Raw genomic sequence first — 567,625 nt, forward strand, 5'->3', positions numbered from 1 at the left:
TTCATCTGCTGGACTCCCGAGAGCAGGACCCTCGTAGGGTCAAAACCTCTGATACCCATGCGGGGCGCGAAGTCCAAATCCCACCACCTGCACAGAAGCTCCCCCAGGGTGACCTGACTCAGGCAGGCTGAAAGTGGCTCTTCTCCACCATGCACAACGCCATAAATCTGCTTTATCAAAGTGTCTGGTTGTCTATGGAGGTCAAAATGCGTCAGAAAAAAAGTCCACAGGATTCATTTAGTTGAGAGATCTCAGGACAGTCTCTTTGCTCTGTGCCTCTCCCACAGGGAGACCTTGAGATAAACCCAGCTATTTCACTTCTCAGGTTAGAGAGACGGAGAGGGAGAACAAACAATCTCTTGGAGTAAGGTAGAGTGTCACCGATGCTTTATTTACATGCGTCACCATCGCTTTCACAAACTAGATTACGGTTTTAAATGGAATACACAAGGCAATATCTACAAACACCAAGGAAAGTTAAGTACTGCATCTCTATTTCACTTGGAAAGGAGAAGATTCCCAAATCAAACTGGTTTTGATTCTTGAGACAAAATGTGGTAGAGATATTTCATGGTAACATATGGACAGACAAAATCCTCAGTAAGAATGCAATATGATAGTGTTCGCTTTGAAAGGAAGGATGAGGTGCTTCAAACCAAAGATCAACTGCATGACTCTCGGGTGTTTGAATATGGCCATGCACCACACTGAGTTCTAGTTTGCATGGGGTATGAGCAAGAAATTGAAACAGATAAGACAGTTTTACAGATACTGTACACAGATTTTTTTCCCATTCATGCAACTTTTCTTAAAAAAAAAAAAAATTTAAACATGTGAAGCCAAAACACACATTTTTCTTTATTATCAACTATTTTTTTTTCTGGTCCTCCTTCACATCTGTTTACATTTCCTGCGTACATAATGTGCTAGGACAAGTATATTGAGAGAAGATTGATTGCCAGGCAATGAGATAATTTTAGAGAAATAAGTGACCAGACACACAGCTTTTTTTTTTTTTTTTTTAAGCAGCCGCACAAATATTTCTGGAGTGTGGCAGAGGCCTCGGAACCAATCATTCATCAAAGTAAAATACATACAAATAAAACTAAACAAGAGGAAAATATTTTTATTCATTCAAACTGCATAAAATGTTATCCACTAAAGATCTAGATCAAATATAATACATAGTCACCCCCGGTATCGTAGGGGATTGGTTGCAGGACTCCATCCCCCCGCCTACATCCGGGAAAGCCCAAGTCCCTTACATAGAAAGGCGTAGTACAATTGGCCGTCTGGATCTGCGGTTGGCTGACTCAGGATGTGGAGCCCGTGTGTACTCAGGGCCAACTGTACTCTTCTCAGTACCTGGGCACCTGCGTTACAATCTGGTCTGACAAATGGGATTTCACAAGGACTGCTCTCTCCCCTTGCTGCACCCTGCCACCCCTGGTCTCCAGGAGAGGCTGGCTGTTTGTACCTCTTTGCCAGCAATTGAATTTCTACAAAAAATTTTTGCTTTTCTTAATTAAAAAAAAATGTTATACATAATCAACGTTTCCCAAATACACCAAGAAAGAAGAAATCACAGTTCGGACCTGTCAGGATTTTGTTTCTGCTTTTAGAGAGAAAAGGTAACTTATTTTCCTTCACCAGCCCTTGGCATCAGTGTACAAAAACATGGGCGTGGCTGTTTGCTTTCCTCTTGATGGGCTTTCCAAGAGATTCTAATATTCCTTATTCTTTAAGTTGGGGTTCATGAGATGGACTCCCTTCCATCTTTAACAGGTTCAGAAGCTGCCTGAAATAACACCCTGAGACTGGGCGTACCTGTCCTGAGTAGTGAGCCATGAGGTCTTCTCAGAGTGGGGAAGCGACACACACAGGGCTGAAACCCAACACCAAACCCTGACCCCCCCACAGTCCACCAGTACATGTGTGTGCACGCTCCACCTGTTAACAGCAAAGACGAACTTCTGAAATCTTAAAAGAATGTGTTTCGGCAATAAAGGGAACTGACCTTAGATTCATTCACAGTTAATAGGATACTCTTGAGTCTGGCAGTCAGGCCTCATGCCAGGACAGGGAAGGCTTGTGATAAAGCTCTTTTCTAACTTTGGTAAAAGGTTTCTGGTTCTGGAACCCTGAAGGTAACAACAGAACCCCAGAGTTCAGGTCATGTTTTCAACACTGTTACTCTTCTTTATAAATTTCCCATCAAAAAGCAGAAGGCTCCCTAGAGCAGCTTAATGAGAGGCTGAGGGTAGACTCTGAGAGTTGATGGAAGCAAACATGACTGCCAGACCCCCAAAGGCTACTGAGTATTCCACTGAGATGCTCCAGGTCAGAAAACTTCCTGTGAGACTCAGAACTTCACATGGTGGCCACTGGTAGGCCCCTCCTGAAAGCAGGGTCTTAACAGAAGGTGGCACCTCTGCCCTGCCTCGTCTGACTGTGGCAGGACCTGGTTAGTCTAAGAGATCCTGGCCTCCAGGTGAGTGGCCAAGGGTGAGAGTGAGGCTGTATGATCTTGGACAGGCCTAACTATTCCATTCTTTCCCGACCCTTTCTAGCACTGATGCTGGCACCTGACTTTGCCCTGATCTCAGCTCTCCATGATACTCTACATGTAGATGCTGAGTTACTTTTTAAAAAAGAAAAAGAAAAGATTCAAAGCCCCCCTCCCTCTCCACTTTCCTGATCTGTTCCATGGCTGTCTTGCTCTCACACCCCTTCTCTGTCCGTCCCTCAGCTGTTTTCAATTAAATTATAATCTGGTTCTAGGACATTTTGTAAGACATTCTGCCTGCAATCTAACAAACATTGGGGAGGTGGGGGAGGGGGGGCGGGAGAATAAATAAGATGCCACAGGTCTAAAAGGAATTCAACATTTTAAAGTTGAAACACATTTGAGGGTTGCCTTTCTTACTCCCAAAGTAGTTTCCACAGTCTAGAAAACTGTAAAGGCAAATAGCTATTTTGTTAGTTTTCTTGTTTCTCTGAGCTCAGGAGAGAAGTCTCAGGGCCCTTGTGTTGGAAGCACTTTGGATTCTCTCCTGAATCCGATACCCCCTGGTCCCTCCCCTGTCCCTGACCAAACTGTGTCTCCACCGAGGGCAGCATCACTTGGGAACCCAGAGAGCAGCCCCCTCTCACTGACAATGGACAGTCCTCATGGACAGCAGACTACCAAAGACTCGGGGAAGGGGCTAGCCTTACTACAGAGGAATACGGTAAGCAAAAGTCTGTCTCACTGAGAAGCAGATTGCATGAATAGAATACATATTTTCAAAAATTATACATACTTTCAAAGTGAAGATTATAAACTTGGAGCAGTTTAGAAAAGGCAATAGGCTACAGGTCTACTATAACCACAAACTGCACAACAATTTACAGATTCAGTAAAAGGCAGGGTGAAATCAACGGGGCCATCACTCGCACATGACAACCTAAGCGAGGCGGGAGAGACAAGTGACGACACCAAATGGGACTTTCATTATGCCAGGAGCTGTTATCACCACCACCGTCACCCCCAGAGGAATCAGGAAGCAGAGATGCACAAGGGGGCCCTGGCGGCTGGTGACGGGTGCAGGTGGTCGGGTGGCATGTCTGTGTTGGTGGGGGAGTCAGCGCCCACTGCATGGTGCAAACATCTGTGAGAACTCATGCAGGGAGGTCTGTGCTGAACTACGAGCCTGGATTCCTAACATCCATGCAGAATGTTCCGTTTTTGTAACTGTACATGATAAAATATATTTATACATTTGTATGCCTAATGCTTTGTATGCAAAGAAAAGAGTCTTCATATACCTTTTTGGAGAAGTATGCATATGCTGTGCCAATCAGGGTGTCACTGTCCCAGTTTCATATGTACCAAAGGCGTTCCCAACTACTCTGTCTACCAATGAGGGCAACTAATACAATCACACTTTCTGGGTCACACAGAAAGCACCTATACAGCACCATAACTTTTTGAAAAGAAAAAAAAATGAAATCCATACAAGCAGGAAAAGTGGGAGGAGGGAGGTCAAAACGGCCCTACCTTGTACTTCCATTGAGTCACGTGTATAATTACAACCTAAGCTTATTTATATTAAAAAAAGAATCAGTTTGTATGCTATTGCCTCTCATTCATACACGTCTACTAGATGAGATTATACAGAGCAAGGCTAAAAGTAATCAAGGGTGTGCATTTAGAAAAAAGAGTGACTCGGGTTTGTACTTTCCACACATTTCTCACTGCAGGCCTAATGTTTACCTGTAAGTTCACTTCTGCAAAGCAAAACAAGACTACTTTTTTTTTTTTCCTTTTCTTTTCTTCTTAAAACTAAATCCATTAGTGGCCTTTGGCAATGAGTGAAGAGCTGAGCAGATTTCTTCCTTGAAGAGATCCTAATTTCTAGCCAGCATATGATCACTGTGACTGTGTGAGCTGAGGATACTGACAGACCACAGGCCAGACCCATCCGGCAATTGCAGACCAGGGACTGTACCCCGACCGCCCTGACTCAGGACCGGGCACTCGGGGTCAGACGCTGGGCACCCTTCAGGTTGCAGATGCAGGGCTCTGTTCCTGGGCCGGTGCGCACAGCAAACACTTGTGCCACTGTTGTTGTTTCTTTAAGAAAAGAATAGTTTTCTACCAAAGCAAAGAAGACAGAAAAACCTCCTCTAGTTTACATAATGTGTTAGTTTGGGGAGTTCTATAGGCTTGGACGTTTGTGACACCCAAAGCCAGCGCAGTGGCTGGTACACCTTCTGTTTGTAAATGTGCCAGGGGAAGGATCGTTAACACTTTAACATAAAAAGACTCCAAGTCAATGCATGTGAGAAACTGAGAGGAAAACGAACACAGAAACAACGCTTCACACATCCCATAAACCATCGCGATATTAAAACACCATAGGACGGCCCGCGGGCTGACGGTGTGCTCTGAACGGGGTGGCGGTGCTGGCAGGGTGCTGTCCTTCGCTGGCAGGTGGCTGTCACCCCGTACAAGGAAGGTTTTGCATACTTTATAGAGAGAGTTCTGTGCGAGGATAAGTGCTTCACCTGGGGGAAGGGGCCGATAACAGTCTCTGCTGGGGTAGGAAACGCGCGGGCTCACAAAGGTGTTAAGCTGTAAACGGTATCACTGTCCACTTGCTGAGAGCAGATTTGGCAAAGGGTTTTCTCGGTAGGTCTTGCGTCAGTTTGAGGGTCTATAGGAGGAGAGAAGAAAACCAGAGACGGTTAAGGACATTCAACAGCAGCAGCGGGCCCTCTGGGTCACACCTCCTGAGCCTCCCCGGTCTCCTCACCCACCGCTGGGCTGGGGTGCTCCAAGTCAGGCTGTTTTGCTGCACTAGATTCACAGGTCTGAAAACCTAAGGACAAAGCCTGAAGATTACTTACCTTACTCCTGTGCTTGATAAAAAATGCTCTCAAGTTCAAACGCCTAGAGGAAATGGGGCTATTCAGCCGGGGAGGTTAACAAAGCCAGGTATACGGGGGGTGTCTCAGCGGGCCCTTCCAAGATAGGGAGGGCTAGCTGCAGATGGGGTTTTACTTCAGATTTTTGGATTGAAGGGCTTCCTGGGACATATGACTTTCATGCTATAAACCAGAGAAGCTGGTCACCCCAAACAGGCCAGCTATGCTTCTCTAGTTCTCCCCTGCTGGGTCTGTGGACTAAATAACCTTGCTTACCACCCTTTCCATTGATAGCCTAACACCAGAGGAGGAAATGGCCACTTTCCATAAATGCTTCATCAGTCTGCACAGATGGCCAGGGGTAATCTTGATTTCCCTCACCAAAAACCAAGTAATCTCTAAGTAGACTGTCTTGGGAAGTAGACTTTGTCTTGTCTAAGTAGACTTTGCTTTATATAGGAAAGATCTACAGAGGAAATAAAATTATATCACACACAAATGGCTCAGAAAACCTCCCATAGAATACCCTTTCATAACGAATAACATTACTGTTGGCATTATTATTATGCCTCTAAGAAATCTTCAAATCGTAAGTCCTCTCAAAGCATCTGAATTTACACAAGCCTTATCAGATATCATATGACCACCAAGCCAGGAAAAGTTGGAGAATTAAAAAATAAAGTTATTATACAGACACACACATATATTTATCCACACACTCAAGAGATGTAGCTAAATGAACTGATGTGACAGGCTTCAAGACCACTTGTTTATGGAGACAGTGTCAGCAGTCATGGTTTAAAAAAAAAGGCTCTAGGCCAAGAAATGGATAGAAAGGTGAGAGGGAAGTAACATGAACGCTGGATCGTCTCACCAGATAAGGTGAACAAGTAATGAAAAATGCATCAATATGCTCCCGCCTCTCACTCACTCAAACACACAAGTTATTTACATCTGCTTCTCTCTCTTGACTGGACTGCTTGGCAATCTTCCTTTTCACTACCCCTCAGAAAGACAGCAGGACTTAGTATTTGTGACATTACACACCCACGGTCACAGCTACCCCTGCTACAGCTCCAAAAAGAAGAGCTTGGGTTGTTTATGAGAGGCAGAGATGATAAAGCAGGAAAAGGCCCCTTCTTTCCATCCCTTCGCCAAGTATTGTTTCCCTGGCTGATGGCTTTTTTGGAGGTATTCTCTGCTCTGTAAGGATACTAGATAATATTATCCTGGACTAACAGCTTGCTGATTTCAAAGGGAGGAAAGGTCTGACGGGTATCAGCACCTGTGAGGCATTTAGCCTGCTGGCACCGGTGCTGTTCTAGCGGCTCCACCTGGGACCCCTGAGGCCCGAACAGACAGGGTGCGGATATGGTTCTTTGGAAGGGGATTTCATTCTTTCCTTCACAGTAACACTTAACCACCATCTAAGATCTCTATGCAGTTAGCCATCAGGGGACTCTGGTCCCCAAGTCCGGACCCTGACTTACTACAAGTGCCAAAAGAGGAGCTGTGAAGTATTACCTGGCCCAAACCCCATCCCCCCGTTCCCTCTGGTACTAATTACTCAGCCACAGACACCAGTGCATGCTGGGGAGCTGACACACTTCATTCCCCAAGTACAGCGGCAGAGCACGCAACTCGCTCCGATGCTGGTGCCGGGTCAACACAGGAGGGAAGAAGGCAGGAGGCACCTAAGCCCGTAACGTGGCATCGTTCTAAGCAAAAGAGGGCATCAGCCATCACAATCTCATCCAAGGGTCCACACTAGCAGGGAACTTCATCATTAAGCAAGGGATGTGCTGACCTGCCCGCTTTCCTTCTTTGCAGAATGGGTTTGGGGCCCCTCGTGGCACTATGTCCTGGCACGCCCCTGAGGTCGCAGAGGAAACAGCCTGCGCCTGGAAGTTCAACTGGCAGAGGCCAGGCCCAGGCTGAGAGGCGGCCCTCACGGAGGACAAACTGAACAGAGAAACCCCCACTCCACAGGATGGAAAGGCAACTTGTTCCTCTGTGGTAGAAGGCAAACAGTTTGTAAACTACTGTGAACACAGAAAGGAAACGCAATCAGTCTTCTAAGAGGAACAGCAGGATCAGTATTCACGAGGAAGACCTTACAATTCCAGTTCATCACAAGGAAAGCAGCCCCTCTGAGGCCCCTGCCTTAAGACTTTTTAACCTCTCGCTGGTGGCTCGATGTTTACACATGTTTATCTGACACCATCTGGAAAACTGACTGACTGGAAAAATGAAAGGAGCACAGTAAATAACCAGATTTAATGATACTTGGTTTGGACACAAACTCCCTGCGTTTGAATGGTGCTCTCACTAGCCTTACATTCTTTAAAGTGAGATGCTTTAGTTAACTATGAGGTTTACGTGTGTTTGTTGATGGCCTTATGAGTTTAAAACCACATCAGATTAAGCAAAACTTCAGGAGGGAAAAGGAAGCCTACAGCTGAAGGGGATTACAGCCATCACTTTGCAGTTACTAGGCAGTGGGCCAACTAACAATAAATAGGAAGACGCTGTCCTGTCCCATCCAGGACTTTCATTAACAGGGAGAAAATCTCCCCACCCCCCACCCCTCCCTGCCCAAGACTAAGTTTGAAATCAGGCTGTTGATGCAAAGAAAATGAAATAGGGAAACCAAATGATAGGCCCCTTCTAAAAATATCTGTGGATGCTGTCATCTGGTCTCTGGTGAGAGTAAGTCCCTCTATAACCTTGGCATCTGTAGGGAAGACAAGTTTCTGCCTAATTATCACCACTAAATCACATGATGTTCTAAGAAAGGGCCATGCCTCCAAAAAACTGTACACAAAACATAACCCCCATCAACTTTAATCTGGGAATAAAACATAAACTGTTCCTGCTGCTGTCCTCCCACAACTAACTCCACTGTGACAAATCCGGATTTCTCAGCAGTGTTTTTATCTTCCTGGCAGAGAGGAGAGAACAGGGCCCCAGTTCCAAATATGACAGGGAAAGAAAAAGAACCACAGGGACAAAACTCTCCCATCTGCAAATCCATGCAGGTTAGCCTCACTTTCCTGGCCAAAACTAAAAGATGCTTGGAGGAAAGTCTGCCTGAAACACAAAATTACAGTGAAATACCACCTTCTTTACTCTTTAAACATAAAGATAATTTAAGCCAAACTTGTAACCCCTGGGGTGAGTTGGAGACTAAACAGAGAACATTTAGGATGGAAAAGAAATGAATCCATGTTTGTTCAATGACAGGGAAACTTCAGGTGGATTTCAGAGAACAGGTGTGGGTTTCAAAGAATGAATGCTTCTACCTGAGTAGAGAGCAAAGAAATGCCTGCTGGCCACTATCTCTGCTTACCCAAGGAGGGTCTGAGGGACACCCAATCTATCACAGGCCACAACCATCTGACAGCCTCCAAGGCTTCTGCTGGTATCACCCCAGGAAAAACAGCAGGGCTTGGGTAAGGTGGTCCTGTCCAATGCTGGAGAGCAGAAATGTCAGCAAGTCCTGTGGAGCTCATCTTTACAGTCCAACTACGAAGCAGCTCAAGAAAACACCTAATGGTGTTGAGGCACAGCACTCTGGCTTAATTTGGTAATTTCTTAGTCTCTTCTGGGTTGGAAGAGGGCAGTGCATGAAAACCAACCTGGTGTTTAGGGACCGCAGAGGCCTGGCTGATTAAAATGCAGTCCTCTGCTTGTGAGGCTGGCTGAAGGGAACCACCCTCCACAGCTGCCTGAGAAGGGGAATTATAGGAGGTGCAGCTCTATAAAAACTGTTTGACAAATGCTATCAACTTGCCATTTTAGACATTGAATAGTTTATGAGGGAAAAGAAAACAGGTATGGAAATTCTGGCCAAATCTGTACTCAGTTGAGGAGCCTCCCTAAAGGAAAATCAGGTTTCCAGGAAGGGCAGCCCATATAATACTCCAAAGCTGTGGCTGGCAGAGACCTGGGGGGTTTGGCTCTGCTGACCTCATTCCGGCTTTGCCACCTGATCCGATGGGCCAGGGTCAGTGCCTTGCCTGGCCTGCTCTCCCGATCCAAACATCCAGACAGTTCCTCCAGGCCCCCCTGCCCCAGGCTGTCCTCTGCTTAACTCCTAAGCCACACCTGGCACTGCACCATAGAGTGCCCAGAATGGTTACTTTTTCACACATATCGAATTCCCAGTATACTGAGAGCAGAGCAGAGCCTTCAAATCAAACCACTTACGGACCATCTCATTATCTCAAGAGCACTGTCTTAGACATGGTATTCACCCACGAGAAGCGTACATTCCAGCAGGGACACATTTTCTTGATGTCCCAAGTAGCCTGCAAAGTTGAAACAGAGGAGAGGCGCACAATAATTGCTGGCTGAATAAATGAACAAATGTCCTCCTGAAACAGCCCTCTCTTCCCTCTGCCATTTCAAACACATAGCGCTCTTTCAAGCCTTACTGCTTCCATGAAGCATTTCAAACCTACACCTGCTAAAAGTTAATCTCTGCTGAATCCAAGCAGAAGCTACTGCCTGTGGCACAAGACCTAGAACTTTAATGATCCCCTTCTGGAGGGAGGATAGCTTCTTAGAATAAGTTTCTACAACTCACATTTCTTGTAAGATGAAACTTCCTAAGGATCAATACAAGGCGCAGTTTTAACACCCAAATAATTCAACTTTTATAATAATAAAATTTTAAATAGTAAGCATTTAATAAAGAATTTATCCTCTCCCATCCTACTACATCCCCTCTTAAGTCCAGCTCCCTGAATTAAGAGTCATGCTACTCTAGCTCTCAAATTGCTGTCACGGCTAAAGAGATTCACCGTTTAGAAACAAAAGGGAACTGTAGTCCAGGAGGAAATCTTAGACCCATAAACCATGACCTGAACATCACACTGTTTATGTTTGCTGGGTGTGGGCCCATCCTGTGTGACTCCTCACCGCATTCACTGGCCAGAGGGGGTGGGGGGACAAGTGGCAGCGTGCCGCTACCCTGCTGGGCTGGGATGCCGCATCTCCCTTGGGGCCGGGGGCAAAGGTAGCTGCAATGCTCCAGCCCAGCTAAGGGTTCGGCCGCCAAGCACCGAACAGTAGGGTCTCCAAAGGCTTCTTTCCCTGCTTTAGTTATGCAGGATTTTGCAGACAATCTAAAAATTCCCAAAAGTGACTCTGAAACTGACCACACAAAATCAGCTATTTTAGTTCCACAAATAGTCCAAACCCCTCATTCACCTCTAAGACACGACGAGGACACGCAGGTAACACAGATGGTGGCTAAGAAGCAGCACCCACATCAGTTCAGCAGAGGAAGGAAGTGAAGGAGGAACCCAAAGGAGGGTCTCCAGGGTGGCTCCAAGATGGACAAGAGGCAAAGGCCCATCCATCCTGAGGGCGGCAGTCTGGTGGGAGGACAGATCCAGGAGTCAGGCGGACCCACACAGTGGGCGGCCTAGGTGGTCCTCTTCTCCCCTGACCAGCACTGCAATGGAACGTGCCGGGAGCTCCCCACCTTGGTGCCCCACCCCAGATGGCAGGACAGCTTGAGACGACCAGGGCTGGGCGGGAGTGCACTCTGGCCACAGGGCCACCACCACCTAGGGGACACCTTCTAACAGATCCGTCAGTCACACCACATTTTCTGATTACTGGGCTCCACTGCTTTCCAGTCATTTCTGAACACACAATTGACTAATGGAAGTTACAATTAATTACAGTGGCATGTATACAAACAGAGGCCCAGTGGAAATTAAAAGTTTAACCTCAGAACTTCTGGCCTCGTCGTGGTCATTAATTTCCATTAAGGAGTCAAACTGAACACTCTACACAGACATGAATACTTTAAAAATGTCATGGTCCAGACTAGTTTCATCAGAGAGAAAGAGCATACTGTGGATCAAACCAGGACTTGCAGTCCAAAGTTTTACCCTTAAAAATACTGGAATTATGCTTCATGACTAAGTATTTCTCGTCCTTTAATAAATGAATATCATAGATTTTAGCAAGAAAGGGGTTGTTTAAAAAAAGCAGAAATCTAGAATTACAGAGTAGGGTTCACATCTGTTACTGGGAAGAGAACAAAACCCCTGCAACCACGTGGCAGCTCTCCCAGTGGAGTGTTTCGGCTCCGGGCTTGGTCCTGCTTCTCTGGAAGGAAAGCTCCTGGAGAAGAATAGCCCGATTTCTCTGGGTTTTCACTGACCCTAGATTTGGGAGATCTTAATGATACGTCTGACCATATTTCCTGAACCCCAAATGGGGTCACGTTAGCCAGAATGGGGGTAAATCACTAACTCTTGGGAAGATGGGGTCCACAGCCAGGCCCCTGACAGCATCGTGCCATTTATTGTGTGGTGATCTTTCTGCTTCCAAGAGGTCCTAGGAGAGCTGGACCAGCTCTTCATTTCTCTATGTGGCTGAGGTGGCCTGGCATGGAGGGGGAAGGTCAGATTTCGAGGCTCCCACCTGACAGGAAGGGGCTCCACTCCAAGGAAGCAGGGAACGGGAGGGTGAGGCTCTCCCCCAGCACAGAGTAGGTATGACAGGGCCCCTAAGGAAAGAAAGCAGAAGCCAGACAGCTAGGATTTCTCAGGCAGTCCTTTTAAGATGCTAATGGAACACTTTGGGTACCATGTACAAAACTTCCCTAATCTACCTGCGGCAGGAGGTCCTTCACTAGTGAAGAAAAAATAGCCTTTGTCAGGGACTCCTAAATTGGCAAGTAGGACTTCTAGGGGACATCAAAGGTTTCATACAACAGCAAATTGCTGTACCTTTTTAATGAAAAGAAACCTGATCAATTCTAGTTTACTGAGGAAAGTGACTACTCTTTGTGCCAACAGCGTTAAGACTGGCTTGGGAGTTTCCTTAATTTTGCATTAACCTCTGGAGCCATTTTAAGTAACAATAAACAACAAGTAACTTTTTAAAATGTTGCCAAGGAAATTAGGTCATCTCACAGGTAGTTCTTACAAGAGCGTTTGTGGAGTAGGTTTCCATTTTAGCCCCATTTCACAGACAAGCAAACGGAGACTCAGAGAAATGGAGTGACTTGACTCGATGACCCATAGCCATGAAAGTGACAGCCTTCTGCTACAGATTCACAGGTTCTCTGCTGTACCACACAGACATTACTTAACACGGGATGGGCTGCAGAGAAAGCTTTTTAAATCTGCAGGTCTCTTCAGAGCAGAGCCCTAGGGACAGCGAGCTTGGAGCGGGTGGCTGGCTCTCATCCAACTGTGATGAACCAATTCTAGAAATCAAACATAAAAGCAAGTATCCTGCAGGGCTTTCAACAGGAACCAGGATCTGGATATAGTCTGTACTCCGCCCGATCAGCACGGAGCCTATGTTTTTACCCCCAGCCAAAGACAGGTGAAATAGACCATATGATAACAGAACAGGGCATCTGAGAGCAGGACTGTCCCAGAAAACCAGACATGCAAGGCAGCCACTGCCCAATGGGGCCTTCGCTCCAGTCTCGCATGAAAAGCAGTCTTCCTCCATGACAGTGGTCACTGCCAGCACTGCCCCACGTCCCCAGCCAGGGATGACGCCCTGAGGGGAGACCCTACTTCACCTTCCTCTCTCCACTGTGCCTAGAGTACTGCAGGTCCTCTATGAATGAATCCTGTTTAATGAACAAACTTGAGCACCTCCACCAACATGAAGCCTACCCTTTTGCCAGGCAGACAGCTCATTCAAGAGCAGAACCCACTCTGTGGCTGAGAAAAGCTTGATATGTGACAAGGTCGAACAAAAAGCTCCAGTAAGAATCAAGAAGGCAAAAAAGCAAAGAAACACTTATGGCTGATTCATGTTGATGTTTGACAGAAAACAACAAAATTCTGTAAAGCAATTCTCCTTCAATTAAAAAATAAATACATTTTTTTTAAAAAGGCAAAGAATCCCCAGTTTTCAAGAGGTTGCTGACCTCTTTCAGGATTTCTTTAGGGGCTTCCTTAGGACGCTGGTCCTATGGTTTCTAGAATAAGGATTTAATTCAAGACGTCAAATAAACTTAGGAAACAATGAAATCTGATCCTAGAAAGTTTATAACATATATTAAACTTCTAAGGCTCTGAGAAGTCCTACAGGAAACAACCCTATTTCATTTTATTTCACACGGCATTCCTCAAACATTTGGTCACAGGATCTATTTTCTGTTTAATAACCATGAATAACCCTGAGGATCTAGTGATCTGTGAAACATTTTGAGAAACACCAATCCATGGGACCTCTAAATACCTGATGTGTCCTGAGTTCACAATACAGTGTTTTAATTCATTTTAGATTTTAAAATTTTAAACTTCAAAACAATATGGAGGATGGAGGAGGCAGTATTTTCAAATCAAATGAACACAACAACAAACCAGGGTGAATCAGGTCAAGTCTCTTACAAGGTGGGGAATCTCCATCTTGGAATGAAAATCCAGCGTCCCCCAGGTCAGGAAGAGAAAGCAGTGTCAGCAAGCATCCTTCTATCAGCCCCGGGCCCAGGAGGACCTCTGACAGGCCAATCTCTCTGGCTACGGCACAGAGGCGGGTCCCAACCCACCCACCCCCATCTCTATACAGAAAGATACGTCTCTGAGAAGCAGGCCCCTGGGGGAAGACTCCACTCATAGGAAACAATATTTATAAGATGTTGAATACTGAGCATTACGAACACTCTGAAAAGAAGCACTTAGTAGAAACTTGGAGTGTACAAGAAGTTTCAGGAGTAGTTCTGGTGATTTTTACTCTACTTCTTTAGCTTCCGCACAACCTCTGTGGCCAGAAGACATCTTTCAAAAGCCATATATACATGCTACTGCTTAAAGGGCCAGGGCCACTCAGGCTCTGCCCCATGCTCAGCAGGCTGGTCAAGGGTGAGCAAAGCTGCGCTGAAAACCCAACAGGCCCAGGAAGAGCAGCCTCAGTGCTGGCGTCACTCTTTCCAGGGAAAAGGGTGTGTGGGCGGAGCACACCAGCCTCTGCACAGAAACCTCTTTCCAGGGCTCTGACAACTTTCTCTCCCTGTCGTCAACACCAGAAAGATCCAGACAGCCATTCTCTCCATGAATGACCGTTCAGATTTTGGGTGTTTTAAAACTAAGAATAAAGATTCTTGCAGATGCATAATTCTTGAGGCTGGCACACCATAACCACAGACTAGACAACAGTTCACAAGTGTAAGTAACAGGGCCTGTTTTCCATGTATAATGTGTAATACACACCACGTATTACATTCCCTAATGGGAATATCTATAGCAAGAAAAAACATCACATAAGTAGCCTTATAATATTGCCTGTATTTGGTTAGAATTAGTCCTACATGATTATTTAAAGATATAATGCAATCACAGCACTTAAACATTAGTCCAACAAGTATCAAAGACTTGCTCCTTCAGAGAAGTAGCCTAAATTTAAATTCTAAATGACCTCCAACACTGGAGCCTGCTGTTTCTATACTGTTATATCACTATTTCTTTACAGTTCTATATCATCACTTACCCTTTACTGGGGCCATTTCATGGACAGAATGTTAGGTTTCAGGTTCAAAATTATACATCCTCTATACCCTTAATATTCTATGATTCTGCTAAAAAATACAACTAGTGAGCATAACAAAAAAGACGCAGACTCACAAATACAGAGAATTAGTGCTTATTGGTAGGGAGAAGAAAGCAGGTAGGGGCCAGATAGAGGTAGGGGATTTAGAGGTACAAACTACCAGGTATAAAATAAGCTACAAGGACGTTCTGTACAACATGGTGAATATAGCCAGTATTTTATAATAACCATAAATGGAGTATAAGCCTTTAAAAATCATGAATCATTATATTGTACACCTGTTATATAATATTGTACAGCAACTAACTTCAATTAAAAATACAATCTTATTGGTTAAACAAACAAAAAACAGTTCTCTGATTCTGTCCTCTTTTGACAGATGAGAAACCTGCTATTCTAAGAGTCATCAGCGATGTGGCCAGTTGGCAGAGACAGGAAGAGAAGTCTCTCTCTCTTCTCCACATGGGCTCTTCCTGGTTAGTATTTTCCAGTCCTTATCATTAAGTTGTTTAAAATGCAACTAAATACGAGGTTGCTCCCTAATGGGGTCTCCAAATGCCAAAAGATGTAGATGAATGAAAGAGCATGTGAATTTAGGCATCTCTTGACATCAAAACTACAGTGAAACTGAAGCTGCTTTCCCGTTGAGAAGAGACACATGACAGTCTCAAGAGGGCTTACTGGAAGCTTAGCCGTGCAGCCAGCAAACTCGCTCACAGACATGCCTGCTGCCAGCCTGTAAGTATGTGCACCGAGTGCCACCAATGCCTAAGAGAAGAAAGTGCCCTTCACACCCCAGTAGCTGGCACTCATAAAAAGGTACAATTATTTTTTCCTTTTCCAGATAGATCCCTAGGTCAAAGGATTTCACACATGGTCTAAAAGGAATGATATGTGTGAAACACCCAGCCCTCCAGAGAAGCATCTCGCCACAGCTCTCCAGCAAGATTGTCTGTCAGCTAGACAGACCTGCTCCATTAACTCCACAACCAGACAGCGCCCACTCGGGGTCATGTGACCTTCAGTTAGCAAGACAGGGATAGAGTCCAGAGAAATACCACAACTACTGGCTTTAAAAAAAACAAAGTCAAACCAAGAAAGTCATCATAGAACAAGTCTTGGGAAGCTGGGCATGCTTAATTTTGAAGTGGGTTCTGAGATTATACTCTGAGGCCTGTTCTGTGAATTCAGGAGCATCTTCAATAAAGTGACAGCAACAAGTTAAATGTAAAAGCAAAGAATACACGTCAGGCCACATGTGACCCTGGTTGTTTAGAGGAGCAAATCATTCCAAAGCAAGATGGAAACTCTAAAACCCTGAAACCAGACGCTCACAGCCCTCCACTGTCTTCCGTATGTTTCTTCTCTTGCTCTGGTCATACTAAGCTAGTTTACTTTCAGGAAAATTTACTTTCAGGTGACTAGTTTTTTTTTTAACTGAAGAAGCTATATTCTCAAAAAAACTTCCCCCAAAATGTTTTGAGAAAAAGATGACTAATGGCCCTAAGATTCTAATAATAATAAAATGTGTAATCTTAAAAGAAGTTATTATCAAAGTAAGAATGCTTTAAATAAATTTTTAAAACTTAAGTATTTAAATCTCCCTTAAAATATTTTTATATAATCTTTCAGAATTACACACACACACACACACACACAGACACACACACACACAGACACACACACACAGACACACACACACACAGACACACACACACAGACACACACACACACAGACACACACACACACACACACACAGACACACACACAGACACACACACACACACAGACACACACACACACAGACACACACACACAGACACACACACACAGACACACACACACACAGACACACACACAGACACACACACACAGACACACACACAGACACACACACACAGACACACACACACACACACAGACACACACACACACAGACACACACACACACAGACACACACACACAGACACACACACACAGACACACACACACACACACAGACACACACACACACACACACACACACACACACACACACACACACACACACACACACACACACACACACACACGAAAGGTCTGCTATTTAACCAAACGGAAAACAAACACTTGAAACATCAGGAAAAAATTGCTACCACATTTTCTTCTCTTACTCTTCTCAGTGAACTAGAAAGTAGGCTCCTTACAACCAAACCAAAATTAAAACCTACTCAAGTCTTTAGAAGCCACAATCACATTCCTCTTCTTAAAGGAAGACAAACTATCCTTCTAAAAGCCAAATACCTAAATTTCTCGAGGCAAGTCTCCACCAGCCTGAGTTCTGGCAGCATGAAAGTGTGTCAGCCTACTTAGCTTCTGCTGCAGTCTTTTTACCATCTCAAGGGCTATTAAGTGACTGGAAACAGATGTCTGAGTGCCATTAGGGGCCTGCTTCTGCCTGGGAAAGTGGAGAAGCTGAGCATCACAACACTCTCGACAGTCCCCTTTCCACAACTACCCATGGCTGGATGAGCTCACCAGGGGAGGCTCCTGCGATTCCTGCACCAGGGCAGAGGGTTAAACAAGGCTCAGGTGTTTATGGCTTTGAATCTTATTTCTCTTTCACACCACTTAAAGAGTATAAGTAGCTTGCTGATAGTACAAAAAAAAAAAAAAGGAACTGAGACACAGAACAGAGCCCCTAAACATGGGAGCATCTGGGGGTGCAAACCTGTTACAGTAGAAGACCCCAGTGCTCTTTCTACTGCTTGAAGAGGAGAGTTTAGGGGCAAGCTGTGTATTACCTGCTACTCTGGCTCCAGTTCAGAGTGCTTCCCATTTTTATCATCTAGCCATGATAATGATAAGAATGATCATGGTTCTAGCCATTCCAGAAACAGAGATTCTGGGTTCAGCTGTGTGACCTTGGGCAGACCACTTAACCTCTCTGGGCTTCCTGCTACCTCATCAGTTAGTGTGCGTACCTAGTCACACCAAACATAGCCCACTTCAGATTTACAAAGCACTTTCACACCCTTCAGTATATTAGATTCTAGCAGTAACCCCATGAAGTAACAGGGGCTGTTACCCTCATTTTATAAAACTGGAAACTGAAGCTCAGAGGCTAAGTGACACACTCTAGATGGCAGCCAAAAGCAGAAGAAGTGGAACTGAGCCCTCGACTTCTGATTCTAATCAAATGCTTTTCTTGCCACACCATGTTGTGTCTTTTTGGTTCCGAGAGAATTAAAATGCCACAGCTTAAAAAAAAAACAAAACTGTCACCATTCACAAGTCATGTCACTATTTGGAACCTGACATCATTTATACATTGGGAAAAAGAAGCACATGAATAAATGCTCCCTCACATAAGAGCTTCTGTTTTCAATTTAATTCTTTTGCTTTTTAAAATTGCTTAGATGCTTAGCGCTAATAAAGATGCTTAGTACTACTAGTGAAAAATCGAAAGATGTTGCTTCTGGTGGAAAGAGTCTAGAAACATAGTCTACAGTTAAATTAGAAGCACCTAAAAATTGTTACTTTGTTGGAATAAAAGACACAGAAACCACCGAAGATGGACCGTGGCAGTGCTGGACCAGAGGGTCTAAGAAAGTCCTCTGGCAGAGTCCTGCACCATGACGTTTGTATGGCCTAAGGTTCCTTTCCTCCCTGCCCCTCTGTCCTCATCCATCCATCCAGTAGGGGTATCTGCATCACAGGTCAGCGAGGGTGACTGGATACAAAGAAAAATGAAACCTCTGAATGTGTGTGTTGGTTTTACTGGCAGTAAAAGTCCTGAGCTGTCAGCAAACTGTGGAAAGGGGCACCTGACAGCCCTATTTGTTCTGCAGGTACAACTCAGAATGAACTGGCTGGGAGCCAGGTTACTGCATCGTGTAAATAAAGACCAGGGTCCCCCACCACCCGCTCTGTTAATACTATGCACTGACCTGCTCTGCCCACTTCCCCTTTCCTCAGTGAGCCTTCAGCCTGGCACCCAGCTCTGAGATGAGGCCTGCTTAGCACCAGTGAAGCTCCCCACGTTCAAACCAACAACGTTCTGTGTGGAGATGAGGGAATCAAAGTTAAAATCCAACCCATCAGCATCCATGAGTTCACTACGGATAATGGACTCCATGTCACATTCCAAGCTCCCATTGAACATGTCCAGGTCCAAGTCGCTGGGGAACTTCTCGTGGCCCATGACTGGAAGGTTCGCACTGGTTGAGTACAAGGAGGAGCCTGAGAGAGAGTCCGAGAGGGTTTGCATAGACTGGCTGACAGGAGACTGTTGCTGGTGTTTGGCTGACCCGAGGCTGCTGGAGTCGCTCAAGCTCATGTTGCTGACGGAATTCGACAAGGCACGGCTGCCACCGAGAGCGCCCTGGGTTTGGTGCTGGTGGTGGAGCAAGTTCTGATTGACCAAACTCCCCTGGTTAGGCTGGGCGGCAAAGGACATCATTGGGTCACTGCGAAGCATCACGTTCCGGCGGGAGTTCTGGGCGGACACAGCGGTGCTGGCCTGAGACATCAAGGGGTCCGACTGGGTCATCATGACATCGCTGTGGCTGAGTGAGTCTGACGTGAGCAGGTCTTGGAGTGTCTGGTTGCCATAATGGGACATGGAAGAGAAGGTGGCTGGCTTGTTCTCTTGGATGGTCTGCATGGGAGACTGGCGCAGGGAGTTCAGAGACGAGGGACCAAATACCGCGCTGCTGAAGGAGCTGGTGGGGGAGCCCAGGCCGGAGCCCTTGGTGGTGTACGGGAAGCTGGAGCTGCGCTGCATGAGCCCCCCCGGGGGCGATGGCTGGGATGCAGGGAGCGCGATGTTGTCCAGCAGGTCGTCCATGAGGTTGTCGGCCAGCCCGTCATTCAGGTTCATGGTGCCCGCCATGTCGGTCAGCCGGGGCAGCTCCACAGTGCACGGCTTGCTGACGGAGGGCGACAGGCTGGCCGAGCTGCTATAGAGCATGGGGGACAGAGGTGCGTCATCGTCCTGGACGTCGTCCAGCTCTGTGCTCGCCAGAATGGGGGACAGGCGGCCGCTGACTGTGCTGGCGTTGGAATTGGTGCGTGAGCGGAAGTCGGTCCACGCGTCTAGCTCATCGCTGCTGCGGGATGTGGGGCTGCCGGGCCACTTGGAGAGCTGGGAGGGACTGTCGTCTGCTGACTCGGGGGCGGTCTGCAGGGCTGCCTTCTTCTTGGCGGCACGTCCGCGGCTCTTGGTGTACTTGTTGCTGTTGTCCATGGAGACGGCCCGCCGCCGGGGTGCCTTGCCACTCTTCCCGCCATCCGGGTTGATGATCCACCATGAGCTCTTGCCGGTTCCCTCATTCTGGACCCGCATGAATCGGCTGTGCAGTGACAGGTTGTGCCGGATAGAGTTCTGCAGAGAGAGAAGGGACAATGCAGATGAGCCACAGTGGTCCAACTGAGCACCCAGGAGAAACAGTTACTAATCTGACGCAATTTTTAAAGTAGCCTCAATTTCAGAGGCTTAAAAAAAAAGGCATTTGCATGAGTCTCCTTGGCTTGGGATTAAATGACAATATTGTAGATGGCATTTTCACAGTCAGGGTGTGGGAGATGGTTTCATATTCAGAAGATGCGGGGGACTGTAGGACCTCACAGGTTTCCTTGTCCTCTCTGTAACTGTACTTCCTTTGCTGAAGTTTGCGCTTACAATGTATTACCACATCATCGCCCCTTGCATTTTGCAACAAACTTTCCTGGCTCTCTAAGGGTGATTCACCACCTACAGGGCTATTTTATTCCATTTTGGTCCCTTCCTCCTCTAGTACAAAGGCAGCATCTACCTTTTCTGAGCTACTTCTATTCAGAACTGGTGTGAATTTTTACCTATCTTTTCTCTGACTCCATCTCCTGCCACAATTTCACACCTGTCTCACAGGCATAAGAAAAAAATGGCAGAGTAAGATTTGCTGAGTTGACAGAAGAAGTAAGGCAAGTCTCCCATTCAGAAAAATTCCAGCTAATTTATGCAGACAGTCCCTCCTCAAGGCAATGTGATCTGAGCACAGTAACTTCCTTCCAAAGAGCACAGTGTGGAAAGGGGAGGTGAGGGAGAGTAACTCTACAGTGAAGAAACGTGACAGCTCAGCCTGGTAATCAAGGTCAACGTCAAAGGGCAAAGTCAGATTGATGATGTGCACTCAAAACAATGTGATGAAAACGGCACCCTCCCCTGTGGCCTTCCTTCCAAAACCCATCACCTCATTCCACTCGTGAGAAAAAGAGCAGACAAGTCCCAAATAAGGAACAGTTGAAAATGCTTGTCCAGTTCTCCTCAAAACTGTCAGACCCACAGGGAGCCTAAGAGAAACATGCTGACTAAACACAATGTGGAATCCTGGATGGGATGCTGGAACAGAAAAAGGAAAGTATACAGCAAAAGCTAAAGAAATCGGAATAAAGCACAGACCTCAGTTAATACTACTAATGTACCAACATTGGTTTATCAGTTGGGACAAGTGTACCAAACTGATATTGGATATTAATAACAACAGGGGAAACTTGATGTGGATAGCCAACATCAAGAACTTTCTGGGCCAGTCTGGTAACTTCTCTGCAAATCTAAAACCATTCTATATTAAAAGGTTTATTCTTAAAAAAAGGAAAGATGAGGGCAAAATATCCTCAAAACCCTAACAATTGCTCCCATCTTGCAAGAATCCTCTTCCTGATTTAGGGAAGCCCAGTTAACAGAGATGACCCTGATCCAGCCCCGTCTCTGTCACCGACCAACCATGAGACCTGAGCAAATCATTCGGTCTATGTCCAACAGCTTCAGTTCCCCATTTTCATTACAGCCATAGCATTTGAACCATCCCTCTCTGATAGGGATGACGTAAGGATGATATATGATAATGTACTTCAAAAGCCAGTCACGCTACTAAGTCAGGGTGTTCTTACTGCCATTGTAAAATACAGAGTACATGATGGACAGAGCTCATTGCCTGGGGAGGTCTCCTATTCTGTAAAATGCCTCGTGCGCTATGAAAGAGAGGAGCTGATGATGGCATCTGCCACGTCTGGAACAGCACCTGCAGGTCAGATGAGTTTTTATTTGCAAGTTAAAGACAAAAGATATTGCCTGCTGCTGTCTATTAAATGCAAACCATCCTAAAAGTTACTGTAGTTAAAAAAAAAACTGGCAATCACCAACTGTATTTATGTAGAAGATACAAATACATGTGTTCTACCAGAATGTTTTTAAAACACAGAAAGTCAGTGGGATTTCACCATACATAAATAACCCAAAATACTCAGAGTGTTTCTGTGTATATGTTCCCATGCAAGGAAGTCCGACAGCTCTGGCTGGGCAATGAGCATCACCAACCATGGGTCATAGCTCGGCATCTCTATGACAGGCGTAAAGACACGTTTGAGAGGACATGCTGAGTATCTGATGAGCCAAATGGTGCCCAGGAGACTATATACCCAGCTTCCCTTTCACTCTTTTGGTTTTTTAAAGAATGGCATGTCTACTCATGGTTCAGAAATTACATTTCTTTAAAAAGTAAAACACTTTCTCCATAAAGATATGAAGCATGCTCTTAAAACTCACTCCACAGGGTTCAAAAAGCAGGCAAGTGCATGGTGATTCTATTACTGAGTACCCAGGAGACTAGATATATGAACCACAAACTTAAGCTCAAGCTTCTGGTTAGGAAAAAAATAGGCTTCAGTTTCTGAAGCCCTGTGGGGGCGATGTGGACACTGATTGAACCGCCCCTCCCGTGGCCAGCCCCCGCTGCTCCAGATTTTGGAAAGAGTTCATTCATACCAACACCCAGCAACAACAATGATCAGTCATAAATATCCAGTTATCCACCCTTTAAAAAGCATTTGTGGACAATTTTTTAAATGAATTTTTAGTTTCACCAATTCCAAACCAAGCAGAAATGAAAATGTTAACCCTTTAGAGACCTCCAAAATGTCCTATATGGATGGTCATCTATTCTACAACTCTAACCCTAGTGATGTATGTGTGTAATTCTTTTAAATTATAAGCTACCACTGGTTAGAATTTGGAGAGAGAAGCTAAGCTTCTGTAGGGCCTTGTGGGAAAGGGGCTGGAACACCCTCACAGAGGACAGAACCAAGGACTGTCAGACCCGGGCCCTGATTGCCAGGATGAGGAATGGAGCCTGACTGACTACAAGAGTCCATTCCTGGGTCAGCGCTTTTAGATTCCTCATCTCTAATCTTCCTAACAAACCACAAAGTCGATGCCCTCATCATATATATGAAGCCTCAGACTGAGAGAGATTAAATAACTTATAGAAGGTCACACAGCTTTAAACCGAAACTTGTTTTTCCAACTCCACTCTGATGCTTTCTCCCAACCTTTCCCGGATCTGTCACCAAATTATACAGAAGTCATCATTTAACTTAACATCTAAAGAAAGACATTTATTTAAGAAAGACGAAGGATACAAAGGCATAATCTTATATGACTATAATTTTGTGAAATAGTTAACAGTAACAATTTAGTAGGTCTTTCCTAAAAATGTTTTAAAAAGTCTTTACAAAGAGTAATCCTATAGCCTGCGTTTGCATTTCTTTACTAAGGTGGCCATCACAGCATTCATCCTAAAGAGAGGGCAGTGGTTACCATACAAACCCAAATAAGCTACACTTAGATTCTGAACCAAAACCCAATTAATTAAATGGGTGATCAGCTTCAGTGTCAAATCTTAGTTCAACTCTTGCTTTAGAGGTTACTAGTGACAGAATACATTCCCTAAGGCATATCACCTACACGACACTCAGACAGGATTTTCCAGTTTCATTACTAAGACAGTGCAAACAAAATCTATGTCACAATCATCCTCATGGTCCCTAGCCTTCCATTTATGAAATCCATAATCTGAAGCGGTGGGGGGACATTGACAAAGACCCATCAGTACAGTCCCCCAGTCCATTTCTAGCTCAAATGCCCCTCACCCTAACAAAGTCAGATGTCAGAAATGTAGTCTGCTTTTTTGCCTCACAGGTCATGATTCTAATCACCAGGTTCTCTAAGTTTTGGTGAAACAGGAAAAAGTGAACATAAATGCCCGAGAACGTATCAGAATAGCAGTGTTTCCCCAACACCTTCCCTGATAACGGAAATTAGTGGTGATATAATTTCTGTAAGATTTCAAACTGCCCCTCCCTCACCTCAAACCCAGGAAGGAAGAAGTGGAATTTATAAAAAGAAACCAGCCAATTATAAAATCCTTTTATAATGTGTAGTTAAAGTTCTCTAAAGACCTCTTTAGTCAGGGGCTCTAAATTAAATTCCCAACGTATTTTGTGCATGTTAAACTATAAAACTGCTGTTAAAAATATTCTATGCTTTTCCACTAATTCATCTATCATACCAAATAGTCTAAATTTGTAAGATATAACATTAGTTTGAGGGTTGGGAACTGACAGAGGAGGAGGAACGGTTTGATAGGACTAGAGAGATTTTTCCAGTCACATCTAAATACACATTTTGGAAAACATTGTGAGGTCCTTAAGGCTAAGGTGATAAGGTAAATATTACCAACCACGACTCCCGCTGCTAGATCTCAGGCCATTCTGTCATCACATTCGTTTACTAGAGGAGCCAATAAATTACTATAACCCCAACCCAAAACCAGGTGAATAGTTCTGGTTATTTAAATCCACTACTAAAATTTTTTTCTTCCCTGGTAACTCAGACAGTAAAGAATCTGTCTGCAATGCAGGAGACCCAAGTTCAATGGGGAAGCCCCCTGGGGAAGGTAATGGCAGCCCACTCTAGTATTCTTGCCTGGAGAATTCCATGGACAGAGAAGCCTGGCAGGCTCCATTCTATGGAGTCATAGAGAGTTGGACACAACTGAGTGACTAACACACAACACAACTAAGAAATTCAGAGATTGATGAATTACAGTAAACTAAACATTTCTAGGAAGAAACTTTTGTCAGGGACAAAAATGCCAGTGTTTCCCCACCCGACCCCCAGCCAGGGCCCAAAGACGTAGAAAACCCTGAAAACAACTGTAGCACAAGCTGTCTGAAGACAGAGCAGAGATTAAGAATAAATACCCTTTGATTCACTTTTTATGTCAATATTCTCTTTTACAAAATGATTTATACTGAAGCAAGGCCTACTCTGGGGCAGAAAAAAACAGGTGTAGGTAATTAGCAGCAGAGCTGCCACAGCTGTCCTGAGTGACTGCAGCTGTCATTGGTGGCCTAGCCCTTCAAGGAGGGGTGTGCAGGTGCGTGGAGGAGGAAGGTGTGCTGACATTTCACAGTCACACGCGCTCACATTTTACAGTCAGGCTGATTGGCCGTGTGGTCCAGAGCCTAAGGTTCCCTTGGCTTGGCCCTCTTTGAAGAAATCAGCATAAAGATGACTATCCTCATCCGAATTTGGTCATTCTTGTTCGTGCTATAATGAAGACAGTGTTCTAATGCAAGACACGTTTATCCCTAATGCTAAAGTGCACAGCCATTACATTTATGCCAACTGGCTGTGAAGACAGATGGACCCCAAACAGATTAGATTAGATCAGGTGTCATAGAGAAGCTGCCTGAAACAAGTAAGTATTCCACCAATATTTACGAAGTGGGTAAATCACACATGCAGTTTTTTAAGGTGGCCAACGGAGGGAGGTAGGCTTCAATGTCAGCCAGGTCGGAGCTAGAATAGTGGCCTAGGCGTGTGTCCTGTGACCCTGGACAACTGAGCCAACTTCAGTTGCCCCTTTTATAAAATGAGAATAAAACCACCCTCTCTAACTCTAGGATCTTTGGGACAATTAAATGAAAGTATGCATGCAAGTTACTCATCCAGTGCCAAGCACAAAAGCAGCTCTCAACTGTCAAGATTCCACACACGGAAGCAGTGACATCGAAAAAGTTCACTTACTGTTTTCTGAGCATCATATGCTTTAAACCAGATGAGAGGGCGGCTCCTTTCAGGAAAAGATTTCAAACTTGTAAAAGTATTTCAAAGTGCCGTGCTGCTCAGGAGTAGCTGGTAATTTCCCAACTGTTGCTACCCTGTGTCCGCTCCAACCCCTTCCAACCCCTTCCAACCCATGTTTACCTTGTAAAGACTGTCCACTAACCCAGACACCAGCTGCATGTGCTTCCCCTGGAATACAGAGAGGGTTTTGTCTGGAAGCAACATGTGGTATCAATTTATCTTTCTCAGCAAGGGCAACAAGGAATCCACTGACTTTAAAAATAAAAAGGGAGTTGTGTAATTTAACTCTTAAAGGCCTCTACCTTACTCAGTCACTTCCTTTTTTTGGTTATCTCAAAATGAGTTATGGTTGTCAACTCTCAAGCCAGACCCACTGATGTCCACCAAGCAGACTGCAGGCAGTGCCCTGGTCCTCATGAGAGATTTCAGTGGGGATGATCTATAAAGGACTGCTTTTAAATCCAGTGCTCATCTATGCTGCACACAGGACCAGTATTTCAAGTAGGTGTCCTTGCTTTGACTTGTCACTGATAGTTCAGAATGGGACTGCCAAAGACCTGAATTCTAAAATATGTAACTGCTGAACAGTTGACAAAGGTCATGTGAAAAACCCAGTGGAGACCCAGGGAGCTGTGCACCACAGCACAACAACGCAGAGACAGGTTCGGGAGAGATGCAGCCTTTGACTTTTGATGATAGGCTCTTTCAGAGGCAGTTCTCTGGATGATGCCCTGATTTCTCTTAGGTATCAGTTCTCCACCCTGGCTGCCTCTTCCAATCAGCTGCGGAGGCTTTAAGCACTCAGTCGTGGAGACTGGTGTGAGTAAGCCTCGGGGAGGCACAATATGAAAGCTCCCCAGATTATCAGCTCAGAGCTGAGAGTCCCTGGAATTTCCCCCTTACGTTTCTGCTGGCTGAGACTCTAAGCTAAAGATTCCTAGTCTCCCCAGGTCTGATGACACAGCACAGCAGATGTTCTTTAAGCCCAAGTTTCCACCATTTAGAAGATAGGATGAGAATCGGGCTCACAGATTAAAGCTGTGTTTATACGCAGGGAGTAAAACGGAGAGTTAGAGCGATCTATCAGATCACTGGAGTCCAGATAGGGTTTCTTCCTAAAAAAAAAAAAAAAAAAAAAAAGGTGGGGGGAGGAGTTGAGAGGGAAGGGTCCTTGACCTTGCACTGCCTTGTGGACAGTCATCCATCCTGCCCTGTGCCACTTCTCCACCCGGCATGGATAAGCATGGACAGAAAAGGGGCAAGAGGACTTTCCCAAAGGTAGTAACTGATACAGGCCACAGAAGGGATGGGCTGGGACTGTAATTGATCCCTGTAATTCTCAGAGCTCTCCCTGAATTAGCAATGCAACCTCACATAATCCCTTTTATAAGAGACTGTCCTTCAAATGAAATGCCAAAGATAGACTGCATAAAAATAACCACTGAAAAGGCCGTACCCCAATCCTGAGATATTTATTAGCTTCCATTGTTAAGAATACAGCAAAGTATTACTTAATGAACTCCCTTGAGATCCAAAGCACATGATTTTAAGCAGATCATCTCAAGAACATTAATAACAACCACACCGTTTCTCCTTCCTCGACTGTAGGAAACACGACGTCGCTGCACTTGGTGCAAAGACCCTGGATGGAGGGAGGTGGGGAGTGGACACTGCAAAGGGCCAAGAAGGGCCCATGTGAGGGAGAAGAGTGAGGGCTGGGCCTTCTCATTAGACAGTAGACATTTAGCTGGCTTGCCTTTGTCTACTACATTTTATGGACTTTGGGGCTAATTTGTTCAAAAGCAAGTACACAAAGTATGACAGCATAAAACAGACTTGAATTCAGAGCCATTGTTTCTGACTATATGGAATACCAACTATAATAGCCTTTCAGACACAAAAGAAAAACATTCATATAAAGGATTGCATAATCAACCCTGATGTGTAAGACAAGTTCCAGGCTAGTTCCACTCTTACCTTTGTCTAAAACACTAAAAGTTTAAGCCATTAAAGGACTTATTTTTAAAAGATGATGTTCTAAAATAAACATTGTCGGGAATTTGTCTGAAGGATTAAATTTCCAGCTAGAAACAAGATTTCCGTTAAATCTGCTGACAATCCTCTACCCATAGAGATCTTTGGAAAACTAACATTTGTTTCAAGTTTTCACACAGTAAGCAGTAGGTTCCGGTTCCTTGTTTGGAGGAATAAAATAATAACAACCTGGTGATCAGTAAAATGAACCCATTTCTTACCCAAGACAAATGAGACACATGAAGCTTTCTTGGGAAAAGAAAGGCTTGGCAGACAATTTGCTCTTCCCCTCAACTGAACAAGAAATCCTAGATGGGAAGAAATTTCTCTTAAAGAGCTACTACGCTATTACAGACAGTTTTGTTGGGTTTTCCAGTGTGGGTTTTATTTTCATATTAATTTTTATTTTTTTCATTTAGCAATTTTTTTTCAAGCCCTTCCACAGCTGTTTCTGCTCTTGGAGGGCAAGAGGGAACATTCCATTCCTCCCAGCCAAACCTGTACTTCCGGCACACAGAGAACCCTGGCAGCCTCGCACCCTCTGCCCACACCCACTCCCCTCAGCAGCCTCCCCACCCCCAAACCCCTCCGGCTTCCGCACGTCCTCCTTCCCACCCCCGAGGAAGCAGCAACTAATGCATGCAGTCAAAGGAAAGACAATCTCCAGAAAGCAGGTTAAAGCTGCAGCATTTGGCCACCCCTGCCCTCCTGGCTCCAGGTTTCTTCCTGATGTGACTGAATCCCTTCCCCTTCCCACAAGGGGCTGGGCAAACACATGCTACTTAAAGCCTCCTCCCCGGTGGCTCAGAAGGTAAAGAATTCACCTGCGATACAAGAGACCCAGGTTCATTCCCTGGGTCAGGAAGATCCCTTGGAGAAGGTAATGGCAACTCACTCCAGAATTCTTGCCTGGAGAATCCCATGGATAGAGGAGCCTGGCAAGCTGCAGTTCATGGGGTTGCAAAGAGTTGGACATGACTGAGCAACTAACACACACCTTAAGATCGTGCAGGACAAGCCACACAAAGTCGATGCTTCAAAGGGTTAAAAACCATGACATAAAAGAACATTCCTGAAACTGACTCTGCAAAGTAGAACGAAGTAGAACAGAAATAGCTTTGTTATTAACAAAATTTTTACTTAAGATTAAAAAAATAAAGCTCCAAGTTTTTTCAGTTTGAAAATGTATTGTGGGTGGAAATAGAGAGAATAAAAGGGCACTGGAAATACACATCCAGAATTCAGGAATGCATTGGAGTTTAATCACTTTCACGGCATTATGTAAGTGATCATCAGGACAGGAAGTTCAGTAAAAGGTAATACTGTGGAAAATGGAGGGCTGCTAAACTCATCTAATAACAAGCAACCTTAACTTCACAGTGAAAGAAACTGAAGACCAACGAGATAAAAGGCATAGCTGAATTCAATCAGCTAGGAGGTGGCAGCCAAGCTGAGACAAACTCAGATCTCCTGGCCTCTAGGTGTTACAGTAATACCACCCAGAAACACCGTTACTCCCAGTGTCTGGATTACCATGACAACTGAAAAGGTGAGGTGAAGTGCATGCAGCAGAGGACGGATAAGATCTACCATCCATCCACCCATTCAGCTTCAGTCTGCCTTGCTTTACAACTTATGGAATAGCTGTCTGTCTCCCCTAACACTTACTGAACCCTTTACAACCAGATGCCATGTTTTATTACAGCTTTACTGCCTAGCATGGCACTGCCACATAGCAGGTGCTCAAAAATAGTCCTCTAATCAGTGAATTAGTGGGAAGGGGACAGCAGCCACAAAACAGGCCTGAACTATATGTTAAAATGAAATGTTATAAAAACATGAGACCAATAAATGGTCCTCAATATGAAAAATGGAAGGAAATGTCCATTGCAAAATGTGAAATAGCATCAAGGTTTTTCTAAAGTCAACAAGTCTCAGCCTTGAATATAAACTTCAATTATACAACCAAATTTCCCAAAACAAAATGACATAGTCTAGTAAGCAGGCTTAAGGTTCTCTGTAATAATATTATAGAGATGGGCAGAAGGATGGCACGTAGGCTATTCGGGGGAGCAAGGGTTTGGGAGAATGGTCTCAGGTCCAGCCAGGGTGTAGATGCCTACCTGTCTCTACCTGTCTTGGGGTGTTATGGAGCCCCCATTACTTGGTAATGCAGTTGATTGGCTCAGAGCACTCAGAGGCATCCTTGAAACCACAGATAACACGCCTAGTTCTAAATCTCCCCCAAGCAAACACAGGGATAACAAGAAGGAACTCACTGTATTAGTGCCTGCCCAAGCCAACACTCTGTGCTTCACAAACCTAATCTCACTTTATTTTCACGGAAAGTCTGTTAGCAGGAGACTGGGGTGCAGGATAGTAACTGTCTATAGGCACTGGGGCCTGAAATCAAGCCCAAGGCTAACTCCTATAGCAGAGTTCTAACCACTGCACTGCACGTTCCTCTCCAGCCCCCGAACTGACTAAGGACAGAGGCACCATTCCAAGTGACCAAGGAGCTTGCAAGACTACACTAACCTGTGTCACTGAATTAAATGTTTTCAGCTCTAAGTTTCTGTACATGGTTCCTAGGACTATGAAAGGAGAGGAAAAGGTGGGAAAAAATCACTAACCATAACGCAAGTGTTGGAACTGGATCATTTTTAGAAATGATCCTTTTTTCTCAGACACTCCCCAAAAGGAACACTATGGACATGTTCTGCCTTGACCTGGGATCACTACTTTTAGGGAATGAACAAACTGGATCACTGCCATAAACTTTTGAGTGCCCAGGCCTTCCTCTGTGCTATCACCTGTGACCGAGTCAAGCCAATTTACCTGGTTGTCCTGGGCAGGCCTATCCAGGCCCCCAAGAGCTGGCACCATTCTAAGGTCCTGAAGCCAGAGACATCAGGCAAATGTCAGCTTTACCAGGGACCTTGCTATTTACAAGGCTTAATCTGAAACAGGGACTCAGCTCTATACTATTTAAAATATGTAATTAGTTTATTATTGAGCCAGAAATGATTAGCTTGCTTTCAAACTATGTGAATTTTAAAACATGATGTCTTTTGCCTGCCAGCTGACAGCATGATCGGGTTGCTTCTGTTTAGCCTCAATCAAAAACTCTGGTAGAAAACTGCTTTAAGGTTTCATATGCATGCTATTTTATTATTTGTCTTCTGGCATCAAAATCTGCAGAAACAGATATCACTGACAATGCAAGCACACTAAGAGGATGGATGTAGAGGCGCTGAGTGGGTGAGTTCAACCGCTTGAGAGTTTGACATCTGAGATCCAGGAGAACTGCCTTTCTCTTCTTAGGGTACAATCCCTCTCTTCACGTGGAATTCACTGGCTGTAGCATCACACATACAAACACTGACTGTTTCCAGCTCTTCAGATGGTCTGGTTCAGAAAAAAATGGTTCTTTTCTGTCTTGTTATTTCAAGAGCAATGAGTTTCTTCTTGGTAGCTCTGAAATATATGCCAAGGTGTGGGCACAGTCACACAGCTACACACGGGCCCACACCCTGGAAAGACTGGGAGGGGTGGAGGCACATTTTTTCAGCTAGGGCAGGAAAAAGTTGGGGCTGGTATTTATAAAACAGACATGTGTGTATGCATCTGGAAGCAGGCTCCCTTCCAAGTGTCAGTGTTAATTATTCTAATAGTCATCAAAAATCAAGGTGTTACTGGTGAAAGCAGGAAAAGGAAGCAAATGCCACCTAACAGAGTATCTCCTGCTGGCTACTGCAAACACAACCACTGACAGACTTTTTCTTTACGGGAATAGAGTAAAGCAGTCAACTCTACAAAATGATTCAGGCCTGCAGCCCCTCTGTCCACTCCACACCCGAGTGAAATTCGGCTAGCAAGGAGTCTCCTGAGGAACTGCTCCCTCTACCTGAGGACCTCACCTGCAAGAGCAGCATTTCACAGTACTGGTTTTGCAAGATTTCTTCTTGTTTAAAATCACAGGATGCAAAAGTGGCTGATGACCAATACAATGATGTTGCTAAATACCGAGTGAATCAACCATTTATTCCCGGACACTCCTGGGTGCCAATTACACTCCCAGATGAGCACCAGCCAGCTTGAAAGTCCACATGAATGATCAAAAAAAGATAGGAGATGACATTCCATTTGCTGAAGAACCAGGCATTCATTCCATTTTTTTTTTTCCTGAAGAAAATACTGATTCAGCCATTTGTATACAAGTGCATTTTAATTTATAATCTAGGATGTTCTTCACTTTCACTTTTCACTTTCATGCGTTGGAGAAGGAAATGGCAACCCACTCCAATGTTCTTGCCTAGAGAATCCCAGGGACAGTGGAGCCTCATAGGCTGCCATCTATGGGGTCACACGGAGTCGGACACAACTGAAGCGACTTAGCAGCAGTAGCAGGATGTTGTCAAATGTGCAAGCTAACCATTAGTACTTCCCCTCAAATTATGATAATGAAGCACGTTGAATGTGCATGGGATAAATCAGTTTCTCTGAAAACCATGACGCGAGTGCAGTATTTTAATACTAACACGTACTAGGCTGTCATCTCCTCACATACACTGCTAGGTAAGCTGAAAGCACTTAAGAAACTGGAAGCAACTAGTGTCAGTTGTGATACTAATCTATCACCCAAAGGGCAGGAGGGATAATATTAATTGGCAAGGACAGTCATACAAGAGGCTAAGAGTCTATGGGATATAAGAGACACTACATGTATGGTGGAGACTTGGAGGTGAGACCACTCCCCACCCAGCAGGTGCCCCAGCGCTCCAGGGCTCCCTGGTTCCCACACACTTGCTGCCGGTGATTCCAAAGCCATGCCTGAGGATGCAGGACCCCTGGCTTTACAACTACCTCCTTGGCTGAGTCTCATTTGGCAGGTCTGGCCCTCAGATTCTCTCCCCCAACTTTCTGGAGCTCATCACCTGGACTTCCTGAACTTTCCAATTCTTTCCCCTTAGGTTGTTCATTTGCTAACAGGAAATGTGTGTTAGCTCATAGCACAACCAGGCCCTAGGTCTTTCCCTAAGACTTAACAAATCATCATACATTCAGGGTCCACTGAAACCAATCCCTTTATGTCAAGACAAGGGAGGAAACACGCACAAGAACAGATATTGCTGAGCCATTCTTAGGTTCAAAGGTAGCTTCATGTAACACACTTCAGACTCTCTGAGGCATTATGTGGAATAATATCACCCTATATTCCCTGCAGATGGTGACTGCAGCCATGAAATTAAAAGATGCTTACTCCTTGGAAGGAAAGTTATGACCAACCTAGATAGCATATTCAAAAGCAGAGACATTACTTTGCCAACCAAGGTCCGTCTAGTCAAGGCTATGGTTTTTCCAGTGGTCATGTATGGATGTGAGAGTTGGACTGTGAAGAAGGCTGAGCACCGAAGAATTGATGCTTTTGAACTGTGGTGTTGGAGAAGACTCTTGAGAGTCCCTTGGACTGCAAGGAGATCCAACCAGTCCATTCTAAAGGAGATCAGTCCTGGGTGTTCTTTGGAAGAAATGATGCTAAAGCTGAAGCTCCAGTACTTTGGCCACCTGATGCGAAGAACTGACTCATTGGAAAAGACTCTGATGCTGGGAGGGATTGGGGGCATGAGGAGAAGGGGATGACAGAGGATGAGATGGCTGGATGGTATCACCGACTCAATGGACATGAGTCTGAGTGAACTCTGGGAGTTAGTGATGGACAGGGAGGCCTGGTGTGCTGCAATTCATGGGGTCACAGAGAGTCGGACACGACTGAGCGACTGAACTGAACTGACTGATATTCCCTGTTTCTCCAGCAACGTGTTCATCAGGTTCTTCCAAACTGCCGTGACCTAGGGTCTCCCCAAGTAAAAAAGATGGCCAAGTTCTGATGCTAATTTGTGGACAGAACAGGAAATTAAGCTTCTCATAAGGTTAATGATCCAAGTTGGGAGACCATTTTCCACGGGGTCTCTGCAGGTCTTGCAAGCAAAGTACGAACAGCCCTTAGTTCTAGACTATCATTCAAAGATGTCTGTATTTGCATAGCCTTGAAAAACAGCGATGACACTGCACTCCAGAGCGAAGAACAGATGTGCTGATTGCTCATTACCAAACATGTAGGATCCCCAAACTCAGGATTCCTCTTCCATTAACCAAACTCGCTGCATGTACATGCATCACCCTGGACTCATCTGTGTCACTCATTCCCATGGGATTTGGGAGCAAGGATGGAGCAATGGGAAATATGTGGCTGCTCATGCTGCTTGCTGGGCAACCAGTGAGTAATAAATTCTCTGCCTTTGACCCAGAAGTCTCATGTCCAGCAGGGTCAAATCTCAGATCCTTCCAGTTCCTGACAGTCTGCTACTTTAGTTTATGAACTACTGACATTTCCTTAACTGTACCAGATAAAACTGGGCAATTTATCTCTAGCTAACTTTCTTCTCTACTCCTACATAAATGAGAAGAAACACAGATAATGGGATGGAGGAAAATGAGGTCACAAGTAAGAGGCATTTTGAAGGTTCTGATCTGGCTCTGCTGAGGACCCATAAGGCTTTATGAAGGCAAACCATGAATAGAGGGGGAGGGGCAGGGGAAAAGGAAAAAAAGCTCCTCCTGTAGCCACTGCGCAGTGTTTCGTCCGCATCGATCACCATCTTTGTCAGGGGTTGCTCAACTCTGTGGTTTGCTCATGAAGAGCAGAGTGAGCAGCAGCTTGGGTCTGTCGCTTTTGCCTTCCTCCTCCACTGAACAAGAGGACAGACCACATTATGTCCTCTAGGTAACACCTGTTGAGTTTCTGCAGTGGCCGGATCTCCATCAGGGAGCCCTGGGCCATTCTTAGAGGGAAGAGGCTCTCCCTAGTCCTTCTGACTTGCCTGTGAGCTACCCCAAATCTCACCCTGATGGAAATACTTTCATGGTCTTTATCTCGCCACAGTGACTGTTGGTGCACCTGTCACACAGGCAGAAGCCTGAGATTCCCTCCTCCTCCTTTGCGAGCTCTTCTACATACATTTGCTGCATTCCTCGGACAGTATTTAGCAGCTTCAGACCTGCAGAAAGGAAGACAGACTAGGCGGTTCCTGTGAACCAAGAGCAAACACACACACATTGAAACACTCCAAGTTTCCAAAAGAGAGTTAATTTTCTAGCTTATTAACTATGAACCAGGAGCCTCTACTATGAAATATAAAAACCTTACAAAACTTCATGCTCTTCAGTTTTTAACTACTGATTTAAGTCAGACATGTTCTGGTACATAGGAAATTGGTATTTTCTTTTCCCTCCCTTTTCCTCCTGGATAATCTACTTCCATTCTTGGCAAAATGAGGTGTATATTTACTATAGTGTTCACATGCACCTACACGTCCAGAGACTCTGGAATGAGGCTGGGTTGTTGCCACACAGCCAAATAATGTGCCCTTTGAGAAATAATTATCAATTAGAGTGCTATAAAATGGGCCAGCAGTTTTACTCCACTCACACTGTGTGGTATTTTGGCCACCAAACACAACAAGCTTTCTTCGGTTCTCTTTACATCAATCAGAAAATTACGTTAATTTGCTCCGCTGCTATTTGTGGACATATGTGGAAAGAATGCAGACATCCAGGGGTAAATTAGAGTCAATTCACTCCACTTGGGCAGCAGGTCCCCACACAGACATTAACATTATACAGGGACCCCAGCCTGGGCTGTAGCAATGGATCTACAGTAAGGAACTATTAGCAACAACTTGCAAGTTATCAACTTCCAGTGCTTTTGAGTCTAGAGGAGCTGCCAAAAGAATCTGGCAAAAGCCATCATATTAAAAACACCAATTTAAGCTACAGTAAGGTATTCTTACTACAGCAAATAAGTTTTGTCTCTTTAAATCTATATAGGAGGTTGAAAAATAGAAAAAATAAATATTTGAAATTTAGATATCACTTGGACATTTTAAGTCTTAACAGCTTCTCTGTCCTTCTTCCTGACAGCTCTCTTTTATGTGATATTATGTTTGGTGATAATTATTAAAATATTTCCTGGGGGGAAAAATATAAAAATAGGAAGAAGTTATATATAAGTTCTTAACAGAAGAAAAACTGGGAAGAGTTAAAGAGCAAAAGAAGGCACAATTACATCCCCTGTTCTATCCTGACACACGGAAGACCCTTAATACACCTTGACAGGATAAATGAACGCCCCCCTCATTTTCTCTATTGAAGTAATCCATGCTGAATAAGGTTAGCGTCTGTAATACAATGCAGGAAGCCCAGCATTACAGAGGCAGACACTCTTTTCTCAGGTTCTCCATCTCCAAGGAACGCTTATCTCTTGCATTTAAAGTCACAGTAAATAAAGTATCAGATTTACGTAAATTTAAGTCATCTGTGGTAAACTTGAGAAACACTTAGAAATTCAAAATGTGGATATTATTCATTTACTAGAAATCACACTCATGCTTTAGGTGAACTATACAATTCAAACTACTGTAACACAGTAGGAAAGAAAATTTTATTTTTAATTAAGATTCATGACTTTTTTAAAACTGAGGAAAATAAACATTTAAATTGATTTGCAGAAGTATTAAGTAGGTACAAATTTTAAAAAATCAGTATCTACTGACATTAAAAATGTACATTACCTTTGACTTAGAAGAACAGATCACTTCTCTTATGTGAAAATAGTTCACTATAAATTTTGGGCTTTTTGTCATATATAGCCAAATCTAATCCTACCTGATTCCAGCTTGTGTTTCTTCCAGCCCAGCATTTCTCATGATGTACTCTGCATAGAAGTTAAATAAGCAGGGTGACAATATACAGCCTTGATGCACTCCTTTTCCTATTTGGAACCAGTCTGTTGTTCCATGTCCAGTTCTAACTGTTGCTTCCTGACCTGCATACAGATTTCTCAAGAGGCAGGTCAGGTGGTCTGGTATTCCCATCTCTCTCAGAATTTTTCACAGTTTGTTGTGATCCACAGTCAAAGGCTTTGGCATAGTCAATAAAGCAGAAATAGATGTTTTTCTGGAACTCTCTTGCTTTTCCCATGATCCAGCAGATGTTGGCAATTTGATCCCCGGTTCCTCTGCCTTTTCTAAAACCAGCTTGAACATCAGAAAGTTCACAGTTCACGTATTGCTGAAGTCTGGCTTGGAGAATTTTGAGCATTACTTTACTAGCATGTGAGATGAGTGCAATTGTGCGGTACTTTGAGCATTCTTTTGCATTGCCTTTCTTTGGAATTGGAATGAAAACTGACCTTTTCCAGTCCTGTGGCCACTGCTGAGTTTTCCAAATTTGCTGGCATATTGAGTGCAGCACTTTCACAGCATCATCTTTCAGGATTTGAAACAGCTCAACTGGAATTCCATCACCTCCACTAGCTTTGTTCGTAGCGATGTTTTCCAAGGCCCACTTGATTTCGCATTCCAGGATGTCTGGCTCTAGATGAGTGATCACACCATCATGATTATCTTGGTTGTGAAGATTTTTTTTCTACAGTTCTTCTGTGTATTCTGCCACCTCTTCTTAATATCTTCTGCTTCTGTTAGGTCCATACCATTTCTGTGCTTTATCAAGCCCATCTTTGCATGAAATGTTCCCTTGGTATCTCTAATTTTCTTGAAGAGATCTCTAGTCTTTCCCATTCTGTTCTTTCCCTCTATTTCTTTGCACTGATCGCTGAGGAAGGCTTTCTTATCTCTTCTTGCTATTCTCTGGAACTCTGCATTCAGATGCTTATATCTTTCCTTTTCTCCTTTACTTTTCGCTTCTCTTCTTTTCACAGCTATTTGTAAGGCCTCCCCAGACAGCCATTTTGCTTTTTTGCATTTCTTTTCCATGGGGATGGTCTTGATCCCTGTCTCCTGTACAATGTCATGAACCTCATTCCATAGTTCATCAGGCACTCTATCTATCAGATCTAGGCCCTTAAATCTATTTCTCACTTCCACTGTATAATCATAAGGGATTTGATTTAGGTCATACCTGAATAGTCTAGCGGTTTTCCCTACTTTCTTCAATTTGAGTTGGAATTTGGCAATAAGGAGTTCATGATCTGAGCCACAGTCAGCTCCCGGTCTTGTTTTTGTTGACTGTATAGAGCTTCTCCATCTTTGGCTGCAAAGAATATAATCAGTCCGATTTCGGTGTTGACCATCTGGTGATGTCCATGTGTAGAGTCTTCTGTTCTGTTGTTGGAAAAGGGTGTTTGCTATGACCAGTGCATTTTCTTGGCAAAACCCTATTAGTCTTTGCCCTGCTTCACTCCGCATTCCAAGGCCAAATTTGCCTGTTACTCCGGGAGAAATATCAATAAGCTCAGATATGCAGATGACACCACCCTTTTGGCAGAAAGTGAAGAGGAACTAAGAAGCCTCTTGATGAAAGTGAAAGAGGAGAGTGAAAAAGTTGGCTTAAAGCTCAACATTCAGAAAACGAAGATCATGGCATCTGGTCCCATCAATTCATGGGAAATAGATGGGGAAACAGTAGAAACAGCGTCAGACTTTATTTTTTGGGGCTCCAAAATCACTGCAGATGGTGACTGCAGCCATGAAATTAAAAGACGCTTACTCCTTGGAAGGAAAGTTATGACCAACCTAGATAGCATATTCAAAAGCAGAGACATTACTTTGCCAACCAAGGTCCGTCTAGTCAAGGCTCTGGTTTTTCCAGTGGTCATGTATGGATGTGAGAGTTGGACTGTGAAGAAAGCTGAGCGCCGAAGAATTGATGCTTTTGAACTGTGGTGTTGGAGAAGACTCTTGAGAGTCCCTTGGACTGCAAGGAGATCCAACCAGTCCATTCTGAAGGAGATCAGCCCTGGGATTTCTTTGGAAGGAATGATGCTGAAGATGAAATTCCAGTACTTTGGCCACCTTATGCGAAGAGTTGACTCACTGGAAAAGACCCTGATGCTGGGAAGGATTGGGGGCGGGAGAAGGGGACGACAGAGGATGAGATGGCTGGATGGCATCACTGACTCAGTGGACGTGTGAGTGAACTCCAGGAGCTGGTGACCGACAGGGAGGCCTGGTGTGCTGCGATTCATGGGGTCACAAAGAGTCGTACACGACTGAGCGACTGAACTGAATTAAAGGACAGGGACCCAGCACATTTGCAAGTGATGAGGCTGTATTTATCGTGAGGCTCTCAACACTTCTTGGTTTGGATCCACCTGGATCTCAAGAGAAAGAACACTTTCGTGGTTTTAGACATAAAAATGTATCATGCAAATTATGGCTGAGAGACATATGGTCTTAGCTTCTAGGAATTAATTTTACAATAACACAATATATAAAGCTATTTCTACTGATCATGGCAATTATGCAAGGCCATACCTTAGCAATGATTTTCACAAAACTATCAGAAATAACATAAACAGCCAGTGAGCAAAGAATATCTACAACACACCGTAATGTTCTAGCTTGGACAAAGCCTTGCTCTTGTGACTCTGCAGCAACATGAAATGAGTGGAAAGTAAGGCAGACACAGTGATATCATCAGTCTCCACTCAAGACCAGAGCATCAAATCCAAAAAATAAAATCCTATCCAATAAGAAACCAACAATCTCCCATCTGGACATCATGGGATAGCATCCAGTAAGAGTATTAAAAGAAAACTCTGTATTCCCATGGAACCAAACAGTGGTCAGCTATCCATCCCTAAAATGAATTTTCAAAAATCAGGAAATGAGTAAATGAAGGGATCTGTCACAAAGCTATTGCAATATTCTGAATAATGAATGCTATACAAGAATAGGAACCTTATTGCATTAAGATACCACATGACTATCTCAGTTTTTCATGTGTAAAGGTTGGATATTGAAAATCGCATCTATGAAGACCTAATAAACAGAGCAGCATTGCAGTGTTTGAGTGTGCTGTCTGACCTCATCTGTATATGAGAGCATACTGGGGAGAGAGTCTTGGCGACCCCCGGTTAGGCCGGCACTATGGGTTGCAGTCACTGACTCGAAAGCAGAGTCATCTCCAGGAGAAGAAGGAAAGACGGGTGATTTCCTCAGAGGGAAGACTACTTAGTGACTAATATCTCACATCTGTTTCACTGATGAATACTAAGCAGTCACTCTCCAAGCCCGTGTGGGATGAAAAGAGTTATTTCAGAGTTTAAACTGTCCCTTGCAACATCTTTTAAACTCTTCTTAATATGCTATTGAGTCCATTCCTGGCACTTCATAAATAAAGCTATAAATTCTTGGCTCTGAATGGGTTATCGGGGCATCAACACCTCTGCTAGAAGGCAAGGCCCCTGGGCCAGGACTACCAACATCTCTGGTGTCTCCCACATAATTCCTCAGAAAGGGTTCTGCACTCTTTCCACGAAACTGCAACCACCCTAATTTACAGTCCATGAGGTCACAAGTGTCGGACAAGACTTAGCAATTTAATTTCCCCCTAATTTAAAAAGGGGCAAAAAAACCCCTTGAAATCACAATATATGTTTAATGGACTAATAGCTCTTTTGAAAAGTGATTTTTAGTTTACTAACATTTTGTCCTTAGGAATAAATGTCCTACATCAAGTCTCAATTTCCTTTTGCTTCAGGATTTGAGCAAACCCCCTAGGCCATTCCATCCTGATCACTTCCCCAGAACTAGCACCTGAAGCTAACAGAAGTCCTTTGATTGTTAACTTTGAGGATGCTATCACTTCAAGATGACCGTGGCTGGAGGTAAAACAGAAATAAGACCTTCCCTGACATGGAGGGTGGATCCAGGGTGGCAGGGGCAGGAAGGAATGGCCACCAAAGGGCAGCCTCTCCCTCGCCCCTCACACAGACTGTCAGGGCTGGAGCAGTGGAGGAAGAAGTAGAGGGGCCTCCTGCATACACAATCGAATAGGTATTTACTGAGATCCTTTCGAGCACCAGGTGTACAAACACCAGGAAACAAGACACAGTCCCGGTCTCATTCATGGATTTTACAATTCTGTGGGGTGAGGGAGAGATAAGGGACAGATAATAATTAAAACAAACAAATACATACATAATTACAAGTTGTGAAAAGTGCCCTGAAGGAAAACAAGAGTACCACAAGAGAAAGTAACAGGGTGGTTTGGACAGACCTAAGATTTAGATTGGGAAGTCACGAAAGACCCAAGACCTGGAGGATGAGCAATCAAGCAGTGAAAGTCATCAGGGTCGATGTATTTACCTACAGGGAAAAAAAGGGAGGAGAATCTGAGATGTTCTCCTTGAAGTCAGGCAATGTGAGATCAGGTAGAGATGAGGACCCAAACGAAGAGGAGCCACCAGACAAGAGGGGCCGTGGTGGTCATGACTGTGAGAATGCAGTACTTCCAGAAGACACAGCAGGCACCGCTCAAAGGCACAGAGAGAGGAGGAGGTGAACATTGTCCATGAGCTTTGGCAACAAAGAGGCATCACTGGTGGCCTTGGTAACAGCAGTATTGGCAGTGCCCAGGGCAAAAGTCAGGGAAGATACCAGCAACCGATAATAAATAATAAACCATAATCATAAGTCATAATCATAATTAAAAAGGTAACACTTACTGAGTGTTTATTATGCACTAAGCGCTGTTTAACAATATTATCTTATGTGCTGCAAATGAGAACACTGACCCCTCAGGAAATCTGCCCAAGACTACATGCTGTGTGCAGAGGGTCCAGGATCATAACTCCAGAAGTCTGGCTCGAGTCCAAACACTATGTGTGGAAGTGGGTGCCAGGGCCTATGGGTAGGGGCTGGCATGGTCCTGGCCCTGGAGTCACATGCAAGCCTCTCCCAGCAGAGGACATGGCTAGGCAGACTCTACTGGCTACAGTGGCCACAAGACTGTCCTTCCACCTTGGGAAACTAATGACTGCCTAAGGAAGGGTATGTCTCAGAATAGGCACTCCACAATTTCCCACTATTCATCCAGTGAGACCCCTAGAAGTTATTTCCACTTAGAGATTCCGTGAAGGGCAAACGCAGCTGCAGTCCACGCTGAAGTCAGGTGTTACTGCCCTGCCACATGCTGTAACTCAGCAGCTCAGCTCTAGATCACACACTTTTCATCAGTTGGGTCCCAGAGGCACAGCGTGAGACGGGGCAAGGCAAAGCGAACACACTGGACGTATCCTTTGCCCCTACAGTTTAGTCAGGAAGGAAAGTCGCGCCATGAGAAGAACTTGCTGCACTGCTCCTGAGCAGTCCTTTCAATCCAGAACCAGGAAAATAAATATAGACACAAACGAAACAGAGGAGCCATTGGCTTCTTTTGAGGTCTGCTCATTTTCAGGACGTGGCAATCTCATGCTTTCATCTCCGCTGAGCATAATTTTTAGGTCTTTGGGAGGATGAGTGCTAGTTCTGAGGTGACCTCAGTGGTCAAAACCAGTGAGCTAGGGTCCTTGGAGGGCCTCTCGAAGCCTTCCCTTCCCCTTGCCCCTTTCTCATCCTTTCTGTCTTCAGGCAGTTTAACATAGACCAAGTCTGAAAACACCAAGCTGGTCTGGGGTAAAGAAGTTACTGGTTGTTTACACAGTAAAATTACGAGCCTGAACAAAAAATAAAACCATCCTCTGTGGAACAGCACTACACACACACACACAAAAAATGAGGCAAAATAAAATTCCTCATTCAGTAAAGCTTTCGCAGAGAGTACCAAAGGGGGGAATCAAAGTGGCTGGAAGCCTATTTAACATTTTATGAGTGAATCTCCAGGTTAGGAAGTGGAGAACATGTAGAAATTCTTTAGTTAGGAAGTTTAGATGCACTTATCAAATCATGTGAAATATATATTAGGTTCTAGAGTCTTACAAATGAACTCCATCTGTATGCAGAGGACTAAAAACAAGCTGCAACAACAGTGAGGACTAAAGAGATGAATGAGTCTTGGGGCCGGTAACTAGACTGCCTGCTACTCAGGGAGGAATCAGACAATCCTTCCAGTGACTGTTGCAGCAACTGTCCACAACAAGGCAAGTTCAGAGTTCAAACCTTAGTCTCCGTGAAAGGAGTAAAGTAAATTAGAGTGCAACTCCTGCCATATGCAAATGACTTTAATTTTTCAAAATCTTTGTTATTTGCTAGCCTTGAATTGGCTACAAGTTGTTGAGCCTTTTTGTTTTGTCTTCAACTTTCCTCAGAGCAGCGCCTGTCCTTTGCTGAAGCAGCTGTGAAGAGATACCCCACACACAAGGTAAGAGAAACCCAAGTAAGATGGCAGGTGTTGCAAGAGGGCATCAGAGGGCAGACACACTGAAACCATACTCACAGAAAACAAGTCAATCTAATCACACTAGGACCACAGCCTTGTCTAACTCAATGAAACCAAGCCATGCACGCAGTGCAACCCAAGACGGGCAGGTCATGGTGGAGAGGTCTGACAAAGTGTGGTCCACTGGAGAAGGGAATGGGAAACCACTTCAGTATTCTTGCCTTGAGAACCCCATGAACAGCATGAAAAGGCAAAATAATAGGATACTGAATGAGGAACTCCCCAGGTCAGTAAGTGTCCAATATGCTACTGGAGATCAGTGGAGAAATAACTCCAGAAAGAAAGAAGGGATGGAGCCAAAGAAAAAACAATACCCAGCTGTGGATGTGACTGGTGATAGAAACAAAGTCCGATGCTGTAAAGGGCAATATTGTATAGGCACCTGGAATGTCAGTTCCATGCATCAAGGCAAATTGGAAGTGGTCAAACAAGAGATGGCAAGGGTTAACGTCGACATTCTAGGAATCAGCGAACTAAAATGGACTGGAATGGGTGAATTTAACTCAGATGACCATTCTATCTACTACTGTGGGCAGGTATCCCTCAGAAGAAATGGAGTAGCCGTCATGGTCAGCAAAAGAGTCTAAAATGCAGTACTTGGATGCAATCTCAAAAACGACAGAATGATCTCTGTTCGTTTCCAAGGCAAACCATTCAATATCACAGTAATGCAAGTCTATGCCCCAACCAGTAATGCTGAAGAAGCTGAAGTTGAACGGTTCTATGAAGACCTACAAGACCTTGTAGAACTAACACCCAAAAAAGATGTCCTTTTCATTTTAGGGGACTGGAATGCAAAAGTAGGAAGTCAAGAAACACCTGCAGTAACACGCAAATTTGGTCTTGGAATGCGGAATGAAGCAGGGCAAAGGCTAATAGAGTTTTGCCAAGAAAATGCACTGGTCATAGCAAACACCCTCTTCCAACAACACAACAGAAGACTCTACACATGGACATCACCAGATGGTCAACACCGAAATCAGACTGATTATATTCTTTGCAGCCAAAGATAGAGAAGCTCTATACAGTCAGTAAAAACAAGACCGGGAGCTGACTGTGGCTCAGATCATGAACTCCTTATTGCCAAATTCCAACTCAAACTGAAGAAAGTAGGGAAAACCACTAGACCATTTAGGTATGACCTAAATCAAATCCCTTATGATTATACAGTGGAAGTGAGAAATAGATTTAAGGGCCTAGATCTGATAGATAGAGTGCCTGATGAACTATGGAATGAGGTTCATGACATTGTACAGGAGACAGGGATCAAGACCATCCCCATGGAAAAGAAATGCAAAAAAGCAAAATGGCTGTCTGGGGAGGCCTTACAAATAGCTGTGAAAAGAAGAGAAGCGAAAAGTAAAGGAGAAAAGGAAAGATATAAGCATCTGAATGCAGAGTTCCAGAGAACAGCAAGAAGAGATAAGTAAGCCTTCCTCAGCGATCAATGCAAAGAAATAGAGGAAAACAAAAGAATGGGAAAGACTAGAGATCTCTTCAAGAAAATTAGAGATACCAAGGGAACATTTCATGCAAAGATGGGCTTGATAAAGCACAGAAGAAGAGGTGGCAAGAATACACAGAAGAATTGTAGAAAAAAGATCCTGACGACCCAGATAATCATGATGGTGTGATCACTCATCTAGAGCCAGACATCCTGGAATGTGAAGTCAAGTGGGCCTTAGTAAGCATCACTATGAACAAAGCTAGTGGCGGTGATGGAATTCCACTTAAGCTGTTTCAAATTCTGAAAGATGATGCTGTGAAAGTGCTGCACTCAATATGCCAACAAATTTGGAAAACTCAGCAGTGGCCACAGGACTGGAAAAGGTCAGTTTTCATTCCAATCCCAAAGAAAGGCAATACCAAAGAATGCTCAAACTACTGAACAATTGCACTCATCTCACACGCTAGTAAAGTAATGCTCAAAATTCTCCAAGCCAGGCTTCAACAATATGTGAACCGTGAACTTCCTGATGTTCAAGCTGGTTTTAGAAAAGGCAGAGGAACCAGAGATCAAATTGCCAACATCTGCTGGATCATCGAAAAGGCAAGAGAGTTCCAGAAAAACATCTATTTCTGCTTTATTGACTATGCCAAAGACTTTGACTGTGTGGATCACAATAAACTGTGGAAAATTCTGAGAGACATGGGAATACCAGACCACCTGACCTGCCTCTTGAGAAATCTGTATGCAGGTCAGGAAGCAACAGTTAGAACTGGACATGGAACAACAGACTGGTTCCAAATAGGAAAAGGAGTACGTCAAGGCTGTATATTGTCACCCTGCTTATTTAACTTCTATGCAGAGTACATCATGAGAAACGCTGGGTTGGAAGAAACACAAGCTGGCATCAAGATTGCTGGGAGAAATATCAATCACCTCAGATATGCAGATGACACCACCCTTATGGCAGAAAGTGAAGAGGAACTAAAAAGCCTCTTGATGAAAGTGAAAAAGGAGAGCGAAAGCTGGCTTAAAGCTCAACATTCAGAAAACGAAGATCATGGCATCCAGTCCCATCACTTCACGGGAAATAGATGGGGAAACAGTGGAAACAGTGTCAGACTTTATTTTGGGGGGCTCCAAAATCACTGCAGATGGTGACTGCAGCCATGAAATTAAAAGACGCTTACTCCTTGGAAGAAAAGTTATGACCAACCTAGACAGCATATTCAAAAGCAGAGACATTACTTTGCCGACCAAGGTCTGTCTAGTCAAGGCTATGGTTTTTCCTGTGGTCATGTATGGATGTGAGAGTTGGACTGTGAAGAAGGCTGAGAGCCAAAGAATTGATGCTTTTGAACTGTGGTGTTGGAGAAGACTCTTGAGAGTCCCTTGGACTGCAAGGAGATCCAACCAGTCCATTCTGAAGGAGATCAGCCGTGGGATTTCTCTGGAAGGAATGATGCTAAAGCTGAAACTCCAGTACTTTGGCCACCTCGTGCAACGAGTTGACTCATTGGAAAAGACTCTGATGGTGCGAGGGATTGGGGGCAGGAGGAGAAGGGGACGACAGAGGATGAGATGGCTGGATGGCATCACTGACTCGATGGACGTTGAGTCTGAGTGAACTCCGGGAGATGGTGATGGACAGGGAGGCCTGGCATGCTGCAATTCATGGGGTTGCAAAGAGTCGGACACAACTGAGCGACTGAACTGAACTGAGCTGAATGTGTGTATTCTAAGAAACTAACAAGATTAGAAAAGCGAAGCAGCAGAAAACAATCATGTACTTGGCCCTTCCAGACACAAAATTTGTAGATTTTGCTACTTATTTTCTATAGTTTTTGTTTATGTGAATGGGAACATCCTGCATGCTATTCTGATGTTTTACCCAAATTGATGTTGAATTTATAACAAACAGAGACTCTTGTTTATAAGCCCTCTTAAATGTATTTCTTAAAATATCAATGATCTGTATTTTTCTTTACTGAATTGTACTGCTCTCAAAGTTTGATTTATTTAGGCTTTATATTTCAAGCTTTATATATTCTTGCATTCGTCTTCACAAATTCCATGTAGAACGCAGAACGTAAGTATGCAGGATGCTCTCCCAGTTGTCCTACTTGCATATACAGATCTTAATACAAGGAATGGCATCTGTATTTCAGGTACAATGAAAAGTTTACCCTTTACAAGCAAAGTGCAAGAGGGATTTGAGCTGTTCTGTCTGTTCAGGGACCGCTCTAGTCCCAACCACACACAGCACACCCGAGCATGCCCCCACATCCTCGTGTTTCCATGGCTGCTTCTGCACTCCCCAGTCCTCACCCTGCTACTATGGGGGCAACTGGGCCACCAACAGGAGGAAAAGACCCAAAAATGGATGAGGGGGAATTATCCTTTACATCTGTACCAAACAGTCATCACAACTGCTGTCTAGTTGATAAGTTAAATGTTACTACTATCCTGTTAATGCAGGAGAAAACGGCACAAAGAAGTTAAGACAGAATTTTAGAATGGGAAAGGACTTCAGGGATCAACTAACCCAGTGGTGATCAAATTCCTTAGTGGATTTGTGGAGGTTCTGGTTCTTTAGGGCCTTAGGCGGGAGAAGTAAACCAACTCAACAACATTTAATGTGGCAAATTTCCCAAAACTGACTGCCTTCAAAAGCATTTTCAGAAATGTTTTAATAGTGTTTGTTTGTTTTTTTTTGCTATTGATGGTGAAATGTATTAAATCAATAGTTTAAATTCAAAGGCATCAAAAAGGAAACAATATTAATTAAAACCACTGTACCACACTGAAATACTAAGTTTTATTTCTAATCAGTAGTTTCTAGGAGCTCAGTACCTAGAACAGTACCCAGTACATGCTACTGCTGCTGCTGCTGCTAAGTCGCTTCAGTCGTGACCGACTCTGTGCGACCCCATAGACGGCAGCCCACCAGGCTCTGCCGTCCCTGGGATTCTCCACGCAAGAACACTGGAGTGGGTTAGCACATAGTAGGGCCAAATAGGTATTTGTTGGATGAACTTATGAATGAATAAGAGCCATCAACTCATAGAAAGTGAAAGTGAAGTCACTCAGTTGTGTCCGACTCTTTGCGACCCCGTGGACTATAGCCCACCAGGCTCCTCCGTCCATGGGATTCTCCAGGCAAGAATACTGGAGTGGGTTGCCATTTCCTTCTCCAGGGGATCTTCCCAACCCAGGGATCGAACCCAGGTCTCCCGCATTGCAGGCTGATGCTTTAACCTCTGAGCCACCAGGGAAGCAAAAACTCCACATAAAAGAGTAAAATCATTCAAAGCAGTAAGTAGAAAGGAAGTCTGGAAGGCATTAATGAGATGGATGATTCATAAGCAATTTCATATCTACTAGTTGTACACATGAAATTGTGAAGGATCAAAAACTCAAACTGATTAAATATCTTAAACATGCTTAAACATGCCAAAAAGTTTATACAGCTGAAAAGGATGGAAAAAAAAAATTAAACATCAGGATAAATGGAACTACATCCACATGAAACTGATGAAGCATATTGTTATGAATTTGTTTAAATATGTGCTTCAGTTCAGTTCAGTTGCTCAGTTGTGTCCGACTCTTTGTGACCCAATGAATTCCAACACGCCAGGCCTCCCTGTCCATCACCAACTCCCGGAGTTCACTCAAACTCATGTCCATCGAGTCAGTGATGCCATCCAGCCATCTCATCCTCTGTCATCCCCTTCTCCTCCTGCCCCCAATACCTCCCAGCATCAGAGTCTTTTCCAATGAGTCAACTCTTCACATGAGGTGGCCAAATATGTGCTTAAGTACAGTGTATTGTTTCTAAAGCACTTGGTGACCTAACATATGAGGCCTACATGGGGAAGCACATGGCCAGCTTGGGGTGAGGCAGAGGGTATCTCTGTTTCAGTTCAGCCTGTTTGTACTGCTGCCCCAATTACTCTCGTGCCAAAGATGACCTTAATGCTTCCTGCAGCAGAGCAAAGCTTTTCAGCAGTTATGCACGTGTTTCCAAAGCCTCCACCTTTCTTACTAACATGCAGCAGCATCTCTACCTTCCACCTACAATGAAAACAATCAGCTTGCTTCCTTCCGCAAACCTCTCCAGGAGCACGCCTTGCCTCCTCCATCCTTCCTTCAAATTCCAGCTTCAAGCTCACTGCCTACAACTAGGCCGGCTCCACCTGATTCAGATCACTGCTTGCACCTACATCTGGAAGAAGGTACTCCACATTTAAAAGCACAAACACTGGGTGCTTTGCAGTTTTGAACTCTGTTTCAAAACTGCTTCACAGGTGTATGATCTTCTGTTTGCTGCTGTCTCTTCAAGTAGTTAACCCAAGACACAACCAGTAAGTTTTCTATGCTTCCTGTATCTCAGAGTGACTGACACAGTTTGATGCATGCAGTATGGTGTTCCATCAATATTTAGAAACTAAAATCTATGGTAAAGATCTATGCTATAGGATGGAGACCACAACATATTGATCATCCAAGTTTTGTCCTTTTAAAATTCACTGTACTTTTCAGGGAAAGTTAGTCCATACTTAATTCATTCAAATTAAAAAATTTTTAAGGTGCCTAAGTAATTGCTTACTCCTTGGAAGAAAAGTTATGACCAACCTAGATAGCATATTCAAAAGCAGAGACATTACTTTGCCAACCAAGGTCCGTCTAGTCAAGGCTATGGTTTTTCCAGTGGTCATGTATGGATATGAGAGTTGGACTGTGAAGAAGGCTGAGTGCTGAAGAATTGACGCTTTTGAACTGTGGTGTTGGAGAAGACTCTTGAGAGTCCCTTGGACTCCAAGGAGGTCCAACCAGTCCATTCTGAAGGAGATCAATCCTGGGTGTTCATTGGAAGGAATGATGCTAAAGCTGAAACTCCAGTACTTTGGCCACCTCATGCGAAGAGCTGACTCATTGGAAAAGACATTGATGCTGGGAGGGATTGGGGGCAGGAGGAGAAGGGGACGACAGAGGATGAGATGGCTGGATGGCATCACGGACTCGATGGATGTGAGTCTGAGTGAACTCCGGGAGTTGGTGATGGACAGGGAGGCCTGGCATGCTGTGATTCATGGGGTCGCACAGAGTCAGACACGACTGAGTGACTGAACTGAACTGAAGTAATTACAGTAGTTGTAATTACAGTAGCTGTAATTACAGGGAATATTAATCAACCTGGGAACAAACCTAAACCTGCCTAGAACAGGGTCAGGTCCACTTGCTCCTTTCTGAAGGGCTCCTGCCACTGCTGTCACCGAGGGTTGTCGCAGCCACACTTAAGCAGGATTTTCTGTCTCAGGGAATGCTTTCTGTGTAGTACAATAAGAAATAAGACAGTCTCATCTGGCTTTCTCACATTTCAGTCCAATACAGTTTTGATCAACAAGCTGAGCATTAGCTATTATTTACAACTCCATACACATTATATATATGAAAGCTTCTCCAAAAAGTCAAAAAGCTAACACATAGTAGTGTAGACACCAATGGAGTTCCTCATTCCTTCCCCAGAGGCATCCTGGTGAAGGGATGATGCTTTGCATGGGAAAAGCAGCAGGTTCTGGGCCTCACTGAGGTGGCTGTGAGAGGTCTGAAGGAGGACGCCCTATCTTCAGGTCAGTAGAGCTAAGTGATGCCAGGACTCCAGGCCTCTACAATGAGAAAGGATGGATCCCAGTGACCTTTCCTCTTGGGCCGTTAATGTGAAAGGTCTCCTGTGTCAGCCTACGTGTCAGAGGGAGCGCAGCCTTCTCACACCCACCTAAGGCCATCTAGATAGTGTGGACCCAGCAACGGGAATGAATTCTAGAAGAACACCCCAGACCAGTTAGCCAAGATAAGGTGAACATTTCTGGCCTTTTTCCTGCTGTCAAATTGGAATAACTTTAAAGTTGAGAGTAATTACCATTCACTTTTCCTAAAGAGTCCAGACCTCTAATCTAAACCAGTAAATCATCTTTAAAAGCAGCAACGCACATAACTGTGCTGGCTTCTCTTGCCTCTCATCTTAACCACACATTCCTATCAGAAAACAGTTCACAAGTTAACCCAAACTTCCAAACAGGGGACTTGCTAACGGGGCCTCTGGTCTTCAGGTGGGGGTGGTGGGAAGAGGCTGGGAGTCACAGCACTCTTTTCCTTTTTTTCATCACCTGAATGGAGTCCAAAATAGAATGTCCTGAAATGTCAGAGCTGGAAGGGATTTCCAGATTGCTCCTCACCTGAACGTTCCCCTCATCTCAAGAGACAGGAGCACCAGTGTGCAGAGAACTGAAGTGACATGCAGAGCCCCTCGCTCTGGTTAAAGGCTTGCCAGGGCCCACACCTGGGTTTCCAGGCTCTGATGCCGAGATTTGCTCTTTTCTCTACACCAATGGTTTTCATATTTTATGTTCAGCAGAAGAATCCTTTCTAACCAAATGAAATGTTAGGCAAAACTTGAGTCAAAAAGCAAATAAAAGTGGCAACACTCTGGATCAAGTGGGGTCTAGAAGACCCAGAGGCCCTTCCCACAAGCCTGACTTCACCTTCCCTCAGGGCCCTGCAGCTGCTCTGAGGACCCCAGGGGTCTCCTGGGACTGCATTTGAGGAAGACTGCTCGTATACCTTGCTGTCCCACACACCAAAAAATGCCGTATGGATGGAGGGGTGGGTGGGGGTAAATATAAGCACACAAATAATAACATTTCTGAAAATTTAGAAAACAGAACTCAAAGCACGATCTACAAATACAGTAAGTCACACGAGGACTGGAACCTAGGCACGGGGTCACTCCATCCCTGTCTTCCTTCCCGGAAGGAGGTAGGGAGGAACGGAGGTGCCGGTCACATATTGGAAGGAGGCCATGAACCCAGGCCTCAGAACAATTGATCTTCTCACTCCTTGAACTAAGGGCGAGCATGCCAGGCTGAGGAGTGACACAGCTTAACCCTGCTCTGTTTGCAAAAGCTGACGAGATCGCCATTCCGACAACCAATCAGTAGAGAACCAGCTTTCTTTCTTTCCAAGACGTCTTATCAAGTGAACCAGTTATTATATTATACACAAAAGATACGCTTTTTAAAAGTCTCCCTTTTCTCTGTTGTCTCTAAACACTCAAGTCATCCTAATTAACTTATCCCCCATGACGTGGCTCAAACCTTCTCATGAAGGCAGCAAGTCAGCATGTTTCAGAAAACAGTGTCGTAGCTAACCGCCTTTCATCCTGACCCCTCACCGCCATCTCTCCTGACTCATGAGGGACCCCACCCCTGCTGTGCAGCTGCACGGGCCGTGCTGGCCACGCTGTGAACTGCTGTGTCAGGCAATGCGCCTCTAACAGGGAAGAAAGTGCCGCTCAGAACCCCTGCAGCGTGGCTCCCCACATGTCTAAAAACACTTCTTGATACAGAGTCATAGCTTTATTACTCTTTTTATTGCGATTTAGTTTCAACAGAAAAAAAAGGCTACACAATATAACAAAGACCCATGTATCCACTGCTCAATTTTAACAAATCATAATATTTTGCCATGTGCATGCTAAGTCACTTCAGTCGTGTCTGACTCTTCGAGATCCTATGGACCATAGCCCTCCAGGCCCCTCTGTGCATGGGATTCTCCAGGCAAGAATACTGGAGCGGGTTGCCATTTCCTTTTCCAGGGGATCGTCCAGATCCAGGGATCAAACCCATGTCTCTTGCATTTCCTGCACTGGGAGGCAAGTTCTTTACCACTAGCACCACTTGGGAAGCTCCATATTAGCTTCAAGTAACTTAAAAAAAAAAAAAGTAACACATTACAGATACAGATGAAACACCATGCATCCCCCTGCTCATTTTCCTTCTCTTCCACCCTCCTTGGAAGTAACCACTATCCTAAAGTTAGTATTTATTACTTTTACAAATGTTTAAATTTTTATTATATAAGTATACATGCACAAACAATACGCAATATTATTTGCCGATCTAGAACTTTATATGAATGGCATCACACTGTCTATATTGTTATGCATTTTTGGCTCAACTGTTTTAAAAAGCTCTTATGGAGAGTTTCAAATACATGCAAAAGTAAAAAGAATGTTATAATAAAAACCCCTACCTACTCATCATCCAGCCTCTTGAGCAATCTTATTATATCTAAATATATAGAGATTATATCTATCCCCAACCCACTCAATCACCCTGCTGCTCTCCCCCAATTACTCTGAAACAAATCCTATACATGCAAAACTTTTAATGGTCTAGTTTCCATCAGAGATGGGTTTTTTCCTAAAGAGAAACCAAAGTAGAAGGGGGAAAAGTCCAAATACACAACCTAGTTTCAATTACTCTAGGAATTATAGTAGGCCCTTCCTATCTGTACGTTCTGCATCTACAGATTCAACCAACCTGGATCAAAAATATTTGGGGAAAAAAAATTACAGTAAATTCCAAAAAGCAAAACTTCAATTTGCCACACACCAGCATCTATTTATATAGTGTTTCCATTGTATTTACAACTATTTATATAGCATTTACATTGTATTGGGTATTATAAGTAATCTAGAGATGATTTAAAGTATATGTGAGGATGTGCCATGAGTCAAAGAAAGAAAGTGAAGTCGCTCAGTCGTGTCTGATTCTTTGTGACCCCATGGACTGTAGCCAACCAGGCTCCTCTGTCCATGGGATTTTCCAGGAAAGAGTACTGGAGTGGGGTGCCATTTCCTTCTCCAGGGGATCTTCCTGACCTGATGTGCCATGATTATATGCAAATATACCATTTTATATGAGGGACTTGAGTTTGCACAGATTTTGGGAACTTTGGATCTTGGAATTCCCAGGGGTTCTAAAACCAATTCCCCATAGATTCTGAGGGATGACTATATAGCTCAAATCATTAGCAAATGTACCGAACTGGGTAAAAAAGAATGCCCAGAAGGCAAAGCACAAGCTGCTCCCTTCATACGACTATGAGGCCAGGAGAGAAGTCATCCCTGAACCTCTCCAGTGTTACTGCCTTCAGCCCCAGCTCAGTCTTATCTCTGAATACTTGAACTGCTCAAGATAATATCCTCTCGTCACCTAGAAAGAAACCCCATCTTCACCTTTCTTTTCTTACTCAATGTCTGAACTGCATCTCTAAATAAATTTACATATATACATGTAACATTAGCAGTTAATGTTTACCAAGTGCTTTCTTTGTGCCAGGCAATTTTTTTTCTCATGCCTGAAGTTGCACTATTAACCTATTTTACAGATAAGAAAAATGAGCAGAAGAGTTAAATAGTCCCCCCAAGGCCAATCAGCTCACAAGTGGAGCCGTGTACTGAACCAGGGTGGACTAGGTCCGGGTCCATGTCACCACCCCCACAGCCTCCTTAGCAAAAGGACCAGTTTCCAGTAGAATATAAAGAAGCCACAAGCCTGAACACTTGGAGGCAATCAAAACTCCACCAGTAAGTATGTAATAAAAATTGGGAATAACTGAGCCAGACTGGAGTAACTGAGCCAGTTTGAAGGCTATTTGTGGACTGCTCTAGGCAACTGGTTCTCAGAGCCGTGACACTTAATATTTCCTTTTAAGAGGTCACAATCAAATTGACTTCTCTGAAGGAAAAGTAAAGAAATAAAAATAAAATAGCACAAAGGTAGAGAAAAGCCATTCATGAATCAGCTTCCCCCTACTTTACCCTCAACAGCCACTTAAAACAGGGAACTCAAGAAAGAGTAGATCATGCTCTTAATGCCTGAAACACGTGACTGTCCTTCATCCTGAGAATGTGGCCGTGCCATAACAAAGAGCTCATTGTGCTACACGCACAAAAGGGGGCAGAATTATAATGATCTTAGTACTTGACCTTCATGCAGCAAATGCATCAAAGCCTGCTCCCTAACAATCTCTGGTCATTCATAACAGAGAGTGATTTGTAAGGAAGAAATGCCACTTTTCTTTTAAGAACAAAGTCCAGAATTTTACTTAGCAGCTTCTTAGGACGCATGTGTGTGTATACATATCTGTAAGTTAAATACTATGTTGTTTATAAAACAATCTTTTTAAAAAGAATCAGCAGATAAGAGAAATCCTATTTGCCAATGCAACACACACACACGCGCGCGCGCACACACACACACACACACACACACACAAAGTCCCTTATCCAAAATGGACTGGGATTTTTCACTGTGATCATATTGTTTACTTGCGATTTCTAAACAAGAGTAAACATTACTGCGCCAACATCTCATTTTATTCAATGAGTATTTAGTGTTAAATGTTGAAACACAACAGTGAACAAGATATTCCTTGAGAACTTTAAATTTGAATATACAGAGGAATTTCCTCTTTTGCTTAAGTTCTTGACTTACAAAGCCTCGGCTGAGAGCACATCTTCTAGTTGGAAATTTTACTTTCTTATGGGAAGGAAAAATGTACAAGGGGTGGGGATTAGGTAGAGGCAGATAAGATCATAATATGGTAACATATTTTTTCATAGGTTTTAAAGAACAGTTCTATAAAGGCTGTATAAACAACTTCAAAGTTCCAGCATCATTCTCGATAAAGTGTAAACCTCTCCACAGTATCCCCTCAAAAAAAAAAAAGGGAAAGAAGGAAAAGAAATACAAGGATGTTTGCTAGAAAGTTGAAAGTCTTTTACACTGTACTGTTTCTGTGCTCTAAATTTACATGGGTCGGGGAGGCGGAGGTAGAGAAACAGAGCCACGGACACGGGCGATCTCGTCAAACATGGCACAGCTTGCTTTCTTACCATGAACTTTACTTGCCTTTCGTGTGTCTCACTGACCAGACATGGGAAGTCAGGTGCGCTGGAAGGCATCTACAGCAAAGTTACAGTGCCTTGAACAACGCAATACACAGTGGGTTAGGGAGAGAGAAAAATTACTTTGAAAAGATTTACAGAGAATAAAACTAGCAGTAGAAAAAAGCAGGGACACCATGGGATGAGAGAAAGCATTATGTTTCTGTATTAACTGTTTCAGAGTGCTAAAATTTCAAAGGCTTCTAAGATAATCTCTCTTGATATAAGGCTAACTCTTGACTTCCTGGTCCCAGCTACATTTTACTTATCTTTTGTCATGCTGCTGGTCATTGCTTCCAAAGAGAAATGTGAGGCATCTTTGCAGTTCCCCAGAGTGCCTAGTTCTGTGTCTAAACCAAGCTTGGGACTCACTAATTAAAGGTTATCTTTAATTAAGTGAAGGAGGCTTTCTTTCCCTTGTGTGAAGCCACATGAAGGTCACAGCACTACTAAGAAGGCCGAACCTGAATCTGGCCTCTAGAACAAGAGCTAATTTCCAGTTTCAGGAAATTCAGGTGATAGAGGAACAAGATAATGGCACCACAAGAAAGCTGATACATCCAGAATGTGGGACACCATGCAGGACAACTGACCCAGTTTCTGAAACAAGTCAACGGCCTGAAAAAAGAAAGGGGGAAGGGAGGTGGGGGATGCTTTTGATTTTGAGACATAAACATCCAAATGCTACAGGCGGACCCTGGTTGAATGCTGAGTCCAACAAAATAACTGTTTAAAAAAATTTCTTTAACACAAAAAAAATTATTCTAAACTGGGCATTAGATGATACCAATAAAATATAGTAAATGTAACCATGATAATGGAACCGTGGCTATGTAAGAATGTCTATATCTATCCAAGAGTTATCCTGAAGTATGCAGATGTGAAATAACTGGCCTAGGAGTTGCTTTAAATTTCTCAAGAAAGAAAAAGGGCAGATTAAGCAAATGAGGCAAAATCTTGATAACTGTTAAGTATGTATTCCATATTTTTGAACATGTTTGACTTTTTCATAATAATTTTTAAATTAAGGAGACTCAGAAGCAGTAATTTAAAATTTTATGCATAAATGAAGCAAATATTTTTAAACCTCTCTGACCACATTCTCATGCCCATTAGTGAAGCAGTTTAAATTGGCACCCCGTTCGTAGATCCTCACACCTACGACTTCAGGAAGGAAGAAAATGGGAGTACAGGTATGTGTGGTCAGGTGTTTCCAGGTGTTTGCAAATGAGAGGTGGAAATGACCACATACATACGTCAGGTCCCTAAAGGGAACAATACCCCATTCATCTGGAGACAGTCTGACAAGCAAAACTGGCAGTTTCTATCCTTATCAGGCTGTATCATCACTCAGAATTTATGGACTCATCAACATATTTCCAAGTGCACAGCAGGTAACACACCAAAGGAATGTGCACAAATACAGCTACCATCCTAACTACTTCTGTCTTCAGTCTTCAGTCTTCGTCTCAAAACCAGAAGACTTAGTTTATTATCATGGACATCAATATTTTCTAAGTTCCACAAGTGTAGCTTAAGAAAGCAGTACAATTAAATATATTTTAGAAAAACTACTATTAAAATTCTAAAATAAATGGGCTAGGGCACTTATACTTTGAAAAACACACACACATTCAACAACCTCTATTCCATGAAAATAAAAGACCCTAAATTTCATGACTATTTTATGCATTCTAATCAATTAACAAATACAATCTTCTATAAACACTCCTTGAGAAGGAGTATGAGCAATAGCTCTTTAATAGTAACAGGAAAGAAAGAAGAAAGAATAGCAGAGCTTGAGAGAATCTAATACAGCTTTAAAGTGAACTGAGTCGCCAAGAATTAGAGAGAAGTGCACAAACTGATCTAACTTGGGAGGTAGAAATGTATTACAGAACCAGCTGATCCAACAAGATAGGCCTAAGTCACGAGATCACAGCAAAATAACCCTCGAAGGAGGGGCAGAGCTGCCTTCTACTCTTTCTTCAGCACCCAGAGCACCAAGTGCAAGGAACCCCATCAGACACAAAGACCCTGCTGACTCCTGGTTCAGGTTCTCAATGTCTCCCTGGTCCCCTCAAATGTTCAAATTCTCTTGAAAGTCTCACAGCCACAAAGGCATCCCTCAGGCTCCATGTCCCTCAAATCGAACCCCTTCTCCTTCCCCCCATTTATCAGCCTCCACCCTTCGGTCTCAACCTCATCTCTGGCCATCCCCACCTAACACCTTCTCTGTCCCCTAGGGGTTGTTCCACGTCCCCTATTTTCATCCTTCTGCCCTTTTTCTCCCTTTCCCTTCCAACCCATTCTTCTCTCTTCACCTCTTCGTCTCCTTCTCACTTTCTGCTTTATATTGGTCCCCGGTCTTGCTTCCCACCAGAGCTTTCTGTCCCTACCCAGTCTCTTCTTCGCCATTCTATTGCTAGAAGCCAGTTCTGAAATCATTTGTCATCTGATTAAACCAGAGGAAACAATCTTCTCCTAGAAAGGGCCAATCTGGGGTTTAAATGAATATAATATTTTAAAGTTGGTCATGTTAAAAATTGTTTTAAACATCAAGTATGACCTGGTTGCAATAAGAAGGGCACCAGAGCTTCAGGTGGGCTTTTCCAAGCTTAGGTCCAGGAGGGCAGAGTTTATATAACCAGACAAATGCATCCAAATCAACCTCCTGGTCTGGAATTCTTTTATCATGAGTTCACCAGCAAGGCCACAGGGATTTATGGATGAAAAGGTCACTTTTCTTTGGTTTATCATCTGAATTCCTTTCAAAGGTGCTTAAAGACAAGTGCTACTTTATTCACAAGAAAGCCTGAGAAGAGTGCATAAAGAGAGCAGTTCATTTATTTAAAGTGTCCTGCAGGGGTGGGGGCGGGGAGAGGTGTGGGAGGGGTAGGGGTGGGGAGAGGTGTTTTTTTAAGATCATAGAATAATACTGCTGAAAGAGGTTTTACTATGTAGCAAGTAGTCTATCTCCTCTTAATCCCTTTTGAAAAGATAGAATATTTGCTTATAATATTATCATGAGAAAAGAAATAAGCAACCCACCCCCTTGGCTGATACTGCAGCAGACCAAACCTCTTCTGCTGGCAGTTCTTCCTCCCCTGCCCCTGCCCTGCAACCACTTGATTCCACTTTTGTCTCAGATCTTAAGACACCACAGTAAGATCGCACCAGAAAATTACACAGCCCTCATCCTCAACCTTACCTGCCTTTCCTACAGAACTGAATTGACAGAAGGTCTTAAAGGGGCCCTTCATAATTTAGATCGAAGGCAACACTGCTCTTTCACTCTTGAAAATGCTGCCTACTACTTCTGATTTTTCTGCCCTCCTTGGCACCTCTGACTTCTGTTGGTGATTACTATTCATCACCAATAGTAAGGGAGCATTTTTTGCTAGGAACTATGCTAAACACTTAATATGCATAACTGGATACAATCCTCAACTGGGATTTTATTTATGAGAAATGGGGGCACAGAAAGGTTATAGAACTTGCTCAAGGTCTTACCAGTAAGTCAGGGAGTTCAGACTGGCACCCCAGGCCTGTCCTAAGGCCCAAACTCTAAACCATGAGACAGTGTTAGGCAAACAGGATCCTCCAAGCCCCTATCCCAACTGCAAAAGTTCAAAACCTCATAGAAGTCAGAAGACTACCCACACTCATTCTGTGAAAACCTCTTCATCCACCCAAGGGTCCTCCCACCTCTCGCCTCTGCCCACCAGTGCCCAGTGGGCAGGAAGGAGGTACTCCCCACTCTGTCCCAGGGTAGAGTACTGTTCTACCTCTTCCTCATTACACCTGGCAAAAAGTGTGGGTTTAAATGCTTTCAACACTATGACACCTGCTTAGAACCCTGATGGAGCCGCCTTCCTCCTACGTGCCCCACCTCACGTCCTGGATAAAGCAAATGGACCAGAGAAGAGTCATGTACCAAGTGACACAACTCCATGGTGAAACACCACTATTCCTCCCACCCAAGCCCTTAGGGTGACATTCCTTTGGAAGGAGCACCCAAATGTCCTGTCCCTGCTGGTTCTTTTCTTATGTGGGAGAAAAAGACTGAGAAAACGGGCTACTGCGGATTAGCCATTAGAAAGCTCCTGCTGAGCTCATGCTTTATCTTAGTTAATGCTTAAATATGCAAGTCAGAGACTTCAAGTTCATCAGGGCTTTTGGAGGAGGGGAGAAGAATACACAGAAGTAATCTTGTTACTTTTCTTGGCATGAGGCAGCCCAATTAAAAAAACACATAATTTGCACTGAAAAGTAGATTCTGAAACCGAAAGAAAAAATAGAGAACAAAAATACATGATAACTTCCCATACATCTGTGGAGGAAGAACCAAACAAATTTGAACCAAGGGGCAAGTATCAAAGAATAAGACTGAGAACGGTTACTGGTGACTGAACACTTGGGTCTCTGCCAAGCTCTGTGCCCGATGCTTCATAGACAATTTCTCATTCAACCTTCATAACCCTGTGAAGTTCTTATGAAGAGAGGAAACTGAGGCTTAGGGACTCTATCTCCAAGGTAATTATACAGCACTTATTGTGTGCCAGGCTCTTTAAATATGCATATATTGACTCCTTTAATCCTACTGTAAAGGATTAAAGGAGCAGGTGATACTAGTAAGAGATGAGCCATCTTACTGAGGGAGTCACTTGCCCAAGGTGATGGAGCTGATAAGTAAAAGGATTTAAACCGAGGCACTCAAGTTTCTACCATCTGTGCTCTTGTCACTGAACTATACTGCAAATATACTACCTGGGTTTGTTTTTTTTTTTTCCTGCTGTTATTTCTCCAAGGAGACTGCAAACTCTTTGAGAAGAGGGGGCACTCTTCATATCCTACTCAGCAATCAGCATGGTGAAGCAGGTAAGGCAGAGTCATCAGTAAACACAGCTGACCCTTGAAAATGTGGGGGACTGGGGGTTTAATCCATGTACAATGTACAGTTGGCTCTCTGCATCCATAGTTCCTCCAAATTCTCAGATTCAAGCAATTGCAGACTGCATTATACAGGAATATTTACTGGTAAAAAAATCTACATATAAGTAGACAAACGCAGTGCCAGCCCGCCTTGTGCACGGGTCAACTGTGATGAGTCTGGTGCAACACAGGGATGGGGCTGACTGCCGGGAGTGTCTCACCCAGCTCCACTGCCCAGGTCCAGGCCTCCAGGTCCTCCCACCTCAGCAGTCCCCAAAGCCCCCTGACCAGTCTGGGTCCATTTCGAGGTGAAGCACAACTGGTACAGACTGAAAATGGCCTAGCATAAAGGTCAGATTCTTTTACTCCCCATTTCCAATCCACAGGGGGAGCGAATGCACAGCAACTGGACATCTGCTCCTTCCTGCTCCACCCCCCAACCCCATGTCCACAAGAGCCCTCTCTCCCACCCCTGGAGTGACCTCAGAAGCCACCATCAACCAGCAGGTCAGCAAGCAAGAGGGCATCTACTGACCACTCCTGCCTACAGCATGAAGAACACACTCTGTCCTGGCCTTTGGGTGGACCTGTTCCCTTTCTTCCCACTGTCCACACCTAGCTGCGGTCGTTATTCCTTGACAACTGTTTCTGGAGTGCCCACGACACACTTGGCTTTCTGTAAGGGGCTGGGAAAAAGGTGAACTAGAGACAGTCTTCCCTCATGGAGCTTACCCATCCTCTTCACCTTAAGAAACTCCAGGTTGAGCTCACATGCCACCATCTATGTGAAATCTTTCCCCTGTTTCAAGTAGCTGGCTGTTAAGAGTTATGTCTGTGTGTTTAAAAAGTATCTAAAATCCAAATCAAAATATTGGCATGGCCAGTGGGGAAAATAAAATACCAAATGAAAGAAAATAAGATTTTACTCAGAAAATCTTAGAAAGAACATAAGGACATGTTACTCAACAATATGAAGAATGCTGCTAAGTCACTTCAGTTGTGTCCGACTCTGCAACCCCATAGACGGCAGCCCACCAGGCTCTGCTATCCCTGGGATTTTCCATGCAAGAACACTAGAGTGGGTTGCCATTTCCTTCTCCAATGCATGAAAGTGAAAAGTGAAAGTGAAGTCGCTCAGTCGTGTCTAACCCTTAGCGACCCCATGAACTGCAGCCTTCCAGGCTCCTCTGTCCATGGGATTTTCCAGGCAAGAGTACTGGAGTGGGGTGCCATTGCCTTCTCCAATATGAAGAATGGTAAAGGTTAAAAGAAAAAAATCCATGAAATCAATGATTCCTGGGAACAACAACAACAAAATCTGACAAGGCAGAGAACTTTGATCCACTTTAACCCATAAACTGATTTTATCTTGCTCTCCCTGGCTATCTAGTTCTTCATTTCAAAAATCAATGGCCTGCCTGTGCATCTCAGGTCATTAAGTAACCAAGGAACACGGATTAAAACAATGAGGCTTGTGCCTTAAGGTAGGTGACAGACATTCCAGAAAACCACCACCACTTGCTAGGAGGAAAAGAGAGCATAGGCATCTGAACTGGCAACACAACCAGTGAGCAACATCCCCAGAAAGAGAGCTGGTGACCATCCTCGGAGCTCACGCTGCTAAAAGTGACTTGAACTCTCCCCAAGCCAACTGACACACCTTGTCTACGTGCAAACCACAGGAAAATACAGGGAACACACCTAAGTGAAACTAAACTAACATCTGCTTCTCAGTGCCAAAGAAAATGTGAGCAAATTAAAAGAGCGTACTGGACACAAAGGAGCACTTTCTGGATGGCCAGGTCATACTGAAGTGCGTACCTTCGCAAACCGCCTCAGACTGCTTCCTCTGCTTCAAGCAGCTACTTCCCCACACCCCAGCCCAGCCTCCCCCACACCAGCTGTCTACCTAGCAAGAACTGAAAGGAAAAGCAGATAACTGCGCTTATGCAACACACCAGCTGAATTGAGACACAATTCTAAGTAAACCTGCTCTGGTCTCCCTCACAAGGAGGCGAGAGGCAGGGAAAGCAGCCAGCACGTACTGAGCGCCGGTGCAGGGAAGGCACCACTCCGCATTTCATAACTCCAACAAAGAGTAACACCAGACAGCTCAGCACGGAGTAATATTATTTCTAATTTCAAGAGAACGTGAATGAGCTCTGGCAAAGTGGGGAGCTCAGCTCAGGCCTCACAGCTGGCAGCTGACAGGGGGGTAGGTCCCAGCTCTGACCCCAAGTCACATCAGCTCTCACTACACCAAAGGTGAGCCACGGGGGAGTCAAGATCTTGCCAGAAGACTTGATACAGATTGTGGAGCTTAGAACTCTTCTCACCACAACCTCCCAGAGTTTCTTTAGTTTTAGAGAAATCATTCTTCTTACTGCTGTATCTTTTAGAAGTTAAACTTCATAGGGAAACAATTAATACAGTGAAGACAAGTATCCCACACCAGACACCAGAATGCACCTTTAACTGAGGTGTTATAAACAACCTAGGATCTTCAGTAGTTTTCATCAATAAAGAGTATAGTTTTCATCAATAAACTTACAGGAAGAAATTTTCATGACTATACAAAAGGGGAGACCACTCACCTAACAACCTAACAAAATTATTACTTCAATCATTATCTTAAGATTGAGCAAACTCACCAAGAAGCATGAAAATATTTAGAAATTGAACTTTTCACAGGAAACTAAACAAAAATTAAGAAAACCGTAACTGCAAATACACGTCAGTTCATTGTATATAGTTCTATACACTCGATAAATTATAACAAATACCAGATAAAATATTTAACCCTCTACATATGGCATGTGTTCAGTGAACACTTTTTCAGTAACTGCAAAAAATATGATAAACATGAGAAATACCAACACCCATTTCCACTCAGTTGAGGATGTACTTGTGATTTCTTTGACTCTCACTTTTACACATAGAAAAAAGTTTTTAAAGAAATTAAAACATCTAAAGCTTTTACAAAAATGCAACACAAACCTTTAACCTTTTACACTTTGATTGCTGCTGCTGCTACTGCTGCTAAGTCACCTCAGTCGTGTCTGACTCTATGTGACACCATAAACAATAGTCCTCCAGGCTCCTCTGTCCCTGGGATTCTCCAGGCAACAATACTGGAGTGGGTTGCCATTTCCTTCTCCAACGCATGCATGCATGCTCAGTCACTTCAGTTGTGTCCGACTCTGTGCGACCCCAGAGACGGCAGCCCACCAGGCTCCTCTGTCCACAGGATTCTCTAGGCAAGAACACTGGAGTGGGTTACACTTTATTTCCTGCCAAAATAAAGCAGCAATTTAAATTCTTCTCTCCACGCCCACATACAGGATTTATCCTGCAACTACAAATCTTTTCTAAAAGTACACTCATCCTATACACATAGCTTCATTCCTGCCACTATTTATTAAGTAAGCAACCTACCGGTCTAATAAACTTGATAATTTCTCCCTTCACATCTTGAAATACATTTATAAAACCTAATCCCTTCATTTGAACTGCCTTGGATTTGTGCCCAAAGAGCTGTAAATCTTCCTAAAGTAAACGAGAGTTGTTTTTTTTTTAACCATTAGTTACCCTAAAAAAAAAAAAGTCTCTTCAAAACAAGGAAAGGAGATACACACCCTATAGGCTTTCAAGTTCAAACACAAGTCCCTGGGAGGCACGGGTACAACCTGATTTGGACCTTGCTCTCCAAGCAAGTGAGAGAACTTCTCCCTAGAACATTCACAAATTATCAAATTTCGTTCATAGGAAGAACGAAATTTCCTTGTTCCAATGCTGTCAATCCAAATGTCCAATGCTGTACAATCCAAATGTCAAAATCTTGGTACCTATTTTCACTGAGAAATACAGATTTCTCCATTACTTCAAAATTCACTTAATAAATGAACCAACACTACTTATGGGTTGTTCTCTCTTTTTTAGGGAGGGGGATAAAAGGAGCAAACTCTTGTATCGACCGTGCCCCAAAGAGGAAACATTAAGAACAGTTAGTATCATGAAAGAAAAAAGACTTTTCTTGTTAAGACCAGAGTATGAACCCATAGCCAAAGACCTCAATTTTATTAGCTGATATTCCTTACTCCTTAGTGAATCAGCACAAACTGGCATAAATACTTGATTTCTGTGTTTTCTACAAAGGTCAGAAGATCGACCAGGGTATATTCCTTTGCCTTCCTGGAAAAAGGCTCTGTAATTTCTTATCATTAATGACATAAAAAAAGCAAATACCCAGGAGCAAGAAGTCTGACAAGGTCTGCCCAGGGAGAAAACAGGCTTTTCCACAACTGAAGGGCCAGGCCCAGAGGCCACAATGGGGCTGAGCCAGTGTCTGTCAGTTCTGAGCCTGAGACAATGCTGAGTTGTCCTCAGAGAGGAACCTGGAGGTGGCAAGGTCTCCACCCAAACTGAGGAGGAGAGACATTAAGGAAAGCTTTGCATGTGCAGATAGGTTCATGAAAACCTACTCACCACAAGTATCTTTTACTCACCCACAGAATATCCTACAAGTTCCCAACCACACTCACCAATGACCCAGAAACCATGAAAGGAGATCAGCTTATAAGGTCACCAGGAAGACTCCAGAGACACCCAGGGCTCTGCCCCGACCCCTCCTGAGGGTTAGCCTGGGAACACACAGAATCCTCCTTGACCAGGAGACTGGAAGGCATCAGCAGGTTCTGGAAGGCTTCTGAGGCACGCTTTCGTCATATGACAAGCCCAAGATGAGAAGGAGCCACGGCACAGAACGGAGGTGGGTACACAGCACCTGCCAGGCTCAGACCTTCTGTGCCTCTCCCTGACCTGGGAAGCGGTGGACCCTCCCGCTGCCTCCACTGCAGCTCAGGCAAGGGAACATTTCCAGTTTTTTTGTTTGTTCGTTTTTAAGGCCAACATGATCCTAGGACTCCAGAGAAGCACACTACTGGAAGAATGTCTGAATGGGAGACATGACACACAGGCGGCCCCGGCTCTCTCACAGACATTTGCAGGATGAGTCACTTCATCTCCATCTGCTGCTGCCACTCCCGCTCAGAGCAAACGAGTGAGGCAAACGGCCCCACACCAGATCCCTGGAAACTGAACAAGTGACCATCACAGCAGCAGGAAAAGGGTGCTCCAGAAAGGCTCCCCTCCATGTCTGTGCAGTTGCAGGGAGAAGAGAAAACAAGGAGATACTGGGAAAGGAGGGGAGAGAGACACTGGGGGGGAAAAAAAGGTGGGGAAAATCATCTCAACTCAACCATGCCCTCATAACTGTCCTGGGGCAGGGACTCTTTCCTTTGACTTGATCCCAAGCAGAAACTATACTGGACAAGACCCCTCTTCCCTCCCTCCTCGACCTTCTGGCTGATTCTAGTGGACTCTAAGGAACAGAGTAAACCTCAAGACAGAAAGAAAGCTTCCACTCTCAGCTCTCCTGTTCTCCAAGAGGAAATTTAGGAGAGCTGCCTTGATCTCTCCTTAGAGCTTCAGATGCCTCTGCTTCCTCTTCCCAAATCTCCAGACAGAACTTGCAATTCACTCCTCAGTGGCATCAGACCCACGATCATTCCTAACATCATTATCAACCTGACTGCACGAGCGTGAGGCCACATTCAGGAGAGGCCCTCTGAGCATGCCCTGCCATTAGGCATCGCCTGGCTGGCAAGCACTGACTGGCCTGACTTTAGGGAGCTGAAGACTTCTCCCCACCAAGTTGTGAAATGGCCTGGACCCCTGTTAGGCTTAAGGCAAGGTTCCTCAGCCTTGGCACCACTGACATTTTGAGCTGGAGGATTCTCTGTGGTAGGGGCTGTCCAGTGCACTGGAGTATGTTTAGTGGCTTCCCTGGCCTCTACCCACCAGACTCCAGTAGCAGCCCCTCAGTGACAATCAAAAGGGTCTAAATGTCCCTGGGGGTTACCCCCACCCAACACACATGTCCCCTGCTCATGTTGAGAACCCCTGGCTTAGGATAATCAGTTCTGAATAGTCTCTCTGTAAATTCCTGTTTTCTTAGGTGGAGAAGACAGACATGAGCTGCTGCAAGCGAATATGACTTCTATGTGAATTAATCTACGCTGAGAGGAATACAGCCTGACAAAGACGCGATTACACTGAGGGCTTGGCCTTTGTAGCAGGGCTGAGAGTGGAGATGGGAATGGAGATGCCACCAGTAGGAAACACGGTACAAAAAGAAACAGCTAACTCCCCATTTGCAGCAGGGACTTGAAGCTGCTTACCCCCTACTTATGAGGGAACAGAACGGAATCCACATCTCTGTCTTACCCACGGAATAAGAACCTCAGCAAGACTGAACCTCACCAAACATCCATTACCAAAGGGTCAAACTGGACCTGGCCAATGAAAGGAAGACAACAACTCCAACATTTCTGCCTGAGGGCTGTCTCCAGGAGCCCTTGACAAGCGTCCTGATGTCCACATAGAGAACTGGAACACATGAGACACGAGCCTGTGAAATGGAGTGACTGGTGGCAGCCTCACAGGGATGTGAAATCACACTGAATAAGCAGCCAGCAACTCGAAGAGTTCAAAATGATATACAAAAGGATAAAACATGGTTTCTGCCCTCAAGTTGCTGGCAATCACGCTGGGAAAAGGGTAATTACACATTCATCATCATCGCCACCTTAACCATAACAGCTAAAATTTATTGGAAGTTTATAATCCTAAACTCTATGCAGGTCACTGTACGTCCATTTTCTCTTTTAATCCCTATGATATAGGGAGTATTACTATCCCTGTCCTATACCTGAAAAATTGAGGTTCAAGGTGACAACCTGCCCAAAGTCATAGAGCTGATAAGTGATGGAGTTGAGTTTTAAATATAGATTCGTTTAACTCCAGACTCATTTATAACCAATGTGCAATGAATGTTGTGCTAAAGACTGCAACACCACAGGAGAGCACAGGGCCAGCATGCTGGGGCCTGGCAGACCGCTGGGACTCTCAAGGAAAGCCAAGGACTGGGGTTGGCAAAAAAGAAAAATGTTCTTCCAAAGCAAAAGTTCTTTAAAAATTAGCTCTATGTCTTGCAGCAGCCTAATTAGCTATTGGAAATATTACTGCCCACAAGGAAAATCCTTAAGCCATTCCTTAAAAGGATTTAGAGGTTGGGATGAGGGGGATGTTGCAGGCAGGCACAGCTGAAGGCCAGGAGATGCTGGGTTTGCATCCAGGGATAAATATCGCCCTTTCTGTTGGGTTTAAAGCTTTCGCATTCTTTTCACAGCCACGCCATCCCTCTAGGTCACTGGATCCTCATTCTGTGGAGTCATGGACTCTTCTGAAAGTCTGGTGAATGCTACACACCCACTTCCCAGAAAAACACCCATATACGTAGCTTTCTGCATACCATTTTAAGAACACTAAAAAGGCTTTGTACTTTACAAGTACAGGAGGATCAGTTCCGTTCAGTCGCTCAGTTGTGTCTGACTCTTTGCGATCCCATGAATTGCAGCACGCCAAGCCTCCCCGTCCATCACTAACTCCCGGAGTTCACTCAAACTATGTCCATCGAGTCAGTGATCCCATCCAGCCATCTCATCCTCTGTTGTCCCCTTCTCCTCCTGCCCCCAATCCCTCCCAGCATCAGGGTCTTTTCCAATGAGTCAACTCTTCACATGAGGTGGCCAAAGTATTGGAGTTTCAGCCTCAGCATCAGTCCTTCCAATGAACACCCAGAACTGACCTCCTTTAGAATGGACTGGTTGGACCTCCTTGCAGTCCAAGGGACTCTCAAGAGTCTCCTCCAACACCACAGTTCAAAAGCATCAATTCTCTGGTGCTCAGCTTTCTTCACAGTCCAACTCTCATATCCATACATGATCACTGGAAAAACCATAGCCTTGACTAGACGGACCTTTGTTGGCAAGGTAATATCTCTGCTTTTCAATAAGCTATCTAGGTTGGTCATAACTTTTCTTCCAAGGAGTAAGCGTCTTAATTTCATGGCCCTACAGGAAGATACGAATACTTAATTTGGCCCTAGGTTTGGATTTCACTTTTTTCAGGCATTTTCTTCCTAAGCGATCCATCTTCTCCTTCCAGAGCAGGTCTGCACTGGACCAAATCTAGCCAGTGTGGTAAGAGATTCATTCCAGTAGATTCATTCCCTGTAGTGGCTGAGGTACACCATGCACTACACATCCACTTAATTCTTACTCCTGAAGGTTGCCTTGCTAACTGTACTCTGAACGTGACTCCTGACAGGGCCTTAAAAATGACCAAGGAAGGCCCTGATATGGTTCTGATGTCATCTGATGTCTTTGGGACTCACACAAGCATCTAGTCAGCAAGGCAGCAGGCTTGTTCACATGAATAGAAGCTCCACTCTGTCACCCTGATGACTACAGCCTGAATGAACTGCAGCTCCTCATGGTAACTCCAAGTTACTGAGGCAGAGCAAGGATATACAAGCTTGCCTTCCAAAATACTTAATGGCAATTATGCTTGTTTGGTGATTCATTGAGCAGTACAGGATGTGCCCAATTACACACTCTATTTTTTCCCATTCTTGTTTCATAAACTCCGATTTCATAAGAACATAGATTCTCCATCCAAATAAAATTATCCTAAGTGAACAACTGAAACACTAGCTATCCCCAAAAGTTTCTTTGCAAGTAGAGATATAAGTAAGACATGATTTTAATAAATATTTTAATAGTTTTGGTTGTATCATTCATTCAAACATTGATGAAGTGCCTACACTTGGGATACTTAGGCCGGTCACAGGTACAGGGAGAATCATTTGCTGAATGTTATTAACAGTAAAACACTATGTGATAAAGACACCAGTTAGGCCCTCTATCAAGTAAAACAACTTTTATCAAGTAACATTAATAATTTTAATTTTGTTATTTCCTATTCCCACCCCAGATTAAAGACTACAACTTGAAATTTTTAGTAGTAAGCTGCCAACAACAGCTTCTTTTGAAAAATAAAAGAAGATTCTTATTATAAACAAATTATTAGTTTTGTCCAAGATAAATAATAACTTGGTGTTCTTGTCCTCAGACTCAGAAACACAGATTCGTAATACAAATGATCCCTGCTCCACCAGAAAAGCATCATGCCTTCAAACACACACAGCCTCATCCATCTATAAAACACCATAAAGCACTTCCATCTGTAAAGAAATAAAGGGGTACTATCTCCAAAACACTGGTAACTTCAGTTTCCAAGGAAAACATCTAGATTCTGCATGAAATAAACTGTTCTTTTAAGGAAAAGGACAGACCAAAAAAAATGTACTGTTAAATGTGTCAAGGAAAAATGTTTTACACACAAAAACAAATCAAAAAGGCAACATGCAACCATGCAAGACCTCTAAAACAGCAGTCAGTGATACTGTATATTTCTGGGCTCCTACATATAAGCATGGTCTGTTTTCTGACCCCAAAAATATAATGAAAGGATTTAATTAACTAAAAAATTTAACAGAGGATACTGTTAGAATTCGTTTGGGAAATGAACCATGCTCTTGGGCAAAGAATGTTATTTAACAAACCTATGCTAAGAATGATCTGCAGAGATTCCCTATGGCTCCATGCAAGCTCGGTCCTAAAATTTAACCTCTAAGAAACCCAGGCAGGTTTAGGAAATGGGGTCCCAAGAGGGCAGTGACATGTCTCAGCTTGGCCAAGTTCAGAAGACTCATTTGTCAGGCTTTGCAACCAAGCTTAAGTGTGGTTTAAGAGTAAGACACGCCAAATTAAAACTAGTAAGGGCCATTAATCATACCCTCATGACTTCAAATACAGCCATACAACATATGCTTATGTAGGTCTGGTCTTTACTCTTAATCAGAGGTATTAGCTTCCTACTTCAACAGCCTATAGGAGGAATTGTTTCAAAAGTGGGGCAAGCATGGAACAGCCCATTCATTATTTTAAGTAATTAAATAATAAAGATGTGACTATGAAAATTTTGTTATTCTTGGACACAGATGGCTAGTGAAGAAATGAGATCAATTTTACAGCTGAGAGTATACTATATTCCACTTCCAGTTTCTCAATATCAAAGCTTAACAGATATATCCAAGAATCCAATTGATAAACAGAATAGGAAAATCATTTTTATTTCATTTGTTTGGCATTTTTCAACTGTTAAGAAATAGAAATAAGGAGAAGTGGTAAAGGGTCAGGAAGATCCACTGGGGAAGGATTAGGCTACCCACTCCAGTGTTCTTGGGCTTCCCTTGTGGCTCAGCTGGTAAAGAATGCCTAGCAGAGCACCAAGTACCTGGTGGGAATTTAATAAATACTAACTTGGATGACTAAAAGGGGCAATCACTCAAACAATGACTAGCACATTGAAGACTCAGGGATCTCTTCTTTAAATCACAAATACCCTAAGTTAGAAAGTGAAGGTACCATTTCTGTGTATGAGCAGACTGCTTTCTGCCTTGAAGCCACAGTTACACTTACTCTTTTTCTCCCTAGAACAGGCTCTACTCTAAACAGTTAATATAGTAGCAGATTTTGGCACAGAAAACACATTTATCATGGACTCAAGCCATGATGGAGTAACAGCTAGAAAACTGACGGACTATATGAAACAACTGTTCTCAGACCCTGGACAACAGGCAGCACAGAACTTGATTCCTGAGAAAAGTGAGGCAAGCCCTATGTCTGCCTGAACGTACTGCCAGGAGGCAGTCTCCACACCACAGAACAGAGAAGCGGGAACTAAGAGGACAGCAGTCACGATGAGCCGAGGGGAGATCGTATTCGGGGAGGCCATGATGGCTAGATTTGGCAGGGCGGCAGAGAAGGCAGCAGGCAGCGCACAGGTCCCCCAGAGTCAGGCTGAGTTCTGATCCATGGGAGAGAAGACTACTATCAGAGACTCTCTCTCTGATCCATGTGAGAGAAGTTGGGGACAGAAGCACCAGAAAGTAGTTGGTCTAAAAAGTCCCAAAGCTCATACAGGGCTAGAAACAGTTCATGTCTCCACCAACAAAAATGGAAATAATTCATTAATAATATGCATGGCATCAGATAAAACCCTCAGAAGAATATTACCTTAGTTTTGGAGAAAAATCATCCCTAAACTACCAACTGTTCTGGACCCACACTAACAAAGCCTAAAAGCTGGCTTCAAAACAATACAACCAAGTCCCAGCAACTTAACTGCACGCCAGAGCAAAGTCCAGCACTACTTAAAGATGTACAACAAAATTTAGCACCCAAACAATATACAGCTCAGTTGGTAAAGAATCTGCCTGCAAATGCAAGAGACCCTGGTTCAATTCCTGGGTCAGGAAGATCCACTGGGGAAGGATTAGGCTACCCACTCCAGTGTTCTTGGGCTTCCCTTGTGGCTCAGCTGGTAAAGAATCTGCCTGCAATGAAGGAGACCTAGGTTCGATCCCTGGGTTGGGAAGATCCCCTAGAGAAGGAAAAGGCTGCCCACTCCAGTATTCTGGCCTGGGGAACTTCACGGACTATATAGTCCATGGGGTCGCAAAGAGTTGGACACAACTGAGTAACTTTCACTTTCACTTTTCAAACAATATATGTCTGATACCTAAGCAAAAATCATCAGGTGGGCAAATGGAGAAGAATTATGACCCATAACCAGGACAAAAATAAATCAATAGGAACAGAGCTAGAACAGAAGCCCAGGAATACTGGAGTGGGTAGCCTATTCCTTCTCCAGTGGATCTTTCAGACCCAGGAATCAAACCTGGATTTCCTGTTTTGCAGGCAGATTCTTTACCAGTTGAGCTACTAGGGAAGCCCAGAAATGACAGATGATGGAATTAGCAGACAAGAACATTAAACAACTTATTATACTGGTATAGCTTCTTTGGAAAATAGCTTTGCAGTTTCATAAAAGGTTAAACTGGAACAGGTTACCATTTTCTTCTCCAGTATATCTTCCCCACCTGGGGAATGAATGTGCATCTCCTGCGTTGCAGATGGATTCTCTACCACTGATCCCATCTGGAAAGCCAGTATATTTGGATAAATATAAAAACTTTTTCTTATTTTTAATTTTTTAAAAGATAATGCCTCTTCAAAGCAAAATAACAATAATATATTGTGGGGTTTATAGCATATGTAGAAGTAAAGCAGGACTAAACAGGAAGGGAGAAAAGGCAGTTTACTATTTCAAGGGTCTTACACTCCATGTAAAGTGGTATATTCAAAGGTTGACTGTAGTCAGTTAAAGATGTACAAACCCTACAGCAACCATTATTAAATAAGGAAGTACAGCAAATAAGGCTGGAGACTGAACTCAGAAGAAGACAGGCAAGAGGGGAAAGGACAAAAAGATCATAAAGGACAACAGAAAACTAGTAGCAACACGGTAGCTTAATTAACAAATCATAATTACAGAAAATGGTCTTTAAAAAAAAAATCTCAAATAAAAAGCAAAGACTGTCAGACTGGAACAAACAACAGCAACATCAACAACAAAAACCAAGACCCATGTACGTGCTATCTACATACATATAAAAATAGATTAAATACAAAGACACAGGTTAAAAGTATAAGGAGGGAAAAAAACTATACCACAAGAACACTAATCAAAGGAAAGTTGAAGTAACCGTATTAGTATCAGCTCAAAAAATACTGTGAGGATGAAAAAGGACATTCCATCATAATATCAGAGTCAACGTATCAAGAGAATATAACCACCTTAAATGTTTATTTGCCAGTAACAGAATTTCAAAATACAAGAAGCAAGAACAGAATCGAAAAGAGGAGACAAATCCACAATTACATCTGGATATTTCAAATTTGCTTCACAACAGTAAGAGGTCACAAAATGAAGTTGGACATCTTTATCTAACTGGCACTTATAGAACACACCATATAGTATATAGCATTCTTTTCAAGCACACATAAAGTGTTCTCCGAGACTGTTCATATTCTAGGCCATAAAACAACTCCTGATAAGTTTTAAAAGGATTGAAATCACATCAAAATATAAAAGCACTTAGGGATAAATTTTACAGAATATGTGTAAGACCTGTACTCTGAATTTCAAACATTGCTGAGAGAGATTAAAGAAGACTAAATCTAAAACAGCCCAAACAATTTTGAAAGAGAACTAAATTGAAAGGCCTATACTATCTGATTTCAAGACTTATTTCAAAGCTATAATGATAAACACAGCATGGTATTGGTACAAGATACGTACATCAACAAAACAGGAAAGAGTCTAGAAATACATTAAGGTGTCAAGGTAGCTCAATGGATAAATTAATAATATATTACAACTAACTTCAAATAGATCAGAAACTTAAAATTAACAGTTAAAACTATGTAGTCTGTTGAAAAAAACATAGGGGGGAAAAAACTATCATGACCTTTGATTAGACAAAAATTTCTTAGGACAGAAAAAGTACAAAGTGGACTTGACCAAAATTAAATGCCTGTTCTTCAAAAGGACACTGTTAGGTAAATGAACAAGTAATCCACAGACAGGGGGAAAAAGTCACAAATTTTATTTCTGAAGAAAAAATTATATTCAAAATATATAAGGAACTCTTATAACTGACTAGTATGAAAACAAATACTCTTACTTCTAAAAAAGGCCAAAGATCTCAATAGATACTTGACCAAAGAAGATATACGAATTACAAGTAAACACATGAAAAGATGCTTAACATTACTAATTACACAAATGCAAACAAAAATCTACTATTATACACTGTACATTCTACAAAATATAAAATAGTAAAATAACTGACAATTACAAATATGGAAAGGATGGAGAACAACTAGAACTCTCATACTTTGCTGGTTTGTTGGTCTGGCAGTTTGGTAGCTTCTTTAAAAGGTGCATACACTATATATAATCTTATGCTGAGCTATTTACCTCAAAGAAATGAAAACATATACCGCAGAAAGACTTGAACATGAACATTCCTAGCAGTTTTATTCAAAATAGTAGGAAAAAAAAACCAAAAACCTAGAAACAACCCAAATGTCCAATGTCCATCTACTGATAAATGGATAAAATATTGTGCTATTGACATATTTATGGCCACACTTATGGCAGAAATTGAAGAAGAACTGAAGAGCCTCTTGATGAAAGTGAAAGAGGAGAGTGAAAAAGTTGACTTAAAACTCAACATTCAGAAAATGAAGATCATGGCATCTGGTCCCATCACTTCATGGGAAATAGATGGGGAAACAATGGAAACAGTGGCTAACTTTATTTTGGGGGGCTCTAAAATCATTGCAGATGGTGACTTCAGCCATGACATTAAAAGACATTTGCTCCTTAGAAGAAAAGCTATGACAAACCTAAATAGCATATGAAAAAGAACAGACATTACTTTGCCGACAAAGGTCCATCTAGTCAAAGCTATGGTTTTTCCAGTAGTGATGTATGGATGTGAGAGTTGGACTATAAAGAAAGCTGAGCGCTGAAGAACTGATGCTTTTGAACTGTGGGGTTGAAGAAGACTCTTGAGAGTCCCTTGGACTGCAAGGAGATCCAACCAGTCCATCCCAAAGGAGATCAGTCCTGAATATTCATTGGAAGGACTGACGCTGAAGCTGAAACTCCAATACTCTGGCCACCTGATGGGAAGAGCTGCCTCACTGGAAAAGACCCTGATGCTGGGAAAGACTGAAGGCAGGAGAAGGGGACAACAGAGGATGAGATGGCTGGATGTCATCACCGACTCAATGGACATGAGTTTGAGTAAGCTCTAGGAGTTGGTGATGGACAGGGAGGCCTGCAGTGCTGCAGTCCATGGGGTTACAAACAGTCAAGTATGACTGAGCAACTGAACTAAACTGATTGACATATTTATATAATGAAATATTCATACAATGGAATACTTCATAGCAATTAAAAGGAATGAGCCACTGATAAAAGTAAAACAAATGAATCTCAAATGCACTATGCCAAGTGATTGGAGCTAATACAAAAAGTTATATACAGTATGACTCTGTTTACACAAAATTCCAGAAAAGGCAAAAAGCAGCTCAAATGTAGCTAGGAGCCAGGAGTAGGGGCAGGGGACTGAATGAAAAGGGGCATTAGGGGACTTTTGGGGTGATGAAAAATGTCTGAAATGTTTTATACCACAACTAAGGTGTTACACAACTGTGTACACATTTATGAAATCCAAATTTTACACATAAATTACTATAGCTTTAATGTATTCAAATTATACAACTCAATATATTTGATTATTTTTTTCCACAATTTCAAAATAAACCATCTTAGGATTTTTTTAAGAGAATTTTTTCTTTCTTTTTTCTTATTTTTATTTTAAAATTTTATTTAAAATTACACTGAAATTTAAAATACACTGAAACTTTATTTCAGTGTAAAATTATCCAAATACTTCAAACTGTGAGACTATCGGAAAAAAATCTTAATCCTCTTTGGGTCACAAACTGGCGGGGACGGGGGGTGGCATTAGACAACAGGAATAAAAAACACAAGTGCAAATAAACCATGGAGGCTGTTCTCTGAATTGTTAAACCATTATATGCCAAACCCCCACCCTTATCACTTACATCTACTGGTAAAGGACAGAATGGGAGTGTATTTCTTTCAAAAACCAACACACACACACACACACACCCAGTCCTTTATCTATTCTCTTTCCCTCTTTGACTCAGAGCACAATGATGGAGAGGCTCAGACTATTAGGCTGAGGGGTCCAGTCTCATGCCTCTCATTTGCACAGGCTTAATACTGAATCCTCCTCTCTTAATTCTATTGTGTTTCTTGTGGGGCAAATTTCCCTGCAGCTAGTTTACTGTGAGTTCCTGTTCAGGAATCTCGTTAGAACCTTCACAATTTACAAGACTGTTAGATGCAGTCTTTTTATTTTAAAATAATAAAAAACAATAATTATATTATCAAAGAATACCAAAATAAAGGGAAAAAAACCAATGGCTCTCCAACAGGGAAATAGTTTAAATTATGGATAAAAACAAAAAAAGAACAGAGAATATCTTAATGTAGCTAAGTAAATAGTTCATATGCATATAATCAAATCTGCAAGAAACTCACATAAATGAAGAGGTTATAACAGATTTCAACTATTTTCTTTTCAAAAGTATACTGTACATATGTATGTATATATTTTTTCTCTTTTTATAATAGCAGTTTGTACTTCAAATACCTCCCCACATCAGATCTCCATCCTTACCTCCACTGTTAAGCACTAATTTGTTCTACCTGTGAATCTATTTCCTTTTTGTTATATTCACTAGTTTACTTTTTAGATTCCACGTATTATATCATATAGTATTTGTCTTTCTGTGTCAGACTGTGTGGTCTGACTTTTTTTTTTAATTGAGGTGCACATCTCCTAAGCTTAATGAAAGGATTCTAGCCTAAGCAACAAGCATCCTTGCGGTCAATAGCCAAGTCCCCTAAGCATGTTACCACCATGTATGTACATGTGCTGTCAGCCCTAAGCTGCAACTGAGGGACCTGTGACCATGTGTACCACTAAAGGGGAGTGACATGAAGAAACAGGTGAGAAGAACACTGCCTCCCAATTAAGAGGATGCTTGTTGGTCCAAGTGGCTGACCCAGAAACACAAAGACCTCCATCCTAAAGGTGATCCATAGTGTTATTCAGAGAGAGATAACAGTGAGACACAAATTCACTTGTCTACCTGGTACCTTTGCCTCCCTTCTAAACAAGACCACCTTCAATCTCAATACTCTATGTCCATCACCACCTTGAAAGAAGTAGACAAAACAGCCAGGGTTTTGGCTAATGTTAAAACTAAAGAGATCAAGGCCCAGTGCTTTACAACTCTGCCTGGGGTCACTCAGCTACGAAGCAGCTAAACCTGGCCGAGAGCGGAGGCCCTTTGGCACCTGGACAGGTAACACCAGGGTGATCTCCATGAATGGTGGACACTATCCCCAGTCAGCACAACCAGTCCCACCCTTCCAGGAACAACTCCAGGGTCCTGTCCTGTCTCTAAGCCCTCACTAAAACAAAACCTCTTGGAAGTGACCTGACCATTCACGATTCATTTTGGGGGGAAGGCTAAAAATAATAAGGTTCAGAGATAATCCATTTACTCAGCTTACCAGTTACAAACCATTGCTGGTTTATACCAAACATTACAGCAGGCCGATCTTAAAAAGACATTTAAGAACTAACCTCTTCCACATCATGTCCTCTGGTAACTATCCATTTAAATGAAGGCAAAATCTTGAGGTCTGGTGAACACTCATTTGCAGCTGGAGAAAGCACTCCAGCTACCTCAGTGTTAACAGAAAAAAAAACACACTGTACTGCTGAGCATTAACTGCCACTGCTAAAGCAGCTTGAGAAAGAAACAAATCTGTCCCGGGAATTCAGGGCCAGTTTTCTGACCCTGGGAGAGTAGGGGTAAAGAAAAAGTTAAGCTTTGTAATTTTTTCTTTTCCACTTTTGAGAATAGCATGGTCCTCTTCAAACTTTGGAGAACTGACAATCAGCAATGCTAAATCCTATATTTTTTAAAGTATCAAGGCCAAAAGAAGAGCTTTTAAATTGTTTTCTGCTTATAAGCACACACTGGAGTGGTTTTCAAATAAATCTCAAGACAGCTAAAAGGAATCCTCAATGGTACACTCTGTTCAGAACCCCTAGAGTTGGCTAGCAGGTAGGATATATTTGGTTTCCTGATTTCTGTCAGGATATTTTTGTTTCTGGATTGTGTTTTTGATAGAGAAAATGCAGAAGCACCAGAAAATGGTTGGCTTTTCTTTTTATCCAAGTTCTGAAAAGTTCTTTGAGTAGCCTTCTGTTTTGTTTAGACTATGTTCCTAATGTTCCATTTCCCTCTAGGGGGAAAAAGATAGTTTTTAGTAGAACTACTTGTAATACCAGAACACAGGTCTGTGAGAGTCAATTCTCAATCATCTTTAAGTAGAAGTTATCCACGGATAACTTCTTTCCATTTATCCACAGATCAAGTTTTCCAAGATCCTGAACTAGAGATTTCACTCAACTCAAGCATTTAAAAAATAATTCTGAGTATAAAACATATACTTAGAATGGAAACAGAGAACCTCGAGGTGATCTTAAGGCTGACTAGGACTATGCATATGGAATTCTATATTACTCCTGACGAATAGAATGAGGGAACTAGATTAGTACTTTCTACATATATTTCAACTCTGATATTCTATGATCCAAAGGTCCATGGAAAATGGCAGCAAACAGGATAAACAGTACTGAAGGCCAGACCTGCCACTGACTCTCAAACTGCTGGGTGATGAACTAAGACATGGGTAATGATCAGATAGTTCTTCCAGGCTAACTCACTGTTAAAGAATATACATTTCAGTGCCTGCCATGTAGTAGGCATCAATAAACATTTACTGAGTGAATGAATAAATTTCTTCCTTAACATTAAAGGTAAAGCATCCAAAGAATTTAATCTGTGAGCCATTAAAGGATGCTTATATATTACTACATGTCAGGATGGCAGACAAGTAATATAGGGCCTCCCTTGGGCTTTGGAGACTGAGTAGAATTTATTCATAGTCATCTGGGCGTCTGAGTAGAGCAAGACAAACTAGGTTAGAAACAAATGCATCTTACAATCCAGTCTTCAAGACATAAAACTTCACCAGGATCAGAAAACCTAGTATTAATGAAACAAGTTTCTGAAAAAAGAGTGTAGAAATGTTATTCTCCCACAGTATTTCAAGTAGTGATTTAGAAAAAAAGAACACTTTTATCTCCTAAGTATGCCCTTTTGGGTATGAAAGACAAAACATAACAAGTTAATCAATTAAAAAGTCCAGTTCTAAATTCCATGAGTTTAAGAACCAATGACCATACTTTGCCCCTCAGTATTCTTCTCAGAGGTTCATTTATTTTTCAAATATAACAAAATAAAAAAACAAACAAACCCAACATGGACACTTGCTAGTTAAACTAACATTGCCTCTTCAACCTGCTTCTGTTGAGCTTTCTTTATGGGACCTGCACCCTGACCCCTGGTGCCACAGAGGGCAAGAAAAATGAAAATCACACACATAACAGCAACCAAGCCAGCTGTGCAAATCGGCTGATGTAAAAAGTGATCAAAATACACAGGGTAACCACTTAAAACATAGAGATTGATCACTAAGCCCTTGGTAAAAGTAGGTCTGGCTGATAAAAGCACTGGAAAAAAGTTTCTTGGCTCCCTGGCTTTCTGAACCTGCCTAACAAGGCTGCTTCCTGGGAAGAAGGAGAAGAAAGTTTTTTTAATGGGGCTTCCTTGATCACAGCATGGCAGAACTATGCAGACACATCAAATTTGAGAAAACTTCCCTCCCCCCCCCCACCGTTCTCTTATTGATTTTTGCTCTACTAGCAGTCATGCCACTGTGTGTGAAGAACCCAAAGAGTGAAAATCACAATAGTAGAAGCCTGATTACTATGAAGAAAACACCACCCTACCACACAGCAAACCGCCCTTGGGAAGAGGAGCCAGGGTGTAGTCCGTGGCAGCAAACAAAAAGGGTGATGTACTATGGGATTCGTTTCAGAAAGAATCCCTCATCTCCAGAGTTTCTGGATTTCTAGGCAAGAGCAGCAATTAGTCATTAACTGAGAAGAACATTACGGACAGCCAAGAAAGAGGCTGTGATCGGCCTCCTATCAAAAGCATACAGAATTCTGGTCCTCAAACCCTGAATACCAAACTGTGCCCCCGTCCTGCCCCCCTCTTCTTTTTAAGGTTTCTGGTTGTGCTTGCTCTTTGCTGTTTGAGGACCTTCCCCAGTGTGGTGGCTTCTCTGGCTGTGGAGCACAGGCTCTACGTGCACGGGCTTCAGCAGTTGCAACACTTACGCTCAGCAGTCGTGGCTCACGGGCTCCAGAGCACAGGCTCAATAGTTACGGCACTTAGTTGCTTAGTTGCTCCAAGAAATCTTAACTGACCAGGGATCAAACCCTTGACCCCTGCATTGGCAGTTGGATTCTTCTCCACTGTACCACCAAGGAAGTCCCCTACCTCTCTTAAAATTTATATTGTTCTGTTTCAGACTAAAGCTGTCCAGATCAAAGTTGTTAATGCACAACTGTCTTAATTTACTTGTAATTCTTATATTAAAAAATCCAAAACATTCTACCGATGACAATCTGCAAAGCAAATTAACTTTCAAGTATCACGTATTCGCATTATAAGATTGAAGAAAAACCTTTTTTCTGGTCTTTTGAGTGATGTGAAAGTACCACATTTTACAAAATAATTGTATCTTGTGACTTTTCCATTGAACCTAATTTTCTGTCCTACCTCAACCTCATACTACATTTCCACACTCCCCATCTCAGCCATTCTGGTCAGGCCCCTCATTTTCTCTGAGCAGGTTATCAAAACTGGAAATACTCCAATATTCCCTGTGTTAAAACAAAAAAGAAAAACAAATATATGTTCTTTTTGTAGGGTAATTCCAATCATCCCTGAGCCAAATGTGAAATTAAGATAATTCATTCTGAATTCCCACCCTTTTATTTATGAAGAGTGTCACCTTTGGCAAACTTTTAACTCATCTAAGCCTCTGTTTCTTGTTTGAGAAATGAGTAACTTTCAAAGCGTGTATTAGAAACAGTGTATGTACAGGACCCAGTGCAGTGTCTGATACATTATGTGTACTCAAAAAGATTAGTAGTACTTAAACAGAAGGATGCTGGTAAGGTGTGACTGCAAACTCCACTCATCTCAATTAAAAAGTTTATTTTGGCCTAAGCACTATCTTAAGTTTAAAAATAAAAATTAGGAAAGCCAGGAGGCCATGCCCTTGTAAAAAAGTATGAAAAACATCTACAAAACAGAAGTACTTGGCTTTAAGTACCCCTTTCTCTCTTTTCATTGGGCTGTTACAATCCCCAGGTGAGCCGTACCACAAGAAAATGGTAGATATCTCAAAATCACCACCCTTTCGGGACATTCAGAAGTAGTGTGTGAGGGCCTCTCCATGGGGATGCACCAGAGCTAGGACAATTCTCCAGATGCTTGAAAGGAAGACAAAAAAAAAAAGGCCCAAACCAAACAGCAAAAAAGCAACAGCCAAAAAAACCAACATTTAAAAACTTTGGGAACCCTGAAACATCCAGACTGGCTGTTTTCTTTGGCTGAATTCACAGGCTGTTGTTCAATTTCAGTTCAAGCACAGACTCTAAAACTGTAGCATTTATTTGTTGTTCAAACACAATAATGAACAATGAATGTGAACTGAATATTCCTTGTTCACAAATAGGTCAATGTCAAATACGATGTACTAATAAATCATGTGAAACCTCCACACTCCAATACAGTTTTAGAATAGGACTATTCACTCACTTCAGGCAAAGGCATGGTGCTGTTAAATGTTATCCAAATCCAAAAAGAATTTTTAAAAAATATGTCAGGGAGTTCTTCCACATAGCCATCCCAAAGGTATAATAATCCACAAAAATTTGACTTGACACTGAAGGGGTCAAAGTAACCCAATGATTTTCATCGTATTTATTCACCAAGAAACATACTGCTGTCTTTCAGTTCCTCTTTATTACTCATTAAAACCACCACAATTCTAGATTTCCATTTGCAAAAATTTCCTGAAAGAGCTATAAAATAAGTCTTGTTTGTCTAAAATGTACATTTTCCTCTCCTCTAGCATCTTCTGGGGCTTCCCAGGTAAAGGCAAAGAATCTGCCTGCCAGTGCAGGAGATGGGAGAGACCCAAGTTCAGCCCCTGGGCTGGGAAGATCCCCTGGAGAAGGAAATGGCTACCCATTTCGGCATTTGTACCTAGAAAATTCCATGGGCAGGGGAGCCTGTCAGGCTACAGTCCAGGAGGCTGCAGAGTTGGACATGACTAAGCAACTGAGCACATACACACACAGCCCCTTCTGACTTCCTCAATAAACTAATTTTTCATGACACCTAACTGTCTCCTAATCAACACGTAGATTAGAACTAAACATCATCATTTCAGTCAAAATGGTCTGAAAGTCTGATGCTGCTGTTTGCATTTGATCAAATGTAAATAATATTCTTTCAGGGTGGCTTCAGTCACCATTACTAGTAAATTTCATAAGCAAAGATTCTGCTGCTGCTGCTGCTGCTGCTGCTGCTAAGTCACTTCAGCTGTGTCCAACTCTGTGCGACCCCATAGATGGCAGCCCACCAGGCTCCCCCGTCCCTGGGATTCTCCAGGCAAGAACACCGGAGTGGGTTGCCATTTCCTTCTCCAATGCATGAAAGTGAAAACTGAAAATGAAGTCACTCAGTCGTGTCCTACTCTTTGCGACCCCATGGACTGCAGCCTACCAGGCTCCTCCATCCATGGGATTTTCCAGGCAAGAGTACTGGAGTGGATTGCCATTGCCTTCTCTTCCAAAAGATTCTTGTAGGAGTTCTCAGACCTACAGGTATTTCCATGATCATTACCAAAACACTTCTTTTTAAATTAAAAAATTGTCTATAATGTACCATACCAGAGAAAAATTTTTATTTCAAAATAGAACTAAACTCTGAGATTAAAATAAGTTGATAAATTCCAGAGCCCTCATACTGCCATGAAGGAAAATGATGCTACATATCAGTCTGGGAAAGGCTAAATTAGCCAACACTCCCCCAGCAGGTCACCCTCTCTCCTGCATTTGGCAGAGACTCCTTCCTGTATTATATATACCTGGAGATAAGAACAACCAACTTGATGTTTAACACTATATTTTCTTTCCTAGGTCAACATGCATATGAATGTTTTAGATACTTAATTTTTTTTTTTTCAGCCATACCACATGGCTTGTGGGCTCTCAATTCCCCGAACAGGGATTTAACATAGGTCACTGTAGTGAAAAGCCCAGAATCCTAACTATTAGGCCACCAGAGAACTCCCACCAGATAAATTGAAGACCACCAATACTGTAAGAATCATAAGAAATTGGGAAAAAATGACAATAGAAAGTTTTATCATTCCTTAAAAAGTGAATAGTTTTTATGGATGATACTTTACTTGATTCACTCATTTTGTTACATTCCCTATTAGTCTTCAGCTATGAACCTGTGTATTAAAATGGCAAAATGAGTAAGGATTGCTTATAACTTTAAAAAGAAAAATGCCAGATGCTGCTAGCCTCCTTTATTCATTAATTTGTAAGAATGAGGTCTGCCTCCATCACATCAATTAAGCACCGAACAAGTTGGTGGGCACAATCTCTTCTGAAATTGTCCAACCTTCTGTAAGAGTGACTAGCTATTCTAAGAGGAAAACAATTTTTACTGAAATCAGACTGATTCAGGTTAAATATGGTACCACAGGTAAAGAAGAAAACAAGTAACTACAGATCTTGAAACACAAAAAGGAGAAAACATCTTACACTGGAAGGAATGTCAGTTTGTCATATTCCAACCAGAAAGTAACTCTGAAACCAGACTTCATTTATATCAGAGAAACAAAAACACATTCCCCAGGTTTTAGTACATATATATTCTTAACCTTATCTTAATCCTTGAAAATCACTGCCTAGTCACACACACAGAAACACTAAAACACTTTAGCATGAGAAAGAAAAGTATCTCACCACTCTAAGTTTCATAAAAAGTCTATACTTAAATCTCACCTCATCTCTAAGAGCTTCAGATGAGCATAACACATCAGACACACATACAAATATCACTACGTTGTTTATATTAACCAGCTTATATAAAAAGTGATTCACATCTCAAAGGTTTTTTTCTTAAGGTCTAGTTCTTCTGCGCCAATATGAGATACAAAAGAAAACAACATATAGAAATTCAGAATTCTTTGTATCCATCTTATACCACGTCTTCTGAGATTTTAGCAGACTCCCAAATCTCATGCAAAACAAGATCTTGGTGGTATTCTCTGATTCTAGAAGATTTTTTTAGGCAAGCAAGATTGGAAAACTAACAGTTGAGTTGTGGATGTATGCTGCTACTGGGTAAGGGAGAAATTTATGAAGATTTATTAAAGTAATAATGCTCTGTGTTGTCAAGGGCATGAAAATGGACACTCCCACTGCTGGTGGGAGTCCAGCAGGTTTTTATGAAAGATAAAAAGAGATACTAGGGGGAAAAGTTTTAAAATTATGCATACTCTGAGGCATCAATTCCACTTCTAGAAATAAAAGATGTACATAAAGACTTATCTACAACTCTAAAAGATACATGCACCCTAATGTTCATAGCAGCATTATTTACAATTGCCAAGATATTGAAATAACCTAAGTGTCTGTAATAGACAAATAGATAAAGAAGATATGGTATATATACACAGTGTGGTACAGATATACTCAGCCAAAAAAAAAACAGAACAAAATTTTGTCATTTGTAGCAACATGAATGGAGGGCATTACACTATGTGAAAACATGCTATGAAAAACACATTATGCCATCATTAAATGTTATGCCATCATTAAAACGAAGTCATTGGACATTTAGCCCAGAAAATGGAAATTTATGTTCACACAAAAACATGTACACAAATGTTCATAGCAGCTTTATTCAAAATAGCCCCTAATTGGAAATAACCCAAATACCCAGTCAGCTGATAAATGGATAAATAAAATGCGATATATCCAAATAATAGAATATTATTCAGCAATCAAAAATAAACTATTGATTATGTGTAACAACTTGGATAAATCTTCAGGGAATTAGGTTAATGGAAAAAGCCAGTTCTGAAAGGTCACATACTGTATCATTCTTGTATACACTTATACTGCATTCTTGAAAAGACTAAATTACAAAAAGGGAGAATAGATGAGTGGTGCCAGGGGTCAGGGTGGAGGCAATAAAAGGTGTGTATGGCTATAAAAGGGCAACAGGAGGAATCCTAGTGATAGCAATGTTCTATAGCTTGAATGTATCAATGTCAGTAACTTGCCTGTGGGTACTAGAATTCTGCGAGATGTAGCCAACTGGGGAATCTGGGGATGGCATATGGGATCCCTCTGTATTATTTCTTACAACTGCATGTAAGTCTACAATTATTTCAAAATAAGATGTTTAATTTCTTAATTAAAGTCATTAACAACTGTTAATGATATGGAAAAGTTTCCATAAATCCCACTCCTTTTATGAAAACTGACCAAGATATCAAACCACCAAGTTCCTGAGGCTTATAGGAAAAAACAGGTTTTAAGGCCATAGGTATAATAATACATAATACTAGCCAGCCAAACAATTAAAAATAAGCACAATAAAAGGTTAACAATAAACCACAGAATCATAGGTGGTTTTTATTTTCTTTGTTTTTGCAATTGGCGGTTTTACATTTTAATCAGTGAACACAAATATTTTAATAATGAAAGAAAATATTCAGCACCAATTCATGTTAAGCTAATCCTCCTAGGTAATACAATAAGGTTTGTCAGTAGTCTCTTAAAAGCGAATGACTTTAAAAAATTGCTATAGTAAAGTTGCAGGATATAAAATCAACACACAGAAATCCCTTGCATTCCTATACACGAATAATGAGAAAGTAGAAAAAGAAATTAAGGAAACAATTCCATTCACCATTGCAACGAAAAGAATAAAATACTTAGGAATATATCTACCTAAAGAAACTAAAGACCTATATATAGAAAACTATAAAACACTGATGAAAGAAATCAAACAGGACACTAATAGATGGAGAAATATACCATGTTCATGGATCGGAAGAATCAATATAGTGAAAATGAGTATACTACCCAAAGCAATTTACAAATTCAATGCAATCCCTATCAAGCTACCAGCAACATTTTTCACAGAACTAGAACAAATAATTTCAAGATTTGTATGGAAATACAAAAAACCTCGAATTGCCAAAGCAATCTTGAGAAAGAAGAATGGAACTGGAGGAATCAACTTGCCTGACTTCAGGCTCTACTACAAAGCCACAGTCATCAAGACAGTATGGTACTGGCACAAAGACAGACATATAGATCAATGGAACAAAATAGAAAGCCCAGAGATAAATCCACACACCTATGGACACCTTATCTTTGACAAAGGAGGTAAGAATATACAATGGAGTAAAGACAATCTCTTTAACAAGTGGTGCTGGGGAAACTGGTCAAGCACTTGTAAAAGAATGAAACTAGATCACTTTCTAACACCCCACACAAAAATAAACTCAAAATGGATTAAAGATCTAAATGTAAGACCAGAAACTATAAAACTCCTAGAGGAGAACATAGGCAAAACACTCTCAGACATAAATCACAGCAGGATCCTCTATGATCCACCTCCCAGAATTCTGGAAGTAAAAGCAAAAATAAACAAATGGGATCTAATTAAAATTAAAAGCTTCTGCACAACAAAGGAAAATATAAGCAAGGTGAAAAGACAGCCTTCTGAATGGGAGAAAATAATAGCAAATGAAGCAACTGACAAACAACTAATCTCAAAAATATACAAACAACTTCTGCAGCTCAATTCCAGAAAAATAAACGACCCAATCAAAAAATGGGCCAAAGAACTAAACAGACATTTCTCCAAAGAAGACATACGGATGGCTAACAAACACATGAAAAGATGCTCAACATCACTCATTATTAGAGAAATGCAAATCAAAACCACAATGAGATACCACTTCACACCAGTCAGAATGGCTGCGATCCAAAAATCTGCAAGCAATAAATGCTGGAGAGGGTGTGGAGAAAAGGGAACCCTCCTACACTGTTGGTGGGAATGCAAACTAGTACAGCCACTATGGAGAACAGTGTGGAGATTCCTTAAAAAATTGCAAATAGAACTACCTTATGACCCAGCAATCCCACTGCTGGGCATACACACCGAGGAAACCAGAATTGAAAGAGACACATGTACCCCAATGTTCATCGCAGCACTGTTTATAATAGCCAGGACATGGAAACAACCTAGATGTCCATCAGCAGATGAATGGATAAGAAAGCTGTGGTACATATACACAATGGAGTATTACTCAGCCGTTAAAAAGAATTCATTTGAATCAGTTCTGATGAGATGGATGAAACTGGAGCCGATTATACAGAGTGAAGTAAGCCAGAAAGAAAAACACCAATACAGTATACTAACACATATATATGGAATTTAGGAAGATGGCAATGACGACCCTGTATGCAAGACAGGGAAAGAGACACAGATGTGTATAATGGACTTTTGGACTCAGAGGGAGAGGGAGAGGGTGGGATGATTTGGGAGAACAACATTCTAACATGTATATTATCATGTAAGAATTGAATCGCCAGTCTATGTCTGATGCAGGATACAGCATGCTTGGAGCTGGTGCATGGGGATGACCCAGAGAGATGTTATGGGGAGGGAGGTGGGAGGAGGGTTCATGTTTGGGAACGCATGTAAGAATTAAAGATTTTAAAATTTAAAAAAAGAAAAAAAAAATACTACTGTATTCAAAAAAATAAAAAATAAAAAGCAAACACTTAACATGGCAAAAAAAAATAAAAAATAAAAAATAAAAAATTGCAAATATGTATGGTGATGGAGGTTAACTAAACTTATTGTGGTTACACTTCAAAATAATATACACATATAAAAGCATTACATTGTACACCTAAAACTAATACAATGTTATATGTCTACTATATCTCAATAAGAAAGAAATAAAAACAAATAAAGTAAATGGCTTACTTCTCAGAAGTCTTGAAAGACAAATATCTAGCGGCAAATGTTACTGGGCAGCAACTCAATCTTTTGCTCAAATAGAGGGCTGGTATAGCCAGGTGGATCTTTTAGGAAAGAACCATCTATGCAACATCTTTTTGCTGGAATGTGGTTACATTCTGGAAGAAAACTTGAAATGCAACAATCTACATCCACAGTCAAGAATAAATAGGATGGAAAGAAGGGATGGAATTTGTCTGAAGAAAGAGTATAAGCCTTAACAGAAAGAACTATATGATGGATGTGGAGCAAAGCCTACTTCTCAGATACTTACTCTAAAGCATTGCTAAGTTTGTAAATCAGAGTTTAATGGACTAAAATTTGTCACTGGCTTGTTTCCCCGCCACCGCCCCTTCCCCACCCAAGGAAGGTGGAAGAGGGTTTTACAAAATTAAGCCCACTGAAATAGTTAAAAATATTAATAAACTCAGGAAAGTCTTCTGTGACAGTTAACCAAGAAAAAAGATCAACTCTGTAGTAGAAAAGACCATCTTTGTAGAAGCACAAAATTCCCATCAAACGCCAGGGCAAGGCATATACCACATAAAAGATCATTATGAGAAGCCTTATAAAAGCCTATAATTTTAAAACATTTATGCTTTCTTTTTTTAATTCAATTTATTTAGGCTGTGCTGGGTCTTCACTGCTGCCCAGCAGTGTGTGGGTTTCTCATTGCAGTGGCTTCTCCTGTGGCGGCGCATGGGCCTTAAAGCACACGAGATTCAGTAGTTGTGGCTCCTGGGTTCTAGAGCACAGGCTCAATAGCTGTGGTGCATGGGCTTAAACACTCCGCAGCATGTGGAATCTTCTCGGATCAGGGATCAAACCCGTGTCTCCTGCATTGGCAGGTGGATTCTTTACCACTGAGCCATCAGGGAAGCCCTATACTACTTTCTAAATCAAACAGTAAATACCATTCAAAATAGGAAAAATAACTGCATTCAAAACATAAATCTACAAATTCCAGTTGTGATAAGTACACAGACACTCACATACACACAATTCTAGACATTGCTGAGAGCATACAGATGTACAGAAATAAAATATTTGGGGGGTATCCTAACTTGAATGGAATTTGTTGAAAACTGTATAAATCTTAATCATGTTGAATTGATTCATGGTGCTTTTCAGGTTTACTATATCCTTTTACTTTCTGTATATTCATTCTATTAGTTTTGAGAGTCTGATACTGAAACGTCAATTAAAAATCTTAATTTATCTACATAAAATACTACTTGCTATATACAGTGGAATTACATGTAAGTTTGTTCTGTATTTTCCAAGTCTCCTGTAAATGTGTTATCATACTTCCATAATTTAAATACTAAAAAAGAGAAAAAAATATTTGGGGGTCCTAAAATAAGCCTAAAATAATACCTAAAAGGATTATACTTTTTATATAAAATGGCCCTGTTTAAAAGAAAAGCCCTATTTAAAACGCTTATGTTTTAAAGAACACTCCTAAGCCTTTTTCAGTTCAGAGGGTCATTTACTTATTAACTGGAATAATAACAGGGTAAAAGGAAGATGGAGGGCAAGGAATAAAAAAACACCCTGCTCTTGCAAAGTTATTCTGATCCAGGAATATGCAGACAGATGTCATTCAACTTTCTAATAAACCCAGTTTACATCTCAAGTTTCTTATATAGTAACTTAATAATCTTTCTATTAATTACATCTAAAAAAGAAAAGGAGAGAAAAAGAACATGCACAGAGGAGACTTTGAGAAATCTCTCCCTGGCCATTTTAGGGAAAAGCCAAGAGTAAAACCTGTTATCATACTTCTTTCAATAGAGCAAAGAAGTATCTCTCTCCCTCTTCTCTTGAGAGAGAGGGCCTCTGCCCTAGGTGGGAGTTTTCCAGTCATTACAGGTTGCAGTGAAATGAACAGAGACTATCAACAATCTTCATCTTGCTATAGAAGTCTGGTTGGCATTCCTGGAAACCATTTGTCTGCCAAACCAATTCCATGAATGGGAGCCTTCCCAGAACATATTCAGAATTCTTGCCCTAAATCTCTGTTTCCATGATGGTGAATTTCCAGTAAGTCAATCTCCATAAAATGTGTAGCACTCCTCCCCCAGCCCACCCCCAAATCTGGATAGCCCCAAACCTTTGGAATTGCACTTCTGACTCATGGTGTACTTCAAAACTTTGCTCAAGAGTCGGTTCTAGATTTTTTTCTCCTCTTTCCCAGTAGTCCTAGCATAAACAGTTGGTTCAGAGCATGGCCAGTGTGTCTCAGTGGTTTTTTTTTGGACATCCTGCTTGCGGTTGCCTTGGTTCAGTTTATCACTCAGCAACTGCTTGGTAATCCCCTGTCATCCCCACCGTGAATGTGCACATCAACAGAGCTGGGGAGCGACGTGTCAGCAGAACCGAGCCAATCCCTTCCTCCTCTGAAGGCTGAGGTGACATAAGTGAAGATGAAGAAACCGCTGAAGAACACAATTCTAGGGCAAAAAGACTGTTTCAAACCGGGAGAAGCAAGGTGGTAGGGGGAGGTCCTTCACTAAACTGGGGGAGACAGAAGACAGGAGGGTCCAGAGGAAGGCAAGAATTAAATCAGAGAGAACCCACAACACTGTATTATTATGAACTGCATGGGAACCAGATCCTTAAAGACAGACAAGAGCCTCACCAAGTATCTGGGAACCTAAAAACTGCATGAAAGAAATTATAGCTCTATTTTTTATTAAGTTTTTTCTTGCTTGCTTTAGCTTGAAGGTTCACAAATTCTAGCTTAGAATTTATGGGTTTGGAAGAGGTTATTTAACAAATATGGCTGACTAGAAGTAGTTTCAGCAAAGGAAGAAGAATCACTAACTTAAAAAAAATAAAAATAAAAGCCAAAGCACAGATCCTAATTTTAGAACCTCTTTAGTACTGTAGTAGGTGGCATGTGATGGACTCTGTGATATACCTCAAAAGCCAGGCAGACCTAAGTGCTTATTAAAAATTAGAAGAAACATGAGATTTGTTCCCAAAATAGCTCTCCAGCTACCACATATGGTACGGCTGGACTCAGCCACATACAGGTCTACAGTATGAGCCATCAAAGTGTATTAATACTGCAGAATATCTGTTTTAAAAAATTTATAAAAAACACGGGGGCACCTAACCAAGTGAATGCTAGGCTCGGGAGACTGATAACACAGTAGAAGAGGCATAGCAGAATCAAAGTGCCTTTTGCCCTGTAAAGGCAAAATTTAGGCTTAATTTTAGCCCGTGGAATCCATAATTTCACATAATCATTATCCAGAATGGTATGAATACCACAAGGCAGCAAGGAGATGTCCTGATCTCATTAAACACATCACAATCATTTTGTTTAAGAAGAAACAATTTCTCTTAAGCTAGCATCCTCACAGCTGAAAAGGAAACTCCCTTTTACACCTGGAGACGTTAATTTTGTTCTACTTCCATGTGTTACCTGGTCTCAGACTGGTGGGCTTCTGGGTTTAATGGGCGACATTACTTCTGACAGCTCAGCTGGACACTCTCAGCTCTGCTCTTTTTTTTTTCCTGTCCCTAGTAGGAACTCACACAACTTCTGGGCTGCGTGCCTCTCAACGCAGTCCAACGGCATCACTCACATTCTTGCATATCCCCTTTGGGCCACAGGAAGACACAACCGCATGGCCTACTTATGGTCTCACTTAGCTTCTGCTACCTCCACAGTAATATTTTCTAATCTCTGGGGATTTCTTTCTGCTTATTGTGAGTTCAGGATGTCATCCACACCTCAGAAAGTATTTCATTTCCTAACGTGTGTTCTGCTGACAACTGTTTTCTGCAGAAAGCATTCCTTGGACCTAAAACTGGGAGATGCTGGATTAAACTATGTAAAACAGGTTCTTTACTGCAGGACTCCTCAGGGACATGAGCCAGAAGATATGCATGTTCAAGACTCTAAAGGGTGATAGTATATTAAGCATTTTCCAAGTTCATCTAACCACAAATCTTTTAAGAAACAGTATGTGTGATCATGCTAGGGTTTTAGAGTCTCCCAAACACTCTACAATTTTGCCTCTGGACAGGTGCACGGTGACCTCCTCTTTCCCCTGAATAGTCCTGCTCAGCACTATCTTGGACTCTCACTTCCTGCTTAAACTTTCCCACCCCCTCACAAACAAACATTTTGCTTCCCTGCTTACAAAACATACTTGAGATGTTCATCACTCATCAACTCATAACTCTTCCAAGTAATCTGGACATAGGTTTTTTCCCCCTGTATATCCAAGTCCACAATCCTACTTTTACTTTGAGCAGTATTTTTTTAATTAGGGAATTAAACAGAAGTCCATGGATGGGATTTAGAGCATAAATAAGCTCCTAAAATTATATGCAAATCACATGCAAAATGTCTTATGTAACCACATTTTTCTGGACATAAGCAGTACAACTCTCTCAAAGGGGTCTGATAATAACACATAAATAATAGGAAATATTGTATTATAAAAATATTTTCAATGCTATGGGATAATGGAACGGAGAGGAGACATATACAAAATAAAGCATTTGACCTTTTTGATAAAATAATACATACTGACAGATTATAAGTTTAGGGAAAATTCTAAAAAGGGAATATTGTAGGAAGGAAAAACAAAATGGTAAGCTTAAACAAAAACGACAGGAGAAAGGAATCAGGGTCTAAAGCAAAGCTGGACAGAATGACAGAGGACCAGGCTGCCACCACTATAACATTTTACTGGAATACTGAAACATACTATTGCTGTTGTTCAGTCACTCAGTCACGTCCAACTCTTTGTGACGCCCCTGAACTGCAGCACACCAGACTTCCCTGTCCTTTACCAGTTTTCGAAGCTTGCTCAAACTCATGTCCATTGAGTAGGTGATGCCATCTAACCATCTCATCCTCTGTCATCCCCTTCTCCTCCTGCCTTCAACCTTTCCCAGCATCAGGGTCTTTTCTGATGAGTTAGCTCCTTGCATCAGGTGGCCAAATTATTGGAGCTTCAGCCTCAGCATCAGTCCTTCCAAAGCAATATCCTATGCTTAACCCTACATATTTTGCAATAATGCAGAATCAATTTCCAACTGAACGATGAAGCTTATCACTAGCATGATAAAGTGGCAGCTTCCCTGCTATCTCAGTTGGTAAAGAATCCACCTGCAATGCAGGAGACCCCAGTTCGATTCCTGGGTCGGGAAGATCCCCTGGAGAGGGACAGGCTACCCACTCCAGTATTCCTGGGTTTCCCTTGTGGCTCAGCTGGTAAAGAATCTGCCTGAAATGCGGGAGACCTGGGTTTGATCCCTGGGTTGGGAGGATCCCATGGAGAAGGGAAAGGCTACCCACTCCAGTACTCTGGCCTGGAGAATTCCATGGACTATATATAGTCCATGGGGTCACAAAGAGTCAGACACGACTGAGCGACTTTCACTTTGGCATGATAACACCAGCAAGGCACGCATAACATGTGGTCTTACAGAGGTCATTAGGATTTCATGTGTGCACAAAAAGTTCCCTTTAGATAGTAATTACTATAAACATAAAAGCAGGTTTTATTCTAAAGTCTCAGAAATGAGAGACGTAAGAAGGCAGATTCTATAAAGTTTCTGCTTTCATTATGCCTTTCTGTCCTGGAGTAAATAACTAATCTTCAGGAACTGCATTAACAAACTTGCCCTCCCCCCTAGAAAGGCATGTTTCAAGTAAATTCAATATAGTCAGCTCTTATATGCCTCTTAAAAAAAAAAAAAAAAATATATATATATATATATATCTGCTTGAGAACAACATTAAAATACCAAAGGATAAACCGAACTCTTAGTTCTTGCCAGTGTTGTTTGGGGAACCACCATGAAAATACTTTGGATCACAAACATCTTTGCCAAAATCACGCATTTTCCCTGACACTACAGCCCACTAACCCACATTCTGAAATGGTTTCTATACAAAGGAAGGGGGAGACGCCCCACAAAACCGCTCAGGTGAAGCCCATTCTTATCTCACAGCACAAGGGCGTCAGGAGGCGGTTTGGAAAGAGCTGGGTTTTTGCCAGAGTCAACAAAGCCAGATTTGGGGACGAGGGCTGCTTGTGCCAACCTATCCCAACTCAGTCACTGCGACAGGACAGCCAGGCCCTGAGGCCACTGGGGCGTGAGGGGGCACGGAAGACCAGGGCCACCACCAGGGATGCAGAGCCCAGCTCTGTCATCTGTATTCTTAAAGAGTTTGCAGCAGGGGAATGAAACCAGCAGGGCCAAGCCCACGGAAGAAGAGCTGTGATAGGGCGGTGAGGGCACAGAGGGAAATGGGGCTGAGGCCACTCACCTGACCCTAGGGCCAGGAGGCCAGTACCTCGATTCTATTAAGCAGCAGCCAGAACTCCAGTAACTTGCCAGGAGTTTTCTTTATTTGGCTTGTAACCAGAGGGGCTTTTAGATAAGCTTTAGATTTTCTAACAACTCTCCTGAGAAGGGGAAGGAAGAGGGAGGTAGGGACTCTTTTTTCTTCTCTAAAGTTTCATAAACTTCATCTGCTTTATTTTGAGAACAAATAGACAGCTCACACCCATATAAAAATCTCAAGTGGCCCCCATCAACTTGAAATTAATTTACCAACAACTTTTTGGGGAGGGAAAAACCAGAAAGAGGGAAGAACATCTGCGTAAAGCTCTGTACCATCTCTCTGCTCAGCTCTAGTCGTCCTAAGGAAGCCAGTTTACAGAAACACAAGCACACAACCAAAAGATATCCAAGAGAAATACAGAAAAGAAAAAAAAAAAAATTACCTTCCCCACCCCCGCCCCCAATTATTTAGCTCTCCTCTGGCACAGCTTACCTTCTGAGAACACAACCTTTTCTTATTCTTTTCAGTTCATCTATTTTAAAACAGTAAGATCTAAAATATCTACACACCCTATTTCCCAATCAACATCTTTTGATAAACTAGGAAATAAAGGAACATCTTGTTACTATAATGCGTAATCCTCCCTTCTAAGAAAAAACACTTGAACCAATTCCAGCTAACATGATCCATTAAGAGCAAGCCTGTTCTTTCTTAAAGCCTAACTCTGATTATACATGGAGGACTCAAACTTTAAGAACACTCAACAATGTTCCCAATACCTGGACGTTTCAAATTACCCTCTAAATTATACATTCCTGAGCATGCATTCACTTCTCTGTGGACACACAGACAAATAACCTCACTAACTTCTAATGGAACTGAGATTAAAGACCAGGTGCAGGGGGCAGGGAGCCATGAAAATGCTGAGGACCATCCTCCACCCCTTACCCACCAAATTACCACCCGTGCAACCATTCTCAACAAATGGCTTCTCAGAGACTCTAAAACCACAACAAACGTGCGCCCCTAGGCCCCAGCTGGGCCAGAAGCAGACTTCATGACGTTCTCTCTAAGTACTCACACAGAAGCTTAGGCAGGTGTGAGGAACCATAGCACAATTATCTGAGGACACGCACCCTCTTCCCACACACACACACTCTCACACTTCCACCACACCTCCATTCCAGAGAACCACTAATGCTTAAAAGGCCGCCTACATGAAAAATAATTTCAGGGGAATTTAATACGCGTTCTTGCTGACGACTAACAAGGACTCTAAGTTCCCAAAAGGAAAGAATTTTCTAAAGCTCAAATCACAAAAACAGTGATCAAGCAGAAGAGATGGGCAGCTTCTTAAGCAGTCATGAACACAGGAATAAATGAAGAACGTCAAAGCAAAGGGCCAGGCTTACTATGCTGAAAAACTGGCCAACACGCACGATTTGTTCCTCGAGCTGCACAAGTTCCAATCATAGCCTTTCTAAACTTTCTCCTCTTTTTAAATCAATTTTATTGATGCATTATTTACATACCAAAAATGCACCCTTCTTCAGCAGTTAGATGAATTTTGACAAATGTATACACCAATGTAACCACCACAAAGATACAGTACAATTTTCATCTTCCCAGAAAGTTCCCTTATGCCCTTTTCACAGTCAATCTCCTACCCCCGTAACCCCTGGTAATCACTGATTTGCTTTGTGTCACCATGGGTGAATCTTGCCTTTTCTATAACTTCATAATAAATGAAATCAAACAGCTTGCACCTTCTCCATGTTTGAAAATCATTCTTTTTTGTTTAATCAGTGGCTGCTCCTCTTTATTGCTGAGTAACACTCCTTTTGAATCAAGATACTACAATTATTCAAATTTTTAAAATAAAAAGGCAGCTGTGGTTAACTCTAAAAGGTACATCAAACTTCTTAAAATGTATTTATTTTTTAATTGAAGGATAATTGCTTTACAGAATTTTGTTGTTTTCTGTCAAACCATAAAACTTAAGAATACCATTATTTTTTTCTTTCAAAGTAATTGGAACCTCTAAGTAACTGAAGTGTGGATCTCAAAACCTTTGGCTGGATCTCAAAACCTTTGGCTTAAGGAACACAGGTTTTGTTTTGTTTCACCTCCCTACACAATAATTCGTTCGATTAGATGGAAAGAAAAATGACAACCTGAGATTTCTGTTTACTGCCAGCTCAAGATGATATTTCAAGCTGCTGAAGAACTATGAGGAAACTGTATCCAAGCAAATTTTTATGTGCTGCTTCCTGAATGCCTGACCCAAAAGTGAACTTCAGGGCTATGTTTAATTTAATTCTCATCCTTCTGCTTCTGCCTGATTATAGTCAGAATTTGGGGTTTCATGCTGACTCCTGAGTTACTTTACCACCAAAGGGATATGATGAGATTGCCTCAAGAAGTCCTGTTTAGAAAATAAACGAAAATGTATCACTTAAACTGTGTTCAACCTAACTGCCTTAGAGACCCAGGTTTGATCCCTGGGTCAGGAAGATCCCCTGGAGAAGGAAGGGAATGGCTACCCACTCCAGTATTCTTGCCTGGAGAACTCTATGGACAGAAGAGTCTGGCGGGCTTTTAGTCCATAGGGTCGCAAAGAGTCGGACACGACTGTGGGACTAAGGCACTTTTAACTGTCCAAATCAGGAAGCCCACTACTATTCAGAGGAGAATGCAGTTTGGGAAGCACTGTTCTAACAGATGCAAAGAATATCCCTAGGAGGCCTGCCCAGCTGTAATGGGTAAGCTTATCCTCAATGTAAATGGACCACCCTTAGCCCCACTGTTGGGTACAATGTCAAAACCTGAGGTTCTGACAGAGCTCCCAGTAGCTCCAGCCGCACCTGGGCTGGGAATGAGAAACTCTAATGCCACAGAGGCAAAAGCAGATCTCTGTATCCCCATCCCCCACTCCCTACCTGCACCTCAAGCAGGTCTTTATATTAATAACAGTCACAGAGACAGGCAGCAACTTCTTTTAAAGGAAAACTGTGGAATGAGAATTCAGCTTCCTGCCTACTCTGCTTAACCTATTAGCTGGGTGCTGAGTCCACTCCAAATTGTGGGCCTCAGTTTCTTCTATTAAAGGAAGAGACTGGCCTAGAATGAGCTCTGTTACTTCCTCCAGTCTGAAAGCAGTAATATGAGTCTCATAAAAGAGCGATAATGTTGGGGCTTCCCTGGTGGTCCAGTGGCTAAGACTCCATGCTCCCAGTGGCCCCCTGCATGGAACCTGGAACCATCCCTGGTCAGGGAACTAGATCCCATATGCTGCAACTAGAGAGTCTTCATGCTGCACTAGACCTGGTATAGACAAATAAATAAATGAACATTTAAAGGAAAAAGGCAATAATGCCAAGATTAAGACGAGAAAAGCTGCACAATTTTTGAACCATGACAGAATCTGTAAATACGGCCATTCAAAATTCTGACAGAAACATAAGCCTCAATTGTTCATTCATAATTTTTGGCCATTATAGTCTGTAAACAAGACTTTTGCCTATCTATTCTCTCTTTCCTTTCCTCTAAAGTATTACCCTATCAAAAAAAGGAGGGGGGGGAGAGGTGTGATTTAAATTAAATCCTATTAATGAGCTGCAGTCTTCACATTTAACTTTATACATTTATATGCCTGTTCTCATCTGGAATACTAATGCTTAACAGCTTTTATTATGACTTATTGCATAGAAAATGGTCTTCTTTGATTAAGAATAAATCTCTAGAGGATGAAAAGTTCCCTGGGGGGAGGGGAATATTATATATATACATATATATATATATATATACATACTTGATTTTGCAACAGTTTCAAACATGGGCAATATCTTTTGCATTTTGATTATTCATGAAGTTGCAAGGATCACCTAAGCTTGACTAACATTCAGTATGAAACAGTTTATACACTTGCAATTAGAAGGCTGTGTCTCAGAATCCACATTAGGCAACAGTGTATAATCCAAAAGCCCCTCAACTTTCCCATCAGAATCCAAGGAAAGCACTCCTTTCCTAAACGTTAGTCACAGGATCCCATGCCGTGCAGACAGCCGTGCAGCTCCAGCACGGTCTACCCAGCCTGACTCCTCCTACGGCTCTGAAAGTTCACAGCTGCTAAAGCTGAGAATTCTGTGGGGGCTCGGCTGCAGGGGAGAGAGCCTGTGGGTCTTCTCTGGAATCTGGGGAAGGGGTGTGTAGCTGGGGTATAAAGCCTGCACTCGAAGAACAAAAGCCTGCCTTGCGGATGGAGCGCTTTCCAAGACAGTCAGGAACAGCAGGGCTGAGCGTGCTGGCAGGAGCACTCGTGTGCAGGCGCGCAGTCCTTCTTAGTACTCGATGTCCCAGCCATGAGAGGAAGTAAACAAGGGCCCCGGCTTGTGCATGCGACTGTGTGACCCAGGCTGGCTGAGGCCCGGCTGGTCAAAACTCTTGACCCTCCAGGCAAGGGTGCTGACGTCACAGAGCTCCAGAATGTGGGCTGTGTGTGACCAGGAAAAAATTACCAAGGCCAGCTTAAATACAGCCTAGATTTCTCTCCACCGTTTAGATTTTCTTCTTTCAAAAACAGTAATTTTCTGAAGAAGTTCAGCAAAGCTGGAACACAGAAACAGCTACATGTGGAATGGCCCACAGGAATCACACCAGGCACTGTGCACGGTGCCACCCCTTCTCCTCAAAATACAGCTCCATCGAACTACCCCAGCCCTACCAGACCCAAACAGGCTTAGCTATTTTATGTTAGGAAAGACCCTCAGAGATGTCCGTTTTTAACTTCTCTACTGCAGAATGTTTACAATGTTTACCTAAGAAATATTAAGGAACTGAGATCCTGTCAGGACCTCTCATCAAAAACTGCCAGCATTCCTTCAACCTTACCCATTTTCCAGTCCTACCAGAGCAAACTACCTTTCTGGCTTTCACCCAGTTGCAGAGAATAAACCCAGCAGAGCAGAAAGCATCCTGCAGAGGCTTTGCATGCAAGCACAAGGCACCATCAAGCTGGTCTGTTTCTTCAGCCCAGACCACTGCCTCCCTGAGCCAACATGACACCACATCTTTAGTCACCACTAAGACAGTCTCAGTGTGTCCCAACAGTCAGTTTCTTCTTAGCCTCTGCCTCTTGGGGAGGGAGAAAGCAAGAGGCTGGGAGAGCTGAGTCTGGGTCTCTGCATACACATCTTATTTTGTATAACACATGCATTCCTATAAAGCTGACTCTAATTATACTTCTGGAATCTGATTTTTTAATGTAACAGCTCATTAATTAACCAAATGTAATTGTACAACAACCTCAGTGATGTCTTTTTTGTAAATCTTAAGTTTTTATACAGTTCAGCTTTAAAAAAATACTATGATATCCAGTCCATGGTCCATGCCAATGAATCAGCAAGCTCACAAAGAGAGTGACCACAAATGTGGGGGAAAACCGTGAGCAGACTTTTTAAAAATATATAGCTCAAAAGCAATTTACTTAGCTCACACTTATCATCTCTACCTTTGCTGAATTCATCAATTCAAAGATTTATTTATTCTTAAATAAAACATCACAGGCAATGCAACTGGTTAGCAGACTGTCTCAAGAACTTCACAGCTTTTAACTCTGTTAAAGTAGCCTTAAGAAGCAGCTTCTCTTTCAAATGGGACCTTACACTTAAGAAGGCAGGTCCCTTTGGCCTTACTGCAAACAAGAGGTAACAGGACAGGCAGCTAGCCTAGTGAAAAGCTAGGGCAAGGAACAGAACGGGAAGCCCTTCTCCAGCATGTGTCCCAGTTAATTGTGTTCCAAACTAGTAACAGTTTGGAAACACCGGTCTGAGTCATCTCCAAGTGCAGGAATCCTTAAGTTTTCTATAAAAATAATTGTGTGTCCTACGACTGACTTAATGTAACACGAGCAGGCAAAAAGAAAGTTTCAGGTTCTAGAACCAAATGTATTATCAGGCAAGTCAACTAAGTACAGATAACCTCAGAGAGAAATTAAACATTTCATCAAGGGTTTCTGATGACAATGCAAAAGCAGGCGAGTACACTGTACTTTCAACAATGCCTTGTCTGTTTGTAGGAATATGGGCTGGCCTAAAATGGAGGGGAGAAAAAACAAGGACAGCGCCGAGGCCCGGCTCCCACTTCACAGGCAAACTGTGGAACTTGTGTGTGTGTGTGTGCACGCATGTGCACGCACACACACATACATATTCATTTTTGTAAGAATTAACATAATCTGTGTCCCACTGGTGGGCACACAAAGCTCTGAGCACTGCCGGACACCCCACTCCCATTAGCCCCTGTATCTGATGCCTCCACATGGAGCCACAAGACTTCCATGAGTGGTCTGGGGACCAACTCTGCCCAGAGAAACAGTCTCGGGATCCCTTCATCTGTCACCTGGAGGCTGATTCCAGCCCCAAGCAACTGTTCTAAGTAACACGGGCCTCCGACAAAGGAGGGGAAGCCAGGAGGTGGAGTAGGCAGGCTAGGTATTCATTCACTGCCACTCAGGAGCCAGCTGGGCTGGGCCCACTGGGTGTACCAAACACCCACTAGACCCAGCTGGGGCCAGCCCCAGCCCCAAGCTTCAGATTCTTCAGCAACTAAAAAAAGGAATCATCTTATCTTCAGGTTTATCAGGAGAATGGTGCTCAATAAACCAACACACTCGCCTTGCTGACTCCCTGGCCCTTCCCTGAGGCATCACGACAACCAGTCTGGTTTCACAACCCAAATCCTGGCGGAAGCTAGACACCCCACCACATTGACCTGAGCACCAACTGACCCCTAACATTCCCCTTCTGCTGAGCCCTGGGCTTCTCGGTAGACACAATTCCTTAAACAAAGACACCCACCTTCAGCCACATCGTCTCACTCCTCAGTTTCCCCACCAGCCTCAGTCTCCTGCCCTGGGCTGCTCCGAGGCCCTTCCCAAAGAACCTCATTCACGCTGCTTCATCTGTGTTAGTCCCAGGTGCTCCCTAGGTCTGGAGCCACACACATCCAACCAAACTCCTGATATGTCAGAAACGGATTTACAAGGCTAGACAGACAGACAAAATACAATGAGGAGAGAACGCTCAGACTGGCTCACGAGAACCAAGTCCCAAATAGGAGCGTGTCACCCATTAGACCAGTGTTCTCTTTATGATGTCCTAGGAGGAAAAAGTTCCTCAGTAACAGAAAAGGCCATGCTTCTTCTGCGAAACTGATCTGTTTTTATTTACAGGCAATTACAAATCTGGAAGCTGATCCTACGTCCCTCTTCCCTTCAGCTGCTGTGAAACTCAAGAGCCAGATCTGTGGGCTAACTCAGCACCTGTCGACTACTGTATTGTCCTCTGGCCTCAGGTTTTATCCCCTCACGCTGCATGTGTCTTACTAAGTTGCTGCGGTGGTACAGAGGAGCATAAACAAACTTTAATTTGAAATTAACACCTTAAGGGAAAGGTGGTCTTTGCTTTTCTGCAGGTTTTCTATGGGGTCGCACAGAGTCGGACACGACTGCAGTGACTTAGCAGCAGCAGGAACAGCAGACTGACGTGTTTTTAGACCAGCAATAATAAAGCACGGAGCCTGTACGAATGTGGGATGGAAATGAGGTAGAAGCAAACTCAGGCCTGTGCCCCTCACTTCTCTTCCAGGTACCCCTGAAGGAGGCATGAGGGCAGCAGCCTGAACAAGGGGTACAGATGTCTGGGGCGGCACACCCTACCACTCTGTGCAAGCCAATGTGGGATGATACCATTTCCAGTGCCTAATTAAAGCAGTTTAGGTTTTCACTGAGGACTAATAGAATAGTAATAACAATAGCTTTTCCTAAGTTGCCCTTAGAAGCACTCTAATGGGAGGTAAAAGGCATCTCTAAAATGGGGAGAGCATGCGGCACACCTTGCAGAGGCTCTCTGTCGTCCTGGGGAAAAGAACACAGCCACTCCCCACTGAAGCACCGACCAGGGCACGGGATGCTCCAGAGGGCGGAGGAACCACGCATACGCTGCCAGCCGGCTCCAGATCCAACAGCCAGCAACTGGTCCCCAAGCCGGGGGGCCCGAGGACCCCAACCCACTCTGAGATTGGTCAAGCTTCGACACAGGCACTTTCAGCAGAAGTCAGACTCCAGATGGGAAACCTTTGCTCCAACGACAGCAAAGATCCTTTATGGTGTGGAGACTCTGCAGACAGCAATTCCTAGCAGCAAAGCAAGAGTCAAAGCTGTAGGTTAATGAATTTAACTTCCCGTTCAAAGGGGGCAGCTCTGTGACCCTGTGCAGGCTACCATGTATCAATTTCATCACTAACCAAACAGAATAAAGAGTCCTGCCTTTCACCTCCCATCAGAATGCTTCTGAAGCTATTCAGGGTTCCTTAGGAGAAGCTATCATTATTATTACTCTATTAGTCTGCAACCTCCTAGGTTTTAGCCAAATGAAAATCTAAACCGCTTTTAAAGTACACGTTGGACTCAGCACCACCTGAAATTGGCTCTGCGTCCTGGTAAATGTGAGTTTCCAGATGGCACAATTCTAGGTGGAACCATCAAAAGACTACATAAGTGCTGCGTATCATCCTGCGCCTTCCACTCATCAATTCACCCAATGCTTGGCACTTTAGGGGTAAGCCGAGGAACCTCCTTTACAAAAAGCAGACTCAGTCTTCTCTTGGGGCTACACAAACAAACAGCCAAGCCAAAACAAAAGGAAGAACTCCCTCCTCCTCACACCCTGCTATCTGTCAAGCCGGGTCTGTGTTCTATCACAGACCTTTCCTTGAGGGCTGCAAAAGTTGTGCAAGAATTCTTTGATGACTGTGATACTTTCATCAACGAAAGAAAGTGAACTCCAACACACTGCACTGTGAGAAGTTTCCTTATCAGAGGTGGAAATAATGGATGGGCAGAAATACACGCCGGGATGCAGAGCTCAGCAAGACTGCCCTCCTTTCCAGGTGAGACAGACTCTGGGCCCAGAGGGGCCTTGCTCAGTGCCGCCTCGGCAGACAAAGGTCAGCGTCCTGTGCACATCCCTGTCATTCAGCCGACCAGACACTCACTAAGGAGGTGCCCACTTACTTCTACAACCATCGTGGTCATCCACACATCACCCTGTTGGCTGAGTGAGAGCAGATGAATCAATAATCATGGCTGCAACTCATCTCCTATCCCCAAAGGTCCATGTCGTGTGAGCCCTGGGTAAGACCTAGACCCTGGCCCAAGCTACAGAAGCCAGTACCACTGCCACCAACCTGCTGGGGAGGGACCAGAGCTTCCAAAAACTTGTGTGGCTGGAAAATCTTACATTCACGTGAGCTTTAGTCAGATAATTTGCTATATTTTTACTTCACCTTTAAGGCACATATGGATTCACTCACCACATTAGAAATCCTATTTGCTACAGACCTGTAAATAATCAACACCAGGTCTGAGAGCTCCTGGTAACATTAAAAGTAACTAGAAGTGGCACTTTTCCTCTCAATGCCAAAGCCGAAGAAACTGCTTGTTTCAAAGACTACCAAATTTCTCCAGTGCCTACAAAAGAGCTCAAACATTATCAATCAGACTTTTAATAGTTACAGAAAGCTGCTTTGGGGACTTAATTCTCAATAAAAGACTCCCAAGTCTACCCAACAGATGTAATGTACAGGCTGCCCGGCATTAAGACCAATGGAACCAGGAATATTCCTTGGAGCAATTCGCTGCCAATTAAAACCACTGACCCAGGCAGCAGTACCCACTCCTCCAGCACAAAGTAACTAATTCTTGGAAACATTACATGCAGTGCAACTCTTTCCCATAGTCACACACCTCCAAGTTACAACCACTTAAGAAAACTTAGGCCCCACCACTCTGGATTATACAGCTGCTACCAGGCCGTCATTCTTCAAGGCCCGGAGGTCTATGAGGCAGCATTTTGGCTGCCCGAGGGTCTCCTACGGATGCACTTCCACAGAATGCCTCCACACTGGCTCTACCTTGTTCTTCCCTGGAGAATAAATAGTGTAGGGCTGTCTGTAGTGAGGAATCTGTCCAGGCAGGTATTGGCCGGTGTACAGACCCTCATGAGATGGTGGGGCAGGTCATCCTCTGTAAAAATGACCGAGCGGACCACTGAGGCAGCTCACAACTAAGAGTGGCCTCCCTGTGTGCTTTGTATCTCTCATCCTCAATTTCCTCCTCCAGAAAATAAAGGGAGAGATCAGACAACATCCGAGGCATTCAGTCCTGGAACTCAGAGGTTCCAGCACCAACTTAGCATCAATCTGTTTCTCAGATCAGTCCTTTCCCTAGAAAATCCCTAAGGAAGCAGGGTCTGGGTTAAATGAACAGGGCGATGTTGGGTATATTACATGGGGGTGGCCCAGAAGGGTGGTCTAGCTACCAAGAGTCAGGAGTAAAGGGCTGGCAGATGTGGAGTCCGTCACACCTCACACAGGGGTGGAGAACAGAATCGAGGGCTGGACTGATCTACTGCACTGTTGGTTTTTTTGGTTCCTATATGAATATCCAGGAAGAAGGGGAAAACAAAATACCGAAAGTCTGTCCTGAAAACTATCTCTTCAAAAAAGAAATAATCCCATTCCTTAACATCTTCTGAAGGAGGCACTCACCATCTACATGATGAAAGGCTTAACTAGAAGGTATGAAGTTAAACAGGATTAATGCATTATCTTACAAACACCTCCTTATTTTCTATTTACATGCAAAATGCAAATTTTTCATTTTAAACACTCCTTTTAAAAATATTACTGGTTCTACAATATTGTAAAGTAATTAGCCTCCAATTAAAATAAATAAATTTTTAAAAATACATTACTAATTCTGACTTCTTACAACTAGATATAAAGACTTTCACATGACTTCTGGGATGAAAAACTACTTCCCACCAGCACCTGGGGCTGGGTGTCGTGGCCTTTTTAGCACCTGCTTCCCCTCCACTCCCAGGAGAAGTCACAAGCCCACTGGGCCTGCCCCTCACATCTGGAAAACAAGATGTTTAGGATGATCCCTGTGTTTAATCTAAATGAAGCTGGTACACACTTGCTTCTATGGCTAGTAAATAAATGGCCTATACCAAACCAAGAAAGAAAGGTGATTTATCCTTTTTCCTGGGGCTCTGTGTGTGGGTATAACTTCACTTAAATCTGCTTTGCAAGCAGTTTGAAGAAAACAGGCAGTCTGGAGAGGTCCCATCCCTAGGCATAGTCACACTACACAGGAGTGCAAGTCTTACAAGGCTTCTGTGCTCACTATGGATGCTTGTCCACAAATACACACTGAAGTCTGTTCCTCTCAGGTTCTGAAAGAGTGACAAGCCAGGTGTAACACATCTGCCTCACCTTTAATAGAAGATCATGCAAACTCCCCTCCTTCCTCTTTTAAACCAAACTGAGAGAGATGGTAGGAACAAATAGCCCAGTGAGATTTCAGGCAGTTCTATAAAATCAAAATGCCTAAAGCTTGAATTACTGGCTGTGGAGTTTATTTAGTCAATGCAGAGACGTGCTGATAGAGGTATCCCACCTCTATCCCTTCCCAACTGTATGGCTTTGGCTGAGTCACATAACCACCCTATCTATCAGTTTCCCCGTCTTAAAGAAGAGCTAACATGTATAAAGCCCACAACAGTGTCTGGCACATAAATAAGTGTTCAATTAATGGTAGATTTTAGTTACAGCATGAAAATGATGCATCAACCTAAGGTTATGCCTGCACACACCACATCCATTTGCACCAGTACAACTCAAAGACACAATTGTTGGGGGAGAAGGATAAAAACTTTCTAGCTTCAACTGTGACTTCTTCCATAGAAGTCAGGACTCAGGGACCATATCCTCAAAACCAGAGGCCTCCATTACCACCTGGCAGAGGGGATTTCTGAAGAGGGGTTGAGCAGGCCAATATCCCTTACTTCCATCTTCAGATCTGGGCCACTGGAGCTGAAGACTCAGACCCCTCTGGTCCTTGGGTTGGGAGTCACGCCTTCTCCATGGCTGGCAGGCAGTCTTTTTCTTAGGAGCCTGGCTGGCCTGGCTGTTCCTTAAAGCACTGTACTCCTCTATAAATGCATCCTTAATATCAGGTGTTTTTCCCAACATACACCACCACCAGCCCACTCGCCAAACATGCAGACAGCAGTCCATTCTTTAGGAAAACTAAAATGGAAATGAACTAACACGTGTCTCTTCATCTGTGAGCAGCAGCCGCTTTGGGAAGCATCCCCCCATGTGGGACACTCAGGTTTCCACCAGCTGACTAATGTGTGACTTCTTTAAAAGGCCTGAGCGCTCTCCTGGAGTCCAACTTTGAATGCTGCTCACGGTGTTAATGGCACCATATTCGGGATTCTTGTCCAAACTCTGGCCCCAGACATAAGCCTCTCAACACAGCATTCCCCACTGCTGTGTGAATCTTCTGATGTTCCAACAACTGAACCTGCCTTCTTGATCCTTCCCAAGAATCCTGGTGAATCTGAGGAGAGTAACTTGCCTGCCCTCCCCACTGCCAAGAAGAAAACCCAGATTACTGTCCCACCAAAGCTCAGCATCCAAGCTGAGTCATCTCGGGCAGAGCTTGATACAGAAAATGGTATCTACTCAACTGCAGAAAAATTTGTAATCGAAACTAATCCTATTTTTTTTTAAGTGTCAGATATATGAGTATTTATGAATCTCAGGCAACATCCTAAAGCAGCTGCTAAGTGGTCCTGCAATGAACTTCTAAGACCCGGCCAACCCCCTGTTCTTTGCACTATTTATATTCCTAAAGCCAATAGCTATGTTAGATACAGCTGATCGTGAGGCCCTGTTTAATGGACTACAGAATCCAATGATACTGACAAGCAGCGATCAGCTAGTTTGGTCTCTACCTAGCTTCACCTTGTGGTAGGAGAGGCCGAGCACCATTTAAGACTCTGGGCCGAGATCCACGCCTCACCTCTACCTCAGCACGAAAGCAGCATCACTCTTCCTTTCACTTCACTCGCCCTCTCACACTGATTACACCCAGCACATTTTAATCTTATCTCTCCTCCACATGTCCCATGTCTGTCTGTGGATGAGTCAGGCTGATGTCTGATGCTGGTCTTAAACTAGGAACATTCCCCAAAGACCAAAACAAATAAGAACGGGAAAAGATCACCAAACAACAAGAATCCAACCTAAACACAGTCCTCTGAACAGACTATATGCACCAGGGTGAACACGTGGCTTCCTCTGTGCACCGGAGCGGCTTCTTTATTATTGCTGTCTGGGGGAGGAGAAAGGACTTCCCCCATGGTTCAGTGGTAAAGAATTCTCCTGCAATGCAGGAGCCAAAGGAGATGTGGGCTCGATCTTTGGGTCAGGAAGATCCCCTGGAGAAGGAAATGGCAACCCACTCCAGTATTTTTGCCTGGAGAATCCCATGGACAGAGGAGCCTGGCGGGCTACAGTCTATGGGGTCACAAAGAGTCAGATGTGACTGAAGCAACTTGGCAGGAGGTGAGGGGGAGGCTGGTGACCTTCACTGCACAGAAAGCTACACAGCAAATGAGGATCTGTGGATAGTCTATTCTAGAGCCAAGAACTCAGTTATATCTCCACAGATACCACTGCAAGCTCTCTGTTCATCTTTTTCAACTCTTTATCAGGCCTCTGAAGTCAAGATGGTATGAAAAACGTGATTGTTGACTCCTAATCTGGACTCAGCGGATGACTAAAAGCAGTGGTTCTCAAACTTGAGCTTGCAGCAGGATTACTTGGAAGCCTTGTGACAACACAGATTGCTGGGTCTAGAATGTCTAAGTCAGTATGTTTGAGGTGAGCCAAGAATATGAATTTCCAAAAAGTTCCTAGGTGATGCTGCCGCTGTTGGTGTGGGGACCACGCTTTGAGAAGCACTAGCTTAATGCATCAGAACATGGTAGAACCCTCTAGTACATAAGATTAGGCTGCACAAAAGAGGAAGAGTGAGTTGATCTGTCTCAGATTTCAAGAATCATACCATAACTTGACCTAGCAGCATCTCTTCTTACAAATTCCCTAATACTTAAAAATTAGTTAAATAGGGTCCAGTGGAGACTAGAAAAACAAGTGGGAGCTGGAAAACTTTAAAGAAGCCACATTCATTTGCACAAAAGAAAGTAGAGAAGAAATCCTAGTTAAACACAGTTTATTAAATAATGATGCCCTTGTCTTAGAAGTCAACTGTTCTCTTAGATCCCAATTTGACAGCACTCCTCCCTTTTTATATGGAACTTTCAGGGAGTAAATTCACCTTGTAACCTCCCCATGGAGGAGAGGGTGGAAATAGACCTAAAAGTCATCACTAAATTGGCTGATAACTTCCACAGTCAAAATCTCATTTTTTCTAAAGCAATGTTCTCAACCCTAGCTGCACACCCATAACTACCTGGGAGCTTTAAAAAATATAGATGCCCAGGCCCTACATTGAGAGATTCTAACCTAAATGGTTTCAGACTGGACCTAGACAGCAGTGTTTTTAAAAGCTCCCTGTGATTCTCAAATATAGCCAAGGTTGAAAACCACTGATGCAGGAGAAAGGTCCCAGAGAGATCATGGGTGATGGGAAAGAGGGAAGAAGGACAGGAAGACCTCTTCAGCTAATGTCTAATGACACAAAACAGGAAAGAATGGGACAGCAGCTGGGAGCAATTAGGACACGTAAAACGGGCTCTTAGATTCTGAGACTGAGCTAAGGCTCAACCCAACACTGGCAGTCTCAGGTTCAAAAATCAGAAACAGCCAGATAATCAAGGAAGTGCCCTCACTTGTCAAAGACAAGGCTACAGTCCAAAGGAAATACCAGGAAACCCTTTTTTAAAAGGGTACTATTTTTTTCAGAAGTTAATGAATAACTGAACTTGAGGCAAAGAGCTTTAACGTCTCACAAGGTTCAACTTAGAAATCATTTGCCTGAAAAACAGTAAAATGTATCCTTGAGCAAAATTACTTTTTTCCCAAAAGGATGGCAAAAGGGAAGAGATGACAGCAGTAACTCTCAGAGCCCACGGTAATCAAAATTATCTCCCCAGTAACCACACTGACAAGTGAGTTTTCAGAGCTGTAAAATCATGTGATGCGAATGATAAAACCAAGATGGAGTTGTTTTCTTCTCTTCCTTCTTGACTAAGCACAGAAGCATGAGGTAACAAGCTAGAAAAGACATATGAAAGCTTTATGATCCTGTTTAAGATAGAATGATGAACACAAAACAAAGCAGTTAGAAGAACGCAGTGTTGCTGGTTAGTGGACACAGCAGGAATCTCAGCTCAGGTAACAGACAGAAGTCAGGTGAAAATTATCTGTGCTCACAGCAGGACAAACACTGGGAGCCCAGAGAGCAAAGCTCAGATGTTATCCCACTGTGTTAACAGTTAAAACTTACCCATCAATCTAAAGCCCTGATGTGATTAGAAAACCAAGATGTGGGAAAACTATGCACCTTAAAAACGAGCATGGTAATTTTTGATAAAAACATTCATTTGTGAAGTCATTATGTTAAAACCCAATTTGGAGAATGGCAGTTTTCACCACCTCAAGTTGTTGCTATTGGTCACTCAGTCGTGTCCGACTCTTGATGACCCCGTGGACTGCAGCCCGCCAGGCTCCTCTATCCATGGGATTTCCCAGGCAAGAGTACTGGAGTGGGTTGCCATTTCCTTCTCTAGGGGATCTTCCTGACCCAGGGATCGAACCTGTGTCTCCTGCATTGCAGGCCAGTTCTTTGTGGCTGAGCACCAGGGAGCCCATAACACCACAAGTTAGCTCTCCTAATTTGACACATGGTGCTTTACTTAATTCAGTACTGACTGCTGCTGCTACTGCTGCTAAGTCGCTTCAGTCAGGTCCGACTCTGTGCAACCCCACAGACGGCAGCCCACCAGGCTTCCCCATCCCTGGGATTCTCCAGGCAAGAACACTGGAGTGGGCTGCCATTTCCTTCTCCAATGGATGAAAGTGAAAAGTGAAAGTGAAGTCACTCAGTCGTGTCTGACTCAGCGACCCCATGGACTGCAGCCTACCAGGCTCCTCCGTCCACAGGATTTTTCAGGCAAAAGTACTGGAGTGGGGTGCCACTGCCTTCTCCTCAGTACTGACTACCCACAAGTTAACTTGGAGCACTCCCCGATATTATGAGATTATCAGAATAAATCCCTCACCTCCTCCCAAACTACTAAAAGATGCCTACAATCAGATGCCAGGGAATTCCCCTAAGGTTCACTAGTCAGGACTCCATGCTTTCACTGCTGAGGGCCCGGGGTTCAATCTCTGATAAGGGAACTAAGACCCAGTAAGCTGAGTGGCATAATCGGATGCCAAATTTCACCTTGGTGACTGACATGAAGGGTGACTGTGGTGAAGCCTAACATGTGGCCCAGATCACCTAGACTTCCAGCCTGGAAAAAAAGGATCTTTCATATAAAGGAAGGAGACTAAACAGGACTGATTTAGCAAATTCAGTTCAACACAGGGCACACATCTATTCGAAGAGGAGGCAGTAAGCTTATCTATACTGGACAGGGTTGGAGATAGAAGGCCTGATCGAGGCCACTAATTTCAAGAAACAGTATACTAGCTCACCTAGGAAGCTGCCTTATCAGGAGCTTAAGAGCCCAACTGTGCTGAAGCAAGCCACTCACAACTCTGTCAGCCGGAAGACAACTTTGAAAGAATCGGGCCCATAACATTTCTAAGGCCCATTCTGGGTTTCTCAGGATTACACAAACGATACCCCCCAAAATAACTGATCATTGTTCTTAAAAAAAAATTCACAGGAATGTCTGGGGCTCAGTGTCAATTTGTACTTAAAAAAAAAAAATTACCTTGCTTAAAATGTAGTCTGTGGGCCATGGTTTATTTATAATCATAGGTATATTCATAAATGGCAAATTAATGCTGTTAATTGGACTGTTCTGACAAATAATGAATAAAGGCATGTTCCTTCTCATTCCACCAGCTGGGGAAGGAAGCAAAAGCAAAAACCAAGGTACTCAAATACAGACCAAGATGCAAAGGCATGATGGGTGAGATCAACAAGTCCTTGACTGGAAACGAATGCTGACAGAAAACTCCGGACCAGCTATCATACACGGTAAAGACTCTAGAAAAAATAAACAGCAAAACTGACCTTAAAATTAGGTTGAATTTTAAAGGAATTTACCAACAAGAAGTTCTAATGGAAAGATGTTGAGAGAGTGTTTTTACTTTATGAAACCATTTACAGCATTAGAAGTAAAACCGCATTAAAAAAAAATTAAGTAAAATTGAAATGAAAATTAAAAAGAGAAAAGAGAGGAAGGTGAGAGAAGGCTTTAAACATCATTCAGCCAAACTTAATGTGAAATATGGAACTGAGGCAATTATTTAGATAATTTATGACGAAAGAACTATCATTTTTTTAGAAATTAATTATTATGACACTTTGGGGGGAAAAAAAGCAGTTCTGAAATTTGAATTATGTGAATTAATGGCCTAACTCTCCATTTGATCTTTTTAATGTAATACCAATTTTCAAGGAGACATCTAACAAGCTGTATTGGATGTAATGCTATGCCCTCCTTCAACTTCAGGTTTATACCCAGAGTTGTATCTTTTAAAGTCCACGAGGCCAAGGCCACCTTCTTCGTAACTGCCTTTGGCCCCACCACACTCCCCACACCCTGGGCTCCCTCAGTTATCAGGCAGAGCCATTCTGCCTGCCCCACATTTATCACGGGGTTTCAGTCTATCTTCTGGACACTCTCCAGACACTACTCACCTATCTTTACTGTGAAACTGAGAGTTCTAAAATTTTTTCCAACACATACATGGGATTAGTCTTCTGCAAGCCGTATTTTATCTCAGGGCGCGTGGGTGCTGTATTCCCGTGGCCAATTAAAACCATCATTTTAGGTCCTACTCATACATATTCTACCTTGAAGACAAAAGCAGTAAGTGCCTTAATAAGATAAACCCTTTAACCTGGCCAGCAGCTTGCATTCTGCAACATTTTCTGTGTCTGTCCTGCCTTTAAACGTGTTAGTAACTGCATTGGAAAGTATGCTTAATACCTCACAAAATATGCTTGATACCTTTAATTTTGAGATCTGATTGGGCTTCGACCACACTTCTGCCAGAAACCTTTTATAAATGTCTTTTTTTCCCTGAAATCCATCTTTCTTGGTGGTATTATCTCCATCCATCTACCTACCTGAAGCCTATAGAAGCACAGATATACCCTGTTCTCCCAAGGGAGAAATTTCTCAAAGATAATAGCCCAGCCCTAAGGATTTCCACACACTATGGTATCACTCTATTAGTTCTGAACACTAGTACACTATCTGACCCATAGTAAACCATGGTTAAACAGTGGTTTACTAAAGCAGCGTCCAAACAGAAATAGAAATCCCCAAATTAAATTGCTCCACTAAGAGCCCAGGCACTGATTGGATTCTTAAAATTATTCACTCAGACAAAATCAAAGGCAGGAGCCTAAATCATGGGTCTCTGTCTACTCCCCCTCCAACACAGAGAGAGGTATCAGTTACCCTGAGTCAGCCACAGTCCAGAAGATAAACATTCAAGACAGCATTCTGAAAGATTAACATCAGGACTGATGGTAATATATACGAAGAATGTGGCACATAGTAGCAACTTTTTCAATGGCAGCTATTTAATCTTATTGTTGTACTCACCGCCAGGCAAAGTCCCACCACACTCAGGAGGCAGCAAAGCTTAGCAGAAAATGTTGACATTCAAAGAAACCTTCCTCTGAATCCCAAGCATTAAACTTCTCTGAACCATTTTCTTGTCTCTAAATTGGGTTTATACTTAAATGCTTAACATGTAGGATCAATATTAGATGTAAAAAATCTACCTGAGTAATTGGCCTATGATAGTGTTCGATAAATCATAGCTACTATTATTATTATTATAACTAGGCTTCAGAATATCTTGTGTCAACTCCTCTTTCTATTGTAAAAACCAAACTGTGTTTCCAACTGATTTATAATCCTGGCTCCCTTTTCCCAAAATACTATTTTGAAATACGAGCATAAACAGATGCAATTCTAATTCTGAAATACTTCTGAACAATTCAACTCAAACACCTTCACGGTACCTAGAAAACACCTGTTGCTACTTGAATGAGGACTACCACTCCATGCTCCTTCAGGACGGCTGGGTTTTGCGGACATAAATGTATACAGAGAGGATGGGAGCCTGAAGGCTCAAGTGTTGACACTTTGAAAGGGCTTTAACCAAGCACAGGAGGAGCCAAGGAGACTCCAGAGAGATTCTGATTATCCTTACTGCCACCATGGACGGCAGTGAATCTGATGGGGCTCTATTTTCTCAAGCCTGACTGGGATGGGGAAAAGAGAATTCTTCAACCTTCTCCTTCCGCTGAGGACCCAGGCTGCTCCCTCCCTGAAAGACTATCGTAGACCAAAGCTCTCAGCTAGACCTTGGCCTTAAACCTCAAGTCCACACTCCCCAAGTACAGCCATTCCACCAGCCTCACGAAGTAGAAACTGAGTAAGCAGAGTGGGAGGGTTAGGGAGGGTGCCCAGGATACACGCTAAACGGAGGGTGGAAGGCTCGCTGCAGCAGTTCTCACTGGGAAATCAGGGGAATTCACACCTCCCTTCTGTGCCTCACAGCAGGATGAAGAAAGAAGAAATTTAAGTTACCAGAAAGTAGCCTAGGAGTGATTAACATTTTAATTTTAATCTAAATATAAATTTGGAGGGAGAGGGCAAAATGGGTGAAGCGGGTCAAAAGAGACAAACTTCCAATTACAAAATAAGTCAGTCCTGGGGATGCAATATACAGCTTGGTGAATATAGTTAATACTTAGGTATCTGAAAGTTGCTCAGAGAGTAAATATTAACAAGTTCTCAACATAAGAAAGAAAAAGAAAAATGTTAACTAGACTTACAGTGATGATCATTCTGCAACATGTATAAATAGCAAATCTTTATGTTGTACACTTGACACTAATAATGTTGTTACATCAATTATATCTCAATTTTAAATATAAAACCTTCTTTTCCTCTTCTCCTCTATCTGCAACCCTTCATGTTCCTCTCTTCCATCCCTGTGCTCCTGTGTGTTTCCTAGGGCTACCATGACAAATTACTACAAACTTAGGGGCTTCAAACAATAGAAACATATTCTCTCACAGTGCTGGAGGCTAGAAGTCCACAGTCAAGGTGTGGGCAGCACCATGCTCCCTCTGAAGGCTGCAGCGGAGGGTGCCACCTGGCCTCCAACCAGCCCCTGGCGCCCCCAGCAATCTGGCGCTCCTTGGCTTGTGACTGTGCTGCCCCACCTCCTGCCGTGGCGTCACACAGCCTTCTCTGAATCTACCATGTCTTCTGCCCCCCTCATACGGACACCAGTCACTGGACCCAGGGCCCACGTGAATCTGACATGACTCCACCTTAATATAACTACCTCCCTCCAGAGAGATCCTAGTCCCAAGCAAGGTTATGCTCTGAGGTTACAGGTGGACCTTAATGGGGGGGTTGGAGGGGTACTATTCAACCCACTACAGCTCCCAAATTAAAATAAGCCGCCACCACCAGAATACGGGGCAATGTGAAGAGTGCGACAATCTACAGAACACAGAACTACAGAACTTTAGATTACAAAACTGCTAGCAGGTCCATGCCTGCTAAATCTGAATTAAGAATAATGGAGGTTCTGCCTTTCTTTCACCTATAGGAAAGTGACGTCTTGGAAAACATCAAGAGTCTCAACCAAAAGAGCATTAAAACACAGAGCCCACTGATCTTGACACACTGTGATGTGTGCTATCAGGTATAGAAGAACATTCACATGTTTTCAAGAGTGAAGTACTGCGACTCCACTGAAAGTGGCTGATTCATGTTGATGTTTGGCAGAAACCAACAAAATGCTGTAAAGCAATTATCTTTCAATTAAAAAATAAATACATTTTTAAAAAGAGTGAAGTAGCAAAAATATGTGAAACAGAGGAGGAAAATTTTCAGTTAGAAAGTCTGTAATTATTTGAGGATGGGAATTAGACCATAAGTCTCAGAAGACCAAAGTTCCTTTTTTAAAAAGTTATCTTAGGTTTCTAAACACTCTCTCCTCCAAATTATCCTTTTCTAACAATGACATAAGCCTACATGGAAACATTATATATTACAGATTTTTTTTTTTTTTGGTGTTTTTAACCAAGGTATTATTTTAGCTATGTGGGGAAAAAAACTCAAGATCAGTTTAAAGACATGTGCACTCCCTCTGCTGGCTCTAAATTTAAAGAAAATTCTCAATGGCTGCAAGAGCCAAGTTATTAATTTCACTAGACATCCAAAACACAAGAAAAAACACGATGCGAATTCTCCCACACATGCACACTCAAAAGTCTTCACAGAAATAAATAAGAAATTACAAAACACATACTGAAAACTGTCAAAGGCATCTGCTGGAATTATTATGGGTTTCCTTTTCCAAAGGAAAGCTAATGCATTTTGTTTGTGTGTGGCAGGGGCCACTTCCCACCTTGGCCTTTCCCCCTACAAGTGAGCCACAGCTTCCCTGCTCTAAGCTCACCTCTTCATTGCAGAATGGGGGTGCATTTGGATACCCAGGCATGGTGAGCCCCCAGATGATAAGCTGGCTTCTTCACTACACACAATCATGAGAGGACCAAATGAGTGCAAGTACCACAGGCCACCAGAAAACTTCATCTACTTGACTTTGTACCGTTATCTCATAGTAGGGACTGACATGCTGCAGAGAAAAAGTCTCAAGATTAAAATATCCCAAAAAGGTCCAAGTGAAAACACACATTCTGAGGGGGGTGCGAAGCCCAGCTTGAAGCATACTCCATACATTTGTATTTCATCAGAAAGGAGTGATACATCACAATATTCTACAGATGCTTGCTATTTTACTTCTTTTTCCAACTGGGGAAATTATAATACTGAGAAATGGAAGTCGTTCGATCAAAAATAAAATGATGAGAGATGCTGAGCCTGTCTGGACACTGATTTGATCAGAATTGAGGTTTTCCATGATAATCAGTAGCCAAAACACCTATCCAGAAAACCATCTCGGAAGAGAGGCAGACTGGCCCTGGACAGGTCCAGCTCAGACGGCTCACTCTCTCTTCTTCCTTCATCTGTGACTTGTATTTACCAATCCATTATGTAAAACTTCACGTACATCTGAGACTTACATCTGCAAATGCAAAACACTTTGGACAACTTAATTTTACACCAGAGCTCTGCTTCTGAAGTGGATATGTATATTTGGTGACTCTTTCTAGACAGTAATACTGATGCTGCATAAAGCAGGGTCCACACACAGAAGGAAAACATGACTTCAACTTTCTCTTCAGGAAAGGTCATCCCAAGATCAGGTTTCTCTCCGTTTCTGTGATGCATAACGACTGGCACTGATGAAGTTTTCAGGGACTTCTACACTAGGAAACAAGACACTAAGAAATGCCTTAGATAGCACAGCACCATTTCATAATTACATGACATCATATCGATACCAGCACTAGGAGGTCTGGGCCACCTCCGTAGCTACAAGTATCCAGAAGATTCTACACATGACATCACTCCACTCCTGAGTCACATCATCCCCCTTCCAGTATCACTGTCCCAGAACGAGGCTAAGCTCATGGGCTGAGGACATAATCAGCCCAAAAGCAGCTCCAAGTTATCAGAAATGTTTTTGTCTGGTAGGCACCTTCCTTGCTTTCAAGGTTCTTACACTGTTCTTGAAAATATAGAGGAGTCACAGAAAAATGGCAAAAGGAACAGACAGAAGTCAGGAGGTGGGCAGGGTAGGGCGAGGTTGAGAGAATAGGCTTTTCCAGCAAGGTGAGCTGAGTGCTGATAGAGAATGCAAAAAGAGAAACACAGCTACTCTCCTGCTGGCCAGCCAATCTAGAGGATGGGGGAGGGGAGCCGAGGAGAGAAAATGAAGTAAGAATTTGCAGAAATGGAGGCACTGACTCGAACAGCTGTGAAACCACAATGGTTAGCAACAGACATTACAGAACACTGGTGCCCTGGGCTCACACGGACACATTTAACTCCACCCCTGCTACTTCTGGGTCCCTGAGCTAGTCACTCACATGCTCCTGCCTGTTTCCTTACTTGCAAAATGAAGTATTTAGATAATCCTTAAGACTTCATTTAGTGTTTAATTTGAGACAAGAAGTCATACAGACAATTTGACTGCGTCAAGGCTCCACATCCACGCCAAGAGGCTGGTCCTATATCGTGACCCCATAAGACAGAACTGGGGACCCAAGATGAGTACAGGGCTACCAGTGTGCTCTAATTCCAGCTTCTCCCCAAAAGATCCAGACTACAGGAGCCATGTGACAGAGGCCCTGCATCTCCAAAGCAAGCTGAAAATTATGATCTGCAGAGAGCTAAAGCCCAGCTCCAAGCCAGGGCCCAGCATCCACTTTGCCATTTGCTGGTGACTTCTCCGCAGAGAGCCGGAGCACTAAGGAAAGCAGAAGTACAGATGGGAAAAAGGCAAAGAGAAGGGGCAACGATGACAAGTTTACAGGGCACAGATTTGCATGTTTATTTTCTGTCTTCCCCCAAGAGAACACAAACTCCTGTGAACTGGAACCTTATCTGCCCTGTGCTACCACTACATCCCTGGGCCCGGCAGAACACCCTGCACACTGCATGCCTTTGATAAATATTTGCTGAATGAATGAAATGGCATGAGATGCAAATGAGTAAAAAGGGTTTTCTCTTTTCAGTCTTTTACTTACTGTGCACCAGCTGCATCATCCACTGATACAACCCACCTGCATGTATGTCATCCCCAGCTCTTTTTATAGCAGCAGAAAGTCCAAGTGGCCCTCAGGGCTCCTCCATTTGTGATACAGGAAAAGGTGAGGAGAAAAACGAGGAGTCAAAAATAGGACTGAGCCTGTTCCTCACAGACAAGACAAAAGAGTATGAAAACAAAATAAATTTCATTCTCTCCAGCCCAGGGAATCCAAAAACTGATCGGCAAGGGGTAAGCTGGGTATCTTCTCAAAAGGCACTAGCTTAAACAGTCTTATCTTTGCATTTTTATAAAGATATTTAAATGAACAGTGTCTGCTAAATTTTTGCAAATCAGGTAAATGATTTTTTTAGTGGGACAAGGCTTCTTCACAAATTTTCCAAATAAAAATATCGTGCTGGTTTTAAGTAAGCATCATAAGTAGAGTATTAAAAAGTTTAACTACAGATGTTCTTCTATGGTATCATTCCCTTAAAATAGAACCCTCCTAAAAACTCCTAAAAATAAGTCTGCATAGTTTCATTTCATTTTCAAAGAAGGAGATAAACATATCAAAACAAACACTTAACTTCTTTTTAAAAGAGCCTCTCTGTTACATGGGGCTCACAGATCAAAGTCTAAAATGGTCAATTTCTTCACCTCATAGGTCGATGACACAGCTTTGAAAAAGAAGAAAAACAGTCCCCCTAGTGTACTGCCACTGTAGAAAGAGGAAGTATGTTAGTTGAGAATCACTGACGAAGACAGTACTGCCGAAGGAAATTACAAAACAGTATTTCAGCAACAGGGGCCAAGCTGAAGACAGATTCCTCGTATAGCACAACCCTAACTGGCCCTTTAGTGAGTTAGTCCAAAAGGTGACTGGGGTCAAAATCAGAGGCCAGTATGAAATTATTATGCCTCTGTTGTTTTGAAATGGTTGAAAATATTTTTAAACATCAAAGTTGCAGTTAAAATAACATATTTAAAAAATACAGTATGGTGAAAAGGAACTGGGTGCATTCATCTAAAGAGCTAGAACTGTAAGGACGTGAGCAAGTATTATGCGGCAGGCCAGCCCTCATCGTTTAACCTTGCGAAGAATCGGCAAGAGGACACATTCTCACATGAAGGAAGACTCGGTCACTTGCAGCAGCAGAAGTCCTCTCACATTTGTGAAGCTGTAGGAACCACCACAGAAACTCATAGCCGCCTGACATTATTGTGCCCTGACCCACGGGAAGCACTGATGAGTGGGCGTGTGCAGGAGAATCAGTGAAAAATGGGCCTCACCAGGTAAACTCTGGAGTTCTAGAGGTCTGCCTGAGACAGGAGGAAACAGAGACCTCACCAGCTCAATTAACGGTGCAGCGCAAGTAAACTTAATCTGAGTTAAAGGAAATGTAACCTTTTCCCCCTTTAACCACATCTGATCATTCATTTCTACTTTAATGCCTGAGGTAAGGGAACCTGCGAGATAGCTATCACCTTTCTCCCTGGCACGGTTTGCATCTGACAAACTCAAGTTAACCAAGAGCTTCCTCCTTTTGTTAAAATGGTCCTTTTTTGCCACCTTTGTCACTTCACAGTTCCTAAGTACTCTTTCCTGATAGGCACCAGACAGCTTTACAGACACTGTGTGCTCACTCAGCCTCTACCAATAATCAGTCATCTTCCCGATGCTGAAATAATAACCGAGATTTTTTAAATGGAGAGACAAATATGCTTTTTAGGAAAACAACTTCTACTTATGTAAGACTACCCAGTGCTTAGTACATAACCTTTAGAAAGGATCAATTTAAAGAGAAAAAAATAGTGTAATAAAGATCTCTAGAGCCACAGGCTACTAATTATCTCTGTACTAACCAGCTGTGTGATCTTAGTAAAGTCATTAACTTGAAGAATCAAGATCTTCACCTATAAAATAAGGGGACTGAACTAGATCAGCAAACCTCGTCCTGGCTGTACATTAGAATCACCTAAGAAACTTCAAAAATTAAACAAAAACAACCTCACCAACCAATACCCTCACATCGGCCCAATTAAATCAGGTTCTCTGGGTACTGATATTTTTTAAAAGCTCCCAGATAATTCTTACATGCAACCAGAGCTTTGATTCACTGGTCTTGATTCTGATCGCTAAGACCTCTTTTCTAATTCGCTCTATGCTCTCAGGGTGATAATTCTAGTTACAAGATCTCATTAATACAAAGGCCCAAAAACTACAAAAGAAGTAAGGCCTAGGTGCTGCATACTACACCTATGTGCACACATGACTGGCAGAGGTTAACCTGAATTCTAGACATTTTTAGAAGTTAAAAACCTGAATGTAAAAAGCAGAATGAAAGTAGTGTGGTTTAAAAGCACACACCTGCTTCCAAATGACTAATCATGATAGGAATCAACTCCTGAAACTTGGATGCGTAGAAATAGGTCACAATTAGCTCCTGACCTCTCCCTTTTCCCTCTCTTCCACCTCCACTTAACCACAAGCACAAAAAAAGCTTGGCTATTACTCATAATCGGAATGTGAAACCACAGCCCCAGTTTCAAAGGGCCTTCTCCATCATCAAAGATTTGGAAGTTCTTGCATGGCTGCATCTTTGGGTAAAGATTATCTTGCAAAAACTCTAACTCAATTATATCTCTATAGTCTTCAAGGATTAGTTATCATGCGATAATCAGAAATGGACCTGGTGTAAAATTTTTAAGATAAAATATTCATAAAATATGCGCCCAGTATTAAACATATGACTGCTGGACAGTTTCAATTTATAATGCTTCATAAGATTTTAGTTAAAGAAAAATGAGATAGCAGAGAAGGAAAAAACAAACCATGAGACCAAAAAGAGTTAAAATATAAAAGCACGAAGTTTTAGACTAGGCCCCAAATCTCTATTGCAGATCCTGTAAGCTACGTGAAAATATAATTAATTCAGTTATCAATTCATGGTTATTTTTGGTAGCCACACTTTCCCACATAAGTCTTAAAAAAAAAAGTTTCAAATGCCATAAACTGGTATTATCTTTAACCATAAACATGATGCAAGAAATATTACTTATGGAAAATTACTTTCATAACCTTAAAAATCATAAAAAAGGTGAAAACCCTTGCTATGTTAACTTTCTAACTAACTTAAAGCTAACTTTTAACTAATAGATTCTCTGCACCAAATCCAAAATATGTAGGACTAAATTTCAAGTGTGAGAAATTTGGAAAAGACTCCACACCCCACCCAATCCATCTTCTTAGATCCCACAAATTCATCCCTTCCTAACACTATACACTGAGATCAACCCTTGCTATCCACTTGAAAACTCAATTTTTAAAAGTATCACATCAGCACTGCTTTGAAACAGAATTCTCATCCTTTTCATAAATATCCTATTATCACAAAACTGGCATTCTTTTGCAAAGCAATACAATTGAATCGAACCTAAGATTCATAATAACAGCGTTTGTTCAAGGATGAGATAGATTTGTGGAACAATATCAAAGCACTTGTTTTAAGTATCAAACCCTTTCCCTATACTAACCATAAAAAAATTTTAAGGCATATTTCAAGATTTTTTTTAACCAAATTAAAAGTCAATGACACTAAATTCTTTAGCTTTTTTATGTACTAGCTCCTCTCCAGTGCTTCAGTTCTCCACCTAAGGTCAAACTGTTCTTATTTTATACACCCACTGGAACCTAGGAAGTACAGAGCTCCCCAAAGACAACAAAGGAAGGGACAGAAGGAGAAAGCAACCGCCTTTTTAATTTAAAAAAAAAAAAAATCCAACTTGTTACTAGAAGCAACAGACAGAAAGATGTGTGTCTACAGCTGCACAGGGCTCCCTTTAGCCTGGTATGCATTCCTGCCTTGGGAGATGGGGCCAGGAGGATGAGGTGCAAGAGCAAAGCCGCTGGGTATCAGCGGCCCAGCAGGGGCACAGGAGTTAATCTCTTTGGATGCCCAATTGCAGGAAGTCATTACATCATAGGCCTTTCCACACCTCTCTCCCTACCACGTGTCCAGTGCCCCAAGAGGCTGAAAACGAACAGTAGAGAGCCTCTCTTCAGGTTCACTTACAGGTAGAAGCCATTACGGTCCAGCCCTGCCAGCAAACCTCCCTCCCCAAGGCCCAGGTGAGGCGCCAGGCGCGGGTCCTGGGCACCTGGACCCTCTGCCTCAAACAGCGCCAGAATCCGGACCTCTGCGCAGAAGCCAGCAGGTGCAGCGAGTCCCCGCTGAGGTAGAAGGGCTGGCCCGTGCCAGGCCCCAAAGCATCTCAGAAGCTACCTGCTGTAGAGACATCTCTGAAGAACAGAGGTGTGGACACAGGCAAGGAAAGGAAACCGGCCAGGAAGAGGTTTACAACCACCGCTTTTTGTAATTGGATTTATGTGCCTGTGGGAGTGAACACCCACAAGCCCGAAAACTTGGGCACAAGGGTTCTCATCCAGGTAGTCACAACACACCACGCTTCAGCGACTGACTTAAAACCACAAATCCACCCCTCCCAACCCGTCCCCTCACTCCCCCCGTAGTGGCCTCGCCGCACCCCCACGATGGGGGACTTCTACTCCCAAGTTGGCCGCAGACCTACCTTCTCTGCGATGACCCAGGAATCCGGCAAATTCACTCCGGTCCGTCTGTCCTTCCCTCGCCGGTGTCCCTCAACCCCTCGCCTCACCTGGCCATGCCTGAGGTTTCCCCAGGAGCCTTCTCTACCCATCCTGCCACCTTCGCGGCCGTCCCCGGTTGCCCCTCCTCCGGGATCACACAAAACCCCCAAAACCTCACAGCGGAGGCTCTCCCTGCCAACCCCTCTCCCCCGCGCCCGCAGGAGCGCTCCGTCGAATCGAAGACGCGCCTCGCACTGCGCAGGAGGCCCGGCGGGTCCGGCCGCCCGCCCCAGGTGGGTACGCACCTTCCAGCCGGCAGAGCTGTTGCTGTCGCCCTTATCCTTGAAGTAGGGCACGCAGCGCACCATCCACTCATAGATCTGGGACAGAGTGAGCCGTTTGTCTGGGGAGCTCTCGATCGCGCGAGTGATCAGGTCGGCGTAGGACAGGTTCCCCCAGGCGTTCCTCCGCGACGAGCATTTCCTCGGCTGCCCGGAGCCCCCAGCCGTCCCCGGCTGCGGCGGTGGCAGTGGCTGCTGAGGCTGCAGCGGTGTCTGCGTTCCCCCGCTCAGCGCGCCCGCCACGGGGGCTGGCCCGGACCCGGGGTCCTGCCCTCCAGGGGCCAACAGCCGGGCCGAGTCCTCCAGGAGCAACCCAGAGCCCAGCGGGCCGCCCCCGCCGCCGCCGATCGCCATGGCCGAGCCGGCCCTACCGCCACCGTCCTCGTCGTCTTCATCGTCCTCCTCCTCGGGGATCATGGAGTCAGCAGCCGCCTCCCCAGAGGGCTTGGCCGGGCTCCCCTGGAGCTCCGGCCTCTGCAGGGGCCACGTACAGGAGCGCGGCCGGCTCTGGGGCTCGAACTCCGGGTCCAGCTCCACTTCGAGCGGAGAGATCGGGGCCGGGGAGGCCGGCGCCTCTGCCATCTTCGCCGCCCGCCCGCCCGCGGCTCGGGCTCTCGCGCTCTCCTCTCGCGCCGGGGCGGGGTGCGGCGGGGGAGGGACGGGGGCGCCGAGAAGGCTCGGGCTCCCAGGCGGCGCCGCCGCCGCCGCCGCTACTGCCGCCGCCTGGGGAAGCACGAGAGGAGAGAGGAGAGTTGGTTATCCCGGGCTGGAACCCAGTCTTCGGCGAGTCCTCGCCAGCCGTCGCCGCCGCCACCGCTTCGCGACCGCACCGCGCCCGCCTCCCAGGAGCAGGCAGACCTGGAGACGTGCGTCCCGCGAACCTGGCGCAGCAGACGCCGCCCCCAGACCAGGCCGCTGGGGAGACGGGAGCGAATCGACGGGCTCGCACGGGGCACCCCCTCCCCCGCCGCCGCCGGAGCTGCAGGTCTCTCCTGGGCTAGGTGGCTGGGCGGGGAAGAAGGGGGAGGGGAGGGGCGGGGGAGGGGCGCGAGCCGCGCCTTTAAAGCGGGCAGCAGCCGGCGCTGGCGCAGCCCAGCTGCGGTCCGAGCCCGAGTCCGGGCGGGCGGGCGTGCGTTTGTTTATGTTTCGCTCGGGCCCGCTCAAGTGCTTCCCGCGACGCCGCCGCCAAAGTCTGTGGCGTCTTCGGCTCTTCTTCCAGTCCCCGGCCCTGCTGCCTCCGCGCCCCTCTGCCACCCCCTCCCAGCGGAGGGCTCGAGCCCGGGGACGGCGCGGGAAGCTCCTTATTTCCCTCTCTGCCCGCGGGCTGAGAGGGCAAGCGTGGGTCCGAGCGCAAACGGGCCCTTGTCACTTCCAGAAAAAGGGGAAGCCGGGAAAAAGGGCAAGCAGCTCGGTGGGTATTTGCCAAGGGTCGAGCCGAGCGGCAACGGCCACTTTCGGGGTTTGTGAGGCTTATTCTCCCACGGGCATTGTGCCTTACACCCCCTTCCCAGTGAAGAACGGGAGAAGGGGGCAAGTCGGAACGTAAATCTTCCAACAGGTCAGGAAGCACCAAGTCTCCCGGGCCGCCAGAAAGCTCAGACCAGCACGTTCTTCACCTCCTTGCTCCCGCTGCTGCCATCTTGACAGTTTCCCCCACCCCACCCCCCCTTCACTCAAGTCCTTTAAAAACACTAGCGGGAGAGAAGAGGGGCGCGCACACCGAGTCACGGGGAGGGAAAAGGGAAGCGCCTGGCCCAGCTCAGAAGCAGATCCGGAGTCGCCGGGAAGGCGGTCGACCCGCTCACAGCTCCGGCGCCTACCTCGGTTCCTTCCCCTCAGGGACGAGGGGGGAGGACGCACAATCCCGCGCGGGCCTGGGGCACGGTGAGGAGGGGGCGCGCAACCCCGGCCGAGAGGCGCTCCGGCCGCCGCCGCAGCCCGCCTGAGAAACCGCCTGTCAGCCTGCGCCCCGCCGCCTTCCACATTCCTCCTCCTCCCTTCCACAAGCAGAGCGGCCGAGGCAGCAACACAAAGTTATAGACACACGCAGGGTGCCTCAACCTAGGCTGACGGCGGGCGGGCGGGCGGGCAGGTCCCCGCCCAGGGGGAGGGCTGGGCGGCGGGCCGGGATGTGCTCGCGTGCGTGCGTGTGTGCGCGCCCCCGCGCGACCCGGTTCCGCGAGGCTGCAGGCTTGAGTGTCAGGGCACGCGCCGGGACCGAGACTCGGCGGGCTCCTCCTCCCTCCTGCGAGCCTCAACAACAAAGCACGGCGCTGGCTCAGGAGACGAGGGAGGGGGGCCAGCAGAGCTCCAAACGCTCAACGGGCGCAATCGCGTGGCCTCCCAGACTCCAAGCAGGACGCCTGGCACCCTCCCCAGCGACGAAGGGTCCCCGTCGCTCCGCCAGGCTCTGGGCCCGCCCTGGTGTCCGGTTCCCCATTAGAACCGGACACCAGGTAACACCCGAGATAAGATGCTGACCGCAGGCGGCAAGGGTTACCTCAGCGTGAAAATACTGGCAAGCGAAGATGTTGGTGTCCTCAGGACTTCGATAAGCTGATGCTCTCAGATTTGATCAGGAACCAGGAGGTTTGCAACTGAGTCTCTAACGTAGGACACTTGACTGCAGTCGTGTTTCGTTTCGCATGAATTTCATGGCCAGCGAGTGGAGACGTGTAACTGACTCGGGAGAAAAGCAAATTATTCCATATTCCTAAATGCAAGAACAAATTCTGAACAACTGTGAAGGGGAAATAATGAGTCTAATTTTTAAATGACGGCAAAGCAGCTAACTGTGCTTTTTAAAACTTTTTAAAAATACACTTCTTCAGGATTAGAAAAACATCTTTACACGTCCTTATCCTACGACAGTACCCAAGTCGTTCATTCGTGCACTAAGAATGCACTACATGCAACACACACACCGAGAGTCTATCAATTTTGATTTATAAATCTCCCGCCCCATCCTTCCAAGTCACGAGAAGTATCTTAAGCAGTCCAGAGCGGTCTCGGCAACAACCCCATACACAAAAAGGTCCAACTCAGCGTAGGCAGGAATGCGCCCGTCCACCCGAGTCCATGCTCCGGGCTTTGCGCAGGACCCGTCACTCAAGTGACGCGCGGCCCCGCCCCTGCACCAAGCTAGTTCGACGCGTACAAACAGATGATGTCATTGTATCCACAAGCGCGTGACCCGGGATCTCTGCGCCGCATTGCCATTCGCTGTGCCGCTCAATCGTCAAGCCATGCCGCGCTCTGACTGGCCGCGGCCACCCGTCTCCAGGCCCCAGATACCCCTCTCCGCCCCCCGCCTCCGCCCCCCCCATCAAATAATAAACAATCGAGTAAAATTCGATGGAAGGGAGGAGAGGACCGAGACGGCGAACCCAGAAGCCAATCCTTCGCGTGCTGACGGAAGGGAGAGTTAAAAGGAGGAGGGTTTGAGAGGACCGGGTTGCGGGGGGAAGGAGCAGACCTGAGGCGATTTGTCCCGCCTCGATGAGGTGGCATCAGGGGAGGAAAGTTGGAAAGCATTCTGCGGGGCACGCCTGGTAACGCAGGGGGGCTCTAGGGCCCCGGAGCGGCAGGGCTCAGGACTCCGCGGTGGTGCGCTGCCAGCCGAAGGGGCGGAGATTGGGCCTCGCTAGCGCTGCGCAGGCGGAGCTGGCAGACACGTGCGGGAGGAGGGCGGACGCGCGCCGCACGGGCTCGCCCCGGGCACGCGGCTCCGAGAGACGCGCGCGCTTGTTTACCAGCGCACGTGGGTGTTATTTTTAAATGGAATGTTGTGCTGGCAGCTCGGTCGAGTGGCTGGCGCGTGGGGCTGCCCGCGCCGGCTGGGGGACGCGGCGGAGCCGCGCCGCGGCCTCTTTGAGCGCAGCTCACGGGACAGCAAGGCTGTCCCCGCTACGGGCTTCCTTTGCAGACGGCCGTTTGGGCCTGATTGGGAGTTTCGCGCGCTGTTTCGTGAGAGTTTCAAGCTTCTACGGAGACAACGTGTTCTCGCTGCAGAATACTGCCTTTTGTAAGCCCGGGTCGGCTCCCTTATTCACATTCCGGAGCAAAGCCACCTGTTTCTTTTCATCCTGGAGGCCGCGCCAGGCTAGGCTCCGTGGCCACCGGCTCCGGAGCAGATTTCAACACACTTAACGCACTAAACACCCTTGTCTGTGCCCTCCTCCCTTGCTCCGAATGTCCCCAGTCCATCTGTACCTGTCTCTTGGGTGGATATCTCTGCCCGCGAGTCGCTGCGCTTCGTGTGCAGAGGTGGAAGTCTGGAGTAGAGCGGTCTCTGCTTCTAGGGCTTGTTCTGAGTGCGGCCCCTCTCCTCATCGTGGGCCTGCCCCGCTGAGAAGCCGAGTTTACATCTGGTTTATAGCCTAACAGTGTGGAAGGTGTGGTAGAATTTATTGCTGAGTCTGGTTTTCTGCTTTGCACGAAGAACCAGGAGGCCTCATCACCTAGGCTTTTGCCCTATGGTACAGCATAAAATCCAAGGAACTTTCAGTTGCTTCTTTTTAATACTTTAACATGCTGTAAAAGAAATCACCCCCTTTCTTCTCTAAATCTAGGCAATTCTTTGTCTTTAAGACATAGAAAGAATGTGTTTACACTGGCCGGGATCTTGGCCATTAGAATTACTAATGAAAACAGGTTGAGTGTGTGTTCATTAACAATGCATATCCCACGGACCTTCCCCCTAAAATGAAAAAAATTAAAGATTCCTAGATTAATTGAGCTCATTGTGACTCTCTTGGTGATTAAAGGGGGGTAGGGACATAATAAAGCTACTTTGCTCAAAAAGCTTTACAGTCTTAATTGTGAGGGTAAAACGTTTAAAACTTGAGTATTTCAAGAGTTTAACGCAAGTACAAGACAAATAGAAGAGGTCGTACATACAGTGTTGGGTAAGTTTCTAAATGAGTTAAAGATCAAAACTTCAAATGGCAGTGACTATAAACATACAGACTGGTAAATCTACCCAAAGAATTAACACTTGTAATGTGTCCCTATGGGCAAGCCTTTGAAAACTCAGAATGATTGTTCCCTCTAAGTTAGAAATTGCTTTGACCTTTGTCTTCCCCTTGAAGGCTTCCTTGGTCCTTCATTTCTTTGCAGTTTAGTATACGAAAGCTGAATAAGTTATGGTTGTTGATCGGGAAGGAATGCCAACATTACCTTTGCAATAGAATTTTTGGTCAAATTTTTCCCTACTTATTATACCTTGTTTATTTCTACAGTTGATTTAAGGTAGTAACTGTCCACTCCAATTTGTAAATTCAATCACTGGAGGAACAAACATTTAAAAAATTTTTTTACTTGAGTAAGCTAAGTAAATTCACCATCCCAAACACCCAACTTGTGGGGGTTTTGATAGTAGATGCCAGAGTTCTCTGAGGAGTCACTACTAGCACTGGGTCCCTGCCCAGCCCCTTTGCAGCTGGATACCCCCTCTAACACCAGAGCCCAAACACCAGGGACCGAGCATGCTGCCCATGAGCAAAGCGCTCATTTCCCTCTTGGATTGGCTTCTGTGTCTATTTCAAGAATGAAGACAGGAAACAGTCGTGTCTGACTCTTTGTGACCCCATGGACTATAGCCCACCAGGCTGTTCTGTCCATGGAATTCTCCAGGCAAGAATACTGGAGTGGGTTGCCATTTCCTTCTCCAGGGGATCTTCCCAACCCAGGGACTGAACCCAGGTCTCTCACATTGCAGGCAGACTCTTTACCGACTGAGCCACCAGGAAAGAAAGAAGGAGCCCCTATGTTCAGGTCTCCAGTGGCTTCCCATTCTTTGTCTGACATCTTCATCAGTCCCTCCTCTGCTTCCCCACTTCTCCGCATACTACTCCTCTGGAAAACATACTGAACAGTATGTACCAAAGAGCTTGAGCTATGACTTGTCCTCTGGGGCATCAACCCAGGCATATTTCACCACCATTCTCTCTAGGAGTCTGGAGCTCTTGTCCTCTCTCCTTCTCTTTTCCCCCTTCAGGTGAGACATACCTTGGCAGAGTCTCACCTAGGTCATTACAACGACTGGCCTATGGTTCATTTGGAGGGCAAGTATGTATGTTTTCAGGGAGAAAAAAAGTTGATCCAAAAAATGGTGAAGATTTACCTGAAATGGAATTGCACAGACAAGAGAAAGTGGGAAAGGATTCTCTGTTTTGGTGTTATGAGGTAATGATGATAGCTAACATTTGTCACTTAACATGCTCCAAGTCCTGAACTAAGCACTTTATTGTCAGTGTTTAATTTTAGCCTCACAAAAACCCTATATGATATGTACAATAGTGCTAAACGGCATGGGGTTTGAGAATTCAAGTTCTGAGGTTTTAAGTCGATCCTCTTCCCTACCAGTTATATGACTTTGGGCTGTTATTAATGATTGAGCCTCAGGTCCTCATTCATAAAATGAGAAGAATACTATCTAAGATTGTTGGAGTGGGCTAGGTGAAATAAGATGATGAATCTAAAGCATTTAGGATTAGAATCTGAGGAGAAGGGGGTACTTTTTAAGATAATTTATGACCAGGCTTCTTGAATCAACTGAATTAGAATCTTAAACAGGAGGCTCTGGCACTGATATTTTAAAAATATTTTCTGGGTAATTCCAAGGCAGTGAAGGTTGCGAAGAGTGAGCTAGAGGTCTTTCTTCCACACACACCAGTGTTTGCCTTCAGCTGTGACTAATTGGCTTCTGCTTAAGAATGATAACAGAGCCATAACCATAACTATCTCCACACAGAGGGCAAGTTCCCTGCACATAACATCTCGGTTTATCTCTAGAACAACCTTCTCAAACAAGGACCACCGCTCTCGTTTTACGGATTTTCCCCAAGATCACAGAGTAAGCGGCAGGCTCAGGATTTGAAATCTGAGGTCTGTCTGAATCCACGGTGTGTGCTCTTCCCCCAACCCTCCACTGTCTCTCTAACAGCATTTCTTTACATGGGCCATTTGGCCTAAAGAAATAAGGCTAGAACTAGATAAGCAAGCGTAACCCCAAGCACTAGCCCAACCGGTCCATAGCTGGTGGATATCTGGCCAAATCTGTCCCCCCTTAGGGTGTTTTTTTAGCAAAACCTGGATGAACCTTGGGGGCACTACACTAGGTGAAATGAGTCAGATAGAAAAAAAAAATTGTATAATCTCATTTGTATGTGTAAACTAAAAAAGCCAAACTCACAGAAACTGAAAGTAGACTGGTGGTTGCTATAGGCTGGTGAAAGAGGGAAATGGGAAGATGTTAGTCAAAGAGTATAAACTTTTAGTTATAAAATGAATAAGTTTTGGTGACTATAGTTAACCATACTGTTGTATACCTGAAAGCTGCTAAGAGAGTAAATCTTAAATATTCTTACCACATACCAAAAAAAGTAACTATATGAGGTCACAGATGTGTTAACTAACCTTATTGTGGCAGTCATTTCACAATATATATATATACCAAATCAGGAAAATCTTAACCTATATAATCTTGTATGTAAGTTATCTCAGTAAACTTGGAAAAAAATAATTTCACATATGCTAAAAATGTATATATTAAAAAAAGAACTTCACCTGTAAAACTGGGACTCCAAAGAGCTAAAGTGAAGGTGCACACGGAATTGACCTGCAGAATAGAACCCCTAAAACTTGGTTGTCTTCATTATAGTGCTGGATGAGCTTTAAAAAGATATCTAAATCTTCCTTAAGAGTTCATAACTATGGTGTAGTCTACATATAAAATTGTGACCCAAATTCATGATACCAGGCAATTTTTAAATCTTAATGAGTTCAAGTTTCAGTTCAGTTCAGTCACTTAGTCATGTCTGACTCCTTGTGACCCCATGAATCACAGCACGCCAGGCCTCCCTGTCCATCACCAACTCCCTGAGTGCACCCAAACTCATGTCCATCAAGTCAGTGATGCCATCCACCCATCTCCTCCTCTGTTGTCCCCTTCTCCTCCTGCCCCTAATCCCTCCCAGCATCAGAGTCTTTTCCAATGAGTCAACTCTTCGCATGAGGTGGCCAAAGTACTGGAGTTTCAGCTTTAGCATCAGTCCTTCCAATGAACACCCAGGACTGCTCTCCTTTAGAATGGACTGGCTGGATTTCCTTGAGTCCAGGGGACTCTCAAGAGTCTTCTCCAACACCACACTTCAAAAGCATCAATTCTTCGGCTCTCAGCCTTCTTCACAGTCCAACTCTCACATCCATACATGACCACTGGAAAAACCATAGCCTTGACTACACGGACCTTTGTTGGCAAAGTAATGTCTCTGCTTTTGAATATGCTATCTAGGTTGCTCATAACTTTCCTTCCAAGGAGTAAGCGTCTTTTAATTTCATGGCTGCAATCACCATCTACAGTGATTTTGGAGCCCAAAAATAAAGTCTGACACTGTTTCCACTGTTTCCCCATCTATTTCCCGTGAAGTGATGGGACTGGATGCCATGATCTTCGTTTTCTGAATGTTGAGCTTTAAGCCAACTTTTTCACTCTCCACTTTCACTTTCATCAAGAGGCTTTTTAGTTCCTCTTCACTTTCTGCCATTAGGGTGGTGTCATCTGCATATCTGAGGTGATTGATATTTCTCCCAGCAATCTTGACTCCAGCTTGCGGTTCTTCCAGCCCAGCGTTTCTCATGATGTACTCTGCATAGAAGTTAAATAAGCAGGGTGACAATATACAGCCTTGACGTACTCCTTTTCCTATTTGGAACCAGTCTGTTGTTCCATGTCCAGTTCTAACTGTTGCTTCCTGACCTGCATATAGGTTTCTCAAGAGGCAGGTCAGGTGGTCAGGTATTCCCATGTCTCTCAGAATTTTCCACAGTTTATTGTGATCCACACAGTCAAAGTCTTTGGCATAGTCAATAAAGCAAAAATAGATGTTTTTCTGGAACTCTCTTGCTTTTTCAATGATCCAGTGGATGTTGGCAATTTGATCTCTGGTTCCTCTGCCTTTTCTAAAACCAGCTTGAACATCTGGAAGTTCACGGTTCACATACTGCTGAAGCCTGGCTTGGAGAATTTTGAGCATTACTTTACTAGCATGTGCTGCTGCTGCTAAGTCACTTCAGTCGTGTCCGACTCTGTGCGACCCCATAGACGGCAGCCCACCAGGCTCCCCCATCCCTGGGATTCTCCAGGCAAGAACACTGGAGTGGGTTCCCATTTCCTTCTCAAGTGCACGAAAGTGAAAAGTAAAAGTGAAGTCGCTCAGTCGTGAGATGAGTGCGATCGTGCAGTAGTCTGAGCATTCTTTGGCATTGCCTTTCTTTGGGATTGGAATGAAAACTGACCTTTTCCAGTCCTGCGGCCACTGCTGAGTTTTCCAAATTTGCTGGCACATTGAGTGCAGCACTTTCACAGCATCGTCTTTCAGGATTTGAAATAGCTCGACTGGAATTCCATCACCTCCACTAGCTTTGTTTGTAGTGATACTTTCTAAGACCCACTTGACTTCACATTCCAGGATGTGCCGAGGGCCAGGATGGCCGGGAGGAGCTACTCCATGTTCAGGGTCAAGAGGGGCGGCAGTGAGGAGATACCCCTCGTCCAAGGTAAGGAGCAGCGGCTGGGCTTTGCTGAAGCAGCTGTGAAGGGATACCCCACGTCCAAGGTAAGAGAAACCCAAGTAAGATGGTAGATGTTGCAAGAGGCATCAGAGGGCAAACATACAAACCATAATCACAGAAAACTAGTCAATCTAATCACATGGACTACAGCCTTATCTAACTCAATGAAACTAAGCCATGCTGTCTGGGGCCACCCAAGACGGGCGGGTCATGGTGGAGAGATCTGACAGAATGTGGTCCACTGGAGAAGAGAATGGTAAACCACTTCAGTATTCTTGCCTTGAGAACCCCATGAACAGTATGAAAAGGCAAAATGATAGGATACTGAAAGAGGAACTCCCAGGTAGGTAGGTGCCCAATATGCTACTGGAGATCAGTGGAGAAATAACTCCAGAAAGAATGAAGGGATGCTGCTAAGTCATTTCAGTCATTTCATTCCGACTCTGTGCGACCCGATAGATGGCAGCTCACCAGGCTCCCCCGTCCCTTGGATTCTCCAGGCAAGAACAATGGAGTGAGGTGCCATTTCCTTCTCCGAATGAAGGGATGGAGCCAAAGCAAAAACAATACCCAGTTGTGGATGGGACTGTTGATAGAAGCAAGGTCCGATGTTGTAAAGAGCAATATTGCATAGGAACCTGGAATGTTAGGTCCATGAATCAAGGCAAATTGGAAGTGGTCAAACAGGAGATGGCAAGAGTGAATGTCGACCTTCTAGGAATCAGTGAACTAAAATGGACTGGAATGGGTGAATTTAACCCAGATGACCATTATATCTACTACTGCGGGCAGGAATCCCTTAGAAGAAATGGAGTCGCCATCATGGTCAACAAGAGTCCGAAATGCAGTACTTGGATGCAATCTCAAAAAGGACAGAATGATCTCTGTTCGTTTCCAAGGCAAACCATTCAATATTACAGTAATCCAAGTCAATGCCCCAACCAGTAACACTGAAGAAGCTGAAGTTGAACAGTTCTATGAAGACCTATAAGACCTTTTAGAACTAACACACAAGAAAGATGTCCTTTTCATTATAGGGGACTGGAATGCAAAAGTAGGAAGTCAAGAAACACCTGGGGTAACAGGCAAATTTGGCCTTGGAATACGGAATGAAGCAGGGCAAAGGCTAATAGAGTTTTGCCAAGAAAATGCACTGGTCATAGCAAACACCCTCTTCCAACAACACAAGAGAAGACTTTACACTTGGACATCACCAGATGGTCAACACCGAAATCATATTGATTATATTCTTTGCAGCCAAAGATGGAGAAGCTCTATACAGTCAGCAAAAAGAAGACTGGGAGTGACTGTGGCTCAGATCATGAACTCCTTATTGCCAAATTCAGACTTATATTGAAGAAAGTAGGGAAAACCACTAGACCATTCAGGTATGACCTAAATCAAATTCCTTATGATTATACAGTGGAAGTGAGAAATAGATTTAAGGGCCTAGATCTGATAGATAGAGTGCCTGATGAACTATGGACAGAGGTTCTTGACATTGTACTGGAGACAGGGATCAAGACCATCCTCATGGAAAAGAAATGCAAAAAAGCAAAATGGCTGTCTGGGGAGGCCTTACAAACAGCTGTGAAAAGAAGAGAGGCGAAAAGCAAAGGAGAAAAGGAAAGATATAAGCATCTGAATTCAGAGTTCCAAAGAGTAGCGAGGAGAGATAAGAAAGCCTTCCTCAGCGATCAATGCAAAGAAATAGAGAAAAACAAAAGAATGGGAAAGACTAGAGATCTCTTCAAGAAAATTAGAGATACCACGGGAACATTTCATGCAAAGATGGGCTCGATAAAGGACAGAAATTGTCTGGACCTAACAGAAGCAGAAGATATTAAGAAGAGGTGGCAAGAATACACAGAAGAAATGTACAAAAAAGATCTTCATGACCCAGATAATCATGATGGTATGATCACTCACCTAGAGTTCAAGTTTGGAGTCCTCCAAACAACTGGCAGAAGCAAACACAATGCCTCTCTGAAGTAATATCTTGAGCCTAGGCCCCAAACGATGCAGATAAAGTTTCAAGAGCAAAAGCTCACAATCAGAAAACACAGAACACAGAAGAAAGCAAGCCTGCATAAGTAAGAGCAGATGGAAAGAAAATGTTGGGTCAAACACAGGAAGATTTGGCATATTGGAATAAGCAGATGCAGAAAATAAGTGTGCTTACTGTATTTCAAGAAATAAAAGAGAAGTTTGAAAATATAAACAAGGAACAAGAGTCGATAAAAAACAACTGAGTGGATCTGGAAGCACTTCTGAAAGTGGTTCACATACTCCACTTTTCATCTTGGGAAAACTTGTGAAGTGAGCATGCGACCATGTCCCCTTGGTATGAAACCTATTTTAAATGACTAGGATTGGCATCTTAAATACTAATTAGTTTAAAACATTGTTGTGGTACTTTAAAGAAATCAAGGCCATATGGAACCATTCATTGCTCTTCAGAATGTATGGCATCTCCCTGGGGTAATGTGGCATGTCCACTAACGTGTGAAGTTTTCTGGAATAGTCTGATACTAAATCCCCCAACAGGGTATGATTTAGGACTCAAGGGATATCAAGTCTGATTTTGCCTCTGCCAAATCCAGACCTGGGAATGGAGCAAACCTGTAAAGCAGGAAGATGTCAGAGGAAAAACTGTAGAGTTTGACAAAGTTTGCAAGCATAAATTAAAGTTCTCAAGCTGACAGGGTGTGAGGCCTTTGTCTATGTTATAGCAAACCCTGGCTGTAGCATAGAAAAGTACCACGCAAAGCCACTCCACTGTCACTCTGAGGATGGCGTATTTGAGCTCGAATGCTATTCATGAACAAATGGTTCAAACGTCTTAAGAGAAAGTGTTTCCTTCGTTGGAAGAAATGTTCTCTGAGTCGGGTCCTTTGTGGTGGCCTGTTGCGTAGGGGCGCTGTGGGGCATGCTCTGGGAACTGGCTCGGCCCACTCCAGGAGATGGAGTTTAAGGCGAGTGACCTGAGAGCACTCAGGTTCTCACCAGGGAAGAAATTCTGGTCAATGGTTCGATCCCGTCTTCTCAGAAAGTAGCTCTTTCTCCTCATGTTGGAAAGGGCTCACCTTCACTCTTTTTCCCGTTCCCTGGAGTAGATCACATTTTTTAAAACACATTTCTCTGCCCTCTTATGGACTACTTGTGCTCATTTCTGGAAGGACAGCTGATGCCCCCAAAGCAGGTGACAGAATCACTACGTGAAACCTATGTGAGGAGGAAGTGTCCAGGCCTACGAAGAGTGGTTATTTTGTGAAAGCATTAAATCTGAGCCTCACAGATTTGCATAGCATTTAGAGTCCTTTTGCTATTTCATTTCTCAAATGTATAATTTGAAGCCTTCATATTTTATCACTTAAAATGATTTTCGTGAAATCTGTATTTGGGAAACAAATAACTAAGCCAAGTGAATAATTCCATAAAAGAACACAATCCGTCCTTTCATAATATATGCAAACATCAAATCACTATGTAGTACACCTAAAGCTAACATAATATTATAGGTCAACTATATTTCAATTAAAAAAACAAAGAGAACATAAACCCAGGGTACCTGTCCTGTATGGGGAACTGACCAAACCCATTACTTTTGGTCAGGCTTCCCTATTCTCTGTGAAGAGTGAAACTCCCCTTGGAATTTTGGGAGTGGGAATTTTGCCAGCCAATAAAAGGATGAGGTCTAAGCTGGATCTTTTTTTTTTTTTTCACTTTTTTTGCCATAAAAATATGTCGTTGACATGAATGAACCTAAAGATTGTCATACCGAGTGAAGTAAGTCAGAGAAAGACGAATATCATATGATATCACTCGTATGTGGAATCTTATAAAATGGTACAAATGGACTTATTTATGAAACAGAAGTAGAGTCATAGATGTAGAAAATAAACTTACAGTTACATGGGAGTAAAGGCAGGGGATAAATTGGGAGACTGGGATTAAAATATACTGTATATAAAATAGATAACTAACAAGGACCTACTGTATACAGCCCCGGGAGCTCTACTCAACACACTGTAATGACCTATATGGGAAAAGACCTGAAAAAGAGTGGATATGTGTATATGTATAACTGATTCACTGTGCTGTACAGCAGAAAGTAACACAACATTGTAAATCAGCTACACCCCAGGGATTTTCCTCATGGTACAGTGGCTAAGACTCCACAGTTCAAAGCAGGGGGCCTAGGTCCAATCCCTGGCCAGAGAAGTTGATCCCACATGCCGCAACTAAGAGTTTGCATGCCACAACCAAAGATCTTGCCTGCTGCAACTAAGATGGAAGATCCCATGTGCTGTAACTAAGACCCAGCACAGCCAAGGAAATAAATAAAAATGTTTTTAAAGAAATCAATTACACCCCAATACAAAAAAAGAAAAACAGATGTTGAAAAGTGAATGGCCTATCATGACAACTGACTGGGAGGGTTGTGACATGGAGCTTTAAGATGGGAGGGATCGTGCGATGCACAGGAGGCCTTTCTCCAGTGAACGGGCAGTGGAGATGAGGGCCCAAAAGCTAAGGGAAGATCACTGACCTCAGGAACCACTGCCAGCAGGCGCCCAGACCTGCAAATCTCTGGGTTAAGTGGTAAAATCAAGTCTGCTTACCCAATGAGTAGAGAATCAGGCCTGATCTGGGGAAACCAGAGGCAAAAGAATTCCATGAGGCCCAGACTAAAAGAAGTGACTGTTTTGACCCATTTCCCCTGTAAAAACTCCATGTTGTCAGTACATTGTTCTTCTCAAATTAATTGATCCCCTAGTGAAAAATAAGAGTTGCATTCCTGTCTCAATCGTATAAGACTTGTTTGCATATATAGGTTTTTCATAGTTGTATGTTAACACTGAAATTAGGCCAGATTGAAATTTATCTATCATTGTTACTTAACTTCTGAATCCAAGAAATACTCAGAAGATGAGAATGTTAGATGGCTTGAAAAATTCCTTCTGGAAATTCTTAATGTGATCCTACTCATGCTACTGTATTCTGTCAGATATAAAAATTTACAAACCTTGAATGTCTCAACTTATCCAATATGAATCACAGGCACTTAAAATATTTTAAAAGACACATTTTTTCTTGTCCTATATCTCTGAGGGTGGTTCTCCCATTTTCTTCAGCATATTTTTTTTCACTTTTTGTTGAGAAATCTAACCTGCTTACAGAAAATCACAGAACAGCTGACAGTTTATGTTAATAGTGCTGTTTAAGGAGTGGTTACAAAGAGAACACTCATATTAAAAAGAGAAAGTGAGCAAGAACACCCATATAAGTAACACCTGGGTCAAGAAATAAAATGTTACTAACACCTTACACATTCTTGGGGTACCCGTCTCCATGAAAACTTTCCTCTTCCCGCCTCAAACTAATCACTCCTAACTTGTGTGGTGATCATTTCTTTGCCGTTCTTCATAGTTTTCCACCTATGTTTGCACTAACACTTAACACTATCATTTAGTTTTGCCTGCCTTAAAGAGATGAGAATACCAGACCACCTTACCTGCCTCCTGAGAAATCTGTATGCAGGTCAATAAGCAACAGCTAGAACCAGACGTGGAACAATGGACTGGTTCCAAAATGGGAAAGGAGTACATTAAGGTTGTATACTGTTACCCTGCTTATTTAATTTATATGCAGAATATATCATGTGAAATGCCGGGCTGGATGACTCACAAGCTGGAATCAAGATTGCCAGCAGAAATATCAACAACGTTAGATATGCAGGTGATACCACCCTAGTGGCAGAAAGTGAAGAGGAACTAAAAAGCCTCTTGATGAAGGTGAAAGAGGAGAGTGAAAAAGCTGGTTTAAAACTTAGCATTCAGAAAACTAAGATCATGGCATATGGTCCCATCACTTCATGACAAATAGATGGGGAAACAGTGGAAACAGTGACAGATTTTATTTTGGGGGAGGGCTCCAAAATCACTGCAGATGGTGACTACAGCTGTGAAATTAAAAGGCACTTGCTCCTTGGAAGAAAAGCTATGAAAAACCTAAACAGTCTATTAAAAAGCAGAGACATCACTTTGCCGATAAAGGTCTATATAGTCAAAGCTATGGTTTTTCCAGTAGCCATGTATGGGTTTGAGAGTTGGACCATAAAGAAGGCTGAGCACCAAAGAATTGATGCTTTTGAGCTGTGGTGTTGGAGAAGACTCTTGAGAGTCCCTTAGATTGCAAGGAAATCAAACCAGTCAATCCTAAAGAAAATCAGTCCTGAATATTCATTGGAAGGACTGATGCTGAGGCTGAAACTCCAATAATTTGGCCACCTGATGGGAAGAACTGATTCACTGGAAAAGACCCTGATGCTGGAAAAGGTTGAAGGCAGGAGAAGAAGGGAATGACAGAGGATGAGATAGTTGGATGGCATCACTGACTCAATGGACATGAGTTTGAGCAAGCTCTGGGAGTTGGTGATGGACAGGGAAGCCTGGCATGCTGTGGTTCATGGGGTCACAGAGTCGGATAATACTGAGTGACTGAACTGAACTGAACTGACCTTCAATGAATGGAATCACACCACATATATTCTTTTCTGTCTTGCTTCTCCTTCTTAATATTATGTTTGTAAAGTTCACCCATGGTGCTGTGTGCTGCTGTACTTAACTCATTTTCGTGGCCACATGGTACTCTGTTATATGAAGAGTTATCTGTCTATAACCTGTATATGTGTGTGCATGCTGAGTCACTTTAGTCATGTCTGACTCTTGGTGAACCTGTGGACTGTAGCCCACCAGACTCCTCTGTCCGTGGGATTCTCCAGGCAAAAATACAGGAGTGGGTTGCCATGCCCTTCTCCAGGGAATCTTCCCAACCCAGGGATCGAACCCACATTTCTTGCGTCTCCTGCACTGGCAAGCAGATTCTTTACCACCAGCGCCACCTGGGAAGGCATAACCTGTATATAGAGATATCTACATGTATCTATTGTTATGCTGATGAAAAGCAAAGGAGAAAAGGGAAGATATAAGCATCCGAATGCAGAGTTCCAAAGAATAGCAAGAAGAGATAAGAAAGCCTTCCTCAGCGATCAATGCAAAGAAATAGAGGAAAACAACAGAAGGGGAAAGACTAGACATCTCTTCAAGAAAATTACAGATACCAAGGGAACATGTCCTGCAAAGATGGGCTCGATAAAGGACAGAAATGGTATGGACCTAACAGAAGCAGAAGATATTAAGAAGAGGTGGCAGGAATACACAGAACTGCACAAAAAAGATCTTCACGACCCAGATAATCATGATGGTGTGATCACTCACTTAGAGCCAGACATCCTGGAATATGAAGTCAAGTGGGCCTTAGAAAGCATCACTATGAACAAAGCTAGTGGAGGTGATGGAATTCCAGTTGAGCTATTTCAAATCCTGAAAGATGATGCTGTGAAAGTGCTGCACTCAATATGCCAGCAAATTTGGAAAACTCAGCAGTGACTACAGGACTGGAAAAGGTCAGTTTTCATTCCAATCCCAAAGAAAGGTAATGCCAAAGAATGCTCAAACTACTGCACAATTGAACTCATCTCACATGCTATTAAAGTAATGCTCAAAGTTCTCCAAGCCAGGCTTCAGCAATACGTGAACCGTGAACTTCCAGATGTTCAAGCTGGTTTTAGAAAAGGCAGAGGAACCAGAGATCAAATTGCCAACATCCGCTGGATCCTCGAAAAAGCAAGAGAGTTCCAGAAAAACATCTATTTCTGCTTTATTGACTATTTAACTTATATGCAGAGTACATCATGAGAAACGCTGGACTGAAAGAAACACAAGCTGGAATCAAGATCGCTGGGAGAAATATCAATAACCTCAGATATGCAGATGACACCACCCTTATGGCAGAAAGTGAAGAGGAGCTAAAAAGCCTCTTGATGAAAGTGAAAGTGGAGAGTGAAAAAGCTGGCTTAAAGCTCAACATTCAGAAAACGAAGATCATGGCATCCAGTCCCATCATTTCATGGGAAATAGATGGGGAAACAGTGGAAGCAGTGTCAGACTTTATTTTTTTGGGCTCCAAAATCACTGCAGATGGTGACTGCAGCCATGAAATTAAAAGACACTTACTCCTTGGAAGAAAAGTTATGACCAACCTAGATAGTATATTCAAAAGCAGAGACATTACTTTGCCGACTAAGGTCCGTCTAGTCAAGGCTATGGTTTTTCCAGTGGTCATGTATGGATGTGAGAGTTGGACTGTGAAGAAGGCTGAGAGCCGAAGAATTGATGCTTTTGAACTGTAGTGTTGGAGAAGACTCTTGAGAGTCCCTTGGACTGCAAGGAGATCCAACCAGTCCATTCTGAAGGAGATCATCCCTGGGATTTCTTTGGAAGGAATGATGCTAAAGCAGAAACTCCAGTACTTTGGCCACCTCATGCGAAGAGTTGACTCATTGGAAAAGACTCTGATGCTGGGAGGGATTGGGGGCAGGAGGAGAAGGGGACGACCGAGGATGAGATGGCTGGATGGCATCACTGACTTGATGGATGTGAGTCTGAGTGAACTCCGGGAGACGGTGATGAACAGGGAGGCCTGGCGTGCTGCGATTCATGGGGTCACAAAGAATTGGACATGACTGAGTGACTGAACTGAACGGACTATGACAAAGCCTTTGACTGTGTGGATCACAATAAACTGTGGAAAATTCTCAAAGAGATGGGAATACCTGACCACCTGACCTGCCTCTTGAGAAACCTATATGCGGGTCAGGAAGCAACAGTTATGCCAGTCTATGTCTGATGCAGGATACAGCATGCTTGGAGCTGGTGCATGGGGATGACCCAGAGAGATGTTATGGGGAGGGAGGTGGGAGGGGGGTTCATGTTTGGGAACGCATGTAAGAATTAAAGATTTTAAAATTTAAAAAACAAAAAACAAAAAAAAACAAAATAGAGGCTTCAAACTAAAAAAAAAAAAAAAAAAAAGGAAGCAACAGTTAGAACTGAACATGGAACAACAGGCTGGTTCCAAATAGGAGTACGTCAAGGCTGTATATTGTCACCCTGCTTATTTAACTTCTATGCAGAGTACATCATGAGAAACGCTGGGCTGGAAGAACCACAAGCTGGAATCAAGATTGCCGGGAGAAATATCAGTCACCTCAGACATGCAGATGACACCACCCTTATGGCAGAAAGTGAAGAGGAACTCAAAAGCCTCTTGATGAAGGCAAAAGAGGAGAGTGAAAAAGTTGGCTTAAAGCTCAACATTCAGAAAACGAAGATCATGGCATCTGGTCCAATCCCTTCATGGGAAATACATGGGGAAACAGTGGAAGCAGTGTCAGGCTTTATTTTTTGGGCTCCAAAATCACTGCAGATGGTGACTGCAGCCATGAAATTAAAAGACGCTTACTCCTTGGAAGGAAAGTTATGACCAACCCAGATAGCATATTCAAAAGCAGAGACATTACTTTGCCAACCAAGGTCCATGTAGTCAAGGCTATGGTTTTTCCAGTGGTCATGTATGGGTGTGAGAGTTGGACTGTGAAGAAGGCTGAGCACTGAAGAATTGAAGCTTTTGAGCTGTGGTGTTGGAGAAGACTCTTGAGAGTCCCTTGGACTGCAAGGAGATCCAACCAGTCCATTCTGAAGGAGATCAGCCCTGGGATTTCTGTGGAAGGAATGATGCTAAAGCTGAAACTCCAGTACTTTGGCCACCTCATGAGAAGAGCTGACTCATTGGAAAAGACTCTGATGCTGGGAGGGACTGGGGGCAGGAGGAGAAGGGGACGACCGAGGATGAGATGGCTGGATGGCATTACAGACTCAATGGACGTGAGTCTGAGTGAACTCCGGGCGTTGGTGATGGACAGGGAGGCCTGGCGTGCTGCGATTCATGGGGTCCCAGAGAGTGGGACACGACTGAGGGACTGAACTGAACTGACTGATGCTGATGGGTAATTGGGTTGCTTCCAGTTCAGGTAACTGCAAACATTGTTGTACTGAGCATTCCTTGGCACGTGTGCATGAGCTTAGCAAGTACTTAATAGAAAAACTTCCAGGTCAAAGCCATGTGCATTGTCCGCTTCATTGAATACGAGACAGTTGTCCAAAGTAGTTGTACAATTTACACTCTCAACCACACTGTATGGACATGGTCCTTCATCCACATTCTCACCAGCATTGGGAATCATTGGATTGTTTAATGTTTTTATTTTCTTTTAGTGATGATGGATTTAAACAATTTAGATTTAGTTAAGACTTACTGAGCAACTGCAAAAAAGCAATGCCTGAACTGAGAGTTTCTATATATATTTAATCATCATTAATCACCATAGTCCTATAAAGGAGATAATGTTCTCTCCATTTTAGAAATGAGCAAACTGAAGCCACAGCCTGGAGTTTCCAAGCTGAGACCCTGACAGAGCTGGGACTTGAACCCAGTAGGTTTGGTTTACTGTGAAGACCAAGGCCTTCTGATCTTCCCAAGTCTCAATTTCCTCTTCTGTAAAATGAAAGGACTAACGAGAGAATCTCAGAGGCACTTTCTAGCACTAGCATCTGTGGCAGTGTTAATTTCTCCAACAAGCACTTAGCCAGCACCTTCAGTGTGTACCCCTTCACAAACAAAGCTTTGGCCCATATCACTGATACTCAGGTAAAATGCCAAGGGACTGTTTTGTTTCGCCTTGTTTCCTGTTAGTTGGTTTTTGTTATATCTTCATGGTTTACCAACTTCTAACCATTGGATTTAGCTCTTTTTTTTTTTTTTTTTTTTTTTAAGCAAGGGCCACCTTTGCTGTTTCCCCAGTTGACTGTAAGGCCAGGGACTATGTCTAGCTCGTCTTTGTCTCTCTCACACGTGGGAGGCACTCGACAAATGGAGAAAGGAAGGAGAGAGGAAAGACAGGAGAAAGGAAGGCAGGACTGATCTCTGGAATCTTCCCATACCTCTGATATCACTGTGCACAAAAGTAGTCGATATTTAAGCTACAGTCCCTGCTCATAGAGCTGCCATTGGTAGCAGACTCTGACCTCTTACTGAATCAGCATATGATCAGAGATATACAAAATTACATTACTTTTATCAAAGCCTTTTGCAGGTACCAAATGTAATTATAGCCTTGATGAAGGATGCCAAGTGCTCCTGAGTGCAAAGGAGAAGAGAAAAATATTATAATACAGTTACCAGACTCATCTGGCTCCTAACCATAGATAATCTGCCCTGGAGGATCCTTATTTCTGCTGAATTGGCATTACTATAAAGCAACCTGGTTTCTATCTGCTTATGTTGGTGTGTTTTAGGGATGCTTTTTAGGAAGGTCTAATTTTCTCTACCTGGGTCCAGCTCTGGAGCCTGCCAACTTCCTGGGGACCCTTGGTTTATTGTGACTATGTCCCAGTTACATCTTCTGCTTGCCACCACGTCCCTAACTCAACTGTAAAATACAACATTTTTGTTTGCTCAACCGTGTTCTCTCATGCTGAGTCAGGGTGCCTTCCTGCACTCACATGACAACCCCTGGCCCCCTAGAAAAAGAGACCTATGGACTTCTGGACCTGCGGGGGTGGGGGGAGGGCAGGGAGAGGGGACAAGGGAGAGGGGGGAGGGAGGGGCAGACTTGCCAATCTCAATCTCCCCACCCCAACTCATCAAAGTCTAACGACTCGCTGGTCTGGGAGCATCAGATCAGACTACTGATTTATTTTTTCTTTAACCACTTAGCTCTAAAGTATCCAGGGAAGGAAGACTAATCTCTGGGTAGAAAGGTGAACTTTTTAAAAAACATTAAGTATCACTGTGATGACTTTTCAGAACTATGGGGCAGTGTGTTGTCCAGCTCTTCGAGAAGTCAGTCTGTCTTGCCCAATGATCCCTGTGTTTTGTTTTAACTGTAGTGGCTTTACAATGTTGTATTAGTTCTTGCTGTACAGCAAAGTGAATCAGTCATGTGTATACATCCACTCTTTTCTGGATTTCCTTCCCATTTAGGGCAAGAAGGATGAACTCTTTTCTAAAGCACTGGAATGAGCCTGTAATAGAGCCAGACTGCCTTCAGGCTAAGCTTCTGTCTACAAGGCTCCCGCTTCTCAAGCCTGCTGGGCCTTGGAGAGGTTCTGAAGGAAATCCCCATTTTCTGTGAGGCAGACAGAAAGAACTGTCTCAGCTCTACACCAGGCAATGCCAATTAGGTCTTCAGGTAGGGAACCACCGAGAAATGGGCAGTCCCATCTTACTCTTTTGGCTCCCCTGGAGGCTCAGCATAGCAGCTGCTGTATGTCAGGCCCACTTCCCCTCCCCTCCCCCTCACCTCCCTTCTGCCCCTTTCCACCTCCTATCCTCCCCCTTCCCCTCCTGTGCATACATGCTAAGTCACTTCAGTCGTGTCTGACTCTTTATGACCCCATGGACTGTAGCCTGCCAGGTTCCTCTGTGCATGGGATTCTCCAGGCAAGAATTACTGGAGTGGGTTGCCGTGCCCTCCTCCAAGAGATTTTCCAAACCCAGGGATCGAACCCACGTTTGTTGTGTCTTCGCCCCCTGGGAAGCCCTGCTCTCCCCTCATAGTCCCCAGTTATTCAGCAACGGGACTTTCCGGGTGGAGGGTCCGCGTAATTGCCTGCCTTGTCCCGAAGTTCTCAGCCTGTCAGTGCTGTGCTAAAGCCAGGTCAAAGCCTGTGTGGGCCCAATTTTAAAAACTAAATAATAGATTTCTTAAGGGTAGGGATACATCTCAGTCTTTTACCTCCTGGGTTTACAGGAGCTGTTACTGTGTCTCTACTAATATCCTCCAAACATTGCCTGAGGTTGAAAAACAGCCTCTCACACGTTCCATGCATTACTATTTCTTGAATGGTATTTAAGTGTCATTGTAAATACTTGTCACTGTGAATTTTTCTCAGTTAATCAATCGAGGCCTCTCACAATCCTTTTCACATTCAAAGGGGGCCTCATATACAAAAAGGCTGGGCAAAGATATCGATGGATATTTTTACCTGCCTGGCTACTGAGTATCCCCTTTCCTGGACCCCTGGCTTTCTATTCTTTTGGGATGCCAGCATTTTCTCATCAACAGCGGGGTTCTGCGTTTGTGGGCAATGAGCTCAATGTCTTCCATTTCTGCCTTGGCTAATTTACAGCTGTTGTCATAGGAAAGATTCAGCTTTGGGGGAAACAGCCCTTTTTAAAAAGAGATGAGCTATACCATAAAGCCCTTAGCATACATCCTGGGTTTTATAGTCACCATGACCACCTTCATTCTAATCTTGTATATCTTTTAAAAGTTATCCATAGTTGCTGAAAAGTGAATCAGTCACCTTGGGCATGAGATTTGAGCTTAGAGCATTTTTCTCCCAAACAGACTGTTTTTCAGAACAATCTTTCGAGGTGAAACTGGGGCTTGATGGTGAGGGTCCCAGTCACTATTCATGCCCCTGTTTTGCCTGCATGAATTCGATGTGAACCCAGGTCCTCTTCATGTCCTGAGCCAATGCCATCCCAATGCTCCTGACACGCTCGCCACTGCCATCTTTGCTGGAAGCATCCGTGTGATCCTGTTTGACATCAGTCTCTCTGCAGGGGTGGCTGTGGATCCTCACTGACCTCCCTGCTGTGGGTGCCCTGCTCTTGCTGCTGCTGGCTACCAGGTCCCCTGGATCCCTGCAAAATGGCCAGTGGCAGGGTTCCCCTTAGTTCACTCGGTCACAGTGCAGGGCCCCTCAGGCTAGGCTCAAGGGCCTAGCAGCTGACCCAGCAGTCCGCTGCAGCCTTCTCCACCGTCCCAGCACATGACCCCACCAATGCCTCCTTGTTCCAAGGTCATTTTGTATTAATGACATGTCTCCACTTGAATTCTATTTCTCAAGTTCCTTTCATTTGGACCACCAGACTTTCTCCCAATGCCCAATCCAGGAAACACTCCAACTCAAAAAGGGTTTATTCTTAGGCCAAGATTTCTAGGTTCCTGCGAAGCCAGCCAGAGGCTACTCCGTGGCTGCACTTGGAGAAAAATTGATGCCTTGAGAGATGCTACTCGGCAAGGCCTTAGCACCCTGCCTCCTCCTGTAGGGCCTTCCTCCTGCTGCTGCTGCTGCTGCTAAGTCGCTTCAGTCGTGTCCGACTCTGTGCAACCCCATAGACGGCAGCCCACCAGGCTCCCCCGTCCCTGGGATTCTCCAGGCAAGAAAACTGAAGTGGGTTGCCATTTCCTTCTCCAATGCATGAAAGTGAAAAGTGAAAGTGAAGTCGCTCAGTCGTGTCCGACTCTTCACAGTCCCATGGACTGCAGCCTACCAGGCTCCTCCGTCCATGGGGTTTTCCAGGCAAGAGTACTGGAGTGGGCTGCCATCGCCTTCATCCTAGTAACTCTGAAGTCTCCAGTTTGTTTTTAATTTACACCTCCCATGTGTAAGATATTTGGAGGGTCAGGATGGGAACAGAAAGAACTTTGGTAAAGCCTCAAGAAGAATCTCTTGATTAAAATGAAAACACACAGTGACCCCAGTTATGCTGCTTCCCTTACAGCCTAAGATGCTAAGAAATACCAGTGATGTGAATGAGAGGATGACGCAGAAAGAAGCCCAAGCTGGCTGACCAGAAATGGGCCGGAGGGGGCTCCCTCCACTCACACCTCGAACGCCACGAGGTTCCTCTAAGCCCAGAGAGGAACACGTTTCCCTGAGAGGGCAAGAAGATACCCTGAGAAAAGGGAGAAATTGAACATGAAGGACCAGGAAGCACCCATTTCTAACTGCCACACATGGTTATGTACAAAATCTGTTCAGATTGGAATTAATGTTTTGTTTTTTTTCCCACTTTGGCCAAGTCTGTGAGGGTTTATGAGACAGGCATGACCTTCAGGTGGGGGGAGTTGAGGTTCAGACAATCTGGTGGGGTCTGAACAAGACTGAGGTCTCAGCCACAGCCCCTGCCTCCAAATCCATCCACCCCAGAGTGCCCCCAACAAAGGAAACATCCTTCTCCACTGCCTCTGGCACTTGTCAAGAAACACCTCTTTCTGGCGAGGGTTTGTCACTATCTTCCTTAAGTAGAGAATGAGGTCAGGGTTTAGGGACCATCCCAGGGACCACAGTCACCTGAATCACAGGGCACTTCAGTGTTCCCAGAAGGCTCCGAGAGGGCTGGACGTCAGGCTGGACTGGTGCCCTGACGCCGGTCTTCCCAGCAAAACACCTTTCACCTGTGGCACTCAGGGCAGTTCTCTTACCTACTCTGTCACGGCAAGGTAGGCCAGAACCAGGACCCCCACTTTGCAGATGGAGAAAGAGAGGCAGAGAGTGAGAGGAAGCAGCAGAAATGCCTACCCATCCCTGGTGGTTGCCTTCACTATTAAGGTTCATAGAATTCACTTGTTTGGGCCAGCACCTCTTATTGTTTTACAGGGGATTCTAGGGAAAAGAGAAAATGATTTCTCTCCTTAGTAACTTACCCAAAATGGGGAGCTGGCCAGGCGCTGGCAGGTGACGGTTTCCCTCATGTGGAGCAAGGGCCGCCGTCTGCACAGCCGGGAAGACGCAGGGCTTTGCTCTGTTTACTGGTCTTCTCCCGCCATCTAGTGGCCAAGAGCTGAGTATACATGCAAAGTCCAATCCTCCGGCGCTCTCTGTCCCTTGCAATCCACACCCTGGAAGGGAGAATCCACTGGACCCTTAATTCATCTACCCCTTAGAATGAAACAAGTGAGAAGAAACTGATTGCCTGAGACCATGGTAAAGTTACCAAAGGGAGGCAGAAAACATGAGATGCCAACTTTTAGCAAGTTGATCTCTTGCTGAAATTGGGTGGATAAGGTGCTCCAACTCATCCCATCAACTCAACTTTGTTCTGAAGTGCAAAATTAGCTAGGCTTCAGGACAGACTCTACAAACAAGTCCTAATTTAACCAGCTGGCCCATCAGTGGTATTCCAGAACATTTATGTTTCTACTGCATAGTTCAGCTAAATTTATTACTCTCTGATTGGGACTTTTCGATTTTCAGTTGAGTTCAGTTCCGTCGCTCAGTCGTGTCCGACTCTTTGTGACCCCATGGACTGCAGCACACCAGGCCTCCCTATCCATCGCCAACTCCCAGAGTTTACTGAAACTTGTGTCCATTGAGTCGGTGATGCCATCCAACCATGTCCCCTTCTGCTGTCCCCTGTCATCCCCTTCTCCTCCTGCCTTCAGTCTTTCCCAGGGTCAGGGTCTTTCCTAATGAGTCAGTTATTTGCATCAAGTGGCCAAAGTGTTGGAGTTTCAGCTTCAACATCAGTCCTTCCAGTGAATATTCAGGATGGATTTCCTTTAGGATGGACTGGTTGGATGTCCTTGCAGTCCAAGGGAGAGTCTTTTCCAACACCACAGTTCAAAAGCATCATTTCTTCAGTGCTCATCAAGTACCAATAAAATAAAAGGAATTTCTTGGCTCCTATAAGCGGAAAAAAAAAACAAAAAAAACAAAAAAAAAACCAAAAAACGAAAGCAAGGGAAACTTCAGGCATGGATTAATTCAGAGGTTCAAGTTGCCTCAGGGTTCTGGGTCCATGTCTGTGTGATTCTTTCCATTCTGACCTCCTCCGAATGTCGCCATCATCCCCGGGCTGAAGAACTCACTGCAGCAGAGCCAGGTCAGCCCTCATATCTTCAGGCTACAAGGTCCAGAGAAAGACAGGATATCTCTTCTGGTAGTACACAGAAAATCCAGGAAGCTTCCTGGTCAGAAGCCCTTGGTGAATATTTCTCCTCTCTGTGAGGACCAGGCAGCCTCATCCCTAAGTCAGTCACAATGCCCAAGGGGAATGGGCTCCTCTGATTGGTGTAAACCAAACAGGGACCACTCCTGGAGCTGGGCTGTGATCAGTCTCGTACAGCACGCCTGGCTGCCGCAAAACGACATGGGGCATGGTCACAGAAAATGGGACCCTGAATTTTGACGGAAGAAAAGAAACAGATGCCGGGGACGTGGCCCATACAAGTGTGCACACTAATGGGTGGTCTCCAGTGTTTTCCATCATCTACCTCAATCAATAAACATGATACATATTTTGCTACCAATACAGCTTCTACTAATGTAGCAGTATATTGTTCATCATAGAGCAAACATGTTTTCGAAAGCTGAACTAAAAGAAAAATTAGGGTTTTATGTTTTATCTATTAACAGGGTTCGAAAAGCTTTTTGCCATCAAGTCTGTGATTGGAAATACCTTATTCTGTTTCTAAAAATTCCAGCTTAATACTTCATGATTCAAAGGCCTAGTCTTAAATTTACATCTACACTTGGTTTTAATGGCTGTTATAGCAAAACAAATACTCAAATGTCGATTCAATTTAGACAAATTATATTAATGGCTGCACCTCCTAATTCCTGACACTAGTTTTTTCAGTTCCATGCACCATTTACACAAAGTTGCCAAAAGGTTAAAAAAAAAAATGAACCCTTAATTTGGAAGCTCATGAAATTTCATGTTTTGTAAGTGTGCAGATGTGGGAATTTTTATAAGTGACATCATTTTTGGCCACAAATCACATCTTGATGCAATATTCACAGACATGTTCGAAATGTTCTCTTTATAGCAGCAGTTACAGCTGTTGTAAAGCTGCTTCTTTCTCACTCTGATTTTTAAAACATCACTCATTCCTTCAAGGTACTGATTCGAAAAATACTCATTAGCAGAAAACTACTAAACTACTTATCACAGGAATGGTTGGCAAATTTAGAACAATTAAGTTTTTTTTTCTTTGTCAAAGAAAAATGTATAACTCATCTTTAAGTCCCAAAATTCTTTTAAGCACTTTGCCATGAGCAATCCAAAAGCCTCTATGTGGAACCAAAGCTTTTTGTGGCCACATCAATCCTCCACCATTTCATTTACAAAACTCTGTGAAGATCCTGCTACTGAAAGCTGTCTTTATAAAAGTAACCATGTCACTGACACCCTGGAACACTGAACTGTAGCACAAGGTGATTCACTGCTGGTGGATGGACAAGCCTGTCAAGTCTCAGCACTGTGGCTGCCACCTCGCCCCGAGGACAAGTCACATGGCTCTGGGTGCCTGCCAGCAGGCCTCGAGAGGGGCTAAGGGAAAGCCTGGTTGTGAAAAAGAGTAAAACACTTTTCATTTCTAAGTTTTTGGCTTATTTCTAAATTTTAATATGCTTTCCAACAAAACAGAACTTCCTGTACTTTTTTCCTGCATCTCAGGACCTGTCATGTGCCCTGGTAGTGTGTATTCTCCCCAGTTTGGAGACCGCTGCCCTCTGGTAGGACTTTGAGGATGCTAGTCTTGCTGCCATGGATTTCTAAGCTTCCTAGGAACGGGGCTGGCCTGGACCTTCCCATCCCTCCCAGGAACCCGGCACAGGGTCGGCTGCTCCATGATGCTAGATGAATGGATGCCGGCATTCTGCCAGCTGGAAGCTCTGGGATGTGCTGATGCCCATGCAGACCCAGATGTGGGGTAGGGCTCAGATAGGAATAAATCCCAGGCCCTGTTCTTGAGCCTTCCTCATGTACTGGCCTGCTGCTGCTGCTGCTGCTAAGTTGCTTCAGTTGTGTCCAACTCTGTGCAACCCCATAGACGGCAGCCCACCAGGCTCCCCCGTCCCTGGGATTCTCCAGGCAAGAACACTAGAGTGGGTTGCCATTTCCTTCTCCAGTGCGTGAAAGTGAAAAGTGAAAGTGAAGTTGCTCAGTCGTGTCCGACTTAGCGAGCCCACGGACTGCATCCTACCAGGCTCCTCCGTCCATGGGATTTTCCAGGCAAGAGTTCTGGAGTGGGGTGCCATTGCCTTCTCCGGTACTGGCCTGAGGGATGTATAAACATGGGATGGCATACAACCCAGGGCAGAATGAAGTAGGAGCTGCTGAAGAAATGCTAGAAAAGGTGTAGGAGAAAGGAGTAAAAGACCCTGTGTTCTTGTTCATTCTCCCTAGGATTGTGAAAGGCTTCCTGGGGGAGGCGGCATTTTGTTCAGTGGCATAGGTTTTTGTACCATTGAAACAAGGAGAAAGGAGAGAGAGAAGAGGATGAAGTGGCCTTTAGAAAAGTGAAAGTCGCTCGTTTGTGTCTGAGTCTTTGAGATCCCATGGACTGTACCCCACGAGGCTCTTCTGTCCATGGAATTCTCCAGGCAAGAACACTAGAGTTGGTTGCCATTCCCTTCGCCAGCGATCTTCCTGACCCAGGGATCAAACCCAGGTCTCCCGCGTTGCAGGCAGATTCTTCATCGTTTGAGCCACCAGGGAAGCCCTTCGTCAATGAGGAGGGCCTGTAGGGAGAAAGTATAGGTGGAGGATGGAAAGCTCACCAGATCACTCTCAAGGACAAACTAAAAAATTCCACAGGTGGTGGGCTGGGACGTTGTAATAGTACTCCAGATACACTAGGCTTTAATAAAACTGTTTGCCTCATGGGAAGACGGTCATGAGCTGTGGACTCACAGATGTTCTTCCTCTTCCTCCCACATCAGTAGTGTGGTCCTTAACCTTAGGGTCCTTGCAGTAGCTTCCCTCTGTCCAGAATGCCCTCCCTGGAGGGTTACACGGCTGGTCCCGTGTCATTCGGGGATGTACTCAGATGCACTCAGATCCCTGCTCAGAGGGCTTCTCTTAGCTCCTAACTGAGGGGTGCTCAGGCACTTTCCACCACATCACCCTTCCTTTTTGTCTCAGCACTAAACACCCTGATGTCTCCTTGTTTATTTTTATGGCGATTTGTTAACAGGTGTCCCCTTCCTGCTCCTCCCACCAACAAATGCAAGGGTCAGGGCTGCTGCGATCACCAAGCACACGTCGAGTGAGCAACCTTACCCAGGTCCTCTTAAAATACTTGCTATAAGGTCATTTTGATGAAATGGTCCAACTTAAGATTATCCTAAATCCACTTATGGGGGAAAAAAGAGAGGGGGAGGGAAACAGACAGACAGAGGAATATAAGAGAGTGGTAACTGGTCCAAGGAAATCAGATGTATGAGGCTACCAGGCAACTTTAAACTCCTATTCAAATTAATTTCTGTGTTTTAAAAGATGCCTTGGGTTACAGAAAAATGTGGTAAAATTAATAGATACATTAAAAAATATTTGAGGTGTGTAAATTCTGAGTATTTTTTGATTTCTTGGCTAATTTCTTTAGGAACATTAAACGTATGGAGTCTTTCTCAATTTCAGTTAACCACAGTTTCTCTGAGAGCACTTCTTTGAAGTACAGATTCCCAGGCCCCTCCGCTGAAGATTCAGATTCATTAAGTTTGGGGTGGGGTCCAATAATCTGTATGAAGCTTCCCAGGTGATTCCTCTGGTTCAGTAGGTTTGGGGAACACACAGTATAGAAATCATCCTATACCATTATCTAGAAAACAGTATCAGTGGTTCACTCTACTGTTTGAAAGGTCGTTCCTGTAAGGGAAACCGTATTGAAGAACTGTAAGATCTTATTTGAGTGAGTGAGTGAGTGAGTGAATGTCACTCAGCTGTGTCTGACTCTTTGAGACCCCAAGGACTATTTGGTCCATGGAATTCTCCAGGCCAGAATACTGGAGTGGGTAGCCGTTCCCTTCTCCAGGAGATTGTCCCAACACAGGGATCGAACCCAGGTCTCCTGCATTGCAGGCAGATTCTTTACCATCTGAGCCACCAGGGAAGCCCGAGATCTTCCTTACAATTTGCTGATTATAATGCTGACCCTAGGCCACACTCTCTCTGAACCTGCAGGATACCTCAGGGGTCTCTTGGGGGGCCGAGGGCCTTTGGCTTACAGGAGGAGGTCAGCGCAGGGCTCCCGTCTCCTCTGCAGCCTCAGTGTTACCAGCAGCTGCTCCTGCGAGGGGGGCACCCTGGCCCTGACCCTGTCACCTTCCAGAGAGCAGGCCAGCACTCTGAGCCCTTCCCTTCCTGGAAGACGCTGCTGCACACATACGCGGAGTGACCTTGACTGTCAGGTTCTTAACGTAGCATCCGTGGGCCCCTCAAGAATCCACGCAGCGGCCTCAAGGGTGTGTGTGCAGAACTTTGGCAGACTATCGGTTACAGTGAGAGGAGTTTCCTGAGCATTCGCCCTATGTTCTTTGTGGACCCCACAACTCAGCTTAGAGAAATGAAGCCATTTTTTTCACAGCATCACAGTGACAATTGGCTGTCCCACCCCACAGCAGGAGGTCTGTGCTGGGGCCAGAGTTGGGGGCCTGCCTCTCGCTGCTGCAGAACACACACACACGGGGCGAGGTCTGCAGGAGGACACCTGAGGGTGAGAAGTGGGCTACCCCAACCAGAGTCCAGGGTGGGAGTGCAGGGGCGGCGGCAGCCTCCAAGTTCATAGGTAGGTTCTTCAGGCCCCCGCTCAGCCTCCAGAGGGAACTGGTGTCCACCCCTTTTCTTCCTCCTCCCAGGGTGGGTTACATCACAGAGGCCCCACTATTAGGGTGTAGAGGTCCCACCCTGAGGATATAGCTCACCCACACACTGGATGTCTGTTTTGCCCCAAACAATGTTAGCTCTTCATATTTTGAGGATTATCTTTGTGCTGCTAAATCTGAGTATGTCAGTACCTCAAAGATATAAGCAATTGCTTTTAATTCTACAGACTGTATTTTAATCCACAGAAATCAATTGATTACTTCTTTAGCAATTGAATTTAATATTCTGCATGCTACAGAATTTGGTAAAAGTATGATAGGTTATTAGTGCAAAACAAGGGGCATGTTTCAGTGACGTCAGCAGCTTTCACACTATGCACCCTGAATTTGGGGTTCTAAAGATGAACCATTGAGTCTGGGAGAATGAAGTTACATCCCAGTTCTCTCTGATCATTCAGAAGAGTAACATTCAAGTCACTGTATCTCCCTCTTCTGAATTTCCAAAGTACTCAGCATTTCTCATGGTAGCTATCACACTCTGCCCCATGTATCAGAGCTGTGTTTCCACACTCAGTTCATCTCCTGGACGGGAGGGGTGGGTCTTGTCACCCTGCAGCCTCTCCCCCAGCACACAACATGGCTCTGTCCTTTCCTCTGCCTTTTACTAACCTCCTGGCTGACTTAAGTGCTGTCAATGTTCCCAGGACACCTGGGCAAGCTGCCCTTTTGGCACTCCCTACACTACGCCCGTGTATTGTCCCAGAAGAGCAGCAGCTCATTGTGGTGAACGTTCGTCTCGTTCACTTCGGTGTGCCCAGCTCCCGGCAGAGGAGACAGCAAGTAAATGATGAATGAATGAATGATTAGTGAATATCTGTACACGATGTTTCACAGCTTTATTGGGATAGAATTCACATACCCTAAAATTCTACCATGCCAAGTGTACAGTTAGGTAGTTTTTAGTATATTCTCAGAATTGTGCAATCATGACCACACTCTCATTTCAGACCCCCTGAAATCATCCCTAGAGAAAAAAACCGGTACCCATCAGCAATTATTCCACATTCCTGCCACCACCTCTAGTCCCTACTTTGTGTCTCTAGGGATTTGCTTACTCTGGACATTTCACATATATGGAATCATACAGGATGTTGGCCTTTGTGGCTGGCTTTTCATTTAGCACAATTTGTTCCAGGTTTGTCCGTGTTGTAGCATGTACTGATACTTCATGTTTTAAATGCTGAATAATAACCCATTGTGCAGATATACCACATTATGTGTATCAGTTTATCAGCTGGAGGATATTTGGGTTGTTTCACTTTGGGGCTAACATGGATAATGCTGTCTATGAACATTCATGTATAATTTTTGTGGGGACATATATTTTCATTTCAGTTGGGTATTTATTATACCTAGGAGTGGAACTGCTGAATTATACAGTAACTTTTTTACTTTAAATATTTATTTAATAATAAATAGTATTTTTATAATAATATTTATTTATTTTGGCTGTGCTGGGTCTTAGTTGTAGCATACAGGATCTCAGTTCCCTGTTGTTGTTGTCCAGTCACTAAATTGTATCCAACTCTTTGTGAGCCCATGGACTGCAGCAGGCCAGGCTTCCCTGTCCTTCATTATCTCCCAGAGTTTGTTCAAACTCATGTCCATTGCGTCGGTGATGCCATCGAACTATCTCATCCTCTGTCATCCCCTTCTCCTCCTGCCCTCAATCTTTCCCAGCATTAGGGTCTTTTCCAATGAGTCAGCTCTTTGCATCAGGTGGCCAAAGTTTTGGAGCTTCAGCTTCAGCATCAGTCCTTCCAATGAATATTCAAGGTTGATTTCCTTTAGAATTGACTGGTTTGATCTCCTTGCTGTCCAAGGGACTCCAAGAGTCTTCTTCAGCATCAATTCAAAAGCAATTCTCCAGCACTCTGCCTTCTTTACTGTCCAACTCTCACATCTGCACATGATTACTGGAAAAATCATAACTTTGGCTATAATGGACCTTTATCAGCAAAGTGACATCTCTACTTTTTAATACACTGTCTAGGCTTGTCATAGCTTTTCTTCCAAGGAGCAAGTGTCTTTTAATTTCATGGCTGCAGTCACTGTCCACAGTGATTTTGGAGCCCAAGAAAATAAAATCTGTTTCCTCTTTTTCCCCATCTATTTGTCATAAAGTGATGGGACCAGATGCCATGATCTTAGTTTTTTGAATTCTAAGTTTTAAACCAGCTTTTTCACTCTCCTCTTTCACCTTCATCAAGAGGCTTTTTAGTTCGTCTCTGCTTTCTGCTATAAGGGTAGTTTCTTCTGCATGTCTGAGGTTGCTGATATTTCTGCTGGCAAGCTTGATTCCAGCTTGTGAATCACCCAGTCCAGCATTTCACATGATGTGTTCTTCATATAAATTAAATAAGCAGGGTAACAGTATACAGCCTTGATGTGAGACTTTCCCAATTTTGAACCAGTCCGTTGTTCCATGTCCAGTTCTAACTGTCGCTTCTTGACTTGCATACAGATTTCTTAGGAGGCAGGTAAGGTGGTCCAGTATTCCCATCTATTTAAGAATTTTTGACAGTTTGTTGTGATCCACATAGTCAAAGGCTTTAGCATAGTCAATGAAGCAGATGTTTTTCTGGAATTCTCTTGCTTTCTCTGTGATCTAACAAATGTTGGCAATTTGATCTCCGGTTCCGCTGCCTTTTCTAAATTCAGCTTGTACATCTGGAAGTTCTCGGTTCACATACTGTTGAAGCCTAGCTTGAAGGATATTGAGCATTACCTTGCTAGCATGTCAAATGAGTGCAATTCCCTGACCACAGATCAAACTTAGGCCCCTGCTTTGGGATCTTGGAGTCTTAACCACTGAACCACCAGGAAAGTCCCTATATAGTAACTTAAAATGTTTAACATGTTGTGAACTGCCAAGCTATTTTCCAAAGCTGCACCATTTTACATTTTCACCAGCAGTCTCTGAGGGTTCCAGTTTCTCTACCTCCTTGCCAACCCTTGTTTTATCTCTCTCTCTCTGATTCTAGCCATCCTAGTGTTATGAAATAGTAGATCACTGTGGTTTTGATTTGCAACTCCCTAAGGAATTACTGGGAGAAGGCAATGGCACCCCACTCCAGTACTCTTGCCTGGAAAATCCCACAGATGGAGGAGCCTGGTGGGCTGCAGTCCATGGGGTCGCTACGAGTCAGACACGACTGAGCGACTTCCCTTTCACTTTTCACTTTTCCAATGCATGCTTTGGAGAAGGAAATAGCAACCCACTCCAGTGTTCTTGCCTGGAGAATCCCAGGGACGGGGGAGCCTGGTGGGCTGCCGTCGATGGGGTCGCACAGAGTCAGACATGACTGAAGCAACTTAGCAGTGGCAAGGAATTATCGAACATTTTTTCATGTGTTCATTGGCCACTTATATCTGTACACTATTTAATCAAATTATAAGCAAGAGAGCCTCACAGAAAAAGCTTCATAGATGAAGCCCAAAGAGTAGTGTTAAGTTATGGAAGGTTTAGTAACACCAGGTCTCAAGCACACTCCTGGCTCCTCCAGTGCTCTGTTCTAGCTCCCTGGCCCTTCTGTTAGCCCTCTGGATCCTTCCTCTGGATGAGTGGAGTGTCCGGATTCCTTATGAGTCAGGATATGCATATGCCCTAGCGCTGCTTGATTTTATGCCTGTTGGCCATCTGTGTGTCTTCTTTAGAGAAATATCTAATTAGGGCTTCTGCCCTTTTTTGACTGGGTTGTTTGTTTTAATACGGCTATATGAGCTGTTTGTACATTTTGGAAATTAAGTCCTTGTCAGGCACGTCATTTAGAAATATCTCCTCTCAGTCTGTAGGTTGTCTTTTCATTTGTGGACTGGTTTCCTTTGCTGTGCGAATGATTTTAACTTTAATTAGATCCCATTTGTCCCACTCTTGCAGACTTTCTACAAACCCTCACCGCCAAGCCCCAAAATGTCTGTCTTTGCACCTCTCTGGAGGTGTGCTGGAGAAATTCTGACGACTCTGTCCAAAATATATTCCATTCTTCTGTCTTTTGAGGGACCTCTGGTGCAACAAATTGTGTTGATCATACACCTCAGTTTAAGACACAATGACATCATTTGCCCAGGGGAGGCAGCCTTTTTATTTTTCCTCTTATCTACCATATTCAACCTCATTTCCTTCCTCCCATAAGCATCCACTCTAGTGTATGTTGTTTCCCTTTAATCTAGTGCCATAAATATATTTAGATTTTGTGCCTTAGAAAAATATTTAGTGTTATTTTTGTATGTGGGTTTCCAAACTTGGGGCTTCCCTTGTGGCTCAGCTGATAATTCTGCAATGCGGGAGACCTGGGTTTGATCCCTGGGTTGGGAAGATCCCCTGTAGAAGGGAACAGCTGCCCACTTCAGTATTCTGGCCTGGAGAATTCCATGGACTGTATAATCCATGGGGTCACAAAGAGTGGGACACGACTGAGCGACTTTCACGTTCACTTTCCAAACTTGTATTAATGGTGTTGAATCTACTCTCTCAGTAGTGTGTGACTGTTGTCCATACGTAAAGACAGTTCATTGCTTCTGATGCTGCAGAGGATTTCCTTGTGGGCAGAGTCCACTTTCATTAGTGATTCATTCCCCTAGTGACAGACTCCAGGCGGCCTCCAGTTAATCCATCTCTTTGACACTCAGTTTTCTCATCAGACAAAAAGACTGGTGATGATAACACCTCCTTTACATAGTGACTGTGCCAATGGACACTTCACAGGTTTGCTAATCACCATGTCCCAGGTCTCTGCCATCCAAATGACGCTGTGAGGAGCAACCCTCTTCAGTGCCCCCACACCCACATCCTTCCTGTCCTAACCCTCAAGGTCCACAATGGCTCAGTAAATGCGGGCAGACAAGGCCATTAGCACAGGATTTGGGACTAGAAAACATATTTCCTGGCTGTGTTACCTTGGGCCTCTGTTTCCTCATAGGAGGTAGGGATAATCATACTTTCAGAGAACTGCTGTAGACGAAACGAGAGAATAGAAGTGAGTGCTCTGCAAAGTGGGAAGCAATGCTAGGTTAGCCAGTCTGTTACTAGTGGGAGTGGAGAAGGCAGGAGAGTCGGGGGAAGGAGGAAAAGCAGAGGAAGAAGAGGAACAGGCTCTGGGAGGCAGCAAGCAGGCCTTGGTGTGCCATTGGTCCCAAGCCCCAGGTCCCCTGAGGGTCACAGCAGCAGCCTTGTCTCCCTGGGAAGTGCCCTGGTGCAGTCAGGAGACCCACATAGGCCCACCTCCGTGTGGATACTGGCTGTGTGGTCAGGGTTCGTCAACCCTGGCTTCACATTAGCATCCCATGGGGAGCGTTACCAAGTACTGACCAGATCCCCACATCTCACCAACTGCATCTGACTCTCCGGTGTGGGAGGTAGGCCTGGAAACAGCAACTTTAAGAACCTCAACTTTCCAACTCTGTGTGATTCTTGGACTTTTTTTGCTGTCATTTCTTCTCACTGACCACAAGATGGCGCTCTCTTTCTAGGAAATCTCTGATCAACAAACAATTCATTTTCTTTATTAATCCTGAAAGAATTAGTTTGAAATTAACAATCTTCACAGCATCTCATTAAGCCAGAACTCTGTGCCCAAGTTGTCCAGCCGTGAAATGTGCACCTTTCCCTTCTGCTAGAGACCATACCAGGTTAGGACAGGTCATCTTGTGTTACAAAGCAGAGTAGGCATTTATTGTTGCTTTCTGATCAAAATCATTACAATCAATAACAACTAATATTCCTTTAATCTTTTACCATTTGCAAAGTGCTTTTTACCAACTATCCTCAGAATATGAGGATAGTTTATGAAATGGCTATTATCGTTGTCATTTATAGATAAGAAAACCAAGGCTCAAAGCACTAGTTCAAGGTTACAAAGCAAAAGCTGACAGAACCAGGTTCAGGGCCCTTCCCACCTACTTGGATAAAGAGAGAGGTGCATCAGAGACACCAGCTCTCAATGGATACAGCCCTGAGAAAGGAAGCTTCTCAGACAACCTCTGCAGCCTTCCTGAGCGGGCTTGGAAGACGGACGGACAGATGTCCTTCTGGAGTTTCACACTGTCACACACAGCACACAGGTCAGCAGATGATATGTTTGATTGGGTTCAGCGAGGAGCTGGGGTGACAGATGTGAAACTTCTAGTGCAGAGTAAGGTAGAGGCAGCAGAGGCTCGAGAAGAAGACAGGCTGTATTACTTAAAACTTTCTGTTCCAGGAAAATGAACTGCTGTGCCAATGAGAAAGAAGAATCTGCCTTAAAGAAGAATTTAACAGACCCACCTCCAAAGAAAATAATTTTCTACCAGCCAGTGATGTCTTACGAGGCTAGTGGATCTGAGGAAGGTTATATACAAGATCACAGATTTACTACCAGAATTTCATAATCTATCAGGACCAAATGTCAGGACCCAGGACCCCAATTCCTCAGGGTGTTTTGATCCCAGATGAAGGGGCTGCAACTGTAGGCTCAAGCTACTTGGAGTAAGAAGAATGTTTTCAGGACAGAAGCAGTTACATGAGAGTTTATTAAGTCAGTGTTTTGATCGCTTTACTGACTCCAATGTACATCTTAGCAGTTCAGTATACTGTTGGACCCATTTTCTCTACCTCAGCTTCACTGTCTACAAGTGGTCTAACAGTACCTATCTCACAGAATTATTATAAGGGTCAAAATAGTTTATATGCAAAGCACTTAGAACCATGCCTGGCACATAGCAAGCACAATGTGTTTCTTAAATAATGCTAAATAAATAAATGGATATGAATATGTCTATTTACATATTTTACAAATAAAATTTTAATTTTCCAAGTTCCAAGTAATTTTTAAATTATGTTATTTGCACACCTAAAGGTATAGGAAATATATTCAGAGGGCATAAAATAATGCTTTATGACTAAAACTTGAAATCCCACTGAAAATACATAAATTTGATTAGAACAGTACTAGTCTTTGGAGCCTTGTAAACATCAGAAATAGGTTAAAAATTCTTTAAGTCTACCACGTCATTATTACTGATGTTAACAGATAAGCCTATCCATGGTCTAAAGAAATACAAGAATAACGCAGTAATCAGATGTTTCTCTCTTTTTAAAATATTTTTCTTTTTCTCTACTTGATTTCTTCTAAATTTGGAAATTAGTGGTCATTTTGGAGGCATTTTCCCAACAATAAAAACCCTCAGCATGACCCTTGGTCACCTCTTAAGTGAACGGGAGTGTAACACAGCAACAGTCAGTTCAAACGTCATCTTCAAATACAAATTAAAAGCAGTTCAAAAAGAGAGACAGAGCATCTGCTCTGAGAAATTTCACATGATCCCAGGGAGAGAGACTGGAATGCTGAGACGGCAACTGGGGCAGGGCTTGGAAGAAGCAACACATATATTGAAATATTGCTTTCTGATCTAGAGTCATTTTCCTCTCATTTTGGCATTAATTTCCTTTTTAGTAGAACTACCATATTGTTTCAAGGTAACAGGTTTTCCTGAAGGCTTTTGCTTCTTTTTCTTGTAGGCTCTTTTATGAAACAATTTGTGGAGAGGAGATGGAATGACATTGTACCATTTCCAGCTACCTCCTGATAATCCCTCCTCTTTCCTTCTGGTACTTAGGCCGATATAACAGACCCTTACACTGTCTCCTCATCCCATCCCCACAGACCCCACTCTCAGCAAGCCCCTTCCACCAAGGCCTGTCCCACCAAGTGCAGACATGATCTGGGTACTCAGGTGGAACCTGAACTATAGTTTTACCTTGTAGCAACTGTATTTTAAAAGGAGTTTAAGTTCTTTAGTACCAAAATTATAAGGCATTTGCACCGAGAACTCCATAAGCTTCTGTACATTTAGCTAGGCCCCTAACATCACATTATTGTTTCTATGGAAAAATCAAATTCTCGTTTCAAATACCTGACCTCAGATGAACTTGTACAACAGAACTTGAGTGGGGGACTACTCACATATACCCACACACTCAAGGACAGCTCCTCTTTCTATCAAGCAGACTGTCCACCAGTCAGTCTGTCTAGCATTCACACTGTCATTTTATTAAAGGATAACATATCTGGCCAAAAAAAAAAAAAAAAACAAACTGAAAACAAAAAGCTTAGATTGAAAGACTAAAATTAAATATTTTATACTTAGTGAGTACAAAGTAACGGTTCTGTTGTAAATTTATTAAACAAAAAGAATTACTCTTAAAAATGATCTTGCTTTTATAGAGGTGGTATGGTAAAAAACATAGTACGTGAGTTTTGTAGTTGTAAACTATGAATCTCCAGTCAAGCTGCTTTTCTGAGCCTCAGTTTTCTTGTCTATAAACAGGGATGGTTACATTGTCTCTTGAGGATTATATTTTTATGCAAGATTTAGAAATTTCTAGCAATAAATCTGGCACAGTGGTTATTTCCTGTCCTTTCTCCCTTGTAACCTGTTTAACATCTTTTTGAACTCACTGTTTCACTTCAATAAAAATATTTTCAAATCGCATTTAATTTTCAGAAGTTTTGATTTAAATGTTTCACTATTCTTGGGTACCCTACCTATCCATCCGATTGACTTAGGTTAAGGTCCAAAATAGACTAGTATGGGTAGATTATTAACTTATAAATGACATAGTTTCAAGAGTTTATTTATGTTGATAATCGTAATCATTTATTTAAACTGACTCACCTGTGCCTACTCTCCCCAAATATTTAATTTTCACAAGATTTGTGGATTTCAATTCTTTTTCTCTTTTTTTTCTTGAATAAGGATTTAGACTCTTGTAACAACCTCCACCAAGTTTCCTTCTGTGAGCGACAGTTAGCAAAGTCAGGCTGTATTTGAATGAGCCAAGGAATGACTTCCATGGAGGGCAAATCAGATTTCATTTAAACAGACTCGTCAAGCGGCCATTCTCTCCCATTTACTGTTAGGCCCGTCGCACTGCAGAAGCAGCGGCAAGGGTGGGAGTGACATCTGCGAGCAGAGCAAACACACGTGAGCAGCGGGAAGGAGCTGCGGTCCACGGGGTCTTATGGCCTCAAGTGAGCAGAGTCCATTCTGCTGCTTAGTGTGGTCCAGGACACCACCCCTCCCGACACTCTCTCACCGGTCCCCATTCCTGGTATTTGTCTTCCGGGCTGTCAGAGTTGGGGGAATCTGTTTGTCGGTTGAAATTTGACACCCGTTTCTTATTCTATGGTTTCATAATCCTTCATTTTTTTCAGTCAGTTGTGTGTCCACTGGAGATCAGGTCCTGCCTGCAAAGCTTGAACTCAGGGTAAAAAACATACTCTCTGCTGTAAGGAAGCCTAAAGACTTGGGAGATTTAAAGTAATTTACAGCCCCCAACAATCACAGAGATAAGTCCATCAGAAGTCTCTTTTTGTTTTGAACTGAAATGTAAGGTTTTTTTCCTCCACTCTCATAAAGATGTGTTTCTATCATGCAGCTACCAGGTAGCCAAAAGGTCACAGATGTCCAGACACCCTGCGTTTACAGAGTGTGTATGTATTCAAGGTTCATTCAGGTAGCTTAATATGAAACCAAAATGCCTGGTCCTACATTCAGCTTGATAAGAGTGCTGATTTTAATTGTGTGGTGTAGAAATAAGGCCAAATAAACAGGCAAAAAGTAAACCTAAAAGTGGCTTTAACTTACTAAACCACTATATCTTTGACAGCAATTTTAGATAAAAATGGTCCAGAGGACAAAGTGCATAATTAATGATGAGAAAATGATTCCTTCCAGTCCCATAATAAAGAGTTCTTCCTGCAGTAATCATTTGCCCAGAGTTTTATTCACGCAAAAGGGACGGTTACTTCTTGCTTCTGTCTCCTTCATTCCAGTACTGTTCAGTCTGCATTTCTGTGAGTCGGGAAATTGTGCGCTGAAATGCAAAGATTTCCTCTTCTCCAGTAAACATGGCTAGTCCTTCTGCTGAGTCCTAATTATCAAAAAAAAATAAAACAACAATCCAGCACCAATTAAAAGCTCTGCAACTAAAAATTTAAAGAACTAAGTACAAGTTTAAAAAATACTTTTTGAGCCTATGTTATAAAATAGTCTACAAATTTTTTTCATTAAATTAGACTAGAGAATCAACTAATTTTACCCAATAATTAGAGAGTCAGCTCATATAAATTAGACTAGAGAATCAACTAATTTAAACCAGTAATCAATAAGCAGAACAAACTACCAGGAAGAAAACATTAGATGAATAATTAAAGCTGAAACAACACTCTAATATCCAAATAAGAAAACTTTTGCTCAGATGAAAGTTCTCTACAAAATCCAAAGGAAGGACATTCTAGACAGAAAAGGAATTCTTTCTAAAAAATTGCATGCCAGAAAGAAGTCAGGACCTCCCTGGTGGCCCACTAGCTAAGACTCCAAGCTCCCATTGCAGGGGGCCGGGGTTCTATCCCCAGTCAGGGAACTAGATCTGTTATGCTGAAACTAAGACCCAGCACAGCCAAATAAATAAGAATAAATACATATTTTTTTAAAAAAGAAATAAGTAACAACAAAACCCAATAGTTTGGTATATCAATATGCGGCTGAGACTCTCCCTTGAAGCTTCACAGTCAGGGCCACGTTCCCAAGGGAAGGCCTGAGGGCTAATCTCTTTTTCCAACTTGGGTGACTGAGAGGCCTTCTGTGGACCTGGAGATTGTGTCTGGGAGCAAGCTTTGGGAAGGCCAGAGCTGTTTTGGTCTTGAGCTGCTGGGACACTTGATCCTCCCATGTAGGTAGGGTTCAGCTGGGGAGCCCTCGTGAGGCTAGCAAATAACCTGGGACTGGTGATTTCAACACAGGCTATAGCCTGTGAGTGAACACTGAATCTTGCCTCTTTCCTTAGGAGTTTGCTATTATACTCTCAGAGAAAAGTTCTGCACTCCTAAGTCCAAATTACTGACCTACTGTAAAACTGCATGACCCCATAGCCACGTGCCAGGATTTCTTCATGTCTTATTGACCCTAAGTGCTGAGCGTACTTTGCCCTATATCTGAACTCTGATCAGAAGAAAAATTCAAAAGCCAATGATTTAAAGAATTTCAGAAACTGAGATGAAGTAGCCCCTTAAGTATATTCTTCTAAATTGTCAAAAGACATTATTTGGATGTATTGCTCTCAGAGAAATGGGATCACAAGCAGTTATGTATTTCTACATGTAGATTTAAAAATCATATTTTGAAAGTTCACTATTAAATAATTATTGGCCTCATTTTCCCAAACTCCTAAGAATGCATAATTTCAACTCAGGTCAATAAGGAATGGTTTCCTCATTCCAAATGGTCTTTTACTACTGGGGTTGAAAGAATGGGGCTCCCCTCATTTGGGGGGGGGGTGAGTGTTTACAGTTTTAAATTTTTTACTAATATTTCAGTTGTCTACAGTTGAGAAATATACCATGTAATATTCATAAAGAAAAAGGAAATGCAAAGCCACTTCTGTTTGGCCTGGAGTGAATCACCAGACCCCCAAGCTCCAGGAGAACTGGGCCAGCATCAGCTGGTTTCCGACAGAGTGTCCTCAGAGCCTGGCACTCACAGGTGCTCCACAAATGTCTACAGAATGGGGTTAGGAGATGAATCGTGGATTTCTTTTTAAGCAAAGGGCCTTGTCAGGCACAAAGTGCTAGAACAGCCAGTCCATATGATTGGATACTGTATCATGTGCTCTACAGATCCAGCAGACACGAAGGAAGACATCCAGAAAAGGCAGCGTGGCGGGGCTGAGGGAGTCCAGAACCAGACGTGGGTGCCTGGTGGCCAGCTCTGGCCTGCCACTGGTCAGTGGTGTAACTGCAAGCCCCTTAGTCCACCTCCCTGGACTTCACTTTTATCACAAAGATTCCTTCCACCACTCTAAGGCTATACTTCTCTATATTTACTGATGTTGAGGATATGTCTGCTATACTGGCTTTAGAAGAAAGCGGCGAATCAGTGGTTAAATACATACTGCATTCCTTCTTTAAAACGTAGCCATGCATCAAACCAAAACAATTAAGTTGTTTTATAATAAAAAGAGATTATGTTAATATCACCTACCTGGCTCAGCCCCAAATCATCCATCAGTATTCTGCTTTGCTCCAACTCACTGTCATGATGATCATACAAAAATAAGCTTGATATAGGAGCTGATGCAGAGCAAATTATGCGCACCTGAAACAGAGAAAACGAGCAAATGGTGTTACTCCTTATCTCTAACAAGTTGAAGGCAAAAACAAATTTCTCATAAAATAAAAATCTGTTATAACAGGGAGCTTAAGATTTTTGCTTTTAAATGGTTCTAAATATACGTAGCAAAATTGGTACTTGGTGAAATATACTTTTACGAGCTTACAGAATGTGTATTTATAAAGAACAATGCCTTGAACTCCTCTCTTTGAATCTAACTAAGTCTTAACTTCATTTCTCCTTTCACACATTTTCTCCAAGTTCTATCTTTATTTTGGAAAAAAAATATTTTAAAAGCTTCAATCTATCACTTTTTTCCTATTTCATTAATCTGTTTTTCTAATTAGAGATTTTACCTAAATATCTAAAAGTTACCCTAAAGCTACTGAAATTTTTATTAATCTCCATGTTTTAAAGTCCACAAAAAGAGCATAAACAAAATGTGGTTGGGAAAATTTCAAAACTGGCAGGACCCATCTACACTGTATCTTCTTCATTAATGGAAAAAAAAAAAACCTTGCATAAATAAGTGAATACAGCATTTCTTTAAAATAGATTTCAATATTTGGGAAACCTTTTTTTCTATTTCTGGAATATCTCTAAAATGTAAATAGACACACCACATAACCTATATTCAGATAGCCTGGGATTCAAAAATTCCAAATGTATTTTTGAAACAAAATACTTTTTTTTAGGAAAACCTTTTGACCATCTTCATACTTTTTCTAATAGTCTCTTTAAAGTGCTATTTTTAAACTGCACAGTACTTTACAAATACTTCCACACAGCTTACACCGCCTTCTGAAGTAGGGAACAAAGGTTTTAGGGGGCAGCTCCAGGCCTGGAGAGTCTCAGCTCATGACACCAGTCCTGATCTCTTCCAGTTCTAAGTCCAGTGGCTTTTCCATTACCTCTGAGGTTGACATTTTCACCTGACTGTGTGAAGCCCATCTCTATGCGCATCAGAGATGCTCCCCCGATGCACCGTTAGCCCTTTGCTGCACATGTGACAGCTAAGCCCAGTGCACCGCTCCTCTGATTACACCCTGAGTTACCAGACTCTGCCTTTCTATCAGCATCCAGCCGGACACCCTTGAAAAACACTAAGCTTGGCATGAATATTTCTTGATTACATAAGTGTTTGAGTGAATGTCCATGTGTAATCACACACCAGAAACTGCTTTCACAACTTAATAAATTTTATGTCCGCTAGATTAAAACATACTCTTCCTGATGTTTCAGGAGATCTGAATTTGTTTTCAGGATTCACAGCCATCCTTTTAAAATCATTATTTAAGTAAATATGCTGATATCCATGGACATAGGAGCCTGGAGGGCTACAGTCCATGAGGCTGCAAAGAGTCAGACATGACTGAGCAAACATGCGCTATCAATATTTTAAAACAATGTATTGATGTTTGGAACTAGTCTTTCCATATACAAATGACCTTCTACCTCCTCTTACAAATTATTTTAACCACAAATGACACTTTTTTCATTACTTAGATGGAAATGTCCTTATTTCACAGATTTCTATAAATGCATTCTAAAACAATGTCTGTTTAGTGCTTCCAATTTCTGAAATAAGAATTTCAGCTATTTTTTAAAAAGAGTATAAACTTTAAATGTGTGCTTTAGTTAAAGCAAATGTTAGGAGAGTAGTTCTGATGTTCCATCATATTGCCTGAAAAATCTTTTTGTCTAATGAAGAAGTTAAACAGTGTGGGGAGGTTGGATCAGGCGGTAGGACTAAGGGGTAGGGATCATAAGCTTTCAAAAATAAGAGTTTATCAATCTGCCACTCTAAGAACCACCTACCAATGCACCCCTCCCACTTTCTTCTTGAAGCACTGCCCTCTGAAAACAGAGTGCTACCTCTGGGCAATGTATTCCAGACCCCACATGATTATTTCAGAGCAGAGTCTCTTGATGAGTAATCCAGAAGGAGACAAGTAACCACCTCGATCCCCAGCCCTGGTTTTCTCAGCTTCCTGCTCACAGGGCCCCTTGAGAGCAGGCAGCATATTCTGATGGCACTCACGAAGGCAGGTTGCCTTTCATGCTCAGGCCCATCACAGGGCCTGTGCTGCCAACTCCCCACTCTGCACGTGGAGCCCAGCCATCACAGCTCAGTGTTTATGAGCAGCACCTGAGGAGCTGGTGAACCAGCAGGCTCCAGGCCCCCTCCCGGGTCTTCATCTGCTGGTGTGGGGTAGGGTGAGTTTGGGAATCTGGATCTTAAGGAGCTCAGATGATTCTGGTGCGGCTGGTCCTCAGAAGGACTTCCTCAGCCTGCCCCCAGTTCCCACACAAAGATCAGCCTACTGTCCTCCTGGACTCTCACGGCACCAAGTCCCCCTCTCTCCAAGAGAACACCCCACACTCAGTCCTCAGAACATTTACACTCAGTTCTGCACACATTTAATCAGTGTCTCTTCAACACTAGACTCTCAGCTCCATGAAGGCAGGCAACATGCCTGGCTTTGCCTGTCACTGAATTAGCACTGTGCGTGGTGTGAAGATTGCTGAATGAATGAATACAGGAAACATTAAAAATCTCACCTCTGCCTCCCAGCAGATTCCGGTACCTTCTCCTCCCTTCAAAGTCCCTTCAATTTTAGTCAATCACTGCTCTACTTCAGTACAAGGAATAAGGAGGGAAACCTGTATCTTACGGTAGAACAATATTTCACTCTTAACTTGAAGTGGTACTTTACCTTCTCTGTAAGTATATTTACAGGTATATATTATTATTAGTGGCTCATTGTTGTTGCTGTTCAGTCACGTCCAGCTCTTTTCGACCGCATGGACTGCAGCACGCCAGGCTCCCCTGTCCTTTACTATCTCCTGGAATTTGCTCAAATTAATGTCCATTGAGTCAGTGATGCTGGTGGCTCACCTTCATTGAAAGCTTACCGTATGCCGCACAATGTTCTAAGTATTTTACCTGCTCATTTCATTCTCACAACAATCTTATGAGGTAAATACCATTATTATCCCCTTTTTCTAAAGAAGGCAATTCAAGCTAAGTTAGTCTTCAAGGTACTCAGCTTGGTCCCAGGGTCCACTTCTTAACCACTAGGCAATAATGCCTCTGATGAATGGACAAAGGCTCGGCGACTCATGCTGGTAATAAGATAACTGGGTTTTTCTTGCTTGTTTAGGGACAATGATAGTTACTGGGGTTTCCAAGTCAGAGGGAGAGAAAACTAACACTGAGACTGGCCCTTTAGTCATTCATTCATTCATTTTGTTCATTCACTATTTCATCAGTCCAATAATTGATTCACGTGACAAATGTTTACTGAGCACTCTACCTAGGTAAGGCATCGTGCTGTGCATACTCACAGACAGAGCACATGATATGCTCAGGTGAATGATGGGACTGGGAAGATAGCAGAGCGTCTTATGATGGGATTTTTAATACAATATGATTACTGTTACCACCACCACCAATAGTACTTGTGCAGCATCAGCGTGTACCAAGTGCTGTTTTAAAAGATTTACCTGGATTAGCTTGTTCTGTCCTCACAATAACTCTCTGAAGTAAATACTTCAGAGTAGTATCTTCGATTTGTGTGTGACAAAACTGAGGCACAGAGAAGTAAAGTAAGTGGCAGACCAGGATTCCAGCAACAATCTTGCTCCACGGTCCAGAATATTTAGTTCTGAGAAAATATACCACAGCCTTACCTTGAAATCATAAAAGTTATCGATGAGAGTTATGAATCTCCTAGCTTGGGTCCTCTTTGCCAGGGTAAATTGTGGAATGTTTCGTAAAAATACTGTATCAAAATTCCTTGACAGTTCCAAATAGTCACTGGCTCCAAGTGGCTATAATTAAAATGAAATAGAGAACAGAAAATGGAAATAAGTCAATTCTGGTTGAAAATATCTCTTTTTCTCGTCACGGTGTGATCTAGGTGTAGCTTTGAGGTAACCTGACCAAACACAGAGGTGTTTTCAGAGCAGGCTGAGGACAGTGTGCTGCTGCTGCCAAGTGGCTTCAGTCGTGTCCGACTCTGTGCGACCCCATAGACGGCAGCGCACCAGGCTGCCCCGCCCCTGGGATTCTCCAGGCAAGAACGCTGGAGTGGGTTGCCGTTTCCTTCTCCAGTGCATGAACACCCTACTTAATAGGGATATAAACAGAAGGGAAGATAGAAGACAAGCACATGGTGGGACGTGAGAGAATGATTCTAGCCACCTCAGCTGGTGTCCTGGAGGCCCACATCCTAAGTCTGGTCTCACTCGTTTTATTTATTTGACATGACTTTAAAGAAGTCCAAATAAGTCCTTCCTATGACTCAACTGCAAACTGCCACTACTGGTAAACGCAGCTGTCTTTATCACAGCAGCTGAGTATTATGTCACCACTTTGAAATAAAGACTATGCTCCAGTATAAAAAGCATCAGACAATATTTTTTTGTTTAATTTGATGTACAATTACTGAAATACAATGTAGTAAACACTGCTAACCTCTGCAGGCAATACCAGAGGGTTTTCATACAAAAGTAGAGCAAGCCCTCGAGCATAGCTTGGTGCACCTGTTACCTCCCCACACAAGGAGGATACAACCCTCGGGGTCCACAGAATCATCACAAAGGTGCTGCCTGCAGGTGTAACGTGCCCGTTCCTGAAACATGAAGGTAATTCATGACAGTTATGAAAGCAATCCACACATTCTCTGGGGTCAGAAACACTCCCAGGAGAGTCACTTCTCATTTTAAGTCGGGTGTGAATGGCTGTACCCTGTGAACAGGAGCCATGAGCAGGGTCAGGAGGAAGTTTCTGGCCGTGAGAGAATGCAGAGACTCAAAGTCCAGGAGCCGCTCTCAGGTCCCTCTGGAAGCTCTCAGATCCCAACAACTGATCCCTGGGACCCAGATCGCTAAGCCTCTTCAGCTTCTGGCAGAATTTATCAGTACTCCTCCCTGTTTAAGAGTGTCTCCCTTGGACTTCCCTGGTGGCTCAGTGGTAAAGAATCTGCCTGCCAATGCAGGAGACACAGGCTTAATCCCTGATCTGAGAAGATCGCACGTACCGTGGAGCAACTAAGCCCGTGTGCCACAACTATGGAGCCTGTGCCCTAGAGCCTGTACTCCACAACAGGAGAAGCCATCGTAATGGGAAGCCCGCACACAGCAACTAGATGGTCGCCCTACTCGCCACAACTAGAGAAAAGCCCTCGCAGCAATAAAGACCAAGTATAGCCAAAAATAAACAAACTAACTAAATAAATAATGAAAAAAAAGAATGTCTCCCTCGTTGGGGTGGTCGTTTGCATTAAAACTTCTGCTTTAGAAATGTAGATAGAACTATGTTCCTGGGAGAATCAGGGAATTGCAAGGAGGGGGAGAGTCATCCTCACCTTAGAGTCCACCCTTTACACCTGCCACTCTCCTAACAACTAGCTGAAATCAACTATACTCAGAAAACTTTTCCTGTAGGTGTGGGGTGGTAAGAATAAACTGGAGAGGGAGGCCTTGGGGAGGTGGTTCCCTCAAGAAAAGCAGCTCTAAGAAGGATGCGCAACAACTACGAGCCCAGGGGCACACCACCAGAGAGTGGGCACAAGGAAGAGCTGATGCCTTGAAACCTGCTTAGAGATGCCCCTTCTCCCCTCTCCTCCACCAACCAGGTAACAAGTGGAGCCAGAGATGACCTTGTGTTTCCCCGTTTCCCTGCGCTGGCTGGACAGCCTCTGTCTCTAGACCCACTGTCTGATCTTAGCTGAGACTCCCCACTCACCTCAGCCACACAAGGGCTCGCAGGTGTGTGTGGTATGACGCTGCTGTCAAGGCTGATGTGGGCCAGGAGGATGTGTTAACAGAGCAGCTCAGAACAAGAGCTCTGCACAGCCTGAGTCTGAATCCTCAGTCTGTCATTTATTACTGATGTGTCTTTGGCAAGTAACCTCATCTTCCTGTTCCTTAGTTTTCCCATCTATAAAATGGGAATTGATTTCTATCTCACAGGGTTGTGAGTATTAAACAAAACAATACATGTAAAATGTTTAAACAGACATTACCACTCAACTCACTTTTGCCTTGCTCACTACCCCTGATTACATCCAAAACCCTAAATCAGCCTTTGTGCATTTTCCTGTCCTCACAGTCACAGCAGAGAATCAGATGAGACTGTAAAATCCCATATAATGAAAACAATTCCCGAAGGGGTGAGGGGGAAGGCAAGATACAGTGTCCTCCCAGAAAAAGGAGAACTCTACAAAAAGACACTCACGTTCCGAGGGTGACACACACTACTTCTTGGGGATCAGTCAGAATTTAGTGTCTCATCTTTTGTAAATCAGAAAGTATATGTTAAAAAAAAATGTAAAGCCTCATTTTCGGTATGCAGTTATATATAATTAAGCTCACTCTTTATGCATGGATATGATTTCTATCAGTATAACTACATGCCCAAGGAAAATCATTATCAGAAGTGCACTGAAGTGCCTAGGGCAGCTGAAAATCAGAATTCTGCCCACTCAGCTATTTTTACAAATTATATACCTTTGTCAGTAGGCTCTGCATTTGCCATTAGGCTGGCAAATATCCCTTTCCTTCATATCCCTAAGATAATTATGTGCTCATTCATATAAAGAAAACTAAGCTTAACACAGTTATCTCGTTTAAGAACAATGGTCATTGAGGGGCGGGTAGTTATTGTTTAACGGATACAGAATTTTAGTTTAGTATGATGCAAAGGTTCTAGAGATGGAGTGTTATGATGTTTGCACAACATGAGTATAATTAATGCCACTGATCTGTATACTTTAAAAAAATGATTAAAATGGTATATTTTATGTTATGTATTATTTAACCACAGTCACAAATAGTCTTTAAATAAAGGAGAGCTTATTAGTTGCAAAAGATATTTCAATTTAGGCTATTGAGAAAGTAATATCACCTTTTCCTTTAAAATCATGAAAAAGAATGATATGTATTAATCAAAGAAGGATGTCTTTTCCCCAAAGAAATCAGCTCCAGAAAGGTTAAAATTAATTTAAAATATAAAGGTTTTTCTTTTTTTTAAAAAATAGCTATTTAAAATAGTGTGTTTTCTTATTCCAGCTTCAATATTGAAGTGTCTAAGAAATGACACTCAACAAAGATCCCTAGGATTGAATTTGGGGAGAGATAGGGGTTTCTTCGGAGAAGGCAATGGCAAGCCACTCCAGTACTCTTGCCTGGAAAATCTCATGGACGGAGGAGCTTGGTAGGCTGCAGTCAATGGGGTCGCTACTGGTCGGACACGACTGAGCGACTTCACTTTCACTTTTCACTTTCATGCACTGGAGAAGGAAATGGCAACCCGCTCCAGTACTCTTGCCTGGAGAATCCCAGGGATGGCGGAGCCTGGTGGGCTGCCATCTATGGGGTCACACAGAGTCGGACACAACTGAAGTGACTTAACAACAGGGGTTTCTTATTAATGAGAAACACTATTTTTCATTACTTAAGTTAAGTAGCTGTGAATGAAAATACCATAGAAACTTTGGAATTATGGTCTGTCGGGTCTAGTATGTGACCTTGAACAAGTCTTCATCGATGTCTCTTTCCTCATCTGTAAAAGTGGGATCATAACCTGTCTCATAGATTTGTCCCAAGGATTTGATGTATTGATTGTATATGAAATCTTATAACAATAGTGGCTGATCAATAAATGTTAGTTAAATATTAATTTGCAGAGTTCACATGAGAAGTATTACACTCAGACACTCGATCATGTCTGACTCTTTATGACCCCATGGACTGTAGCCCACTAGGCTCCACTCTCCATGGAATTGTCCCGGCAAGAATACTGGAGTGGGTTGCCATTTCTTCCTCCTGGGGATCTTCCTGACCCAGGGATCAAACTGGAGTCTCCTACGTCCTCTGCATTGGCAGGCAGATTCTTTACCACTAGCGCCACCTGGGAAGCCCCCATATGAGTAGTAAGTAAAATGATTTACAATAGACACCTAATAAATAGTACTTATTCTTTTATTAGCTTCCCTGGTGGCTCAGACAGTGAAGAATCGACCTGCAATGTGGGAGTGAGTGAGGTCGCTCAGTCGCGTCTGACTCTTTGCGACTCCATGGACTGTAGCCTACCAGGCTTCTCTGTCCGTGGGATTTTCCAGGCAAGAGTACTGGAGTGGGTTGCCATTTCCTTCTCCAGGGGATCTTCCTGACCCAGGGATTGAACCCAGGTCTCCCACATTGCAAGAAGATGCCTTACCCTCTGAGTCACCAGGGAAGCTCAACCTGCAATGCAGGACACCTGGGTTCGATCCGTGGGTTGGGAAGATCCCCTGGAGGAGGGCATGGAAACCCACTCCAGTATTCTTGCCTGGAGAATTCCCATGGACAGAGGAGCGTGGTGGGCTACGGTTCATGGGGTCACAAGGAGCTGGACACAACTGAGTGACTAAGCACTATTCTTTTATTAACTACTAAATAACCTGTCCTCAGCTCACAAAGCCAGGCAAGTGAACAGTTCGATAATCCAGTCTGCTTCTGCTTTTGCACTTATGAGCAACAGCCACCCCCTCTCCCTCCCACTGTCTCTGGTCCACCAAAATATCTGCCCTCCTTGGCACCTCAGCCCTCCATGAAGTATCCCTCGATGACAGACACAGCATCTGTCTCAGGCCCTCTCCCTCCCACATGTCTTGTGAAGGTAATATCATGAGCACTCATGCGGGGGAAAGCCCCAGGCCCACAAAATGCACAGCCTCTAATCCAGTACATGTCACATAGGAAGTGGTTAATATTTGTTGAATGCATTGAGTGAATATATGAATAAAATACAACATAGCCTGGGGAGCAGGCTTACTCCTTCTTTTATACCCATTTAGTCACCAAAGAAATTGAAACACCTACCAAAAAACCCCACCTTTTCTTAGTTGGCCCAAATTCCTCATTCCCAAGGTAAGCCTTTGTTGTATACCATAGCATATACATTTAGGAACATTCTAGGAAAGATATAGATCATTTGTAAACACTGGTCATCCTTGGATAGTGGAATGAAAGATTAATTTTGTTTGTTATACTTCTTGGATTTTTTGAATAGCAAAACAATAATGCTTTTTTGGAGATCATTTTTATAGTGGGCATCTTATCATTTATGCTTCATCTGTGTGAGATCATTATATTAGTTTTGTCATGAACATTTCTCTTTTTATCTCTAATTTTTCTTTTTATTTATTCTAAGTTTTCTTAATCTATAGATGTAGGATTTTTTTAGGGACATTAAAAAAATAAATCATAAGTTGAATGCGTATGTTCTTTAAAGTTTGACAAAAGGAAAATGGATTTGATATTTGGGATAAAATCTGACTTCAGTTGTACAGTTAACATTCAGCTAATGATTCTTTACACCAGGGAGACAAGAGGGGAGGGAGGGGATGGTGCAAATGGCACCATTTCTAAATAGGTCACGTTTAGCCCTCATGGCCAAGTACCAGAGTCCCCATAATCAAAGGCCAAGCAACGTCAAAATGCAAGTCCCAGGCAGGTTGATACGCTCCCATTGATAGCTTACCTTAACTCAAGCAGTTTTGATTACCATGTTGTCAGTGTTTCTTTCTCCCGTAATTGTCAGACAAGATTCAGTCCCTCTGCAGGTGTGTATTACCTCTTCCGTCTTCTCTCTCTCTCTGCTCCTTCTGCTATTCTAAATGAACCCAAGTTACACTACATCGTCTCCATTTCTTTTATATTTTCCTTTCTTTACACTTCTTCATGATTCGTTTTGGATAATTTACTCTGTTTCTCATGAGCTGTGTTTTATCTGCTCTTAATCTCTATCCACGAAGTTCTTAATTTTGGTCACATACTTTACAGTTCTGGAAATTATACTGGTTCTTTTTCAAAGCTGATCTCTTTCTTTTTATAATTTCTAGATACCTACACTAAACTTCCAAGCCTAGCTTTCTTTTTAAATCTCCTTGAATATGTAAGCTTAGTTGTTGAAAATATGAACTCATAAGTCTGATATCTTATGTTTTAACTTTACTGTCTTGTCTCCCCATATGTTTGGTTATTGTTGTGTACTGGATTATATCTTTAATAAAACACTCAAAGGAAGAATTTCCAATTCAAGACCTCAAGTATTCTGAGCTACTCGGTTCACACAGAGTTTGACTGAAGTCCACGCAGGTCTGGTTTAGTTTAAGCTCACTTATTCCTAGAGTACAATCCTTCAGGGCTCCAACCACAGTGGGGAGCAGCTTAGTAGGTCCCCGTCCTTGGCTGGCCCGAGTCTCTGCCCTTTGTCTCAATAACCCAGTGAGGCTGCCAGAAGCAAGCTCAGAGCTTTTAAAAGAAGATTACTAGTGCTCACCCATATCTATGTTTTCTTCGTTTTCCTGAGTGCACAGCTAGATCACATTTCCCAGCCTCTCTTGCATTTAGGTGGGGCTGCGCAATCTGTGGAACGTAACAGAAAGTGATATGAATCACTTCTAGATCTGGCCCATAAACACTCCCACACAGACTCCTCACTTCCTTTACTCGTGCACTGGTTGAAGAGAGAGGCCGCGGAGGGCTTAAAGAAGGGTGGACACACAACAGGGGTGAAGCCTGGATCCACGAGGGACCACCCGGAGCAGTTTCCTGGCCATCTTACACTAAACGGTGAGAGGAACAAGAAACACGCGCTTATGTGTTAAGCCTCTGAGACTGGGGGTTACCTGTTTCTGCAATTAGCCTAATCTGATACTTGATTCATCCAGCTTCCCTTCATTGCCCTAACTACAAGGTTGGTGCAAATCACTGACAAAGAGCCCACCATTGGGCTGTGGAAGTGAAAGACTTCCCAACACTTCCTGTGTGAACAAGGATTCTTATTCACATAAGATGTTTACTATCAAAAATTTCTCTTCAAATTTTCTTCAGATAATCACTAAAATTTTTTAAATCAGGAACTTCATTTAGCCATTTCCAACATCAAATCTGATTCTTAAAAAGTTACATTCATGGGACTTCCCTGGTGGTCCAATGGTTAAGAATCCACCTGCCAATGCAGGAGACATGGGTTCCATCCCTGATCCAGGAAGACTCCACACGCCATGGGGCAACTAAGCCAGTATGCCACAACCACTGAACCTACACGCCGCACCTACTGAAGCCCATGCGCCCTAGAGCCTGTGCTCCGCAACAAGAGAGAGCACCTCAATGAGAAGCCTGCGTACCGCAACTAGAGAGTAATCAAGACCCAACAGCCAAAATCACACTTCTTTAAAAGTTATGGTCATGGAGGTAACTTTTCTCATTACAAATGTGAAAAGGTTTTATCTGAAAGTTTTGTTCAAATTCAGTATTTGATATACTTAAAATACCTTTATGAATTTATTTTTCCCCTCATGATTACATAACATATAGAAGTATAATAAACGTTTTCACCAAACCACATATAGATGCTGCCAAACCATCTTATATAGCCTAGTGTGCCATAAGATCACCAAATAGTATCATTTTTGATGTGTGACATCTTGATCACTAGGACTGGTAAACTGGTAATGAAGTTGCCACAGGCCCACTCGCCCCCTCTTTTTTTACCAGCATTCATCATTTAAAGGTGTCTGGGGCATTCAACTGCATTAACTAAAAAAGCCTCTAAACAATTATGATAATTTAAACTTCATTTAGAATGTTTTTGGAGAAATGAAGAATGCCTATGTGGGGTAGTCTGATTACAGTTATGACTCCAGTTATTCTTGCCTCCTTGTCCACACCTTTTATATTGTGACTTTCTAGTTCTAGTTGAAGACATGGAATCTGTCTGCACAACCCTTCAATCTGGGTGGGCTTGTAATTTATCACAGCCAATAGAACAAGGCAAAAGTGACAAATTTCCAGTTATGAACTTAGGTCTCAAGAGGCTTTAAATGCTTCCACTCACCCTGTTGCAGCGCCTCAGCTGGCCTGCTAGAGGAGGAATGGACAGAAGGAGAGCCATTTGCCTATAGCCAGCCAGGCCTCCAAAGAGATGAGCAAGCAACAGCAGCAAGGCTGAGTGTCGATACATAAGTGGATGCACAATTGGTCAAAATAACTTCCCACCTCACCTCCCAACTTGCTAGCTGACTAGAGAGTGACAGTAAATGCTTCAGCTCACTGAATTTAGAGGGCAATTTACCGAAATGCTACACTTGCTACAGAGATTTACTAAGTAAAGCCCATGTTTTAGAAGTCATTAGCAAGTGCAGCACATGTAGAAAAAATATGACCTAGCTTTCACAGCGAACAATAGATTTTACTTAAGTGATAAATATATGTTAGCACGGAGTGCCATTTATTTTACGCTCATTTATTTTTGTAATCAATTTTTGAATTTTTATGGTACAGTATAAAACTTATTTCTAAAAAGAAAACTTACGATTTACTGTATATAAGAACCAGAAAAAAAGCCATAAAATTATGTGGCATCCTTATACAGATCACAAGATGACAAAGACCCAGTTGAATGAAAATAGAAAGCCACAGAGAGAAAACAAATTGACATGAAGATGGAACTGGGAGGGGGACAAGAACTCACTGCAATAGAACTAAAATTGTAAGAGCATTCCATTAGAAAAAGGAACAATTTGGATCGATAGTTCCTGGAACAAAAATATACAAGAAGCATGAAGAGCTAATAAGCGAAAAATATAGTCAACGGCTGAGTAATACTCCATTGCATATATGTACCACAGCTTTCTTATCCATTCATCTGCTGATGGACATCTAGGTTGCTTCCATGTCCTGGCTATTATAAACAGTGCTGCGATGAACACTGGGGTATACGTGTCTCTTTCAATTCTGGTTTCCTCGATGTGTATGCCCAGCAGTGGGATTGCTGGGTCATAAGGCAGTTCTATTTGCAGTTTTTTAAGGAATCTCCACACTGTTCTCCATAGTGGCTGTACTACTTTGCATTCCCACCAACAGTGTAAGAAGGTTCCCTAAGAAAGCTGTGGTACATATACACAATGGAGTATTACTCAGCCATTAAGAAGAATACATTTGAATCAGTTCTAATGAGGTGGATGAAACTGGAGCCTATTATACAGAGTGAAGTAAGCCAGAAAGAAAAACATCAATACAGTATACTAACGCATATATATGGAATTCAGAAAGATGGTAATGATAACCCTGTATGCGGGACAGCAAAAGCGACACAGATGTATAGAACAGTCTTTTGGACTCTGTGGGAGAGGGAGAGGGTGGGATGATTTGGGAGAATGGCATTGAAACATGTATAATATCATATAAGAAATGAATTGCCAGTCCAGGTTCGATGCAGGATACTGGATGCTTGGGGCTGGTGCACTGGGATGACCCAGAGAGGAGGGAGGAGGGGGGCGGTTCAGGATGGGGAACACGTGTACACCTGTGGCGGATTCATGTTGATGTATGGCAAAACCAATACAATATTGTAAAGTAATTAGCTTCCAATTAAAATAGATAAATTTAATAAAAAAACATATAGTCAAGCTCAATGGTAACCATAGAAAGACAAAATAAGAATGATGTATCATTTTCCATACAGCAATTTTCCAAAGAAAAATAAATTACACTGGGACTCCCCTGGTGGTACAGTGGATAAGAATCCACCTACCAATCCTGGGGACATGGTTTCAGTCCCTGCTCTGTGAAGATTTCACATCCCGTGGAGCAACTAAGCCCATGTGCCACAACTACTGGTCCTGCACACCACAACTACTAAAGCCCGTGTGCCTAGAGCCTGTGCTCCACAACAGGAGAAGCCACCACAATGAGAAGCCCTGGCACCACAGCAAAGAGTAGTGCCACAACTAGATAAAGCTGCACCAGGGCAACCAAAAATAAATAAAGTTATTAAAAAAATAAATTATACTACTCAATGCTGGAAGGCATATAATGAGATATCCATTGCTGCTGGGTGATTAAATCAGTCAGAAAAAAAAAACGTTGGATTGTATTGAGAGCCTTAAAGAAGTCATAAACTTGACCCTGTCATTCTGCTTCTGGAAATCAATCTACAGGAAATAACCAAAAATTCAACAAAAGGCTATACACAAGGATTATTTATGACTATGAGAATCAAAAATCAACTTTACAGCATAACAAACAAGAGGCATGGCTCAATAGGGCACATTAATATAATGGAATAATATGTTGCCAACAAATAATGGTGCTTACAAAAAATATTTTATGATGTAGAAACTCACTTATGATAAAAAGCTAAGTGGAAACAGGACAATGTAAAATTATAATTGTATTCAAAATATATAAGTAGGACAATGGCTACATAAATATGTAAAAAACACTAATAGTTGCTATCGCTAAATGGTCTAAATGATAGACTTAGAGGGTTTTAATTTACTATATTTTTTAGTTTTTTCTGTATTTTCTAAAGGGTCTGAGAATATACTATAGCCAAAAAAGCATAAAACCAGAATTGGTATAACAAAACAATGTTTGTTCAGTTCAGTTCAGTCGCTCAGTCGTGTCCGACTCTGCAACCCCGTGAACTGCAGCACGCCAGGCCTACCTGTCCATCACCAACTCCCCGGAGTCTACCCAAACCCATGTCCATTGAGTTGGTGATGTCATCCAACCATCTCATCCTCTGTTGTCCCCTTCTCCTCCTGCCCTCAATCTTTCCCAGCATCACAGTCTTTTCCAATGAGTCAGCTCTTTGAATGAGGTGGCCAAAGTATTGGAGTTTCAGCTTCAACATCAGTCCTTCCAATGAACACCCAGGACTGATCTCCTTTAGGATGGACTGGTTGGATCTCCTTGCAGTCCAAGGAATTCTCAAGAGTCTTCTCCAACACCACAGTTCAAAAGCATCAATTCTTTGGTGCTCAACTCTCACATCTATACATGACTACTGGAAAAACCATAGCCTTGACTAGACGGACCTTTGTTGGCAAAGTACTGTCTCTGCTTTTTTGAGATCTTTACTAATTCCAAACAAAATACACTCTTTGTTTTTGTTTTTCAGCTATTTAGCCCCCTTCATCTTCCCTGGGCTTCCCTGATAGCTCAGTTGGTAAAGAATCCACCTGCAATGCAGGAGACCCCAGTTCAATTCCTGGGTTGGGAAGATCTGCTGGAGAAGGGATAGGCTACCCACTCCAGTATTCTTGGGCTTCCCTGGTAGCTCAGCTGATAAAGAATCCACCTGCAATGTGGAAGACCTGGGTTGGGAGGATTCCCCAGGAGAAGGGAAAGGCTACCCACTCCAGTATTCGGGCCTGGAAAATTCCATGGACTGTATAGTGCATGGAGTCACAAAGAGTCTGACACAACCAAGACTTTTCACTTCACCTCACTCATCTTCTCTGTGTATAAAATATTCAACATAAATGCACATATTAAAGAGCTTGAGGACTCACAAATCTATTTAAATCTGCAGTTGCAACCCTAACTTACTCCAGTGTATGAGACTGGAGTCCCAAAACTGTTAGTGTTGATTTGTGAAAAATACAGTTTGAGCCATGTGGGTCCACTTAAACACAGATTTTTTTTTTTGGTAGTAAATACTGAAGTGCTACATGATCCATGGTTGGTTGACTCCAAGGGTGCAGAACCTCAGGTGTGGAGGAACCAAGTATACAGAGGGCCAACTATAACTTTCATATGGATCTTCAACTGTGTAGAGGGCCGGCAGCCTATTTCTGTATGGTTCAAAGGTCAACTGTACTGTATTCACCTCAGGGTCCCTAGCACCTTGCAAGACCAGGGAACAGAATCTTGCACAATCCAAGACCGCTGAATAAATGAATATACTGTCACCAATTCTTCAAAATCAATTATATTTGCGGAAAGTTTCCCTGGGGGCTCAGTGGTGAAGAAGCTGCCTGCCAGTGCAGAAGACACAGGTTTGATTCCCGATGCAAGAGAATCCCACATGCCACGGAGCAACTAAACCCGTGCGCCATCTATTGAGCCTGTGCTCCACAACAAGAGAAGCCACCATAATGAGAAGCCTGAACACCCCTACTAGAGAGCAGACCCCATTGACTGCAACTAGAGAAAAGCCCACACAGCCACAAAGACCCAGCACAGCCAACAAGAAATAAATAAAATGGAAAAAATTTATATTAACTGAATGTTTAAGAAATACAAGGCATCATACTAAGTCCTACAAGGGCTTTACAAAATACAGAGAAGACACACTTCTCCACTCTTCTGACTTCACTAACCTAGCACTAAATTGCATGCACATGATGCCTATGGTAGGTGCAAATATTTATAGCTCTGTTCTGCATTAACTGATCTGCCTATATAAGTAAACCACAGCATAAAACACTGTTTGAAATCATAATTAGTATTATAAATTCATGCATTGTGTTCTGTGAATAAGTAAGGCATGTGATTATTTTTGAGTACTAAATGGCACTCTAGTTAGTAGCATCCTTAAGGATGTTATTTTAGCTCAAAATTCAAGTAGCATTACCGAATGAAGATTCTTCTTATGATAGATAATGATGACAGTCTCCATCTTTCTACCTGAGCAATTAAAAAGTTTAATAGTCTTTGATGTGACTGGTTATCTGAATAATTTTCTAAACAAGAACAATTAAAATCCACTTATTCGATGGTTTATGCATTCTCGACTATTGTTTCAAACTCTTTGTTTCTGTGGAAACCTGATGAAAACTTAAAGAACTTAAAATATATAATGAGTTTGCAAAGAGCATTTGTTTTCCTTAATTACCAAGAACATACAGCTGGATTGTATGTAGCATAGCTTTTCTGACGAACTTTTAGGAATAAAAGAGCTTGCCTGCCATCCTCTTTCTCCTGTATGAGAAATGGAACAGCTGTCTGCTTTGGTTTGACCTGGGTACCAGGAGTGGAGTGAGGATTTTCTCAATGCCACACCAACGTGAAAGGCATGAGCGTTACCACTGGGTTGCTGTCTGCCCTGCAATGTGCGGCTGATCCACTTCAGCAACAGGAATGAGCTGTCAGCTTGAGTTTCTTTTTTCTCTGCCTGGTTAATGCTTGTTCCACCACCATTATTTCAGCTCAAGTAGGACAATTATTATTTCAAGCGCTGTCTAGATAATACTGTCCTTAGGGTTACTCTTTATCTGTATAGGCTCCTCTTTATAAATTCCTTGTAGTGATGCCCTGATAGCTCCTCATTAAACAAATATGTGTGGCACCTTGCTTTGTTTACACAGAAATGACAATATCTCAAATCTTAAAAAGAGAAGTGCCTTTTAACAGGGAAAAAAAAAATGCTTGAATGGTATTTGGATGACTGTGTCCTTTTCAAAACAAACAAAAAAAATATCAAAAGAATTGATGTTAAAACAACTATGTGCACCAAACTAATAAAGATGATGACTAGAAAAACAGCACTGAAATGTGTACAAATAATTTCTCAAGGTTGGTGATATGGCACCTTAATATGAGAAATCTTATTAATATGAAGACCATAACATCCAGCCAGGAAATATCTCACCATTCCAGAAAATACTGCCAACTTGCACACATTCTACTTCAGAAGGTGTTCTTTTTGCGCTCAGGCGAAGTCTCACGACTTGATTTATTCAGCCTTGACAGCAGGAGGTTAGTCCTGCCTAGATCTGCCGGATCTTTGTTAAACTCTCCAACCCCTCTGGGGCCTCCTGGGTGGCTCAGTGGTGAAGAATACACCTGTGATGCAGAAGACATGAGTTTGACCCCTCGGTTGGAAAGATCCTCTGGCGAAGGACATGGCACCCCACTCCAGTATTCTTGCCTGGAGAATCCCATGGACAGAGGAGACTGGTGGGCTGCAGTCCAGTGGGTTGCAGAGTCGGATGCAACTGAGCACACACACATACTATCCCCTCTACGGCCAAATAATGATGGTTAATATAGTATTCTTTTGGAGGGAGTGTCATATTTTTAACAGGGTTTGTAAAAACAATGACTCAACAACAACAAAAGTCAACATGGCACACCAGAGACAAGACTGCACCCTCTCCCCACTTTGACGCATCTAGCTCTGCATATCTAATAGGGCTCCAAATCCTCGAGATATCCAATTCTGGAGATTCTGGACCTGAAAACTTCTCAAAACAAACCATATCATATCTGAGTGCCTACAATGTGAAAAGCACTATCCTGGGTTTATTTCTAGGAATTCTTCTAAGTTCAATTGGAGAGTAGAAAACCTCAACAAAATTGGCATTAAAAACATTTGACTTATTGCCTGCAGCATAGAAAACCAAAATGAAAATTATGGAGATAGGTTAAAAATACAACATTAGAAGAACATTAAGAAGTAGGAAATCATTATCATTAGCATCATCATTATTGTTAATAAGCACCACTGAGTGTAAGAATTAATACCACTCCAAGGTAATACATTAAAACTGCAAAGGAATCTCCATAAGATGGTAAGAATTATTGGAATGGATTAATTATACCAACCACCTGGAATTGAGTAAATAGAGACTATAATCTTTAAGCAATTAGTTGGCATCTAAGATGTCCAATTGTTTATTAGACATCTAAAATTTGAGAAGCATCAAGAGTTACCCTTTTAGGAATGAGACAACTGGATTTGACCACGCCAACAAAATTAACATCATGAATGAGTTAGTGTAGTTTAGAACCTTCCATTCAGAAAGACCCTAAATATTTCTAGAATTAGAATGTCCTGCCCAGGTACTTCATTCTAAAGTTTTCAGTTTAACTATGCATGATAGAGAGCAGTCTAGAGTCTATACAAAACAGGACTGCTTCTTTGGTTTTTAAGTCTGAGGTAGATGAGTCTTCAAAGCCTCCTTCACAGACCTTGGCTGGCTAATTATTTCCTAGAATCTACCCTCACCATAAGATTATTCAACCTGGATAGACTCTCTAGCTAGTTTTCAGGGTATCTAAAGTTTCTGAATGAAGGTAATGAGAGGTTTTTAGATTTTTCTTGTAAAATCTAAATCTATGCTTTAGATTTTACAAGAAGCCATGGCAATATTTTGAATTACTAGGCTTTGTTTATAATGACTACCAAAACTTGTTTATCTTTAAGCCAGTTCTAGTCAGATTCTAGAAATATGGGAACAAGTGAGCTGAACAATGCATTATATTAGTCTAACAAGAAAGCTCATATTCTCCATGTCCAGAACACAGGCAGCAAAACACTTTCCAAAAACACGTCGTATACAAATGTATGTGTCTGTGAATATTTCACTAGTTGGTTTCTTTAAGGAGCTTTTGGTTAGACGGTATTTAGTTTAACACGGTTCTTTATTTTTAAGTAACCATGTATAATTAATCTTTTAAGATGATAAACAATGAGGAAATTTTAACCGCACAAGCAGCTAGTCCTTTGAAATGCTTAACCTAGGTATTAACAACCCAGCAGACACTGAAAAACATATTGGCAGGGGGAAGAAAATCAGCCCAATGGTTGCTAGAATTATTTCAAAGTCATTTGTTAAAATAATGCTAAAAAAACCCTGTTCTAATTTCCCACTGCAGAAGGCATTTCCTTAGCTAGTTCAGAACAATGGAAAATTAAACATTATTGCTAATGCCTCAGACATTATGATATCTGATTGTATAGACTACAGAAGGTAATAAACATGTGGCCAAGACTGATACATGTTTCTATCTTTTTCTATTTTTGATATAATGACTTTGTAAGAATGTATATGATAATAATGAAGTGATTAGTAACAATACTACCAAAATCATTGAAAACAGGAGCTGACAGACTAGTTAATGTAATTGAGCCATCCTGAGCATCCCTCAGTAGAGGGCAGTATTTGCTACATCTGGTGGGAGGAAAGTCTGTGTTATAAATTTCTTTGGCTTTGAGACCTATCCAGAAGAATGTGAAAGACTACTCCCATATGATGCAATATGAGGTTCTATGCCCTTTGCTACTGGTTCCACATGTGAATAGGAAATGAAAGGTCAATCAGTGCTAACTTTACCCTTTGCATTTCAGGCATGAAAGGTAATATTTAGGACACTAAAAAGTAACTTTGTAAAGAACTTTAGAATAGCAAAGAAAGTGCTTAAATTTGAGAATGATGGCTTCTGAAAGTGTTAAAAAGTCTAACAAATGAAGAGGCTTTATTTTGCTTTGTGAGTATTCACTGGGAAAAACTGAATCCTCTTAGAGGTGAATATTAGAAAAGCCTAAACAAAGCAAGCAATGTAGATATCAAAGAGTTATTTTTCCTTGTACTCTTCTGCTTTTCAAATCATGGAAATATTCAGCGAAAAATGCTAACTTTACATTCTAAGGATATTAAAATGTGAAACAGAACAAGGTTATATGCCCCTTGTACTGCTGGTTACACAAAGGGCCAACTCCTTGAAACTGATTAAAACCAATAGAATTCTTCATTCCATCTTCCTGTCAAAAAGACAACTTTGAATTATCTACTCCCCAAGTTTTTAAAAAAGATACAACATTCGTGAAAGGCTTGAAAGTTAATCTATCCACTTAACATTGAAAACTATTTCTCTAGATCAAATCAAATAATAAAGAGAAAAGCTTAGTTGAAAGTACTTTTTTTCAATCTCTATAGCACTAGTTTCACTGAATTGTAATTTGTCATTATGCCCCCAGCTTATATATAAGAGTCTGTGCAATACAAACCTATACTAGTAGCAGGAATGTTGCTGGGAAAACGTCCATTGGCATCTTTCAGATGTTCCTCTATGAAAGGTCCACGTGCTATGCTGTGCTTTGTCGCACAGCCCTGGAGGGCTACAGGCTCCTCTGTCCATGGGGATTCTCCAGGCAAGAATACTGGAGTGGATTGCTATGCCCTCCTCCAGGGGATCTTCCCAACCCAGGGATCAAACCCAGGTCTCCCACATTCCAGGCGGATTCTAAGGATATTCCCTGAGCCACCAGGGAAGTCCAAGAATACTGGCACGGGTAGCCTATCTCTTCTCTGGGCAGCCTATCCCTTCTCCAGGGGATCTTCCAGACCCAGGACTCAAACCAGGGTCTCCTGCATTGCAGGTGGATTCTTTACCAGCTGAGCTACCAGGTAAGCCCCACCTTCACTTCTTCTGAAGGACTAACTTGCTTCTGTCTTCTAACTTACTAAATATCCTTTCCCCTCTTTGGCTGAAGGGAGAGTGAGTGTTGATTTAATCATTCCATTTTAAGAACTTCGTAGAAGTTTCTGACATGAACTGATAGATACTAACTTTTCCTGTCTTTCAACTTTACTATTCTCTATTTTCTCTTTGCTCTAATTTTTTTAAGTCTATTTAATTCTATTTGTGTGTGTAAGTGGGGGTTTGTGTATACATACATGTACACATACACACAAAATACTTCTTGGAATCAAGTAAGATATAAGTAAACATACACAGAAATTAACTTTTTCTATTTCTTTTTAAAGCTTATTTTGTTACTTATTTTGCTTTTAAAAAGGAAATAAAAGAGAAACAGGGAAATAAAATGTCAGCAAGAACTTCAGATAATAAACAGCGTGAGCTTGTGCTCTGTCGCTCAGTCATGTCCGACTCTTTTTAGACCCCGTGGACTGTAGCCCACCAGGATCCTCTGTCCATGGGGTTTCCCAGGCAAGAATACTGAAGTGGATAGCCATTTCCTTCTCTAGGGGATCTTCCCAACCCAGGGATCGGACCCAGGTCTGGATTCAGATGGTAAACCATCTGAGCTACCAGGGAAGCTCTAAATAATATTAAACAGCAGTGCCTCTCAGTTTCGTTAGTTAACAAGTATGCACTGAACACCCATCAGTTACATAGTACTAAATGTAGAGAGCGGTATTCTTAGAGAAGGTGGGTTTTTCAATGGAAAAGGAAATTGTCCGGTGTAGGAAAGTAGAAATCTATTTCATAAATGTGGAATTAAATGGAATTTGGTGAAGAAAGAAGCTTGACGAAAGCAAACCATCACTGGCCTTAATAAAGCAGTAAAGGAGATTAGAAAATGTACTGTGGAGGCTGCAGCAATCCAGAATGAAGTGAATATTTGAAAATTTGGATTTGTATTAGGACACGACAGAGAAATGTAGAAAGTTCAGGGAAGAAGCTGATAATACCAAAATGTATGCAAGATAATTTTTATATATTCATGTAAATGTGTATAATAATTTGCTGTTTACAGAGTTTCTACATAAAGCTGAAAGCTGTAAAATTAGATTAAGATGAGGTGCTTGTTATAGTCTATTAAGACCTTCTACAAAGCAATATCCAAATCCCAAGATGCTACTATCTAGTAAGTTACTTCCATGTTTAAAAATTCTTTAAAAGAGTGGGAAATACTACTGTTGCTACTGAACCTTTGATTCATCTACGCTAGCACCTTTCTCTGGTTCCTTCAACTGACTCTCGTGATAATGTATTTTCCAACCACACCCCTACATCGCTTCCATTTTCTATGTCAGTTCAGGTGATTTCATTGACCCCCTGAGGCTCCAAATTAACACACCCCTACAAATATCTTCCAGGTCTATAACTTCCGTACTAGACTTCCAATCATTTGTAACAGCCCTTCTCTTACCTCTGGTATTTCTATTAAGGGTCTTGCTGTTCCTCTGGTCATCCAAACTGAAAATGTCAGAGCTCGCAGTGACTCGCTTTGGACCTAAGATCTTTCTATATCCAATCCCACAGATCTCTCTCATATTCATCTGTTCTTTCAATCTATTGTGAGAATTTGGTTTCTGTCTCTGGGTGATGGGGCAACTAGGAGCTGAAATCCAGTCCACGCTCGGTTTGCTAAGCCATGCACCTTGATGAGGGGAAGCATCATCCCTCAAAAGGAAAGGGCACACTTTTTTCCACATAATGGCATTACTGCTCACTTAGGTCCATGTCCATCCTCAAGGGCAGCTTTATCTACTGCATACAAGGCTCCACATATGGTAGCAGCAGAGCCAATCCTGTATTTCTTTGCCAGATTATCCCATACAGATCTGCTAAAAAAAAAAAAATACTGACGCGTTTGCTTTATGCTGAAGAAGGTTCTCATCCAAACTCTACTACCTGATAATGCAAGCCCCTTTACACTGACTTCAACCTTCTATCCTGCCTGAGTGCACATCACTCTCCCACACAAAAGTTCCAGCCAAGACTCTTCAATCTGTAGATAGAAAATTCCGAATCATCAGTTTTTTCCTTTCAGCACTTTAAAGATGTTGTTGTATAGTTTTCAGGTTTCCATCGCTTTCAATAAGAAGTTGGTCCTTAATTACATCCTTGTTCCTCTAGCTGCTTTGAAATTTTCTTTATCTTTGATTTTCAACAGTCTGACCATGATATGCTTAGGAGTGATTTTCTTTCTATCTGCTATCTCAAAGTTTTTTGAGCTTCAAGAATCTGTAAAATTACATCTTTTACTAAGTTTCAGCCATTTTTTCTTTACAAATTTTTTCTGCCCTACTCTCTCGCCTTTTTCCTTCTGGGATTCCAATGACATATGAGTTAAACCTTTTGATATAGTTTAAGTCATGAGGCTTTGTTTTAAAAAATCTTTCTCTGTTTTTCAGATGGCATAATTTCTCTTCATCTCCAGACCTCCCTCATGGTCCAGTGGTTAAGAATCCACCTGCCAATTCAGAGGACACGAGTTCAGTCCCTGGTGCCTGAAGATTTCATATGCTGAGGGGTAAACAATCCCACGTGCCTGAAGCTCACTCCCTACAGTCTGTGTGGAGCCTGTGCTCTACAGGAGACGCCACCTCAATGGGAAGCCCGTGCACTGCAACTAGAGAAGCCCCTGCTCCCCGCAACTAAAGAAAGCGCAAGCATAGCAGCAAAGACCCAGCACAGCCAAAAATGATAAATAGTTTTAAAAATTTCTATTGATCTATCTTTAAGTGTACCTACAGAAGCAGAAGATATTAAGAAGAGATGGCAAGAATACACAGAAGAACTGTACAAAAAAGATCTTCACGACCCAGATAATCACAATGGTGTGATCACTCATCTAGAGCCAGACATCCTGGAATGTGAAGTCAAGTGGGCCTTAGAAAGCATCACTACAAACAAAGCTAGTGGAGGTGATGGAATTCCAGTTGAGCTATTTCAAATCCTGAAAGATGATGCTGTGAAAGTGCTGCACACAATATGCCAACAAATTTGGAAAACTCAGCAGTGGCCACAGGACTGGAAAAGGTCAGTTTTCATTCCAATCCCAAAGAAAGGCAATGCCAAAGAATGCTCAAACTACCGAACAATTGCACTCATCTCACACGCTAGTAAAGTAATGCTCAAAATTCTCCAAGCCAGGCTTCAGCAATAGGTGAACCGTGAAATTCCTGATGTTCAAGCTGGTTTTAGAAAAGGCAGAGGAACCAGAGATCAAATTGCCAACATCTGCTGGACCATGGAAAAAGCAAGAGAGTTCCAGAAAAACATCTATTTCTGCTTTATTGACTATGCCAAAGCCTTTGACTGTGTGGATCACAATAAACTGTGGAAAATTCTCAAAGAGATGGGAATACCAGACCACCTGACCTGCCTCTTGAGAAATCTGTATGTAGGTCAGGAAGCAACAGTTAGAACTGGACATGGAACAACAGACTGGTTCTAAATAGGAAAAGGAGTACGTCAAGGCTGTATATTGTCACCCTGCTTATTTAACTTCTATGCAGAGTACATCATGAGAAACGCTGAGTTGGAAGAAACACAAGCTGGAATCAAGATTGCTGGGAGAAATATCAATAACCTCAGATATGCAGATGACACCACCCTTATGGCAGAAAGTGAAGAGGAACTAAAAAGCCTCTTGATGAAGGTAAAAGAGGAGAGTGAAAAAGTTGGCTTAAAGCTCAACATTCAGAAAACGAAAATCATGGCATCTGGTCCCATCACTTCATGGGAAATAGATGGGGAAACAGTGGAAACAGTGTCAGACTTTATTTTTTTGGGCTCCAAAATCACTGCAGATGGTGACTGCAGCCATGAAATTAAAAGACGCTTACTCCTTGGAAGGAAAGTTATGACCAACCTAGAGAGCATATTCAAAAGCAGAGACATTACTTTGCCAACAAAGGTCCGTGTAGTCAAGGCTATGGTTTTTCCAGTGGTCATGTATGGATGTGAGAGTTGGACTGTGAAGAAGGCTAAGCACTGAAGCATTGATGCTTTTGAACTGTGGTGTTGGAGAAGACTCTTGAGAGTCCCTTGGACTGCAAGGAGATCCAACCAGTCCATTCTGAAGGAGATCAGCCGTGGGATTTCTCTGGAAGGAATGATGCTAAAGCTGAAACTCCAGTACTTTGGCCACCTCATGCGAAGAGCTGACTCATTGGAAAAGACTCTGATGCTGGGAGGGATTGGGGGCAGGAGGAGAAGGGGACAACAGAGGATGAGATGGCTGGATGGCATCACTGACTCAATGGACGCGAGTCTGGGTGAACTCTGGGAGTTGGTGATGGACAGGGAGGCCTGGCGTGCTACGATTCATGGGGTCGCAAAGAGTCGGACACAACTGAGCAACTGAACTGAACTGAACTGAACTCTCTTATCATTTGCAATCTAGTGTTAAGCACATATGGTGAACTTAAAATTTTTTCGTCTAGAATTTCTAATTTCCAGAAGTCTTAGAATTTTCATTTGGTTCTTTTTTTATAGTTTCAATTTCTCTGTTATGATTTCCTTTTTGTTCATTCAATACCAGTATATAGCTCTTATTTTCCTGAGTATAAATATAAAAGCTACTTCAAAATCTTTGCCTATAATTCTATCATCTGTGTCATTTCAGGTTCAGTTTCTGTTGATTACCTTTTTCTCTTTTAAAATGGGTCAGATTTACCTATTTCTAGACACATCTAGTAATTTTTTATTATATTCTGAATATTATGGATGATATGTTGTAGAGACTTGAGATTCTTTTATATTCCAACAAAGTATATTGATTTTGTTGTTGTAGCTATCATAGTAGATAATTAATCTGGGTAGTCTCAAACTCCAGACTCTATCTCCTCTGTGATGGGCAGTGACTAAAAATCTCTGTTCAATTTATTTTTAGCCTTAGTTGCACATATATAGTTTAACCCAAGACTTGGGCAGAGTTTATATGAAGGATGTTGGACTCTTTCTCTCATTTCCATTTCTCCTCTTATTCTGCAGCTGCTATGGTCACTCTCCCTCTGATTCCTCAAGTTAGGAATACTGCAGGTTTCCATCTGTTTTTAGATAGCCCATAAAAAGTCAACTGTGATCTGCTCTCAAGCAAAAAAAAAAAAAAATTATAAAAATAAGAATTCATCAGAGTCAATATTTTCTCCATGTGTGGATAGTGCTCCACTTTCTCCCTGCTTTTGGTTGCTCAATAATGCCTTCCAGATAATTATTTCTTAGATTTTGTCCAGAGTGACAGTTGTGATCTATAGGTCGGTTGGTCAGACAGGAGATACTCTATTATTAGTGGAAGGAGGACCCTCCTGGGTCTTGAAATCTCTAAATATACTCTGAAATTTTCTACCTCTGTGTGTTTCATAGAAGCATAAAACCTCAGAGGAGGAAAAGATCACAAACGTTGCCCTCATGATCCCCCATCCTCAGGACCAACCAAACAGCCACCCCTCGCACCCTCCCAATCCCTTCCTGCGCCAGCAGTGTCTCCAGCCCTGCAGCCTTCAATGCTCAGTCCCTCTCTGACTACCGACACAAGTCTGGTCGTACAGACCCTATGGTACTAATTATAATCTGCCTCACACGCTATATTCTACTCATATTTTCTCCTCTAAACTAAGTGGTGACTGACTTTTATTCATCTGCCTACCGCACCTAGAACTATGCCAGCTTTCCATTAAGTACAGTAGGTTTCACTTTCCACAATTTCAATTAACTGTGGTGAACCCTGGTCTGAAAACATTAAATGGAAAATTCCAGAAATAAACAATTCATAAGTCTTTAAACTGCACATTGTTCTGTGTGGTGTGATGAAATCTTGCACTATCCAGTTCAGAATGTGAATCACATCTTGGTCAAGGGTATTCGGCCCAGTAGTCACTTAGTAGCCATCTCAAGTATCAGATCAATTCTCTGGATATCCCAGTGCTTATGTTGAAGTAACCCTTATTTTACTTAATAATGGCCCCAAAGTGCAAAAGTAGTGATGTTGGTAATTCAGATATACCAAAGCGAAACTGTAAGGTGCTTCCTTTAAATGAAAAGGTAAAAGTTCCCGACTGAATAAGGAATGAAAAAAAATTTTATGCTGAGGTTGCTAAAATCTATGGTAAGAGTGAATCATCTCCTTGCAAAATTGTGAAGGAAAAAGAATTTCATGCTAACTTTGCTGCTGTATCTTAAACTGTAAAAGTAACAGCCATAGCGCACGACAAGTGCCTAGTTAAGATGGAAAAGGCATTACATTTGTACAATAAGATACTTTGAGAGAGAGACCATATTCTTAAAAATTTTATCATAGTTGTTGTTGTTTAGTCACTAAGTTGTGTCTGACTCTTTTGCAACCTGGTGGATAATTAACCTATTTTATTATTAGTTACTGTTGTTATTGTCTCACTATGCCTAATTTATATAAATTAAACTTTATCATAGATATGTATGTGAAGGAAAAACAATTGTATATATAGTATTCATGGTTTCAGGCATCCACCCACTCTTAATTGCAACTATCCAATATGTTTCAGGATTGGAACATATCCCCCACAGATACAGGGGGACTACTGTACTCAGTGAATATCTATTGAATGACTGGGGGAAAGGGCTATAAATATTAATATAAAATGGGTGGGACTCTCTCTGCTACCCTACTTTATTTGAAGATTACTCCAATAACTAGCATGTTGGCTTATTTATTTAGCAAGCTTCCTTCCTGAAAGGATAACATTCTCAAGAGGAGATACTAGTTGCCTATCTACTAGAACATGCTGGTGAAAGTTATAACCTTTTCTAGAGTTTACTGCCCCATTAGTTTTCCTAAAACATTGTTTTATGTACCATGTTCTGCTCAAAACCTCTGCAGGTGACTCTCTGTGAATCAGGGTAAGAAGTCTATGCTCCTCTGCCTGATATTACGGCCAATCTGTCTGGGATTTTCATTCTTACTTCCCTTTTCTCTCCAACATGGCACTCTGCTCTCATTAGGCAAGTATCTTCTCTTCCTCCGGTAACACTGCTGCTTGCCTTCAGATCACCTTCAGTCTGCTCTTCTGAATTCTACTTGTCTTTCAAGGTCAAGATCACTTTTCTCCTTAAATCTCATGTCTCCTGAGAGCCTTCCTAATTCTTATCATCCTGACCTCCTGATGTACTCATAATATGTATTTAAAGAGCACAGCTCTTTAAAATAGAGTGTTATAGCTGACAAGAGTGAAAGAAATTAGCTAATCACATCATGCATTTTATGATGAGGCACAGTACTTGCACCCAGAGAGATTAAGTGACCTAAGGCCACTCAGCTACATAGTATCTGAGTAACAACTGGGATTCATATTTTTTGATTCAGCTAGACCTCTTTCCACTCTACTGCATTGTCTGGTATTTGATTCATATTATTTCCCTTATTCAATTGTAAACTCTTTGAAAGAAGCTCCTTCCACTCCTTTTATATTCCTCATAACACTGTGGCACATTGATATGGAGGCACTTAAGAAATAGTTGCTGACCACTGAATCATTGTAGGAAACTTGGGAGGGAAATCTTATAAAACATAGGCTTTTTGATTAATAATAGAGTTAAATAGTACTTGATCCTTGACAACAAATAATGTTGTTCTGGTTCTATAAGAATGAAGCCAGTAGCCATGGTAGTTGCAGACCTTTAACATGCTCTGAAAGGAGTTCAGGGTGGAGATCAGGAAGGAAGCCCTCTGTGCTCTGGGAAAACCGGCAGAACAAGCCTTCAGATAGATATTTTTGGGAAAAACCTTTATGAACCAAATTTCTTGCATCTTCTCATACTTAGAAAAGCATGAAAATCATTAACAGAGGCATCTGCTCCTCAAGACTAACAGCAACCTTGGTATATGCTTAACTGCACGTATCTTCTTAGCCAAAATTACATATATACTGACCTAGCCCTTACCTCTTCGGAGGAGTCCCTCAGAGCTATCTGAGAGGCTGTCTCCAGGCTATAGTCCTCAGGAACTCCCCAAATAAAACTGAACTCACAGCTCACATTGTTCTCTTTTTCTAGTTGATACCCTAAAATATGTGGAAATCTCATAATTTCATAATACTATCCCTCACTTCTAGCTTTTTTCTCAAAATCTTTTCCCTGACTCAACAGTATCTTCAAAAGTTATTTTAAGAAACAAAACAGTATATTCTAATAATTCTACTTCTTTCTATAAAATATTTACATCTCAAAGTAATAATAGGTCCAGTGGAGAAGGCAATGGCACCCCACTCCAGTACTCTTGCCTGGAAAATCCCATGGATGGAGGAGCCTGGTAGGCTGCAGTCCATGGGGTCGCGGAGAGTCGGACACGACTGAGCGACTTCATTTTCACTTTTCACTTTCATGCATTGAAGAAGGAAATGGCAACCCACTCCAGTCCAGTACTCTTGCCGGGAGAATCCCAGGGATGGGGGAGCCTGGTGGGCTGCCGTCTATGGGGTCACACAGAGTCGGACACGACTGAAGTGACTTAGCAGCAGCAGCAGTGAGATGTACCTTACTGAATATTTTAATTAGCAATGTAGGAAGTAATTACTAATTTTGAGTTAACTGATCCAATCTAGGGGAAGATACTATGAACTATATCAAATCATATACCTTACAATGAGAAACAGAAAAACTTTAAAATTACAAATCAAAGGAATACTTTGGTTAAACAATTTTTTGTTAAAAAAAAAAATCAAGCCAATCGGAGGCTGGCATAAGGAAAACCATCAGTATTAGAGCTCTTTTAAAAAATCAAACAAGTACTTTTAAAGTGTTTTATAGTCATGTTAATTGATTGGTCTGCTGCTACTGCTGCTAAGTCGCTTCAGTCATGTCCAACTCTGTGCGACCCCATAGACGGCAGCCCGTGAGGCTCCCCCGTCCCTGGGATTCTCCAGGCAAGAACACTGGAGTGGGTTGCCATTTCCTTCTCCAAAATATTTCTTTGAACCCCTTTTGGGGCGGGGGCAATTCCCTTCTCCAGGAGATCTTCTCAACCCAGGGATTGAACCCAGGTCTCCTGCATTGTAGGCAGACACTTTACTGTCTGAGCCACCAATTGATTGGCCTAGATTTTCCTAACCCTTTACCCATCATTTCATTACACAGGTCTTCTGTTTAGGGAACTATTCCTGACTATTATTTAAGGCTATGATACATGTATTATTAAAAGCCAAGTGAGACCATGTACTTTAAAATTTCATTTTACAAAGTTAATAACCTCTTTAATTTAAATTTTTAATTCACATTTCTTAAGCATTTTTGGAACAATAGACACACTCCTTCCAAAGACCAAAGCAAGTATTAAATACTAGTTTGTCTGGCTTTCCTACAGTAGAAGTGATTTTGAGAGGAATATGAGGAGTTGCATCTACTACTCGATCTGAGCCTCAAAATAATTTTATTTCTAAAAGGAAAAAAAAGGACATGTTGAAGGTGTACAGTTCTTAGCACACTTCCTCTTCCCTCGAGACCCTCTGGGAATCCTGAAGCAACTTCTCTCCAGTTATAGGGACTGAGTACATTTTAAATTATTTAAGTTAGCAACGACATAAATATAATTCAAGAAAATGAAAGCAAATTTCCTCCCTAAGAGAGGCTTCAAGCACCTATGTCTGAGAAGTCCACGGCCTGAAGAGCTTAAATTTTTTGTTGTCGTACTCGCTGCATCAGCTAAGACGTTCTTACGCCAGTCTAGGAACAGAAGCTGAGCAAGACTACTTAGTCTCACGATGTGTCTGTGTGAAAACTTCCCACGTGAAGAAACTAGGAAGGTGCTCTCTCCACCCAGTGTTACTCCAGTCCTTCAGATTATTTTTATCTCCATTTGTATCATGAAAATGACCACAATTATCCTAAGTGGCCACAGTTTTCTAATTTCTAATCTAGCCCCTTTTAAATGGGCAATTTCTCTTAAAAGTCTTTTTTCCTTTAAAATAGTAAACACACACACACACACAAAACATAACTTTTAACCCAATATATAGTTATTCCCCTAGAAAAGACTAATTATCATCAACAATTAGTAAAACTGATCTTTCAGTCTAACTTCCAACCTTACAGCAAATTCTTATTCTTTCATTTAAAAAATTTCAGGATAATTATGTAGATTAAGGTTAAAAGTTACTAGCATATACCTTAACTTTTTAAATCAAATTATGGTATGGGTCAATTATGAGGTTTTTTTCCAAAAACTTTCCTCATAATCCAGAGGGCCAATATGAAACAGTTGGGTCCAGGTATGTATGTTGAAGCTTACCATCTTAGTGCATATGTCCTAAATTCCTTCTCATACATTTAATTGCACCCCTCAAACTGGCACAGCAAGGCAAGCAAGAGTTTGTAGGGAGAATTCAGGATTGGATAACTGGTGGTTAGATAAGATGACTTTCAAGGTAACTTTCAACACCAAGACTATGACTCTTTACCTAAAAGGTTGACTGGGAATGAGGTCAGGGAAACATAAAGGACAGAAAGACCTAAGACTCATTTTTGACATTGGATTTACCTTCCTCCCTACAATAATTTGACCCATTCTCCACTCAGCTCTTTGGAATCTCATTTCTGCCCTACCTGTTCCTAAGCTTTAGCCAGGGTGGTAGACTGCCTTATTCAGGCAGAGGTCAGAATATCTGGGGAACAGACACACATGGATCAGCCATGTTACCAGAATGGTTTTGCTGCCAGGAAGGTAAATAGCCAAGGAGATTCTTGGGCTGCCTCAGCTCTGGTGATTAATGCCCTTATTTCCTGATGCTAATCACCACCACTGGCATCCAAACACCATCAGCCTTGACTCTCGGCCAAACAGTGGAGATAAAAGCTATTCATCCTTTAGTATTTACTGAGAGTGTACCAGGTACACAAACCAGAAGTAGTCCCTATTCAGTGGTTTCATTTGGAATACAACAAATGAAATAGAGAGAGAACAAAGAACGAGAAGGGAAATCTCTTTTAGCAACACTCCCCAAGAGATTCTGTTTGATACAATTTGATAAGTCTAACAATATACAAATTAATATGACATAATCAAGACTAATAGACAGTTGAAAAGCAAAACACATATCTGATGGATCTCCATTCCTTGAATACTAAGAACCACAGAAGAAAGCTAATGAACAAAAAGTTGACAGTGAACAACATATACACCCATGCATATGCATCAACGGATATATTTTTCTGCTCAGACTTTTTGCAAACACACCTGGCCACCTGTCATTATTTTTAAGACACAAATAACAAACTACTCTTGCAAACAGTTACTTGTGAGCACAGTTATCAGTTGAGGAAACAATTTTCTGCAGGTGTAAAAATTATATTTCTCAATAAGGAAAATTTAGGTATAGTCAGTTCACTCATTAAGCCTTTAGAATTCAGTTTTGGTTTGCTTTCTTTGAATAGAGGGCACTTTCATTTTAGGTTCACAGAAATTTAACTCTAAAGAAAGTAGTTCCCAAACTTTATGGTTGCAGGACTCCCTAACACTCTTAAAAATTATTGAAGAACCCACGAGCTTTTGTTTCTGCAGGTTTTATCTCCCAATATTTACTGTATTAGCAATGAAAACTGAGAAAATTCTAAAATATTTATTAATTTATTTAAAATAGCAATGATAAAACTTATATTCAACCTATAAAAATAACAAAAATAAAACTTTTGTGAAAATAATTATATTTTCTAAAATGAAAATAATTTTGTAAGAGGAATATTTTTATAAAATTGTTTTATACTTTTTGCACATCTTTTTAATGCCTGGCATGATAGAAGATAGTGGAATTCTCATACCTGCTTCTATAGTCAAAATACTGTGACATGTTGCTTTAGTTGAACCAACCATAGGTTGGTTGAAGAAAATCTAGCCTCACACAAATATGTAGTGGAAAAGGGAAAAGTCTTTTAACAGCCGTATTAGATACATGTGGATTTTCTTCTTTGCTGCTATATGAAAACTCAATAAGAACTTCCTTCCAAAGAGCTCACTAAGGAAAAAGGAGGAAAAGGGTAACTTTATTGTGGAGAAGCCCAACAAACACTACATCAGACAAGTGTGATCAAGGTTAACATCAACAGTGACAAGTCATGTTAATAATATGTACCTTTGATATGACTTGATGAAAACAACACGTGACCTCTGTGGGCTTCCTCCTGAAGTCCACGTTTCCAGTCAAGATAGGAGAAAACACCAGACAAATCTCAATTGATGGACATTCTACAAAATAACTGACCAGTATGCCTCAAAATTGTCAGGGTCACCAAAAGCAACGAAAGTCTGAGAAACTGTTACAACCAAGAGGAATCTAAGGAGGCATGATGACTAAAGGTAATGTGGTGCCCTGGATGGGATCCTGGAACAGAAATTGAACACTGGGTAGAAACTAAGGAAATCTGAATAATATATGGACTTTAGTTAACAATATCAATATAGGGACTTCCCTGGTCCAATGGTTAAGAACCGGCCTTCCAATGAAGGAGACGCAGGGGTGATTCCTGGTCAGGAAACTAAGATCCCACATGCCACAGGGCAACTAAGCCCAAGCTACATAACTACCAAGACTGTGCACCATGCAACTGAGACTTGATGTATCTAAATAATAAATGAATAAATTTAAAATAATATCAATATTGGCTCATTAATGACAACGAATATACCATAGTAATGTATGATGTTAATTACAGGGCAAGCTGGATTTGGGAGTATATGGAAACTCTCTAGACTACCTTCTCAATTTTTCTATAAGTTTAAAACTGTTCTAAAAAATAAGTCTATTCAAAATTTTTTTTAAATTTGACAAGAAGTAATTTTTAAAATGACAGTTGTAATGCAGAATAAAAACAATATTAGCATATTTTAAAAATTCTGTTATATTAAAATCCATTAATCTTTCTTGCATTTTAAATGGACCTTCATCATAAGAGTATACATTGGTTATTGGAAAATATTCATTCAAAGAGTTATGGATATCTTCTAAATGTATTTAATTATACAATACCAGATCTTTGTTAATATCACCATCAATCTCATCAGGAAAAAAAAATACTTAAGAACTGGGAAGAGATACCAAGTTCATGGTGGCAACAACAAGTTTTCCAAAATTCTACTTTTCACTTGTTTGCTCAAATTTTATCATTGGCAACAAATACTGGTAGTTGCTTTCTTAAAATGAAAGAAGTGAACTTTTTCTTTATTCATTTTCAAGAAAATGTCTGTTAAACACTGTGAGAAAATGTCTGCCAAACCTGAATAACCATAGTCTGTCTATCACTTATCCTTCCAAGTGAAAATGGTGTTCCATGAAAAAAGTAGGTAGTTTAGCTAACAAATCAAACAACTGCACAAATGCTTTTACTAAAGACAACCCTCATATTTGGAATACAGCAGAAGAACTTTAGATATTCTTCCTTCATGACCATGTTCTCAACAGTTGAGATTGAACAATATTAATCATTTTTACTGCTTCTTCAAGGACATTTTAGAGTGGAATTGTAAGTACATGGGCAATGAAGAATATAACATTGATTGGTGCCATTGCCTTGATTCATGCTAAAGCACCAGCAGTTTTATCCACCAGTGGTTTTGCTCTATTATTGCAAATGTCACCACAATGGAAAAGGCAAACAGTATCCTAGTATTATTAGAGAGAGTTTTGACCTCTAGGACCTTTGAAAGTGTCTCTGGCCCCTGGACTTCTAAGAACCACACTTCAAAAACCACTGACTGCACTAATGATATTTCTGACTTCTCCATTACCCTGTGATTAAGCCAAGTAACTATGTCAAGGAAAGGAAAGAAAACCCTAAAGTTCATGTTATGTCTGAAGAAACGAATCTGCTCCACTTTCCTTTCCACAGCTCTAATGTGGAGGGAGTGATAGGGAACAAAGATCATTCAAACATATTCTCTTTTACCTTCCCACATTTCTCCAAGGCAGGGCTTCCCAACTTTTTTCATATCATGATTGGGAGGAAAAAAATGATATTTTTTTTTACTAAGGAGCAAAGGAACGAGGCTGCCTAAGGCATGAGGTCCCTATCCTGAAGGCACAGGCCCTAGGTTGCCTTTAGGGGGATGGAGAGGTCAGTAGCTGGGCCCATTCCCAGTGGACATGACAAGGTATGTGAGTCGGAGAGTTCTGCACCAAGGTTCTAACAGAGAGGCAGGTCTCTCAGACTGGAGGTTATCTGCTCCCCAGCCAGTTTCATGCTTTACATAAGGCTTAAGGTTTAGCTCAGATGTGACAATTCACAAAGTACCTGACTGTATTTCATGGTAGAACCAGAATTATACTAAAGATTTGATGTAGAATTTTTCTAGGACAATATTTCAGATATACTGTAGTGATTAAGAGCATAGATTCTGACTCCTAGGCTACCAAGGAGTTCAAGTCTTGGGCTCTGCCACTGACTAGCTATGTGATCTTAGGAAAGTAACTTAATATCTTGGTGCCTCAATTTCTCCACCTATAAATTGGGATAGTAGTACCTACCTATTGTAAGTATTAAATTAATTAATATATATAAAGTACTTAGAATGATGCCTGTACATGGTAATGTTTGCTATTATTACTATGAAGGTACTATAGGGTCTCCTAATTGAGACTGTTTCTCTGGGCAGGATAGTGTTGAACAGTAGATTTGCAGAGAATGGGAATCCCACAGACCAAAAGACCAGATGTTAACTTGCAGGATTTCAGATCTGAGGAGCTGTGCTTGGAGCTGGGAGAGGTACAGGAGTCCTCTTCCTGCAAAGTGTTCAATATCTGAACTGACATAGTTTTTAAGCGTTGCAAAGAAATGCAAAATCATCATACCAAGAAAATACTAACAAACAAACTTTAAAATGTAGCCCTTCATGAAATGACAAAGATCAGCATGGAAATAAATAATATGGAGCCCACAAAGACGATAGAAAAGATCAATAAAATTAGGAACTGGTTCTTTGAAAACATAAAATTCACAAACCTTGAGCTAGATTCACCAAGAGAAAAACAGAGGACTTAAATAAAATCAGAAATTAAAGAGGAGACATTACAATTGATACCACAGAAATACAAGGGATCAAAGAGACTATTATGTGTACACAGCAGTATTATTTACAATAACCAAAACATGGAGACAACCTAAATGTCTGGCTGATGAATGGATAAAGAAGATGTGGTCCTATATATAATGAAATACTATTCAACCATAAAAAACAGGAAAATAATGCCAATATGGATACCATCAGAGATTATCACACTAAGTGAAGTCAGTCAGAAAGAGAAAGACAAATACCACATGGTATTACTTATATGTGGAATCTAAAATGTGGCACAAATAAACATAGCCACAAATGACTCACAGACACAGAGAACAGACTTGCGGTTTCCAAGGGGGAGGGGGAGAGGGATGGGGAGGACTGAGAGTGTAGGATTAGCAGATGTAAACTACATAGCATAGGGAACTATATTCAACATCCTGTGATAAATCATAATAGAAAAGAATATTTTTTTAAATAAATGTCTATATGTGTTTGAGTCATTTTGCTGTATAGCAGAGATTGGCACAACATTGTAAATCAACTATACTTCAATTTAAAAATTAAATTAAAAAGAGACTCTTATAAACAATTATACATCAACAAATTTGACAATCTAGAAGAAACGGATAAATTCCTAGAAGCATACAATGTACCAAGACTGAATCATGAAAAAATATAGCAAATTTAGCAGTGAAATTGAATCAAAAATCAAAAACCTCCTAAAATAAAAAACCAGACAGTTTCACTGGTGAATTCTATGAAGCATTCAAAGAAGTAGTAATACCAATACTTCCCAAACTTTTCTAAACAACAGAAGAGGTAACACTTCCAAATTTATTTAACAAGGCTGGCATTATCCTGATGCCAAAATCAGACAAGGATGTCATAAGAATAGAAAATTACAGGCCAATACCCCTGATGGCTTCCCAGGTGACTGGGTGGTAAAGAATCTGCCTGCAATGCAGGAGACACAGGTTCGATCCCTGGGTTGGGAAGATCCCATAGAGGAGGAAATGCCAACCCATTCCAGTATTCTGGCCAGGATAATCACACAGAGAAAGCTGGTGGGCTATAGTCCGTGCAGTCACAAAGAATCAGACACAACTGGGCATGCATATCTCTGATGAACATAGATGCAAAAATCTTGAACAAAATACTAGCAAACCAAGTTCATCAGTACATTAAAAGGATCACACAATATTAAAATGGGATTGGGATTTATTCCAGTTACGCAAGGATGGTTCAACATGTACAAAGTAGTCAATTTGGACACACTAAATTAACAAAATGAAGGATATAAATCATTTAATGATCTCAAGAGATGCAGTAAAAGCATTTGGATAAAATTCAACATCCATTAATGATAAAAATTTTCAAAACAGTGGATACAGAAGTAATGTACCTCAGTATAGTAAAGGTCATATATAATAAGCCCATAGCTAACATCAGACTCTATGGCAAAAAGTTAAAAGTTTTTCCTCTCAGATCAAGAACAAGACAAAGATGCCCACTCTCAGAACTTTTATTCAACATAGTATTCCAAGTTCCAGCCAGAGCAATTAAGCAAGAAAAAGAAGTAAAAGGCATCCAAATTAAAAGAGAAGAAATAAAACTGTCACTGTTTGTGAATGACACACCACATATTGAATACTCTAAAGACTCCACCAGAAAATTGTTAGAACTAATAAAAAGAATTCAGCAAAGTCACTGGACACAAAATCATATACAAAAATTTGTTATGTTTCTATATATTAATAACAAACTATCAGAAAGAGAAATTAAGAAAACAATCTGATTTATAATTGCATCAAAAAGAATAAAATACTTGAGAATAAATTTAACTAAGAAGAGGAAAGATCTATTTGCTGAAAACTACAAGAGATTAATGACAGAAATTAAAGAAGATATAAATAAGTGAAACTTATTAAATAAGTCCATGCTTATGGATCTGAAGAATTAATATTGTTAAAATGTCCACACTACCCAAAGCAAGCTATAGATCCAATGCACTCCCTACCAAAACTCCAATGGTATTTTTCATAAAAATAGAACAATCAAAAAATTTATGTGTTTCACACCAGTCAGAATGGCTGCGATCCAAAAGTCTACAAGCAATAAATGCTGGAGAGGGTGTGGAGAAAAGGGAACCCTCTTACACTGTTGGTGGGAATGCAAACTAGTACAGCCACTATGGAGAACAGTGTGGAGATTCCTTAAAAAACTGCAAATAGAACTGCCTTATGACCCAGCAATCCCACTGCTGGGCATAAACACCGAGGAAACCAGAACTGAAAGATACATGTGTATCCCAATGTTCACTGCAGCACTGTTTATAATAGCCAGGACATGGAAACAACCTAGATGTCCATCAGCAGATGAATGGATAAGAAAGCTGTGGTACAAATACACAATGGAGTATTACTCAGGCATTAAAAAGAATAAATTTGAATCAGTTCTACTGAGATGGATGAAACTGGAGCCAATTATACCGAGTGAAGTAAGCCAGAAAGAAAAACACCAATACAGTATACTAACACATATATATGGAATTTAGAAAGATGGTAATGATGACCCTGTATGCGAGACAGCAAAAGAGACACAGATGTGTAGAGCAGACTTTTGGACTCTGAGGGCGAGGGAGAGGGTGGGATGATTTGGGAGAATGGCATCGAAACATGTATACTATCATGTAGAAACAGAGCGCCAGTCTATGTTCGATATAGGATACAGGACGCTTGGGGCTGGTGCACAGGGATGATCCAGAGAGATGATATGGGGTGGGAGGTGGGAGGGGGATTCAGGATTGGGAGCTCGTATACACCCGTAGATTCATGTCAATGTATGGCAAAACCAATACAGTACTGTAAAGTAAAATAAAGTAAAAATAAAATTAAAAAAAAAAAATTTATGTGGAACCAAAGAAGAGCCTGAATACCCAAAGAAATCTTAAGAATTTCTCTAGGCTATAGGCATCATGTTCCCCAATTTCAAACTATATTACAATGCTATAGTAACCAAAAGAGCATAATATTTGTATGAAACTAGGTACATAGATTAATGGAACACAACAGAGAACCCAGAAATAAATCTATGTATATGGTCAATTAATTAATGACAAAGCAGCCAAGAACATACAATAGGGAAAGGACAGTCTCTTCAATAAACGGTGTGAAAAGTGGACAGCCAAGTGCAAAAGAATGAAACCTGTTCACTATCTTACCCCATACACAAAAATTAACTCAAAAAATCGAAGATAACACCTGAAACCATAAAACTCTTAGAAGAAAACATGGGCAGTAAGCTCCTTAACCTAAGCCTTGGTGATGTTGTTTAAATCTAGCACCAAAACCAAAAGCAACAAAATCAAAAATAAAGTGGGAATACATCAGACTAAAAAACTTCTGCATGGTAAAGGAAACCATCAGCAAAATGAAAAGGCAACCTATTGAATGGAAGAAAATCTGCAAATCACACATCTGATAAGGGGTTAACATCCAAAATATAAGAAGAACTCATCCAAAAGCAAAAAAGATATAGATGGCCATCAGATACATGAGATGTGTAATGTCACTAATTCTCAGGGAAATACAATTCAAATCCACAGTGAGATATCACCTTATATCAGTTGGAATGGCTAGCATAAAAAAGACAAGACCACAATGAGGTACCATTTCACACCAGTCAGAATGGCTGCAATCCAAAAGTCTACAAGCAATAAATGCTGGAGAGGATGTGGAGAAAAGGGAACCCTCTTACACTGTTGGTGGGAATGCAAACTAGTATAGCCACTATGGAGAACAGTGTGGAGATTCCTTAAAAAATTGCAAATAGAACTGCCTTATGACCCAGCAATCCCACCGCTGGGCATACACACCGAAGAAACCAGAATTAAAAGAGACACGTGTACCCCAATGTTCATTGCAGCACTGTTTATAATAGCCAGGACATGGAAACAACCTAGATGTCCATCAGCAGATGAATGGATAAGAAAGCTGTGGTACATATACACAATGGAGTATTACTCAGGCATTAAAAAGAATAAATTTGAATCAGTTCTAATGAGGTGGATGAAACTGCAGCCTATTATACAGAGTGAAGTAAGCCAGAAAGAAAAACACCAATACAGTATACTAACACATATATATGGAATTTAGAAAGATGGTAATGATGACCCTGTATGTGAGACAGCAAAAGAGACACAGATGTATACAACAGACTTTTGGATTCTGTGCGAGAGGGAGAGGGTAGGATGATTTGGGAGAATGGCATTGAAACATGTATACTATCAGGTAAGAAACGAATCGCCAGTCTAGGTTTGATACAGGATACAGGATGCTTGGGGCTGGTGCACTGGGATGATCCAGAGAGATGATATGGGGAGGATGGTGGGAGGGGGGTTCAGGACTGGGAACTCATGTACACCCATGGCAGATTCATGTCAATGTATGGCAAAACCAATACAGTATTGTAAAGTAAAAACATATTTTAAAAAAGACTAGAAATAAGTGTTGGTGAGGATGTAGAGAAAAAGGAGCCCTTGAACACTACTGGTGGGAATGTAAATTGGTACAGATACTATGGAAAACATTATGGAGGGTCCTTGAGATATTAAAAATAGAACTACCATATGATCCAGCAATTCTACTTCTCAGTATTGATCTGAAGAAATTAAAGACAGTAACTTGAAATTATAATATGTACCATATAATCACTGCAGCATTATTTACAATAGTCTAGACATGGAAACAACCTAAGTGCCAGTCAATGAATGAAAGCAAATGTGGTATACCTACATACTGAAATATTATTTGGCCATAAAAAAGAATGAAATCTTGCCATTTACAACAACATGGAATGACCTTGAGGGCATTATGCTAAGTGAAGTAAGTCAGAGAGAGAAAGACACATACTGCATGATCTCACTTACATGTGGAATCTAAAAATACAAAAACAAAACAAGAAAACAAGCTTATACCTACAGATAGCAGATTGGCGGCTACAAGGGATGGGGCTTGGGGAGTGGAAGAAATGGGTGAAAGAGGTCAAAAGGTACAAACTTTCAGTTATAAAATAAATAAGTCATAGGGATATAATGTATAGCATGAGAATTATAATTAATAATATTATATTGCATATTTCAAAGTTGCTAGTAGATCTTAAAAATTTTCATCACAAGAAAAAAAATTTTTAGCTATATAAGGTAATAGGTGTTAACCAGATTTACTGTGGCGGTCATCTTGCAATGTATAAAAGTATTGAAATCACTATGTTGTACACCAGAAACTAACACGTTGGTAGGTCAGTTATATTTCAATTAAAAAATATATAATCCTTCCTCAAACTTGCATCACAGCTTAATACTAGCTTAATCCAACCTAGCATGTCAATATTCAATGTCAGTCATCCAGTCTGATGTAGTAAGTATCCCACAATTACAATATGGATATAAAGTAAACGTATTCAAGCAAAGTCACTGACAAATGAAGATCTAGCCAACTTGAAGAAAGAAAAAACTCAACAAGGACAATGACACCATATGAACTTTAAAAGAAAGTAACTGAAATATTCATAAATTAAACAGGGCTTTGTGCTAAGTCACTTCAGTCATGTCCGACTCTGCGCGACCCCATAAACGGCATCCCACCAGGCTCCGCCGTCCCTGGGATTCTCCAGGCAAGAACACTGGAGTGGGTTGCCATTTCCTTCTCCAATGCATGAAAGTGAAAAGTGAAAGTGAAGTTGTTCATTCGTGTCCGACTCTTAGCGACCCCATGGACTGCAGCCTACCAGGCTCCTCCATCCATGGATTCTCCAGGAAAGAGTACTGGAGTGGGGTGCCACTGCCTTCTCCAAAACAGGGCTTTCCATGTACTTAAACAACCAAATTATGAAACGGGCTATACTATTTTATCATCCTAAAATTTTGTCAAAAAAGGTATGCCAAAAAATAAATAGTAATTTGTTCATTATTTTAGGAATTTAGTTCTTAGTTCCTATTATAATACATATTTTTGTCAAATAAGATAAAAATAATTATTTTTATGTGTTATCTCAATTTTTCAAGGTAATGTTCCAATCACTTGTCTTCTTCACGACCCCCATACAGTAGACTATGAAGATTTTAGTCCCTGATTAGTGACTTTTTCCTGGTACAGAGTATCCTGAAATAATGAGCACACAGGAAAAAAAGAGATTAAAACTCAGTAGTTGCTCTAAGAGACTTACATTTGCCCTGCTACCCCAAGACACAATTGATCTGTCTTTCCCTTTCCTCACTAGGTCCCCTTCTATGGAAGCAGGGTAAGCTTCTCAGATATATAAGATGTTTCCCAAGTTTATTTCTTGGGCAAAGTAAGTAAAACTTAAAAGAAAACCCTAATAAAATTATGCCTAAAGATATTAGGTTATTAGGACCTTGATGAGATTGACCCAATAGAAGTATGAACGGTCCATATCACCCAGAATGACTTTCATAACCAGACACTGACATTATCAACCTGTCCGAGGATTCTAATTCATCCTAATCATTATGGGTCTTGAAGTGCTTTATTACTATGATATCATCTGTTAGACTGGATTCTTCTCTCTGGGTTGAAAATTACAAATTTAGAAGTAATGAAGTTACTAGTTTTTAAGAAAAGTAGCCATAAAATGGCTAGCAGGTATAAAAAATATTTTCTCTTCTCCCTGAAAAATAATTCCTTTTTAGTTACTTAAAAGTCAAGATAAATCAGAGAGATCAGTTGGAATGATGCATTATACATGACAATGAGGTATTATGCTTAAAGTTATATTTCATTGACTTTGTTTTTCTTAAGATTTATAATCAACTGAATACTCATTGAGTCCTGAGAATTCCCAAAGCTTTTAAAAGAAAGAATTCATATCTATAATTAATTTGTAATCAATGTCTCATTTATATGAAAATGTGTGTATATATATTTTTCTCTGTTGGAAATACTATTATATAATATAGATGTCACAGTTAAAAAAATCCACTTCCCTTAACCTGACCCAAATAGGTCAGATATTATAACAATAACAGAGGATACATGAGAACAAGGAATGGAAACTCTTTTACATCATACTTCCTGGATCATGGTAGTACTACACCATCTTCCTTTCCCCACATACTAACTTCATATCTTTTTTAAAACGAAATTTTCTTACATTTGACTTTTACACAATATCCCGAAAGCCCGTTTTAGTTTTGCTTCCAACAATAGTTGACAGCTCTCTCTGTATTTCTAATTTTGTGTTAGAGCCCTTCTAAGTGTAAATTTTTTGCCAATATCTATAAAAAGCACATGGGCATATACAGATGAGTATTTCTCTTAATGAGACTAATAAACCAGTTCTGACTCAGTAAATTGTATTTTAGAATTTGAAACAGGCACGGAGGAAAATATGAAGTATTTTAACATGTGAAAAGGCCACTGAGTCTGAACGTGTCTGGATACTCACTCTCTCACACAGCTCTTCAAATGTGCAGTCGGCAACGGTTCCACAAGCTTTATTCAGCCGCAGCTCTCTGCCTTGCACTTTTAGAATCCTTGGTCTAGTTACTATGGGAACATGAACAAAGACTCAATCTTGTCTGGATAATTACTATAAAATTCATCTCTTACAGATAGGAAATGCATAGCTTGATGAATAATAGCACATGATTCAACACATAAATTAGACAAAATGCTGATACAATGACTGCCACTTGAGCGTGGCATCAACCCATATACAGCAATGGAACTTATTAATTGGTCAGTGGAGATTGGGCATTGTGTTCTAAATGTATTCTCTTTCAAGAGAAATTAACTTACGTACAATCATTTTGTTTCTGAGCCAGCTCATCAAACAACTTATCCATGACAGCCTCCACATCAGCTTCACTTGTGCTACAGTGAAAAGAATAATAGAATATGAAATTAATAACACTTGAAGCCAACATCAAACAGCTGCCTGAGCCTGCTTAGCTTTTTGCCTATAAAAAAAAGAACAGGATGTTATGCTCTAAATACAAACATTAGATTTAGAATACACTTAAAAGCAGAGAATATTAACTCTCAGGTAGATGATTCTGCCTTATTTGCATACACTGAAAGACTTCTGTGCTTCTGGCTGTTTCCAGTAATGAGACGATACAGGCAGAGTAAATCCATTAATACGATGTGTACACAATGAGAAGAAAGGCTTCTGGCTCTCTCTTGCATGCAAAACAAGAACAAATAGACAAGGCAGTCAAGGATCCAGCAAAGTATCCTTTGAAATCTCTACTGAGAGGGTACATGTGAAATTAAATATTGAAGCTGCCTTTTAAAAAAATCAAGTCAAACCACTGACTGAGAGGATCAAACATCCAGAATTAAATTACCAGCTTCAAAATACCAACTTGATCTGCACATCAATAACTTTATCAGACTTCGAATACAAAGACAATTACAGACCACACAGTTTCTCTCAAAAATGTCCTTGTTGGAAATCCAAGAAAACTCTCTTCTTCTGTGATGCCCACCATTGCAGATACTATGAAGTTAGTCTCCTCAAAGAATCCTTTGTATTCTAATTAGAAATCACCATATGGTTTAGGAAACCCACATATACAAATGTGATAATACTATGGCCTTTTTTCCTCTCACTTTTTTTTTTAAGAAGGGTTGATAAGTTAAGTCAATGAACTAAAATAACTGGCAGAAGAAATAAATGCTGTTAAAAAAACTTCAAGTGAAAATATAAGTTTACTTCAACTCTGTGTACAAACTTACACAGGATGACCTGCCAATATGCTTAATTTTGACACACAAATCACTCTTATCTAGGTGTGGAAGCAATTAAACTCAGTTCTGGAATCCATCTTAAAGTCTTATTGAAAACTCATAAATTATTTTTTCTTTACATGAAGCTTAAACTAAACCAAAATAATTTCTTCCTTGAGATAATTGTCAGGTGGCAGGCATTTAATACACAAGCACCTAATTCTTCAAATGTTCTATAGTAAATGTCTTTAAAATGCAACAAAGCACACAGTCACTATGAAGAGTTTGGAACTGTCACATTTCAAATAGTAACCACTCCACCTCAAGGATCTTTAAAATATCATTTAAAATGGTTAGCTTTGCAGGGGAATGCTATTTGACTTATATAAAGCCTTGCATGATAATTGAATAGAGCTGTATTAAGGTAATAAAATGACACTATAGAAAGAGTGATTATAGAGAGAATAAATAATTTTGAAGGTACAAAGAAATCCTATAAACCAACATAAATGTCAGTGCCCACACCAAGCACATGTATGTTTAGATGGCTTTGCCAACATCATTCACAGGGATTCATTTGGAATCACCTCCACTTTGCAACAGTGGTGTATACACACACAACTGACAGAGAAGGGAGATATTTTTAAAAGGATATATAAAGAAGAGAGCAATGTTGACAACCCTGGACATCTGCTGGCTTTCAGTAAGTTACCCTGTCCTTATGTTAGCCATGTTACCCAAAAAAGAGGGAAAAATGAATTTGGAAAAATAACCAAAATAGAAGACAGTTATGTTTCTAAAAGCATATCTGGTAAACAATTTCTTATAAACTTCCTCAGTGGTGATTTTTTTTTTATTCTGTGCTCAAATATACTATAATATTAAAATATGGCTCACTAGACTTTAGTTAGGCCACATCTGTGAAATATACTGTAAGTGATTTCATTTATAGTGAAATTATATGTGAAATGATAAAATTATTTTTATTATAATAGCATTATATAAGAAATCCATTATATTATCATAAAAGATTGCTCAGAAGTTATAACACCTACCTAAAATAAAAAATTTTATTGTTATAGTCTAAAAATAACATTCATAAAAGCAGTTTATGTAAGCTCACAACTGAACATACTATTATCCACTTAAGGCCAACTTGCACTTGACCTTGGGGAGTAAGTTCTATTGACTTTCTGGATGATAGAAACCTTATCTTTGTATTGTTTAACAGTAGGATGAGCTAGTGTGTAATTTTGGTTTTATCAGATGTATCTATACTGATATAAAATAAACATGCAATGAAAGAAATCATTATCAGAAATGAATACATTCATAATTCCTTAACAATAACTTACAAGAAAACACTAGTCTCACATTCCATTCAGACTTCAGATTTCCTTACTTAAGAGGATGCATCAGTCAGAGCTCATCAATTTCTTTAAGAATAAAAATTAGACAAGTAACAAGGAAAATTAAAGTTTACCTGTCTCTACCAGCCTAAAAGTTTTACTTAACATTCATGTTCATATATCTCTGGTTTAAACATCTTGAATATGGTTTGTAATCCTAGTAAATTTGGATGATTCTGAACATTTTCAATGTGTCACACGTGGAATAAAAAAAGCTATCATTTGTTGAACAGCTATTATGCAGTAATAAGTTTACCTATACCATCCCCACTTGCCATGTAGTATGTATTATTATCACATTTTTATTAACGAGAAAAACGAAACTCAGAGATATAGGTCATTTTATCTAAGATCCGAATACATAAAATTTAAAATTTTTTAAGTAATGAAAAGTATTATAAATAAAATATATAGGCACATTAAACTGGGAAACACAGTGGCAACATTTATGGCATATATTTAATATTTTCAATATATTAAAAGCTCTAACATATAAAAAATTGAATATTCCAACAGGAAAACTGTCAAAAGACCTGAACAGGCAAATGGCATTAAAAAAAATAGCTCAGTGGGCAAAATACATATGTAATGTGGTTCATTCTTACTCGTGATAAAAATGCAATATAAAATCATGAGATCATTCTTTTATCCAAACTGGCAAAGATAAGGAAAAAGATAAAATAACTGGAACAAGCATAGGTAAGGGGAAAAAGAACCTTCTCATGTACCATAGAATGTAAAATTGGTACAAGAGTTCAAGACAACCAGATAACATGTAATAAAAGCATTAGAAACATGCATATCGTATCACCCCACTATTCCACTCATAGGAATCTCATGTGTAAATAATAACGGTTAATGACTGTAAGGATGTTCACTGTGACACTGCTAGCATCAAAAAAAAGTATACAACAGGGCTTCCCCGGTGGTATAGTGGCTAATAGTCCACCTACCAACACGGGGGACACGAGCTGGATCCTTGGTCCAGAAAGATCCCACCTGCCGGGGAGCAACTAAGCCCATGCAACACAACTTCTGAGCCAGCGCTCTAGAGCCCAGGAGCCAGAACCACTGAACCCACATGCTGCACTTACTGAGGCCCATGAGCCCAGAGTCTGTGCTCCACGACAAGAGAAGCCATCAGAGTGAGAAGCCTGAGCACCACGACAAATAGCAGCCGCCACTCATCACAACTAAAGAAAGCCCACACACAGTAAGGGAGACCTAGCCCAACCAAAAATAGATAAATAAATTCTTTTTAAAGTGCAAAGAACCTAAATGTCCAACAATGGGGAATTTGAAGTACATTTGGATCCACTTATACAATAGGTCATTATATGCAATTTCCCCCTCTTGTCCTGGAATTGTAATTAAGGCTCAAAGTTGATGGGTAGAAGTGCTAAGTACCCCCAAACTGCTAGAAAGAACCACCAGTAAGCCACCAATAACCGGATTCAGGCTCTTGCCCCTGTGGGTAAATCATGAGAATAACCAGCCCTACTGTAAACATCATGCACCTCTACCATCCCCTCTATTCCCCACACCATAGTGTCTTTAGAAGGAGGGGAAAGAAGATCAGGAATCACAGGCTTTTGTGTCTCGTATTTGTGATAAGAGCCTTTTCCCTCCCTTCCCTTTAGGAGAGAAGAGGGTGATTTACTCCCCTCAAAACAAGTGATGAGGGAAAGTGATTCTAAGAATATCCTGAGGAAATAAAAGAGGGGACTGGAAGAAGGAAAGACTGGCATTGCTTTCGATGAGCAGGACCTTAGTAGACTAAGAAATCAGAAGGCAGGAAGTGAGCTGAGATGAAGCAATTCATTTCTCACAACAGCCTCCCCTACTCTACCCCCTGGCCACTACCACCACCACCAAAGGTTTGGCAGTACTAGATACACTCAAAGATACAGGTGAGGGCCAGGCTGGAAACAAGAGCATTGTCTGAAAATAACACCAAAGCAGCTCCTTAGATTCCCTCTTTTCACCTGGACAGCCAGACTCCTATAATACCTCCACTCCAGCTGAAACCGGAAAATTTACTGTCTGGGACAGTTTTAACACTGGAAAGGTTGAAAGTCACTAATTCAAAGTAAACAGCGAAACCAACAGTCCTTACCTCTTCAGCATCCAGAACCCTACCAGTCCAGGAAGCTTCCATCCCAAAAAGTAGACAGAAAGATTGGAGACAACTTTCTGGAGGAAAATGAATAGCCAAAAAAATAAAGACCTGCTGATACTGACATTTGGGGGTTCTTCAATGGAAAACCTGACCTGCTACCTTATTACCCTCCAGTTAAGTCCACCAATCAATAAAACCCCATCTATGTACACAAACTTCTAATCACCTTCATTCTTAAGGTGAATGGACAACAAAAGCATTTCTAGGCATTTAAGGAAATCCTCTAGGATAAAAGATAAAGATCACATAAAGAAATAGAGAAAAGGATCTTGGAGGAAGGGAAGAAAAAAATACAGAGACCAAAAGGAGAAAGTTATACTCTAATATGCCTTTTATATAGGCACATTGCATTGCATAAATGCTATAAACCAAAAGGACAATTAGGGCCTAAGAAAGAGCTCTGAATAATGAATGCTAAAGAAGAAATTTAGGGAAATGGTCACCTGAAACTATCAGAACATTGTTTGTTAATTGGCTATATCCCAATACAAAATAAAAAGCTAAAAAAAGAGAAATTTAAGGGAAAAGGTTGAAGTAATCTTTTAGAAAATATAGCAGAAATAGAAAAAAGATGGAAAATAAAATAGAAAATTAAAAAATTAGATGATAAATCCAGAAGGTTCAATATCTAATTGGGAGTCATTCTAAAGTCTGGGGTGGTAGGGGGAATGAAGAATCAAATTATCAAAGAAAAAAGAAAATTAAATTTTCTAGAACTGAAGGACATGATTTTCTAAATTGAAAGAATCCAGTGAATACCAAGCACAAAGAAGCAGGGGAAACAAACATTCTAAGGCACATTATCATCAAGTTTCAGGAAAGTAGGAATAAAGAAAAATTATCCTAAAGAATTTCAAAGGGAAAAACAGGTCAAACATAAAAGATCAAGAAACTTGCATATCAAACTTCACAACAGCAATAATGGAAATGTGAAGATAATGGCATAGTGCCTACAAGTTTCGAAGGGAATATTCAAATTATTATGTCAAATTATTGTCTAATTATTCATGCCCAAATTATTAATCAAATCAAATAAGGGCATTTTTGGACAGATGAGCCCTCAAAAATATGTATTTCCCATTCAGTCTTCTCAGGAAGGTAGTGGAAGGGGTGGTCTCTCAGAACAGAGGGTAGAGTCACACTGCCTGGAGGGTGAAGCTTTGCCCTAACTGGCTCTCCCGATGACGACGGCTGTAAACACTGCGCAAAAGGTACGAGAGTAGGGAGCCTGAAGGCGCTGGAAAGTGAACAGAAGCAGGTAGATTCCAGAAGAAGCCCACCCTTGGGAGAAGGGGGAAATGGTATGCTACTCATTTTTATAGCTTTCAGACTAAAGACAATAAACTCAGTACTGCTCAGGGCAACTAAAATCCCAATAGAAAACCTACAGTCCTTAAAGCATGAAGAACCAGAGGAGAGTAGCAGGTAATCACAGAGCTGGAAAATCAGGGGGAATTTCAGAAAAAGTGTTTCTAAATACCCAAAAGATATCAATCTGGAAAATTTCTGAAATTCTAAGTAAATCTGCATTTATCACAATACTTCATGTGTCCTCAAATAATGAGTGTCCATAATAACAAACAATGAATCATTTTTCTATTATAGGGTTATACTAAAAGTTTCAGCAGTTTTCAATGTGAAAAACTTCATAATAAGAATAAATTCATGGCTTATCACTAGTATAAGTCAATATACTATGACAATATGTATATTGTCAATTGACAATATGTATATTGATAATATGCATATTGACAATTATGTATTTCAATAGTATGAAAGTGATCTTTACCTGATAAAGACTTATGATAGTAAAAAACATTAGAAGGAAATATGAACACAAAATAAACGCTAAACAAAATTATTTTTAAATTTAAATACATCAGAAATTTAATATGTGGAAGTCATCATTTTTTAAAGTTTTTATATTTATTATTTTTAAAGGCTTTTAAAAACACATAGTATTAATTACCAAATCTGATAGTCCTGACCTTTTCAGGTTAATAAATATTCCAGACATAGGAAAATGTCTTTCATTTTGTACCAATATTGATCAAATCAATGACAGTGTGTCCTGAATCATTTTCAACTTGGGTATTAGGATACATATTGCTTCATATAAACCCATTTCCTTTAATAGCAAGTGTCTGGTTTTGTTTACTCAATATTATGTGAGGTTCATCCTTATCGATGTATGCAGTAGTTTTTTTTTTCTGTATGGTGATATTCCATCGCATTAAAACACCACAATTTATTACTCTACTGTTGATTAGTGTATTAGTCTGCTAGGGCTGCCACAAAAGAATACCACAGACTGGTGGCTTAATCAACAGAAATATATTTTATCACAGTTCTGGAGGATGGAAGTCTTAAGATCACATTGTGGTCAGGTTTCATTTCTTTTGAAGTTCATCTTGGCTTGCACATGGCCATCTCATTGCTATGTCCTCACATGGCCTTTCCTCTGGTGTCTCTTCCTCTTCTTACAGAGACACCAGTCCTAGGAGGTGAGGGTTCCACCCATGTGACCTCATGCAATTAATTACCTCCTTAAAGGCCCTACCCCCAGATACAGTCCCATTTGGGTTAGGACTCCAACTATGAATTTTGGAGGAACACAATTCAGTCCCTAACAATGAGCACTTGTGTAATTTATATTTTGGAGCTACTATGAATAAGTACTACTGTGAACATTCTAGTATGAGCCTTTTGGTAAACTTCTTATACATGTTTGCTGGAGTAAAATTGCTATTCATAGGCTAAATCTGCATTCACCTTAATAGATACTACCAGTATCTACTGCAGATACTGCAGCTTTCCAAAGAAGTTGAAGCAATTTATTCCCACACTTACAGTGCACAAAAAGTTCTACTTGTTCCACATTCTTGCCAACACTTGGTATTCTCCTTACATTCCATTTTAGTGATTATGGTAGACATATGATAAATAATTTTAGTCTAAGTTGCCTCAAATTATTTTTAGAAATGAAATAAAAATACAAATGTGATTTAATCATTGCAATACAACAGAGGCATTTTCTTGGTAAAATGTTATGAAAATTTTAAAATCTATTCTTAAAACACCTAAGACCACTTGACTTTTTTTAAGTAGTAAATTTCAAGAATGTAACTTTATTATAAAAATTTCAGCCAGAGAAAATGTCTTTAACTTCCAAAAGGGGGGTGGGGTAAATACACTTATAATGGAGAAAAACCAGAGTAACAGCAGTGATTCTGCAACTCCAGGACCCTCTTGTTAGTTTTCCAGTGAAACTATTTAAAAAGACAGCAGCATTATCTTACACTAAAAATCTATTCTCAGAAATACAATCATGTCTGTGAAGCTCCCAAAAAGGTTAAGGGTCAGCTACTTCAAAAAAAACAAAAACAAAACTAGTGTTTAGAACATACAATGCAAGGTTGTCAACAGGTATATTCAGAAAACAAATGTACAAAAACCACACAAGGATATAGACTATAAAATACAAATAGTGATTAAAATTACTCTCAAATTACAAACATACTTAAAAGTATTCCAACCTAACCAGTAAAATTGAGGAGGGATGAAGCCTGGTAGTCAAAAGCAGTTACATGGAAAAGCAACAGCGTAAAGATGCCACTAAATTAAACATAAATTTTTTCAGTGTAAAAGGGGAGCTAAATTCAGAATTTTCTTCTGGGGCTATAAGAATATCATGTCACATGGATGGAAGAATGTGTTCTGCTCAGCTTTGTGTAGCTCAATTTTAACCACAGAGGCATATCTTAAGGAAGAGTGACTTGAGCAGCATCAAAACGAGCAGGAGAAAATACAGGAATTAAGCTCAGATGCTCTGAATCATATTCCCTTTTCTCTCATAAGGGAAGACAGAAACATAAGCTCCTACAAGTGAGTAGGGATAAAGAATTTAAGGGACTTCTAATTCTGGATAACTGCCCCATCAGTGGGATGCCTCAATAGAGCAGATGAGATGCAAAATAGAAAATCTGTTCACAGATACTCAAAAGGTGACTATGGTCAGAGAATTAAGTCATGTTTGAAGAAGAAGCAGAGTCACTCTTTTCCACTGTTTTTTCTTGGCAGGGGTCGGAGTATGAGGGACCCAAGCAGGGCACAGAATCTTTTTCCTCTGTTCTAAATGCTCTGGGTAAAATCAACCCATTTCATTGCTTCTGTCACTTTTATGCTAGACTCAGAAACTGCAGTTGAGTTTTCTGTCAAGTAGAACTACTGTGTCTTTAAGTCAGAAAAGCCCTGGAATCGACCACTATTTCATTGCCAGGAAATTTGGCATCAACAACTATAGGAATCCTGGATTAAAAGCCTGACTCCTTCAAAAGTATGAGAATCGTGATAAATTTTTCCATAATAAATTAGTAAACAGAGAGGAAAGTAATCAGTAATCTCAATTTTGAGAAAATTTATATGTCTAAAATCAGGCATTCAATATAAAACTTACACTCAAGAAAGACAGTATGTCAAAAGAGACCTTATTGTTGCTGAATTGTTTGAAATTCTCAACAAAAATTCCAAAACAAGGGGAGGTTTCTAGAAGAGGGTCACACATGAATTTAAATGGAAATTAATTTCTTTAAGAACCTCCTACTTCATTAGGATTGACTCAGAGGAACAGAATGCTACCCACACTTTGCCCCTTTATCCCCCTTTAAAAATCAACAGCTTGTTAAGGTATCAACAAGTAGAATAGAATTGGCTTTCCTTGGTCCCTCTCTCTTCATGTTCTCTATTCCAGAGAGCCAAAGTTGATTCAACGAGGGAGAAATTTCCCCTTCCTCTTAAAGTTCTTGTGCCAAACTTCCCTGGCAGTCAGCCTTCTCACTCTACTGATTCCTTGTCCATTCACGCTGTACAGCTCTTTGTGCTCACACCAAACATAATCTGGGGCTGGAGGCAGGTCTAAGATTAAGTTGGTTTATACTCTCCTTAATATAAAACAGACTTGGTTGCATTTCAAATCCTGTAGGTTTGTTTTACATAACAGAATCAGTTGTTAGGATGGATTTTTGTCCTAGTATTTATCTTCCTCTCAATCACTCAAAGACTTAATTGATTGTGCAGAGATCCATTTCAGTCTCTAAATTTCCCACCCTTCTCAATCACCTGGAGAGTAACTTAACTGGTTCCATTAATCTTGACCTATGTATAATGCAAGCAAGCAGGATCTAGTGCCTTTAACTCTCAAATTCCAGACCTTCAACCCTCCTTCTCAGTCCCACTCTCCATATAAAATTTCTACTAAATCTATATATTAACAATGCCCACAAATAAATCAATGGTGTAACATGTAAAATTGCAACTTGGTATATCCAAAAATAATTATTTTTCTTAAAATTTCAGAAAGGCTAAAATAATTGAACATTTTAAACAACAACAATAAAAACAAAAAGGAAGCTGGAGAATAAGAATCTCTAACTCCTGTTTAAGTGAAGAAGATATCACATCCACCTCAGAAAAAGAGGCCAGGGAGTTTTAGTAGGTTAAAAGAAAAGGTATACAGCAAAATTAACTAAAGACATAGGACTTTTGCCAGATCAGCTTGACCTATGTTGAAGATTTTTACTTATAAATATATTTGAAGATGAAATAACAAGATAAGAATTCTAAGGAAAGTTAGCAACTTTCCTCTGTACTTTTATATGTGTAAGTATATATATTATCTATGCATGTACATATTGTATATATAGCCTGTTTATACTTTACTAGCGGAGAAGGCAATGGCACCCCACTCCAGTACTCCTGCCTGGGAAATCCCATGGGCGGAGAAGCCTGGTAGGCTGCAGTCCATGGAGTTGTGAAGAGTCGGACATGACTGAGCAACTTCACTTTCACTTTTCACTTTCATGCATTGGAGAAGGAAATGGCAACCCACTCCAGTGTTCTTGCCTGGAGAATCCCAGGGATGGGGGAGCCTGGTGGGCTACCGTCTATGGGGTCGCACAGAGTCGGACACGACTGAAGTGACTTAGCAGCAGCATACTTTACTAGATGAGTACAGTCATACAACTGAACATTTTTGTCAATATGTTTAGCTGGAAATGGTGAGCCAGCTCCATTCTGGTCCTGTCTAGCGTGCTGAAAAACAAACACTGTGATATGCTGTTAAATTACAGTTCAATAAATGGATAGATGATAAAAGGTATGCTGAGCTAATGGAAACTCATACTGAAATACATAGAAGATAGACTTCTATTGCTCCTGTTTCAAATGTTTCAAATATTCAAATTTCAAATCCTTGACATCTTAATTCAGGAGTCCTTAAGTGAATATAAAATTAATTAATAAATTTTAACATACATATAAATTATGCCAAATAAGACAATTTTGTGATTTTTGAAAGACATAATAAATGGCCTATCTGACTATAGTACATAAAGTAAAAAACGGTTACTGTTATATTTTACTAGTATACAGTTGTAAAGATTGAGGGCAGGAGGAGAAGGGGACGACAGAGGATGAGATGGTTGGATGGCATCCCCGACTCAATGGACATGAGTTTGGGTAGACTCCAGGAGTTGGTGATGGACAGGGAGGCCTGGCGTGCTGCAGTCTATGGGGTCTCAAAGAGTTGGACATGACTGAGCGACTGAACTGATACAGTTGTAAGCTTGCAATATCACATAGAGTTACTCATAGATAAAATATCAATAGGAGTTCTTATGACAAAGATAATACTGTGTAAACTACTTTTGAGAATCAATTATCTTTTCCCTACAGGTGGCCTGAGAGTAAAGATTCATTACCATTACTGACATTTTAATTATCAAAACATATAGCAACATACAATACTTCATTTTGAATTTGAGACATTTCAGTTTGGATGAAACATTATATTTTATATGTTTCATGGAGATAAAAGTTCTCCACTAAAAAATGACCTAAAATATAATGGAAAAATCATTAAAAGGATGAAAATGTTACAGTAAAAACATGTACTTAATGTAAGAGAAATAAGTAAAGGAAGAACATTGAAACAAAAAGTCATGAAACACACAGACAATGAAAAGTAAAAGCTGATGTAAATCCAATTATATCAGTAATAACATAATTTGTGAATGAATTAAACAATTTAATCAAAAGGCAGAGATTGGTGGACTGGATAAAAAAGTGAGTTATAACTATATGCTATCTACAGAAGATATGGCTTACATTCAAAGATACAAATAGGCTGAAAATAAAAGAATGAAAAAAAGATATATCATGAAAAAAGCAACCACTATTAATATCAGACAAAACAGACTTTAAAACAACAAAAATGTGATTAGAAACTAAAAGGAACATTTTATAATGATAAAACTATCAATCCATCAGGATGATATAACAATTATAAATATGTATGTGCCTAGAAACAAAGCCCTCAGAATTCATGAAGCAAAAACTGACATAACTGAAAGGAGAAACAGACAATGCAACAGTGATAGTTGGGGGACTTCAATATCCAACTTTCAATAGTGGATAGAACAACTAGGGGGAAGATCAATAAGAAATAATAAGACTTGAATACACTATACACAAATTAGACTAACATATAAACACTCCACTCAATAATCAAGAAATATACATTTTTCTCAAATGCACATGAAACATTCTCAAAGAAAGATCATATCCTATGCCATAAAACAAATTTTCAATTAAAAGGAATTGAAATTATGCAGAGTATTCTCTAGTCACAGTAGAGTGAAATTAGAAATTGGTAACAAAGACGTATTTGGAAAATTCACAAATGTGTGGGAATAAAACAGCACACTCCTAAGTAACCAATGGGTCAAAAAAAGAAATGAAAAGGAAAATTAGAAAATACTTTGAAACAAAGAAAATTAAGACATAATATACCAAACTTATGAGATGCAGCAGAAGTAGTGCTTATGGGTAAATTTATAGCTATAAATGCCTACATAAAAAAGAAGAAAAATCTCAAACTAATAATCTAACTTTCTACCATAAGACTCTTAGAAAATTAATCTAAAGCAAGTAGAAATAATAAAGATTAGAATGGAAATTAATGAAGTAAAGAATATAAAAATAATAGAGCAAATAGTAAAACCAAAAGTTAATTCTTTGCAAAAGTGAATAAAATGGACAATCTTTTAGCTAAAGAAAAGAGTGAAAACTAAAATTACTAAAATCAGGGATGAAAGAGACAACATTACTACCAACCTTATCAAAATAAAAAAAACTATAAGGGAATAATATTAACAACTGTACCAAAAAAAAAATAGGTAACTTTGATAAATGGGAAAATTCCTAGAAAGACACATATCACTGAAGCAAACTTAAGAAAAAAGATAAAATCTAAATAGAAAAAGAGGGAATTCTTCAAAACTCATTCTCTGAGGCCAGTATTACCTTGACAGCAAAATCAGAAAAAGACATCAGTTAAGTTCAATCGCTCAGTTGTGTCCGACTCTTTGTGACCCCATGAACTGCAGCACGCCGGGCCTTCCTGTCCATCACCAACTACTGGAATCCACCTGAACCCATGTCCATTGAGTCAGTGATGCATCCAACCATCTCATCCTCTGTCGTCCCCTTCTCCTCCTGCCTTCAATCTTTCCCAGCATCACGGTCTTTTCAAATAAGTCAGCTATTCATATCAGGTGGCCAAAGCACTGGAGTTTCAGCTTCAGCATCAGTCCTTCCAATGAACACCCAGGACTGATCTCCTTTAGGATGGACTAGTTGGATCTCCTTGCCGTCCAAGGGACTCTCAAGAGTCTTCTCCAACACCATAGTTCAAAAGCATCAATTCTTTGGCGCTCAGCTTTTTTTATAGTCCAACTCTCACAACCATACATGACCACTGGAAAAACCATAGCCTTGACTAGACGGACCTTTGTTGACAAAGAAATGTCTGCTTTTTAATATGCTGTCTAGGTTGGTCATAATTTTCCTTCCAAGGAGTAAGTGTCTTTTAATTTCAGGGCTGCAATCACCATCTGTAGTGATTTTGGAGCCCAGAAAAATCAAGTCAGTCACTGTTTCCACTGTTTCCCCATCTATTTGCCATGAAGTGATGGGACTGGATGCCATGATCTTTGTTTTCTGAATGTTCAGCTTTAAGCCAACTTTTTCACTCTCCTCTTTCACTTTCATCAAGAGGCTCTTTAGTTCTTCACTTTCTGCCATAGGGTGGTGTCATCTGCATATCTGAGGTGATTGATATTTCTCCGGGCAATCTTGACTCCAGCTTGTGCTTCATCCAGCCCAGCATTTCTCATGATGTACTCTGCATATAAGTCAAATAAGCAGAGTGACAATATACAGACTTGACGTACTCCTTTTCCTATTTGGAACCAGTCTGTTGTTCCATGTCCAGTTCTAACTGTTGCTTTCTGACCTCCAGAGGCAGGTCACGTGGTCTGGTATTCCCATGTCTTGAATTTTCCACAGTTTACTGTGATCCACATAGTCAAAGGCTTTGGCATAGTCAATAAAGCAGAAATAGATGTTTTTCTGGAACTCTCTTGCTTTTTCCATGATCCAGAGGATGCTCACAATTTGATCTCTGGTTCCTCTGCCTTTTCTAAAACCAGCTTGAACATCTGGAAGTTCACGGTTCACGTATTGCTGAAGCCTGGCTTGCAGAATTTTAAACATCACTTTACTAGCATGTGAGATGAATCCAATTGTGCGGTAGTTTAAGCATTCTTTGGCATTGCCTTTCTTTGGAATTGGAATGAAAACCGACCTTTTCCAGTCCTGTGGCCACTGCTGAGTTTTCCAAATTTGCTGGCATATTGAGTGCAGCACTTTCACAGCATCATCTTTCAGCATTTGAAATAGCTCAACTGGAATTCCATCACCTCCACTAGCTTTGTTCATAGTGATACTTCCTAAGGCCCACTTGACTTCACATTCCAGGATGTCTGGCTCTAGGTAAGTGACCACATGATCGTGATTATCTTGGTCACGAAGATCTTTCTTGTTTAGCTCTTCTGTGTGTTCTTGCCACCTCTTCTTAATATCTTCTGCTTCTGTTAGGTCCCTACCGTTTCTGTCCTTTATTGTGCCCATTTTGTATGAAATGTTCCCTTGGTATCTCCAATTTTCTTGAAGAGATCTCTAGTCTTTCCCATTCTATTGTTTTCCTCTATTTCTTTGCATTGATCACTGAGGAAGGCTTTCTTATTTCTCCTTGCTATTCTTTGGAACTCTGCATTCAAATGGGTATATCTTTCCTTTTCTCCTTTGCTTTTTGCTTCCCTTCTTTTCACAGCTATTTGTAAGGCCTCCTCAGACAGTCATTTTGCTTTTTTTGCATGTCTTTTTCTTCGGGATGGTCTTGACTCCTGTCTCCTGAATAATGTCACGAACCTCCATCTACAGTCAAAGACATCACCAAAACAGAAAACTACTGACCGATACAGCTCATGAATATAAACACAAAAATTCTCAACAAAATACTAGCAAACTAAATCCAGCAATATATATAAAGGATTACACACCATAACTGGGGCTTCACTAGTAGCTCAGATGGTAAAGAATCCACCTACAGTGTGGGAGACTTGGGTTCGATCCCTGGGTTGGGAAGATCCCCTGGAGAAGGGCATGGCCACCCACTCCAGTATTCTTGCCTGGAGAATCCCACGGACAGAGGAGCCTGGTGGGCTACAGTCCATGGAGTTGCAAAGAGTCAGACATGACTAAGCACAGAAATGCAAGGTTGATTTAAAATCCAAAAATCAATTAATGAAATATACCACATCAGTGGGATAATGGACAAAAACCACATGATCATATCAACAGAAACAGAAAATGTATTTGATAGAATCCAACTCTGCTTAATGACAAAACACTCAAAAATTAGGAACAGAAGGGAATGTCCTTAATCTAATAAAGGACATCTGTGAAAAACCCAGAGCTAACAGCATAATTAATGGTGAAATACTGAAGTCTTTCCTTCAAGCTCAGGAATAAGACAAGGGTGTCCACTCTTTATGATAGAATATACCACTTCTATGTGAAGAGTTGACTCATTGGAAGAGACTTTGATGCTGGGAGGGATTGGGGGCAGGAGGAGAAGGGGACGACAGAGGATGAGACGGCTGGATGGCATCACTGACTCAATGGATGTGAATCTTTTTTTATTTTTTATTTTTATTTTTTTATTTTTATCTGAGTGAACTCCGGGAGTTGGTGATGGACAGGGAGGCCTGGCGTGCTGCGATTCATGGGGTCGCAAAGAGTCGGACACGACTGAGCAACTGAACTGAACTGAACCACTTCTATTCAACATTTCACTGAAGGGTCTAGACATGAAATTTAATCAAGAAAAATAAATAAAAAGGCATTCAGATTGGAAAGGGAAAAGTAAACTGTCTCTCTATTTCCAGGTGACATTATCTTGTATTTAGAAAATTCTAAGGAATCTACTGGAAAATATTAGGACAAATAAATGAGTTTAGCAAGGCTTCAGGCTATAAGAACAATATGCAAAAATCAATTACATTCCTAAACCATAGCAATGAAGAAACCAAAAATGATATTAGGAAAACAATTCCATTTATGCCAGTTTCAAAAAGAATAAAATGTTTTTGAATAAATTTAATAAAAGTATTTGCAAATTTTATTCACTGAAAACTTAAAACATTATTGAAAGGAATTAAAGAAGGGGCTTCCCTGGTAGCTCAGATGGTAAAGAATATGCCTGCAATGCAGGAGACCTGGGTTCAGTCCCTAGGTTGGGAAGATCCTCTGGAGAAGGGAATGGCTACCCACTCCAGTACTCTTTAAGTACTGGAAAACTGCACGGACAAGAGGAGCCTGGTGGGCCCCAGTCCATGGGATCACAAAGAGTTAGATACAACTGAGCAACTAACACTTCCACTTCTAAAGAAGACCAAAATTAATGGAAAGATAGCTGTTACAAGTTGAACTGTGCCCTTCAAAAAGATGTTAAAGCACTGCTGCTGCTGCTGCTGCTAAGTCGCTTCAGTCGTGTCCGACTCTGTGCGACCCCGTAGATGGCAGCCCACCAGGCTTCGCTGTCCTTGGGATTCTCCAGGCAAGAACACTGGAGTAGGTTGCCATTTCCTTCTCCAATGCATGCCCCCAATATCTGTGAATGTGATCTTATTTAGGCTCTTTGCAAATGTAATTAAGTTTAGATGCAGTCATACTGGATTAGGGTGGTCTCTAATGTGGTAACTGGTGTCCTTACATAAAGAGGAAATTTGAAAACACACACACATAGGGGAAATATCATATGAAGCTAGAGGCAGAGACTAGAGCAATGCACCTACAAATCAAGAACTTCACCAGAGGCATGGAATAGATTTTCCTTCATACTGCCCAGAAAGAACCAAACTGCCAACACTTTGATTTCAGACTTCTAAGCTCCAGAACGAGAGGATACATTCCTACTTTCTAAGATATTCAGTTAGGGGTACTTCGTATGGCAGCCCTAGGAAATGAATAAAACATTACAGGTTCATGGAGCAGAAGACTTAATGTTATATCCCCATTGTGACTTACAAATTCAACACAATTCCTATCAAAGTTACAGACGGCTTCTTTGCAGAATTTGACAAGCTGATCCTAAAATTCATATGGAAATTCAAAGGCCTCAGAATAGCCGAAACAATCTCTAAAACACAACAAAACAAAGTTGGACTCACATTTCCTAATTTCAAAACTTAGAAGAAAGTTATGGCAATCAAGATGGTGTGGTATCGACATAAAGTTAGACAAATAGATCAATGGAATATAAATGAGGGACCAGAAATAACCCTGTATGTTTACAATCAGTCAATTTTCAAAAAGGAGGTCAATACAATTCACTAGGGCAAGAATACTCTTTTCAACCAAGAGTACTAGGGCAACTGAGTATCTCCATGCAACAGAAAGAAGATAGACCACATATAAAAATGTATAAAAAGTACAAAAATAACTTGTTCGCACCACATATAAAAATAACTTGAAATTAACCAAACACACAAATATAAGAGCTAAAACTGTAAAACTCTTAGAAGAAAATACAGGTAAAAATTATTGTGACCCTGGATTAGACAACAGTTTCTCAAATGTGACACACCAAAAGCATAAGCAACAAAAGAAAAAATACATTGATCTTAATTAAAATTTTAAAATTTTGTACTTCAAAGACACCGTCAAGAAAATTAGAAAAAAAAAAAAACAGAATGTGAGAATATTTGCAAATCATATATCTGGCAAGTGACTTGTATCTAGAATAAAGACACTTAAAACTCAATAATAAAAAGACAAATGATCCAATTTAAAAATAGGCAAAGTATGTATAAGAATGAAATTAGAGCAGTTTCTCACATCATATATAAAAATAAACTCAAAATGGATTAAAGACCTAAATGTAAGACCAGAAACCATAAAACTCCTATAAGAAAACATAACCCAAGCATGCTGACATAAATCATGGCAATATTTTTTTGGATCAAGCTCCTAGAGCAAAGGAAATAGAAGTAAAAACAAACAAATAGGACCTAATTAGACTTAAAAACTTTTGCACAGCAAAGGAAATTACTGACAAAATGAAAAGAAATCAATAAAACATTAAGCAATAGAGACAATAAAACAAAAGCTATTTCTCTGAGAAGATGAATGGATTAATAAAACTCTCACTAGCTTAATCAGAAAAAATAGAGAAAATTTGAACCTTTTTAAAAAAAAACTTTTTATTGTGGAAATTTTCACACATATATACACATAAAGACAACAGTAGTATAATAAACCTGATGTAACAATCATGATGGAACACTCAGTACATGGCCTCTCTTGTTTCATCTATACCTCCTCTCAATTCATCCACCCTGGATTACTTTAAAGCACATCCCATACACTGTATTGGATGTGCACATCCCATACACTGTATTGGATGTGCACATCCCATACACTGAATTTTATCTGTTAATACTTTAGCTTATTGGAGAAGGAAATGGCAACCCACTCCAGTATCCTTGCCTGGAAAATCCCATAGACAGAAGAGCCTGGCGGGCTGTACAGTCCATGGGGTCAGACTAAGGGACTAACACAGACTTTAGTTTATGACTATGTTGATGACTTAAGTAGATAAACCTATATGTTCTTTGTCATAAAGCTAACAATAAAATTTAATCTGTAAACATCAGAAATGTCCCCAACAGTCTTCATCCCTTCCCCAGACTTAAGAAATTATCAGATCAACAGCCTAAACCTCATCAAACTAGACAGTTTCTCTAACTGCCAGAGGCAGAAATTCTGTCCTCTGCCCTCTGAGGAACAGACTTCAGGAAGGCCGAGTCTAGTCTCAACTAAGGATGAGAAAGTGAACTTTGATTCACACTGATTGACAGTGAACATTCAAGCATGTCCTAAGATTTATATCTGGTCATTGTACCTGGTGAATGGGCTTCCCTGGTGGCTCAGATGGTAAAGAATCCACCTGCAATGCAGGAGACCTGGGTTCGATCCCTGGGTTGGGAAGATCCCCTGGAGGAGGGCATGGAAACCCACTCTAGTATTCTTGTCTGGAGAATCCCATGGATAGAGGAGCGTGGCAGGCTACAGTTCACAGTGTCACATAGAGTCAGACATGACTGAGTGACTAAACAAAACACAATTCCTGGTGAACAGGCGGGCACATAGCCAGAGTCTCTCTAAACCACTCAACCAAGAATGATAAACATAACCTGCCGGGATCCTCATCCGGATCAGGGGGGCTATACTGTCAGCTTCATGGGCTGGAAAAACAAACTTTCAATGAGAATATGCTATGTTGTCTGTTGTTTTGCCTAACTGTCTCCATATAGATATGTTTCTATACCTTTGGTGCTAAACAAATTTTATATTCTTTAAATGTGTGGCATCTTCTCTTCAATACCAATACCGCTCCACTGTGACACTATGCATTAGCATCAGAAGTAAGACTAACTTGAATGTTAAAGACTCAAAGATTCTTGAGAGATTTTAGAGAAAGTACAGCAGGCCCATGGTTTAGCATCAAACTATAAAAACTTTGTTGTAGGTGACCAGAGATCAAGTGTTTCAGTGAAGTTACACACAGAGCCCAATGCAGGGACCTTGGGCAGTCTAGTTCATGGAAATGAAACAAATCGCAGTCTAAACAGGAGGGAGCTAACTTAGCAATTTTCAAGTTGCTACTGTTTGCAGATATTTCAGAGGTTCTTGAGTGAACAGGAAATGACTGGGTTGATATCTGGCGAGAAAAACTAAGACTGAAACTGCAGATTTCAACGTCTGTGACAGAAACACCTATAATGGCAATAATGGGGGATGGGGAGAAGGCCCCAAGATGCCCCAGAGATTCTGCTGATCCAGAAGGTGGCAACCTGTCCTTCGACAGGACAGATCTCTGTCGAAGTTTTAGGGATGAAAAGATGTGACACTCAAGCTAAGAAAATGCTTTAAATTTTCATCAATGGTTGTCCCGGCTGGGGGCAGGGGAACATGTGCAGGGAATATCAGAGGCAAACACAAGAAGTTTTTAATTGCAAGGGAAAGTCCGTCTAGTCAAGGCTATGGTTTTTCCTGTGGTCATGTATGGATAAGAGAGTTGGACTGTGAAGAAGGCTAAGCGCCGAAGAATTGATGCTTTTGAACTGTGGTGTTGGAGAAGACTCTTGAGAGTCCCTTGGACTGCAAGGAGATCCAACCAGTCCATTCTGAAGGAGATCAGCCCTGGGATTTCTGTGGAAGGAATGATGCTAAAGCTGAAACTCCAGTACTTTGGCCACCTCATGAGAAGAGTTGACTCATTGGAAAAGACTCTGATGCTGGGAGGGATTGGGGGCAGGAGGAGAAGGGGACGACAGAGGATGAGATGGCTGGATGGCATCACAGACTCAATGGACATCAGTTTGAGTGAACTCAGGGAGCTGGTGATGGACAGGGAGGCCTGGCGTGCTGCAATTCATGGGGTCGCAAAGAGTCAGACACGACTGAGCAACTGAACTGAACTGAACTGAACTGAAGTTTTAACATGGATGAGTTCCAGTCTTTGTTTTCACAGACCTTTCTTCTAAACCAGAGCTCTAACCTTGAAGCTGTGCATTTTTAGCAGCAAACTTTTTTTTTTTAATAATGCTCAAAGATATATTCTTAGAAGTAATTTCCTATTTGGAATAGATGTTTCCCAAGTGGAAAATTGAGAGCACTTGGGACATGAAGTTTCCATTGGTAAAAGTATTTAAGAATAAACTCCTTAAAACTGTTCAAAAGATGGATGACTACATGTACTATATTAATCAGGTAAAAATATGTGAGTATTTGGTCTGTGCCTGAAAAGTTGTAACACATGTACTGTGCTGTGCTAAGTTGCTTCAGTCGTTTCTCTTTGTGGCCCTGTGGACCACAGCCCACTAGGCTCCTCTGTCCATGGAATTCTCCAGGCAGGAATATTGGAGTCGGTTACCATGTCCTCCTCCAGGGGATCTTCCCAACCCAGGGATCAAACTCACGTCTCTTACGTCTTCTGCATTGGTACGTGAGTTGTAACATAAAATGTTCATTTCAGTATGATCATAGTTTCCATATATATGGAGCTGAAATGGTCTTGAAACAATTCAGAGGTTAAGTAACTGAATAGTAGTCAGAAGTAATTTTGTTGAAGTGGTAGATGACTTTGGCAGATAGAAATCAAGGGAAATAAAGGGAAATTTTATTTCCTTAATAAATACAGGTTAAAAGTCTGGTAAACATCCCCTGTGAGGACACAGTCCTGAGTCTCCCACTCACCCACACAGCTTGCTTAGCATGCCAAGAATGCAAGGCCTTAACCATCTCTTAAGGTGTGTTTGTAGCAAGAAGCTTTGAGTGATGAGGCAATATCTCCCTTGAAACAAAAAGTAGTCTTGCTTACTTCTGGCTATAAAGTGGTTCATTCCCAATACTCAGAGTCCCTCTCCTGTAACACAACTCACTGCATGTGCAGGCATCCATCTGGGCCCTCAGCAAAACTCCTCTTCTCCTCCCTAATGGGACTAGGAAGCGAGAAGGGAACTGACTCAACATGCTATCTGTGCCTAGAGTAATAAAATCCTTTGTCTCTGACACAGGTTTCTTGTGTCTTCTGCCAGCATCCATGAAACAATACAGGCAAAGCTATTACTTCGTAAGTAGGGCAAAATCAAATCCAAAATCAAATCCCAACACCTGCCTCTACCCTTTTTAGTTCAGTTTAAAATATTCCACTGAGGCCATGGCTTCCATGCTGGGGGCAGGGTGTTTGCATGTGAGCATGGTAGAGATACAGTGTTTGAACAGGAACTTTCTTCAACAGATTTAGTCAGAAAAAAAGAACCTGTACTACTCAGATCCTGAGGAAAAGAGACAGAGAAGGAGGGTGAGTCTAACGTGATCTGATCCCTCTCTTCAGGAAAACAAAACCCTTCACAGAACTAACAGCAAAATGGTCAGGGGCAGCATCCTATGGACCTCTCAGCAGTGGTGTTTCCTGTCATAAAAGGGCAATAAATAACATCACATATTAAAATCTATCATAGAGGGGAAAAATTTTCCTGCAGGAACAAGATAAAATGAAACCTAATTAAATCAGAAATGTTAACATGATCCCAGGAACTTTTCTTTTACTCTCTCATGAAAGAAGTTCTACCCAAAGGCTCCTGTGCAACAACATAAATGAAAACCCTATCATCCCATCTGGGTATCTTTATTCTCCCACTTCTGAGATGACTTTAATTCCTAATTCTTCTCTGGTACACATATCTGCCTTCCCTCTGAGGTGTGCCCCCAGGCTGTCTATTCTTGATTATCAGACTGTAGTAAAGCTCTTTTGATGTTAAATTCATAAATAAATCTACTTTCTTTGAGGATTAAAGAATTTATATATTTTTAAGGAAGCTATTCCAGAGTTTCACGGTAGCCTTCGTACATTCTCGTTTTCTGGACTCTTGGATGTTGTTAGATTCTGACTTCTTCCAGTACATGTTTAAAGTACAAACCTGAATTCCGATGTGTTAGAATTACATTACTTTCATCAGGAAGAGGAAGAGACAACACAGGGTAGCTCAGAGAAAAAGAGGCTCTGCTGAAGCAAAAGCAGACTTTCCACCTCCTGTAAATTCCACTGAGACCTCTCAAGGACCAAGAAACAAATTTCATGACTTAGACAACCATCTTTAGTGAAGGGATTTCCTTTTAGGAAAATGTTTTAATTATTTGGCATAAGAATATATTTTGTGGGAAAACAGGGAAAAAGGATTTGTTGAAAAAATAAAAGGAATAGTAATAAATTAATTTCTAAGTACCATACATCTGGCATATCAAGAAATAGGCAGCAAAGCTTCAGGGAAATCCTGTGAAGGTCAGAAAAATACAAGACAGGAAAGCCCAAAGATAAAAGAAATAGAGAGGAAAAAGTCCTAGTTAAAGCAGAAAAAAAGTGCTCTAAGAATTTTTCAAAATTATAAAGTACTTTAAAGACAAAGTACTTAAGGGCAGATGAAGAACCTCCTATAATAATCATCAGAATCTGAATAATAAACTGAAATAGTCCCCTTGGTACACTGTAAAGTATGCAATTTTAATTATGTGATTTTTCTAGCTAATTTCTGCTTCAAAAACAGTAAAGTACTTCTGCTTACAAGGTGGCATAGACAAGAACTTTTCTGAACCTCTCATATCCACGTTGTCATCAAAATTTAAATTAGCAGAAACATGCCTTTGAGTTAAATCACAATTAGCCCTTAAGACAGATCTATTTACTGAGAACCCACTATGTGTCCAACATCAGCAGCATATGCTAAACACTCTTTGCATTGGTAAAGCAATTTTTTCCTTTTCAGGTTCTCACAAGTGACATTTTAAAACAAACTATATTTGTTTTCAGAATTAACTATACAAGCTGACTACATCTATTATTATAAATTGCTCCTACTTGGGAGAATGAGCTTCTAGGAGACAAAATATATCCAGTTGTACTTGTGTATATATATTTTACATAGTTATGTATGGAAGTCAATCAACAGTGATAAATACAAACAGATTGTCTGACAAAATAAAACACAATTTTCAGGGAACAGAAATGACACATTTGTCAGAAGATGTCCACAAATAATTAATTACTTTAGCACAATAAAGATATTCTCTTAATACTAGAGTTTCTTATAAGAGGATACTCATTACTTTCTAACCATCTGTCATCACTCCTCCCTAAAAAACTAATTAGGGTTTCCTCCAATCACACATTATAAATCATGCAAATGTGGATGGCAAAAAACACAGTTTAAAGAAGTTAACATTGCAACATTTTGTATTTGAAAAATCACAGGCTTCAGAATTAGCCTTTCACGTTCTAATAATTACCCTGCTTATTTTTCTCATCTTTTCCTGATAAATTATTAGGTATTAAACTTAAGAACATTAAAATTAAAAAAAATACTTACAGGTAGTAGAGTTTTCCTGCAGCAGGAAGTTCCCTTTTCCGATAATCTATCCCAGAATCTAGCTGGACCGTATTACAGTATTCCTACAATTCAAACACATAAAATATCTTCTTAAACAAATGGTTGCTTAGAATTATAATCTTTCTGCTATCCCATTTTTTTAATTTTTGAAATTTTCCTCAATAAAATACTGTTTAGAATAAAACAATAGAACTCATGTAAGAATCGTAAATGTTGCAATATAAAACACATATCAAACCAAAAACCGTCAGTTTAATAAAATTCAGATTTGTAGCATGCTTTCCTGAAACTTTGCTAAAACTGCACTGGCAGCAAATTCCCCAAATAACTGCATTGGATTTTTTTAAATTCCAGTTTCCATTACTCTGAAGTGAGAAGCTGGACGCTATCAGAAAGAATGACTCACAGATCTTAAGGATCACAATGGGAGTCAGACAGTCTAAGAAAGCTGCATCCCAACATTAGTAGCCACATTTCAAACTGAATGGTGATACCAAAGGGATGTTACACATATACCTGCCCTTCACTTCTAAATGACAGTCACTGCCCTTGTTCCTTAGCTCCCTCTCCAGCCACCCATGTCTTCAGAGTTCTAGCCTGCTGTGGACCCCTCTTCAACCTGAAGTGATCCTAAGCCCCTACTTTCTAGCCTCTGGGGTGCATGTGTGTATGGAAACTGCCATACATCACATACACACCCTAAAATTCTTACTATGGAAGCAAATGAACTTTTGCTACACCTATACAGGTCAGTTGACTTTTTCTGGAATATATATATATATAAAGAGTGAGAGATTCACACACATACATACATGTAATACACACACACACACACACACATATATATTTACTCATTCTAGTAGAACATGGTAAAGGGTTTTCAGAATAATTCAAGAAACATTTACAGTCTGACCTTTTTGTTTTCATTCAAAATAAAAATTGCATTATAAAAATTGAGGAGGAAAAATAATATTTTGACAACTTCACTACTTTTACTAATGTAAAACTGCATTTGGAAGCTAAGGTAACTGTGGCAGATTATATTTTCCAAAGATAGGTGCAATAATGTCTCCATCCCAGCAGATCTTCTAATGACTAAGGTAATTTTGCTAGATTATATTTTCCAAAGATGGCTGCAGTAATATCTCCATCCCAACAGACCTTCTAATCGTCAAGAAGTCTATGCACCTCACCTGAATCCTGTGGCTATGGTGAAAATGATGCTGTGCAATAATACCTGATGTGGCATCTGAGGCTTCCTACTTGTTGGCCGGAATACTTGCTCTGGCACCCTAAACTGTCAGGTAAGAGCCACCTGCCTGGAGGCAACTAGGAGAGCTTGAAGTTTAGCCTGTACAGAGAGGCCTTAAGATGACATGAAGACAAGAGCTGTCTGACCAGTCCCTAGCTGTTCCAGTTGTAGCTGCTAATGTAGTGAGGGAGCCAGAATTGTCAGCTGAGCTTTTCTCAAATCCAAGAAACACAGCAATCAGGAGGATGATAAAATATTATTTTAAGCCTTAAATTTTGCAGTCATTTATTATGCAGCAATAGGTAAGTCAGAAGAGCACCATCTGGGCACACTTGGGAGGCAGCAACATTCCTGCTCCCTGAAACATCCTAGAATGTACTGCTCTGCACGCACTGCTCATCATCTGCACTACAGGGGGTAGGCTGTACATGGTGGCAGTGAGAGTGCATTTCCCCTCCTCCCACGGGACAGTGGCTAAGGGGCTCCAGGAAGTAAGTTAGGCTGATCAACCAACCATCCATCAGAGACTGAGAAGTTTCCCCAAGATTGAGGGTTTTTTTTCTTGAAGCAACATTTTCAGTGCTAACACCACAAAAGTCATGGGCACACTGGGATAGTTGGTCACCCTCGGAGAGAAGGCCCTGAAATCTGGCCTGGATGGGTTGAAAAGCTATGGCATTTTGATTTTTACATATAGCAATTGTGAATCAAGTTTACCTTGATTCAATTTACCTTGAATCAAGGTAAACTGGAAACGGTCAAACAGGAGATGGCAAGAGTGAACATCAACATTTTAAGAATCAGTGAACTAAAATGGACTGGAATGGGCAGATTTAATTCAGATGACCATTATACCTACTTCTGTGGGCAACAATCCCTTAGAAGAAATGGAGTAGCCCTCATAGTCAACAAAAAAGCCCGAAATGCAGTACTTGGGTGCAATCTAAAAAATGACAGAATGATCTTACCTTTGTTCATTTCCAGGGTAAACCATTCAATATCACAGTAATCCAAGTCTATGCCCCAACCACTAATGCTGAAGAAGCTGAAGTTGAATGCTTCCATGCAAGACCTTCTACAACTAACACCAAAAAAATATGTCCTTTTCATCATAGGGGACTGGAATGCAAAAGTAGGGAGTCAATGAGTAACAGGCAAGTTTGGCCTTGGAGTACAAAATGAAGCAGGGCCAAGGCTAACAGAGTTTTGCCAAGAGAACACACTGGTCATAAACACTCTCTTCCAACAACACAAGAGACGACTCTACACATGGACATCACCAGATGGGTCAATACTGAAATCAGATTGATGATATTCTTTGCAGAGGAAGATGGAGAAGCTTTATACAATCAGCAAAAACAAGACCTGGAGCTAACCATGGCTCAAATCATGAACTCTTTATTGCAAAATTCATACTTCAAATGAAGAAACCATTCAGGTATGACCTAAATCAAATCCCTAACGATTATACAGTGGAAGTGACAAACAGATTCAAAGGATTAGATCCGATAGAGTGCCTGAAGAACTATGGTTAGAGGTGCATGACATTGTACAGGAGGCAGTGATTAAGACCATCCCCAACAAAAAGAAATGCAAAAAAATGGTTGTCTGAGGAGGACTTACAAATAGCTGAGAAAAGAAGAGAAGCAAAACGAAAAGGAGAAAAGGAAAGATACACCCATCTGAATGCACAGTTCCTTTGAAAAGCAAGGAGAGAAAAGAAATCTTTCCTAAGTGATCAATACAAAGAAATAGAGGAAAACAATAGAATGGGGAAGACTAGAGATCGTTTCAAGAAAATTAGAGATGCCAAGGGAACATTTCATGCAAAGATGGGCTCAAAAAAGGACAGAAACAGTATGGACCTAACAGAAGCAGAAGATATTAAGAAGAGGGAGCAAGAATACACAGAAGAACTATACAAAAAAGATCTTCATGACCCAGATAACCACCATGGTGTGATCACTCACCTAGAGCCAGATATCCTGGAATGCGAAGTCAAAGGGGGCCTTATGAAGCATCACTAAGAACAAAGCTAGTGGAGGTGACAGAATTCCATTTGAGCTATTTCAAATCCTAAAAGAGGATGCTGTGAAAGTGCTGCACCCAACATGCCAGCAAATTTGGAAAACTCAGCAGTAGCCACAGGACTGGAAAAGGTCAGTTTTCATTCCAATCGCAAAGAAAGGCAATGCCAAAGAATGTTCAAACTACCACATAACTGCACTCTCCACACGCTAGCAAAGTAATGCTCAAAATTATCCAAGCCATGTTGCAATAGTATGTGAACCAAGAACTTCCAGATGTTCAAGCTGGATTTACAAAAGGCAGAGGAACCAGAGATCAAATTGCCAACATCTGCTGAGTCATAGAAAAAGCAAGAGAGTTCTAGAAAAATATCTACTTCTGCTTTTTTCACTACACCAAAGCCTTTGACTGTGTGGATCACAAAAAACTGTGGAAAATTCTTGAAGAGATGGGAATACCAGACCACCTGACCTGCCTCCTGAGAAATCTGTATGCAGGACAAGAAGCAACAGTTAAGAACCAGACATGGAACAACTGACTGGTTCCAAATAGGGAAAGGAGTACATCAAGGCTGTATATTGTCACCCTGCTTATTTAACTTCTATGCAGAGTACATCATGAGAAACACTGGGCTGAATGAAGCACAAGCTGGAATCAAGATTGCTGGGAGAAATATCAATAACCTCAGATATACAGATGACACCACCCTTGTGGCAGAAAGCAAAGAGGAACTGAAGAGCCCCTTGATGAAGATGAAAGAGTAGAGAAAAAAAGTTGGCTTAAAATGCAACATTTAAAAAATAAAATCACAGCATCTGGTCCTATCAGTTCATGGCTAATAGACGAGGAAACAATGGAAACAACTACAAACTTTATTTTCTTGGGTTCTAAAATCACTGCAGATGGTGACTGCAGCCATGAAATTAAAAGATCCTTGCTCCTTGGAAGAAAAGCTATGACTAACCTAGATAGCATATTAAAAAGCAAAGATATTACTTTGCCAACAAAGGTCCATCTAGTCAAAGCTATGGTTTTTCCAGTAGTCATGTATGGATGTGAGAGTTGGACCATAAAGAAAGGTGAGTGCCAAAGAATTGATGCTTTTGAACTGTGGTGTTGGAGAAGACTCTTGAGAGTCCCTTGGACTGCAAGGAGATCCAACCAGTCCATCCTAAAGGAAATCAACCCTGAATATTCATTGGAAGGACAGATGCTGAAGCTGAAGCTCCAATACTCTGGCCACCTGATTCGAAGAAATGGCTCATTGGAAAAGACCCTGATGCTGGGAAAGATTGAAGGCAAGAGGAGCAGGGGACAATAGAGGATGAGATGGTTGGATGGTATCACCGACTCGATGGACATGAGTTTGAGCAAGCTCCAGGAGTTGGTGATGGACAGGGAAGCCTGGCATGCTGCAGTCCATGGGGTCACAAAGAGTCAGACACAACTGAGCAACTGAACTGAACTGAACTGATTCAGGTTAGAATAATCCCCAATAAAAGGCCAGGCCTATAGAGAGCCTACAAAGCTAAGCTTTTGAACTACACGTTTGAAGAATCACCTCTGAACCTAACAGTGACAAGCACCGTGCAATGCTTGGCCTAAGCAGCCACCCATACATCCCTAGCTCATCATTCCAAGTGGTTCTAAACCACCCTGAAGACTCATGCCCTTAACCCATCTCACCAGAAAGAAATACAGCATTGCCCAAATACATGCATTTCACTCTCCCCTTGCCTCTGATGACCTGTAAAAAAAAAAACAAGGTATAGCCGTACATTTCTCTTCTTCTCAATCTGAGTAATGTAGTAAACCTGTTATAATTCTGGGTTTCAACTCCCCAGTACAAAGAAAAAAGGAGATGCACTTGTTCAGGTACACTTCTTTCTCTGTCTCTATGAGGGAAATCTGTCCTGGTTTGATAAAGGTCAACTATTCCTAATCTACCTGTACTACAGACAATATACTACATAGTGGACCAGTATCTTCATATAAGTGTATCCCCTCAGGTTCTCTATTTCTTTTAAACAACAATTCATCTTATATTACTCAATATTCCTAATTTAGTCAAATATTGTGGTTTTTTTTTTTTGCTATTAAAAAAATAAGGCTAATGAAAGTTATACAAGTTTCAGTTTTTCCTTCTAGGTGACTAACTTCTCTCTCATATGAGTGATTAAGCCCTACCAAATGATTGCATTTGTACATTCACTAATCACCACCAAGGAATACCTAATCAGCAGCATGAGAACTGTAACCAAAGCCCTTAGATGTTAGCTCTTAATTGTCTGAAAAATACTAACACTCAGTTTATATTTTTAAAGAAAAATAAACCTCTAAATTTCTGATTTCATTCACTTAAGTTACAGTCCTCATACCACTTTTTAGGAGAGTGGAGGGGAGTGAAAACTAGGCTATTTCCAAGTTGAGGATGAATCTAGTCAAAAGGGTATGATCTCTAAGCAATCTCGTAATTCCCAAGGATATTTACAAGACCTGTGACCTCTTATCACCAACCAATTCAAATGCATAAAACTAATCAGCCATCAAACTGAATTTATTTTAAGATGGTTTGTATATTTATGTATACAGAGGACAAATACAATTATGCAAGCTAAAAATGCAATTAGGGAATTCAAGGAGGAAAAGGAGGGAGGAGGTTAACACCTTGGGAGCATACTCATGAGTCAAAGGCCTTGACTCTGGAAAGAAAAATATACAACTAAAAGGATCGTATTCCAGAGTTTGCATTTTCTTCAAGATCTATTGTGTGTATTTTTAGCAATTCTGGATAATACCGTTAGAAAAATAGCATCTCACAAAAATAACTTCTTAAAGCTTCCAGTCTGGCTTTTCTTCCCAGTTGGAACAAAAGAATAATAAATATTGTGGAGAAAAATCCTTTAAAGGTACAATATATTAACCTTGTAAGCAAAAATTGAAATAATAAAGATTTCTGTTTGTTAAATGCTCTTTTATTATAAAAGTACTAGAAAATTTGGAAAACAGGAAAAAAAAACAATCACATAAATCAAAGTTTTATGCTTATCTAAATGATTACATTAATTGGGGATTTAAAGATGAAAAGTATTGGCATTTTTTTATAGTATTCAATTGATAAGTTTTACACAGTTTTAATAAGAAAGCATAAAAGGAAAAAAGGTTGAGACTTTTTCTAGTTCTACAATATAAAATACTGTAATAACTAAGATCTATCTTTTTGCTTAATTCTTAAAAAGTTTACATTTTTCAAACTAAAAAGTGACCCATGCTTATTTCAAAAACCTCAAATATCAAACACATAAAAATAGAAAGTTTATCACCTTCTCAGAAAAAAAGTATGTGTACAGCTTATATCCTTCAAGTTTTTCCTTTACACATAGAGATGATGATAGACAGAAAGAGAAATTGGGATCATATTATACACACTTCTAAGCTTAATCCTTTTTGATACCTTAAAAGTTCTATGAGAGAAATAACTATTATATTTAAATACTGGAAAGCTATACCACATACCCTACTATTCTGTTTACTAAAAATACAATTCCATAAATAAATGACGAGTAAGAGTACAAAAAAAGGGTGGGAGACTGGGTGGGGATGTCTTTTCAAATTTTATTTATGTTTTTAGGCAGCTATACATCTAAATATATATCCTGAAGCAGCTATACATTCTAAGATAGCTGCCTCAATCTCATTTAAAATACTTATGTGCTACCATTTCAAAGCTTAAGCAATAATATATAAAAATTCAACACAAAAACTTCTATACACTTTTAAGACTTTTGTAATTTAAGTATAACAAATATATAAAAATCTAAAAATAAGCATCCAGCTCAATCAAGAATCAGAACATTACTAGCACTTCTGAGGCCCCCCTAGGATCCTTTTTCACCTTTCCAAATGTAACCGGTATCCTGATTCTAGCATCATAGAATTTTGCCTGTTTCTGGAGCTTTATATAAAAGTGAAATTATACAGTATTCAATATGCATTCTTTTGTGACTGGGCTATTTTACAGTTTATAAGATTTATTCCTCTATATGTTTCGTGTAGTTGTAGTTTATTGATTGTTGTATCATACCCACAATGTGAATATGCCATGATTTATTGATTCATTCTACTGTTGATGGACATTTGGGCTGTTTCTAGTTACCAGCTCTTTCAAATAACGCAGCCACAAACATTCCTGCACGTGATTTTTAGTACATATGCATACATGCTCTTGCTGGATATATACTACTCAAAGAGTTAACTACTTGATCATCAGTTCAATTCAGTTCAGTCACTCAGCTGTGTCTGACTCTTTGCAACCCCATGGACTACAGCATGCCAGGCCTCCCTGTCCATCACCAACTCCCAGAGCTTACTCAAACTCATGTCCATCAAGTTGGTAATGCCATCCAACTATCTTATCCTCTGTCGTCCCCTTCTCCTCCTGCCTTCAATCTTTCCCAGCATCAGGGTCTTGTCATATGAGTTCTTCGCATCAGGTAGCCAAAGTATTGGAGTTTCAGCTTCAGTATCAAGTCCTTCCAATGAATACTCAGGACTGATTTCCTTTAGGATGGACTGGTTGGATCTCCTTGCAGTCCAAGGGACTCTCAAGAGTCTTCTCCAACACCAAAGTTCAAAAGCATCAATTCTTCGGCACTCACCTTTCTTTATGGTCCAACTCTCACATCCATACGTGACTACTGGAAAAACCATAGCTTTGACTAGATGGACCTTTGCTGGCAAAGTAATGTCTCTGCTTTTTAATATGCTGTCTAGGTGGGTCATAGCTTTTCTTCCAAGAAGCAAGCATCTTTCAATTTCATGGCTGCAGTCATCATCTGCAGTGATTTTGGAGCCCCCCAAAATAAAGTCTGACACTGTTTCCACTGTCTCCCCATCTATTTCCCATGAAGTGATGGGACCAGATGCCATGATCTTAGTTTTCTGAATGTTGAGCTTTAAGCCAACTTTTTCACTCTCCACTTTCACTTTCAAGAGGCTCTTTAGTTCTTCTTCGCTTTCTGTCATAAGGGTGGTGTCATCTGCATATCTGAGGTTATTGATATTCCTCCTGGCAATCTTTATTCCAGTTTGTGCTTCATTCACCCTGGCATTTCACATGATGTACTCTGCATAGAAGTTAAATAAGCAGGGTGACAATATACAGCCTTGACGTACTCCTTTCCCAACTTGGAACCAGTCCATTGTTTCATGTCTAGTTTTAACTGTTGCTTCCTGACCTCCACACAGATTTCTCAGGAGGCAGGTCAGATGATCTGGTATTCTCATCTCTTGAAGAATTTTCCAGTTTTGTGATCCACACAGTCCAAGGCTTTGGTGTAGTTGATAAAGCAGAAGTAGATGTTTTTCTGGAATTCTCTTGCTTTTTCGATGATCCAATGGATGTTGGCAATTTGATCTCTGGTTCCTCTGCCTTTTCTAAAACTAGCTTGAACATTTGGAAGTTCACAGTTCATGTACTGTTGAAGCCTGGCTCCGAGAATTTTAACCATTACTTTGCTAGTGTGTGAGATGAGTGCAACTGTGTGGTAGTTTGAACATTCTTTGGCTGCCTTTCTTTGGGATTGGAATGAAAACTGACCTTTTCCAGTCCTGTGGCTACTGCTGTTTTCTCCAAATTTGTTGCCATGGTGGATGCGGCACTTTCACAGCATCCTCTTTTAGGATTTGAAATAGCTCAAGTGGAATTCTATCACCTCCACTAGCTTTGTTCTTAGTGATGCTTCATAAGGCCCCTTTTGACTTCGCATTCCAGGATGTCTGGCTCTAGGTAAGTGATTACACCATGGTGGTTATCTGGGTCATGAAGATCTTCTTTGTATAGTTCTTCTGTGTATTCTTGCCACCTCTTCTTAATATCTTCTGCTTCTGTTAGGTCCATACCATTTCTGTCCTTTATTGTGCACATCTTTGCATGAAATGTTCCCTTGGCATCTCTAATTTTCTTGAAGAGATATCTAGTTTTTCCCCTTCTTTTGTTTGGGTAAGAGTATACTCAGCTTTAGTGGACACTGCCAGTTTTCCAAGATGATTGTGCAACCTACACTCCCAATAGTAGTGTATGGGAATTTATGTATTTACTACTGGTATAAAGAAATACTATCAGTTTTTGAATAGTGTCCTTAGATTCAGTAGTTTTAGAAACTCACTTATTGAAGTAATTTTTTGTGTATGATTTTTAGGATTATTCTATAGATGATAGATGGTCCATATATTTCATAAATATACTGCATTGTTTTACTTACTAAAATGTACATGTACCTATAGTTTAACAAGTCCCCTGCAAATTCAGTATTTATTTTGAATCAACTTAACAATTATCATTGAATACTAAATGCTGGGCACATCCTTGGTTACTGGAAATACAATAATGAATAAGATATAGCTTTAGCTCTGACAGTCTGATAGAATTCAGATGTTTTCCTCAAGTTATCATATCCTTCTCCTTCCAATCACAGGCATAATTTTTCAGATTTAGTCTTCCATCAATTGCTTAGCTCTGTGATTTTAGCCTGTCACTTAATATCTCTGGATGCCAGCTTTCTCCTCCATAAAATGAGGAACTGAATCATGGTCCCTTTCAGTCTACAATTCTTAATGCTATTGCTGAAGTTCTCTCAGTTCAGGGCTAAGATCTTCTCTGGGCTTTTTGAGTTCTGGAGTAGACCCCAGCCCCAGAGCCTATCTCAAGTCACCTCAGCTCCTTTGCTCTTGATCATTTCATGCTCCAAAGTAAATAAAAACTTTTTTCTCCACTGCCCCACCCCTCCTACCCTGGCTATCCCAGTTTCTCTGACACTTAAAACATCCACACCCTGGAGAGAAGGGAACCCTCCTACTCTGTTGGTGGGAATATAAGCTGGTACACCCACTCTGAAGAACAGTATAGAGGTTCCTGAAAAAAAACTAAAAGTAGAGCTACCATATGACCCTGCAATCCTACTCCTGGGCGTATGTCTGGAGAAAAACATGATCTGAAAGGTTATGTGCACCCTAATGCTCACTGCAGCACTGTTTGCAATTACCAACATGGAAGCAGCCTAAACGTCCATTGACAGAAGAATGGATAAAGAAGACGTGATACATATACTGGGGCTTCCCTGACGGATGGCTCAGTGGGTAAAGAATCCACCTGCAATGTAGGAGACACTGGTATATATATGGTGCAATATTACTTACCACTGAAAAGAATGAAATAATGCTATTTGCAGTAACATGGATGGACCCAGAGATTGTCATACTGAGTGAAGGAAGTCAGACAGAGAAAGACCGATATCATATGATATCACTTATATACAGAATATTTAAAAATGAACAAATAAATTTATATACAAAACAAAGAGATTCAAGGACTTAGAAAATAAACTTATGGCTGCCAGGGGGAAGGGATAGTTAGGGAATTTGGGATGGACATGTACACACTGCTATATGTAAAACTGATAACCAGTAAGGACCTACTGTACGGCACATGGAACGCTGCTCAATGTTATGTGGCAGCCTGAACAGAACGGGAGTTTGGAAGAGAATGCATACAGTATATGTATGGCTGAGTCCCTTTGCTGTTCCCCTGAAACTATCACAACATTGTTAATCAGCTATGCCCCAATATAAAATAAAAAGTTAAAAAAAAAACACACCCACACCCTATCACTTCAGCAAGTAAGATCTGTATCTCTCCTTTTTATCCAGCAATTTCAAAATTTCTTTCCCCTGTCAAAAAGCAGGAAAGGAAGACATTTAACACCTGCAAAGTACCTATTATATAACTCAGTTGTGCCAGGAAACTGACTTGAATTTATCTCATTATAATCCTTACAAAAATCATACATAGAACAAGGTAATCATTTTTATATGCCCATTTTACAGTTAAGGAAATTTATGAGGGAGGTTATTTTTTCTTAAATCACTGTCATGGGTTAAACTGTGTCCCCTGCAAATTCATACGTTAAAGTCCTAATCTTGAATGCTCGGAATGTGACTATGCAAGAGATGACAGTCTTTGAAAGGCGACTGCATTAAAGTGAAGTGTTTGTTGTGACAAGTGGGAAAAAAAGTGAAGTGTTTATGGTGGGTCCCAATTCAGTATGACTGGTGTCCTTATAAGAGGAGGAAATTAGGATACAGACATGTGTATGCACAAAGGAAGGACCATGAGAAGACAGAGAAAGAAGACAGCCATCTTCAAGTCAAGGAGACAAAAAGCAGAGGAAATCATCCCCATCAATACCTTGATCTTGGACTTCTAACCTCCAGAACTGTGAGAAAATACATTTCTGTGGTTTGAGCCATCCAGGCTGTGGTATTTTGTTACGGTAGCCTTAATCAATACAATCGCTAATATTCTTATTCCATTAATAAGTACACAGGAAAGCATTTTTTAAGAGTAAAAAAGGAACAAAAATTATGAAATTTAAAAAAATGTCAGGGCTGAAATGAAAAAGCACCCCTGAATACACCTGTTTCTAAGCTGAGCTACAAATCTTACCTTTTCTGCAGCTCCAGCTGGAAGGGAAAACAGTTTTCCTCAGAATTTTTTAAAGAGGTCCAGAGAGGTCACAGAGTCTGCAGAGAGCTGAGCCATGATTTGCTCAGGTTATTCTTGCCCCCAAATCCATATCAGGTCTTACCCACCATATCAGGTCTTCCCAGCATGTCACACTGTTTTATTAAGCAGTAGCCACAGGATCAGTTTTCTTTCACTTTATACAATTTACAGGATTAATTTTTGCTCCCCAACTCCTCCATCTCTGTCCCACAGTAATTACCTCTGCCTAGTATAAATTTCCTAATCACTCTTCTGGCGGTCCACACTGTATGATTCTATTATGATTTCCTATAAGTATTTAGTGCAAAACTGTGTGAGATATATGTACCCTCTACTAAATTCTATGCCTTAATAGGTTGTAATACAGTAAATTTCCATTATGTAGGACATCTTCTATGTTTAAAGTGTCTGGCCAACTCATAGTCCACTATTTTTATGATCTTTACTTGATCATCTACACCAATGCTGTTTGTCTTGGAAGGTAAACTCTAAGAGTAGGGATTGCCTGCTTAACTTGCTGCATGTACTCACAGGTCCTACAAAGTTGGACTGGAGTCCAGTGTTGATGATGATCTCCTCTCTATTGTGGGAAGAAAAAGGAAAGTACAAACTAAACTTTAATGATGATTCTCTTCTATAAACTATACATGAAGATTCTGCTCATATTTTTTAAATATCTCAATAAAACTGCCATAAACTCAGTAAGAGATGTAAATAAGTGGGCTTATATCATCAACATTATCAAAGAACAAAGTACCAGGATCCATTCTAAACTCTCTGTATTTAATTATTAATAATATTCTTATTAGTGCCTACCACTCTAAAAAGTAGGCATTCTTCTTATTTTACAGAGGAATAAAGAAATAAAGCACAGAGAAGTTATGAAATTTGCCCAGTGTCAAAGAGCATAAAAGGGGTAGGATTCAACCCAAGCATTTTGGTTGCAGTGTTCATGTTCTTAACTACTTTGCCATATTGACACCTTAGGGTATGTTCAAGCAATCAGGGCTCTTGCTTGGATATACAAAGCAACTGAATATTCACGTAGGCTTACTGGGAAGTTGCGGTACTCTGTTAGCCTGCTGGGGACAAGTCCTACTTTTGCTGTTCATATGCTAACTGAGTAAGGCCTCTAGTCTTGATGTTTATCTGGAGAAGCAGCTACCTTACAATCAACAGATCTACTTATCTACATCCAACCTAACTTCACACAAAAATGACACAGGGCAGATTTTTAGAGATTCTGTTCAGCTATATTATACATAAGAACCTAGACGTTTCCCTACAATGACTGAGATAATAGAAACAGATTGTTTCAAACCTATAAGTCAGCAACTGTACATGATTTCTTGTCATTTATTTATAATCTACTGTGTTGCACAAGGGTTAATGTGGCTTCATAAAAATATGGCATGTTACCACTTGTAAATTCAATTTCACCATCTAATTTTCAGGGTTAGCTAATACACAAGTAAAGAGTAATTTGACAAAATCTAACAAAGCTTTAATTGCATAGAACCTTTGATCCAGAAGTTCCATTTATAGGAGTCTAACCTACAGAAACACTGACTCATGTGATTAAACATTTGTAAACAGGTTTTTTAAGCACTATCTGAAAAGCAAATAACTAAAATAAACCTACGTATACAAAAATAGCAGATTAGTTATAAAAATGACAGTACAGCCATAATGTGAACTACAAAGGAGCCATTTAAAAGAATAAGATGGAGTCATATTTGGGATCAAAAGATCTCCAGGATATTTACAATGGATAAAAGCACAAGTCAGATTAAGATGTAACTATTGTAACCCCACTGATTTACAACAAAACAAAATTGTATATTTATGTAATATATAGAGATATATATGCATAAATGCTTGAAAAGATATACTAAACTTTTTCCAGCTTAAAGTGATATAATTGACATATAACATATAATTGACATATCAGTTTAAGTTGTATAACTGATATACTTGGTATATTGCAAAAATTACCACAATAGCATTGGTTAACACCTCCATCACACTACATAATTATTGTTTCTTTTTGTGGTAAGAATATACTTACTCTCTTAGCAACTTTCCAGTATATAATACAATATCCTTAACCATAATCACTATACTGTACATTAATCATCTCATAACTGAAAAGTTTGTACCTTTTAACCAACATTTCCTCATTTCCCCCATCTTCAAACTCCTGGAAAACACCATCTATTCTGTTTCCATCAGTTCAGATTTTTTAAGATTCCACACATAAGTGATATCATCTAGTATCTGTCTTTCTCTTCTCTGATTTATTTCACTTAGCATAATGTCCTCAAGGTTCATCTATTTCATCACAAATGGCAGGATTTCCTTCTTTCTCATGGCTGAAAAATATTCCTCTGTGTGTGTGTGTGTGTGTGTGTGAGAGAGAGAGAGAGAGAGAGAGAGAGAGAGAGAGAGAGGGAGAGAGAGACAGCATTTTTATCTATTCACCCACTGATTGAAACTTAGGTTGCTTCTACATTTCCACTACTATGAAAAATGCTGCAAGGAACATGGAGATGCAGGGATCTCTTGAGAAACTGATTTCATCTCCTCTGAATAAATATCCAGAAGTGGGACTGCTGGATAATATGCCAGCTCTATTTTTAATCCTCTGAGCAACTTCCATATTGTTTTCCATAGCGGCTACAACAACTTACAGCCCCACTGGCAGTACGTGAGGACTCCCTTTTCTCCACATTCTCAACATCTATCTCTTATCCTTTTGAGAGCAGCTGTTTTAATGGATGAGAGGTGATATAGCACTGTCATTTTGATTTCCATTGCCCTGATGTGATTATTGATTTTGAGCATCTTTTCAGATACTTGTTGGCCATTTGCATATCTTCTTTGGAAAAATGTCTATTCAGTTCTTCCGCCCATTGTTAGAGTATCCTATTAACAGCGTACTACTGGCCTAGTTTTCCCTTCAGATCTGTTAGTATCTGCTTAATATACTTAGTTGCTCCAATACTGCATGCATATGTATTTATGATTGTTATATCTTGGGATGAATTGATCCTTTTATCATTATAATGATTTTCTTCGCCTCTTATTGAAGCTTTTTTATTTAAAGTCTACTTTGATATATGTATAGCTATCCCTACACTTGGTTTCCACTTGTACTGAATATCTTTTTCAATCCCTTCACCTTGAGCCTATGTGTCCTTAAAGCTCAAGTGAGTCTCATGTAAGCAGCATATAATTTGGTCTTTTTTTTTTTTTTTTTTCAATCCATCCAGCTACCCTATACCTTTTGACTGGAGAGTTAATCTATTTACATCTAGAGTAATTATTGATAGAAGAGGACTTATTACTGCCATCTTGTTAAGTTTTATAGTGCCCTTTTCCCCTCCTTCCTCTCTAGCTGCCTTCCTTTGCAAACAGATGATTTTCCTTAGTGGTATGCTATAACTCCCTTCTCTTTATTGTCTGTGAACCTACTCTAGGTTTTTGTTTTGTGGTTACCACGAGGCTTACATAAAACATATTATGCGTACAGCAGTCTATTTACATTTTACAACTCAACTTCAATCACATGCAAAAACTCTACCCTTCTACTACCCATCTTTTTTGTTTTTGATGTCACAATTCACCTATTTTATATTGCATGTCCATCAACAAATTATTGTTACTGTAGTTATTTTTAATACTCTTTCCATTTAACCTTTATACTAGAGCTAAATGGCTACCACACCGCTTTACAGTATTTAGAGTATCCTGAATTTGACTATGTGCTTATCTCTGCCAGTGTGTTGTTTTTTTCATATGTTTCATGTTACTAACTATCGTCCTTTCATTCCAGTTTGAAGAATGCTCTTGTTTGAAGAGCATTTCTTGTCAGGCAGTTCTAGCAGTAAGATACTACCTCAGCTTCTGGTTGCCAGGGAAAGCTGCTATCTATACTATATTTCAAAAGGATAACTCTTGTTGGCCAGTTTTGTTTTAATTTCAGCACTTTGAAATAAAACACATCCCACTCTCTCCTGGCCTGGAAGGTTTCTGCTGAAAAATCTGCTAATAGCCTTACAGAGGTTCCCCTAATAAGACACAAGTTTCTTTTCTTTTGCAGCCTTTAAAATCCTCTCTGACTTTTGACTGTTTTATTATAAGGTGTCTTGGGGAGGATTCTTTAAGTTGAGATTGTTTGATGACCTAGAAGCTTCATGAATCTGGATATATAAATCTCTCCCCAGAATTGGGAAGTTCTTAGTCATTATTTCTTTAAATAAACTTTCTACTCCCTTTCCCTCTCTTCTTCTTCTGGAACCCCAATAATTCAGATTCTTTTGAAGGTATCTCATAGATTATGTAGTCTTTCTTTTCTTTATTCTCCTCCAACTGAATAATTTTAAAGTTCCTGTCTTCAATCTCACTGATTCTTCTCCTTGATCAGTGTAATACTGAATGTTCTCTATCGCATGTTTTTTCATTTCATTCATTGTATTCTTCAGTTTCACAATTTCTGCTTGCTTCTTTTCTATGACTTTTATCTCTTTGTTAAACTTTTCACTTTATGCATTTTTTTCTTGATTTTGTTGAATTATCTTTGTGTGTGCTTTCTTATAGCTACTGAATTTCCTTAAAACAACTATTTTAAATTCTTTACGGGGTAAATCTCATACCTCCATATCTCTGGGATCAGTTATTGGATGATTTCTGTGATCCTTTCGTGTCACACTTCCTTGACTTTTTATGTTCCCTGATGTTTTGTGCTGTCTTCACATTTTAAGTAGCAGTCATCTCCTCAGCCTCACTGCTCAGTCATGTCTCTTTGTAACCCCACGGACTATACAGTCCATAGAATTCTCTAGGCCAAAATACTGGAGTGGGTACCCTTTACCTTCTCCAGGGGATCTTCCCAACCCAGGGATCGAACCCAGGTCTCCCGCATTGCAGGAAGATTCTTTACCAGTTGAGCCACAAGGGCCACCCAAGAATACTGGAGTGGGTAACCTATCCCTTCTCCAGTGAAGCAGTCATTTCCTCTGCTGCTGCTGCGTCGCTTCAGTCGTGTCCGACTCTGTGTGACCCCATAGACAGCAGCCCACCAGGCTCCCCCATCCCTGGGATTCTCCAGGCAAGAACACTGGAGTGGGTCAGCATTTCCTCCTCCAATGCATGAAAATGAAAAGTGAAAATGAAATCGCTCAGTCATGTCCAACTCTTAGCGACCCCATGGACTGCAGCCTACTGGGCTCCTCCATCCATGGGATTTTCCAGGCAAGAGTACTGGAGTGGGGTGCCATTGCCTTCTCCAGTCATCTCCTCTAGTGTTTACTAATTGCTTTAAGGAAAGAAATATCTTCCATCAGCCCTAGTAGAGATGTCGACGCTTTCTCAGATCTTCTAAGGCTACAGGGCTTCCCTGATAGCTCAGTTGGTAAAGAATCCGCCTGCAACACAGGAGACCCTGATTCGATTCCTGGGTCAGGAAGATCTGCTGGCGAAGGGATAGGCTACACACGCCAGTATTCCTGGACTTCCCTGTGGCTCAGCTGGTGAAGAATCTACCCGCAATGCAGGAGACCTGGGTTCGATCCCTGGGTTGGGAAGATCCACCATAGAAGGGAAAGGGTACCCACTCTAGTATTCTGGCCTGGAGAATCCCATAGACTGTATATAGTCCATGAGGTTGCAAAGAGTCAGAAAAGACTGAGCAACTTTCACTTCACTCACTACTTGATGATTCTTGCTCCCTCTTGTGGAAGAATTCTTAAGCTTGTATGCCCTCTCTGGATCCTGTAATACACCAAGCCTAGTGCTGACAGCCTCCCTTCTGTTTTTCCAAAGATAAGACTAAAGCTCAAATTTGTGGTCTTTCCCTGGCCCACATTTTCAGGCTGATTTTCTGAACATGCTCACAAAACATCTGCCAAAGCTCTCTCTCACTAGCAACATTAGGGGCACTCACAGGGCACCTGTCTCAGAGTTGGGGGGTGGGATAAGAGGAGGCACATAAAACCCTGAGGGTGACTAGGGCCATGTGAGGGGGATGTGTGGGCAAGGTGCCCCCATAGCTGACAGACAAGCTTCTTAAAAGCGTCCATGAAGTAGTTAGTAGAATCTTCCTTCCTAGAATCCTATCTGCTGCTCTCTCAGCCTCTTCCCATGCTCCAGGCACACAGCTCACATCCAAGATCATCTCTCCTGGCCCCACGCTGTGCTGCCTGCGGGAGAGTGATGTGGATAAAAAGTCAAAGTATTTCTCTTACCCTCTCCAATGAATCCAAAGTCTTATTTGTTTTTGCTCCAACAGTGTGCTGGGACTTCTCCACTAACAATCTGGACATCCATAAAAGCTCTCCCTTGTTCTTGGGTGATTGTTTAAGATAGTGTGTCCAGGGGCTCCCAGAACATGGTCAGGATGGCTAGAGCTGGTTCATGGCCACTGTAGGGTCCACAGCAAAGATAGAGGTCTATATATGTGTTTCCTGACAGATGGGTGGGCACTGTCCTCCCAGGTCCCTTGGTGTATGGTGCTGAATCTCACAAAGTTACTTTTGTCTGTGGATGGATGCCAAATTATTGGCGGTGGAGGGGGTAACATGAACACAAGGTCTCTTATTTAGCCTTGGTGCTAATGTCAATTCTCCACATTCCATTTTTAAGAGTGGTTACTCCTGAGGAGGAAAGTAGTAATGAGGTCAGGGTGGAAGGTGGGAGAAAATGGGGAGAGAGTAGTGAAGGGGGAGATTTCAATATGTAGGACATATATATACATATATATATACACACACACTAAACTGATGTTTGGACTTTTTAACTTAACACATTCACTTATCTTTCATGAAATTGTATAAAAGGAAAGATCTTACAGAATTCCATGTATTGTGCCCAAATAGTGGTGCCTGGAAAAAGCTGATAGCTATCTTACTGAAATCATAGCTATTATACATTTCCAGCTTTGTCATAACAAACAGAATTTTAATTAATATTCCATTGTTCTCCCACTATTTACTTTATCCAAGAAAACCAGAGTTCTCATTCTAGAAGTTAAAAAAAGAAAATCATAAGAATGACATACAACAGACTAGAAAAAGTCGATGCCTATACCTCTTGAGAATCCTTTTTTTTTTTTTTTACTTTATTTTACTTTACAATACTGTATTGGTTTTGCCATACATCAACATGAATCCGCCACGGGTGTACTTGGGAATCCTTTTTATAAGCATGCGAAGTGAAAGTCGTTCAGTCATGTCTGACTCTTTGCGACCCCATGGACTATGCAGTGCATGGAATTCTCTAGGCCAGAATACTGGAGTGGATAGCCTTTCCCTTCTCCAGGGGATCTTCCCAATCCAGGGATCAAACCCAGGTCTCCTGCATTCCAGGCAGATTCTCTTTACCAGCTGAGCCACAAGCAATGCTTGCTACCAAATACAAACTGCAGCTCCTATAAGCTTTCATTTTCTCCCACAAAAAGGAACTGTGTAATACATTCATTCCCAGGTGAACAGGAACTTCCCACTATATATGCAGTTTTGCAAACTCTATTTTTTCAAATTGAATAAATTTATCCACAATATTTTTCCTTCTCCTAAACAAATAATCAGAGGTAAATAACTTTTCTATCACAAAATATATAACTGCACTATAAATATGCAAAGTCCATAATGTATATAATTCATTCACACTATAATCACAACTTCCAGAATAATAAGAAAAATGAAACCTCAATAATATATTTCTATTTTCAGAGAGTTCACTATTAAGACTTTTAGTAACCAGGGCAGCATTTACAAATATTCTAAACTCTGGTTCTGCTCTTTCCTCATTGTATTTGCTCAACTTTTTGTCACTTCACTGTTCATTAGCACTTTTATTTGAAGATGAAAAGAGGAAGGGAAAGAAGACAAATGCAATCTTTCAGCTTATTCTTATCACTGATAAAAGATCTGAAGAGTAAATTTTAAGCTATTAGCTAAAACAATATTGAGATATCACTATATTTAATTTATCATTGCATATAACCAAAGGTAGATTAGTAAGGTAAATTACACTTTTATAAAGGATAAAAAGTACCTTATTGATAAAAGCAACTGAGAATATAATTAATTCTACCCAATGACAGTAAGATTTTAATATATAAATATAATGAATATATAATGTTAATACATACACACACACACACACACAGTGCAACATGGTTTGGAAGAAAGAACTCTCAATAAAAAGCAGGAAACCTAAACTTGGCTCTGCCAGTAGCTGGGTGATCTTAGGCATGAGTCAGTTACTTCCACTGCACCACAAGGTGGTAAGATAAATGTTTCTCCTTCAAACTGACACCCTGTATGTACACACACATATACAGGCTTTTATTTACGGGCAAGGCGGGTACTCACTAGCTCATACCAGTATGACAGGACTGACTGTTCATAGGCCAGCGCCTGTTCTGATTGGTCTATCAGTGCTGTACCAGTTGTTAAACAGTGTGAATTATCATCCTATTTACAACCAACCCCAAATTACAAAATGTCTAACATGTATATCCCTGCGTTTGCAGTCTGCCTTCCACACACAATGAGGATATTCCAAAGTTAAACAGGCCCTCCTTAACCTCCAGTTAAAATTTAAGAGCACAATTCCTTTCCTACTCCCTTTCTCCTCTCTCAAAAAGAGTTTCTGTACATTTTCTGTTCTGTATTTCTCATCTCTCACTGCTGCTGCTGCCAAGCCGCTTCAGTCGTGTCCGACTCTGTGCGACCCCAGAGATGGCAGTCTATCAGGCTCCCCCGTCCCTGGGATTCTCCAGGTAGAACACTGGAGTGGGTTGCCATTTCCTTCTCCAATGCATGAAAGTGAAAAGTGAAAGTGAAGTCGCTCAGTCGTGTCCGACCCTCAGCGACCCCATGGACTGCAGCCCACCAGGCTCCTCCATCCATGGGAGTTTCCAGACAAGAGTACTGGAGTGGGTTGCCATTGCCTTCTCCCTACTCATACCTTATTTAGTTCCATGCCAAGTAACTTCCCACATACACTGAAACTATTTTTAGCTTTCCTCATCTGCTTTCACCTTCTCCCTTCTAAACCTTGTGCAGTTTTCTCAAGAAAGCCTCTACTGCATTCCAATTAGAGCAAGATAATATCATAAGTGTGATTATTAAACTAATAATGATGGTAGTGATACATCCAAATAGAGAAATTAAAAGGCCAAACACACAATACAAAAAACAAAACACAAAGAAAGCAAAACAAGTTTTTAAAAAAATTTTAAAGGCAAAACAAAGCTCCAGTTTCACTGACCTTCTGAAATTTGTAGACACTTAAAAGGAGTCCATTCAAAATTGACATAAATTTCCATTTCATTCACTCATCCCCCATAATTACCAGCAGTATAGAAGGTAGAAAACTTATTTAGAATTTGTGGCTTTATTTTCATACACTGTTGTTTTATGTAACTGTTAACATTATAATCTCCCAACATACAGTTAATCATTCTTCACTCATTTTGTACTGTAGCATGCTATTTTTCCTATAATTATTTGTTGGTGTTTCTAATTCCTTGACTAGAATTTGACTGATTTCCTTGATGGCAGGATTCATCTCAGGACAATATTCCTCACTGCAACTCCAGTGACTACGCACTATTAAGTGCATGTCAAAATCTAAATATTGTTATCTTCTATTTTATCTTACAAAGGTGTAATATTTGAGCTTCTTGGGGAATCACACTTCTGTAGACTAGCTAGCTTAGGACCTGAAACTTGCCCAGTCAGTGACAGAGTCAGGTTCACAATAGACAGCCTTCTCAATCCATTGTTTTTTCTGTTATATCATGGAAACCATGTAAATATGTGACATGACTACATGGTTTCTTCTACTTTCAGTTTTAAGAGTTTTAATAATTTAAGTTATTTTAGACATTATGCCAGAGTTTATTCAGTTGATGAGCTATATCTTTATAATCTATGAAACCCAGGAATTATTATTCATTCACTATTGGCTGAGGAATACACTAAAAGGACTTCCACATGTCTTTAGAAACAAATTACAAAATTTACATTTAATAACCACAAAAACAAATTGAACACTAACCACAGATATTAAGGGTACATTCTAATTACACATTAAGAAGTCTTTTCTATTAAGTCTAATTTCAGTGCCAATCTACATTTTGTTCTTATTAATTTTATGTGTTTGTCTGTATATTCATTGTCTCAATAACCTACATATACTAGTTAACACCAACTTAAAAATGGGAGGTATAGATCAGTTACTACAATCAGTAGTAAATAAATATATAAAGTATTTTGGACCAAGCACCCCTGAAATACTGTAATTTTGAGAAAGAAGCTAAACTTACTATAGCAGAAAAAGATTTCTTGGATATCTTGAAGGCTTAAAAACTTGGCCAAACTATTGTTCAATATGTACACAGTTTGCGTCTTCATGCTTAGATGTTGTTGAAACAGCAGACTTAAAAGAAATAATGTCAATGAATCCTACCAAGCACTACACATGACCTCTGGGGTAATTAGCAATCATTCAAAAGCAACAAGACTAAAATGTTCTATTCTTTATTACTGTCAGCTCTTATCTTGATCAGCATTTTAATAAAGATGGTTCGTTTCTAAGACAGTTTCATGAATCAGTCATAATTACATTCTGACATGCAGTGAATAGTAAAGCAAAACTAAATATCACTTCATCAACCTTTCTAACCTTTATGCAAGTATTAACTGTAAATAATTTTTACACAATCCTACAACAGAAAATCTGCATATTTCTTAGCTTTGTACATACTTTACCCCAAATGAATTTCCTGTGACCTATACCTGAAAAACACAATCAGCCATAATTATCTAGTTTTGTGAGATGTTCAGGTGTTGCCTTTCAGAGTTCAAATCAACTTCAAGTATAAAAGGCTACTTTATTCTACAAATGGCACAATATGCAAAATGGGTTAAGTAGCCAAAGCATCTCAGAGCATTGTGGCTTGAAAGAAGTCTATCCAGAATCAAAATGTCAGAACAAAAATACACTAAAGCAAAGCAGTACTTATAAAAATAGATTCATAGATTACATATTAAGAAATGGATCACTGACAACTACTGCAGAAAATCTTTTAAATAAAATATGTTAAAAGAAGGATATTAATTGGAAGGAAATCTGAGCACTGAAGTATCTGAAGGGCAAATTTTTAAAAAATACAATTCCAAAAGAGCTGGTGAACAGGGTAAAAATTAATCAGAAATATAGACTTAGAGATACTACTCTGATATTGCAGATAATATGCAAAGTGTTTTAGCCACCCCCACCAAATACATAATTTACACTAGAGTTCTGAAATAGCTAATCTCTCTTTTTGCTGAGGACTAATTTTTAAAAATATTTTAGATAGTCAACGTAATATAGGTCAGCTACCTGAATAAATTGTTACTACATTTTAGATGATGTACTGTCTCAAGTCTTAGAAAATTTGAAAATAAATGCAATGCTTTCTCAAGGATATTTCTTGTGTTTCCAGCAGTAGATATAGAGTATCCATACAGAACCAGATTCCCAAACCTGGCTTTCCAATAAGTACCTCAAGTTAAGTAAAGTTTATGGTAAATCTACTGAGTGACATTTTTAAACCAAACTGATTTCCATTTAAAAACTTAACTACAGGGGAAAAGAAACATAGGTATCATTTTACTTTGTGTAATTTCAATTTGAAAAGTAAGTTCTTTTGAAAGTCAATTTAAAATCACTAATATGTTTTCTCATATTATAAAGCAGCCTCACTAGAATGTTACCAATATGAGGGGAAAAGTAATATAATAAGCATCTTTTATACATGGAATTAAAAACAAAAAAATAAGTCTTTAATGTAATAATTTTTGTTTGACTCTTCATTTTCTTGATCATTATTCCTCTCTCTTATTGGAGCCACAAGCAAAGAAGAGAAGAGAAGTTTTGATTCAAGAAAACAGATTTCCCAGAAAGGAAAAAAAAATGAGATTAAGATTTGAACAAAAGCTAAAGATGGCTTCCTCTGAGCACTGATGAGGTCTGCCGCTACCTCATTACTAACAACTGAAAACTTGGGATGCATTTTGTTTCAAGAGAATCCAAAAGTCCTTGCTATAAAGCAGACAGGGGAGTGCGAATCCATTCACTCTTTCTGTATCACCACCATTATGTAAGCAGTATAAAACACTGCCTTTATGCTGCCAAGCCACAATGACTCTTCCTACATCAAAGGATTTTCACCACTAGGGTTTTTTCTTCAAAATTTATTCAAGCTAAGGGCAGAGAGACAACAATTCATACACGCTAATTACGTCTAATTATCTATTCCCTTTTCTGACCAGCTCTGGCCAGTGTTATTTGCTATCTGGATTTCTCACAACCTCCCTTTGCCCTGTCCATCCAGCCCAACAGTGAAGGCTTTGAAGAAAACAGTCATGGCTTTTTAGAGTTTTCTCAATATAGAGTTCAAGCAAATTAAATAATTATTCTGTTAGTTTTGACACATTTATGCGTTAAATATGAGGACCTCTTGGTTAATTTGGCAAATTCCTCACATCTCTTCATGGTTGGAATCATAGTAACACCCTCTCTTACAGGAGCTTCTCCTCAGGCTTTCTTTTCATGATCTAAATGAAATGTTTATTGGATTAAAGTTCTTCTCTGCAGACCTCCATGGTGGCCTATGACAAAGAGCTTAAAAGTTCTATTAATTGGCTTGAGTCTTCAGGGAGGGGAAAGGGAGAATTTTATTTCACATTACATCACTAGCCAAGAAAATTGCCACATGTAATTAAACTAATTTGTCTCATGAGTCAAAGAAACAACTAATTCATATTTAAGACACACTTCCCTTAAACCATTTTCGTCATCAAAGAATTGATTTCTTGTAATTTAACCAAAAATAACTATTTATTATTCTGAGAAGAGAATTCAAGACCTAAACAGGACGTGTTTTACATATAAGCAATAGCTTGCTATATTCCAGCTTGACATAAATATGTAGATATATATATTTTATACATAATTATACAGATACCAATATATATTTAAATATTTCATGGGAAATCATTATTCTCATTTTATATAAGACATTTATGGGAAATCATATTTTAAAAGGCATACACCCCAAGTTACGCTTACATAGGTAGGCTCAGACTAATAGAAGGTATACATTCTGGTATGAAGATGGACAAGAATTACATTTTAAGTCCTATAACAACAATTTTTATTCTAGATACTTATTAATTTCATGGACACAGCACAAAACACTACTACATGTAAAGCTTAGTGCTTATACTGAAGCCAATTTTTAAAAAATATTTTTCCTCAAATATGTATAAAATAGGTTTATAAAAATATCTCAGGTAATTTACATACTTTATTTGCCTCAAACTTGGTAATTATAGGAATATTTTACAAGCCAAATAGTAAGTTTTATACCTTAAAATATTAAATACTAAAATTCAAATGAATACTTCAGTGATTTGTAAGGGAAAGCCAAAATTCTTTTCACTTTTGGAGTTCAGTTTACTACTTTTGTTGTTTTTTGTTTCTTTCCATATTAAGCATTAAAAAGCCAACTCATAAGTAAAGACATTATCACACTAACAAAGGGTTAATCCTTGCTAGGCTGACTCAGGTGACAACACAGTAGAGGTCAGTGGGGCTGACACTGACCTCAAAGGCTGATTCTGATTATTTAGCCCTGTGAAAGCTCCAGTATTGAAAGTGGTAATGAACAAACTGACAAATCAATTTCACCAATGAAATGAAAATTGTGGCAGGAAAAAAATGCAAACATACACTTAGCAAGTCTACAAATCCTAATGCAGGTGGCTGAACAAAGGCTGAACACTGAAGCACTTTATATAAGGGTTATACACAATTTTGCTAGTTTATAACTAGAGATCACACCGTGGTAATAGCCTCAAAGAGTTCACAGTAGGTATAAAATCCCTCAGAAAAAATTCCTCAGGAAACAAAAACACAAATGCTAGTACATAGCTAAATTTATTTTAAGTTTTAAATAAAGGATGCATAACAGCTTAGAAACATTAACAACTAAGTAGAAGAAATGAAGTCGTTGCTTGAACATTAAACAAATATTATAAAAATCGTAATAATAACAAAACTATTACTACCTTAGATTACAAAGTATTTTTATGTACTGCATATTTCAACTCAACAAATGTTAAACTAAAGCAGATTATGATGTTTTCCAAAGGGGCAACTCTTCATCAGGAAAGGGAAAATTCACATTTATAAGTGTTAATGTTAGTATCTTGTTTTTTTCTAATTTCTTCATCTGACACTCATCAAAGAGAAAATTATACTGTTGAATCCCTTGCTGGTTATTTCTGATCAACTTACAGTTATCATTTCAATAATCTATTAATCATCTAACTCACTTGATTTTAAACAGAAATAAAAAACTTAAGAAATAGTTTTCTAAAATGTTACTATCAATGAGAGTTAAAGTGCTATATTATTGACAATAGAATCTATCACCCTGTGGCAAAAACACTACATTTTTATATTCCATAAGAATATCTCCCAAGGGGAATTATTTTAGATTTGTCCATACTGTTAAATGAAATAAGCAAATCATAAAAAGAAAGTTAATGAAATTCACATGGAGATTTTTTTTAACTCTAAAAATTATGATAGCATTTATCTTTTTCAGGACTCATTACAGAATGAATCAAACAAAATGGTTGATGTGGGTGTAAGTGATGGAGTGAACAGAGAGATTTTTTTTAACCCAAACAGAAAACATCCTCCAAAATATGATAGAGTGCAAGATTTGACCAAATGGGAAGAGCAGTGTTTGCCAGGCAATCCATTTATCAAGGAGGCCAATAATAGTCTAGATGAAATTAACCCAAGAAACTTTCTTAGGACCAAAATATCAATTGGTCCCCGTTTTCTTTTAACCTCAGTAGTTTCAAATAATGCATGCAATGCAGTGAGATTATGTTTAAAGTAAGACATTATTCTTTTTAAATGTATACAACAGAAGACATTCTAAAAAAGCTGATATTTCTCAGGTTACCAAATTATTTGAGGCTAAAGCTGGACCACTCTCTTGCCTTTAGTTCATCAAGCATTCTCCCTTCAGTCAACTGCTTATCCAGCAAGTTCTCAAAATGTCACCTTCTCCAAGACCTACTAATGAATCTGCGCTGACACACGTTTTCCACCATATAAAACAAGTTTATAGAAAACAAGTGCTATTTAGTGTTATTTTTAACAGTTGTTTGTCTCTCTGTCCTTTGTATATTGCATAGATTAGTGGTAAAAAAAATTCTTTAAAGAGCCAGAGAGTAAACATTTCAGGCTTTAAAGACCATACATCTCTGCCACAATTACACAACTCTGCAACGACAGTGGGAAAATAGAAATAGATAACATATAAAGAAATGCGCATTAACCTTTTCAATAAAACTTTATTTACCAAAACAGGTAAAAGCGAGATTTGACCACTGTCTGTATTTTATTAACCGCTGGTATAGATTATCAGTCTAGTCTAAAATACTGCAGTGCAGAGACTGAGACTATATCTGTTCACGTACTTAAAAAGAATTGCCTAGGTTTTATTAAAATCACAACAAAGATTCTTCAAGAATAAATCATCAAAATCAGAATATTAAGTGACATGAAGTTTCAAGGAGGCACAATAATCATAATATTAACCATCCTTTTATATAAATAAGGAAATGTTAACTGCCAAAATGTTTTTTTTTATATACTTACATACAATACAAAACATACTCTGCTTTTATTTTGGGCAAAGGGAATCTGAGTTTTAAATAAAATCCCAAACCTCAAACAGAAGAACAGTAGTTACTATTCTATGAAAATTCAATGAGCTAAGTATTAAGCACAACATTTTTAATCTATGTAATTTTCATGCTTTTCCCATGTGCTTTTTCCTCTATGTTGAATGCCTTTTCGTGCTTTGTCTGGTAACTAATTTTTCATAACCTGCTCTTTGGAAATACTCCTGACATGTGCCATGTCCTCTACTCAAACTGCTAGTGTGGGCTGAGGTCTCTCTTTTATACTCTGCATTCTGTAGTTAACTTAATTACAGAAGTTCACACATGAAATGAAAAAAAACCAACTTTATTGTCTGATTGTAGACAATACCCAAGCCACTAATTAATCAAATTCAGTGACTACCACCAATATATTCTTACCATAATATCTCCATTAATAAGTTATTATTTTTTACTGGTAAGGAAAAATCTTAGTTTGGTCAGGAAGCTTCACGAGAATTGCAATTTTTGAATTACCATATATCCAAAAATACACATTTTGGGCTTGGATTTTCATTACAGTGCAGTTGACAAGAGGGCACATCTATTCTTTTTCAATTTAGTGAAAACTATTCTACACTATTCCAGAACCAACTTTAGGTGAAAAAGTCTCAGCCCAGCTTGATTTTTTTTCCCATTGGTTCTTCTTCTATATCATTGTAGGATTCTCTATCCTTTTAGTTTTACACCAGAAAAGCACATTATTCTATTTTATCTTTCTGTTTTCTTTTTTAGAAATACAAATTATGTGAATATTTGATCTGTTGTCTAAGTTTCCATACTAACACCTTCTCTGTAATAGTTTTTAATTTCTGACTATTTTGGCTTCATTTTGTGTGATTTCTTTTCATAAGTCCGATCTCTATCACTGGTTTTATTTTCAGTAGTGTTGATTCATTGACTTACTTTTAGTAAGATGCTTTTCACTTTTTAATGGGCCTGCCTTCAGTCTTTTCTTAGCTCTGCCAGCTTATTTTTCATCTAATCTTACAGTTTTTCATCTCTGGTTTCTTATTTCATTGGTACCATAACTTTAGTTTCTTTTAAAATATAGCAAAGTTTTAACTGAAAAAAATCTCCCATTTCCTGGGATAATTCTTCTAAAGCAAGTTTTCATGTTTTTTTACTTGTTTAGTTCATGCCTACCTCTCCCCCATCTATTCCTGATACTTCCTTCTTATTGCTGCCATTTCATTTTTTTAATAGTCTCTGCATGGAACCCATGTTCAGTTTATTTTACCTTCTGCTGATTTCTCAGTTTTGAATATGGGTAGTCTTATTCAGGTCTGCTGACTTTCTAGGAAGGGTGGGTAAAAATATACTTACACTAAAAAGTTTTTATTATAAAAATAATTCAATATCATTCCAGAAATCTTTGAAAGGTCTAAAACAGATAATTTTAATCATCTACAATCTTATCATTCAGAAAAAAAGTTCTGTTTACATTTCGGGATATTTATTTTCAGTATTTTCTATGTATGTATATTATTTCCAAGAAGACTAATAGATATACTTACATTGTATTTTTCCACTCATATTATCCTTGAGCATTATTCTACATTATCACACTATTTTTGAAAATGTCATTCTAAATAACTATACTATATCCCCTCATGTGACTATACTATAACTTACTTAACAAATCCTCTAAACATGGGAGAGAAAGACATTCCCATCACTGCTTTCTTTTTTCTTTGTTTTTACAGTTATGCCATTTATATTTTTGTATCTATGGAAAAATATGGCTCTGAGTTTCCAAATAACAAAAAGAAAAAAAAATTAAGGGTAGGAAGGAATTAAATTCAACCTGGCCAATTTTTGTTGCCTATTAGCAATGATATGTTAAAATATCACAAAAACTAAGGTTTGGGGTTTTAAAAAATGTACAGCTACAAAGATGTCTGAGAACCTTTTAATTTGTTACATTCTGTGAGTCTTCTCTTTATACTTTGTGTGTTTTATGCTACATGAAGAAACTATTTTTAGCATCTATTTTTCTTAGCTTCCCTGTTTATGTTTTGGTATCTACATACACCACGTTACTTTAGATTTCTAGGTGGAGAAAATACTGCAAATCTACCTTCTCCTCAAATATAAAATAAGAATATAAAGGGGAAAAAATTACTAACAGCATAAATCTTCAAAAAGTACTTTTTCCTACATCTATAAGTATCTCAGAAAAAATAAAATCCTCTGGGAGCCTAAAACTGGTCAAGGAAACAGATGTTTGGATAGCACAGGGAATAAAGTTTGGCACTAACAATAACACTAACAATAGCTCCCACTGAAGTATATTTCAAAAAGATTGCCTGACTACATCTTCAAAATATTTGAAGATAAATGTTTTTACTCCTCCTTCTTGGTAAGAATTTTTGAGTTTTATGTCTTTAAAAAAAATACAGTTCTATCCTTTCTTTGGATATGCTTTTACGGACAGTGAAAAATGTGCCTGAGAATTACAGGAATTATATTTGGGCATATGTGCTTCTTTCTGATACTTATCACATTCTGCTTTGTGTTAGAGGTATTTGGGTACACAGTATATACCCAACTAGATTATAAATGACTTGCAAGAAACACAACTTACTTAATGATTATATTATCCATTATACCTAATGTAGTACTTTGCACATAGTAGGTTCCCAATAAATATTGGTAGAATGATTATTAAATAATTACATTAAACAAAAAATAAAAATAAAAAAAATTTTTTAAATAATTACATTAAACATTATTTAAATTAACAGTAAAAAAGGTGGCTACTTTATTCTTAATCATATTGTAATGAAGACTATTTTAAACTCTTTGCAGTGATGATACACACAAACATTTAAACTATGTGCCTCAACTTGATATAATTTCATGATAACTTGATGGCAATCACATTTAAATATATTAGAATATTTTTGTAATAATGCTACTCTAAAATAGCAACTTTAATAGCTGGGAAAACATGTTAATGGCCATTAACCAGAAGGAAACAAGGAACATTAAATATTTTTTCAGAAACCAATGTATAAGTTCAAACATTCCACTATAATATATATGAGCAAACCTCAATTTAAAATTCATAAAATGCAAACTATCAAATGTTTCAGCTAGACAATAGTTTATACCATATTTTGCAATTTTTCCTGCATACAAATTGATGAATACTATATAAAAAAGATTTCTTTCTTCTTTAGTATCTTTAACTATTACTATAAACATCAAAATAAACTCTACTTGTATACAAGACTATAGTGATCCTGTAAAAGTCCTTGATTACCAATCAATATGATATTAGTCACTAAAGACAAGTAAGTGATTTTTCTTACCTTCAGGACAGCTATGAATGGGACAAAATTAGCTCTTTGGAGTCCATTTTTATAGAGATCTGAAAGAAAAAATTAGTATTAGTTTTTCACTTGGCCTAAATCATGTTAGGTTATATTTTAGCCTAGCAAATAAAGCTTTCTACTGATGAAAAAGATAAAGAAGTGAAGGAGAATAAAAATAACCAAAATTCGTCTCTATTCTGGTACTATACAAAATTTATTATGTTCTTAATAATAAAATAAAAAATTAACAATCACAGAAAGAACATCAAAAGACCTTCGACCAAATTAGCTTTAAACTATAATAAAATGCAAGCAAAAAATCTGGAAGATATCACAAATTATCCTACATCAATAACTCAATGTAAAAAGATGATCTATTTAAAATTATTAATATTTGAACACCTAGATTCTATCAGGAAACAAATTATATCCCCCTTACCTCACCCATAATAAAAGTTCTCAGTACAGAAAACTGTGTAATACAGTGCCTTTTAAGAAAACACACCAATAGATGGAACTGTGTATGTATTTGTGTCAGTCATATATTCACCATCAAAGTAAGTAACATTAGGGACACTCTGCTTTAAAAGAAACTACCTAACGACTTCCTTGGTGGTACAGTGGTTAAGAATCTGCCTTCCAATGTAGGGTATGCAGGTTCAATCCCTGGTCAGGGAACTAAGATTCCACATACCACAGGGCAACTGAGCCTGCGTGCCACAACTAGAGAACCTGCATGCCATAACTCTGAGCCCACGTGCTACAACCACAGAAAAGCCTGTGCACTACAATGAAGACCCAGCACAGCAAAAATCGAAGGAAAAAAGAAACTACCTAAAGATTAAAACTCCATTCTTAATAGACTCTAAATTTAACAAAGTTCTATATCATCAACAGGTAGTTTTTGCTATCTTAGAATGGTGCTTTATATATGTGCCACGGTATATGCTCATACACATATACACACACATAAACACACACTATTAAGGGCCAGTAAGTAGGAATGAGGAAACAAATTTTAAGCTTCACATACTTTTTGTTAAAAATGGAGACTTGGAATATTTTTTCAGAAGGTTGAAATTTTATTGCATATTAAACATTCCTTTTACGAAATTCCCTGGCAGTCCAGTGGTTAAGACCCTATGCTCTCACTGCCGAGGGCCCAAGTTCAGTCCCTGGTAGGGGAACTAAGATCCCACAAGCTGCATGGCACAGCCAAACTAAATAAAGCACTCCTTTTAAAAGTCAACTCTATAAAGTAATAAGATTTAAAAAATAAAAAAGTATAAAAATAACAGTAAAGTCTTCCAAATGATAAAAATTACAAGTTAATGTCTCAATTTTCCTTTTTAAGTATTGCATTATGGGCTCCTTTCTATATTTTCTTGTTTAAAGAAAATCTGATAACTAAGATTTCAACTGCCTCACTTATTTCTGGAAATAAAATATGGTCATTAGAAAATGTTTATTCTCTTTAGAAAATATTCATCATAACATCATTATAGCGAAGAAAGTATTTGCATAAGCTCTTTGGTTAATTAAGGACTATAGGCTTTAAATTCAGCTACATTTAAAATTTTTATAGTGATATTACAAAAAGTAAGATAATGCTAGCCAGACTGTTAGGATCTCAAAATTCAAAATGAGATCTTTTTTTCCTATAATCAATACCTCAAATGAGTAAAATGGGTAAAATGTAGGAAATGGGTTTAAAATAAAATGTTTTCATAGTCTTCCCTAATTATAAAATTGCTAGGGAATGTGCATAAAAATATTGCTATATGATAAAGAGTCAACGGTCATGATTGCCAGTAAGTAGTAAAAATCAAAAATGAAATAATTTTTAAACACACACAATGTTTACAGCAGCTCTATCATAACAGCTAGAAACTGTAGCTTTATCTGAAACAGCCAAAAACTGGAAGGAATCCAGATGGCCATCACTAGGTGAATGGACAAATTGTGGCACGTCTGCATAGTGAAACAGTACTCAGCAATAAAAAAGACAAACCATTTATGCATACCAAAAAATAGATGGATCTTAAAATAAGTATACTGAGTGAAGGAAGTAAAAAGAGTACCAGAATGTGTGATCCCATGTACAAAAACTCTACAGAAAGCTGACTCATCTATAGCAATAGAAAGCAAATCAGTTTTCTTGAGAAGGGACAGATTGGGACAGCGATGGCAGGGAGAGATGAAAAAAGGAAGGAGGAACACTGGGGATGTGATGGAAATGTTAACTATATTGATTATGGTGGTGATTTCACAAATGTATACCTATGTCACTATTATTGTATTGAAAGTGAAAGTGAAGTCGCTCAGCAGTGTCCAACTCTTTGCGACCCCATAGACTGTACCCTACCAGGCTCCTCCGTCCATGGGATTTTCCAGGCAAGAGTACTGGAGTGGATTACCATTTCCTTCTCCAGAGGATCTTCCCAACCCACGGCTCAAACCCAGGTCTCCCGCATTGTAGACAGACGCTTTACCGTCTGAGCCACCAGGAAAGTCCTCAATTATTATATTATTATTGTAATATTGTATTATTATTGTATCCTTTAAAAACATGCCATTTATTGTATGCCAGTTATGACTTAATAAGCTCTTCAAAAATTTATTAGGGAAAGAAACATACACAACACTAGTGAATATTAAAAAAATGAAATGTTACAGAATTAAAATCAAAATATTACACTAATGAAAGTTTATCTATGTTAAGTATTTTTTGGCTTTTGGTCTTACGAAATATCTTTTTGAATGGACATATAGGGTACACCCTAAGATGTAGTTTCTGGAGGAGGGCAAGGCAACCCACTCCAGTATTCTTGCCTGGAGAATTCCATGGACAGAGGACCCTGGCAGGCCACAGTCCACAGTCCTGGGGTCACAAAGTGTCGGGACACAACTGAAGCAACTTAGCATGCATTCATGCAAGATGCAGTTTAATAGGCATGCACCATTCAGAAGGTTAATGGCAATGAGAAATGTAAAGGCCCACTTGTAATATTCTTGATTAAAAGATTTCCACTGAGCTAAATTAAAGTACAATAATAATGCCTTTAAATCTTGAGATTAAAGTTTTAAAGGTTTAACTTTAAAAAAATCAGCCTTTAAAAGGATATATAATTCAAACTTCATGATCTGGGAAGTATTTTCTAAACAAAATTCTAAACAGAATTCATTTGGCTTGAAAACCTTTAGGTTTTTATAGGACACTTAAGTGAAAAAGGACTGTACTTGTTAAACTGAAGAGTTTTTTGCAATTCAAATATTATGCTAATTATCAATACAATAGATACATCTCTTGAAATGTTATTTAGCTACCAGAATTTTAAATATTTAGTTGTTTAATATTATTTTTCTTAGACATAAAGATTTTATAATACATTTAAATCAACATTTGTCATTATTTACTAAAGAGCATTTTAAAATTCAACAGAAGTTCTTGCCTACAATTTTTAAATGATCACTAACCAGAGCTAAATGAGCACTTGGTCTTACAAGACAGAGTACTGAAATCATGGGACATTCATTTTTTGAGAATGGTATAAGGACCTCTACATTCTCCACAGTGAATAACTGTAATAATACTTACAGATGAAATACATGCAAAGAGGACTTTTAAAGTAATTACAAGGATCTACATAAATACTTTGGAGATGCCCACAGACATGTAGATCTTTTCCTTAAAATCCAGTGTCAAAACGACCAGGATGAATAACACCTATATATATAAGAAATAGGGGTTTTGAGTAAGAAAAACTTATGATAGGTAATTAAAAGGAGTTTTCCTGAAAATTAACATAAAATACTTATATGACTCTATGGAACCAATCTGGTTTACCCTTCAGGAGATGCCTGTTTTAGTGTAGATTAAAACAAAATGGCATTTTTAGGCCATGTAAGCAGGAAGAGCTACTCGGCTTCTTTTAAAAAGTCTAACTGGAGTTCAAACAATATTATACCAAATGTGCAGATATTATAGTGAATTAAATAAGTCAATCTGATGGCATATTACAATTTTATAATCAATTCAACATACATTCATGTATTCCTATTATTTGCACTGAAATGACTGCTGAGGACAAAAAATAAATAAAAGAAGGAACTAGCATCTACAGAATACCTAGCAGGAGTCAGGCAATTTGCTAGACATTTCACACAAACGATAATCTTAATAATCCTACACAGCAAATATTTCTACCTCCATTTTACAGACAAAGAAACTGACACTCAGATTTTTTAAAATAATTTGCTGATTTCCAGCTGCTGCTGCTGTGTCACTTCAGTCGTGTCCGACTCTGTGCAACCCCATAGACAGCAGCCCACCAGGCTCCCCCGTCCCTGGGATTCTGCAGGCAAGAACACTGAAGTGGGTTGCCATTTCCTCCTCCAATGCATGAAAGTGAAAAGCGAAAGTGAAGTCGCTCAGTCGTCCCTGACTCTTAGCGACTCCATGGACTGCAGCCTACCAGGCTCCTCTGTCCATGGGATTTTCCAGGGAAGAGTACTGGAGAGGGTTGCCATTGCCTTCTCCGTGATTTCCAGCTAGTAACTGGTATATCTTGAAATTTCAGAGGAAGATCTTTAATGAGGCTAAAACTGATAGATTTTTCAGAACCACAGTGTGACCTGTTGGACTTGTTGCAGCTGACAGACATAACCATGATACAAGGTATAAAGGGATACAAGGTATAAACATAACATAAAGAATGAGAACTATTCATCTCATCTGGGTTCAAAGGCAGCTTTGCAGGTAACAACAGGACTAGAGTACCTTGGAAAAATAATCAGGGGGCCACCAAGCAGAGAGAAAGGAAGGGTATCCCAGGCAGAACAGTGAGCCCAGCTCATGACATGACTTTCTTTTCTATACAATCTACCGCTCAAATCTACATTTTCTAACAAACTTTCCTTGAATACACTATTGCGGGCACACTTCAACAGTGGCATTCCATAATGCTAGTCCTGGTCAGCACAGCTTTGTATAAACACTGGACACCAGAAAAAAAGGGACAGTTCTCTCTGAGAATAGGTAACTTATGCAACTTTGTGCCTGGAAAATAGGAAACTTAAGCATTTATGCACAAGGAAGGGAAACCCAAGCAAAGCCTGGCTCAGATTCCCCAACTGAGGAGATGGGTGAGACTCTAGGGATGAAAAAGTAGCTAGAGTTCACAGGGCAGTCAGTGTACCAGAGAAAAGAGAGCTCCTCAATGAAAAAGTGCTGAAGACCTGCTGAGGGTCCCAGCTGAGTCCCCAGGTGAGTACTGATCAGCATATATGTGTGAGGAGGCTACCTAAAGCCAAGAGAAGAATCATTCGAAAGTACTCAAGGAAACCATCCCTGACGCTCACACATGGCTAGGAATAGTGCCTGTCTCTACCAGACAGACTAGAAAACTTCTAAATTTACAGGGTACTGAGCAGAATATTGAGAAGGGATTTATCTCAATAGCAAGAAAAATTAGTCCTAGACTAAATATGCTCTAGTCCTGCCATACAAAATTTAAAAGCAATAGCTAAAAGAATCAAATTGTTTGTAAGAAAGAGAATAGAGCTCAAGAATGTATATAGGGATATAAAAATATCCAATATCCAATCAAGTAAAATTCATATTGTTTGACATCTAATAAAAAAAAAAATTCCCGGGCATGCAGGGAAACTGGAAAATATGCCCCAGAACAAAAAGAAAAAAAATCAGTCAACAGAAACAGACCAAGGAATGACACAGATAATAAATTTAGAAGAAAAGAGCATTAAAACAGTTTTGCTATATTCTATGTGTTCAAGCAGCTGGAAGAGCAAGCATATCAAATAAAGACATGGAAAATATTTTTTTTTAACCAAAGAAGAATTTTTCAAGATGGAAACTATAATATGTGAGACAAAAAATATGCTGGATGGGAATAACAGCAGATTAGATACTATAGAAGAAAATATTAGTGAGCTTTAGATCACAGCAATAGAAAATAGCCAAAGGAAGCACAGAGAGAAAAAAGAGATACATTACATACGGAAGGATTAGAATGATAGTAACTTCTCACTTGAAACAACACAAGCCAGAAAGCAGTGGAGCAACATTTTTAAAGGTCAAAAGAAAAGAAACAAAACTGTCAACATATGATTCTACCCTGTATAAAAATATCTTCTTAAGTAGGGACTTTTTGTGACATACAAAGGCTGAAAGAATTCATTCCCAAAACACCAAAACTATAAGAAATCATTTAAAGACGTCCTCAGGGAAAAATAATATTGGATGGAACCCTCGAACACATAAAGGAGTAAAGAGCACCAGAAATGGCAACTCTGGACAAATATGAGCCTTTTAAAAATTATTATCTAAATCTTTTTAAAAGATAATAATTTAAAGCTAAAATGATAGCAATATATTGTGGGATTTATAACATGGAAGTAAAGTGTATGGAAACAATGGCACAAAGTTTGGAAGAAGAAAAATGGGTATATACTATGGTAAGTTCTTATACTATACCTGAAACAGTCTAATATCACTTGACGGTGATATATCTAATATCACTTGATTTTATATACTAAAGTCTTCAAAGTAAAAGTAAAGTGAAGTTGCTCAGTCATGTCTGACTCTTTGTGACCCCATGGACTGTAGCCTACCAGGCTCTGAGGAGCCTCTCAGTCCATGGAATTTTCCAGGCAAGAGTACTGGAATGGGTTGCCATTTCTAAAACCTTATATAAAAAGTGAGTGAAGTCGCTCAGTTGTGTCCAACTCTTTGCAACCCCATGGACTGTAGCCTACCAGGCTCCTCCCTCCATGGGATTCTCCAGGCAAGAGTACTGGAGTGGGTTGCCATTTCCTTCTCCAAAAAACCTTATATAAAACTCCATAAAAATGAAATTATAGAGTATATATTCCTTTGTATACTGCTGCTGCTGCTGTTTTAACCCATTCTAAGCTTTCTAAAATTTATCTATGTTGTTCTGTGCTCATTCCTTCTCATTGTTAGTGTCAATAATGTGTTTAGCAACACATAGATTTAAAAATCTGAAAAAAATTTAGGGTCATCTACACATTTATTGTTGTTGATGATAATTTACCACATGTATCCTTGGCTAATATTTTGAATGAAAACTACTTTAGAGAAGTCAGGAAGACGAAATCTTATCTATCAATTCTATGAATAGTCCTATAAATTGAATCCATCTTTTTATTCAAATAATAACTGCCAGCCCCCATTTTAGATATCCTATGACATTATAAATGCTGCAATTTTCTATAACAATGATAACAGGGGTCCAAGGAAAAAGCTCCACAGGATCCTTTAAAAAAACAACAACAACAACAAAAGAGAAACAACAAAATGTTACATAAAATCTTGATTACAAAAATACTACCATCCATACACTTATATATTTACTTTCAGTAGGTCAAACATCAATGAAGTAGTTTTTCACACCAGAGTTTCATTTTACACACAGAATCAATGAATGGAAATATCATGACTGGAGTCTTCAATGAGAAAAAAAACCTTAGGTACTTTGGGGAATCCCTGTACACAAAGACAACCCCAAAGCAGTCAGGCAAAAACTAGTGGCAGAGACCTCGACTCTTTGGTTAACTTTTACAACTATCTATTTCATTATTAACTGTGACAGGCTAAGGCTCAGCCAACAGCTTTCACTTTGGCCCTAAAGGTTGTCTTTGAAGTCTGAATTGTGTATGAGTGCTAGGTCTCTTCAGACTCTGTCTGACCCTATGGACTGTAGCCCACCAGGCTCCTCTGGCCATGGGATTCTCAAGGCAAGAATAGTGGAGTGGGTTGCCGTGCCCTCCTCCAGAGGATCTTCCTGACCCAGGGATTGAACCTGCGTCTCAGACGTGGAATCAAACCCACATCTCTTATGTCTCATGCGTTGGCAGGTGGGCTCTTTATCACTAGTACCACCTGAGAAGCCCAGTAGTTGTGTATGGATGTGAGAGTTGGACCATAAAGAAGGCTAAGCACTGAAGAATTGATGCTTTTGAACTGTGGCGTTGGAGAAGACTCTTGAGAGTCCCTTGGACTGCAAGGAGATCCAACCAGTCCATTCTAAAGGAAATCAGTCCTAAACATTCATTGAAAGGAATGATGCTAAAGCTGAAACTCCAGTACTTTGGCCACCTGATGCAAAGAATTGACTCATTTGAAAAGACCCTGATGCTGCGGAGGATAGAAGGCAGGAGGAGAAGGGGATGACAGAGGATGAGATGGTTGGATGGCATCAGTGAATCAATGGACATGAGTTTGACTAAGCTCCGGGAGTTGGTGATGGACAAGGAAGCCTCGCATGCTGCAGTCCATGGGGTCACAGAGTTGGACACAACTGAGCGACTGAACTGAACTGAGGTTGTCACAAAGCACTGGCTTTGGGTCTCCTGTGACATATAGCAAATTCCCACTAGCTATCTATTTTACATCTGATAATGTATATGTTTCAATGCTACTCTCTCAAATCATCTCACCCTCTCCTTCCCTACTGTGTTCAAAAATCTGTTATGTCTGCATTTCCTTTACTGCCCTGCAAGTAGGATTATCAGTACTATCTTTCTAGATTCTATATATATACATTAATATACAATATTTGTCTTTCTTTCTGACTTACTTCACTCTGTATGATAGGCTGTGGGTTCATCCACCTGATTTGAACTGACTCAAATGCATTCCTTTTTACAGCTAAGTAATATTCTACTGTGTACATGCACCACAACTTCTTCATTCATTCATCTGTCAGTGGACATCTAGATTGCTTCCATGTCCTAGCTATTGTAACAGTGCTGCAATCAACCTTGGGGTACTTGTGTCTTTTTCAATTATGGTTTTCTCACAGTACATGCTCAGTAGTAGGACTGCTGGGTCATACAGTAGTTTTATTCCTAGTTTTTTTGGGAATCTCCATACTGGCACTTTCAATTTGCATTCCCACTAACAATACAAGCCAGTCCCTTTCCTCCACACCCTCTCCAGCACTTATTCTTTGTAGATTTTTTGATAATGGCCATTCTGACCAGTATGAGATGATACCTCATTATAGCTTTGATTTGCATCTCTCTGATAATGAGCAATGTTGAGCATCTTTTCATGTGCTTATTAGCTATCTGTATGTCTTCTTTGGAGAAACGTCTGTTTAGGCCTCCCACCTATTTTTTGATTGTGTTGTTTTTCTGTTATTGAGCTGCATGAGATGCTTGTATGTTTTGGAGATTAACCCTTTATCAGTTGTTTCATTTGCTATTATTTTTTCCCATTCTGAGGACTGTCTTTTTACCTTGCTTACTTTCCTTCATTGTGCAAAATCTCTTAAGTTTAATTAGACCCCGTTTGTTTTTTTTTTTAATTTCCATTACTCTAGGATGTGGGTCATAAAGGACCTTGCTGTGATTTATGTCAGTGTTCTGCCTATGCTTTTTTCTAAGAGTTTTATAGTTTCTGGCCTTACATTTAGGTCTTTAATCCGTTTTGACTTTACTTTTATGTACAGCGTTAGGAAGTGTTCTAATTTCATTCTTTTACACGTACATGACCAATTTTCTCAGCACCGCTTATTGAGAGACTATCTTTTCTCTATTGTGTATTTTTGCTTCCTTTGTCAAAGATAAAGTGCCCACAGGTGCATGGATTTATCTCCAAGCTTTCTACCTTTTCCATTGGTCTATATTTCTGTTTTTGTGCCAGTATCATATTGTCTTAATGACGGAAGCTCTGTAATATAGTTTGAAGTCAGGAAGGTTGATTCCTCCAGCTCCATTCTTCTTTCTCAAGATCATTTAGCATTTAATATTTAGGGCTATGATTAAATTATTGTTTTCTTTTTGTCTCTTCTGCTTTTTCTTCATCTGTTCTTTTCTTGCCTTTTTAAAAATTATTTGAATATATTTTAAAATTCCTTTTTGTCAGCTGGCCTTTATTTTATTTTTCTTGTTGTTCTAGGGATAACAATATATAAACCTCATTTTATACTGCTTTGCTGTACTGAGCTTTGCAGATACTGCATTTTTTCCAAATTGAAAGTTTGTGGCAATCCTGTGTTGAGCAAGTCTATCAGCACCATATTTCCAACAGCATTTGTCCACTTCATGTCTCTGTCCTATTTTGGTAATTTTCACAATATTTCAAACTTTTCCCTTATTATATTTGTTATGGAGATCTACAGTTAGTGAGCTTTTATGTTACTGAAAGCAGCTCTTTTGCCCCTTTCCTGCTTGTCCATTTCTGTTCCCCTCTATAATTAAAAGAGTCTAATTATAGGAATGAGGTTACTAAGCAATTGAAACTAACTCCTGATTTAAGCTCTCTTGAATGCTGTACCATGCCTTGTCAAATCTGTTGATTATTTTCCTGGATAAAAAGAAAGAATGAAGAACCAAGCAGTTACAAAATTACTAGCTCTCTATCCCCAACAGCCTCTTTAGCAATCCCTCTTTAGCAGATCATGAAGGCAAGATAATATCTGAAGAGTCAGCCAGTCTGCACTCAATGCAGAATGATGCAGAACCTAGCATCCTACTTCAATGATTCACTGAGATTCTTCCCTCGACCCCATTTTTCCCTTTAAAAACTGTAATGGCTACGCAGAATCTTTGGAGTTGGTTTCTGGATATAAGTCTACCTTCTGCCCAGATTGCTGCCTTTTATGATTAAAGCACCTTTCTTTTCTACTGACACTTGTTTCTCAAATTATTGGCTTATGAGCAGCAAGCAGTCAAATCTGGGTTTGGTTACATTACTATTATAAAAAGATATCAACTCACTAAAGGCTCAGATAATGATATGCATTTCTTGGCAATAAAATATTTTTTAATTAAGGTGTATATGTTGTTTTTTAGACATAATGCTATTATACATTTTACAGACTACAGTAGTATAAACAAATCTTCAGATGCACTAGGAAGTCAAAAAAATCATGTGATTTACATTATTGCAGTACTCGTTTTATTGCAGTGGTCTAGAACCAAACCATGAAATTCCAGATGTTCAAGCTGGATTTAGAAAAGGCAGAGGAACCAGAGATCAAACTGCCAACATCTGCTGGATCAACGAAAAAGCAAGAGAGTTCCAGGAAAACATCTACTTCTGTTTTATTGACTATGCCAAAGGCTTTGACTGGGTGGATCACAACAAACTGTGGAAAATTCTTCAAGAGATGGAATACCAGACCACCTGACCTGCCTCCTGAGAAATCTATATGCAGGTCAAGAAGGAACAGTTAGAACTGGACATGGAACAACAGACTGGTTCCAAATCAGGAAAGGAGTACGTCAAGGCTGTATATTGTCACCTGCTTATTTAACTTATATGCAGAGGACATCATGAGAAATGCTGGGCTGGAAGAAGCCCAAGCTGGAATCAAGATTGCCGGGAGAAATATCAATAACCTCAGATATGCAGATGACACCACCCTTATGGCAGAAAGTGAAGAGGAACTAAAAAGCCTCTTGATGAAAGTGAAAGAGGAGAGTGAAAAAGTTGGCTTTAAGCTCAACATTCAGAAAACGAAGATCATGGCATCTGGTCCCATCACTTCATGGGAAATAGATGGGGGAACAATGACAGTGACAGACATTTTGGGGGGGGGGGGCTCCAAAATCACTGCAGATGGTGACTGCAGCCATGAAATTAAAAGATGCTTACTGCTTGGAAGAAAAGCTATGATAAACCTAGACAGCATATTAAAAAGCAGAGACATTACTTTGCCAACAAAGGTCCATCTAGTCAAGGCTATGGCTTTTCCAGTAGTCATGTATGGATGTGAGAGTTGGACTATAAAGAAAGCTGAGCACTGAAGAATTGATGCTTTTGAATTGTAGTGTTGGAGAAGACCCTCGAGAGTCCCTTGGACTGCAAGGAGATCCAACTAGTCCATCCTAAAGGAAGTCAGTCCTGAATATTCATTGGAAGGACTGATGCTGAAACTCCAATACTTTGGCCACCTGATGCAAAGAATTGACTCACTGGAAAAGACCATGATGCTGGGAAAGATCGAAGGCGGGAGGAGAAGGGGACAACAGAAGATGAGATGGTTGGATGGCATCACCAACTCAACTGACATGAGTCTGAGTGAACTCCAGGAGTTGGTGATGGACAGGGTGGCCTGGTGTGCTGCAGTCCATGGAGATGCAAAGAGCTGGACATGACTGAGCAACTGAACTGAACTGAGGATCAAACCTGCAATATTTCCAAGCTGACCAGTATCCTTAACTTTTCACACTTAGAATTAATATCATACCACTTCACACAAAAAAATGTAGAAACCTTGCATCCATATAAGTCCATCTAAACACCCCACTTGTACTATGTGTTATCTGCATCATATCTACATACATTATAAACCCCACAAGATGATGTTATAATATCTTATAAAACACTCATTTCTATTTTTAATAAATTAATAATAAAAAGTAGTTACTTATATTTACTCCAATATTTACCACTTCTGATGCTCTTCTTTTCTTCTTGAGGATCCAAATGTCTGTTATCATTTCCTTTCTACCTTTAGAACTTCTTTTAGAATAGCTTGTATTGCATATCTGATGCTAATGAATTTGTTTAGCTTTCTTTGCTATCAGAATATCTTTATTTTGTCTTTATTCTTGAAGGAAATTTTTATTTGATATAAAATTCTTGGTTGATAACTTCTTCCCCAGCATTTTAAAGATGTCATTCCACTGTCTCTGGCCTCCACAGTTTCTAATGGAAGTCATCAAGAGCTAATCATGTTCCCTGTATTTAAAGTCATTTTTCTCTGCTGCTTTCTAGATTTCCTCTTTACCTTAGGCTTTTAGAAATTCGATTACAATGTGTCTAAGCAGTGCTTTCTTGTATTTATTCTGTTTGGATTTCACTGAGGTTTTCCTGAATCTGTAAATTTACATCTTTACCCAAGTTGGGAAAATTTTCGATGATTATCTCTTCAAAAGGTTTTCAACCTATTATCTCTCTTTGCCTTCTGTGATTCTAATTAGAAATATATTAGAAAGCTTGTTATAGCTCTATAGATTCTTAAGTCTCTGTTTCTTTACTTCTGTCATTTTCTATTCACATTGGCTAATTTTAAGTTCTCTCTGGCTCTTTGTTATCCCCATTCTGATATTAAACTCTTGAAGTGAATTTTTATTTAAAATACTGTGTTCTTTTAGTTTTAAATTTTAAATTTGGTACTTTTTTATGGTTTGTATTTCTCTGCTGACATTTCTTATCCTTTCATTCATTACAAACATATTTTCTTTACATCATTTCCCCCTAAATTATAGTTACAGTCCTTGCTTTAGTCCTTGTTTGCTAATTCCAATATCTGCATATTGGAGTTGTTATCTGCTGATGGTTTTTTCTCTTGAGAACGGGTAATATCTCCTCATTCTTCACTTTTGGGTGATATTCTGGACCTTCTGGATTCTGTTTCTGAAGACCGTTGATATTTTTGTCTTAGCAGGAAATTACCTTGGTTGGACTAAAACTATAAACTGAAATCTAAGTTCAGTATCCTATCCTTAGGAAGCTTCTAGTTTGCTCTGCAACCGTATGGTTCAGAGGCCAGTCAGAGAACTCATACGCAGAACTTGATAACCTGGGGCTATATCAGTCTAGTTCTCCCTCGGATTCATTTTTCATTTTCCAGCAGCTATGCTTGCCCTGACACTGTTTCCACTGTTTCCCCATCTATTTGCCATGAAGTGATGGGACCAGATGCCATGATCTTCGTTTTCTGAATGTTGAGCTTAAAGCCAACTTTTTCACTCTCCTCTTTCACTTTCATCAAGAGGCTTTTTAGTTCCTCTTCACTTTCTGCCATAAGGGTGGTGTCATCTGCATATCTGAGGTTATTGATATTTCTCCCGGCAATCTTGATTTCAGCTTGGGCTTCATCCGGCCCAGCATTTCTCATGATGTCCTCTGCATATAAGTTAAATAAGCAGGGTGACAATACACAGCCTTGACTGCAGCCATGAAATTAAAAGACGCTTACTGCTTGGAAGAAAAGTTATGACCAACCTAGATAGCATATTGAAAAGCAGAGACATTACTTTGCCAACTAAGGTCCATCTAGTCAAGGCTATGGTTTTTCCTGTGGTCATGTATGGATGTAAGAGCTGGACTGTGAAGAAAGCTGAGCGCCGAAGAATTGATGCTTTTGAATTGTGGTGTTGGAGAAGACTCTTGAGAGTCCCTTGGACTGCAAGGAGATCCAACCAGTCCATTCTGAAGGAGATCAGCCCTGGGATTTCTTTGGAGGGAATGATGCTAAAGCTGAAACTCCAGTACTTTGGCCACCTCATGCGAAGAGTTGACTCATTGGAAAAGACTCTGATGCTGGGAGGGATTGGGGGCACGAGGAGAAGGGAATGACAGAGGATGAGATGGCTGGATAGCATCACGGACTCAATGGACGTGAGTCTGAGTGAACTCCGGGAGTTGGTGATGGACAGGGAGGCCTGGCGTGCTGCAATTCATGGGGTCGCAAAGAGTCAGACACAACTGAGTGACTGAACTGAACTGAACTGAATGCTTGCCCTAAATGCTGTAATCTGGTTATTCTAGCCAGAAACAGTGTGGATTTTCTATCAGAATTTTAGTCATCACATGCATCACTAACTTTATCTGCCCTAAAGCTGATAACCATTTTTTAAAAAGAAAGAAAAAAATTAAAAGAAAATTCTCTTCATTTTGGTTCTCTTCCAAGTTTTGTCTCCCTTCTATAATCTTTCTGGGACCTTCAGATAGTTGTGTTACATATTTTGTTCAGAATGTATTATGGCTGTCTGCAAGAACGTCTTTTGGTTAGGAGCTTATTCAGCCACACCAGAAGAAGTTTTAGTTTTCAATAGAGAACGTAACCCATTTATATTTCCTGTCACTGACATGCCTGATTGTGTTCCATGCTTTTTATTCTTTTTTTTCTGCTGTTTCTTCTGCTTTCCAGCTTTTGCTTTAAGAAATATTTTTACTTTTATCCTTGTCTTTTCTAGCAATTTGAAAAGTAGAAGGGGTATCTTAAATTCTAATATACTTGACAATATATATATTATTTTTTTCCTAGTTATCAGTGCCACAAATATTGACCCTATCACTTAGGATCTATAAACTCTCTCTCCAAGGGGAACAAAATTTACAAATAAATAAGCAAGCAGAAACTACAAATATTCACTTAAACTCAACTCACTGTTATGATCAATTTTCTTATTTCCAACACTTCTTTTTAATAAGTTCACATTTTAAGACCTCTTTCTTCCAGAGGACTTACTGACTTTTTTAAAAAATCTTTTCATTCTTTATTCTCTTTCTGTACACTGCCAGAGCTTCATAAGTGGTTTTCCTTGATCACTGATTTCATTTTCTATAGTTTCAATTCTACACTTCAGTGTTTCTAATACTGATTTTAACTGATTTAATTTAAACCCCTTTATCGCATGTAGCTTTTTTTAATTTCATCTGAATTCTTAGTAAAAAGGTTTCAACACATTTGTTTGTCTTCTCTCAGCTTAGATCTTCTATGTTACAGAATCTGCTGCTGCTGCTGCCAAGTCGCTTCAGTCATGTCCGACTCTGTGCGACCCCACAGACGGCAGCCCACCAGGCTTCGCTGTCCCTGGGATTCTCCAGGCAAGAACACTGGAGTGGGTTGCCATTTCCTTCTCCAATGCAGGAAAGTGAAAAGTGAAAGTGAAGTCGCACAGTAAGTGTCCGACTCTTCGTGATCCCATGGACTACAGCCTACCAGTCTCCTCCGTCCATGGGATTTTCCAGGCAAGAGTACTGGAGTGGGTTGCCATTGTGTTCTCTGATTACAGCGTCTATCTTTCCCTTATTTTTAAAGAATACAAAACAATCTTCTAATGCTTGCTTACTTCTCTTTCCTACTTATTGTTCCCATATTAAAGTATTTTCTATTTACATAACCTTGAAAAAGGAGTGGTATGACTAATCTTCAAGAACTCCTGTAATCTAAGATATATGGTGATTCCTCTTTCCCTATCCACCTAGTTGTTCTTATAATATTTCAGTCTGTACTGTAATCAATGTTAAAAAGTGATAACTGACATCCTTGTCTTGTTCATTCTTGTAACAGATATACCACAATGTTTCCAGTAAGCCCACTTCTGTCTTTTGAACTGATATACGTATATTTGGTATCATATTAAGAAACTCTCCATCTATTTATATGTCATGCTGTGATTATATCAAGATGTTGAATTTTGTCAAGTGCTCTTTCATGCTTTTATGGAGAACGTCAATGGATTTTTTTCTCCCTAGAAGTATTGTGTGTGTGTGTGTGTGTGTGTGCTTAGTTGCTCAGTCATGTCTGACTCTTTGCAACCCCATGGACTGTAGCCTCCCAGGCTCCTCTGTCCATGGGGATTCTCCAGACAAGAATACTGGAGTGGGTTACCATCACCTCCTCCAGGGGATCTTTCCCACCCAGGGATCGAACCCAGGTGTCCCACATTGAAGGCAGAATCTTTACCGTCTGAGCGACCAGGGAAGGCCCCCTAGAAGTATTAATATGATAAATTACATGAGCATGTGTGTGTGTGTTCATGTACCAACTTCCCAGTGATATCCAGTCTTTTATTTACTACAAACAGATTGGCTTGAGTAAGAATCACACAGTGTTGTTGCCTGATAATCTAAATAACACAGGATTATTCTTGGACATTACAAGGCTATCTATAGTATTTTCATTATAATAAATAGTGAATTAAAAACTAAAAAGTCCAAGAGACTTCCCTGGTGGTCCTGTGGATAAGAACTCGCCTGCCAGTACAGAGGACACAAGTTCGATCCCTGGTCCAAGGAGACTCCACATGCAGCGGAACAACTAAGCCCTTTGTCCACAACTACTGAGCCTGTGCTCTGGGGCCCGCAAGTCACAATTACTGGGCCTGTGTGCCACAACTGCGGAAGCCCACACACCTAGCACCTGTGCTCCACAGGGGAAGCCACCACAGTGAGATGCCCTTGCACTGCAACGAACAGCAGTAGCCCCAGCTCACCACAACTAGAGAAAGCCCATTTTCAGCAATGAAGACTCAGCAGCGGCAAAAATAAATAAATAAATAAGAAACTAGAAGTCCACAGTGCATTCCTCAGTCAACAAGGGATTTTCTTCTTTTAGCACTTTTTGTTTTACTGTCAAAAAGCATAGCCATTTCAACTTGCATATTCTTTTTCTCTACAAAAATATATTCGTATTTTGATTGAACAAGTTCTTAAGTTTAATTATTAATTTCAATTTAATTAACTTAATCTACCAATCTATTATTAATTTGTTCTTAGAGCCTCCATGCACTTAATCTATAGTATTGCTTTTTCCTACTAGAATATCATGAAATTAACAAAATTTTGTTAGAAAGTGAGTAGCATATATATGATATTTTAATTTTTGTTTCTGGCTCTTCTAATGATCTGACAGTATCATCTTCAAAATGTAAATATATGTTTATTTGTACATAAGCATTCTTACATGTACATTTGTATTTACCTAAATGACAAAAATGCTAAATAAATAATTTACTTGAGTTTATAAAAGTAAGAATTGAATATTAAACTAACCTAGATATATTTTATCTAAAAATTTCCCAGCAATTTCCTATTCCTGTGGATCCTCTCTGCTTCAAGTTCAAGAATCTTAACCAGGTTACCCTAGAAAATGTAAAATAGCACTCCAAATGTTGTGTTGCAAATGTTTAAAATACATTAAACATATTTTGAGCTTACAAGAGAGCAGAAAAATCCCTGCAGACCAGTAAACAATCAGGAAGCTAAAAGCCAAAGTAGTAATCATGAGCAGACACTGGTTTGAGATTTTGACTATGCGGTATAGACAATGAGGCCATGGACCTGAGCAAGGTAGGACTTAGAAGTGAGGACTAGAAAAAACAGTGAACACAGGCAGCCACTCTTTGGCACCTTGTTCCCTTCACCCCTCAAGCATCGCTTCCCTTTCTTTACTGGTACTGGACTTTCCCAGACTACTACCTCCGAAGCTATTTTCTCTTCCAAGTTCCTATATTCTGGCCTTGCTTTTACTGGCTAACAATTATTTTCTATTAAAACCAAAGGTTTCTAATCACTTTCTATTAAAATGAATACCATTTATCTACAAATTCACAATAAAGGTACAACTGTAATTTCTACCAACAACAACTCTTTTTCTTGTCCAGGAAATTGATGCATTCTAACGAGAAATGGAGGGGATAAGATGAATGGTGTGGAAGAAAGTTAAGCATAGCAGCTAAAGATAACAGAGGGGGAAAAAAATACAGTGTTCTTCTCCACTAGGCAGTATCTTCCGGACTTCTAGCCTCCAGATTATTCTGTCTTTATAAAGGCACTACCACCTACCCAGTTGTACGAGCCAGAAATTTAGAAATTGTCCTTTCCTTTTCCTCAATATCCAACCTATAACCAGGTGATACCCATTTTCTTAACTATTTTCAAATCTATCCTCTCTGTATCCTCTATCAAGTTTTCTCAACCTCATATCTTGATATTTTAGGCTTGATAGTTCTCAGTTTTGGTGGGGCGGGTATCCCTGTTCACCACAGGATGTTTTGGCAGAATTTCTGACTTCTACTATGAGATGCCAGTAGCAGCACCAACTCCTGCCTGGTGTTACTGCCTGGTGGTGACAACCAAAGATGTCTCCAACATTGCCAAATAGCTCCTGGTTTGCCAAATAGCCCCTGGTTTGCCAAATAGCCCCCAAGATGCAATCACTGCCTTATGCCAAGTTATTACCATTTCTTGTCCAGTATATATAGCAATAACCTACTAGAGTGTCTCCCTGAATCCACCATATTACTGTACCCTATCCTATAACCCATTCTCTATACTATAACCAGAGTGGTATTCCAAATCCAATCTTACCAGTCCCGACTTAAAACACTATAGCGGCTTCCCACTTTTCTTATAATAAAATCCAAAATCTTTATTACTGCTTTATAAGGTCCTAGCTCTCACTTCTCCAGATTCATCTTGTACCTCACTGTATACTACTTCCCCTTCATCAGTGTATTCCAGCCACATTGGCTATCTTTCAGTTCCTCAAACAGGTCATTCTCTCTCCAATCATTGCACTTTGCCTCAGCCCTCTGCCAAGAAGGTTCTTCTCCCACCTCGCATAACACTCTGAGAATAAGCAGAAGCTATTTTGAAAATAATAATAAGTATCCAGGGGCTAGATTAAAAGCAGTAAACTAAAGAATGCATTCTGATGGCTGGAAAAGAGGACATACTATATCTGGGATGGGGTAGACAAAGATCAGTGATGACCAACAAGAAGGAAAGATAGAGGGCAATGTGTCAAAAGAGTCACAAAACCTACATTCTAGCCTCTGTTCCGTCACTTACTATCCATGCAATTTCTTTTTAATCTATAAACAGGAAAACTAACTTTTTTGTTGTCCAGTTCTATGAGGTTTAACACATGTAACCACCAGTACAATTGAGATACAAAACAGTTCCAAACTCCCCCTCAAATTCTCTGGTGCTGTCCTTTGTAGTCAAACACCATATCACTCCACCCTCCGGCAACCACTGACCTATTCTTTGTCCTACGCATTTACCTTTTCCTGACATTCAAACTTATATGCAGGAGATGGCATATATATATATATAAACATATATACCATCTTCTTTATATTAAAATAGTAAGTTACTTATGTCTGCCATGGTTAAAAAACCTGGTGTATGCTAAGCATCCCATCTAGGTTCATATTTAGAAAAGGCTTTCTTTAAATTTGCGGCTAATGCCCGATTTTTGGAATCCCACATCTTGGACCTTAAGTCTCCTCCATAGAGACGGCTCCATCTCAGATTTCTACATGCTACCTTGGTGTGCCTGTAACTCCTACCCAAAGCTATGAGCTCCAGAATGTTCCTAACCTCTCCTGTGGTTGGTCTTCCTCAGTTTACACACTGCAGTAACTTGAGCAGCCGCCAGCAATTTTTTTCTCAGCAGTCTTTGCTTGGGGAGTCATTCCAAGCTTGTTCAAGCACCTTGCTCTTTATGAACATAGCTTATCCTGAATGCCTAAAGGTAATACTGAAGATACTATTAAGTCAACAAGTTGCAGGAGTAGAGTCAAGCCTTCTGTCCCCACTGGTGTTCTAATATGAAAAAACTCATTGCCTTGTCTCATGGGGCTGTTACCACTAGTAAATCACAAGAGTGAGAAACAGAACAGTATAAGGATTTTAATAAATGCATCTGAAAAATCATTCATAATTCTCTATAGTATAACAGATTATATATAATTGTCTGAATAACTAGATCTTAAGGTATTGATGAACTAATTAATGTTTCCCTAAAATAAGTCATCTAATGGTATACGAGAGGAGTCTAAACTTGGCCTAACCCTATTTACACATTTTAATTAATGAACAGCTGAAGCATAGCTAGTACGGGTAGCTAAAAATAATGTTAGAATCATACTTCAAAAAATATCAACATAAATCAATTATATGGAAAAACATAGACAAATTAATAAGCTGAAATAGGAAGAAAAAAGAGATCAACTACAAAAATAGAGAGAGACCTAGTCTGACAGCAGCTCACACAGTAATATCTGAGCATATTAGTAGATTACAAATTCACTATAAGTCATTAATGTGACATGACAATTATAAAAAAAAAATGAACAAAAAACTCACACCACTACATTGCTCTTTTCAGGTTCAGTGATAAGCTCTATGTCACCAATTCCAATGATCAACTCTCAACCTCATTTTTCACCTCCTAGGAGCATTTAACAAAGGTGATCATCCATCTTTTTTGTACCACTTCCCTTTTCCTTGTTCATCATACTCTTGGCTCTCCTACTCACTGGCTGCTCTTACCAGCTTCCTTTAGGATGGATGACTCCCAAATTTTTATCTCCAGTCCGAACCTTTCCTTGAAATTCAAATTTATATGCATCTGACTCGTAACCATAGAAACCCCAGAACCCCACTTCCACCTCCCTTCCCAAATTAGCTTTTCCTATAGTCTTTCCCATTACAATAAATAGCCAAGTTATCCTTCCAATTGCTCAGGTCATAATCTTTGAGCTATTCTTGATCTTTTTTTAAATAACCCATATTCATTCCATCATTAAATCCTTTTGACTGCCTACAAAACCTGACTACTCTCACCACCTTCACTGCTCCATCATCTCCCCTCAGGATTATTACAGTCTCTTATAAACGGTCTCCCTACTTCCAACCTTGAAACCTCACTCCCACAATCTATTCTCAATACTGCAGAGAGAACCTTTAAAAATACACATTTACTCAATATTCGTTCTAAGACTATTTACTGAGATCCAATTATGTGCAAGGCATTGTTTCAGATGCTTAAAATATATATATATGTGAAAAGAAGAGGTAAAAGTTGTTGCCCTCTTAAAGGTTTTGCATCCTGGAAGAGCACAGATAATAAACTATAAATACAGTAAAATAAATAAATAAATAAAGTACATGGTAGATCCATAAATGCTACATAAAAAAACAGAGCAGGTAAGAAGAAGCGGTGCCAGGGGAAATGGGATGGTTTGTAGATTCAAATGGGAAGTGAGTCTAGGTGTCATTGCAAAATAACCTTTGAGCAAAGACCTGAAAGAGGAAAGGACTTAACCATGCAGATATCTGGTATAATAGCATTCCAGTCAGATGTCAACATTCAGTTCATTTCAGTCACTCAGTCATGTCTGACTCTGCAACCTCATGAATCGCAGCACGCCAGGCCTCCCTGTCCATCACCAGCTCCCGGAATTCACCCAAACTCATGTCCGTCAGGTTGGTGATGCCATCCAGCCATGTCATCCTCTGTCATCCCCTTCTCCTCCTGCCCCCAATCCCTCCCAGCATCAGAGTCTTTTCCAATGAGTCAACTCTTCGCATCAGGTGGCCAAAGTATTAGAGTTTCAGCCTTATAATCAGTCCTTCCAAAGAAATCCCAGAACTGATCTCCTTTAGAATGAACTGGTTGGATCTGCTTGCAGTCCAAGGGACTCTCAAGAGTCTTCCCCAGGAGTCTTGATGTACTCCTTTTCCTATTTGGAACCAAGTCTGTTCTTCCATGTCCAGTTCTAACTGTTGCTTCCTGACCTGCATATAAGTTTCTCAAGAGGCAGGTCAGGTGGTCTGGTATTCCCATCTCTTTCAGAATTTTCCACAGTTTATTGTGATCCACACAGTCAACATTAATAATATATAAAATACCATTTTTTGGTAGTATTCAACCTTCAATTGACCACATGATGGGCTGAAAGATACAAGATTTTAACTTGCTATTTTTATCTATATATTCTTATATTTTAATTCTTAAACAATGTCCAAATAAGCCACAAGTGCTTTTTCAGAAATGATAAATGAAGTATCAGAAACCACTTATGCAGGCAAGCTTTGTCTTTTCCCAAGATTCAATTAGGAATTTTTCCTTTCATTTCACTGAGTTTCTTTTATGACCCATATAAAGCAGTTAGAAAGGCCAGTATTTTCAATATGCATTATCTAATACTCAGAGCAAAACTGCAAGTGCGTCAAACACAGGAGATCATCAGGATTTAGCTTGCTAAAACATTTTCAAATGCAAATATCGACTGATTTTTCAAATTAAGTTAGTTATAAAACTTAGGAAAAAACAAAGCCATCAGATTTATTAACATAATAAAATGAGTACAAAATTATGAATTTTTAAAAGCTTATTCATTTCCACCTAATTGGATAAGACTAGCACAATGTTTGTTTTTACCTTCCGGTGGCCTGTTGGATGTTGCCACAACGACGACCCCGTTTTTGAACAGATTTTCAAAAAGCTGTTTCAGAATCATGGCATCAGCAATGTCAGTGACCTATGGACAGCAACACACTTGTTTTATTTTAATTTCACTTCTGCTCTAACAAATTTGCTAATGGCTCATAGTTTTTTTTTAAAATATGGAAGTGAATTCCAAGAGAAAAATTCTAATTATCATGAAGAAAAGAGTAGATAATTAAAAGCATGAAAGACTGTAGTCGGTTAAACTTGACTCTTCTTTTTTGCAAGCCTATCATTTCTACGCAAATTAACAAATGATTCTATGTTAACTTCTTTCATAGAACTACAGGTGGAAAGCACAGATAATTGTCCTAAACATTTAGGAAATCTAACTAATTAGAACGAACATAACCAACTCCTCTTTCCTAATCCCCCTCCTACTCCCATTACAGCCTCTCTCCCCGAATAAAGAGGAGAGAGAAAAAAAGAGAAAAAAAAAAAAAAAAACACGGGCTGTTTGAGATTTCTAACACCTTTCTGGCAAAGGTCCCTGAAAAGGTGACTTTAAATGGTCATGAGACTTTAGAAATAAGGACAAGTAGCCTGTGAGACAAAATCAGCTGCTGTTGGAAATAGAATGATATGACATAGACACTATTGTGCAATTGTTGCACAAAACAATTCAACAGATGGCCCATCACAAAAATAAGCAATTTCATTGTTCTTTTTAAGTGCCTTCTATTACTGTCCATGAATAATCAAAAGGCACTGCAGTCATTTCCAGCACAGCCAGCCTCTGCTAACCTTCGCAAACACAAATATTCCTTCTACAAAAAAAAAACCAAAAACAAAAAAAACCAACCTTATAAGGATGGTTAACACGGTGCTGAAAAAAAAAAGCTTCTGACTAAAACAGAAATAAACAATGCAGATAAAACTACTTTATCTAAGTTACAGAGATAATATGACCACTGATATTTTCTAAGATTATTTTTTTAATCCACAATTAACAAGCAATCTTAATGATAATTTTTTTAAAAAGCTTTTTAAAATCACAAAGAAATACAGAAATTAGGGAGGGAAGGAAGTTGACTTCACAAATAAATATATAGTGAAGGTTGATATTAATTATTGCACCTTACCCTATGAATATAATAACATAGTTTTGGATACTCTCAGCGTAAAAATGTTTTGATCTTCCTTTAACAGCACATTTTAGGTAATCTCAATAAAACTTATTTTATATTGACAAAAATATATCACACAATATATATCACATTGTTATTTTTAAATCATGCTAAAGTACACAGAAACTAGTGACATTCATTCAAATCAGATCAAAATACTAAAAGTGACCAACTAAATGGTTATAACACAACTAACTAACAACAGAAGTGACAGAAGTCTAAATCACTTCTCTCTTTTAGCTTATATCTCACTCAAAAGTTTAATTATTTCCTTCCCACCTGAACAAAACCAAATCAAACCAGGATATGGGAATGTGCAAATCTTTTTTTTTTTTTTTTTTTGCTGTCTTAGGCTTTAACTTTAAACCATTAACTAAAAAAATTTAAAAAGACCTAAAGAACTCACAAAGTGGTGATTAAAATGAAAAGGAAAGTGGTACTGATATTATTTAATTTGGAGCTTAGGATCACTGTCAAATTTTGCTTCTGCCAAAACACTCACAGAGAAGGCCCTTTTCAAATGCTTAAACACCAGTGGCATTTCTGATGAGAGGACAGAACAAGCTTGCAAATTTTAGAAGCAACTGCACTTTTAAGTTGGATTCCCAATACACTGACTTTTAAAAAGAATGGTTATTAATTAAAATCACCCAATTTTAGAGAAAAAAAGTGATTATTTGACTATCTCAGATTTTCTTGAAAAAAATTAAAATAGCTTTTGTGCCCTAAGGTTCAGATAAGTGAAGGGACATTTAGCTTATAACACTGTGCAAAGGTTTAAACTGAAAGTTGAAAAAGCAAGCAATAAGGACTGGTGGTTGAATTATAATTTGTTGTTTTTGTATTACAGAATGTTTTTGCTCTAGCAGAGTAAATTAACTTGGAGAAGCTATGGCTAATTAATAAAGCAGGAGTCACTTGGTGTAGCCGGGTGCCAATGCATACTCTTTTGATCTTGTCCTTGCACTTGTTCAGCTTTGCTGAGGAACAGTAATTTTACAGTATAAGTGAACAGAAGACAATTGGCCACACATTCTTGAAGAGGGAGCTTTTTCATCACCCAGCATTTCATTACCACCAGGAACAAAAGAGAAGGCTACAGATTACCACTAAGGGTAGTCTGCTAATACAGAGTGGAGACATTTCATTAGCATTAAAGAGAAAAGATTTTTTTATGACCTAGAGTTGCTTTCCATCATGACTCACTTAAGTAAAAAAAAGGAAAAAAAAAATCTAATGGTTAATTTACATGTGTAAGTACTTGAGTCTCAGTCATCTACTGATTGGTACAAGGCCATGTAATGAGTGACAAACATAAGCATGCATTATTAGTAATTAGTATTAGCACAAAAATAAGCAACTATTTTTTATTAGCAGTTTTTAATAGCTTTCCTGTTTTATAAAAACGGTCAAAACTATTTTTTAAATGATATTGATAGCTTATAGAGGAGAATTTTGCATGATATTCTGCTCATCAGAATTCTTTTTTTTTGTACCATATTAGTAAAATATCTATCCAGTGTCCCTAAAAGAAACATGAGAAAACATTTTTTTTTAATTCAGTCTCCTTCAGATTCTGATATCTTCAAAATCATAAATGGCTTAATAATAAATATTAATATTCAAGAGAGTATATGAAGACCCTAAAGAAAACTTTAAGGAAAACCTATTCTTTTATTTCAGTAACTAGTAATTAAAACACATAAAAATATTCTATCTAGACAAATCTCTCAAACAAGAACAGTGTATTTGTTTTTTTTTTTTTTTTAAATTTTATTTTATTTTATTTATTTTTTTTTTTTTTAAATTTTAAAATCTTTAATTCTTCGAGAGATGTTGTGGGGAGGGAGGTGGGAGGGGGGTTCATGTTTGGGAACACATGTAAGAACAGTGTATTTGATAACACAGGTAAAACTGAAATACTACTCTTGGTAAAACTGACCTGCAAACGTAATCTGAATGCTACCAAAACATAATCTTAAAAAAGCCCTAAATTTAAGAGAAAAGAAACAATATATTATTGTTTTTAAGCAACAATTGTTCCTGTTCATCTCCCTATAAAGTAAATATTATATTAATTAACATCATCTAATGGTCAATAATAACTAGTTAAAAATCAAGACCAGTAATAGGATTCAATTTTGAAAGTGAAGTGGTGATTGCAGACACACTGTCATAGAGATTAAAGTGCCTAAAAACTGCGCTAGCAAATCAGCAATGTATGTACTAGGCTTACTAGGCTTAAGGATAATTTCTACACTCTATCATTAGAAGATTTTCTAAAAACCCATCTAGTTCTAGGTCTATATATTTAAACATATAACAGAAGACATATAGCAAAAAGAACATACAACATAGCCTTTATTACTAGTGAATAAGAGCACTGATGACGGATTCAAACTGAGCTACCAGCTCTGTAACCTTGGAAAAGTAACTCAACTTCTCTGATCCTTAATTCTCTCATCAATCCAATAAAGGCAGTAACAACAACTACCTTGCAAAATCATTTTGATATAGTAAATCCTCAAGAAATGTTCATTATGACTGTTACCTCTGTATATCATATATGTTAGGATAAGACAATATGATTTATATATAACTGTTTAGAATTTTAGCTGTAGATGGAATGATACATAGCATAGTACAGTAGTTAGGAACACAGGCACACAGAAAACACTCAGTAAACAATAGATAAATTTATTACAGCATATACTAATAGAATAAAAGCACCTCAAAAAATAAATGGTCATTGAATCCAACAGTTAGTTCACAAAAGATGGATTTAACAGTAAGCAAATATATACAGAAAAGACAAACCACATTATTACTTAAAAGAATATAATTAAAACAATGAGATCCCATTTTTCACCTATTAGACAAAAATGCTAAGATAATTCAGACAGGAAAAAATGCAGGTTGTTATATATGAAGGAAGTGGGCTTAGTTGGGGGACTACTTCAATAACTTCAATAGTTATTAACTGATACTAAGATTTATTCATTCATTTGCTCACTCATTATTACTTGTTCATTCATTTATACTCAAGCACTGTTCTAGACATTTGAGATACATCAATCAGCAAAACAACCTTCGAGTTTACATTCCTGTAGAGAAACATGTATAATAAGTAGTAAACAATAAATAAGTAGATATATGTCAGAGGTAATATATGTTACGGGAAAAAAAAGGATAGGGGCTTTAGAAGTGTGGGAGTCAACTGTATTTTTAAACAGGGTACCAGACTTGTTAAGGGTTATAATTAAGCAAAGATCTGAAGAAGTAAGAGAGTATCATGATGGACATGTAGGGGAGGCTATTCCATGCAGAAACTGCAAAGACTTAGCTTGTTTGTTCTAAACTGTACAGACGCTGGGGTCAGAGTGCTGGTGCAGCAATACTCTAAGATATCATATTACCTTCTTGATTTTTAGAAAAGGAGGACAAGTAGAGACCTGAACTGGCAGTTAACCCAGTTTTGATGTGTTAGAAGGAGCTTTTCTAAGACCAGTGGAAGATAGTCCACAGGATACTGAAACTAGGAAATCTAGGCTCTGCTCAGTGATCAGCTCTGCCCTCATTCTCGCCCTTATATTCTCACTTTCCCTGGCTTTTCTCCAAAAGGTATATGCAAATACTAGCCTTTTCTTGCATGCAGTGGTAAGCTCCAAGGTTCGAGTTTGGTACTGCAGGGAAAACAAAAGAGCAAGACTATTAACATTTTTCCTTCTAGTACATTCAGGCCAACTTTGCTCAAGGGAAGAGGGTAAACGCTACCATACTAGCATGCTACCCTGAAATACGGGAGCAAATAAAAGCAATCAAGTTGTTTTTCAGTCTCGTTCTATGGTCTTTGTATATTTTTTTTAGAACTCTGGTGAGAAACAAGCATTTGGTATAAAAATCGCCATTACCTATGGTTCATTATCTATGAAGAAAATAAGATTGGAAAAAGTAGGGAGCATTCAGTGAGTCTGAAAGCAAGGGTGATAAGGTTAGAGAGGAAGTAGGGGCGAGGGGTGGGGAGCGGGGTTGAGCAAGGGGGATGACACCATCTTGAAAAGTGAAAGTCTTAGTCACTCAGTCATGTCTGACTGAGTAGCCTGCCAGACTCCTCTGTCTGTGGAATTTCCCAGGCAAGAATTCCGGAGTGGGTTGCCATTCCTTTCTCCTGCCTTATAATCCCATCTTATAATACATCCTGCCTTAGAGTTTAAGCCCTTTTAAGTTGGGTTTTCTGTTACCTGCAGCCAAAAGCATCCTAATATATACCTCTTCTCCCTGCTTTTCTTGGGCTTTGGTTCATCAGGGTAAACCTCCTCCCATTAGAGATAACAGATATTACGGAAGATGACATTTCCTCATATTACTTTACTTCTATTCACTCTATCTGTTTAGATCACAGGAAAATTTTTTTCAATACAGAAGATAAAAGCAAGACATAAATTGAATAGTTCCTTTCTCATCAAAACTCTTGGCAAGAAACAGGAGATTCACCTAAAGGAAAAGGCTTGTTTATACTTGAGATCCCAAGATGAAATAGCACTGAAAGCACCTCCTGGGAACTGGTGCTGGAAACTGGCCTGAAATTACAGGTTGCTCTGGAGAGCTCAGCAGCTGTCTCGGGAGGACCCTGGTACTCCTTCCACTAATGTGATTCAGCTACTTCCTAAATCTCTTTGTTCCTGGCTCATTACTAAGTGGGAACTTCCCTCTGTACCTTTTAGTTCAAATACACAAGAAAAAGTGCATGACTGGCTTAATCACTAGGCCACGCTACACAAGTCCACGGGTGTTGACAAGCTTATAGACTAGCTACTCATAGATCAGATGTCCTGACATGATCCATGTGACTGTGGGACAGATAGGGTCCTATAGAAAGGAATAAGGCTCTTTAAGACAACTGGGGTGAAGGAGTAAACGAATGAATGAACCAACTCTGGATAAAGTAGGAGATGACAGACAGCTCCGTCACATTCACTTTCTCTTTGTTAGCAAGCAACATTTTATAAGCAAGGGGTCTGTCTCCCTTTTGATCTCCCTTAATATATAATCTGAAAAATCTTTTCTGTTGCCTTACATTTCATTTACAATACTTGATTCATCCCAATAGATAGTTGCTTTTGTTTCCTTCTTCACAATCATGTATCAATCTTATAAAATTTGAACTCAACAGAGAACACCCAGCAATCAGACAGGTTTCTTTTAGGACCTCACTATGAGGATGGCAATATGCTTTTCATAGGCCCTTTAACCTTTAGAAGACTTTTCCTCAATTAAAATATAAATTTATTTAAGAATATATATAAATATACATCTATATACATATAAATTGTATGTTATAACTGTGTTGGTATAAACAAATAAAGTACAGATACAGACAGATACAGGCTGGATTCACTATATATTCATTTGATATATTCATTTCTTCTCCAAATTATAAAAGAAATTATTTTCATGGGCCCCTTAAAGTATCATGGACCCTCAGCACTGTACCTGTTGTGCCCAGTGCGTAATTTGGCCCTGCTTGGCATAAATCTTCTCAGGATCATTGCATAACTAGATTTTTATCTTCTCCTAATTTTACTGAACAGTCCTGTCAATGGTCCTGCCAATTCTATTCATTATTTCCATCATGCAGAATAACTATTTAATAGAATTAAGTGAAGTAAGGACACTTTGTAAGCCATGAATTACTTAACAAAGTTTGGGTAATAATATACTTTAAAATTTTTAATTTCAATACCTTTAATCAAAAATTTAATGTGTTGAATACCTGATAACTGTGGCAAAAAAAGGTACTGAGAATCATGTACCTAAAAGTTTATTTTATTTTAAAAAGCTGACACAACACAAGTAACATACAGAAGTAGTGCTTTGTTCACATCACTGGTTTCCCTGTTTCAATAAAACTTCTGTTTCTAAGGGGGAAAAAAAATTTAACTCTGTCAATTCAATTTTATTTAGAGATATTTTGGTTAAAACTTATTATGAGAAACCAAGAGAGATGGCCTTCAGTGATTCATCACTGACTTGCTGTTGAAGGCCACATAACTGTTAACTCGGTGCTATTTTTAGAATTAAATAAGGCCCTTCTCTTTCTGTAGTACACTCGTGTACTCAGCGTACCTCTTCAGAGCAGCTGAGGAACATCTCTTTCCATAAGCCTTTCTTCCCAAGACCTTTGTAGTTCTACAATACAAAGGGTGAATGTGAATGCCAGGCTGTCTGAATACGAGTGAAGGGACAAAGAGGTAAAAATTCCTGCTCCCCAAATGGTTCACTGTAACACCATTCCTGGTTAAAAAAAATTCTCCTTTCTCCTCTATCATAAACTGAGACCAATGTGAGCTGTGTGTATTGAGTTGCTAGAGGAGACCGACTTGCCTCATTTGGGATAAAGGCATCCTGGCCATAGATCTACCCACTAACTCGCACAGAAGAACAGGAAATAATGCACTACCAATTTAAATGCATAATTTCAGAGAATCTTAAAACTGGAAGAAACTAAAATTCAACCAGGGCAATTTCCTCACTTCATTACAAATACATGGTGAGGCTTAGATGAGATGAATGAGTCACCCAGGGCCTGCCTTGAGGTAAAGTGAAAAGTGAAAGTCGCTCAGTCATGTCTGACTCTTTGAGACCCCCATGGACTATATAGTTCATGGAATTCTCCAAGCCAGAATAATGGAGTGGGTTCCCTTCTCCAGGGGATCTTCCCAACCTACAGATTGAACTCAGGTCTCCCGCCCTGCAGGCAGAATCTTTACCAGTTGAGCCACGGGTAGGCATATAACTAATGTTAGTCTCCTACTCTTGAAAGTTCTCCGGGCCTTTATTTCAGGCAATCAGAAGCAGGAGTTTCTGCACTTGGGTCCAGAAACATTTTTTCAAAAGTTTTGGGTGTGATGCCCTGTTTTTAAGCTTATATTCAGTACTCACGGATTTATTTTAAGCTTATATTCAATACGCATGGATTTTTCTATTTTCATTCCAATAATCAATTGCACTTATGGTAAGCATCTTAGAAGAAACATTTCAGAACTACCAAAAAGAACAGTCAAATAAGAGAAAACAATTCTCAACCTAGAGTATCTTGTATCATTATTATTATTGTTGCTGTTATTTTTACTACCACTACTATTCTAACACTGGGATACAGAAGGATACAGAGGACACAGAACAAGCGTAAGACGTTGTTTGCCTTGATGCGATAATTGCTCTCATAAGAAATAAAGACCAGGGAATAATGTATTACCAATTTAACTGCACAATTTTAAATCCTAAAACCAGAACAAACTTTAAAATTTCAACTCAACCATTCCCTTCCTTCATCACAGATAAGTGATGAGGCTTAAATGAGATGTGTGAATCCCTTATTTTTTATATAACACTTTTAAAAAAACTTCAAATATCTTTAAAGATATTATTTTGTAATCACAATATTATTTCCCCTACATCATGATGTAGGGGAAATGTGAATCCATTGATTAGAATATAGGGTAGGCAAGCTTCCTACAAAAGGAAGAAGAGTAAACATTTTAGGCTTTGCCAGCCATATAGGCGGTCTGATGCATTTTTGTTTGTTTGTTTGTTTTAATAATTTCATTTATTTATTTATTTTTGGCTGTTCTGAGTCTTTTCTGCTGTGCAGGCCTGTCTCTATTTCTGGTGAGCAGGGGCTATGCTTCGTAACAGCGTGCAAACTTCTCATTGCGGTGGCTTCTCTTGTTGAGGGGCACAGGCTCTAGGTGTGTGGGCTTCAGTAGCTGATAGTCGAGGTTTCCAGGCTCACAGCACAGGCTCAATAGCTATGGGCTTAGTTGCTTCACAGCACATGGGATCTCCCCAGGCGAGGGACAGAACTTGCCTCTCCTGCACTGGCAGGTGGATTCTTTACCAATGAGCCACCAGGAAAGCCCTCTTTTCCTTTTTTTAAAAAATATAAAAATATTTCTTTTCTCACTGGCCATACAAAAGTAGATGGGTCAATCTGCCCTGTGCAAGTCATGCTGTGCTGACTCAAGGACTAGATAATAAAATTAAAGTCATAAGAGATGAAGTATTAATTTATAAAAATGGATAAAATCAGGAACAGAATGGAAATACTCACACTTAACTCAGTATACCATTCTACATCTATGAAACATCTCTACCTTACCTGAAATTCATCAAAACATAAGAGACATGCTTCTTCACTAATTTCTTCAGCTATAGGAGCTATTGGATCATATGATTTAGCCATGAATCCTGGTTTCCTCTTTGGCAAACTCTGTTTAAGGCGGTGTATTCCTTAAATGGATGAAATTAAACACAAATCAAATATTGTACTAAAAGTACATTTTAGACAACTAAGTACACACTTTTTAAACCTCTAAATGAAACAGTGTGAACATACAAATGAAGTTTAAATTTCCCATATAAGCAAATATGATTATTGACGCTGGTTGCAGTTTCTCTACCTCAAAATAAGTTGTTCGCATATTACTACATTCCCATGGTTGTAAGGACACTCTGTGATCATTCCATCTCCACTCTTCAGCCACTTTGGAGATGACAAAGTGACAGAACAGATCATTAGATGGTGGCTGATGGATCAACAGATGGATCTTAGCCCTGAGGACTTCAGGGATGCAGGCACAGGAGGTCACTCTGCCCTCTATGTCTGGCACGTCTAATTAGGATGTTCCCTTACTTCCAGCCAGTCCCACTTCATTCACTATATGTTACTAAATGCTGAAAGTATTTGAAGAAAAGTACAATATTCCTGCCCTGAGGAGGTTACAGTACGGCTGTTAACAAATAATGCAAAGATGACATAACGTAAGACTACTGACAAAGCAATAAAGCATACATGCAAGAACAAACTGAATGCCTGCATGCTAAGGTGACATGGAGGAAAGGGCCTAATCAAGAATACCTGGGTGAGACAGATGAGGCTTTAACATTTTTTACTGATCCTTAGTAGACAGAGGAAATGTCTGGCCTTCACAGAGTAACCTCTGTTCTCTGATTTGGAAAGAATGAATTTGTCTCTAGGACCAACTCTGGACACATTAATAATTATTTCAATATAGCACAAAATAAATGAAACTAAATAAAATCTTACTTTTAGCAAAAATCTAATTTTTTAGATTAGGAACTTTAAAATGAGGGAAATTACTTTGCAGTGTTTGGCCACTTAAAAATCACTTCTTTCACATCATCAACTTACTTTGGTGAACATCTAGCATGAAACCATGAAAATGAACACGTTTTTTCCTCTTCATTTCCACGTAAGCATAAAACATGTCCATCACCATTGTTTTCCCTGTACCTTAAAAAAAAAATACTATTAAACAGTATGTACTGATTGCTCTATCGATTGTTCATTAGCTTTGGGATAATGAACCCACACTCTGCTACTGGAAAACTTAACAGTATGTTCCTTTTTTTTTTTTTAAGGAGTGTTTATTTCTTATGTTACACTACCTAAAAATAAAATGTTGATATTATTCTTATCTGTTAAAATCCTGTTTTTAGGAAATACAACATCTAGTTAGCACTCTGGGGACTATTTTCTCCAGAGAACTATGTTCATAACTGGCAAGATTTACAGATTATTTATCAGTTTCTCTTCTGAAAGGCACCAGTATAAGTAAAATAATTATTTTATTATTTAAAATAATAATAAATAAAAGAAGTAATGGCCCTTACTTAGCATGAAAAAAAGTGTCAGTCACTCAGTCATGTCTGACTTTTTTTGACCCTGTGGACTGTAGCCCACCAGGCTCCTCTGACCATGGAATTCTCCAGGCAAGAATATTGGAGTGGGTAGCCATTCCCTTCTCCAGGGTAAGTTCCAGATCCAAGGATCAAACCTGGGTTTCCCGCATCCTAGGCAGATTCTTTACCATCTGAGCCACGAGGGAAGCCCATGGAACTGTCTTAGGCACTATGGAAAATTCACCAGTAAAAAATAGAAAATATAGACTAGCATCTAACATAAAAACTGCAAATAAATAATAGCTGTGGATTAGAGCTGGATAATTGACAATTATAATGCTTTCTTTTAAAAGCTGAGAATATAGGCTTTTGAAAGAAATTCAGATACAGATACAGTTAAATTCAAATACAGTTAACCTTTATAATTAAATTATCCAACTTTAATAATTTTAAAGTTAAATAAATACACACACTCTGAAACTTTTAAGCACTATGATCACATTAGTAATCAAAGAATCAACAGCCTAAGCATTTAACAAGGCATGCACCGGAAGCCTATTCCCTCACAGAAAGCCCAGAGCTTTGGGGACACTGAAAGTGATCAAGTTCACTTCACACCCAGCATTCCCCAGCAGGCAGGCCAGTCATCCTCATGGCTTGTTCTATCCCTTGTACACTGTTGGTGGAAATGTAAATTGGTGCAATAGCTATGGAAAACAGTATGGAGATAGCTTTAAAAACTAAAATAGAACTACCATATGATCCAGCAATTCTACTCTTGGGCATATATCTGGAAAGAATGAAAACACTGACTTTAAAAGATGCATGCATCCCAGTGTTCACAGCAGCACTATTTACAGCAGCCAAAATGTGGAAGCAACCCAATTGCCCATCAGCAGACAACTGGATTAAGAAGATGAGCCCTATGTCACTCCAGATTTTAGCTTGCAGGCACTTTTCAGATTGCTGCACAGAAAGAGGAACTCCAAGTAAAATACCCAGGTCTAACTGAGTTGGGCTAAGAGATCAGGACTGTGGGAGTCCAGAAATGCAGGTGAAATTTGTGAGGCAAAGTGCCAGAGAGGAGGCAGTTCTACAATGAAAGAGCCCCAGAAACCAACACGTGGGCACTCTTCAGTCCTTCACTGAATAACAGCTGTTCACATGTAAAGTGATACCTCATGATGCAAGGCAAAGAAAGCTGTGAGACGAGCCATTTCCAGAGACAGTGATACATACGACTTGAATGATGGTCCACTGAATTATGTGAGTGAAAAACAGAAAGCCAATCTTAAAAAGTTACAAGCTTTCTTATCTATATAACATTCTTGAAATGACAGAATTTTAGAAATGGAGGACAAATTAGTGGTTGCCAGGATGTAGAAATGGAGGGTGAATAGGTATAGTTATAAAATGATAGGCAATACAAGGAATTCTTGTGGTAATACAATTGTTCAGTACCTTGACTAAGGCAGTGGATATATGAACCTACATAGGTGATAAACTGTATAGAAATAAATATACACACCTAAGTGAGTACAGCACAGCTGATGTGGAACTCCCAGAAACAGAGGGCCAAGTGCATTCCTTGCACTATGCCATTTTATATAAGGGACATGAATATTACCAAATTCTTAGATCCTCGAGGACTACTGGAACCAATACCCTGTGGATACCTAGGGATGACTATATAATTAAAACTGGAGAAATGTGAATAGGATCAGTGAATTGAATCAATGTCAATATCCTGGTTTTGATATTTATACTACATTTTTGCAAAATGTTGCTTTAGCGGGGAAATGAGAAAAGTGCACAGAGATCTCTCTGCATCACTTCTTATAACTCCATCTGAAACTATAATTATCTCAATGAAGTTTTCAATTAAAAAAAATACTTCAAATGAATCAAGCTGGCATGCAAGTAACTTATTTAACTACCTGTCACAATAAAATTCAACGTATAAAAATTAGATAATCCTGGAACTGCTACTGCTAAGTCACTTCATTCGTGTCCAACTCTGTGCGACCCCATAGACGGCAGCCTACCAGGCTCCCTCGTCCTTGGGATTCTCCAGATAAGAACACTGGAGTGGGTTGCCATTTCCTTCTCCAATGCATGAAAGTGAAAAGTGAAAGTGAAGTCGCTCAGTCGTGTCCGACTCTGTGCGACCCCATGGACTGCAGCCCACCAGGCTCCACCGTCCATGGGATTTTCCAGGCAAGAATACTGGAGTGGGGTGCCATTGCCTTCTCCGAATCCTGGAACCCTCCTATACTATTCAGTTCAGTTCAGTTCAGTCGCTCAGTCATGTCCAACATTTTGCGACCCCATGGACCGCAGCACCTCAGGCCTCCCTGTCCGTCACCAACTCCCAGAGTGTACCCAAACTCATGTCCACCGAGTCGGTCATGCCATCCAACCATCTCATCCTCTGTCATCCCCTTCTCCTCCTACCTTCAATCTTTCCCAGCATCAGGGTCTTTTCCAATGAGTCAGCTCTTCACATCAGGTGGCCAAAGTATTGGAGTTTCAGCTTTAACATCAGTCGTTCCAATGAACACTCAGGACTGATCTCCTTTGGAATGGACTGGTTGGATCTCCTTGTAGTCCAAGGGACTCTCAAGAGTCTTCTCTAACACCACAGTTCAAAAGCATCAATTCTTCAGAGCTCAGCTTTCTTTATAGTCCAACTCTCATATCCATATATATTTATATCAAACTGAGATGATGAATGGAAACTAAACTAATTGCTGTAAGTTTGAAACTTGTCAATTAAAAAAAAAAATTAGATAATCCTGGAATCCTCCTATACTGTTGGTGGGAATGTAAAGTAGTAGAGCCACTATGGAGAACAGTATGGAGGTTCCTTAAGAAACTAAAAATAGAATTACCATATGACCCAACAATCCCACTACTGGGCATATACCCAAAGAAAACAATAATTCAAAAAGATATATGCTCCCCAATGTTTACTGCAGCACTATTTACAATAGCCAGGACAAGGAAGCAACCTAAATGTCCATCAACAGAGTAATGGATAAAGAAGATGTGAAACATATATACAATGGAATGTTATTCAACAATGAAAAAGAACAAAATAATGCCTTTTGCAGCAAGTTGGGGGGCCTTAGAGATTATCACACTGAGTGAAGTCAGACAACAGAAAGACAAATATCATATGATATTGGTTATATGTGGAATCTTAAAAAAAGGGTATAAGTGACCTTATTTACAAAACAGAAGTAGAGTCAAAGATACAGAAAAGAAACTTAGAGTTACCAGAGGATAAGGGGAAGGGAGGGATAAATTGGGAGATTGGGATTGACATATACATACTGTGCATTGTGTACTAAGTTGCCTCAGTCATGTCTGACTCTTTGAGACCCTATGGACTATAGCCCATCAGGCTCATCTATCCATGGGATTCTCCAGGCAAGAACACTGAAGTGGGCTGCCATGCCATCCTCCAGGGGATCTTCCCAACCCAGGGATCAAACTCAGGTCTCCCACATTACAGGCGGATTCTTTACCATCTGAGCCACCAGGGAAGCCCATATATATACTATTATATGTAAAACAGAAAACAATTAGAACCTGCTGTATAGCATAGGGAGCCCTACTCAGTACCCTGTAATGGTCTATATGGGAAAAGAATCTAAAAAGGAGTGGGTGTGTATATATATATATATATATATACACACATACATATAAACTAATTCACTCCACTGTATAGCAGAAAGTATCACAACATTGTAAATCAACTACATTCCCATTAAAAACTTTTAAAGATTATATAATTCTCACAATGTTTGAAAAAATTTTGAAAAAATTCAACACACATTCACACTAAAAACTCTTAGCAAACTAGAAAAAGCAGCAACTTCCTTGACCTCACAGAGGACAAATACCAAAAAACCTACAGTGAAAAGATACTCAAAAACATTTCAAATATGTAAATTAAAACTACAATGACACAGTACTTCATATCCATTACGATAGATATTATGAAAACAACAAACAAAAACAGGTTGATAAGGATGTGGAAAAATGGGAAAACTTGTACATTACTAGTGGGAATGTAAAATGGTGCTGTTGCTATGGAAAACAGTATGGCAGTTCCTCAAAAAATTAAACATAGAATGATCAGGTGATCTAGCAATTCCACTTCTGGATATATACAAAACTACTGAAAGTTTGGATTCAAACAATATTTGTACATCAATGTTTACAGCAGCATTATTCACTAGTCAAAAGATGGGAACAACCCAAACATCCATCAGTAGATGAAGAAAAAAAATTGGTATATAACCAATATGATAGAATATTATTTAGCCTCAAAAAAAAGCGTGAAATTCTGATACACACTACAACATGGATGAATCCTGAAGACACTATGCTAGATGAAATGACTCAGAAACAAAAGGATAAGCAAGCATTATACGATCCCACTTATATAAGGTGCCTAAAGTAGCAGTGAGTGATCCAAGATCAATGCAGATGGTGACTGCAGCCATGAAATTAAAGACTCTTGCTCCTTAGAAGAGAAGCTATGACCAACCTAGACAGCATATTAAAAGGCAGAGGACATTACTTTGCCAACAAAGGTCCATATAGTCAAAGCTATGGTTTTTCAGCAGTCATATATGGATATGAGAATTGGAGCATAAAGAAGGCTGAGCTCCAAAGAATTGATGCTTTTGAACTGAAGTGTTGAAGAAGACTCTTAAGACTCCCTTGGACTGCAAGGAGATCCATCCATCCTAAAGGAAATCAGTCCTAAATATTGACTGGAAGAACTGATGCTGAAGCTGAAACTCCAAATCTTTGGCCACCTCATGCAAAGAACTGACTTACTGGAAAAGAGCCTGATGCTGGGAAGATTGAAGGCAGGAGGACATGGGGATGACAGAAGATGAGATAGTTGGATGGCATCAGACTCGACAGACATGGGTTTGAACAAGCTCCAGGAGATGGTGATGGACAGGGAGGCCTGGCATACTGCAGTCCATGGGGGTCACAGGGAGTCAGACACAACTGAGCAACTGAACTGAAAGAAGTCAGTTTCCTAGAGACAGAAGTAGAATGTTGGTTGCCAGGGACTGGGAGGGACGGGTTATAGAGTGGGGTATTATTGTTTAATAGGTACAGAGTTTCAGTTTGGGAAGATGAAAATGTTTGGAGACAAATAGAGGTGATGTCTGCACAACAATTTCAATGTACTTAAAATGCCTTTGAACCATACAGTTAAAAAGGTTAAAATAGTAAATATTATATTATATATATATGTTGCCACAACAACAACAACAAAAAACTAATACATTAACACACACACAGACACACACACACACACACCCTATAGTCAACATCATACTTACTAGAAAAGACTGAACATTTCTCCCTAAAATTTGACACAAGGACACCCACTCTCATGACTTCTATTCAACACTGTACAGCATCCTAGCTAATGAAATGAGGCAAGAAAAAGAACTACTGAACAGAAGGCATAGACATTGTAAAGGAAAAAAGTAAATTGCTTTTATTTACAGACATGATGGCATACACAAAAAAATTTTGAAGAAGCTACCAAATAACCACTAGAGTTAATAACTCAGTTTAGCAAAGTCATCAAAAAATCAATTGATTCTACATATTAGCAGTGATCAATTGGAAATTTAAATGTTAACATACAATACCATTTGCTAAAGCTTGTCACAACAAACTGGAAAATTCAAGAGATGGGAATACCAAACTACCTTACCTGCCTCCTGAGAAACCTGTATGCAGGTCAAAAAGCAACAGTTAGAACCAGACATGGAACAACAGACTGGTTCCAAAGGGAAAGGAGTACGTCAAGGCTGTATATAGTCACCCTGCTTATTTAACTTCTATGCAGAGTACATCACATGAAATGCCGGGCTGGATGAAGCACAAGCTGGAATCAAGATTGCCGGAGAAATATCAATCACCTCAGATATGCAGATGACACCACCCTTATGGCAGAAAGTGAAGAAGAACTAAAAAGCCTTCTGATGAAGGTGAAAGAGGAGAGTGAAAAAGCTGGCTTAAAACTCAACATTCAAAAAACGAAGATCATGGCACCCGGTCCCATCACTTCATGGCAAATGAGGGGGGATAAAGTGGAAACAGTGACAGATTTTATTTTCTTAGGCTTCAAAATCACTGTGGATGGTGACTACAGCCATGAAATTAAAAGATGCTTGTTCCTTGGAAGAAAAGCTATGATAAACCTAGACAGCATATTAAAAAGCAGAGACATTACTTTGCCAGCAAAGGTCCATCTAGTCAAAGTTATGGTTTTTCCAACAGTCATGCATGGACGTGAGAGTCAGACCACAAAGAAGGCTGAGCACTGAAGAATTGATGCTTTGGAACTGCGGTGTTGGAGAAGACTCTTGGGAGTCCCTTGGACTGTAAGGAGATCAAACAAGTCAATCCCAAATGAAATCAATCCTGAATATTCATTGGAAGGACTGATGCTAAAGCTGAAGCTCCAATACTTTGTCCATCTGATGCAAAGACATGACTCATTAGAAAAGACTCTCATGCTGGAAAAGATTGAAGACAGGAGGAGAAGGGGATGACAGAGGATGAGATGGTGGGATGGTGGCATCACCAACTCAATGGGCATGAGTTTGATCACACTCTGGAAGATGGTGAAGGACAGGGAAGCCTGGCGTACTGTAGTCCATGGGGTTACAAAAAGTCGGACCAACAATAACCATTTGCAATAGCATTGAAAGTGAAAGTGAGTTCCCAACCCTGAACCCCCCTCCCACCACCCTCCCCATATCATCTCTCTGGGTCATCCCAGTGCACCAGCCCTAAGCATCCTGTATCCTATATCAAACCTAGACTAGCAATTCGTTTCTTACATGATAGTATACATCATGTACACCTGTGGTGGATTCATGTCAATGTATGGCAAAACCAATACAGTTTTGTAAAGTAAAAAAAAAAAAAAGAAAAAGAAAGTGACAGTGACAGAGAAGTCGCTCAGTTGTGTCCGACTCTTTGCTACCCCATGGACCGTAGCCTACCAGGCTCCTCCCTCCATGGGATTCTCCAGGCAAGAGTACTGGAGTGGGTTGCCATTTTCCTTCTCCAGGAGATCTTCCCGACACAGGGATTGAACCCGGGTCTCCCGCATTCCAGGTGGATGCTTTAACCTCTAAGCCACCAGGGAAGCCACCTGCAATAGCATTAGAAAACATAAAATACACTGGACACTGGAATAAATTTACTGAAACACATGGCAGACCTCTGTACTACGAACTAAAGAATACCACTGAGACAAATTAAAGAAAATATTTTAAAATTAAGAAATATACCATGGTGATATATTGAAATGCTCAATATTTTAAGTTATCAATTCTCTGCAGACATTGATCTTAAACATGTCTTTAACATACTTCCAGTCAAAATCTCAGGATCAGGATTTTTTTTAATGAACAAACTAATTTTAAAATGAACATGGAAACACAAAGGTGACAGAATAGCCAAAATAATCTTGAAAATGACAAAATTGGAAGACTCACATCACACTTCAGTGTGCAACAGCGATGTCCAGGTTATAGGAAATCCTACAGGATAAAGAAGTTTATATGTGTGTGGTGTGCACACATCCAAGGATATACTACCTCAGGATGTAAAGTAAACTACTAACTGGGAGCCACGTCCAAAAAAGCCATTGCCACTGCTTGTGAACCTTGAGTGAGCAAAGGCTGTGTCTGCTTTCATTCATCATTACATTTCCAGAAACAACAGACGACCTGGCACAAGGCAAGTGCTTATTTGTCAAGTAACTGGAAGAATGTTGGGGAAAAGTAGGGAAGAAACCAACACTAAATTTCCCTTACCTCACAATTTTGCTTTGGCATCTACAGAATCCTAAATAAAACCTTGTAACTTTCTCAAGATAAGACAATCTTACTAGGGGAGTCATTTATAAAACCTAAAACGCTTGTGCCTGATAAGTCGCGTCAATCATGCCCGACTTTGCAACCCTATGGACTGTAGCCCACCAGGCTCCTCTGTCCATGGAACTCTCCAGGCAGGAATACTGGAGAAGGTTGCCATGCCCTTCTCCAGGGGATCATTCCAACCCAGGGATCAAAGCTGCATCTCATATCTCCTGCAATAGCAGGAGGGTTCTTTACCACTAGTGCCACCTGGGAAGCTATGTAAACTCTACGAAGTTCTAACTTTAAAGCCCATAACTGGGAAGCCAAAAATGATTACTCAAGAGCCTCCTCTAGTGGTACCCTTTTCACAGCTGACACCTTCCTCCCCCAACTCCTCCACAGAAGGAGCTGGAAGTGGTATCTTCCATCATTGCCTCCCACTCAGCAGAATTTTACTTTCCAACTCCTAACCTTACAACCAGTCTACCTTTCTACTGGTAAAATTACCAGTGTGAAACAAGTGAGGTTAAACCAGGAGACCGCAAAAAGGGGACTTTATTATCTTCTAATATATGACAGAAATCATTGACCCTGTCATCACACATTCTGTTAGGCTAGAGCTGAAACCTTGCTGTAAGAAAGCCAGCTGTAGGATAAGAATGAAGCCACAAAATACTACTGCTGCAGCTTTTGGTTTTTGCATGAGATATAATAAGCTTTTTGTTAATGAAACATCTCAAGATTGAACCATGATGATATCAATGTTCCTGGGGTTCCCTAGCCTATCTGATCAATTATCTCAACACGCCTATGAAGATGAGAGCAGAGTGAAGTGGGTATAACAGAGCCCAAGCCAAGGGCAGGAATAAGGAGAGGAAAAGGGATTGCTATAAAACAGACATCTTTTCCATCAAGTCTCTTTAAAATCAAATACTTGTTTCCCAAGTCTAAAAAAGAAAAAGAACAAAGAATAAGAGCTTGTGAAGACCTTCCGAGGCTACTCTCCCAGCCAGCAAGCCCCACAAAAATGAAAATTTGACCTATCTTTTATTATCTATTTTGTAAGAATTCTAAACCAAAGAGTAAAGCCACCAAAATGTTCACCTCACTTCCTGTTTCAGAATTCCTTTCTCTTCCCCTCTCTACTTTATGAAGATGTGCATAGCCAAAGATTACCACACATCCAGCCTATGTGAATATACCATGTTATCACATCTCTTCTAATTCTTTCAAACATTCAGATTAATTACGTTTATTGTACCTCCCTTCAATGTGTTAGAATATGGTTGTATTTTCAAAACTAAAATCCAACAACCTCCACATTTGTGCTTTTTTTTTTAAGTCCTTTTGCAGAAGTGGAAACTGTTGTGCTTTACTAACCATCTTCATTTACGGTTAAGTGGTTAAAGAAACAGGGGAAACAAAGATTCTGATTTTAGCAATGACTGAACATGAAAGTACAGGTACAGGAAGTAAATGTTCTCCGAAGAGGCAAAAAAATGAGAGATGACTACAGAATGAGATCTCCTAGCGAGAGCCAGAGGTGCAGACACACAAACCTGATCAAGTACCTGATATAAATTAGATGCTAAGTAAGCATACACTGGTCTCAGAAATACCAATTAGCTGATGAACAAAGAAAAAGAATGGTTTGAGTTTCTTTCGCATTTTTAAAACATACAAGTTTCAAAAACTTAAAAGAGAAAAACAAATATCATATATTTACATGTATATGTGGAATCTAGAAAAATGGCTCAAATGAACCCATCTGCAAAGCAGATATAGAGACAAAGACATAGAGAACAAACATATAGACACCAAGAGGGGAAAGGGTGGATGGGATGAATTGGGAGATTGGGCCTGACATATATACACTATTATGTATAAAACAGAAAACTAAGGAGAACCTACTGCATAGCACAGGAAACTCTACTCAATGCTCTGCAGTTACAAAGAGGGGATATATATGTATGTATAGCTGACTCACTCTCCTATAGAGCAGAAACTAACACAACATTGTAAAGCAGCTTAACTGCCAATAAAAATGTTTTTAATAATTTAGAAAGAAAGATAAAAGAACTTCAAGAATCTCTATCATTCCCTTTTTAAAAACTGAACAATAATCATTTATTAGATTTGCTAGGACTGGAAGAAACACAAGCTGGAATCAAGATTGCCGGGAGAAATATCAATAACCTCAGATATGCAGATGACACCACCCTTATGGCAGAAAGTGAAGAGGAACTAAAGAGCCTCTTGATGAAAGTAAAAGAGAAGAGTGAAAAAGTTGGCTTAAAGCTCAACATTCAGAAAACGAAGATCATGGCATCCGGTCCCATCACTACATGGGAAATAGATGGGGAAACAGTGGAAACAGTGTCAGACTTTATTTTGGGGGGCTCCAAAATCACTGCAGATGGTGACTGCAGCCATGAAATTAAAAGACGCTTACTCCTTGGAAGAAAAGTTATGACCAACCTAGATAGCATATTCAAAAGCAGAGACATTACTTTGCTGACTAAGGTCCGTCTAGTCAAGGCTATGGTTTTTCCTGTGGTCATGTATGGATGTGAGAGTTGGACTGTGAAGAAGGCTGAGAGCCGAAGAATTGATGCTTTTGAACTGCGGTGTTGGAGAAGACTCTTGAGAGTCCCTTGGATTGCAAGGAGATCCAACCAGTCCATTCTGAAGGAGATCAACCCGCGGATTTCTTTGGAAGGAATGATGCTAAAGCTGAAACTCCAGTACTTTGGCCACCTCATGTGAAGAGTTGATTCACTGGAGAGAAGACTTTGATGCTGGGAGGGATTGGGGGCAGGAGGAGAAGGGGATGACCGAGAATGAGATGGCTGGATGGCATCACTGACTTGATGGACGCGACTCTGAGTGAACTCTGGGAGTTGGTGATGGACAGGGAGGCCTGGCGTGCTGCAATTCATGGGGTCGCAAAGAGTTGGACATGACTGAGTGACTGAACTGAACTGAAGTGAAATCTATAAATGTAAAACAGGCATTTAGAGGCATTAATAAACATTAGAGTAAGAGAGAGGACCGAGAAAAGAAAAGAACAGTTTGACCTTTAAGGCAGTGTAACTACTTATTCAACTCCTGCTGCTGCTGCTGCTGCTAAGTTGCTTCAGTCGTGTCCAACTCTGTGTGACCCCATAAACGGCAGCCCACCAGGCTCCCCCATCCCTGGGATTCTCCAGGCAAGAACACTGGAGTGGGTTGCCATTTCCTTCTCCAATTCAACACCTATTATCCTAAAATTCTTACTAAGATAATAAACCTCTGCCACCACTTCCTCACAGTGAAAATTTGTTATGGCTACAGGGAAGTCTGAAGCTTGTTGATCAGTCAAGGACTAAAACTGATGTAGTCCATGGGGTAGCAAAGAGTCAGACACGACTGAGCGACTGAACTGAACTGAAAACTGATCTCATTACATCAAATATTTTGAGTATGCCAAATAAAGAAGTGATTGGCAAGCCATAAGGCCAGATGACAGAAGAGCCACCTTCATGACATCAGTGAAGGTGGATAACTAGGGAAAGGTTTAGGACTAGAACAAAAGGATTTGGTTGAAGGAAAATCGAAACTAGAAAACAGACAACTTCATCAATAATTAAGTCAAGGAAGAAGCAAGACAACTGATTAGGAAAATTTATTACAGAAAGGCTCACCAGGTGGCGCATTTGCCCGCCAGTGCAGGAGATGCAAGAGATGATGGTTCAATCCCTGGGTCAGGAAGATCTCCTGGAGTAGGAAATGGCAACCCACTCCAGTATTCCTGCCTGGAAAATTCCATGGACAGAAAAGCCTGTCGGGCTACAGTTCACAGGGCTGCAAAGAATCGAACATGACTGAGCACGCCCACATATTACAGAAACCGACAGTTCACAAAGTTTCCAAGAAAATGAGTCTTCATGCCCAGTGACTGGAAGCGCAAGAAGGAAATGTTACCATTTATATGATTAGAATGTGCACTCTTCAATAGACTGAAGATAACTAAATTAGGGGCAAGAGTTCAGATTATGAGTAGAAGTATTAGTGGGAATTAAAAGTAAAAACAAGCAACTTATTGTTTTAAGTTATTAAGCTTAAGTCAAACAGCACTGGGCAATGAGATTCTGATTTATCAAATAAACCATCTAGAGATGATTTCTGTCACTGAGATTGATTCACTTTATGCATTAAATAATGTTTGCACCCTAACATGCTAAACTAATCATGCCTTCAACTGCAGTCACAGCCCATGAGAAATAAAAGTAAAAACTAAGAAATCTACAATCCTGTCCTCTTCCCTATTTTACCTCACCTCATCCTATTCCTGCTGGTGGTGGGTTGAAAGATAGAAATGGAAGTTATCTCTGAGTGAAAGCTAGGAAACATTTTGTTTAGACCACTTAAAACTTATTATAACACACTTACCCACATCTCCATAAACATACAGGCCCCTTGGAGGTTTGCTCCTTGAAAAAAGCTGCAAATTAAGAAAAAATTATAAATCTCCAATGTGTAAATAAATGAATATCATCATATACATTGTGTTCCTAACCAAGCTATATATATAGGAGTGAAACAGGTTACTGCACACAGTAAGTACAAAAACCTTGATATAAAAGGCTATGATGCCCCACTTGGATTTTAACATAGAAGGCAAGAATCAGTAGCTCAGAGCAAAGCTCTGAAGTCACACAACTTAAGTTTACACCTCCTTCACCATTTACAAACCATGTAATCGTCCCATTCGTTTGCAAATGGGCTTCCCAAACAATGCCGCCTAGCTCATTCCCAGCAAGCAAGAGATTGGAAGACTTTTTATGGAGAAACTAAATGGTTTCCAGAAAAAAAGGCACTTCTGTGTTGGTTTCTCCCAAAGAAAGAACAGGATCCCTATCAGATCACCTTACAGTCAAGTATGCTAGTCAACAAATTTCTTAAGATGCAGCCTTCAATCAGCTCATTAGTATCTGAAATGACACTAAAATGATTTGACAGCTCAGAATCAATAGAAATTGGAAGGAAAAAAAAACTCTCATTACGAAAGTTGGAGACCACAGTACATATACAGAGGAAACAGAGATTACACAAACTGCAAAGGGGAACTTCAAAATAAAACTGTAACCAGTATAATTAAGATGCTGAAGAAAATAAGTTACCGAAACTGTAAAGCAAGAACAAAATGCGATTTTTAAAAGGAATATTTTTTATCCCCCACCTAAAAGGAATGTTAAGAACAAAAGAGAGTACTTTGAAATTTAACATACAGTACCAGAAATAAAACAAATGGTAACAATAAGAGATGGAAAATATAAGAAAATTATGGGATTAATTCAGGAGGTCCAAGAGCTAACCAAAAGGAATTCCAGAAAGGGAAAAGATAAAAAAGAGAAAAGGAAATTTTCTAAGATTTTTCTCAGATCTGAAGGATGAAATTTCAAGATGAGGAGGACAGAGTAAGCGTCCAACACGGGAGAAGTAAGACCCATGCCAAGTCACAAGAGCCTCCCAGGTGGCGCTGGTGGCAAAGATCCTGCCTGCCAATGCAGGAGACAGAGACACCAGTTTAGTGCCTGGGTTGGGAAGATTCCCTGGAGGTGGGCCTGGCAACCCACTCCAGTTTTCTTGCCTGGAGAATCCCATGGACAGAGGAGCCTGGTGGGCTATAGTCCATGAGGTCACCAAGAGTTGGACATGACTGAAGCAACTCAGCTTACTCTCGCTCACCAAGTCATAATCCTGAAACTTCTGACACAAGTAAAATAAAGAAACTCTTACAAACACCCAAGGAGAGGCAGTGGAGGAGGGAGGTGGTAGAGACAAGTCATAAAAAACTGATAAAACTTGAATAAAATTTGAGAGACAATGATTTCCAATCTAAGCATCAAGTGTGAAAATGGAAATTGACATTCCATATTTATAAGGTCTTAAAAAATCCTCCCCAACAGAAATATGAACACCTGCTGCTGCTGCTGCTGCTATGTCGCTTCAGTTGTGTCCAACTCTGTGCCCCACAGACAGAAGCCCACCAGGCTCCCCCGTCCCTGGGATTCTCCAGGCAAGAACACTGGAGTGGGTTGCCATTTCCTTTTCCAGTGCATGAAAGTAAAAAGTGAAAGTGAAGTCACTCAGTTGTGTCCAACTCTCAGCGACCCCATGGACTGCAGCCCATCAGGCTCCTCCGTCCATGGGATGAACACCTAGGCTCCATGAAACAGAGGGGACCCTGTGAAGAACACCCTGATAAGATAGAGTTGCTCTAGAACCACAGCGGCACAAGCGGGACAAGAAAGCAATCAAGTACAGACCAAAACAGGAGGATGAAGGCCTCAAAAAAGATACAAAATGGAACTTCTCTTTGCCTAACATTATTATCAACACAAATTACCATTCTAAACTTTGTTCCACTTAGAAGAGTAACCTTCAAACACTATGACAGTTCCCTAGACACCTATGTAAAAACCGAGGTGTGCCAGATCCAAGAGAGTACAGAGAGGATAAAAGCAGACAGGGGGCTTCCCAGGTGGCTCAGTACTAAAGAATCCACCTGCCAAAACAGAAGACGCAGGTTTGATACCTGGAAGATCCCCTAGGGAAGGAAATGGCAACCCATTCCAGTATTCTTGCCTGGGAAATCCCCCGGACAAAGGAGGTTGGCGGGCTACAGTCCATTCGGTGTCAAAGAGTCGGACATGACTTAATGACTAAACAACAACAAAAGCAGAAGGAAGCAAAGGTTATGCCATTTAGCATCAACCACAGCAGTAGATAATTTGACAGAGAACATTTGCAAAAGCTAGATTTCAGGATCTTTTATAACGCTTTTGTTTTTTAATATGTGGATTCACTCTGGTATGCCTCAGAAACCTCTCTGGCTCTCTTGTCTCTTAGCTTTCTCTATAAATCCAGGCCCTGACTTCATCAGCCCCTTCACCACAGTTTAGGCATAAGAATCTGCTTTGCTTTGATTCTGCCAACTGGATGCCTTCCCTGTGTTCTTCTGCACATTAACTCTCCATCTATTCTTAAATCTCAACAGAAAGAAGAAACTACTCCTGCCAAAACTCCTTAATTTGCCTTGTTTTAATATCTTACATGAACCATTCTTATACATTGGTTATTCTATTTTCAACTTTCCAGAAAAAAGCCAATATGATCCTCAATAATTTTAAAACAGCTTCAAATTAGAAAACTTACATACAACCTAATAATCTCTAAGTACATTTTATATATTAGAAATCTTTTAAAAGCAACTTTTGCATAAAGTAACTGGCAATGTCACAGACTGATTACTTCCTCACAACATATTTTGCTGTGATTCAAACAGATTCAAGGGATTAGATCTGACAGACAGAGTGCCTGAAGAACTATGGATGGAGCTTCATGACACTGTACAGAAGGCAGATTAAGACCATCCCCAAAAGAAGAAATGCAAAAAGGCAAAATGGTTGTCTGAGGAGGCCTTATAAATAGCTGAGAAAAGAAGAGACGCTAAAAGCAAAGGACAAAAGGAAAGATTACTCATTTGAATATAGAGTTTCAAAGAATAAGATGGAGAAGAAAGCCTTCCTCAGTGATCAATGCAAAGAAATAGAGGGAAACAACAGAATGGGAAAGACTAGAGATCTCTTCAAGAAAATCAGTGACACCAAGGGAACATTTCATGCAAAGATGGGCATAATAAAGGACAGAAATGGTACAGACCTAACAGAAGCAGAAGATATTAAGAGGTGGCAAGAATACACAGAAGAACTATACAAAAAAAGATCTTCATGATCCAGATAACCACGATGGTGTGATCACTCACCTAGAGCCAGACATCCTGGAATGTGAAGTCAAGTGGGCCTTAGGAAGCATCACTACAAACAAAACTAGTCGAAGTGATGGAATTCCACTTGAGCTATTTCAAATCCTAAAAGGTGGTGCTGTTAAAGTACTGCATTCAGAATGCCAGCAAATTTGGAAAACTCAGCAGTGGCCATAAAACTGGAAAAGGTCAGTTTTCATTCCAAAAAAAGGCAATGCCAAAGAATGTTCAAACTATCACACAATTGCACTCAACTCACACGCTAGCAAAGTAATGCTCAAAATTCTCCAAGCCAGGCTTCAACAGTACATGAACTGTGAAATTTCAGATGTTCAAGCTGGATTTAGAAAAGGCAGAGGAACCAGAGATCAAGGTGCCAACATCCGTTGGATCGTTGAAAAAGCAAGAGTTCCAGAAAAACATCTATTTCTGCTTTATTAACTATGCCAAAGCCTTTGACTGTGTGGATCACAATAAACTGTGGAAAATTCTCAAAGAGATGGGAATACCAGACCACCTGACCTGCCTCTTGAGAAATCTGTATGCAGGTCAGGAAGCAATAGTTAGAAGTGGACATGGAACAACAGATTGATTCCAAATAGGAAAAGGAGTACGTCAAGGTTGTATATTGTCACCCTGCTTATTTAACTTATATGCAGAGTACATCATGAGAAACGCTGGGCTGGAAGAAGCACAAGCTGGAATCAAGACTGCCGGGAGAAATATCAATAACCTCAGATATGCAGATGACACCACCCTTATGGTAGAAAGTAAAGAACTAAAAAGCCTCTTAATGAAAGTGAAAGAGGAGAGTGAAAAAGTTGGTTGTTTTTTTTTTTTTTTTTTTTTAAATTTTTTTATTTTTTTTTTAATTTTAAAATCTTTAATTCTTACATGCGTTCCCAAACATGAACCCCCCTCCCACCTCCCTCCCCACAACATCTCTCTGGGTCATCCCCATGCACCTGCCCCAAGCAAGCTGCACCCTACGTCAGACATGGACTGGCGATTCAATTCTTACATGACAGTATACATGTTAGAATTCCCAAAAAGTTGGTTTAAAACTCAACATTTAGAAAACGAAGATCACGACATCCGGTCCCATCAGTTCATGGCAAATAGATGGGAAAACAATGGAAACAGTGAGAGACTTTAGTTTTTTGGGCTCCAAAATCACTGCAGATAGTGACTGCAGCCATGAAATTAAAAGACGCTTGCTCCTTGGAAGAAAAGCTATGACCAACCTAGACAGTATATTAAAAAGCAGAGACATTACTTTGCCAACAAAGGTCCATCTAGTCCAAGCTATGTTTTCTCTAATAGTCATGTATGGATGAGAGAGTTGGACTATAAAGAAAGCTGAGCGCCAAATAGTTGATGCTTTTGAACTGTAGTGTTGGAGAAGACTCTCTTGAGAGTCCCTTGGACTACAAGATCAAACCAGTCAATCTTAAAGGAAATCAGTCCTGAATAGTCATTGGAAGGACTGATGCTGAAGCTGAAACTCTAATACTCTGGCCACCTGATGCAAAGAATTGACTTATTGGAAAAGACCCTGATGCTGGGAAAGATCAAAGGCAGGAGAAGAAGGGGATGACAGAGGATAAGATGGTTGGATGGCATCAACGACTTGATGGACATTGAGTTTGAGCAAGCTTTGGGAGTTAGTGATGAACAGCGAAGCCTGGCATGCTGCAGTCCATGGCATCGCAAAGAGTTGGACATGACTGAGCAACTGAACTGAACTGGACTGAACATAATTTGCAGAAATTGTCCAGGGTCTAGTCAGAATATAATCAACATGTGCTTAATCAGTGAAATTCAAGGCAAAAATTTAACAAAGATGGGGAGGGGGGGAGGATGACATGGCAAGAACTCAATGCTGCTAAAAACACCCCACATATATATGCATATATGTGTTAATACAAATATATGTGTGTATATATATATACACACATATATATCTCACTTGGGCCTCTCTTCTTTTTTACCCAAACTTAATGTATTTTTGAAAAAGCAGTTTGGCAAATATTATACTGCATTATTGGAGAAGGAAATGGCAACCCACTCCAGTATTCTTGCCTGGAGAATCCCATGAACAGAGTAGCCTGGCAGGCTACAGTCCATGGGGTTGCAAGAGTCGGACACAACTTAGCAACTAAACCACCACCACCACCACCATCATAGTACATTATATATTACATATATAATTTATATTATATTTAAGGCAACATTTAGAAGATGATAAAGAGGTACCAGATGGTTATAGAGTACCAAAGGAAAAGATGTGAAATCACAGATATCTAGTATAGCATAAATACTATTTAAGATGCAGATTTTACTCCAAAGAAAGATTTTACTCCAAAGAAGTTGATAAACACAATGGATACTCCCCTAATGATAAATGTTAGATATCACCCATCTAAACTGTATTATATGCACCAAGCATTTTTACTTGGAGAGGCAGGCTGATTTTCTCCTAATAAAATTTCAGTCTTCCAAAAATTATTGAAATTATTTCAAAGGATTAAAAATCTATATTTTAATGGGAAAGTCAGAGGATTGAATGGAGAACAGTAAAACTATTTACAAGGCTGTAAAATGGGTCCTAAAGAAGTTTCTAAGTTCTTTATTCATCGTAGTGAATTCAAGGAGAGTTAGGTTCACAGTTTCTTCAAAATAACTACACAGGAACCCACATCATTTATATGCTTCTAATTTACATTTTCTCACAATTTACCCTATTTTTCAGGTCCATTAAATTCCCTTTCTCAATGTTTTAATTTCCTGTATCGTGTTCTTATGTCTCAGAGCACGCCACCCTGGCCTAGGTCCTAGGTGCTGGGTGCTGGGATGCGCCACATGCTCCCATCCCCCAACAAGCCTCCGATGACCTGCTCTCTATCCCGGGGCGGGGGGGGGGGGGGGGGGGGGGGAACCTTGCTGGCTGGCTGCTAGCTGGCTGCCAGCTGGGTTCAGCCTCTGGGAGGCACTGCTTGTAGGAGACAGGAGGGAGGGGGTGGAGAGAAAGCCTGGTCATTCTCTCCCGCTGCCTCCCTGCTTCCAGGCTGTCTCTGGCAGAGAGGCTTCCCTCCAGAGCCATGAGGTCCTCATGCCACAGCTCCAGCTCTCTGCAGGCTACTCCTTCACTCCTCCATGCCCTGGTTTCCTGTTAGGACTGCCCTGCCCATGACTCTCTTAAGTCATTTCTTGATTCAGTCTTTATTTGAAACTGCTGTGAACAGTTTCCTACCAGAACTCTGATACACACCCAATCTCTAAAATATACACACTTCACACTAGACAAAAACTTGGAAATCTGAACGTAAGTTTCTCAAGTGACCAGCTGTAAAATTTGTCATATTAACTATATCTTAGGGAATTTGTGAAGTAGGATCATGACACCTTCTTTAATGGGTTTTTGATAGGGATACAGTGATACTGTATTATAGACTCTGCAGATAGTAAGCATAAGGATGATGTTGGAAGATAGTGGAAAACTATCACCTACCTCCACAAGGAAAGAGTAGGAGAGCTGAACTGAAAAGATCTTGGTACAAATTGTGATTCTGCTACTTACTAGCTATATGACTCTGGATAAGCCACATCAGAATCCCTTGGACTGCAAGGAGATCCAACCAGTCCATTCTGAAGGAGATCAGCCCTGGGATTTCTCTGGAAGGAATGATGCTAAAGCTGAAACTCCAGTACTTTGGCCACCTCATTAGAAGAGTTGATTCATTGGAAAAGACTCTGATGCTGGGACGGATTGGGGGCAGGAGGAGAAGGGGACGACAGAGGATGAGATGGCTGGATGGCATCACTGACTCGATGGACATGAGTTTGAATGAACTCCGGGAGTTGGTGATGGACAGGAAGGCCTGGCGTGCTGCAATTCATGGGGTCGCAAAGAGTTGGACATGACTGAGCGACTGAACTGAACTGAACTGAACTGAAGCCACATCAAGCGTACACCCTGCTGCTTCCTTATCTATTGGATTCAGGGCACAGCACAGGGGAGTTCCCATCCACTGCCCACCTCTGCATGTCTAATCACAAGGCCCACTCACTCACACTGAAGACTGCAAACTTCATGTACTGATACCCACCTCTATCCAAACCTATGGATCACAAAAGAAGAAACATCACACCCTTTGACACACCCCTCTCAAAGATCTGAACATTAATGTACACTTAAGCTATTTCATATCTATATAAACTCTACCAAACAAATCAAGAATACATTTAAGAACAGGGAGCACATTTTCAAATACTGTTCATATTCTAAGCAATAGAAGAAATCTCAATATATTTCAAAGAATCACTGTACTCCTACCTAATGGAATAAAATTAAAAATAAATATGGAAGGATAGCTAAAAACAGAAAAAACTCATACTAAGATACTGACTTTCTTTCACATTCCTTCACATTCACCCAGACTTCTGGGATTGCAACTTCATATAGGAGGCTGAAGGAGGGCCAACACAATGCCTTCTGTTTTCTCTTTATAAAGACGTAGACATCTGTTGAAAGTGATGGGGGAAGCGTAGTTTAGCTCGAAGGGAGCTAAGAAGGCTCTAGAGAATTGTTCAGAGACACAGTAAACTAACCAGTGAAATAGATTTGTTGACAAAATGGAGGGGTACTCCTCAGGGCTTTCAGACTCTTCTCAACAATCTTATACAACTGTGCAGCCGTCACGTCCTTTAGATGAGAACGGTCCTACTCCCTGCTCTACCCTCCACAACCAGATGAGGGTTTCAGGGGTAAATTTATGACTAAGTTCAACCAAGGAGAGCTCTGTTATTCATTTCTAGGTGAAAGAGCTCTTGTCTTCTGGGCAGTACGCTGCACAGATGTGATGCTAGTTTGCTACTCTGACATAAGCCAAGCTGAACACTAAGTCAAAATAATCAGGAGGGCAAGATAAAGCAGGTCTCCAGGGCTTCCCTGGTGGCTCAGTGGTAAAGAATCCACCTGCCAACATAGGAGACATGGATCTGATCCCTCGTCTGGGAAGATTCCACGTGCCTCGGAGCAACTAAGTCCATGCGTGACAACTACTGAGCCTGTGCTCTAGAGCCCGGGAGCCACAGCTCCTGAAGCCCATGTGTTTAGAGATCGTGCTCCATAATAAGAGAAGCCACCGCAGTGAGAAGCCCTCCCACTGCAACCAGAGGAGCCCCTGCTTGAAACAAGTGCTGCTGAGGATGCAGAGAAGGGGAACCTCATGCACTGCTGGAATGTACACTGGTACAGCCACGGTACGGTGGAAAACAGTAGGTAGGTTCCTCAAAAAATTAAAAATAGCACTACCATACGATTTAGCAATTCCACTTCTGGATACTTATCCAAATGAAAACACTAGCTCAAAGAGAGAGCTACAACTCCCTGTTCATTGCAGCATTATTTACAATAGCCAAAAAATGGAAACAACCGAAGTGTTACACACCCACACATAATGGAAATTATTCAACCATTAAAAAAGAAAGGAATTCTGACATTCGTGACACCACCGATGGACACTGAAGGCATTATGCTAAGAGAAGTAAATCAGACAGAGAAAGACAATGTATGAACTCACGTGTGGAACCTAAAAAACAACTGAACTCACAGGTGATGACTCAAGGGAGCATCTCAAGTTTAGGAGACTTACTATAATAAGTGATAGAATACGATAATACTAAACCAAAAGGGAGGACAACAAGAAAAGCAGCTGTCATAAACAATTTATTAAAATTTTTTTAAACAATATGACTGAATTGCCAGTCGTCCAACAAGGAAATGTGCTAATATCACAAGTGTTTGGGATCCTAGTTGTTATACATGTTGGTGATGACACTCCAAACCACTAAATTAAGTAAAATTTTATGGTTTTAATTTCATATACATGGAAAGCCCACTTTCACACAAAGAATCTTTTGAACATGAGTTTATATTTTTAAAGTAAATACCTGATAATTATTCTATCAAAATTTTATTAGACAAAGTCAAATATAAAACATGATTACTGGATTCACATACACACACATATTTAAAAGAACATTTGGGGGACAACTGAAGAAATTTAAATATGGGCTTCATATTTAGCCCATATTAATTACTTTATGAGATAAAATACTGGATGCCCAGTTAAATTTGAGTTTCACACTGACATCATATAATGTTGCATGGGACATACATACACACACTAAAAAACCATTATTTATCTGAAATTCAAGTTTATCTGGACTTTATTTTTATTTGCTAAATTGAGTGACCCTATTTTATATATCACTGCATCAACATTAAGAAAAAATACTTGCAAATGAAGCAAGAAGGGATTAATCTCCAAAATACACAAATAACTCATGGAGCTCAATGTCAAAAAAAAAATACAAAAAACAATCTAATCAAAAATAGTGGAAGATATAAACAGACATTTCTCCAAAGAAAATATACAGATGGCCAACATATACATGAAAACATGCTCAACACTGCTCATTATTAGAGAAATTCAAATCAAAACTACAATGAGAGGGACTTCCTTGGTGGTCCAGTGGCTAAGCCTCCCCTCCCACTGCAGAGGGCCTAGGTTCAATTGCTGGTCAAAGAACTAGATCCTACATGTTGCAGCTAAAGATCCCGCATGCCACAAGGAAGATGGATCAAAGATCCTGAGGGCGGCAACTAGGACCCGGCACAGCCAAATATATGTATTAAAAAAAAAACTACAATGAGGTACCACATTCTAACTGCCCGTCAGAATAGCCATCATCAAAAAGTCTACAAACAATAAATACTGGAGAGGGTGTAGAGGAAAGGGGACTCTCTTGCATTGTTGGTGGGAATGTAAATTGATATAGTCACTGTGGAGAATAGTATGGAGGTTCCTTACAAAGCGAAAAACAGAACTACCGTATGACCCAGCAATCCCACTACTGGGCCTATACCCTGAGAAAATCCAGGCATAATTCAAAATGACACACGTACCTCAATGTTCACTGCGGCACTATTTACAATAGCCAGGACATGGAAACAACCTAAATGTCAACTGTCTAGCAACAGATAAACGGATAAAGAGGATATGGTACAGGGACTTCCTTGGTGGCCCAGTGGTTAAGAATCTGCCTGCCAATGCAAAGGACACAGGTTCCATCCCCAGTCTGGGAAGATCCCACATGCCAGGGAGCAATTAAGCCCATGAGCTGCAACTACAGAAGCCTGAGCGCCCAGGACCCCATGCTCCGCAAGAGAGGCCACCACAGTGAGAAGCCCAAGCACTGCCACTTGAGAGTAGGACCCATTCCCAGCAACTAGGGAAAGCCAGCCCAGCCAAAGATAAAATTAATTAATTTTCTTAAAAAAGAAGATATGGTACATACATACAGCGGAAAATTACTCAGCCATAAAAAGGAATGAAACTGGATCGTTTGTAGAGATGTGGATGGACCTAGAGTCTGTCATATAGAGTGAAGTAAGTCAAAAAGAGAAAAATAAATGTTGTATATTAATGCATGTATGTGGAATCTAGAAAAATGGTATAGGTGAAACTATTTCCAGGGCAGGAATAGAGACACAGATGCAGCGAACAGACATGTGGAACATAGGTAGGGGAAGGGAGGGTGGGATGAACTGGGAGATTAAGATTAACATATACACTACCATGTATAAAATAGACAGCTAGTGAGAATCTGCTGTATAGCATAGGCAGTTCAGCTCTGTGCTCTGTGAGAACCTAGATGGGTGGGAATGGAGGTAGAGGGGAAGGGAGGCCCAAGTGGGAGAGAATGTATGTATACATATAGTCTATTCACCTCCTCATACAGCAGAAACTAACACAATATTATAAAGCAATTATATTCCAATAAAAAATAAGTTTCTTGGTGTGACAATAGTAATCTAGTTATGCAGGGAAAGGTCTTGTTAGGAGATACATAATGATGTTTTTGGAGGTCAAGTGTTTCAATATTACAACTTATTTTCAGATGATTAAAGAGAAAATACTGAGAGAAAAAAACCCTAATGCAGCAAAATGTTGACCATTTTAAGTGGTTTTAAGGGTACTGTTGAAATTTTTCAAAATAAAAAGTTAGGTAAAACAAAACACAAAATTTGTAAAAGTGATTAATTACTGTATTACTTTTACTTTTGAACTAAGTCTTAAATTATTCCAAAAGCATCTACATATTTGCATTTTAGACAATTGCTTTCAAAACTATTCCTTTAACTTCTGCAAAGAAAACATTTGTCATCCATCATTCCAAATATTTTTATTTAATCATTCTAACTTTATCCTTTGTCCCTTATAATATTAAAATTCAAGCATTAAAAATAATCCAAGGTGATTCTCATCAAAGCTGTAAATTAAAATAGCATGTCCTCCACCTTTCTGGGTTACTGTCCACTTGCTAGTCAAGCATAATTTCCATTAGCACAATTAAGATAATAATGGTGGTGCTTTAAAATAAAGAGTTTTCAATTTGTTTAAAATGCAGGAATATTACTTTTCCTGCTTCTCCACACACCCCTCACCATTCCATTATTATCTCCCAAAATGACAGAATCAGAAACAATGATTCCAGCTGGAATGCTGAAGATAATTACATCTTTTAAAAACAAGCATTATATCATTCTCAACATAAACCACTGTTTGATAAAAGTAGATCACTTCAGGTTTCTAAGAAGACCATTAAAAACTAAAAAACTGAACTATATGTTAGCACCCATAAATTCTCTTTAAATGAACATCTTTTTTTAAATGCCTTCAGCTGATTTGCAAAAGAACCCTTGTAACCTAAAGTACACCAATTTGTTCAGTTTACTAGTATAATTAAGCCTTTAAGTAGCTAAACAACTAGCAGGAGGAGGGTAAGGGGGGGTGAGTTTAAATCTCTAAAACAACTAGCCTAAGAAATGGCTCAATTTCTGATTACAACAGAATTGCAAGATACAAATGACTTTTTAATGCTGCATGCATTCAAGTAACAAGCATTTCTAAGTGTCTATACATGTCAGACAAATGAGCTAATTTCTTCAGCAAATCCTTCCAGTTTACTCACTCCTGACTGAATTCAAATTCTGGACTAGCTTAGGTGTGACCTACTCCAAGCCCACCACTTGTTCAGAGGGACATCTAGGACATAAGTATAATTTTCAAACTGACCTGGAGTTTATCAAAAGAAAGATGTGGAAAATATTCCAGTCTGAACCCAGTTGAGGTTCTGAATTTGAGGGATTCAAATGGCCATCCAGGCTTCTCCTAGATTTTCAAAGAACTTGCACTATGGAGGAAATGAGAACACAAACATGTCCACAGAGAAGCAAGTGAATGTAAAACTCACAAAAACACTGATACTCTCACACAGACATAAGGATAGGCTCATGAGCAACCGACTTCAGAGTCAGCAGAGAAGTATTTTGTGACTCTTCAGTGATTGCTTTGTTATTCATTAAAATCTTTTTTTTTTTTTTTAATTCCAGAGACATGAATTGAACATGGAGCACCTACTTTGTATCAGGCAGTGAACTAAGTTCTGCAGATCCAGGCAATCCAGAAAGCATGACAGGGCATGTACTAAAGGAATGTGTGGTCGCCAGGGAGGCCATGGGAGATGGGAGACAGGCAGCCTCAACAAAGACTCAGAGGCAAGAGGAGGTCCCTGTCTTGTCTAACAATCTTTAAGTAGCTTGTCACAGCTGGGGACAGCTGATAACAAAGACAGATGAGGCTGGTAAGAGGCAGGGACCAGGCAGGCACTCAAGAACTATGTAGAACCCGCTAATGAGTTTGTTCTTTATCTGGAGGGCACTGGGAAGCCTTAAGCAGGAGAATGGCCCAACCAGGTTCAGTTCAGTTCAGTCGCTCAGTCGTGTCCAACTCTTTGCGACCCCATGAATTGCAGCACGCCAGGCGTCCCTGTCCATCACCAACTCCCAGAGTTCACTCAGACTCACATCCATCGAGTCACTGATGCCATCCAGCCATCTCATCCTCTGTCGTCCCCTACTCCTCCTGCCCCCACTCCCTCCCAAAATCAGAGTCTTTTCCAATGAGTCAACTCTTCGCATGAGGTGGCCAAAGTACTGGAGTTTCAGCTTCAGCATCATTCCCTCCAAAGAAATCCCAGGGCTGATCTCCTTCAGAATGGACTGGTTGGATCTCCTTGCAATCCAAGGGACTCTCAAGAGTCTTCTCCAACACCACAGTTCAAAAGCATCAATTCTTCGGTGCTCAGCCTTCTTCACAGTCCAACTCTCACATTCATACATGACCACAGGAAAAACCATAGCCTTGACTAGATGGATCTTAGTCGGCAAAGTCTCTCCTTTTGAATATGCTATCTAGTAGGTTGGTCATAACTTTTATTCCAAGGAGTAAGCATCTTTTAATTTCATGGCTGCAGTCACAATCTGCAGTGATTTTGGAGCCCCCAAAATTAATTCTGACACTGTTTCCACTGTTTCCCCATCTATTTCCCATGAAGTGATGGGACTGGATGCCATGATCTTCGTTTTCTGAATGTTGAGCTTCAAGCCAACTTTTTCATTCTCCACTTTCACTTTCATCAAGAGGCTTTTGAGTTCCTCTTCACTTTCTGCCATAAGGGTGGTGTCATTTGCATATCTGAGGTTACCGATATTTCCCCCAGCAATCTTGATTCCAGCTTGTGTTTCTTCCAGTCCAGCATTTCTCATGATGTACTCTGCACAGAAGTTAAATAAGCAGGGTGACAATATACAGCCTTGACGTACACCTTTTCCTATCTGGAGCCAGTCTGGTGTTCCATGTCCAGTTCCAACTGTTGCTTCCTGACCTACATACAGATTTCTCAAGAGGCAGGTCAGGTGGTCTGGTATTCCCATCTCTTTGAGAATTTTCCACAGTTTATTGTGATCCACACAGTCAAAGGCTTTGGCATAGTCAATAAAGCAGAAATAGATGTTTTTCTGGAACTCTCTTGCCTGTTCCATGATCCAGCAGATGTTGGCAATTTGATCTCTGGTTCCTCTGCCTTTTTTAAAACCAGCTTGAACACCAGGAAGTTCACGGTTCACATATTGCTGAAGCCTGGCTTGCAGAATTTTGAGCATTACTTTACTAGCATGTGAGATGAGTGCAATTGTGTGGTAGTTTGAGCATTCTTTGGCATTGCCTTTCTTTGGGATTGGAATGAAAACTGACCTTTTCCAGTCCTGTGGCCACTGCTGAGTTTTCCAAATTTGCTGGCATATTGAATGCAGCACTGTCACAGCATCATCTTTCAGGATTTGAAACAGCTCACCTGGAATTCCATCACCTCCACGAGCTTTGTTCGTAGTGATGCTTTCTAAGGCCCACTTGACTTCACATTCTGTTATAAATATCATTATTGATACAGCATGGATAATGAGAGGAAACTGAATGGGAGGAAACTGGAAGAAAAGGCAACGCTACCTGTATCTGCTCTGCTGACAAGCCACCCCTGACCAAGTAGCAGTGTGATTCGGGGAGAAATACTTACAGGGACTTTTTGTGGTTCGTCAGGGCAAAGACAACTGAAGGCAGCTCTGTGGTGCTTTTCATTGCCATGAAGGGACTACGGACGCATTGGAGCTATGCTTCACACTTCTGAGAAAGCTACACATGGCTGTGGCACTTTGGCCTGAAATGTACATTCAGTGTTCAGGTCCTAATATCTGCACATCTCCACTGGAGATGATAGCATGGGTTAGAAGTGCTTTTTCTTTATAGTTCTCTCATTTCCAAATAGAGGTTTTCACTCAGCCAAAAACCTTTTACTAAGATATTTCCTATGCTTTGCTGAGTATTTTCTGAGCTCATAATACCCCTTCCTCAGTCTATCTATAAGAAGCAAATGCTGAGTTAGTATTATATTATTAGCGAAAGTTATAATTTCCTTAAAATTATTTTTTAAAATCAACTAACCTGTTGAAATATCTCACAATTACACTTAAAGGTACACTTATGGAATATTATAAATAGTCTAAACTGGAGAAAATATTGACCACCTGGTTACTTAGCTTTCAGCTTTATCAAATCTTTATATTTTGACATATTTATTCCAAAATTTAAAAAAAATTAGATACAGTTGATGCCCCCCATTTTGTGCCCTTCTTCCTCAGAGTGAACATTTCATTTTAAAAATGTTTTGATTTACTTATCTTTTTGTGGCATCTACTACTTATCCCCCCAAAACAGACTCTTCTTTGACCATTTTTCTACCAGCTTGATTTTTTTTTTCTCTTTTTGGTAGGAGTTCTTTATATATTCTAGATAGCAATCTACAGTCAATTTTTTTATTTTTAATTGGAGGATAATTGCTTTACAATATTGTGTTGGTTTCTTGCCATACGTCAACACAAATAAGCCATAGGTATACATATGTCAGCCTTCTTTGGAACCTCGCTCCCACCTCCCTAAGTCAATTATTTTTGATGCAAATATTTTCTCCCAGTCTGTAGTCTGCCTTTTAACCTTTCTAGAGTGCTTTTAGTTGACTGTAAGTTTTAAATTCTAGTAGGGTCAAATGTATCCATCTTACCTTTATAATTTAAGCTTTCACATCTTGTATAAGTGGGTCTTCCCTTCCCCACGGTCACAAAAATAAATCCTCTATATTTTATTCAAGAAGTTTTAAAGTTTCCCTTTAAGTTTAGGACACTGATTCTGTGGAATTTATGTTTATGTTCAGAAAGGTAGATATCTAATTTTACTTTTCACAAAGATAATCAATTGTGTCATCCCTGTTTACTGACTAGACCATCTTTTTCCACTGATTTTCAGTGCCAATTCAATGGTATATCAGGTCTCCATGTATTCTGTTTTGTTCCACTTGTCTGTATGTCTATATAATAAGTGATCACTGAATATTTCTGTTGACTAGAGGCAGATATATATATAGGAAAGTAACAGAAAATTAGACTGGAAACCTAGACTAAGTACATTTCTGGTAGAACTGTGAATACTATTACTGGTCTCCTACCACCCTCAAATCCAGTCAGGAAGCAGTCATCCATCTATAGCAGGGGTCAGCAAGTTATGGCCTGTGGGCTAAATCCAGCCTGACCTCTGTTTTTATAAATAAATATTTATCAAAATACATTTATTTATGTATTGTCCGTGGCTACTTTGACTACAATGGCAGAACTGAAGAGCTGTGACAGAGATCATACGGCCCCTAAAACCTGAAAGATTTCCTACATGGTCCTTTACAGAAAATGTTCACCAGCCCCTGATCTAAAGACCTGACCAAAATCTCAGCGTAGATCCCATGGCTCTAATGCCTGTTTATGGCCTACATAATTCTGCTGCCATAACCAAAGTAGTCAGTTTTGGCTGACAATGACAATAAAATTCCTATCTTAAGACATTAGGGTTATTCCCCTTTTCTTTCAATTTACTTTAAGGAATTTATACAAGATATTCTCATCTAGTGAGGGGGTGTGGGGGAGAAATGGATGAAGGCAGTCCCAAAGTACAAACTTCTAGTTATAAGATAAATAACAGGGATATAATGTACAACATGATTAATATAATTAATACTGATACATGTTATATGTGAAAGTTGTTTGGAGAGTGAATCCTGAGAGTTATTATCACACACACAAAATTTCTTTTCTTTGTTTTATTTTGTATCTACATGAGATGATGGATGTTCACTGGACTTCAATGGTAATCGTTCCACCATGCATGTAAGTCAGGTGGTGCTAGCAGTAAAGAACCCACCTGCCAATGCAGGAGACACAGAGATGCAGGTTTGATTCCTAGGTTGGGAAGATCCCCTGGAGGAGGAAATGGCAACCCATTCCAGTATCCTTGTCTGGAGGATCCCCCTGACAGAGGAGCCTGGCAGGCTACAGTCCATAGGGCCGCAAAGAGTCTGACACGACTGAAGTGATTTAGCACCCACACATGCATGTAGGTCAAATCAGTATGGTCTACACCTCAGTTATATAGTGCTATATATCAAATATATCTCAATAAAACTGGAAGAAAAAAACAAAAATAGACATTCTCATCTACACTGACAGCATAATTTTACCTCTGGAACCATGACAAAATTTAAAATGTAATTGAATACATTTGTTAATTATTCTGGAGATGGAAGCAGGCCCATTATATTCTCTTTCTCAAATTTCAGACATAAATGAGTCTTTGGCATGTGTTAAGTTCCCAAAAAACAATGCAGTTTGACTCCCAAACTTGCTTCCTTACAGATAAAGCTGTCATTGGGTTAGGATATAATCTTTTGCTTTGGCTTTCAAAAAAATTCGATACACAAAAAAATATACATTTAAAAATATTTCTGGTCTTTAATAAAGCTGTAGTGATAGATATCTATTCCAAAGTCAATGCTGCTTATTATATTCTAAAGGCTAAATTACCAAAGAACAGGGAAGCTTTACCTAAATCACACTGCTCAACCTACTTCACCTATAGGAAATGTCAGTTTTAAGAAAAGGAACGGAGAGAGTAAGGGCTCACCTCCTTAGCTAGAGGAGAGAAGGGAGGAACGGAGGAAAACCCAGCAAACTGGCTAGTCTTGGATAAATAACTGAAGGGAGCCAGACAATGGGTCTCCTGCATCTCCCGAGAGAAAAGTCCACAGCACAGCATTCCAGGTATCTAGCTCACGGCTGCCAGGTGCAAGGAGCCAGATCAGAGAAAGCACCAAGACCTTATACCAGCTGAATTCAAGGCAGTGCAGGTCATTTCTACCTGCTACATGCATTGTTCTTAGGAGAGTGAGAAGAGGTATCCAAATCAAAGACTATAATAAGTTGTAAAAGGAAGTCTGAAATAGTAATTTCTCATTAGGGAAAAACAAAATTATTCTGTGGTGAGCAGGAGAAAAGGAAAAGGAATTTTGACCCCTGCTCCCCTTCCCAGTTCCCAGGTCTCTTTGGCTATGGTGTCTCCTCCCCAGAGATGGAAAAAACCTGGCTGCCTATATACCCCTGATTAATGGAAACAGAAATTTTCAGAGCAGCTCCACACTCTGTTTAATTCTTTCCCTCCATGACTCTAGAAATGCTTGATTTGGCTGTGTAAAAGTAATACTAATTATAGTGATTTACATGAACTACTTACCATTTATGCCTAATTACCTCACAGCACAATAACAATTATGCATACATTAAATGTGTCAGATTAACCTGGCTGTAAGTTTTATTTGATAACAAAAGTAAAATGTTCATAAATGCTCGTTCTTCCTAGTTTGTTGCTCATATAGCATGGTCATCTGCTCATAACTTCTTCAAATTTTTACTAGAGAAGACATTTGTGACATAGGTAGGTGAAAGCAGCCTAATAGTCTGCCACCAATTCTCCTCACTGATAATAACTCCAGCATTTTGCGAAGAATGTGCATTTTATTCTAACATTATGGCTTACCCTTACAGAACGTTTCTTAGGAGTACAATTTAAGTCTACCAGAGTGAATATTTAAACATCTGTACCAAAAACAAAGTCAAATCTGCACATATGCTAACTGAAATTCAGTCAGACAAAGACCATCCTGTATGTTCTCACTTACAGGAATAATTTTACAAGAGCCTAACTCATAGGATGGTGGTTATCTAGAGCTGTGGGGCAGGGGAATTGGTGAAATATTGGTCAAAGGGTACAACCTCCCAACTATAAGATCTAATGTGCAGCATGGTGACTATTATTAATAATATAGTAGTATATTAATATTTGAAAGTTGTCAGAAGAGTAGATCTTAAATGTTTTCACCACAAAGAGAAATAGTAATTATGTCAGGGGATACGCTGCTGCTGCTGCTAAGTCACTTCAGTCATGTCCGACTCTGTGCGACCCCACAGATGGCAGCCCACCAGGCTCCCCCGTCCCTGGGACTCTCCAGGCAAGAACACCAGTGTGGGTTGCCATTTCCTTCTCCAATGCATGAAAGTGAAAAGTGAAAGCGAAGTCTCTCAGTCATGTCCAACTCTTAGCGACCCCATGGACTGCAGCCCACCAGGCTCCTCCGTCCATGGGATTTTCCAGGCAAGAGTACTGGAGCGGGGTGCCATTGCCTTCTCCAATGTCAGGGGATATAGGGGTTAACTAATTTTATTATCGAATCATTTAGCAATGTACTCAGGTATGAATCATCACACTGCACAATTTAAACTTAGATATGTTATCTGTCAATAGTATCTCAATAAAGCTGGGGGAAGAATCAAATGTCCATGAAACTGTAAACCCTATTTATGAAAATCAAAAATTCTACATACTGGGCTTCCCTGGTGGCTCAGTGGTAAAGAATCAGATTGCCAATGCAGGAGACATGGGTTTGATCCCGGTCCAGAAAGATCCCACATGCTGCAGAGAAACTAAGACCGTACACCATGAATCTTGAGCCTGTGTCCTAGAGCCCAGGAACTGCAACTACTGAGCCCTGAGGCCACGTGCTGGAACTACTGGAGCCCACATGCCCTAGAGCCTGTGCTCTGCAACAAGAGAAGCCACCACAAGGAGAAGCCCACACACTGCAACTAGAGAGGAGCCCCACCTCACAGTAAGGAGAGAACAACCCACACAGCAACAAAGATGCAGCACAGACATAAACAACATTATTAAAAAAAAAAAAAAAAAGGGATTCTACACCACTAACAAAGTTCTATTGCTGGAAAATCTAACAGTTTAAATTTTCACTTCTCTGATAATTGGCATGTCAGTATTTTTAGAAGAAATAGTCTTGTGGCATCTTTATAATCTTCAAAACTGAAGTTTTACATGTTTTATTCAGACTAAATTTGCTATTTGGGTCTTCTGCAATGCTAAATATTTTGTGGGCTTAAGAAATGACAGGACAAATAAAAAAGATGTTGATCAATCTACTAAATACTCATTCACATATGCATTGGAATTAACAAATATAAGCTTTCACTAGACACATTAGAAACTACCTGACTTGTCCAATTTCCTCCTTACATAAGAATTACACAATAAAACAGGGGCCTCTAGATAGTAAAGTATTGCATTTATTTACTGCTAAATAGCTGTCTATTTAGAGGCAGATTCAGCATAGCCAATTCATATATCAAAGGTAGAATAAGATAAAAAGTCATGAGAGAAATTTTAACTTTCAGATAATAACAAAAATCTGGTAGTTAAAACATCTTGTCTCCTGGCTAGGACACATAACAAAGTTGTTAATTTATTTGGAAGACCTCCTGTAATGCAAACTATAATTAAATATGCAGTACTTAAGCAATCTATGTTTTCCAAACTTCTTACTTCTTGATTCACCCATAAACTTTTGAGAACACAAGAGAAAGAGAAAACGTTGGCCATCAAAAGGGATAATTCATCATTATTTCCCATAACCATTGTGCTGGACTAGCCAACACACCCTGGCGCCCAGCCTCACAGTGCACTTCTGAGGGAAACTGCCCTGCTCACGGGAGCACTGGGTAGCGCCTTATACAGAGAGCCAGGCTTTGTGTCGACTAGCAGCCCCTGGAAAACTGGTGTGAAACTTCTGCCCAAACAGGGATGAAGGGTTTGGGTGGCCTCTCAGATTCTTCCTCGGGAACTTAAACCACAGATACAGGAAAAGAAATGAGAAGCTGGTAGGATGAAGAGAGCGGGAAAGAGAATGGGGAAAAGGAGCAAAGAGTAAACAGATCACTCTTTATGAATGGCAGGGCACTGGAGAATCAACAGGAACCGCTTCCTACAAGTCATCAGAGCTTTCAGAGCCACTGTGCTCAGGTGCTCAGTCATGTCTGACTCTTTGCAACCCCGTGGACTGTTGCCTGCCAGGCTGCTCTATCCAAGGAATTCTCCAGGAAAGAAAATTGGAGTGGGTTGCCATTTCCTCCTCCAGGGAATCTTCCCAACCCAGGGACTGAACCCATGTCCCTTGCATCTTCGGCATTGGCAGGTGGATTTTTTACCACTGCACCACCTGAGGATGGTGCCAAAAGCTGGTGCAGGCTCTATGAGGCCTGGCTGAGTGATGGAGATGCCCTTTGTTGCTATTTTCTTTTATAATCTTGTTCTACATCTCCATTTCTTTCTCAAGCCTAAATAAATAATACTTTATTGTTTTTAACCAAAACATGTTAATACAATGCAGTGTTTCTCCTTACATAAAAATAAAACCATTTTGTTACACTCTCAAGTGCTTTTTAAAAAGTAAAATTACTTTCAGTAGAACTTACAAATAAAGTACTATTGTTATAGTTATATTGTTATTGTTATATTGTTATACAGTACCTTTCTTATAAAGACCTTATAATAAAAGGATATTTGTGTTAAGGAGGGGTAAGTAGTTTGGTCAGTTGATTAAAGGAAAACTAGTTTCTTGGGTTGAACCATAATATCCCTCATAATTCAAGGATCACACCACTGATAACAGAGCTTCTATAGCAGGACAAGGAATGAGAGTTTCTCCTGTTGTTTCAGAATTTCAGCTAAAACTCAAAGCTGAGGACAAGAGAAACAGGTCTCCCTATACACTGCAGAGAGGCACTAGTTGTATATATGCAGGAATTCCCTAAAAAGAGGGGGGTCATCAGAAAACAGCCTCACAACCAAAGTAATCAAGGTAGAAAATTGTTAGCTGGGTAAACAATTCTGTGGCATTTTCCCTGGATGAACCAACCTCATGTCAAGTGCAAGGGGTCCCCAAGAGAAACATCCAAACAGATTAGAATTAAGGCAAAATGGGCATCCTCTCCCCAGCTGGATGCTCACTTATGTTGAGAAAATCTGCAGACAGCTAACCAAGTAGGGTGTGAAAGAGTTCACAGAAGAACCTGACAGGTATGTGTCCCCAGGAGCACAGGGGCACACAGAACAGACACTGGTGTTTGCTTAAATCTGCAGAAGTCCAAGGGCAGGAGACTGACTGAAGCTGCCCACGCAGGAGGGTTTGGAGAAAGGAGGTGTGTTACTTGGGGGTGGTCTCAGTAGACACCACAAAGGCGACCTGGCTAGAGCTGTCCTGAAAGGACCGCACTGAAGAAGGCTAAGTGCAAGGGCAAGGCCATCCCCGCACCACAGGGCCGTGCTGTGAGATGTTTGCTCTTTAGAGTCATAGGAGGTTGGTCACAGTGACGCAGCGGGGAGGTCCTCATAGGAGTCCTGAAGAACGCACACAATGCTGCTCACAGAGAGCTAGCACGTCAGCATCTACCACACAAATGGCCCTTAACTGGCCACTCAAGACTCTGCTGTTTCACTCTAATCGTCTATCCCCCGCATTCTGACCCTAGGGAAGCCAAGCTAGCAGAGAGAGGAGAGGGGAGAGAAAAAAGAACAAGTCACTCCTTCTCTGCTACTGATCCCAGGCCAGGCCTGAGCTAGAGCGAGGGGGAAGCTTTGAATTGCATACAAGTTTTCACTGTAACTGGTATTTAGGTATTCTTTTTACTACCTCAGCTATTTGAATCCCCCTGAAGGTAAAAGAAAGCTATAGAACATCAAGAGGTCAGAAATGGGGATCCAACAGAGCTGGTTTAAAGGAACTGGAAGGAAATTTTCAAGCTCTTTCATGAGTGTACCCAACTGCATTTAATCTAGTTTTAAAATGCTCACACTTTTAACTATTCCATCTTTAACATGACACAAATCTTACCTTAGAAAAAAGGCCTTCTTCCTCTATCCTGTATCCTTTAAGGTCCTCATGCAGTTTCTGCAGACACTGTATGACTCTTCTTTGATGTTCATCATCTTTTAGCTCACGAGCTTTGATCAGAAAGTCATAGTGGTCCAATGGTCCATGGCAAACAGCTAAAGCTTTTGAATAAGCCTCTGTAGCGGCAGTTGGAGACATACTCTCAGGGGGCTGAACTGAATAGGCTATAAACAAATACATATATATATGTAAGATTTAAGACTTTCTGAAATGAAGGTATTTCATAGTGCTTGATACTCTTTCTTAAAACTTTTAACCAATTACAACTGTACATATTTGAGCAGCTGTTGTAAAAATCATTTTGATGAAAACCATAATATAAAACACATTTTGAGGACTTCTCCAGTGGTCCAGTGATTCACACTCTGTGTTCCTAACGCAGGGAGTCTGGTTGGATCCCTGGTTAGGGAACTAGATCTCACATGCTACAACTAAGACTCAGAGCAGCCAAATAAATATATAATTGTTTTTAAAACATACACATTTTGTACAATAAATATATAAATGATTGACTCAATTTAATAAACCCCAAACTCAGAACCTATCACTATAACCCCTCTTCTAGGAAGCCTTTGTGTGTGTGTTTAGTCACTCAGTCATGTTCTGCTCTTTGTGACCCCAGGGACTGTAGGCTCCTCTGTCCATGGGATTCTCCAGGCAAGAATACTGGAGTGGGTTGCCATGCCCTCCTGCAGGAGATCGTCCCAACACAGGGATTGAACCCAGGTCTCCCACATCGCAGGTGGATTCTTTACTGTCTGAATCACCAGGGAAGCCCTCTAAGAAGCCTAACCCCCTCTACAGTGACAGCTTTACCTCCACTCCATTGAATGCCACCAAGGTTCATCGCATCCTTCCCCACAAGACGTGGTGCCTTTCTTTGCATTAGGCCTAAATCTGGTTCTTTAATACCAACGCAGAGACTTAGAGACTAGTCGCAAAGGGTTTTCTGTTGCCTCTTAATCCCTATCCAAAACAACACAGCATTCAGACGTTACCATGCTGAATTCAGTTCTCTGCTTACAAGATTCCTTCTCTTTTTCCATTACCTTTAGGTTGAACACAAAGAGATGAGAGACAAGAAGAGTGTTTCAAAGCAGAAAACTGATTATCTGTGGTAAGGTCCAGTTATAACTCCATTCCTTATCTGGGGCAGGTTCAAGCTGGCACATTTTTAGGCAAAGATTCTGCAAGGATATTTTGCCAGAGTTTCTCTTGTTTCATTGAATAACATGTTTCCTTTGTTTCAATAAAATGAAAATTACTTAATTTAGGAAAAATATCAAGTCACAACATTATTTTCCTCTTTTTCTAAGAAAGGAAAAAAAAAATCCTTAAATATACGGTGACTGTTGAGGATAGGGCAGGGCTATCCCCTAATAACTGTTCTCCCTTTCTAAACAGGGGTTTAGCTGGGTACAAGTCAGCCCAGTAAAATATTCCATACCCTGGTCTCTCTGGCAGCTAGGATGGCCACGTGACTAATGGGATGTAAGCTGAAATTTGTGCGCTCTGCTCCGGAGCACTTAAAGGGAAAGGGCAAATTCCCCTCCTCTCTTTCCCTCCCCTCCCTCTGTCTGGAAAGAAAGTGCCATGGCTGCAGCTGGAAGAGCCAACCTGGCAAGGAGAGGCACACAGAATGCTGAGCAAAGCAGAGCAAAGTTCCCCAACAATGCTGAGCTGCCAAACCAGCTCTGGACCACCTGCCTGGATTTTTATGTAAAATAAACGTCTATCTTGCTTTTCAAGCAGTGTATTTTGGGGTCTCTTTGTTACAGAGGCCTAAATTGTACCCTAACTAATACATGGGGCTTACAGCCTGCAATAGAGAACCAAACTAAGGGTCTCCTGGGATCCTAGGCCTCATAGGACCAAGGACAAGGTTTGGGTTCATGCTGAAACTGAAGGCACAGGTTGAGAGTTCCACAGAGGTTTCCAGCAATTTGAGACGTTTACCAGGGTGGTATAAGAAACATACTTGCAGTTTGTCCATAGTCCCTGGCACAGAGCTCATAAAATCCTTGGAATTTCCTAAGTGATAGAGCATCTTTTATTATTCATAATGAGCTTCTTTCTATCACACATATGCTAATGAACTCAGGGAAGGTCCTGAAAATAGTCTCAGGACAGGGCTGGTTCCCAGAAAGACCAAGTGTTTAGAAGGTTGGAACTTTCAGTCCTATCCACCAACCTATGAGGGCAAGGGAGGCTGGAGATTAAACTCTATAAACACTCTTGAACAATAAGATTTGGAGAGCAGCCAGGACGGTGAACACCTCAAGGGAAAGTGACGTATCCAGAGAGAGCATGGAAGCCCCGTCCCTTTCTCCGTGCATCCCTTCCATTTGCCTTCCATTTACCCTTTATATACAAACTGATAAACATAGTTAAAGTGTTTCTGAGTTCTCTGACCATTACTAGAAAATTATCAAACTTAGCTAATTATCAACCCCCTGAATTTGAATTCAGCCATGCAGAAGGGTGGGAAGCAGGGCAGCACAGTTGCAGCTGGCCTCTGAAGTGGCACCATTTTTATGGGATTGGCCCTTTAACATGTGGGAGCTGATGTTACTACCTTCAGGTAGATAGTGTCGGTATCCACTACTGGATACCCAGTAGTGTTGGAGGATTTGAGACCCTCACAACCAGGGAAAATGCTCTTTTCCACTCCCTGTAATCAACTAAATAAAATACCTAAGATAATGCTAATTTCCTTCTCTATCCCCAAACCCCTTCCCCAGACCGCAACCAGATCCTCAGCCAATCAATCATCAATGCTACCCAATTTTCTGTGTGTGTGTTAGCCGCTCAGTTGTGTCTGACTCTTTGCAACTCTGTGGACTGTAGCCCACCAGGCTCCTCCGTCCATGGGATTTTCCAGTGGCAATCCACTGGAGTGGGTTGCCATTTCCTTCTCCAGGGGATCTTCCCAATCCAGGGATCAAACCCAAGTTTCTCACATTGCAGGCAGACTCTTTACCGTCTGAGCCACCAGAGAAGCTCTCTACACAATTTTACATCCTAAAGTCTCTCTAATCCATTCCCTCCTCCTTTTTCATATAACCATTCCAGCCGAGGCTCTTAATTATCTCTGTCTTGGTCTCCCTGCCACTGATCATCTCCAACCTCAAATTTATCTTGATCACAATCTCTTAAAAAAAATATCTTCCATCAACAACAGAAATGATCCTGCTAAAATCCAAATGTGATTTTACCAATATTTGTCTTAAAATTCATCTCACCGTTTAAAGAAGTGATTTTCAAATGTAATTTTAACAGCAGCACCTTTTTTATATACAAAACCTTCCATGGGATCCTAAATTTACTTAAGAGAAAAGAAGAAAGGGGTAACAAAGTCCCATCCTCTTCACATCTCCCTCATTCTCACATCCATATCCCTTCATTTCCAAAGTAGCCCCTAAGGCCTCTTCCCCACCTTATAGGATCACATTAAGTGAGAACAGTGCACAGAAGAGAGTTAACACAGCAGGCCTCCGACTGCAGAGCTTAGAAATGCCTGCTTGCAAAAGTGGGACCTTGACTGGGAGCTTGAATTCCCAGAGGGTTCCCATCAATCCCAGAAATAGTAAGAGTGACTCACTGTGACTAAATGCTTATATTATATATAAGCAATATGGTTTATGCGGAACACCTAGTTCCCTTCTACAAGTCTGGAATTTTGGCACAGGCTAGGCAGAGGGTGAGCTTCCCAGGTGGCACTAGTAGTAAAGAACCCACCTGCCAATTCAGGCGGTATAAGAGATGCAGGTTTAATCCCTGGGTAGGGAAGATCCCCTGACAGAGACCATGGCAACCCACTCCAGTATACTTGCCCATGGAAAGAGGAGCCTAGTGGGCTACAGTCCATAGGGCTGCAGAGTCAGACATGACTGAAGCAACTAAGCATGCACACATGGACAGGCAGAGGGTGCGTCCATAACTACCAGTCGACCCTAGGCCTTGGGTCTCTAATGAATCTTCCTAATAGACAACATTTCACACCTGTTGTCAAAGTTGCTGGAGGTATTAAGCATGTTCTGTTTGACTCCACTGAAAGAAGATGCTTATATACTTCTAATTTTTTCCCAAACTTTCCCCCACATGCCTTTTCCCTTTGCTGATTGTGCTTTGTATCCTTTCACTATAATAAATGGTAGCCTTGAGTACAACTATATGCTGAGTCCTCTGAGTCTTTTAGTAAATCCCCAGAGGGTAGTCTTAAGGGGATCCCCAACACACATGGTGTTCTCATTCTGAGGTTCAAGGAATCAATAAGCACAGAAAAAGCATTTGACAAAAACTAACACCCATTCATGATAAGAACTCTCAGTAAGCTAAGAATAGAGGGAACTTCCTTACCTTGATAAAGAATATCTACAAAAACCCTATAGCTAAAAATATACTTAAGAGTAATAGCCTAGAAGTTTCCCACTAAGATCAAGAACAAGCAAAGGATGTCCCCTCTCTTCACTCCATATCAACACAGCATTAAATAATGCCATAAGACAAGAAGAGGAAATAAAAGGTATGCAGATTGAAAAGGAAGAAATAAAATGTCTGTTCCCAAATGACATGATTGTCTATATAGAAAATACAAAAGAAACAACAAAATAAGACTCCTAGGACTAACTAGCAGTTCCAATAAGGTTATAAGATACAAGGTTAATATACAAAAGACAATCACTTTCATATATGCCTGCAGTGAAAAGTGGAATGTAAAATTAAAAACAATAGCATTTAAGGACTTCCCTGGTGGTCCAGTGGCTAAGATTCTCCACTCCCAATAGAGGGAGCCCAGGTTCAATGCCTGGTCATGGAACTAGCAATCCCCCATGCCACAGCTAAAGATTCCCACACACCGCAATGTAAGATCAAAGATCTTGTGTGCCACAACTAAGACCAGCATAGCTGAATTAATAATTTTTTTTTAATATTACTTACATTAGCACTCCCAAAAATGAAATACTAAGGTGTAAATCTAACAAAATATGTAAAAGATCTATATGCAGAAAATGACAGAACACTGATGAACAAAATCAAAGAACTTAAAAATGGAGAAATATTGTATGCTCACGGATAGACTAAATATTGTCAAAATGTCAGTTCTTCCCAACTTGATCTACAGATTCTCAATTAAAATTCTGGCAAGTTATTTTGTGGATACTGACAAAATGAGTCTAAAGTTTAAATGAAGAAGCAAGAGAGACCAAAAATAACCAACACAATACCAACAGAGAACAAAATTGGAGGACACTACCCAACTTCAAGACCTACTATAAAGCTACAATAATCATCATAGCACCATATTGCCAAAAGAATAGACAAACAGATCAATAAAACAGAACAGAGAGTCCAGAAATGTAGCCACATACATATATTCAATTAATTTTGACAGAGGAGTAAAGGTAATACAGTGGAGCAAAGATAATCTTTTCAATAAACGATGCTGGGACAACAGCACATCCACATGCAAAAAAGTGAATCTAGACACAGACCTTACACTTCACAAAAATTAACTCAAATTGCTTCATAGGGGGTCTTCCTTGGCAGTCCAGTGCCTAAGACTGCACTCCCAATGCAGGGGGGCCCAGGTTCAATCCCTAGTCAGGGAACTAGATACCACATGCCTCAATCAAGAGTTCATATGTCACAACTAAGACCAGATGCAGCCAAATAAATATTTTTTTAAAAATGCATCATAGGACTAAATATAAAAAACCAAACTATAAAATTCTTAGAAGATATCATGCAATACAGGCAAAACCTAGATGATCTTGTGTACCATTTTAACTTTTTAGATACAATACCAAAGGTACAATTCATGAGAGAAATCATTGGTAAGCTAGACTTAGTTCAGTTCAGTTCAGTCACTCAGTTGTGTCCCGACTCTTTGCAACCCCATGAATCGCAGCACGCCAGGCGTCCCTGTCCATCACCAACTCCCAGAGTTCACTCAGACTCACGTCCATCGAGTCACTGATGCCATCCAGCCATCTCATCCTCTGTCGTTCCCTTCTCTTCTTGCCCCAAATTCCTCCCAGCATCAGAGTCTTCTCCAATGAGTCAACTCTTCTCATGAGGTGGCCAAAGTACTGGAGTTTCAGCTTTAGCATCATTCCTTCCACAGAAATCCCAGGGCTGATCTCCTTCAGAATAGACTGGTTGGATCTCCTTGCAGTCCAAGAGACTCTCAAGAGTCTTCTCCAACACCACAGTTCAAAAGCATCAATGCTTCGGCACTTAGCCTTCTTAACAGTCCAACTCTCACATCCATACATGACCACAGGAAAAACCATAGCCTTGACTAGACGGACCTTAGTCAGCAAAGTAATGTCTCTGCTTTTGAATATAATACCTAGGTTGGTCATAACTTTTCTTCCAAGGAGCAAGCGTCTTTTAATTTCATGGCTGCAGTCACCATCTGCAGTGATTTTGGAGCCCAAAAAAATAAAGTCTGACACTGTTTCCACTGTTTCCCCATCTATTTCCCATGAAGTGATGGGACTGGATGCCATGATCTTCGTTTTCTGAATGTTGAGCTTTAAGCCAACTTTTTCATTCTCCTCTTTCACTTTCATCAAGAAGCTTTTTAGTTCCTCTTCACTTTCTGCCATAAGGGTGGTGTCATCTGCATATCTGAGGTTATCGATATTTCTCCCAGCAATCTTGATTCCAGCTTGTGTTTCTTCCAGTCCAGCATTTCTCATGATGTACTCTGCACAGAAGTTAAATAAGCAGGGTGACAATATACAGCCTTGACGTACTCCTTTTCCTATTTGGAACCAGTCTGTTGTTCCATGTCCAGTTTTAACTGTTGCTTCCTCACCTGCATACAGATTTCTCAAGAGGCAGGTCAGGTGGTCTGGTATTCCCATCTCTTGAGGAATTTTCCAGTTTATTGTGATCCACACAGTCAAAGGCTTTGGCATAGTCAATAAAGCAGAAATAGATGTTTTTCTGGAACTCTCTTGCTTTTTCCATGATTCAGCGGATGTTGGCAATTTGATCTCTGGTTCCTCTGCCTTTTCTAAATCCAGCTTGAACATCAGGAAGTTCACGGTTCACGTATTGCTGAAGCCTGGCTTGGAGAATTTTGAGCATTACTTTACTAGCATGTGAGATGAGTGCAATTGTGCGGTAGTTTGAGCATTCTTTGGCACTGCTTAATTAAAAACTTAATTAAAGACTTAATTAAAAACTTCAATTCTGCAAAAGGCAATGTCATGGTCTCATAAGAAGACAAGCCACAGACTGGTAGAAAATATTTGCCAAAGACCCATCTGATAAAAGACTATTTTCCAAAACACACAAAGAACTCTAAAAACTCACTAGAAAACAATCTGATTAAAAACTGGGCTAAAAACTTTAACAGAAACCTCACCAAAGAAGATACACATATGACAAAGAAGCATATGAAAAGATCTCCACATCATACACCATCACAGAAATGCAAATTTAAAGAACAATTAGATACCACTACACGCCTATTAGAATGGCCAAAATCCAGAACACTGACAAACGCCGGCCAGGATGTGGAGCAACAGGACCTCTCTTTCTTGATGAGCATGCAAAACGGTACAGCCACTTTAAAAGACAATTTGGTGGTTTGTTACAAAACTATACTCTTATCATACAATCCAACAATTATGCTCCATAGTATTTACCCACAGAAGCTGGAAACTTACGTCCACAAAACCTGCACACATTTATTTATAGCATCTTTATTCATAATTGCCATAACTTAGAAGCAACCAAGATGTCCTTCAGAAGGAGAATGGATAAATAAACTGGCACACCCTGGAAATGGAACATTACTCAGCACTAAAAAGAAATGAGTCTATCAAGCCATGAAAACACATAAAAAAAAAAAAAAACAACGTAACAGCACGTAACTAAGTGAAAGATCAATTTGAAAAAGCTATATACTATAAGGTCCTATACCCTAATTATACAACAATGACATTCTAGAAAAGGTAAAACTGTGAAGATAATAAAAAGATCAGTAGTAGAAAAAGGAAGCAAGCAGATAGGAAGAAGATGTGAATAGGCAAAACACAGAGGATCTTTAGGGTAGTGGAAATACCTTAAAATATACTATACTGATGAATATATGTCATTATACATTTGTCCATATCCGTAGACTGTACCACACCAAGAGTGAACCCTACTGTAAACTATGGACTTCGAATGATGATGCTGAGTCAAATGGAGGTTCATCAACTGTAACAAATGTACCCCTCTGGATGGGACAGTGATAATGGGGACATGCTGAGGGGGAGGCAGGGGGTATTTGGCAAGTCTCTGTACCTTTCTCTAAATTTTGCTGTGAACCTAAAACTGCTCTTAAAAAAATAATAAAGTCTTTTTAAAAAGAAAGAGAATCAGTCAGGCAAGATGCTCAAGGCTGAAAGATTGGCCAGCTTAGGCCTGGATAGCAGCTGTATAAATTGAAACACAAAAGACTTCTCAAAAGCTGTACTAAATTAAATCTGTTACTACATCAGTGTACACAAATTATGTGATGCTGCTGCCATATTATTTTGATTTGTATTAATTTGCCTTATTGTACTCCAAATGGACAGTGGGAAAATGCCATTCTGAAGATCCACACACTAATCCACAAACATAAATGGGAGATTTTAGAGGGGAAAAAAAAAATCTAAACTGTTTTAATACGTCAATTTTCTACCTTATTTCACTACTTTCTCCTAAACTAAGTTTTAGGAAGATTCTACTATACTCCATAGCCCACCTGCTATAAGATTTAGTCAATATCATGATATCTAACGTCTGAACAATCTATTATAATTTTCTAGATAGTATTCTAACAATTACATCTATTTTTCTCCCTAAGGAAAAAAAAATTAGTTTCCCCAGACTTTAACAGGTTTATTTGTTATTACTTCAGCTACCCCTCCACCATGCAGAAGGAAACGCCAACCCACTCCAGTACTCTTGCCTGGAGAATCCCACGGACGGAGGAGCCTGGTAGGCTACAGTCCATGGGGTCACAAATAGTCGGACACGACTGAGCGACTTCACTTTCACTTCACTTTCACCCCTCCACCGACTTTTTTTTTAATGAACATAAGCTTAAGATTTTACTGTCTTCATAAAAAAAATAAAAGATGAAGTTTAGGACTGGACCACTTAGCCCTTTTATATCCTCCCGGTTCAAAATGCTTGCAGGCCTTAACAGTCAGCACTCTCTAAATTTGCAGCACTTTCTAGGCTCAATGAATTCAAGCCTCAGCACAATCACTTTTTGTAATTTTAGCTTTTTTTCCAGAAAAGCAGCTCAGTCTGCCCATCATAGCCTCTCTGCTTCCTGTCATAAGACCACTTTTCCTGGGCATTCAAAGAATCCTTGCCCTTCTTGTCCTGTGTCACTTTGTGGGTTTAATGCTTGGCACACTTCTTATAGAAGTCCAGCAAGTTTTAAGAACACAAATCACGTCTGTTTGTTGCAGGGGCACTACTGGCGGGAAAAGAAGGGAGTTTCCCAATATTTAAGATTTCATCTTAAAACAGAGATTTAGAACAAAAAAAATTTTAAGTTCTGCACTCTTAAAGTCTATGCTAACATGTTCCACTTAAATAATCTCATTGCATTAATAGTATAAACCACAATTACGCTCTTTTGGGGCTTCCCAGCTGGCTCCATGGTAAAAAATCCACTAATGCAGGAGAAGCAAGAGGCATGGGTTCAATCCCTGGGTCCGAAAGATCCCCTGGAGGAGGGCATGGCAACCCATTCTAGTATTCTTGCCTAGAAAATCCCATGAACAGAGGAGCCTGGCAGGCTAGAGTCCATGGGGTCACAAAGAGTCTGACACGACTGAGCGACTGAGCGCACAAGCGCTGATGCTCTTCTTAATGGCACATAATAACTTACAACGCAGAAGGAAGAGGCAGTTCGACAGCACAACTGCTAAGAAATTAGAAAAAGGCAAATTGACGCAAACAGCCCTAACAAGAACTTTTATAAATACATGGGTTGTTTTTTTGTATTCTTCTAAATACGGTCTTGACTTAGGGTCATGACAGGCTAGCAGTGAATGGGCCGGGGCAGGGGCAGGGGGGTGTCTGAGAGCTTTCTGAAATTAAAAGTATCTGTGTGTATGTTTGTGCACTTTTTTGAGGTAAGATCTCTAAATATACTACAGATTCCTTCAGAATTTCAAACAAGTGAACAAAAACTGGTTAAGAATCACTGTTTTAAAAAGAACTGTCAAAATTTTGAGTTTAAAAGAAAATTTTACTAAGAGCGGCTCACATTTATTGTGAGCACCTACAGTGTACTAGGGACTAGGTTAAGTAACTTCACATAATTACTTGCTTTACTCTACACAATAATCCCATTATACAAATAACTAAAAACACACATAAATGAATCTGTTCATTGATTCATTCATCCACGTTTCTTGAGAACCAACTATGTAGCTCAGGCACTATTCTTATCACCAGTGAGATTACACTTAAAAACAAATACCTTTCCTTGTGGAGACTTCCCTCCAGTCAAGGGGAAGACAGACAAAAAATTATATGAAGAAGCAACAAAGATCATGTAATGATCAGTATACTGGTGGAAATAAAACTAAGTGATATCCTAGGACCTCTGACCTCCCCAGGGAGCTCAACAAAAGTACAGAATTTTAGGTACCACCCCAGGGGTCTGAATCAAAATTTGCATTTTTAACAAAATATATAGATGTTCATATGAACACTGAAGTCTGAGAAGCACTATGCTAGGGAATGATTGAGGACTCCTATAGATTATTAAGAAAAGCCTTCCTGTGGAAGTGACATAAGTTGACACCTAATATCTGAAGGAGTGGTCCTAAGGAAGAACTGGGAGAACTGCCCAGGAAGAGGAAAGAGCTCTGGCAACACCTTAAAGTGAAAACAGAAATAAGCTTCACATTTTCAGGGAAGGAAGAGAAAGTTTACAAGGCGCAGTATGTTATAAGGTGAAGCTGGAAAGGAGAGGAAGGACCAGGTCATGCAGGGTCTTACAAACCATGGTAAACAGCATGGATTTGATAAGATCAAGTAGAATTTTTCTTTTCCTTTTTTTAAAAAAAAAAAGCCAGAGAGACCAGTTAGGAAACTCTAACAACAGTACAGTTCAGAGATATCTATGATTTGGACCAGACATTTAGCATTGCAGGTTAAGTGAACTGACCAAGATCATATAGATAACGAAAGCAGCAAAAATTGCCAACCTTTTAGTGAGTACTCACTAAGTGCCAAATACTTTTCTCAGTACTTTACACACTTCAAATCATTTAATCTTCACAATTGCCTTTTGATGGAGGTACTAACATTATCCCTAACTTAAAGAAACTGAAGCACAAAGGGACTAAGTAAGTAGCTTGTCCATGTCCCCATAGCTAGGTAGTGGCAGAGCCAGCATTTGTACCTACAGGTCCAGCAGGGAGGCAAGATGTTATGGTGGAAGGGGCATGGGCTCTGGAGTCATACCCTCCAGATTTATCTCCTGACTCCACCATTTCGACTCTGGATCACAGCAAGTTGGTCACAAAATCACAGTCCTAGCCAATGATGCCTAGGAGGAAGTCAACTTCTGCCAGCGTGTCTCCTGATGCTCTTCAAAAGATGACTAGGACAGAAACTCGTTTCTTCCTGCCTCTGTACTTTTACCTGTGAAATCAACATACCTGTACTGCTGCAAGTACCTTCAGAACATGAGAGGAAATGCAGCTGACACACTGAGGACAACAATAATCTTGATATATGTGTGATAGTTAATTTTATGTGTCAACTTGACTGGGCCATGGAGTGCCAGTACATTTGGTCACACATCTGTGAGGGCATTTCTGACAAGACTGACATTTGAGCAGTAGACTTAGACTGCTCTCCATTATGTGGGAGGGTGTCATCCAATTGGTTGAAGTCCTGAACAGAAGACTGATCTTCCCCTGAGTAAGAGGGAACTCCTTGAGTCTGGATACCTTTAAGCTGTAACACTGGTTTTCTCCTGCCTTTAGACTCAAACTGAAATGTCAGTTCTTCCTGGGTCTTAAGCCTACTAGTCTTTGGACTAGAACTACACTATTGACACTCCTGGTTTTCAGGCCTTTGGACTCAGATGGGAATTAACACCACCAACTCTCCTGGGTCTCCAGGTCCTCAGCATACTGATGTAGATCTTGGCACTTGTCAACTTCCATAATTGCACGAACTGATGATTTCTTATAATAAATCTCTTTCTAAACGTACACACATCCTATTGATTGTCTCTGGAGAACCTTGACTAAAATATATGTCATAAAGCTTAACTGTGTTTCCATAGAGCTAGAGTAATAATAGCAAAGGGGATATGTGGTCTCTGTGCTCCTTGGGGCTTTAAATAGGAATGAAATTTCAAATTCTACACAAAGTAGATAGTTAAGAAAATCTTACAGATATTCTTTAGAGACTTAAGCAAAATGGTGGACCAGACTATTTCAACAGAAAGTAAGCATTTTTCTTTCAAAAATGTTATTTTACAGGTTTGTCTCACCCTTAAGGGTTTCACTTGGTGTTAAATATTTTTGAGAACCCATGTCCAACTTTATACTCAAAATCAGTAGAGATGTCATTTAATGTGCAGAAATTTTATATACAACTTGTCAGTAAAGTGGTTCAGCTCAAAAACATACTAGTGAAGAACTCTCAGCTCAGAAATATCCTGTGATTAAAGAACTGAAGATAAGCAAGATAAAAAATGATCATACAAATTTAAAGAGTTTTCAAGGTAAAGAAAATTATCTTTTTGCATTATTCCTTCCTAGACAGCTATATGTCCAAAAATATTCAATAAAATGTTTGATGAGTCTAACTATTTCAAGACATTGCATGTGTTTACTTCACTAGAATTAAAGACGTTGTATAAAATCAACAGATTACAAGAGGTACTTATGTAACCCAGAAAAGTCATATGCTTTATGTTCATTTTAACTTAAGATTTTCTTTGCAAAGCTTGGATTTATTTGAAAACTTATGAGAAATAGAATCCTGAAAGGTAAAGAAAACACTAACGAGTGCCTCCTATGTAGCCAGCGTACAGACAGCATGTTCTATATATTACTTCTCCAAAAAAATCTAAGGTGGGCATTGCTATTCCTTACAAATGAGGGAACTAAAACACCACAAAAAGTTAGAAAATGTTAAGTGAATGTGCAAGACAAGAGCTCAAGCTAAACGACCCCAAACCACCAGGATACTGCACTCATTAAAATCACCATAACACTATAGACAAGTGAAGACTGTGCTCCCATTTATCGCAGCCAGGCAACAGAAAATCAAAACACAAACTTCTCTCAGGCCCTCTAATTTGAAGTATTCAAGCCTCCTAGAGCAACCATCAGCCCACTCCTGGGTTTCCACCCTACTCAGGCCCAGCCAGAGCTCTGACCTGCCTGCACTATGGCATCAATCTCCCTCTGCTAATAAATGGTACTTTTCCAAAACCCAGCAGCAGCAGCAGATTTTTTTTTCACTGAAGTATAGTTGGTTTACAATGCTGTGTCAGTTTCAGCTGTACAACAAAGTGACTCAGGTACATACACATATATATATATATATATATGCTTTTTTCAGATTTTGTTTCATTACAGGCTATTATAAGATATTGAATATAGTTACTGGTGCCAGATAGTTGGTCCTTGTTGTTTACTACTGATTTATCCCTGCTCCCTCCATTCCTCCTTGGTAACCATAAGTTTTTTTCCTATGTGTATGAATCAGCAGCTTTTTTACTCAAAGCCCAGAGTTGAAATGTTAGAGGAAAGAAATTCCTTTCTATACAAATACAAAAGCTCTTATACTTCACATCGGAGAAGGTGATGGCACCCTAGTCCAGTTACTCTTGCCTGGAAAATCCCATGGACAGAAGAGCCTGGTAGGCTGCAGTCCATGGGGTCGTGAAGAGTTGGACACGACTGAGCGACTTCCCTTTCACTTTTCACTTTCACGCATTGGAGAAGGAAATGGGAACCCACTCCAGCGCTCTTGCCTGGAGAATCCCAGGGACGGGGGAGCCTGGTGGGCTGCCGTCTATGGGGTCGCACAGAGTCGGACACGACTGAAGCAACTTAGCAGCAGCTTATACTTCACATAACTGGCTCTTAAGGATTCTGACTAACAAGATTAATGCACACCTTTTTGAGTTTTGAGAACCAAATATTAACATATTTGGCACTAAATGAAGACCTAGCTCTCAAAAACAAAGATGACACAAAGTTAGGAGACAGACCAATGCTGGATCACAGCTGTGATTCAAAATGATACTGACATGCCACAAAACGGGATAAAAGTACCACAAGATGTAAATAGGTTCAAAAAGTTAATTATACTGAAAAGAATCAATTGAAGACCTATGTAGCAGAAGAACTGAATAAGCAACAACAAATAAAATAGCCGTAGAGTATAAAGCTCTGTACTAAAAACTTCAAACACAACCATCTAGACAGACACTGTAACTGCACTCAAAATGCCAGCAGGGCACTGGGAGAGATCTACAACTTTAATAAAGTGTGATACCAAGTAAAGGGAAGAGAAGGATGCTATGAGATCACAGAGCCAAAGCTAGTAACCTAGGTTAAGGAGGTTAAGTAAGGTTACTCAGGAAATGATGTTTCGATTGAGAGCAAAAAGAGAAACAGGAGTCAGCCAGGGAAAAATAGAAAAAAAGAGGAGGTGCATCAGGCTGAGAGAAGGCTCTGAAATATGAGAGGACGGAACACCTAAGAAAATGAAACAAATTCAGTACTGAGATAAAATATAAAAGGCACAGGGGCAAGAATTAAGCTACTAGAAAAATAAAAAGAAACCAGGTGACACAGGGCTTTACAATGGCAAATTTAAAGATAAATTCAAATAGTTTTTTAATTTAATACTGAAGATACCAGGGAGCCACTTATGAGTTTTAAAGAACTTTGTGGCTTAATTATACCTCCTCTTAAGCAAAGGAGAAGGATGCTGTGCTGTGCTGTGCGTAGTTGTTCAGTTGTGGCCGACTCCCTGCAAGCCCACGAACTGTGGCCCGCCAGGCTCCTCTGTCCATGGGGATTCTCCAGGCAAGAATACTGGAGTGGGTTGCCATGCCCTCCTCCAGGGGACCTTCCCAACCCAGGGATCGAACCCAGGTCTCCCATATTGCAGGCAGATTCTTTTACTGTTTGAGCCACCAGATAAGCGCACAGAGAAGGACACTGGAAAACAATTTAACAGCTTTATCCTTCTGACGTATTAGCAATGACCTGTTGCAAATACAATAGGGAAAAAAAGGATCCCACTTACAATTAAGATTTAAAAGTCTAAAATAAAGAAGAGTCATATTAACAATCAATCTGTAAGATCTATGTGAAGAGAACTAAATTTTCAAAGGCATAAATGAAAATTTGGAAAACTGGACACAATGTTATAGAAAAGAAAGGTACAACATCATAACACTGTCAATTCTTCACAAATTAATTTACAGATTAAATACAGTTCCAGCAAATTCCAAATCCAACATCTTTAGAAAATCATGAAGATGTGAAGTAATCAGAAGGATCTTATCTACCAGATGAGAAAATAATTATAAAACACTGTGATCCAAAGATCAATGAACAGAATAGATATTCCAAAGCAAGTTTTCATGAAATAACTTAATATAGATAATAAAAAAGGAAGGTATACCAAATCTTATCACTGTTCTTTTATCACCCAACTTGAAATTATTTCTTTGTTATTTACTTTACGTCTGTCTCTCTCAACTAGACTACAAGTCACAAGAGGGAAGGTAAAAGTCATTCAGGATCATCTGACTCTTTACGACCCAATGGACTACAGAGTCCTTGAAATTCTCCAGGCCAAAATAGTTCAGTGAATAGCCCTTCCCTTCTCCAGGGGATTTTCCCAACCCAGAGATAGAACCCAGGTCTCCTGTACTGCAGGCGGATTCTTTACCAGCAGGAGAGACAAAAGAGAAGATAACATGTCTGTTTAATTCACTGTATACCTTGCACCTACAATGCCTGGCATATGATAGGCACACAATAAATATTTGTTGAATAAATGAAGTAAGCAATGGGAGCCAAGAGATCATTCAACAAATGACAGCTAGACAACTGGAACACAATAGAAAAGTTAATTTAGATTATCCCCTCATAGTACATACCAAAATACTTTCCAGATGCCTTTAAAATGTAAATACATTAAAAATTTCAAACCAAAAAAATAAAGTACAGGTGAATATCTTCCTAGTCCAGTGGTCTGCAAACTATGGCCAGCAGGCCAAATGGCTAAGCTCATTAGTCTATTGTCTCTGGCTGTTTTCACAGTACCAGAATTGAGTACAGTTGTTCCTCAGTATCTGCAGGAGATTGGTTCAAGGAGCCACTTCATATACCAAAATCCACAAATGCTCCCTGATATAAAATGGTACAGTACAATAAATACAGTTGGCCCTCTGCATCTGCAAATGTTCAACTCAAAAATAAGGATGGTCAGTTATAGCTGCAACAGAGACCATGGCTGGCAAGGACAAAAGTATTACCTGACCCTTTCCAGAAAAAGGTTGCCAATCCCTGACTTACTCTCCTAACAGGTGTGGACCTTCTAAAGCCAATCCTGTCTGGACAATGACAATCATCTGTGAAACTCAGACTTAATGAATCCCAATTAAATCCCTGTAGTAATGGATCAAAAACATAACCATAAGAGCTAAAATTACAGAATGTTTAGAAGAAAACATCCTTGTAAATCTTCATGACCTTGGATTAGGCAATGATTTCTTAGTTATGAGACCAAAAGCAAAAGCGACCAAAGAAAAAATAAATTGGACTTCATCAAAATTAATACTTTTGTATACTAAAGGACATTACCAAGGAAGTGATGATACAACCCACAGAATAGGAGAAAACATTTGCAATCTATAATCTGACATAATTCATTAAGAAATAGAATCCAACAATTTCACCTATGAGTATTTCTCTGAAGGAAACAAAATCACTATCTCAAAAAAATAACTGCACCCCTATGTCCACTGTGTGCGTGCATGCTCAGTCACTAAGTCGTGTCCCACTCTTTGCGACACTATGAACTGTAGCCTGTCAGGCTCCTCTGTCCATTGCAGCACTGTTTAAATAGCCAACAAATGAAAACAAGTGTAAATCAACATATGAAAGGATAAATCAACAGTAACATAAACCAGGGTGTTGACTGCCATTTTGAGTAAAAAACTAATGACTTTAAGGGTACACAATGTGAGCCTTTGAGTACTACAAATGTTCTATTCTTGATTTGGGTTGTATTTACACAAATCTGTTTATAAAAATTCAGTAGGCTTTACAATTACCACTTGTGTACTTTTCTTAAATGAATCGTATACTTTAATAAGTATACTTAAAAAATAAAAATGAAGTTCACAGTAATTATCTTTCCTGCATTTTCTACTATGCACATGTAGTATTTTTATAATAAAAATAATTTACTTTTATTTATTTTTTTAAATTTACTTTTAATAGAAAAAAATAACTCATCAAGTATAAACAAAGGAGACCTGTCTTAATAGCCCAAGCAGTCTTAAGGTGAGACATGAATATGACCTGGCCACCAAGTTAATGCAACAGGACACAGAAAAGGTAACCTAAAGTACTGTTCTGGCCAGAAATGTCCAAAGGAATATACTGATATGTGGACCACGTTTTCAGAGTGACATTCAGAAATGATACTGCAGTCTCAAGAAGAGAAGTACTTCAAAGATCTAGAAACCATAAGATTTCATAAGAATGTCACAAGATATGACTGATAAGACGAGAGATGGTTGACAGTGAGGAGAGAGTAACATCTCAGCACTTTGTGTCTAGCATACAGGTGGCACCAAGAAATATTTGCAGAATGAATGAACAGATGAATGGGAGAAATATAAGTCTTTGATGTTTTAAAGGCTGTCAAATGGAATTGGGACAAGGAAATGTGATAAATTAATAAATGACTATATAAATTAATAAGATATATATCATCAGTCTTGATATACTTAGAAAACTGCCATAAGAATAATGAGAACTAGAGTTACATAAGCTATCCCTGGAGAAAGCGTCAAGATGAATGAGGAGAAGTTACAGAAAAGCTCAAATCTCAGCCTATTAAAATATTTTCTAGCAATTAGGGCTACCCAAAAATGAACAGAATGCCTCAAAAAGAAACAATAAAGGCAGAAAGTACATTCCCATCTGACATTTGACTACATAACCCAGAGATCCTCTTCAGCTCTATTATTCTATGATCCTATGAAATGTTATTGTCATATCTTGCTGCACAGCAAATAATTAACAACTGGAGTTACTTTGAAAACAGTATCCATAAGCAGTATCTTACTAAATGAAGATATGTTACCTAAGTGACTTACCTGCATACTATAAATCAAATTTCAACAGCTTTCTTTGAAACATCATGATGAAAGCAGTAGCTTATATTTTCTAAGACCCTCTAGATATATTTAGAATATCCAGAGAAAAAGTAGTTAAATCCAGGATAACAACAACCATCCTGGTTATCTCTAGAGGCCCTCCACACAATCTTAGAAAAATCAAAATTGCATTTTTTTAGAATTCAAAGCACTGAAATCAGACTGAGTCCTTTGCCATTGTTAATATAAGTCCTCCCCCCAAATCAAAAAGGTTTTAGTAATTATACACAGAGTTGAGTTTGTCCTATTCTTTTTCACTGACTGGAATCTACCACCTCTATCATTTCAATATTACTATTTCAATTACTCCTGGCATAGCCCCACACTTATATAACATTTCTTATGGTTTTCAAAGGACTTTCTCATAAAATAACTTATTTGAGCCTCATGATGGCATGTTAGTTAGGATGACTAATCCCATTTGACAGATGAGAAAAAGGAAATATCAAATTAAATGACTGATCCAGTACCAGAGGATGAAACCAAAATCACAATCTAGTCTTTCCAGGTTACATTTTATTATTCATCAGGTATCCCATATGGTCATTAGTCCTAAAACAGAATTGATCAGAATTCTTCTAAGTAATAGTTTATGGGATAAAAGGAACTTTACTTTTTCACAAAGAGAAAGATTGTTGCCAAAAAGAACACACGCTTAGTTAAATGAAATCAAAACTATATGAGGAATTTAGATTTCCAGTTTAAAATGTTTACCCAACTGCTGTGAGAAAAATGCACAATCAGGAAAAGCACGTTTAATATTTCGAAAGGGTTGGATTAAAATTTCAGCTGTAAACTTCATTACTGTAATTAGATTTTTAATGCATATTTATTAAACATCCATTCAAATACTGTGTTCACAATTATTCATGAGTGTTTTGTACATTTGTATTGATTTTAACAAACTATAAACAGTGGCCACTGACCAGAAATGTTCTCCTACAATGACAGAAGCCCATACTAAGGTCATATGCAGCCCGCTTATGCTCTATTATGGTCTATTCATACCCAAAGAAAAATATTCAGCTGCCTTTCTGAACACTGCAATGGTCATCAATGACCCAAAAAGTCAGATTTACCAGTGACACTAAAAGACCTATGTTTGATTCAGTGATGAATAAACAAAGTGCAGAATAGAAGAAAATCAAATCTTAATTAAACTCTTTCTTTAGAAAAACAACATAAGCCATCATCAAGGAATGCATCACAAGATGATTTACTTTATTTATAAATGGCTGATTTAGGGGCTTTAAAAGGGTGCTTTTGATTTAAATAGAAAAATTATGAAAATTGAAACTAAATGCTTGCCAGTTATCATTCTTTTCCTTTAGAAGCTAGTTAATCTTCAATCTGTCAATGCGTGTAACTTTACAAAAGGAAAAAAAACAGTACTTTAAATTTCATAACAAATCAGTAAAATACTGCCTAAAAATCTGAATAAAGCTATTCTGAAATAATTATAGGCATGGCCTAGCATACTGAGTAACTCCTTAATATTCACTCTTTCCAAACACTACTTAATAATGAAATCTAAGGGATCTATTTTCTTTCAAACAATAAAGAAAAATAACATCTATTTGTTATGTTCATTTAAAATTTCTTACACACATATATAAAAGAATTTTTAAATGGAATCTATAGGAGTTATATTTAAGATATAAATTGCATTATGGAGCTTTGAAGTAACTAAGATCTACATGTTCAGGCTTTAAAAATTGCTGAAAACAGGTGTACCTGGTCAAGAACATGGACAGATAATGTTGAAAAGTATCTTTGAAGATGAGCTGAGTGGAGAGAAGAAATAAGAAGGACAAGCAGGACAGTGAAAGAAGGTTATGAAAAAGATTCCAAAGATTAAAGTCTGAGTTACCTCCAGCAGGGTACACACAGAAATGAGACCTCAACTTTAGGCAAGGAAGACAAAACACAGCAGGAAGAACAGACATATTCAAAAGGCTCTTAAGAGAGAAATTAGAACAAATCTTATTCACTAGTCAGAGAAAATTATGAGAAGCCTAGGGAAACAGTGTGAGATAGTCAAGTTGAGGCTACATAACCTTCTGTCAATTTATAGAGCATATTAACATACTGGTGCCAAGCTGAGCTATCGATTTCAAGACCACTGACAACTATTATTTCTGCAGCACTTTTGTGAAAAGACAAATCCAAAATAGTTAAATCCATTTAAACATTCACCATTCACTTGAAGAGAATGAAGATCATGAGGTAAAAAGCAGTGCTAATCTACGGTAGATCAGTAATCTGTCTCTAGACTTCTAAAGTTCCTTTATGACGGGTTCCACTCTTAAGTAAGTAAGTGAAAGTCACTCAGTCGTGTTCAACTCTTTGAGACCCCATGGACATGGAATTCTCTAGGCCAGAATACTGGAGTGGGTAGCCTTTCCTTTCTCCAGGGGATCTTCCCAACCCAGGGATCAAACACAGGTCTCCCGCATTGCAGGCAGATTCTTTTCCAGCTGAGCCAAAGGGAAGCCCAAGAATACTGGAGTGGGTAGCCTATCCCTTCTCCAGTAGGTTTTCCCGACACAGGAATCAAACTGGGTTCTCCTGCATTGCAGGCAGATTCTTTACCAACTGAGCTATCCAGGTAGCCCTGTTCAAAAGTTCCACTCTTGAATCCATCCTATTTCATCTGCCAATCCTCCACCCCAGAATTACATTTAGACACTAGCTATGCCATGTAGTAAGTTGTACTATGCTTGAAAAAAATTAACTGAAAGAAACCTATTGTTGTTTAGTCACTTGCTAAGTCATATCCAACTCTTTTGCGACCCTATGGACTGCAGCACGCCAGGCTCCTCTGTCCATGGGATTTCCCAGGCAAGAATACTGGAGTGGGTTGCCATTTCCTTCTCCAGAGGATCTTCCCCACCCAGGGATCAAACTCACGTCTCCCACACTGGCAGGTGGAATCTTCACCACCGAGCCACCAGGGAAGCCCAAAGAAACCATTATCATGGAATTAATCAGTCTCAGGAGGAGCATGAACATTCTTTTCTAATACAATAATAAATGTTAATGGAAATCCAAGAAACATGAAGCTTCACACAGGGTATTCATCTAATTGGGTAATAAAAGTCCAAAGTCCATTTTCTTAATCACTAATCTATGCTACCAATAAATAATACCAACTCAAATGGTTGAGCTCTACTCACAATAATACCTGATCAGGATCTCCAATGTGCATGTACTAAAAAAGAGATTGTGAGCTAAAGGTAAACATGAATCATCAGTTAACAGAGAGATCTAAAAATATGACATTGAGATGCAGGACAGTATAATAATAAGAAATCACAAGATGGGACTCTCATATTCTCTCACCTCTATGAAACAAACAATTTCTAAGACTAGCTTAAGTAAAACAGATATGCTGATTTTAAGTTCTAGAAAAATTTAAAGCATTCTCCTCCTTGGTTTCTCTCTTATTACTCCTATGACCTCTCTAACTGCTCCCTGATAAAGTCACATTCTTTTGCTCATAAAATAAGTTTCCCTTAAGAAGTCATTCCTAGTCTTTCCTCCTTTTCATTCTACAAATATTACCAAGCTAGTTCTTCCATTCTCATGTCTCTAAGCACCTCCTATTTCCTTTCTTAGATGCATATCTCATATTTCCCACAACTAATTAGATTTATTTACCTAGAATTATCACCAACATCTCAAACTTAATATATCCAAAATGGAACCTCTCCTAAAACATCTCTGGCCTTACTTTTTGTTTGTTTAGTTTTCTTTGATAGATGGAATATGATGCCATTAAGCTGTCCAAACTAGGACCCCAAATTGACCTTAACTCTGCTCTTTCCTTGTCTCCCCCAGAGCGGGTCGATTTTACCAAAACAGTATCTCTGAACTCCCTCCTTTGCTGCCCTGCTCTCCATTTTTACCATTTTTACCAGTAATTCAGGCCCTAAGTCACTCTCCTAGATAATCACCACGCTTCCAATATTCCCCCATCCAGGCATTCCTCATCTGTTTTTCAGGAGACCCCAAGGACAATTATACTAGAGTGGACCTGATCACTTCTCGAGAAATATTCAACAAAATCACCCTGAGCCTACATGTTTGCATACTATATAAGACTCTTCTAGCCAGAATCTGGCCCACCTACCAAGCTTCATCTCTACCTACTCCCCTTGAGAGACTATAGGTACATCAATAAGGGCCAGTAACAACTTACTTCTACACTTTTGCTTAAAAGCCCTTCCGTTTCCAAGCAAAGCTGCTTTCTTTTGTGCAGTCCTATAAGACTTCAGATGAGCCTAGATTATGTTGGTGTTAATGTTCATCATCTTGCTAAAGAGCTAGTAGAACATAGTTGTTAAGTTTGTGCTTCTGGAGCAAAAACGCCTGGGTTCAAATACCACTAGAGTGGTCAGACTGTTTATCTACAAAATAGAGACAACAACAACTTTATATAAACAGCACAGGAAACTCTACTCAAAATTCTGTAATAACTTATATGGGAAAAGAGTCCGAAAAAGAATGAATATATATGTGTGTACAACTGAATCTCTTTACACCTGAAACACAATGTTGTTAATCAGCTATATTCCAATATAAAATATAAATTTTTAAAATATAAATGTAAATAGTAAATAACCCTACCCCCTCCAAAAAAAAAATCTAGAAAAGGATAGAAAACAAATAAGACTCCAAATACTGAGTAACATTTAACTTAAATTTCTTCTTTTACTTAAAGAAGGGGAGGGAGCAATTTTAGTTACAGTTAAATTGACTTCTACCCTAATTGCATTTTCATCAAATGTCCACATTCAAAACTGGCTAAATCTTGAGTACAGGAGATAGTATGAGTTCAGGTTAATAGCACTGGCCTTAGGCTCAGATGTAAGTCCAGATACAGCCTTTACTTGAACCCACAAGTTCTGCCACTTAACTAGCCATATAACTTTTGCAACCTGGGGTTTCTCATCCCCAAAATAAGGATAATGAGAATTAAAAAAGGTAAAATATGTAAAAGCACTTAGCATACTGTATGACCTCGAACAAACATTCAGTCTCATGTTATTACGATGTTCCTTAAATCCTAATTTTCATAAATTATGGTACCTGCGTAGAATGGAATTCTATTTTAACCATTTAAAATGTGAGGCAGTTCTAAACGTATTGATGTGGAATAACTGCCAAGATATAGTATTAATACATGAAAAAAAAAAATAAGGCCAGAAAAGTGTGTCTAGTACATTACCACTTCTATTTTTCTTTACCACAGATATTTATAAATATATATATGTGTACATATATGTACACACACACACAGATATATATACACACACAGAATGTCTCTGGAAGAATACATAAGAAACAAGTATCAGTAGTTGCTTCTGGGAAGAAAAACTAAGTGGCTGTGGGACAGGGGTAGAAGAAAGTCAACATTTTACCTAATTCCCTTTTGTACCTTTGAATTTTATATTGTTTACTTCTAGTGTCTATTCCACACAAAAAAGTTCTAAGTTTATATTATGATTGAAGAAACCTCATGCTACCAAAATATTCCATTATATAGTAAGTGTGCTAAGCCACTTCAGTCTTGTTCTACTCTGTGCCACCCTATGGGCTGTAGTCTGCCAGGCTGCTCTATCCATGGGATGGATTCTCCTGGCAAGATACTGGAGTGGGTTGCCGTTTCCAGTATAGGAGGTGGATTATGCTAAACTTTACAATAAAATCTAAAGGGACTTAATCACAGTTCCAGTATTAATTTCAATTCTATTGTTGATAATAACCAAAGACTGATAGAGTTTTAGCTAAATTAGACAATTACAAACAATTATTGAGATCTATGGGGAGAGTGGCCTGGAGAAGTTTTTTTTAAAGAAAGTTATGTGGATGACGGAGCAATAAGAATAACATCACTCAAACACACACACACACACACATATATATATGTATATATGTATATATATATATATATATAAGGCGCCAAACATTGTGCTAAGTGCTGAGGAAACTGACATCTGGTCCTCACCCTTGAGTAACCTGCAATTTAGTGGAAGTATATGAACAGAGCAGTAAAATTAGCACTCCTGGTGGGCTTGCTTACTTAAAATACAGGTTCATTCATTCATGAACACGTAACAATTCGAATGAATGGTGCAAGCCTTGGTGACAAAATACACTTCGCTGAAGCCTCTAATAACTTGAAAAGTACATGAGAACTCGATCCCTCAATCTGAGAATGCTTGTACACTTGCATTCCCGGATCCAGAGAGCTCGCGGAGCCTGCAGGTGTCAGAGGCTTGGCTTTTCATTACAGTCCCGGGATACCAGCCTGGAGACCTTGGGACTGCGACTGCGCAGGTCGGAAGAGTTCCCAGACCTCAACCCCCGACTTGAATACCTTCAAGCCAGGTACTCCCACACCTGGGCTTACAAAGTCTCTACTGTAACAGCCGGGGTTCGGGGGACAACAAACCCTGAGTCGACCTCCGACCCTCAAAATGAAAAGTCACTCTGGGTTACCTCCCTCAATGCTTAGTGCTCCTCCTGGAGCAGACGATAACAGGAGAGCACGAGAAGGTGAAATCCCTCCGGAGAAAACCTCTCGAAAACTGTGAACCAAAGCGGCAGTATATGGAGCTCGAGGAGGGCTGACTACCCCGAGGCTTCCTGGGTCATAGCAGTGGGCTCGGCTTACTCCAGACACAGTCACTAACCTTTACAAAGAGGGTTTCCAGGGGCGATGGCCGAAGGGGTGAGAGCAGCGGCCCAAGCCCTGCACCCAACACATCTCCCTCTCAGCCGGCTCTGCGTTAAGCGCAGGGTAACCAAGGGTGACCATGAGGCCGCCATCTTGAGCTCCGTACCAGGGGAGGAAGAGGAAAACTTTATTGAAACCCAGAAGAGAGACGGTAGCACGGACAAACGTAGCTGGGTTCACGGAAGGCTCCGCCCGAGAGAATGAGCAGCGGAAGAATTCGACCTCTAGTAGCGACGGGGCGGGCTGGCCTCCGATGCCCTTTGGCTCCTTCCTGACACAGCAAATCTGGACTACGACCCCCAGCATGCAGTGCGGCGGCACCGAGGGCGGGGCGGGCTCCTCAAGCCTGGTGAGAGGGACAATTGTCCACCCAGAGGCTGCAGCCTAGGATTCCAAAACACTTTCAAGGAGTTAGAACGTGATTACAGCTTGTATTCAAACAGCCATCCCTGAGCCTTTTAGGTTAGAGAACCTGCCCGAGATTCCAAAACCAAAAGTGCAGGCTCATATTCTAACGAAATATTGATGTTACCTTCCATAAATGGTAGCCCCAATTTATTTGCCTCCAACGTCCAACTCATCTTCAGCAGAGTATCTGAAATGTGCTCCTACCACTTTTGCTTTCTGTATTTTAATACCATAAATTATTTTTGATGTGGCGTACACGCAAATGTTTTTAAAGAACATGGGGAAATGTATGTAACATGGGAAAGCCAATGGCCCAAAATGAATGAGTGGACAGAGCGGCCGTGGGACAGTGTATCTAAAGAAGGATTTTAAGTGATCTGCCCTATTTTGATTAATCAAAAACTGTTTTGAGTCACTATGCTAAATACATTGGGAATACAAACTGCTAACCTGAAGAGTCAGTCAATCCGGTAGGAGGGAGAAAGACAACGACAAAAGGTTTAACCACTTGTGGAATCAATGAAAGAACACTTTGGCTGGGAAATCAGGAAGGCCTTCTAGAAGCTTTACTTTCAACAGGAAATGAAGACCTTCCAAGAACAAGGAATAGGGTGATTTAAGGCAGGAAAGAAAATATGGATTACAGGAAGGAGAAAGCCAAGTTTCAAACTACACTAGAAAGAGTTCCAGAAAGTTAGGTTGTTGGTCTACAATAGATCTCCTCACCCATCACAGCCTTGTGGTGTGGTTAGTCAAGGGACTTGACTAACTCAATGCAGCCATGAGCCAGGCCCTGCAGGGCCACCCAAGAGAGGCCAGTCATGGTGAAGAGTTCTAACAAAATCTTCTAAAATAGAAGCTTCCAAAGAAACAGGAAAAGAGAGCATGTAGCAGGGTATAATATTTTAGAGACTTCTCTACTGACTGTCAAATCATTTATGGAAAAATTGTTTTGATTGTCTTCCAAAATATGTTGTCAAATTATTTTTTTCTATCTTTAATTACGTCTGAAAGGACAAACTATTCCTGCATGTTTGTTTCATTTAATATCACTAATTTTTGGTGTGACATTTTGTGAAAGACCTTTTGAAAAAAATTGGACTATTTCTTCCTTGACTTACACGTTTATCACACTCAAGACTTTCAGAGAGTCTCTGAGTATTATTTTGTTTGCTCTTGGAAAACTACTGCTTGTCTCGGTCAATGAAGTTACCTCTTATTAAAGATTCCAAGTTTAATAATTATGGAAGTGAAATAATCACTCACGTATAGTTTAACGCCAAACTTCTAGGAAGATTTACAGGAAATTTTCACATGACTATACAAGTGGATGGAAACATGGCAAATGAACTTTATTGTGTACAAATATAAGGTAACTTAGAAATAAATTACTTTTTTTTGTATTCAAGAGACTTGATTATGATAGAAGACTAATTAAGTAGCCATTGTAAACTATTTCATTAAAACATCAATCCCAGGGACTTCCCTGGTGTTCCAGTGGCTAAGACTCCACACTCCCAATACAAGAGGCCTAGGTTCCATCCTTGGTCAGAGAACTAGATCCCACATGCTGCAACTAAGACCTGGCTCAGCCAAATAATAACTTTTTAAAAATAAACAAAAACCCCAAAATATGACCTATCTGACTACATTCCATCACGGATTCTAAACTTATAATGCCTCCCTAAAGTCTATGGAAGGAAATATAATTTATTCTGTATCTTTAAAAAATCAAGTTCTGGTTCCTACCTACCTTACCATCTTCACATATTGAATGAATGAAGCCCTGTGATTTAAGTATCTCATTTGTTTTCAAGAATCTCCATATATATTATTTTCCAAAAAAACTGGAAAATTGATCTCATCCCCAACTTTATTTCCTAAGTATGTTCTGATACTTTTTTAATTAGAAAAAAATAACTACTGGGATTAGCAGATACAAACTACTATATATACATTATATAAACAAGTCCTACTGTGTAGCACAGAGAACTATATTCAATATCCTGTAATAAACCATAATGGAAAAGAATATGTATGTATATGTGTGTAACTGAATCATTTTACTGTATACCAAAAACTAATACATTTGTTCAACCGTACTTCAATTTTTAAAAAAGAATCATGAAAACTAGTAATTAAATATTTCCAGGGCAACTCCAAGAATGTTCCAGGTTTAATACTGCATATGTATTCATTATTTATCATTACAAAAACAAAAAAAATACCATGTGTATGGATATCCAAACTTATGAGAAAAGTTATTTTTAAATCTTGTGTGTGTGTTAGTTACTCAGTCATGTCCAACTCTTTGCAACCCTGTGGGTTGTATGTCGCCTATAGCCCGTCCATGGAATTCTCCAGGCAAGAGTATTGGAATGGGTTGCCATCTCCTCCACCAGGGATCTTCCTGATTCAGGGACTGAACCTGGGTCTTCTGCACTGCAGACAGATTCTTTACCATCTGAGTCACCAGGGAAGCCAGGTAACTTCTAAATCTTAAAGGTACCTTAAAGATCTGATTTTACCCTAGCCATTTTACATACGGACATGAGTTTGAGTAAGCTCTGGGAGTTAGTGATGGACAGGGAAACCTGGCATGCTGCAGTCCATGGGGTCACAAAGAGTCAGACACTATTGAGCGACTGAACTGAACTGAATTTTACATATTGAGACTCAATGATCCTAAGAGAGAATAATTTACCCAAGATAACACAGGCACCACTCCTTCTTGAAATTAACTGAACAGTAAAAGAGACTGAAAACTTATTTATTTAATTAGATAGTTTTTCAAATGGTCTTTAAATGAGACCTATATATAGGCAAAAAGAATACTGTGCTATAAGAATTTTGATTGTCACATAGTGATGGTCATAATCAATCTAGTTTTGTTGTCTGGTTAGTTAAATTTGATGCAATGCATATCCAGGCAATCAAATAGACCCAATGTTTTTCAGTTCTGTAGATACAGATTGTTTTTTCAGACTAAAATTAAATTGCAGCTATTCATCAAGACTCAAAGATGCAATCATAAAGCTACGTGAACTCATTTGTTTATAAGTGTTAGTTCTTACACCAGGTGACTACACTCAGAATTAGCCATGATTTGACCTAGACTTCAAAGGAATCAGCTGGTGTTTTATTTTCAAATGGACATCTTGGGAAGATTACTTGGATAAAAAATTATCCAAACTTTACTGATAATAGAGAAGTTCTCAAGCTAGACTCTCTAGATGATAAAACTTGAATACCTTTTGGTCATGGGACATATCTAACTCAAGAAGGATGTCTTCTGCCAAAACCAAGACTAGGGAATACTAAGGCACCAGATGAGGAAAGGATCATGAGACCACTAATGTCTATACACACCAATTATAAGGGCCCAATTTTCCCAGCGTGTATCTCACTTAGGCCAAGTAATTCTCATCAACTTCAAAGGGAGTGATGTGCATCCACAGATCTGAGTTTGCCATATCCAGGGCTTACTCAGCAGGAATACATACTATAATTCATGATACCAGGCTTCATTCTTTAGTCCAAATCAACCCAGCTGGATTTTGAAGCGTTTGTTCTTGGAAATAATCAACTGTCCCTTAAAATATCAAATCCACTTGGCTTTATTTCACATATCAATCCTGTTGATTACTCAAGACAAGCCATAGTTTGAGTTTATAGAGTGATATGCAAGACATGTATTTTAGAATTGCATGCTATACTACTATTTAGTTTTATAGTATTAAATTACTAAAATTTATCCTGGAAATGATTTTATGCATAGCAAAGAGAGAAACAAGAGATATGACTTCCTGTGTTTGCTACTCAACAATTTTTTAAAGATATAATTCTGTTTATAGGTACTGTTTTTCAGCTTTAATTTGATACTTTAATACCAGGTAAATTATCTTTTTATTTAATTACTTTTATATAATAGTGATCTTAAAAGTCTGAAAAATGATTAAAGGGTATTTTCTAAGAAATAGATTGCTGGACTTCAATTACACAATTTTTCTGCTTATAGTTTTGGTGCTAAGTTATTATTATATTATTACTATTATTAAATAGTTACGAAATGGCAAGTATAGAGTTTGACATTTACAAATATCTGAGATGTTAGGTCTAAAATGTTTTTAATCACAGATTTTGAAAAGTAATACAAGTATAGTCCCGTTGTCTTTTTTTGTTGTTGTTTAGCATTTATTAGTTTTGACTCGCTCTAGCGTGTTATACACATAGCACCTGTGCCCATTTAGCAAAGAATTTCAGTACAAATCACTCTGAATTGAATAGACATCTCTAAGAAGCATTACAATTGTTGCAATATTTTTAGAAACTGAAACAAGGAAATAAACAACTTCAGTAAAAGTGATTTAAATAACAAATAACGTATCTTTATAAACAGCTTATCTCCTTGAGAACAAAGAATAAACAAGGAGACAAGGTTTTTTTTTCTTCCACTATTAAAGCAGATAACAATATGAATGGGTGAAATGTCATGAATAATTGGAGAAAATCACAGAGTAATCTTCGACAAAAACATCTGATTTATTTAAATTGTCGTTGTTTGTCTTATTAGAACCTTTATTTAACCTTGTTATCCACAAGGCAGTATTCAGGCTGGTTTATCAAAAATATACTCTGGAACTAACGATATTTTGAAATTTTTGACTTTCTCATATCCAGGCTATGGTAATGTAAATCTCCCATGGCAGATGTTTTACCTGGGACCTAATTAACTGACATTACCTTAGACAGAAATGCCTATGAAAACCTAATGTTTTGAATCTAAAATGACAGTAAATAAATCAAGGCTTTGAAACATTCTGTCAGTAGATTTAAGCTCAGCTTTCTGGTCAAGAGGATCAAGCTTTTGAGTACTTGATTCATTTAGTTACAACATTGATTGACTATCATCTGTTCACAGACCTAGCCATACACCACCAGTCACTTCTAATCATAGCTTCAAGGCGTGTTCCTATGATCTTCCAACCACATTCATTCTTCCTAGATAAGGTCATTTCTAATCTCCTTCACAGGTTCTAGGCATTTCAGGGCTTACCACATGTCTGGTACTATTCTCGTGCTTTACAAATATTAATTCTCAATGCTCATAACCACCTGGTAAGGTAGATACTATTGTTGTCCCCATTTTATACGTGAAGAAACAGAGGCACAGGCAGGCAAAGTAACTTTTCTAGGGTTGCTCATCTACTAAGGATTTTGCCCATGTCCTCTACCAAACCCTGACTTAATAGAAGATGATTTGCTCATTTGTACTGTCTTCAAGTCAGACACGTTTATGTAAAATATCAATTTCTAGATGAGAAATATCTCTAATACAAAAACATATCCGAATGGTGATGTGTAAATCATGCTAGTATTCTGCGTAATGATAGAAGAGATTAGAGAAAGTAAGGCAGTATGGAGACTTCTGCAGTCTAACTTTAAACTAAAATATGGTGGGAGGCGGGGGAGTGAAGAGTAGATGAGAAAGGAGAGAAAAAAGATGACTCACTGTTATGAGCCCAAGTGATTTGCAGCAGAAAGAATGTAAATATCAGAGGTATTGCTTAAGCACAGGTGGGATGAGACTGACTTAGACAGTCAGAGTTTGATTTAGTCAATAGGACAACAAACAGAAAGAGCACCTAGTTGCCTGGGTGAGTGTGTGTGGGGGTAGGGTGGCAAGCACTGTAGTAACCTGCCCTCACTCTAGGTTGAGGTAAGTATAGATCTGGGAGCATTAAACAGCTGAGCGGGTCAAGCCTTGTTGCAGCAGGACTGCTCAATCTCTCTATCAAAACCAATCCACAAGACTTCCCTGCGGGCCTGGTGGTTACGAATCCACCTGCCAGTGCAGGAGACATGGGTTTGATCCCTGGACTGTGAAAATCTGACATGTCTGTGCACCTGTGCTCTAGAGCCCAGGAGGGGCAATTCCTGAGCCCAGGCTCTGCAGCTACTAAAGCCCATGCGGCCTAGAGCTCGTGCTCCACAACAAAAGAAGCAGCTGACATGAGAAGCCCATGCACACAACTAGAGAGTAGACCACGCTCATCACACTAGAGAAGAGCCTGGGCAGCAACAAAGACCCAGCTCAACCAAAATAAATAAAACAAAGAAACAAACAAAAATTTGCCAAAAAAAAACAATCCACAGGTTCTGGCGGAATACACCTCCTATGAAGATGCATTCCTAAATGTAGTTAGAAGAGTTTACTTCCTTTGCAAACACAACTAGGAACCAAAGCTAGTATGCCTGGAGTGTATATTCTGGTGGCAAGGCCTTTCACTAGAATGCTGACACTAGTTCGCATAGATTTGCCAGGCCTTTCTCCTCCCTATAGGAGTTATGGTGCTGTTTGCATCCTGAGATATCTCACAGGTATCCAGTCTGGACAGTCCTCCATTGCTTAATGCAATGCCTTCTTTAGGTCAAACGAAAGAAACAGGGGCAGGGCAATTCAGTTCAGTTCGATTCAGTCGCTCAGTCGTGTCTGACTCTTTTCTACCTCATGGACTGCAGCACGCTAGACTTCCCTGTCCATCATCAACTCCCCGAGTTTACTCAAACTCATGTCCATTAAGTTGGTGATGCCATCCAGCCATCTCATCCTCTGTTGTCCCCTTCTCCTCCTGCTTTCAATCTTTCCCAGCATCAGGGTCTTTTCCAATGAGTCAGCTCTTCACATCAGGTGGCCAAAGTATTGGCCAAAGTATTCAGCAACAGTCCTTCCAAAGAATATTCAGGATTGATTTCCTTTAGGATGGACTGGTTGGATCTCCTTGCTGTCCAAGGGACTCTCAAGAGTCTTCTCCAACACCACATTTCAAAAGCATCAATTCTTCGGCACTCAGCTTTCTTTATAGTCCAACTCTCACATCCACACAGGAGCAACTATTTCTCAAGTCCTTTCTCGTCTCTGCATTCCCACTGCTGCCATCTTAGTTCTGCCAGTGATCTTTCTACACTAAAAATCAAGTCACTCTCATTCAGTAGTTTCTTTTAGAATGTCTTTAGACAATGTCCAGAACTGTAAATATTGACTGAAATACCTTCTGGCCTTAGTCCTTGTCATTTTGCCCTTTCATCCAGTAGTACTAACTACCTGTAGTTCCCCAGCAGTGTTTTCCTCTGGGCTTCGGCATGTGTTTACCTCTATCTCTGGGATGTACCTCCCACACAGAGGCACACCCAAATCACAGATGCTTTGTGTGTCAAACACCAACTTTAAGTCCCATGTTTAGTGTTGCTTCCTTCTGGAATTCTTTTCCTACTCCCCTCGAGACTGGGGTATGTAGCTCTCATCACACTCTACTGGCATGTCCCTATGACCAGACTGAAATATCCTGGAAGTAAAAACTGTATCTTGTTCACCACCTTCCCTCTTCTCCGCCCGCAAGCACCTAACACAGCACTTGGTTTACAGCACTTGCTCAGCAACTATTTGTCACATGAATGGCTAGAAGGATTTAAGAGTTCTAAGGGGGACATTTCTGTTCAGCTAAGGAGACCACATAATGCTATTGGTTCTGGAAATGACCCTCTCCCTGCCCCACCATCAAATCAATATATATGGCATTCTTGAGATTCTCTAGATCCTTGCTATCTGCTATGGTCTGGAGACCAGCAACAATGGCATTTTCTGGAACTTGCCAGAAATGCAAAATCTCAGGCCTCATCCTAGAACTCCTATATCAGAATCTGTAGTTCTACCCAATCCCTAGGTGAGCTGTAGGCATATTAATGACTGAGGAACACTGCTCTGAGTATTGGTGGCTCTTTACCCAGAAAGTTCATAATCCATTTTCTTGAGTCAAGGAATGCAATTACCTGGTTCCCACTGTTCCTGCAGCTGAGGACTTGCGTATTTTCACCCCAATTCAGGTTTACACTAACCTTGCCTGACCTTACATGGTTGAAATCAGTCACACTGTATGAAATCATAGGCTTTAAATTTCAAAAGGAATCCTGTGCCTTTTTTTTTTTTTTTTTTTTCAGAAGTCAACCACTTGACCAGGGACAGAAACCGCTCATTGTCATGGCTGCTTTTGACTCTTCCAGACATTGGATCCAAAGTCATCTATAAGAGGAGAGTCCCCTCCTCACCCAGTAATGAGTCTCATAGTCCTGATGTCTGAGCAGTCCTCAACCATTTGTTGGTGTACTCGGCATTCGGCTGGCAGCAACCATGGGAAATGTGGGCTCAGAGCAAATGAAGTAATGAAATTTCAGTACACAGCAGCTGAGGTCATAGGTTAATTATGTTTCCTGAGGCTAGGGATCCGAGAGGCACATTCTTATGGCTACACAAAGGGTAGAGACAAGATATAGGGGAAATGGCTTAATTGGTGGAGAAGAACTTGAAAACAGCAAGAGAGGGGGGGTTCTGATGTTGATACAACCATCTGGGTAACTGCCTGGTTTACCAATACGGAAGAGACACTAAATCACACACACACACAAGTAATCAAATGGAGAAATATGTGTGTGTTGGACAAAACTTTGTGTGTCTCAGGGTGGGGAGTAATATCCCTCAAAGGGTATGCCCAAAACACAAGAGATCAACAGGTGCTCACTAACCTGCCTTCTGTGAGTCACATTTACTAGGCTTATTTTGCTGAGTGGCTCGCTCCAGGTCTTGCCACTTCTTCTTTTTGTTTTTTTGGTCACGTGGCACACATGGGTGATCTTAGTTCCCCAATTGTGGATCAAACCATGCCTCTTGCAGTGGAAGTGCAGAGTCTTAACCACTGAGCTGTCAGGAAAGCTACTTGCCTCTCCTTTAAATGAAATCATGAACAAATATACCAAAAAGATCAGTGTGAAGATATGTTCAACTAAAGTATTAGCCTCCCCAAGACCCTTAACTCTTAGTCCAGGGAGCAAACCTGCACTAACCCCTCCCTGATCATGGAAGTAGAAAACTTAACCTTTAAGAGAAGGATAGCGACTATCTGATATGTTCCTAGAAGGGCTTAACATCATCTCCAAGACTTCTGACTCTCCAACCCCAGCTGGGTGTGCAACAATTCAATTCTGACACCACCTAGAGTTAACACAAACCCTGCAGGTTGGAGACTTAGACCCACAAGACTGCAGACACCAGCCTTAAACGGGGTACCTAAGCTACTTGCTTCTGCCTTCTGCCTGAAAAGTGAAAGTGTTAGTCACTCAGTCATGTCTGATTCTTTGTGAATCCATGGACTATAGCCCACTAGGCTCCTCTGTCTGTGGAATTTTCTAGGCAAGAATAGTGAAGTGGATTGCTATTTCCTTCTCCAGGGGATCTTCCCGACCCAGGGACTGAACCTGGGTCTCCCGCAATGTGGGCGGATTCCTTGCCATCTGAGCCAGCCACCAGGTGCCTAATTGGTTGCGAATTTGAGGACTCTCATGACCCTCTTCTCCCTAAGTTTTGATAATTTGACTCACAGAACTCAGAAAAGAAAAAGTACTTCATGTTTAAGCTTATTTTACAGGATTACAGCTCAGGAATAGCCAAATGGAAGAGGGGCAAAGTATGGGGGACGGGGCGCAAGGCTCTTCCTTGCCCTCTCCTGTCTGCCACATTCCCAGGAGTCAGGGGGTGGGGCTGAAAGTTTTAATGTGCTTTGCTTTATCGTGCTTTGCGGATACAGCACTTTTTACAAATTGAAGGTTTGCGGCAACTCATTGTGGAGCAAGTCTATCAGTGCTATCTTTCCCACAGCATTATTTTTTAATTAAGGTTTGTACATTGTTTCTAGAGACATATCATTGTAAACAGACTACAGTGTAGTGTAAACATATTTGTATGCATTGAGAAACCTAAAAATTTGTGGACTTGCTTCTAGAGTAGATAATAACCAAGTGGACATAAAACAGAGTAACACAAGAGAAACTTAATTTTGTATGTACCAGAGTCCCATAGAAGCAAGCGACTAGAGCAAGTTGGGCAGTTAAAGCTTATGAGCCATCTTGAGCTAGGGAGTGGGATAGTGGGTCAGGGGACAGTAAGAGAAGCAGATGTCTGGAAATTGGGATGTTTGCCTTGCCATAGAGATAGGTCATTCAGACAAAATCTATCTTTGGTAATAGCTCTCTCTGGGCCAGGCCCCCATCTACTTTCTTTTAGATAGTGAGGAAAGAAGTACAAGTTTTTCTGAAGTCAGTTGCATCTTGATTATCCTCCATTCAAGATAATCCACATGCCAAAGTGGCATATTTTGGGGTCACACATTCTGCTCCCTTTCAGGGACCAGTTGAATAAATTATGGAACCTCATGTAATGAAATACTTTACTGCTATATTAAGTGCAGATCTAGCTCCAAGACATATTGTTAAAAGAAGGTGCAAAAGTGTGTGTATTCTATGATGCCATTTCTGTTATATAATACATATATATATATATATAAACACACATTTTACATGCTAGGCTATTTCTGGAAGGACACAAAGATACGCAGCAAGAAACTGATAATGTGGCTGTCAATAGAAAGGGGAAGTAGATGGCTGCAGATAGGAACTGGAGGCAGGTGTTTTAATGGATACTCTTAACTGCACTTCGACTTTTGAATCATGTAAATGTTTTATTTAAAATGAACAAACAAATCATAGTGTCTATAAATTCCCTCAATACTAAATCTGAAAATGCCCACATTCTCAAAAGCTGGCAGTGGTCTGGGCATGCCTTATGCTCTCAGAAGTTCTGAGGGTGACTCATGTTGTAAGTAGTCTTCAGTGGGGAGGAAGGAAGTACTGAGATTTGTGGCTTTTACTTTTATGTGTGCTGCATGAAGTGAGGTTACATGCTGAGAGTTTTAGGAAGAGGGTTGCAAAACATTTTATCTGAGAAGCAAATAAAATAAGGGATTGCTGAGGCAGGTTGAAGGGTCAGCTGAGATTAGAAACCATAAATCTGCAAAGGTGAAAAAAAAAAAATCTGCAAAGGTGCCAGTCAGCTTAGGATTTTCTTCAGGAATTCTCAGCAGGCTGGGAGCAGACGTTTGGAGGTGGGTCAGGGTGTGAACTAGAAAAATGACATAAGAGTGGCCAGGATGGCCCTTGAGAAGTTTCCAGGACTTTATTAGGTTTGCCACAAATTCAGAGTCTGACACTCTGGTTATAAAACCAGCTACTCGGTTTTATAATTTTCCTCAGAGGCAATCAGGCTTGGGGGAGTGATGCAAGTCAAGCTCACAAGATGCTGGTTGATAAGACAGAACCTTAGTTTACAAATTTAAAATGAAAATATAAACTAGCTGCACCCACAAGGCAGAATTTCCTTTTGCCTGAAAGAAAGTCCTCATAATAAATAATCCTAAAATGTATATGGAACCACAAAAGACCCAGAATTACCAAAGCAATCCTGAAAAAAAGGACAAAGCTGGAGGCATAACCCTCTCAGACATCAAACAATATCTCAAAGCTACAATAATCAAAACAGAGTAGTATTGGCACAAAAACAGACAAAAATATGAGCAGAACATAATAGAGTCCAGAAATAAGCCCAAACACATCTGGTCAATTAATCTCTGACAAGAAAGGCAAAATATACAATGGAGAAAAGACAGTTTCTTCAGCAAGTGGTGTTGGGAAAGTTGGACAGTCCCATGTAAATCAGTGACGTTAGAACATGCCCTCTGGAGAAGGCAATGGCAACCCACTCCAGTACTCTTGCCTGGCAAATCCTATGGATGAAGGAGCCTGGTAGGCTGCAGTCCATGGGGTCGCTGAGAGTTGGACACAACTCAGTGACTTCACTTTCACTTTTCACTTTCATGCATTGTAGAAGGAAATGGCAACCCACTCCAGTGTTCTTGCCTGGAGAATCTCAAGGACAGAGGAGCCTGGTGGGCTGCCGTCTCTGGGGTCGCAAAGAGTCGGACACGACTGAAGCGACTTAGCAGCGGCAGCAGCAGCAGCAGCAGAACATGCCCTCACACCATACACAAAAACTCAAAATGACTTAAAGACTTAAATATAAGACGTAACACCAAAAAGCTCCTAGAAGAGAACACAGGCAAAACATTCTCTGATGTAAATTGTAGCAATACTTTCTAAGATCAATCTCCTAAGACAAAAGAAATAAAAGTAAACAAATAGGACCTAATCAAATTTACAAGCTTTTGCACAGCAAAATTGAGATTGAAGTCAGTCATGTCCGACTCTTTGCGACCCGTGGACTGTAGCCCACCAAGCTCCTCTGTCCATGGGATTCTCCAGGCAAGAATACTGGAGTGGGTTGCCATTTATTAATAAAACAAAAGGACAAACCTATGGAATAGGGGAAAATATATGCAAACAATGCAATGGATAAGCGCTTAATTTCCAATATATACAAAAAGCTCATGCAACTCAATATCAAAAGGAAACAACCCAATCAAAAACTCGGCAGAAGACTTAAATAGACATTTCTCAAAAGAAGACATACAGATGGGCAATGAACACATGAGAAGATGTTCATCATCGCTGATTCTTAAAGAAATGCAAGTCAAAACTACAATGAAGTATCACCTCACACAGTCAGAATGGCCATCATCAAAAAGTCTACAAATAATAAATTCTGGAAAGGGTGTGGAGAAAAGGGAAATTTTCTATACTATCAGTGAGAATATAAATTGGGGCAGCCACTATAGAAAATACTACAGAAGTCCCTTAAAAAATTAAAAACAGAGCTATCATATGATCTAGTAATCCCACTCCTGGGTATTTATCAGGAAAAGCTGAAAACTCTAAAAGATACATGCACTCCAATGTTCATAGCAGCATTGTCTACAATAGTCAAGATATGGAAGCAATCTAAGTGTCCAACAAGAGATGGATGGATAAAGAAGATGTGATTTGTATATAAAGTGGAATATTACTCAACCATAAAAGCATGAAATATTGTCATTTGCAGCAATATGGATGGACCTAGAGATTATCATATATGTAAGTCAGAGAAAGACAAATACCACATGATATCACTTATATGTGGAATCTAAAAAAAATGATACAAGTGAACTTACAAAACAGAAACACTCACAGACACAGAAAAAAGGGAAAGGGTGGGAGAGAGGGATAAATTAACAGATACACACTACTATAATATAAAATAGATAAACAACAAGGATTTACTATGTAGCACAGGGAACTATATTTATTTACTTATTATTATTATTTTTTAATCAGAGGTAGAACATGTAGGAAAATTACCCTTATGCTCATTTATAAAATATATTACCCTCAACTGTCTAAACTGATTTTTTTTTCTGCTTATATAACATTTGCATATCTTGGTGGTGCCTTGAAAAGTATTCCTAAATTTCATTTTTTCTTATTTTTACTTTATTTTGCTTTACAATACTCCACGGATGTACATGAGTTCCCAATCCTGAACCCCCCTCCCACCTCCCACTCCATATCATCTCTCTGGATCATCCCCGTGCACCAGCCCCAAGCATCCAGTATCCTGTATCGAACATAGACTGGCGATTCGTTTCTTACATGATAGTATACATGTTTCAATGCCATTCTCCCAAATCACCATACACAAAAATAAACTCAAAATGGATTAAAGATCTAAACGTAAGACCAGAAACTATAAAACTCCTAGAGGAGAACATAGGCAAAACACTCTCCGACATAAATCACAGCAGGATCCTCTATGATCCACCTCCCAGAATACTGGAAATAAAAGCAAAAATAAACAAATGGGATCTAATTAAAATTAAAAGCTTCTGCACAACAAAGGAGACTATACGCAAGGTGAAAAGACAGCCTTCTAAATGGGAGAGAATAATAGCAAATGAAGCAACTGACAAACAACTAATCTCAAAAATATACAAGCAACTTATGCAGCTCAATTCCAGAAAAATAAATGACCCAATCAAAAAATGGGCCAAAGAACTAAATAGACATTTCTCCAAAGAAGACATACGGATGGCTAACAAACACATGAAAAGATGCTCAACATCACTCATTATCAGAGAAATGCAAATCAAAACCACAATGAGGTACCATTTCACACTGATCAGAATGGCAGCGATCCAAAAGTCTACAAGCAATAAATGCTGGAGAGGGTGTGGAGAAAAGGGAACCCTCTTACACTGTTGGTGGGAATGCAAACTAGTACAGCCACTATGGAGAACAGTGTGGAGATTCCTTAAAAAATTGCAAATAGAACTGCCTTATGACCCAGCAATCCCACTGCTGGGCATACACACCGAGGAAACCAGAATTAAGAGAGACACGTGTACCCCAGTGTTCATCGCAGCACTGTTTATAATAGCCAGGACATGGAAACAACCTAGATGTCCATCAGCAGATGAATGGATAAGAAAGCTGTGGTACATATACACAATGGAGTATTACTCAGGCATTAAAAAGAATAAATTTGAATCAGTTCTAATGAGGTGGATGAAACTGCAGCCTATTATACAGAGTGAAGTAAGCCAGAAAGAAAATCACCAATACAGTATACTAACACATATATATGGAATTTAGAAAGATGGTAATGATGACCCTGTATGCGAGACAGCAAAAGAGACACAGATGTTTAGAACGGAACTATATTTAATATCTTGTAATAATCTAAATGGAAAAGAATCTGAAAAAGAATATATATAAACACACGTATATACATATACATAATATATAATACAATTACTTTGTGAACACCTGAAACTAACACATTATAAATCAACTATATTTCAATTCAAAAAAATTTAAGAAAAAAAAGTCCTCACAAAAATGAAATTAAAATCAGCTGACTGGTCAGTGATCTCTGAATAAACAGGAATGGATGATCTTAGTGACTACCTAGCTATGATAAGCTAATACACTACTCAAGGAACACAACTTTCCAGGTACCCACAGTAATACAGGCAAATTGACATAACTTGTCTGAAATGGACCATTCAGTTTAGTTCAGTCGCTCAGTCATGTCCGACTCTTTGCGACTCCATGAATCGCAGCACGCCAGGCCTCCCTGTCCATCACCAACTCCCGGAGTTCACTCAAACTCACGTCCATAGAGTTGGTGATGCCATCTAGCCATCTCATCCTCTGTCGTCCCCTTTTCCTCCTGCCCCTAATCCCTCCCAGCATCAGAGTCTTTTCCAATGAGTCAGCTCTTCACATGAGGTGGCCAAAATACTGGAGTTTCAGCTTTAGCATCATTCCTTCCAAAGAACACCCAGGACTGATCTCCTTTAGAATGGACTGGTTGGATCTCCTTGCAGTCCAAGGGACTCTCAAGAGTCTTCTCCAATGGACCATTAGGAAAACATAAAATTGGTTATAGTTTTCTGCAATCTAGCCCATGCTTAGATTATGTTTGTGTCTTTTCATCCCTACTCCTTTCTTCAATTACCATCCTTTCTTGAGTTAACAGTGTTAACAGTCTGGTGTATATCCTTTCATATGCAGACTGACAGGCTTTTATTTGTTTACCCAAATGAGATCATACTGCACATATTATTCTTCGATCCTCTTTCCAAAATATCATGGATATTCCTCTTCTATTTCATTTTAAAATTTTTATTTATCTGGCTGTGCTGGGTCTTAGTTGCAGCATCCCTGACCAGGGATCAAACCCAGTGCCCCTGCATTGAGAGTGCAAAGTCTCAGCCACTGGACCAACCACCAGGGAAGTCCCTCCTCTTCTAACTCTAATAGCTAAAAATAGGTATATTCTAACATCTTAAATAAAAGTAGAACTATTTCATTTACTCTATTATTTAATTTATATATTACATGTAAATTACATAAAATATTATATACTTTCCCATAGTTTGAATATACTATAATCCAAGCATTTCTAATTCAGGCTGTTTTCAGTTTTTGCCACTACAAATAAAGCTGCAATAAACATTCTTGTGGTTACATTCTTAAGTACTATAGTTTCTTGCAGCAAAAGTTGGATTTGGGGATCAAAGTATCCTAAATATTTTTTTCCAAATATCTTTAATTTTGATAAATATGAGCAAATTGTCTATTTCCCTATAGTCTCCATAACACTGTTTCTGTTCTTGTTTTTTATTTTAGTTATTTATTTTGCTGCACTAGATCTCAGTTGTGGCCTGCAGGATCCTTAGTTTCAGCTTATGAAGTCTTAGTTGCAGCATGTGGGACCTAGTTCCCCTACCAGGGTTCCAACCAGGGCCCTCTGTGTTGGGAGCGCAGAGTCTTAACCACTGGAACACCAGGGAAATCCCTGTTTCCCTGTTATTTCCGTGTTATTTTTGATTTTTGCCAATATACTAGACAAAAAACAGTATTTCATATTTGCTCAGGTGAGGATTTGATTCCTGGGTCGGAAAGATCCCCTGGAGGAGGGCATGGCAACAAACTCCAGTATTCTTGCCTGGAGAATCCCATTGTCAGGGGAGCCTGATGGGCTACAGTTCAAGGGGTCCCAAACAGTCAGCCATTACTGAAGCAACTTAGCACATATGCACATTTCTTTGATTAATGAGATTGAGCATATTTTTCTCATTTATTGTCCATTTGAATTTCTTTTCCTAAGAGAGAGCAAAAAATAGTGGTTACATATGTAAATACTGGAGCTAGTTTTGCCATTCTGTACTCAAGTTATTTTGCCTTTGTGCATCAGTTTTCCCATTTTTAAAATGCAGACAATAATAGTACTCACTTTTAGGGTTATTATGCGGATTTGATAAATTCATTATCTGAAAAAGTATAAAATAGGACGTATCCACATTCTTTGTCCATTTTTCTATGGGATTCTTTTTCTTATCAATTTATGAGTTGTTGTTTTCACATTAGGAATATTAGCCTTTTACTATCTTACTTGTTACAAATATATTTCCTTCAATTCTTTTATTATAATGCCTTTTAATAAGTAATTTTTACTAAAAATTTACGCACTTAAATGACTACTTTTTCTTTATAGTTTGTTTCCCATATTGCTTAGGAAGCACTTTTTTACTCAAGGTTATACAATTTTTCTCCTAAATTTTCTCTAAACACACATACACAAATATTAATATTTGAATTGTATCTTGGAATTCCCTGGTGGTCTAATGTTTAGGACTCCATGCTTTCATTGCTGAGGCCCTGGGTTCAGTCCCTGGTTGGGGAAATAACATCCCATAATCCATGTGGTGTGGCCAAAAAAAAAAAACCCACCATCAACAATAAATAAATAAATAAGTTCTATCTGGAATTTTTTCATATAACGCAGGGGTGGGCTTCCCAGGCGGCTCAGTGGTAAAGAATCTGCCTGAAAATGCAGACGATGCAAGAGACATGGGTTCAATTCCTGAGTCAGGAAGATCCTCTGAAGAAGGGAATGGCAATCCACTACAGTATTCTTGCTTGGAAAATCCCACAGACAGAGGAACCTGGCAGGCTACAATCCACGGGTCACAAAGAGTCGGGCACACATAATACAGGGGATTAGCTATGTGGTCTTCCTATTCCCTAGACATTCAATTGTGCCAGAAATATTTCACCAATGATTTGAAACACTCCCTCTGTACTGCACTCTATCTTATACACAGCCAAAACCATAGTCCTGTGACTTTTTTTTTTTTTCGGTCTGTGCTGAGAAGCTCGTGAGGTCTTAGTTCCCAGACCAGGGATCCAAATGGGGCCTTGCAGTGAAAATGAGGAGTCTAACCACTGGACCGCCAGGGAATTCCCTATGCTCTTGCTTACAGTTAGCTTTATAGTAAGTTTTAACATTCGGTAAAGCAAATCACACTTTACTTTTCATGTTCATGGTCTTCTTGGTTAATCTCCAACATATGAACTTAAAAAAGAGAATTCTTGTCCACTACTACCCTATGCACTACTTTGGCCACCTCATGCGAAGAGTTGACTCATTGGAAAAGACTCTGATTCTGGGAGGGATTGGGGGCAGGAGGAGAAGGGGATGACCGAGGATGAGATGGCTGGATGGCATCATGGACTCGATAGACATGAGTCTGAGTGAACTCCGGGAGTTGGTGATGGACAGGAAGGCCTGGCGTGCTGCGATTCATGGGGTTGCAAAGAGTCAGACACGACTGAGCGACTGAACTGAACTGAACTACCCTATGCACCCAAGACAAAGAGGAGGGTAAAACCAACTGCAGTGGGATTCTGATTCTATTTGCATTATTAATAGTAGATTAGGTGATTTGTTTTATATTAAGTCCTCCTATCCAAGAACATGGAGTCTTTTTTATTTAGGTTTTGGCTTATATCTTTTATTAAAATTTCATAATTTTGTTTCCTATAGCTCCTGTGCCTTCCATTCTTGTTTTCTTTTTTACTTTGGTCTCTGTTACGAATATGATATTTTTTCCATCTCCAGTCTAACTAGACATTGCTTAGTCAGAGGAAGACAATAAATTAAGTTTGATACCTTCATTCAGTCACTAAATTCTCTTGCTAATTCTACTAGCCTACTCTTCATAGGTTTTTCTTGGAATGCAATCGTATCGCCTTGAAAAATAAAGGTGATTTTTTTCCAGATGTTTATCCTGGGAAGCTCTTTAGCTGTGTGACTGTGGTGCTATTTTCTGTAGATGCTACTTCACTGCAGCCAATTGTTGCTGCTGCCCAAAGATATTCTGCCATGGCCTCCAATGGGACAGAAGCTTTCTAAGCAAATACTCCATAATTGCTTTGTTCAAGTGTCATGGATGACAACACAATAGAGTGGTTCTTGGTCTCTCAGGTCTCACATAGTTCAATTCAAGGAATCATTAAATACATTCTTGAGCTCACTGCTGAAATTATACCCGTCAAGTTTCCCTTTGGTCTCTTGCAACAGAGTAAGTATGCCCTTATTCTGGGAGTCCTGTCTGGGCATACTTACTCTGATATTACTCTCACTCTTAGAGAGATACACTCAAAGAACTTCTTTGACCAACTTATTGAGCTTGTTGGGTCACTTTCATTCACATTACCCAGTATTATCTTCTTTATAGCATTAATCATATTGGTAAATGTATTATTTATTGGTTTATTACTTGTCTACCCAAGATAGACCATATACTAATATAAAACAACCTGATGAGATCAGGGAATTTTAATGTCTTCCTCACCCTTTTACCTCTAATATCTAGAGTTGAAAACACCCAGCAGGTCTTCAATAAATACTTGCTTAATGAATGAATGTTGAGTTTTCCTGAAAAGGATTGACATCGTGCTTAAGCAATTTTTTATAACAACTTTTCTGAGCGTTGCTAAAGATCCAGGTAATTTTTCAGTTTAAGGGACAAATCAGATTATTTAAAGTGAATGGGTTTTCTGAAACTCAACATATAAAGAAACGCAGAAAAGGTTACGAGACCGTGACGAGAGAGAACTCCCGAGGCAGGGATAGACATCTGTCCTTTTACCTCAATGCTCAAAGTTTGCATTTGTCGGTGATTAACTATGATCTACTTGTTTCGTCGTTTTTCGTTTCTGATAAAGGTTATCTGAATTCCATTTCAAATGCTGCCGCAATATGTTCCCCCCCTTTTTTTTAATTTACTGCAACTGTGTGGGAAGTGAAGGGGAAAAGCTGCAGATCACTCGACCATCAGAAATTTAAGGCAAGTTTCAGCCCATATTATGTTGTCGTTTTAGAGGACCGATCAGTCTCCCCAAACGGGTTGACCTTACGGTATGATCTTATGAAACAGTTTTTTGACCACTCTACCACCTTCAATTTACCAAGCCAGACGCATGCACGGTAAAATATCATATTGATGTCAAAAATCATCACTTGAGGCGTTAATTCAAGTTATCTGGAAAGGCATTTTCAGTGGTTCACAGCGAGACGGTGGATAGGCTGGCACTGAATTAGCGTAGGCAATTTTGCTCGGACTGTGAGCAAACCTCCCCTAGCTCGCCATTTAACTTTTGTCCCCGCGTCTTCCAAGGCCGCGAAGATCTCGCCTAGTGCTCTTTCCACTGCTCCAGGCCGAGGCCGACACGGAAACCGATCCCGACACGGAAACCGAGCCCGTACCCGCTCTGCTTCAGCCCGGCGGGGGCGCGCTCGCCCGGTGCATTGTGGTCTCTGTAGTCCGGCCGGAACCTGTTCGCACCTCCAAGTTCCATGACTGCGTTTCCCCTTCTCTGCCTAGACCCAGTCCCCTTCCGCGGCTTCCGCTGGGTCTCCCGGGTCTCGGGCGCGAAGTTTCGACAGGTCAGCTGTTTCCCTCCAGGGCACAGGAGGCGGAAGCCGGAGGGACGCGGGGAGGAGCTACGCGCGTGGGGGTGAACGCCCGCTCTACGTGCTCGTTCGCCTTGCGACCGCTGCGCGCGAGCCTGGTGTCCCCGCGGCGGGCAGCAGCAGCGGCGGCGGAGGTGTCGGTAGAACGCTAAGGGGGCGGAGGGAGTCCGCGGCGGCGCGGCGGCGGCGGCGGCTGCAGCAGCGAAATGGCGGAGACCGTGGCGGACACCCGGCGGCTGATCACCAAGCCGCAGAACCTGAATGACGCCTACGGGCCTCCCAGCAACTTCCTCGAGATCGATGTGAGCAACCCGCAGACAGTGGGGGTCGGCCGGGGCCGCTTCACCACCTACGAGATCAGGGTCAAGGTGAGGCCGTCTTTTCCCCCTACGGAGAGACTCCTGTGGTCCCGGCTGTCCGCCGCGGACCATGGAGCGCAGACCCTCAAACGGCCACGGCCGCCCAGGCGGGGACCCCTGCTGACACGGTGGGGCAGACTTGTCCACGGGCGGGGTCCAGGCCAGGGCCAGTCTTCGTGTAGGGCTTTCGTGCAGGGCTTGGATGGGGGCTTGTAGGGTGAGCTGAGGCCAGCGCTGGCACTTGAAGAAGGCACTCGGAGAAGAGGGCGTGGGTTGAGCGCCTCTGGCCCCTCAAGCAGCTGATCTGGGAATGACATTTGAGTTGGAAAGGGGTAGATCTTTCCAGAACACAGCCCTTTATCGAGAATGGAGCTATCTGTGACTGAGAAAAAGGGTTTGCGCAAAGTTGAAGCCAATCCGGTTTTCTTTTCCTGGAGACTATTCCCCCCGCCCCACCCCGAGTCGGCCAAGCCAAGCTGATTCCTCTCAGGCCCTTCCGTGCTACCAAACTCACCTAGATTGCACGCTTTTCTGAACAGAACCTCCAGAAAGTTTACAAAAGCCTGTCAAATTTGGTAGGGCTGAGCCAGGTGAGAAAACGGTGATGGAAAATGATTGACCTTAGTATTTTGGGCCACAATTGTGCTAAAGGCTGAGGAGTGGGAAGTGTTGCCTGCCTCACAATCAAGACTACCACTGCTTTAAGAAAAGCCTGCTTTAAGAAAAGATCATTTAGGGATCTTGCTCTCCTAATTTCGAGATTTGCACTTCACTGAATGAAAGAATCAGCTGAAGTAGAACCACATTTATAATTTCATAACCAGTATTTGTTGGCAGTAAGTAATTCAGATGATTTGAAAGATGCTAATTGAGAACAGTGCTTCATTCTCACATTCTACTTCAGAATTAAAGAATTTCCTCATGTATGGAAGTATCTTTAAAAATTAGTTAGTGAAACGAATCCAGCTCCTAATGACAGTAACAAATTACTAAAAATTAAGCCTAAGAATTTGGTTTACGAGTAATCAAATTTTATGTAACAAGTTACTATTAACATTCAAGTGGAGTAATTTCTCATTAACTTTCTAATTTTTGTGTGGTAAGATAGAATATACCATCTTAACCATTTTTAACTGTACAGTTTAGTAACGTTCAGTTTATTCACTGTTGTGAAACTCAGACTTATGTGTTGCTATAAAAAATGTAATAATCATCCAACTTAAAATATGAAACTAACCTGTTAAATGTTACAAGTCACGCTTGTCTCTCTAAGGATGTGTAAAACATGAGTCACAAGCAGTCTTGTTACAGCGAAACTGCAGAATCTGAATTCCAGTGTACCTAAGGAAGCATATTGTCATGTAAGCCTAGTGAAAAAAAATGAGGCATTTTTTTCCCCTTAACTTTTGGAATGGTTTTGGATTGCCTTTAATATATCGCAGGTTGTAACTGAAAAGAACTTCTTTTACTCTCATTCATCAGCATATTTTCCTTTATTTCTTGTGCTACAGCAGAGCTTGGTATTCCTGTTTCTAAACTTCAGAGCTAGTACTTCCTGTCACACAACTGAAGTGGAATCTCCTCATTTAATAACTTTGTGTTTGTCATGCTGAGTTCTTACATAGTAAATGGACTTTAAGTATAATAACAATTAAAAAAAAATTCATTTGATTTTTATTACCAAAGAGCTTATGTGACACTTTGAATTGTGCTTATGTTACTGTCATTTGTATTTTGAAGAAAGTAATCCTTTTTAAGAGTGATTAATGAGTTAAGGAATTAACAGTATCCCCCATGGATACTGAGAGATGACTGTACTTACCTCAGAGGTAATATACACCTACATTGGTTTGTTAGATTATGTACACCAGTTTGTTATGTGTTAATAACTGTTAAGTCATAAGTGCTTGTGCCTTCTAAGAAAATATAATTGTTTCTAATGCTTATGAAATACCATTGGGGATTCTCTTAATAATGTAATGTGTTAACTGTAAATGCAGGACACCGTATAGTAAGATATTAGGACTTATTTTAGCAGCATGTGATTTTTGAGAGTAATTAAGTTACAACTGCCAGTGAGAGGAATAGGTAAGTCATTTTGTCATTTATTACTATTTTTCTAAACTGTTCCTTCTCTCCCTAGCCCCTGCTGCTTGCCTTCTGCTGTTGAATTTGACACGTGTCAGACCATTTTATGTTCCAAAGTTTGGGCCCTTAAACTATCCTATGGTTACACTCTAATTTTAGTCTTGAGAAAAATGTTCCATTTTATAGAATCTGATTGAAATTACTCTAATTCACAGAGTAATTTTATCTGGATGGTGGCAGTTTAGAATGCAAGTTTCCCAATCTCCATTTATCTTTTGGTTTGAGGGTAGTGTTTAAGACTATTAGGATCTCTTGATTATCTCTGTGCTTTTAAAAATAATTGATACAGTATTAATGTTTTTTAAAATCATTCTAATGGTAGCATAGCAGAGAGCACCATAAATGATTAAAGGATTTGGAAACCTCAGGTTCTAGAATTATTTTGGCATATTAAAGAGAAAACTGAAGGGGAAATTCAGTCACTGTTTATAAAGTTTGTGCTATAATGTGGCTTTAATTTTCTGAAGACTTTAAGTTAATTAAGGTGTATTGTACCTAGAGAAAACTGCTTTGAACCAGAGTGAGTTTAAGGATTTTTCTTGAGCTCTGAGTTCAAAGAATAACTGAGTAAGGTGCAAAATCTAAGGTCCACTTCCCTTCTGTAAAATAAGTGTGCTAATAAAAGTACAGTTGGTTCTTTGTATTTGAGGATGCTGGTTCTGCATATGAGTATTCAACCAACCACAGATCTAAAGTAGTTGGAAAAAAATTCCAGAAAGTCCCAAAAAGCAAAACTTGAATTTGCTGCACACCAGCAGCTATATATATAACATATGCATTGTGTGTTAGGTATTATAAGTAACCTAGAGATGGTTTAAAGTGAAAGAGAGGATGTGCGTAGGTTATATGCAAATACTAAACCATTTTATATAAGGAACTTGAGCATCTGCAGATTTTAATATGGAGGTGTGTGTATCCTGGAACCAGATCCCCCATGGATACTGAGAGATGACTGTACTTACCTCAGAGGACTAATGACATAATACACATAAGTCTCTTTAGCACAGCGATTGGTATATAATAGACATTCAAAAGTTACTTCTTTCTAAGTACAGTTACTTCTAAATTAAAAGTCATTGATCAGCTGACTATATTCTCTGCGTTAATGTGCAGGTGAGTTACTAAAATCATTTGATTTTCTTACCAAGAAATCTAATACATTTGTGTCATGCCATGTGGGAAGTTGTGATGCCATTCAGAATGTAGTAAATTTCACACTTAAGACCAAAAATATTTAATAGAAGTCTCCATATTTTAAGGTGAGGGCTTCCCACATGGTTCTAGTGGTAAAGAATCTGCCTGCTAGTGCAGGAGACCCAAGAGACTCAGGTTCAATTTCTGGGTCGGGAAGATCCCTTGGAGTAGGAAATGGCACCCCACTCCAGTATTCTTGCCTGGAAATTCCATGAGAGAGGAGTCTGGTGGGCTACAGTCCAGCGGGTCACAAAGAGTCAGAGACAACTGAGCAACTACGCACCTAAGCACACACAGACATGTTTTCAGGTAGTATGTTTCCTGTGATTGTGCTAGTATTGATTTTTTTTTTTTTTCAGTTTGAGATCTAATTGACATATAAAATTTGTATTTAAGGTGTACAACATAATGATTGTTATATACATAAATGACTACCACCACAATTTTCATTAATATTATCACCTCACATGCTTCTAAAAGTAGCTTTTTTAAGTTGAGGCATATTGAAACATAAAACTGAATAGTAAAGTTTACTAATAAGCCTTGTACCGGGAAAGATAATGAAAGTAGATCTTGACAGTATTTGCCATTCTGAACTTGTATTGGTAGTTCTTCTCTGGATGAGTCCTCTCATTTTAAATTGAGTCATTAATATTCCCTTCAGAAATAAATTAATTTTTAGACTTGTTTTTAGGGTTTATGTGAATTCTTAAAGGGCCAAAATAGTATTTAAAAGAATCAAAGCATTTTGGAGCCGAAGGACATCTGCAGAATCTAGGTAGGTTTATCAATTGACCATGAAAAGTCTGATATACATCTTTGCTGCCAGCTATGGCTGACCTCCAGGATCTCTGTCAGGGAAAGACAGCTTTGAAGAGTCTGTTCTTACCTAACCCATTCCTTAATGTGGGGGGAGTGAGGCAGTGGCAGTTAAAAAGTAGCTCTGTTATATTGTGTTAAGGGATCCTATTTTATATTGTTCATTTTGGCAGATAAGGGAACCAACCAAGACACAGAAAGATGTCTCTTACCCAACGTAAATCATTGATATCTAACTCAAGTCAAAGTCAGGGCTCCCCTGATGGCTCAGACAGTAAAGAATTTGTATGCAGTGAAGGAGACCTGGATTTGATCCCTGGGTCTGAAAGATCCCCTGGAAAAGAAAATGGCTACCCACTCCAGTATTCTTGCCTGGAGAATCCCATGGACAGAGGAGCCTGGCAGGCTACAGTCCATGGGGCTGTAAAGAGTCAGACACCACTGAGCAACTAAGCACAAAGCTCATGAGTATCAGAGTCATGGTTGGATTTGAAGTATTGTGGTCCTCATTCTGTATTGCTTCACAGCTTCAGTTCATTTAAACAATACATTAAAACCTTTTTTATCTACATCCTGGGGAACCCTCAAGTGTCTGAACCTTTAGAAGGCTCAATATTAGCATCTTTGAGACCTAAGAGTTGACTCTTCATTAATCCACAGTAGATAAGATGCACCCCAGAAAAACAAAACAGCTGAAAAGAATGTACTGTTGAATTCTGTGCTATGATGAAATCACCTGAAGAAAAAGTGTGTGGTTGATTGGCTCGAAATGCTTATAAAAGGCAAGCTTCTTATGTATAAGCTGAAAAGTGAGGGAATTTATCACCTGAGTACCTGTTGTGTTCCAGACAGTTTGCTGTATATAATTTAATCTTTGAGTAACCAAGCAGAGCAAATAATATCTTTGTTTTGCAAATGTGGAAGCTGAAGTCATTGTTTATCCTCATCTCTTGTTCCTCCCTCATTCTCATTTTAGTCTTGCTGAACTACTTATATCTCCCAAATAAGCTGACTTCTATCCAGGCCTTTGCATACACTTCCTCGTCTGTCTTGCTTTAGCAGCCTTATCTGGCTATCATTACTTGTCCTGCAGAACTCAGCCTTGCTTTTACCCTTTTAGAGATTTTGCTGATCCCTGGAATCTAGACTGGATTTCCTCCCTGTGTGTCCTTGTAGCCCTTTTAGGATTACATTTGTTTGCTTGTATGGGCTTCCCTGATGGCTCAGATGATAATCCTGCAATGCAAGAGACTCGGGTTCAATCCCTGGGTCTGGAAGATGCCCTGGGGAGGGAATGGCTACCCATTCCAGTATTCTTGCTTAGAGAATTCCATGGACAAAGGAGCGTGGTGAGCTCGAGCCCATGGGGGTTGCAAAGAATTGGACATGACTGAGCGACTTTCACTTTTTTCCCTGTAATTCCTATTTGTTCTGTAACCTTCTAGAGGACGGGGACTGTCATGATCACCCTAACTCAACAGCTGACATTGTGCTTGACATGCAGTGGATACTTTAGGAATAAATGAAGTTTAGGAAGGTTGAGTAACTTGTCCAAAATCACAGCTATTAAATTGCAAAACTGGGATTTGAATATAGATTTTGTGATCTTCAGAGGCCATATTTTTTCTTTCACCTTCACTGAACATTCGTTATCACCTGGGGAGCTTTTGAAATCCTTTAGATTCTTTTTTAATTGGGTTAGGGTGGGATTTGGGAAGTGGTAATTTAAAAAGCACCCCAGCAAGGGCAGCTTGCTGATGTGCAGCAAGGATTGTACCTGGTGGCACCACGCTCTCTGTCTCTTGAGAGATGACAGGCAACAGAGAAGTATGAAAAAAAAAAAAATAGAGCCACAGTGGTTGGTAGCCTTGATGAGATTTTTTAAAAGGCAAATTCTAAGTTTAATTAGGTCTCATTTGTTTATTTTTGTTTTCATTTCCAGTATTCTGGGAGGTGGGTCATAGAGGATCCTGCTGTGATTTATGTTGGAGAGTGTTTTGCCTATGTTCTCCTCTAGGAGTTTTATAGTTTCTGGTCTTACGTTTAGATCTTTAATCCATTTTGAGTTTATTTTTGCATATGGTGTTAGAAACTGTTCTAGTTTCATTCTTTTACAAGTGGTTGACAAGTTTTCCCAGCACCACTTGTTAAAGAGATTGTCTTTAATCCATTGTATATTCTTGCCTCCTTTGTCAAAGATAAGGTGTCCATAGGTGTGTGGATTTATATCTGGGCTTTCTATTTTGTTCCATTGATCTATATTTCTGTCTTTGTGCCATACTGTCTTGATGACTGTGGCTTTGTAGTAGAGCCTGAAGTCAGGCAGGTTGATTCCTCCAGTTCCATTCTTCTTTCTCAAGATTGCTTTGGCTATTCGAGGTTTTTTGTATTTCCATACAAATTGTGAAATTACTTGTTCTGTGAAAAGTACCGTTGGTGGCTTGATAGGGATTGCATTGAATCTATAGATTGCTTTGGGTAGTAGCTTCTGCACAACAAAGGAAACTATAAGCAAGGTGAAAAGACAGCCTTCAGAATGGGAGAAAATAATAGCAAATGAAGCAACTGACAAACAACTAATCTCAAAAATATACAAGCAACTTATGCAGCTCAATTCCAGAAAAATAAATGACCCAATCAAAAAATGGGCCAAAGAACTAAATAGACATTTTTTATCAGAGAAATGCAAATCAAAACCACAATGAGGTACCATTTCACGCCAGTCAGAATGGCTGTGATCCAAAAGTCTACAAGCAATAAATGCTGGAGAGGGTGTGGAGAAAAGGGAACCCTCTTACACTGTTGGTGGGAATGCAAGTGAGTATAGCCACAATGGAGAACAGTGTGGAGATTCCTTAAAAAACTGGAAATAGAACTGCCTTATGACCCAGCAATCCCACTGCTGGGCATACACACCGAGGAAACCAGAATTGAAAGAGACACGTGTACCCCAGTGTTCATCGCAGCACTGTTTATAATAGCAGGACATGGAAACAACCTAGATGTCCATCAGCAGATGAATGGATAAGAAAGCTGTGGTACATATACACAATGGAGTATTACTCAGCCATTAAAAAGAATACATTTGAATCAGTTCTGATGAGGTGGATGAAACTGCAGCCTATTATACAGAGTGAAGTAAGCCAGAAAGAAAAACACCAATACAGTATACTAACACATATATATGGAATTTAGAAAGATGGTAACGATAATCCTGTATACGAGACAACAAAAGAGACACTGATGTATAGAACAGACTTTTGGACTCTGTGGGAGAGGGAGAGGGTGGAATGATTTGGGAGAATGGCATTGAAACATGTATAATATCATATATGAAATGAATCGCCAGTCCAGGTTCAATGCATGATACTGGATGCTTGGGGCTGGTGCACTGGGACAACCCAGAGGGATGGTACAGGGAGGGAGGAGGGAGGGGGGTTCAGGATGGGGAACACATGTATACTTGTGGTGGATTCATGTTGATGTATCACAAAACGAATACAATATTGTAAATTAACCTCCAATTAAAATAATAAATTTATATTTTAAAAAAGGGCAAATTCTAGGGTGGTAGGGGGAGGGAAGGGAGAAAAAGAAGCAAATCCTTACATGTGGCAGAGAGGAAAACCAGTGATACTGGCCAAAGATGAAAACTATTTTTAAAGGGGAGACAGTTTAGATACTATCAAAGCATGCCAACAACTTAGCTTTGGGGGAAGAAGGAGAAGCATTTACTACATTCAGCCAAGCCTGATCTTTTCACCCCTGTTTTATACCATCATGTCTATCCCTATGTAATAATCATGAAAGTAAGCCAGAAATTGGGAAGAGACAAAATTTATATCCATTTAAGAAATCTTTGTATTTTAGTAGTATTGCCACTCTGTACCTTTAAAGTGGAAAATCTACTAGTGCTTAATTTTCAGGTATTTTGGTGATTCCATGAGATTTTTCATCTCACTTTCACAGTCATACTTACCAAAAAAAGGATTGAAATGTTATTTTTAGATACTTTTATGTTTGTACCATAATATGCTGCTTCCATGTAAGCAGAGCCAGCAGTTTTTTGACTGTCAGATAAGAAAGATGGTGTCCGAGAAAATCAATACTGTAATCCTGGTACTGCTGTTTACGGATTGCTTAGTTAAATGATTTAAAGCTTTCAGCCAAATAAGGTAAATATTTAAAGAAATATTTAACTTAGAACCTATGAAATTGGACAGCATAGTAAAATATAACATATGGTCAGTTAGAGTATAGTTTGGACTGTTCTCACAGAGACCTCAAAAACTGAGTTAATTTTTTCATGTGAAGAAGTCTTGAGCAGGCCAGGGCTGGCATTGTGACTTGACTGTGAGCTTCCCGGTATCACATCCACATTCTAGGCAAGGCGAAGGCACATTTCTGCCCCATTGCCACATTTGGCGATAAAGGAAGCTGCGGAATTTAGTCTAGCTGGGCAGCCATGTGAAGAAAGGAGGAACAGACACTGTTCTCTGCTTCCACACAGTGGTGAGGAAGTGATGGGGTCTGTCCTCTAGGGTGTGGCATGGCAACATTCTCATCTTGTCTTTTTTTTCTTTGTTTGCTGATGACTGAGATTTCAAAGTTTAGAGAAAGGTTATTTTATTTGTAAGAAATAAAATTTGAGCTCCTGTTAGTTTTGACACTCTTGAATGTAAGTTGGTTTTTGTTTTATTTTTATTTTTTTGATGTAAATAAGTTTGACCCCTTCCAGAGAAAATTTTGGTGAGTAGAAAAAGGAGGCAGGCATGAAGACATGGCATGTTCGATAGAAGGGTATCATGGGGTCGAGTTTGGGTTAGAAGTACGGAAAATACATGATTAACTTTTTTTTTTTTTTGCCTTCAGTGACTGTTTAAAACTATGTAGGAGGTTTTACTTGGGACCAGTGTTTTAGTTGATGACATTGTATAATGGAGTATATTGTTTGAGCCACCTAAATGAGTGAGGTCAGTGTCTCTTACCAGGGAATCCTAGGAAGACAAAATAACGTTAATTACTTAGTGCCTAACAATACTAGAATGATGACTTTCTAATTATTTGCTCTCTAGACTTTTATAAATGAAGTAGCATCTCTGTTTCCTTGGCTTTCCTAAAATTATGCCACACCTGCCACCTATAGCTTGTTTACTTTCCATTTTTCCCCTTCCTGTCCTTGTGGGATGAGCTTCTCTGTTCTGTAGTAAGTTTGAAAATTCTGATTCATTTAGAGGAACAAAGGAGCCTCAAAGTTCCTTTTCTTATGTCTAGTTCTCAATATCTCCTCTTTTGCCATGACATTACGGATCATTTTCATGTGGAAACAAAGATAAAAGTCTTGTTGGCTAGGCATACTTCTGTGTATCACCAGACCTTTGTTTAAATTTACACTCAAAGATTTCCCTCATATTATATAACGGAGAACAGTCTTAAAACACTGATCACTATAGAACAGGGATCAGCAGCTGTGGGCTTCCCTGTTTAATGTTTTATTATAACACAGCATATCTTTTAATATTTTGTTTACATAGTATTTATGACCACTTTTGCACTGAAAGGACAGAGTTGAGTAGTTTCAACAGCCTAAAATATTTACTGTCTTGCCATTTGAGAAAAAGTTGGCCAGTCTGTGTTTTATGTAGCTTTGGAGTAGTGGAAAGCACAGCACCTGGAGAATCTTATTTGATTGTAAAATGTGGTCCTGTTCTTGGGTGCTGAATGAAATAGTAGACACCATTTTTTCCTTCTAAAGGTCGAGTTTTTGCAAAGACACAATCTAACCTTGTGAGTCATTACATCTGCTGTTCATATTAAGGCCAGCCACAAAGATTTTCAGTTTATAAAACTAGTTTTCTCACTTGAATACCTTTGTAAACTCCTTTGAATATCTAGAGAGAGAGAGAGTTGGGGCTGATAAAAACTGTTAGGTAGCTAGTTCATGGTGGTTTAGTTTCAGTTGATAAACCAGTGACAAAACTGAAGGTGGTGCCTGACAAAACTGTAGTTTGTTCCAGACAGGATTGGGGTTTAGATATTTTCTAGCTCAGAATTAATTTTTTCATACCATATCATCATTTAATGTTTTGTGTTCTTACATGGTAATTCTCTACATGTTATAGCAGTATGCCATTATTAAATGATTAAATTGGTATTAGTTGAACTACTGATGTGGGTAAGTTTAATGTGTGAATTGTAGAAAGGGGTTAAGTTGAAAATTGAGGAACTGTGATAGTCTCAAAATGGAACAATATAGTAAATTGATAGAATTTTTATCTTAGTTTAAAAGGGCAGATGATGTTGATATACTTAAGCTGAAATAAATTGTAGAGATTTTCACTTAGATATTAGATATGATTCTTATCTGTAATCTGTGCATTTGCCCAGTTTTATTCTCTTAAGACTCTAATCAGTTTTTTCCTAACTACATTTCTTTTTAGATTCAACTTAACATTTGAGTGGCTCCCGTGGGCCAACTCAATGGACATGGGTTTGGGTGGACTCTGGGAGTTGGTGATGGAAAGGGAGGCCTGGTGTACTGCAGTTCATGGGGTTGCAAAGAGTCGGACCCGACTGGGCGACTGAACAGAACTGGAATGCTAAGTTTAAAAAGATGTGGTTGCTGCATTTAGAAGTTCACACCAACCTGAAACAGGACTGGATGTTTTCTTTGATCAGTTTTCCCTAAAACTGTCCAATAAATGAACATTTATGAACCACCTAGTACATGCTAGTCACTGTGTTAATGTATGGCTTGCTCTTAAAGGCAGGAAGCTTATAGACTGGAGGTGGGGAGGTAGGTCACTTTGATTCCATTCAGTTCAATGTAATGATACAACCTAGATAGCATATTCAAAAGCAGAGACATTACTTTGCCAACAAAGGTCCGTCTAGTCAAGGCTATGGTTTTTTCAGTAGTCATGTATGGATGTGAGAGTTGGACTCTGAAGAAAGCTGAGCGCTAAAGAATTGATGCTTTTGAACTGTGGTGTTGGAGAAGACTCTTGAGAGTCCCTTGGACTGCAAGGAGATCAGTCCTGGGTGTTCTTTGGAAGGAATGATGCTAAAGCTGAAACTCCAGTACTTTGGCCACCTCATGCAAAGAGTTGACTCATTGGAAAAGACTGACGCTGGGACGGATTGGGGGCAGGAGGAGAAGGGGACGACAGAGGATGAGATGGCTGGATGGCATCACCGACTTGATGGATGTGAGTTTGAGTAAACTCCAGGAGTTGGTGATGGACATGGAGGCCTGGCGTGCTGCAGTTCATGGGGTCGCAGAGAGTCGGACATGACTGAGCTACTGAACTGAACTGAACTTCGTGAAAATAGTCATAATGTACAGTAGAACCCAAGCCTGCATGAAGGACCAGAGAGAACACCTGTCTTTTCCATTGTCAGTGACCTGCCAAAGTCACACAGTATTAATACTGGATTTTGACCACTTTATGCCCTGGGACCTATTGTTACTGTCTGGCTCAAACATCTTTCCCTACCTCTTTATTTATGGTGTGTTTTATTTTAAGCATGTCTTGGGCAATTGCTGTGTCTCAGCTGGTATGGTAGGCACTTTCTTCTCTGTTTTCTTTGATATAGTTTTAGTTATCTGCCTCTTCTTAGAAATTGTAATGGCTCTTATTTCCAGTTAGAACAATTCATAAAAATAGCCAGGGTCATTCTTATTTAACAGTCATTTCCTGTATCAGCCTGATCATGCTTTGTGATACAGCCATGAAAGTCTACCTGCTGTTCTCCTCTCCCATCTAACCCAAATGACCTTCTTTATTCCTCCTGCCAAAAGCTCATCCAGATATGTAAATATTGTAGACTGGTTTTTCCCAGTAACCAATATTATGTCAATTGCATAACTAACCACCCCAACAACAGTGATTTATTTCCTACATTCTGTGGTCTGGCTGGGCAGTTTCTGTGTGGTGATTTGTGCAACTGTTTTGAGCTGGAGAACTGGCATGTCTGGCTGTCTATCTCCTGGGGCACCTCATTGTCTTCCACATGGCCTCTCATTCTCAGTAGGCTCTACTGACTTTCTTATACGGCTGTCTCAGAATAGCGTTCCCAGAGAATGAAGATAGAAAGTTGCAAGACCTCTAGAGTTTTAGGCTTAGAAAATTGCTTGTCACTTCTACCACATTCTCTTGCTCAAAACAAGTCCTGGCTAGTCTAGATTCAGAGGTGGAGAAATAAACTCCACCTCTCAGATGAAGGTAGTTTCAAAGAATTTGTGGCAACATTATCTACCATACATTACTTGTTAGGAATCTTCAAATGTCATAATTGGTGGCACCTGTGGCTTGGGTTATTGTGGGTGCAGAAATAATAACTCCCCAAAGATTTCTGCTTCCTAATAATTAGAATCTGAATGTGTTAACTTATGAGAATGTTACCTTTGGAGATATGATCAAATCAAGGATCATGAGATGGAGAGGTTGTCCCGGATTATCTGGGTGGGTCTGGTATAATCACAAGGGCCCTTATAAGTGAAACAGGTGGGAGAGTTAGTCACAGAAGATGTGACAGTGGACATAGAGGTTGGAGTGATCTAATCGCGGACTTTGAAGATGGAAGAAAGGACCGTGGGCGGAAGAATGCCAGTAGTCTCCAGAGGCTAGGTAAGACAAGGATGCATATCCCCTAGACCCTCCAGAAGGAATGCAGCCCTAGTGACCTCTTGATTTGTCCCAGTGAGACTCATTTCAAGCTTCTGACCTCCAAAACCATAAGATAATAGGTGTTGTTTTAAGCTACTAAACTAGTGGTAATTTGTTAAAGCAGCAATAGGAAACTAATAACAATGACATGGCCCTGTCTTAAAGATAATTTCCAACAGAAGGAAACACAATAGACTCACTCCAAGAGAATGAGAGTCAGTGGGGACTGGGCTCAGCCTGATTCTGAGCCTTGGGTATAGGCCACACAGCCTTATCTTTCTTGTCTCCATCAGAATCTAGCACCATCAGCTCTCATTATCCCTTGCCTTCTAGTCTGCCAAGATGTTTTACCAAAGGCATAGAAAAACACTTTTTCTCATGGAAAAAATTGAATGTGTTACGTTAATCGCCTGTAGAGGATTATTTTTCCAAACTATAGAGAAAATTACTAAAAGACTGTTGCTTTGGCTGTTGATGTGTAAGTCAAAATTAACAACGCTGCATAACTAGTGTTTAATTTTTTAGGAAGATTGAGTATAAGAGAAAGAACCACATAATTTTTGATTCAGTTGTTTGCCCTTGCTGTTGTGATCTAGTGCCTTTGTATAAGAGAGACTAAGACAAGTAATGTTTTGGGTGATGAATATCTTAGCTTATTAGCTCTTGCTTAAAATTTAACTTAGAAAAAATTTCCTACTCTATTATAAGGTCTTTGACCCTCCGTAATTTCAAGCCTAGTCTTAAAAACACTAGTATCCTCCATTTACTGCACACTTTAAGAGAAAAGTATTTTGACCTTTGCAAGTTGTGATTCTAGGCCTCAAAGTCTAAAATATATTTAAGGATTTTAAGCAGTGAATGTATAACTGTACAGTTTCTTCTAATGTCAGATATTTTTTTTTTGTTTCTGTTTTGAGAAGAAACCTGAATCTTAACAAGGCATTCATTCAAAATGAACGAAAACAATCTTTTGAAAACTCCTACGTTGATTTGTGACAGAATAGATTTTTAAAAATCCAGTTATGAAACCCATAAAAATATGTATCAAACATATGGTACCCAGAGCGTCAAGAATGTCAAAGCTAACAGTATTTTAGAAGGATTATAATTATATAGAATCTGATCAAACAAAATTAAGAAAAACTTGCTAGGTTTCAGTAGGACATCAGTTACGAATATACTTCAATGGATTATTTAGAATGAGTATGTTCTTCGATTTACTTTCCTTTAGAACTTCTGATATTTTTGTCTAAAACAACTTTAATACAATAGCCATTCACTATATTGGGCTATTTAAAGTTAAGATTCAAATTATTAGACATCTCTTTGTCCAGTTTCCTTGGCATTGACATTGACTTGTATCATTTGTCTAGTTGACTATAGTTGATACTGGCCTCAAATATACAGGATGGCTCATATATGAAGGGACCAGTGCACTCAGCGCTTTTTGACCTGAAATTTTGTTTTGCTTTTTACCTTTTTGTCCTATCTCACTGTTTCTGGTTAGTGGTCACTCACAATCTGGTCACTGTTAGCCCTGTGCCAAACTCTAGGTGTAACTGACTTCATACACATCCCATTCTTCATTAAGAATAGATAGATTTTCTTAATCCAACCAAACAAAGGTTATAGACTTATTTTCTTGATAGGACCTTTTTATTATGTTAGGAAACTGAGTATCATCTAGTTTCAGAGATATCTTAGCAGTTTTTTGCTATCGGTATTGCTAGAAAATTAGAAATTTTGATATCAGTATTCTCTGCCATAGTCCTCAGAGACATTTTGTTGTTTTAGTTCATAGTTGCTGTTATTTACTACTGTTATCTCCTACCCTTGCCCTGACATTACATTTTGTTTCTCTCTCTCCATCAGCCTCTGTATAGCGCTCACTACTGCTAATCCACTAGCTGAAGACCTGACCCATATCATTTTCTTTTTGAGCTTTAACTAATAGCTCTGGCATAGTGTTTTAAGTGTTCCTCTCAAGGAAGCTAGACTTCTCTCCCGTTTGATCTAAACATCTGGGACAGTCTTTCCCAGCCTAGTGTTGGTAGAAGGGAACTGGAGGCACACTGGAGCAGAGTACGTTGTGGCAGAAGAACAATCTCTACTGAGGTGCTGCTTGCGTAGTACCTTATGTACCATGGACTTTCATTTTTCTAGAGCTTCTACTAACTTTGGGGGAGATAATGTTTAATGTGTTCTAAGAACACTTGAACTATGAACATGAATTCATGCCTGGTTTTACACTACCTACTAATTGAGTGCCCTTGGGCAGTTAACCTCTCTGAACCTTTTGTCCATCCTAAGATGAAAGTGTTAGGATCTTCCTAAAACTAAATGATGTGTGTTATGGACTTTTAAGTACTATCTTGTTTAGTTAATACTAGCTGCTGCTGTCATTATCTGATAATTGCCTGTAGGTTTTTATTGTACTGTCAGAAAAAAGAAGAGAGTGCTGATTTCAGTAAAAGATGAGTTTTGTAACATATATATTACCGGATCTGCATTTCTTTCCCCCACAAGCACTCTGATTTACCCTTGGAGTGTGCTTAATGAAAGGTCAAAACTCTTAAGAATCCGGTTACTCTTATTACTATTTTTTTTTGAGATTTATTTACTCCACCACCACCACCCCCCCCCACCCCGCCCCCTGTGCTGGGTCTTTGTTGCTGCACGCAGGCTTTCTCTAGTTGGAATGAGCGGCGGCTACTCTTTGTTGCGGTGCATGGGCTTCTTACTGCAGCGGCTACCCTTGCTGTGGAGCGTGGGCTTTAACCACATGGGCTCAGCAGTTGCCGCTCGAGGGCTTTGTTGCTCCACATCGTGTGGGATCTTCCCTGACCAGGGATTGAACCTGTGTCCCTTGCACTGGCAGGTTTATTTTTAACCACTAGACCACCAGAAAAGGCCAGTACTCATATTCTTATAGAATGTATTCTTTTAAACATGGGAGTTTTGTCAGCGGATGGTAGCGAGGGTTGCACAACAATGAATGTACTTAACGGTACAGAACCCCGTTCATGTAAAATGGTAATTTTTATGTTATGTACATTTTACCACAATAAAAAAAAGCATAGAAATGGATAATAGAGGAGGTGGTGGTTGTTTAGTTGCCAAGTCATGTCTGACTCTCTTGTGACTCCATAGACAGTAGCCCGTCAGGCTCCTCTGTCCATGGGATTTCCCAGCTAAGAATACTGGAGTGGGTTGCCATTTCCTTCTCCTGTGGGGAAGGGACAGTTATTAAATTTGTATCTTCTTTCCTTTCAAGTTACCAAAGCCAAGGAGGAAAACATTTCTTTAAGACTTTTTGCCAAGAATCTCAGTTCTTTGGTCTTAAAGTCGGTTTTATCTGATACTTACACAGTGACTCCAGCTTTCTTATGGTTAGTTGTAAGCTGTGTATCATTTCCCATCCTTCCACTTTTAACTTATTTTTGTTTTTGAATCTTAAGTGTGTCTCTTGTAGAGAGGATAAAAGTTTTTTATTCAGTTTGATAATGTCTGCCTTTTGATTGGTGTATATAATCCATTTTGTTTTACAATTGTTAAAAAATTTTTTAGTTGTACAGTGCATGTATAATATAAGTTTCAAGAGAACAGCATAGTGATTTACATTTTTTAAAGGCTGTACTCCATCTATAGTTATTAAAAAATGCCTGCATTCCCTGTGTTGTTCAATATACCCTTGTAGCTTATCTGTTTTATGCACAGTAGTCTGTACCTCTTAATCCCCGTCCCTGTTTTGCCCTTCCCTTCTTTTCTCTTCCCACTGGTAACTGCTAGTTTGTTCTCTATCTGTGAGGCTGTTCATTAGTTTTATTTTTTAGATTCTACATATAAATGGTATCATACAGTATTTGTCTTTGTGTGTCTGACTTAACATAATACACTCCAAGTCCATTGTTATCGAAAATGGCAAACTTTCATTATTTTTAAATGTCTGAGTAGTAGTCCATTGTAATAAACACTTACACGCACGTACGTATATACTGAAAACCACATCTTCTTTATCCATTCATCTATTGATGGACACTTAGGTTGCTTCCATAATATAGGAATTGAAAATAATGCTGCTGTGAACATTGGAGGGCTTCCCAGGTGGCTCAGAGTAAAGAATCCACCTACTGATGCGAGAGACTCCAGAAATGCAGGTTTGTTCCTTGGGTGGGGAAGATCCTCAGAGTAGGAAACGGCAGCCGACTCCAGTATTTCTTGCCTGGTAAATTCCATGGATAGAGGAGCCTGGCAGGCTATAGTCCATGGGTTCTCAATGAATCAGATACAGTTGAGTCCACTCACCCACATGAACATTGGGGTGCAAACATCTTTTCAAATTAGTGTTTTCTATCTGATATTTACCTAGGAGTGGAATTGCTGAGTCTTATTGTTTTCCACAGCAGCTGCTCCAATTTTTATCCTCACCAACAGTGTACAAGGGTTCCCTTTTCTTCACATCCTTCCCAGCATTTATTTGTGGTCTTTTTGACAATAGCCATTCTAACAGGTATGAGGTGATATTTCATTGTGGTTTTAATTTGTATTACTCTGATAATTAACAGTGTTGGGCATCTTTTCCTGTGCCTGTTGGCCTGTGTGTGTCTTTGGGAAAATGTCTGATCAGTTCTTGTTTTTTTTAATCAGCTTGTTTACTTTTTTGCTGTCAAGTTGTGTGAGCTTTTTTTGTGTTTTTGAGATTAACCCCTTATTGGTCATTTCATTTGCAAATATTTTCTCCCTTAATCCATTTATTTAAAAAAAAACATTATTTATTTGGTTGTGCCAGGTCTTAGTTGCAGTATGCGGGATCTTCTATCTTCCTTGCGGTACAGGAGTACTTTTAGTGTAACAACTCTTAGTTGTTGCATATGGGATCTAGTTCTCTCACCAGGGATCAAACCTGGGGCTCCTGCCTTGGGAGTGTTGAGTCTTAGCCACTAGACCAGTAGGGAAGTCCCTGCATGCATTTTTAATGAAATCACCAGTATGATGGGTTTATTTCTGCCATTTTGATACTTGTGTTCTGTGTCTCATGGTTTTCTCTGTTACTCCTTTACTGCTTTCTGTGTTAGGTATTTTCTGTTGTACTGTTTAAATGCCCGAGATTCTTTTTACTTCTTAAAAATTATTGTTAGTGTTTGATATTGAAATTACAGTATGCCTCAGCTTTTCACAGTGTACTTCAGATTAATACGATCTTAATTCCAGTGAAATAGGAACCTTGGTCCAATACACCTTCTCCTTCCTTTGTGCTAATATTGTCATATATGTTACATTTGTGTGTGTTAGAATAGTACAGTTTTATAATTGTTTCATGCAGTTTTTTTAATCAGCTAAGGAAAGAGAAAAATTTATTTTTTACTGTCTTACATGTTACATGTGTAGTTGCCTTCATTTGTTGTTGTTTGGTCGTTATGTCCAACTCTTTGTGACCCCGTGGACTGCAGCACAACAGGCTTCCCTGTCCTTCACCGTCTCCTGGAATTTGCTCAAATTCACATCCATTGAGTCAGTGATACTATCTAATAACCATCTCATCCTCTGCCGCCCTCTCCTTTTGCCTTCAATCTTTCCCAGCATCAGGGTCTTTTCCAGTGAGTTGGCTCTTTGCCTCAGGTAGCCAAAGTATTAGAGCTTTACCTTGAGCATCAGTCTTTCCAATGAAGATTCAGGGTTGATTTCCTTTAGGATGGACTGGTTTGATCCCCTTGCTGTCCAGGGGACTCTCAAGAGTCTTCTCCAACACCACAGTTCAAAAGCATCAATTCTTCGGTGCTCAGCTTTCTTTATAGTCCAGCTCTCACATCCATACATGACTATTGGAAAAACCACAGCCTTGACTAGACGGACCTTTGTTGGCAGAGTAATATCTCTGCTTTTTAATATGCTTTCTAGGTTTGTCATAGGTTTCCTTCCAAGGAGCAAGTGCCCTTTAATTTCATGGCTGCAGTTACCATCCATAGTGATTTTGGAGCCCAAGAAAATAAAGTCTGTTACTGCTTCCACTTTTTCTTCTATTTGCCATTAAGTGATAGGACCAGATGCCATGATCTTCATTTTTTGAATGTTGAGTTTTAACCCAGCTTTTTACTCTCCTCTTTCATCTTCATCAAGAGGATCTTTAGTTCCCCTTCCCTTTCTGCCATTAGGGTGGTGTCATCTGCATATATGAGGTTATTGGTACTTCTGGCAATCTTGATTCCAACTTGTGATTCATCCAGCCTGGCATTTTGCATGATGTACTCATGACAATATACAGCCTTGATGTACTCCTTTCCCAATTTTGAACCAGCCTATTGTTCCATGTAAGGTTCTAACTGTTGCTTCTTGTCCTGCATACAGATTTCTCAGGAGACAAGTGGTCTGTTATTCTGATCTCTTTAAGAATTTTCCACAGTTTGTCGTGATGTGATGACTTTAGCATCGTCAGTGAAGTAAATGTTTTTTTGAAATTCCCTTGTTTTCTCTATGATCCAACAAATGTTGGTGGTTTGATCTCTGGTTTCTCTGCCTTTTCTAAATCCATCTTGTACGTCTGGAAGTTCTCAGTTCATGTATTGCTGAAGCCTAGCTTTAAAGATTTTGAGCATAACCTTATTTGCATGCTAAATGAGCGCAACCGTACTGTAGTTTGAACATTCTTTGGCATTGCCCTTCTTTGGTATTGAAATGAAAACTGATCTTTTCCAGTCCTGTGGCCACTGCTAAATTTTCTAAATTGGCTGACATATTGAGTACAGCGCTTTAACAGCAGCATGTTTTGGAATTTTAACTAGCTCAGCTAGAATTCTATCACCTCCACTAGCTTTGTTTGTAATAATGCATCCTAAGGCCCACTTGACTTCACACTCCAGGAATGTCTGGCTCTACTTGAGTGACCACATCATCTTAGTTGTCTGAGTCTTTGAGACCTTTTTTGTATAGTCTTTTGTGTATTCTTCCCAGGGATTGAACCTGGGTTTCCTGCGTTGCAGGCAGATTCTTTACTGTCTGAGCCACCAGGGAAGCCCAAGTGCCTTTACTGCTGCTCTTTATTTCTTCATGTGGACCCTAGTTACCATCTGATACCATTTCTTTTCAGCCTGAAAGACTTTCTTTAGTATTTCTCGTAAGGTAGATATGCTTACTATGAATTCTTAGTCTTTGTTCATTTGGGAATGTCTTATTTAATTTTTATATTTGAAGGATAGTTTTGCTGGATGTATTAGCTTTCCATTCCTGCATTAAAAATTATCATGAATTTATTACCTTAAAATACTACCTTACTAGTTTCTGTAAATTAGAGGTCTGGGCATGGCTTAGCTAGGCCCTTTGTTCGGGTTTCAGAAGGCCTACAGTCAGGGGTTGGCCAAGGTTTTGGTCTCATCTGAGGCTTGGGATTCTTTCCAGGCTCACAGTTGTTGACAGAATTCATTTTCTTTCAGGTTATAAAATTTATAGTAGCCTTCCTCTTTAAGCCTATCAGACTGTCTCTTTGATCTAAGAGGGACTAAAGCCCTCTTTTAAGAGATTCACCTGATTTCAGTCAAACCCACCCCCAAAAAACTCCCTTTTGATGAACTTAAAAGTCACAATGATTAGGGACTTTAATTCCATCCACACAATTCTTTCTCCTTTGTCATAAAATGTAATTTAATCATCAGACTGACAGCCATAGGACTCACTCACACTTAAGAGGAGGTGTATACACCATGGAGTGGAAATTTGGGGGGCCATGTTAGAATTCTTTCCACCACACTAAGTACAGAATTATTTGTTCTTGTGTTTGCTTTCAGCATTCTGAATATTCCACTGCTTCCTGGTCCTCATTGTTTCAGGGGAAAGTCAGCTGTTAATCTTTATTTAGGACTGTGCTGGGTCTTCATTGCTGTGCTCGGGCTTTTTCTAGTTGCAGAGAGTGGGGGCTCCTCTCTGGTTGTGGTTCTCAGGCTTCTCATTGCGATGGCTTTTCTTGTTGTAGCACATGGGCTCTAGCCTTGTGGGCTTCAGTAATTGTTGCTCATGGGCTCAGTAGTTGTGGCACTAAGGTTTAGTTGCTCCTCTGAGGCTCGTGGGATCTTCCTGAACGAGGGTTCGAACCCATGGCCCCTGCATTGGCAGGCGGATTCTTAACCACTAGACCACTAGGCAGTCTTGTCTTTCAACATTTTGGCCAGTATGTCTGTAAGGTCTCTTTATGTTTCTGCTACTTGAAATTCATTGAGCTTCTTGAATGTCAGATTAAAGATTTTAGTCCAATCTGGGGAGTCGTCAGAAGGCAGTGGCACCCCACTTCAGTACTCTTGCCTGGAAAATCCCATGGATGGAGGAGCCTGGTAGGCTGCAGTCCATGGGTCGCTAAGAGTTGAGCACAACTGAGCGACTTCACTTTCACTTTTAACTTTCCTGCATTGGAGAAGGGAATGGCAACCCACTCCAGTGTTCTTGCCTGGAGAATCCCAGGGATGGGGGAGCCTGGTGGGCTGCCGTCTATGGGGTCGCACAGAGTCGGACATGACTGAAGCGACTTAGCAGCAGCAGCCATTATTTATTCTTTCTTTGTTTTTTTGTGAGATTCCTATTTTACCTGTGTTGATATGCTTGATGGAGTCTCACAATAGAAAATCTGGTTGATCTGTCTTCAAATTTGTTATTCTTTTGTCTGCCAGCTCAGATCTGCTGTTGAGCCCCTTCAGTGAAATTTTCATTTTGTTATTGTACTTTTCAGTTCCAGAATTCCAATTTAATTCTTATTTATGATCTCTTTTTGTTGAGATTCTCTATTTCATTGAGTCATTGTCATCATACTTCAAATTCTGTAAGTATGATTTCCTTTGGTTCTTTAAACATGTTTGTGATAGCTGGTTTGAAATCCTTGTCAGCCTAGTCCAAGAACTGAATTCCCTCAGAGACAGTTTCTATTGACTGTTTTTAACCCCATGTGAGTTATACTTTCTTATTTCTCTGCATGTTTTATCATTTTTTGTTAAACCAAGCATTTTAGATAATGTATTTTCAAGACTATTGAGTTAGATCACCTCTTGTCTTTCTTCCCAGGGGAGCTTTGTTGCAGTATCTTGTTTTTTAAGGACTTGCTTGCACTAAGTCTGTAGTCTTTGCTGTCGCTGATATTTTTCTTGTGTGTGCATTTTTTTTTTAAGCCTGGCTTCCTAGGGGGTCACCCTTGGATCAGGACAGCTTTAGTGGGCAGGCAGTGACTGGTCAGAGGTTCTGCACAAACGCTTAGAGAGCTAGTAAGGCTTCTGCCCTTTGATAGTGGATTGTATGTAGGTTGGGGAATGACTTGAATGTTTAGGCAAGTAATAGGTTTATTTCAGCTTTTACTTTGTGCCAAGTCTTCTCATGTCCATATCGCTCCTATATCTCTGAAAGATCTCATACTGGGTCACAGATACATAGATAACTGTGGATCCTCACCAGTTTTTTCTGAGCCTGCATACAGCTTTGTGCAAGCACACAGCCTTTCAGACCTCCAGGGATAAGAGAACTATCAAGGCCTGTCGTTACTGTGCCATTCTCAGGATGTCCCTCCTAACTTTCTGGCAAGTCTGCTGATTTGTTTCTTGCCCCAGTCAGTATTGCAGCCTTGGGCTACTGCAGTATTGTTCTTCACCAGAATCACTGTTGTTTGCAACATCACTCCTGTATGTGGAACTTTTCTGCTTTCTACATTCTACTTTTAGTCAGTGGTCTTCCTTTAGCAGCAGTGGTGCTGGTTTGCACAGCTTGCCTCACACCGGTAGAACCACCATTATGGAGCTGGTGGCCTAAAACACCACAGATTTCCACTGTTCTTACTTGACATTCAGTTGTTTTTCTTCAGTAAATGCTTTTTGATTTGTTACATGTCTTCAGCCAGTTTCCAGAGTTCTGATAGGCATGTTTGTTTGTTTTCCTGAGAGGGTTATTTTGACATGTTTGTCTAGTTTTATATTTGATCTTGGGGGTAAAGGGTTTACCAAGCTCATCGCTCTAGCATTTCAGCAGTTCCACCCTTATCTTTTTACATTTTTTGACTGAAAAATGAAAAGCACAACCTGAAAGTTGAGAATCATGTTTCATTCAGCAGACCTGCTGAAGACATAAGCCGAGGCACACTCTCGGATAGCTCTGAGGGACTGTTCTAAAGAGGCAAGGGAAATACATAGGAGTTTCTGCAACAAATTCCAGGTGCTTGGAACATCAAAAGATTACTGTTAATTAAAGAAAAACAGACATCAAATTAATGAATTTAGTGCTTTCTATGATGGGAAGTTGCAAGAGTGTGGGCTCAATGAAATCATATCTTTGATATGTACCTTAACTATCTAGGATCAGTATCCTGCTGTTCTCTGTCCTGAATACCCTCAGGGTGCACAGTGGGGAGGGGGCAGCTTCAGTGACCAATGGTTTGATGGACTCAGTGTCCTTTGTTTCTGATGTGGCAGGAGACATTTACAGTCTCCACTCATTATTACAGGTTTTTTCCCCTTAGTTTGGCATTTTAATTTTTATTTTATATTGTAATATAATTGATTTACAATGTTGTGTTAGTTCATATTATGTTTTAATTTATGGGTGCTCAGAAGCACCACTTCTTCTTCTTCAGTTGCTCAGTCATGTCCACCTCTTTGCGACCCCATGGACTGCAGCACGACAGGCTTCCTTGTCCTTCAGCATCTCCTGGAGCTTGCTCAACTCATGTCCAGTGAGTTGGTGATGCCATCCAGCCATCTCATCCTCTGTTGTCCCCTTATCCTCCTGCTGTCAATCTTTCCAGTATCAGGGTCTTGTCTTTTCTTTTTTTAATTTATTTGTTAATTGAAGGATAATTATTTTACAGAATTTTGTTGTTTTTTGTCAAACCTCAGCATAAATCAGCCATAGGTATACGTATATCCCCTCCCTCTTGAACCTCCCTCCCGTCTCCCTCCCTATCCCACCCCTCTAGGTTGATACAGAGCCCCTGTTTGAGTTTCCTGAGACATACAGAAAATTCCCATTGTCTATCTGTTTTACATACAGTAATGTAAGTTTCCATGTTACTCTCTCCATACATCTCACCCTCTCCTCCCCTCTCCCCATGTCCATAAGTCTGTTCTCTATGTCTGTCCACTGCTGCCCTGCAAATAAATTCTTTGGTACCATCTTTCTAGGTGCCGTATGTATGCGTTAGTATACGATATTTATCTTTCTCTTTCTGACTAACTTCACTCTGTATAATAGGCTCTAGGTTCATCCGCCTCATTAGAACTGACTCATATGTGTTCCTCTTTATGGCTGCATAATAGTCCATTGTGTATATGTACCACAGTTTCTTTATCCTTTCATCTGTTGAACTATGAACTATTGTAAATAGTTCAGCATCAGGGTCTTTTCTAATGAGTCAGTTCTTCGCATCAGGTAGCCAAAGTATTGGAGCTTCAGCCTCAGTATCAGTGCTTCTAGTGAATATTCAGGATTGATTTCCTTTTGGGTTGACTGGTTTGATCCCGTTATAGTCCAAGGCACTCTCAAGAGACTTCGCTAACACCACAGTTCGAAAGCATCAATTCTTCAGTGCTCAGCCTTCTTTATGGTCCAATTCTCCCATCCATACATGACTGCAAAACATCATAGCTTTGACTGGACAGACCTTGTTGGCAAAGTAATGTTTCTGCTTTCTAATATGCTGTCTAGCTTGGTCATAGATTTTCTTCCAAGAAGCAAGCGTCTTTTCATGGCTGCAGTTACCATCTGCAGTGATTTTGGAGCCCAAGGAAATAAAGTCTGTCACTGTTTGCATTGTTTTCCCATCTATTTTCCATGAAGTGATGGGTTCGGATGCTGTGATCTTTGTTTTTTGAATGTTGAATTTTAAGCCAGCTTTTCACTCTTCTCTTTCACCTTCATCAGGAGGCTCTCTAGTTCCTCTTCGCTTTCTGGCATAAGGGTCACTATCTGCATATCTGAGGTTATTGATATTTCTCCCAGCAATCTTGATTCCAGCTTGTGCTTCTTCCAGCCCAGCATTTCACATGATGTACTCTGCATAGAAGTTAAATAAGCAGGGTGACAATATAGCAGTCTGTTGTTCCATGTCCAGTTCTAACTGTTGCTTCTTGACCTGCATACAGGTTTCACAGGAGGCAGGTAAGGTGGTCTGGCATTCCCATCTCTTGAAGAACTTTCCACAGTTTGTTGTGATCCGCACAATCATAGGCTTTAGCATAGTCAATGAAGCAGAAGTAGATGTTTTTCTGGAATTCTCTTGCTTTTTCTGTGATCCAGCAGATGTTGGCAATTTGATCTCTGGTTCCTTTGCCTTTTCTAAACCCAGCTTGAACATCTGGAAGTTCTCAGTTCACATACTGTTGAAGCCTAACTTGGAGAATTTTGAGCATGACTTCGCTACCATGTGAAATGAAGCACTTTTTATGCAATGCTTAAATATTTTTTAAAAAGCCTCTTAACCAGGTATTACTTAGCTCCTTGCACAGTACTTGTTGAAATATTTATCTCTTGGCCTACTAATAGACATGTGACCCTGAACAAGTTTCATAACTCTTCTTTTTAAGTTTTATTCAGCCATGAAGTGAAACCCCAAAGGATTAAATGTGACATATGACATAGTATTTGCACTACACTAAGTAGCCAGTAATGATATGTGTGAAGTAATAATAGTTCCTGTTTAATTGAGCTAAGTGGCAGTATCTTTTTAAAGATGCTGCTGCTGCTGCTAAGTCACTTCAGTCGTGTCTGACTCTATGCGACCCCATGGACTGCAGCCTACCAGGCTCCTCTGTCCATGGGATTTTCCAGGCAAGAGTACTGGAGTGGATTGCCATTCCCTTCTCCAAAAGATGCTGCACCTCAGATTTATAGGAGGAAAGTAACTTACTGTGGTCACATGGTCATACTGTTGAGTTTCAGAGGCAGGCTTGAGCCCTGACCTGCTTGATTAATTTATCTGGTTTTGGGTGTGTTTGTTTTGTTTTGTTTTGTTGGCTGCTTCTAAGAATCAGAAATTGTATTACAAATTTGTAATTAGCTTCTATTATGTTAAGTCTACAGTCATACAAAGGAAATAACAATTGTATGTGTACTCATATATATGTGCTTCCATTTGGTTCCCCCAGCATGTATCATGTCAGGAACTTCCACAACAAAAAGGATTACAACAGTTATTTAAACCTTAAGTGTGATAAAACCTTAATGACTCTAACCTTAAATACCTTAAGTAAATGGGAAAAACCAGGGACTTTACTCTTTTCATCCACATCTAAACTTGAAAACTTCTGATATGTAATAATATAAGCAGTCATGAAAGTATACATAGAAAAAGTTTCTATTAGCTTTAAGACCTTTTAGCCTAACAGGGTGTACATACATGTCTTTAGCATAATAGTGTACTCCCCAGATTGAATACTGTCTTATAGAAACTCCCCCATGGTATCTACTCTTCTTAATGTCTATCTCTTAACCCTGACTTATCTTTCTCTGTATAAAATCTGCTAAGTCAGGGACCATGTCCATATATTTAGTCAACATTCATAATTCTTAGTAAATGCTTTGTATTCTTTGTACTCATTAGCACATTCAAGGTAGCATCGGTTTGATGATTTATGAGACTTCATAGTCATAATTAATATTTATAAATGTCATGATTTAAAATATATTTGCCATACTTTCAAGTAGGGTTTGGGGGTTAAAGGTGAAAGATCTAGAATGATTTCCTTTTCTTGGAAACTTCACAACACAGCTTGGAGGAGAGGTCAAGGAATGGAAACTATGTGAAAAAAAAGGGTACTCTGAAATGAACCTAAATTATAAGGAAAAGAACCAGAATGCCCTGCTCTGCAGTGCTACCCGAGAAACAGTGATTACACCTAACAGTTAATGAGGATCTGTTGGCCAAAAATTTTTTAAATTAAATCAACGTAATTATTAATGTATTGAAACTTTCGATGACAAGTTACAAATTCTTCTGTGATGGTGCTCTTAGCTGTGGTTTATTATGAGGATTCTTCAGTTCAGTTCAGTCGCTCAGTTGTGTCCGACTCTTTGCGACCCCATGAATTGCAGCACACCACGCCTCCCTGTCTATCACCAACTCCCAGAGTTCACTCAAACTCATGTCCATAGATTCGGTGATACCATCCAGCCGTCTCATCCTCTGTCGTCCCCTTCTCCTCCTGCCCCCAATCCCTCCCAGCATCAGAGTCTTTTCCAATGAGTCAACTCTTCGCATGAGGTAGCCAAAGTATTGGAGTTTCAGCTTTAGCATCAGTCCTTCCAATGAACACCCAGGACTGATCTCCTTTAGGATGGACTGGTTGGACCTCCTTGCAGTCCAAGGGACTCTCAAGAGTCTTCTCCAACACCACGGTTCAAAAGCATCAATTCTTTGGCACTCAGCTTTGTTCACCATCCAACTCTCACATCCATACATGATCACTGGAAAAACCATAGCCTTGACTAGACGGACCTTTGTTGGCAAAGTAATATCTCTGCTTTTTAATATGCTATCTAGGTTGGTCATAACTTTCCTTCCAAGGAGTGTCTTTTAAATTCATGGCTGCAATTACCATCTGCAGTGATTATTCTTAGTTACTTACTGTTTCTAATAAAAAGATCTTGCATTGGTGATTTGAGTACTTTCAGGTTATTAGAATAATAATTCTATGCGGCCTTATGAAAGGAATAAAATATTGTAACAGCACTGCTGTCAACTTGTAAAACACACATGCATATAGTGTTTAGTATCATTGTCTAGTTGCTCTTATTACAACTAATTACTCTCCTCTGAATAGAGGAGAAAGGAGTCTATTACTATGGGGATCATTCATATCATAGAGAATTAGGACTCATTAAATACCCTTTTACATTTTTAAAAATAGTTTTCCAGGTAATTTTTCGAAGAAGCACCTCAGCTTCATTCTTTTATAAGTGGCAGACTCTTTTATACTATCTATTCCTAGAGGTTTATCAAATTACTGTAGAGAAAGCAACTCAGTCTTAAATTACAACGGTTATTTTAGAATGTTGCCTTGGGAAATCTTTAGGTTCAGCTCATTGGATCAGCTTAAGTTATGGAGGAACACTTCCTTTGTTGAATAATCCACAATCGGTGGATTTTCTGGGAACTTTAGCTACTCAGAAAATAGTCAAGTACTGATAAGGAAGCAAAAAAGTATAAACAGCAAAGAGTTTTTTAAAAATTAAAGTCTATTCACTTTTTTAGGTATCACGTTTTTGTATGTGAAATACTATGCTCTTAATCTCTTCATGTTTAGCGTGATTCTACCAAAGTCAGGTTACTGAATCAGTTATCTGTTGCTTTGTAATAAAAACTGTGAAAAGTTGATGTCTTAAAACAACATTCATTTTATCACAGTTCTACAGTTTTGTCAGACCATAGGAGGAATAGCTTATCTCTGTTCTTGATATCCACTGGAGCAGCTTGATTGGGGCTGGAGGATTTATTTCTAAGATGACTCAAGTCATTTGGCTAGCTGGCACATTGTTGCTGGCTACCATCTGGGAGATAAGCTGAGGCCATTGATCAAGTCCTGAGTTTTCTTCCATGTGGATAGTTAGATTTCTAATAGAAAAATGATGGCTGGGTTCCAAGAGACAGTGTCTTTATGAAGAAATATTCCAAGAGGATAAGTCTTACTGTAATTAATAAATATTTGCTAATATGCCATTGACCAGAGGCAGTCACATGGCCAAGGTGATATGGGAAGGAAATGGCAATTCACTCCAGTATTCTTGCCTGGAAAACCCCATGGATGGAGGAGCCTGGCAGACTACCGTCCATGGGGTCGCAAGAGTCAGATATGACTTAGCTACTTCACCACCACCACAGGAAGATATGGAGGATACAGAAAGAAAGATACTGAGAGGCATTGTTTTTTGTAAGCCACCAAAGTAATAGCCTACTCCAGTTGTATACCTTCTCTCTCTATAGCAAAGTAGCCTCTCTGAATGACGTTTGGAAACCTTAACATTCATAGCTTTTGACTCAGTAATTTTACCCTTAGGGGTTTGTTCTAAGGAAAGTGTCAGTTCTCTAGATCTGTACTAAAGCTTCATCTAGCTTTCACCCAGTACATTTTATCCAGGGTCAGGTAACTGGTTGATGCCAGAGTTGGGATTTAAAACCAGGTTGTCTGGTTCCAGAGCTGTGTGCTTTAACCATGTCCTATATCTCTCAGGTAGATGATATCTGTATACAATCATGTTAACAATATCAAATGAGAAGCTAGTATTTTTAATAAGAATAAAATCTGAAAGGATATACAGTTGGCCCTTAAACAACATGGGTTTGAACTGCAAGGGTCTGAACTGCATGGGTCCTCCTATTTATGGATTTTTTTCAATAGTAAATACTACAGACTACACAATCCATGGTCAGTTGAATCTGTGGATGCAGAACTGCAAATACGGAGGAACCATGTATACAGAGGACCAGCTATAAATTATACTTGGATTTTCAACTCAGGAGGGTCAGTGTCCCTAACCTCCAGCATTGGTCAAGGGTCAGTCATGTATTAGAATGACATATCTGCAAATGAGCATGTACCACTGTTCTTTTTCTTTTTTTGGTATGGATACTTCCTTTGAGCCTGCCATGCAAACTTAACCTAATACATTCATCTGTATATGTTTTATGTCTGTTTCATTTCTACCCTGATTACTTTAGTGTGGGTTTCCACCCTTTCATCTAAACAGTAGTAAGTCTACAATGAATTATAACTGATACAGGTTTTAAGTCTTGGAAGATGACTTTGCTCTCCTCTATCCAACCCCCCAGTTTGATGCTGTAAATGTCTCTTAAGGAGGATTTTTTTTTTGATCTCTGTAATCCATATGTGCCTGGTAATGCATACATAGAAGTTTAGAGTACACTTACTGAAAAGAGCTGCTTTTGTTTTTCTTTAGTATATTTACTTTTGGCTGAGCTAGGTCTTCATAGTTGTGCAGGCTTTCTGTAGTTGCGGTGAGCAGGGGCTTCATTTTGGTGTGTGGACTCCTCATTGCTGTGGCGTCTCTTACTGTGGAGCACGGGCTCCAGGGTGCCCAGGCTTCAGTAGTTGTGGTGCAAGGGCTTACTTGCCTTGTGGCATGTGGAATCTTCCTGAATCAAACCCTTGTCCCTTGCATTGCCAGGTGGATTCTCAACCACCAGACTACCAGGGAAGTCCAGAGCTTCTTAACTAGTATTCTTTCACTGATTTCTACATTATAGTTTTATTTTTGGTGACTTTGCACCCCATTTCCATTGTTCTCATAGTGTCAGTTCCAAATCCTTGAGGATGTAAAATATTGCCCTGGCTAAACTGGAATCACTGGGAATCATACAGATTCCTAAGCACCCAGTATTCTGTTTCACCTTTAATAAGTCTAGGGCAGTGGTTCTTGACCATGGTTGTATCTTAGAATCACCTAAAAATACTGATGTTTGGAGTCCAGCCTATACTAATTTGAATGAGATTCTCTAGATGAGGGCACCTAAGAATGTGGGGATGGGAGTGTGTTTAAAACCTCTTGAAGTGATTCTTGGAATTAGGCAAGTTGGAAAGAGATGGAAAATAGTTTTGCACTTTAAAAATTGTTCAAAATAGGTCTTATGCTATTAATAGGCAGTTTTCTTTCAGCAGAAGCTTGTAGGATTATGTAAGTGTTCAAGAACTATTAAGAACAAATTTTCCTTTACAGTAGAATTATTACTGCACAGTTTCATTAAAGGTTGCTCATTGAAGATCTTGCTTGAGCTCACAAATAAATCTTGTCATTCACAAATGAAGAATATGGACAAAGTAGAAGACATATATGAAATTACTTGGTTTATACATTAAACTAGTCTCAATGTCTTCTCTACTGTTTCAGAAATTATACCATAAAGTATACTTCTTTTAAAATAACAGGAAATTGTATCACTGGAAGGCCACGTCCTTATTTAAAAAAAAGAAACTAAACACAATACCTTGGCTTAATGACAATCTACATTTCAAAGGTTCTCCAGACTAAAAGCTTATTCTTTGCTTAAATGACTTCTCCCAAGCCATATTTAGAGTTCATCTAGGTTATAAACCATATCTCCAGTTATTCATGCTGTTCCAGATTGGGTAAAACAAGTATCAAAAGTACTGAAGGGCGAGGTAATAGCTTAAGCACTTCTCAGCTTATCCTTTATCTCTAGATGTAGATATTTGAAGAAATACAGCCTTTTAATGAGAACTGAAGTGAGGCATCCATTTACATCTCTTAGGACTGGTTGAATAGAGTATGGCCTATTGAGTATACTTTTGATGTCGTTGCCAGTCTCTTTTTTCAAATGCACACATGACACTATCTGAAGAAATGCTAGAAACACCTAGTAAACATTTTTCGAATATGTATTGTTAAGCTATATTCAGGTGACCACATTTTGAGGCTTGGTTTTCTGCTTGGCTATCAGTGATAATCAGGTTACATATTGGGTATCTGTGAGCTGCTGACTTTGATAGGTCAGCCTCTCTAAGTGTGTAAGACCTAGCTTTTTGGAGACCTGTAATATGGCCATTTCCTCGGAACGTGAAGGGAGCACTTGTTTTAGAGCTCTGTACCATGATTTCAAAATCTGTTCTGTAGTGTATAATGTCCATTTGAATTCCTGATGGTTTTACCCTATGTGGTTAGTAATACCTTGTGGGAAATGACTAGTAGTTTCTCTTTTATATAAATAGCAGTTTAAGAGTATCAGGCATATAGGCATCGCTCATAACATTTTATCCCTGTGGAGTTTTGTTTTTGGTATGTTATTAGGAAAAGTAAAGAGCAACGAATAATTTTGAACAGGGTTATGTGTGTTAGTATGTGTTAGTCACTGAGTCGTGTCTGACTGTTTGTGACTCCATGGACTGTAGCCCACCAGGCTCCTCTGTCTGTGGAATTGTCCAGACAAGAATACTGGAGTGGGTAGTCATTCCCTTCTCCAGGGGATCTTCCTGACTGAGGGATCGAACGCAGATCTCCTGCACTGCAGGTGGATTCTTTACCTTCTGAGCCACCAGGGAAGCCCTGAATAGGGTTACTCTTGTTCTTTTCTAGTTTTCTGAATGTCCCAGGTTTCTTATATAATGATTAGTCCATCACCTTTTCATAAGCTACATAGAAGCTTGAGAATTGCCCTGAATTTTGCGTAGGATAAGTAACAAATATCTATGGCTTCATTTTAGCCAAGTAGACTATAAGTCTTAATTTTTCTGAATCAACAAATTGCAAACATAATGTACTTACACATCTGTGTGTTCACACTGTATCTGGCAGAATGGGGTTTTCCTGCAGTAAGCCAGTCTCTGTCCTGGTGGTTAAAGTCAGGCAGATAACTTCCCCTAAAAGTAAATTCTCTAAGAATTCATTCTGTGCTTTGCCCATTCCATAGGTTTTAAATTTAGTTGGGTAAATTTCAAATGGCACTAAATTTTATTATGAAAGGTAAGTACAAGGGAAAAAGAAACTCAATATAAGAGGGAAAAAATAACTTTACATGGGAGAGATCTAACTGACCTCACCTTTACCAAGTGATTGAACAGCAGGACAAGCTGACATCGTGTTCTTTCTGATGTGGGGTACTGAGAAGGCTTCAAATTCCTGCCGATAGGAACATTCCTGACAAAGATGAATGACATGGAACTCGTCATGAGGAAAAGGACAAACTCAGGGGTATAATATCTCTCAAATATCTGGCCTGCACTCTTTAAAACTGTCACTGTCTTAAATGGCGAAAGGGCAGGAGGATTGCTCTAGATTGAAGAAGACTTAGATAACAAGGCATATATAATATAAATAAGCTACAGGGATATATTGTATAGCACAAGGAAAATAGCCAGTATTTTATAGTGACTTTAAATGGGGTATAATATCTAAAAAATCTTGAACCACTATGTTGTACATAAGTTATGTTAAAACTGTGTTACAGTTAGGGCTTTCCAGGTGGCTTAGTGGTAAAGAATCCACCTGCAGTGCAGGAGACATAGGAGATGTAGGTTTGATCCTGGGTTGGGAAGATCCCTGGAGAAGGAAATGGGACCCCTGTTTAGTATTCTTGCCTGGGGAATCCCATGGACAGAGCAGACTGGTGGGCTGTATTTCCTGGGGTCGTGAATGAGTTGGACACGACTTAGTGATTGAGCACACACACAGAGTTAGAGTTAAAACATAGTTAAGACTGTTACAGTTTTCCCAAAAATGTTATTAAATAGTGCTGACATTTAACTAGGATTTGGCTTATAATGATTAACAGAAGCATATTTTTAATGTAAAATAAAATAGTTTTTATAGACTTCATGGATTCCAAGCAGCCAATTTAACTTTTTGGGGGGCAAATGATTATAATTCTCTGCTTTTTAAATGTTAGTTTGGGCTACAGCCCTGACATAGCTTTAAATTATTGTTAATTTGCAGTTTCTTATATATATGACAATGGTTAATGTAAATATTTATAGGTACCTCTCTCTTTGCTTTGCCAGACATTCATAACTCCATGAATGGAACTGAAAAGTCTAAAATAGACCAGGGTTACTCAAACTCACTTTCAGCATTCACTAATATCACATACCTACACAAATAGCTGCCAGGTGTGGCTTAGTTTATGGTTTTTGCCTAATGATTGGCTTTAGTTTTGCCTGTCTTAGGTTACTGTTCCTCAAATGCTGTTATTTCATACAAATGGCTGAGTTTGACACTTTTACTTGTTAGGTAAAATGACCTATAGATAGAGGAAAATAGTAGTTTCTAGTTGATGCTCAGCTTGAGAAACTAGAGCAACTTTTCTTAAAATAAAATTCGAATGTAAGGATGAGAAAATACTAAATCTTGCCTTTTAAGGTTCAAAAGTTTTAGTCATCTTAACATCGTTAAGTCTGATTTACATTTAATTTCAGAATTCAGCACTTATTTCTCTCTGGATAAATCAGAAGCATTTTAAATGATATCCAAAAGAAAAACTTTAAAGAATTTTTGCTATAATTTGCCTCAGTCTGTCTCTTTCCCATACTCTTCAAGCAGATAAAACTAGCTAGAACCAGCCCTTTTTCTTTCTAAGAAATAATTGACATATTAGTTTCAGGTGTATACCATAATGATTTTATATTTGTATACATTGTAAAAATAAGTCGTTAATATCTAGCATTATACATAGTTACTTAAAAGATAAATAATGTTTTTGTGTGTAATAAGAATGAGTCAACTTTTCATGCTGCCCTTTAGTGTATATGTAGCTAACCTGTTTAATTTGTAGTAACTTCTCTGTTATTTTTTTTAAAGATATATTCCTGTTCAGAGATGACTATTAGCTCCTGGTGCTCACAGGGAGATACCTTGGCCAGATATTCAGGCTTTCAGTCTTATTTCCCACCGTCTCCTGTGGTTTAGAATGTACAAGAATTGCTTCCTGAATATACTGTTTTCTTCTCTGCATGTAGTTCATGGGATTTTCATCGTTCTCAACCTTCTTCCTGTAGTGTGCCTGACTCCATATGTTAAAAGAATACCGACCAAATCAATTAGAGTGATAGATGTCACCAAAACGCCCTTCTTTAAGGTTGTTTTCACTAATAGCAGTAAGTTTTTTAGATGCCTATCTATCTTCACCATCATTGGGTATTAAAATTGAATACCTGCCTGTCTGATAAATGAAAATGGGATCTTACTGTTTTGACTGTCATTTCTTGTGTGAGTGAAGTTGAACGTTATTGACATAGTTTTTCTAAAGTCTGTCAGTTTATTCATCTTTATCTTTCACTAGTTCCTAAGTTCTTTACATTTTAATGAAATTATCTCTTTGTTTTATATTGCAGATATTTATCTACACTTTATGGTCTTTCAACTTTGTTTTTGTTTATGGTGTATAGTATTTTTATACTATTTGCTTATAACCAACTATAAGCTTCATAAGGGCCAAGACCGCATCTTACTCATCATTATATTTCCCATCTTATCTAGCACTATGTCCTTTTGTGGATGTTCTTAAATTGTAATAATAGTTGAATCCTTCCAAAACTGCAGGAGAAATGCATTACTCTCACTCTTTTCTCTTGAGAAAACCAAAATACAGTATTTTATAAGAGTTAAATAAGTTGAAAGTTACCAATCATGAGCATTTGTAATTTAAAGTGATAGTTCAGTGGCATAAACAAAAAAACCTCAGCATCTTTTATTTGTATGCTGATCAATTTGAATTGAAAGTCCTTGTGATGATCAAGGAGAAGTTAACAGGTACACTCACCACTCTAAATGTAATGGGCAAATAATAAAATTACTTGATATGACTTTATAAAAACTCTAAAGCAGTCTTCATATAAAGAGAAATAGCCAGCTGTGAAAAAACTATAAAATTTTCTTAAAATAACCATGATCCTTTATTTAATATATAATCTTCAATCTATTACCTAGTCATAGAAAGGAGTGGGCTCTTTCTCCCTCCCACTACCCATCTATTAAAGTGAATCAGATATAATCATGATTGTGTCAAAAGTTCAAAAGGGAAAGTAGAGGTAAAATGAGCTGAATTGGCATTCTTCCCTCAACATTGTACCTGTAAGCTTGATATGTTGTTTCAGAGATTAACTTTATAGACTTCCGTACCCAGAAGTATGAAAATTCTTAGGGAACTCTTTTCACAAGCTTGATCTTAACATACTGAATAAAGAGAGCAGTTAATCCCTTTTGTAAGGTAATTTGAGAGGAGGGAATTCAAAATGTAAAATCTCACCTGCAGAAAACACTCTATTCTGTAAAGGCCTTTCTATCTTTAGACACTTACAAAGACTTAATATTTTAGTGTGGAAGGGTGAACTTGGTTAAAAAGCCAATGGGTGAAATTAGAGAGAAATAATCCAGTGCTTTCTTTCTGGGAATTACCATCTTGCTCTCCAGGGGACCTAATTTTATTCCCTGTGGGTAATGAGAATACCCCTCTTGTACAGCAAGCCAGCATCTCTAAATATAAGCTTGACTTTTAGTATAATAAGAGTCTTGTTAGGTGCAATTTTGCTCTTAGTCATTAATACAATGAACAAATGTTGTGGTTACCTGGGAAAGAAAATTCAAGTGCTTTTAAACCTCTTGTGAGATTTGGTTTCATGCTTGAAATCTATACAGTGTTATGCCCAGTAGAAGATTCCAAGCTATAAGGTGTACAACATAGAGCAGTTAATACACGTTGGAAAAAATTGAAACCACTACAAAACGGGTTTAAGGTCCTGAATAAAAAGCTTTTCTTTTACTGAATGACACTTACTAGGGCATTAAGTTTAACAAGTGATTGGAATTTTCTTAAGGGGAATTTTACATGATGATGATGTCTCTTTGTCAGCCTTTCCTTCCGGTGGCACTTTTTCCTTTCAGCTTTAATACAGTTTGCAGTTCTACAAGTGCAAAGACCAGATAAAGAACAAAATATAATCTGAGAGTATATAGTATTAAATAGCATGTTCAGTATATTATGGCATTAATTAGGTTATTTGCACCAACTTTGTGTGCAATTAAAATCTGTTCTTGATTCTTTAAGTTTAGAATTTGACAGAAGTGGTCTTTCTTGTAAAGAACAGTCTTCCATCCCGATGTAACCTTAAAGTACTGGGCAGTGTGTTTTCAGTTCCTAAAGTTGCCTGCAGTCTCAAAGCTCTGGACCTTATGTGTATGACTCCTGATTTTCTGTTGACAGTAAGAGCACACTGCGCTCTTTCCCTGCTGTTTTTTGGCTTTTTTAAGAAGACCATTAAGAATAATCATCCTTTATTCTTTTCTTCATTATGACTTCTAATCTAGTCATAATAACAAAATATTTTGTATTTCATTTCAAACTAGTAAAGCTCTGTTTCCCTTGTAAGCATTGTATACTAAACTGTATAGCAATCAGGGCTGGCTTCATCTCACTCCTCTGATATTTTTACCACTTACTGAAAATAGAAAAAATGACTTGTATTTATGTAACTGACCTCAGGAAGAATGACATCCAAAAGTATATGTGCAAATGTGCATTTAAAAATTTGTATTCTGGTATATGTTACATACTTTTTAACAGCTAAGCTTTATTAAAGGTAAAATATCATCTTAATAACTTTTATGATTTTCTTATCTTAAGGTAACTGGGTTTGTCATTTTATCAGTTTGACAACATATTCCCCCCTAACCCCAGCTTGTTTGAAATCCTTGTAACATGCTTCAGTTTAGGAGTGATATTTTTTTTATTTGTTTCAGACAAATCTGCCTATTTTCAAGCTAAAGGAATCTACCGTTAGAAGAAGATACAGTGACTTTGAATGGCTGCGAAGTGAACTAGAAAGAGAGAGCAAGGTAGGAATTATTTGTAATGTTACTTTAAAGCAAAACATTCCAAATTTTAATGTTTAAGACCTCTCAGGAAAATAATCTTGAATAAAATGAGTAAAAGCAATTTTTCCCCCCAAATAGTTCAATTTCATTTTATTTCCTAGGAGATGGGGAAGTGTGTAGTTTTTCCTTAGAACTCTACCTTCTCATGTCTACTTCAGTGGCCCACAGAGGCCTTTGCTGACTCACACTTACATGACACTTCTTAGAACTTTCTTGCTATTGCTTCCTTCCTTTTTCTTGTCTTCCTATTCACTTTCTCCTCCCACCCTTGCTAAGTTTCTCTTCTCAGTACATCTCCTATTGCATTGTATTTGTAGCTTTGTTTTTTTTAACTGACTCTACATTTTTTTTATCATCATACATTATATATAACAGAAATATCATAAACCAGTACTTACCTTAATCTGTATGATAGGTGCTAATAATCCTCAGATTCATTTTTTAAATGACGGCCATGATCTACCTTTAGTTTGCTACCTGCAGTTTTAGAACGCTGTTACATATCCTGGTAAGAACTGTCTTCTCTTAGAAGAAAATTTGGTGGCTTTGGCTGCAAAATAGAGAAAACAAAGTCTCATTCTAATGTCTCTTACTTCAGCCCTACGTCAGAATGACATACATAGCATGGAGTCTTGCAAAGTACCCTCAGAATGATGAAAAGTACACTCAAAAGATTAGCTTGTGCTTCTTTCTGAAGCATACTAAGATAGAAAAAGAAGGAAATCTTTCTTAACCAGATAAATGTGGCTGGATACAAAAGCAACATATACAAGTCATACCACTCCGTCAAAAATGGAAAAATAGTTTTACTCTAAAGAATATCCAAGTATAAAATATTTCCAAGTAAAACTGAAAGTATAAGGCCCATGCAAAGAAAACCTTAAAACTTCATTGAAAGGCAAGAAGAAGACCTTATAAACAGAAATACTACATTCCTGGTTTGGAATATTCACTTCTGAAGATTCATTTACTGTATAAGTATTTGTGAGTTCATTCTATATGTTACGTGAGTTGCAGATAGAGCTGTGAACAAATGAAGGTCCCCACTTTTCTGGCACTTTATTGGGTAAGTCGGGGTGGTGGTGAAAAGGAAACCAGAAAAAAATAGTATGATTATATAATATGTCAGATGGTAATATGCTCTAAAAAATATTTAAGGGAAATAGAGAGTGCTAGTCTCATATAGGATGGTCAAGGGAAGGCCTCACTTAGAGCTGGCATTTTAGCAGTAGACCCAACAGAAATAAGGCAGTATCTCCTAACTTATTTATAAACTTGTGAAATTCTAACAGGAATCTTAATGGAGTTCTTTATAAGCCTGCAGATAAGACTTTAAGAATCAGAGAAAGTGCAAGAATAGCCAAAAATTATTTTTACCAGTGATTTAGCACCTGCAGACATCAGCATATGTTAAGGCTATAGTAATTAAAACAGGATAGTATTGCTTTGTTGTTGTCCAACTCTCTGCAACCCTACGAACTGCAGCACGCCAGGCTTCCCTGTCCTTCACTATCTGCCTAAGTTTGCTGAAACTCATGTCCATTGAGTCAGTGATGCCATCCAACCATCTCATCCTCTGTTGCCGCCTTCTTCTCTTGCCCTGTCTTTCCCAGCATCAGGGTCTTTTCCAATGAGTTGGCTCTTCTCCAGTGAGTTGGCTCTTCACATCAGGTAGCCAAAGTATTGGAGCTTAAGCTTTGGTATCAGTCCTTCCAGTGAATATTCAGGGTTGATTTCCTTTATAATTGACTGGTTGGATCTCCTTGTTGTCCAGTGGACTCTCAAGAGTCTTCTTCCAGCATTACAATTTGAAAGCAATTCCTCAGCATTCAGCCTTCTTTATGGTCCAACTCTCACATCCATACATGACTACTGGAAAAACTACAGTTTTGACTATACGGACCTTTGTTGGCAACGTATTGCTTTAGGGATGAGCAAATAGATTAGCAGAATGTCAGAGAATTGAGAAGCTGACCATGTGTTTATTGGAAATTTAGTTCATAACAAAAATAACTTTGTCAATTAGTATAGAAAGGAATTTATATTCAGCAAATGGGGTTGAAACATGTGGCTATTTGGGAATAAAGCTGTATAATTTGTGTATATAAATTACAGATGGTTTGAAGATCTAAATGTACAAAACAAGTTAAGAAAATTTTAAGTTACAAAGAAGAAATTTTTTATGACCATAATGAGAAGTGTCTTTTCCCCCTCACCTTTATTTGAGATATAATTGACAGATAACATTGCATAAGTTTAAGTTGTGTAACAATGATTTGATATATGTATATTTTATAAAATGATTACCATAATAAGGTTGAAAGTGAAGTCGCTCAGTCGTGTCCGAATCTTTGTGACCCCATGGACTGGGGCCTACCAGGCTCCTCTGTCCATGGGATTTTCCAGGCAATAGTACTGGAGTGGATTGCCATTTCCTTCTCCAGCGGATCTTCCCAACCCAGGGATCGAACCCACGTCTCCCGCATTGTAGACAGACGCTTTACCGTCTGAGCCACCAGGGAAGTCCAATAATAAGGTTAGTTAATACATCTATCATGTCACATAGATGTATTATAATAAGGTTAGTTAATACATCTGTCATGTCACATAGAAGGCTTTGTTTTGGTGGTAGTGGTGGTAACATTCAAACTCTGTTTCTGTTAGCAACTTTTAAGACTATAATACAATCTTGTTAACTGTAGTTACAATGCTATACATTAGATCTCCAGAAAACCCCTCCGGAGAAGGGCATGGCAGCCCACTCCAGTATTCTTGCCTGGAGAATCCCATGGAGAGAGGAGCCTGGACTACAGTCCATGGGGACACAGAGTTGGACGTGACTGAAATGACTTCAGACAGCACAGCACACAGATCTCCAGAACTCAGTCATTCTTTAACTGAAAGTTTGTACCATTCGACCAAAATCTCCCCATTTCCCCATCCCCCCAACCCCTGAAAACCACTAATCTATTAATACTACTCTCTGTTTCTATGAATTCAACTCTTGCAGATTCCACACAAAAGTGGAATCATATGGTATTTGTCTTTTTCTGTCTGATTTATGATAAGAAGTGTCTTGATAGGCTTTTGACTTTGCTTAACATTAGTACCTGGCTTACTGGAGTGTTTAATAAGCATTTCATAAATGTATATATCACTTTATTTCATGACAGCTTTACTGACATAACTCACATGCCATTAGTTCAGTTCAGTTCAGTCACTCAGTCGTGTCCGACTGTGTGACCCCATGAGTCACAGCACGCCAGGCCTCCCTGTCCATCACCAACTCCCAGAGTTCACGCAGACTCACGTCCATCGAGTCAGTGATGCCATCCAGCCATCTCATCCTCTGTCGTCCCCTTCTCCTCCTGCCCCCAATCCCTCCCAGCATCAGAGTCTTTTCCAATGAGTCAGCTCTTCACATGAGGTGGCCAAAGTACTGGAGTTTCAGCTTTAGCATCATTCCTTCCAAAGAAATCCCAGGGCTGATCTCCTTCAGAATGGACTGCCAATTCACCAATTTTTACATTCATTTATTTTTGGCCCTGGGTCTTCATTGCAGCGCATGGGCTTTCTCTAATTGCAGCGGGCAGGGGCCGCTCTTTGTTGCCACGTGTGGGCTTCTCATTGAGGTGGCTTCTCTTGTTGTGGAGCACAGGCTTTAGGCACACGGGCTTCAGTATTGCGGCTCTCAGGCTATAGAGGGTGGCCTTAGTCGTTGAGGTACACAGCCTTAGTTGCTCTGCAGCACGTGAAATCTCCCCCAGACCAGGGATCGAATCCATGTCCCCGACACTGGCAGACAGATTCCTGTCCATTGTGCCACAAAGGAAGTCCACAACTCACCAATTTAAAGTGTATTAATTCTTAATTCTTACCATTAAGTGTAATGGTTCTTAGTATATTCGGAGTTGTGCAATCATTACTACAGTCAGTTTTAGGACATTGTAATCTCTCTCTAAGAGAAACACCATACCCAGTAGTAATCATTACTGATTTCTCCTCACCCAGCCCTTCACAACCACTAATTTTCTTTCTTATGGGTTTTCCTGTTCTGGGCATTGTGTATAAATAGAAGTATAGAATATGTAGTCTTTTCTGTCTGGCTTTTTTCACTAAGTGTGTTTTCAGGGTTCATCCTGTTGTATTGTTAATCACTACTTCATTTCTTTATTCTTTTGTATGGATATATCATTTTTTATTTACACATTTATCATTGGCAGACATTTGAGTTTTTCCTGCTTTCTGACTATTGTGAATAATGCTGCTGTGAACATTCACATACAGGTTTTTGCATGGACATGTGTTTGTATATCTTGGGTATATAATTTTTGTATCTCTTGGGTATGCTCAAAATTCTCCAAGCCAGGCTTCAGCAGTATGTGAACCATGAACTTCCAGATGTTCAAGCTAGATTTAGAAAAGGCAGAGGAACCAGAGATCAAATATCCAACATGCGTTGGATCATTGAAAAAGCAAAAGAATTCCAGAAAAACATCGGCTTCTGCTTTATTGACCATGCCAAAGCCTTTGACTGTATGGATCACAATAAACTGTGGAAAATTCTTCAAGAGATGGGAATACCAGACCACCTGACCTGCCCCTTGAGAAATATTTAGACAGGTCAAGAAGCAACAGTTAGAACTGGACATGAAACAACAGAGTGGTTCCAAATTGGGAAAGGAGTACGTCAAGACTGTATATTGTCACCCTACTTATTTAACTTCTATGCAGAGTACATCATGAGAAACGCTGGGCTGGATGAAGCACAAGCTGGAATCAAGATTGCCGGGAGAAATATCAATAACCTCAGATATGCAGATGACACCACCCTTATGGCAGAAAACAAAGAGGAACTAAAGAGCCTCTTGATGAAGGTGAAAGAGGAGAGTGAAAAAGCTGGCTTAAAACGCAACATTCATAAAACAAAGATCATGGCATCTGGTCCCATCACTTCATGGCAAATAGATAGGGAAACAATGGAAACAGTGAGAGACTTTATTTTCTTGGGCTCCAAAATCACTGCAGATGGTGACTGCAGCCATAAAATTAAAAGATGCTTGCTCCTTGGAAGAAAAGCTATGACCAACCTAGCTAGCATATTAAAAAGCAGAGACATCACTTTGCCAACAAAGGTCTAGTCAAAGCTATGGTTTCTCCAGTAGCCATGTATGGATGTGAGACTTGGATTATAAAGAAAGCTGAGCACTGAAAAATTGATGCTTTTGAACTGTGGTGTTTGAGAAGACTCTTAAGAGTCTCTTGGACTGGCAAGGAGATCCAGCCAGTCAATCCTAAAAGAAATCAGTCCTGAATATTCATTGGAAGGACTGATGCTGAAGCTGAAACTCCAATACTTTGGCCACCTGATGCGAAGAACTGACTCATTTGAAAAGATCCTGATGCTGGGAAAGATTAAAGGTGGAGAAGAAGGGGTCGACAGAGGATGAGATGGTTGGATGGTATCACTGACTCAATGGACATGAGTTTGAGTGAGCTCCGGGAGTTGGTGATAGACAGGGAGACCTGGTGTGCTGCAGTCCATGGGGTCACAAAGACTCGGACACGCCTGAGTGACTGAACTGATATACCTATGAGTGGATTTATGGCCATATGATAACTGTTTAACTTTTTGAGGCATTCCCAGACTGTTTTCCAAAGCAGCTACATTTCCCCCAACAGTGTATTAAGGTTCCACTTTGCTCCACAACTTCACCAACACTTAGTATTATTAATTTCTTTATTATAGCTTTCTTAGCATGTATCAAATGCTGTCTCCTTGTGGTTTTCATTTTCCTTATGGCTAATGATGATCATCTTTTCAAGTACTTATGTATCAGCCATTATTTCGGTGGAGAAATTTTTTTTTCAGATCCTTTGCCCATTTAATTGAGTTTCTTTTATTATTGAGTTGTATATAGAATATATTAAAAAGAAACTCTTAGAAGTCTCTTATCAGATTTACAATTTGCAAAAATCTTATCCCATCCTGTGGATTGTTTTCACTTGATGATGTCCTTTGAAGCATAGTACTTCACTTTTAACATTAGATCAGTTTATTATTTTGGGCATTTAACCTGTGTGAAAGTTGTATTTACATTAGCGTATTCTTGAAAGTCCCTTGGACTGCAAGGAGATCAATCCAGTCAATCCTTAGGGAAATTAACCCTGAATATTCGTTAGGACTGATGCTGAAGCTGAAGCTCCAATACTTTGGCCACCTGATGCAAAGAGCTGACTCATTACAAAAGACCCTGGTGCTGGGAAAGATTGAAGGCAGGAGGAAAAGGGGATGACAGAGAATGAGATGGTTGAATCGCATCACTGACTCAATGGGTTTGAGCAAGCTCCAGGAGATAGTGAAGGACAGGGAGGCCTGGTGTGCTGCAGTCCATGGTGCCGCAAAGAGTTGGACACGACTAAGCAATTGAACAACAAAATTGCTAAGAACAGTTAATCAAATTGTTTTATTTATATATTACTACTTCTTCTTAAGATCTGTTATACTAGATGAGAAAGTTGGTGACATTTATTGTGTTTATTAGTCATTATGGTTTAATTTTTTAGCTTTTATTTCAATATGCTTTCACTATATTATGCTGGCCAGATATCCTTCTGTCCTCATCTTGCCCACATATACACACATCATCAGACTCATGACTTTTTAAATTGGTGTGAGAATTCTAAGTAGATCTTTTCAGACTGCTTAAGCAAAAGTAGTTTGATGTTGAAGATCTTTGTTAAAAAACCACTCATGATTTTTGTAGGTGATTAATCCTGTTGCCTACAATGTCACCATCCAATTCAATGCGTATTTTGAGTATTGGTAAAAGTATATCTCTGTTGATGATAATACACAGTAATCTTTAAATTCCATGCTAAATTCTTCCCTGAATTAACGGTGGTCATTTCTTTAATGCACTAGTTCTAGATTCCTTTTTTAAATAATAGCTTTATAGATATAGATGTTTTTCCCTGCCCATCATATAGCTATTCTGTTGGAGCACAGCTAGTGGTCATAATCCTGTTTTCCAGTTGTAGTTACCTGCAGGTTTCAAATCTTCAACTTGACAAATGCTTTTATAATATAAGGGAGAGACTTAAGATTGCTAAAGCAAACTTATGATGACAGCTCTTTAGATGTCTTAATCACTGGCATCTGGGAAGAGTAGATCTAGGAAGGAATTAAAAAGTTTATGTAGGGCATTGGTTTTGTGTTTCTTTTTCACTCTTTGTTTTTTGTGCATCTGTAAGAAGTTGTGTACTCTTTCCCTTTTTTACCTTGTTGAATTATTGTTTTAGGATAGGAACTCTTCATCAAGGGTTCTAGATTTTACCTCTTAGAATATGTATACTTTTATTACTGGTGTTTGCTGTTTATATTTTTTCTTGTGTGAATTGTTTGCCTATACCTTTTCTCTGTTTTAATGTAAGATAAGGATTCACCTAAGTGGTTAGTCATTTAACAGATATTTGAACTTCTCTTGTATGCCCAGCTTTCCTTAAAATAACCATAAGAAGCCTGAGACAAGGGTCTGTGATTTGAAGGCATTAATAGGATAGATTGGTGGCTCTCCAGGAGGGGTAGTTTTGTCCCCCAGGAAGACATTTGACAGTGTCTGGAGGCCATTGTGATCACAGGTGTGATAGGCACTCACACCTGTCTGTGTGGAGTGCCTATTGGTGACAGTCTAGTGGGTAGAGGTCCAGGATGCTGTTGAATAGGTATTCTACAGTGTATAAGAAACCCTTCCCCCCAGTACATTATCTAGTTCAACATGTTAATAGTGCCATGGTTGAGAAATTCTGGGATAGAGAACCTGACGAACCTGTGAAATAAATAGCTAGGTACTATTTAATTCAGGGGCATCCCAGGTTACTCAGTGATAAAGAATCTGCCTGCCAAGCAGGACACACAGGTTCAATCCTTGGGTTGGGAAGATCCCCCAGAGAAGGAAATGGCAACCCACTCCAGTATTCTTACCTGGGAAATCCCACAGACAGAGGAGGCTGGCGGGTTACCATCCATGGAGTTGTAAAGTGTCAGACACAACTTAGTGACTAAAGCAGCAGCAGCAGCATTTAAACAAATATTTGAGCTCCAGATAATTCCTAGAAGAGGGAGATCAGTCATAAGTTGTCCCTAAAGGAAAGCTAGACTTTGACACGGAAAATTTGGGATGTTCCTTTATTGTAGAAGGAAGAAATGACAGGTCTTTGGAGAAAGGTAGGATAGTGGGTTTGGGAGAAAGTCGATGTGTTTCTTAGCCTAGTAATGCTGCTGCTGCTGCTGCTAAGTCGCTTCAGTCGTGTCCGACTCTGTGCGACCCCCGAGATGGCAGCCTACCAGGCTCCCCCGTCCCTGGGATTCTCCAGGCAAGAACACTGGAGTGGGTTGCCATTTCCTTCTCCAGTGCATGAAAGTGAAAATGAAGTCGCTCAGTCATGTCTGACTCTTCGCGACCCCATGGACTGCAGCCTACCAGGCTCCTCCAACCATGGGATTTTCCAGGCAAGAGTACTGGAGTGGGGTGCCATTCCCTTCTCCATAGAAGAGTGGCAACAAGTAGTAATTCTTGGTTATTTTGTCATCACCTCAAACACAAGCAGGAAAGATTATATGCAGATAGTGTGAAGTGGAAGAAATTGACCACAGAATTCTTATCTGCCCATACCAGAAAGAACATTGTTAATATTTTACTTCCTCATTTAATTGGGAGTTCAGATTGATCTCTACATTTATCACTGTAATAAAGTAGTGTTCTCACCAAGTGACATCAAAACTGTCTGAGGGGCATGGTAGCCTTTATTTCAGTGTTGCTTATTCCCTTTGTATACTTGTGCTTTGGTAAGTCCAGGAAAAATGAAAATTAAGCCATTGAGGAGCTTTGGTCTGATGGACTATTCTGGCATTTTGTTTATCTTGCCTCCAGAACACTAAGTCATTTTTCAGTGTATTTTTATTGAGTCCCTTTTACTATATATTTAAACTAGTTTGACAGTGGGATGGCTCTCATAGTGAAGATATACTTTGTGTTCATGTTGTGCTCTATAAATTTTCCCATTTCAGCCAGCATGTTGTTCAAGAACTTTCTTACCATGTTTTAGGTTGTAGTCCCCCCACTCCCTGGGAAGGCATTTTTGCGTCAACTTCCTTTTAGAGGAGATGATGGCATATTTGATGACAATTTCATTGAAGAAAGGAAGCAAGGGTTGGAGCAGTTTATAAACAAGTAAGTGCTTTCTGTTCCTCAAAGTCTAAGAGTGAATAGTGTTCTGAGATTCTTTAGGTGACCGCTAGTAATTTAGATATCAAACTAATACTACTTCTTCCTTTTGGTCATTTTCTAACTTTTTTGTACCATTTAAACAAAATGAAAATATGTAACAAATTGAATATCATGTGCTAAATATTAATAAACTTAAGAGTGATATGAGTATCTCTTTGTTGACCTGAGTTTTGTATGTTTTTCATGGTTAATTTATGCCAATTACATTTAAAATTACAGCATTTAAAAAAGTTTTACTTATGATTCTTTTTGATTTAAGGTATGTTCTTCCATGAACAATACACTTGCAATCATTTTGTTCGATTGCAGATGGAAGGTATTATCAGCATGTCTTGTGTAAAAGCGGCACATTGTACATTTTCGTGGCAAAATATATACTTTTGAAAATGTAAAAGATTGTATCATTTATCTTTTACTTTAGAAACTAATAAAATCAACCTCTAGCTTTTAATTTTATTCCTATTTAAGATCCAGTATTTGTTTTGTTTTGACTGCACTTCTCAACTTGCTCAATCTTAGTTCCCCAGCAAGGGATTGAACCTGGGTCCTCAGCAGTGAAATCACAGAGTCCTAACCACTGGACCACCAGCGAGTTCTCTAAATATAGCCATTTTTTAAAAGCCCAAATTATAGGAAGAGTTATGCCTGCAAAGGGCTCACTGTAATTGTGCATTTGGCCTTAAGTTTGGCCACATAAAGTCAAATCTTAGAGAATACTGTTGTGTGCGCTTATTTATTAGCAGTACTTTTTTATCTAGTAATTTGAAGATCTGTGAGTGGTAAACAGGGAAAGTTACACAAAGCCCGTAACTTTTAGTTATCTGATATAGCACACAACCTTCATTGTCTGCTTTCTTTTTGGAAAAGGCAGTGCTAGCTTGGATGTTTTTAAATTCTGAAATAAAGTCTGGTTGCCAGTCTGATCTTATATTTGTTCTGATAGAAACCTTGAAAAGCAAGCAAAAAAAAAAGAACCCCAAAACCTTGCACATTTGTGCTGTTTCTTAGTATTTGGGGATTTTATTGAACTTGTGATCCTATATCTTTTTCTTCTTTAAAATGTATTCTTTGAATCAATGAGATTGTTTCACTTTTAACATTAAAATTCATTTAGGTTTCTTATGAATTCACCAACTACTATGTAAAGAAGCCATCTGGGTACATATTGCCAGAGACGGTGTAAAGCTAGTGATTAAATGTTTTCTAAATTACCCTTACAGACAGAAGGAAAGCAAATATACAGGTAGTCACTAGATAGACCATAGCTCTATGGGCTGTCCAGAGTAACACTGTTACTAAATTGTTCATGTTTCCTAATCTTAAAATGTGTATGTTTGGTCCCCCTCCCCTCCTTTTATAAAAATTCGACTGAACTTGTATTTTTTATTTCTAGGGTCGCTGGTCACCCTCTGGCACAGAATGAACGTTGTCTTCACATGTTTTTACAGGATGAAATTATAGATAAAAGCTATACTCCATCTAAAATAAGACATGCCTGAAATTTCACAAGAAGGGGCGGAAAAAAAAAAAAACAACTTTCCATGACTTAATGATTCATATGCACCAGTGAAGAAGTTCTAACTAACTTTAGCATGCTGCACAAAAAACTGGTATAATATGCCTTCAGTATACTAACACTCATATGCTCAATTTTGTTTTGTTTTGTTTTGGCAGTTGACAAGAAGTTAATTTGCTTTAGTGAAAAATCCTTCATTCCAACCTTTCTATATAAATAGCTCTTTCTTGCTGTTTTAATGTGGTATACACTCTAGCTTCACAAACCTGTTGCTCGAGTATAACCTGCAGTGTCCTAACTAAACTTACTGACTTGGTCTTACCTGCAGTTTTTTGTGTCATGTTTGCTTCTTGAATCCAATTAATAGAATATTTCTCTTACCCCTTTTTAATATGTGGTGTCATTTGACCTAATTTATGTGTGGAAGCACTACACATTGGTTTCCAATACCCTACACGTAAGATACACGCTTGTATGCAGAAAGTATCTCCCTTCAGGCTTGTAATACCCTTCACATGGAAGATCAATGAGGGAAATCTTTATATTCTGTATAAAAACAAAATCAAATTTATATACTAAAATCATTTGTCTAAAAATTTAAGTTGTTTTCAAATAAAAATGCATTTCTGATATGCACTGATTGTGTTGCCTCTGGGTTTTCTTTTCTCTCTTCAGAAGGCTTTCCTACTTAACTCACTTGCTGAGCGGGATTATTTACTAATTATATACTTCTCATTCCTGTAACTCCATTCCTCTTTAAACAGTGGTGATATCAAATATTCTACTACCCTTTCAATGGAGGTATTTTCTTTTACACAACAACAACAAAAATGCGATGTACTAGAAAAAGCATTCCTTAAAGCTTATTTGAGTCATTATGAAGCACTTTGTGTATTTGGAAAATGCTCTATAATCTGAAGTCATTCTATTCAAAAATCCTTTTAAGATAAGTCAATAGCATGCCTCCTATTTTTCAGAAGAATTTTCTTCCTAGCTCATCTGAGTGACTTGTTTAAAGAAACTTAGCACGAATGTAGTAACCTTTTCTTAGCAGATTCACGCTTTCTGACTTGGTTTAGGCAGTGGCACGTTTTCTCCTCTTCTCCTCTCACCAAGGGAGAGGGCCTCGCACAGTGTTCTAGCCTGACCTGTATAACCAGAAAATGCAGGAAGGACTCCTTGCTGCCTAACTTGTGTTGCAGCCAGAATGTGGTCTCCAATTTGAATCTGTACTACATCTGGTTTGGAGACCCATTGTGACCTGGAGTTAAACTCCAAGGTAGGGAAGGTGTTCCCTCGCACTCCAGATGTATCTCCTATAGAGACAGATCAGTCCATTTGAGAGAAAACCAGCTTAGGCCTTGGCCTAATACCCAGGATGTCCCCCCAAGCAGATGGATGTCATAGGAAGAAGTCAGAGCTGTCCTAGTATGTCCTAGTGCTTATATATGTCACAGTTGCATAATACTGGACATTTCAGTTACTATAAATTAAGGTACAGAATAAACAGCATGTGAATTGTGTTTCACTGAGAGCAGTAAAAGGTGGTCAGTAACATCAAAAGTTTTCGGTATGCCGTAAAATTGAAAGTGTTTTGGCATGCAGAACAGAGTTAACAGTAGCTTTGCTAAACTCAGTAATTCCTCCAAAGTATGGGTGATTTTGCCTCCTGGGGAACATTTGGCAATATAGCAAGACATTTTTGGCTGTCACAACTGGGAAATGCTACTGGAATCTAGCAGGCAGAAGCTTAAAGATGCTACTAAACTCCGTACAATGTACACAGGACTGCTTCCCACAACAGAAAAATGTCAACAGTGCTAACGTTTCTACTCGGTGTGGAATTCTTTTGATCATTTGTAGACAAAGGAATAGTGTGATTTAGGATTGGTTGTACTGGCCGTGCTTACTTTTAATCTCTACAGTTTCCTTAGGGCAGGCATGCTTTTAGAAAGTTGAAGGTTTAAAGTTAGATGAAAGGTGGTTTATTCTAGGCAACATGTATTTACTAATGTAGGAGGATACATCTCACTGTTGTTTCTTAGAGAACTGAAACCGCGGTCTGCATTAAAACAGTACCTTTGGACTTCTATAGTGGTACACTGGTAAGAATCCACCTGCCAGTGCAGAAGACATGGGTTCAGTCCCTGTTCCCAGAAGATCCCACATGTCGCAGAGCAACTAAGCCTGTGAACCACAACTATTGAAGCTTGTGTGCCTAGAGACTGTGCTCCACAACAAGAGAAGCCACCACAACAAGCCCACACACTGCAACCAAGAGTAGCCCCCACTCACCACAACTAGAGAAAGCCCACTCAGCAGCAAGTAAGGCCCAGCACAGCCAAAACTAAATTTTTTTAAAAAGCTCTGAAAACAATTAGAACACCTTTAACCCTATGAACTAAAAATGGCAGGTGCTGTCAACTCAGGTGACACAGGAGGAGTTTCTAGAAGCCCTTAAAGAGTCTTCCTAAAAGAAGTTGAATTGGCAGCAAGTTATGCAGCAAGAGTCTCCAGCTCCGTGTCCTCTCAGTAAGTTATCACCTTGTCCCAACTTCTGTGAGATGTAAAATTTCAACAGCAGTGGTACTATTGGTAACTTAACAATTATTGAAGACCAAATGTAAAATCCACAGAACAGCAGTTCCTGAGACAAAGGTTTAATGATAGTTAGCTGATGGCAGTGGGAATCACAGATGAAGTATTAGCCACAGCAAATGATACCACTAAGCCCCTGGCAGTTCCTGAATAGGTTTATCTGGTATTTGGTTTCCTGCTGGGCGGTTCTGCTGTGGTGACCCTCAGTAGTGATGATGACCTCTGGGCTGGATGCCGGAGAGCATCTTTTTATTACATCCTGCTTCTTTTTAACTCAGCCCTCTCATTACAGGCCATTCCTGTGCTTCAGCTTGCTTTGCCCGTTTTGGGTGAATATAGCCAATGAAAGGAGAAGGCTCCTCGCCTATAAGTCTTTACAGATAAAATCTGTTTAAGGTGTGGATGGACAGAGACCTTAGCACACTCCCTGGTTTATAGGTTAACTGCTCTGTGAGCGCTCAGTTCAGTCCAGTCGCTTAGTTGGGTCTGACTCTTTGCGACCCCGTGAATTGCAGCACGTCAGGCCTCCTGTCCATCACCCAACTCCTGGAGTTTACCCAATCTCATGTCCATCGAGTCAGTGATTCCATCCAGCCATCTCATCTTCTGTCGTCCCCTTCTCCTCTTGCCCCCAATCCCTCCCAGCATCAGAGTCTTTTCCAATGAGTCAACTCTTCACACGAGGTGGCCAGAGTATTGGAGTTTCAGCTTCAGCATCATTCCTTCCGAAGAAATCCCAGGGCTGATCTCCTTTAGGATGGACTGGTTGGATCTCCTTGCAGTCCAAGGGACACTCAAGAGTCTTCTCCAACACCACAATTCAAAAGCATCAATGCTTCGGCACTCAGCTTTCTTCACAGTCCAACTCTCACATCCGTACATGACCACAGGAAAAACCATAGCCTTGACGGACCTTTGTTGGCAAAGTAATATCTCTGCTTTTGAGTATGCTATCTAGGTTGGTCATAACTTTCCAAGGAGTAAGTGTCTCTTAATTTCATGGCTGCAATCACCATCTGCAGTGATTTTGGAGCCCAAAAAAATAAAGTCTGACACTGTTTCCCCATCTATTTCCCAGGAAGTGATGGGACCAGATGCCATGATCTTAGTTTTCTGAATGTTGAGCTTTAAGGCAACTTTTTCACTCTCCTCTTTCATCAAGAGGCACTTTAGTTCCTCTTCACTTTCTGCCATAAGGGTGGTGTCATCTGCATATCTGAGGTTATTGATATTTCTCTCAGCAATCTTGATTCCAGCTTGTGCTTCTTCCAGCCCAGCATTTCTCATGATGTACTCTGCATAGAAGTTAAATAAGCAGGGTGACAATACACAGCCTTGACGTACTCCTTTCCCGATTTGGAACCAGTCTGTTGTTCCATGTCCAGTTCTAACTGTTGCTTCCTCACCTGCATATAGGTTTCTCAAGAGGCAGGTCAGGTGGTCTGGTATTCCCATCTCTTTCAGAATTTTCGTTTATTGTGATCCACACAGTCAAAGGCTTTGGCATAGTCAATAAAACAGAAATAGATGTTTTTCTGGAACTCTTGCTTTTTTGATGATCCAGCAGATGTTGGCAACTTGATCTGTGGTTCCTCTGCCTTTTCTAAAACCAGCTTGAACATCTGGAAGTTCTAGCTGTCATTATTAGAATATACAAGTGTTTGGACTGGGAAACAAGTTAGAAACTATTTTAGGAGGATAGAGTATGTCGTTCTTGATAGTTCCTTTATGATCTCTGTCCTACAACTCCTTATAAAGTAAATAATATTCTCCTTTACAGATGAGAAGTCTGAGGCTCTGCAAGCTTAAGTAATATGACCAAGGTTACCCAGGATGTTATGGCTCAGATTAACACTAGAAAGATGTCTGCCTCTAAAAGCCATGCCTTGGTGCACTTCTTTCTTAGGACCAGGCCTATGACTTGGTACCTACCCAGCCTTTATTTAATGCTCAATAAATGTATTGATTGAGTGAAAGGGTGAATTTCCAGTAACATTTTCAGGGTCCTCTAGAATGAGCATGAGTCAATGTGAATTGGTTTTGTTTTTTAGTGTGATTGTAAGTGTAGGTATAAAAAGTGCTTTGGGGCATGCAGAGGTAACTGATCAGAAGTTCTAAACTTAGCTGTGTACCACAATTACTGTCTAAGACTTCCAGGTTTTTTATTTTTTTAAAGCTTCATGGGTAATTCTGAAATAGCCATGTTTGGGCACTTAGCTAGAAGGCCCTTTGATTTCCTGGAATTTGGTTCGATTTGATCTTAACCTGACTAGATCATTATGAAAAGAAATCAGGAAATTAAGAAAAAGTCAGGACTTATCTTGAGAAATTATTTTGTAAATCTTGATTTATAGTAAATTAAGTTTGCCTTATTCTGACCTTGCTAAGAAAATAAAACCTTGACTTTGGAGACCAGGGCAATTTGTTTAAAAGCCCAAAAGGAAGTTTTCAGGGTGCTGGGTGACACCTCACCACAGATGCCTTTTAGAATGAGTGCCATAAATGGAAGTGACTCAGCAAAACCAAACAGCAACACTAAGCATTTTACATGAGCAAAGTGTAAACATACACAAGAGATTAACAAAGGCCCTTTTCTCAAGAAACTCAGTCTTGTTAGGATACCGTCATGAAAAGACTCACAAGGTACAGACAGAAGACACGGCAAATGTGAGGAGGGAAGGGACACATGAGTTCAAGTGGAGGGAGGGAAATGGTCATTTAAAATAAATGCCACTTGAATTTCAGCCCCAAAGTGTAGAAAGCTTGAAAGTTGGCATCCTTGGCTTCACAACAAGAAAAAGCTCGACAAAGTGAAAAAATCCATGACCCACCTTATCTTATCTTAGGCCCACCCCTCAGAGAATGGAGGTTGCAGAGCAAACCTCCTCTCAAATCTGGAGAGACATGCTCATCTAGACGGACATGGTCAAAATCTGTTTACCTCTGAGCAGGGACTGCTAGTCATAAACTGGTAGGATCACACATACGGTGATACTGAATTTGTGGAGGTTTGAGTGTGACCTTCCCAGGTGGCACTAGTGGTAAAGAACTACCTATGCACCTACCAATGCAAGAGGCATCGAGACATGGATTTGATCCCTGGGTTGGAAAGATCCCCTGGAGAATTAAATGGCAACCAACTCCTGTATTCTTGCCTGGAGAATCCCATGGACAAAGGAACTTGGTGGGCTACAGTCCATAGGGTTGCAAAGAGTCGGACACAACTGAAGCGAGTGAACACGCACACACAAGTGTGGTCTAGCATGAGAGTAACTCCTGGAGACCACAGTCTTAGAGGGGCCCCTACATGCACCTAGGCGGTACCTCCAGGAACCCCACCAGATTTCCACAGTGAAGATCAAGACAGATCCCTAATGTCTCTGACAGGAAGAGGAGATGAATGATCAGTGTGAAGTACCAGAGTCTGCTTTGCTACAATGGCCCGTGCGTGTGTGTGCTGTCGCTTCAGTTGTGTCCAACTCTTTGGAGCCCACCAGGCTCCTCTGTCCATGAGATTCTCCAGGCAAGAATACTTCAGTGGGTTGCCATGCCTTCCTCCAAGGATCTTCCTGACCCAGGGACTGAACCTGTGTCTCCTGCATTGCAGGCATTACCGCTGAGCCACCAGGAAAGCCTATTACAAAGGCCTGTCCTCCAGGATAAGCCTTTGCCAGAACCTTATCCCTGATGAGGGAAGGGCATTCCTCCCTCACCTCTAGCCTTCCTATCTTACCTAAAGGAAAAATAAAACATAGTCAACAGAGGTCAGGACTTCAAGGAAATGCTGCAGCCAGAGAAGGGAGGAAGGGGGAAGCTGTGCCACTGGAAACTCCTGTGAAGGCCACAGGCCCACTGGGCACTGGACATCTAGAAACTAGAATGTGCTCTTGCCTCCCACTGTAGCACCACACCACACCAGGGCTCCAGTATAATAGTGGATTATAGCTGAAAGCTGCAGGACAGACTCTGAGGAGGAGGGGAACCTTGAGTTAGGAAAGAGAAAAGCATAGAAACGAGGAATTTGAAGCCTCTGGTACCTAAAATCAGAGCAAACATTAAACAAGTCCACTCCCGAGCCAGATAATCATAAATCTTAAACAGAGAAGATCCATTTATTTTAGTTTCTATTATCTAGTGCAGCATATGTGGCTTTCAACAAAAAATTCCAAGGTATGCCAAAAACAAGAAAAAACATTCAGAAGAAGAAGCAATCATCAGAACCAGAGTCACATATGATACCAGAGTCAGATATGACATTGGAATTATCAAACAGAATTTAAAATAACTGATTAATATGTTAAAAGTTTTAATGAGGGGGGAAAAACATTCAAGAACAGAAGGGTAATGTAATTAGAGAAATAGAAACTAAGACTCAAAGGAAATACTAGAGATCTAAATCACTGTCATAAAAATGAAGAATGCCTTTTAATGGGCTCATCAGTAGACTCAACATAAAACAAGTGCATCTCAAGATCTATCAGTAGAAACTGCCCAAACTTAAATGCAAAAAGTAAACAACAGAAAATCAACAAAACTTCCAAAAACTGTGAGATCATTGCAAAAGGTGTAAAACATGTGTAACTGGAATACCAAAAAGGACAGAGCAAAATAAATATTTTAAGTTCTAAATGGCTGAGAACTTTCCAAACTTAAAGACAACAAACCACAGATCCAAAAAGCTGAGAAAATACCAAGGTAAATTCAAAATAGCACAGGCATATCATATTCTAACTGCAGAAAATCAAAGTGAAAGTGAAACTCAGTCATGTCTGACACTTTGGGACCCTGTGGGCTGTATAGTACTGGAATGGGTAGCTGGTCACTTCTCCAAGGGATCTTCCCAACCCAGGAATCAAGCCCAGGTCTCCTGCATTGCAGGTGGATTCTTTACCAGCTGAGCCACAAGGGAAGCCCAAAAACACTGGAGTAGGTAGCCTATCTCTTCTCCAGGGGATCTTCCTGACCCAGGAATCAAACCAGGATCTCTCGCATCACAGGTGGATTCTTTACCAGCTGAGCTATCAGGGAAGCCTGCAGAAAACCAAAGACCAACAGAAAATCTTGAATGAAGCCAGAGGGAAAGAGTAAGATAAAGGAGCGCTGGTTTGACAGCTTTTGACTGACAAAATTATCAGTCATCTCGAGGCCAGAGGTGGTGATATTTGACCATACCTCAGTTCTTAACCTGATGTCTGAATTGGGATAGGGAAAAAGTTGCTTCTTCATATTTAGTTTTCTCTAACTAAAACATAGCATTTTTTCATTAGGAAAATAGGAGCAACCCAGAGTAGCAGTTAAGCATAACTTGTGATTGTCACCAATTTAAAAATGAAGATAGGTTATATCACATACAATGCTGCAGATCTTGAAATACCCTGTTTGAAAACTACTGTAGTGATTAGACCCATCCCAAGATCTTATCTAATATGTTAAAGAAAGGCACATATTTTTCACAGGTTAAAAAAAATACTTGAATAATTGTATTTCAACAAATGGGTTTCTTTTTGTATTCCTATGTGTTTTATGCTTTTATCAACATCTGAGTAGGGATCTTTGGCACAAAAAGGTTAGGAACCCTCGGTATAAAAAATTTGGAACCCTCTTGTCACAGAACATGATTTGGATGCGCTTAAGACTGCATGGCATGGGATGGGTTCACCTGGTGTTCACACATGAGAGGGAGACTGGGAAACAACCAACCATCAATTGGGAGCTTGGGTTTCAGCCTGGTCTTTTCACATCTATCACCTCACTTAAACCTCAAAATGTTATCCTCATTTTACCAAAAGAAGAGCTGAGACAGTATAAGTAATTTGTCCAAAGTCACAGAGCCAGAAAAAAGTAACACTGGGATACATATCCGGGTCTTTCCGATTCTAAAGCTTGTGCCTGTGCAATGCTGTCTCCCATATGGATTGCACAGACTGTTGGCAGTCAGGCCAGGGCCCAGACCAGAACATCCCGACAGCCGGAGCCTCCGGCCTCCTGGGCAGCATTGTCCCTTGTGCTCACACGGTTGCCTTGATGCCAGTCTTGTTATCAAAGAGGCCAGTGCAGGCAGAGACTCATTATTGTGATCTAAAAGAAAGCTAAACATTTTAAGAAAATTTGGTTATAAAACTGCAATGGTCATCCTTTCTTGGCACATGTAGACACTGCAGCTTTGTCATTACTTAGCTTTCTCGGTACATTTCCTTTCCTTTCTGGCTAGATTATACTTTAATCCAGTTGTTTTCATGTTCAGTAAATCCAAACCATGTTTAACCGGTTTATTCATGTGAAGAGTCTCTGAGGTGAAGAAAGTTTTGTCTTTTCAACCACACTGGGGATTTGCTGTCTTCTTTCTGCAAAGGGATTTTCCTGGACCTGTAATCTGAACACTTTGACCTGCTGGGGTTTTTTTTTCCCCACTATGAGCAAATTTGTGAGGCTTGACCCTTTGTGTGCTGGCGAGCAGAGACAATGGCCTTCTGTGAATATCCTCTCCTGAGGACAGTAGTGGCTGAAGTTAGGAATGTTATTCATTTGCTATCACTTCTCCAGAGCCTTGCTGCTTCTGCCCATAGCAGCCACCCCATGTGCCTTGGCTGACGCTTCAGAATGGACCCACATTCTGTTGGCAGCATTCTAGAGAAGTTTGTTCATGAATATTTTGGAAGTTGACAGTCTGACTTAAACTGAAGTAAACCGGTCTCTCAGACAACAGTCTGTGTTGGTGAAATGACAGGCCCTCGTACGCAGTGTCTGGCAGGAGGCTAAATTGGCACACCCTTCACGGAAGGCAATTTGGCAATAAGTATCAAAACTATATGCCCAGGAATTTCACTTCCAGGAATTTATCTCACAGACATACTTTCTGTTTTGAGAAATGATATTTATACAATATAGATATTTTCTCTGTTTATTAGTTAAATATCTCAAAACAAGCAACATTGATTGCCTGGTTGGGTGGACTGGGTGGATGCCCCAAGGATGAGGAGGTGAGAGGAAAAAGCTTTTTTATTTTGGAATAATTTCAGATCTACAGAAAAGCTGCAAAGGTAATACAAAGAGTTTCTATGCACCCCATCACTCAGTTTCCCCTTATCTTATATGACCAAAATATTTTGTCAAAATTAGGAAGCCAGCTTTGGTACATTACTATGAACTAAACTCCAAACTGACTTTCACCAGCTTTTCTACTAACATACTTTCTGTCCCAGGATCCCACCCAGAATACCCAGTACGCTTATTTGTCATGTCTCTCTAATCTCTTCTGCTCTGTGACATGTATACATACCCTTTAGAACTTTTTGGATCTGTATCATATGACTATTAACTATTCAAGAATAAGTGAAATTTTTAAATGAACTAGACTTATAAACTCATATGACATTAGAACTGTAAGGAATCTTAGAAGCAATTCCATCCAAGCCTCTCATTTCTCAGATGCAGGAAGGGACTTGGCCAAGGCCTCCCCTAACAGCAGACACAGACCCCAACCCCAGGCTAAAAACCAAGAGGTGAGCTGAGGACTAGTAGAAAGGGGATAAGCTTTAAAGTCACTCATGCTTGGCTTCAAATCCCAGCTCTGTATCCTTGGGCCAGCGCTGTCTTTTGTTTGGATTCTTTTGTTCAACAAAACGTTTTAAAATTCAATCATGTTGTGCATGTGTCAGTAATTTGCTTAAAAGACCAAACAAAGGAAAAAACAGTTCTTTAAGGGAGCAGCCACGATTTCTAAGAATTTGTTGAGAAAATGTGTTGGGACTTCCCTGGTGGTAAGAATCCACCTTCCAATGGGATGCGGGTTCAATCCCTGATCAGGGAGCTAAGATCCCACATGTTTTGGGGCAACCCAGGTGCCGCAACTAAGACTCAGTGCAGCCAAATAAATTTTTTTTTTTTTTTAAGAAAATGTGTTTTCCATCCTTGATCTCTGTTTTGCTGGGTTTTGTTGTTGTTGTTTTGACCACACTATGCAGCTTACAGGATGTCAGTTCCCTAATCAGGTTCTGAATCTGGGCCATGGTAGTGACAGCCCAGAATCCTAACCACTAGGCAACCAGCAAACTAGAGCTCTAGCTCTTATGCAGAAATATGACACCACTGGCCAGACTTTCTTCCCTTCCTGGGAGCATGCAAGCACATTGAGTCTTGGGGTCCCAGTACTGCCAAGGAGGCAGCACTTGGAAGGAGCCCAGGGAGATGAGTGAGAAGAAAAGTAAGCTCCTGATAAACACACTAACTCAGTAGACACATTCCATATTAAGAAGCAGGGGACTGGTCTTTTATGTGGACTGCAAAACTTAGTTGTAGAAGCTGGGGAGCTTCTGGGTTCAGAGCAGCGGTGTGATCTGACTATCTTAGGCAGATACAGCACCTGCCTAAGCCTATGGTGCTGGGACCACCTGCATCAGGACTGTCAAAATGCAGATGCCCAGGCCCCACCTCACACTTGCTGAATCCCAATCTCAAGAAGTGGGAACCAGGAAACTACATTTTAACGTTTTCCATGGGTAATGTTAAACATTTTAACAATATTTCCATGTTGCTCCATATAACATAAACTTATTTTATTAAACACTTGGGTTAATAATTATCCAAAACAGTGAAAGAGGAAAACTATGGCATACACCAAGTATCAGAATTAATATGCAAGCACCAAAAGGAATTCTGAAGTTTCACAGATACTATAAAAATGCAATTGATAGAATGTTAAGAGTAGTGTCAGAATGGAAAATATGTTCACTGATTATGTTAAAATATATAGGTGTACATGTAAGAACTAGAAAAAAGGGTAAAAATAAAAATAGTGTAAGGGAGGTGGAATTATAGATAATTTTCCCCTCCAAATTTCTTGTATTACTATCAAATGAAAGTCACTTTTAATGTTATGTTTTATTTATTTCAAAAATTACTACTGCTTCACCTCTGGCCCACCTACATGTATGTATGAGCTATTCCACTAGGCACTGTGTGTAGCAGAAACTGAGTTAGCCCCCTAATCCTCCCAAGAGGGATAAGAGTCTCAGGGCCACCCTGATCATCAGCTCCCAGTATGCAGAAGGAAGCCTGGAGGCAATCTGGGTGGGGTGATGGGGCACAGAGTATGATTGCTCCATGCTCAGCTGCTGTTTATGGGGTTCCAAGGTATCTCTGAGGTTTCCCAGGTGGCACAGTGCTGAGCGCTGAAGAACTGATGCTTTTGAACTGTGGTGTTGGAGAAGACTCTTGAGAGTCCCTTGGACTGCAAGGAAATCCAACCAATCCATTCTGAAGATCAACCCTGGGATTTCTTTGGAAGGAATGATGCTAAAGCTGAAGCTCCAGTACTTTGGCCACCTCATGCGAAGAGTTGACTCATTGGAAAAGACTCTGATGCTGGGAAGGATTGGGGGCAGGAGAAAAAGGGGGCGACTGAGGATGAGATGGCTGGATGGCATCATGGACTCGATGGACGTGAGTCTGAGTGAACTCCGGGAGATGGTGATGGACAGGGAGGCCTGGCGTGCTGCGATTCATGGAGTCGCAAAGAGTCGGACACGACTGAGCGACAGAACTGAACTGAACAGTGGTAAAGAATTCACCTTTACCCGGAGACCCGGGTAAGCAGGAGACCTGGGTTCAATCCTTGGATCGGGAAGATCCCCTGGAGGAGGGCATGGCAACCCACTCTAGTATTCTTGCCTGGAAAATCCCATGGACAGAGGAGCTTGGTGGGCTACAGTCCAGGAGGTTACAAAGAGTCAGATACGACTGAGGGGCCAAGCACACACAAAAGGCATCTCTAAGCAAGGGTTTTACAGAGGAGGAAGGTGTCAGTCCCTCGGGCTTGACAGCCTTAACGTCACTTCTGAACTACAGATAATCCTGACCGACTGCTCCTCCCTGACAAGACTCAAGTTGCCCAGTGTATAAAGAATCCACTGATCCTTCCTATTCCTTTCTTCAGAACCTGAGGAGAGCTTCCTTTCAACTGCAGAGAGCTTGGGGTAGGCAAAGGGTAGCCTGAAGCACTGCTAGCAAAGAACTGGTTTTCTGCCTTTGATATTCAGGCCAGATGATGCTGGGAGCTGACTGACCCCTGGGGAGCTGGTCATAAAGAGCTGAAGGAGTCAGTTCAAGGAGGTATAGCCATTCCCTGCACACCAGCTCTCCCCTCCTCCAGCCTGCTCACCGCCCCTGGATGCCCTGCTCCGAATCACAGGCTGCTGCCAATTACAAAAGCACTCTTAACTCTGTTTCACAGCCCCTTGATTGATAGCACTGGTGAGTGAAATTATAAGCCTTAATGATCACGTTAATTTCTGGGGAAAGGGAAGCGGTCAGAAGAGGTTCTCAATCATAAGCACCACAATCAGCTGGGTGAGTTCAATGACAGGCCAGAGCAGGGATAAAGGGGAAAGAATTAACTTTTTTAAAGGTCACCAGTGCGTAGGGGGAGCATAACCAGACATGAGGAACAAGGGACACAGATGATCTGGGAGCCTGAAAGTGAGTCCAGCCTCAGGTCTCCCAACCAAAGACCACATCAGGGCTTCTCATCCTTAGCTGCACACTGGAATCATTGGGGAGTTTTCAAATAACTGGACCCTGCCTCAGAGATTCTTGTTCTGGTGTGGATGCAGCCTAGGCCCTGAGCATTTCAAAAGCTACCAAAGTGATTCTATGTGCAGCCAAGATTGAAACTACTTGTCCAAATGAAAGGATTTGGTGAGCATGTAGTCAAGGTTGAACACCTTTGGAAATCCAATCAATCTCATTAGTTGGTGCCCCCAAAGAGGAAGGGAAATTAGGTATCATTAAGCCTAGTGTTCCTTTGCACAGATGAAAACACTGATGTGCAGAGAGGTTAACTGAGATCACATTGGTCATAACTAGAACCCAAGTCTCCTCCACCCTGGCCAGCACTGCTTCCTCCAGGCTCATGGCTGGGTCAGTGCGAAGATGCCCTGGATAACACTTGTAGGACAAGAGCTGGGAGCTGTTCTCCAGCCTTCACAGTGGAGGACCCCAGGCCTCCACTGCCACTCGCTAAGCGTCCTGGCACATAGCCATTGAAAGACTTTAGAGATACTAGGGCCACAAACAAAGCCTGACTCCTTGAGGATCAAACCTATGACTATGGCTTCCTCAATACTTGACCCTACTCACAGTTTCCCAGCAGAATATTGCAACACTTTGGTACATCAGAAGGATGCCCAGGCTATGTGGCAACATCCTGGTTTCTCCATCAGAGAGAATGCCCTTTGCACATTGCTGATAAGCCCAGCTCAGCAGTGGTAGAAAACTCTGACCACCCTCCCTAATGGTTTTTATGCAAGTCAGAATTATTCAGAGGAAAAAAAAACACAACACTTCATGTTCCAAAATGAGCTTCAAAAATCTAAAATCGTGATTTAAAAAACAGACTACATTAAAAAAAAATTAAGCCATTTGTCATAAAGGTACTGGAACTACTCAGAGTTATTATTATTCTTCAGTTTCCATAAATGATTTTTTTTCTTTTTTGCATAATCTCAATCCTGACCAGGGATTGAACCTAGGCCACTGTAGTGAAAACCCAGAATCCTAACCACTAGACCATCAGGGATCTCCCTCCATAAGCGATTATAAAAAGTGTTATTGTAAAATGAATGATTTGAAAATCTTAGTGCAGCTTCTTAGCAGCAGAAAGTGTCTGCCAAGTTCTTTCTATATTTTCATTTATCCAATGTCTCTCAGCCTTCATCATGACATGGATACTGTCAAAAGTTCATATAAGTGGCCTGGACTGCAAAATTTAGGGGACCAAGCTCTAACCATGGGTACAAAGTGAAACCTACTTCATCAGTCCAGTAGCAGAGGCATATTCATAATTGAAACATATGTATTCTCTGTATTTTTCTAATAGCTTCTGAAGTGTTCATCAAGCCTGTCTGATTAAGCACTTTTAAATTCTGAGCAATGCAATGGGCTCTCTCACACCCTCTTGGCAGGAGTGCAAATTGATGCAACCCTTTTGGAGAGCCATTTGGTTGTATGTGTCAAAATTAAAAATGCATACAATCTTTTTGACCCAGAAATACCACTTCTAAGAATTTATCCTACAGAAAATCCCCACAAGTTCACAGGAGTGTACATAGAAGGATGGCACTTTGTAATTTAATTTATGACAGTAAAAAAACTGCAAGCAACCCAAGTCTACCAATAAGGGATTTGTTGGGTAAACTATAGTGCATACAGTGAAGTACTAGGCAGATGGTAACACGAATGAGGTAGAGCCGTATGTACCAACGGGAGAGAGAGCCACACATACGCAAGTAACTTGCAGAAAAGTAGACAGTTTCCTTTTTTTTCCCCCGCTCTCTACCTTGTTTGTTTTTCCCCCAGTTATATTTAGAAATAATTGACATACATCACTCTATAAGTTGCATAGCACGATGGTTTGATTTACATGTACTATGAAATGATTACCACAATAGGTTCAGTTAACATCTATCATCTCATAAATAAAAAGAAAAAAGCAATTTTTAAATTTATAAATACTATAAGATGAAGACTTAGTACCTCCACCACTCCTCCCTGTTTTCCCCAAAATTTTATACTTTTAATTAGACCAATAATTAGCATTTGCACCATTATAACAATGTGAATTTTATTCCCTGTACAACCTATTAGAATACTGTGATTTTATGTCCTTTCTTTTTATAAAACTGAGATATAGTTGAGATATAAACAACACTATGTTAGATACAGGTACACAACACAGTGATTTGGTAGTTCTTTACATTACAAAACAATGTCCACAGAAGCTTTCTATTTTTGTATAAATGATTAAAGACAGCAACCCCTGTGCTGGTCTCTAGCCAGTTGGTTCAGTTCTTGTACTCCTAAATTGTACTGAAACCTTGAACCCTAAGTGGTAAACTGGGAATCTCAATTCAGTTTCTAAACATCCTCTGCTCTCTCTCTTTCCCAGAATCAAAGAACAACTAAAAGTAATTCAAACACAAATGTGAGACTCCATATCTAATTGTCATTGTATGCAAATACTGCTTTAAGATGACCCTCCTAGATTTAGAAAAAAAAGTTGTCAAAGGAGAAGCACTGAAGACTATTCTTTGACTGCTGTCATCACTTGACTGGGTTCATCTTCTCTTGCTTGTATATTCAAGTTGCATATATTGAAATTGCATTATCTGGAATTTGTATATTTCAAGACAACTGTGGCACCTCCCCCACAATACCAGCCCTAGAGAATATCTGCCTTAAAATCCAAGCAAGCAGTGAGGTTCTTAAAGTATCCAGGCTGCATACAGCGAAGATTCCAAAATCCCAAAAGACATTGCTACTGGATTTTTAATTCTGGGCTTTGTCAAATATTGAAAGCGAGGGTTTTGTTCTGTTTTTAAACTATAGTTGATTTATGACAGCCAGGTTTGATTCTTCTTTGTAATGGCAGAGATGCCCCCAAACAAAGACAATTCCATTGGGAAATCAGTATTTTGTGGCATGTCACAGGAAACTTACTCCCTTTTTAACTTTGCTGAGAATATTTCAAATAGATTAAAGCAGATTAGGACTGTAACAGCTTGTATTACAGGTCAGTGATTCCCTCCTCTTCCATGAGAAGCATACACTCCCGGCCCTCGTGAGGTTGGGTTTGGCCATATGTTTGTGTTTAGCTTTGACCTGTGGAAGGTGAATACATGTGATGGGAGCAGCAGCTTTAAATGTGTTTGCGTGGTTCGGCTCAGCCCCTTGCACTTTCACACTCTGCCATACAAATAAGTTGCTCTAGAGAAGATGTGAGTCCAGAATGAAGAAACACTGGATCCCATTTGCACCCAAACTGTAGCCAGGTGCCCAGCCCAGCAGTCCCATGAACAAGAAATACACGTTTGTTGTTGGAAGCAATTCAGCATTATTGAAATAAAAATTGACTAATACATGGATAAACAGCCTTGAATCCATTGCTATTCTTTACCAAATCTTGTCATTGATCTTATATTTGTTCCCAAGTCTCTTTTGTCTTACGAAATAGACCATTTCAGAAACATGTGAGGGAGGGTCGTCTTGGTACCCTTCACCAATCCCACCCATTCCCAAAGGACACCACTATCATACGGTTAGTGTTACCATACTCATGTTTGTTTTTAACATATGCTATACATTTGTATATCTATAAACATGGTGGAGTACTGTTCTGTAGGTTGCAAAACTTTATATAAAAACCAACCTGTATGTATCCTCTGGGATTCACATACCACCACTCCCAACAGCATATTCCAGGTTTACCCATGTTATACATCAGCTCTAGTCCATTCACTAACTATTGTAACACCATCTGTATTTACTGCAATGTGTCTATATTCTCTACAGTGTTGAAAAGAACATTCTTGTACACGTTTTTTAGTATCTTGCTTTCCTTTAAGAGGAACCTCTCTTTCTCAGTGGAATCAGTGGACTAGGAGTGGATGGCTGACTGAACTTCCACACATGCTATCTACCAGGTCAGTTTAATCAAGAGTGGCAAGTATCTCTGCTCCAGACTCTTGCTGGAGATGCTGCCCAGGAGGAGCCTACAGTGCCGATGGTCTTCAGCACCTCTGATTTCCATCACTGGCTTTTGGCTGTGGGACCAGTGCCCTGAGATTTGCTGAGAACATCTCAACTCACTTTCTACTGCTCCTTGCACGTCTTACTCACCAATATGGTTCTTCACACTTTATCTTTTTTATCATTAAATAATTCTTAAGTTCCTGGTCAGGACTGAAATGTTGGCAAGAGAGTTAGAAACAGAGGAGTAAGTGAATGAAGACTCTGTTAATCGGTCTCTTTCTTCCTCACACAGCAATTTTTCTAACGGATGCAATTACACGTGAAAGCGGCAGAAAATGAAATCTTATGTTTTATTTCTTTATTCATCGTTTTACAAATGGGATTCACTGTAACAAGGAAATTGCCTTTGTGGTTCAGTTCTTCAGGCTGCAGTGCTCTGAGCTTCAGTTTTTATACCAGCTGCCACTGCTACCTTGTCTCTAGTGGATGAGGACCAGCCAGGGATGGAGGCTAAGAAACCAGGCAGAGTTCATTTAAATTCAATATATTTTTTATTCTTTGTAAATACAATGAGTACAACCTTTTAACTTCACAAATCAGTTAATTCCACTTTGTACAAGGAAAGTTTTACTCATCCTATAATAGTCCAAGTGCTGAATATTTTCCCTCAGTGCTAGTACCTAATAAATCAAAATGTGAAAAGTACGGCAGCTATTTTAAAATGTTTGTTTCTACACTTCCATAAGTAGAGATTCATACCAAAGGAGCAGCTTACAGTGTAGGACGAAGTGTGTGTGTGTGCATGTGCAGGCATTCAAAGCTTTACTAGAAACCAGTTTTCTGAAAGGCATTGAAGAGTCTCAGGCTGTTAGCAATGGGTCAAGAAGCCTTTTAGCATCCATCTCCTTGAAATTCCTTCTGGTCTCATGTCTCTGTTCATTTGCTATCTGGTGTAACTCACTGAAACATGAGTTTGGACCCCCATTGCCTTTGGTTTCAGCACTATGTTAATGGGACAGTGGTCTGCCTCACTCCATCATTCATCTCCACTTTATTTGGTTTTGCTGTTTTTATTCATCCTCCCTCGACTTGGGTTCTTTTAGTAAAGCTCTTCTAATTTTGAGATGTTATCCAACCTGAAGTCGTGGTGAGAATCTCATTTTTGTCCACCAATTCCTTTGACAAGGTTGCCTGGCCTATGGTGCTGAGAAGAAAGAGGAGGAGGAGAGGCGGGGGAAGGGGAGGAGGAAGGGGAGAGAGAAGGGAAGGAGGAGGAGGAGAGGTGGGGAAGGGGAGGAGAAAGGGGAGAGAGAAGGGAAGGAGAAGGAGGAGGAAGCAAGAAAGAAAGGAAAAAGAAAGAGAAAAAGCAAATCTCACAGCATAAGCTACCCTTCACATATTAATTCAGTTCTGAAGGCCACTTTATGATGCAGTACAATAGAAGGGAAACTTTTGATAAAACTTTTGATTTAAAACCTAACCATTATTTTTAAAATAAATTCTTCAACATAAAATAGTTCTGAAGGCTGCTGTATGATGTTATACACAGAGCTATATTTGGTTACCCAACTTTATATGCTAAAAGGGAAAAGAAAGTTCTACTTATATTTCAGCTATTGGTAGTTCAGCCTGATCTTCCAGGTAAGAGGCAGAATGGCACGGCCTATGGCAACCCCAAATTCGGCCCCCTCCCAGGGCATGGCAGCAGTGAGTCCCTCTGCTCAGGCGGTCCTTCTACACCCCTTTCCTTCCAGGCCGCCCTACCCTGGGTGAGGCAGCAGGTCAGAGCTACTGGAATCGTTTTGTGTCAATTGACATTTCTTTTCTGAAGGCTACACATTCCCAGGTTTATGCTTCCTGAAGGGTTTGTTAGTTGAGGTTTGTTCTCCGTGGGTTGAAGTTCATCAGATACTGTTCCATCCTGAAAAGTGGGGACTTGGAGAGCTTAGATATCACTGGATTTGTACATATCTGAAAGCAGTCTTGTAATTGGCACATTGCCGATGGTTTTTTTGAAAAACACTTCCTCTATGGTTGATGGGCTAATAGAACGTAAAGCTGGCAAAAGTAACAGGAGTTTTCCAAAGCGACAAGGTTGAGTGGGGTATCTGGAATAGGAGAAGCCATGAAAGCAAGGTAAGATCCATCACGAACAGGCTTAATATTGGTCCTTGAACACACATCATCTTCAGCATAACTTCCTGACTCAGCCTCTTTAATAACATACTACAGGGTCCTATCCAGGCAGTACTGTCCCTATTCGGCAGGTGGAATAACAGGCACAGAGAACATAATGACACTGCCAAAAGCATGTGGTGACAGTCTCGTCGTTAGCACAGGGGTTGTATTTTATTTGGAAAAAAAAATTTTTTAAGAAATATGGTAGTCAATTTAGACCAAATAATAAACTTACGGTTGCTAGTGTAGACACCAACCACTAGTACTGATGTAAAAACTAGTGACAACATACACATTTTCTGATTCTCAAGACTCCTTCACCAGGCTATTTCCCTCAAATGAAATGGATTCTTTTTCCAAGCAATTATCCAAATTATTATTCAGCCAGTATACTTAGTCACTCTCAGGAATAATTCCATCTTTATTACACTGCAAATTAAAGACTAAGCTCTGTTGCATGGCAGTGCCACCCAACTTTCATGTCAATGAAATTGGCATATAATTAAAGATGTGAGAGATTGCTGAACAATTTCCTCTCTTGATGTCCAACATATATCTGTACTCAGATGTGCAAGTTCAATCTTCTGCTGCTTTTAGATGCCTATAAGCCACCTCCTCACTGCAGCTCTGATGCTTCTTCAGTCTATAGCTTGGAATCAGGTTATCAATACAGGAGGGCTCCGTGCACTGACCACAAACCACCCAAAAGACTGACTCAGCCAGGTTCAACTCATGGCCACAAGTGCTAGAAACTGACAGATATCATATCCTACACAGGACTTAGGTAACTGAACATTGAGTTTAAATGCCCAATAACCCGATGGTGCAAACAGAGACCAGGGGAACAACTTTCATGCTTGTCTCTAAGTTTTGAGCCAAAGAGAGTCCCTCTCTTCAACCTGATACTTCATTCAGGCTGACAATTCATCCTGGGTCTCTGAGGATCTCATTTGGCTCTTTCACTGCCCAGCCAGACCACATTTAATGATGTGGAATGGACATGGTGGAGCCTCCCCACAGGAGAAAAAAAACAACAACACATAAATCACATTTGCTCTCCTTGCTGAAAGCATCTCCTATGTTTCCTGGAAAGTAGAGGAAGACCCATGTTTCCCTTTCACCTTGGCCACTTAACTCTTCAACAACTCTGTTTCCTTTCCCAGGCAGGCAGAAGAGAAAAGCCCCTGCAGGGGGTGGGAAGCAGTGGTGGCCTAGATAAGCCCCCATCTTGTCTGCAGCAACCACTCAACGTGCTGACGTTTCCCCCAGTGAGAAAGAAAACACAGGGAAATAATGACAGAAAGGATGGCTTTGGGAGACTTCATAGACAATTAACTCTTGATTTTCCATGAGTAGATTATCCACTCACCTACTCACCACTTCTTTTACCCTCTAATTAGGAAGGGGTTGGTTAGTCAGTCAATACAAATTAAGTGTTTATTATATGTGGAGTACTGTACTACCCAGAAACAACAACCATGTGTATGCGTGTGTGTGTGAGACAGAGACAGAGAGAAAGAAAGAGGCTCTCTGACTGCTCAAAATTGTTCTGTAGAATATCTAGGCCCCTGACTCCATCTATCAGCATACATAACTGGAAGTTTTCTTGTTTCAAGTGTAACTGTTCTGTCTGTCACAGATCCATGTATTTGATTGTCAGCTATATAGTTTATTATATATAACTAAATTGTTCATTATTATATATGGTTATTACACATAGTTATGTATAGTTTGTGTGAAATGCCAGTTTCTAGCCCTCTCCTTATGTCCTAGATTATTAGAGAAATCACTTACAGGGCTGTAACAATTAGGTCAGTTTGCAGGTTTAACAATTAATGCATAGTTAGCTCAGTTTGCAACATTAACTTTTCATTTAGAGTTCAGATTCTTCTAGACAGGAAAGTGCTAGAGGAGAATGTTCACTGGCTCGAAGGAGCTAAGAAGTAAGGTATAGTTAGTTTTGTCACATTTATGACTGTAGACATCAATATTACATTATCGTGTAACTGATATCACGAAATACAAAGCTCATGTCAAAGTAGATGTGTTCCTTCCCTTAATAATTTCTTTGTTTTGAGGGTGAGGGAGTAGTATAGTTATCATTTTTCCAAAATAGACTTCTGTTAATTTGTGGTTTAATGCTGTCGTGCGTGCTAAGTCACTTCAGTCCTGTCTGACTCTGTGTGACTCTATAGACTGACTGTAGCCCCCCAGGCTCCTGTGTAATGGGATTCTCTAGGCAAGCATACTAGAGCAGATTGCCATGCCCTCCACGAGGGCGTCTTCCTAACCTAGGGATAGAACCTACTTCTGTTACATCTCCTGAATTGGCAGGCAGGTTCTTTACCACTAGTACCACCTGGGAAGCCCTTAACTCTCTCAAGTCATCCTAAAAGCAGCTCTCGAAATGTCAGGTTCTCTCAGACTCTCCTTACTCCTTCTCTGGCACCTCCCCTGGCCCCTCTACCAGCCCTTTCTCCGGCTCCTGTTGGTCACCTTTTCCCCTGCTGGCATCCAAGGACCAGCTCACCTGTCTTCTCCACCCACCAGACTTTCCAGATTTTTTTCCTACTCCATCCAACTAGAATTCATCTCTCTCACTCCCCACTTTGCTTTTTCTCTTCCCTGGTCTGATGAACACTTCTGCCCACTTCCTGCAATGATAATGGACAGTCCTTTCTCGTGTCCCACAGTGTTCATGAGCCACCCTACAAAAAGTGAGGACTCAGCAAGGGCTGAATCAATACCTAGTGTCATATTCTTCTGGTGTGATGTTCTTTATACCTTAAAGACTCTGTATGTCAGAGGTCAGTTATGTTATACAAGTTAGTTTTTAATGGGGGAAAAAGTGCCCAAATTATGCACTGCTCCATTTTATAATTCTGAACAAGTCTTAAGTGCTTACTATATAGATTCTAAAATTTAATGTGGATTTTAAATTTAAAAGCCATGGGACTTTAGTTTGGAAAAACATATACATGCACTATCACACATCACAGTTTCAGTGATATTCCATGGACAGGGAACAGTGGTGTTGTTTTTAAACTCACATTTTACAAATTTATTTGTTTATATACTCCCTCTACTTTCAGGGAAAATCACAACATGCTGGGTTGTAGGGTACATGGTAAGCACTCAGTAGATACTGGTTGCTGTCAGCTACTAAAGATCTGCTGTGAACCGTAAAGCTTTCAGGAATAGGAGCTCCGAATGTGACCTTCAACGACTCTGGGACAGGGAACAGTTTTACTTATTAGTATTTAAAAGAGGATTTATAAAGAAATAAGGTGATCTTTGCAGAAGTGGTATCATCCCCAGTGAATACAGGTGACTCAGGGTTTCTCTGACCCTCTTTAATAACGAAAGTATTAATGCCCTCTACCCATTTGATATAGTTACTCCCAGCAGAGTGTCTGTGGGTGATGCTGAGATGATAGAGACAGGTTCCCATGGGCTTCCCTTCAAGATCAATCTAGAGAATAAAAAAGAATAGCATCTGTATTCTAACCTCAGATCTACTGCAGTCCTAACTTAGTAAACTAGCAAGGTTCCATTGCTCTTTTAAAAACCTTACTTTTTTCATATGAAAATGGAAACAGAAGGTCTACAGACCTCGTGGTGGATTTGCCTGTTTGGTGGGCCAGGAGGAGCACTGCCGGAACCCCAGTGACTGAGAGTTTCTACAGATAGCAGATGGGTGATATGCATTCACCTAGATGTGTTCAGCCATATTGATGGATCAACTTGTTCATCTGGGACAAGAGTAAGGTATCTGGCAGTGGTTTCACTTTGATAACCTAATTTGATTTGCTTCTCTCCCCTACCCTTAGAAATAGATGAGGACATAGATTCTAACTAAATTAACTAGTTTGGCAACAGGATAATTAGTTGCAGTGTTGGAACTGGCTTTTTACTGCCTGCTCACACATTCACAATGGAAACAATTTTCTTAAGTACATGTTCAAGGCAAACAAGGGTCACCTGGTATGGATGTAGCTGTTGAGAGTTAGCTGAGCCTCGTCTTGAAGAGCTGCAATGGCGGCAGCATTCCGGAAACTTCTCAGTTCAGAACCACTGTGTGTAGGAACTAGAAATGAAGACCAGGAAATTGTGAGAAGCAGCACAGGAATGCAGATGGGGAAAGCACTCTCTGAATGTGGACAGTGAACAAGAAGAAGAACATGCAGGTCCAGAGGAGTCAGACTAAGAGTATCAGCTCTCTTGAAAACCGTCACCTCTCTTTTGGACTTGGAGGTGGATGAGAGTGAGTACATCATGAGAAGCGCTGGACTGGATGAAGCACAAGCTGGAATCAAGATTGCCAGGAGAAATATCAATAACCTCAGATATGCAGATGACACCACCCTTATGGCAGAAAGCAAAGAAGAGCTAAATAAAGAGCTTCTTGATGAAAGTGAAAGAGGAAAGTGGAAAAGCTGGCTTAAAACTCAACATTCAGAAAACTAAGATCATGGCATTTGGTCCCATCACTTCATGGCAAATAGATGGGGAAACAGTGGAAACAGTGAGAGACTTTGTTTTGGGGGGGCTCCAAAATCACTGGAGATGGTGACTGCAGCCATGAAATTAAAAGATGCTTACAACTTGGAAGAAAAGTTATGACCAACCTAGACAGCATATCAAAAAGCAGAGACATTACTTTGCCAACTAAGGTCCATTTAGTCAAAGCTATGGTTTTTCCAGTAGTCATGTATGGATGTGAGAGTTGGACTATAAAGAAAGCTGAGCGCCAAAGAAGATGCTTTTGAACTGTGGTGTTAGAGAAGACTCTTGAGAGTATCATAGACTGCAAGAAGATCCAGCTAGTCCATCCTAAAAAAAATCAGTCCTGAATTCACTGGAAGGACTGATGCTAAAGCTGAAACTCTAATACTTTGGCCACCTGATGTGAAGAACTGACTCATTTGAAAAGACCCTGATGCTGGGAAAGATTGAAGGTGGGAGGAGAAGGGGACGACAGGGGATGAGATGGTTGGATGGCATCACTGACTCAATGGACATGAGTTTGAGTGAGCTCTGGGAGTTGGTGATGGACAGGGAGACCTGGCGTGCTGCAGTCCATGGGGTCACAAAGGGTCGGACACAACTGAGTGACTGAACTGAACTGAATTACTGAGATGGCAAAACTGGAAGAAGAGACAGCAGTCTGTATCTGCTTACCAGCTTTGAAAGTGACGATGCATTTTAGACAGGCAAATTCGGTAGCATCTAACCGGAGTTGTCTAAACCGAGCCACCACCTCTTGTAAAGCCTGTATTTCAGATATGATCTTGTTCAGCTTCTGGGAATCTGTGTTGTCACCATTCATGCCTAGAATAAAAATATGCAATAAATGCTCTAACATGAAGGCATTTTCATGATTTAATATTGATTTTTGACAAAATCCTGCATATCAATATCTATTCAATTGTCACTCTAAGATATCTGATTCTATGTAAACTGGCTATATTGTATGAAAGTTAATATAAAATCTTCTCTTGGATAATAACAAACACAGTAATTTGCATTTAAATAACAATGCAAGCAGTCATGAATACAACAAAACAACATTATTTGCATTTAAATATAGATTTATAAATGACAGGTATACTCTATTGTTCAGCAGGAATTTGTTATTCTTTACATGTTGTTCTTTTTTCAGTAATGTATTTTTATGGTAATTTCTACAACAAAGTCATTAAATTGTGCAATTCTTACCAGATACAGCCAGTAGAGTGTTAGCATCAACCGGAATGGCCCATTGTGCTATTCCTAGAACAAACAGTTCTCTCCAAGCATCTTCCAAAAGCATCAGCTGTCATACAATAGATGTATAATATAATATAGTGTGTAATTTATAAATTTATAAACAATTGCAATATGTAAATTTCTATCATTTTAAAAAGTGTTTTAAATGCCTGTCCTGGTAGTTTTTCCTCTGAATATTTTAGCTTTCCCTTATTTTCTCATATTTTCCTTTTTAAAAGGTGTCTATACTTGCACATGCACTCGAGAGTCAGTCACTCCAGTTCCCCCAATTTTGCTTCCCTTGGAAAAGGGTTTACCCTTCTTGTCCTTGCATCCATTTGTTCCTGACTACCTAGAAACTTCATGGGTGACCCAGGCCCTGTGAAATGCCAACAGGCCAGCAGGCAGATTCCCCTCATAGAAAATGTTGATATTATCAGGGTTGAGGATTCCAGACTAAGCATGCTGATGTGGGCCCCAATCTCCCTGGAGGGTTGAGGGGGCTGGGCTGGGAGAGCGATCACTAATTCCCAAGAGGCATGCAGGGAAATCAGGGTGTAATTATGTTAATTGGGTTTTGCTGAGTTTACCTCATCTCACTGCCTGATTTTTCTGAGACTCATAAGTGGACAGCATCAAGGTGCTTGTCATTTTCATTCTATTGAAATGTGCTACTGAATATTTAAAATGAAAATCTGGCTCCTTTTCCAAATTAATATACTGGATTACACTTCACTGCAGTTTGCTTGTTGAAGGGTTTCCACTGAAGGGCTAAGTGGCAGATAGTAAGTAAATTTTGTTTGGATTAAGGAGTCTACAAATACTTGTTTTCAGAAAAAATAGCCAACTTACAGACAGACAGACAGACACACACACACACACAGCAAATGGTCAGAGTCTACAAGTAAATCTGGTCAAAGATAAAAACTAACCATCTTGAAAAATCTGTTTTTGAAAAATCTCTCCAAAACCAGTAATCCTGGATGATTTATGTGAGAGGATTTCTTTCTGAGTGCTAAGGGCTGAATTGTGAAGGCTTTTAACCAAAATCACAATTAGACCAAAGGGTTTAATTTTCAAAATGCTTTATTTTCAGCTTTATTGCATTAAGTACAGAAAATAATACTTTCAAAATGCAAGGTAAACAACGTCTAATTCTAACCATGTCTGAAAGTCCAGGCCACAAAAGAAAGAATATTCCATGCTAGAAGATTAAATGTTTTGAGCACATTGCCAGGTCTCTCTGTAGGAAACATACTTCATGTTAAGGGGCACTATTATGCTTTAATTAGGTATAAAATGAATTAAAGAAACAAATCCTTTGCTTTTGGAACTACTTATTAGCCTTTTGGGAAATTTGTCATTAATTTCCATGAATGTACTGGTAACAGCCAATTTTTGTGAATACTTCATTTTCTTTTTTTCCCTTAAGGATAGAAAAATTATGGCAGAGGCCATTTATGATATTCCTAACAATAAAACTTCTGAGTTTTGGTATGACACAATTTTAACAGCACATACTTTTTTTCTCCCACTTACTGTCATTTACAATCACAGGATTATGCACCAGACCTATTTGTTCACAAAATCTCTAAAAGCATTTAAAGAATCAAGGGAGCTGTGCAACACACCCTTTAATCCTTCATGCTGATACATCAGTGGCCAAAACTGTGAGCATCATAATGAAAAATAAAAGCTGCAAATATGAGACTAGTTCTCAAAATCTAACCAGGGAATACTCTCATCACCTTCTATTTCTCTCAGTTCCAGTGTTCTTGAGCAAACATTGCTTTATTAAAAATTTAAAACATCATTAAGATTTATGATTTTTAAAATTTCTGGTTAAATTTGATGTTCCAATTAAACTAAAAAAGAAAATGATCTTGTGTATTTGTTTCTTGCAGATCATATCCAACTTTCCTGAAATAACACAATTACACTTCTTAGTAAGGATTCCATAGCTAGATATTTTGAAGCCATAGCAAGAAGCTAAGAAAAATCACTTTCTCACTGCTGTTAAGAATGGATGCCTGGCTCTGGTGATTTATCCAAGTAACATTTAGTTTAATAAGCCTAACAACTGTTGCTTCTTTCCCAACCCTCTTCCCCCAAGAGCTCAGTGCCCTCTTGGTCCTACCTGGTCTTGCAAAGATAGCGTGGAGAAAGCTGGCACACTCTTAGCCCACTTGATGCTCATAAATAGAAGCCTGGCAGCTGATTCACACACTGACTCTGTGGCCACTTCATAGAGATACATTGGGGTCCCATTCACTTCATGGGGATACTGGGTGGGGAAGAAAGAGAAAAATCAGGGAGTAAGGAAACAACAGCTCTACAAGAAGAGCCACTATTAAAGTTTTCTAACTAGACCAAGGAAGGAGACGGGAACATCTACAGAGTCTGGGAAATAATAATTACTGGGAGAGGCTCATTCCACTCTTTGGCGGCCTTTTCCATCAAGAGGGGCATGTGGCTTTTCTATCCTCTGCAGCAAATTTTCCTCGGGCTGAGCCAAGTGCCAGGCCTGTCTCCCAATTTAGACTAGAGCTTCTTGCATTTGAGTAAATAAAAATAGATGTGGGAAAAAAAGTATAAATTAATAGGCATCCCAAACACAAATATGCATACGAGTATTTTTAGAAAGGATTAGTATATTATGGAAATATTTCAATTAGACATCTTAATCATTCACAGAGCATTCCCATTCATAACTGACAACATATTCATAACACTACTTTCCCAAGCTTATTATACACATCAAGGGTAAGAAAGCAATATTAAATATTGTGCATGCACCCAGGTGTTTGGCTTCCCTGCAGTGTGGGGCTGCAGCTGGCCCTTGTCTGGGGGAGATCTGGAGGCTTTCTTGGCCTGAAGTGGGGGATCTGTGTAGGTACCAGCTGGAAGTCTGGAAGGTAGTCCCTAGGGGTACCTTTTGCGGTGGTTCTGGCTGTGGTCCTCCTAGGAGAGGCTCATTCCTTATGTAAATTCATGTGACTCAGAAGTGGAGTGGGAAATGAAGCCAGGTTCTTCATACTGTCCTAACAGGGTGGGCTCCACATTTCTCTCTTGCATTAAGGACCTTTGTCCAAGAGATTAGATCCCTGCAGTTGGAATTCAAGGTGCTCTTTTTGTCAGCTGCAGGCAACTTCTTTCTTCTAAAAACAACTCTGCTCTTCTGTCCTTCAGGAATACTTTAGGCTGCCCTCTTGGTTCAGACAGGCTTTCACACTAGAGGTATTTTCTAAAGGCACAGGTTCCTGGGTGGGATCCACCTCAAATTTGCTGTAAGGGGGAATGGGCCTAGAAGTCCACAGTTGTAGTCAGCTCAGAGAGTGACTTTACCACACACTGAAGCTTGAGCACCCCAGCTCAACAGGGGAGAGCGGGAGGTCGAGTGCTCCCCGCAGAGCTCGGCCAAGCACTGAGGATCCCGCCAGGTCTCTCTCCCTAAGTGTTGCTCGAGCTATCCCAGCTGAGAAAGAATGGGCGTGCCCCTCTCCGCCCTCCACTCAGAACGGCCTCGGGCCCAGCAAGGCCACTGACCTTGGGCGTGGGCTGAGCCAGGCTCACAAGTGTCTGGCGCTCCGGGGTGGCTGACACGGCAGCCAGCTCCAGGCCGTGGGGATCCAGCTGCGTGACCGCGGTGAAGAACGCCGGCGCCGGCAGTGCGGCGGAGGGGAAGTGCGCAGCCGCTCCGTTCTCTTCCTTGTGTCCACGGAAGTAGAGGGCCACCTGCTTGCGGATGGTGGACGTCCGAGGGCCCCGCTCATGCTGCACGGCTGCAGAGACACACAGACCGGCGCGCGCCCGAGATCAGAGACGTGGTCATCACACAGACGCTGCCGCGCTCTCTGGCCAACCGGCGCGTCTAGGCAGGCAAGGGCACCCGGGAGGTGAAGAGAAGCGGGGAGAAGGAACGTGAGGGTGGAGGCGCTCTGAGACCGTCTAACCTTTACACTGTTTGCATAAGGAAGCTGAAGCCGAAAAGAGCGGCCCACAGTGTCACACTAATGCCTGAGTCTCAGGCAAGACTACGTGTGTTCTGTCTGTTCAGGGCTCCTCCGCGCCCAGGCAGGTTGCAGGGAGACCAGAGATCCTCTGGGCAGGAGTGGCTAGGTCTCGACCTCAATATTGAATGTAGAGGGAGCATTGCAGGAGACTAGCGTTAGATCCCTGGGTCGGGAAGATTCCCTGGAGGAGGAAATGGCAACCCACTCCAGTATTCTTGCCTGGGAGATCCCATGGATAGAGGAGCCTGTCAGGACTACAGTCAATCCATGGCGTCGCAAAGAGTAACACAGGATTGAGCCACTGAGCGCGCGTCTGCGCGCGCGCACACACACGCACACACACAGCGTCTGTGCACAGACTTTCGTCAATCAGTCCGACGACCACTCCGCCCACCTCCATCCCCCGCCCTACATGGAAATACCACTTGGCCTCAGAGGGCCGGAGAGAAAAGAACCCGAGCCCGGGCCCGCCGGGGGATGGGATGAGGGAAAGCCCTCTCAGAATGTGCTGGAGGAAGGCAAGGGAGATGTGACAATTACCACCAACAGTTTAAACAAACAAATTAATTCAGGGCAATCTTCCGCTCCACGAGCTTGACAACTTGTCAATACACAAGTTCAACAGGTTGGACGCTCCCTCCTGCTTCCTGCGCCGCGGCGGAAGTAACTTCCCCAGTGGGAGCTGCATGCACCTCAGGGGGATGCCTCCTTCACGGCAGGCCTCCTTCACAGCAAAGCCCACTCCGCACCCAGTCCTGAGGCCCTGTTCCTCCCTCCTGGCCATGACTCCCGTCCCCTTCCCACTCCCTTCCAGGCCTGGGGCGCCCTGGCCAGGCCACCGCCGGCCACGCCCTTGGATTGCACTCTAAGCCCAAGAAGCATCCTGACGACCTAGTTCTTGCTGAGACGTCTGGGAGCTGGGTGCCCCAGACACCCACTAGTGTTACCTTGCCGCTACATCCCCTTTCTTTAGAACTGAGATAAGCACAGATCCCAACAGCCGTCCTAATTTTGTGATCTTGGAGAGTCTACAAACAAGGGCTAGACATTCTGCCTGTTCATGTCTCTGCCCTTCCTCCTTCAACCAGTCTCCTAGTCCATAGGATATTCTCTACCAGAGACATCCAGACAGCAAGACCCTGTGAGAGGCTAACAGACTTAAGACTGGCCACAAAAGGGCTGCCAGGAGAGGTGAGAAGAGGAATCTGGATGGGAGATCGGAAACGTCACAAGTGTGTCCCCAGCAGAGTGGGGGCCTCAGGAACGCTAGCTTAGTGGGGATGGTTGTGAGGTGCAAGGGCCCCATGAAGGCATGGGCCTTACCCTGGGGAGTTCAGTGGGATGGGGCTGGGACTCAAGCCGGGAGATGACTAAAGCCTGAGGCCAATTCCCAGAGTCTGGAAAGAAATGCTCAGGAGATGATTTACATGCATAGGAGTGCCATTATTTTCTGTATACATAATTTACTTACTACTCAACCAACATAAGATGAACTAAGAATAAGTAGATTACCATCTTTGTTCATGTTGACTTCCAAACACTTCTTCAGCCGACACGCCCTGCACTGGTTTCTGTGAGTCTTGTCCACCGGGCAGCCTCCCTGGAACAGAGCGCAGGTGGTCAGCGGCCCCAAGGGCCTTTAGAGTGGGGACTAGAAGCCGGCTCTGGGCGGAGGAAAACCCGTGGAGGCCGAGTACCGACCCGGCCAAAGACTGCGAAGCGGCAAGCATGGGTCCGCAAAACGCGAGGACCTTGGGCACTGGCAGGGCCAGGGGGAGAAAGGGCTAGGATTCTCAGAGCTACTTCAACAAAACCAGTCCCTGACCCTATGAAAGCAGACAGGAAGGAAAGTCCTGCTGGAGTCCAAGCAGGTGAAGGGTCAGAGCGACTGGACTGCCAGACCCCGCTGTGCGGGGAGGAGCTCACGAGGGGGAACTTCCGCCAGACGCAGTGGTGGTGGAGTAGGGGGCGAGACTTTTCAGGACCGAAGACAGCGACCTGCTCGGGTGGAGGGAGGCTTCAGAGCACTGTACCGAGCCGGCTTGCCTGCCCGGATCCCTGCCACATTCCTCTCCCGCGGACTGTTCTTTCCGCTTTTAGCTCTTGAGTCTACCTCTTTCTGCCACTCTCTGGGTGAGCCCATTTATCTGTCAGATAAATATTTCATTATTCTCCACTCTCCTGTTTCCTCTCTTGTCTACGTGTTCGAAGCCATCCTTATAACCAGCAGGTTGAGAGTTGTTTTAAAGACTACCCTCAGCCCAGATTCATAGAAACACAGCCATTCCTGGAAGGCGAGGCAGAAGCCAGAGTGGTTAGGAGGGCAAGGCTTACAGATATGAGGGTAGGAAGGGAAGAGCCCAAGGCCTGGACAAATTCTAGAAATGTCCACAATGTAAATATGACCTGGAAAATAATGTGATGGACTGTCTGAAAAAATTATAATATGGACTGAGAATATTAGCATGATAATTAAAAAAATAGAGGTAACTGCTGCCTTAGAAATATTTATCTGAGACACATGAGAAAATAAATGTTTTATCCAGTGAAATTTTCTGGAAAAATATTGTCCATTAAAGGAGGAAAGTACAGAGAAAATTTCTAATGAAATTTATTCAATGTTAGGTGTTATTACTGAGGGAACATATATATAGATACATAAAGAGTCATATCTACATGTGTATTTTATACACAGTAAATACATAAGAAGTTTGGTGCTCTCCTCTGTTTTTATTACGTGCTACTGTTACATTTACAGTGGAAAGAAAGATAATAAAATAAATGTATTTTTATTTTGTTCCATAACCTTAAAACTCATATACTCTGAATTTGGAGTAAGCATATTTTTCTGAAATACCCCTTAGGAAAAAATTACAGACTCAAACCACAGTTTTATGAGATCATACCCCTCTGATTTGAAATATGTTGATTTATTCAAAATGAAGGTAGAGCAGAAGTTCATAACAATTTCTAAACATTCTCATTACTGTTAATGATGAATTGGAATGCTATTTACCTAACCTTAGAATAAAAGAGAAAACGGAAACAATTTTTTTCCTAACTGAATTCTTCTGGGCATCTTTGCTGGCTAGCGTAATAGCTCAATGTAAAGAAGTTTAAATAGCTCAATGTAAACAAATGCAATCATATGTCTATCCTCAAATGTTATCCTTCTAGTATTCTGATAAACATACTAATGCAAAATAGAAGCTTACGTTAGTTCTTAAGAGTGCCTTCAAATCAGATCAACTGCATATAAATATCTGGAGCCTGAGAGAAAGATGCATACCTCTGTTTGGGCCATTTATTCTCTGTGCAAGAAGAGGACCACCATGCCTGATGAGTCTATTATCACTCCTTTACAAGCACTTGGACTGACATCAATATGTTTGAGTTGACAGCCAACCCCTTTGAAAATATCAAGCATAACATCTGAGATTTTGATTCCCCAATTCTGTGCATTGCATAAAAGATAAAGTGGAGGCCTGCTCAAATGTGATGATCCACAGTAATCCCATATTCCTGGGGAGCTACTGGGATACAGTCCTGGGTATATATAACATGATGTTCAAATGGTGACAGGAGAAACTGACACAGAGTTATGGGCTTAATTAAGCAGGTAATAGGGCTGGAGAGTTCAAGATAACTTATCCAAATGCAGTATCTTCTTGTTCTTGTTTCTGTTGATAATCCAAATCTATCAGAACTTGGCATGAGCAGACATAGTTTCAGAAAAAGATAAATAATTCACTAGCAGCAAGCAATATATGTGTAAGTATATCATAGACATTAATACATACACTAATTAGTGAAAATGTTTTTACCATTTTGGTAACCAAAGGATGACTTCTGACCACTGCACTCTTCAGGATCTTCTTGGGAGTGGAGATGGTCATTCTATACTTAGGATCTGTATGCCTGGCCAAGGAGAAGGCCAAGAAAGTGTGGGACCAAAAGGCTGATCTTCTGAGCTGGAAACTGAGTCAGGGGGAGGGGTCTGCTCACTCTTTCTGGGAGGTTTAGCTCACACTTAGCCCGTGCTCCTACTCCTATGTCTCTTTAAGACAGTTCCTGCTCAAGACCAAAACAGAATCAACCAAGCACCCCTTCTAGGCAGAGAAGAAGATTGGGAACCATGGAAAGGCTGCCAGTTACTCCTTCCTTGGGCACCTTCTCTTCTTGCTCACTCTGTCCTTTTCTGACAAGGCTCAACTGAATTCACAAGGGTGCTGAAGGCCCACTACCCACTGCCAAGCAGCCCTGCTTCTCTGAAACGGAAAGGGCACAGTTCTTCATTCAACACATCCTGTCTGTCCCAACTGGCCAATACTCACTTTGCATCTCAACCTTGACTGAGATGCCCTATGCAGTTCACTTCTGCCCTGAGACCCAGGTCACAGCATTGAGCTTGAGTGCTGCTAAAAATGGTGGTGGGGTGGCAGGCAACATATAACAGCCCTTTCACCTGCCTGCGCTTGTGGTTTAGATCCTAAATTTCCTTAGATCCCCTGGGCTGCCTTTATAGTCAGAGTATGGGCCTTATCCAGTGTAAAAATGTGTCAGAGGATTTAGAAAAAAAGGGCGGTGTGGGGGATTGAGAGAGGACATAAAGAGGCACTGGGATTTCAGCTTTCCTCCTTCATACTCAGCTCTCTTCCTTTACCTCTTCCCACCTTTCCCAGGCAAAAGCGCCAGTGAGAGTTGAGGCAGGAAGGAGGGGAAAGGGCAGGAGTGGTCAGGGCCTGGTCTCTCCCTAGCAGTTTGGAAACTCAGAGGAGGCCTTGGCACAAACAAAAGAAGGGGAGGCGGCAGAGGGGAGCCGGGCAGCGCAGCCCTGCTAAGGTACCTGGTTTCCAGACTTGCAGACATACGTCCTATTCCTTCGGATACTTCGTTTGAAAAACCCCGAGCAGCCGTCGCAGGCGTAGACCCCGTAGTGTTTCCCCGAGCTTCGGTCGCCACACACTTTACAGGGAATATCTAAAATACGGCCTGAAATCGCAGGAAAGACAAGGAAGGGGTGGGGGTGTGTGTGGAAGGGGTGAGAGAGAGAGGAGGGCGGAGAAGGAGGAAAGGGGAGAGGGAGAGAGAGATGCTAAGCAATCTGACCTCCGAAGGGATTAGCACCGAAGCTGCGGTAAAAGCAAATAATGAAGTGATTTTATAGCCAAACTTTTTTTCCTTGAGCAAGTGTCAGTTTCCTACAATGAGCATTATTCATGCACCGCTACATGTATTTGGGTCTCCTCTAATCGCCGAGACCCATTTTGGAATAAAAGATTACAGCAGGCCGGGGCGGCAGCGCGGCCCGCTGCTGCCTTTCTGCTCCGCGGAAAGTTTGGCCGCCTCCCTCCCTTGCTCTTGCATTTAACAGAGAAAGTTGTTAGTGAGCGCGCGAGGAGACAAACTTGAAATGTAAAAGGGAAAAGAAGAAAAACAAACACGGCTGGAACCAGGGATGGCAGCTGGAAGGCAATCGAGGTTTCGCTGAGCTGCCGGGCGGTGGTTATTATTAGGATTATTATTGTAATGCTAATACTAGGATTATTAATGATAATAAGGGTAGTGGTAATTGCCCAACTTTCACTTTACCTATTTAAAATAATGCTTGATGGATCGCTGTTGACAATTTCTTTCAGGAAAAAAAAAAATTTTTTTTTTCTCCTCAAAGTAACTAGCACCGAGCTAGGCAAGTAGGGGGAGAGTGTTGTAAGTATGTTGATTTCCTGGCAAGTTAGGGTGGGACAGGACCCCCTCCACTTCCCAGGGTCTTCCTACTTGAAGTCCTATCTCCTCACACTAAATCCTGCATGGGGTCCCTCACTCCCACTTTTTCACCGATGTCTGAGGCTGATTTTTAAAAGCCATCTGACTGGTTTCTCTTGACTGCCCTCCAACCCCAGTGGCCTTGACAGTCGCTTGACTCAAGGGAAATCTCCTTAGAATCCCCTCAAGTCTGGGGTGACCGCGGAGCCGGGAGGACTGTTTCGGAGAGGGTAAAATTCAAAAACTCAGAAGGAAAGGGACTATATTTCCATAGGGCTCAAGGGTCCAGCAAGACTGAAGCGGTTCATAGAGACTTAGAAATCCTTCCTCCCGCAAACAAAAGGAGTAAATACAAGGTTACCTTAATTAATACTCTGATAATGATGATGGGATAGTCAACAATACTACTTAATAATTAACTTCTTTACATTTAATTTTCCCTTTGCTACCGCTTCGAAGGCCTCTAGTCTGGGCCCGGGCGGCCTCCGGCTTGGTCTGGGTGAAGCTGCCAACTGGTGCCGGGAGCACTCGGGTTGGGGACCACTGGGGTGATGGGAGGCGAGGACGAGGACAGATGGGCCAGGGGAGGAAGGGAAGCGTGGGCGCAGCGCGGGGAAGACCCGAGGCCTCAGGGTGGAAACTTGCTAGTGGATTCTGAGGCGTCCGGTGGGCGAGCACCTCCGAGCGCGGCCTTGGAGGAGCTGCAGGGGGTGGGGGCGGGGAGAACGCGGGCGGCAGGGTTGGGGAGGGGGGTTTGGTAACCACCAGGCTCGGCCCGGGCAATTACAACCCCGCCATAGCACCTGCCTATAGAGCCACCAGTGACCCGTCAAAAAGAGTAGCATGGGAATTCGGATGGCGACAAAGGCCTGCGGGGGAGGCGCGCGGCGCGGCGACCACCGCCTCGGCGCCCCTTCTCCCACAGGGTGGGAGGAGAGGTTGTGCTGGGGGGGAGGAGGGAGTTGGAGGGAGCCAGGGGAGGTCACCTCGGGTCTTGTACCTCACCCCTTCGGGCCTGTCACTGCGCCCAAGGGAACTCAACAGCTGCCCAGCAGCCTCCCTCACTCTGGAAAGCAGTAAACTTGGTCTCCATGTTTTGCAGCCATACTCCTCTGCACAACACTCTCCCTCTGGCTGAGCTGGGGTCTGTATTTGGGGGTCCAGTCATCTTGTCACCTTCTCTACCCTCCTCTTCCCGGTGGCACTTTTGATGATGCCAAGATAAGCGCGAGGGAGGAGCAGTGGTGAGGGTTCTCTTTTCCGCTTCCTATCCAGAAAGGAGGCCAGGGACAGGCATCTCTGGAGAACCACGGTGCGGTGAAGAAAGGACCAGAGGTGCGGGCCACACCTTCGGTCTCCCGGGGCGGGGCTCCTCGCTCCTCTGCCCCCAGGGCTAGCCGGCGCGCCAGGTCGGCCCTGTCCCTGCGCAGACCTCCGGGCCGCGGCTCCCGGGGCACAGTAGAAGCCGGCCCACCCGTCTGGGGCGGAGCACAGGAGGGAGGACGAGAAAATTCCGAGGCAGAGCGGGTGTGCGCCTCAGACTCCGCCACCCAGCCACGTTAAGGTGACTTGGGTCACGAGACAAGCTGGTTAACCCCGTTGCAAAGCTCCTCTCATTTAGCAAGTCGAGCGAGCTCCGACGTGAGGCAGGCGGGAGTTTCCTGAGGCTGGAAAACCGTTCTTAACTTCCCTCGCCAGGGGGTCCCCTCGGGGCTTTTTGTGTGTCATAATTGCCTAAAGATATATGGCAGCTTCGATTACTGTAATTACCATCAGAGGCTGTTGAAAGAAGTTAGTCTGGGCTGCAGGGGTGACTGGCCGGGGTCTTGTTACCACCCAGGCGGGGCTCCCGGGTGACATCGCTCTGCTCTCCAGCTGTGAGAATCCGAGCGAGGCTGGGGTTGCAGACCTCGCAGCCTGGCTCGGGTCTGACCTCGCCCGCTGCGAGCCGACCTCCTCGCTCCCGGGGCTCGAGGGCTGCAAGCCTCGGTCTGGCTGCCGCCACCGGTCTGGAGAAGGCCTGCATGCCGCGGCGCCGCGGGCGGGGGCTGCTGTCCTGCGGCCCTGAGAAACCTCTGTGGAGACGTCTGGACCAGTGTCGGCCTCGAGGTTTAGCAGGCCCAGCTCAGGCTCTTGGGAAGCTGGAAAACTCCAAAGCTTCCCCAGTGGCCCTCTGCCTTTTCCCTTAAAAGTCCGAAGGGTCCGCCTGCGTCCTAGGCCATCTGCTGCACAGGGGCGCAGTCCCCAGCGAACCCAGTTCGCGCCCGCCCCTTCTCTCACTTTCGAGGCCTCACTTTTCAAGGCCCCTCAACCCCGGCGACCCTGCACCCTAAGTGGGCTAGGAGCCTTACTTCCAGGGAAAGAGCCAAGGGCCTGTCACAGGGCAAGCAAGCACACCGAGGCCTGCCTAGGACTGTCGGCTTCGGTTTTTGCAACGGGCTCGGAATGCACCAGGAAAGCGTTCCTCCTGAGCCTCCTGGGAAGGACAGTCACACGCCAGAACATGGGCCACACAAAAAATATGCGAATTCGCCTCCTTTCTCAGAGATTCGGACAGCCAAGGTCAGGTAGGCCCGAGGCAAACTGGAAACGTCAGTCCTCTGCCAGGGTCGGCTCTGATTCCGGCGGCATCTAAGATCCCTTCTCTCCTCTCTCTGCCTTAGTTTCAAACATTTCTCATTTTTTTCTTTTAGTTCACGTTCACTTTACTTTAATCTTTAAAATGGCAGCGCCCAAAATCAAAACAAACGGACAAAGTGAAAACACAACTCACTTCTTGGGAGGGCGGGGAAGAATTGCATCCCACTCAAGTGGGACTTCATTATCAGTCCTCAGAAGTATCTCGGACTCTCCCAACTTTCAAAGACTCGGGACAATAAGGGAGAGTGAGGGGAGGGAGTGTTTGAGGAAATCACGAGCGCCCCAAATGCTATAAGCGAAAACAAGGGCAGCGAGAGCACTTCGGGATGTGGGGACTTGGGCAGCGGCCACCTCCAGCCGTGGGACCCTGGAAACCGCAGCTCCGGGCCACCGGATGGCGGGAACTGAAACGCCCCCACAGAGATCCAGCATTGCGGCCGCGCCAGCCCAGCGCCTGCTCTGTCCTGCGCATTCTCGGGTTCCGCAAACACGGTGCACGCAAAAACCCTTGTACATACACACTCAGCCCTGCACTTAAGCGTCTAGGGGCGGTTAGAGATCGGCGGCGATTTGGTGTCCCAAGGGAGAGCCTCCAGCTAAGCAAGTTTAAGGAAGGAGAGAAGCGCGCGAAGGGAACAGGCCGCACTCTCCTGCCTCTGCCGAACTCCCGCTCGAAAAGTCCTTGGGATTAGGGATTTGGTCCTCGCCTTGCTAGAGCTGTTCGCCATACTTTAAATTCCCCAGTTATGACCTACGCGGATTTAGGATTAAGGAAAATGTGACTTTTAAATTGTTTCTGCTTCCCAATTTACAGGATTATTTGAAATAGCTAGAAACGGGGTGCAAAGCATTCCATTCAAAATCCGCTTTGCGCAGAGTTGCTTTTGCGCTCTGGAGCTCGGAGTTTTGAGTGAGCGTGTTATTGTGCTGCTGCCTGGGGCTGCGGCCTAGTTCCCGCCCCCGCCGACTCCCCCTACACCCCCACTTCCCACCTGGCGGCTACGTGGAGGCTACTCGACAGGGACTGGTGGGCTGCCTGGGTCGCAACCTTCCCACCATACCAGAGAGAAGTTGGGGGTGGGGTTGGGGGTCAAGCAATGCAGAGGTAACGAAATTGTTCATCTCTCACCACGAAAGGCACTGACTCATAGTATACAGGGAGCTGGGCCAAAGCGCACACACCGCTGGAATCCCTCTCCCGGGCTCGGAGCCTTGGAGAGCCGGGTTGGACCTCCCCGGCCACCCCGCGCGCCCGCCCCAGCCTGCGGGCCGGAGCCCCGCTGCGGCCCGATAGGTACCCACTTGTTGATCCGGCCGGCTTGCTCATGCTGGCGGTCCCGGGGCGGAGCGGTTGGTGGGCGCTGCCCGAGTCTCGGCCGGCAACGCCCGCTTCGCCGCCGGGCGCCGCCGCTCTCCAGCCGCCCTCCAGCCTGGGAGGCTCCGGGGCCAGACAGGTGGGTGTCGGTTGCGCGCTGCGCTGCTCTCTGGGCGCTCAGAATTCGTTCCACAGTGGAAATTTAAGCATCCTTAAGTTTCTTCCCGTCTCTTGCAAAACCGCAGCCGCTGGGAATGTTGCTTGGTATGAACACAGGCATGTACGGACAAATGGATAGATGGACAGGCAGATCGAGGGAGAAGGGAGGACAGGCAAGAGGGGTATTGAAGAACAGAGATGGAGACACAAAAATGGTCTTTCTACGGAGCAAAAAAAGGGCAAAACCCCTCTCTTTCACCGTTCCTGTATCTCAGTCTTCAATTTCTCCCTCTATATTAGGCATATGCAGAGTGTGGGCAGATCGCTACAGACCGCTGCTCTTTTACGGAAAGAAGGGAAACGCACAACCGCAGTCTCAGGCAGATGGGCTCCGCGCTGCCCAAATCCGAGCGCGGAGTGGGAAAACTAGATTGCTGGGAAGTCTTCCGAGGGAAAAGGCGGCCAGCTCCCGGTATCCGGGGAGAGCCGAGCACGCAGCGTCAGAGGGTCCCCGAAGTTCATTACCCGGTGACTTTGTGCCTGTCGCTGCGGACTGGGTCCCCTGTAATATCTCCAGAAGCGCTCTGACAGGCAGCCGCGGGGAGGGGAATAGGGCGTCCCTGGCCCACTTAGCTTTTCCCCCAACTCCTGGCGGGGTCTGACGTCAGCCATGTGCGGGGAGGAGATGGTAAGAGGGAGGGGGTTAAATGCTAATGATATTAATGAACCTCCAAGCGGCTCCCAAAGAAAATGCAGGCGCTCTTGGAGCTGAGGAGTTAAGTGTGAATATGGAAGTGTGGCTCTGTGCGGGTGCGTCGGTGAAGATGGTGCTGCTCTTGTAGTAAAAAATGAATTATTATTATATTCATGGCAAAGGGGAAGGGGAGGGGAGCCGGAGCTTTCTCTAAACGCTTTCCTCTTTCTCTCCAGAGGGCCAGACAGATTCGTGGAAGAACTGGGTGGCTGTGTGTTTGTGTGTGATTATGCACGCCGGATATGGCCATGTGAGTTGGTTCATTCTTGGTCCCGTGCCCCTTCTGTTGGGTAAAACTTGGATCTGGTCCGAGGTGAGTAATTATTCATTTTGCAACTATCTACGGAAAGTTATCTGCGAGGACGCTGTGTGCTGACGTGGGGCCTGGGATGGGGTTTGCTGGAGGCTCTGAGTTCCCGGGGCCTTCGCGTTGTCTATTTGGGTACCAGCCGCCGGGAGGGTGCTGCCGGCTTGCAGAAGTAAAGCCCATTCCGAGCAGGGCGAATCTATTTCGCCTCCATTATTTCTGCATTTGCACGGCGGGAGGGTAGAGCTGCTTTCCTCCCGCCGCTCGTCCGCAGCGGACTTCGCTGGCCGGCCCCTCCCCTCAGGGTTCGGGGATTCTGGAGAGCTCCCTCCCCCGCCTCAGTCCCCCACTCCTCCTGCCTGCCTTCCCGCGATTCTTGTGCTCTCTCGTGCCCTGGTTCCTGTTCTGCGCCGGCAGAGCGCACGCCTAGAGAGTGATCCTCGAGCTCTAAGAGATTAATTCTTATTTAAGCTCTCCCAGCAGCCTGAACTTGTCGAACAAGAGTTTGCCAGCCTCACCTCCTGGCGTGGGCTTGGCCGAAGGTCAAGGGTCACACCTCCTGCTCGCTGGCCCTCAGCGCACGCTCTGGGGGAGGTGAACAGATACTAGAACTCCGCAATTCTATCCGCCCTCTCCGGATCCCACTTTTCCAGGCTTTCGATCTGAGTATGTGGGTGCAAGTGAGTGTTTGCGTCCCGTCCTCTCCTCCCTTCCCCGCCCCGCCCCCGGCCTCTGGAGGGAGCAGCAGTTCCTCGGCCCCGGAGGCTCAGGGGCGCGGGCTGTGCGCCCCTGTTCGCTGCCACAGCACGTGACCGCAACTTTCCGCAGACGCCTGGGCTGGGCCTGGAGCCCGCGCCCGTGTACGCCTCGCGGTGCTAGTGCTGCGCAGCAAGCAGGACCTGGGTGTGCGGATACCCAGAAAGAGCAAGAAAGGAGACGACTACCTCCCAAGTTATACCTCGTCTGTTTTTCGAAGTGGAAGGAGATCAGGGAAATGAGATACAAAACCATAATCCTGAGGGTTTTTTAGGAGACAGGGCAGTAAGTCAACATTTTTGACAAGTTGGGCAGACTTGTGCTCAGCTGGCCCTGCCCGAGTAGTACAAACTCCGCACCTAGAAAAAGAAATGATTTCCCGGCAGCGTTTCAGAAACACAGTTCCTATCCCAGGCTCTATTTTGGACACTGGGATTATGACTTTCAGAAATACACTTGCCACCACCGCTACAACAATCGCCATCACCACCGAAAACACTTGCCATGTGGATGCAAAGAGGGGAGCTTAGTTAAAGCTAAAGAACTTTAAAGAGTCCAAATAATTTATTTCGGGTAAAGATGAAGGCCGGCATGGAAGATTCGGCCCTGCGGGTCTTCAAGATAAAAGTTTAGTAGTCTGTGACCGGGAGACCTGAACATCGCTTTGCAGGTGTGGAGGCTTGGAGGTAGGAGGACTGCGGTAAAGGGTCTAAAGACTGATTTCCCTACTCCAGACACTCGCCCTACCGGCTCAGTTGTAGGCACCTAAACTTGTGGAAAATACTCCTGAGGTTCACCAATTGTCTCAAAGTCAAAACAGGAATGTCCCATCTTTTCTCCTGCCACTGGTTTCGATTCACAGGGTGTCAAGAATTCCACTAAATAGAAACACACACACACCATCCAGCTCTGGCAAAAGACAACACGCGCACACACCCACAGCATGTTCATCCTGTGTTCTGTGCGCCTGGCTGTAATTATCTGCGTGCTTTGCATAAATCACAATGCAGTTCTGAAATCATCATGATGACTTTCTGGCATGATTGGTTCAGTGGCAACGGCAGCTACAAGATCCAGGGTAGGCAGGAGGGGCTAGGGCCCAATTGCCCACCAGGTCCAGGAGGAGCCTGGCACCCGAGTGTTCTCTGGCTTCTGCTCACTGGAAGCTGCTGCAGGACACAGGGACCTCGGATCTAAGGTGCAGAAACTTGGAACTCTTGAGGTCGGACCTCAGAGAAGACAGACTCTGCAAGGTAGGGACTGTTACTTTTCATCTTCGTGTCCATGGGCTCAAGTACGCTGCCTGATTCCTATTATGTGCTGCGGAAACACTGGGCACATGAATGAAGGTGGAAGTTGCCTGAAGACTTCCCAAGAAGTAGCTGGAGACACAGCAAGCTAATCACTGGGAGCCCGCTCGAGAGGCTGGCTGATGGGGTTGGGGGTGGTGGTGGGAGGGGAGACTGAGGGGGTGTTCAGGCTCTGTCCCAACAAGCTGTGTAAACTTGGGCAAGTGACTAGACCTCTCTGGGCTCCAGGTAATTATCTGTAAAATGATTAAGTCCTGTTCAATATTAACTTTCAAAGATTTTTTCCTGTGAGTCTACAATGAGAAGTGATTTATGCCATGTATCAGAAATACCTTTTAACACAGACAAGATATTAACTGTAAGGACGGGTTTATAAAGTTGGCTTGGAAAGGGGTGGTCATACCTCAGAGGTTCTGAAGCATTTCTGACCAGGTCCAAACACAGTCTCTAACTTCCTCTATCCTTTTGTGAGAATGAGGTTCTCAACAAAAGGGAAGCAAAAAAAAAAAAAAAAAAAAGGAAGACATCTTTTATTACAGGATTACATTTTTGTCCAGGAGATAAGAAATAAGATGGACCGTGAGAAGGATGATGGAATCTAGGGGTCTCTCTCGCCATCCAGCAATCTACCCCATTCATCAAATACTGAGCGCCTACTATGTGCCAGAGATTAATGACATGACCTCTTTTTCAAGGAGTCACAGGGAGAGCGGACTCATAAAAGGTGATAAGTGCTTTGGACTGGAGGAAAATACAGGACATTCTGGAAAAATATCCAAGGGACCCTAAATCAGTGAGGAGTTAGGTAGACTGTCAATGCCCCTTGGAAAACTGGTTATGAGTCAGGGGAATCTATTGCCTCTGAAAAATGTCTTCTATCATAGCTCACTCTCCTACTAATCCTCCTTCTCATCATTTAAACAGGGAAGCTGAAAAATAGACTCACAGACATAGGAGACAAACTTACAGTTACCAAAGGGGAATGGAGGGAGAGGGATAAATTAGGAATTTGGGATTAATAGATACATGCTACTATATATAAAGTAGATAATCAACAAGGACCTACTGTACAGCACAGGGAACTGTATTCAATAATCTTATAGTAATCTGTAACGGAAAAGAATCTGAAAAAATGTTACATATACAGCTGAATCACTTTGCTATACACCTGAAATATTGTAAATCAACTATACTTAGTTTTAAAAACGTTTTAGAACAACAAAAGAAGGGGGGAAGTAGGGTCCTATGAACTAGATTGCATGAGAGGTGCAGGGGTGCAGGACACCCCTCTAGCATCGGAGTATCTGGACCTGACCCCTAGATCTCCATTCACTTAGCTTCCCCCAAAAGAGGTACCATTTTCTCCATGAATTGTCTCTTCCAATATGCTAAATTAAAACAGTAAAGAAAGGAAAAGCTTTCCCATCAGCAAGCAGACCTAAAGTTGGTGTGGAACAGACTCCCCTCCCCAACCAGTGATCAGCCCCCTCTCAGAGGTTATCCTTCCTCTAGAGATCCATTCCTTTAAAATTCCCCTCACCTCAAGGACAAGCAGAGATGAGAAATACCCAGATCCAGAAAACATCTGGCAAAAATCTCCCAGTTAAGGTTGACTGAGGTTTGATGTTCAGTTTCTAAAAGACACTCTAGCACAAGTTTTGTTTGTTTACATTGAAGGGAGAGTTGATTTTCATTTGTTTCCAGGTCATAATTCAACCTACAGTTGGTTATTGCTTCCTAAGTGGATGGGGAGTTAGAGAAAAGGTGGGTCATGGAGCAGAGTGTCCAGTACAAAGCAGGTACTCAGTGAGGACTCAGTAAGTGAATCTTGTCAGGCTTGCTCCTGAGTCTGTTGTGGATCTCTCTACAAGTTGTTTGGCTCCTGTTAGGTAACTCTCTCATCAACACTGAGAATAATCCAGAAAAGAGACCCAGGTGCTCTAGACTCAACTGGTGCTAAGTTGTAGAGTTTTTCCTTGACATTTTCTAGAACTCTGTTAGTTAATTGTCTGTTACTCCTCACTAATAGCACCCCTGCACCCATGCCTCTCTCATACAATCTAGTATTGGTGCTAACAGCAGCAGCAGTAAGACAATGCCCTGTGTGATGGGCTCATTTTTTTTCTTAACAAGTAACAAATTGTGTCTCTATATTTATTCATACATTCTCTTAGGGTCACATCAGCAGAAGAAATTAAAGTTTAGAGGCAGGCTGAGGATTAGAAGCTTCTAGAGTCTCACTGCGCTTTTATATTCATCTTGCCCCAAGAATAAGCAAATGGAAACATCTTTCTCCCATATTTTACTTTTATTTCCTACATATGATATTTTAGTTGTTTGTATCCTGCCTTGTTGCAGGAAGAATTTACTATGGCTCTCACGTCAAATTGCTTTAAGACCTAGTATCCCTCCCTACAAGATGACACACCTGAAATGTATTTAAAACAGAAACAACCTGAGATGTTACTAGGAACAAAAGAAAAAGAAAATGGTGTTCCCTAGAAAGATAGATCAACAGAGAAAAAGCTGCCTCTTATTTATGTCTGTTTTCTTTGCTCCTAATCACCAGAGCAAAAAGTTCAGAGGACATGTAAGGGATACCCAGCTTTCCAACTAGACAGGGAGCTCCATGAAGCCGACTGTCTGAGTCATTTTCGGTTGCCAGCCCTAACACTTTGGCACATACCACTGCTTGATAAACGTGGGCTGTAATAGTGGTCCTAGCTGATGGTACTCACAAAGAAAGCTGAGACTGGGTGAGGGACTTGCTTTTGCTTTGCCCCAGCAATGGGGAGGATAGGGAGTAGGGACAGGTCCTCTAGACCTCAAACCTTGGGAAGAGGTAATTTTTTATTTCCTAAAACAAAATCATGACGAGAGAAACAAGAAAGGGAAAGATTAACCACCAACCTTCAACCTCTTAATTTCCTGTGAATTGCACAGTTCAACTTGGCTTCCATTTAGCCCAGAAATATAGAGCATACAAGTTAGAGGCAACCTTGGAGATCAGTACTCATCCAATTTCATCATTTTACAGATGAGGAAACTGAGACCCTTAGAGACAAAGCTTGTCCTAAGTCACTCTTCTAGAGACAAAGGCCAATCCCAGAACCCAGATTTCTTCTTGCTGAATCTAATGCTCTTTGAAATATTAATTCCTAGGAGCTACCTCTCATTTCCTAGGAGGGCTTCTAGAAGCTCCAATTAAGGCAATTTCACTCACAAGAGAAGTAATCAGAATTAAGAAAAGTGTTTTGTGCATCTTGAAGCAATAGTTCAGTATTTCTGGAACTTCAGACTCTTCCACTTAACAGATTTTTTTTCAAACTCTCCCTCTGTAAGTACTTAAAATTTACTTGTCCAAATGGATAGAAGACATATGAGGTCTCTTTTTATTTTGTAGAGGGGATGATGTAGGCTACAAGAGAAACTACTTAGAGACACTAATTGTAGATGCAGAGAAAAAGGTCAATGATTAGACTGAACAATTAATCACTGAATTTGATCAGTGTGGACTGTCAATCTGGGCCTTTCAGATTTTAAAAACACCTCTCTATTCCCTCCACAGCAGGTTGAGAACCTGCTTTATCCAGATTACACTAGTAGAAACAATTGTTATGTAAAATGGGATAGCCTGGGTTAAATGTCACTAATGTATTTGAGAATAAACTAGAGATTCGATTCTTCATTCAGTCAATAAGTGTGTCAGGACCACATATCCATCTCCACCAATGCAGTGAAAAGCTTACATTCTAGTATGCTTTGTTTCTAAATGATCTAGTTCACACAGTACTCTGTTGTCCCCCTATTCTAGTAAGTAATTTCAGAATTCACATCACTTACAAAGATGCCGAGTGGCTATTTAGGGAAGTCTGAATCAAAAAAAAAAAAAATCCTCCAAAACAAAACAAACCTCCCCCTCTCGTCTCCCTCCCCCCAACCCCACGTGTTTTGTGCAAGTCAACCAGTGGGATTCACAGGAGGTCCCCAAGTCAAATGCTGCAGCTGCGTTTTTAAAAGGGGTTGGATAAACTACAGCCGTTAATAACATCTGTATCTATGCAAGCTAAGATGATGATAGGGGTAATCAGATCTCATGCTTCAGGGCATAAGATGATTGCCTGCTGAGAGGAGGAGGATTTGGCCTTTCAGGTATAGCACTGCACGACCCAGGAGGTAGGCTGCAGACATTTCTCCCAGGCTCTAAAATTTCAGGTGTAATTGACATGATTTTGGAATAGATGAAACATTTGAAATCTACTGGTTTTTTTTTCAGATGAAGATATTGAATAATGAGATATTTGAAATGCCCACATGTACCATGTATAACATATATTTCTCTCTCTAAAGATAAGATATAACTATTTAGATGCCTTTTTTGAAGGCTATTTTGGCCACCTTTTAGTACAAGGAGATGCTTAATAAAGGCTAAACGACAATGAGAACAGTGGAGGTAATTCAACTTTAATCCATACATTTATGATTAGCTAAAATAATGTATAATTACCCAAGTATTCATAACCGCACATATTTGGGATCTCTAAATATGTTTTCCAGTTGCATGAGCAACTATGTTTGGAGTTGCATGCTGGGAGTGTACAAGGAATGTATTCATTTTAATGTCCTGATCAGTGAAGTAATTTTTAAAACTTAGTATTTGTCTGGAAGTGAGAAAGGAATTACACAAAATAATCTCACCTTTTTTTTTTTTTGCTAACTGGATTACCTTTTCTTTTGATTTCTATAATATTTTCAAATCCTAGGAGGGTGTACACTTCAGGACAGTTGTACAATTTAATCACTTCTGAAAACACTGTGCAAATGTTGAGTAGGGTTAAAAAGCTTTATTTATTTAGACATGTAAACCCATGCTCCAGAACATACAGCATCAGACACTGGTCCACATTTCAAGAGATGTAAAATCTTTTGAAGGAGTTGATTTCTGTTAGAGTCCTTTTAGCATGAAAGACATTCTTGCTACTGGCTTTGTCACTATTACTAAACCATTTCACACAGAAGGACTGTTTGAAGGATATGGTTGTTAAATGCGATTTTTAAAATGATGCACATAAACAGTTTTAAGGAGGGGGTATGTGTGGAAATCCTGCAGCTGTTTGGCTGCAGACAGGCAGGGGAAATTAGTCAGAAGCCCAAAGCATCATAGTTAATAATCATTATTCTGTTGTCTGGGATGTTTGTTTAAATACTATTGACACTGTGTATGTATTGTCATCTTCTCTAAATTGTAGCTCTTAACCACTGAAATCTTGTTAAAGACCACCTAGGGTTTCCTCTGTATGATGCTGAAGTGTGTATTCACCTGATGGATAAACAAAAAACAGATTAAAAATTTTTTTCTCTCATGTGCAACTAGCAGGAAATTTTCTAAAGCAAGAGATTGCCTGAGTACAGTAAAAATAGAATCTGTAGAGTCCCAACCTTTGTATTTCTCCTCTAGTGATAGAAAATGAACAAACCATCAACTGATTAATACAATTCAGTTCTGCTTAAAATTCACAGAACTGTTTGGTATTTTAAAAGACTCATACTTGCCATTAAGTGTGAAGAAATCAGTAACTATTCTTTTCATCAACAGCATGTTGGGTTCCCCCCACCTTTAGATTTTGCTTATTAAGTGAGGTCATTTGGGGGAAGAGCGGCTCTGGTGGGTGGGAAAAAAAATCTAACAGCCTGACTCCCAAGTTGAGAGCTCCAGATCACGGCCCATTCAGTACAAAGCGTTTTATATCTTGACTTATGAGGAGACAATAGTCGGTCTTACAAAGGCACCACCTGTGATTTAGCACGGTTGACATCTTTGTTAAGAAGGATCCGAAGGGCAGAAGAGAAACAACACGTGCACAATCCGGAACCTGTTACCAAGACTCACCTTCAAGGCTGTTTTAAGTCGTCCCTGATGTCAGAAGGTTTTATTTTCTTACAGTTTTTTTGTTTTTGTTTTGTTTTTTTTTTTTTTTTTAAGGAGGTGAGAGGGGAGAGAGGAAATTAACGCTGTACGCGATAACTGACCCAAAGCACTGGACTTACGGCTTGTAAGCGCCAAGCTGTTCCATTTTACAGATGGGTAAATGGAGATCAATCCTCGAAGTGTCTTGCTCAGCCGGTGCCAGGGATCAGGGACCCCCGAGGGGCTTCGGGCCTCCGGGCTAGGGGCGCCGAGGGCGGCGTGACCGCGGGTGGGACGTCGAGTCTTCGGTCCAACCTTCAGGCCGGTGGCTTTTTGCTTCCTTCCCGAAGGTCGCTTCTGACAAATCTATCTATTTGGGGCAAATTGTCAGTGAGAAACTTCCGCTCGAACTGCCGTGGACAAAACCGGCTGTTTGAAAAGGGTAAATCCCGCGGCCCGGCAAGGCTGAACAATGGGCCGCTGGTGCTACTGCGGCGGGGGCGGCCGGGCGGGCCGCACAAAGGGCGGATTAATTGGGGCCGCGGCTGAGCGATTCGCGCTAGCTCCACTCAGCCCGCACCGCGGGGCGCCCCATTGACTGGGCCCCGAGCCCCACTTTTCACAAACTCCAAACAAAAGTCAATTTCTTTTTTATAAGGCGGGGGAGGGGGCCGCGGCCAAGATTCTCCTCTTGCTCCTTTGCCTCAGTCTTGCCGCAAGGGTGGGGGGATTGGGTGGGGGGAGACTGGAAGGAGAGGGGCGTGGGGGAGCCGCGGAGTGGGAAGGGACGTGGGTGTGGCTGCCGCGTCCCTGTCCCCGCCTCCGCTGCCACCTCCTGGCCGAACCCACCTTCCAGGCAGGATCCTAGATTCCTGCCCAAGGCCTAGCAGCTTCAGAAAATGCGGATGAGGTGATGGCAGGGACCCTGTGAGGGTTGAATGCACCAGGCTGGCGGAAGTATTGGCAAGTGGTTGAGGAGGAAGGAAAAGAAACGTCCCCTTGGTACCTCGTGTGACCATTCATCAGATTGAACAACTCCCTTCTACTCTCCAGAGAAGGGATACAAAAATGAGTTTGCCCTCTGTTTACACACACGTTGGGAAGGCAGATTCCTATATCAATGAGCAGATGAGGGAGGCAGGATACCAGGATGGGGGCCCCTAAGAAAGACTTCACCATCCCTATGTAGTTATGAGGTGGACTTGCCCATTTAATATATGGGAAAAGATATCTACTTACTTTGTAGATATACAGTAGTGCGAGAAGTGGCAGTAATTTAAGAAAACCAAATTGTAGGATTAATATTGTCACTGGTCTGAAAAGCACTTATGGAGGAACTAGGAGTTCATCTCTTCTTGTTTCCTTTCAAAATAGGAATGCAGAAGCCTCTCTGACATAGTCCTAAGCTTGGTTGGCAGTGGTTCCATACAAGTGATTGGTGCATTCTTCTTCAAGGACCAGGTTCCCAAGTGAATCAACAGGAAGGAAGGACCAAGTGCTGGTGTAAGGGAAGCCATTTATTGGGTGAAGGGCTGGCATGTGCTAACAGATGATATCCCAATGTTTTTATCTCATGGGGGAACACTTCTTGTCTTGAACCCGCAGGCATTTTTGTGCTCTGAGTCTGGCTAACTGAAGTCTTAAATGGCTAAGCTTTAGTACAGAAACCCTCCAAAGACATCAGGCTAGGGTACTGGCACAGTGAGAGGGGAGCTCTGATGGCAGGTTCTGAATCTGTGGCAGGCTCAATAAGAGGAGTGAGGAACGCCTTCAAGGATAGGCTAAACCATGGTTGGAGACAGAAAGACCTAGACATCAACGACAGAAAACAATAGCAGCAGATACCTGCTGGCGGAATCCAACCTGGGCTCCTTTTCAACCGCAGTTTAAAACTGTAGATTTAAAATGATCTTCTCTGGGCCAGAATCTGAGCCATTGTAGATTTCTTTTGAATCTAAGGCCGTGAAAATTAAGGGCAAATATTTATCTAAAGATGTCACAACTCTGAATTTCAGTAGTGCCTTATGTGCTAATCTCTGGTGGACATCTACAATAGCTGTTACTCCACTGTATATTTTGAATTCCCATTTGGAAATCAACATTTTCCCCCACCAATTCTCAGTATGATTTTAGTTTATTGATGCCTTTGCAAATTCCAATAAAATAAATGACAGGATCTTTTGCTTTTTCCATGTCAGCAAAAGTTGAGTGTGTAGAGACTGTGATAACACATTATTAGGATGAAAAATGAAAATACAAGTGTGAGTCAGTGATAAAACTTCCACATTGAAGGAATCATTTAACAGCAATGTGTAGGTTTAGACAGAACTGATGACAGGCTCTACTGTCTATTAATAGAGAGCTTATGACCACAGCTTCTAAGAATACCCAGCACAACTGCTTATCATTTTTATTTTACCAATGAAGGTCTTCTGAGAGGGGGACACTAAATGATTTTGATAAGGTCCACTCCTGAAAGGGGTGATATACTGGCATCAAGTCTTTCCATCACTCACTCTTGTCAGTAATCTGGTTCGCTTTCAAGGCCTACATTACTCTCTTGAATTATTTTGGAGTCACTTTATGTGAACATCATTAGAGGAAAGAATCTCCTGGAAATTTGATTATAATTAAACTCTTTTTTTCTCCTCTTACATTTACTGGCTGAGCAAACACTGCTGGAAAGGATGATGATCTTGGTACCCCCAGGCTTAGGTTGCCAGAAAAGGACAGAAACCTGACTTCTGATAATGGTAGAGCAGGTGCAAGGTCAGCTCCAGATCTAGAACATGACAGTCGTAAGTCAAAATGAAGGGCACTTCACCCAGAGATGGACTAGATTTAAATCAATAAGAGAATGAAGCTAAGATCCTAACATATATCTAACATTTGACTGTGACTGTATCATACATATAAAATACTGTATGAATATAAATATACTCAGATGGTAAAGAATCCGCCTATAGTGCAGGAGAACCAGGTTCGATCCCTGCGTTGGGAAGATCCTCTGGAGAAGGGAATGCCAATCCACTCCAGTATTCTTGCCTGGAGAATTCCACGGACAGAGGACCCTGCTGGGCTACAGTCCATGGAGTCACAAAGAGCTGGACATGACTGAGTGACTTCCACTAAAGAATGAAATAAAATGACTGCTCTATCCTAGCAGCACATTAGAAAAAACAATCTCAGTAGTATCTGAAAGGAGACTCCTTTGTGCTTCTTGGATTGCATCTCTCCTCCCTACCAACACACCAGAAATAATCACCACTTTGAATTGTGTTTTACTCAGTTGCTTGCTTTCTTCATAATTTTACTACTTATGTATGTATCCCTAAATTATGTATATTATATAATAACATATAACACAGTCTTCAGTGATTTTTCTCCCAATACTGTGTTTAGTTTTGGTATTAAATGAATTGTACACTCATACAGTATGGTTTCTTCATTCTCATTGTTATGTAGTAATCCACTGTGTGAGCATGCCACAGGTGCTTGCTCCTCACTAGTAGGAATGGACATTTGGCTTCTTCCCTTCCATTTCCCTTTCTCTGTCTCTTATCTCTCAGATTCTCTCTTGTGCATGCCTCTTATATACATATGCTAGAGTTTCTCTAGTATATAAACCCAGGAGTAGAACTTCTTTCTTATTCAGCCTTATTACCTACTCAAACTGTTCCCTTATATGATTCTATTAATTTACATTCCCAGCAGGAGGTGATAAGAGTGACTGTGCTTCCTGTCCTTTTTAAAATCAGTTCTGTGTTTATGGCTGCACTGGGTCCTCGCTGCTGCTCTCAGGCTTCCTCTAGCTGTGGGGAGCAGGGCTACTCTTTGTTGCAGTGTATGGGCTTCTTGCTGCAGCAGCTTGTCTTGTTGTGGAGCGTGGGCTCTAGGCATGCCGGCATCAGCAGCTGTGATGCACCAGCTTAGTTGCCCTGTGGCATGTAGAATCTTCCTGGACCAGGAATCCAACCCATGTCCCCTGCACTGGCAGGTGAATTCTTAACCACTGGACCACCAGGGAAGATCCTGCTTCCCATCCTGGTGAACAGTTATTATTGGCTTATGTAAAATTTTTGTTATTAATATCAGATAATTATCTCTAGTTTTAATTTGTATTTTTCTGACTAATAATAAGGTTGAACATTTTTCAGGTGTCTGTGGGCCATCTATTTTTTAAAAATTGAAGTACAGTTGATTTATAGTTTTCAAGTGTACAACAAAGAGATTTAACATATATATATATATATTTCTGATTCTTTTCTATTGCAAGTTATTACAAGATATTTAATATAGTTCCCTGTGCTATACAGTAGGTCCTTGTGCTATTAGCCACTTTTATTTTCTTTTGTGAAATACCTGTTTATGCTGTTTCTCATTTTCCCATTGAGTTGTTTGTCATTTGATTCACAGGTGCCCTAAAGTGTATATATATATATATATTTAATTAATTAATTAATTTTAATTGGAGGCTAATTACATTATTGTAGTGGTTTTTGCCATACATTGACATGAATCAGCCATGGGTGTATATGTGTTCCCCTTCCTGAACCCCACTCCCACCTCCCTCCCCATCCCATCCCTCAGGGTTATCCCAGTGCACCAGCCCTGAGCACCCTCTCATGCACCGAACCTGGGCTGGCGATCTATTACACATATGGTAATATACATGTTTCAATGCTATTCTCTCAAATCATCCCACCCTTACCTTCTCCCATCCCACCCCTACCTTCTCCCACAGAGTCCAAAAGACTGTTCTTTACATCTGTGTCTCTTTTGATGTCTCGCATATAGGGTAATCATTACCATCTTTCTAATTTCCATATATATGCATTAGTATACTGTATTGGACGCCGGGTAGCTCCTCTCCGCCGGAGCCCCTGACCTCGGATGCAGGGTGGCTCCTCCCAGCCATTCCTGCGCCGTCGCAGCCTGGCACTCTGGGCCGCTGTCCCTGACTTCAGACGTGGGGTAGCTCTCAGCCGCGCTTAGTGCACTGGCCCGCCACCGCCGCCACCTGTGCTTATAAGAGAAGATTCTACACATGGACATCACCAGATGGTCAATGCCAAAATCAGATTGATTATATTCTTTGCAGCCAAAGATGGAGAAGCTCTATACAGTCAACAAAAACAAGACCAGGAGCTGACTGTGGCTCAGATCATGAACTTCTTATTACCAAATTCAGACTCAAATGGAAGAAAGCAGGGAAAACCGCTAGACCATCCAGGTATGACCTAAATCAAATCCCTTATGATTATACAGTGGAAGTGAGAAATAGATTTAAGGGCCTAGATCTGATAGATAGAGTGCCTGATGAACTATGGAATGAGGTTCATGACATTGTACAGGAGACAGGGATCAAGACCATCCTCATGGAAAAGAAATGCAAAAAAGCAAAATGGCTGTCTGGGGAGGCCTTACAAATAGCTGTGAAAAGAAGAGAGGCGAAAAGCAAAGGAGACAAGGAAAGATATAAGCGTCTAAATGCAGAGTTCCAAAGAACAGCAAGAAGAGATAAGAAAGCCTTCTTCAGCAATCAATGCAAAGAAATAGAGGAAAACAACAGAATGGGAAAGACTAGAGATCTCTTCAAGAAAATTAGAGATACCACGGGAACATTTCATGCAAAGATGGGCTCGATAAAGTACAGAAATGGTATGGACCTAACAGAAGCAGAGATATTAAGAAGAGGTGGCAAGAATACACGGAAGAACTGTACAAAAAAGATCTTCACGGCCCAGATAATCATGATGATGTGATCACTAATCTTGAGCCAGACATCTTGGAATGTGAAGTCAAGTGGGCCTTAGAAAGCATCACTACGAACAAAGCTAGTGGAGGTGATAGAATTCCAGTTGAGCTGTTTCAAATCCTGAAAGATAATGCTGTGAAAAGTGCTGCACTCAATATGCCAGCAAATTTGGAAAACTCAGCAGTGGCCACAGGACTGGAAAAGGTCAGTTTTCATTCCAATCCCAAAGAAAGGCAATGCCAAAGAATGCTCAAACTACCACACAAGTGCACTCGTCTCACATGCTAGTAAAGTAATGCTCAAAACTCTCCAAGCCAGGCTTCAGCAATACGTCAACCGTGAACTTCCTGATGTTTAAGCTGGTTTTAGAAAAGGCAGAGGAACCAGAGATCAAATTGCCAACATCTGCTGGATCACGGAAAAAGCAAGAGAGTTCCAGAAAAACATCTACTTCTGCTTTATTGACTATGCCAAAGCCTTTGACTGTGTGGATCACAATACACTGTGGAAAATTCTGAAAGACATGGGAATACCAGACCACCTAACCTGCCTCTTGAGAAATCTGTATGCAGGTCAGGAAGCAACAGTTAGAACTGGACATGGAACAATAGACTGGTTCCAAATAGGAAAAGGAATACGTCAAGGCTGTCTATTGTCACCCTGCTTATTTAACTTATATGCAGAGTACATCATGGGAAACGCTGGACTGGAAGAAACACAAGCTGGAATCAAGATTGCCAAGAGAAATATCAATAACCTCAGATATGCAGATGACACCACCCTTATGGCAGAAAGTGAAGAGGAGCTAAAAAGCCTCTTGATGAAAGTTAAAGAGGAGAGTGAAAAAGTTGGCTTAAAGCTCAACATTCAGAAAACGAAGATCATGGCATCCAGTCCCATCACTTCATGGGAAATAGATGGGGAAACAGTGTCAGACTTTATTTTTTGGGGCTCCAAAATCACTGCAGATGGTGACTGCAGCCATGAAATTAAAAGATGCTTACTCCTTGGAAGAAAAGTTATGACCAACCTAGATATTATATTCAAAAGCAGAGACATTATTTTGCTGACTAAGGTCCATCTAGTCAAGGCTATGGTTTTTCCTGTGGTCATGTATGGATGTGAGGGTTGGACTGTGAAGAAGGCTGAGCGCCGAAAAATTGATGCTTTTGAACTGTGGTGTTGGAGAAGACTCTTGAGAGTCCCTTGGATTGCAAGGAGATCCAACCAGTCCATTCTGAAGGAGATCAGCCCTGGGATTTCTTTGGAAGGAATGATGCTAAAGCTGAAGCTGCAGTACTTTGGCCACCTCATGCGAAGAGTTGACTCATTGGAAAAAGACTCTGATGCTGGGAGGGATTGGGGGCAGGAGGAGAAGGGGACAAACCGAGGATGAGATGGCTGGATGGCATCACGGACTCGATGGACGTGAGTCTGAGTGAACTCTGGGAGTTGGTGATGGACAGGGAGGCCTGGCGTGCTGCGATTCATGGGGTTGCAAAGAGTCGGACACGACTGAGCGACTGAACTGAACTGATACTATATTGGTGTTTTTCTTTCTGACTTACTTCACTCTGTATAATAGGCTCCAGTTTCATCCACCTCATTAGAACTGATTCAAATGCATTCTTTTTAATGGCTGAGTAACATTCTATTGTGTACATGTACCACAGCTTTCTTATCCATTCATCTGCTGATGGACATCCAGGTTTCTTCCATGTCCTGGCTATTGTAAACAGTGCTGCGATGAACATTGGGGTACACATATCTCTTTCAGTTCTGGTTTCCTCGCTGTGTATGCCCAGCAGTGGGATTGCTGGTTCATATGGCAGTTCTATTTCCAGTTTCTAAAGGAATCTTCATGCTGTTCTCCACAGTGGCTGTACTAGTTTGCATTCCCACCAACAGTGTAAGAGGGTTCTCTTTTCTCCGCACCCTTCCAGCATTTAGTTTGTAGACTTTTGATAGCAGCCATTCTGACCAGCGTGAGATGGTACCTCATTGTGGTTTTGATTTGCATTTCTCTGATGAGTGATGTTGAGTATCTTTCATGTGTTTGTTAGCCATCTGTATGTCTTCTTTGGAGAAATGTCTGTTTAGTTCTTTGGCCCATTTTTTGATTGGGTCATTTATTTTTCTGGAATTGAGCTGCAGGAACTGCTTGTATATTTTTGAGATTAATTCTTTGTCAGTTGCTTTGTTTGCTATTATTTTCTCCCATTCTGAAGGCTGTCTTTTCACCTTGCTTATAGTTTCCTTCATTGTGCAAAAGCTTTTAAGCTTAATTAGTTCCCATTTGTTTATTTTTGCTTTTATTTCCATTACTCTGGGAGGTGGGTCATAGAGGATCCTGCTGTGATTTATGTCAGAGAGTGTTTTGCCTATGTTTTCCTCTAGGAGTTTTATAGTTTCTGGTCTTACATTTAGATCTTTGATTCATTTTGAGTTTATCTTTGTGTATGGTGTTAGAAAGTGTTCTAGTTTCATTCTTTTACCAGTGGTTGACCAGTTTTCCTAGCACCATTTGTTAAAGATACTGTCTTTGCTCCATTGTATATTCTTGCCTCCTTTATCAAAGATAAGGTGTCCACAGGTGCATGGGTTTATCTCTGGGCTTTCTATTTTGTTCCATATGTTTGTGCCACTACCATACTGTCTTGATGACTGTAGCTTTGTAGTATAATCTGAAGTCAGGCAGGTTGATTCCTCCAGTTCCATTCTTCTTTCCCAAGACTGCTTTGGCTATTTGAAGTTTTTTGTATTTCCATACAAATTGTGAAATTATTTGTTCCAGTTCTCTGAAAAATACTGTTGGTAGCTTGATAGGGATTGCATTGAATCTATAGATTACTTTGGGTAGTATACTCATTTTCACTATATTGATTCTTCCAATCCATGAACATGGTATATTTCTCCATCTGTTTGTGTCATCTTTGATTTCTTTCATCAGTGTTATAGTTTTCTATATAGAGGTCTTTTCTTTCTTTAGGTAGATTTATTCTTAAGTATTTTATTCTTTTCGTTGCAATGGTGAATGGAATTGTTTCCTTAATTTCTCTTTCTGTTTTCTCATTGTTAGTGTATAGGAATGCAAGGGATTTCTGTGTGTTAATTTCATATCCTGCAACTTTACTATATTTGTTGATTAGCTCTAGTAATTTTCTGGTGGAGTCTTTAGGGTTTTCTATGTAGAGGATCATGTTATCTGCAAACAGTAAGAGTTTTACTTCTTCTTTTCCAATCTGGATTCCTATTTCTTTTTCTTCTCTGATTGCTGTGGCTAAAACTTCCAAAACTATGTTGAATAGCAGTGGTGAGAGTGGGCACTCTTGTCTTGTTCCTGATTTAAGGGGAAATGCTTTCAATTTTTCACCACTGAGGATGTTTGCTGTGGGTTTATTATATATGGCTTTTGTTATGTTGAGGTATGTTCCTTCTATGCCTGATTTCTGGAGGGTTTTTATCATAAATGGATGTTGAATTTTGTCAAAGGCTTTCTCTGCATCTATTGAGATAATCATATGGTTTTTATCTTTCAACTTGTTAATGTGGTGTATCACATTGATTGATTTGCAAATACTGAAGAATCCTTGCATCCCTGGGATAAAGCCCACTTGGTCATGGTGTATGATCTTTTTAATATGTTGTTGGATTCTATTTGCTAGAATTTTATTAAGGATTTTTGTATCTATGTTCACCAGTGATATTGGCCTGTAGTTTTCTTTTTTTGTGGCATCTTTGTCTGGTTTTGGTATTAGGGTGACGGTGGCCTCATAGAATGAGTTTGGAAGTTTACCTTCCTCTGCAATTTTCTGGAAGAGTTTGAGTAGGATAGGTGTTGCTGCTGCTGCAACACCTATCCTTTGTGTCTGACTCTGTGCGACCCCATAGATGGCAGCCCATCAGGCTCCCGTCCCTGGGATTCTCCAGGCAAGAACACTGGAGTGGGTTGCCATTTCCTTCTCCAATTCATGAAAGTGAAAAAGCTCTTCTCTAAATTTTTCGTAGAATTCTGCTGTGAAGCCGTCTGGTCCTGGGCTTTTATTTGCTGGAAACTTCTGAATATATTTTGGATACTAATTTATTGTCTGAATTATAGGAATGGCAAATCTTCTCTCCCCTTTAGTGACTGTCTTTTCATTTGTCTTCTAATGTCTTTTGATGAACTAAAGTTTTAATTTTATGGTGGAATTTATCAATATTTCCCTTCATTGGTTGATGTTTTTGTGTCTTATTTTAGAAAGCCTTCACTACTGCAAGATTGTAATGTGCTTCTGAACTGTTTCCCAGAACTTTTATAGCTTCACCTTTCCATATCTAAGTTTTTAATCCAACTGGAGTGAATTTTTGTATACAGTGTGAGGTAAGGGTTCCAGAAAACATTTATTTCTGCTTTATTGATTATGCCAAAGCCTTTTACTGTGTGGATCACCACAAATTCTTTAAGAGATGGGAATGCCAGACCACCTGACCTGCATCTTGAGAAATCTATATGCAGGTCAGGAAGCAACAGTTAGAACTGGACATGGAACAACAGACTGGTTCCTAATAGGAAAAGGAGTACGTCAGGGCTGTATATTGTCACCCTGCTTATTTAACTTCTATGTAGAGTACATCATGAGACATGCTGGACTGGATGAAGCACAAGCTGGAATTAGATATGCAGATGACACCACCCTTATGGCAGAAAGTGAAGAGGAACTAAAGAGCCTCTTGATGAAAGTGAAAGAGGAGAGTGAAAAAGTTGGCTTAATGCTCAACATTCAAAAAACTAAGATCATGGCATCAGGTCCCATCACTTCCTGGCAAATAGATGGGGAAACAGTGGAAACAGTGGCAGACTTTATTTTTGGGGGCTCCAAAATCACTGCAGATAATGACTGCAGCCATGAAATTAAAAGATAGTACAACTTGGAAGAAAAGTTATGACCAACCTAGACAGCAGAGACATCACTTTGCCAACAAAGGTCCGTCTAGTCAAAGCTATGGTTTTTCCAGTAGTCATGTATGGATGTGAGAATTGTGCTATAAAGAAAGCTGAGGGCCAAAGAATTGATGCTTTTGAACTGTGGTAGTAGAGAAGACTCTTGAGAGTCCCTTGAACTGCAAGATCAAACCAGTCCATCCTAAAGGAAATTAGTCCTGAATATTCACTGGAAGGACTAATGTTGAAGCTGAAACTCCAATACTTTGGCCACCTGGTGCGAAGAACTGACCCAACTGAAAAGACCCTGATGCTGGGAAAGATTGAAGGCAGGAGGAGAGGGGACAACAGAGGGTGAGATGGTTGAATGGCATCACCGACTCAACAGACATGAGTTTGAGTTGGTGATGGTCAGGGAGGCCAGGTGTGCTGCAGTCCATGGGTGGCAAAGAGTCGGACACAAATGAGCAACTGAACTGAACTGCACTAAAGGGTTCAATTTAGGTTTTTCTTTTCTTTTTTTAACAGTTGTTTAATAAATTTTCTTAGTACTATTAGTTTAATCTTTTCTCTGTTTATCTCTAGTGCCCACTCTATTATAAAAGCAAGTCTCTATATATGCCTTGATTTATTTCCAGCTTCCCTATCATAATTTCTTTACCCTCCTTATCTAGCCCTTTGCCAGCATCCTATTTTCTTACTTACTTAGCTTGTATGCTAAGTCTTAATAATCAGGAGGGCAATTCTCCTTACCTTGTACTTTTTCTTAGGTATACTTGGCTACATTTGACCCTTTGTTCTTTCATTTTAATTTCAGAATTAGTTTGTCAAGTTCCAGAAAAAATTATTTCTGGGATTTTCATCAGAATTGGACTTAATCAATATGGGGAGAATTGACGTTTTCATATGTTGAAGCTTTCTACTAATAACCTGGTACTTATTTAAGTCTTCTTTAATATTCCTTTCAATAAGGTATAATTTTTCTCTATAAATGAGGTACACAACTTCTATTAGATTGTTTCCAGATTTATTATATTTTTGCTATATAATGGCATTCTTTCACAGTTATCTTTTCTTATTGATAGTTTTGCTATATGGAAGTATATACTGACTGAAAAATTCTTATTAATTCTAATAATTCACCTATAGTTTCTTTTGAGTTTTCTATGTGACTAATAATATTATGTGTAAATAACAGCCTTTTAATCTTTTTTAAAAATCCCTAAACCTTTAACTTATTTTCTGTTTTTGTCATACTTACAGAGGTTAGGATTTTGAATACAATATTGAATAGCAGTGGTAATGGCAGTAACTTTGCATTTTTGCTGAACTAAAAGGATGTATATGATTGTGGGTACACCCAGGTATAGACTTGACATTATCTTTTTTTTCTTGGCTGCATGGCAAGTAGGATATTAGTTCTCTGATCAGGATATGGAGTCTTAACCACTGGACTGCCAGAGTCTCTCAACATCTTGGTGAATTAGGTGGCAACTGTTTTCATTTCTAGTAATGCTTTGGCCATAGTTTATTTTCTCTGATATTAATTTTGCCACAGTAGCTTTCTTCTGTTAATATTTGGTTTTCCATCCTTTGACGTTCAACCTTTCTGTAACTTTAAGAATCTCTTTTAAACAAGTTTATAATTTTTTAATTCATTCTGATAATCTTTATCATTAAACTGTACATTTACTTATTCATACATTTATATTATTATAAATACTGATATGTGTACTTGGATTTATTACTGTGATCTTTTTATTGCTTTATATTTCTTTGTTTCTTCTCTTTTTGCTTACTTTGCATTGATTGAGAACTTTTTGTTTGGAAGTTATATTCTTTGTGTGTCTATTCTTTTTTGTTGTTGTTGTTTTTCAATTTATTTATAATTGAGGAAAATTGCTTTACAGTATTGTATTGGTTTCTACCATAAAACGTGAATCAGTCATAACTATATGTATGTGTGTGTGTGTGAATCTTCCTTCCCTCCTGAGCCTCCCTCCAACTCCCTCCCCATCTTGCCCCTTTAGGTCATCACAGAGTGCCAGGCTGGGCTCCCTGTGTTATACAGCAACTTCTCATCAGATATCTGTTTTACACATGGTAAAACACATGTGTATATATGTCGATGCTACTTTCTCTATTCGTCCCACTCTCTCCTTCCCCCACTGGGTCCACTAGTCCATTCTCTTTATCTGAGTCTCCATTCCTTCCCTGCAAATAGGTTCATAAGTACCATTCTAGATTCCATATATGTGTGTTAATATATGATATTTCTTCTCTGACTGCTGTGGCTAGGACTTCCAATACCATGTTGAATAATAGTGGCGAGAGTGGGCACACTTGTCTTGTTTCTGATCTTAGAGGAAATGCTTTCAGTTTCTCACTGTTGAGAATTAAGTTTGCTGTGGGTTTGTCATATATAGGCTTTATTATGTTGAGGTATATTCCTTCTGAGGAACATAACTCTGAGGGCGTCAGAGGATGAGATGGCTGGATGGAATCATGATGCAATGGACCTGAACTTGGGCAAGTTTTGGGAGATGGTGAGGGACAGGGAGGCCTGGGGTGCTATAGACCATCGGGTCACAAAGAGTTGGACACAACTGGGCAACTGAACAACAGCAATGTTCCTTCCATGCCTACTTTCTGGAGAGTTTTTATTATAAACAGGTGTTGAATTTTGTTGAAAGCTTTCTCTGCATCTATTGAGATGATCATATGGTTTTTAATCTTTCAATTTGTTAATATAGTGTATCACATTGATTGATTTCCATATATTGAAGAATCCTTGCATCTCTGGTGATCCTTTTAATATATTATTGAATTCTGTTTGCTAGAATTTAATTGAGCATTTTTGCACCTATGTTCATCAGTGATATTGACCTGTAATTTTCTATTTTTGCAGTATCTTTGTCTGGTTTTGGTATTACGGTGATGATGGTCTCTGTGTGTCTGTTCTTTTAGTGGTTGCCTAGCTATTTTAACGTTTTCACTTAAAAAGGTTAATCGACCCAGAGAGATGTTGTGGGGAGGGAGGTGGGAGGGGGGTTCATGTTTGGGAACGCATGTAAGAATTAAAGATTTTAAAATTTAAAAAAAAAAAAAATTAAAAAAAAAAAAGGTTAATCAGTATCTTTCTTCCTCCTAAACAATATGAGGACCTTAGAGATCTTTTCACTGTATCCTTTTGTAGTTTTGGAATCCAATTCTAGTTAATTACTTTCCCCTCACAGATTAGAAATTATTAATAAAATCAAATTTATTTAGATTTACCCACATATTTGGCTGTATCTTTTCTGATTATTCTGCTTCCCTGGTGGCTCAGAGGTTAAAATGTCTGCCTGCAATGCAGGAGACCTGGGTTCGATCCCTGGGTTGGGAAGATCCCCTGGAGAAGGAAATGGCAACCCACTCCAGTATTCTTGCCTGGAGAATCCCATAGACAGAGGAGCTTGGTGGCCTACAGTCCACGGGGTAGCAAAGAGTTGGACAAGACTGAGTGACTTCACTTTCACTTTCACTTTTTCTGATTATTAGTATTTCCTTCTTTTTGGATTACACTCCTTAAACTTTTCCTTGGTGAGGGTCTACCAGATGTTAAAGTCTCTCAATTTTTGGCTGACTGAAAATATATTTTACACTCATTCTTAGAAGATATTTCACTGGGAATATAATACTTGTTGTTGTTCAGTCGCTCAGTTGTGTCTGACTCTTTGCGAGCCCATGGACTACAGCACACCAGGCTTTCATGTCTTTCACTGTCTCTTGGGAGTTCACTCAAACTCATGTCCATTGAGTGAGTGATGTCATCCAACCATCACATCCTCTGTTACCCTCTTCTCCTCTTGCCTTCAATCTTTCCCAGCATCAGGGTCTTTTTCAGTGAGTTGGCTCTTTGCATCATGTGGCCAAAGCACTGGAGCTTCAGCTTCAGCGTCAGTCCTTCCAATGAATATTCAGGGTTGATTTTCTTTAGGATAGACTGGTTTGATCTCCTTGCTGTCCAAGGGACTCTCAAGAGTCTTCTTCTGCACCACAGTTCAAAAGCATCAATTCTTTGGCACTCAGCCTTCTTTATGGTTCAACACTCACATCTCTGTACATGACTACTGGAAAAACCATAGCTTTGACTATATGGACCTTTGTTGGCAAAACGATGTCTCTGCTTTTTAATATGCTGTCTAGGTTTATTCATAATTATTTTCTCTCAGCACACTGATGATGATTTTGCTATTGTGTGTGTGTGTGTCTGTGCATGCTCATGTTCCTACTGCTTTTTGTTAAAAAGTCAGTTATTGGGTCTAAGGCTGCACATTCACAGATGATCTTTTTTTCTTTCTGTCTGCTTTTAAAGTTTTCCCTCCCCTTTGGAGTTCTACATTTTTACAGTCATGGAAACCCTTTGGAATTCTCCATATAGATTTTATTTATCATGCTTGGGATGCACTTGGCTTGCTGAATCTGATCACTGTTGCCTTTAACAATATTGGGAAATTCTCCTCTATTATTATCTCTTTATCTCTTTGGAAGTTACTTTTTCCCTACTCTGTTAGATCCTGAATTCTGATAAGGAGTTATAAAACTTAATACATCTTTTATAGTTTTTGTCTCTTTGTCTCCTGGACTGTGTTCTGGAAAATGTTTAAATATATTTTCTAGTTCACTGATTCTTTTTTTCATGGGGCCTAAACAGCTGTTTAAAAGTCACTTTCCTCCATTAAAAAATTTTTTTTAAATTTCCTGAAGTGCTATTTGGCTCCATATCAGATCTGCTTGGATGTTTTTCTACAATGTCCTATTCCTTTCTAATATTTTCAAGCTTCTCTTTTATTTCATTAATCATATAAAATCTGTATTTGGTCACTAATGTCAATATTTGATGTCTTTGCAGGACCACTTTTGATGTCTGCTGCTTGCTTCTGGTTGTTATCCTCATGGTACCACATTTCTTCCTAGGTTTTATTAAGTTTTTCTTCCGTGAGCCTCTCATTTGTCTTGACAGTTTATCTATGGAGATTCTTAAAAGCCAGAGTTGGAGATAGACTGGTGTGGGGGAGATCCGCACTTGCTCTTTCTGGCTGAGTTACTTGGTTGTACTACCAACGTGGAATCCTTTTATATTGAAATACTCAAATTTTATAGTTCCAAACTTTGAGAGGTTATATAGGTGGTATGGATTTAGGTAGAAAGGTCTCCTGTAATGGATCTTATTGTGCTTCCAAATTCTTAGGGAAGTTTTTCTGTCTGTCTTCCCAGTGTCAACATTAAGATAGGCAAATGTCCTTGCAATAGCATCCCTCTTTGGGACAGAGGTTATTTTTTTTTTAATTTATCTTTACACTGAGGATGTAGTTCTTTGTATTTTCAACTTTATGTAAAGATTCTCCTAACAGGTCCCCAACTTTAGGCAATCCCTGACCATCATCTCAGAGTTGAGATTCAGGGTCTCCATGATGGAAAGTTTCAGGGTGAAAGCTGGCTTTGGAACTTGTTTATCTATCAGGATTCCTGCTTTAGTTCACTTTTTGGGATCTGAAAAAGCCTTCCATTTTGCGCAGGCTCAGTGATGTATGTAAAAAGCCATTTAAAAAATATTTTAACAAACATTTTAGTCATCTTAGCTGAGATTATCATTCAGGGTATCTGTATAAGTCACGGTCCTCCAAAGAAAGAGATTATATTTTATCACAATATAGAATATGTATATATTGGGTTGCCCAAAATGTTTGTTCAGGTTTTTCTGTCAGATGTTACAGAAAAACCCAAATGAACTTATTGGCCAACACAATATATTTATAGAGAGAATCTAAGGAATTGACCCATGAGACTGTGGGGACTGGCAAATCCAAAATTCACAGGGCAGACTGGTAGGCTGGAAATTCTAGCAAGAGTAGATATTACAGTTTTGAGTCCAAAGGCAGGTCTGGATGCAGAATTCCTTCATCTTCAGGGGACCTGTCTTTTCTCTTAAGGCCATCAACTGAGTGGATGAGGCTTACCCACATTGTGGAGAGTAATCTGCTTTACTCAAAAATTTACTTTAACCACATTTAAGAAATACCTTTATAGCAATACATAGACTAGTGTTTGACCAAACACTGTGCACCATAGCCTAGCCAAGTTGCCATGTAAAACTAACTTTTGCAGCAGCAAATCCACCAAAGTGCTAGAAACAGAAGCCAGTGCTATAATTTCTGATGGTGAAATGATAGCACAATCACGGAGCACAATACAGTAATGTCTTTCTTGGAGGCTTCAGTGAAAATAGGTCTGAGGAGACATTGAGCATCCTCTTAGGAGGCTGACACGCTACTCTGTTTTCACAGTCTAGTGCTACTATAAGCCTGCAGTGCTTACTATGAGTACTATGAAAGTGAAAGTGTTAGTCATATCTGACTCTTTGTGACGCCATGGCCTATAGCCCACCAGGCTCCTCTGTCCACGAATTCTCCAGGCAAGAATACTGGAAGGGGTAGCCATTCCCTTCTCCAGGGGTTCTTGTGGTAAATGTGCTTTTCATATAAAACTATAGGAAAAGGAAGACACAATTGTTTTAAGTTCTAGGTCATAATGATGCAGGCTATTCTGGAAAACTATGATATTTACTCAACCTTGTCAAAATTCAGTAAGTATCTCAAGCTAAAAATAGAAAGTGTGCTAGACTGAGAAGAGTTACTACTGTTGATATACTGCAGGGGGATAAGAATAATGGGCATACCCATTTTAGATTCTAAAGGGTGTTTTCAGGTGATTAAAAATATACTGTCAATTCTTTTTTAAAAAAGATATTCATGATTTCTTAGAAGCCTAGAAACAGATGAATATAGAAATGCAAAAATCCACAAATTACCTGTGTGCTTAGTCTCTTAATTGTGTCCAACTCTTTGAGACCCCATGGCCTGTAGCCTGCCAGGCTCCTCTGTCCATGGGGATTCTCCAGGCAAGAATACAGGAGTGGGTTGCCATTCCCTTCTCCAGGGGCTCTTTCCAACCCAGGGATCAAACATAGGTCTCCTGCATTGCAGGTGGATTCTTCACCGTCTGAGCTACAAGGGAAGCCCAGCTAGCCACATAGAGAATGCTGATGTTTTCTTCACAGTGATTATCAGTAGGTTCACAATGTTTTTCAGGTTTGGAAAAGTTTTCTTTCGTGTGTGTGTGTGTGTTCTTTCTATTTGAGGATTTGGGGAGTGCCTCTAGAAGAAGGTGTGGGAGAGTAGTGTCAACAGTCAGTAGGAAGGAAAGCAAGAGAATCCTGTGCCCTCCATGCTTCTCTTCCTTGATCTTTCTCTTTTTTTCTCCCTCCCTGTCACTAAAAATCAAGCCTTGCCTCAGCATGAAGTTTTATTGCTTAAAACAGAACAGTGAAAGTCTAAATAAGGAATTTCAAAATATATGCATAGGCAAAAGACTGAAAGAAAATATGAATAGTGGTTATTTGGATGGTGGAATTATCAATTATTTTCTTCTTTATATTCTTCTACATAAACAAAAACAACTTTATACTCAGAATGTAATTTATCTTTTAATACATAGCACACAGCAAGAACCTAAAATATCTTGAGGAATTTTTATTTTAAACACAAATGGGTTTTCCTTATGCACAGTATATAAGACTAAGCTTTTACACTGTATAAAACCATATTCAAATAAGATATTCCAGTGTCAGAAAACTTGTTTTCATGCTAGAAAAATTAAAACTCCCCAAATGGTTATACATTTAGATCATCTGATGCATTTATGTGAGAAGTATCAATATTTTAGATTAATTCCTCCAGAATTTATGAATTTTTTATTAGCAGATTTTAAAAACCTGCTTTGCTAAAACTAAAATATTTTTCCAGCTTCTAATTTAAGCTTGAATTTTGTTTATGAAATATATAGCTTGAAAAGCTGCAGTCTCTAACATTTGTTACCTTTTTCAAATCCCTATAGTTTATATACAGGTTAATTATAGTTGGAGCTCTTAGAATTCCAAATCAGGAGGAATCATTTGTAAAAGCTGTGATTCTTTGAACTGCATAATCATGGGGAGGCCAGAAAGACTGGTTTAGGCAGAGGCTCAAGGTAGTCTCTTCTGGGGAGTAATCACATAAAACAGGAAATGTATAAATCTGTGAACACAGATACATTCATAATTTTCTCTGCAGAGTGTAAATACTGACTGAACTAGAGAGAAAGCAGTATTAGTGGTAAGACCTCCTAGGACTTGACTGAAGTTTCTTGAAAAGAAAAAGAAGAATACTAAAAGGTTGGGTAATAAAAAAAAGTTCTGCATTCCATTGTTCTTCTCTAGAGGGTTATAAGGATGGTGCTCAGTGACCTCTCTGAAATGTCACAAAGAGCAGTGGCATCTGGATTAGGAGAGAAATTAACATGCAGAAGAAACTTCAAAGACCCTTACACAGATCCAGAAGATTCTTTAAGGTACATGTATACATAAATTGCATGTATACTGAATTATGTTATGCAATACATCCCTAGATAAATATATGGCCTCTTTGTTTGGTGGATGGATGGATATAAAAAGGGATGCTGGGCCACCTGTAGTTCTTAATGTTAAACCTATCTTGTTTAGAAAAACAAATTCAGAATCAAGACTTAGAATTTCAGAATCAAGACTTTATCACTTTGGTGAGTAACATTAATATACCACTAAAGACTGATGTGATAAAAGAGAAGGGAAGGAAAGTTGAGATGGAGGCACAAAATAAGAAGAGAGAAGAGAAAGGAAGAGAGGAATCAGAAAGGGGGAATTGAATGAAGGGATTAAATTTTGGGGAAATGAGGAATAATCCATCTCCACAGGGCCCCTCTCCCCATGGACTTTTAAGAACCATAGAGAACCCTGTCCATAAACAAGATATAACCTTTCAGCAGAGAAAACATCCAACTTATGTGAGTTTCTTCACACTGGGAGGAAATCTTCTCCCTTGTAGGTGGGTCTTACTGGTAATGAGAAGAAAGGAAAAGGAACTGATACTAGGAATGCTGTGCAAGGGTGAGGTTGCCATCCATTATTTCTGGCCCAGTTTGGTGACAGCTAACTCTATTACTGCCTAGTATCAGAAGATCTCCTATTTCTTTGCTATTGTCTGTTCTATTTTTGTGGGGTGAAGAGAGGGTAGTTAAGGGTTGGTGTGAATACACAGAATTGATTCTGACAGATTTTCTAACCTCTCCAGCAAATCACTTATTTGCTCATCTTTTCCCCATCTTCCCCTGGCTGCTATATTTTTCTCACAAGGGCAAACAGGATTAATGAAGCATATTGACCTAATGGAAACTTGTGAACATATAAATGATCAAAATATGGATTGAAACCTGGAAGAAGGCACTTAAAAACTATGTACTTTTCATTTTCCCTATGCTTGTCCTCATAATATTTGATGTCACAGCTAGGGAAATGTTTTGCTGCTTGTCTGTTGTTTGCCCATGTGTTGTATGATGGAGACGGTTTGTGTGCTATAGCAGCAGAAAAGAAGAGTACCTTTGTCCTGAATTTCCTTTTAAAATACCATTAGCAGGTTATGTGACACTAGATAAATCACTTACCTAAATTTTTTCCTTGAGATGGGAGGAAAAGTTTGGCCTCTAGCACACCCCTACCTACCCCCAAACAATTGTTGACTCAATCTATATCCTATGAGTATATGTTAAATTTCAAATATAGTGAAAAATATTTAATTCAAATAAGATACATGTTATAAATTGGTAAGTGGGAAGGGTCGGGGATGAGGGAGACAATTTATAAACTTGTAACAGAGGCTGAAAAATGACCTAAAGTTAACTTAAGGACTCTGGTATTCTAAGTTTAGAGGAGTATATGAAAAATAGTTTAGAAAAATAATGTTTCAGATTGGTCATTTATAGAAATTCAATAAAACACAACATTCAGAAAACTAAGATCATGGCATCTGGTCCCATTACTTCATGGCAAATAGATGGGGGGAAAATGGGAACAGTGCCAGACTTTATTTTCTCGGGCTCCAAAATCACTGTGGACGGTGACTGCAGCCATGAAATTAAAAGACACTTGCTCCTTGGAAGGAAAGCTATGACAAACCTAGACAGCATATTAAAAAGCAGGGCTATTACTTTGTCTATACTTTGTCTGTATAGACAAAGCTATGGTTTTTCCAGGCTTCCCTGGTAGCTCAGTCAGTAGAGAATCCACTTGCAATGCGGGAGACATGGGTTCGATCCCTGGGTTGGGAAGATACCCTGGAGGAGGGCATGGCAACCCACTCCAGTGTTCTTGCCTGGAGAGTGCCCATGGACAAAGGAGCTTGGCGGGCTACAGTCCATGGGGTCGCAAAGGGTCGGACATGACTGAGCGACTAAGCACACATAGTTTTTCCAGTAGTCATGTATGGATGTGAGAATTGAACCACAAAGTGGGCTGAGCATCAAAGAATTGATGCTTTTGAATTGTGGTGCTGGAGAAGACTCTTGACAGTGCCTTGGACAGCAAGGAGATCAAACCAGTCAATTCTAAAGGAAATCAACCCTAAATATTCCTTGGAAGGACTGATGCTGAAGCTGAAGCTACAATACTTTGGCCACCTGATGCAAAGAGCTGACTCACTGGAAAAGACCCTGATGCTGGGAAAGACAGAAGGCAGGAGGAGAAAGGGATGACAGAGGATGAGATGGTTGGATGGCATCATTGACTCAGTGGACATGAGTTTGAGCAAACTCTGGGAGAGAGTGAAGGACAGGGAAGCCTATCTTGCTGCAGTCCATGGGGTTGCAAAGAGTTGGACAAGACTGAACAACTGAACAATAGCAAATCTACTATACTTTTGTAAATTTTTTTCATGTACTAATATAGTGTTATAAAATCCTATGATTGCTGAATCTGAATTTCCAACTATTTTTGTTGGAAATTACTAACCCTGAAAATTACTAATCCTTTCTTCTTTAATTTATAAGAATGAATATATACTTAAACAATCTCACTCAAGAATTGCTCATGCCAGCTGATAAGAAATTTCTACATCTTGTGATGAGTGGGCATAAGGTTCCAAAGTACAATAATAGTACTAATACTTAAAACAACAAAAAAACAAAACAGCAATAACTACCTCTTATTGATGCTTATTATGTCCCAGGAACTCTGGAAAGTTTAAATGAGCTCTCATATCTCATTAATCCTCACATTCATCCTCTAAAGTAGTTACTGCTCTAGCCCCATTTTGCAGATAAGTAAACAGAGGCCTATTTTAGGAACTAAGCCCAGAATTGTTCAGCAAATGCACCAAGATCCATTCACTTACGTATTCTGCAGTGTGTGTGGTCCAGTTGGATGTGCTGGCACCGAGACCCAGGAGGGGGACAATGCTTTCATGAAGTTTATAGTTTTCTGGAGGATAGAATCTTCACTCATTTTTGCTTAAATGACTGCAAAAATGCAGCTTTGATTACATAAAAATTAGCCTTTTAACAAATTTGTCATATGTATTTTGAAACTTTCTGTTTCTATGAATTTGCCTATTCTGGACATTTCATATAAGTGAAATCATATACTGTGTGGTATTTTATGTTTGGCTTTCATTTAGCATAATGTTTTCAAGATTCATCTTGTAGTATGCATCAGTATTTCATTTCTATTACCAAATAATATTCTATATATGAATATGCCACATTTTATTTATCCATTCATCAGTTGATAGACATTTGTGCTTTTCTTCCCTTTTGGTTTTTATGAATAATGCTGTTATGAACATTCCTATGTATGTTTTTGTGTGAATGTTATATTTTTAATATTCTTGAATATATATCTAGGAGTAGAATTACCTGGTTATACAATAATTCTATGTTTAACTTTTCAGGGGAATTGCCAAACTATTTTCCAAAGTGGCTGCATCATTTTATATTTTCATCAGCAATGTATATCATTGCCAACATTTGTAATTGTCCATCTTTTTGCTTATAGCCATTCTAGTGGGTGTGAAGCAGTATCTCATTATGGTGTTAATTTGCATTTCACTAATGACTAAAGATGTTGAGGGGGCATATATTTTTATGATTTAAGATAATTTTTACTAGAGGACTACAAAACAGAACTACTTGAGTAGCTTTTTTTTCTTGAGGAGCTTTTACAGGATACTACCTGGGCTTCACACCACTTAAAGTGGTAAAAATATTTACCACGATGTTCTATTAGTATTTGGAATGTAACAGAAAACCAATTCAAAATGGCTTAAACTGTGCAGAAAATTATCATGTCATTTAACAAGAAGCACAAGGTCAGAGGATTACAGAGCTGGTTAATACAACCACTCAGTACTATTATGCAGATCCAACTTCCTTTCTCCTATTGTGTCATCTAGCATGCCCATTATGTCTGCACATTTTGTATTAACAGTAGCAAGATGACTGCAGGAACTCTGGGCAATCCATCTGGACCTGAAAATGTCTGGTGGAAGAGAAATCTATCTCAGAAACTTTTAGTTGTCTTTTCTTATATCTCATTGGCCTAGAACTGTATCACATGCCCAAATCTAAACCAGTCACAGACGAAAGAAATGAGAATCCCATGTATACAGTTGAATTGAGATTTATTGCCTTACTAAATGGGAATTAAATGGGAATTCTGCTAACAAGGAAGAAAGGCGAAATGGATGGTGGACAGACAACTGTAACAATATCCCTGTTATATAGCTATAGGCAACAACATTAAGATGATGAAAAATATTAGGCTGTAACTTGAAACTGCTGCTATTGTACCACTGACACACACTAATTTCATATGTTCAGCCTAATCATTTCCAATGCCATTTGACAGACAGGGCTGAGGAATGAGGAGAGGGTAACATTGGTTCCAGGTTTTAGTTTAATCACTAAAAATAGTATAGCTCATAAACCATGAATAAGTTAAACTGATTGATACAAGTAAATCAGACTATTGTGAGCAAAAAGAATTTGTGTAACATAGGATTTTATTTGGAAAGTCCCTGGCAGTCCAGTGGTTGGGACTATGCTTTCACTGCCTTGAGCCCGGGCTCAATCCTTGGTCGGGTAACTAAGATCCTGAAAGCCATGCTGTGCAGCCAAAATAAACAACAGAATAATAACAAAATATTTTATTTGACTTCTTTATATGTTTCTTGGCACATCTCAAAGTATCACCACTATTCTGAGGCCCAAAGCATTTGTCCCAATGTATGTGCTGATGAAGCCCATGAATGTTTCATTTATACAGACTTAACAGTTTGTTGAATTTTAATTTTGAACAATTAAATCACAGAATGCATTATTCTGTTTTCATTAAGAAACATTTAAAGATTTCAAAGAGAGAGTGACTGTGTACCTTCCATTTTAGGGGTCTTTTAATCTAGGCAGACTTTGAGAAATCTAAAATAAGCTATTTAGTGTATGGAAATGAATAGGACGTCTCATGACTGGGCTACCCTTGAATTGTATAGAGCTATGCACACAGCAGATTAGAAAATGGCAACCTTTCTCTTTTTGACATTTTAAAATTATGTTTTAATTTTTTGAATAGGCAACATATTCACACAGTATAAATTCAAAAGATACAAAAGTTATATAGCATTCTCCCTCCCACAGTTGTTCCTCAGCCACTCAGGTCTCTTCTCCCAAGATAACTGCTACTAGAAGAAAATGTTTATGAATATTTAAACCTCACCTTTCCCTACAAATAGCATAATTTACACCATTGTTGTTCTGCTGCATTTTGTTGTTGCTGTTTTTTACCCAACAGGCTGTTATGAAGATCATTCCAAATTGGCATATAATGAGCATACTCATCTCTTCTTTATGGCTCCATAATATTCCACTCAATGGATATACTGTATTTCTTTAACCAGTCCCCTATTAGTGGACATTTAGATAGCTTTCAATATATTATGAATAGTGCTACAAAGAGTAACTTCTACATATGTCATTTTGTACTTATGCTAGTTATATCTCTAGGGAAGCTTCCTAAAGAGACATTACTACCTCAAAGAAGCTATGTTTTTGTAATATTATAAATAAAGCCAAATTTCTCTCTATTCCAGAGACGTTATAGCAATTTAAATTCCCACAGAAATGCATGAGAGCACTGTTTTCTCCACAAGTGGCAGCATCCCAGAAAAGAGATTTCTTAAAGTTACCCCTGCACCTTCAATCTGGGTGTGTGGGCAGGACAAGATCTTATTCTCACTTTTAATACAGAAAAAAATGGTATTACAGGAACTAAAAAAAGAATATAACAATGAAATGGGTAAAACTTTGAGGATGCATAGGAGAATGAATGGAAAGCATGATTAAAATATTGACAGTATTTAAAATCTTTATACTTTTCTACAATTAACTCTGGTTCTGTTTATAATCAGAAAACAATAGTAAAGTCACACTACTGTTGTCCTTGGGTTAGGAACCTCATTCCCTTTAGGCAAAGCTCTCCTTTAAAGCAGCCTTCATTTCAGTTCCTCTTTAGGCTGAGCACCTGCTCTTCCCTCAGTGTCTCCTCTGCTGGGCCAGAGATGCCAAGGAACTGGGGCAGAAACCACAACACATCTGCATAGTCTGAAAAAGCTACCAAAATGAAAATTCCAACCAGAATGCTTCTTATATTTTTAAAATGTGTTTTATCAATTTCAATGATCATGGTGGAGTTTCACTTGCTTTCTGGCTTTTCTACGATGGTGGTTTCTGTTTTTCACCATGACCATTAAACATTCTGAACTTCCAAAGACAATGCTATCCAAAAAAAAGACCTGCTCACTGGCAGTCCATACCCAGCCTGGGCAAAGGCAGTAAATTAGAAGCATTTCTTCCAGGAGGTGACTCAGATATCCCAGCCTGGCCCAATGCTGCACTCACTCTGCATACAGACTGAGAGCTGTTGCAGTTGCAATATTCTCTCTAAACTCCTGCTCCTTTGTTGACTTGTAGAGGCTTACATTCCAAAAAAGGTAATTTAAAAGTGCTGCTGAATTTAGATGCATTTTGCTAATTTGTTTTTATTATGCATAGAAATATTGGTATAAAAGGTGTTTCAATTATTTTCTAAGGGAGGGACCTATGCATTCTCTGCAGCCACAAAGCTTTTAAATGGAGTTATTTTTCTCAGCCTATAATCGTTCTCCCTTTTAAGTACCCCAGCAGAAAAAGTAAGTTTACTGCTCCTGGCACAATGGGCCTCTTCACTTTTTAGGTTTGGGAGACCTGGGTGACCTACGAAAGTTAATTAGAAGGTTAACAAAGACGAAGACGGAGTCGAATCCATCGCCTCTCCTTCAGCCAAAGATGTCATCCATTAATTAGGGAAATCGTTAAGGTGGCCTTTATAGAATCCATAGAAAGTCTGCTGTTGGCGGCCGACAGTTTTGATCAGATTTTCCTCTCCCCAATAATGCTATCCTTAATAGTACGAAAAGCAGAGGTCTGGGGTGGGGGAGGGGAGAGAGGAGGGGGTGGGAAGGATGTGTTTCAGCAACAGTACAGTTAACCAGCCGCTGATTGTGACGGCTTTGATTCTCAGGCTGCCCCGCATTCCTGTTCCATGATGTAATCCTTATTGAACCTGGAAGGCGAGGGAGCGCGAGGGAGGCGGGAGAAGCTTCTGCTCCCGCCTCGAAGCCACAGGAGGCCCTGGGAGTTAGGAGCTCTCCCCCGGGGTGGGCCGCGCTGCCAGACGCTCTGAAGCAGCACCGCGGCTCCAGCAGCCCGAGGACGAGGGCAGCTCGGGCTGGGCGCGGCTGTCCGGGTCTGGTGGGCGCCCGGACTCTTTTGGTTGCTTTGAGGAGGAAGATTTCTCCCTGTCTCTCTCCCTTCCTGTTGATTCTCTGCAATCAAAACACCAGTTCAACTAAGGAAAAACTTTTGAGTCTCTTTGCCATCTTGAGAACCACAAGGGAAATAGAAAAGTCTGAGTATTTGGTGGTGGTTGCATAGTCACGACCTCTCTGCCATCCCCTTTCTTGTCTCTGGTGCTTACTTGAACCCAGAATTTGTAATTTAGACAGTAGAGCCTTCAGGGCTTCTGTTTTGGTATTATGTATTTAAGGTGGTGTTAATTCTGAATATGAAATGCCTTTATTTTTTAATATAGAACTTTTTTTCCTCTACATCATTTAAACTATTCATTTAAACTATCTTTAAGTGTACAATTCAGTAGCATTAAGTACATTCACTTTATTGTGTACCTATCACCACCATCCATCTTCCCCAACTGTCTACACTGTAATACTTATTTTTTAAACTACATTACAGGGTTGGTTCCATGGTTTTCTAAGTTATCAGTAAGTTCTTAAGGAATCAGCATCTTTTAGTCTTGGGAGTTTTTGCATAATTCTTCAATGGCAAAAGTTGGAACAATACAATGTGGCCCTTGTTTACCATGCAAAACATTTCCATGTACCTCTGTGTCTCTCTGGACTGATATTGAGCAAACACCGCACAAAACCTCACCTAGACAGTACATCGCCATTTTGGTTTGCCTTACTTAGGCCACCCCAGAGTGGGTAAGTTGCTCAGAGAAGGAAGTGTCACTCTCAGTTCTTAGCATCACCATGGAAAGGACCAAAACTACTATTATACACATGAAAGTTACTCACACCGAGGCCCTTGTCTTTCTCAGCCAAGGAGAGTTCCTTTCCTCTGTCATCTTCCCAGCTCCTCCCTACACAGGAGGCTAAACTTCATGGTTCAGACCAGGGCCTGGAACAGCATCTGCCACTAACAAACATCCTGTGAGCAGCCCCTTTAGTTATCCCTCCCGCTTCCTGGCTGAAGGCACAGGGCTGGGGAAAAAGAAGGAGGGCAAGTGTCCCCAGCTTTACAGAGGAAATAGTAGTAACTGTCAAACAGCTAAATGATTAAAAGCGCATGGAATAAAAAAACACATAAATTATGAAACACAAGCTTTACATGTCTTAGCTCTCTCTGTGTGCTCAGTTGCTTCTGTCGTGCCCAACTCTTTTCAACCCTATGGATTTTAGCCCACCAGGCTCCTCTGTCCATGGGATTCTCCAGGCAAAAATACTAGAGTGGGTTGCCATGCCCTCCTCCAGGGGATCGTCTCAACCCAGGGATCGAACTCCTATCTCCTGTATCTCCTGAATTGGCAGAAGGATTCTTTATCACTGAGCCACTGGGGAAGCCCATATCATAGCTCTATAGGTTATCGACACGAAAATTTAAAATAATACCCCAACACTGAAGCTGCTGTATAGCACAGGCAGCTCAGCTTGGTACTCTGTGATGACCTAGGGGGTGGGATGCGGATGGGGTGGGAGAGAGGCTCAAGAGGGAGGGGCTATATGTATACTTACAGCTGATTCTCGTTGTACAATAGAAACTAACACAACATTGTAAAGCAATTATCTCCCCCATCCAAAGTATCTCTATTCCCACCCTCCAAAGCTTTGTACCTTTGATTTCAGTTTTATTGTAATGTGTACTTAGCATGTTGTTAAACTGCTACATGTTTCTTTTGCTATTATGGTTAGGAATGTATAAAGGACCCTCAACTAAATGAATTAACAGTCTCTTAGTGGTTAGTTGGTGGTGGCTGAGCCACACACATAAAGTGCTCCTATGTGACTTCTCTGCTTCAAAGATTGCTTGCTGAAGCACTTTATCTGGCCATCTTAACTGCATTTTAAGAGTCATCAGAGGAGCTCTGAAAACTTCTAAGATGCACCTCAGACCAACTATATAAGGATTTCTGAGGGTAGGACTATAGAATGGTATGTTTTTAAAGCTCCAATTTAAAGTGGGATTCCAATGTGCACTTATGTATCTAAGGTGATTTATGAGGTTGAGAACTGTGATGTTTAATTTTATGTATCAACTTGAATGAGCCAAGGGATGCCCAGATATTTGGTCAGACATTATTCTGGATGTGTCTGTGGGGGTGTTTTGGACTGAAGTAAACATTCAAATCAGTAGCTGAGTAAAGCAGACTGGCCTTCCTAATGTGAGTGGGGCTTATGCATCAGTTGAGGACTTGAATAAAACAAAAAGAGGAGTAAGAGGGAACATCTCCTACTTGACAGCCTTTGAGCTGGGATATCAGTTTTTTCCTGCCTTTGGACTTGAAACATCGGTTCTTCTTGGATCTTGAGACCACCAGTCCTTGGACTGGAGCTACAGCTGATTTCTTTTCTTTTTATAATTTTATTTATTTATTGGCTGTGCTGGGTCTTCACTGCTGTGCAGGCTTTTCTCTAGTTGTGGTGAGCAGGGGCTGCTCTCTTAGTTGTGGTGCGTGGGCTTCTCATTGCAGTGGCTTCTCTTGTTGCACAGCATGGGCCGTTTTGTGCGTGAGCTTTAGTAGCTGTGGCATGTGGATTCAGTAGTTGCGGCTTCCAGACTCCAGAGCACAGGCTCAGTAGCTGTGGTCACAGGCTTAGTTGCTCCACAACATGTAGGATCTTCCTGGACCAGTGATGGAACCCACATCTCCTGCACTGGCAGGCAGACTCTTTACCACTGAGCCACCAGGGAAGCCCCTCTCATCCATTCCTGAAGTTGATCTTTCTTGGGAAGTGATTAAGTAGCACCTATTGTTGAAGACAGCAATAAGGCCTGACCCTGATACTCCAGCTTTGATTCTGGATCAGTCTTTTGGCTTGAACTGATCAAGAGTCACTTCCTTTAGAATCTTCAAGAGCAAATTTAAATGCGTATGCACTAACATCATCTTCTCTTTCAGATTTGCAACCATTTCTGGTAGAGATGTGTTGTGAATAGCCATCTCAGGTGCATCTACTATGGCTTTTGCTTTTAAGAGGAAACACACCATTCTGTCACTGGAAAGGCAGATGTGACCTCTAGAAGCAGTCAGGGCAGCATAGGCAGAATACAGATGGAAACCAATGGAAATCTCACAGGAACTACAGAGTAAAAGGTTTTAAGTGTTGCCTTTGAGGGAACTTTCAAGGCCAACGAGGAAGGGAGCCTCCTAAAGGACATTATTGTGACTCTGGAGAAGCTCTTGGCCCCAAGGGCTCTCAACAGGTCCCAGGGGAGGTGCACAGAGTCAGGGAGCACAGCATGGTACTGTGCATACTGGAACATGGAGCACCTCTCTGGTTTCAACCACCACAGCAGTCATGGGTTAGATGGCATCTCCTCCAGCCCTAGCCCTGCAGGGCTGAGCAGAGAAGACCCTGTCACCACTTGCATGTCCCACTCCATGGAAGTTGTAAAAGAAGGTTCATCAATCGCCTTCCTATCCCCATCACAAATGTCACCCCACAGCTGCTTTGTAAAGTGAGAGCAATGCCTCTGCGGCTGAGCTGCCATCCTCCTGCCTATACTTGGTTCTTGAACAATGCCACTGTTGGGGTGCCGACCCTCAACTCAGTAAAAAAAAAACCCAAGCATAAATTTGTACAGTTAGCCTTCATCTGCAAAGCTGCATCTGCAGAATCAACCAACCTTGGGTGGTGTAGTAAGTATTTAGTGAAAAAATTTGCATATAAATGGACTTGTAAAGTTCAAACTGATGTTGTTCAAGGGTTAACTGTACATCATTGGCTCTCCTTGTTCTCAGGCCTTTGAACTTGGACTGCAACTACACCATTAACTCTTGTGGGTCCAGGTGCTGACTGCAGATTCTGGGACTTGTCAACCTCCATAACTGTGTGAGACAATTCCTTACAACAAATCTATTTCTATATAGATATTCATCCTATTGGTTCTGATTCTCCAGAGAATCCTGACAAATATAGATTTTGGTACCATGAAGTGGAATGCTGCTGTAAAAAATACCTAAAAATGTGGAAGCTGCTTCGGAACTGGAAAATAGGTGGAGGCCAGAGGAGCTTTGAGGTGCATGCTAATAAAAAGTCTATATAGCCATTAAGGGACTCAGTTCAGTTCAGTTCAGTCGCTCAGTTGTGTCCGACTCTTTGCGACCCCATGAATCGCAGCATGCCAGGCCTCCCTGTTCATCACCATCTCCCGGAGTTCACTCAGACTCACATCCATCGAGTCCGTGATGCCATCCAGCCATCTCATCCTGGGTTGTCCCCTTCTCCTCCTGCCCCCAATCCTTCCCAGCATCAGAGTCTTTTCCAATGAGTCAACTCTTCGCATGAGGTGTCCAAAGTACTGCAGCTTCAGCTTTAGCATCATTCCTTCCAAAGAAATCCCAGGGTTGATCTCCTTCAGAATGGACTGGTTGGATCTCCTTGCAGTCCAAGGGACCCTCAAGAGTCTTCTCCAACACCACAGTTCAAATGCATCAATTCTTCGGCGCTCAGCCTTCTTCACAGTCCAACTCTCACATCCATACATGACCACAGGAAAAACCATAGCCTTGACTAGATGGACCTTAGTCAGCAAAGTAATGTCTCTGCTTTTGAATATGCTATCTAGGTTGGTCATAACTTTTCTTCCAAGGAGTAAGCGTCTTTTAATTTCATGGCTGCAGTCACCATCTACATTCATTTTGGAGCCCCCAAAAATAAAGTCTGACACTGTCTCTACTGTTTCCCCATCTATTTCCCATGAAGTGATTAAGGGACTAGTGGTATAGAAACATGGATGTTAAAGGTGATTCTGGTGAGAGCTCAGAAAGAAAAAAAGAGAGCTAGAGAGAAAGCCTGCATCTTCTTAGAAAATACTTAGCAGAATGTTTGTAGAAATGTGAATGTTAAAGACTATTCTCATGAAATTTCAAGTAGAAGTGAGGAATAAGTTATTGGAAACTGGAGGAAAGGTGCTCTTTATTATATAATGGATAAGAACTTGGCTGAACTGTGCTCTAGTGTTTTGTGAAAGATTAAACTTGCCAGCAATGAAACTGGGTATTTAGCAAAGTTTTCTAAAGCAAAGTATTGAAGATGTAGCTTTAGTCATCCTTACTACTTTTAATAAAATACAAGAGGAAAGAGATGAGTTGAAGAAAGAATCTTTAAGCAAAAAGGAACTGGAACTTAAAGACTGGAAAAGTCTCAAACTATCCATCACACACAAAAAATGAAGTAGATGTTCTGAAAAGAACTCTAAGAGTGTGGGTGGCTGAACAGCTTTTTAATGAAATTAAGATGAGTGTGAACCGTAGATCCAATCAGTCAGTGTGAATAAAGCTAAGTGCTGAAGAATTGATGCTTTTGAACTGTGGTGTTGGAGAAGACTCTTGAGAGTCCCTTGGACTGCAAGGAGATCCAACCAGTCCATTCTAAAGGAGATCAGTTCTGGGTGTTCTTTGGAAGGAATGATGCTAAAGCTGAAACTCCAGTACTCTGGCCATCTCATGCGAAGAGTTGACTCATTGGAAAAGACTCTGATGCTGGTAGGGATTGGGGGCAGGAAGAAAAGGGGATGACAGAGGATAAGATGGCTGGATGGCATCACCAGCTCGATGGACATGAATTTGAGTGAACTCCGGGAGTTGGGTGATGGACAGGGAGGCCTGGTGTGCTGCGATTCATGAAGTCGCAAAGAGTCGGACACAACTGAGCAACTGAACTAAACTGAAACTTGCCAGCAATGAAACTGGGTATTTAGGAAAGGTGATTTCTAAAGCAAAGTATTGAAGATGTAGCTTTAGTCATCCTTACTACTTTTAATAAAATACAAGAGGAAAGAGATGAGTTGAAGAAAGAATCTTTAAGCAAAAAGGAACTAGAACTTAAAGACTGGAAAATACTCAAACTATCCATCGCAAAAAAAATGAAGTAGATGTTCTGAAGAGAACTCTAAGGGTGTGGGTGGCTGAACAGCCTTTTAATGAAATTAAGATGAGTGTGAACCATAGATCCAATCAGTCACCTCAGTAGATGCCAGAAATAGAGACTATACCACCAGAAATGCTGCTAGCTTCAAGAAAATGGGACAGAAGGAAGGAAGGTTGCTAACATGGGCTATCCTTCAAGAAAACAGAATGATATGAAGGTGATTCAGAGGGCTGCCTAACATAGGCCCAGGGGGCAAGGCTGTTTCCTTCCTGGTTTCAGAACTTGGGGCCCTTGAAAAAAGCCATGGTGGGGGCTCTCAGCAGAGAACTGGAGGAGCAGGGCTGCCCACAGAGCCTTGGGGGTGACACTGCCACCTCAGGGGCCCCAAGGGCAATGCATCAAACCAAAGAGGATTATACCCAAGCCTTTAAGATCTAATGGAATTTCTCTTGCTAGGTTTTAGACTTGCCTGGGACCTGTCACCCTTTCCTTCTTTCCTGTCTCTTCCTTCTGGAACAAGAGTGTCTATACTGTGCCTGCCTCCCCACTGTATTTTGAACATATAACTTGTCTGGTTAGGAAAGGAATTTTCTTTAGGATGAGTCTCACCCATTTCTGGTTTAGATGCTATTTAGATTAGACTCTGGACTTTAGAGTTTATGCTAGAATAAATTAAAACCTTAGGGGTTGTTAGGATGGAGTACATGTATTTGCCTGTGAGAAGGACATGAATTTGGGGGGGCCCAGGGGTCAGAATGTTATGGACTGAATATGCCCCCTCAATTCATATGCTTAAGTCCTAACCCCCCAATGTGACTATATTTGGAGATAGGGCTTATTGGGGGGTGATATGGGTTTAATGAGGCCATAAAAGTGGGGCCTTAAATCAATAGGGCTGGCATCCTTATAAGAAGAGGAAGAGACACTGGAGCCCTCTCTTCCTCATATGAGGACGCACATCTGTAAGCTAGGAAGAGAGCTCTCACCAGAAACCAGATTAACTAGTACTTTGATCTTGGGCTTCCCAGCTTCCAAAGCTATGAGAAAATAAATTTCTGTTGTTTGAGTTACACAATCTACAGCATTTTGTTATGGTAGCCTGAGTAGACAAATATAAGGACCATCTAAAGGAGATAGCAATCACTGCCCGTACACATATCCCCTTCTAAATCTACCCTCACCTGCCCCATGGGGTACATGCCCCTGTGTCCTCAGCTTATTGGTCAGGGTGAGCATCTGACCCAGAAGACTCTATCCATGGGCCCCTGAAACATTTCACACATAAACCCCACAGATCAGAGTTTCATTTATGCTCATAAGATCTTCTTTTGCATTATGAATTCTCTAGGCATAACTCACGTTAGGGTAAGTTACTTGGTCAGATCATAGCACCTACCTGAAAAGCTCATTGTAACAGTGATTTTGAAACTTGAGACACTTTCCAAAAAGGACAGGCTTAAAAGGATAGCAGTTAGAATCTTTCAGAAGCAAAGGTCAGAATGTGAGTATGGGACACCTATAGGAGAGTGGCTAAGAAGTAGGTGAGGGTGGGGAGATTGAAGGACACCAGGCAGTGCAGTTTTCCCTGGGATGATTCTTTACCCCTCACCTCCAATTCATCTTGAGGGTGGCCTTTGTCATAACTGTCCTAATCAAAGCAGATTTGACTGTAAGGGTTAAAGACCCATTCAAACGTACTTATGTACTGGGGGAGGGGTCGTTATTGAATGGATACAGTGGAAATCTAGCAGGACTTCTTGGAAAACTACAGTTATTTCTTCCTCTTCCCCCAACCCTGCTCCTTACCACCAGGCCCTGTGACTTCTTGTTAGTTCACCTGGGCAGGTCTACCCACCCTCTCTTACAAAGGCTCTCTCAGCCACCTCAAGGTGGGATGGCCCTGGACAGGGTTGTCAATCATGAAACATCCACGAGGAAATTCACGCTGAAAATTTCTGTTCAGATTGTTAGAAATGTCCAAAGATACCTTATTTTGTCTATTTTAAGTCCTAAATAATTAGATTTAAGTTTGGATAATAGGCATACTTAGTGAAGTATTATGACTCATTTTCTGATAAAAATTTTGTGTTAACCACAAAATTCTTTTATAAAAAAACTCTATTGTAAAGTATTTCTAAAATGTTTACTTTCCTCTCTTTTTAAGATAGTGACAATATTTGCTCCCTTTTGTGATACGTGAATTCTAAGTTTTAATAGCAATTCCCATGGAAGAGATCTCAGGGAAAAGTAGACACAGTACTGAGTTTAGAGAGTCAGAATACCACATTCATCCCAGCTGTATCATCCGAGGAACCTCAGGCATGTCACTGAGCCTCTCTGAGCCCTGCTTTCCTCACATGAGAAAGAGGAAATGATGGTAGGGTAGGAATACTTTTCTTTTTATCTGGGGGTAATCACTTTCAATTTATATGTAAAATTAACTTGAAAGTGGAAAGCTTCAGCTTTTATCTCTGGTATATAGGACTTGTACTATCTCTGGTATATAGGACTTGCACTCTGGTATGAATGACTTTTACAGTGTGAATGATCTCCATATACAAGGATAGGAAATTGGGCTGAATTTATGCATGCTGCTGCTGTTAAGTCGCTTCAGTCATGTCTGACCCTGTGTGACCCCATAGACAGCAGCCCACCAGGCTCCCCCGTCTCTGGGATTCTCCAGGCAAGAACACTGGAGTGGGTTGTCATTTCCTTTTCCAATGCATGAAAGTGAAAAGTGAAAGTGAAGTCGCTCAGTCATGTCCAACCCTCAGCGACCCCATGGCCTGCAGCCTTCCAGGCTCCTCCATCCATGGGATTTTCCAAGCAAGAGTACTGGAGTGGGGTGCCATTGCCTTCTCCAGAATTTGTGCATATTCTAGATCATATTAGGGTTTTTTTGTGTGATACCAAATTCCTCATAGGAACTGGTTCTTTTGGCCTTTTTTTTTTTTTTTCCACAAAGTGAAAGTGGGAAAGTAGGAAAACAAATATATAAGTTGAGGGCTTATTCACTGAGTATATGTTTAACTAAGTTGCTACTGTACAAGAAAGTCATTAATAGTGTATTCATTTCTTTTAAGCTTATTCAACAAATATTCACCAAGGATATTGGGAACATGTTGTTGAATAGACATGATCCTTGTCCTCATGAAGCTGACAGTCTCGTACTTGAAACACTCATACATCAAAAAGGCACTAAGGATATATGCTCCATCTCCCCTGGCCTATTTTCTGAGTTCCTGCAAATGTTTCTTTTGACCAGGGCCTAGAATGAGTTGGGGGAAGGAGGACAAACATCAAAGTCCAGCAACTGAGAAGAGGGCTTAGGCCTGAATATAAATCCCACATAATTTTTAGATCACTGTCCTTGGTTGAGATGGGGGATAAGAATTTTTTACCAAAGCTGGAACATTGACTATATATAACAGTATCCAAATACTGCTTCCCTGGTGGCTCAGAGGATAAAGTGTCTGCCTGGAATGCAGGAGACCCGGGTTTGATCCCTGGGTTGGGAAGATCCTCTGGAGAAGGAAATGGCAACCCACTCCAGTACTCTTGCCTGGAGAATCCCATGGAGGGAGGAGCCTGGTAGGCTACAGTCCATGGGGTTGCAAAGAATCGGACACGACTGAGCGACTTCACTTTACTTATCCAAATATCATATCTTGTCTCTACTCTAATATACTAACACTACTGCAATAGCTACTCCAATAGCTAACACTATTTGAGAGTCTGTCCAAGGTCAGGCACTGTACTGAACACTTTCCATGTTTGGTCTTTAATCTTCACACCAGCCTTGCAAGATAGATACTTTCATCATCCTCAGTTTGCTTATGAGGAGACTGCAGCTGTAGAGAACATGGCCAAGGTCACAATAGATGGTTATAACAGAATTAAACCTGTTCTGTCCTACTTGAGTACATAACTTCTTCCTGCCAAACCATGTAGGGCCTTTACTATTTTCTAAACGTAACAGTGGGCTTTCCAGGTAGCACTACTGGTAAAGAACCTGCCTGCTAATGCAGGAAACATAAGAGACGTGGGTTCAATCCCTGGGTTGGGAAGATCCCCTGGAGGAGGACATGGCAAACCACTCCAGTATTCTTGCTTGGAGAATCCCATGGACAGAATAGCCTGGTGGGCTATAGTCTGTAGGGTCGCAGAGAGTCGGACACAACTGAAGCAACTTAGCATGAATGCAAACAGAACAGTAAGAAACCTGTGTTTCTATTCCTTGTCACAAAATACATGTCTTTCAATATACTACATGATAATAACAACAGCTAATATTAATTGAGCAATTACTATGTGCTAGATACTATCCTAATTTATATGTATGAATTTATTCAATCCTCAAAAACCTATGAAGCAGTTATTCTTTTTATTAAACTTTATTTATTATTTTATAGATGAGGAATTGAAACACAGAGAGATGAAGCAATTTGTCCATGATAACTCAGCTGATATATGGCAGAGACAGAGTCAGACCCAAGTTGCCTGGGGCCAGAGATTAAAATCTGTCATTTCATCCAAATGAAATACATTATTTTCAATGTCTATCACAGTTTCATTAATTGGTGAAATAAAGATCACTAGCATGTGAGGGACCCTTCTTCCTTACCTCCCACCCCCATGAGTAGAAGACCCAATTCCATTCACAGTCTGATGGAACATTTTCCTTTGTCATTGTGCAGTGTGAAACTTACACAACTGAATGTAATATCTCTGAATTTCATCTGCTGTGGAATGGCACATGATAAAAAATGCATTGCATATTCTAAGTCTGTGCTTTCTCACTAATTTAGTCTTTTTTCTCAAATGCAGAGCATTTCCCATAGACATGAGAGTTCTCTCAAAAAGTTAACAGCACTCTCTGAGAAGAGGAATTGGAGAAACCCAGGAACATTTTCTTTAGCAGCTCAGGCAAGTGACTGAAAAATCAAAAATTAATTTTTTTAATAAAATCAGATTTTAGATCTTCCCTCTGACTGACTATTTGGGTAAATTGGGCAGTGGCATAACTGACTGGGCAGCAACCTCAGTGGCTCAGCTAGGAGCGAGACATAGGCAGCAGGAAAGTGTTAGGGCATCAGACCAGTGAATTCTAACTTCAGTCTACTAAAAACAATCTCCCTCTTTCTGTATCACAGAGACACACAGGAGAGATTTTTGAAGCAGACTGATGCCCTCAGATATAAACCTAGTTTGTGGCTATGAACCATTAAGGATGCTTGATAACTACTAATTAAGTAAATTAGAAACACAATATATAATTACTGATGTTCTACTTTCCCCCCGTCTTTGCTGTACCACAGGAAAAAGTTTCCACGGCAATTGGTTTGTATAAGCAAAGACCAAAATTAAATTAAGAGGTCACATGCCAGTAGCAAAGACAAAATCAGGGAAACATTTTCTAATCAGAAACTGCAAAGAAGTTTGGGCCTTTATATAATAGAGAAATTAGGATTGGATAGTGGTATTCTTTCAACCAACTTTTCACAAATATTTCCTGGAACAGGCCAAAGGACTGAATCCTCATTTGGCCTATTCTTTTTTCAGATATAACTGAACTCACTTGTTTTGGTTTCTGCCTCCCCACCTTCCACGCAGGGGTAAGGGCAGTGCTGCTCTGCTTTCATGTGGCACAGGCGCAGTCATAAACCACGTTTGAATACCTCTTCTCCAGGTATCAGAGCCTCTAAGTCTTTTCTTCCAAAGCTCCTGTCTTCTCACACCCCAGGGAAATTCCTCTATACCCTCCACTCCCCCAGTGATGTTCAGCAACCCACCCCCTTCACTACCTTGCACTCCCCAACCCCAAAAGTTATCCTATGAAAATGAACAACTCCATCAGCTGTGGAGAAGATCATCTGAAAAATATCCTCTGAGAGGATTCTGGTGCAGGAAAATACAAAGAAGCGTCTAGAATCTTTGACTGCAATCACTGACCATTGCGAGAGGTGACACTAAGCTGAAGGAACATGTATTCCTTGGGGCAGAGGGATGGATGTGTGCATCAGTAGGAGGAAGAAAGATAGCTCTTGTTGCTGTCTGGGGTCCATGGGAGAGGATTTAACCACACACACATCAGGATGGAGTGAAAAGTCTCTAAAGACATATTCATTCCCACAGCAGGCCTCTGGTTTGGCATCTACTTAGCTTCTCAGACTCATCAGCCATCTCCCCGGGAGGGGGAGGACGTGACTAGTCAGACGATTCCCACCACCCCCCTGGACGCCTCTGCAAGCTCCTGAGTTCTCCCCGGCAGGGTGGCTGGCTGACTTGGCTTCAGAGTTTTATGAATATGAGCTTTGACTCCTGCTCCTTGAAATTAAAAAAAAAATGTTCAGATGAAGGCACAACAGGGAAAGGTAAGAAGCCTATGTCTCTCTCCTCTCTGTTCTTAAATGGTAGTTAAGAGGTAGTTTTTTAAAAGATATTTCATTTGGATATAGAAACTTAAACGAAAAATTCCCTTTCCTCTTTGAGGATTCTTTTCCACTATGTTTGTCAGAGGCTAAAACTAAGGTGCTTTTGGAACATGAACACACATACAAGCATGCTCACCCCAACACACCACAGTCTCTGCTCTTTTACTCACATTTCATCCCTGAGGACGTGCAGGCCTCCAGGACAAGAACCACAGTCACTGGGCAGTAGGGTCTGGTGAGCAGCCAGGGGGCTGGTGGGCTCCGTCTGCTCTTGCCATGAGTGGTTCTTTGGCCTGGTTTAGCAGGGTTGAGAATCTGTGTGATTTCAGCATGGTGTCCCAGCATCTAGTTGTCCTGTCTCCAAGTGCAGCCTTCTACGTGCAACAAGGGAATTTGGGCTTTTCTGAAACAGGCTTCTGAGAGCAAGAGCAGAGGGAGCCAAGCGTGAAGGGTGTCAGCAGTGGTGACACGCCCTGAGGGAAGATGTGGGACCAGCTGGGCTCTGAGCCAACAGTAAGAGAAGGGAAGGCTGCTGTGAGTCAGAGTAACTACTTTGGATCCCTACTGCTCCTGGACCATCATTTTAAAGTGGTCTTGAAAGTGGTCTTCACCACTGGTCTTGCCTTGATCCAGGAGAGTGCACTAATTTTCATTCATTAACATATTACTTTGCAATGAAGTTATTATCATACAAATGGTACTTAGTCCTCATAATCCATGAAAAAAGTAGCACTGTCCCCATTTCATTAATGAAGAAACCAAGGCTTCAGAGTGGTTTAAGCCACACATTCCCCAAGTTAAAGCTGTTAGTACTGGGAAAGATAAGAAGTCTCCATCTTCTTACTCTTGGTTCTTTCCCTTACATACCTTTAGTCAATAGTCAACAGGTAAGTGTATACTTTATTCCGAGCATGGAACGAGTTCAATTAGGTCAAGGAACAAGTTCAATTAGGTTCTATTAAGAATTCAAAGACATCGTCATTTGGTTCCTACCACCCTGGCATTTACAACCTGGTTAGCCAGAATTAAGAGATAGGAAGGGCTGGGTGATGTGCATTTAATGAGTTATTGGTTCACTTATGTACTAAGGAAATGGTTTTTGAGCCTTAAATACCAGACACTGGGACAGCAGAAGAAGGACACAAAGATGGAAAGAACTCAATCTCTGTTCTCAAGAAATTCAATCTAGACAAGGGGCTTTCACTGCTCAAAGCTGTTCAATGGCTTCCCATTGCTTCCAAAGTAAAATCCCAAATCCTTAATGTGACCCACAAGCTAGGAGATCTGACCTTTGCCCCTCTCTCCACTTACACTGGGCTTCATTAAGTTCCTTGGTCAGGTTAAACCTCCTTCCTTCCTCAAGGGGCTCTGCCCGTGACAGGGCTTCACAGATGTATCTTTTGAGCAGGGTTTTGAAGAATAGATAGGAGATTTCCAGGCAGAAACTGATGGGGTGTTTTCCAGCTAGAGGAATTTGAGTGGAGAGTGGACTTAGTGGATAAGAGTAGCTGAGGAAAGTTTCATAGAAAAGGCAAAATGTTCTTTGTATGTAACTGATATTCAATAACTATCTGTTGAACAGAATTGGTTTGAGAAGGCTAGGGATGGGCAGAGTGTGGTAGGATGGGAGAGCAGAAGAGTGAGAGCAAGACCAAATAAGCAAAGCTTCAGGAGCTGGGAGTACCTGAGCATGATGCAAGGCAAAGGAACCATCTAAGAGGCAGGTTGGGAAGGCAGGGCAGTGAGGTGCAGGAGCGTGCTTGATGGGATGCGAGATCTGAACTCCAGTCAGAGCTCAGCTACTTGCTTTATGACCTTGGACAAGTCACTTCTCTTTTCTTGGCCACAGAACTTGTGATGAAGATGAAGTGAGTAGGTGATTTCCTAACATCTCCTTTCCAGGTAAAATGTGCTCTTTTCAGTTCAGGTGGTGATAGAGAGTTGCAGAAGCCAGGTAAGATCCAACACACTGGAAAAGAGAAGGAAATCTTAGGAGGACAGAGAGAGCGCAGGCAGAGTGCTGGCATTAGAGACCTTTATAGCATGCAAGGCTGAGGAGAAGGACTGGAGGCTGGAGGGGAAGCCAGGGTTGAGTGGCCTGCCAGGGGAAGCTGCAGCCTGTGACCCACTGATGTCCCAGGACCAGATCAATGAAATCAACAGAATTTTCTATAGCAACCTATTTCTAATTCTTACCCTGATCCAATGTCTAATGTCGGGGGACCAAGCTCACCATCAGGGGAGAAGGCTGCTGTGGCCAGTAAAACTGATGTCCAGGTTCAAAGAGTAGGGAGGAGAGGAAAGAACTGAAGGAGTTTTCCAGACAGTCCAAATGAAAGGACAAGTCCCTCACCCACGTTTTTTTCTCTAGTGACCCCGATTTTGCACCATAGATGTCGCTTGTTTCTCTCTCTTTTCTTCTTTGGTACTTTTGGGGAGGGGGAGCAAGGCAAGGGAGAGGGGAAGAGACTTTTTTTCACAGGAGTCCTCAGAATTACAGTTCACAAACTATTCAGTAAACTGACCGGCCTCAACCTCCCCTTCAACGGCCTAATCTAAGGGGTGGATCTATGTGTTTTGTTGCTTGTCAGAAACAATTGCTGCGCGGCCCATTACATTTACAGCACGTCGCCCTTTAATTGGTGTAACACGCTGAGGCCTGAAAGGAGGAGAGGCCCACAAAAGCGCCCGTGAATGAGCCTTGACTCACACAAAAACACTCTGCAGAAGTTCAGAGCTGGCCACTAACAAGGAGGTAGGGAGTTAGTTTGAAAAGGGGGTGAAGTTCAGAAATGTGTCACCTTGAGGAGCCTCCCATCAAAGCAATGGTCGCATTGACAAGCTGCAAAGAAAAAAAGTTAAACCTTCAGGGCTACGGACTTGCCTGCTGCATTTATTCTTTTTAAACTTGAGAAGGGGGGTGAGTGGGAGAGGGGAGAGTCTTTTTCTTCTCTTCCCCACCCTTGTCTCTCTACTCCCTTTATTTACTTCAGAGAACCTTAGAGAAGTCGATGTGAAAAAACATATCTCCCACACCCCTGCTAAGATACACTAATTTTTTTTAATATGTAAAAAAGTCAGAATGAATGTGAAGCAGCCTTAGGTTGCTGCTGCTGATTTCAACCTCTGTGGGAACAGTGTTTGTTCTCTGCGTTCCCCTCCCCCCATTTTCTAAGGCAACTCTCCCAGTCCTGGGGTTTGGAGCCCCTCCGCTTGGGCCTGCCTGCCTGCAGGTCTGGAGACTGCACACCAGGATTCCGTGAGGGTGAGGGCATGCATTCTGGTTCCTCAGTGGCCTTAGTCACTGGTGTGAGCTATATCAAAGTATATGGAAGCATCATTCGCACTGGTGCGAGTCCAGCTGATCAGGGTACTGAAGTCGGAGGTTCCGCCCCCTCCTTAGAGAAGGAGGAGACCCAGCTTTCCCTCCTCCTGCCTGTAATACCTAGATAAGATCCTACCGAGACTGAGCCACGCTTTGGTTCCAGTTTGCAAAATAACATGTCCCAAATAGAAGAACTAGCATTCATAGATCCGAGGTGGAGGTGGGGGACGAGGTGGCACCTTCTGTTCCTCTGCCTTCCGTGGTCACCTGCTACTCTAGTGTACCTTCCTGGTTCCAGATGCCCGGAATTTACTCAGTGGCGGTGGTGGGACTGATCTCTCTTGGCACTTCCCCTGCACCCTGCCCCTCATCTTCCTCCAAGGATCCCCGCCACACAAGTGCCACCAAGGTGGAAGACCCTTCGTTCAGTTACTGGGTGCACTCGCTTGAGCACCCCAGAGGCACCATCCTCCACTCGCCTGTTCCCGCCTTTGTCTGGCAACTGGACCCCCACCCTAGCACTGCTCCTGTGAACCGGCTGCCCCATGCGAAGGCGGGGGGCGCTTTTCAATGCAGCGCCACAGCTCCCTCCAGATTTGTAATCCGCCAAAAAGCCGCTGATTGCTGCAATCGTTACTTTTCATTAAAAAAACTTAGAAGCAATTTGGGAGAACCCTTCTCAATGAATACATTTACCCCCGAACGGTCTTTATTCTCCGCCTCCACTTGATGAGTTTCTCTGGCACGAATCAGTTCTTACAGGCACAGAATGGGCAATCCCTTGATCCCCGTCAATTGTCATCCCGAGTCGGGGCCACTTTGACCGCCAATAGTGGGGAAGTCAGAGCTAATCCTCAGAAGGAATCACGGGAAAAGAAAAGCAACAATAACCAAGTCAAGCGTAAAAAATGAAAGAGAAATCTCTATTATCACTCACTACATTTCCCAGCTATGTACTGAAAAAATCAGCTCGCTTGTCATTCGAGTCAGACACCCACACAAGAATATGGGGTCGTGGTGGGTTGGTAGACTCACACGACGTAAGGAGCGATATTTGAGAGCCAAAGGCCTCTCCTCTGCCTCTGCCAAATCCCTCTCACATCCGCCATAACCATTAAATACAGACTGACTTTATTCTGTATGGGGAGGCCCAGGGGTGGGGGATGAGGGAGCCCCCAGCTGTGCATGGATACAAAAAGGTCCCAGGAGAGAGGAATGAGGTGGGGGTGGAGTGACGATGCTAAAGGAAAGCACTTCTCTTGGGCACCTCCTGCTTGGGCAGTTGGGCCTCTCCTGCCTGGGTCCAGCCGCTGCCTGGGACACCCCCTCAACCCTCTCTCCTCAGCCCCTGCAGCTCCAAGGGTGCGCAGACTTGGAGGCTGGGTCCTAGTGCAGCTGCATGATGCCCTCGTGCATTGGGTCCATGGGCCACGGGCTCTGCACAGCCTCCAGTCTTCCACAGTAGCTGGGACCCACAGCACTGTGGGCTGGGGGTGGGGTGTGAGAGTCCCAGGAATCGCTGGAGTAGACACAGAAAGACCTGAGAGAGTGTGCATATACAGCCACTTTCCACGCTGACACCTACAATTATATGACATAGGCCTTGATTCCTTTATGCCGAAGCCAAGTGAGGGGCAAAGTAAAGCGGGGATGCAGGGCAGGATTCCTGGCACTACTGCAGCGTCTGGGGAGGGGTGGCCCTGCAGCCTCCCGCCGCTCTCTCCCTCACTCCCTCCCAAGGGCTGGGGCTGCTCCCTTGCTCATGGATGCGGGGTTGATGGCCAGCACAGGGTTTGGAGGACCTGAATCCCAAAAGAAAGGGTCAGAACACACAGTCCAGCGACCTCTCCAAGTCCATTGCTCTCATGATGCTGCAAAGCCAGTCCAAGGTGCCTTTTGGCTACTTTCATTTTCCCTTGCCAGGTCCCCCTGGGGGCCAGGTCCTCAGGGCCCTCCCATGATCGAGTGGTGAGGCTGCTTCTCCTGTTGCTCAGGGCAATGAGGAAGGGCCACATAGGGGATGAAGGTGTTTTTTTCATCATCTCCTTCCTCAGGCCTTAGAGATGCAGTCTGCCAGCAGCTCCTGTTCCTCCCAGCCACCCACTTCACCCTCAACCCCCTAACCCCACCCCACACCCTGGTCCCCAACATCTAGGCATCCACCCCATGAAGCCTGTTGTAGCTATCTCTCTGAGGAACCTCTCCAGACTTCACTCCCCACAGCACACTACATACACATCACACACTACAGGTGTACACATGACATGCTGCATACCATTAGCACATACATTATCACACGTGTACACACATGCAGAAAGTAATATTCAGGGAGCAACAAGCTTCAGAAACAATCATATTTACACAAGACCTGCACTCACCCAATACACAGTCACACAGACATGTACACATTCCTGCACACCAGGCACACATGGACCATGCACACTCTTGAAATACCCTTGAGTATCCAGATACTGGCTCTGTCAGAAATGCCAGGTCAGGCAGGGGCTACTAGAGTCATCCAGGTGGGAGTCATGGTCTTTGGCTCTGAGACCCAGGCCTCCTTCAGGATGCTCGCCAGGGCAGATGCCCCAGTCTTCTCACTGGGCCTGTGTGGTGCTCACACCCTTCACCCAGCGCGGGCTGCATCAGAGCTGGGACAGCCCCAGGTGGCCCCACCAATGAGGCCAGAGTCTGAGGTGAACACTGGACAGCGAGACTCACCCCAGCACGGCACCAGACACATGCCCATGAGCCTCCTTAAGGGAGTGGCTGAGCTAGCCTCCGTTGTGTTCCTGTGGCCAGGAAGTGGGAAGGACACTGAAGGAGGCTGTCCAACCTGTCTGACCTGTACCCACCAAGGTGAGGGATCCCACCCAGGGAGGATGGCGTAGGAGGTGGTGGCAGGTAGTGATAATCACCATCTATAAAGCCAGTGAGAGTGAGATGGTTCTGCCCAGCCCCAGATTTACATAAATGTGGAATCCCCGCTTCCACCGAGATCTGGAAAGGGTGCTTGCAGAGAGGGCGACCGACATTCTGCAATCCTAATTAGTGATTTTTGTCCCCTTGTTACTGGGCTCAGCATCTCATGCAAATGAACTCTTCATTTCAGCCACATTACCCCAGTTCCAGAATTAACTGACTCTTATCTTTAATGATATGCCGCTGAAGTTCTCCGAGCTGGCTAGCTTTTTATCTTGATTACTCTAATCAATAAGAAATGATAGAGTAGAATTACAAACTCTATTGGCTTTTAAATGTTGCCGACAAGCCCTCTAGATGCCATTCCCGTTCATTGTTATTTATTAAAATGATCCTCAGCCTAACAGCGGATGCAAACAGAGAAGCTAACAAGAATTAGCCTTGGGAAGAGTCCCAGTCCTTTCTGACAACTTCACCTCCTACTCCCCAGGGAAGAGTCTTTGCTGTTTAGGTTTGAGAAGATGGAAGCATATTAAAAAAAATTTTGTTTTAAAGAAAATTGTTCTTTTAGAGGTACAAAAGAAACAGAAAACAAGAAACAACAAATTCCCTACCTCATCCAGACCGATAGTTTTAAAGGTAGAAGCTTTGAAAATGGCGCTTTAAAATACAGAAACTCATGCTCTATGAATGAATCCAATCTTTTCTCTCTGTTTCTCTTCCTACTCCCCACCTTGCTGACTCCTCCCCCCACAGACTTCTGCATACCAATATCTACAGGCTTATCTTTATGTATGATTTCAGACAGAACTCAAGAAAGGCAATTTCCTCCACTTTTTCTCTTGGGAGAAAAATAGGGCTTGGATCTTCCTGTCTGCAGACAATATCTTTAACTCCAGCTAGATGGTAGGTGGTGGCTGGCCAAGGTGTCAAAAGCACTTCTAACGGGAAGTTTTAAGGTTCCTATATGTCCAGCATCAGGTGGACTAAGATGTCTCTCCCACTTCAGGCAGCCCATTGCCCATATCCCTCTAGGGTCCAGGACACCACAACTCTCCCAGTCACACCTCCCTCACAGGCCGAATTTGGGCAACACTCTTCCTCAAGAAGCCAAAAAGAAAGTGTAGGGCATTTATTTTCTCCCTCCACTCGTTGAGAGTGAAAAAAAAAAAAAGAAAGTTTATGTTATACATGACAAACATCCCTCTTCACCCTCGACCAGTGATTAACCCTCCTCTTACTCCCAATCTTGGTTCTAAGTTTGGTCCGGGATGGGGTGTCCTAGGAGGGTCAGGGGCTGCTGAAAACACCAGCTGTCATCACTTATCAGATCATGTACTAATTTACTAGCTTTCATTTAAATCCCCACCCCCTAAACCCATTAAGAACCTATTCTGCACTAGGCACTTTGTCAGGAGCAAGATTCAGGTTCTGAGGCACACGGAACCTTTCCATAGTTGGCTTGACCCTCCGCCCCCTCTTTGCTTTGAATGGGTTCTAAGAACGGTGACATTCAAAGCTCCAAAAACGCTAGAGCGGTAGGCACACACACTAATTCACACACGCCACAAACCCGGCCTGCCCCTGCCCAGCAACCCCACGGGGCGCACCACCGCTATCTCGACGCGTTTACGCACAGTCCTACTCGTCCGCTGCAGATAGACCGGTCCCCAGGCAGCCGTCCGGCCCCTCCAGCCCGCGTAGCTGCGAAATCTGTCCTCTCCCTCTATCCCCATTCCCCGCACACAGCCCGAGGCGCTGCGCCACGCCCCGGCCGGGCCAGTCAGGGAAACTGCGCGCTCAGTGTCGCAAAGGCGCATCTAGCAATCCCAGACGCTCCGAGGAGGGACGGCGCTCGGGAAACGAAAGCGGCCGGAACACAAACTCAAGGCCCCCAAGGCCTCCGTCGATCCCCAAGAAGTTGGAAATCCTAGGGTAGGCTAAGCGTTTTTTTTTTTTTTTCTCTCTCTCTTTTTTTAAATGACACGTGGGGGGTAGGGCTGACTGTATCAAAATCATGTAAAATTTCTGTTCTTAGCAACATCCTTGTTATTAGGAATGATGACTAAACCGACAGGATTATTCTGGACTGTAAGTTATCAAGAGCCCACTAATTTCACATTAAAGCCCATTGACTGCAACGGCGTGATTGAAGGGTTTTTAACAATTAACATAATCAGAAAATGAGCTGAGATAATTTTTATTCAACTCATTACTTTTTAATCATGTATTTCTTTTAATTAATATCTTCTCGGTGAACATAACACAAAGCGGAGCCCCAACGCTGGCCCAAGCCAGCCTGTGGGACTGAATTTGACACAACCAAACATTGCACCAGCCGCATTCATCGTATCTCTATTGTGGTATTCGCAAAATAGAAGAATCTTGTCCAAAAGTCACCATGTTGTTTTGCAACACAATATAAAGGGGGGAGGGGCTGAAGTTGCACAAGCCATACGATTTTTAAAATTCTACTTGACTTTTATATTTGGGAGCCTTTCTTGGTTTGCAGCCAGACAGATTGATACAAATGAGAAGGAACAAACAGGAGGAAGAACGAGAAGAGGAAAAGGCTTTTGGAGATGAATGTCCCACAGTGGGTTTTGGCTGCTCCTGCATGCCACCAGAGCCAGCTGGAGAAACCTTAGAAAGCACAGAATTGACATCAGCGTGCCCGCCTCTGGCCTCACCTAGTCTCAGTTGGGCACCTAGGCCTGGCCCAGGCTGTCGGGGCTAAGGTGTTCAGCTTCAGTTCCCCCACCCTAATCAACCTCCTTGGGCTCAGACCCAATGGGATTAAACCTCTCTGCTCCCCAGCCCCAGTGGCAAGTGGGCAGAACCTGCAGGCCCTTTCTTTTCAGTTAGGATATTGGACTGCTCACGTATTTGCATTGTAGTCTTGGTGTCTTGACCCCAATGGCCCCCAACACTTCCTGGTAAGCACAACCTGGAAGACATGATCCAACTCAAATGCTCAAATGGCTCAAATGGGGCAGAAAGTTGGCATTTTGATGGCAAATTGGACTCCAGCTTCCCCTCCTTGGTGAGCACATCTTGCCTGTGGCCTGACCACCGGATCTCCCAAGCCTACCAAAAAAAAGGCTGTTTCTGGACTAAGATCTCTCACCCTGTGGGAGCTGCGTCAGCCTCAGAAAAAAGAAACAAAGCCGACCCCTGGTGGAAGAAAATGAAAGTTAAGAATATAAGGAAGGCTTGTGAGGGCCTCCTGCCCAAACATCTGTACATGGGAGAAGGAAGGGAGAAGGGAGAGAGAGTGGGAAAGGGTAAATAAAGAACAGGAAAATTGGAGAAGGCAGAAAACAGCAGAGATCACACAGCAGCAGGTGGAATTCAGGTCGAGAGAACTGGGAGGAATGAGAGACCAAGCCCTTTGGGCCCCTTGGGTCAAGTGTGCATCCTCAGTGCTTGTGGCCTGACTAGTGTCACTGATCAGGCAGGGACCTCTGATTTCTTCTGTTTCTCTCCAGTGAAGGTCAGAAGTTCTATGATTACAGAGGGAAGATGGAGGTCTCTGTTAGACACTGGCAGCATCTGCCTGCCTGTCTCAGAGAGCACGCAAGTTCCAGAAACTTCCTTTACTCTAGACAAAGCACTGCCTCCCACCATCCTAACCTCTCAGTCTTAGCTAAGTGATAGTAACTAAGGCAAAAATTCAACGCAAATTCAAGGCAAAAAGTTCCATCCCCTCTGGCAACTGAGAACAACCACTACTGAGGGGTGTGATGAAGATGCTGTCAGTGGTTGTGTTTCAGTGCATTATAGGAAGACAGATCTACATGGTATCCTTATGTCTCTCCCATGCAAGTGCTAAACATGGGGGAGAGGGAGATGAGGGCAGGCAGACACACTGAGAGCACAGTTGTTCTGAAATCTGCTTTGATTAAAGCAGGTCAGGAGGATCAGTTTGGTGTCCTGGACAGAGGGCAAATTGCCTCTCTTGACAAACCTTAATGAAATAGTTGTAGCACATTTTTGCCAAAGAAATAGACTGCAGGAAACATTAATAAGAGGTAAATACATGTTCCCATGAGAACAGACAGCACTATGTCCCACAGAGTTTTGTCAGTGACAACATATGCTGCTTTTAGTTTCTCTACTTCATCTCCCTGGTAGAGCCATCACTGCCTTGGGCCAAATCAGACCCAAACAATGACCTAGGCTTGAGATAAGGGACACCAAGTCAACAAAGAGCCCTGGCAAATGAATTATAATTCCTATGGGCACCCCTGGAACAAGAGGCAGAGCTGTGGTGACCCCACTTTGAAACAGGCCACTCTCCTCAGACCACTGTATCTTCTCTTTAAAGCTTTCACAAACTCTCGACACATGCATCCTGTTCAGTTTTTCCTGTTCATCAGAGCATCATGACATATTCAGTACGTCCTAGTATTGTAGCCATTGTTCTGAAAACAGCCAGAATGTTTTGTAGCTTCTCTGGCTAACTTCAAAGGTGATTTTTTTTTAACTACTTGGACTGAGTCTGAACACTGTGAAGCAAAGAGAAGAATGTACAATCATTCAGTTCAGTTCAGTCACTCAGTCGTGTCTGACTCTTTGTGACCCCATGGACTGCAGCACGTCAGGCTTCCCTGTCCATCATCAGCTCCTAGAGCTTGCTCAAACTCATGTCCATTGAGTCGGTTGTGCCATCCAACTATCTCACCCTCTGTCATCCCCTTCTCCTCCTGCCTTCAATCCTTCCCAGCATCAGGGTCTTTTCCAAGGAGTCAGTTCTTCACATCAGGTGGCCAAAGTATTGGAGTTTCAGCTTCAGCATCAGTCCTTCCAATGAATAATCAGGACTGGTTTCCTTTAGGACTGACTGGTTTGATCTCCCTGAAGTCCAAGGGACTCTCATGAGTCCTCTCTAATACCACAGTTCAAAAGCATCAATTCTTTGGTGCTCAGCTTTCTTCATAGTCCAACTCTCACATCCATACATGACCACTGGAAAAACTATAGCTTTGATCAGACGGACCTTTGTTGGCAGAGTAATGTCTCTGCTTTTTAATAATGCTGTCTAGGTTGGTCATAGCTTTTCTTCCAAGGAGCAAGCGTCTTTTAATTTCATTGCTGCAGTCACCATCTGCAATGATTTTGGAGCCCAAGAAAATAAAGTCTCTTATTGTTTCCCCACCTATTTGCCATGAAGTGATGGGACTGGATGCCATGATCTTAGTTTTTTGAATGCTGAGTGTTAAGCCAGTTTTTTCACTCTCCTCTTTCATCAGGAGGCTCTTTGGTTCCTCTTTGTTTTCTGCCATAAGGGTGGTGTCACCTGCCAATCTGAGGTTATTGATATTTCTCCCAGCAATCTTGATTCCAGTTTGTGCTTCATCCAGACCAGCATTTTGCATAATGTACTCTGCATATACGTAAAATAAGCATTAAAGCAATTCAAGTTTTAAGACAGCCAAACTGCACAATTCAGGCGAGTATACACTGAAAGACTGAATTATTTGAATTGTGTAGTCCACTCTCTGTCACCAGATGATTATACAATTTTGCTTTGCTTTGTGCTCTGTAGATACAAGCTTGCTCTTTAGAAGAATTCTCAGGGCATATAAGGAAGAGCTTAGTATCTTGAATGGTTTGTTGGGATGCCATCATCACTTTGGTGAAAACTGAACATCTACTCATGCTATATGTAGATTTTAAAACCCCAAATTAACATTCAGCAGAAAACAGAAAACTTGAATAGTATGTCACATTACATAGCATGTCATACTTAAAAAAATTATTTATTTATTGGCTGTGCTGAGTCTTCGTTGCTGCACACGGGCTTTCTCTAGTTGCAGGGAGTGGAGTCTACTCTTTGTTGCAGTGCATGGGCCTCTCATTGCAGTGGCTTCTCTTGTGGAGCACGGGCTCTAGGTGCACAGGCCCAGTAGTTGTGACGCTGAGGCTTAGGTACCCCATGGCAGGTGGAATCTTCTTGAACCAGGGATTGAATCTGGCATTCTTTGCACTGGGAGGCAGATTCTCAACCACTGGGCCAGCAGGGAAGTCCTAGCATGTCATACTTTTTTTCATAGATTTTATTGTGAAAAATTTTCACCATACACAAGAGTATAATAATGCCCCATGAATCCATCACCCAACTCCAATAAGCATCATATGTGCCTTCTTGCTTCCTATCTCCCTCTTGGTTTGCTTAGGGTACTTTATTTTTTTTTTTAAATTTTTTAATTTTTTATTTTTTTTAAATTTTAAAATCTTTAATTCTTACATGCGTTCCCAAACATGAACCCCCCTCCCACCTCCCTCCCCACAACATCTCTCTGGGTCATCCCCATGCACCAGCCCCAAGCACGCTGCGCCCTACGTCAGACATGGACTGGCGATTCAATTCTTACATGACAGTATACATGTTAGAATTCCCATTCTCCCAAATCATCCCACCCTCTCCCTCTCCCTCTGAGTCCAAAAGTCCGGTATACACATCTGTGTCTTTTTTTCTGTCTTGCATACAGGGTCGTCATTGCCATCTTCCTAAATTCCATATATATGTGTTAGTATACTGTATTGGTGTTTTTCTTTCTGGCTTACTTCACTCTGTATAATTGGCTCCAGTTTCATCCATCTCATCAGAACTGATTCAAATGAATTCTTTTTAACGGCTGAGTAATACTCCATTGTGTATATGTACCACAGCTTTCTTATCCATTCATCTGCTGATGGACATCTAGGTTGTTTCCATGTCCTGGCTATTATAAACAGTGCTGCGATGAACATTGGGGTACATGTGTCTCTTTCAATTCTGGTTTCCTCGGTGTGTATGCCCAGAAGTGGGATTGCTGGGTCATAAGGTAGTTCTATTTGCAATTTTTTAAGGAATCTCCACACTGTTCTCCATAGTGGCTGTACTAGTTTGCATTCCCACCAACAGTGTAGGAGGGTTCCCTTTTCTTCACACCCTCTCCAGCATTTATTGCTTGCAGATTTTTGGATCGCAGCCATTCTGACTGGTGTGAAGTGGTACCTCATTGTGGTTTTGATTTGCATTTCTCTAATAATGAGTGATGTTGAGCATCTTTTCATGTGTTTGTTAGCCATCCGTATGTCTTCTGCTTAGGGTACTTTAAAGTGAATGCCAGATATTACATATCATTATATATCTCAAAAAATGACATATCATAGTTACAATGGCAATATCACACTTAAGACAAATAGTAATTCTCTAGTATCATATAATATCCAGTCCATACTGAAATTTCTCTAATCATTTAAAAGAAAAATTTTAATAGTCTGTTTGAATCCAAATGAGATACACTCATTTTTTATGGTACAGCTCTTAAATCTTTTAAAAACATTTTTTGGTTTGTTTTTGCTATGGCTTTTTAGTCTTTTGAAATCTTTTACTATAGTCTCTCCTATCTCCTGCCCCCACTTTTCACATGACATTGACTGTTTTGTTTTTTTTTAAGAAACCAGGTCAATTGTGCCTGAGGAATTGAATTTGCCTGCTTGCTTCCTCATGGTATCATTTAGCAGAAGTTTCATGTGTCAGTGAAGCAGAAGTTCAACTTGATTTTCTATCTTCCACATTTTCTGAAGACTAGAAATAAGATCTAAAAATGAATAAATTTAGGGTTTTTTTTTCTTCCATTGTTTGGGCAAGTATATATTAGAGGTGAATTTCACATTGCACAGAATCAGGAGGCCTACAATGTCTTGTTCTGGTTTGAGTGAAGCTCAGGTTGATCAGTGGAGAAGGCACTGGTGACCCACTCCAGTACTCTTGCCTGGAAAATCCCATGGATGGAGGAGCCTGGTAGGCTGCAGTCCATGGGGTCTCTAAGAGTCGGACACGACTGAGCGACTGAGTGACTTCACTTTCACTTTTCACTTTCATGCATTGGAGAAGGAAATGGCAACCCACTCCAGTGTTCTTGCCTGGAAAATCCCAGGGACAGGGGAGCCTGGTGGGCTGCCGTCTATGGGGTCGCACAGAGTCGGACATGACTGACATGACTTTTAGCAGCAGCAGCAGCAGCAGGTTGATCAGCATGTTCAGGTGATAAGTGATAAGTGATATCACCCTCATTATAAAGTTCCCATTACTCTATAACTTTGAATCAGGCATTTCATTAGGAGAAGCACATCATCCTTTTCAAAGCTTATGTCAAGTAAATTATTTCTTTTTACCAGTGATACATATCATTTTTCTTATTGTATAGAGGAGTGACAGAGAAGTCACTTTGGGGGCAACATAGTGCCTTTGGGGCACACACAAATCCAAAATTCAAATCTTCCGATTTCTGACTCCAAATCCTTTTCTGTGACAAGAAACGTGACAGGCAATAATGCTTCCTGGTGTCCTGCCACTTGAAATCAAAGGAGTATTTAAAAACTGGAGTTAGTCTTTGACTTAAAAATCTTAATTGGGAATCAATCAGCTTGGATCACTCTGGTCTGGAACAACAGATACAAGAAATTTGATTTGCTTAGTAATGAACATCTGAAAGCCCAAATCCCATCTTCATTGTTTGAGTCAACTTTTTGTTTGCATAGTTTTTGACAGATAAACCCTAAAGGGGATACTCTTCTCACTCAGAAATATTCTGGTCCCCAGAACTGGGCTGTTTATAATAAAGGTTGTTTGTCTTTAGCTAAAAGTATCAGAAACACAAATTCCAGGGTCTTGAACAATCAGGATTTTATTTTCCTTGCACAATGAGAAGGCCAGAGGTCAGCAGCTGGTTTGCTTTAGTGACTTAACAATTATAGGATAGCCGTTGTCTCTCAGTTTTTTCCGCAAGGTCTCAAGGTGGCTGTTGCATGTCCAGTCATTATTTCTGCATTCAAGACAGAAGACGGGAGCTCAAGAAAAGGCCATGCCAGCCACATCTATTCCTTTCAATTAGGGAAACATATGCTTCACCAGAACCTCCCTAGCAGTATTCTTTTGGGTCAGAACTGGGTCATATGGCATCCTAAACTGCTAGAGAGCTGGGAAAGCTGTATTTGGCATTCAAATCTCTATTGTAGAGGCAAGAAAGAGATGGAGGTTGGGCATAAATGAAATGCTGATCCACCTACATCAAGCCCAACCCTCTTTGTTCTCTGACACACACTATCTCCTACATTTTTGTGATACCAAGTCATTCATTCTGCAGAATGTAAGGAATAAGAATACCCTTATTCCTGATTTCTTTGACCACAAGGGATGGTAGTCAGACAAAGATTAGCTCCACATATGGAATGATGTTAAGTCAAAGAAAAACAAATACAGTATATTAAAGCATATATATGGAATCTAGAAAAAAAACGGTACCGATGAACCTATGTGCAGGGAAGGAATGGAGATACAGATGTAGAGAATGGACTTATGGATACAGGGAAGGAAGGAGAAAATGGGACAAATTGAGAATATGGCATTGACATATATACACTACCATATGTAAAGCAGATAGCTAGTGGGAAGCTGCTGTATAACGCAGGGAGCCTAGCCTGGTGCTCTGTGACAACCTAGATGGGTGAGATGAGGTGGGGGTGGGAGGGAAAGAATAGTTATGACTGATTCATGTTGTAGGACAGAAACCAACACAACACTGTAAAACAATTATCCTCCAATTAAAATTTTTTTAAAAAAGATTGCTTCCAACCCCTAGGAGGCAATGAGTTCCTCGAGTGCTAAGGTAGATGAAGCTGAATTTTACTAGTCTTTGAAGTCCATGGTTTGTTTAAGGCTATTAGAGAATTTTAAAGATAACAGACTGGGTTGGAGTGAGAGTGAGAAATAACGGAAGATCTGCAGAGCACAAAATATAAGACAGAGTATCAATAAAAAGTCTACAAACAACAAATGCTAGAGAGGATGTGGAGAAAAGGGAACCCTTGAACACTGTTGGTGGTAATGTAAATTGGTACGGCAACTATGGAAAACAGTATGGTGAGTCCTCAAAAAACTAAAAATGGAACTAACATATGCAGTTCCACTCCTGGCTATATATCTGGAAAAATGAAAACACTAATATGAAAGGATACATATACCCTGGTGTTCACAGCAGCACTATTTATAATAGCCAAGACATGGAGCAACCCAAGTGTCCATCAATAGATGACTGAGGGATATCCCTGGTGGCCCAGCAATTAAGACTGTGCATCCAAGGCAGGGGACATGGGTTCAATCCCTGGTCACGGAAATAAGATCCCACATGCTGTACAGTGCAGCCAAAAAATTAAAAAAATAATAATAATTAAAACATAGACAACTGAATTGAGAAGATGGACTATTACTCAGTTATAGAAAATGAAATACTGCCATTTGCGGCAATGTGGATGGACCTAGAGAATATTATGCTTTAGTGGGATAAGTCAGACAGATAAAGACAAATACTATATGATATCACTTATATGTGAAATCTAAAAAAGGTAATACAAATGAATGTATGTGTATAACAGAAACAGACTCACAGATATGGGAAGGAAACTGTGGTTACCAAAGGGGAGAGGTTATAATGTGTGTAATCCCTATACTACACAGTATATCCTTGTTGCCTATTTATTTTATATAGAGTAATTTGTATCTGGATGAAGCACAAGCTGGAATCAAGATTGCTGGGAGAAATATCAATAACCTCAGATATGCAGATGACACGACCCTTATGGCAGAAACTGAAGAACTAAAGAGCCTCTTGATGAAAGTGAAATAGAGTGAAAAAGTAGGCTTAAAACTTTACATTCAGAAAACTAAGATCATGGCATCCAGTTCCATCACTTCATGGCAAACAGATGGAGAAACAATAGAAACAGTGACAGACTTTATTTTGGGGGGCTCCAAAATCACTGTGATGGTGATTGCAGCCATGAAATTAAAAGAAAGATGCTTGCTCCTTGGAAGAAAAGCTATGACCAACCTAGACAGCATATTAAAAAGCAGAAACATTATTCTGCCAACAAAGGTCCGTCTAGTCAAAGCTATGGTTTTTCCAGTTGTCATGTATGGATGAGAGAATTGGACCTCAAAGAAAGCTGAGCACCAAAGAATTAATGCTTTTGAACTGTGGTGTTGGAAAAGACTCATGAGAGTCCCTTGGACTTCAAGGAGATCAAACCAATCAATCCTAAAGGAAATCAGTCCTGAATATTCATTGGAAAGACAGATGTTGAAGCTGAAACTCCAATACTGATGCAAAGAACTGACTCCTTGGAAAAGACCCTGATGCTGGGAAAAATTGAAGACAGGAGAAGGGGACAACAGGGGATGAGATGATTGGATGCCATCACTGACTTAATGGATATGAGTTTGAGCAAGCTCCGGGAGTTGGTGATGGACAGGGAAGCCTGGTGTGCTGCAATCCATGGGGTTGCAAAGAGTTGGATATGACTGAATGACTGAACTGAACTAAAGTATAATGGAGTTATAATGGAGTATAACCTGCAGAAATACTGAATCACTGTGCTGCACACTTGAAACTAACATAATAAAATCAACTATACTTCCATTGAAAAAAAGCCAGGGTACTATGAGTCAGAAAGCAGTCCTGACAAAGGAGATTTCCACTATAGAAGGATTTCTAGTTACTTCTGTCCAAAAATGTCTACTACATGTGATTTCTAAATGCCTGAAAATTCCTTCCACAGTGGGAAAAACCTGTAACAATGTTAAAACTCAAAAAGTTCTGGAAGGGTAACATTAAGTTACATTTTAAAAAAAAATTAAAGAGCCTCCAGTAAAATAATGTCATTCTTATTTAATTTAAATAAAGTTCAGATTCTTCACCCCAGGAGCCAAAAGTGGGTAGTCAGCCCTCTTGTTTCCTGGTAGTACAGCAGAGATATGGTTAGAACATTAAGAAAAGATTTTACTCAAGGCTAACTAGAAAAAGGGATGATAAACGGAAATAAACACAATTTGTAAGACAGCATGACCCATGATTAAAGACTCACGCCGTCAGTCAGAGAACACAGGGAGAGAAATCTTTTGGTTCTCCTCCCTCTACCTGGTAGATGCCACTTTGACCTCCATCACTCAAGCATGAACTTAGTGCTGCTGCTGCTGCTGCTGCTAAGTCACTTCAGTCGTGTTCGACTCTGTGCGACCCCATGGACGGCAGCCCACCAGGCTCCCCTGTCCCTGGGATTCTCCAGGCAAGAACACTGGAGTGGGTTGCCATTTCCTTCTCCAATGCATGAAAGTGAAAAGTGAAAGTGAAGTCGCTCAGTCATGTCCAACTTAGCGACCCCATGGATTGCAGCCTACCAGGCTCCTCCGTCCATGGGATTTTCCAGGCAAGAGTACTGGAGTGGGGTGCCATTGCTATGTTATTTAAACTCCCAGGAATCTAACTTGAGAGAGGCCGTCTCCCTCCTTAGGTTCTGACCAGTTCTAGTTTTGTGTCTGAGCTTTCCAAACTTAGTCAGATGACTGACGTCCCCACCACCCCCGCAAATGACCTCCCTCTTCAGGTGAGAAGTGTATTCATAAGACTGAGTTCTGATCTTGACCCTGGCAAGCCCCAGTGGAATATTCTTCACATCAGAATAGACATTAGTTCCAAAATTTATACACAACTGGGGTACATAAAATCATGCCTGGTGGAGGTGGGGGCATATAACGGGAATGTAGTGTCCGTACAAGGGCCAGTATAAGCCTCTCTTGAGTGGAGAAGGACTATCTGAACAAGTGAGGGGAAACTACCAAACATGGAAATGAGCAAAAGGGTAACTGTAGGGTCAAAAAATATCTCATGTTTTCCAAACAGGTAGAATCCCAGGGATGGGGGAGCCTGGTGGGCTGCCGACTATGGGGTCGCACAGAGTCGGACACAACTGAAGCAACTTAGCAGCAGCAGTAAAGAAGTGCATTAGTATTTCTTTGTGGGAACTCCAGACCCTTTGTTTCTGAGAACTCCCTGGGGGTCTTACATGCTGTCCCTAGAACTAGTCCTGTGGCCATCCTGGGACATCAGCCCTTTTCCTCTGATGTGCTCTAGTAATGTGTCCTATTTTGTCCCAACAAAGACTCCATTCTGGGCACCGCTCATCTCTGCACCAGTCTGAACGTGCCAGTGCCCTGAAATACTATCAGGACATACTCCTGGCTCTTCTCCCCTCACAGATAAGTCCCTGATCCTTCCTGAAGAGTCACTAATGCTGATGCCTCTGGAGACACAAGATCTTAACTTTTTACAGACAGCATAATTTAAAAAACTGTATCTTTTAGTTCTTGCTGGTTTAGTTCTTTCAGATCCTTTGCTTAGAAGAAGAGGATTTTAAGGGGCTGGACTTGAGAAGCCAGTCTAAGCCAAATTTCTTATTATGCTCAAAATCATTTCTCTACCTATCCCTTTGTCCCTGAACCACATGTCAAGCCCCTGGCCCCAGGAATCCATTATCTCTCAGCAAGCCCTTGGGTTTCTCAAGCTCCAGACTTTAGCAGCTGCCTTCCCACACCCTCACACCTCCAACCCCACCCATGTGCTCAGATGTGTGAATCCCAGAGCTCATCTCCGTTAGGCTTATGCTGGGGCCTCTGCTATATGTTTTGTCCGCCTCACTACTTTTCTATTTTTCTGCTACCAGGAAGGTCTCCAGCACCAGTGTCCATATGGTAGAAGGCGCACCCCCAAATGGCTGCTGCCAGTGTCTACATTCCCAGGGTAAGCCTCAGTTGCTTCCTGCCTCTCCAAAAGACTCTTCAAGGTGAGTAAGGAGGTCTGACCCAGGCTCCTCTCAAATCACTGCTTCTGCCCTGGGTCCTAAAGTATGTGAGAGTTAGTGTGTGCCCTTAAGAGTGAAGTGTCTATTCACCCCAGCACTCTAGGACTCCTGAAAGTAAAGCCCACTGGCCTTCAAAGCCAAATGTCTAGGGGCTTGTCTTCCTTGTGCAATACTCCCAGGCTGGGGAGCCCAATGTAGGGCTCAGACTTCTCACTCCTTTGGGAGAATCTGCAATGTAATTATTCTCCAGTCTGTTGGTCATCCACCTGGGAGTGTTGGACTTGACTGAACTGTGAGTCCAGCCCTCCAACCTGTCTTATTGTAGTTCCTTCTTTAGTTTTAGAAGATCTTTCTTGGTAGGTTTCAGTGGTTTGCACTGATAGTTGTTCTGTGGATAGTTGTGATTTTTGGTGTGTCTGTGAACTCCTCAGGTGGGGTCAGGGTCCTTCTACTCTGCTATTGTATCTTATTCATCTTTTTAAAAAAATCTCTGAATAATATGTGACCATATGGATATACCACAAGTTTATCCATTCACTTTTCGTTGCTTCAAATATTTTAGCAATTATGAAAATACTAGTAACATTTGTTGAAATACTGACACAGTGGTATAAAAACATATACAAATTTGGAGTAGGCTGGATATAGATAATTATATAAAATAATGTAGGATAAAGGAGCTATAGCAAAAAAATTAAGAGGGAAGGTTTATTCAACAAAAGTTATCATAGAGATAACTAGTTGACAATTTGAAAATAGCAGACTGTTTAGGATTTCATCTTACATACTTGGGCTACTTAACAGTTCTCTCACTGTCCATAAGCTGTTTCATAAAAGGATTCTTTCATTCATCAAAACAAAAGGTAAATAGAGGGTAGTGAGTAGTATTAATCCCTTTCCTTGGAAGGGTTGCTGTTTCGTGGACAGTGTGGTACTCAAGTAGACAGGACCTGACCAGCATGTTGCTACTGTAGACTAGGTAGGTCCATCTGTAAATAGGAGTGCGTGCATGTGTGACAAGTTGCTTCAGTCACATCCAATTCTCTGAGCCCCATGGACTTGGCCTGCTAGGCACCTGTCTATGAGATTCTCGAGGCAAGAATAGTGGAGTGTGTTGCCGTGCCCTCCTCCAGGGGATCTTTCTGACCCAGGGGTAGAATCTGAGTCTCTTATGTCTCCTGCATCGGCAAGCAGGTTATCACTAATGCCACTTGGGAAGCCCAAACAGGGGTGCAGCACAAGTCAATTTTGTAGCTTTCTGATGCATTTATAGAAGACCCTAGAGCAGAAACATGTAGGAATGAAGAAACTTCTTTTTCTTGTTTCAGTTAGGAGAGTTCAGGTTATGTTTTAGTAACAACCTCAAATCTTAGTGGTTTATAAGAACAAAGATTTATTTATTGCTCATGAGTAGCTCAGTTGGTAAAGAATCTGCCTGCAATGTAGGAGACCCAGGTTCGATTCCTGGGTCAGGAAGATCCCCTGGAGAAGGAAATGGCAACCCACTCCAGTATTCTTGCCTGGAAAATCCCATGGACAGAGGAGCTTGGCAGGCAACAGTCCATGTGATCGCAAGAGTCGGACATGACTTAGCAACTAAACCACCAACCATGCTACATAGCCACTGCAGTGAGGCTAGAGGCTTCTGCTCCTTGCTTTTCCACTCTGAGAGCCAGGCTAATGGAACAAACTGCCTTCTCCAATACTGCCAGTTGCCACAGCCAACAGAAAGAGGACTTTGAAAGATCTTGTATAAACAGTCAAATGTTCTAGCCCCAAAGAGAGCTGCTCAAAATTCATTAGCCAGAATTAGTCACATGGTTCTTTTCAACCACATGCTTTACTAAGCCCACGCCAGCTTTGAGAAGAAAGAAGGGGAACTATATATGTGATAGGTGGTAATTTTAAGAATTTAGTTCCAGGAAAGTTTCATCTTCTATAAAGGATAATTATGTTTGTCATTTTTTGATAATGAGACTTTTATAACTACCAATAACAGGTGCCAGGAATTCTATACATTTTTCTTTTGCTCCTTATTATAAAAGTATAGTTGCTGCTATATGGGAACACTGTGGCTTCATGAGGTTAAACAGGTAAATTAGAGGTAAATAGTAAGTGGCAGACCAGGAGTTGGACCTCATGTTGATAGACTAAATATAGGGCTAAATTTCACAATAGGTCACTTGCTAGCTCCTATGATTAGCATATTAGATTCCTTCTTTTTTCTTCCAGCTTAAAAAAAAATCCTTATATTAATTTTAAGCTTATGTATATATTTTTGTGTGTTATCTCAAATATTTTTAAGTACCAGGGAAAATTTATAGCAAGTGTCTCAAAAGTATTCATATCTTATATAAATAACTCATATACACTGAAAAAGGAAACATTAAAACGTCAAAAAAATCAGTAGGAAAAATCACAGATATTCCAAAAAAAGAGAGAGGGAAATCTGGTTTTATAGAAAGCAAAATATGTTCAAATGTACTAGTTAATAACAAAAAACCCACCTATATTAAATTTTTTAAAATTATCCAGTTTTGGCAAGGTTTTGGTATAACTGAGGTACTCATGCATTACATGAATTATTATAAACAGTTATTTGAGATATAACTGGAACCCACATGAAGATTCACAAAAATGATCACTTCATTTAATTCAACAACTATAAATATTAATCCCAAGGAAAAATTTAAAAGATAAGAAATATTAAACATGGGAAAATGTTTATTACAGTGTTAAAATAGAAAGTGATCTGGTGTGGTTACATTATGAAATGTCTACTCAATGAAATATGCTGTCATTGAAAATTATAAATATGAAGACATTCTAGACATGAAAAATATATATGCTGGATACGTTACATGATTACAAGTACAAATATATATATATATATATCATGGCAAAAGAATATATAAAGAATAGTGATAATGGCTGCTCTATAATGTTGAATAATCATTAGCTACTTTTTCCCCTCTTTCCAATATTCATTTAATACCTTTATATGTTTTTCACAGTAACTATAACTTGGAAGAATATTAAGTATACTTCATTGACATGGCCTCTACAATTTATAAACCCCCTGCCTCTTGAGAAATCTGTATGCAGGTCAGGAAGCAACAGTTAGAACTGGACATGGAACAACAGACTGGTTCCAAATAGGAAAAGGAGTACATCAAGACTGTATATTGTCACCCTGCTTATTTAACTTATATACAGAGTACATCATGAGATATGCTGGGCTGGAAGAAACACAAGCTGGAATCAAGATTGCTGGGAGAAATATCAATAACCTCAGATATGCAGATGACACCACCCTTATGGCAGAAAGTGAAGAGGAACTAAAAAGCCTCTTGATGAAAGTGAAAGAGGAGAGTGAAAAAGTTGGCTTAAAGCTCAACATTCAGAAAACAAAGATCATGGCATCCGGTCCCATCACTTCATGGGAAATAGACGGGGAAACAGTAGAAACAGTGTCAGACTTTATTTTTGGGGGCTCCAAAATCACTGCAGATGGTGACTGCAGCCATGAAATTAAAAGACGCTTACTCCTTGGAAGAAAAGTTATGACCAACCTAGACAGCATATTCAAAAGCAGAGACATTACCTTGCCGACTAAGGTCCATCTAGTCAAGGCTATGGTTTTTCCAGTAGTCATGTATGGATGTGACAGTTGGACTGTGAAGAAGGCTGAGCGCTGAAGAATGGATGCGTTTGAACTGTGGTGTTGGAGAAGACTCTTGAGAGTCCCTTGGACTGCAAGGAGATCCAACCAGTCCATTCTGAAGGAGATCAGCCCTGGGATGTCTTTGGAAGGAATGATGCTAAAGCTGAAACTCCAGGACTTTGGCCACCTCATGCGAAGAGTTGACTCATTGGAAAAGACTTTGATGCTGGGAGGGATTGGGGGCAGGAGGAGAAGGGGACGACAGAGGATGAGATGGCTGGATGGCATCACGGACTCGATGGACGTGAGTCTGAGTGAACTCCGGGAGATGGTGATGGACAGGGAGGCCTGGGGTGCTGCGATTCATGGGGTCGCAAGAGTCGGACACGACTGAACGACTGAAATGAACTGAACTGAAGACCTTAAGCCACGAAAGTTATTGTCATGAAGGAAGAAGCTTTTATACTTTCAGATATCTAGAAATAGAAGGCACAACATGCCAAGCAGAGGGGCCACACATGAAAGCAGGCAGGGATGATCAAGAAGCAGAAGGAGCAAGGAGGAAGTAATAGCCAGATCCTTGATTGTGGTTTTTAGTGGGAAGGAATGGATGGGGCATGGCAGGCAAACTGAGCACGTTTAGAACTGGATAGTTTGAATACTTTTGGCCGGCTCTGGGCTATGAGGGGGTAGTCCCTAGTTGTCCAGTACTGGCCCTAGGATGATTTACCTCTGGGGGATAAAAGTCCCAGACTACAGCACTCGGATAAAAGGAGGGAGATCTAGTCTTAGGGTTGTTTGGTTTGCACAACAAAGACGTTGTTGTTCAGTCACTAAGTTGTGTTTGACTCTTTGTGACCCCATGGACTGCAGCATGCCAGGCTTCCCTGTCCTTCACTATACCCCAAAGCTTGCTCAAACTCCTGTCCATTGAGTTGGTGATGCCATCCAACCATCTCCTCCTCTGTTGCCCCTTTCTCCTCCTGCCCTCAACCTTCCCCAGCATCAGACTTTTTTCCCAGTGAGTTGGCTGTTTGCATCCGGCGGCCAAAGTATTGGAGCTTCATCATCAGTCCTTCCAATGAATATATAGGGTTGTTTCCTTTAGGATTAACTAGTTTGATCTCCTTGCTGTCCAAGAGACTCACAGGCAGTCACTAAGTCATGTCTGACTCTTATGAACCCATAGACTAGAGCCCACTAGGCTCTTCTGTCCATGGGATTTCCCATTACTGGAGTGGGTTGCCATTTCCTTCTCCAGGGGATCTTCCTGACCCAGGGATCGAACCCAGGTCTCCTGCACTGCAGCCAGTCTCCTGCATTGCAGGCAGATTCTTTACCAATTGAGCCACCAGGCAAGCCATCAAGAGTCTTCTCCAGCACCACAATTTGAAAGCATCAATTCTTCAGCTCTCAGCTACCTTTATGGTCCATCTCTCACCTCTGCACATGACTACTGGAAAAACCACAGCTTTGACTATATGGACCTTTGTCAATAAAGTGATATTTCTTCTTTTTAATATGCTGTCTAGGTTGGTCATAGCTTTCCTTCCAAGGAGGAAGCATTTTTTAAAATTAATTTATTTTAATTGGAGGTTAATTACTTTATAATATTGTATTGGTTTTGCCATACATCAACATGAATCTGCCACGGGTGTACACACGTGTTCCCCATCCTGAACCCCCCTCCCACCTCCCTCCCCGTACCATCCCTCTGGGTCATCCCAGTGCGCCAGCCCCAACCATCCTGTAACATGCATCAGACCTGGACTGGCGATTCATTTTATATATGATGATATACGTTTCAATGCCATTCTCCCAAATCAACCCACCCTCTCCCTCTCCCACAGAGTCCAAAAGACTGTTCTTGAAAGAGGAGCAAGCATCTTTAAATTTCATGGTTGCAGTCACCGTCTGCAGTGATTCTGGAGCCCAAGAAAATAAAATGTGTCACTGTTTTCATTGTTTCATCTCTTTGCCATGAAGTGATGGGACCAGATCCTATGGTCTTAGTATTTTGAATGCTGAGTTTTAAGCCAGTTTTTTCACTCTTCTCTCTCACCTTCATCAAGAGGCTCTTTAGCTCCTCTTTGCTTTCTGCCATTAGAGTGGTATCAACTGCATATCTGAGGTTGCTGATATTTCTTCTGGCAGTCTTAATTCCAGCTTGGGATTCATCCAGCCCAGCATTTCACCTGATGTACCTGCAGAAAAGTTCAATAAGCAGGGTGACAATGTAGTCTTTTTGTACTCCTTTCCCAATTTTGAACCAGTCAGTTGTTCTCTGTCCAGTTCTAACAGTTGCTTCTTGACCTGCATACAGGTTTCTCAGGAGACAGATAAGGTGGTCTGGCATTCTCATCTCTAAGAATTTTCCACAGTTTGTTGTGATCCATATAGTCAAAGGCTTTAGTGTAGTCAGTAAAGCAGAAGTAGACGTTTTTCCTGAACTCCATTGCTTTCTCTATGATCCAAGAAAGGTTGACAATTTGACCTCTGGTTCTTCTGCCTTTTCTAAATCCAGTTTGTACATCTGGAAATTCATGAACAAAGACCGGCTCAAAGGCAAAATTGTTTGTTATCTCTCTGAATAGTCTAGTCCAGGAAGGAGGAGTCCCTCCTCAAGTCTATAAGGCCCCAAGATGTCAAGGCATTATAAAATACCAACAATTAAAAAAGAACCATGATTAATATACAGGCATAGGTGAGTTATACCAGTCCATGAAGAAAGAAAAATTATATCTTTGCAAACTGTCCTAGAAAAAAGGAGAGAGGGAAAGCTACCAAACTCATTTTATGAAGCTGGAGTAACCTTGACACCCAAAGTGAAGTAGAAGAAAATAAAACTTTAATCTCATGAGCACAAATGCAAAATAAATTGAGTGCAAAAATGATAACTTTAGGTAACTATTAATTTAATTGACCATATTAACATACCAAAGAATACTATATGATTATCTCAAAAGATATATTTAAAATCATTTGATAAAATGCAATCCCCACTCATGATTTTAAATAACCTCTCAGTAAAATATTAATAGAATTTCCCTAACCTGATTATTTGGTATCTACTAAAAACATATACAAACAGTATGCTAAGTATTTTAAAACTTCAGAAAAATTCCCTTTTAAAGTTGGGAACAAGATAATACTATATACTATCACTCCTATTATTCAACATTATACAGAGATCAAGGCTGTATATTGTCACCCTGCTTATTTAACTTATACGCAGAGTAGATCATGAGAAACGCTGGGATGGAAGAAGCACAAGCTGGAATCAAGATTGCTGGGAGAAATATCAATAACCTTAGATATGCAGATGACATAAAGTGAAGAGGAACTAAAAAACCTCGTGATGAAAGTGAAAGAGGAGAGTGAAAAAGTTGGCTTAAAGCTCAACATTCAGAAAACAAAGATCATGGCATCTGGTCCCATCACTTCATGGGAAATAGACAGGGAAACAGTAGAAACAGTGTCAGACTTTATTTTGGGGGGCTCCAAAATCACTGCAGATGGTGACTGCAGCCATGAAATTAAAAGACGCTTACTCCTTGGAAGAAAAGTTATGACCAATCTAGATAGCATATTCAAAAGCAGAGACATTACTTTGCCAACAAAGGTCCATCTAGTCCAGGCTGTGGTTTTTCCAGTAGTCATGTGTGGATGTGAGAATTGAACTGTGAAGAAAGCTGAGTGCCGAAGAATTGATGCTTTTGAACTGTGGTGTTGGAGAAGACTCTTGAGAGCCCCTTGGACTGCAAGGAGATCCAACCAGTCCATTCTGAAGGAGATCAACCCTGGGATTTCTCTGGAGGGAATGATGCTAAAGCTGAAACTCCAGTACTTTGGCCACCTCATGCGAAGAGTTGACTCATTGGAAAAGACTCTGATGCTGGGAGGGATTGGGGGCAGGAGGAGAAGGGGACGACAGAGGATGAGATAGATGGCTGGATGGCATCACAGACTCGATGGACGTGAGTCTGAGTGAACTCCGGGAAATGGTGATGGACAGGGAGGCCCAGCATACTGCAATTCATGGGGTCGAAGAGTCAGACACGACTGAGCGACTGAACTGAACTGAACTGATACAGAGATCCTTGGAAATCCACTGAGATTTAGAGGTTTAAAGATCCAAAATATATGCTTTACTGTTCTCAGTTCTGAGCAATAGATACTGTTGACTCTGGCTGATTAAGCAGAAAGAGCTTATTACAAGAATATCTGTCAGCTCACAGAATCATTGGGAGAGTTGAAAAACCAGGCTTATGGCTACATTTCCACAAGAGCCCATAACATGTGGTAGAAATAGTCTGAGAAGAAATCCTCTGCTGCCACCATTGAGCCTCAGACATTACTGTTAGACCACTGCCACGTCTACTCCTGCAAGTTGACTGCAACTGCTACTCCTGCTGATGCCAATGCCACCTCTGCTGCATCACTGTTGTTACTGTCACTGCTGTCACTGCTAGTGTCATTAAATGCCTGTTCCTCAGCTGCAAGGAAGGCTGGGAGAGAAGTCTGAAATAGTTTAAGCTCCTAAAGAGGAAGAAGTCTTTGTCTTACAACCAGACTCATAATGCAGGAAATTCCTTAAACACAAAAAGGAGCTGAGATGCTGGATGGCCAAACCAAATGACAAATATACACCCCGAAAGAAAAAGTAAAAATTGTTCTTATTTGAAGATTCTACAATAATCTATATGGAAAATTTAAGGTAAATTATAGGCAATCTTGTAAAACTAATGGTGAAATTTATAACATACAAATCAATAGCATTTCTATAAATCAGCAATAAAAAATTAAAAATCTAACAGGAAAGAAAAATAACATTCACTATATTAAACATACTATAAGGTATCTGGGACTAAATCTAACAAAAGATGTATACATTTTTACAGAATAAAACTATAGCATATTATGAAGGATATAAGGAAGGCTCGTTAAAAATGGAGGTAATACTATGTTCTTGTTTGGGAAGACTCAATTTCAGGATATGTGTAAATTTAAAATAATTTCAATAAAAATCCCACCTAGATTTTTATGCAACTTGAGAATCTGATTAAAATGCAAATGGAAGAACAAATATTCCAAACAATTCTGAAAAAAAATGAACAAGGAAGTGGGACCTGTTCTTTAAAGTATTTAGTAATTATAAAGTTTTGGCAATTAAGATAGTTTGGTATTGGTTCAAGAATGTGCAGAGATCAGCTGAGTGAAACAGAAATTCCAGAAACAGACTCATGCCTTTAAGGGATACTAATCTATGACAGAAGTGATATTTAAAATCAGGGGTGAAAGGACAAATGAGTTAATAAATGAAGTTGGAACTCACTTTCCATACAGAAAATTAAGATCCTTACTTCACACAAAACAGAAAAGCAAATTTAAAATAGATTACAGCTCTAACTGTAAAAAAGGACTTCCCTGGTAGCTCAGACGTAAAGCGTCTGTCTACAATGCGGGAGACCGGGGTTCGATCCCTGGGTTGGGAAGATCCTCTGGAGAAGGAAATGGCAATCCACTCCAGGACTATTGCCTGGAAAATCCCATGGACAGAGGAGCCTGGTAGGCTACAGCCCATGGGGTCGCAAAGAGTCGGACACGACTGAGCAACTTCACTTCACTTCACTTCACTTCAACTGTAAAAAACCAAAACTTGTAAACTGCTTGAAGATATAGACAGTATCTTTAGCATCTTGGATCACAGAAGATTTCTTGAACTAGAAACAAAAACCATAAATCATAAAGGCCAAGAACTAATATTTGGCTATATTAAAACTTTTTTATAAAACAAAAGGCATATAATCAAAGTGTAATGAAAACCACAAACAATCCAGTAGGACAATGGTCATAGTATGTGAGCACCAGAGACTGAAGAGACTAAAAAGTCCAAATGATTTATCAACATGTGAAAAGATGATCAGCTTTATAGGTAATCAGGAAAAAGAAAACAAGTAAAATAACAATGAGATAGCATGTATTACCAGCTAAGGGTTGGCATGCAAGCTGGGTAAAGGTAAATCTCTTAAACTACTGGCATAAGTATAAACAGGTATTAATCACTTTAGAAGGACAATTTGCAAATATGTAATAATATTTCAATAACTTCTAGGTTTTTAGAAACTCTTGCTTATGTACTCAAAGAGACATATCCAGAGATGCTAATTGTCACTTCATTCGTAACACCAAAAAGAAAAAAAGGAAATAAATGTCCATTAATAGGAAAATAAATGAGTAGAATTTTCAGTAAAATGTGTTAATCCATAGACTGAATACTGAATAGTGGATACAGGGTACTTACTAGATCTAAATAGATCAATGAATAGATGTAAAAAATATAATATTGAGATGAAAGAGCAAGATGCATAAATTGAAAACATGTAACATTGTACATATTTATATATACAAAATGTTCACTTAGAGGTATTTATACAAAAGTATATAATGATTAGCTATTTTAAAGATATACATTCAGTTCAGTTCAGTTCAGTCAGTCAGTCATGTCCGACTCGTTGTGACGCCATGAACCGCAGCACGCCAGGCCTCCCTGTCCATCGCCAACTCTCAGAGTCCACCCAAACCCATGTTCATTGTGTCGGTGATGCCATCCAACCATCTCATCCTCTGTCATCCCCTTCTCCTCCTGCCCTCAATCTTTCCCAGCATCAGGGTCTTTTCAAATGAGTCAGCTCTTCGCATCAGGTGGCCAAAGTATTGGAGTTTCAGCTTCAACATCAGTCCTTCCAATGAACACCGAGGACTGATCTCCTTTAGGATGGACTGGTTGGATCTCCTTGCAGTCCAAGGGACTCTCAAGAGTCTTCTCCAACACCACAGTTCAAAAGCATCAATTCTTCGGCACTCAGCTTTCTTTGTAGTCCAACTCTCACATCCATACATGACCACTGGGAAAACCATAGCCTTGACATTTGTTGACAAAGTAATGTCTCCACTTTAAAATATGCTGTCTAGGTTGGTCATAACTTTCCTCCCAAGGAGTAAGCATATTTTAATTTAATGGCTGCAATCACCATCTGCAGTGATTTTGGAACCCAGAAAAATAAAGTCAGCCACTGTTTCCATTGTTTCTCCATCTATTTGCCAAGAAGTGATATACATTAGCCAGCCCCCAAGATGGCTTTCAATGAATCCTGCCTCCTAGACTTCATGCTCTGGTATAATTTCCTCCCCTTAAGTTTGGCCTAGGCTTAGTGACATGCTTGTAATGAACAGAGTCAGTTTTAAGAGGAAGTATAAAAAACTGTGACTTCTCCTTTGTTGGCTCTGGCTCTTCTAGCTTTGATGAAGTAAGTTTCATGTTGTGAGCTGCTCTTGTGGCAAAGAACTGAGGGCAGCCTCTAGCCAAGAGCCAGGAAGGAACTGTAGTCCTCAGTACAACAATTCTCAAGGAGCTGAATCCTGCCAACAACCAGTGAGTGGACCTGGAAGTAGATTCTGCCCCAGTTAAACCTAGGGAAGACTGCAGCTCCAGCTGACACTCTATCAGAGGCCTTGTGAAAGATCCTGAGCCTGACGATCCAGCTACACCACACATATTCCTGATATACAGAAACTATGAGGTAATACATGGTGTTTTAAGCCACCAAGTTTTGGGGTAATTTATTATGAAGCAGTAGATACTAGTGGGCTTCCCTGGTGGCTCAGACAATAAAGAATCTGCCTGCAATGCAGGAGACCTGAGTTCAATCCCTGGGTTGGGAAGATCCCTTGGAGAAGGGAATAGCTACCCACTCCAGTATTCTTGCCTGGAGAATTCCATGAACAGAGTTGCCTGGCAGGCTACAGTCCATGGGGTTGCAAAGAGTTGGACACAACTGAGCAACTAACACTATCATAGATACCAATACTCACACCAAATTAAGAGGGTTATAGCCTGGATTGGGGAGAAAGGAATAGGAGGGAATGGGATTAGAGGAAAAATGAAGGAGAATTTTAAAAATTACTTTTATAAAGATGACTTTAAACAACACAACAGACTGTTGATTGTTAAGATCTGGTTTGTGAATACATGGATGTTTGGTACATTATTATGTATTTTCTTTATATCTAAAAAAGAATGGTCAGTTCCAGACAATCAAAAAACCTAGGGCTGAGACGCTATCTTCCAGCTCTCTGGATATCAGAAAAACACCTTTTGTTTTCAACTTCAGTTCCATAAGGTTCATGGAAACTTTCTTAGTGTATTTTTGTTAAGTTATTATTTCATTTATTCTCTATAGAGCTGTTTGCAAGAGAATGAGCTCATTTAAATTTTAAATTTGAAGTCACCAGATTTCAGGAATGATGACTATAAGCAGGAGGAATTAAAAATGGAAGGGGCATTGATTTATTTTTGAAAATTATTTCATGCTATGTTGAAAATTCAGATTCCAAGCACATGCCAAAGAGATATAATGAGACAAATGTAGTTATCCTACAATTCAGAAAATCTCCTGTCCCATGAGAAAGCAGCTTTGGCCTCACTTACATTTTTGGTCCTTTCTTCTTCTGACCTTAAGATAAACCAACTAAAAATGTTTATTTCACAAGGATATATTAAACTGATATATGAATAAAGTAGCAACTTAAATGATAGGATGGGTCATTTTCATTACATTTGCTACCTACTCACTGTTCTTCATGTATTCTGGTGATATACTATAACTAATCACATATACTTAAATCATTTGGGTCTATAAAAAAGATATTATTTGTGATAATTTAGTAATCATGCAACTTCAAGTGTTAGGTTTTAATTTTAAGGATCATTTCTACATTGTACTCCTTTTCTTTGGATTAGCCAGCTATTTTATGAGGGCCATCTTGTGTTCCTCTTGTAGAAAATCCAGTATATCAGTGTTTCTTTCAATTCATAATGAATGGTACAATTAAGATTTAATTAGAAGCACACTAGTACAGGAATTGAAAGCTACTCTGAACCTGTAAATGAAACGTTACACTTTTAAATTGCTCACATGTTGCAACCCAGCCTCTCTAAAAAGCTGCCATATGTAAACTTAATTTGAGATGGAGATTTTTAAAATAACATGATTGCTTGTTACACTGAACCTCTTCCTTGTCATGTGCTCACCAAAAAAGCTCATTTTATCTAAAGAAAGACTCACAGATGCTTCAAGGAAGAAAAGGGGAATTTTCACTACATTTGTTTTAAAAAGAATATCCTGTACAAGCATTTAAGGGTGAGAAGACCTTACACTCAATAATGCATGTCCTACCTACTTCTCCTTGCTTTTTGTAGCTTTACAAAGCACATTTGGGAAGTGATTTGTCCATCACATATGAATCAATTTTCAATAAATATGTAGTTTATATTTATTTTTTGTAGCTTTATATTTAAAACAATGCTTAAAAAAAAACTGTTTCCTGTTAAAATTTGTGTCTTCAATACTGCTTCTAATCCCATCAACTTCTTTTCAAACTTAGATGTATCATTTCTAAGACTGAAATAGAGGGTATATTTAAAGATGATATTACAATTATGGGTTTTCCATCTGAATTAAGATTAATTACTATTCTGAAGGGTAGAGTGGAACAGCAACTTAGGGTAGAAGTTTGAACCTTGATGAGGTGAGAGATGAATTCAAAGCCGCTGAAAGTGACCTACTGACATGTCTTGGCTTTAGGAAGAGGAATAGCTTTGTTCCAAAGTAGATTTTAGGCAATTATACTAGAGCCAGACATCCTGGAAAGTGAAGTCAAGTGGGCCTTAGAAAGCATCACTACAAACAAAGCTAGTGGAGGTGATGGAATTCCAGTTGAGCTATTTCAAATCCTGAAAGATGATGCTGTGAAAGTGCTGCACTCAATATGCCAGCAAATTTGGAAAACTCAGCAGTGGCTACAGGACTGGAAAAGGTCAGTTTTCATTCCAATCTCAAAGAAAGGCAATGCCAAAGAATGCTCAAACTACCGCACAATTGCACTCATCTCACACACTAGTAAAGTAATGCTCAAAATTCTCCAAGCCAAGCTTCAGCAATATGTGAACTGTGAACTTCCAGATGTTCAAGCTGGTTTTAGAAAAGGCAGAGGAACCAGAGAGCGAATTGCCAACATCCACTGGATCATGGAAAAAGCAAGAGAGTTCCAGAAAAACATCTATTTCTGCTTTATTGACTATGCCAAAGCCTTTGACTATGTGGATCACAATAAACTGGAAAATTCTTCAAGAGATGGGAATACCAGACCACCTAACCTGCCTCTTGAGAAACCTATATGCAGGTGAGGAAGCAACAGTTAGAACTGGACATGGAACAACAGACTGGTTCCAAATAGGAAAAGGAGTACATCAAGACTGTATATTGTCACCCTGCTTATTTAACTTATATGCAGAGTACATCATAAGAAATGCTGGGATGGAAGAAGCACAAGCTGGAATCAAGACTGCCAGGAGAAATATCAATAACCTCAGATATGCAGATGATACCACCCTAATGGCAGAAAGTGAAGAGGAACTAAAAAGCCTCGTGATGAAAGTGAAAGAGGAGAGTGAAAAAGTTGGCTTAAAGCTCAACATTCAGAAAACAAAGATCATGGCATCTGGTCCCATCACTTCATAGGAAATAGATGGGGAAACAGTGGAAACAGGGTCAGACTTTATTTTTTTGGGCTCCAAAATCACTGCAGATGGTGACTGCAACCATGAAATTAAAAGACGCTTACTCCTTGGAAGAAAAGTTATGACCAACCTAGATAGCATATTCAAAAGCAGAGACATTACTTTGCCAACAAAGGTCCATCTAGTCCAGGCTATGGTTTTTCCAATAGTCATGTATGGATGTGAAAGTCGGACTGTGAAGAAAGCTGAATGCCAAAGAATTGATGCTTTTGAACTGTGGTGTTGGAGATGACTCTAGAGAGTCTCTTGGACTGCAAGGAGATCCAACCAGTTCACTCTAAAGGAGATCAGTCCTGGGTGTTCTTTGGAAGGAATGATACTAAAGCTGAAACTCCAATACTTTGGCCACCTCATGCGAAGAGTTCACTCATTGGAAAAGACTGTGATGCTTGGAGGAACTGGGGCAGGAGGAGAAGGGGACGACAGAGGATGAGATGGCTGGATGGCATCACCAACTCGATGGACATAAGTCTGGGTGCACTCCGGGAGTTGGTGATGGACAGGGAGGCCTGGCGTGCTGCAATTCATGAGGTCACAAAGAGTCGGACACAACTGAGCGACTGAACTGAACTGAATGTACAACTGCCTAGGGCTTAAAGGGTTTCTGACAACTTGGACTATAAATAGAGAGTTAATATCTTAGAAATTCTTCTTGTCCATTTTGTCCTTACATATGGATCCAGAGGGCCTAATCATAGATAAAGCAGAGAAATAACCAGGTGCTTACTGTTATTATGGAGATGAAGACTTGCTGAAAATCCTAAACATCAAGGTCTTGTCCTTCACGGGATGACCTAAAATCCATGTTGTAAAGGCAGATCATTTCTGGAAACTACTATCACCCACAGGTCTCTGTCATGAAGGTATTATATTCACCTAATCAATATATTTTGTAATAATGGGGTAGATGATATTTTAATATATTTCAAGAGGAAAGTAAAAGGATTTCTAAGAGATCATTATTTTGGAGAGCTGGCTAATTATCTCATGTTTATAGCTCTCCAGGAAAGATGACTTTAGTAATCTTGAGCTTTAAATTTCTCTTTCAACAGTCTTTAGAATATAAATAGAATGTTGTTGTTTAGTCACTCAGTTGTGTCCAACTCTTTTGCAGCCTCTTGGACTGTAGCCTGCCAGGCTCCTCTGTCCATGGGATTTGCAGGCAATAATACTAGAGAAGGCTGCCATTTCCTTCTCCAGGGGATTTTCCCAACTCAGGGATTGAACCAGAGCCTCCTGCTTTGACAGGCAAATGCTTTACCATTGAGCCACCAGGGAAGCCCCCTATAAACAGAATGTGTGTGTGTTGGTCACTCAGTTGTGTCTGACTCTTTGCAACCCCATGGACTGAGCCCGCCAGGCTCCTCTGTCCATGAAATTCCCCAGGTAAGAATCCTGGAGTGGGCTGCCATTTCCTTCTCCAGAGGGTCTTCCCGAACCAGGGATTGAACCCGGGTCTCCTGCACTGCAGGCAGATGCTTTACTGTCTGAGCTACTAGGGAAGCCCATATAAATAGAATAATAGCAGCCATATAAACATGTATTAAAATCACATCTCTCCAATTATCATAGTGCCTGAAGTGACCATAATGGACAAGCAGTGACTCAACTGTTTTTATCCTATAAACTGGTGGGTTTCAGCCTGAGATCCCTGGACATCTAGGAGTCCATAAGGGAAGAACTGAAGATCCACAAGCTTTTTGCAGTAGTTCATAAAGTTGAAAGGAAATCATATACTTACCTGACTCAAATTTCTGGGACTTCCCTGATAGTCCATGGGAAGTGACCCAGAATTTATTTAACCAATCACTGTATGTGTATATATCAATATGGATGTCGGTATCTGTGCATTAAAACAGAGCTTCAGATCAGCACTGTAAAACAGACTTGCTGCCCTGACTTGATACAATTCCATTATAAAACAGAGAAATTTGATTTTTTTTTCTACCCCACTGGGTCTTCATTGTGGTGTGCAGGCTTCTGTAGTTGTGGCATTCGGGCTCAGTAATTGTGGTGCATGGGCTTAGTTGCCCCTGGCATGTAGAATATTAGTTCCCTTGCCAGCGATCAAACTCACGTCACCTGCATTGGAAACGGATTCTTTACCACCGGACCATTAGTGACTTCCTTTCAACTGTATGAAATACTGCAAAAAGCTTATGGACCTTCAATTCTTCCCTTATGGACTCCTAGATGTCCAGGGATCTTAGACTGGAACCCACTGGTTTACAGGATAAAAACAGTTGAGTCACTGCTTGTACATTATGGTCATTTCAGGCTCTATGACAATTGAGTTGAACCTCTGCAAAGCTCACCTGGATAATTAACATACATTTGAATTTGAAGATGGCTCAAAATCCAGGAACATATTTGCTACAGTTAATTAAATCTCTTTGTATAAGAATTGTTCAAATAGTGATCTATATATTTTTAAAAAATATACTTATGATAAATATTAAAGTGATCCCCAAATGCCTAATTGCCTCAAAATTCCTTTTATCTAACCTATCTTAATTCTATCCACTTCCTTTTCCACAGCATGGACTCCAGTAGGCTACTGTTTAAGATCAGTTTTCCATGAGGGAGGGCCTTGCAGTAGATACCTGTTAAGTCTGTCATCCAGCCTCCCTTCTCTGCAGACTTTTAGGGAAGTTGATCTCATCTACATGGTAACAGGATAGCCTCCAGGCAGCCATGGGTATGAATTATGACCCCCAGTTTTTGTCCTGGCTGTAAGTTTGGGCTGAACAGATTCATCCTTAGAAAACCTCAAATTGGGTGTAAAAGATCTGGTCTTTGTCTAGGTTGAAATCTTTAATACATGAGATATAAAAACTGGAGTTTGTTCAGCCATTTTTTCTACCATGAACACTGCGATAAACAGACATAAAGCAGAACAAAGACAGTGTCTGGTGCACAGTTTCAGTTCCATCCTGAGACATGGCCTTGGTTTCATCCTTATATTTTCTACTTTTTCCTTAAGTTGATTGAGTTGGTTTTTGTTTGTTGAAATCAAGAGATCCAACAGACAGGTTGTCTTGATGGAAGCCTACTGGCAAGTCCCACGTCACATTATTGCCTCTGTCATATCAGCCAGTAGTTATTCTCAAATGCACAGAGAATCTCTGTCTCTGAAGACCTAGGAATACAATCTAGGTATTCAGGAAAGTAAAAATGAGATCTTAGTTCACATGTGACAAGTCCAAGATTGACTGATTGATTGATTGATTGATTTGCTGTAAAACCAAGTAACTGTTTTAAATAATTGTTATACTCTTTAAAATGTTAGCAGACTAACAAAAGGGAACAGATAGGCCACTCTCTCCTTCATGGTACTCAGAAAAAATGGGACAGCTTTTCTTGGTGGATAATTTCTTTCTCTAATTTTTGGGAGAAAAAAAAAAAATGACCTAGTCCCTAGTTTTATTATTCAAATACAGAAAGCATAGCTCTCTGTTCTTCAAACAAAGTTGAGGTGGACACAGCTGGAAATAACTGAATAATTAAAATATCAATCAGAACAGGGGAGATTAAATGACTTTACTTCAATAGAGCAATTGGGCAGAATTAGAATTGGAAGGAAAATAAAACAGTTTACAAAAGTGGGAAAGCAAACCATTTAACATTGGCCAGGTCTTCAAGTAACGGATAATAACAAGTGGTACTAGCTCCAAATGAGGCCATAGGTAAACTGAACAACATCCACTTCTCTGACGCACATATTCATACTTTTACCTTGTTTGTAACATTTGCTTCCTCCTGCTTCTATTGTCATGTACATGGTGAATATGACTTAACTTACAAAGAATATTTTAATTTTTTATATTTAAAAAGGCATATTGTATAGAAATACATCTTATTGATTTCTCTAGCAATCTACTTATCCCAGGAAACTTAATGGATAGTAAACAATGAATAATAAAACATGCTTTGAAACTGTTAAGAGATGCATAAAATCTATAGTGTATGGTTATTAATAAGAACTGAATAATTAATAAGATTTTTTAAATGCTACAATCACCTTTCTATTTATAATTAAGGTATCTATATTAGTTAGGATTCTCCAAAGAAATGGAACCAATAGGAGATACAATATAGATATGTAGATACAGATATACATGGGGAGGGAGGGGTAATTATTATGAGGAATTACCTCACATGATTTTGGAGGCTGAGAGTTTCTAAGATCTGCAGTGGGCAAGCTGGAGATCTAGAACTGATATATAGGTACAGTCTGAGTCTGAAGGCCTAAGAACCAGGAGAGCCAATGGTATAAGTTCCAGTCTAAAAGCTGGCAGACTCAAGACCCAAAAAATGCTAATGTTTCAGTTCAAGTCCAAAGACAGGGAAAAAAGTTGATGTCTTAGCTCAAAGCAGTCAGGTAGGAGGAGTTCCCTCTTACTCAACCTTTTTATTCTATTTAGGTCTCTGCTTGATTGGATAAGGTTACCCACATTAGGCAGAGCAATCTGCTTTACTCAGGGTACTCATTCAAATGTTGGCTTACCTCAAAACATCCTCACAGACCACCCTGAATAATTTGACTAAATGCTGAACACCCAATGGCCCAGTTAAGCTGACACATAAAATTAACCATCACAAATCCACCCCTTGTAAACTTGGCACCCATGTGCCTCTCCTTAAAACAAGTTTAATATCTAAATAAAGACAATAATGTCATAATTCTACCTATGATGATACAACTATCCTGTATATGGACAGAAACATACTAACCACATCTGCAGAAGAGAAGGTAATATCCTGGAATGGTGTTTATTCTGTTCTTTGATATCACATAACTTTAACTGTATGATGTAAAATTTTAAATTCTATGATATAAAACCAAATATTTTATATGATAAAGGAATAAGACAGGGAAGAAAACAAAGATATTTAAGATACATAAACACATACTCATAACAAAATACGGAAGAATACTCATGACAATTACATCCTCATTTCTATAACTAGCTTTTTGATCATAGCTGGTATTTATAACTGCCTACTTTCACTGCCAATTCTGTATTCCTTTTGTCTTCAGCAAGCACTTCAGCTGATTATGGTTTTTTACCTGGTGGAGTGACCCAAATCTTTATTCCTAAAGGGTCTGGGGTATTAGTAGTCCTGAATGGATTGGGTTGTTGTAGTTTTCCACTGGCCTTAATCACAGGGTATGGTGATACTAAGGGACCTCCTGTATTTCAGACATACTCTTCCTTACCTTCATGTGAAGCAATAGTGCAGTTTTCCCCTGGTAGTCAGGATCAATCACCCCAGTCAACACAGAAATTTCCTTCTGTGCTTACTGATTAAGATGCATGAGGAGCTCAATTTGGCCAGGCGGCAGCCTTAACTTCCAGTTAAATGGAATCACTGTGTTGTCGCCTGTTGTGTCGCCTGGTGGAAACATTCCACTTTTTGGAACTAACACCTCTAGGCTAGCAAAGCATAGAGTTTCATGGACAGGAAGGAAAAATTTTGCTAGTAAGTCACTAGTGCACAGGTTTAGTAGCCCCGTAGCATGTGGAATCTTCCCAGACCAGGGATCTACCTGTCTTTTGCATTTGCAGGCAGACTGTTTACCACTGAATCCCAGGGAAGTCCCCCCACCCCTCTTTTTTAAAGACACATAAAGACATAGAGAACAGGAGGGAAGAAAACAAAGTAAGAATATTGGAAGCTGTAAAGCAGATGGACTAATGATAACTCACAGCAGAACCAGGAAAACTGAATCCTAAGCCTGCAGTAGGGGAAGAAAAGCAAGAAAATTACATTTTAGAATTCTTAAACAATCCAGGAAATGGGGGACCTCAGGTACCTCTGAAAATGTAGGTGGAGGAGCTAAAAAGATGATGATTACCTGAAAGTTTGTTTACAATGCTGTTGTTGTTCAGTTGCTAAGTTGTGTCCAACTCTTTGTGACCCCATGGACTATATGTAGTACACCAGGCTCCTCTGTCCTTCACTATCTGCCAAAGTTTGCTCAAATTCATGTCCACTGAGTCAGTGATGTTATCTAATTATCTCATCCTCTGCTGCCCCTTTCTCTTTTTGCCTTCCATCTTTCCTAGGATCAAGGTCTTTTCCAATAAGTCAGCTCTTTGCATCAGGTGGCCAAAGGATTGGAGCGTCACTTCAGCATCAATCTTTCCAATGAATATTCAGGGTTGATTTCCTTTAGGATTGACTGGTTTGATCCTCCTGCTATCCAAGGGACTCTTTAGAGTCTTCTCTAGTACAGAATTTGAAAGCATCAATTCTTTGGTGCTCAGTCTTCGTTATTCTAACACTCACCTCTGGACATGACTACTGGAAAAACCACAGCTTTGACTATTTGGACCTTTGTCAGCAAAGCGATGTCCCTGCTTTTTAAGACACTGTCTAGATTTGTTATGGTTTTCCTTCCAAGGAGCGAGTCTTTTTTTAAAATTTCATGGCTGCAGTCACTGGTCCGCAGTGATCTTGGAGCCCAGGAAAATAAAATCTGTCATTGTTTCCACTTTTCCCTCATCTATTTTCTATTAAGTGATGGGGCCAGATGCCATGAACTTAGTTTTCTGACCTTTGAGTTTCAAGCCAGCTTTTTCACTCTCCTCTCTCACCTTTATCAAGAGGCTCTTTAATTCCTCTTCACTTTCCACGATTAGAGTGGTACGATTTGCATATCTGAGGTTGTTGATATTTCTCCTGGCAGTCTTGATTCCAGCTTGGGATTCATCCAGCCTAGCATTTCACATGATATACTCTGCATAGAAGTTAAATAAGCAGGATGACAATATACAGCCTTGATGTACTCCTTTCCCAATTTTGAACCAATCTATTGTTCCATATCTGGTTTTAACTGTTGCTTCTTGACCTGCATATAAGTTTCTCAGGAGACAGGTAAGGTGGTCTGGTATTTCCATCTCTTCAAGAATTTTCCACAGTTTGTTGTTATCCACACAGTCAAAGGTTTTAGCATTGCCAATGAAGCAGAAATAGATGTTTTTCTGGAACTCCCTTGCTTTCTCCATGATCCAAAATAGGTTGGCAATTTGATCTCTGGTTCTTCTGCCTCTTTAAAATCCAGCTTGAATGTCTGGAAGTTTTTGGTTCACATACTGCTAAAGCTTAGCTTGAAGGGTTTTGAGCATAACCCTGCTAGCATGTGAAATGAGTGCAAATGTACGGTAGTCTGAACATTCTTGGGCACTGCCTTTTTTGGGAATGAAATAAAAACTAACCGTTTCCAGTCCTGTGGCCACAGCTGAGTTTTCCAAATTTGCTGACATATTGAGTGCAGGACTCTAACAGCATCATCTTTTAGAATTTTAAATAGCTCAGCTGGAATTCCATCACCTCTACTAGCTTTGTTTATAGTAATGCTTCCTAAGGCCCACTTGACCTCACACTCCAGTTGTCTGGCTCTAGCTGAGTGACCACATCATCGTGACTATCCCAGTCATTACAATCTTTTTTGTATAGTTCTGTATATTCTTGCCACCTCTTCTTAATCTCCTCTGCTTCTGCTAGGTCCTTACTTATGAGACTTTATTGTGCACCTCCTTGCATGAAATGTTCCCTTGATATCTCCAGTTTTCTTGAAGAGATCTCTAGTCTTTCCTGTTATATTGTTTTCCTCTATTTCTTTGAACTGTTCATTTAAGAAAGGCTTCTCTTCTTGCTAGTCTCTGGAACTTTGCATTCAGTTGGGATACCTTTCCCTTTCTCCCTTGCCTTTCTCTTCTCTTTCCACCCTCCCTACAACTCTGTCTCGCCCTGATTTCAGCAGAATACCCCTGAAGTTCTGATCTCTGGAAAAAGTGAAACAGAGGGAGGCACAAGAAACACAAGCATACTTGAGGGAAGGAGCATTTTGCTAAAAATAGGGTAATTAAATAAAGGTTTACTAACAGAATGACAATCTTTTTCCACTGTTGGGATCTCAGAATGCTGGCAGCCAGATAGCATATTGGCAGAGTCTTTTTGAATAGTATGATATGCCCAAGGGAAAAGATCTAAAATGTTTATGTTTTAGGTTCTTTGTTTTGGGTGACCATTTGCACATTCGTTTAGTAGCATTCCTGGTCTCTACACACTAGATACCAGCAGCATTTCTACCACTGTTGTGACAACCAAAAATGTCCCTAGACATTGCCAGTTTCCCCAGTAGAGGAGGATAAACTGCCCTAAGCTGATAACCATTGGAGCTGTGATGACTGAGTGGTTAAGATGTTGGATTCAAAACCCAATGGGGTCTCCCCATGCAGGTTCAAATCCTGCTCACAGCATCTCTGTTCATATAGTGATAGTCACAGATACACAGCCCTGTCCATGAACTTTCATTTAGCTTTGTAGTGCCTTTCTCTTACATATAAGCAGAGAGAGCCAGAGAGAGCCAGAAATCCAAAGAAAAATGAAGAAACTAGCAGCTTGGAGGAAACAGGCTACAAGAAAGAATAAAACTTTAAAAAGTGCATATAGCATCTACAAAAAAAGAACTACTGGAAATTAAAAATGTAGTAGCATAAATTAAAAACTTAGTAGAAGCACTGGGAAACAAAGTTAATGAAATCTCTGGAAATAGGGTAAAAAGACACAGAAATTAAAAAATAGGAGAGGACATAGAAGATAAGAAAATGTAAGTAAAAGCCTAAGAGGACTATATTAGGAAGCAGCTTAAGTTGCTATAATAGAGAGACTCCAAAATTTAGTGGCTTAAATAGCAGTTTATTTCTCTGTAGCCTAGGGTAGGTAAATGGCTCTGCTTTATGAGTCAGGGGGCTCTGTCATACTAAACATGTTGCATCCATATCTATCCCTGTATCCAGGGCTGCTGTTTCAGTTGTTAACATTCTCTAACTAGCAGGAAGGAGGTCAACGAAAGTCACAAATTAAAGATATAACTTGTAATGTACATGTATCACTTTGTTCACATCTAGTTATGAGATAGGCTGGGGGAATGTAGTTCTGCCTCTGCAGTCAAAACTCAGGAGAGAGTTATTAAAAGGAAGAAGAGAATGGATATTGAAGAAGTTGAGCAATTTCCATGATAAGGTCTAACATCCAAACAAAAGGACATCCAAAGAGACAGAACCAAAGAAAACAGCAGGGAGGAAATCAGCAAATAAATATGTATTAAAGTGACCAGGTTTTGCTGGGATAACAAACAATCCTTAAGTCTTAGTAGCTTATAAAAACAAAGGTTTATTTCTTGTTTAAGTTGCATGTCCATCACAAGTCAGTCAGCTAGGGTTTCTGTTCCATGCTTTCTTACTTAGACAAACAGAATTTTCCATCATTTAGGAAAGTGTTAGTCATTGTGATGGCAGGTGGATGGGGCCCCTGGTAAATCATATACTCATCTCTAAAGCTTCCACTTTATATTCTTGCTTTCACTTTACTGGCTAAATTAAGTCAAATAGCTAACCTAACTTCAGGTCAGGGCAAACTTCAAGGGCACAGCAAAGTTCAATCTTATGTGCACAGGGAAAAAACTGAAAATATTTAGTGAAAGATATTAACGAATACCACAGCTCACATAAATAACTGGCTGACTCTCCTTGCAGGCAAAACACGTTCATTCCCCCCACAAGGGAAACAACTCAAGAGGCCCATCTTGTCACTGTATAAAGCTCAAAGTCTAGACTCTTTCTTTTGGTGATAATGTGGTAGTCTCTAAAGCAGGTTTAAATGTGGCTCTTCTGTGTCCAGGGATGTATGAACTAAAAGGCTAACTTATCTTCCTTCATCTACCAATACATGGTGGTGGAACAGGATAAGTATAAATTTACAAAGAGGAAGGATGGAGAAACATAGCAGACAGTAGGCCACTGCAAAAAATGTAATTAAATAGTAGTTTCCAAACTATTTTTTCCCCTAGTAGAACATTAAAAAAAAAAATGTTATGTGGAATTCAGATGTATAAAGTAGATCAAAGTAAATTGCTCTGCTTGGAGATTGGAATGCTGCCTGACCTCCACTTACCCTCAACCTAGGGCTACTCTTGAGGAAGCATCATGAAACCTTCGAGGTCATGAAACACAGTGGAAATGAAGTCATCAAAGGATAGCCAGGATTTTTTAGGGTAAAGAGGAAGAAAAAATATCAGGGGAAAGGGAGATTATGGACAATAGACTGCAACTTCCAGATAACCCAGTGGAATGATGGGAAACTGGGTCAGGTAAGGGGATGTATAAGGTGGTATGTTCTCTCCTTTCATCATACTGGCTTAAGCAATGCTCCAGCATAAACTCAGCCTTTATGCTACTCTATGCTTTCACCTGAACAGCTGACCATTGCTGAAGAGAACATATAATTAAGCCAATTGGTCAGACCTTAAAATTGTGTCTACACATCTCAAATTGGCATTCAATATTGCCTGGTAATTTTGTCACACTTACTTAATATGTTCACTTTCTCACTATCTAAAGCAATTATTTCACCCTCTTTTTAAGCCTTGAGCTTTTGATACTCCACCCTCTGCAAATAAAATCATCTTTCAATAAATATTTATTGAATATCTATTAACTGTCAAGCATTCTTCTAAGTACTAGAGATAGAGCAGTGGAACAACAAAAATCCAGTGGATCAAGGAGCTCACCCAAGTGCTCTATGATGACTTAGTGGGGTGGGATGGGGGGTGGGAGGGAGGCTCAAGAGGGAGGGAATATATATATATATACACACACACATGCATACACATACATACATGCATACATATTTATGGCTTCCCTGGCTGGTGGGAAGAATCCACCTGCAGTGCAGGAGACGCAGGAGATGCAGGCTCAACTCCTGGGTCAGGAAGATTCCCTTGAGGAGGGCATGGCAATGCACTTCAGTATTCTTGCCTGGATAATCCCATGGACAGAGGAGCTTTGCAGGCTATGCTCATAGGTACAGCTGTGCTATAGCTCAGCACATGGCTGATTTGGATTGTTGTACAGCAGAAACCAACCCAATTTTGTAAAGTAATTATTCTCCAATTTAAAAAATTCCAATGAAAGGAGATAGGAAATAAACAAATATATAGGATTTTGTATAGTATTAAGTGCTATGGAGAAGAATAAAGCCAGTTGGGGAAAGGGCATGCTATTGGGAGTGGCAGATCATGTAGATTTTTCTGGGACACAGTAAAGACTTTGCCTTTAACACTGAGTGAAATGCGTAGCCACGGGTGGGATCAAAGTATAAAGGATGACATAACTAAACATAAACTTTCAAAGGATCACTTTGCCTGTTATGGTGAGAGGAGACCATAGGGAAGAGTGTTAGCAGGGAGACTGGTTATTTGAATATCTTCTTGGTTTATATCTTTAGTTCCTCGCCCCCGGCACTTCCCCCCATTCCACATGTTTTGAAGGAAAGAACTGTCAAAATACAATTTTCAAAAACAGAAAAACATCACTCTCATGCAAATATAGAATAATGTGTCAAAACTTTATCAGCTCATTAATGTTTCTTAAAATGAATAAAGGCAATAATAAAAAGGAATATTAGAATTAGGTTGCCAGGTTAGATGCACAACGTGCTCATGTCCCTCAGGGTAATCAGATCATAATCTTTAGGATTATCTTTTCTAGCAGAGAGAAATCTACACATTAATGTGTAACTTAACAGTGTCTGAGCTTTAATTAAATAGTAAAGAGTCAAACACAGGTTCATTCTCCTAGACTTGAAAATTAAGTAATCCTTGCTTGGGCCTGTTGAACAGTGCCCCAGCATACTGACTATTTTGCTTTACTTCCAAATTTCGGGTAAATTTTCTTAAAAAATTTTCATGAAAACAATTTTTTGAAACGTCTCATAGATAGTTTTGATTCACATCTTTAACTTAATAGAGGAATCTGGGATGGTGCTAAAGTCAATTTCTCTTCTTCTCTGGGTTTCTTGCCTTTTTTATTTGATCTCTGTCCTTCACCATTGCACTAATGTAGGTGAAAGATGCAAAAGGCCTATATTTAGGGCATAGCATTGCTTCAGTCTTTAGGTTTACACTCAGAACCAAGACCTTTTCTTGATATTATTCTGATATTCAAGGGCTACTATGTATATAATCTATGAAAATAATCTTCAACAATCATTAATTAATCAGTGTCTGAATCTCTGATTGACTTGTTTTATTTCCAGGGACTCAACTACCACAATGATTCCCAATTCTAAATCTCTAACCCTGGCCACTCTACTATACACCAGATCTGTAATTTAAGATGCTCCCCAGGTATCTCTAAGGGCTTCCCCAAAGGCTCAGTAGTGGGTAAAGAAGCCACCTGTCATGCAGGAGACCCAGGAGATACAGGTTCAATCCCTGGGTCAGGAAGATCTCCTGGAGAAGGAAATGGCAACCCAGTCCAGTATTCTTGCCTGAAAATCCCATGGACTGAGGACTCTGGCAGGCTACAGTCCAAAGGGTTACAAAGAGTCAGACACAACTAAGTGGCTAAGCACGCACGCACACTGGGTATCTCTATCAGCAGCATCCTGAGCTGGCAATTCCACTTGATTTCATTGTTTCTATTCCAGTCCAAATGTATTCCACTCCTCCAATATTTCTATTCCATTCCTGTCCATGGTACCACCATTTGACCCATTAACTAAATTTGTAACCTTAGAGTCATCACTGTTTCACATGCCATATCTATCTACATAACCATCAATTCTTGTTCTTCTGTATCATAACTATCTCTTAAATCTAACCCCTCTTCTTTTCCACTTCCACCTCAACTTCCTTTAGGTCTTTACTATTTCACTTTAATTATGCTTTAGACTTGGTACTGCAAAAAAAAAAAAAAAAATCCACTGCTGTGAGTGTTCTTTTCATAAAATGCCTATATGATTGTCCTGATTAAATCTTTTAAAGGTTCCTCATTGCCTACAAGGATAAAACTTGAGCTTTTTAGCAAGTAGGCAGATTGCTTTTAACACTATCTTCAAAATCTTCATCAGTAACCCTAATAAACATGAGTTCTAAGTAAAAATAGTGTGCTTGCCATGCAAATACAACTTTAAGACAAGTTCTCCAATTTTTCCCTCTGTCTAGATGGCTGCCACTCGCTCCTCCAACAGAGACATTCTAGAGCTGACACTGCGTGAATTCCTACTCATTCTATAAAGCCCCATTCAAAAACTGCCTCCTCTTTGAAAAGGTTTCTGACTCTTCTCCAGATCCCTAGGCACAGTTAGTTCAGTATTTAATGCTCCTAAAAACATCTCCACATTACCTCCTTTAATATTTAACTTTACTATACACAATTTGGTTTTATGTTCTATTTTTTGAGAGCACAGTAGTGTTCAAGTGATCTTTGTTTATTCTAGCGCCTACCATAATAAACTACTTTTTTTGTTTTGCTTTATTGTCTGTGTCACATATTCTAAGATATGTGAGATAAAAAGCAAAATTAATGTAATTCTTAAACTTGTAGGAAGGAATTTCATTTGCATTTATTTATTTATTTATTTTTAAGACAGAGATTCTGTATTTAAATTAGCAAACTCAGATTCTTCAAGCCCCAGCCTATGGTGAGCAGCCTTCCCTCCCAGGCCCCCTCACCCCCACCCCTTAGCCACAGAAAGGAATGGAAAATGAGAAGCCTGGGAGCCTCTGCCAGGGCAGGCTGCCTCCTAAGTGTGGTGAGCGCAGTCCAGCTGGGGCTGGGGCTGGGGTGGCGGCTGCCACAGGCCCCTCCCTATAAATTAATTCCCTGCAGCCACAGTTGTGGGCAAGGCATACTTGGAGGAGAAGGCCATCGGGCAGCATCCTTGATTCCCAGCTAAGGAAAGGATTAGGGCACAGGGCTCAGAGGGAAGAAGCCAGAGGAAAGAGAAGAGGTATGGTATGGAGAGGGGGTGAGGCCCCCCAATTTTGGTCCCAGAGGAAAAGAGGCCAGTTGGTCCAGTTTTGTGGGTTTGGAGAAGGGAATGTATTAGTCAGCACAAGGGGGAGGCCACCATCGGGCACCCCTGGAGGAGACAAGCCAGGCCCCCACCCTGGCAGAAGGGAGCGTGAGAGCTCCCAGGGGCTCTCAGGAGATGTCAGTGCTAAAAAACAAACAAATAAACATATATATTAACCATTCACGGAGGGCAGGGGCAGGGCTGCAGAGCAGATCAGAGGATTTGGTGTGGCATCACATAGCTGGTCATGCCTGAGAAGCCCCGCGGTTGGTCCCCATCTGTAAGCCAATCACATACTTGCCCTCCTGCAGTTGGTTGTCTGGGAAGTACCGAGGGTTCTCCTTGGATTTCTTGGGAAACCAGATAGGATCCCCAGAGAAGAGCCCATTGTCCTGGGCTACTGACAGCCTGCCCAGATTCATCAGTGTCCGCTGCACACAGGCTATGTTCCTTCCTTACCAGAGGTCCACAGTCTGGGAGATGTCATTGGTGTTGATGCCATTAGCGCTCGGCTACTTGGAGAAACTGGGAGATCTGCTCCATCTGCTTGAAGGCCATGGCGGAGGCCTGGATCTTCTTCACTGGGGCCTGCCCCTCAGGGTTCAGCCCATTAATGAGCTCACACAGCACTGTGCCATCCTTGAGCCAGTTCTGGAAGTTCTCGCACCCAGGCTGAGGCCAGCCCAAATGATTGTGGTACTGGGTGGTGATCCACTGGATCAGGATTTGCTCCAGGTCTGCATCGTATTGTTTCTCAGTCTTCTGCTGTACCTCCTGGCTCAGGCCATAGGCGGGTCCCCTTTTGGCCATTCGGAAGGGTGGCAGCAGTGGCTGTAGGGGCAGTTCACGGGAGTCGGAGAGTTGCGCACTGGAGGCGGGTGCTGCAGCGCGAGTCTGAATTTATTGTTTTGAAACTATTTATTTTTGGCTGTGCTGGATTTTAGTTGTGGTGCACTGGCTCTTTGTTGTGGCATGTGAGCTGCTCTCTAGTTGTAGCACTTGGGCTCAGCAGTTGTGGGACATGGGCTTACTTACCCTGTGGCATGTGAGATCTTAGTTCTTTGACCAGGGGTTGAACCCACATCCCCTGCATTGGAAAGTGGATTTTTGATCACTGGACCACCAGGTAAGTCCCTTGTATTTATTTCAAATCTATGGTTATTAATCTTTTGGATCACAGACCCCTATTGAAAAAAACTATGATGAAAGTTGTAACATTCTACTCAGAAAGATATACACACATGGTAGGATTCACAAATGCCCTGAACGCACTGATACCTGACAAATTAAGAAACTATCTTTTCATTTTTATTAATTTTTTGAGTAAGAATATTTACATGGAACAAAAATTTTTAAGTAATAAACTTTACAATGAATAGCCTGTTCTAGCCCTCTTCCCATAATATTCAATTCAATTCCTATTCTATCAAAGTGACCACATTTTATGTATTCTTCTGGAGACAGTCTCTGTATATGGACACAGGAGCATTAAAAATTCTTTTTTCTGACATTTTTTTCCATTTATATTGGCAATTATTCCACATTGGGTACCTAAGATTTCAAATACACAGGATTCTATTGCATTGCCATACCCTAATTTTTTTACAATGTGTTTTTAGATTTTGAAACAATTTCAAGCTTACAAAAAATCTGGAAGTACAGTACAAATTATTTCTTTTCAGAACCAACTGAAAGTAAGTTGCTGAATCAAAATGAAAATGAGATATCACCTCACACCAGTCAGAATGGCTATCATAAAAAAAATCTACAAATGACAAATGCTGGAGAGGGTGTAGAGAAAAGAGAACCCTCCTACACTGTTGGTGGGAATTTAAATTGGCGCAGCCATTATGAAAAACAGTCTGGAAGTTCCTTATAAAAACTAAAAACAGAGCTACTATATGATCCAGCAATCTCACTCCTGGGTATATATCAGGAAAAGATGAAAAACTCTATTTTGAAAAGGTACACGCATCCCAATGTTCACAGCAGCACTAGCACAATAGTGACTACATACAATAGCCAAAGACATGGAAGCAACCTAAGTGTCCATTGACAGATGAATAGCTAAAGAAGATATATACAATGAAATTCTACTCAGCCATAAAAAGAATGAAATATTGCCATTTGCAGCAATATGGATAGACCTAGAGAACATCATACTATGTGAAGTAAGTCAGACAGAAAAAGACAAATATTATATGATATCACTTATATGTGGAATCTAAAAAATAATACAAATGAATGTATATACAAAGCATAAACAGACTCATAGGCATAGAAAACAAACTTATGGTTACCAATGGGGAAAGGGAGGGGGGAGAGGGATAAATTAGAAGTATAAGATTAACAGATACACACTACTATATATAAAATAGGTAAGCAACAAGGATTTACTATATAACACAGGAACAATATTTAATATCTTAAAATAACCTTAATGGAAAATAATCTGAAAATATAAATATATGACTGAATCACTTTGCTGTATACTTGAAACTAACACAGTATTTTAAATCAGCTATAACCTCAAAAAAAAAAAAGTAAGTTTCTGACTTGATGTCCTATCACCCCTGAATGCTTTTCTGTGTATTTTATACAAATAAAAACATTTTCTTGCATAACCCCACAACAACTATCAACATCAGGAAATTAACATTGTACATTACTACCATCTAATTTTCAGATCACATTCAAATTTCACTAGTTGTCCAGACAATGTCTTTTATGTCAGGTGCAATTCCTCAATCTTTTCTTGACTCATAACACTATAGATTACAGGTTAGATATTTTGCAGAATGGACCTTAACTTGATTCATATGATATTTTCTCATGATTAGAATAAGTTTATGCACCTTTGGTAGGAGAACAATAGAACTGGTGCTATGTTCTGCTAACTGCATTCTATCAGGTGGCATTACAGTTTCTATTTGTTCCATTATGATGATGTTCATGTTGATCATTTGATTAATGTGGAATCTGACAGACTTCTCCACTGTAAAGTTACTCATATTTTCCCATTTATAATCAATATGTGTTTTTAAGCAGGTGATTTTGAAAATATGTAAATACTTTAATCCCCATGAAACATTCACCTTATTCATTTATTTAAATATATCACTATAGGCTCATGGTTTCCTGCTTTATTCAATGGTTTACGACCCATTAACCATCATTATTTTGATCCTCAAATTGTCCCAGATATGGCCAGTGGGAAGCCTAGTTAAGCTGGTTTCCATGTGTTCTTTTCTAAAAAAATATTTATTTATTTGGTTGCGTTGGGTATTAGTTGTGGCACGTGGGGTTTTTGCTTTTGTACATGGACTCTCTCTAGTTGTAGCGTGTAGGCTTGGTTGCCCTATGGCATGGGGGATCTTAGTTCCCTGACCAGGGATGGAACCCATGTCTCCTATATTGTAAGTCAGATTCTTAGCCACTGGACCACCAGGGAAGTCCTCTGTGTGTTCTTGACATGTTCCCATCATTCTTCCAGCACTTCCTTACTTTCTAGTACAAAAAGATGATCCAGGCTAAACATGCTTTTCCTGCCCCAGTGGTAGAATCAGCTATTTCTCTAAGAATTCTTGATTCCTTTTAGTAGAGAATGACATTTAGAAGCCACAATCTATTTCTATATCTCTATGAATTGCAGCCACTGATATTGCTAATTCTATTCCAACACTGGAGAAGGAAATGGCTACCCATTCTAGTATTCTTGCTTGGAGAATCCCATGGGCAGTGGAGCCTCATGTGTTACAGTCCATGGGGTTGCAAAGAGTCAGACACGACTAAGCTACTGACCCATCCCAACACTACAGAGTTCATTCTCCCTTCCTATTTGTTTTCTCCCTTTTCCTGTTTGTAACTCCCTTCTTGGACAATAAGAAACCAGACTCCCATTATCCTTTATATATTTACCTATTTGATCAATCCTTCTGAAGGTAAGCAAAATCCCGGTCACTGCTGTACCTTCCCTTACATGGAAACCTTTGTTACCCAACTCAGGATCCAATACCCTGCATCAGGATCCCCCACCCTCACCATGTCTTCCTCTTCTTACCTGTGCTCCAATATCCCTCTCTGGATTGCTGACATCCCCACCTGACAAACCATAGATGTCTACTTTACTCTACTTGATCTAATGGCTTTAGGATGGCATTGTTCCAGGAATGGAAGTTTGAAATTGAATGGTTTGTCCAGGATTTTCCAGGTGTTTGTGTTGAATGCAGGTTTGTGCTGCATTCCCAGGAACCCCTTCAGCTCTAAGGAAGACTGGACATTAGCCACTCCAGGAAAATAAGCTGTCTTAATTTTCTCAAAGGTCATCATATAACTTTTTAGGTCTTTCTATACATTAGAATTACCACTCAAGAGCTCTTTAGGAAGCATTGTGAGTAAATTATTAAACCTCCATGGAAAAAAATATAGCACAATCAACAACATCGTAAATGCACATACTCTCTGTCCCAGAAAGTCTCCTGCTAGAAATTTATCTTAAACGTATATCAACCTTGTATAGATATGATTACCTGCAATATCGTTTTTGATAGTAAAAGGATAAATTAAAGGGGCATTAAAAAATTATATACCCTTTCCCATCAGGAACACAGAACAATAATCATATTGGCTAAAAAGTTTAACAACTCTCAGAAACAGAAAATAACACCATAAAATGAAACAGCTCTGCAATTCACAAGGCAAAAACAAAAGCAGGATGACACAAAACAGCCAGGAAATAATTTTTCTACCACATTTGTCAGCTACTTGTCAGAAAACCGTTTCCCAGGTCATTAG

At 40.8% G+C, this 567,625-nt stretch overlaps 4 protein-coding genes, 1 non-coding gene and 2 pseudogenes across 6 annotated transcripts; 2 read left to right on the forward strand and 5 right to left on the reverse strand.

Moving 5' to 3' along the window:
- On the reverse strand, positions 371–123,600 carry FOXO3 (forkhead box O3). Its single transcript, XM_018053097.1, has 3 exons — positions 122,955–123,600; positions 18,878–20,313; positions 371–5,198 (listed from the first exon to the last, which is right to left on the reverse strand). Exons 1-2 carry the CDS (start codon positions 123,570–123,572, stop codon positions 18,913–18,915), a joined length of 2,019 nt encoding a protein of 672 aa, XP_017908586.1. The 5' UTR covers positions 123,573–123,600; the 3' UTR covers positions 371–5,198; positions 18,878–18,912.
- LACE1 (lactation elevated 1) lies at positions 159,587–359,370 on the reverse strand. Of its 2 annotated transcripts, XR_001918535.1 has the most exons (14): positions 359,039–359,349; positions 333,821–334,044; positions 310,867–310,918; positions 298,023–298,124; positions 296,970–297,100; positions 287,616–287,715; positions 264,868–264,926; positions 233,881–233,963; positions 209,973–210,043; positions 209,616–209,716; positions 176,418–176,503; positions 169,778–169,918; positions 165,956–166,069; positions 159,587–163,847 (listed from the first exon to the last, which is right to left on the reverse strand). XR_001918535.1 is itself a non-coding variant. In XM_005684597.3 (13 exons), the coding sequence occupies exons 1-13, from the start codon at positions 359,172–359,174 to the stop codon at positions 163,719–163,721; spliced, it is 1,443 nt and encodes a 480-aa protein (XP_005684654.1). In that variant the 5' UTR covers positions 359,175–359,370; the 3' UTR covers positions 159,587–163,718. The 2 variants fall into 2 exon arrangements, 1 of the variants encoding a protein (XP_005684654.1); XM_005684597.3 differs by lacking the exon at positions 176,418–176,503 and having other exon boundaries at positions 359,039–359,370.
- Positions 379,484–428,610, forward strand: SNX3 (sorting nexin 3). The gene is made up of 4 exons (XM_018053098.1): positions 379,484–379,998; positions 417,033–417,128; positions 426,276–426,400; positions 427,851–428,610. Exons 1-4 carry the CDS (start codon positions 379,837–379,839, stop codon positions 427,954–427,956), a joined length of 489 nt encoding a protein of 162 aa, XP_017908587.1. The 5' UTR covers positions 379,484–379,836; the 3' UTR covers positions 427,957–428,610.
- NR2E1 (nuclear receptor subfamily 2 group E member 1) lies at positions 446,404–462,403 on the reverse strand. Its single transcript, XM_018053514.1, has 10 exons — positions 462,321–462,403; positions 462,146–462,168; positions 461,883–462,028; positions 458,549–458,636; positions 456,570–456,805; positions 455,161–455,307; positions 452,994–453,090; positions 452,457–452,606; positions 451,257–451,362; positions 446,404–447,205 (listed from the first exon to the last, which is right to left on the reverse strand). Exons 1-10 carry the CDS (start codon positions 462,401–462,403, stop codon positions 447,043–447,045), a joined length of 1,239 nt encoding a protein of 412 aa, XP_017909003.1. The 3' UTR covers positions 446,404–447,042.
- LOC102189210 lies at positions 505,214–506,076 on the reverse strand (annotated as a pseudogene).
- On the forward strand, positions 557,148–557,229 carry TRNAL-CAA. The gene has a single exon. It is a non-coding gene; the product is annotated as a tRNA-Leu (tRNA).
- Positions 563,007–563,641, reverse strand: LOC102189482 (annotated as a pseudogene).

Source organism: Capra hircus, chromosome 9 (genome assembly GCF_001704415.2).
Source record: "Capra hircus breed San Clemente chromosome 9, ASM170441v1, whole genome shotgun sequence".
NCBI lineage: Eukaryota > Metazoa > Chordata > Mammalia > Artiodactyla > Bovidae > Capra > Capra hircus.

Coding starts and splice junctions, on each gene's coding strand:
- SNX3 (XM_018053098.1), top strand. CDS start 379,837: ATGGCGGAGACCGTGGCGGACACCCGGCGGCTGATCACCAAGCCGCAG. Junction 379,999..417,032: donor CCTACGAGATCAGGGTCAAG/GTGAGGCCGTCT, acceptor TATTTGTTTCAG/ACAAATCTGCCTATTTTCAA. Junction 417,129..426,275: donor AACTAGAAAGAGAGAGCAAG/GTAGGAATTATT, acceptor ACCATGTTTTAG/GTTGTAGTCCCCCCACTCCC.
- NR2E1 (XM_018053514.1), bottom strand. CDS start 462,403: ATGCAAGAGCAAGGGAGGGAGGCGGCCAAACTTTCCGCGGAGCAGAAA. Junction 458,637..461,882: donor TCTGCAAGTCTGGAAACCAG/GTACCTTAGCAG, acceptor GCTCTGTTCCAG/GGAGGCTGCCCGGTGGACAA. Junction 456,806..458,548: donor AGTCAACATGAACAAAGATG/GTAATCTACTTA, acceptor GTGTCTCTGCAG/CCGTGCAGCATGAGCGGGGC.
- FOXO3 (XM_018053097.1), bottom strand. CDS start 123,572: ATGGCAGAGGCGCCGGCCTCCCCGGCCCCGATCTCTCCGCTCGAAGTG. Junction 20,314..122,954: donor ACAGCTCTGCCGGCTGGAAG/GTGCGTACCCAC, acceptor CTCTCTCTGCAG/AACTCTATCCGGCACAACCT.
- LACE1 (XM_005684597.3), bottom strand. CDS start 359,174: ATGGCGGCCTCATGGTCACCCTTGGTTACCCTGCGCTTAACGCAGAGC. Junction 287,716..296,969: donor TATGTTTTGATGAATTTCAG/GTAAGGTAGAGA, acceptor TGCTGTCCATAG/GTCACTGACATTGCTGATGC. Junction 163,848..165,955: donor ATGATTTGGGGCTGAGCCAG/GTAGGTGATATT, acceptor TTTGATAATTAG/GACTCAGCAGAAGGACTAGC.